Source organism: Pristis pectinata, chromosome 3 (genome assembly GCF_009764475.1).
Source record: "Pristis pectinata isolate sPriPec2 chromosome 3, sPriPec2.1.pri, whole genome shotgun sequence".
In the NCBI taxonomy this organism is placed as follows: domain Eukaryota; kingdom Metazoa; phylum Chordata; class Chondrichthyes; order Rhinopristiformes; family Pristidae; genus Pristis; species Pristis pectinata.
Genome location: NC_067407.1, coordinates 14217210 through 14793925, shown reverse-complemented (window position 1 = coordinate 14793925; position 576716 = coordinate 14217210). Strand labels below are relative to the sequence as shown.

The 576716-nt window shown below is 40.8% G+C and overlaps 7 protein-coding genes across 19 annotated transcripts; 3 read left to right on the top strand and 4 right to left on the bottom strand.

Moving 5' to 3' along the window:
* The first annotated feature begins 1017 nt into the window (after nucleotides 1-1017).
* On the top strand, nucleotides 1018-179998 carry evi5a (ecotropic viral integration site 5a). Of its 4 annotated transcripts, XM_052010843.1 has the most exons (21): nucleotides 1018-1219; nucleotides 5778-5961; nucleotides 30014-30246; nucleotides 46010-46199; nucleotides 54365-54589; nucleotides 63583-63657; nucleotides 66720-66845; nucleotides 67456-67599; nucleotides 72242-72331; nucleotides 72439-72536; nucleotides 72881-72941; nucleotides 76070-76123; nucleotides 78995-79027; nucleotides 79671-79811; nucleotides 85216-85350; nucleotides 87899-88039; nucleotides 101549-101707; nucleotides 104562-104708; nucleotides 110141-110236; nucleotides 135161-135256; nucleotides 177328-179998. In XM_052010843.1, the coding sequence occupies exons 2-21, from the start codon at nucleotides 5935-5937 to the stop codon at nucleotides 177664-177666; spliced, it is 2610 nt and encodes an 869-aa protein (XP_051866803.1). In that variant the 5' UTR covers nucleotides 1018-1219; nucleotides 5778-5934; the 3' UTR covers nucleotides 177667-179998. The 4 variants fall into 4 exon arrangements, with proteins under 4 accessions (XP_051866803.1, XP_051866805.1, XP_051866804.1 ...); XM_052010845.1 differs by lacking the exon at nucleotides 5778-5961; XM_052010844.1 differs by lacking the exon at nucleotides 135161-135256.
* An 11057-nt stretch (nucleotides 179999-191055) lies between these two features.
* On the top strand, nucleotides 191056-217220 carry gfi1aa (growth factor independent 1A transcription repressor a). Of its 4 annotated transcripts, XM_052010848.1 has the most exons (8): nucleotides 191056-191073; nucleotides 200016-200065; nucleotides 202953-203156; nucleotides 204018-204197; nucleotides 205125-205516; nucleotides 208315-208452; nucleotides 210644-210809; nucleotides 213963-217220. In XM_052010848.1, exons 3-8 carry the CDS (start codon nucleotides 203042-203044, stop codon nucleotides 214139-214141), a joined length of 1170 nt encoding a protein of 389 aa, XP_051866808.1. In that variant the 5' UTR covers nucleotides 191056-191073; nucleotides 200016-200065; nucleotides 202953-203041; the 3' UTR covers nucleotides 214142-217220. The 4 variants fall into 4 exon arrangements, with proteins under 4 accessions (XP_051866808.1, XP_051866807.1, XP_051866811.1 ...); XM_052010847.1 differs by lacking the exon at nucleotides 191056-191073 and having other exon boundaries at nucleotides 199830-200065; XM_052010851.1 differs by lacking the exons at nucleotides 191056-191073; nucleotides 200016-200065 and adding an exon at nucleotides 200968-201040.
* Nucleotides 217221-272988: 55768 nt separating this feature from the next.
* rpap2 (RNA polymerase II associated protein 2) lies at nucleotides 272989-359483 on the bottom strand. Of its 2 annotated transcripts, XM_052012864.1 has the most exons (12): nucleotides 359306-359483; nucleotides 350206-350320; nucleotides 342551-342649; nucleotides 340363-340428; nucleotides 338370-338458; nucleotides 334805-334837; nucleotides 329911-330907; nucleotides 327433-327527; nucleotides 325788-325868; nucleotides 315225-315293; nucleotides 280604-280762; nucleotides 272989-273172 (listed from the first exon to the last, which is right to left on the bottom strand). In XM_052012864.1, exons 1-11 carry the CDS (start codon nucleotides 359389-359391, stop codon nucleotides 280624-280626), a joined length of 1869 nt encoding a protein of 622 aa, XP_051868824.1. In that variant the 5' UTR covers nucleotides 359392-359483; the 3' UTR covers nucleotides 272989-273172; nucleotides 280604-280623. The 2 variants fall into 2 exon arrangements, 1 of the variants encoding a protein (XP_051868824.1); XR_007956063.1 differs by lacking the exons at nucleotides 272989-273172; nucleotides 280604-280762; nucleotides 315225-315293 and adding exons at nucleotides 320039-320227; nucleotides 323183-323250 and having other exon boundaries at nucleotides 359306-359399.
* On the top strand, nucleotides 359316-398491 carry glmna (glomulin, FKBP associated protein a). 5 transcript variants are annotated; one of them, XM_052012866.1, is made up of 19 exons: nucleotides 359316-359418; nucleotides 369565-369633; nucleotides 371460-371585; nucleotides 372846-372965; nucleotides 373579-373687; nucleotides 375074-375320; nucleotides 375426-375528; nucleotides 376232-376422; nucleotides 386612-386665; nucleotides 387656-387686; nucleotides 387906-387995; nucleotides 388140-388181; nucleotides 390147-390220; nucleotides 393134-393218; nucleotides 394167-394276; nucleotides 395663-395726; nucleotides 397246-397372; nucleotides 397715-397797; nucleotides 397909-398491. In XM_052012866.1, the coding sequence occupies exons 2-19, from the start codon at nucleotides 369595-369597 to the stop codon at nucleotides 398032-398034; spliced, it is 1821 nt and encodes a 606-aa protein (XP_051868826.1). In that variant the 5' UTR covers nucleotides 359316-359418; nucleotides 369565-369594; the 3' UTR covers nucleotides 398035-398491. The 5 variants fall into 5 exon arrangements, with proteins under 5 accessions (XP_051868826.1, XP_051868829.1, XP_051868827.1 ...); XM_052012869.1 differs by lacking the exon at nucleotides 359316-359418 and adding an exon at nucleotides 359441-359462; XM_052012867.1 differs by lacking the exon at nucleotides 359316-359418 and adding an exon at nucleotides 359443-359559.
* Nucleotides 398492-402429: 3938 nt separating this feature from the next.
* On the bottom strand, nucleotides 402430-409366 carry LOC127568959 (protein SPO16 homolog). The gene is made up of 5 exons (XM_052013233.1): nucleotides 409229-409366; nucleotides 408005-408098; nucleotides 404205-404376; nucleotides 402872-402950; nucleotides 402430-402549 (listed from the first exon to the last, which is right to left on the bottom strand). Exons 1-5 carry the CDS (start codon nucleotides 409364-409366, stop codon nucleotides 402430-402432), a joined length of 603 nt encoding a protein of 200 aa, XP_051869193.1.
* A 2976-nt stretch (nucleotides 409367-412342) lies between these two features.
* btbd8 (BTB domain containing 8) lies at nucleotides 412343-507372 on the bottom strand. Its single transcript, XM_052013232.1, has 21 exons — nucleotides 507099-507372; nucleotides 499642-499833; nucleotides 495292-495492; nucleotides 472576-472871; nucleotides 469716-469833; nucleotides 469359-469448; nucleotides 466215-466295; nucleotides 464153-464249; nucleotides 453330-453418; nucleotides 453131-453233; nucleotides 443592-443774; nucleotides 439442-439579; nucleotides 438671-438800; nucleotides 423576-423637; nucleotides 423273-423354; nucleotides 421585-421663; nucleotides 419994-420133; nucleotides 416375-418268; nucleotides 416237-416247; nucleotides 415937-416113; nucleotides 412343-414290 (listed from the first exon to the last, which is right to left on the bottom strand). Exons 2-21 carry the CDS (start codon nucleotides 499800-499802, stop codon nucleotides 413821-413823), a joined length of 4602 nt encoding a protein of 1533 aa, XP_051869192.1. The 5' UTR covers nucleotides 499803-499833; nucleotides 507099-507372; the 3' UTR covers nucleotides 412343-413820.
* A 10752-nt stretch (nucleotides 507373-518124) lies between these two features.
* On the bottom strand, nucleotides 518125-565821 carry ephx4 (epoxide hydrolase 4). Of its 2 annotated transcripts, XM_052012871.1 has the most exons (8): nucleotides 565443-565821; nucleotides 558919-559004; nucleotides 554353-554510; nucleotides 550490-550618; nucleotides 533853-533956; nucleotides 531172-531320; nucleotides 522264-522503; nucleotides 518125-521439 (listed from the first exon to the last, which is right to left on the bottom strand). In XM_052012871.1, the coding sequence occupies exons 1-7, from the start codon at nucleotides 565683-565685 to the stop codon at nucleotides 522281-522283; spliced, it is 1092 nt and encodes a 363-aa protein (XP_051868831.1). In that variant the 5' UTR covers nucleotides 565686-565821; the 3' UTR covers nucleotides 518125-521439; nucleotides 522264-522280. The 2 variants fall into 2 exon arrangements, with proteins under 2 accessions (XP_051868831.1, XP_051868830.1); XM_052012870.1 differs by having other exon boundaries at nucleotides 518125-522503.
* Nucleotides 565822-576716: the final 10895 nt, after the last annotated feature.

Genomic DNA, 576716 nt, shown 5'->3' with positions numbered 1-576716 from the left:
TATTGAATGCCCTGACTGATGAAGGCAAGCATGCCAAAAAGCCTTCTTCATGAGGTGAACTCATTGAAATGTGCAAAATAATCATCAGTCCTAAGTTAGTGCATCAAGTGTAGAACATACTGCAATCCTTATCGGGCTTCACAGAGTAAAGGCAGCAATGATGTTTCCCTGAGCTAGGGTATCTATTCTTTCACTGGCTGAGTATATTTAAGACAGAGATAAATAGACATATTGTAATTAAGGGAATTGACTTATAAGGGGTTAGTTCAGGAAAATGGCACTGAGGTAAATTATCAGTTACAGTCTTACTGAATAGCAGAACTGGGATAAATGGCCTACTCCTGCTTTTTTTTATATTATATTCTGATGTACTGGCTGCAGCAGTTCAGGTTTGCAGTGTGTTCTGTTCCTTCCTGGATTGCCCCAGATCAGGATTGAATTGATTCAGCCTTTGTTGCAATGCCTTGGATCAGGACTGCATTTTCTTTGGTCTCCTGCTGCATAGTCCCCGATCAGGATTGCAATGTGTTCGGCCCTTTACTGCATTGCCTAGTCTCAGGTCCTCAGTGTATTCTTCTCCTGCTGCACTGCCCGGGCAGAGGACTGCAATATGCTCTGCGTTTGACATCGGTTTTGCCCCTTCAGGATTGCAGAATGTTCTGCACTCGACGCACTAATTTAGGACTGACGACTATTTTGCCCTCTCACTGCACTGCACCGACACAGGATTGCATGACATTCCGCGCTCGCTCACTAACTCAGGACTGACGTCTGTTTTGCCCCTGACTGCACTGCACCTGCTCAGGATTGCAGTGTTTTTACCGCCACTTGCTGCGCCGGCTAAGGAGTTCTGCTTTTGGCTGCACCGCACCGCTCAGGACGGCACCGCTCACCACCTTCCCCCAGCTCCGGGATTACGGCACTCCGGGCAGCCGGCGTCCCCTGGAGCGGGAGGAGGAGGAGGAGGAGGAGGCGTGGCTCCATGACGTCACCGGCCCCGCCCCGCCCCGCCGGCTGCCGAGTTTGGGAACGGGCGGGGGGAGGAAGGTGGGGAGGGGGGGGGTTTGCCCGGGCGGCTGAACGAGTGGAGGTGCGCCCAGTCCGGGCCTCTGGCACACACTTGAACCGCGGGCTGTTCACCCTGTTGGCGCCTTCATGGGAAGTTAATCTTTGAAAGGAGGGCGAGAGAGGCGGCGGGCGTGTGTTTAATCTTTCCAAGGTAAGGGCCGGCCGTTTTAACCATTAACCAGCGGGGGCGGGCAGGCAGGGGCCCGCCGACCGGCCGGCCAGGCAGCCGGCCGGCCTCTGCTCTCCGGTCCCGCCCCGTCCATCCCCGGACTCCAGTGCAGGAACCCGCCTCCTGACGGCCCGGGCTTGCCGGTCAGCCGACTCTCCGAAACTCGGACAGGCAACGGGAGTCGACCGTAGGCCCGAGACTGGCCCCAACTCTTGCGGCCACCTCCGGCCCGGGGCTGTGGCGGACGGCGGCTGGGGAGTACTTTGAGGGGAGGGGTGGCTGGGGCCAGTGTTGTTCTGCGAGGGTTGGATGGTTTGTTTATGTTCCCCTGTTGGGCTGTCTCTGCTATACCCTGCCGTAGTGCAGCCAGGCCTGATTTCCAAGCAGCTCCCGCTGCCCCAGTGCCAGCCTGCTTGCAAGCAAATGTGAAAGCTCATCATCATTAATATTTTATCATTTTCTTGAGCTTTATTTTTCCACGTGCAATCCGGAGGATGATTTAAATGAGTACATGCATTTTAAACAACCGTTTAATAAACTCCCTTCGCCCCTAAATCTTTCAGTAGATTGGTCAGTGGTCGGTAGGGTGAAGTGAATTTCAATCAGCGTTTTGCCTGGTTGACGTTGAATTAAATACCACATCAGTGCAGTAACTGAAGTGAAATTCTGCGGTGTGTGCAGTTTTATACTCGTCTTGGTTTTGTGGTTTGTTTTAGTATTGTAGCTGGTACTGTTGCATATTGCTGACTTTTTTAAAGCAGGTGTAGATTGGTGCATTTAGGATAATTATCTGGTGCAGAAGGGGGTGAGCTGATGTGTTGTCATTTCATCTCTATATACTAAATTTTAGTCCAATTTGGACTTGGTGGTGTTATTCCCTCTTGTCATCTTTATTCCCTTCGCCAATCAGCTGTTTGAATTTTTTGCAATATTAAACCTTTGGAGACAATTCCCAGATTGATTATTGTTAATATTTTTTAAAACTGTACACTTTTCTACTTTTTGTAAAGCAGTTCTTTGGTACTGGTAATTCTTTAACAATGTGCCCAGTTGGATGGTGAGTTTCTGCAAATGCTGTACAGTTCAAGTAACTTTCAGCCTACTCCTATGCTCTCAATTCTTTGGAACCTTGGGTAATATCCCTTACCTGTAAGTACACTGAGGCTAATTTTAGAACCCCATTTCCATACTAATTTGACTAATTTCGGAACCTAACTGTGATTAAAATCACATTGTGATTAGAGGCAAGGTAAAAGGGGTACCCTACTCTTCTGAAATGAAGGAAGAAAGACAACATCTGCCGAAAAATGTTGGATAACTCTCTGGCACTGACTTGACAATGCAGTGAAAAATTTATCCTACTAAAATAGTTGGATTTAATGATAAAGAGAAATCAATTGTTCCAATTTACTCTTTTCCCATTGAGAAATTAAGAGTTCCATGTAGATCACACAATTGTTGTTACAATGACAAACATGTTGATGGAAAATATTAATTTGGAACGACTGGCTTTATGGGAAACTGGAGTGGTTGATTTTGAAAAGCTTTTGAGACTTTGAGTCTGATGCTTGAATATTTGAGCCTGGGTAGCTTACTGAGGTTTGCTTGCTTATTATTCTGTATGTTTTTCTTTTTGAGGTGGGCAGCCAATGAACATTGCAGTTGTTAATGTTTTTATTTGGTATGTAAACTGGAAAAGGTTGTTGTTATTTGTGTTATATAAATCAAATATATTTTATAAAGTATGAAGTGAAAGTGTTACATATTATTAAAGCATGTCATTTTGTTTTTAGTTTTCCTATAGTTACTTTCCACTTCTAATCCTATTCTTAATCTATAAATGTAGATTTTTTTTAGTAAGATTGGTGGAAATACTGTTACCTTTCCCATTTTCTTCCTTGATACAGGCCAGGGATTGGAGAGGGTTGCTCCTTCAGTGTAGGTGATCCCTTTGACAAGTGCTTTCGTTTGGTGACTCACTAAACCAGCTGTGAAGCCCAGAAGTGTTTTTAAATAAGTGCAAGAGTACTGCTGTACTTTGCAGTTTTGATTTGTTTCTTCCCATTAAATTTGGATTCACTTGTAGTGATTGATCTGGTTAATAGCGTAAATGAACTTGTATTCTTGAAGCTGTTGCTCAGTGTTGACAGACATTTTGAGCAGCTGATTAATCACCTGCTGTTTAGTTACATTGATTAGTTTAAACTGATCGGCACGACAGACAATTCCTTGTTTAAGTTGAAGCAGAATGCTAAAATTGCACAGCATCTGCTGAGAGAGAATTATATTTCAAGTCAATGATCTTTCAGCAGTGGGAAAATTAGAGACAAGCAAGTTTTAAGATGCAGAAAGAAGGGGAAGGCGTTGGAGATTGGTATGCAACGGAGATGAATGACCAAATGGATGAATGTCAAAGTGAAAACAAGGTGGTAATGGGCTGTAAGAAAAAGCTATTGGTCTTGAGTAGGTGGTGTAAAATGGTAGCTGCAGAATTGTCAAACTCTACTTCATTGTAGACTCAGCTGGCTCCATCTGGGTACATCTCTCCCCACCATTTCTGAACAGTCCAAGGAATACTACCCTTTTTTTGCACTATTTATTTATTTTTGTAACTTATAGTAATTTTTGTCTTGCACTTAACACGACGCTATTACAGAGCCAGTGATCGGGGTTCGATTCCCGTCACTGTCTGTAAGGAGTTTGTACGTTCTCCCGTGTCTGCATGGGTTTCCTCTGGGTGCTCCGGTTTCCTCCCACATTCTAAAGACGTATGGGTAGGTTAACATGGGGTTTAAAATAGGCGGCACAGACCTGTTGGGCCGGTAGGACCTGTTACCATGCTGTAAATAAAATTTTTTTAAAAATTAAAAAATTTAAACCTGATTTTTGATTTGTATTTCATGAGACTGTCAGGACTAAGTCAAAAGATGAAGTGCTGTTCCTCAAGCTTGAACTGTGTAGGAGGCTGAGGATGCAGATGGGAGTGGGACAGGGAACTGAAGTGACAGATGACTGGAAGTGCTTTCAGACTGAATGGAATATTTGGCAAAGCAGTTGTCCAATCTCTCTTTCATCTTCCTATTATAAAAGGATAACTAGTTGCAAGCAGGGAATATCAATAACTAAATTTAAAGCAGTACTTCTAAATTACTGTCTCAACTGAAAGGAATGTTTTGTGTTGAACTGTGGTAAGGGCGGAGGTAAAATGGGATGTTACATCTTGCGCAGTTGTTTGGGTAGGTGTCAATGGGAGGGTGTGATGAAAAAGTGAACCAGTGCTTCCTTTGGAATATGGAAAAGTGAGAGGAGGAGATGTCTGGTGGTGACATCGCCTTGGAGATGATGGAAATGGAAGAGGATGATCTGTTTAAATTGAAGTTTGGTGAAGTAAAGTGAAGTTGAAAGGTGACGACAAGTGATGCCCTTTTGTGGCTGTGGACAGAGGGAGAGGTTAAGCGGACTGGGTCTCTGTAGATTTTGGAAGAACGAGAGGTGATCTCATTGAAACTTTAAATATCCTTATGGTGTTGATAGTACTGAGGCAGAGTTGATGTCCCCCCAGGTTGGGATGTCGAGAACAAGGGAGCCATAGTCTCAAAATAAGCAGTCAGTCATTCAGGTAAGATAAATAGTGAATTTTTGAAATCTCTATCAAAGAGAGGTATGGAGGTTCAGCTGTCGCCTTGTCTGGTATTAAAGATTTTTTTTGATGCAGAGAGAATTGAGGGATATGGGATTAGTACAGAAAAGTAGCTCAAGTAGAAAGATCAGCTGTGATCTTATTGAAGGGCTGAGCAAGCATGAAGGACTGAGTGGTTTACTCCTTCTGTTTCTTTTGTTCTTAAGCTCTGGTGAGAGAAGTATGGTAAATGGAATTAAGGGCCCTGTTAACTGCAGTCGAGCAGAACCCTTTGTTGAGGAGACCTAGTTGTTACGTTTCACTTAGTGATGAATGTATTCTTGTCAGCACTGATACAGGACACAAACCAAGGGGTCCCAAGGAGAATTTGTTTAATGTGTCTCTTCTGATTAGCTCAAGTCCAATGCAGAGGGTAACCTGCATTTAATGTTCAAAGGATATTCCCATGGGAAATGCAAATATTGCATATGCTGGAAATGTGAAATAAAAGACAGAAAATCTGATATTGAGAAAAGTAAGTTCTGACAAAAGGTTAAAAGCCTGAAGTTGTTTTTCTCTCTGCGGATATGCTGAGCATTTCCAACATTTCCTGCCTTTTTAACAAAAGAAAAATAATGTAGATGCTGGAAATTATCTGAAAGAGAAACAAAAATAACTGGCAAAGCTCATCCCAGATGCATCCGCGGGCAGGGAAGCAGTTAACATTTTACCTCGAGGACCTTTCTTGAGAACTAGTTTAACTGAGCCTAGTTTTCTCTACTGCTCGCAGGGCAGTGAGCTAACTAATCAATGGTCTGAAGAAGATGTATATGTGTTGTTAATTTAATAGTTTTGTTTTATTGTACAATTTTTTCTTGCGACTATCTTGGTCACCACATTGTAACATTTGGTTCTTTTTAGGCATCCAACTGGTGAAATCTACTCAGACAGAATTCTTTCCACTGAATAATCTTTAACCCCACTTAATACCACCTGAAATTTGGGGAATTGATGTATCACAGCCAATCCTTCTCTTGGAATTAAACTACCAAAGGGACTAGAAAACTGTTTGAATGTCATGGGGGAACAGGACCAGGGCCAGATTGTGAGTAATGGCAAATTTAGCATTTTCAGAAAATGCAAATTATTGTGAGGCTTATCACAGTGTTGATTTTTGCTACCTTTATTTGGTGCATTTTGTTCTTGTATGGTATGTCATTTTTAAATCAATGTTTCTTCCATACCTTACTGAGCAGTCATTCCCTAGATTTTCTGGGCTTGCTTCTCCTCAACTATCACCAGATGCTGCAGTGTGTGGGAAGATTTTCTTGGATATCTTCCTCATTTATTTTTCCATCATGTCAGAATTGTTCCTACATTTGTAACCAGTGAGTCTGTGAATTGGCTCATTCTTTGGATTGTCTTATTCATCATGGATTATTATAGTTCCTTCTCTTGAATTTAGTTAAATACTTCAGGATATCTAGATGTAGCCACCATTTTCAGAATTTTTTTTCCCTAATGGGAACTGAACAGTTTAATTCAAAATCCCACCTCTTGTTTAGAGAGTTCTCATTTATGGCTTGAATACGTGTGTGTTTCGGTATCACTTCTCACTTTTTTTTAAAAAAAAGCTGAGTTTTAGTTATTAGTGGTGCTCAGAGAGAACCGGAAAATCCTATTTTCTGCAGTGATAGATTAGCTGAATCTCATATTTGACTGCCAAATGAGTGAAGTTCTCGGTTTTTGGCAAATGTTGGGGGAGGTAGTGTGGTGGTTAGCGTAACACTTCACAGCAACTGGGTTCAAATCTGGCCACTGTCTGTAAGGAGTTTGTACGTTCTCCCTGTGTCTGTGTGGGTTTCCTCTGGGTGCTCGGGTTTCTTCCCACATTCCAAAGACGTACAGGTTAGGAAGTTGTGGGCACGTTATGTTGGCGCCAGAAGTGTGCCGACACTTGCAGACTGTCCCCAGAACACTCTGCGAAAGATGCATTTCACTGTGTGTTTTGATGTACATGTGACTAATAAAGCTATCTTATCCTTCCGATAATCAGCTATGAGACTGCATTGCATACTGTTATTTCGTTTTGAGATGTCCAAATTAATTCACTCAGTTTGTAGATTCTGTTGACTGAATATCCATTTTTCAGAACTGGCTGTTTTGCTGTGGAGTTTCCTGAACTGATAACAACATTGAGTCATAAGGCATGGAAACAGGCCACTAGGCCAATGCAGATCATCCAGCATCCATTTACACTAATCCTGCGCTAATCCGATTTTATTCTTCCTCATACCCCCATCCATCCCACCCCCCCAGATTCTAACACTCAACTGCACACAGTGGCCAATTAACCTATCAGCCCACAAGTCCTTCTAATGTTGGAGGAAACCCATGCTGTCACAGGGAGAGCATGGAAACTCCATACAGCACCACAGGTCAGAATTGAACATGGGTTGCTGGAGCTATAAAGCAGCAGCTGTGCCACAACTGTCCACTCTCCAGAGTTGTGACATTAAAGTGAAATCTGCTGCTGCTTGTATAAATCTCCCACCAGCCAAAATGAAAGAAAGTAAATCTTTAACAATGCTGATGCACTACAGCAGGAAGAATGAGCTCTATGGAATTTTAGTGTGGCTAAGCATCATGATAAGATAAGATATCTTTATTAGTCACATGTACATCAAAACACACAGTGAAATACATCTTTTGCGTAGTGTGTTCTGGGGGCAGCCCGCAAGTGTCGCCACACTTCCGGCGCCAACATAGCACGGCCACAACTTCCTAACTTGTACGTCTTTGGAATGTGGGAGGAAACTGGAGCACCCGGAGGAAACCCATGCAGATATGGGGAGAACGTACAAACTCCTTACAGACAGTGGCCGGAATTGAACCCGGGTCGCTGGCAAGATTCAAGATTTGCTTTATTGTCATTTCTCTGAGTATTTACATACACAAGAAAACAAAATATTGTTTCTCACCAGCTCATATCAGTACAACAAAAAGAACAGTGATAAATATCTAAAATAGTCTATAAAAACATTTCTAAAACAAAACTAAAAACATATCAACACATATTCATATCTGTTAAAGTGCGTTTATGTATTAATAAGTGCTTATTCAGATCGAGATGAAGTTCAGCGTATCAGGTAACTATCAAACTGGTTCTGTATTGATGTGAGTATGTATGTGTGTGTGGAGGGAGAGCTTGTCAGTGGAAGGGGACACAGTCCATTTATGATCCTGACTGCTTGTGGAAAAAAGCTGTTCAGCATCCTACTAGATCTAGAGCAGATGCTCCTATATCTCTTCCCCAACGGCAGGAGGGAAAACAGGTTGTGAGAAGGGTGATGAAAGTCCTTAATGATGGCTGTAGCTCTACAAACGCAGTGTTGCTGATAGATCTCCATCAAAAAGGGGAGAGGGGCACCAATGATCCTGCTAGCTGTGTTCACCATCCTATTGAGCTGCTGTTGTTCGTTGGCCTTGCAGCTACCAAACCAGGAGGTGAGGCAGTAGGTCAGGATGCTTTCAATGGTGCCCCTGTAAAAAGTGATGAGGTATGGAATAGGGAGGCCTGCCTTTCTGAGTCTCCGGAGGGGGTATAGCTGCTGGGCTTTTTTAACGATGGCTGCAGTGTTAATAGTGGAGGTCAGATTATCCACTAAATGAACCCCCAGGAACTTAATGTTGCTGATCCTCTCCACAGCAGCACCATCGATAGTCAGCGGTGTATGATCATGCTTGCCAGCCCTCCTAAAATCAATTACCATCTCCTTTGTTTTGTCCACATTGAGGGCGAGATTGTGGAATCTGCACCACGCTGTTAGCTGCTCCACCTTCATCCTATGCAGACTCACTGTTGTGTCATCAGCGAACTTAATGATGTCGTTGGTGTTGAATCTAGCAATACAGTCGTGTGTGAGCAGGCTAAACAATAAAGGGCTCAGGACACAGCCTTGAGGTGAGCCGCTGAGATGGTTCCTGATGTATGACTGCCAACTCTTAACTGTCTGCTGCCGCTGCGTCAGGAAATTGAGGACCCAATTGCAAATGCCAGTATCCACCTCTAACAGCCTCAGCTTTATGCTAACCGCCACACTACCGTGCCTAACTCTGGTATATTCCCTCCCTCTCGGTTTGATAATTTCTGGGAAGGGCAAAGTAAATATTGTGGCTAATGCAGTGAACGAAATCGTGTAATTCACCATTGACTCGTGATACAATGCTGATATGTTTCAGGAGATCACCACAATAATTGAAATGCAAACATTTACATTCCTTAGATGATGATTTTAGTTATGTTGAGGAACTTGTTTAGTTCCTTTTTGATTGTCCCAGGGAAATTACCAGTTAGACAAACCACCTGACTCTTAATCTAGATTTTTGGTAACATGGAAGTGCAGCATACCACTCTACTTTCCTTTTGTGTCACCACACTTGATGCCATGAATAGTGCGGGTGGCAACCAGATATTGGGGGAAAAAATTGGCTGTTCCCATAATTCTCAGTATCACTTGTTCCATTCATGACAACTTGCGTGACACTATACATTTTAATGGCTTTAGGTCAGATGATTCAAATGATGCATGGGATAAAACAGTGCTGTGTTTCAGCTCATTGGGCACTTTTTTCTCTCTGTACTCTTAACGAGATTTTCCTATGAACATGGATGTAATGTACCTTCATACATGATCAAATGGAAGGACTTTTAACTTGTTCAGGGTGAAAGAGGAGTTAAGGGTGCAACAAGTCTTGATCAGAGAACTTCGCTGCACTCATAATAATGTACTAGTTGCCTGGTTAGAAAGTTAACCTCATTTTCTCTCAGATTTCTTTCCGAAACCACGTTCTCCCTCACTATTAGCAAACTGTAGTTATGGGGTTCCACTCACAGCCCACTATGCCCCGTGCAGAATGGAGGCCCCTGGAGCAATAGACCACACGGGATCACGAAAAGTTAATGCAGATGCTGGGATCGCAAGTGGTTGGGAATAGGAAAACAAATGAGGCAGAGGCTGGATGTACCACAGTTTGCCAAAGTGTAAATCTGATTCTGAGTAACTGATCTTCACATGACATGATAGGGAACACAACCAATTCCTTATCTAATTTAGGATCTGCACCTATCCTACAAACGCTGTACAAGATGACCTATTGTAGAGCCCTTCATCAACACTTTAAGATGGATGGCACATGGGGTTGTTCAGTTATGCTCAACCACCCTTTAGATTTACAATATAGTGTTAGTATTTCATCAGTGTTGCAGTCTGTCACTTCTGTGAAGCACTGCCCCTTGCGTTTAGAGAGGGTGTTGCTGGAGGGTGGTACTGGGGGAATGGGTAAAAGTAGTTGGACAGTGTAATACAAAGTGTTCCATGACATTGTATAAGCATGATCAAAACTTAAATGAAGAAAGACTAATTGGAAAAACATAGAGGTTAGATTTGAGGAAGTACAAGCAATACATTATTGTGTTTGACAAATTTGCAGGTGCTAGGAACATATTCTTGGAAGTTTTTGCAAAATGACCTTTCTTCCACCCACTTCAGAACTGTTCCTCATTAGCGTTCCCTTCTTTTAAATATGCTTTATGGTGAAACTGATTTTATTTAATGAAATTCAATGTACTGATGAAAACTGTTCTGGACATGTAATTAGTTTTACTTTTTTTTTGCATCAAACACTTTTACCCATTGATATAAAAGTCATTTTCAGAGTACTTCACTGTGGTCATTAGGGAGGTTTGAGAGAATGTTAGAGGATGACTTAAGATCTCTATTTTTCTCTTGGGGAAGCAGGCAAGATCTGGATGACCCTTTCCCAGTTATCCAGCTGCCATTGGAATCTTAATAGAACAGGAATAGAACTTGTTACTGAAACATTTATATGCTTGGTGAAATTTAGGAAGAAAACATTAAAGCACATTCCAATCTAAATTGATATAGATGATTGTGTTTTATATAATTTAGTCCAACTGGAAGTTATTGTAGAACAACATTTTCTGGCAGGTTTGCTCTCCCTTTGAGCTAATTAACATTTGCTTAGGGCCTTTGATAGGTGTCAGCAGCCCTCTGCTACCTTGCCGAGGTAGCCATGCTTTACATGTTTATTAATTTGCTGTATTGGCTGGGTACTTGACTGAGGATCACTGCTGAGGTTAATTGTGACCTTTGTTGAAGTGGTTGTGATTGGAAGGAAGAATCGCAGCTAAGAGAATGAGCACAAAAATTATGTTGCCATTCCTGTGTCATACTGGGAGGGATCTGCAATGTTGGAGTTGCATTCTTTTGGTAAAGATGCTAAACAGAGCCCCCATCTGCTCATTAATGTGAATGTGGCAGAAATTTGAAGAAGAGGCAAGCTGTCTCTGCCCAAAACTTTATATCTAAATTCCAAATTGGCTAAAACAGATTTGGTCAGTATCAAAGTGATGTTTGTGGGACATTGCTCTTTGTAAATTGTTGTCTTTCTTATTTGCAACTGTAGCTATACTTGAAACTTACTTGGTCAGCTGTAGAACGTTTTAGGTCATGATAATGAACATCCTTAAACCAAGATACTTTCTCTAATTTTTTTCACCTCTCTCAGTCCATGGTGCTGAGATTGCTTGTAGTACTACTAGCTGCACTGGTGGAATTGAAGCTTCTGATCCAAGTGATTCAGTACTGTACCAGGTATCCTTTACAAACCAGCCCATTGGCAGAAATGTTCCTCTTGCCTTTATGTGGACCAATTTTTAGAATTAAAACATCAGCACAGAATACGTAGAAAAGAGCCAACCTCAGTAAATTGTTGAAACAAAAAATGTGCATCAATTCCTTATTAGAATGGATCTGCAAGCATAAGCATGGAAAATTGTAACAATAGCCAAATTTCAAGGTTGTCTTTGAAGTATCTTAGTTATCTGCAGTGAACCTTTGCCCTTGAGTGTATTTTGTCTGTTGTTGGCATGATTGAATGTATGCTTTCATCAATAGCAATTATGCTCGTGAAATCAGGTGGGGAAATATAGGTATTGAGGAACTTGGGTAAAATTGGTCCGCTGACATTGTGCTATGTGCTACGTTCAGTTTTTACCATTAGTTTAGAATTTAATTTGCACCTTTGTAATCCTGTTCATTACAAAGGCAGCGAGATTCTTGGACGAAAGAAAGTAGCTCATTTACAGGCCATTCCTGGGTTAAGAACGCCCAGCTTATGGACACCTCTATGTATGAATGATTTCACTCAATATTATTGAATTCAAAAGTCTGACGTACGTACGTACGCTTGTTCTTAAACGGCAGAACTAGTTTCCTGTCTCTCTCCACTTTTAGTAATCTCCACTTTTAAATCATGCTTTTGATGCTATTTATTACAATACAGTGGAGGTATGGTTACTGTATTGAGTGATTATTCAATATTTTCTGATTTGTGGACAAAATTGACTTATGGACATGTAAACATTTCATCATCGCCTTTTATAATCATGGCAAGTTTTTGAGAATAAACTTGCCAGTTAATCTTAATATGATGTTTCAGACTTTGTTGTCAAAGTCAGTGATGTGCATTATAGTTATTGTTCTTAGATCTCTAAAAACAAAGGAGAATGTTTTTTTTATTATTATTTCATTTATTGCAATCCATCAATGAATGTACTTCAAGCTGAGTGAAGAAGTCACTGCTTAATATTAAGCATTACTAACTGATGAAATCCAGATCTAATAAACCTGGATGTCTTTTGTCTCTGACATTCTTGATTTATTATCAGGATAAGTTGTGTTTCAGGAGGTGTGGCTGACCTCATTTCTCTTTAAGGAAATCAAACATTTACTGCTGGAACATTCTCCTTAAAAGGACACATTCCATTTGGCTAACCAGAGAATTCAGGCATATCTTGGTGAATGCCAAGATTCAAGGAGTGTAGTTGGAGGAGGCATGTGTCAGGAGAGATACCAGAGGACCTTAAATCTAGGAAAGCTAAGGTTGTCCCCTTGTTCAAGAAGGGCAGTTGAGATAAGCTTGGAAATGACAGGCTGATGAGCCTTACATCAGTGGTAGGGAAATTGCTGGGGAAGATTCTGAGAGACAATATTTTTGTTTGCTTGGAAAGGCAGGGACTGACTCGGAGGAGTCAGCATGTTTTTTTTAACAGGGGACATCTTGTCTCACAAATCTGAGTAAGTTTTTTGAGGAGGTAACCAAGGAGATTGATGAAGGCAGGGTGGTAGATGTTTCCTATATGGACTTCAGTAAGTCTTTCGACAAGGTCCCAAATGGTAGGCTGGTCCAGAAGGTCAAGGCATAAGGGATCCGAGGTGTGTTGGTGAACTGGATCCAGAACAGGTGATAGGAAGCAGAGGGTAGTGGTGGGTGGGTATTTTTCTGACTGGAAATCTGTAACAAGTAGTGTACTGCAGGGATAGGTGCTGGGGCACTTTTTGTTTCTAATGTAGTTGGATGAGAATGCAGGAGGTATAATTAGTATGTTTGCAATTGCATGCAAATTGCTGGAGCCATAGATAGTGAACAAAGTCATCCAAGGATACAGCTGGAAAGTTGGGTGGAGCATTGGCAGATGGAATTTAATCTAGACAAGTGTGAGGTAATACACTTGGGGAAGTTAAATTCTGGTTGGGCATATCGAATATATGGCAGGAACCTCAGAAGCATTGATGTCCAGAGGTACCTTGGGGTGCAAGTACCTTCTGTCAACCTATCTGTTCTTCTGTGGACAATGCAATGGATGTATTTTTCATCAAGTATGCAGTTTGAATTGTCCTATCTGTGAACAACAATTTACCTCCTACATGTGAAACTAGTTAATTCAGCTTGACAAAGCAATGGAAATTGAAAACCAGAAGCTGGAAATCTGGAATAAAAACAGTGCAGGAAATACTCAGCGGTCAGGCAGGACTCTGCGGAGATGGAAACCAGAGTTAATTTTTCAGATCAATAACCCTTCACAACTGGAGGATCTTTGACCTGAGAAGTTAACTTTTTTTCTCTCTCCGCAAAACACTGTGGGATGTGCTGAGTATTTCCAGCACTTCCTGTTTTTATTTCTGACTAAGTAACAAACTGCTGGCATTTTGTTTTTTGGTTGGCATGAGCTGATGGGCGATGCAGGAGGGAGGAGCATTAGATCCCAGCAAGTCAAGATGATATTTCAGAAGTATTTGCTCATTTCCATTCATTTATCCGCAATCTTTAGTATAATAAAATATTTGAAGATATTACTCAACAACTTACTATTTTGGGAGTCTATTCTGTGCATTTAATAGGATTAAGATTTAGTTCCTTTTTTTTTGCTTGAAGCCTGATAATTTTCTTTTCACATCTCGTTCTGTGCTCATAATCCAAAGGAAGTAACCTAATTTTACAAATATTGTTCATGTGAATTGAATATTTAGTAATGTCTTTTTTTCAGTCGCAGCCACAGGTCATGCTGCTGCCTCACAGCTCCAGTGACCTAGGTTTAGTCCTGAACTTGGGTGCTGTCTGTATGGAGATTGCATATTTACCCTGTGACTGTGTGGGTTTCCCCATTGCTCTGGTTTCCTCCCACGTCCCTGGTTAGTAGGATTAATTGGCTACAATAAACTATCCCAGCTGTAGGTCAGTGGTTGGAGATCGGGGTGCACATCAGAGGGAATAAATTACTGGGAAATAAGTGGAGGAATGAGATTGATGGAAATGCTCTGAGAGCTAATGTGGACTTGATGGTCCAAATGGCTGCTTCTTGCAGATTTAGTTAACTAATGATAGTCTTACTGACATAAAGAGGGATGACCTAAGTTCAAGAAACCAGTAGCTTTGATGGAGATGAGAAATAATGAAGGCAAGAACTCACTTGTGGGATTAGTGTGCAGGCCCCCGAACAGTAACCAGAGAGTAGGGTGGAGTATAGAAGAAGAAATGATGGGAGCTTGTCAGACAGGTACGGCGATAATCATAGGGGATCTTCATCTGCGTAAATCAGATGGACAGTGATGGCCTTGGTGAGAAGTTCGAGTGTTTTGGGGATAATTTTTTAGCAGCCAACCAGAGAGCAGGCTGGACTGGAGCAGGTATTGTGCAATGAGATGAAATTAACTAATAACCTCATAGTGAAGGCACCCTTAAAATAATGTTGTGATTGTATTCTTTACTTAATTTGAGGGAGAGAAGAATTAGCCCAAGACTAGTATTCTAAACTTAAAATAGGGCAATCATGAGGGCTAGCTGAAGTGAATTGACAAATTAGGCCAAGGGATTGGTCAATTGAGATGTGACAGATGAGGAATATTTCAGAATATGCAGTATAGACACATTCCAGCAAGAAAGAAAAATTCTCAGAAGAGGACCCACCATCCATGGTCAACTTGGGAAAAAAAAGTTAAAGGTAAAAGGTTTCCAATGTGAAAAGGTGAGTGGCAGGTGAGAAGGTTAGATAGAATATAAAAATGAAAGAATGAATGACTAAAAAATTAATGAAGTAAAATTAGAGTATGAGACAAAGAGCTAGAACTGTAAAAACAGTTTCTATAAGGATTTTTAAAAAAATTAAGAGTGAGCAGTGGTCCAATAGAGAGAGTCAGGAATTAATGATGGAAAATAAGGAAATGACATGATTTGCACAGATATTTTGCTTCAGTCGTCACTATAGATGATAGAAGTAACATCTCAGATCAGAAATTGGAAGGAAGGAACTTAGAATTATAATCACCAGGGAAGTGCTGAGCAAATTGAGCTGCAAACTGACAGATCCCTTGGTCCTGATGGACTTGAGACAATGGTATTGAAAGAAGTGGCTAGAGAGAGAGAGTTGATGTATTCGTGTTAATTTTCCAAACTTTCCTATATTTGGGGGAAGAAAAATATCAAATGTAACTCTTATTCAGAAAGAATGGTAGACAGAACACTACAGGTCATTTACTTAACATGTGTCTTGAGGTTATGTTAGAAGCTTACAACTGGGCACTTAGAGAAATAATGATCTTGTGAAAGGTAATTTGTGTTTGACCAAATTATTGGATTTCAATGAAGAAATGTGTTGTAGATAAATGAGAACAATGGAAGAACTACGGTATTTGGTAAGTTGTTGCTGAATCCAAGGTTATTTCAGAAAATAGAAGCACATGGTGTAATAAGTAACCTCTTGGCACAGACAAAAGATTATTTCCTGTTAGTCAGGTTAAGAGTGGGCATAGGTGGGCCACAGGAATCTGTGCTGTTCCAATTTGTAAAAATGACTTGAATGAAGACACCAGAGGTGTGCTTGCTAAATTAAATGATAACACGTAAATAGGTAGGAAAGAGAGTTGGAAAAATATGACAGTCTATTTGTTCATGGGCTTCAGTAAGGCCAGTGTTTAATCACTCCCCCCACCCTCACCCTCCATTGCCCCTTGAAATAAGTACCTAGCAAGGCCATTTTGGAGTCAACCAGAAGAACCAAAGCTAAGGAGAGAAAATATGATCATGGAACATGGCCAAGAATAGATTCAACTTATACAATGGAAGGACATTTTATTCTGATTTGAGTTGATTTTTAAAAATGCTATTCTATTTTGTGGAATTATAATCTGAATGGTACTGTGTTCATCAACTGGACTATACAGTGTTTCTAAATTTATTTATCTGTGTTTGTATTTGGAATTTGGGCCATTAATAAAAAATCTTGGTTAAGTTTTCAATTTAGACTGGCAGGGTTATTTTTTTCATGTGAATTGAGAGATTTGCAAAGGAATACAAAAGTGACGTATCTGGGAATACTACAAATCAGAAATAGAAAATTATGGAACACAGCATCCATGGAGAGAGAGAGTACTTCTCTCCCTGCTGATGCTTCTGAAAGGCAATTTACGGTAAAGAGAAGAGAATTACCTGGTTTTGTTAGGTACAGATATTATGCTAAAAAAAAATGGTATTTTTAAGATATTTTAATTGAGCATTAGCAAGTGATTTTTCCCCTGCATCAGTTGTAATTAGAAATAATATTTTATTGGACACACAGAATTGCATGAATTTCTGTGCTTTTTTTCAGAATTCCCTTTTGTTAATCAGAGTTAGAAAAATAATAGACTTTATCATGTTGTTGAATGTAATGACCGTATTAAGCATGATGTTGTCCAACAGACATTAATTTAGTTTTGAGATGAATGGCCAACTGACCTTTGCTGCTGTTGAGGTGCTGACCATAAAGCTTTTTTTTTTGAAAAATGCCATGCTTGAAGAAGCTTGTGGTTAAGTTCATGTAAAGAAGGGTCAGAGGGGAAAGGAGGAATTTGCAATAGCCAGCTTTTGATCTGTAAAACACTGTCTAGAAAGGCAATAGAAGCTGATTCAATAATAACTCTCAAAGTCAATTGAATAAATGGTTGAAGTAGGAAAATAGGCTGTGGGAAAAGATCAAGGGAATGGGACTAATTGGATAGCCCTTACAAAGAATTGGCACTAGTACAATGAGTCAAATGGCTACTTTCAGTTGTGATTCTGTATGAGGCCCTCATTGGTCAGCTATGACAGATTGTGACAAACTGTAGAGAAGCTCTGGATAACACATGCTGTTTGCAATTTTATTAAACTTACATTTTTGTTAAAGTTTAATTGCTTGACTTTAACAGGGGGACATGAATATTCAGATTAACATTTTCTTTTTACTGTTATTATGTTTTGGGCCAGTGATACTGCAATGAATCATATCTAAATAGAATACTTCCTGGTGATTTACGGCTGCAGATTTGATGAACTGCTTCATGAGTCATACTTTTTGGAATACAAATGACTGGATGGATTCTGCCTCATTTTAAATGTAGAATGTCTTTTTGAATAATGTCAAATATTCAGATCAGGCAGCACCTGCAGAGATGAACAGAATATTGTGTAGATGGAAGTATTTTTGACTGCATGATGCATGTTTTTTGATGTACACTATATTTTGTTTTAACTAATGGCTATACCAAAGTACATTCAAGGTGAATTATTAAACCATCAACATAGTATTTCATAACCTTTTGTAAAAGCTGATGTCATGCAGTCTTTTGTTTGTAAACTACTGCAGAGAATAACTTAATGATACTTCAAGTAAGTATTACTGTAGGTCATAAAAGACTGCTATATCCTCCAGTCAATTTTAACCGTTTGTTCTTCTAATAGTTATGAAAAGCTTCACCAAAATTACTTACTGGCATACATTGCACCTTAAGTTTATGAAGCATTATGATGAATAAAAGAGATGGAATAAACAATGCAGTTGGAAAGATAAATAATACACAGTTTTTTAAAGTGCAAATTAAAATTACTTGATATTATTCTGGATCATTAAAAACTGTTACCTCAAATATATTTAATATAAAGTAAGACAGTCTGTCCTAATGCCCAAGATATTATTATTATCACTTCAGTTGCTTTTATGTGCCTCCAGCACCCAACCCAATAACCCAGTGTCAAGTTATATGTAGCAGATTTCAGACTGGAGGGAATAATTGGGGGGTAGGGGTTAATACTTATTCTGAAAAGCATGACAAAACTTCCTAGTCATGAATTTTCACAATCTGTATGAGTTCAAATGAAATCCATAAGCATTCAGTTTAAAATCTTTCCATTCTTATTGGCTTAAGGTGCGGTATAGTGGTTTGAGACAAACCAAAGTGTGGTAAATAAGCACAGAAAATGCTGGAAACAACTGGAAGGTCAGGCAGCATCTGTGGAAGAGAAGCAGTGAATGTTTCATGTCCTAGGTCCTTCGTCAGAAAATATGGGAAATAAATGCTTATTTTGTTGTCAACAAGTAAAAGATCAATATATGACCCCATTTAACCATTAGTTATAGAGTCATACAGCATGGAGACAGGTCCTTCAGCCCAAATCTTCCATGCCAAGTGTGTTGCCCAGCGAGCAAGTCCATCTGCCTGCGTCTGGCCCATAGCCCTCTAAATCTCTCTTATCCATGCACTTATCCAGGTGGCTTTAAATGACCCTATTTAACCATGTTAACAGACATGTCAAGAATTTGCATTACTTGCTCCTCTCCAAGTTAACGTTGGCTGTCCAGCTTTACCTTCCATGTTGCTTTGACTCCACATTCCTAATTTCAATGCTGCAATTTGGTGTGTGTAAAATTGAGGGGACAACTGGACACCCAGACAAAATTGGAAGGAAATGGTACCATTAGCAGAAGGCTCACAAACTGGGAGGCATAGATTTAAAGTAGATGAGGAAACTCTTTTTTTCCCCCCAGAGGATGAAAGAGTCTGGAACACTGACTGAAAATGTGGTCAAGGCAGAAACCCTCAGCACATTTATTCAGTACTTGGATGTGTACTCGAAGAGCCATGACCTGCAAGGCTGTATGCCTAGGGTAGGAGTATGGGATTAGTCTGGGCAGCTCTTTTTCAACTGACATAGACATCATGGACCAAGTTTCAAGTTCAAACTTCAAGTTCATTGTCAAAGCTATATGTACCCAGGATATAAATACACGAAAATTGGCTTTTTGCGGCAGCAGCACAGTACATTACAAACATGACAACATGAATTACATAAACTTAAATTAACATAAATTACATATAACTTGTGCATAAGACAATAAGCTTGACTTTCGACTTGATGGAAAGAATTTAGCGTTTTTCAGGTTGGTTCAACCGTCGCTGTCTGTAAGGAGTTTGTACGTTCTCCTGTGCCTGCATGGGTTTCTTCTGGGTGCTCCAGTTTCCTCCCACATTTCAAAGATGTATGCGTAGGTTAACATAGGGGTTTAAAATGAGCGGCATGGACTCGTTGGGCCGGAAGGGCCTGTTACCACACTGTAAATAAAATTTTAAAAATTTAATTTAAAAAAAACCTGATGGCAGTGGGGAAGAAGCTGTTGTTGAACTTTTGATGTGTGAATCTTCAAGCTCCTGTACCTACTGCCTAATGGCAGTAATGAGAAGAGGGCATGGCCCAGATGGTGGGGGGGTCCTTACTGATGGATGACACCTTCCTGAGGTATCACCTCTTGGGGATGTCCTCGATGGTTGGGAGAATGGTACCTGTGATGGAACTGGTTGAGTCCAGCACCCTCTGTAGCCTCTTGTGTTCCAGTGCATTGACCTTCTCATACCAAGCTGCAACCAGTCAGAATTGTCGGATTCGGTTATTTTCAAATCCGCAGGTTCTTTCAGGAGTCCAAGAATGAGTTGAAGACAACTTGGTACTTCACAAAGTTTTATTGGAAAAGTTTAAAACACAGAAACAGTCACAGAGCACATGGCACTAGCCTTACTACTAGGAGATGAGCCGAGACACAGGAACTAAAAATGAGCTAGCGCCGGGGGGGGGTGGGCGGGGGCGGGGGGAGGGGGGTGGAAGAGAGCAAGAGAGAGATTAACAAAAATCGACACCTTTTATACCTGAGATAAGAGGTACTCCTCAGATAACAATAGTCCAATCAGGAAACCTATTAGATACCTGAGGCAAAACCAACCAATGAGAAAACACGTATTCAACTGATGGATGAACAAATAAGCTAAAAAGCGGTTATACCTTGTACAGCCACTTGAGGTGTATTAAACACCATACATATTAAAAAAACTACTTAAAACAGTCAAATCCAACAGAATGCTTTCCACTGTACATTTGTAGAAGTTTGTCAGAGTCTTCAATGAAATGATGAATCTCCTTAAACTTCTAAGAAAGTAGAGACATTGGCGTGCCTTGCTCATGGTTACATCTATGAGCTGAGCCCAGGTTAGATCCTCTGAGATGTTGGCACCCAGGAACTTGAAGCTGCTCACCCTTTCCACTGCAGACACAGACCTTTCAATGACGACTGGTGTGTGTTTGCCTGACTTCCTTTTCCTGGAGTCGACAATCAGTTCCTTGGTTTTGCTGATATTGAACACAAAGTTGTTGTAAAGTAGCCTTTTTCTGTATTGTATATTTTCTATGATTCTGTGTCTATAATTGACTTACAAATTTAACTTTAATTTTCTCTGTGCATTTGCTTCAATACTGATTGAGTATTGCCCTGTTTTCTTATTTTTAGATTTCCACCACTGCAGTGCTTTGCTTAGTGTAGTTCCTTTACTTCAACTGAACATTAATCAAATATGATCCAGTAATGTAGTTATGGGTGCCTTTTTGTTTTGGCTAACTTGACATTAAAGCACTTTGGGGACGCTGCTTGCTTGTTCCTGCTTCACCATTGTTCAGACCAATTTCCTACGTTAGCATTATCTTAATTGATACAATGGCCTGATAAGTGATCAGGTTCTAACTATGTCTGAATTTAAATTTTAAGTGTTTGCAATGCAGGATGGTAAAATGTTTTCAAGCAAAATCCATTCATTTTACTTTACTATTCTTAAAGTATTATTTAAACCATTATGCGGTCAGAACTAGTTTAAAATTAAGATTATTTTGAATGCTATTTAGAGTGTAAAGGCTGATGTCTATTAAACTAGTTATGTCGTTTAATCTAAAGCTTCAATAGAGTGGATATAACATTAAAGACTTAATCAGCAGAAAAGCAGCCAATTAGGTCCTTTGTTTATGCCAGATCTATAAAAAGAGTTTATCTGATTATTCTTATCATCCTGTTGTTTCCCATATCCTTTCAATTCTTCTATTTAGACCATATATCCAGTTCCTTTTTGAAAGTTGCCTTTGTACCTGTGACACCGCCACTTGAGAGAGTGCATTTCAGATCACGTTTGCTGTGTAAATTTATTTAAGAAAATTGTAGATATTGGAAATTTGAAATAAAAATAGAAAGGGTTGTAAATATTCAGCAAGTGAGTCAGCAACTGTGGAACAAGAGACTGATATATTTCATCAGAATAGAACTTGTTATTGCTCAGGTTCTTCTGAGGGTGTTGAAAATCTGTTTTCCCCAGAATATTGTCTCTCCTACCAGTAGAAATAGTTTTCCGGTTACTCACACAGAACCCTTTATTTACTGCATACTGAAGCAGCATTTTAAAGTAGTTATCGACATTTGGATGCCTTCCCTTTATATTTGAGCTGCTTTCATTGTAGATTACTATAACTACTACCTACATTTTAGTGGTATCTTTAATAAACCAAAATGGCCCAAGTCACTTCAGAAAACTACTATGTAATTTGACACACTGCAAGGAGAAATTTTGAAGGTAGTCTTAAAGGGGGGAGGAAGAGTTGGAAAGTATTCTGGGTGGAACTCCAGCACACAGAAGTTTGGCAATTGATGTCCAATGGTAGAACAATTAAGTTTAAGAGACCAGAATCGGAGAAATTATAGGAATGGTAGAGATTGGACAATGTGAGTCTGCGGAGTGATTTGAAAACAATGGTGAGCAGTTTAACACCAAGGATTTGCTTCATGAGGGGGAGGGGTCAGTTGTGGAAATTTAGGCATGGGCAATGGTTGAAAGAGATGGTGCAAATAGTTTAGCAGATATCATGGTGGGTATTCTCACAACATTTAAGAAGCACATAGATGAGCAATTGAATTGTTAAGGCAAAGAAGGCTACGGACCAAGTGCTGGTAAATGAGATCAGTGCAGAAAGGTTCTTGTTGGTTGCATGGGCATAGTTGGTCACTAGACCTGTTTCTGCACTGTATGACTCTAATTCTGGGCAACCTCGAGTTTGTGTAGGATAGAGTGAGGGAGGCCTGTCTGGAGTTGGTTGAATCAAGTCAAGAGGAACAAAAGTGCAAATGGGTTAGCAGCAGGTAATGTTGCATGAAAAGGAGAGATGGAGCTAAATGGGCCATAAAGGACATGGTTGAAGAACTAAATGAGCATTCCACATCTGATTTTATGAAGGAAGATGTAGGTCTTATGAGTTGCTGGATGAGTTAAATATCAATGAAGAGGCACTACGTAAATGCTTGCTGCGCTTATCATGGATAAATCACTCAATCCAGATTGGATGCATGTTTGGTTTCTGTGGGAATTGAGGGTGGAAAGCTCCAGTGACCTGGGTTCAATCCCAACCTCTGGTGTTTTCTCTGGAGTTTGCACGCTCTTCCAGTAGTTGCATGGGTTCCCTCTGGCATCCCCAGTTTCTTCCCACATCCCAAAGAAGTGCAGATTGGTAGTTAATTTCCCATGGTAAATTGTCCCTAGTATATAGGTGAATGATAGAATTAGGGAGAGGAGGGGTGGTTGATGGGAATGAGGAGAGAATAAAATAGGGTTAGTGTATGGTTATTGTAAATAGGTGCTTGAATGAAGGGCCTATTTCTGTGCTGTATGACTTTCTGCATTTATCTGTAAATATGGGGATGGTGCATGAGGATTGGCGATCTGCAAATGTTACATCCTTATTTCAAAAAAAGGTGCAAGGAAAAACCCAACAAATACAATTCAGTCAGTTTGATCTTTGTAGAAAAGATCATCAGGGTGAGAATTGGTAGTTACTTGTGCAAGTGTGGATTGCCTATTGAGAGTCAACATGGATGTGTTAAAGGTAAATCATGGTTAACTAACTTAATAGAATTTTTTTAATGAATTCACAGAGTGGGTTGATGAGGGAATGTTGATTTGGTGTATGTGGACTTTCAAAAGGCATTTGATATTGTGTTGCATATCAGGCTTAGCTATATCGAAGCCCAGAGAATAAATAAAAGGGGATTAAAAAAAAATTGACTAATGAATAAGAATTAGAGCGTAGTTGTAGATAGTTATTATTCAGTCTGGTATGTACAGTGATGCTTCTCAGGGTTGGTAATAGAAACACTGCTTTTCTTACTGTACATTAATGACTTGGACAAGGGTGTACAGACCACAAATTACAAACATAGACATAGAACATTACAGCACAGTACAGGCCCTTCAGCCCACAATGTTGTGCCGACATTTTATCCTGCTCTAAGATCTATCTAACCCTTCCCTCCCACATAGCCCTCCATTTCTCTATCATTCATGTGTCTTTCTTTCTTTTTCAATCTTATTAAATTTCAAATTAAATTTCAAATTGATAGACATAACATTAGTGATTATACACATGGTGCAAAGAGATTGGGATAACAATAATTACACTCACAGGGAGTAAAATATATAATCTGAACCTCCCAATCTCTTACTAAGTGAACATGATACAAAAGAATTTAAAAAGAAATTTAATTATATGAAAAGAGAACCCCAAAATTAAAAAAAATAATAAAAATAAACCAAAAACTTCACAAAAAAGACTGGACTGTTATTTCTTTAGTTAAAAAAAATTATTATGTCGTTAACTCTGTTCCTCTATATTCAAAGGTTATTGAAAGGGATTGGGAAAAGGTCTGCTTACATCATATGGAAATACTGAATAAATGGACTTCAAACTTCCTCAAATTTAAGCGAAGGATCAACAGTACCACTCCTAATTTTTTCTAAGTTTAAACATATTATAGTTTGAGAAAACCATTGAAATGTGGTAGGAAGTATAGGATCCTTCCATTTAAATAGAATGGATCTCTTGGCCATTAATGTAACAAATGCAATCATACGACAAGCTGAAGTGGATAAATGGCCGGACATGTGTCTATCTAAGAGTTGCTGTCAATACAAAACTTGGAAGTGTGGTGCACTGTGTGGAGAAAAGGAAAAACACTTCAAAAACATATAGACATGCTAGTGGACCAGGTAGGGGTGGGATGGGGGAGGATTGTATGTACATCATTGAAAGTGGCAGGGGAGGTTGAAATAGCTGTATAGCAATGCAGACAGGATCCTGACATATGTAAACAGACAGTGTATTAGAACAAGGAAGTCACAATGAACCTTTTATAAGAGATTAGTTTGGCTGCAGCAAGGAGTATTGTGCCCAATTCTGGGGCATCACACTTGAGGATAAGTTCTTAGCAAGGATGCTTGAGAGATTTACTAGCATGAGGGAATGAGAGACTTCAGTTAAGTGGATAGAATGGAATATCTGGTGTTATTCTTAGAATAGGAAAATCATGAAGTATCTAGATAGAGTGGATTTATAAAAAAAAACTTTGCATTTGTGTGTGAAGGAACAGAAGGCATAGAATGAAAATGATTGGCAAAAGAACCAAAAGTGACATGAGGAATTCTATTTTATTCAGTGAGTGTTTAAAGTCTGAGGGAATTGTGGGAGCTATCATGATGTTGAAAAATGAACTGGATCAGTATTAAAAGGAGATGAAATACAGGGGGTGGGGGGGGGGAAGGAAAGTGCGTGAGACTAGCTGAATTGCTCTTTCATAGGACAGACTGAACAGATAGAACATGTGCTGAATGTCCTTTGAGTGTGCTGTGATTCTGAGTTTGAATCTTTCTACCTCTGCATCTCCCTATACCACTGTGCTGCATCAATCAATATCATTTCATGATGAATTGTTTAGAGATGGGCGATAAGGTTTTGAGTCTTCATTTTTATTTGCAGAGAAGTACAGCTTTTGCCAGATTCTTCATTAGATGGGGCAAGAATTGACTGACAGTATGGGTGGCATGTATTTTGTGAGGTGGTGTACTTCTCCTGCTTACATTGGGCCTCTGTGAGCTACTGACACGTAGACATTCTCACTGCTGTCCTGCACACTCCTCTTCCACGCTGAGCAGTCATGAGACAAAGATTCCCAGGAATTGGTGGATATTACAATTTACAAGGAAGCTTCAAGCGTATCTTTAAATGTTTTCTTCTGTCTGCTTGGCAATCTCTTTGCACTACAAAGCTCAGAACAGCGGGTTGGATTTGGGAGTCTCGTGTCGGACATGTGAACAACTTGGCCTGCCCAGCAGAACCAACTTGGGCTTTAGTGCTGGAGAAGTTGGCCTTGCCGAGGATGCTGATATTGGTTCACTTATCCTTCCAGTGGATTTGAAGGATTTTGTGGAGATGGCATCAGTGGTATCCATCCAGTACTTAGAGATGCCTGCTGTAGGTAGACCAAGTCTCAGAAGCACATAGAGGACAAGGATCACCGCTACCAGTAGACCATGGGTTTTGTGCGAGGTTTGAGGTCTTGATCTTCAAACACCCTTTTCCTCAAGGAACCAAAGGCTGAAATGGTTCATTGAAGATGAGTGAATTTCATCATCGATGTCTGCCTTTGCTGAGGTGGCTCCCAAGATGTAGGAAGTGGTTGTTGGTTCCCAGGGTCTCGCTGTAAATCTTTATTGTCAGAGGATCTTTTTCCTAAAGAGATCCAAGTAGCAAGGATGAATCACAATGCTGTGTCATTGCAGCTTGATACCTGTATGTTAGTTGGAAAAATTCAATCCATTTTTACTTTACTATTCCAATATTCAATGAAAATATTACATTTTGAATGGGAGGGGAAAATTGAACAGAGGGGAAAAAGTGCTCATCACGGCTAATTGTACTTTAAGCATTAGAGCTGGTAAACAAATTGTAAACTGACGCTTAATTACTATTCACAAACATGCCTTCATCAAATGGCAATTTAAAAACATAAAATGCTGGAAACATCCAGCAGGTCAGGTAGCAACTGTGGAAAGAGAAGCAGAGTTATCATTTCAAGTTCAAGACCCTGAACCAGAAATGGCGAAGGGCCTTTGATTTGAAAGGTTTGAACTGTTTCTACACAGATGTGACCTGACTTGCTGAGTGTTTCCAGCATTTGCTGTTACTTTTTGTCAGATTTCCATAGCCTGAGGTATTTTTAATTTTTATTCATCAGTTTGCACTTACTTTTTTTCAGGAGATGATTTAGACTACTTTCAGAAAATCAGTGTGTATTTTTGAACAAAATACAATTTTTAACTACGTGGATTTGGAAACAAAATGCCAAGTATGCCCAGACATGCAGAAGTATTTAGACTAGCTATTTCAAGAAACCTGCCATTACTTGTTTGCAAGCTGCGTCATGCTATCCCTGTATGCTTATAATCAGGAATTTTGATTTGAATGTTGTTGGTAGCTGGTTGTTAAAGTGTGTGACGTTTACTGTTACACAGTGTGGAATGCTGCTGTGGGTTATTCTCTCATAGCTTTGAGCAGGTCGTCAGTGCCATTGTATCCTGATTGTGGCCAGTTTCGACATAGCTCAGCAGCTGCAATTCCAGTTTGGCTTGTTGCTGATGTAATACCTGACTCTTGAATTCTTAATGAGGAACACTGCCCTGCCTGAATTCTGCTGCCACATAATGTTTATCTTTTAAGAAAAAAAAATCAAAATCTGCAGGAAACATTACAGATGTTACGGACTCAGTGAAAGTCCCTTTAAGATAGAGTGTGTATGTGTGTGTGGGGCGTGCTTATGTCAATAGAAGATAAAGGACGTAATGACGTTGTTGAAGAAGTCAGAAGAAGGATAGAGAGAAGGGAGAGAGACACCAGCCTGCTAGTGTTCTCTATCAATGGATGAGAAACAATAACTGTGTCTGCCACTGAAATCCATGTATGGAAGTTGGAAGTAATCCGGTGGAGTTCACTTTGTTGCTGACCTGTAGAAGGAAACAGGTATTTGTGTGTGGACGACCACAATTCGGATGCTTTTCGGGGTGAGGAAGTCACTACCGAGTAAACACTGAAGTGTCGTTTGGGTTCCATCGTGGAACATTTGGATTTCGTATTTACTCTCTCTATGTTTTTCTACATCTACGTCTTATCTTCAGACAACGGTGGTTGTTGAAGAAGCCCTTGCTCATGTTTCACCTTATGACTTGCGGAACTGAACTTTAAGAACCATTCTGGAACTTGGAGTTTGGGACTTTGTCACACACACACACGACGAGTTTAGTTTTGGGGTTAACGTTCGAGGTTTAACATTTTTGAATTCTAACATACTAACATTTTTACTTTTATTTTTCATATTATCATAAGTAGTGATTAATAAAATAGTTTTTAACACTGAATCATGCTCAGTGTGTTTCTTTTGTTGCTGGTTCGTGACACAGAACTCTGAAGAGTTGTTAGATTGGTGTTAAGTGTAATAAGTAGAATTACAATGAAATTGTCACAAGGAAGAAGGTTGCTGGACCCAATCAATCTTGCACTGATCAATCTGGCTGCATCTGCAGCTGGATTCTGCATGGATTCCAGTGGCGGGACAGGTGTATTCAGTGGTCATGCACCCTCTTTAGAGAGGGGAAGATTACATGTTTCAAATCATTACACACCCGATGAACTGGAATTCCTAAGTCGAGAGTTCATTCCAAACTCTTCTGCCTCTCTGCCTTTAAAATGCTCCATAAAACTTGCCAACCTATTCACAGACCTCCACACTGAGTGTGATGGCAACTGTGACTTGCCAGTCCAGGACGCTTGGTTCTGTCTGCATCTGTGATCTCTGATCTTCTGATGAGTGGGATTCTGATCCTGCTCTGTATAAATACCAATACAAAAGCTCATACTGGTGGTTGGAGCTTTGTGGCTGCTTGTGAGTGGAAATGGGTGTATTAGAAGAAAATTGAGGGAAGAAGGCTTGGGTACTCAAGATGGAACTCTGATAGAGTAGAGCACAGAAACAGGCCCTTTGACCCAACTTGTTCATGCCAACCAAGTTGCTTACCCAAGTTAGTCCCATTTGCCTGCTTTTTGTCCATATCCCTCTAAACTTTTTCTATCCATGTACCTGTCTAAATATCTTTTAAATATTGTAATTGTACCTGCCTCTACCACTTTCACTGGCAGCTTGTTCCACATACCCACCATTCTCTGTGGAAAAAGTTGCCTCTCAGGTCCCCTTTAAATCTTTCCCCTCTCATCTTAAACCTATATCATTGAGTTTTTGACTCTACTACCCTGGGGAAAAAGACTGATTATTCACCTTATCTATGCCCCTGGTGATCTTGTATCCCTCTATAAGCTCACCCTTCAGCCTTCTATGCTCCAGGGGAAAAAGCCCCAGTCCATTCAGTCTTTCCTTGTAATTTGAGCCTTCCATTCCCGGTAACATCCTTGTAAATTTTTCCTGCACCCTTTCCAGTTTATTGACACCTTTCCTCTTGCTAGGCATCCAGAACCACGCACAGTCCTCCTCAATGTATCATTTCAAAATTTGCTTAGAGTTGGATCTTGGCACAGGAGTGCTCATGCTGGTCTGCAGATGTGGCACAATGAATATTTGTGGTCAGAAGGCCCTGACCTAGTATTTCATCATTATCTCTACTGGGATGGACATTCTGCATCTCTTCTGGGAAAGCTGCCTTGTTAACTTGACCCATGTAGATCGACTCATGTAGAGGAACAGCACCTCGTATTCCACATGGGCAGTTTCCAATCTGGCGGCATGAACATTGAATTCTTAAACTTCTGTTTGAGAAACCACTCCTCCTCTGTTCCTTTTTCCCTCATTTCTCTCTCCTCTTGCCAACTGGCCCCCATCACCCACACACTCCTCCCACAGGTTCCCCTCACTACCTCCCTCTCTTTATTCCATGCTCCACCGACCTCTCTTATCAGATTCCATCATCTTCAGCCCTTTGTCACTTCCACCTATCACCTCCCAGTTTCTGACATCATTCCTACTCTATCTCCTCCCTCAGCTGTCTTATCACCCCCCCCCCCCACCTGGTTCCACCTATCAGCTGTTGCGCCACCCCTTCCCTCCCACCTTTATCCACCGGCTATCTCCCCTCTTTCCAGTCCAGACGAAGGGTCAGGACCCTCCATAGATGCTGCCTGAGCTGGTGAGTTCCTCCAGCACTGTTGCTCCAGATTCCAGCATCTGCAGTCTCTTGTGTCTCCAAGTAGATTTATGTCGGTTGTATGTGTGATCTGATGGATTGGAACGCATGAGAAGAAGCCTGTTTTTTGTTTTGTTTATTGCAGCAAACCTTTGTAATTTAACTGGCCTTGATGTTTTGTATATTGATCCAACACATGGGTGTCATCTTGATGGTACCCAATATTCCATGTAAATCAAGCCATTCTTTAAAATGACCTGAAGAGGCAGCCAAATTTTGACCTTTGATAACTTGCTAAAGAATTCTCAATTCTAATTTGAAGTTCTGAATGCTTACCTTGCTTGACCTGGCCTAATTTCACTTATTATTCTGGGATAGCTGAAGTGGCACTCAACATTCTGACCATCGCCTCCTTGGGATTAAGGGACGTTCATTAAATTCTGGTCTTTTCAGCAGTATCCAAGTCCTGTGAATGACTTAACTCTCCTCAAGCATCATATAAAACCAATACTTTTTCCAGCATGACTGAATTTTCAAATTAAAAACAAAGGATGTTTTAAACAGGTTATTGCTTATTGCATTGCTATATGTTTAAATGTAATTATAAACTTTTCTCCTCAGGTGGCGACAGACAAGGTTGCAGAGAAGTTGAGTTCTACTCTCTCATGGGTGAAGAACACAGTGTCTCACACTGTCAGTCAAATGGCTAGTCAGGTGGCAAGCCCATCCACTTCGTCGCTGCACACTACATCTTCATCAACAACGCTCTCTACACCTGCACTTTCACCAGGATCACCAACTACACTTAGTCCTGATGACTTGGAGCTTCTTGCTAAATTAGAAGAACAAAACAGGTAAGTTTTGTATTGATCCCTGAATGTGTTTTATAAGTAAAATGATTTTATATAAAAACTGAAGAAAATGATGGGATTTCAGCTGATGTTACTTTATGGCTGTCCTCCACAATTTCTATCATGTATTTTTAATCAATGGAGTTCTGCTTGCTGTCCACATGCAGTCATTTTGTTGAAATTGCTTGATGTTTGGATTCAGTAATTAGTCAAATTAATCAAGATATCCATATAGTTATGAACAAATGTGATTTAATTGATTTGAAATGAAGAAGTCTTGGCTCATTCTTATTTTTGGTATGGGAATCTGTCGGCAGGATATGGTAATGTATGAATAGTTTTCCTGCCAGCAAATATCTTGGTTCCCAGTATTTATTGTATTGAAATTTTATGGTTAATTGGGTACTGCTCAAAGGAGATTTTGAAAATGTTTATTTCCCCTATAATTTCCAATAAGCAGAAATTCATAAGTAGATAAATTCTCCTTGTCCAAGTAATGTTATCACAATGAAAGGCTGATTTTTAAATGACATTGATTTTTGAGGTTAGCAGGCATTATCCAGAGTTTATGGTGCTGAAGCAGATATACAACTCAACTGGTTTGTGGTAGTGTTTCTACTCCAAATAAGTTGTCTTCCATATCATTTATCTCATCTCAGCCTTCTAGCATATCTTTTCAATTCCCTTTTCCCTTGTACACTTCAAGTTTCCATTCAAAAGCATTTCAGCTATTTGCCTCAATCACTTCCTGCAGTGGTAAGTTCCACATTCTAACCATTCTTTGATTGAGGATTTTTTCTTTATTTCCCAATTGGGTTTATGAACTAACGGTCTTGCATTTATGTGTCTTACTTTTGGACTTTCCCAAAAGTGGAAGCATTCACTTCACATGTACAAAATTTGACCAACACTTTAGGTTTTTTCCCATTCTTCCCTTTTCTAAAGAGTAAATCTCTCCAGACTGTCTACTTTTTTTTTATCAAGAGCTGTGATTTCCCAACACTGCACAACATTTTTACAAGAAATAGAATCATTTTCCCCTGTACTTTTATGTCACGCAATGCTTTATTGTTGAGCTGGATCATGCTTCACCTGACTTGTGTGTTGCACCTGACCCGTATGTGATCATTGTGATCTCCCCTAGTCCACTGCAATGTAATCATTACTGCTGCACTATCCTGGCCGTGGAATAATGCAGCCCGGTAACAGGCCTTTTGGTCCAACTCATCCATGCCGACCAAGATGCCCATTTAAGCTAGTCCCGTTTACCTGCACTTGGCCCATATCCCTCTAAACCTTTTCTATCCATGTACCTGTCCAAGTGTCTTTTCAACTGTTGTTATTGTACCTGCCTCAACCATTTCCTCTGGCAGCTCATTCCATATATGAACCATCTCTGGGTGAAGAAGTTTCCTCTCAGGTCCCTTTCCCCTCTCACCTTAAGCATATGCATTCCAGTTTTTTCTCTTTCCCTGGGGAAAAAAGATGATGTGCTATCTAGGCTCCTCATGTTATACACCTCTATAAGGTCACCCCTCAGTGTCCTATGCTCCAAGGAATAAAGTCTTAGCCTGCCCAACCTCATCCTAATAACTCAGGCCCTCAAGTCCTGGCAACATTCTCGTAAATCTTCTTTGCACTCTTTCCAGCTTAATGGTGTCTTTCCTATAACAGGCTAACCAAAAATGTACACAATACTCCAGGTGTGGCCTCGCCAAGATTTTGTTCAACTGCAACATAACGTCCAAACCCCTATAATCAATTCCCTGACCAATGAAGGCCAGCATCCCAATGCCGTCTTCACCACGCTGTCTACCTGTGATGTCATTTTCACAGAACTATGTACTTGTTGACCAGCGGGACCGAGGAGTACAACACTCCCCAGGGCCCCACCGTTCACTGTGAAATTCTTACTCTGGTTTGACTTCCCAAGTTGCAACACCTTGCACTTATCTGCAGTGGCCCTACAAGTCCAACTGAGCTTGAGTCCTTGCTCTCACAGGCAACCATGAGGTGGAGTGGTCTGCGAGAGACAGCTACTGTTTGCTTCAGCAGTATATCTGGATGCCCTGTGCTGGACTGCTTTGGCTTCTTTACAGCTTTCAAATGTTTCTAAATGTCTCTGTTAACAGAATTTAAAACTAGTTGAAATAGAAGCAGTTAAAAGTAAATTACTTAAAACATACTTAATTAATATTAACTAATTTATAACAAATTAATAGTTTAAAACAAAACCTAAATCACTTACCAATACAAATTTAACAAAATGTCTCACTTCAAATAAGATTGTCCTTGACTTGGACTGTGCTTCACGGTTTGCTTCTTAAAGTTATACTAATCTCTCCCAGTCAACAAATGAGATTACACAAGGTGTGATAGCTGTGGCTAGTGTAAACCTGAGGAGTCAGATGTGAAGTATCTCCAGCTGTTCAACTAAACATGAGTGGCATCCACCTGAAGATACATTGCTGGGTCCAGAGGTGGAGCAGGAGATTAGGAATGTGATGAGCTCTGCTTTGCTGTCAGTCAGAAGTTCTCTCCAGAAACCCTAGTTGAAACAGTGCAAAAATCAGTGCCAATATTTTCAAATAGTTTTGTTGCCTTGTGTTGTTGACTTGGCTTTGCTCAAGTATATTGCAAGATCCCTGAGAACAGCACTATTGTAGTTATGTCACTGGTCTAGTAAGGTAAAGGCATCAATTGAAGGTGCATTGACATGAATTCAGACCTTCACTGGAGTATATAAGTTCAGTGAGTTGAATAAGACATTCATGCCAGAAATTGAGTCTGTGTACATATACACAAAAGTAATGGATTGATGTTAAAAGCTTAGTTTGTTTATCATTTTCCCCTAGGGATCGAAATCCTGTCCTCCTTCATCTGGGCTTTGTGACATCATATAGTGGAATGTCATTGACTCTTAACTACCCTTTGAAATGGCCACCCTTGCCACTTCAACTGTATCAAAAAGGCATTGACCTGACCATGAGATTTGGACACCACAATGACAAAAATTGCTTGTCATTGGAACCTCCCTGGAGGATTCAGGAAAGGAATAAATTGGAAATGCTTTCTTACACAATCAAGCAATAGCCTGATTTCATTCATGCTCGAAGAATCATACATTTTGGCCAGTGTCCCCAGCATTGTTCCTATATATGTTCTGTTAAAACAACAGAACAAATCCTCTAGTGATACCAGTGAGGTGGTAGTGCGAGTCAGTGATCCTTGATATTAATTCTGGACCCCTTAAAATCAGATTGCACGTGAGCAAGTGTTAATGGCAGCTTTGACCTTCTAATTACAACTCTCTGCCTGTCCACACCTGGTTAGTTGGTCCCCCCCCCTTTCTGTTGAGCACTACTTAAAAGGATCACTGAGATTAGCAGGGGCACAGGAAGTACTCTGTAATGGGGACTTCAGTGTTCTGGTTGATTTGGTAGATTCACCACTGGCTAAGATGCCACATTACAGGATGAATGACTGGGTCTGTAGTTAGGAGAGACCCAGCTCAAGGGGGAAACAGAACTACTTGACCTCATCCTCTACAATTTATCTTACGAGTGCTTGATAGTATTGGTAGGAGTGACCAGTGCACATTCCTGGTGGGGACAAAGGTCTGCCTTCAACTGAGGGCCACCCTCAGTTTTGTAGTGTGGCAAGGCTATTGTGCCAAAAGGGATAGCTTAATAAGAGATACAGCTGGAACTAACACTTCTAGACTTGTCAAAACTGTCATAAATATTTGATTTTGGGGAAAAGTTTCAAAAGCTTAAAAAATGGATTAACAGGTCATTTAGGTTCAACAGTCTTGGAAAGATTTAAGAGATTATTAGTTTAGGAGTGCTCTAATGTGAAAGTTTTTGAATTAGCAAAGTCTTGCCTGAGACTCCTGTGACTGTTCCTTGGCATTCAAATCAAGGGCAGAGAAGATCCCTTGCATCTCCTCTGAATGAGCAAAGATATTCATTGAAAGACCAGGTACAGGACATTTCAGCTCAATTCTCACTTGCACACTGAACAGTGTAAGGAATACAGTGTTTCGGTGAAGCTGACTGCCCAGCAGGAAATTACTGGGGATTTCAGCTTTCACATGTGGTCATATGGGAACCTTGAATTTACATTCGGTTATGAGGCGGCATTGGGCACAATGCTGACAGTTTCACCATTGTTATCTTGTTAATTTTCTGTTTGTGCCACTTAGTTTGCAGGTAGGCTCCAGCAGTGCCAGATACAGAGTGAAGGTCTGTATGTTATTGCAACATTATCAGGGCATGCTCAGCACTTGAAAATGAGGTATGGTTAGGGGGAGGAGACTCAACTGTTTAAAGTCCAGATGGAAGAGCAGAGGTTTATTTGTTTGGACTAACTGGACAATGTGCTAGTTGATTTTTATTTTGAAGTTGTATTGGAGAATTATGAGCCTCACAAGGTAGGGGGTATTTTCAATTACTTTTGTTTTGTGTGGAAACTGACCATTATTCACAATTTGCTAAAATATGTTGGCAGCAGTTAGAAGTTCAGTGAAGTTGGTCATGTTGACTGAAGCATATCTAATATTCTAATCAATGATTTGCAATTTGTTCAATTTACTTATTAACATTCCTTCACTATTTTACTTGCTATTATTTAAGTGTTGTGCCTTCAATTCTGTGTAATTAGTTTCATGAAGTGGATGAATGACAACAGTCCTGGGTGGCTTCACTCTTGGAGAGAACAAGCAGCTAGCAGCTGGGGGTTTGTGTGGAGGTGGGTCAGATTCGAAGAGGAGTGGAGACTGAGGGATGCGGTTAGAAGTGGGGGTTGAAGGTAATGAGACTGAGGCAGGGAGGGACCAAGGTGGGTGTGAATTGTGAGTGTTGACGAGGTAAAAATGTTTTTAGCAACGTCATATGTTTGTGTCCATTTATGTATGTGGCATGTCTGTCTGAGCTTGGAGTGCATGTCTGTGCAGCATAGCCTCCAATTGTCTTGGACCTTCTTGCCATTGAACCAAGATCTTGCTCTGTCAAGACCATGCGATAACTATGTATAGCGACTATTCCTTACTAGAAGGATTCAAGCACAGGCACATTCCACTCCTCACTAATGGAGTGAAAGCTTTGATCCAGAATGTTTGCCTAAGAAGGTGACCTATGCTTAATTATATTGTACAAGTTGATTGCTTAACAGCATAAATTGTTCTTGGAAAAAAGTAGCAAGTACTGAGTTCAGACGATCAATGTGTGCTTTGTGTAGGTGGGATTGTTTGCGTTGTCGATGCTGTAGGATATAATAAATGGCTGATGTCCTCCAAACTCCTACCTTTTCCACTGGTATGAATTATATCCAGCTTCATATTAATATTTATAACTTGCTTATTACCATTGTTATGACCAATTTTAACCTCAGTCTGTTTGAATTGGTCATAAATTTCATCCACCCTGACCCTCAACACTGGTGCTCTCCAGCTCAGTCCCCTGCTCTACTCCCTGTGTACCCACGACTGTGTTGCCAGATACAGCACTAACTTGATCTTTAAGTTTGCTGATGATGCACTGTTATCAGTCAGATCAACAACAATGATGAGACTGGGCACAGGAGAGAGATCGCAAACCTTGTTTCATGGTGTAAGAACAACCACCTTGCACTTAATGTCAGCAAGACAAAAGAGTTGGTTGTTGACCTAAGGAAGGTGGGGGGGGGGGGGGGTGGGGTGGATGTGGGTTAGGGAGTTGAACACAACCCTGGCCTCATCAATGGAGCTGCTGTAGAGATGCTTGGCAGCTTCAAGTTCCTCAGCATCCATATCACCAGCAACCTCACCTGGTCCCTTCATACTGATGCAGTGATCCAGAAAGCACATCAACATACTTACTCTCTTAGCCATATGAGAAGATTCGGCTTGTCCACAAGGATTCTCTCAAACTTCTACGCATGCACCACAAAGTATCTTGACAGATTGCATCTCAGCCTGGTATATTAAGTGCTCTACTCTGGACCAACAGAATCTGCAGAGATGGTAAACATAGGCCAGTGCATCACAGGGTTTGCCCTTCCTTCCATCCACTCACTCGACAGGGTACTTTGCTTCATGAAGGCTAAGAGTATCGTCAAGGATACCTGCTACCTTGGCCATTCCCTTTTCTCTCTTCTTGAAAGCCAGGACATCCAGATGCAAGACCAGTTTCTTGCCCACTTCTATCAGACTTCTAAGCCAATCACCTCTTTCATACCCTTCCTGGTGGTGCTGCTATGCTCTTGTACTTTTAATTTTACCTCTTATTCTGTTATTGTCACTTTAGCATTTTTTTTGCATTACTTCAGATTCGTATGACAATCTTTACACCATTCTGCTGTGTTACATTCTTTGTTGTATTTATTGTAGCATTTATTATTACCATTTATACAGTTTACTCTGCATGCAAGCAAGGAATTTCATTGCATCCTGGCGTATGTGACAATATTCTAATTGGATCTGATCTAAGAAAAGGTGCAGTCCTCAGAACTGCTGGAGTGTTTTGGTGCCATCTTAAAAGATGGCCAGAATAAATGGTGATGAATCCTGTCCTGAAAAGAAGCAGAGCACTGTGATTTTAGCAAAGACAAAATGGTGTTAGAGGAAGTATGAAACACATTGAGCTGATATTGGCATGCTTTTTGTTACAGGGAGAAAAATCTCATAAATCAAGGACATGTATCCTAAAAAGTCAAATGGGACTTGCTCAGTTAGGCAACTTGGTTGTCATGGATGAGTTAGGCCAAAGGGCCAATAGCCGATAGATAAATGAACATTTGTAAGTGATGGAATACCTACCCGTTTTTACAAATCCTGTGTGCTTTCAGATCCTTTTACCTTGTTTCCCTGCTCTGACTCTTGAAGGTATACTAATGCTTGTGTGCATTGGCCTGATGGACTCTGGTTATCATTACCCATTTTGCTACTCTGTGTTACTTTGTCCTTTTCATTTTATTTTCTAAATTGCCCCACCACCAAAACTCTCCCATGTTACTTAGTTCAAAATTTTATCGACAGCCCACATTATTGAGTTTGCATGGACGCTGGTCCAACTCTGATAAAGAGAAGCCCATGCAAACAGAATGGCTCCTGCTTTCCCCAGTATTGGAGCCAATGCCCCATATTTGATTTTTGTGTTTATCCACACCAATCTTTGAGCCATACATTCAGTTCTTTGATTTTTATTTGCCATATGCCAATTTGCATGTGGCCCAGATAATTATCCACCTTTGGGATTCTGTTTTTAATTTGGACTTTCAATGTTCATATTCCTGCAACAGAACTTAACCCCTTTGTCCTTTCATTAGTTCCCATTTCGACCGCGGTAACTGATCTCTCCTCTCACTCCATATTCCTCTCCAGTCCCAAGGAGAGGATCCTGCAATTGGCACAGGGCAGGCAACACGTGCTCTTGTGGCTGCTGAAAGGAGTAGCTGTTCCCCTATTGTTGCTGTATTCCTTTTTATCCCCCACCTTGAATAACCTGTTGTACTACAGAACTACGGTCAATCTACTCATCCAATTGGCAGTCCCCTCTCAGTTTCATACAGGCTGCGAATACCTTACACCCATTGGACAAGTGCGTGAGCTAAGACTCCTGCAAAGTAATCTTCTTGGTCCCCAAATCGGTCTCAAATTTAGTTGCATCTTCCTGGCGCTCATGACGAACCAGTTCCAGAACAACCAACACCTCCACAAGCCAGAACCCTCCACAAACCCAATTTAAACCCCCCCACCTCACATACAATACCTGGGACCCCTATCCCACCCTATTTCGATATGGAATAAAGAATAAGGCACAGATCCCAATAACAGTGAGTGGAGCAGGACCAGGATAACGAAGGCTTGGGCCAGATCAAAGTGGCAGGGTCCAGTGAGACTGAATCTTCAGTAACGAGATCAATGAACACAAGGGATCATTTTCCCACTGCCCGCTAACTAACAACTTAACATAAGGATTGTTACAACTCCTGGAAGAAAATATCCATCTATCTTTCTGCTGCATTGATGCATAACAGTGTCCAAATCATCATCTCTAAACCAAAATTTTTTGGGTGGCTATTGATTCCCAGTGGGTGTTTCCATTATTTCCTAAATGCCACACATGCAATATATCACCTGCCAAGCCTGAATTAAATATTTATTTTGTTTATTTAATTTATCTAAGTTTTGTCTTCATCAGCTTTACTCACCAAAGTCCACACTCTGCAGATGCAATGCAATGCAAAGAACATGCAATGTTTTTGGTTGGAACCACAGTATTTTCCCAGCCATCAGTGCCTCTGTCACCTGACTTAATTTGTTCCAGCTGGTTACCTAATTACCTGAGAGACTAAACTTGTTTACCATCTTGTGCCACTGCAATTTAAAACTACAAGGTTAGCGTTTGATTGTTAAACTAAATTAAACAAGGTTTTAAAATTAAACTAAAACACCAACTTATCAAGATTGATACCAGGGATACTCTGCTAAAGACATGTGACTTAGCATCCACAGCTCTCTAAGGTAGAGAATTTTCAAAGGCTCACAACCCTTTGAGAGAAGAAATTTATGTTCCCAGAATGAGACTCCCACCATCAAGTGATATATCGGAACATCACATACTGTAGGATGTGATCAAGCTGGAGAGGGTGCAGAAAAGATTCACAAGGATGATGCTGAGACTGGAGGGCTCGAGTTATAAGGAGAGACGGGATAGGCTGGGACTGTTTTGCCTGGGAAAGGAGGCTGAGGAGTACAAAATCATGAGGGGCATAGAATAGGTAGGTGGCCACACTCTTTTCCCCAGGGTAGGAGAATCTAAAACTGGAGGGCAGAGGTTTAAGGGGGGTGGAGGAGATTTAAAGGGGACCTGAGAGGCAAGTTTTCCACACACAGGATGGTGGGTATATGGAACAAACTGTCAGAAAGTGGTAAGGGTGGGTGCAGTTACAACATTTAAGAGGTTTGGACAAGTACATGGATTTAGAGGAATCTGGGCCAAATTCAGGCAAATGGGACTAGCTCAGGTCAGCATGGATGAGTTGGGCCAAAGGGCCTGTTTCCATGCTGTATAACTCTGATTCTATCTATGCCTCTATCTACCCTTCTGAGTCCCTTCGAAATCTTCCTGTGTTTTAATGAATCGATTACCATCAGATCAGCCATGTTTTTATTAAATGAGTGAGTGGCTTGAGCAGCAGAGTGGCCCACTCCTGCTTCTAGTTTCTAGTTAACCCTCTTTCATCTGAACTCCAGTGAAAACAGGCCCAATCTACTCTACTCATCACACAGTCCCTTCATTCCAGAGAATTGAGTGAACTTTCTCTACACTGCCTCCAAGGCAAGTATATTCTGTTTGAACTTTAGAGAAAACCATATGCAGTTTGTCAGGTGTGGTCTCACCATAGTCGTTATATTTGAAGCAAGACTTACTGTTATATAACGTCTCTCTTGTAATAAAGGCAAAAATTTTATTTGGTGACATAATTACTCACTGTACATACATACTAGCTCTGTGTGTGTTCTGGTATGAGTATATCCAGATCTCTCTGAGCACCAGTTTCATATCATTTAAATATAATGCTTTTTTTAAAATAGTTTAGTCATTGCAGCTCTGCACAAAAGACTATTTCACGCATTTGTCACTATTTGAATAAAACTGTTCTGATAAATTTTCAAGTTTTGGGTAGTTAAAGTTTGAAACTCCTCTATCATAGTTCTTCTAACTCCACTCTATAACTAAACTGATCACTAACCATAGTTATGCAAGTCCAGATGTTGCCACATAGTTCTGGAACATTATTCAAACCATTAACAAGAAGTATACATGCCATATCAAGTGTTCATGTATTTCATTTTATAATGAGTTGGTGTTTTATGAATTTGAATCAGTTGAACTGCTAATGAAATAGCCCATGGTTTTTTCCTGGATTTTTCAGTTTTAATTTCAACTTCATCTAAATTGTTCCTCAGCACAGTTGATTGCATCTTCGTTTCTGGGCCAGCACGGGAAAAGGAAAAGTCTAATCTCAAAAATATGTTCTCTAGTTACTCATTAGTAGATCTTCTCGTGTGACTTTGCTGACTGTAGAAATTTTGATGTTGCACTGGTGCAGGAGTTGCAGAGGTGTTGCATTTGAAAAGAAGTTGAGAGAGGTACACCTATATACTGAAATAAATATCTCCTGATATTTCATTCCAGAAAAGCCAATAATTAAAGCCATTTCATGATGATGGACACTTTCGAAGTGGATCAGATGGAGGCTAGATGAAACACAAGTATAAAATAAAAACAGGAGACAGTTAAAATACACATCCGGTCAGGTACATTTGAAGAGATAGGATCAATATTTTAGCCTGATGACCTTGCTCAGAATAAGAAAAACTTGATGTGTAACTTGTTTTCAACAAGTACAGAGGCAAGAGGAGGGGAGGAAAAATAAAATAAAACCTGTGTTAGGTGATGGGAAGTGAAGATTAAATGATAAGGATTTTGCTGAAAGGCAGAGGAGGATATCGAGCATGTGCAAATAGGAATAGCAGGATCATTTCCATAGCTGCTGTCCCAAAACAAAGGTGTGTTGCTGATGTGGAATTGTAACACTAATAATGAATACGGATAAAGAGAGAATCATGTTCATACAGCATGGAAACAGGCCCTTTGGCAAACCGAATCCACGTCAACCATCAAGCACCCACTTACACTAATCCTACACTCCTCGCGTATTATTCTCTCCACTCCCTCCATTCAGCTCCATGCTCAGGGCAATTTATAGTGGCCAATTAACCTAATCACCTGCATTTTTGGTTTGGGCAATGAAAGCATGCAAAACAAGCCCATGCAGTCACAGGGAGAACATGCAAACTCCCAGCAGATGACACTGGAGGTCAGGATTGACCCTAGTTGCTGGAACTCTGAGCAAACATCTCTGGTAGTTGAACCACTGTGCTCTCCATGTTGACTAATTAAAAAATAATACTCAGATGAGGTCTGGACCTACACTGTTGCTAAGACTGTTTATTTCCATCTCTAGGACGTCACCTGATTCCACCTCATCTTCAGCTCATCATCTGCTGAAATCCTGAAACATACCATTGTTAGTTGTAGATCCAGTTGGTGTTCACTGTTGCATTTTTCATAAACATCATCTGGAACTCTACCTGTATACTAACTTGCAAGAAATTCCATTTACTTGTCATCTGTGGCTCCTAGTTAAGCATTAAAATTATCTATTAAAATTATCATCCTTGTTTTAAAAACCTCCATGGCCATTTTCCTGTCTCTGATCTTCTTTAGCCATGTAGATCTGCAGTCCTGAATACTGGATGGTCATCTGAATTTAAATGCTGCACCACAACATGGTTCTGGTGGGATGAGAGCAAGGTTGTGGTGATTGAGAACAGAAAATGCTGAAAGCACTCAATAGATCAGATGGCGTCCATGGAAAGGGAAGCAGAGTTAGCTTTTCACTGACCCTGAAGCAGAACTCACAAAGGGGTTTTAACATTGAAATGCGAACTCTATTTCTCTTTCCACAGGTAACAGGTGACTTGCTAAACGTTTCTGTCATTTACTTATTATTTCAGATTTCCAGCATCTGCAGTTTTTTGATTTTTCATGATGGGAAATGAGATGGATCTAATTAAAGGACCTTAACCAAGGTAGATAGAAATCTTTGGTTGTGGAAAATAGAAGGTGGGATAATCAGTGTAACACAAATTGAAACTGAATGAAATGGTGTCCTACAGAAACACAAGAGATTCTGCAGATGCTGGAATGGGAGCAACACACAAAATGGGAGCAACGCACAACAGTTGACATTTTGAGTTGAGACCATTCATCAGGACTGGAAAGGACGAGGACAGGAGCTTATTTAAATGTAGCTCCGGACATTAATTGGCAGCGAACCCCCAGAAATGAATGAGTCATAGATAGACCATCTGAATGTGGGAGAAGGGTGGACATTGAGAACAAAGTTGATCAAATCTTTCAGAATAGTGAGAGTGAAGGGCACAGCAATGCACTAATTTGCAAAATACAAGGAAAAAGTTGAGGGAAGTGTCACGAACCAGCAACAAAAGAAACACTGAGTCATGATTCAGTGTTAAAAACTATTAATCACTACTTATGATAATAAGAAAAATAAAAGTAAAAATGTTAGTATGTTAGAAGTAAAAATGTTAAATCTTGAACATTAACCCCAAAACTAAACTCTGTGTGTGTGTGTGTGTGTGGCAAAGTCCCAAACTCCAAGTCCAGGAATGGTTCTTAAAGTTCAGTTCAGGAAGCCATAAGGTGAAACATGAGCAAAGGTTTCTTCAGCAACCACCGTTGTCTGAAGATAAGGCGTAGATGTGGAGAACATAGAGGGAGTAATTACAAAATCTAAATGTTCCACAATGGAACCCAAACAACACCTCAGTGTTTACTTGGTAGTGACTTCCTCACCCGCAAAAGCATCCGACTCATGGTCGTCCACACAAATACCTGTTTCCTTCTACAGGTCAGCAACAAAGTGAACTCCACCGGATTACTTCCAATTTCCATACATGGATTGCAGTGACAGACAGTTATTGTTTCTCATCCATTGATAGAGAAGCTAGCAGGCTGGTGTCTCTCTCCCTGTTTGCTCCCGCCCTTTTTTTGCTCCCGCCCTTTTTTTGCTCCCGCCCTTTTTTTGCTCCCGCCCTTTTTTTGCTCCCGCCCTTTTTTTGCTCCCGCCCTTTTTTTGCTCCCGCCCTTTTTTTGCTCCCGCCCTTTTTTTGCTCCCGCCCTTTTTTTGCTCCCGCCCTTTTTTTGCTCCCGCCCTTTTTTTGCTCCCGCCCTTTTTTTGCTCCCGCCCTTTTTTTGCTCCCGCCCTTTTTTTGCTCCCGCCCTTTTTTTGCTCCCGCCCTTTTTTTGCTCCCGCCCTTTTTTTGCTCCCGCCCTTTTTTTGCTCCCGCCCTTTTTTTGCTCCCGCCCTTTTTTTGCTCCCGCCCTTTTTTTGCTCCCGCCCTTTTTTTGCTCCCGCCCTTTTTTTGCTCCCGCCCTTTTTTTGCTCCCGCCCTTTTTTTGCTCCCGCCCTTTTTTTGCTCCCGCCCTTTTTTTGCTCCCGCCCTTTTTTTGCTCCCGCCCTTTTTTTGCTCCCGCCCTTTTTTTGCTCCCGCCCTTTTTTTGCTCCCGCCCTTTTTTTGCTCCCGCCCTTTTTTTGCTCCCGCCCTTTTTTTGCTCCCGCCCTTTTTTTGCTCCCGCCCTTTTTTTGCTCCCGCCCTTTTTTTGCTCCCGCCCTTTTTTTGCTCCCGCCCTTTTTTTGCTCCCGCCCTTTTTTGCTCCCGCCCTTTTTTTGCTCCCGCCCTTTTTTTGCTCCCGCCCTTTTTTTGCTCCCGCCCTTTTTTTGCTCCCGCCCTTTTTTGCTCCCGCCCTTTTTTTGCTCCCGCCCTTTTTTTGCTCCCGCCCTTTTTTTGCTCCCGCCCTTTTTTTGCTCCCGCCCTTTTTTTGCTCCCGCCCTTTTTTTGCTCCCGCCCTTTTTTTGCTCCCGCCCTTTTTTTGCTCCCGCCCTTTTTTTGCTCCCGCCCTTTTTTTGCTCCCGCCCTTTTTTTGCTCCCGCCCTTTTTTTGCTCCCGCCCTTTTTGTGCTCCCGCCCTTTTTGTGCTCCCGCCCTTTTTTTGCTCCCGCCCTTTTTTTGCTCCCGCCCTTTTTTTGCTCCCGCCCTTTTTTTGCTCCCGCCCTTTTTTTGCTCCCGCCCTTTTTTTGCTCCCGCCCTTTTTTTGCTCCCGCCCTTTTTTTGCTCCCGCCCTTTTTTTGCTCCCGCCCTTTTTTTGCTCCCGCCCTTTTTTTGCTCCCGCCCTTTTTTGCTCCCGCCCTTTTTTTGCTCCCGCCCTTTTTTTGCTCCCGCCCTTTTTTTGCTCCCGCCCTTTTTTTGCTCCCGCCCTTTTTTTGCTCCCGCCCTTTTTTTGCTCCCGCCCTTTTTTTGCTCCCGCCCTTTTTTTGCTCCCGCCCTTTTTTTGCTCCCGCCCTTTTTTTGCTCCCGCCCTTTTTTTTGCTCCCCCCCTTTTTTTGTCCCGCCCTTTTTTTGCTCCCGCCCTTTTTTTGCTCCCGCCCTTTTTTTGCTCCCGCCCTTTTTTTGCTCCCGCCCTTTTTTTGCTCCCGCCCTTTTTTTGCTCCCGCCCTTTTTTTGCTCCCGCCCTTTTTTTGCTCCCGCCCTTTTTTTGCTCCCGCCCTTTTTTTGCTCCCGCCCTTTTTTTGCTCCCGCCCTTTTTTTGCTCCCGCCCTTTTTTTGCTCCCGCCCTTTGACTGACTTCTTCAGCAACGTCATTACGTCCTTTATCTTCCGTTGACGTAAGCACGCCCCACACACACTACTAACTCTATCATAAAGGGACATTCACCGAGTCCGTAACAGAAGGAACTTTATTAGGCTTGCCAAAAAGCATGTTACACGTATATAATTAAAAGGCTTGCATTCTTAGACTCAAATAGTTCCTACAGCAACATTTTTGGTGTAGATGAAGTGGAGGTTGTATGAAGAAAGTCAGGTTAAAAAAAAGTGTAATGATGGAGTAATCTAATTGATTCTCAAAGGTTTTAGGGGGTGTGGTGTTCTTGGGTTGTCACGATGATGAGGTTGAAGATATAGGCATTAGTAAAAATATCTATGTTTGTCTTATGAGGCACATAACAAACCACTGGAGCACTGTTCAAGTTGGGTTGTTTCATTCAAGTCTTGCTGCCTCATTTCTGCAAGTAAACTGAACTTGCTCAGTGTTAGTGATACATAATGAGGAAAGTTTGCACAATGGAAGAATGTAGATTGCCTTGTTAGATTTATTGTACCATTGACGTTTTGAAATACAATGAAAACTCTTAACACAATATATAAAACAGGCTAGAATATGCAAAGTGGTACTTCTAATTATATGAAATTGTGTGTCACGTGTTTGGAAGTGGGGGGGGGGGGGTCTAAGTAAACCCCATCAATGAAGTTAATTACTTTTTTTTCCTGTAGAAATTGTATCAGAAGATATTTGTGTTATATAATACAAAACACTTGCATCTAATAAGCATTTTAATTTTTAGTGTGATACTGCTCTATTGAAAATGCACAGGGGGCTTAAAACAAGCTGGTTTGCTGTCAATAGCCTGCAAGCAAGATGTTTATAATGAGCCATCATTCTTCAAAATGTGCTTATTCGAATCCATGTAGGGGGCAGCCTTAAATTGTGTGCTGCTGGTGAAATGACCTTTTACCCTATACAACTGACCCATTGTAGGTACAGGCAGGTACTCCAAGTTGATCCCTCAACTCTTCCAAGAAATTCAGGAAGAGTTATTTTTCCTTAATTGTAGGGACAAACAGATGAAAATTATAGTGACTAAAATTTTAACAAAAGTGTTATCTGGTCCATGTGCTAGTTTATTAATAAATAGTTTCTTATTTATCAATGCACCTTTTAAAAATTTCTTTTCTCCCATTTCTCCTGGTGTCTTTAACCACCTGGATATGTACAAGCATTGTCCAAGGAATAACTCTCCTATCTCCAGATGAAGACCGGATACTTAAGAGACAGAGTATGACACGATTTGTAAAATGATACCCAAGTGCAGTCAGGCATCATGTTTACTTTCCTGATATCATGAAAATTTCAAGTGGAAATCGTACCCAAATTCAGTAAATTTAGAAAAGTAACAAAGGGCTGCAAAAATACAATCTTTTTTCGTACTTAAGTATCTTTTTGTTAACTTGAAATAATATTCACAGCTTTCTAGATGATTATTTAGAAGACTACATGTTGCCTTTGTTCGTGCAGGCTACTGGAAACTGATAGTAAGTCTTTGAAATCTGTCAATGGATCTCGACGCAATAGTGGATCTTCCCTGGTATCCAGTTCTTCTGCCTCAAGTAACCTGAGCCACCTAGAAGAAGATTCCTGGATTCTTTGGGGGAGAATTGTTAATGAGTGGGACGATGTACGGAAAAAGAAAGAGAAGCAGATGAGGGTAAGGACCTCCCATTATCATATTCTTATCATTACTCATTTAAAATTGAAGGGTGGAAAGCTGTAATATGACACTTTTGAAAGGTTAAATACATGGTTTTGCTTTAATTTGCTTATTTGTATTGTATATATTTGCTTCTCTGTTGAAATACACTGGGGTTGGATTGCACTTGTTTTGGTTGCCATCCAACTTGTCCCCAATGCTCTATTAGCTTAATAGGAATGAATAGATCCAACTGTGGGTCTCCAGATCCCTTGGGTGGCTGGACTTGATTTGGCATACTGCTGAAGCCTTGCACATGGAATATCCCAACAGCTCATGACAAGAGGGTGGGTGGGTTTGGACCTTCAGAGTCTGAGAAACTTAAAGATTTGATTAATCTCTTTATACAGAGATAATTAAAGCTATTAAAATTGATCTAAAGAATGAGCTTGTATAAGTACTTTTTAAAATGCATTAAATAGTTAAAAGCATTTTCACAAAGGGGAAAAAAGTATTTGTCTTTCTCTGCCTAACTTTTGGGTTGGGAATTCTCATTAAAATAGGAATTTAGTCCTATGCCAGGTCTCCCCAGTGTAAGGTTGGGGAATCCCAGCATGATTGGGTTTCTCTGCTGGACTTCATGTGGAGTGACATACATGCCAGCATTTGTTGCACAGCTCATCCAGATTTATGATGGGGTCGTACAAGTCTGGTACGTGTCATCTACTAATTCCTGGACACTGGAATTGCCAACCACAATCAACTTAATTTTGCCTAATCTCTTGGACTGCATTGGACCAGTAGCAAATTTCATCCAAATTCTATTACGTTACAACTTAAGGTTCTTGTGATAGTTTTTTCAGTGTGTCAATCAGAGCTGAACACCTTACTTGGTGGTTTAGGTGTTAGATATTTGAATGGGATTACAGGAAAGGAAAGGTGCAAGATTTGGAAAAGTTGCAAAAGTGGAAATAATCAAATAGAGCTAATTTTATTTCCCTTTGAAATGTAGGGTGCAGTGATGCTATCCATTTTGTTTCCCTCCATTTGGTATGGTGTAAATTTTCTTATTGCATGTTGTGCCATTTGAAGAGAGTGGAACTTCCTCTGTTAGTAAATCTAGGAGGCAGTATGTACATTTCTACTAATGTAACAGCTGAATCTCAATTCTTTCAGTTAAATACAGTTCACTGCAGTGAACCTCAAAGGTAGACCATTCCTTAAAAGGATGGAAACAAAACAATGTGAAAAGTCCTAAAGAGATGACAAGCAACTTGCCATCTTAACAATGAACTCTGTTTTAAAACATTTACTCTCCTATGCTAGGTTTTAAATCTTGCTACAGTAATACCAAGACTAAATTGAAACTCTGGACAGTTGTCACTTAAATGGAACTCTGGACATGTGTCACAACATGTTTGAAGAGTGTTTCCTGTGATATAACGGAATACAAAGAAGTCATCACTCATCTTGAACTATTAACTGTTTTAGCTTTCTTAAAAAGAACAGCAGAAATAGCTTATCACATCTGAAAATGAGTTTTTTAAACAGTCAAGTAATTGTAGCAGTGTCATCCTCACTTTTATTCGTTAACTTGGCATAGACCGATGAGATGTACTATGACCTCACGATCTACCTTAGACTATGACCTCACGGTCTACCTTGTTGTGACATTGCACCTTATTGCACTGCACTTTCTCTGTAGCTGTGACACTTTACTCTGTACTGTTATTGTTTTTACCTGTACTACATCAATGCATTCTGTACTGACCCAATGTAACTGCATTGTGTAATGAATTGACCTGTACGATCAGTATGCAAGACAAGTTTTTTGTACCTCGGTACAAGTGATAATAATAAAACAATACCAATACCAGATTATTTTGCTGTCTTTTAAACTAATAAATCTGGATCCTGTTTGTGATTGTCTTCAGTAATAGAGTTCAAACACAGAACAATGAATATTACAGCACAGTACAGGCCTTTGGCCCATGATGTTGTGCCGACCTTTTAGCCTAGTCTAAGATCAATCTAACCATTCCCTCTCACATATCTCTCCATTTTTCTGTCATCCATGTGCCTATCTAAGAGTTGCTTAAATGTCCCTAATGTACCAGTATATGCCTCTACCAGCACCCCTGGCAGCACATTCCATGCACCCACCACTCTCTTTGTAAAAACAAAAATAAACTTGCCTCTGATATTCTCCCTGTAGTTTCCTCCAAACACCTTAAAATTATGCCTCCTCATGTTAGCCATTTCTGCTGTGGGAAAAAGTCTCTGGCTGTCCACTTGATCTATGCCTCTTATCTTGTATACCTCTATCAGGTCACCTCTCATCCTCCTTTGCTCCAACGAGAAAAGCCCCAGCTTGCTCAGCCTATCCTCATAAGACATGCTCTCCAATCCAGCTAGCATCCTGGTAAATCTCCTCTGCACCCTTTCTAAAGCTTCTACATCCTTCCTATAGTGAGGTGACCAGAACGGAACACAATACTCCAAGTGTGGTTTAACTAGAGTTCTATAGAGCTGCAACATTACCGTGTACCTCTTGAACTCAGTCCCCCGACTAATGAAGGCCAACACACCATATGCCACTTTTAACAACCCTATCAACTTGTGCAGCAACTTTGAGGGATCTATGGACTTGGACCCTCTGTTCCTCCACACTGCTGAGAATCCTGCCATTAACCCTGTATTTTGCCTTCAAATTCGACTTTCCAAAGTGAATCACTTCACACTTTTCCAGGTTGAACTCCATCTGCCACTTCTCAGCCCAGCTTTGCATTCTATCGATGTCCCATTGTAACCCTCGACATCCTTCCACAACACCACCAACCTTCGTGTCATCTGCAGACTTACTAACCCACTTTTCTACTTCCTCATCCAAGTCATTTATAAAAATCTCAAAAAGCAGGGGTCCCAGAACAGATCCCTGTGGAACATCACTAGTCACCGACCTCCACTCAGAATATGCTCCATCTACAACCACCCTCTGCCTTCTATGAGCAAGCCAATTCTGAATCCACACAGCCATGTTTCCCTGGATCCCATGCCTCCCGACCTTCTGAATGAGCTTATCATGGGGAACCTTATCAAACGCTTTACTAAAGTCTGTATACACCACATCCACTGCTCTACCCTCGTCAATGTGTTTTGTCACATCCTCAAAGAATTCAGTCAGGCTCATGAGATATGACCTGCCCCTCACAAAACCATGCTGACTATCCCTAATCAGACTATGCTTCTCCAAATGCTCATAAATCCTGTCCCTAAGAATCTTCTCCAATAATTTGCCCACCACTGAAGTAAGACTCGCTGGTCTATAATTCACATGGTTATCCCTACTTCCTTTCTTGAACAAACAAATAACATTTGCCACCATCCAATCATCTGGTACTGCTCCTGTAACCAGTGAGGATGCAAAGATCATTACCAAGGGCTCAGAAATCTCTTCCCTCGCTTCCTGTAGTATCCTGGGATATATCCCGTCCAGCCATGGGGTCTTGTCTATCCAAATGTTTTTCAAAAGTTCCGGCATATCCTCATTCTTAACATAGACATGTTCTAGCTTATCAGCCTATTTTACACTGTCCTCACAAACATCAATGTCTCTCCCACAGGTGAATACTGAAGCAAAGTATTCATTAAGGACCTCCCCTACCACCTCTGACTCCAGGCATATGTCTCCTCCTCCATCCCTAATCAGTCCCTCCTTCACTATAGTCATCCTCCTGCTCTTCACATATGAGCAGAACATCTTGGAGTTTTCCTTAATCTTACTCACCAAGGCCTTCTCATGCCCTCTCCTCGCTCTCCTAAGTCCATTCTTGAGCTCCTTCCTGGCTACCTTGTAATTCTCTGGAGCCCTATGTGATCCTTGCTTCCTGAACCTTACACAAGCTTCTTTCTTCCTCTTCACTAGATTTTCCACATCTCTTGTCAACCATGATTTGTTCACCCTACCATCCTTTTCCTGCCTCTGTGGGACAAACCTATCCAGAACCCCCTGCAGGTGATCTCTAAACAACTTCCACATTTCCATTGTGCATTTCCTTGAGTACACCTGTTACCAGTTTACACTCCCAAGTTCCTGCCAAATAGCATCATAATTCCCCCTCCCCCAATTAAATACTTTCCCTATACCTCTCCAAGGTAAAGATTAGGAAGTTGTGGTTACTGTGTCTGAATTGCTCACCCACCAAGAGATCTGACACCTGACCAGGTTCATTGCCTAGTACCAGATCTGGAATGGCCTGTCCATGTATTGTGTCAGGAATCCTTCCTGGACGCACCTAACAAATTCCACCCCATCCAAACCTTTTGCACTAAGGAGGTGCCAATCAATATTAGGGAAGTTGAAATCACCCATGACAACAATCCGGTTATTTTTGCACCTTGCCAAAATCTGCCTCCCGATCTGCTCCTCAGTGTCTCTGTTGCTATTGGGGGGGTCTATAGAATACTCCCAATAAAGTGATTGCATCCTTCCTGTTTCTGACCTCCACCCACACTGACTCAATGGACGATTCCTCCAGGACGTCTTCCCTTTCTGCAGCTGTGATACTATCCCTGATTAGCAATGCCACCCCCCCCCCCCCCCCACCTCTTTTACCTCCCTCCCTGTCCCTTTTGGAACGTCTGGACCCCAGAGCATCCAGCAGCCATTCCTGCCCTTGTGACAGCCGAGTCTCTGTTATGGCCACAACATTGTAGTTCCATGCTCCAAGTTCATCAGCCTTGTTCCTCACGAGTATGAAATGCTCACCAATTCCTTGTATGAATGCAGTTCCAAAAATTCTTAAACAGCTCAACATTATACAGCATATGGCAGCCCTCAATCTATTCACCATGCTAAAAATGTATTCCCTCCACATATGATCACGAGAATCGAAGCACAACCTGCCAAGATTTCTTTGACTGCACCTTCCAAGTCTGTGACCTCTGCCACCTGGAAGTACAGGGCAGCAAACCAATGGAAGTGCTATCGTGTTCAAGTCACACACATAATAACTCGAAATAATAATGAAATTCCTTCATAGCTGCTGGTTCAAATCTCTCCACTTAACAACATTATCAGTTTCAACACGCAGACACTACCAATTTAAGTCAGATTTCCATCACCTTAATGAAATTAAGAAAGGGCAAAATGCATAAGCAAAGGATTAGTTTGTGAGAATTTTTTGTGGTGTGATCAATAATATAGGCCAGTTTAATTATAATTTGTGGCAGCCAGCATCAACACAATGTGTCACATACCTTAACATCTTTTTACATACTGTTCGTTGCATACCAGCCAACTCACAATCTGAAACATAATGAAGTCTTATCAACAACCATCAGTACCTTGCCTTTTGTGAAGCCAAACGGGTGGGGGGCGGGGGGGAAGAACACTGGCCACGATCATGACAATTTTTCCCTTCCTCCTCATCATAACCGTTCCCTCACATTCTGTACATGTTTTTTTACCCATTACTTGAAACCTCTCTCGCTGTCTAAGTATCTTGCTTCTTTAATACACTGTGTCAAATTTCATCTGTTCAGACTGCCAACTCATCTGTCTACTCTAGCACACTGTTGTTGTCTTTCTTGGTGTTGAACACACTTCCAAGTTTTGTGTCATCTGCAGATTTTGAAATCTTACCTTGTGCACCCATATCCAAGTCATACATATCAGCAACAGTGATTCTTGCACTGACTCCTGGGGAACACGGCTGTCCACCATCCTCCAGTCCGAAAATTATCAATTTGCCATGACTCTGTTTTCTCCCCTCAAGCTTATTCTTGATCTATGCTGTTTTGAATAGGGAATAAAATAAAATAGTTTTATTCCAGGGATCACAATTTTGCTAGTCCTAGCTGAGTGTCTGGGACTTCATCAAATATCTTCTGAAAAGATAAGATTCCCTGTATTTATCTTCTCTTTCTCATACCAAAAGATTTCATTTGGGTTGCTCAAATGTAATTTGCCTTTAACACATCTGTGCTGGCTTGCCTTTATTAACTTAAGCTTCTCCAAGCACCTATTTTTCTCCTGATTATTGTTTCTGAAATCTTTCCCACTGCCAAAGTTAAACATGACAGGTTAGGGATGTCCATTCAAACATTTTTGAACAAGTGCTTTGAACAACCTTTGCCATTTTCAGTCCTCTGGCCTTTCCCCTTAGAGTCATGGAGTTGTTCATGTCCTTCAATCTAGGCAACACACGTTTATTAGCGGAGGACTGGATGATTATGACAAGCGCTTTTGTGATCTCCACCCTTGGATCCCATCCAGACCAGGTGAATTGTTAACCTTAAATCTAGCCAGCCTTTCTAGTAACACCTCCATCGGCCTTCTCCTCGCCTCCTATCACCACTGTAGTAAAACTCTGATAATTTGGTACCCGCTGGACTAGCAGATTTTCTGGATATTTTTTTTTCAACAGGCTGTCCTCACCCAACTTGTGGACACTATATAAGAATGAGCTCCCATATTACTGAATTCAAAAGTCTGACGTAGATGCATATGCTCGTTCCTACGAAAGTCTGAACTAGTTTCCTCTCTTCACTTTTAGTAATTTTCCTTTCTTATTAATCTTTGTATGCTTTCAATTCTATTCATTTCAATACTGTGGAGGTATGGATACCATACTGAGTGATTTTTGTGTATGTTCCAACTTATAGACAAAATTGACAAGGATGTGTGTAAAAACAGAACCTGTTTATTACCCATGGATGGCCTGTATATGAACACACCTTTAATTTGCCTTTTGTTGAGATGTTACACAGTAGTATAATAAATTTTCCAGTGGGCTAGATGAGTTTAAAGGGAGTGTGGGAAATGGCACTCCTGTGAGTTTCAAAGGAGTGTGTGAACAGAGCCCCATTGAGTTTAAAGGGAGTGTGGGATACAGGGTTCCAGTGGGCTGACCATTGTGATGCCCAAACAATGGGATAGCAGATTTTTGAAGTTATACTGTGCTTCCCCTTCCTACTCAGATTTTGGCGGCATCCTCTTCCTTGATCCAACAACTCCTCCTCCTCCTGGTCTGAAGAGAATGGTCAAGCAAATTCTCTTAAGTACATTTCATGAAAGACGCTCCTCCTTTTCCTGTTACTCTAAAATTATTTCAGTCATTATTGGGGTAATTAAAGTCCCTTAATGTCATAGTTATATCGTGTTTGCACATTCTTCCTTGTCTTTTGAACAAATGGACCCTGAACAGGTCTGCAGGTTTAGTGAATTATTGCACAGAGGTCTCCAACCAGAATGTGACTGGACCTTGAGCCATAGCCTCTTATCATCAGATTTGAATACACTGACACACAGATCAAGAGGTGTGCAGGAGTTTAGACTACTTGAGGGGCAAATTTAAATGCACATATGATACACATCTGTGCATATTCATAATATACTAAATGGTGGGTGGGGTGGATGTGCAGCAGGTGGGGAAATGCTGATTTGCACATGCATCTGTTGATATGTTACCTATTTGGAGAATTGACTGATATACTAACTAACAATGGGCACTATAATGCACTCTGACTTGTTTCACCGGTGACTTGGCATGCAAATATTCTGTAATTGATATTGATAAAAAATTAATCATAATTCAGAGGGGAACTTAATGACTCAAATTTTGAAAGACAGTACAAGAACAGAGTGAAACTCTTTCTTAGCTTTACATTCCTTGCCCTGTGACTGCATTAAATGTGTTGAAAGGCCCAATACCTTTGGGATAAAATTTAAAAAGGTAAAAGTAAGTGAAACCTGTTTTCTTGTATTAAGTGATTTGCCTAACCAGACAGTGTCAGAAGTATTAGAATATCATAGTTCTGTGTCAATGTAAGCAGGCATCTTAGCTCCAAATTGCCGCCAACCTTGTTAATGTAACCATGACTTCTGCCCAACCTATTTGGAAGTGCATTTTACTAGTTCTCTTCATCAAATTCCTGGCTTTGTCATATCTTTAAAAGATTAAATTCTTTACTAACTTGTTATGTGCAATAAACCTATCCCAGAAACCATAAACATCACTTCAGTGATGTTTTTAGGGGTCGCACAAAGATTCTAATATTAATGGACTTGTTGGTTAGTCATGCATTATATATGGGGTTTCAGTAACACCTGTTAATATAAGGGAACAATAATTTGCAATTGAAATAAACAGTTGTTTTGACACTATTTCTGTACATTTCAGGAGCTTGTTCGAAAAGGGATTCCTCATCATTTCCGGGCTATTGTATGGCAACTCCTATGCAATGCACAAAATATGCCCATCAAAGATCAATATTCAGAGCTTTTGAAGATGACCTCACCATGTGAAAAACTTATAAGAAGAGATATTGCAAGAACGTATCCAGAACATGAATTTTTTAAAGAGAAAGACAGTCTAGGGCAAGAAGTTTTATTTAATGTGATGAAGGTAAATCTATCATTGCATTTCATTACTTTAGATGTGCAGCCTCTTTATTTCAAAAGTTTATAATCTGAACAAGAGTAAGAAGTATCAGCGTGATGTCATTGGAAAACTCCGTAGGTTGAAATTATTTTCACTGTCAAATTTAATAAGGTGCACTTGGATGCAAGTGAAGCTCCCTCTGTGTTGCTCTCAGTGCGATTACCAGCTTAATTACCAGCTGAACCGTTGGTTAGGATCTTTGAGTCCTTGTTGTCAAAGGGGATGGTACCGGAGGATTGGAGGGTGGCAAATGTTGTCCCCTTATTCAAAAAAGGTAGTAAGGATAGTCCAGGGAATTACAGACCGGTGAGCCTTACGTCTGTGGTGGGTAAGCTGTTGGAAAGGATTCTAAGAGATAGGATCTATGAGCATTTGGAGAAACATGGACTGATTAGGGACAGCCAGCATGGCTTTGTGAAGGGAAGATCTTGCCTCACAAGCCTGATAGGGTTCTTTGAGGAGGTGACCAGGAAGATTGATGAGGGTAGTGTAGTGGATGTGGTCTACATGGATTTTAGTGAGGCGTTTGACAAGGTTCCGCATGGTAGGCTTCTTCAGAAGGTCAGAGGCCAAGGGATCCGGGGAAGCTTGGCCGTGTGGATTCAAAATTGGCTTGCCTGTAGAAAGCAGAGGGTTGTGGTGGAGGGAGTGCATTCGGATTGGAGGGCTGGGACTAGTGGTGTCCCGCAGGGATCGGTTCTGGGACCTCTACTTCTTGTGATATTTATTAGCAACTTAGATGAGGGGCTGGAAGGCTGGGTTAGCAAGTTTGCAGATGACACAAAGATTGGTGGTGTTGTGGATAGTGTGGAGGGCTGTAGAAGCTTGCAGAGGGATGTTGACAGAATGCGGAGCTGGGCTGACAAGTGGCAGATGGAGTTCAATCCAGAGAAGTGTGAGGTAGTACACTTCGGAAGGACAAACTCCAAGGCGGAGTACAAGGTAAATGGCAGGATTCTGGGCAGTGTAGAGGAGCAGAGGGATCATATCCACAGATCACTGAAAGTTGCCTCGCTGGTGGATAGGGTAGTTGAGAAAGCTTATGGGATGTTAGCTTTCAGAAGTCGGGGGATTGAGTTTAAGAGCCGCGAAGTGATGATGCAGCTTTACAAAACTCTGGTTAGGCCACATTTAGAGTACTGTGTCCAGTTCTGATCGCCTCGTTATAGGAAGGATGCGGAGGAGTTGGAAGGGGTGCAGAGGAGATTTACCAGGATGCTGCCTGGATTGGAGAGTATGGATTATGAGGAGAGACTAAAGGAGCTGAGGGAAGGAGGATGAGGGGAGACATGATAGAGGTATACAAGATATTGAGAGGAATAGATAGAGTGGACAGCCAGCGCCTCTTTCCCAGGGCGCCAATGCTCAAAACAAGAGGACATGGCTTTAAGGTATTGGGTGGGAAGTTCAAGGGTGATGTCAGAGGGAGGTTTTTCACCCAGAGAGTGGCTGGTGCATGGAATGCGCTGCCTGGGGTGGTGGTGGAGGCTGATACATTGGACAAGTTCAAGAGATTGTTAGATAAGCATATGGTGGAATTTAAGTTCAAACCACACCTAAGACTATCTAACCCCTTCCTCCCTCATATCCCTCTATGAGGGAGGAAGGGGTTAGATAGTCTTAGGTGTGGTTTGAAGGGCGGTACAATATGGTGGGCCGAAGGACCTGTATTGTGCTGTATTGTTCTATTGTTCTATGGTTCTATGGTTAATGCCAAATTGTTGGTGCCTGTGTGTTATTGACTGATGCCCATCAAAAACCACGTTGTAACTCCACATTTAATTTGCCTGACATCCTTATGGCTAAATGAGCTTGGAAGACTTGTAATCCAGCATACATTTTTGGATTTAAACCTTGGCCCTGTATTAAATGATTGACAACACAATACTTGGTCTTTTTAAAAAGGGAAAGTGAGATGGGGAATGAAGTATGATATATTCTTCATAAAAAAATGTGGCAATAACATGATGAGTTCTGATTGTCTTTTAATTGGCATCTTTTTGGTTCATCAGCAAGCCTCAAGAATCTGGCAATATTTAAAGTTTTCTTTTGTGTTTTAGTTATTAGCTTATGTGATTAAAAATCTTCACAAAAATGTTATCTTACTAGGTTTCTTTCAAGGTGATTGGTTAACTCCATATGGTTGATACCAAAGTCAGTGACCAGGTTGACGCATTTTAAAGTTCACCTTCTCTAAAATATTAAAATTTCGAAGAAATTGGTTCTTGGTAGCTTTGGAATAGCCATCTTGAGGTCAATATAGGGACAACCTCTGAACTCCTTCACCTTCCCAAGTTATATACCCTACTTGATTTTTTTTGTCAAATTGATTGCCAGACAAGTTGTAAAAGCAGAAGAGTTCTGAAGTGGGTAGCTGTTTTGCTGTTGCCTATTTTGTGTCCCACAGAAGTTGAATTCTCTCTTTGTGTAGAAATTTTCCCGTTATGAAGTGAACTTCTGTCCAATTCATGATCACGAATTTAGTTGTCTTGTGAAAACTTCTTTAGTTTTTTTCTGAGATTCAGGCATCACTGATAAGGCCAGCATTTATTACCCATACCTGACTGCTGTTGAGAAGGTAACGCTGAAACACCGCCTTGAACCCCTGCAATCCATTTGGTTCAAGTAATCTCAAAGTTGTTTGGGAGGAATTTCCAGAGTTGGGAGCTAGTGGTGGTGATGGAATGCTGATATTTTTCCAAGTCAAGATGATGTGCAACTTGGTGGATTTCCCGTGCACCTGAAGCCCTGGTCCTCCTCCTCCTCGGTAAAGGTCATGAGTCTGAGAGTTCTGTCAGAGCAGCCTAGGTGAGAAACTGCCAAGTATTTTGTAGATGGTGCATGTTGCAGCTACTCTGTGCTGTTGTTCAAAGAGAAAAAAAAAGTTTAGTGTGGTGGATGGGGTGCCAATCAAGCAGGTTGCTTTGTCCTAGATATTGTCAATCTTCTTGCATTGTTGGAGGTGAACTCATTCAGGCAAATGGAGTGTTCTGCATCCTAGTCTTGACTTGTGCTTTACAGAGAGTGAAAAGAACACAAGAAAGTTGGAGCAGATGTAGGCCACTTGGCTCCTCTGCCACAGGTCTCAACTCCTCTTCTGCACCAGTTCCGTATATGCTCAATTTTACAATCTTTTAAAAATGTATTTACCTTTACTTAAAACATCTCCAGTAATCTAGCCTCTACAACCCTCCAGGGTAAAGAATTTCAGCAATTCATCACCCTCTCTGAGAAAAAATTTTGATACACCAGTTTTAAATGACCAGCCCCCACCTTTTACCTTTGTCCCCTTGTTCGAGACTCTCCCATTCATCTCCCCTGTCGTGTTCCCTTAGGATCTTGTGTGTTTCAGTGAAATCGCTCCTCATTCTTCTAAACTCCAAAGAATACAGATGAACCTTCTTTAGAAAGGAGAATCCTTTTATCCCATGAATTATCCTGCTGAATCTTTTTTTGGACCAACTCCAATACTGCTGTATCCTTTCTTTAAATAAGGCGGACCAAAATTATAAACCGTTCTGCAGGTGTAGCCTTACCAACACCCTGTACAATTTAACAATAAGTATTTATTTCTAAACTCCAACCCACTTGCAATAACGGCCAATATGCTACTTGCCTCCTTAACTAGTTGTTGTGCCTGTTAGTTTTTTGTGATTCATGCATTTGAAAACCTAGTTCTGTGTAATTCACTCATTTGCAATCTTTCCTAATTTAGATAATAGTCTGCCTTTTGATTCCACTTTCTGAAGGGCATGACCTCACACTTTCCTACATTTTGCTAATTTTTTGCCCTTCCTATCTTTTTCTTGCAGAATCATATTCTCATTGCAATATGCCCTTGCTCTTATTTTCATGTCATCGTACTGTCCTCTTCTACAGGTTATGAATGTAAATAGTAAATAATTGAGGACTAAGAGCTGATCCCTGGGGCACATTACTAATTACATCCTTCCAGTTTGAAAAGCCCCATTTATTCCAACTCTCTGTCTTCTATGTTATAACTAATCTTCAGTCTATGCTAATGTACTTCCCCCAACACCATGAGCATGCCTTTTGGAAATTCAAATACATTACTTGTACAGAGCCTCCTTCATCAACTCTGCTTGTTACATCCTCAAAGAATTCAAGTAAATTTGTCATGCAAGATTTACCTCTCAGGAAACCATGTTCATTTATATTAAACTTTTCTAAATGATTAGCTATTTCTTCTTTGATTATTGACTCCAGTTTATTGAGAGTTGGAGATCAATATGCAGATTATAATCACCCCTGATAATTCCCTTCATACAAGCCTTTGATATCTCCCCATTTGTGCTTTTTTATTTCGAGAGGCAACACTAAAGACTGCTTCCACCGTTGGCACTTCTCCCTTGCTGCTCATTGTTCCCACTGAAAGCAACTCCACATCACTATCCACTGTATTACTCCTTAGAACTGTCCTGAAACCTTCCTTGATTAACAACACTACCCCACCTCTCTTTTTTGTCCAATTTTTTTGAACATTAAATGAGTTGGAATATTGAGTTCCCTCTCCTACTTACCATACAGTTATGTCTCTGTCACAGCTATTAAGTTGTACTTGTATGTCACTATTAGTGCAGTCAACTCATCTATCTCGTTACATTCAGGTAAAGGGCTTTAAGCTTAGACTTCCTACAGGTTTTACTTGCTCCAGATTCAATTTCAGCTGCACAGTTTTCCTTATTTTCTACCCCATTTCTGCCACAGTTTAGAATTGGAATTGGTTTATTATTGTCACTTGTACCGAAGTGCAGTGAAAAACTTGTCTTGCATACTGTTCATACAGATCAATTCATTCCAGAGTGCATTAAAGTAGCACAAGGTAAAACAATACAGAATGCAGAGTAAAGTGTCACAACTACAGAGAAAGTGCAGTACAGGCACAAGGTCATAACGAGGTAGATAGCGAGGTCAAGAGTCCATCTTATCGTACTAGGGAACCATTCAATAGTCTTATCATTGCGGGATAGAGCTGTCCTTGAACCTGGTGGTACGTGCTTCAGCTTTTGTATCTTCTTCCTGATGGGAGAGGGGAGAAGAGAGAATGTTCCTGGTGGGTGGGGTCTTTGATTATGCTGGCTGCTTCACCAAGGCAGTGAGAGGTATAGACAGAGTCCATGGAGGGGAGGCTGGTTTCTGTGATGTTTCTTGCAGTCCCAGGCAGAGCAGTTGCCATGCCAAGCCGCGATGCATCCAGATAGGATGCTTTTCTATGGTGCATTGATAGAAGTTGATGAATGTCAAGGGGGACATGCCAGACAACTTTGGCCTCCTGTGGAAGTAGAGGTGCTGGTGAGCTTTCTTGGCTGTGGCGTCTACGTGGTTGGACCAGGACAGTCTATTGGTGATGTTCGCTACTAGGAACTTGAAGCTCCCAACCCTCTCAACCTCAGCACCATTGATGTAGACAGGTGCATGTGTGCCACCTCCCTTCCTGAAGTTGATGACCAGCTCTCTTACTTTGCTGACATTGAGGGAAAGGTTGTTGTAAGAACACCATGTCACTAAGCTCTATATCTCCTTCCTGTACTCTGACATCATTATTTGAGATACGGCCCACTACAGTGGTATCATCTGCAAACTTGTAGATGGTGTTAGAGCAGAATCTGGCCATGCAGTCATGAGTATATAAGGAGTAGAATGGGGGGCTGAGGACTCAGCCTTGTGGGGCACCAGTGTTGAGAATAATCGTGCCAGAGGTGTTGCTGCCTATCCTTACTGATTGCCGTCTTTTGGTCAGGAAATCATGGACCAGTTGCAGAGGGGGATGTTGAGTCCCAGGTCTCAGTGATGAGTTTGCTTGTAATTATAGTATTGAAGGCGGAGCTGTAGTCAAAAAACAATACTCTAACGTAGGTGTCTTTACTGTCCAGATGCTCCAGAGATGAGTGTAAGGCCAGGGAGATGGTGTCCGCTACAGACTTGTTTCGACAGTAGGCAAATTGCAGTGGGTCAAAGTTTTGTGGGAGGCTGGAGTTGATGCATGCCATGACCAGCCTCTCAAGGCACTTCATGATAGTGGATGTCAGAGCCACTGGGCGGTAGGCATGTTACCTTGTTTTTCTTAGGTTTGATTTTCATTCTCCCCCTCATATCCTCACTATCCACTGCTCTCTCTCTTCTTTTTGATTTATTAAATCAAAGGCTTTAGCAATGCCAGGAAGTGAGCCAGATGTCATGGGTTACCCATCCTCTCACCAGCCATCAAGGTTGCAGTATTTAATTGGCTGCTTCAGTTGGTGGTTAAGGTGACCCCCAGGATGTTGATGCTGGCAGAGTTATTGGTAGTACTGTCACTGAATGTCAGGGATAAATTTTTGAAAGATCAGGAAAATGGAGAACTGGCACAGAATGATGGAGTAGGTTTGAGGGGCCAAGAGCCCTACTCCTATTTCTATTTTCTTGTGTTCCTTTGTGGGTAGTTTGACTCTCTGAGGGAAAATAGTCACTGTCTGCACTTGTACATACAGTGGCATGCAAAAGTTTGGGCACCCCTGCTCAAAATTTCTGTTACTGTGAATAGTTAAGTGAGTAGAAGATGAACTGATCTCCAGAAGTCATAAAGTTAAAGATGAAACATTCTTTTCAACATTTTAAGCAAGATTTGTGTATTATTTTTGTTTTGTACAATTTTAGAGTGAAAAAAGGAAAGGAGCACCATGCAAAAGTTTGGGCACCCCAAGAGATTTGAGCTTTCAGATAACTTTTACCAGGGTCTCAGACCTTGATTAGCTTTTTAGGGCTATGGCTTGTTCATAGTCATCGTTAGGAAAGGCCAGGTGATACAAATTTCAAAGCTTTATAAATACCCTGACTCCTCAAACCTTGTCCCAACAATCAGCATCCAAGGGCTCCTCTAAGCAGCTGCCTAGCACTCTGAAAATTAAAATAAATGATGCCTACAAAGCAGGAGAAGGCTATAAGAAGATAGCAAAGTGTTTTCACGTAGCCGTTTCCTCAGTTCGTAATGTAATTAAGAAATGGCAGTTAACAGGAACGGTGGAGGTCAAGTTGAGGTCTGGAAGACCAAGAAAACTTTCCAAGAGAACTGCTCGTAGGATCGCTAGAAAGTCAAATCAAAACCCCCGTTTGACTGTAAAAGACCTTCAGGAAGATTTAGCAGACTCTGGAGTGGTGGTGCACTGTTCTACTGTGCAGCGACACCTGCACAAATATGACCTTCATGGAAGAGTCATCAGAAGAAAACTTTTCCTGCGTCCTCACCACAAAATTCAGCATCAGAAGTTTGCAAAGGAACATCTAAACAAGCCTGATGCATTTTGGAAACAAGTCCTGTGGACTGATGAAGTTAAAATAGAACTTTTTGGCCGCAATGAACAAAGGTATGTTTGGACAAGAAAGGGTGCAGAATTTCATGGAAAGAACATCTCTCCAACTGTTAAGCACGGGGGTGGATCGATCATGCTTTGGGCTTGTGTTGCAGCCAGTGGCACGGGGAACATTTAACTGGTAGAGGGAAGAATGAATTCAATTAAATACCAGCAAATTCTGGAAGCAAACATCACACCGTCTGTAAAAAAAAAGCTGAAGATGAAAAGAGGATGGCTTCTACAACAGGATAATGATCCTAAACACACCTCAAAATCCACAATGGACTACATCAAGAGGCACAAGCTGAAGGTTTTGCCATGGCCCTCACAGTCCCCTGACCTAAACATCATCAAAAATCTGTGGATAGACCTCAAAAGAGCAGTGCATGCAAGACGGCCCAAGAATCTCACAGAACTAGAAGCCTTTTGCAAGGAAGAATGGGTGAAAATCCTCCAAACAAGAATCGAAAGACTCTTAGCTGGCTACAGATAGAGCTTACAAGGTGTGATAATTGCCAAAGGGGGTGTTACTAAGTACTGACCATGCAGGGTGCCCAAACTTTTGCTTTGGGCCCTTTTCTTTTTTTGTTATATTGAAACTGTAAAAGATAGAAATAAAAAAGTAATCTTGCTTAAAATATTAACAAAGTATTAAAGAATATTAACTTTATGCCTTTTGGAAATCAGGTCATCTTTTACTCGCTTAGCTATTCACAGTAACAAATTTTAACCGGGGCACCCAAACTTTTGCATGCCGCTGTATATACAAACATGTGCAGTATTCCAAGGGCTCTGCCCTGAGGAACTCTAGCAATATTGTCCGGGATATGGCTGATCTGATTGTAATGTTAATTCTGCATTATCCTCTACCTGTGGTAACTTGGAGGAGTTGTGATTTTATATTTGTCATTAATGATGTCATATTTGGATTACTGTGCTCAGTGTTGGTCTCCTCAATTAAGAAACATTGTTAATGAAAAGGTTTAGTGGACTAATACCTGGAATAGGCAGGTGGTCTTACCAAGAGTGGTTGAATAAGTTAGGCTTGTACCTTCTAGAGTAAGAAGCATGAAACTGTACTTGAGTGAAACAACTAAGATCCTTGGGTGAATGGAGAGGATATGTGGGATAAATAGCTATCTCCCCTCTGTCCAGTCCTGATGAAGGGTCTCAACCCAAAACATCGACTGTCCATTTTCCTCCATAGATCCACTGAGTTCCTCCAGCGCTTTGTGTGTTGCTCAAGTCAAGTCGAATTTATTGTCATATGTACAAGTACATGTATGCACAGATGCAATGAAAAACTTACTTGTACCTGATACTTTTATGAGCAATTAGGAATTGAACAGAATAAGGTAATACCTGACTAAAGTACATCTGATAGCAACCTTGTAGAAATGTACAATGTAGGTTTACTTAAGCACTGTTGAATCATTTCTTTAGTCACTGATGCTGTTAATTGGACTTGATTTTTAAGTGGAGGGTAACAAAATATTCTACAATTTCTTGGATCATGTTTGTAGTATGCAGTATAGTGGGTTTTCTAAACAGTTATTTTACAAAATGTATTAATGGTTAACTTTAAATATAATTTTTTTCTTGCAGGCCTATTCACTTGTAGATCGTGAAGTTGGTTATTGCCAAGGGAGTGCTTTTATAGTTGGGCTTCTTCTTATGCAGGTATTTTACTTTTAAATTTAAGAAGCCACCCTGTGGAATTGCTGTGCTTATTTGTCTGAGCTTTTTGGTCCTGGTATGATTGTCAAGACAACAGCATTGCAGCTGTTGTTTCATGTTGTCATTATTCAGTGAGCTCATAGTAAATAATTTAGAATTCACAATAAAGTTTTGGAGTATGTAATCTAGTTCTCCAGAAATGTTTAAAATTTGCAGGTGATCAAGTACTAACTGTATTCTGTGATCATCCACATCTAAAGGAAGTGGACAGAAGCTTTGGAAAACAGGCAATAATGGGACTAAAGAAAACTGGTGCTCCTTTTGTCCACCAGGTGCTCCAAACACAATGAAACGTGGTGGAAGTTTTAATATTTGTTGAATCACATCTGCCTTTTGATCTCATGGATCAACATCACTCCTTTACTCCCTTTATGGACTGGGGTTTCCAATTATATGTTCACTGCCTTTATTCTCAGTTTCATGAGATTTGGAGCTCATAGGATTCTTAGTTATCAAGAAAAAGATCTGTCTCCTGCTTTCTCCGTTCTCATAACCCACCAGTCACTTCCCATGCCCCAGTCCCTTCGGCCCATGATATCTGTGCTGGCCTTGATGCCAATTTAAACTGCACATCTGCCTGCACGTGGTCTTTATCCCTCCATTCCTTGCCTGTTCATTTGTCAGTCTAAATGCTCTTGAAGTTGATATCCTATCTGCTTCCACCAATTCCCCTGGCAGCATGCTCCAGGCACCTAACACTATTTTTTTTAAATACTTGCCTCGTAAATCTCCTTTGAACTTCCCCCTCTCACCTTAAACCTATGTTCTCTAGTATTTGACATTTCCACCCTGGGAAAAGACTCTATCTACCCTATCTATGCCTCTCATAATTTTATAAACTTCTATCAGGTCTTCCCTCAGCCTCCAAAGCTTCACCGAAAACAAGTTTGTCCAACTTCTCCTTGTAGCTAATACTCTCAAATACAGGCAACATCTTGGTGAACCTCTTCTGCACCTTCTCCAAACCCTCCCCATCCTTCCTGTAATGGGGCAACCAGAACTGCACACAATACCCCAAGTGCGGCCTAACCAAAGTTTTACACAGCTGTAATGTAACTCTTGTACTCAAGACTTCAACCTATGAAGAGAAGTATGCCATGCGCTGCCTTCACCAACCTATCTACTTGTGTTGCCACTTTCAGGGAGCTATGGACTTGCACCCCAAGATCCATCTGTACCTTAGTGCTCCTAAGGGTCCTGCCATTTACTGTATACATTCCTCTTGCATTTGACTTCCTGAACTGCCTCACCTCACTCTTGTCCAGATTAAACACCACCTGGCAATTCTCTGGCCATATTTCCAACCAGTCTATATCCTGCTGAGTCCTTTGACAACTTTCCTCACTTTCTGCCAATTTTTGTGTATTCTGCGTACTTGCTAATGAGCCTAACTACATTTTTGCTAATAAATCACAAACAGAGGTCCCAACATTGATCTGTGCAGAACATCGATGGTCGCAGATCTCATTCAGGATAACACCCCTCCACCACTGCCCTCTGTCCTCGATGGCCGAGCCAGTTTTGAATCCAGTCTGCTAAGTCTCCGTGGATCCCATGTGCCTTAATCTTCTGGATCAGCCTACCATGAGGGACCTTGTTGATAGCTTTACTGAAGTCCATGTATTCAACATCCACTGCCGTACCTCATCAATCATTTTCGTCACCTTTTTGAATAAACTCAATCAAGTATGTCAGACCTCCCCTGTGCAAAGCCATGCTGACTATCCCTAACTAGTCTATGCTTCTCCAGATGTGTGTAGATCCTGTCTAAGGATCTTCAGTAATTTCCCTATCACTGATGTATGACTCACCAACCTATAACTTCCTGGTTTGTCCCTATTGCCCTACTTAAACCAAGGAACAATATTGGCTACTCTCCATTTCTCTGGGACCTTACCTGTGGCTAAAGAGGATACAACAAGAGGACCCCTGCAAACTCCTCTCTTGCCTCTCAATAACCTGAGATGGATTCCATCAGGCCCTGGGGACTTAGAAACCTTAATCTTTTTCAAAAGTCCCAACACCACCACCACCACCTTAATATCAGCATGCCCTAGAATGTCAGCATACTCCTCCTTGATCTTGTTATCATAGAACATATAGAACATAGAACAGTACAGCACAGAACAGGCTCTTCAGCCCACAATGTTGTGCCGACATAGCTAATCCCTCCCACCTACAGAATGCCCATATCCCTCTATTTTCCTTTCATTCATGTGCCCATCCAAGCCCCTCTTAAAAGCCCCCAATGAATTTGTCTCCACCACCCTATCAGGCAATGCATTCTAGGCATCCACCATTCTCTGAGAGAAATCATAGAGTAATACAGCATGGAAGCAGGCCCTTTGGCCCAACTGGTCCATGCCGACCACAACATCCTCCCTGCAGGTCCCAGTTGTCCATGTTCACCCCATAACCCTCTGAGACCCTCCCCTCCATGTACCCATTCAAATGCCTCTTAGATGTTGCAATTGTACCCACCTCAACCACTTCCTCTGGTAGCTCATTCCAGGTACTCACTACCCGCTTGGGTCTCTTTTAAATCTCTTTTATCTTGTATCTGTGCCCTCTAGTTGTGGACTCTCCAACCCTGGGGAAAAGACTATGACCGTCCACCTTATCCATACCCCTCATGATTTTATGAAATAATATGAGGTCACCCCTCATTCTCATACACTCCAAGGAATAAAGATCCAGTGTTGCCAAACTCTCCCTATAATTCAGGCCCTCTAGTCCAGGCAGCATCCTCATAAATCTCTCTGCACCCTCTCCATCTTGACAATGTCTTTCCTATAACAGGGTGACCAAAACTGTACACAATATTCCAAATTCCAATAGCTTTGCTAATTACTTGCTATATCTCTAGGCTGACTTTGTATGTCATGTACTGAGAACACTAGATCCCTTGTACCTCAACATTATGTTGTTTCGCTGATAGTTACCAATGAACTTTAATGATAATGAATCCTTCTAGTCTTAATGCATGTTTATTTTTCCCTGTGAAGATGCCAGAGGAGGAAGCATTTTGTGTTTTTGTGAAGCTAATGCAAGACTATAGACTCCGAGAGCTATTCAAACCTAGTATGGCTGAGCTAGGCCTCTGTATGTACCAATTTGAATGGATGATACAGGTGAGAGGAAAAATGGATATATTTAGGAACTGCATTTTTAGAAAATGTTGCTACAAACTAATTAACTGTGAATTATTTTAGTCTATGGATTACTGGTAGATGTTTGGGATCTTAATTCATTTGTTTGAATCTATCAAAATTAAAGACTAGATTCCCCATTTGTTTCCCATTTGCCATGCCTTGCAAATCATCAATTATTACAATACCTGTATAAATTAATAGAAAAAGAATATAATACTTTAATCTGTATTGGCTGTGTGACTAGATGGCCTCTTTGCAAAAAGACAAGGGTTTGCAAAAGAATATTTCTTTCAATTGGGAAAATGCTCAGGAATGACGAAAGGACTTGATTATTACCAACAACAAATTTGCACTAGTGTCCCAAGTAGTTTCATTAAAGATGCAACTACTTTTGAGGAGTTACATTTACTTGATACTTTGTGGAATGTTTCTCAGTAGCAGCAAAATAGAAATAAACCCATACTGCAAATCCACCATAAAAAGTTAAAACAAAGCCAGTCTGCTATTAGATGTTTGTATGTGTAATTCAAGTTATATAATACACTGTGCCATTTCAGATTCTGTTAATTGGCTTGTTTTCTCTACACAGGAACAGCTACCGGAACTTTATGTGCACTTCCAATCCCAGAGTTTTCACACATCCATGTACTCTTCCTCCTGGTTCCTAACTATCTTTCTGACTACATTTCCATTACCAGTCGCCACAAGATTATTTGACATTTTCATGTCAGAGGTATGTCAAAGCCGACCTGCACTTCTGGAAAGAATCAGACAACAGCAGAACCAAAGAACTTACGATAAATGCTTTATTAGATTTCGCTAGCGGGAGTGGGAAAATAAAGAGACAGAGTAAACCATGTAACTCTATATCGAAACCCACTCAAAGAAGGCTCGGCTACAGCGTATTTTTATACCCTTTTTCGTGGGAAAGCTAGGTGAGAAACTACTCTTACACAGGCAATTGTTTACATAAAGTTTCGAACATAACAAGATATAGGTAAAAAAGAAACTACTACTTCCCACTTGCACCTGCTATTAAAACTAGACATAACTAAATCACACCATAATGAGATCATTCTTTACTTTGAAAATCCTTTCACAGTGAGAACCATACTAAAAAGCATACTATTAACCCTTACACTGCTGGTCGTTAACCCTTGCATTCCCAGCTATCTTTCACATTCCCTCCTCTTTATCATTCTATGATAAACAATCCTATAAAGCAAGTGACCGAGTACAATACTGTACTGTATGAACCAGGTTACGGCTCCATCAATCAGACAGTCCTTTAAATCCTCACGAGCTGAAGTTAGAAGATGATTTCTCTGTAGACAATCATGATCAGGCTCCGAGATCTCTGAAGGTGGCTCATATGGAGACGCAGACCAGACCTCGTCAGGAATTTCCGTCTTAATCCTGTGACCGATGGTGTTTCAATATGCCGAAAACTTCCTGAGCCGTCGTCCAATATGTCAACACACCTTGAGGGAACTCCTGCTTAGTAGTCAAATTAGGATCAGCAAGATTCACCAAGTGTTAAAACACCGAGTTCCTTAGCCGTATGTCCCTTATTAACAGTAAGTGTAACATGTGGATGGATTAATCCCGTTTGCTTCCATATCATCTCTGGCACTTCCGCAATCAGGGCTGTTCCCTGCCGTCCCTCAACTTTCCCTGTCAAGCGTACATTAACCGTGTGTCCTTCATTCGCCTCGTAGAAATGCTCTTTCTCCCAATCATGACCAGTGGGATCATAGCACAGGGTGACATAAGGGTTAGGCAGGCCAGAAAAGAGTGGCTCTGGGGGAAGGTCTACTGACCACCATTGGGGAGGGCTGACTGCCATAAGGACTTGTGGCTGTACACAGGGTGAACTCACATAGAGCCCCCTATCGGTGCACAATATTTCCACTCCAAGTCCCTTGAGCAAGTCCCTTCCAGCCAAATTGAAACCCAGATTTGCTGCGATAGTGAAAGGTAGCATATGGGTAGCATAATCATAAGTTACTTGTAAAGGTGCTGTAGTTGGATAGTCTTTGAGATTACCTTCCAGTCCAGACATTCGAACAATACGAGTAGTTACAGGGAATCCATATTCTTCCACGAGTTCCTGATCCAGGGTGGACAAGGTTTCCCCTGTATCAATCAAAAATGGAAGAGAGACTCCCTGCACATTCATCATCACAATGGGCTCTTCACTCCTTCCTTTTGCTATGAGTGGCAGAGCCCTTCCTTCGACCTCGAGTCATTGTCTGAAAGGATTGTTAGTGGTGAAGGGTGCCCTCCTTCTCTCATACCTGCCGTCCATATTCTCCTGGTAATTAAAGGGACGTTCATGTCGCCAATGTACTTCTCTACCACAATTAAAGCAGACATCCCTGCGTGGTAGTGGTGGTCTATAAAAGACATTAGGGCAACCCTGAGGTCTCTGACCCCGCCCCCATGGCCTTCTCCTTCCTTGCTGATAGGACCTTTGGAGGAGAATCTGTGCTGGTCCTTCCAGAGGGCCACCAATACTGGGGTATGAACAATCATCCCAATTATCTGCCATTGGTGCACGTAGGGGGAATCTCATACTTCACACGGGGTTTAGCCGAGGACCCAGTTTCCTCTTTATTGTTGGACCAAAAAGCCAGCACTGCCCTGCGGGATTGTTCCCTTGTATTATCACACCAGTCCAGGTTAGTCTTTACTAATGATGCTGTTTTCTCTGGGAGACACTGCATTAAAATCATATTAAATGTGCAGATGGCTGTCCATTATTGTATGCCTGATCTCCAGCATATGTCTGATATGCTGTAGTAAAGCGTTCGCAAAATTCCTGGGCTGTCTCTTTAGGAGTAGGTTTACATTCCAGAACCTTACTCATGTCAATTGGTCGATTTAAGCTCTCCGAGAGAGCTGTTAACATGATAGTAACTTGTTGATTCAGATTACCATTTTTCTGATCTAAATCTTCATATGTATCAATAGGATTTCACCCCTCCTGCAGGAAGCAGCATTGCTGCTTTCCACTTAATATTCTCTTCAGGATTCAGTATAGCATGACAGAGGGAAAAGAGAACTCGTGGTTGTGCCCCATACATGGTCTGGGTAGATTGTATATAATTTACGAATCCAATGGGATCTTTGTTTCTATCTGGGGCATGATAAGCAATTAATAACATCTCTTGAGGTTTCCACGGTGTATAAAGCTCCACAGTGTCTTCCTGGCCCTGAGCACCCGCTCTGGGATTGGGGAGTACTCGAACAGGGTGCATTGTTACCTCAGGGACTTTCTTTCTCGTTGGTCTGGGGGCTACTTCCGCACTGTCAGCTATTGTTTGTATTGCTTGCTCATCCCTGACAGGAGCCTGAGCTTAAGGTAATGGCTTCGGCTGTGCTGGCAGTGCTGGAGTTTGGTAATCTAGGGGTCCCTGAGGGACATACGGGGGGGTGGTCTCGCCCACAAGGAATATTCCAATTCCTCATCCTCATCAGTCTGCAAGAATAGGGTCGCCATGCCTGACAGTGGGTCCCCGTGGTCATTATCAATTTCACTACTTTTGGCCAGTTTTTTAATCAATTGATGCTATACTTTGTTATCTTTATGCTCCTTTTCTTGCTTGTCATACCATTCACGCTCAGCCTTTAAAACCTCCCAGTTTTTTGGTGCACCCTCGTACATAACTCAATCCCTCTTCGACATGCATTATACCTCCTCAGTACATAATGTTCATTAACTATTCAAAGTTAACTTATTAGAACTCAATTTCCAAAAAATCTTACATAATTTGAGAGACAAAAATGACCCAAAAACAACACTTATACATTAAAGTATCACTTTAAAAAACATAAATTTCTACCACAAACTGAAAAGCGCTCTTGAAATTAAAGAGCAGACTTAACATGAAATTGTAAGATAGCATGAAATAAGATAAGACGGAAATTAGAGCCTTAAACAAAAAATTAAATTAAATATCTCCCTTGAGGTCCTTTAAACAGATGACTTAATGCGCACCTTGTACCATCGATCAGTCACTCTTCATTACCTAATTTCTTATTTAAAGCTGCAGCCAATTGTCGAAACTGTTTTTGATGTTCTGGGTGCAGATAACACATCTGCTGCACTGGAGTAGCTCCTCCACTTTTATCAAGAGAATGTCCCATTCTAATTTATGTTTGATGTCCGAATCACAATTTACCCTGGCCTCACTGCCTTGGATCGAATTACAATTTATCCCAGACTATGTTTCCCAAGCAAATAATATTTCAAAATGAACTCTGTAGTACTACTTTATTCTTCCAAACGAACTCATTTACTCTATACGAACTCCAATACCAAATGAACTTTAATTTTGAACGAACTTATACCATACGACCTTATTTATACCAAACAAACTTTAAGTACTTAGATCTCTGCCCCTGTATCACTGTGCCCCAGTGTTACACAAAACAAACTCTTTTTCTTTCACCATACAACTATCTCTTTAAAAAAAACATACTCCTACCTGTGAATCTCTTTATCCTCTGCTGGTTCTTTGGGATTTCGACAGGGGAACCAAATCAACCTCGAATGAGGGACCACAATGTTCCCAGAGGTCAATGTAGGAGTCAGACACAAGGGCTCTGAAGGCGCCTTTTTCTCCAGTTGACCTTCCGAACGCTGTCGGCCACTTACTCAGTCCGGAGGTGTCCAGGTCCCTGTGAAATCCTGCCGACTACGCCAAATGTCAAAGCCAACCCGCGCTTCTGGAAAGAATCAGACAACAGCAGAATCAAAGAACTTACGATAAATGCTTTATTAGATTTCGCTAGTGGGAGTGGGAAAATAAATAGAGAAAACCATGTAACACTAACTCTATACCGAAACCCACTCAAAGAGAGCTCGGCTACAGCGTATTTTTATACCCTTTTTCGTGGGAAAGCTAGTTGAGAAACTACTCTTACACAGGCAATTGTTTACATAAAGTTTCAAACATAACAAGATATAGGTAAAAAAAAACTTCTTCCCACTTGCACCTGCTAGTAAAACTAGACATAACTAAATCACACCATAATGAGATCATTCTTTACCTTGAAAATCCTTTCACAGTGAGAACCATACTAAAAAGCATACTATTAACCCTTACACTGCCAGTCGTTAACCCTTGCGTTCCCAGCTATCTTTCACAGGTAAGTGATTGCATATTGAATAAAATCTAAGTAAGGGAATGTAAATTTTATTAGCTTCATTTTATTACAGTAATCAGAAAATGCAAAACTCGTTTGCTACCAGTTGCTATAGAAGTATGCTGAAAGATTTTTTTTATTATTGGCGCTGGAAAGAAGAGAAGGAAAATGTCTCCTGTCATCATTCTTGTTAAGATTTCACCTTTAATTTTGTATTTTTTCAGGGCCTAGAAATTGTTTTTCGTGTTGGCTTAGCTATACTACAGTCTAATCAGGCAGAATTGATGCAACTTGACATGGAGGGAATGTTACAGGTATTGACGAAGTAAACTTCATTATTTCTGATATTACAAAAAATTCTATTTTACATATTTCTTATAGCTCCATAGCATTAATTGAACCTTCGTAATTTTTTCACCAGCATTTTCAAAAGGTCATTCCACATCAGTTTGACAGTGGTCCTGACAAGTTGATACAAACAGCATATCAAATTAAATACAATGCAAAGAAAATGAAGAAGTAAGTAATGGGTGCAGTTCCATTTAATTTAACAATACAGATCAATCCTATCATTACAAATCGGACAATCATTCAAAACTATCGTTATCCATCACTGCATCTCTTGCCTTGAGTGCATAAAGAGAACTAATGTACAAAACTAGGTAAGTAGTAAAGCTTACCACTTTCTTCCTTCAAGGCGTAGTTTGTTATGTGTATTACCATTGAATAGGACGTTCTTTGAAAAAGGCTTTAGAGTACTACAATATTTAAGGAATTCCATGTTTATCAGAATAATATGGCTTTTTAACTTGCTTAAGATGCTGTGCAATACATATATCACACACGACTGTACTTATTGTCAGGTTGGAAAAGGAATACACTACCATAAAAAATAAAGAGATGGAAGAGCAAGTAGAAATTAAGGTAAGTCACAAAGTAATCATTCAGTGGCTGTAATGCAGATAGAACTCTATGCAAGAATTAAAAAATTACACTTTTTATTGGACCAAAAAACCACCTTTGAGGCATGCACAACGAATTATTGTCTTTGTAACTTTAATGTTCATCCTGATGTGCATTATCATAGATCATAGAACAGTGCAGCACAATACAGGCCCTTTGGCCCACAATGTTGTGCCGACCTTTAAACCTCTCCTAAGACCATCTAATCCCTTCCCCCACATATCTCTCTATTTTAAATTTCTCCATATACTTATCTAACAATCTCTTGAACTTGACCAATGTACCTGCCTCCACCACCACCCCAGGCAGCGCATTCCATGCCCCACCACTCTTTGGGTAAAAAAACCTTGCCCTGATATCTGACTTGAACTTCCCACCCATTACCTTAAAGCCATGCCCTCTTGTATTGAGCAGTGGTGCCCTGGGAAAGAGGTGCTGGCTGTCTACTCTATTTATTCCTCTTAATATCTTGTATACCTCTATCATGTCTCGTCTCATCTTCCTTCTCTCCAAAGAGTAAAGCCCTAGCTCCCTTAGTCTCTCCTCATAATGCATACTCTCCAATCGAGGCAGCATCCTGGTAAATCTCCTCTGCACCCTGTATTCTGCCTTCAAATTTGATCTTCCAAAGTGTATCACTTCACATTTATCAGAGTTGAACTCCATCTGCCACTTCTCAGCCCAGCTCTGCATCCTATCAATGTCCTGTTGTAATCTACAGAAACCTTCTACACTACGTTACCCCGAATTTCTTTCCACTTCACCTGAAAATTCAGTGAGGATGTAAGACTGGATTCCTTCAGGGGTTATGGCTGGTTACTTAATAATGGGAAATGAGAAAATGGCAGATGAAAATACTTCGTATCTGTCTTCAGGGCAGAATGCACTAAATGAAAATATGGAGGCAAAAGGGAGGCAGGAGCTTAAAACAATAACCATCACTAGGGGCAAGTCACAAAATTAAACAATTGCTCTGGACCTGAAAGTTGAAGTTAAGTTTATTGTCATTTGCACAAGTACATGTATTTAGAGGTACAACGAAAAACTTACCGTGGCAGCATCACAGGCACGTAGCATTATAAAGACAACAATCACAAGAAAAACAAGAATTATACAAAATTTATAGAAGAAAGAGCGCAATTAGAACAAAAAACCAACAAAGTCCATTGTAGTGTAAAATGGTTGTAGTGTTGCTGTAGTGATGAGGGTTGTGCAGGTTGGTTCAAGAACCAAAAGGTTGAAGGGAAGTAGCTGTTCTTGAACCTGGTGGTGTGGGACTTCAGGCTTCTGTACCTCCTGCCCGACGGTAGCTGGGAGAAGATGGCATGGCCTGGATGGTGGGGATGGCCTGCATCCTGTGGACTTGGAGAGATAGTGAATTGTTTGTGATGTTCTAAAGTTTCCAAGATTTTGGGAACGTCTCAGCAGACTGGAGAACTGCAAATGTGACATCCCTGTTTAGAAATTTAGGCAGGTTGGAGAGCAGCAAATGTGACCCTGCTATTGAAGAGCAAGAGTGAAAATGGGGAATCACTGCCTTGTTAGACTAACATCAGGAACAAGAAAAATTCTGAAATCGATAAAGAAAGATATCTTGACAAAAAAAATTGTACTGAGCAGAGTTACTGTGGATTTAGGAAAGGGAAGTTGTATTTTCCAAATCTAGCGGAGTCCTTTGAGGATGTAGCTAGTATTGTAAGTAAAGATGAAGCAGTGCATGTGGTGTGTTTGGCTTTTGATCAGGTCCCACACAGGTGATTGGTCCAAAAGATTTAGGGTATGTGGAACTGGGGCAATGTGTTGGCCCCCAATGTGGGTGCTCTTGTACTTGTTAGCATGTAGTTAGCATGTAGGAAAGTTAGCATGTAGGCAGAGCCAAGTAATTTGGAAGATGATGGAATGTTGCCATTATTAGAGTCATAGTCATGCAGCACGGTAGCAGACCCTTCGATCCAATTTGTCCATGCTGACCAAGGGTGTCTTCCTGAGAGTCCCTTTTGCCTGTCTTTGGCCCATATCCCTCTAAATATTTCCTATCCATGTACCTGTCCCAATGTCTTAAGTATTGTAATTGTACGCTCCACTGCCTCTTCATCTGGCAACTTGTTCCATATACCCACCTGCCTTTATGTGGAAAATGTTGACCAACGGATCTCTTTTAAACCTTCCCCTTTTCACCTTAAATCTGTATCCTCTAGTTTAAGATTGCCCTTCCCTGGGAAAAAGAGTGTAACCATTCACCCTGCCATTCACTGTGCAAATCCTGTCTTGGTTTAACTTCCCAAAATACATCACTTTGCACTTGTCTGAGTTAAATTCCATCTGCCATTCTTTTGTCCACTTTCCCAGTTGATCTAGATTCCTTTGTAATCTCAGATAACCACCTTCACTGTCCACTTCAACACCAATTTTGGTGTCAACTTCAGACTTGCTGATCATGCCATCTGCATTCTCATCCAAATCATTAATATGTATGATAAACAATGGGGAACCCAGCATTTGATCCCCATGGTGCACAACTGGTCACAGTTCTCCAATCTGGAAAACAATTCTTTTCTACCACTCTCTGCCTACTACCATCAAGCCAATTTTGTATCTAATTGGCTAGCTCAACTTGGTTCCTCTGTGATCTAACCTTTTGGACCAGCCTACCATGCAGGACCTTGTCAAAGGCCTTGGTAAAGTCCATGTAGTTGTCTACCAACCTGCCCTTTCAATCCTCGTGGTCACCTCTTCAAAGGACTCTATCAAACTTGTGAAACACTATTTTCCATGCACAAAGCCATGCTGACTATCCCTAATCAGTCCTTGCATTTCTAAATGTAGATAGATTCTGCTTCTCAGTCCTTCCTGTAACATTCCCACCACTGATATTAGGCTTCATCTTGGTAAATCCTTCCCTTGTTGATGTTGCTGAAATTCCTACTTAATTGCCTGAGAAATAGCTGTCACATTTTCAGGCAGAAAAAAAAGCACTACAAGTAAAAAAAAGACTTGTATCCTTTGTGTGAACACTTTTATCTGGAGCTCTTCAGCATGATGGATTTTTATTAAAAAGAAAAAAATTATGTATTTCTTCCTGCTTGTAGAGGTTACGCACAGAAAATCGACTGCTGAAACAACGCATTGAAACATTGGAGAAGGTGAGTGCTATTAAATAGAATTATAAGTATATTAATTTAAAAACTAAATTACCTTATTAATTCAAATAAATGTTACTCTATTCATGAAGGTGTTTCACTTGCTTCCCTGATCAAAGATGGTCATCCAATAAAATAGTCTGGCTTCTTTACTAACAGTGCTTGGCTCAATGACACGTTAACACCCTAGCAGAGAGGAGCAAGTAACAAAGAGGATTTAATAAATGTATGATGGGACATTCATATTCTTTTCAAATGTGTGAAGGAAAATAGGATGTGCTATACAGATAACACTTTTTCATTGTCTAGGAAAAGGGATGATATTTTGGTACTGGTAAATGCAGATTCCATATTTGACATCTGAATGATTGACAAGTCTGATGGGAGCCTCTATTTCTAATTGCTTGTTTATTTTGGGGGAGAGGGAGCAGGGGCAATGTTGGTTACTCAGAAATGAAAGGTTTGGATTGAAGGTTTGGCTCCTATTAAATCTGACATGGTTTCCAGATGGTTGGCTTTATATTGGAAGCAAAACTGTATTGGAGAAACTGGGGAATTGTGCTAATTTTTCTGCAAATCTCTGTTGCTTTCATCCTGCTGAATTCTTTACAGAGTGAATTGTGGGGTTAAGCCCAGCTTCTAACACAATATTGTGACACTACTTTCCAGAGTTATCACTCCAAGATTTTTTTTCTTGAGACATTTTTTAACCCATCTTTGAATGCTTCCGTGCCATTCATCATGTCATACATGAAAAGGCAAAGAGATAAACATTTTAATGGATTTTGTTAGTGCCATATCTTGAAAGTTTTCAACACCACTTTTCTCTTGTTATGTAGCCTACCAATATCAGAAACTCATTCAACCTATATTAAAATTACACATGGAAACACTCTGCCACTCTGTTTTGACTAATACCAGTTATTCATATTAAATTGACCTAGTATCTTCATATTTTGCATAAAACTAGTAATTTGTAATCAACTTTCAAAAAACAAAATGGAGAGAGTTTTGTCCAATACCAACTTGAAGCAAATAATTTGAATCATCAGACTTCGTTTAGAGTGGTCTGAGCGGATTTTCCAAATCCCTGTTTGTTTGAGCATTTCAAATTTTCAACACTAGTCAAATATGCTATTGGTGTGGAATTAATACCTAAACATTTTAACTATTACATCTTTAACAAGGGTTCATTTGTTCACCCTTGATGCAAAATTATGTACTAAGTTTGTATAATGTACATAATCTTGTAAAATATTAAGCTGCCCTGTCAGAATTGAATACCAAAAAATGGAGAATTTTATTTACAAATATGACGCTTGGCATGCTCATTTTTAAACTTGCTTCATTTTTGTAAACCTTCATGTTCTATCAAACATAAGTAGAAAATGAATAAATGTGCTTCACTTTAATAATTTCCAGATGGAATAACTTTTTTGTAATTTGGTGTATCATCATCCTTAAAGAGCTAGGCAAATAAATGAGGAAAAAAATTTAAAACATAGTCTCATTTGGTAAATGGTAAATTATTTATTATTGTCACATGTACTGAGGTACAGTGAAAAGCTTTGCTTTGCGTGCCATGTATACAGGTCATTTCATCACTCAGTGCACTGATGAAATGATCTCTATGGATGGCATGCAAAGCAAAGTTTTTCACGGTACCTCAGTACATGTGACAATAATAAATAATTTACCATTTTATTTCTATTAGGTGACTGCATGAGGGTCATTTTATTCAATCAAAATGCAGTTTGAGGTGTGATTTATTAATTGTTCTTTATGGTGAAATGTTAGCTACAGATTAAATAATTGTAATGATTAGACTCTTACTATTGTGTGCTTCTTGGTTGTTATTGGAACGTAATTATGCATGTTGAACTACATTCCATCTGAGCAGATGCAAGTCTGCACAGCAAATTTTAAATTTTGCATCTAAATATACCCTTCAATTTCATTCTGCATTTATCTTTAGTTTTTCTAACTTTACCAAAATATTACATAAAACATGTATTTTTATCTTGCTTTAGTGTTCTATTCTGTAAGTTGTGCTGTTAAACTGTGGCCATTGATTTTTAGTATTAAGTTGATTTATGTGATTTAGTATATTATAAGGTCTATTTAGAACCTGGAACTTGAATGCATTGAAACACAGTAGTGTTGAAGTTTATTTAGTTTGCATCTTTGGTGGAATTTAAGTGAAGTTAATTACAACAAGTGAAAATAAACATTTCTCTAAATAGCAGCATGATGGGTATGACCTGCTGAATGCTTCTTTGCTTTGGTTAGTTTTATAAGCTGCATTGGAAAATGGAGCACTAATGTGAGTACTAATGTGCAGTAGTTTCAGAGTTAATTGGAACAATTTAAACTCTGTGTAAGAGACAGTTTAAAAAAAATTGTTTATATGGCCAAACTTTGATAATGTTCTGTAACACTTGTATTATAATTTTCTGAAATATAAATTTTCTAATAGCCTCTAACAATAGCATGGCTTCTTATTAAATATATATCTAGTGGCACAAACTGCAGTGTGGCCCTGTGTATGACATAATAGACAATAACTAGCTTTTTGCTTTGCAAATTTCAGTTCTTTAGTTTTAGTCAAACACCTCTGTGCTTTGCTAAATCGTGATGTGATGCAAGTTCTTACTCACTGTTCACCTCCTCTCAGCACATGTAATATAACATCTGAACTATTTTAGTGGCAGAAAAGGCTATTTTGAGGAATAATTTGAAAAAGTGACAACACCTTCCAGAATTTTCATGCAGTTTCTCTTCTGCCAGGTTTTACAGCTTATTTTATCAAGGTTTCTTTTATGTTCATTGTTTTCCAGTCTTTCTCTTATATCTGTCTGGATTTTTCCTTTGTAGGAAAGTGCTTCTTTGGCAGATAGATTGATTCAGGTACAGTTTATCATCCTATCCATGTTTTATAAAATGGATAAATACTGCATCCCTTGAGAGAAACTGTCATCTTATACTTTTGCTTACAGTTTCTTCCTGTTTTTCACAAATTTGATGTGATGATGTGTGTTTCTGGAAAATGGTTACTTTTTAAAAAGTCTTAATTAAGTTGCACTGTTTTCTTTACAGTATTTTTTTCAGATAATTAATAGTGAAGGGAAAAGAAGTGTAATTGTAATGGAATCAATACCCTGTTGAAATTAAAATTTTACATAGAATCAGTAAATATGTTTTAATGAATGACCATTCCAGATGCACGTTCTTAAGTTTTTAAAAATATATGTATATCTAAATGAAGGAGTGTTTATAATTTTAATGCATGTTCAACTCCTCACTAACTCTAAGTTTTCTAATTCAATCAAGGCCATTAATTCTTACCACATGTATATTTAACAGAATTGCATGTAGAAAATTTGGTAAGTGCTTTACATTGCTAAACAGTATCACTGGGCAAAAATCTTCAAATAATAAAATCTAATGTTTGTCCTCTGGGATGTATTACTAATCTACCAATGTAAATTCAAAAAAACTTTTCACTACTCCCCCACACCAATCCTTATTCCCTGCACAATTGTGTCCTAAGGGACAAGTGACAAGGGCACAAGAGGCAGAGGAAAACTACCTCATTAAACGGGAGCTGGCCACCATTAAACAGCAGAGTGATGAGGCTAGTGCTAAGCTGGAGAAAGCTCAGAATGCCTTCAGGGAGCTCCAAGAGCAACGGGTAAGGAGGCTGGCAGCATCATCTATTTCCTGTTCTTCATTGCTTTATTTGCATCTTATTGTTCATGCCATCTTGTCTCATTTTCAACTCGTTATTTTTGTGTTTGTTCAGTAAATGAACAGAATGCTTTGCGCTTTATTTTTTCCTTTTCTTCCTAGGGTATTTGTTCTGCAGGTTCTGTACTCTCAATAGACTAGGTTTTCTCTCATTTTGTAGTTTAGCACAAAATCCATAATCTTGAATTTGTATCCCAGCAGTCAGTTGTAGATCTGGAGCATCAGACGTGATTGCTTGCATTCAGAAATTACTGAGAATTCTTGCAATTATCAAAATTGTTTAACATTTTAAGGTAGGGGTACAGAGAGCATGAGGTAGAAATTATTATCAGTTGAGTTTTGTAACAGCATAACGGAATAAGGTATTGAATTGATAATACTGTTTATGATCTAGTTATCTTGCAACCTTAACTTTGGCAAATTTTACTGCAAGAAAATAATATATTTGAAAGCAGGATGTTAATAAATGATCAAAATAAATCTGACCAGAATAATATGTCAGGAATAGTTGAATGATAGAGGATCATTTTGCAAAATTTCAGCACATGACAGCAGTTGCTGGCTTGGTTCTTGGGGAAGAGTTGTTCCTGATAGCCTTTTCTATAAATTTCATGGGCAGAAGTAAACAACTGATGCACTCGTTTAATCACAGGGTCCCCTAGTGCACAGACATACCACTAACTTAATTTGTTACTTTGAATGAATATTGATATTGGTGGCTGTTAATATGGTTACGGTCGGCCTTTAAATTTTTGTTTAGCACCACAGCTGATGTTTAGGGTATATTCAATGTAATTGTAAGACCGTAAGGCATATTTGAATTTTACTACTTGATTTGTTAATGGACCCAGTTATATTTCAAACTCCTTCAATGATTCTCTAAATATGTGCTTATACATTGCTGGCTACTTCCCTTGTATCTTTAGTGAGCTCACTGAATGTTTAATTTCAACGCTATAGAACTTTGATACAGGGCCCACCCACTCAATTCTTTGCCACTTTGTACAATTATATTCCCTTATTATTTAGGTGTAGGTTTCACTTGTGTTTTGGGTATAAACTTGAAACTGTGTTGCAGTTATTTTCTTTGAGGTATAGACCCACACAGTAGCTTGCAATATGTTTAACATCAATTACAGATTTCCATGCAAACATTTTTTTCACAAAAACTACTTTATTTTTATTTTCATTTATTTTAACTCTGAATGCTAGGTATTGATTATTTAACCTGACCAGAAAGTTCAAAGTCTTAGGATCATTGACACTGAGAAAAGGATGGCAGAGGAGACGCCATCAAGTGGCAGATGAGTTCAAAGAATCCTTCAGCATGGAAGCAGGCCCTTAAGCCCACTGAGCCTGTTTTGACCATCAAATGCCCACCATCAAGTTCATCTTTCTTAATTAGCAAATGGTATCTACAACTGCAAGCCATGATGGGAGCTGTACCAATTAGAAATTACATTAAAACATTTTTGGCATAGAATGCAGTCCCAAGCTATTTCACAAAGAAATAATCAGACAAAAATTGACAAGTAGCTAACTGTGAGAATAGGAGAAGCAAAGTCAAAGTCAAGTTTATTGTCATATGCACAAGTACATGTATGCACAGGTGCAATGAAAAACTTACTTGTAGCAGCATCATAGGCACGTAGCATCAGATGAGTAGCATTCACAAGAAAAACAAACATAAGTTCTACACTATTTTTACAAAAAAAAACAGAACAACAAAAAAACAAAGACTTTAACTTGTGCAATTTGCTTGTGCAAGGACGTCCCTAAAGTCAACTAGGTACTGTTAAGTAGTCACTTCATAAGGAGGAAATGCAGTAGTAACACAGCAAGTTCCTTGAAAAAGCATTTCGGTAAGGCTGGATAATCTGTGTTTTTGTGATGTCAGATGAGGGATAAATGTTGCCAGCCAGGTGGGTAAAATGACCATGCTGCTCTTCAAAGTGCCTCCTGGGATTGTTTACTTCCATCTGAGAAAACAAATTGCTGTAATTCAATATTGCATCCAAAAATATTGCTAAAGTCTACAATACTCTGCAAGTTGTCTCAACTCATCATGTCAAATTTTAAATGGCTGCCCCATAAAGATTTCTTTAAAAAATCTATTTGGATTGTTATACTATAGAGATGGAGGAGGGTTGCCAACCTTCCAGGATTGCTCTGAAGTATCTAAGAATTTAAAATTAATGTCTAGATTGCAAGAGTTTGGTTTAATAGAGCATTTCAAAGAAGATGGAGTGCAGAGATGAGGGTTTTATGAAGGGAATTTTGGAGCTTCAGATCCAGATGATTAGAAGTAAGGCAGCAATAGTGATTGAACTGATTGGAGGTACACAAAAGAGGCCATAGTTATCAGATGCTCAATTCTCTGGATTTGGAAATGGAAGTAGTTATGGAGACGTGGAAGGAGCAAGGCCATGAAGAGATTTGAAAAGGGTTGAGATTTTAAAATCTGAGGCCCTAATGGAACAGAAGCTGATATGAGTTAGCAGAGGTATTATGATGGACTCACTATAGATTAATCTACACGGAGCATGGTTTTGAGGAAGTTAGACCTGGGAGGCTGATCAGCAGGGTACTGCGATCATTGAGAATGGATGTACAAGTAAACAATCTTTCGAAAGCAGAGGATATGAAATCAGAACTTTGTTGAGGGTTAAGTAAGATACCACTTTTTTTTACATCTTGGGCAATGTGATGGTGCAGCAGTTGGTGCTCACAACTCCTGAGATCAAGCTTTGATCATGACCATGGATACTGTATGTGTACAATTTGCACATTCTTCCTGTGAGTCTATAGGTTTCTGCCAGTTCCTCTGGTTTCTTCTCACACATCAAAGATGTGCTAATAGGTTAAATACATATTACACCACCTTATTGGTAAGTGGCAAAGGGGAGTCGATGGCCATGTGAAAGAACAAGTTGGAGAGGTACAGGGAAATATTGTGGGGGGTTGGTAGTTATGGCATGGACCTGATAAGCTAAATGGCCTCACTTTATATTGCAAATCTAGTTCAGCCTGAGTCCATGTTCAGGAAGGGCAATTTCATAAACTAGTGCCATGAAATATTGAGACTCTGGCAAGTGGAAGTGAACACTCGTGCATTAGTTCTTTGTTAAATTCTGTATGGCTCAAGGTAGTGTAACTTGAGCTGTGCATCATTTCTGTGGGTACAAGTTTGAAAGAGAAATCTATGGTCTGAAAACAGCTTTTTAATCAAGGTATATGATATACTAGATGGACCTTTTTCCCAAAAATAAAATCGCTTATTGCATTTCCCGTGATTTTTGTGACAGCATTTTCTATAACAGCATCATGATTGTTTGTTGGTGCAATTTCAGGAGTACCATTTAATTGCTTGTTTCTGTGTTGTAAATTTTGTGTATTCCCATGTATTGTTGACTGTTTTCATTTCATTGTAGATGGTGGAATGTTAATAATAAAAGGTTGTAATTTAACCTCGGAACTCCGATGACATCTATGCTGTTTTTCATAACTACTGAAGCTGGGACCTATTGTTTAATTGTAGACATAGTATTTCTGCACATTTATAATTATTACTTGAAAAATAATGTGGCCAATAAATATAACAAAATGAGTCTTGAGGTGATTTATTTTCAATTATGTGTTTACAGAAAATCCTGTTTTGTATGCTAAAAGGTTTAAATACATTTTGTTTGACATATATAACATTGAAATATTTCATAATTGTGTATTTTCCACATTTTGTTAAAATTGTATAAGGAAAATATGAATGAAGGCAGATGTAGAACAGGGTGTTTGCTTTAAAAATCATTTGTGCTCTGACATATATTGAGTTGACTTTTCTGAAACAAAAAAAATGACAAGATCAAATACCTAATGTGTCGTTGCCATTTTTAGGAAGGAATGAAAACTCATTGCTTTTGGCAAGCACATGAGCTGTTTGGGGAAATCAGACAAGAACATAAGTAATTGTTGCAGCAGTTGGCCATGTGGCCAATTGAGCCTGCATCACTATTCAATAGGATTGTGGCTGAGCTTCTAAATCAGCTCCACTTCCCCCACCCTATCTCGTGCACATAATCTTTAGGAAATGCGCACTTAAATGTTAAATGCTGCAAGAAATTTATAAGTGTGGTATCTCAAAAGCAATATTTTATTGATAATATTTAGTAAATAAAATTAATGTTTTGTGATGGGAATTGATGTAACCTGTTTAAAAGAGCTTAAAGCTTGCAACAAGTAATGCCTTTTGTTCCAATTTAAGTACTTTTGGCTGCTGGTGGGCCTAAGTTTTTAAGATATTGCGAGATTTTTACCCAATTGGAATGGGGTCTTTGATCCTACGAAACTTCTTTCAATGTTTTGTGATGACTACATATAATAGGGGAAAATGTTCCAGTTATAGCTACCTTCTAGGGTATAAATTGGAAAGTTGCTTAGAGCTTGGGAACGTTGCTGGCACTTGTTGGTGGAGGGAGAATTTGTAAATAAATATGTGCATACACAATGTTCGTCGAGATTGCAATGCCTTTGTTTACTGAACCACAAGTACTGTTAAGACTCATGCTTGAAAAATGACTGTTTACCCAAATCTGAATTGTGCCACACAAATTCCAATTAAGTCAAGCTATAAAATCTTAGGTTTTGTGTCTGATTAGGTGCCATTTGACCAATGTCTGAGTGAAGAACATTCTTTAAATGTCCACCTTTTGTATGTTTTTGTTTCAAATTCTTGTTGATGCTTCAGTTGGATTTATGTTTATATTGTATATCTGGTGCACATTCCAGTGTGCTGTGCCTGAATAATGGGTATGAAGCTAAAGCTGTATTGGGAATACAAGGGCTGTAAGTTTTGCATTTGTTGCATAAGTAAATTTGACATAGAATAATGCTCATATGCAGATTTGGTAAATCTGCCTAATTCTGTGTGAGAATAAGCATCTCTAAAGTACAATATTGCAAATGTCCTACTAAAATATTCAGAAAAAGATGCTTGTGGTTTATTGGAATGCATAAAATGTACATTAATAAAATATATATTTTGTGCATTGAGATCCAGATCCTTAATTTGAAAAATCCAGTTAATTGCACAGATTTTCTTTAAATCATTTGATATATAGAATGTTTACTAAGTTATTGTTAATTAATTGATATACTTTAATTGCCATCACTGTAAACTAAAACTGGATCTTAAAGCTTTGATCAAAGTTTTTACAAGAATAAATTAGATTAACTCTTCTTCCCAAGCATTTCATAATGTAAACTCCTTTGATTGGCTAAAGAGCCCCTCTATTTAATGATTTTCAGAAATCGATACTGAAGTACCTTTTTATAAATGCTGTGTTCTTTTCCAGCATAAATGTAACCCACGCTACAGTGAGGATTTTGTTCTTCAACTGGAGACTGAGCTTGTGCAGGCAAGGTTAAGAGAAGCAGAATCACAATGTGCACTTAAAGAGATGCAAGACAAAATCTTGGACATAGAGAAGGTAATTGAATTAATTTTACTTAATTTGACTTTGCGTTTATAGTTTAGTGGAAATATGTTTATCAGTATACCAAAAATCTACTGTAGTAACTAAAACTTTTATTCCCATTTTATCAAATTCTTTAGTGTTAAAAATCAGTGTTTTCCATTTGAACATGAAAATGTTGTAACTTAGCTTTTTCAGTCAAACCTGGTAGTGCAAACCAACATTTAATCTTATTACTTACAAGAAGTTATTTCTTGTAGAGGAAAGTGGAGGACAGAACTATTGGCCAAAAGCTGAACACAAAGAAAACACAGATTGACAGGCGTCATCTAAATAGGGCAAATGCAGTCCGAAGATCAGAAGGGAGTAATTTACTTTCTAGCTGTAAAATTGTAATCTAGATTTATGTTATGAAATATAATTATAAGAATCTATTGGGTTAGGGAGAAAGGGATTGAAGGAAATATTGTTCAATACAACATGAACTTCAGATTCCATGGCTATTAGATGCCTGGCAATATTAAGAAGTAATTTTTCATAATATATTGGCCTGTAAAAGGATTTTGTACTGAACTAAAATACCCCTGAGTGAATTGCATACTTTTTTGATCTTCTTTTGTCTCTGAACATTAAAATCAAAAAATGAATAGCACAATTACTTGTTGCATCTGTTCAGCATGATTTTCAGTTCAGAGCTTTAATAGTGTTTTAATTCTACTGAATTGATAATTTCATTTAACACATTGATTTATTTTTCTTCCTTTTAACAAATAACATTTTCCTGGAGGTTTCCTTCCTTTCCATCCCACTTTAAAATGACCGTGCCAGATTTCCTCATCTTTACCTTTTAGGAAAATCATCAGTGCTCTTTTACAGAGCTTGTTTAATATTTTGTTACAGAGAATAGAAAAGATCTGTTAATCCCTTCAGTTTTATCAATTTAACCAAGGCAAAGACTGCAGTAAGGTATTGGTTTATTATTGCATTGGTTTATTATTGTCACTTGTACCGAGGTACAGTGAAAAGCTTGTCTTACAAACCGATCGTACAGGTCAATTCATTACACAGTGCAGTTACATTGAGTTAGTACAGAGTGCATTGATGTAGTACAGGTAAAAACAACAACAACTACAGAGAAAGTGCAGTGCAATAAGGTGCAAGGTCACAACAAGGTAGATCGTGAGGTCATAGTCCATCTCCTTGTATAAGGGAACTGTTCAATAGTCTTATCACAGTGGGGTAGAAGCTGTCCTTAAGTCTGGTGGTATGTGCCTTCAGGCTCCTGTATCTTCTACCCGATGGAAGAGAGGAGAAGAGAGAATGTCCTGGGTGGGTGGGGTCTTTGATTATGCTGGCTGCTTCACCAAGACAATGAGAGGTAAAGACAGAGCCCAAAGAGGGGAGGCTGGTTTCCATAATGCGCTGGGCTGTGTCCACAACTCCCTGCAGTTTCTTGCAGTCCTGGGCAGAGCAGTTGCCGTACCAAGCCATGATACATCCAGATAGGTGATACATCCAGATGGAAACTTAACAAAAGTGATCAGGTCTGATTAAAAGTTTAAAATGTGATGTATTTTGTAAAATATGATCAGGATATGTCCAAGCAGAACAAGTAAATAATCTTCCTTCCAACTTATACTCAATGACCTGCAAATAAAACACATTTTTGGACATTGGTATTTCTGAACTGCGCTGATCATTTGTCTTGCTTTAATGTATTGGTGCAGTATTAAGAAAATCTTGCCATTTATATGACACACGTACTGAATTTTGATGTATGGTACATTTGAAAAACAAAATATTGTTGAATAACAAACTATTGTTCAACAAACTTCACTTATCCTTCAGTGAGCCAGTGTTTCTTGCATGGTTTGACTGAGCATGCACACCCATTTATGGGAAGAATAATGCATTGCAGTGCCAACGTGTAGCACCATTCAGCAAAAGAATGGGTTTGAAAGCATTTTGCTGTGTTCCTCATCTTGGCTATGAATTGTAGTGATAAGGTGAGTAGTAAATAGTAACTGAGTAAAAGAAAATTGGTTTGTTTGTCTTGCAAATTAGCTTTTTGTGCCTGAGTTTTGTCTTTAGCTATTCTAGTGCAGGCACAACACAGTATCTCTGTAGGTCAGGCAGCATCTGTGCAAATAGAGTTAAAATTTCAGGCCAAATAGCTTTTTTCAGTTAGTATCTGTTTGGCTCCTGTGTTATGTTTTAATCCTGACTCAGAAGAATACCATAATCATCAGATTATCTCCATCTTCTTTGAATGGGAATGTAAATTAGTGCCAATTTTGCACTGTGTGCTTATAATATGAACACTAATATAAAGAAGCAATCAGATTATCAGATCAGTTATATAATTTTGTTAATCATGTTAACTTCTATTTTGTCAATCCATCTTTCTGCACCTACTTGCCTGACTCAATACATAGACATGTATTGTTTGTCTCCTGGTGATGTTTTTGGAAGAAGTTCTGCATCTATGTACTGTTGCATCAATGGAATTTCAAATTCTGACATAAAACTGAGATTTGTATCTTTGAACCATTTCCAAAAACAGAGAAACAGCTCCTTGCCTGATGAGAATAATGTGGCCAGGCTGCAAGAAGAGCTCATAGGGGCAAAACTAAGAGAAGCAGAGGCATTAATGAGTATTAAAGAACTTGGGCAGCAAGTTAAAGATTTGGACGATCATTGGCAGGTAAGAGAAACCTTATTCCAGTTGGTACTTGCAAATGTATCAATGTTTTTTGTAGCATGATTTCCAATATTCATTATATAAAATGATTATCAGGACTGCAGAAAACAATAAGGGGTTTTATACAAAATATTTACTAAGAATTACAATGATTTATTTTTCATATCACTTATTGCAGTAGAAGTTTATTGCACACTAAGTTGATACTGCAGTGGAATTTGCTGTAGAGACACTGATATTAAATACAGTGGCAGCTTCTTGCAGTCAGACCTTTATATTTACATAATCTGTATTCCTTTTGCATTGTACTAGTTGATTTCACTGCTACTTTGAGGGAATAACAATTTTGTTCTCTAGATGACAAAAGCTATAGAATGTAAATAAAACAAAAAAGAGGAAAAATGGAACAAAAGAGGCTTGCTATAGTAAGCAAAGTTTATAATTCACCAGAAAACCAATCTGAATAGCAAAAGAGCAAGGGAGGACTGAAAAAGACAATAGGAATACATGATAAATAAATTAAATGGAAACGTAAAAGTGAAGCCTTATTCTTCTATAAGCACACAAATTGCCAACGTCAGGAATGGGTAAACTATTAGACAAATTAGTTGAGGAAGAATTAATTGCTTGGAAAAGTAAAATGAAAATAAAAATTAGTTATATGGAGAGACCAGAGACTCTGGAGTTGTTCTTCTTAGAGAATATATACAAATAACTTGGATGAGAATGTAGGGAGTATGATTAGTAAGTTTGCAGATGACAGAAAAAGTGGTAAAGTCGTAGATAATGAAGGTTGTTTCAAGATTCAGCGGGCATAGATCAGCTGGAATGTTGGGCAGAGTGGTGACAGATGGAACTTAATCCGATGCACTTTGGGACATCAAATTCTATTAGTACTTATAAAGTAAATGGCAGGGACCTTGGGAGCATTGATGTACAGAGAGACCATAGCTCCCTGAAAGTGGTGTCAAAGATGGATATGGTTGTGAAAAGTGCATTTGGCATGCTTGCCTTCATATGCCGAGGCATTGATTATAAGAGTTGAGATGCCATGTTGCAGCTGTACAAAACACTGGTTAGATGACATTTGGAGTATTGTGTTCAGTTCTGGTTGGCACACTACAGGAAGGATGTGGTAGTAATAGAGAGTCCAGAAGAGATTCACAGGGATGTTGCCTGGAATAGAGAGCTGTAGTTATGAGGAGAGATTGGATAGTCTAGGTTTATTCTCACTGGAATGTAGGAGACTGAGGGGTGACTTTATAAATGTTTACAAAATATGAAGTGGTTAGAATCTTTTTCCCAGGCCAGGCGAGCCTAGAATTAGAGGGCATGGATTGAAGGTGAGAGGGGAGAAATCTCAGGGGTAAGCTTTTCACACAAGGTGCTGAATATTTGGAATGAATTGCCAGTTCTGGAGGAGGATTGTGTGACAATATTTAAAAGACATTGGACGGGCACTTGGAATGGAAAGGAGTAGAGGGATACTAGCCTAGTGTGGGCAAATGGGATTAGCTTAGATAGGCATTGCGGTCGGTATGGACAAGAAGATGTCACAATTTGGACAAGATGGCCAAATGATGGGCCGAAGGGCCTGTATTGTGCTGTATTGTTCTATGGTTCTAAGATGGGCTCTTGGGGCCCCTTTCTGTGCTGTACCTTTCAATGATTGTATGATTCTAATCGATGGGCAGATCTTCAGAATCATGTAACGTTTCGATGGAATAACTAAAAGGCAGACGATTGGCCAATGAACCAGAAGTGACATGAAAACAATATTTACAACAATAAATTGTTTGAAGTGGAAATGTTTGCTGAACATGGAGTAGAATTGTTGAGATGATTCTTCCAAAGGTGGCACAGATTGTGATAAATGAAACGGTACCCTCCTACGCTGAATCATTTTGTAATTCTCCAATCCTCCATCCAGAGATAAAATCCAACCAAACTTTGAATATTGCTTCCAGATCAATGGCAAGGCTTCTTGCACTTCCTTCATAATCCTGGATAGTATAGAATAGTAAACTCAGTGTCATCCTCTATCTTTAGATTCCTCTTTCTCTTTGGGTTTATGCTATTTTTAATTTGTTTTTTTTCTTCTTCCTTTTGCTTTTCTTCCAATTCTCTCCATTTTTGAAACTATCATTGATCGCCTAGTATTTCTCTGTTCATCTTCTGTAACCCCACATGTTATGTTTCAATGTATTTTCTTCTCTTTGAAAGACAGTTAACATAGAATATTACATCACAGTACAGGTCCTTTGGCCCACGATGTTGTGCTGACATTTTATCCTTCTCTAAGATCTATCTAACCCTTCCCACCCACATAGCCCTCCATTTTTCTATCATTCATGTGGCTATCTGAGAGTGTCTTAAATGGCCCTAATGTATCTGCCTCCACCACCTTCGCCAGCAGATCCACACACCCACCACTCTCTGTGTGTAAAAAAAAACTTGCCTCTGACATCCCCCCACCCCCACCCCCACCCCCCAATACCTTCCTCCAATCACCTTAAAATTATGTCCCCTCGTGTGAGCCATTTTCGCTCTGGGAAAAAGTCTCTGACTGTCCACTCGATCTATGCCTCATATCATCTTGTACACCTCCTATCAAGTCACCTCTCATCTTCCTTTGCTCCAAAGAGAAAAGCCCTAGCTCGCTAATTGACTGTTGAATTGACTGACTTAATATTTATTTCCAGATGGAATATTTCAGAAACACCAGTGATTTTTATTTTGAAACTTGGTTCACAACTTGTGTATTAAGAATAACTGTTTGACTTCAGGTGAGAAAGTACAGGAGAAAGGAAACAAAAAATCTGATCATTTCATTTTACAATGAATTTGAAGACTCTCTTGAAGAGCAATTCTAGAGATGTTACTAACAATCATTTGAAGTGATAGGTTAAGGATGAGTTAAACGATTCTTTTTAGCAAATATATGTACCACTTCAAACATCATTTGTACTTTTATATTTATCAATTATTGCTTATTACTATTTGCAATATAAAATATATATCTATATATATATCTATATCTATCACCATATAAAGTAGAAAAATGTGTCAAGGCACCTCAGAGAAACATAATCTGACACAAATTGATGTTGTGGTTATGATATTAGCAGCACGCATCATCTAATGCTGGACCAACAATGTCTTAAGCAATAGAGGTGTTGAATAGGTGCTAAAGTTTAAGCAGAGAATTCATTAAATTCTAAACTGTGATCATATGAACAACAATAGTTGGGTAAGGAAAAGACCAAATGCATTAGACATCAGACTCAAAGGACTTCTGATGGCTGGAAGACTTCGGAAGACTACGGAGACTGGAAGGAGATTAAATATGAAGGTAAAGGTTGAGAACGGGGATGAAAAAATCAGTGAAAGATAATGACCATAACTTGAGTCACCACTGACTTGCAGTCTTTGCAATGAAGAACACTGGTATAAATAGAGTAGATAGAGAGAAACCATTCATGTTGGTGTCAAGATTAATTACTAGGGGACATAGAATGAAGATTGGCAAAAGAACCATACATGAAGTGAGGAAAAACTATTTTCTGCTTCAAGTGTTTAGTGTCCAGGATGCACTGCCAGGAGTAGTAAAGAAGGCAGATTCAGTTGCAGTGCTCGTAAAGGGGTTGGATAAATACCTGAAAAGAGAGAATTTGCAGGGCAATGGGATGAGGGTGGGAGATGAGATGAATTACTCTTGCAAAGAACTGGTACGAACTCAGTAGACGTAATGACTTCCTTCCTTGCTGTAACCATTGAGATTCTGTGAATTCCCTCTGGTCATGGGAGATTAATTACATACCCTGGAAGCTGCAACCATGAAGATCGTTCCCATTAATGTGCATATATTTTACACATGGACAGTCAATGATCCTGGTGATTAAACATCAATTCACCTGTAAATCGTATCATTATGTACGTATATAAGTTTCCAAAGCTTTAAGCTTAGAGAATTCAGATCAGTAGATAAAACAAACACAAATGGAGTTAAGTGATTTGTACCATTTCATAGATCACATTTGGCTCATTAGCTGTATTTGGAATACCCATCATAAAGTCGAATCAATTATTGAAAAATGTGCTAAGCTCAGTATCAGCCAGTGTTGTTCAGTTAACACATCTTTTCTCTCTCTGCTGCCTATTAAAGCAAGACATAAAGTATATTTTTCTTTATATAGTATTAATGAAGCACAAGGTGACCGAAAACTTTCAATGAACATTGACGCATGTGATATGTTCCTAGTTTGTATTTTGTTATCATTAAACTTTCATTTCAGTTTTTACATATAGAAAATTTTGATCATGTTTTTCTTGCTGAATTTGGGTAAACATTACATGTTAGTATGGATATTCATGCTTCATACACAGACTTCATACTATACTTGTAAAATGAGTATTAAGAATCTGTGATTAAATTGAGTTGTCAAAGTAACAGTATCCTGTTGTAATTAAAATATTTGTTTCACAGTTCAGAGACAGTTAATCATGTGTTTTACTTGAAATTCTCAGAGGATGTTCAATAGTTATGCAGTGTATTCCCTGTTCCACACTGAAAATAACTGCACCCCCTTGTGGAATCATACCAAGTGCTCTAAGATTTTATTCTTTGTGCTTCAGTTATGTTAAAATTAACTGTTTTCTGTTCCGTTTTACTTTGAAGACTCTAAACACTACTTGTTGTATAGATAGAATCTTAGCGTAACATTTGTACAGAATTTGAACATTTTTCAGGAAACAAATACTGTAATTTAGATATTCAGAGTGAGGCCTGTGAGTTCTATGTGGAAATATAAATCTTTGATGAAAGTGATCTGGAATTTAATTTGCTGCTTATAGTGTTTGAAAATTGAGAATGAAATGCAGTAAGTAACCAGTTAGGCAAAACAAATGGTTAGGAGGACAAAAGGTATGTGGGCCTTCATTACAAGGGGTTTAGAATACAAAAGTAAGGAATTCTTGCTACAATTGTGCAGGGCTTTGATGAGAATTCATTTGGAGGACTTTGTGAGGTTTTGATCTGTGCAGCTAAAAGAGGATGTACTAGTCTCAGGGTCAGTGGAGCTTAAGTTTACAGGACTGTTTCCTGGAATGAGTTTGTTGTACCAAGTGGAGTGGTGTGAGTAAGTCTGGTCTACAATCATTAGAGTTTGGAAGAACAATAAGTGAAATATGACAAGTGTTCTGCATCTTGATGTCATAGATGGTGGAGGGGCCTATTTTGTATTCTGTCATCAAAATGTTCCCATCTTCTCCCTTCTCAAGTCTCTTGCAGATTTAATTTCTCTCATTTAGTACTAACATCATCCTCTTGCATTTCTTATCTTGAAGGTGGTTTGTTCAAAGGCAGAATGGGTAGATATTTCTTGATACCGAGTGATTTCAAAGTAAACAAAATGTAAAATGAGACCTGAACAGGAAGGACCACTAGTGGCACCACTGCATAATTGCACCATGTGGAGATATCATGTGCTGGATATCTACAATATGAATCCCAGTTACTGTACAACGACGAACTACAATGAGATATCATGAGATGGCAGATACTTCGGCTTGGTGGATAAACGGGCTTTTACTTATCGGGACTTCAAGGCAATCTAAACAAAGCACATGGGACAAGAAGTATAACAGAAGGATTGGTAGGTTGTGAGAGATCCATGTCTAAGCCAGAAAGGAGAGAGTGAAGAAGGTTTTCTGAATTTGATCAACTGGCAAAAATCAGGAGTGTGTAGAATTCTTTGGGGAATAAGAACTAACAGATTTCAATTGCACAGCTGTCACTATATTTCCCCACCCAGAGTCCATGGCTGTCTGGGAAGCTAGTACCAGTTTTAAGACATAATGGAGAAACTCTGAATAACTGAACGGAGATATCTGGTGAATGATAATCTTGAACTTTGTCCCTTTGAGTACTATCATAGGATTTCACCAATAAGTAGAAGAAAAGAAATTGTGGAATACTGTTCTGAATATTTTATTCAGAAAACTCCTCAATCAAGTTAACTTTCATTTATTTGTATAGTAAGATCTAGGTGTTGCAGGCAAGGTCAGCACATTTGCTCCTCATCCTTCATTGACCTCGAAAGTGGAGATGAGCCACCTTCTTGAACCACTACAACCTTTCTGGTGAAGGTACTTCCAAAGCCCACAGAGCTACTGGGCAAGAGTTCCAGGTTTTAAACCCAGAAGTCATGAAGGAATTGTGTTTGAATTGGAGGAGATAAGATGCATTGCCTTTTAATTCAATTTCTTTTGCACAAAAACCCAGTGTACTATAACACCCATTTTCATATTAAGCTTCAAGGCACATGGATAACTGTTCTCATCATTGAACAACAGGAGTTGGTCCCTAAGAAAGGATGAAAAATACTGGACTATTGTGACACATTGTGAGATTAAATATAAAGTACTGTACCTGTCAGTCAGGAGGATATCACCAGAAAAGCTGAAAATTTAGGTTTGCCATACAAGCAACAGGTTCATTAATACGTTCAGAAACAGGGCTTGCCACCCCAACTGAGCCTGGTATTCATTCAACTCTAGTTACATGTTACATGGTTGATTTTTAATTCGTTCTGGGAAACTAAAGCTGTCAATAACTTTGCTTTTTTAAAACTGTCAACAACATTGCCCATGACCTGCACACAACAGCTTTGGAGTTGGTGAATGCATTGTTTGCCATCTTCCAAAATTCCACAGTTTCTAAAACTGAATGGAAGGTAGCATGTGTAAGGCCATTATTTAAGAAAGTAAATGGGGAACTGTAAGGTGCAGTTTAATTGCTGAGATTGGGAATGGGGATCTGTGGTTTGTACCATGAGAGATTAAGCAGACTGTTTGCACAAGTTTAGAAGAATGCAAGGTAATCTTATTGAAACATGGTGTTTGATGGAATGATATTTCCTATGGCTGGGTTGTCAAGGAGTCTCAATATATGGGATCAGCCATCCAGGGCTGAGATGAGAAGAAATTACATAATCCAGAGGATAGTGAATCTTTGGACTTCTCTACCCAAGAGGGCAATGGAGGCTCAATTGATGAGTGTAGTCAAGAATGAGGTCAACAAATCTTTAGTTATGAGGGAATGGGGTTAGTGCGGGTAAGTGGCACAGATATAAAAGATTGGCCATTATCTTATTGAATGACAGAGGAGCCAAATGACCGTCTCTACTGCTTACCTTCTTTTGTTCTTATAATGTTGTGCACATCTTCAGAAAAAAAGTTCTATCAGTCATGAAATGAGTGTAAAAGTATGTGGTATCCTTTGCTCTTTAGAGAGAGATTCATTTCATGATGTTCTGCCTGGGCACCAACGTTAGATTTCTGAAATTCCCACTGGTACTAAGGTGGTTATAGTTTCACTCAGCTACTTTGTCTAAAAACAAAAGTTGAAGAGTTCATAAATTCACATTCTTAACTGTAATAATTGTTTGATTCAGTAGATGGCAGTGAGAATGCTGTTTGGTCAGCTAAAGATTTAATACTACCAACATTGTCATAAATAAGGTATTACCAAGTAGCCAGAACTCAAACAATTTTTCCATGTGGCATAAAAGGCACCTAAAATTTGATTTGGTCAATAGGGTATATGATGGATATTTGTACCAATGGGAGGAAAGTAAGATGCAGGTTGGAGGAGCAACACATCATATTCTGGAGATACAAGAGATTCTGCAGGTGCTGGAATCTGGAGCAAAAGGTGCTGGAGGAACTCAGCAGGTCAGGCAGCATCTCTGGAGGGCAAAAAAAGCAGTCGATGTTTCACGCCGAGGCCCTTCATCAGGACTGGAAAGGAAGAGGGCAAAAGCTGGAATAAGAAGGGGGGAGGGGAAGGAGCACGCACAGGCAGGTGATAGGTGAGATCAGGTGAGAGGGGGAAGGTAGTGGGAGGGGGTGAATCTGTAATAAGCTGAGGGGTGATAAGTAGAAGAGGCCAAAAGCTGAAGAAGAAGGAATCTAGTACGAGAGGGCAGTGGACCATGGAATAAAGGATGGAAGAGGAGAGGAGATGGGTAGTTCATCAAGGCGGGGGAAGGGAGCCATAGGAATAAGGGAAAACTAAAGGTATAGCCATGGGCACTCGCATGGGCCCCAGCTACGCCTGCCTCTTTGTCGGCTAGTTGATGTTCCAAGCCTACACCGGTAATGCCCCCCAACTCTTTCTCTGCTACGTTGACGACTGCATCGGGGCTGCTTTCTGCACCCGTGCTGAGCTCGTCAGTTTCATCAACTTTGCCTCCAACTTACACCCTGCCCTCAGATTCACCTGGCCCATCTCTGACACCTCTCTCCCCTTTCTGGATCTCTCTGTCTCCATCTTGGAGACAGATTAACCACAGACATCTTCTACAAATCCACTGACTCCCACAGTTACCTTGACTACACCTCTTCCCACCCTGTCACTTGTAAGGACGCCATCCCCTTCTCCCAGTTCCTCCGCCTCTGTCACATCTATCCAGTTTACAACCTGTCCATGGATACCTAGTGTCTGAACCTTCTGAACTAAGTATGCTGCCTGACCTGCTGAGTTCTTCCAACACTTTGTGTGTCTTGCTCCAGATTCCAGCATCTGCAGAATCTCTTGTGTCTCTGATATTTAGTTTTAATTGGTATATCAGATTGCTCAAGTGGACTATTTCTCTGGTTTACCAGAGTATATTGTGCCCAAATCTTCTTTGGTCTCATTTAGTGTGGACAGTAATACATGAGCCCCACATCATTTACCTCCTTATTCCCTCTTTCCCACCCTCCCCCCCCCCCCACCAATTCCTTCCCCTTCCTCGCAGTTGTGTTTTAAACCCAAGTCTAAGGCTGCCTCTACATTGATACAGAACGTCTGCGCAATAGGCGTCTGGCTTTGCAAAACAAAATGTGATAGGATATTCAACCATCCTTGGTTGAATGTGCAATCACTATTTGTTTTCTAAGCTCACTTGGGAAGAATGGCTCCTTGGTAAAATTTCAACACCCCGCGTTTGGGACAGATTGATAAATTGGGGTTTTTCAGACTTGTTCTTGCTGAGATTTATGAATCAGTGTTAACCTTTTTAATTAATACAGTAAGTATGCTAATTTGCCTTTTGCTGCAGTGAGATATTGTTTTCCTTACATCTGTTAGCATCTTGATTTTTCAGAGACAGTTGAGATTTATCCAGGTGAACTGGTGGAAACGTGCACTGTTGATAATGATGAAGAATAGCCTAAAGTCCTACCTTACTAATTTTGCCCTCTTTATTTTAGGCTCTGTCTTCCTGCTGGGGAAGAGCTTAACACAGGTCCTCCCCAGGTTACGGCAGGGTTCTGTTCCTGTGAACTGTTGGTAACACGAACAGGTTGCAAGTCAGAAATGCAGCTGCGAACAGAGTTTCCACTCGGCAGAAGATGCCTGCAGCCCTGCAGCAGCCGACAAATCCATCCCGCCCGTCTCCCAAATGCTCATTTGTATGTACAGGCTGTACATACATCAGGCATTTGTAAGTTGGGGAGGACCTGAAAATATCTTGTCTAAATGCCCATTTTTCACGTACAGCCTTGCACTGGCACATCAGTCAGTGATAGCAGGTGTCTCAGTCAAGCTCACATATATTTGAAATCCAGATCAATTTGTTACATTGTTCCAGAAGCGGGTTACTGGCTAGAATTAAGGATTGAGAATTCTCTGTTTCATAGCCATCCCTAACCCAGAGGCATGGAGGATCCTCATTACATCTCATTTCTGTAACTCCTGAGGCTGAGGGGGATCCTGATAGATGCAATGTTATGAGGGACATAGATAGGATAGGTCGTAGGAAACTTTTCCCTCAAATCAGAGGTGTCTAAAACTAGAAGGCATAGGTTTAGGGTAGGGGTAAGGATTTTAGAGGGAACCTGAGGAAGAGCTTCTTCACCGAGAGAGTGATCGGAATCTGGAACGCATTGCCTTGGTGGGTGGTTGGAGCAAAGCATTCCCACAACATTTAATAAGTAACTGGACAAGTATTTGCTGGCACAGAGAAGGCTGCACACCAAGTGCTGTTAAATGGGATCAGTAGAGATGGTGCTGGATGGTCAGCATGTGAATGGTACAGTGGTGCAGCTAGTAGAGTCATTCCCTTGCAACACCAGAGACCCGGGTTCAGTCTTGAGCTGTCTGCATGGAGTTTGCACACTCTCCCTATGACGGGGTGAGTTTCATCCAGTTCCTACGTTACCGCCTATGTCCCAGAGATATGCGAGTAGGTAAGTTAATAGGCTATAGTAAAGTGCCCGTAGTGCTTAGATGAGTAAATGGAATCTGGAAGAAGCTAATGAGGATGTGGGAAGAATATGGGATTAACTAAGGATTAGTGGAAATGGGATGCTTTGATGATCAGTATTGACTTGGGAGGGTGGGGGGGGGGGGGGGTGGAGGAACCAAAGGACCTTTTTCTGTTGTATGACTCTGTTACTGAACTGAGTATGGCTTACTGCCCCAGAGTGGTGACTTATCCAAGAACATTCTGGTCAGCTAACTAAATGTGACACCCAGTAGTTCTCGATTATGCTTTCAGGTGAGGCATTAGATTATTAGAATATTTTACTGCTTAATTTGATGATTTTCTAAAAGATTCCATTGCATTCCCAAATTTACTTTCTTTTGAGGTTACATGTCTGATTAATTGCCAATTCAGGAGAACCTCAATTTCATCCACAAATATTGTAAAACTGGTAAAAACTTAAATGCTTAGGTCCTATGACTACTTTGTAAGTTCAGTAACGAGTTAAATTGCCAACCTAGAAAGCAAATATTTTCTTCCTTTTGCAAAACTTACATGGAGTTAGTGGTGAATAGAAAAGGTGATCTTGAGGTAGTAATTTAATTTCAGATCACAAAAAAATGGAATTACAGCACAGAATGAAGCTATTTGGCCAGTTTAATGACTTTAAAGTCCCACACCCCTGTCCTCTCCCCATAGCCTTGCAGATGTTTTTCCTTTCAAATATTTATCCAGTTCCCTTTGAACTTCATGATCAATCCACCCCCATTGTTGCCACTCCCCAATACCTCTCCACTCCAAGAAGTTCATTGCAGATCCTAACCATTCACTGCATATAAAAATTTTGCCCACATGTCGCTTTCAGTCCCTCTGTCAGTTGCCTTTACACTATGTTCTCAACTTCTTGACCCTTCCCCCAGTGGGAACAGTTTCTACCTACTTGCCTTGAACAAGGTTGACAATGTAGCTTTCCAGCTACGTGAGGCTTCTTGTATGTGGGGCCATAACAAACCCCACTGCATAAAAGGAGATCCCAGGAGCAGCGTGGGCCTAATGGCCAAACTGTTTTCAAACATGTAACCATGGACATTCTATAAAATATTATGTGCATGAGAGAGGTAAAAGAAAATATAATACAGGATCTGCCAGTTACCTTTGATTTTAAGGAATAATTCAAGGTAGAAAATAGTGGTAGAGAACTGGAATGGTTTATGGGAGGATGAAATCTTTGGCACCAATGTTGGACCAGTTAAATTTGGGGCTAGTCAAATCTCTGGAATTAGAGGAGTACAAATCCCTTGGAGGCTTATTCAGCCAGAGGAAAATTCAGAGATGGGTCAAGCAAGCTTTGGAAACTGGGGTGGGGATTTTAAATTGGTGACAAAATCAGTGAGCTAATGCAAAATAAATGGTGATTGGTACAGTGAAAATTCAGGCAGCAGAGTTGTGGATGTGCCCATGTTAACAGAGAGCAAAAAGAAGGAGTTCAGCCATTTAATTAGTTGTATCTGAAAGTACCAAAAATGGTTCAACAATAATTTAGCTGTAGCAGAAGTACAGTTGGGCGTACACCAGAAGTACAGATGTTACAGGCGTGTGGGAGAGCTTGATGTGATGACTAGGAAATAGACTGCAAGATGGGGTGGGAGGCTTAGTCTACTCAGTACTTACAGGAAATTTCTGCACATTCAGATGAGCTATCTGACAGTTTAGAAGTATTGTACAAATGACATAGAAGAGGGTGATATTGGCATGCATGTGACATCTGCCACTATTTTTGGCTGATATTGCATTTGTCAGCATGTAGTTAAGAAGTAGGAGTGGGCCAAGGCTTAGTACTGCAAGATATTGGGTAAGCTTTTACAGATGATTCTCTGCCTGTGACTGGCTGAGTAAGAATGAAACTCAGCAAGAGTTGTCCTACCCAGATGAAAGACAATGATGTGGTCAATTATATCAAAGGTAGCAGGCAAACTGAGTAGGGGTGAAAGGGAGTAGATTACTTTTATTATAACGGTGAAAAATCTGATTGGAGAGATTCAAGGGACACGTTCAGAGAAATGTGGGCAAGAGGGTTGCAACATCTATGGATGAGAAAGCTACCTCAGGACATTGAAGATAAGGGGGGTAGCTGCAGGAAGAAAGGGAAAAGGTTGCTTGATTTTTGAGAAGGAGTGCTGAGGGCAGATTTGAAGGAGACAAAAATGGTAAGAAAAGAAAGAACTATTAATATCAGTTGACTATGGGCAACAGGATATTTAATGGTCCATTCGTGTCAGGTGCAGAAGGTGGGTGTCAGGAGCGAGATGAGAAAGATGCAAGTTTGTGGCTAGAAGCCATAAAAGTCTGGCTAGGTTGGATGGAATAGCAGTGTTGGCAGCTTATTGGATTTTCTCAGTTTTAATGACAAAATTCTTCAAGCTCCTTGCTGTTGGAATGGGGTTTGAGGGGATGACTGAAGGCTTTATTTGATGGATTGCAGTGGGGGAAGACGTATTTTTCACTGTTATAATAAAAGTAATCTACCCCACCTTCACTCTTCTCAGTTGCCTGCTGCCTTTCTAATTGACCCACATCGCTGTCTTCCAGTTGGGTGGGACAGCTCTTGCATAGTTCCATTCTTACTCAGCCAGTCACAGGTGAAGATGAAGTGATTGAACAGATTGGTCACTGCACAAATTTTATCTCAATGGAAAGCCAGGGATTAAAAACATCTGAGATTTTAAATGTGTATTGTAAATAAATTTAGTGGGAAAAATGTAACAAAGTAATCATCAAAAGAGAAAGATGGACTTTATATGCCTAGCAGCAGAAACAAGTCAAGGGAATAGATTTCAAGGTTTATTTGATATTACTTTGAGTAGAAAAGTACAAATGACGTATTCTGTGACTGCAATGAAGAAACAAAGTATGGCATCGGAGCCAGTCAGTTGCATGGTATCTCTTAAGGAGGACTGTAAAAACCTCTGACTTTTGGTATGAGAAGATGTGACCTTAGAGGCATACAAGATTGTAAATCTGAAGCTACTGAAATTGAAGTTGACAGAAGTGAACAAGACGGTACGTTCAAATTCTTAAAGAGTGCAATGGAATTAAAACACAGCAATCATTTAATAAACCACTGATGGAGTTGTTAGGATCTTTTGAAGCTAAGATTGAAGAGAACTACCTGATCAGTTGAAAATGTGTCTTTGTGTGTATTGGTAAATGTCCCCTTAACAAAATCATGGAAATTTATTCCAATTTGCAAATTTTTTTCCAGCGTCACCTGGCTAGAACTACTGGCAGGTGGAAAGATTCACCTCGGAAGAACGCTGTAAGTGAATTGCAGGACGAACTGATGTCTGTACGCCTTAGAGGAGCTGAAACACAGGCTGAGTTGAAAGAGGTTAAGCAACGAATGTTGGAACTTGAAACACAGGTATAAACAGCGTCTCTTGACTTTTTCCATGGAGTAGAGTTTGCTTTATAGATTTAACTGTAACATGATTTACAATAACAATTTTTATTTCCAGTTTTTATTAATTTTTAATTAATTGGGAGATACTGGGAGGTCATTTTGTTGGTTGGCGACCCAGTTGCTGACCCCTGATGCTTTCCATTTTGTTTTCGTGACTCTTCCCTGTGATGGGGGAGGCTAGGTCTGTTTTCCCTGGAGCAGAGGAAGTTAAGGGGGACATTATTGAGGTAGAAAAATTATGATGGGTGTGCATAGGCTAGACTAGTATAGACTGAAGGAATCTTTTCCCCTTATTAGAGGTGAACAAAACTAGAGGACATAGATTCAGGGTAAGGGGTGAGTAAGAGACTCAGAGGTGATCTGAGGGGAACCTTTTTCCATTCAGAGAGTGGGGGAGTACGAGGTTGCACTGCCAAAGAGAGTGGTGGTAGCAGAGTCACTGACAGAACCTGTGTGTCTAGACGAGCACATACATTGTCTAGGTATAGAAGGCTGGATGATGGGGAGTAATAACATTGGATGTCTACTGGCCAGTGTGGATGTTGTGGGCCGAATGGTCTGTTTCCATGCTGGATGACTCTATCATGCCATTCTGTTTTGGCATTCCAGACCATAGTTCATCGTTACAACAACTCATTTTGTCAATGAACTGTTTTTTGCATCATGAGATGCAAGAGAATATTACCTGAACGTTTGAACTGAATGTTCAATTACAAGAAGAATTGATCAATTACATTACTTTTTAGATGTTTAGCACAGTGTCTCTATCTTGTGCAGTCCCTCTCATGACCTGTGTAGATGTCATTGTTGATTACTGGATGGAAATAAAATTGAACATTTCAGATCAGTGACATTTCATCTGAACAGGGAAAAGTTAGAGATGATCAGCTTTTAAGATCCAAGGGGAGGGAATCAGAAAACAAAAAGGAAAGTCTGTGGTAGGGTGGAAATCAGGAAAGATTGTGTGATGAAGGAGAGTACAAGGTGAAAGTGGTGATTGGATAAGGAAGGGAACAAAAGGTCAGTCTGGAGGAGGTGTTAATGAGTAAAACAATTATTTGAAATTACTGGAAGAAAACACTCAGTACTGAAGTCTGAAGTGGAAATGCTGATTGCATTAATTTTCGGAGACTGAGTTTAGAAGTCTGTAAGGTGCCGTTTTGGGAAGGCTGCAACACTGGAGCCAGACGTTGCCTATGAACATCGCAAAACGAACATAAAGTTCAAGGATCTGTTTACCTTTGCTGGAATGGAGAGACAAAATGGCTTTTTATGAAAAATATAACACCGAAAGAGGTATTTGTGCAATTGCTGAAGAACCATTGATAGAACTCGTATCTAGTTAAATTGCACTTCATTTGCACGCAGACTGTGCTCCACTAATGGTGGAGCTCTGCATCCTCATTATTGAAAACCATTCTGGTGCTCACGTAGCTAACCCGGAAGATGCTGTCAGAGATAAAACTTGAGCTTAGCCACATTTGGAATATTGTGTGCAGTTCTGGTCACTACACTATGGAAAGGATATTGAGGCTTTAAAAGAGGTTCACCAGGATGTTGCCTGAATTGGAGTGTATTAGCTATAAGGGGAAGTTGGGCAAACTTAACTTCTTTTCGCTGGAGCATTGGCGGCTGAAGGGCGACCTGATAGAAATATATAAAATTACAAGAGGCATAGATATGGTAGATGGTCAGAATCTTTTTCCCCAGGTTGGAAATGTCAAATACTAGAGGGCATTGGTTTAATGTGAAGAGGAAGAAGGTTTGAAGGAGATGTGCGAGTGTGCGAGGCAAGTTTGTTTACACAGAAGGTGATAGGTGCCTGGAACATGTTGCCGGGGGAGTGTGGTAGAAGGAGGTATGATTGCAATGTTTAAAAGACATTTGGACAGACACATGAACAGGCAGGGAATAGAGGGATACAGACATGTGCAGACAGATGGGATTAGTTTAGTTTGGCATCATGGTGGGGGGTAGACATGGTGGACCAGAGGGCCTGTTCCTGTTTAGTACTGTTCTAGATAGATGCCCAATTTCCATGAAGTGCACGGTTAGTTTTGCTGATTGAAGCCTACATTTAAGTTATCACTATGGCAGAAAAAAGAATTAATTACTGCTGATTTATCCACCGAAGATGGATAAAAATCTTGATACCATAGCAAAGTATTGCACTGTTAGAAAGTTGGAAAAAAAAATGATGATTAGACCTTAGTTACTCCTGACTGAACAAAACTTTTAATGCTGTGGTAAGCAATCTTTATTGACAAACAACTTCTCATGGAAAAAATGTCATGTAGGTTTTTTTTACCACAAAAAAAGTATTTTGTTGCGTTTATACCAAGTGCATGTCCCAACCAAATTTTTGTTTTTCTTTTAATAGATTCAAATGGAATTTATATTTTTTGTGTTTTTTTAAAATTCCTGTTTAACAGTCAGTAAGCTTTGTCCATTCTGGTTGTTCAGCCCACTGTAGCTTGTCCTGTTCTTGGATACAACAGGTCTGCTGTAGAGGGCACAGAATTCAAATAGGCATTAAAAAAGGCGATATCTTTGCTTTAGAGCCTGCTGAGCTTTATGGCTACTGGCCAAAGTATCGTTAACTGTAGTTGCCTATAAGTATTTCTTTCTTTTGAAAGAGTATGTGAAAAGGAGTGTAATTAAATGATATATTTGTGGAAAAAAAGCACATGATATTCCAGTGATATTTACCTTTTTCCAGTATTTTTTTAAACATGTGAAGTGGGAATTTAGAAAAGAAATTTGGAAATTACAGTTTCTAATTTTTGTATCTGTTTCTAATCTTTGGAAATATCAGAACCAAATCAGCAGTAACCAGCTGTGTCGAGCAGAGAAAGAATGCATCAGCCTGCGTGAAAAGGTGCAATATCTCACAGCCCAGAATAAGGGACTACTCACTCAGTTAAATGAATCTAAACGAAAAATGGCTGAAATGGACTGCAAGGTACAGTATATGAAGTACATTCTCTACAGAGTGAATCAAATAATCATAGCTATGCCAGCAAACCTTTTCTGTGGGTATGACCTTATCTGCCGTTCTGCAAACATGTGAGGAAGAAACTGAAGGAATTAACATTTTGAGGTGATTGATGTAGAGAAATTATGTTTATTTGAGAAGGTCATGCTCATAATGGTAACAGCTTTCTGCAAAAATTGTTACGAAGAATACAATAATCTGAGTTCACTTCCCACCTTGGTAAGTTGTAGTGGAGTTCAATAAATTGAGGAATTGTAAACAAACCATCAATAAAAAATACCCATTAAAGCAAACTGGTTTCCTCACATTCTTCAAGAACTGAACACAGCACCCCAACTCAGTCTGGTTTGCCCATAACCTAGCCTAATAATACATGTTAGACTGGATGATCAGTTGACTCCCAAGCTGGATCATGCAGTCACACTTTCCTTTTTTGGCTTTGTGGCTTCCAGCAAACTGCTGGGTTGCTGTGGTCATGTTATGAAGCGAAGGAGTCCATGAGCAGCAATCAGGCTACAGGTGATGGAACTGTTTAATTATCCTTTCACCTTCTAGCTCTGACCAAGTCATAGATTTGTACAGTGCAGAAAATGGCTCTTCAGCCCACCACATTCATGCTGATCATTTTGTCCATCTACACTAATCCCAATTACCTGCATTAAGTGTCAGTCTAAATGCTTCTTAAACATAGCAATTGTATCTGGTTACACCACCACTTCTGGCAGTGTGTTCCAGCTATCAAACAATCTCAGTTTAAAAACAAAACCTACCCATCAAATCTCAAGTTTCAATTCAAAATATTAATCTACTTTTAATTTTTCAGATGATGTTTATTTCCAATGGTTTCACTTTATTTTTCTGCAAATCACTCTGCCAAGAAGTTAGAGCTCTCTTTATAGTCTTTACCATGGAACATCAAATGAGCATTACCACAGTATTAATTTAATGTATAACTTGTCACCTCAGAAACCATTTGTTACTTTTCATTTCTACAAAATGATAATTGCAGGGTTTGGTAGAGATTTAAGCCACCTCCCTGCTTGCTATCCATGCAAGTCTAGTGGGCTGTACAGTATCTCCCCAGTTGACTGCTGTAAGGACTGAAAGTGTATCAGTGCTGCTGAGAACTGATGTTGTACGTAGTGAAGGAAGCATCAATTGTAGTTTGTGCAACAAGTGCAGGGAGTTGATAATCAGCTTGTTTCGACATCTGTCTCTTGCAACACATGATTTTGCACTAGCTTAAACTTACTGTAGTCTGATTGTATACAATTTTTTATACTTTTAACGTTCACATTGTTAGCATCAATGAATTTCCTGACTAACCTTTTTTTCTTCATCCAATATAAACATGCATGGCTTTCATTACCCTAGTTGCACTTGAGAATATAGTGGGAGGTGCATTTTTGAACTACTGTTGTTGATGCTGTGAAATTTTTGATGTTGTGCTGTTAGGGAATTAGAAGATTTTGACCCATTAAAAAAAGGGATAGGTGGTACATTTTCAAGGCAGGATAATGTATGATTTGAAGGGAAACCTCCAAATAGTGATATCCACGTCTGCATGCTGCCCTTCTGCTTGGCAGTGAAGTTTACAAGAATGGGAGGTGCTGTCAAGGAAGCAGTGAATTTTATGGACATTAAGTCACTTTAACCATAGTGTGCAGGTGAGTATTTAAGCTGGTGGATGGGTGCTGATGAACCAGTCTCTGTCCTTGATGGTGTTGAAGCAGTACTTGTACAGCTCGTAGAGTTTTCTGTTGCACTCTAACCGTGGGATGTTGATGCCAAATTACTTCTGCAAGAAAAGGCTTGTGTCATCTTGATTATTCACATTCAGGTTAGTTTACAAAAGTTTAAATTTGCACACCTTGGTTATTAACAACTGTACATGCAGTTTAGGTTTTGTTTTTTTATTAAGAATATTATAGTAGCTATAAATAATAATGTGTTAATTAAAATTACTTTCAGAAATCAATACCAATTCCAAAAGTCAGAACAGATTACAATACAAATTGCAAGATGAAAAGCTTCTCATTTCGAGTTAAATGTGTATTGCACTTCACTCACTTGTGCACATGAACCTTTATGTCTTGCTCAATCCTCTGGAGAGTATCTTCAGTTCAGCTTACTGGCTGAGTTGTACTCGGTTCTATGGGACTGGATGGGCCCGGACCTGCTGGAAGTGTACAACGCTATGCTTCTGGCTGGCAGCATGTCAGAATCCATGAGGAAGGGCACCATTACCCTCATCGACAAGCAGAAGGGGGAGAGGGAGGACATCAGAAATTGGAGACCTATCTCACTGTTGAATGTGGATTATAAGATCCTGTCCAAGGCCATCGCCAACAGGGTCAAGTCTGCTCTGGGACAGGTGATCCACCCGGACCAAACCTGTGCTTTACCTGGCAGGAAGATCTTTGACAGCCTTGCGCTGCTCAGGGATACCATCGCCTATGTGCAGGACAGAGGGGTGGACATCTGCCTGGTCAGCTTGGACCAGGAGAAGGCCTTCGACAGGATATCACACACGTACATGTTGGATGTGCTCTCCAAAATGGGCTTTGGGGAGGGAATCAGGAATTGGGTCCAACTGCTCTACACAGACATCTGTAGTGCAGTCCAAATCAATGGGTGGGAAACAGACAGCCTCCTCATTAAGTCTGGAGTCAGGCAGGGCTGTCCACTCTCCTCTGTCTTGTTTGTGTATTGTGTAGAACCCTTTACCAAATCCATCAGGAAAGACAAGGACATAAGAGGGGTGACAATGCCAGGCAGTGGGGGCACCCAGGTGAAAACCTCCCTGTACATGGACGATGTCGCTGTCTTTGCTGGACCCAAGGTCAGTTCGCAGATTAGTCAGCATCTGCAACCAGTTTGAGTTGGCATTGGGGGCCAGAGTTAACTGTGCAAAGAGCGAGGCCATGCTGTTCGACAACTGGCCCAACTGATCCAACGACCCCTTCACCGTCAGGTCTGACTACCTGAAGGTGCTGGGGATCTGGTTCGGAGGGGCCGAGGCGTGCAACAAGAATTGGTGGTAGCGGATTGGGAAGGTGAAGCAGAAACTGGGACTGTGGGAACAGAGCTCCCTATCAATAACTGGGAAGAACTTGGTCATCAGGTGTGAGGTGCTCTCAGGGCTGCTGTACTTGGGGCAAGTGTGGCCTGTCCTCGCTCCTCCGGCTTGGAAATCACCCATGCCGTCTTCCAGTTCATCTGGGCATCCAAGATGGAGCGGGTCCGACTGGTCGCCATGCACAAGTCACTGGACAATGGGGGCAAAAGTGGCCCCAACTTTGCCCTCATCCTGATGACCGCCTTCGTCTGTGGCTGCATCAGGCTATGCGTGGAACCAAAGTACATGGGCACCAAGTGTCACTGTGCCGAGGTTCTACCTGTCCCCGGTGTTGCGAAGGATGGGCCTGGCCCCATTGCCGCGCAATGTCCCAGTCAGCTGGACATTGCCGCACTACCTGTCCTTCGTGGAAAAGTTCTTTCAGACCAACACCTTTGACCACAAGTCCATCAGGCGGTGGTCAGCACATAACATCCTGTAGACACTGCAGGAGAAGGACTTGATGGATACTGTGGGGTGGTTCCCTGAGCAGACTGTCCAGACCATCTGGCAGAATGCCTCATTGCCAGAACTCACCAACAAGCACCAAGACCTCGCTTGGCTGGCTGTGAGAAGGACCCTCCCAATCAGATCCTTCCTGCATGATCGGAATATCACTCCCAGCAAGTGCTGTCCCCAGAAGGACTGCGCTGGGGACAAGACAGTCACCCACCTCTTTGTGGGCTGTGGGTTTGTGAGGAGGGTGTGGTGTAAGATGCAAGAACCTTGTCACAGTTCATCCCCAGCAGCTGTGTAACAGAGGATTCTCTGATCTGTGGGCTGTTCCCGGGGACACACACAGAGATGGACATCAACTGCTGCTGGAAGGTCATCAACTCGGTGAAAGACGCCCTTTGGTCTGCCCGAAACTTGTTGGTCTCCCAGCACTGCGAGATGTCCGTAGGGGAAAGCTGCCGACTGGCACATTCCAGGCTGCAGGAGTACGTGCTGAGGGACGCACTGACGCTGGGTGCAGCCAACGCAAGGGCTCAGTGGGGAAGGACGACAGTTTAGGGTTCTTCTACCACTGGAGATGGAGGGGCGGGGTCAGGCGAGGAAGCCCCTCATGTAATGTGAATATGGGATTGGGGTATCACCCCAGGGAGCCACACAAATGGCACCAATGCTGTGGTTTTTTATAAAAAAAAGGTAACACTAATGATTGATCCATACACAAATGTAAAGGTTGCACTGTTTTATTGTTGTATATAGTTTGTTTTTTATGATGAATAAAGTTTATTTTGGAATTTAAAAAAAACTGTACTTCAACATCATTATGTTCCGGTGAATCCAGCTGTAGTCAAAACCAGTATCTGCACCCAAAACATGGTATCCCCTTCAAGGAGATTAGCCTCTGCAGCTGCAAATTTATCTGTATGGAAAAGCTTTAAATGTGAATTTTGCTGTAACTAAAAAGCTTTTTAGTGGTTATAAAACCACAATCTCAGAAATTACAGTCGTTTAGATGTTCATAAGATTGTAATAACTGCAAACCTGCCTGATTTCCTGAGGTCTAAATACATTACTTGCAACCCATAGACATTTATGTAGACTAGTGAAAACTCTTGAACTGGTCTCTGAAGGTTAAAATATCATGTATGCAATAATAGAAGTGTTGTTTCCATGTGGTTTACGAGAAAAGAAATGCTGCTCTCAGGATAATTACATCAAATGTAAGATGACATTCACCTAGCAGAAAGTTTTAGAAATTGGTTACTTTTCAGTGACAATTTTAAAATGTTTTGTGAGTCAACTTTTTATTTATTTTGAGAGTAAATTATTTAATCATTTTGGGTATATTCATTAACTTGGATGAAATAATTCTTTATTTCAAAATTTCATTTCTATAGTGCATCTAACATGGTTAAATGCCCCATACCTTTGACAGCATCAATTGAAGTTGAAATCAGAAACTCTGCAATTTAGTGAAGCTTTGATGGAATAACCCTCAGATTTTAATTATTTTCTTTATTATGTTTCAAAATCATTTCAAGGAATGTTAGTGGAAAATTTTTGAAAACCTTGTATATGAAGAAATATGACTCTTCAATTTCCTTTACTGTTCTTCTGTCTGATTTAATTTTTAATTGGGAAGCCATCTCATGAACCTTATCTCTGTTTTTTTTCAGTAAATAAGTTTAAACAGTGAATTGGTATTTCAGGCTAAATAGCCTGACAAAGTATTAAAGTTTTAATAATTTTATCTAACAGAATAGTGCTAATCATGTTTTTATGGGTATGTTACTTAACTTTTAATTAATTCATTTTAATTTTATTTTAGAATAAAGAAGATGTGATGGCAGTAAGACTTCGGGAAGCAGACAGCATTGCAGCTGTGGCTGAACTCCAACAGAAAATTGCTGAACTAGAAATGCAGGTAGTTAAAATGAAAGTTCATGTTAATGGAATTCTTCTCAGTTGTCTCTCTGCGTCTTACCTGTTCAGAAGTCTTCAGTTATAGTTTCATGGATTCTGGAAATTTCCACTTAGTTTAACAGTGACAGTATTAACAAATCATTTGACCATGTTGAAATTCACTGAAATTCAACATTGAAATATGTGTCCATTACTGCTGTGAACTAAATCAACGGACTTAGTAAAGTCAACGGATTATATCAGAGTTTCCTGTGGGTCTTGTTTGCACACTGTGATATCAGGTGGTTTTACTGAACCAGTAGAGGCAATGTGCTTTTGATTTCCTGTTTCAATTGTTGCTTTACATTTACGGGGATTGCATTTGCTTAAGTACAGAGAACGACTATAAAATTAATGCAACATGGAAAAATGGTGAATTTGGACCGGAGGCCATTGTACCAGAACAGTAACACTCCAGAAGTTTAGGTAACGGGGAACAGATTGATATTATAGCAGCATGATTCAATGAGAATTCATTTTTGATTTTTTTTTTAATCAGGTAAAAGTCAGGTGAGCATATATATGTTGCTTATTCTTTTTTTTCCCTATGTAGATCTACATGACAAGATTGGTTTTAGAAAATCTTTCCAAATATCTTGACAGGTATATTAGTATACTGTTTAAATTCAGACTTTTTGTAGGGAGGACCGGAGTCAAATTTGATAAATGAATATTTTTTAGCTGTTATTGTTCATAATCACCATTGATGATCAATTAAAAGTTTGAATGAGCTGGTGTGCTGTAAACATCTCAGCTAGTCCAACATCCACTCAACCCGGTAGTATCCTATTTTCATCTCAAATGCTATATGTTATTTCACTGAGCAAAACCTATATTGTTTGGCTTTTTTCCTCAGAAATATTTCTGTGTCTTTCCTCCTCCAATTAGTCTGAAGCGATACAAAAGCTGTTTGTTAATGTCTTACTCAAGGAATCTCATTGTAGACACAATTTTGAGAATCATCATAAATTTACTATAGATGGAAGCAACTCCCAGATGTTAATGCAAGTTGGGAAGTGGGTAGAGAGAAAATGAGCATTGGTTATTTTGTTTTGAATTAGTTTAAGATGGGTCTTTTACTGAAAACAGTTTCTTTTTTATACTTAAGTCTTGTTTCTTGTAAAATGATCGATTTGGTTTACCAGCTGGAAATTTCTTGCCATCATCAGTAATGGAGTAACGATAATACGTATAATGCTCCTCACCATGAAGAGGTCACTTGGAAATGTAAAGTTGTAAAGAAGGGATCTATTTGGCCCATTGTTCTGATTAGCTCTTTAAGACACCTACAGTTTGCCTCATTCCCTTGCTCTCTCCTTTGTGCCCAAGTACTCTTGTTTAATGTATTTATTCCCTTTAGAAGGTTATAACTGGATCCAATGCATTTCAAGTTTGATGCATAAAAATTATTTTGCTTTGTGTTGCCTTTGGATCTTTAATCAATCAACATACATCTGTACCTTCTGGTTATCTGTTTTGGTTGGTAAGTTAATTAGTTACCCGTAGTATGTGGATGAATGGTAGAATTTGGGGGTTGATGAGTGTAAATGGGTGGTCAGCACAGGCTGGATGGGCCGAAGGACCTGTTTCTCTGCTGTATAGCTCTGACTCTACTCCCGTGTGATTATTCAGTTCATTGTCCTGGTTGCCATGTTTCTGCAAAAGAGAACACAGATGATCAGTGACAGAGGTTGGGGTTATTTCCCTCAAAAGAAAGAAGACTGGGAAAGACTTAATTAAGGTTTGTAAAATTATTAGATGATTGGACAGTGTGAAAAGGAAGGACTTATTTCCCCAGGATGCATTTGATTATGTTGATTGGTAGAAAGGGTGGGGGTGGGGGGTGGGGGGGAAAATCACCCAAAAGCGATGGGGCCTAGAACTCAGTGCTTTGAAGGGCAACGAAGGCAGGAACCCTCATAACGTTTTAAAAGCACCAGGATGATCATAATTTAAAGGTTACAGATGAAGAACTGGAAACCAGTCTCTGTTGGAAGAGTATTGTTTTAAGAATTGTTAAGAGAAAGCCATCTGTGGTTTTTTGAAGTCACTGAATAAAAAATATTCAAAGATTGTTTCGTTATAGAACTCTTAGTTATAAACCAATGCATGTATTACTTCAGAAATATCTACATGCTATGCACTTTATTCCAACGCCCAAAATATCTGGTTCTACCATGAAATTAGTCAAAGAAAAATGCAAGAAAATACAGTTTGTGTAAAATCAAAGTAATCTTTCAAAACATGTTTTGAATGGTGGAATCATTGCCTGCAGTTAATTGGTCTTAGAACATACAAAATGTTCTGCATAGATTGGAAAGGATTGTTCTGATTTGTGTGCGAGATATGCAAGTTCTGTGTAGGTGGGGGTGTGAAACATGCTACAGACATTGAAATAAAGGTGGTAATGCAACACCATAAAAGTAAGGTAACACCTTAAGGCCAAATACTATACATGCTGGAAGCTTGAACTAAAAATACAAAATGCTGGAAATGCTCAGGTGGAGCAGCATCTGTGGTGAGAGAAACATGCTCAGTGTTTTAGGTTGCTGACCTTTCATCATAACTCTTCACCATAAATATGTTCATTTTGTTGTGACAGAGATAAGTGCAGCATGAGTAAAGCTTAAATATGAAAAGATAGAAGGAAATGCGCAGGAAACCATGTTAGTGCACACCCAGATTTTTTTTCCACATAATGCTATTGGGGAGCGTGACCAAATTCAAAACTAGTGATATTGGCCCACATTAACTATTTTTAATCTGATGAGGCACTTGTCTGCATTTGTTCCTATCTGAGAGTTAAAAACATTGAGCATTAATGCACAGTTTGCACCTTAAGTCTGTGCACCCACATGAGTTCTTGAATGACTTAAACTACAGAAATGATAGATTTAAATCAGTGTTGCTTTTCTTACTGTTCAGGTCATTGGTAAGTCATTCTTGAGAATGACGTAGTCATTTTCATATTCTGAAACCACAAAACCTTCATTCTTGTCACAAACTCTTTAAAAATCCATGAATTTATTTTTGTTAGGTGTTATTAATAAAATCATTATTTTACAACTGAATCTTTATAAGTTAAAAGTCCAGATCTATTTTGCAGTGAGAAGCTGTAATCATTTCATGCTTTTATTTTTTCAGAGACAAATCAGAAATTAAATCTTACCAGATGTTCTTTGCATCTCTCAGAAGACTTACCGCACAGAGTCAGTAGCCACTTGGTCAGGATCAATGTCTGCAGCCCTGGGAAGGTTATTATTGCAAACCCAAATCGGTGTTAAATTATCTTCCACTATTTAAGACTCAGCACTCAACAGAGAAGGAGATTGTTTGCTGCTGTCCTTACCACAGCACACAGGATACAAAGCCTGCTGAGGAGCTGGAGCTACACACAAGTGATTACCCTTCACAAGGTTAAAAACCATTTGATGCTACCACACTGCCAACCTATTTCCTTTTTGTCAATAGCTAGCAAATTGATAGACCAGACCCTTTTCCTATATCTTGATCATATTATTGGAGCAAGTTTGCTAAGGATACAATCTGGCTACAAGCCAGGCAAACACTACTGCAAACAGGTCCTATCCCTCATTACAACTTTCGAAGATTGATTCCAGATTGGACTGAAAAGTAGTCACCCATGTCAATCTGTCAGCCCACCTATGATGCTGTCTATAGAGGAGTCTTTTGCAAACATGCGGCTACATGTGGAGCCAGTGCTGAGGAGCACATTTCAATTCACAAATTAGAGATGAGTGTATGTTCCAAGTATGATAGATTGGTAGCTTACAGCATTATCATTGACCTAGTGATAGGTAATTGCTTGCATGTAGTGTCAGCTTCTCAACAGCATTCCTGTCCTATGCACAGTGCTAAAGTGAACAGCAAGCTCTCTCCTTCTCTGGTCTGGTCAACAGTTGAGTATTGTGTTTCAGAATGATTAGGAATCACCGACATGCACGTGGTTCAATCCCAACTTGGCATTGCAATGATAACTTAAGGCTACTGAAATTGATCCCAACTGACTTGCTACCAGCCCTGCATGGTAGATGCTTAAAGAACATCTTGCAAGATTCAATTTCTGGTTTCTCTCTTGAATTGAGGAGGAAGGAGCCATTGTAGCTGTTGATTGAGAGACAGTATTTGATTGCTTCAATTAGGACATGGTGGAAATATCAAGCTGTTGTGAGTCAAACTTTCAGGTTGGAATAGTGTGAAACCAGATGGAAGTGTTGAATGAAATTGTCTGTATTGATGTGGATAAGGTAGACAATAAATAAGAAAAGGAAATGGAGAGAAAAGAACTTGGTGAAACCCCTAACTTAATGGAAAAAAAATGACAAAGGATGAACCATCAGCAATAGCACAAATATGAGGAAGATGGGTTATTTTAGTAACGACTTGTATATTGAATGAACACAAGCCCATTAGCTAGCTTTGTGAATAAAATTACTAGTTAGAATTGAAGACTATTTGAAATCTTTCAGTTGTTCCAGTATTTCCATGATTACTAGATGGCGTAGCTATCCTATTATTTCCAAATTTTGAACAATTTTCTAAACAATATTAACTATTTATATAGTACCTTTCATACTGTAAGATGTCCCGAGAGTGTGTTAAAGGAGGAAAGAGGTAAACTGCTCAGTGTCAAGACTGAATGCCAAGGTTACAAACAAGGTTGTTTTAGCCAGAGAGGGGGATAGAGCCAGTAACTGGGGACTGAAGTTTATGGACTGTCTTTGTTTCTGCCAATAATTTTTGGAGGGAATTTCCTCCCACGCACCCAGTACTGGATGTCTGACAAGCAACACAACACTTAACAAATGATGTAGTAGTGTAGAGCTTTGGAAACTTCTGGTTCAGACTTCCGAATTGAGCTCTTGAATTATTAAAACCTTTTAAAGGTGACCTTGACACTTAAGTTCAGGTTCTTAACAAAATGCAAGTTCAAGACAACTAATAATCAAAAATGTACCTCAGAAAATCTATCACAATCCATGAAAACTCAAAAGTCAAGAGAAATTCTCTGTATATATAGGAAAAGTCTAACGTGTAGGGCAATTTGGGCAATTCTTTTTGTGACATTTGTCCTGTCATCCGGCTCTGAAGCACAAATAACAGCCACAGTGCTTTTATAAGGCCTCAAGCCATACTATTCAAGTTTGTTGAATATTTTGGTAATGAGAAATACTGTTGCAGGATTTTTTGGGTAAGTCGGGAAATTAGTTTTTTTTTGCTATAAGATTGCACCTGACATTTTTTGAATAAAGGACTGCTCCCCTATGCAGTGATTTATTATTTATATATGCATGTATGGGATGTCAGGGGAACAAATATATTATTTATTTCAATTGGGTAAAAGGAACATTTAGTCTGCAAGAAACAATAGAAAAACACTCAATCCACTTTCAGGAAAGATCTCATGATTTTTTTAAAAATCCTTTCAATGGAGATATGCATCACTCCACTGCTTTGACCACTTTTGTATCATACCACAAGTGTGTAACGTAAGACTCAGCTAAGCAATACCATGAGACATGTGATGATATTAATGTCACTGAATCAGCCGTCATTCAGAGTTCATTATCCCCAGTGAAGGGCTTCAGTGTGAGCATGCTAGATGGATAGAGAGCACTGTTGCAAAATTGGCTTTAACACCAGATTCAGTGACAATTGACATGTGAATCCTACCAGCTGGGCATTGATAGCAGGAAGGCTGTGTAGAAAGGAAGAACTTAAAGATACAACTTTTCTCTGATTCTGTTACTTCAAATGTGAAATATTTGGGGGAATTTTCTTTTACCTTAAATTCAAAACTCATTTTAATGCAAAGTTATCAAGCAGTAGGAAGTTCTCAAAGAACATATTTCTAATAGCAATAAGCTCTTGTCAAACAATATTTATCATAAGTTTATTAAACAACATTAAGAATCAGATTTATTATCTCTGACTTAGATGACATGAAATTTGTTGTTTTGCGGTAGCTGTACAGTACAGACATAAAATTACTATGGATTACAAAAATAATTAATGCAAAACAAAAGGAATAACAAGGTAGTTTTCATGGACTTCAGAGGGGAAGAAGCTGTTCCTGAATCGTTGAGTTTTGGTCTTCAGGCTCCTGTACCTACTCCCTGATGGTAGTAACGAGAAGAGGGCATGTCCCGTATGGTGAGGGTCCTTAGTGATGGATGCCGCCTTCTTAAGGCACCACCTCTTGAAGATGTCTTCTGGCGGGGAGGGTTTGTGCCCATGACTGAGCTGGCTGAGTCTACAACCCTCTGCAGCCTTTTGCGATCCTGTGCATTGGAGCCTCCATACCAGGTGGTGATGCAACCAGTCAGAATGCTCTCCACCATTTATTTATAGAAACTTGCAAGGGTCTTTGGTGACATACTGAATCTCCTGAAACTCCTAATGAAGTAGAGCTGCTGGCATGTCTTCTTCGTGTTTGCATAAATGTGTTGGGCCCAAGACAGATCTTCCGTGATGTTGACACCCATGAACTTGAAGGTGCTCACCCTTCCCACCGCTAACCCCTCAATGTGTGTTCTTGCTGACGCTGAGTGCGAAGTAAACAACGGTTAGACTCTCCTTTTTCTGTGTTAAGCCTTATCTCACTATATCTGTTGATTATTCATCAGCTTGAAACTGTGGAAAAACCCGACCTCGTTGGGCAAATTAGAAATCAGAAGAGAAATGTAAGCTTTGATATAAAAAAAGGGCGTTGATGTTTTTTGTTAGGGAAAAGCTAACGTTAAGTTCAAGGAAAGACTGTTGAAATTTTTTTTTGAAATTACAAATCACCTCAGCTACAGAAGTACAAGTTTCATTTTACTGGTAGCAGAAGAAAATGTGCCAGATGTGAGAGACTGATGATAATTATCTTGGAGGAGGAAAGGGTCAATAAGAGGGCAGACAAAGCCAGGCTTTCTCACTCAACTCTGCATCAGTCATTATGAAAATTCAAATCTGAACCTTAACATGTCAGCCACAGAATGTCTGAATGTATTGCATGTCTGATGCAATTAAGAGTTCTTTAAGTTGCATAGGTTTGCTTTTGCAAACACATCTACCATCTATTTTCCTAAGTTCAGAAATCAGATTTTAAGACAATTAATTTAATCCAGTGTATTACTACATACCATTTTATTACTGTAATTGTAGTGGCTAATTAGCTGTGGTTAAAGCTCCAAATTATCCAGAATGTGTCAGATTTGAGTTTAAAACACTTCAGATGCTAGGTTGAAAACTAGTTTTATGTCTCAGTAAATTGCAATAAAATAACTTTAAATCCATCAAAAATATTGAACGGACCGACACAATTTATATTAAAATCTGTCTTGTGTTCTTTGTTCACTTATCATGTATCATTGTTTTATTGTGCATAGAAAACTCTTGAGAATTAATTTGATTGGATTATATGGCAGGATTATCAAGTGTGATCAAATGATCTTCCTGACTCAGGCAGAGAATAAGTGAACAGTATATCCAAGAATAGAGGTCGAAAAGATCCATAATCTTAGTTTTTGAGAGTCCTGTGGAAAGGGCATAATCTCAGTGAGACTCTAGGTGAGCCACAGTTTTTGAGATGTCTTTGTAAAAGCACAGCCTCCCACAAACCATTAATGTAAAGCAGAGGGTGTCTTCATCCAGACCTCTGGGGCAGAATCGATGGGCTGGGGCCCAAGTGAGCCAGGGGCCTGTACCACCAAAGGAAGAAAACTTCAATTTTTTAATGTCAAGTGGCTACTGGATCATCCAAGATCAACAGTGTTTCTTGAGGTCTTTGTCCTTCTCCATCTTCTTTTCCCTAACCCTACCTTCCATTGCATGACCCATTCTTGAAGGTTTCTCATTCTGATCTTTAAGGGTGTTGCTTCATGGTGCGATTTCAGGACCATACACTAGATCTTCATGGGCACAGTCTACATTAAAATGGATATGAAGAGTTTTGATTGAAACAGAAAGTTAGTATTTTCTGCCAATTATTATTTGTCCTATTCATGATTTTTACAATGAATTAAATATTATGGTTTAGATTATATGTGGCATCGCGATTATATGTGGCATGTGACATCTGATTGGAAAGCCTATGTTTCATGACCTTACAACACACAGCATTCCTATAGAATGTGACAAATTGGAGCAGTCCCCAGATGACTCGAGGTCTGTGCTAGAGCCAGTCAAATCTTTTTGGATGCAACAGCATGCCAGAAGCTTAACATCATCCAAGACAAAGCAGCCTGCTTGGTCGACAACCTATCCAACACCATAATCATTCAGTCCATCCACAACAGACCCTGGCTAACTGATCCAAGCCCAAAGAGACTTGACTAAATGTTGGATTTGTGTTGTGTTGGATGTGAAAATCATTATAAATTTTCAGGATCAGGTCAGATTGGAGCCACTCTTTATAAATAAATGCACTAATTTCCAGGATCCATAGAATTTTTTCTTTCATTAAGGCAGAAATATGCAAAGATGTTGCATCAATGTGTTACATTTACGGTCTCGGTGTTCACCCCGGTTAAAAGCAGTAACAAAGTTGCTGGTGTCCCAGTGAGATGCTGTATGCCATTGTCACTGTGAAGCCAGTTTACCTGTACATATCAGGTTCAGCAGTGGTCAAACATGATAAACATTAAAAATCCTCAGAACTTGGTGACATTTGGATTGACTGTGATTGACGTAGGTTTTAATTTTGTGCCCGAGCAGACTTCTGCAATATCACTGGTTGCAGTAAGTATCATCTATCAAGTTCTCTGCTGTTACTTGCCAAGGATCCTTCAACTGCACTTCCAAAATTTCTGCTGCAAAAAGGATAAGGACAGCATTGCAGGTTCCCCTCCTAGTCATGCATCCTGGCAAAAATATATCACCAATCTTTCATTGCCATTGGTATAATCCCCAAATTCTCTGTGCAGCAGCACTTTAGAAGTACTTCCAGTGGAGGAACTGCTTCAGTTGATGAGGACAGCATGCTTCAATGTTCTTGAGCAATGTTTGTGTATGTGTAACTCCATCCTTCATACAATTCAGTCCTGTGTTCCATTCGCCTATTTAATTGCTTGCTTTACCTGCATGTTGTTGATTTTGTGCCGACATTCCAAATACTTGGAACACCAGCATTCTGCAGCTGCTTTCCTTTTTAAAAAGGTTCCCTGTTCTATTTTTCTAATCAAGGTTGATGACTTTATATTTCGCTGCATTATGATCCATCTGCCATACTTTTGCTCTCTCTCTCAACTTCTGTATTCACTTTGCAGACTTTATGTCCACCAAAGAACTTGGGTAAAGACATAACTTTGTATCGTCAGTGAATTAGGACTAGGAGGAGGCCCTTTCAGCCTGATCAGATGAGATCTGATTTTAACCTCATTCCTGCAATCCCATCCACTGAGGTAACCTTTCCCTCCTTTGCTTATCAAGTATCTTTCATATCCTCATTATAATATTCTTCTTCCTTAAAGGGCAGTGAAAGCATTATCCAAATATTTCTGACCCTCTGAAAGGAAAAAAAAATCAATTAAAAACATCAATCTCCTTGTTGATTCTCCCAGCAAGAAGAAACGTCTACTTCATATCCACCATGTCAAGGCTCCTCATGATTTTTGTATGTTTCAGTGCATCCCTTTCACTCTTCTGAACTTCAGATCTAAACTTAACCTATCCAGCCTTTCCCAATACGACAATTCACCCATTCCAGCCATTAGTCTAGTAAATCTTCTCTGAAATGCTTCCAAAGCATTAACATCCCCTTCACCAATGCCCTTTGTAACCAAGGCATAACCTCCCTATCTTTGTTTCACTACCCTAGCAATAAACAAAAATATTGTGTTGGCTTTCCTAATGAATTTTAGTACCTGCGTGCTAGCCTTTTGTGAATCATACACTTGGACACTCAAATCCCTCTACACCTGAGCTCAAAGAATCATGGAGACCTACAGCATGGAAATAGGCCCTTCAGCCTACTGAGTCCATGCCAACCATCAGCCACCCATTTACATTAATCCTACATTAATCCTTTTTTTTTATTCTCCCTGCATTCTCGTAAGCTGCCCCTAGATTCTACTGCTCGCCTACACATGTGGGGAAGTTGCCTACTAACCTGTAGATCTTTGGGACGTGCGAGGAAACTGGAGCATCCAGTGGCAGCCCACACAGTCAAAAGGAGAACAAGCAAACTCCAAGGCTAGGATCAAACCCTGGTCCCAGGCACTGTTAGCTGGTGGTTCTACTAGCTGTGCCAGTGGGCTCCCCAACTTTCTGGAGCTCTGCAATCTCTCACCATTTTGATTGCAAGTTTTTAAATTTTTTTTCCTGCCCAACTGGACAATTTCACATTTTCCCACATACTCCATTTGCTACATCTTTCCCCACTCAATTTATCAATCTCCCTTTGTCACCTCCTTTCATCCCCTTCACAACTTATTTTCCTGTCTAAACTTGACATCAGCGAATGTTGCAACCGTACCTTCGGTGCCTTCGTCCAAATCATTCATATAGACCATAAAAAGTTGAGGCCCCGGCACTGATTCCTGTAAACATCACTCATAACAAACTTGTAAGACAAAAAAGAACCCATTCTCACCAAAAGAAAACACTGTCTTTTCAAGTTGATTGTAGAAGTTCCTGCCCTCTTGTGGATAGCAAGTTATAGGAATAACTTAATTTTGAAGTGAGGAAGTGATTCAGTTGATGCTCCATTATTTCCAGTGTTGGATTTGACTGTTTTAAGTAATTTTTTTAACATATATAGTGTTTAATACACCTCAAGTGGCTGTACAAGGAATGGCCACTTCCTAGTTTATTGGTTTGCCCATCCGGTGAATACATGTTTTCACTTTGGTTGGTTTTGCCATAGGCATCTAATAGGTTTCCTGACTGGACTTGTGTTAGCTAAGGAGTACCTCTTATTTCAGGTATACAAGGTGTAGTTTTTTTGTTAATCACTCTCTTGCCTCTATCTCTTATCTTGCCTCTATCTCTCTCTTGCTCTCAGCCCCCCCCCCCCCCCCCACCCCAGGTCATCTTTAGTTCCTTTTATCTCGGCTCATCTCCTAATGCTAAAGCTAGTGCCATGTGCTCTGTCACTGTTTCTCTGTTTTAAATTTTTACAATAAAACTTTGTGAAGTACCAAGTTGTTTTCAACTCATTCTTGGACTCCTGAAAGAACCTGCGGATTTGAAAATAGCCAGATCCGACACCAGCGACCTTAATAGAGCCGTTCTTATGGAAAATGGCCATTTGCCAAACCATTAAGAGTAGTGGAGAGGGTGGTGAAATGAGGTTGTATCATCTGGTTTGACTGTTGATGTAGCTTCAGTCTGTTTATCTTGTGTAGACCCTCAACAAAGAAATATTCTACAATAGTTTATGCAAATAATGAAAGACCATAATCTTTAAGTGTGTTTCAGGCAAGAACAAGCAATTAATTGATTCTCTACTATTAACCTTGAAAGTTGCAGGGAGATGGGGTATATTGTGTGATGCTCTGACACAGTTTCAAAGGTGGTGACACAGTGTTCCTAGATGTTTCAATGTTAAATAGAATATGCTGGAAACATTCAGCAGTTCAGGCAGTATCTATGCAGAGAGAAACTGGATGATGTTTCAGGTCATAGACCCTTGGTCAGTTCTTATTTCAGATTTCCAGCACCTGTGTTTTTAATTTTTATTCAGTGTTTTAGTGTTGGCTTTGTTAAATTGAGTACAATCTGATGGTGGGCAAAACTAATTGAAAAATATTGAACTGAAACTGCTACAAATTGGTGCCAGGTCTGGCTTTTCATTTATGGGAGACCAGCACGTTATGATTTATGTGAGCATTCTTTGAAGTGCACAGACTAAAATTACCCAACATTTCTTAAAACCAATCTTCACCTTCCCATTGATTGGCCACTTATCCAAGTTGAGTCAATTCCTGATTATCCTGCAGCAGTTTATAGCAGTTTATCCTAGTTGCAGACCAGCCAGCTGTCTGATTGCTCCTGCTAGTCACTCTCCTGGCAACATGCTATTCTAATAGGAGCCCCGGGTGGGCCAGCATATTTCCAATGGGGGTCCTGGGCTGCGCCAATTCCATCCCAATGGGATTCATATTTCCTTTAGAATAAAGGAGACCATTTGGTTCATCAAGTCTATGCTAGGTTTCAGATCATTCCCATTCCCCTGTAACCTATTCTCTCTCATGCTCATTCACCCACCTGCACTAGGGGTAATATATAGTGGCCAATTAACCTACCAACCAGCACATCTCTGGGGTATGGAAGGAAACAGAAGCTCCCGGGGGAGCCCCACACCAACACAGGATGGAAGTGCAAACTCCACAGACAGCACGGTGGGTCAGGATCAAATCCAGGTCACTGGAGCCTACTGCACCACTGTGCTAACCTTCCATGAGTCACCATTCTTCTGGATGGACTGCATTTAGTTCCACTGACTTTTTAGCTGATGAGGCACTGTCAGTGTAGAAACCTCCTTGCATTGTAATGCATAAACAATGAACAACAAAGTAAGTACTGTGCAACAGATTAGATCCCTTTTGCTATGTTTTTCATTATCTGTGTTTTAGCATTGGCCATGGAGGTACTCAATGGATAATCAAGATTTGAGTATGCAAAGCTAGTTTTCTCAGTGTATAAAACAACGTTTTTATCTTGATGTAAAAAATTGATAGGAAAAGGGCAGGTTCTTCAATCTAGTTCAGTCTGAGTAATATTCAAGTGAAGTTTCTTATTTGTTATGACTCATACTTACCTCCACTCACATCTCTATACCAGTTCCTTTTAACAGACCTTGACAAATTTGTTAGATTCTATGTACCAAAGTATTCAAGACTCACGTCCTTTAGGAGTACATTTAAGTGATCAAATTTTAATCAGTTCTCTCTGTATTGAACCCAGTGACCACAAACATTTTTGAAAGTGCTAATTTTCATCTCACTGAATCTTAACCTATGTACTTCGAAATACTGTTGTCTTATTAATGAAATGTTAGTCTGTGTTAATGCTAGTCTCTGTTAATGTCAGTCTTTTTGTTACAGCTTCAGATAAGTTCCAAAGGTAATTGCAAAAGCAGTGTATTTCATTCTCACATAATTTCTGGATGTAGTAATCATGTACTGAAGTGTTTCTAGAGTAGGAGCCAATTTCCTGAGACGTCCAAGAGAGAAGATGTGATTATCTGGCTTAAGAATAGACTTAAGAATATGTATTAAAGTTTTCAGCTTGATGACAATATGTTACTAGATCATCTGTTCAGCAGATATAAACAGCAGCAGAAGCATTAGAAGCACTTTTGGTCGGTGAGCACGATGAAACTGTACATTTAAATAATGATAATTTTAGAAATCTGGCTGTAGTGTCTAGGATAACAAACCAAAGCGTCATGGGCTTTACAAAAAATAGCTTGTGACACTTAAGATGGAGATTAAATGCATGTTTAGCCTAGCCTTTCAATTTTTCATACTAAAAGCGTGAATTGTTTTCTTGCTCTTCTGGCAAAACTGGGTATCTATAGCACTGGACAGATAATGACTGGATTGATGAGTTTTTTATATTTTGTTACACAGAAAATAACATCTATCATTACAAAAATTTGCCTTTTGTAATAGAAATTGTTTGGAGAATTCTTAAGGCAGAAGTCCATTTGGTCACCATGTATATCTAAATATCTTGCTTGACATTACCTAATGGATATTGAAATGAGTGGATTTGAGTGTAGTTCCTTTTTTGATTTCTGTTTTCAGGCATCAGGTCAGAGCTGAATACAACATTAGGAAGTTTTGCATTGTGTTGCTGGTTCTCATCCAAACACAAATGGTCCAGAAGTCACTGAAATGTTCTCACTTCCCAGTACTGCTGATTCATCACAAGAGAAACATAACATGGAGGCAGTGTGGTTCCTATATATTATAACTGGAGTGCAGCTGCAAGCACAAGCTGTGATTGATGCAAACCTTATTCTTAGAATTATGAACCAAGTGAACCAGATTGATTTTGGTACTAAGAAGCTGCTTGATGATGAGTAATTTATATCCTTTTGCTAGGAATTAAGTATCATGCCAAAAGTTGGTTCAAAATTTTTGGATTTTAGATTGTAAAGCATTGTGTTCATTTACAAGGTGTCACATTATAGAGAAAATTATACTTTCTCCTTCTATCAATATTCTTTAACTGCATTAGGGAAAACACAATACTGCATATGCCCTCTTACAATGTTTTACTAAAAAATATAGTTTATAATTTCAGCTTTATAGGGGAAGCATGCACTTAAACATCAGGTATTGTATGTATGGAAAAAAATGCAAAGTTTTACAAAATGCAGGATCTTACTGGTGTTGCCAAAGGGAGAGTAATTTTAGATGATGTTCACCCAGCCCTTACAAATTGAAACAAAAATATGTACCAAGCATTGATCTGTGAGGGGCACTTCATGCAAGTGGTGAACAGCCTGTTTAATGGTGACTGATGTTCGTAGATGGAGATAATTTATTCGTAGGTGAGGAACTTGCTATTGGTTTATTATTGTCACTTGTACCGAGGTACAGTGAAAAACTTGTCATGGGCTCTGGGGTAGCAGTTCAGTTAGATCGATGAGCATATGTTAATAGGTTGTCATCAATGCTGGACTGCATCTCTAACTCATGTCTGATTAAGGGCACACATCTAGAACTACTTAACCTGTTAATTTTCCCTCTCAAGATGCTGATTAATCTACTCTATAGTATGTATTAATCTACTCTATGTGTACAATATGTGTCTTTGTCTTTTTTTAACTGCCTGGAAGTTAAACTAGATATTATACCTTATCGGTTTAGCAGCATCCTTTCATTTTGTTTACTTTTTTTTCATGCCAGTGTGCACTGTTTACCTATATTGCTACCAAGTCTTGTCCTATTACATATCTCAGATATTAACAGCTTCAGCTATCTGTGTCACTTAGACCATTCTCCATCAATATTATTCTAGCTCCACCTCACCTTCCCCCTTGAATATGCTCTCAGCTTTTTTGTCATTAGCACAAAAATCACCTGATATAGTTTGATTTCAAATTTTGTTTGAATTCTGTCTGAAGCGCCTTGGAAAGTCCTGATACAGGGTTTTGACCTGAAACGTCGGTAATTCCTTTTCCCCCCACAGATGCTGCTCAACTCGCTGAGTTCCAGCTGATTTTTTTGTTGCTCTAGATTCCAGCATCTGCAGCCTTTTGTCTCTCCTTAGAATGTTTACGATATATAATGAAATTGTCATAGAGTCGTAGAGAAATACAGCACAGAAACAGACTCCTCGGTGCACCAAATCCATGCTGATCCTCAAGCGCCCATTTTTACACTAATTTTACCCAAATTCATTTCATTCTCCCCACATTCCCATTGACTCCCCTGAGATTATACCAGTCACATATACATTAAGGGCAATTTAGACTGGTCAATTAAACTACCAACCCACATGGTTTTGGGATGTGGGAGGAAACTGCACTGCTCTGAAAAAACCGTCATGTTGTAGAACTACTTTTATCATTCTCCTTTGTATATCCTGTCTTATCTCATCTTTAAAATATAAATTACTTTTGAAATATTGAGGTGAAACAGTTACCTAATCTGCCTTACAGCACTCAGCAATCCAGCTTCTCTTTAGACAGTAACTAAAGTGTGATGTTTTAGCTATTTAATTAATTAGATTTTGCTCCATTGTTCTGCTCCTTATATCATAATTATTATGGTGCTCTGTATTTCAAATGAGTTCAGTTGTTGTGCTCTCATTTCTACATAAAACGTCCATTGTACCACTTCAACCAGAAGTGTGAAAGTGATGTTAGGATTTTACTGAAAATTGTTCTTGCAATATTTTCATCTTTCCTTTTTAATCCCACTTTCCTGTGCCTTAACATTGCTAAAAAGGGATACCATGTGCTTTCTGATGTTTATGAGTTTGTCCGAAAAAAGTAATTTTTAGCATTCAGTCTTGTGGTTTCCTATACCAATTTGAAATTTTCATGAAGTTTTCATTTTGTTTCAAAATGGTTTCTAATTTTGTTGCATAATTTTCAAATATGCATGTCCTTTATAGCTTCCTGTAAACTTCGTCCTTTTGAATCAGTGACATTCCTGTGTAACTATATTTGGATATGTGACCCGATACCAGCCTCTTTTTGATTTTATATTTAACTGGCTCCTCCTTCACTACTACCTACAATGAATAGTACTTTTGCCTCTGAGTCCACGTTTTGAGTTCTCATTCAACACCAGAATTGAACATGTGATAGAAGCTGGCACTTCAGTGGAGTTCTGAGGGAAATCCTTATTGCAGGAGGTGTTGCCTTTCACAGGAGATGTTCAATCAAGACTCCATCTGCCTGTTTGAACAGAAGTTTAAAAAAATATGGTGGTAGAACAGGACTATATGACCAAACCCTTTCTTGCTGTTTGTTGGACTTGTTGTGCATACATTAGTTGCAGCACTTCCTATTAGAATTTATACTTCAAAAGCAACTCACTTAAAAAAAACTATATTGACATAAAATCATTGAATTGTTGCAGCACAAGAGGCCATAGAGCCTATGCAAGCTGCAGATAGGGTAATCCTGTGACCACCTCCCCCCCACCATTCCCCCCTCACAATTTAGTATTTCTCAAGTCTATTGTGCCTACCCAATTCCCTTCAGAGTCCTGGTTTGAGTCTGTTTCCAGAACCCACACAGCAATTGAATTCCAGATTCTAACTACACTGAGTAGAGACTCTTTTTCTCATATCCCTGCTGTACCTTTTGTACAAAACTTTAAATCTGCCTCACCCCCTCCACAACCGGTCCTTGAACCATCTGCTAATGGAAACAGCTTCCCTCTATTTCCCCTGCCACAACCAGTTATAATTTTATACAATAAAATTGTATACATTTTGTACAATTTATTCAATTTTTATAAATTGTATAATTTATACAAATTTTGGATCTTCTCTCAATCTTTTTTTGCTTCATTTAACTGTAGTTTGGTTCTTTGTCTCTTCATACTAATATTTTAACTATTTTTCTTTGTATTTTCTTTCCTCTAATTTTTCACCCTAATTCACCTCCTTTTCCAGTACTTATTTAAAAGTTAGCTTTCCTGAAATGCATTTTATAATTCACTCCAGTTCTCTCTCATCTTGCAGAACCTGATTTAACAATTGCATTTTCTCCAGTGTATGTCGATGTTTCAGGTTGAGACCGTGCATCCTGAGTTCTTTCAATGTTCTGTTTCTTTTGTTCTAGATTCCAGCATCTGCAGTCTCTTTCAGCTGCATTTTCTCCACTAGTTTGCGTTGTGTGAATTTTACTTGTTAATAGAATTGCACGGCTCTTTTGTTTTAATACCTTGTCAGATGTTCTGTGGTCATTGCACCTTTAACTATGTGCAGTAGTATTAAGCAATAAAATGAAAATAGTCATTCAGAATAGTTTACATCAGTATCCTAACATTGTTTTGGTTGCAAGTGAATTTAAAGCAGAGTGGTTCAGTCCAGTTGCACTCAGCACCTTTGAGGTTGAAGTCTTTCATTTAGAAATTATGGAGCCTAACACTTTTGCTTGACTTTGTATTGCACTGCACGTATCTTTGCAAACACGACATGAGAAGGAAACCACATCCTTTGTTCAGATTTTCTGACCATTTTCTAGGTCTGGCTAGGCTATTTACTAAAATGGATGAAGCATTTAGTGTAATATCATTTCCCTTGGATGAAGTTTAGCAGTACTTATTGACAGTTAACCATAATGTCACAATCTGTGAATGTGAACTTAGAGCTACAATAAGTCTTTTCAGTAGTTCCTCATGTTCTGGGATGCAAGTAGTGCCCTTCTAAGTTAAATCTTAACAGATCTCCTAGGACAATCTCTCTTACTAACCTTGTCCCCTATGGAAATGTGAGGGCTACCTTTAAATTCCTAGAATGGGTAAATTGGGACTTAAAATGGAAGTAGTTTGCACTGTCCCCTCAGAGGCAGGTCTATACTTTAAATAATTTAATGAGTGTGCTAGGTTCTATCACTTTTAAGTATAGACACTGTGATCTTGCACTGCTTCCTCTGATCTCTTAATCTGACCAATTTTCCTTGAAATCGTGGAAAATTTACAATGAAGGGAAGCCATTTGATATGTGTTGTCCATGCCAGTTTAAAAAAAAGAGGAACCCTATCCAATCTCACTGTCCTGCAAGAGGCCTGTGGCTGTGTGGGTTATGGCTCTCCAAGTGAACATAGAAGTACTTTTAAAATGTACTTCGATGTTAACTTGAAGAGCCACAATCTGCAATTCCCTTTTAGAAAGCCATTGTTTAAGTCTCTTTCCACAATCAATGTAGCAAGTGAATTCCTGATTCTAACCATATTAAGTAAAGAAGCTTTTTCTCACAATACCCCTTCTAATTTAGAGAGCTTCAGACCTGACCATCCTCTGAGTGAAAATATTTTTCTTCACCTCCCTTTAATCCTTCTACCTATAACTTTAATTCTATGCACCTGGCTTTTGTACACTTCGCTAAGGAAAATGGGTCTTTCCCATTTATTCCACCAAGCTCCTCTTAATTTTCTACCCCTCAGATAAATTTCCCTGAACTTTCTTGGTTCCAAAGAAAACAACTAGCTGATCCAATCTTTCTTTGTTCAATTTTCCAGTTCCCCCTCATATGCAGTTGCACCTTTTCTGTACTGTGGTGACCATCACAGGAGGCAGTCCTCAAGCTGTGGTTAACTCGTGTTGTATAATCATCCTGCTCTTGTATCTTATGTCTTGGCTGATAAAGGAAAGCATTGCACATGGCTTCTAAAATAATACTATTGACTTCCCTCATCTTTAAGGATCTATATTTTGAGGTCTATCTATTTCTCCACACACTCAGTATCCTCCCATTCACTGTGTCTTCCTTTGCCGTGCTGCACTGCCCCAAATGCATTACCTCACACTTCAACTTGAATTCCATTTGCTGCTTTTCTGCCCAGCCTACCAGTTCATTTTTTTAGATTCATTCAAGGGATGTGGGCTTCACAGGCTGAGCCAGCATTTAATTGCCCACCCCTATTTGCCCTTGAGAAGGTGGTGGTGAGCTACCTTCTTGAACTACTGCAGTCCTAGAGGTGTGGCTATTCCCAAAATGCTGTTAGGGAGAGAGTTCCAGGATTTTGACCCAGTGATCATGAAGGAATAGCGATATATTTCCAATTCAGGATGGTTTGACCTTGGAGAGAGCAACTCTCATGCTTTTGCTGCCTTTGTCCTTTTAGCTGGTAAAGGTTGTGGGTTTGGAAGGTATCGTCTAAGGAGTCATGGTGAGTTGCTGCATTGAATCCTTTAGATGGTATAAACAGCTGCTCCTGTTCATCGGTGGTGGAGTAAGTGAATGGTTGTGGATGGGGTGCCTACATCCTGTATGCTGTCGAGCTTCTTGAGTGTGGTTGAAACTGCACTCATCCAGGCAAGTGGAATATTCCATCACACTCCTAACTTGAACCCTGTAGACAGTAAGCAGGCTTTGGGGAGTTAGGAGATACATTACTCTTGGCAGGGTTCTTAGCCCCTGACCTGCTCTTGTAGCCACATTGTGTATATGGCTACTCCAGTTCTGTTTCTGGTCAATGGTAACCCCCAGGATATTAATAATGAGGTATTCAGTGATGGTAATGCCATTGAATGTCAGGGGGTGGATTTTCTTTTGTTGGATATCGTCATTGCCCAGCACTAGTGTGGCGCGAATGTTACTTGTCCCCTATCAGTCCAGGCTTGGATATTGTCCAGGTCTTGCTGCATTTGGTTGTGGACTGCTTCATTATCTGAGGAGTCAGGAATGGTGCTGAGCATTATGTAGTGAACATCCCTGCTTCTGACCTTACGATTGATGTATGGTCATTGATGAAGCAGCTAAAGATGGTTGGGCCTATTCACCTGTAACCTAAAGCTTTCCTCTTCATTATCAACTATATGACCATTTTTTTTGTATCATCTATAAGCTTCATTATCATGTCCTCCTACATCTGGGTCCAAATAATTAACGTTATAATACAAAAAGCAATGGATCAAGTATTATCCACATGGAACTGCCCTGGAAGCTTCTTCACAGTCATAAAACATCCATGCCATGGTCCCGCATTGCTTTTGGGTCGGGAGTTCAGATTCAGTCCAAGAAACTTGTACAGAATTAGTCTGAGAAAATTGTAAATATACAGAGGTCTCTAAATTAGCAAGACTGCCCTTTCTCATTGTGGAAATATATACCCTGTACCATTATTGGTCCAGTAAATTTGACTTCCCCTTGTCTGAAAACTTTTCTTCCCTCTGCTTATCATTGGCTGCAGGTAGAGCTAATGCGCTGCAACTTGGCTCTGTGTCAAATTGTAACTCGTCACCCTCTTAGATGTGTCTTGAACCATTTCCTAACTTAACAGCATTGTGTTGATGCAAGTTGTTTGTGGCAGTATAAATGCTATGCTACCTAACTGGAGTGTTTTAAGACACGAGTCGTGTTCTGCAGTATTAGTGTGGGTTTTACAATATACTATTGTAACCTTGCAATTGTTTTAAATGCAGAATGTCAATAAATCTTTGATGCCCATTGTTATGGGTGTGGCATATGACACATTTCCTACAGTAAACAGTCTATTTACTTAAATGTTTGAAGAGCACAAGAAATGAGAACTATGTCAACTTCTGATAAGAGGATTATTTTACCAGGAAAACTCTGCGTGAAGATAGTTACCTAAAAAATTGTTGTGTAAAATTGATCAAATTAATTTGCAGCAGTTCGTTCACTGAGCTTGATTGACAAGGGAATTATCCAGTCATCCCTATCCTGGCTTACTGTGGATTTGTTGCTATATAGAGAGACTTTATAAAGACATTTTCTGCTCCAGTATTTCCAAGTTTCTTTATATTGGTCATTATTCCTGGATGAGTGTATTCTTTCCAAAGTTCTCCACCAGTGAAACTATTGATGCATCTCCCCATCAAGAATATAGTCTCCTACCTGTACAGGTCAGGATGGTAACTCCATGCAGTGAAATTCAGTTAAGGATGATGTGCTTTGCTCTCCCTGATTTTAAAGTTTTACCATCTGCTGTGCTTTCATTTGCTTAGGACCTGAGCTTTGGGATTCATTCCCTATATTTCTCCATCTTTGTTTTTTTTCCCTCTTCTTAAAACATTACTTAAAACTCAATTCTTTGACCAAGCTGCATAGTTATGTGATAATGGGCTGGATTGTTCTTGACCTGGCCAACGCTTCACTTGCTCACCAACACAAGCAGGCCAAAAGCCTGTGATCTGAATGGACAAATAGAGCTCCAGGCCTTCGTGCTGCTGCTGTTCTGCAAAGTCTGTAAGCATTAAGTAGACTTCAGAAGGTGGAACCAGAAGCCCTGTTTCCCCTCCATGCTTATGGGCTTTTGATAGCTTCTAATGTGAAATGACTTTTCAACTCATAAGAAATACTTAAAAACAGTTGAAATAGATATAATCGTTGTTGAAATTGTTAAACATATTTAACTGATATAATTAATTCTAGACAATATTAACTAAAGGGAAAAGAAATACCTTTCATTTATCTTATCCATCCCAACTCGGTGACCATGTTTGAATATTTGATGTTGCAAGTGTATCTGGTCCCTCAGTTTAGGATGTTTGAGCTTTGTCCTAGCGTTTGGCGAGTCCAGCAGTGATGTGGAAGATCAGTTGTACTGCCATGTAATCTCCAGTACTGGTTGTATGGGCATGTAATCTCCAGTATGTACTTGACTTCTGTACCAACCCAATCGATGCTGAAGTGGAGGATTGCCTGGGCCAATTTTTCCTTGTTTGACAGTGTGTGGTTTTGTTTGATGATACAACCTCTGGAGTATCTTGGGACCTTTTACACTGCAAAATATTTTAGATTCAAGTTGTAGGTCATGTGAAATGGCACATTTGGCTGGAATTCCACTTTGGATTTCCCTGGGTGTGAATTACCAACCCTGCATTGCCTGTTGAAAAGAACAGTTGCAAAGGGGGCAAATAATGGAGATTTTGGAGTCGCATCTCTGTACATCCACTGGCAGGCTGCAGAACAACATGTAAATGTAATCCTTCATGACATGCATTGTTTCTTTGGGCATAATTTGCTTAATAAAAGTTGTACTATTCATTCAGAAGTGATTGAAATTTCCAGGAGTTGCTTGATCTCCAAATTACCAATAACTCCCCAGTCCACTATCACCACAAGTATACGAGGTACGTGCTGTACATGCACACAGTACACATTGCATACATGTACACAGTTGTTCCACATGCAGTGTACTACTGCAACACCCTCCCCAACTGCAGGAATGTTAAAATATGTAAACCTATCAAGTGCTGTCTTTCAGTAAGTGTGTAAAACATTGGATTCAGTACCTAACACTGATGTTTGTAAAAAGACAAATGATTCATGTAAGAACAAAATGAACACTCCAATGCAGTTTGATGAAGAAAAGGCAAAATACAATTGAGGGAAGTGTAAAACACAAAAAAAGAGGGAAGCTATTATTCTAGTTTCTTAACATCTCTCTACAGTTTAACAGGCATCAGTGAGCCATATGTTCCCAGCTAGGAAGTAACTGCTCTGGTTATCAGTTGGTTGAGGGAAAACCTCAATGAAACACTGATTCTAAGAAGTCTTGTGCTGCCACCAGCCTAATCATATCTGATATAGTGTCACAGGGTGAGCAATTATATCAATCCTATTTGGCAATAGTGAACTAAAGGATTCATTTTAAATAAAGTTTAATAATTTGCTTCAGATCCACTCCAGAACCTCTTCAGTGCAAGGATTATAGCTCAAGTCTTTGCAATACTGAGTGAGTGCTGCACTGATAGAGGTGCTGTACTTCAGATGAATTTGTGCAAGATGCCATTGCATTTCTTCAACAAGGAGGGGGATTGGTTTATTGTTACTGTCATATGCACCGAGATACAGTGAAAAGCTTTTGTTTTGCATGCCATCCAGATTATGCCATAGATAATTACATCGAGGTGGTAAAGGAAAACAGAATGCAGAATATAAGTGTTGCTGTTAGAGGAAGTGCAGTGCAGGTAGGCAAATATAGTGCAAGGGCCACAGCAAGGTAGATTGGGGGTTCACAAGTTCATCTTTCAGTGTAGGAGAGGTCCATTCAAGTCTTATAACAGTGAGATAGAAGCTGTCTTTGAGTCTGGTGGTACATGCTCTCAAGCTTGGCATCTACTGCCCATCAGGAGAGGGGAGAAGAGAGAATGATTGTTGTGGGAGGGAGTTATTTCCAGCAGCCTGCTCAATATTTATCATTCATACAAGTTCAGTAAAAATGGATTATTTGGTTATTTTCACTTTAATGTTTGTGAGGGGTTATTATACACAATTTGACTGCTGCATTCTTAATTTTCAATAGTAACTACATTTTAAAAGATTTAATTGACTGTAAGGTGTTTGGGACACTTATTTCTTACATTTTATTTTTATTTTATCTCTTTTTATTCGATCAAAATTTCTATATTTTCACTATTGGAAGCCTTTTTAGTTCCTAATTTGATATGTTTTTGGCCTGATCAGTATGAGGATTTTTACCATCCTAGGAAATGTAAGCAGCCTCTACCTATAACCACATTCATTCACATAAAGGTTCTACATGTTTCCAAGTCCATTCTGGGTTTCCTGTGAAGATCATATTGGCAACTTGGTCTCTAGCCCTCCTTTAATGGCTGTAATGCTGACCACTAGAAACCTGTAATTAAGGATATGGAAACATCAACCTGCAAAATTTAGCAGTGTGTTTCCTGTAATCAATGCAACCAAGAAATCTACTGAATTTATCTTGCAAAAATGGCAAAATAAAGTCTGGGTAACAAGGATGCTGGTTAAGAGAAGTAACAAGAAAAGAATGGAGAATAAAAACTCTTAAGAGAAAGTAAAATAACTGGTAGACAATGATTTAAAAGAATGTAAAAATATTAGTCAGGTACATAGTGACAAAAAAGTAAACTCAAGAAGGCTGCAAGACGAGCAACTTTAATTTTAATTTTGAATATTATTTTTCCGAAATTCCTTTGACATTTTGTTAATAACAAAGGTTCACAAATTGTTTTCCCATCTGATGTTTCTGATTTGCATGAACATTGAGAAAGACAAAGGAAAAAGAATAGAGGGACAGGAAATGTGATGTACAAGAAAGGGTTGGCCTGCTACTTTCATTGGTGAAGCATAATCATTTGTATAACATGAACCAACTCATTATCATTTCCAAAGAAAAATAACATTTGTCATGTTATGTATTTAAAAATAATCTTTACATGTGGTTAAATACTGCTGGTATTTGAGCAGTTCATTATTTCTTTACCATTTGCAAAATTGTGGGGACTTACTTTTAACACATTCACTATTTTAAAAGGTTGGGCAGAACAGTGCATGTTAGTTTTTTTTAAACGGGAACAATTCACTTTTAAGTAGAATTCCTGCATCTTCTGTGTGGTACATAACTCGACTGTTTGGGGCATCTGATTCATGTGTGCTGGCAACACTAGTTAATTGTGAATAGCTTTTAAGCAATGTTATAAATCACACCATCTGTATGCTTCTTGAAGGGAAATGACCAAAATCTTGCTCTTTTCAGCAGTGGACTGTTTCAGTTTGAACAGCTTTTCCAGTTATAGTAGGGTGAAACAATTTTCACTTGGCTTCATCTTAATTTGTGTGAGTTGTCAATAAGTGCATTAAATTGTGTTTCTTTTTCAATATTAGCCAGAATTTAATGGAGTATATATAAGTTGAAGTGAAAAGTGATGCCATTTGTTTTTAATTTTATTTTTTGAGTTAAGAGGTTTGGGCAAATGCTGCAGTTAAGTGCTTTTGTTCTCTGTACCAGAGAGAAGAAGGTAAAGTTAAAGGCCAACTTAATAACTCAGACTCCACCCAATATATTCGAGAACTGAAGGATCAGATAGAAGAGCTGCAGCATGAGGTAAGTGATAAAATCTAGATTTGCGTACTTTGTTAATCTTTTCCATTATCTATCACACTTTTGTACAAATCTTGCCTACTGAAAAATGCAGCTGGCTCTGATGTAAATCTACTGGTGCCGCATTCTGCTGTGAAGTTATTCACATACATCTGCATGAGATAACAATGTTCCTTATCTTGTTTCCCTTTCCTCCTCATTTTTTTCCTTCACTCCCTATTTTGGCATATTCAGTTTAGTTTGTGACCAGAAGCTGCAAAGTTAACTTATTCATGTTTTATAGCTTTACATTAATCGCTTCTTTAATTTTCATAGTTATATTTGCATTAAGAGTTTACTGTTCATTTCCATCTCAAATCACGTGCCCATAATTAGTTGATCTAAATTGTATTTAGGCTAGTACAAGTTCTTAAAATTAAGCAACTTTGTTTAGTATGTGGTTGTGAGATTCACTGAAATTATAGATAATACTAAATTAAATTGGATTTGGTGTACTAACATTAAAACAATTTACATGATTTTTATCCTTGGGACTGAAAAGAATCTCGGCAGTCCTACAATGCATAGGATTAGATATTGAACTAAAGTAGAAATGATTTCATTGGTAAGGAAGGTGTGGCTTTTAAAATAAATCCAAGTGCATTTAATTATTCTCCCTTCAAACTTCTCCCCAAGGACTTCACACTTATTTCTGTGACATTAGTGAATCTCCATTGCCCTACACAAGATGCCTTTCACAGATGTTGTCCTTGAGTAATGACTGATTATTCATTCCTTGGAATCAGTGTGGTATCACAACTGAGCCTGATCCTCTCCCCAGGCAATGTTAATACATACACTTCCAGATGCTGCAGCAATGTGATCACGGAGCAGCCATAGTTAATTCTTCCCTTGCAAATGATTCTGTGGGTCAACTATAGAATCAAGGCTGCTGCTGCCTGGATTGGAGTAGTTAATGAAGACCATATTTGAGACTTCTCCAGTCAGTCTGGTTTAATTTATCACTGGATTAGTTCAGTGAAAAAAAAGACAACTTGTATTTTAAAATTAAACAAGCCATTTATCAGATTTAGGTTTTCCTAAGCAACACTAGACCCTGACTAAGAGAATTGGTGGGCAGCCATCTCCAGATTTCTACTGATATATCTATGCAACTGACCACTGAGAGTTATGGGATTGGCCGGGGCACTTAGCGTTCTATTTAATTCCCCACTTTGTGGGAATTGCCAGCAGTGGTATTGGTATTTAGCCTCTGATGCCTGTGCTATCTTTTAGAAACTATCCATTAGTCCCATCTCCCCTGTTCTTCCATATTTAATACACAGAAGGCTACCATTTAGACCCTAAGATATAGGAGCAGAATTAGGCCATTTGGTCCATCAAGACTGCTCTGCCATTCCATCATGGCTGGTTTTTTTCAATACTGCATTCTCCCTTTACCCCTTTACCAATTAGAGACCTATCAATCTCTGCCTTAAATATATCCATTTGGCCCAATGTGGTAAATATCTGTCAAATATCAAACTATTTTGGGTTACTCCCACATCCCAACAGACAGCCCATAACATTATAGATTTCAACTCTTGAAGTGCTCACACTGTTATGTTTTAAATGTGATGGTTTCTGTCTCTGCCACACTTTCAAACTGACTTCCAGATCCCCATGCCTCTTCTTGACTTGTTTTCCATCCTCTTCTCCCTTCTAATGCACCACTAATTAAACTAATATACCTCCAACTTAGTGACCTCTCTGCCAAGGAAAAACAGGTCTCTGTTCATCTTTCATATTTTCGTATACTAGTTAAATCTCCTTTGTTCTAAAGAAAACAAACCCAGCCTAGATAATCTCCCCTCATTATTATAATTATTCAGTCTTGGCAATATGCTTATAAATCTCCTCTGCACCCTCTATTGCTAACGTATCCCTTCTATAGTGTGATGACTAGAACTTTGACAAGTACTCGAGCTGTAAACTAACTAGTGATTTATATATTTCTATCATGACCTCTTCTTTTGTATTCTATGCCTCTGATGACTAAAGAAATGTGTCCCTGATGCCTTCTTAACCACCTTATCTTCGTAAACATATTAACAAAAAACTGCTGGAAGTAGTCAGCAGATGTGTCAGTATTCACGGGGAGAGAAACAGAGACATTTCCAGTCAAGGACCCCTCTTCAGCCAGGGATACAACTTGACCTGCTTGGTGCTTGTTTCTGTTTTGGATTTCCAGCAGCTGAAGATTTTGCTCCACCTGTCCTGCTGTGTTCAGATATCTTTGAACATGACTTCCACAATCCCTCTTACTATTCTACCTGTTTGTTTTGCTTCCTTAAGTTCATGCTTTCCTGCTTCTCCATTTAAATTCCATATGCCACTTTTGTGTTTACCCAACCATCCATTGACATCCTCCCGCAGCTTAGAACTTCCTGTCTCACCATCAACGGCACTGCCAATTTAGGTACCATCGGCAGACATCTTGATCATTGCCCCTTGGTATTGGTACTGGTTTATTATTGTCACTTGTACCGAGGTACAGTGAAAAACTAGTCTTACATACTGTTCATACAGATCAATTCATTGCACAATGCATTGAGGTAGTACAGAGTGCATTGAGGTAGTACAGGGTAAAAACACTAACAGAATACAGAGTAAACTGTCACAGCTACAAGGAAGTACATTGCAGGTAGACAATAAGGTGAAAGGTCAAACAAGGTAGATTGTGAGGTCAAGAGTCCATCTCATCATACAAGAGAACCATTCAATAGCCTTATCACCGTGGGACAGAAGCTGTCCTTGAGCCTGATGGTACGTGCCCTCAGGCTTCTGTATCTTCTACCTGATGGGAGAGGAGAGAAGAGAGAATGACCAGGGTGGGTGGGGTCTTTGATTATGCTGTCTGCTTCACCAAGGCAGCGAGGAGTAGAGACAGAGTCCATGGAGGAGCGGCTGGTTTCCATGATGCGCTGGGCTGTGTTCACAATTCTCTGCAGGTTCTTGCGGTCCTGGGCAGAGCAGTTGCCGTACCAAGCCGTGATGCATCCAGATAGGATGCTTTCTATGGTGCATCGCTAAAAATTGGTGAGTGTCAAAGGTGATGTGCCCAATTTCTTTAGCCTCCTGAGGAAGTAGAGGCACTGGTGAGCTTTCTTGGCCGTGACGTCTACGTGGTTGGACCAGGATGGGCTATTGGTGATGTTCACTCCTAGGAACTTGAAGCTCTCAATCCTCTTGACCTGAGCACCATTGATGTAGACAGGTGCATATACACTTCCCCCTTTCCTGAAGTCGATGACCAGCTCTTTTGTTTTTCTGACATTGAGGGAAAGGTTGTTGTCATGACACTATGTCACTAAGCTCTCTGTCTTCTTCCTGTACTCCGACTCATCATTATTTGAGATACGGCCTACAACGGTGGTATCACCTGCAAACTTGTAGATGGAGTTAAAGCAGAATCTGGCCACGCAGTAATGAGTGTATAGGGAGTAGAGTAGGGGGCTGAGGACACAGCCTTGTTGGGCACCAGTGTTGAGAATAATCGTGCTGGAGGTGTTGCTGCCTATCTTCGCTGATTGCGGTCTGTTGGTCAGAAAGTTAAGGATCCAGTTGCAGAGGGAGGTGTTGAGTCCCAGGTTTTGGAGTTTGGTGATGAGTTTGCTTGTAATTATAGTATTGAAGGCGGAGCTATAGTCAATAAATTCTAAGTCTGCCTTCATCTAAGTCTGCATCAATATGCACCATGCAAAATGTAGAACCTGGTACTAAGCCCTATGAAACCCTATTGCACACAACCCTGCACCCCATTGAATGTTATTTTTTCATACCTCCAAATTTTTAAGCCAATTTCGAGATAAGAAAGATAAGATATCTTTATTAGTCACACGTACATCGAAACACACAGTGAAATACATCTTTTGCGTCAAGTGTTCTGGGGGCAGCCTGCAAGTGTCGCCACTCTTCCGGCGCCAACATAGCATGCCCACAACTTCCTAATTCGTACGTCTTTGGAATGTGGGAGGAAACTGGAGCACCCGGAGGAGATCCACGCAGACACAGGGGGAACGTACAAACTCCTTACAGACAGCGGTCGGAAATGAATCCAGGTCGCTAGCACTGTAATAGTGTTACGCTAACCGCTACACTACCGTGCCAATTTGACACTTATCCTTGGATCCCACGGGCTGTTGCTATCCTGATCAATCTGCTACCTCAGACTTTGCAAAATGCTGAGGTTGCACTGCCCTTCAAAGATATTTTAAAAACCGTACTATTTCAAAATTGTCTTTTTCCACATACCATCGTGACTTTTTTAAACATATCAGGTTAATAACTTATGCTGTAGTGATTACAGGTTTGACTCTGATATTATAACCAAGTGAGTAACAGAGCAGAGCCTTTATAATTTCTCTCCCAATGCTATTTCAGGGACCAAAGGCCAAGTACACAGCTTGCCATCAGCCCCAGGTGTACTGTAAGAGTTGAACCATGATGGAAAAAGTATTATTGTTCCCCTTTTATAGTACATCTGCATTTTTCTAGTGTTTTGAAATTATATTTTGTATCTTGTCAAAATTTCAGAACATACAAATGTATGAATTGGGAGCAAGAGTAGGCCACTTAAGTCTACAGATAAGATCACGGCTTATTTACTTCTAACTTTTGTGCATAATTCTGCATAAATGAAACTTCAAAGATCTTGCTGAATCAATGTACTACCTTCATTCACCCTCCCTGTTAACACACAAGAAATTCAATCCAATTTGTCATCATCTCTTAAATCCATGTTGACTGTCCTTGACCAGACTGTGCCTCTCCCAATGCTGATTTATACTGTCTTTTGTCATTCTTTCCATTAGTTTGTCCATCACTGATGTTGGGCTGGATAGTTCATTTGGTTCCTTTCTCCCTTTGTGAACAAAGGTGCCATATTTTCTGTCTTTCTGATAACAAGTCTGTAGCTCAAGAGAACCGAAAAATTATTAGTACTTGAACTGTTTGTTTGTTTCCTCCCTCCTCCCCCATCCATCCCTCTTCCCCCCCCCCAATCCGTTCCCCCCATCTGTCCCTCCCCCCGTCCGTCCCTCTCCTCCCCCGCCCCCCCCCCCCCCCCCCCCCCCCCGGTCCATCCCTCTACCCCACCGTCCGTCCATCCCTCTCCTCCCCCCTCATCCGTCCCTCTCCTCCCCATCCCCGTCCGTCCATCTCCTCCCCCCCATCTCCATCCGTCCCGCTCCTCCCCCGTCCCATCCATCCCTCTCCTCCCCCCCAAATCCCACCCATCCTGCTATAGATTGTATCCATATTTAGTCATTTATTCACTTTTGAAGAAGATAGACCTGTTAAATTTTCCTTTCTTACTGTCTAACATTTTCGCTACTTCACATCCTCCTTCAATGTCTTTATCTTCTGTCTTCCTCTTCCATGAAGGCCGGTATAAATTATTCAATTGGAGCTAGACACATCTTCTGCCTCTATACTTAAACAACCATTTCTGTTTTCAGCAGCATCTAATCTTTCCATTGTTATCCTCTTTCCCTTCACTACTTACCAAAGATTTTGGGGTATTTCTTGATCTTCCATACCAGTATTTTTTCCCATACCAATATTTTTTCATGCATGCTCTTTGCCATCCTATTTTTTAAATTCATGACACCTTTTATACTCCAGACTTTCTGTAGGTATTGATTTGTCATGTCTGTCAAGTTTCTCTCGTTTTTTACTGCCTTATCCTACCCTGTAAGTTCCTCAACAACGTTATGGGTCCGGACATGGGAGGGCCCCTTTTCTTTTATTAGGAACATATTTGGTCAGAACTGTTGCTAACTTCTCCTTGAATGCTTTCTACTCTTTTGATGCTGGTTTACATTCAGGTCATTTTTTTTTACTTAGTTTTGCTGCAGCATATTCTAGTAAAATTGGGCTTGTGCCAGTTGCAATATTTTCCCCTAACTCTAAAGAAATTGAATTATGATGCTGTCTCCAAATTGTTCTCCTGTTGCCACCCTTCATGTTTGCCAAGGTTCATTCCCTAAAACTAAGACCATTACTTACGTCTTATGTTTGCAATGTACTGCTTTCTAAATAACATTTCTCTAGAATGCATTCCAAGAATTCTGCATCAACTTCCTTTACTCTGTTACTGTCTCAGTGTAGTGTTTGTTGAAATTGTTCCCTACTACATAGCATTTTGTTCCTCGGAAACTTGTCTACATATTTTCACTATTATCTTCGTCCCGATTCAGGGCCTGTGGGGAATTCCTAGAAATGTGAATATTTGTTCCTTATTTCAACCCATATGGCCTCCTTTATTGTGATTGCTGTCATGTCATCCATCCCCACAGCTGTAACTGTTTATTTAACCAGTATTGCTATTGCCCCCTGTTCCCTTTAAACCCCACCTGTCTATCTCATCTGAAATCTGGAAAACCTATAATAATGAGCTGCCATTCCTGTCGAAAGTTACATTGTGTTTCAATAACGTAATAATTGCATGCTTATCTGTGCCATCAGTTCTTCGCCTTTATTTCGTAAACAGCCTGATTGATGTATAAAGAATTTAGCACTGCTAAAATGAATTTTTGTGTTGCTTAATTATACATTTTTCTTGCTTTTTCCTCGGCTGTCAGACTGCTATTCCATTGCTGAGCTAACACTTCCTGTGGCATTAACCCAATTCCCCTCAAGGTTGTATGGATCCCACCTCCTCTTTTAGGTCTCAATTACCCAAAAATCTAAAGCCTTCCCTCTTGATCCATCTCTTCAGCCACATATTCATTTGTGGTATCCTATTTCTGAACTCATTGGTGCTGGTAATTATCTGGCGATTGCTACTGATGAACTGTTTTTTTCCCCATAGCCTTGTAACTTGCTCCCTTTGAAATATTTGTCTATTTTCTTTTGTGAAAATTATCTCATCGCACCTCTGGCTCCTTGCCAACTACCTTAAAGGCAGGCGTATTTTAGAAGCAGTTTCTTCTTGCATTGTGTTGGAAGCCTTTCATAGATATGAATGCCTCTTAATTCTCCCTCCACTTTTTCTAATCTTTTCACCCACTTCAAGGTCTTGGTGCACTTTGTAAAGTGTGATGCTCAGAAATAGACACACTAAAATAACTGGGGCCTAACCACATTTCAGTTTAGCCTAGCCTTGAGCTTTTGTACTCTCTCTATTAGAAGAGGAACATCATGCTTGCTGTTAACATCCCATGGAATCCATGTTCTTAGGTCAACTATGTTATCAAATTCCAGTTTATCAAATTAACAATTAAATGGTGCCAATCAGAAACGTTCTTTCTAGCTGAAAGATTAACTGTTTGAGATGAGTAGAATGGATACCAATATATTTCCTGTACTTTTTCTCTCCTCCCCTTCTCTCTGCTGAACTCCCTTAATTGCTCCAAAAATATGTGTCATCATCTGAGAATTTATCCAAGTGACCAATATTACAAATGATCTTGGATAAGTAAATTGACACGATATTTAATTGTGGTGGGCATCACAGCTCAGCCCTATTTTCCTCACTCAGTACTACAGGTGTACACTTTGGGCAGGATCTTTAGATGAAAATCACTGGCATGATCTCTTGTTGTTTATTTTTCATTCCTTGTCACAGTATTGGAGGGGAAGTATATTAAGATGGATTGAAAACTGGTTATCACAGTCAAGGTAGAGTAAGATTAAATGCCTTTTGCAGACTAGGTATATTTAATCCGTGGGATGTCCCAAGGATCATCCCTTAATCATATTAATGACATGGAGAAGGGGGTAGAGTGAAAGCTATCCAGGTTTGCTGATGGCACAAAAATGGATAGGAGGGCATGCTGTGATGAGGAAACTTGGACTCAGCAACAGGATATGGATAAGTTGAATGAATGGGCAAAGAACTTGGCAAATGAAATTTAACGTAGGAAAGTGTGAGGTTGTAGGAGCAATCAAAGGGTCGAATTTTATCTAAATGGAGCAAGTGAGCATAGTATTGGAGGGATCTAGATTTTCTTGTGTATGAATCACAAAAAAATTAGAATGCAGGTACTCCAAGTAATTAAGAAAGCAAAAGAAGTATTGTTTAAATTTTTCAAGGTTTTGGTGAGGTAGTATCTGAAGTACATGCTGCAGTGTTGGCCCCTTATTTAAGAAAGATTGTACTAGCATTAGTGGCAATTTAGAAGAGATTCACTAGGCTAATTCCTGGGATGAGAGCTTTGCCCTCTCAGTAATGGCTGAAAAAGTTAGGTCTGTATTCATTGGAGTTTAGAAGACTGAGGGGTGATCTCATTGAAACATACAAGTTCCTAAGGGGGCTTCACAGGTTAGATATTGAGATGTTTCCACTGAGTCTGGAATGAGGGAACCTAATTACAAGATTAGAAGGCAGTTATTTAAAATTGAAATGCATCACCATTTCTTCTCTGAGAAGGTGGTGAATCTCTGGAATTCTCTGCTTCGGAGAGCTGTGCAGGCTACATTACTGGAGGTATTTAAAGAGCGGGTAGATAAATTTTTGAAAGTTGGGGAATTGAGGGATATGTGAATCTGGTTTTGAAGAGTAATTAATGCCTGTTGGGAGTAATTAATGTAATTAATCAGCTGTGATCATATTGAGGGGCTATGGCCCAGTCCGGTTCCTATTGTTTTCCTTTGTTTTCTCTGGGGGCAATTGTAGCACCTTTATATCTGCTATACAAATTAGTTAAGACTGGAACCTCATTGTCTGTATGATTTAGCAGTGCACTAACTCCTTGAGGTCTCTCTGAAGCCCCTATTTTGTTGGTGATTTGTTGCTACCATTTTAATTTTCCATTTGTCATTGAGACATTCTGTTCTCTACATCATGGACTCTCTTTACCTCTGAACTACTGTGGCAGTTTTACTTATCCATGGTAATGACAATGTTTTTGTCTTCATTCTGAGATAGCTGTGTCCCAATGATGTTGGGTGCCTCTAAAGGAATAATTGAGAAGAGCACAAAATGTCAGGAATCACAGTCATAAAATGTCCTACAGTGTCACTGTTTGATAGTGCAATGTGTTGAAGCTCTGCCACGTCGCATTTGTCAGTGGCTTGTTGCACAATTCTAGCTGTTTAATGTTACAAAAAGAACATTAATTCACATCCTGTTCTTTATTGTGATTGGAAAGTTTTTAAGTATTCAATATAGAGGTGCTACCTCAGGATTATCAGTCTGATTTCATGCTTATAACGTGTCTGATTGTTTTAGAAATAAACCCTGGAACTTGAATATATTTGTATCTTATGTATTTTAGGTAAGTTTTCTGTAACCTCATTTTAACTGACATTTGCTTTTTATAACACTGCCAGTTTCTTTGCTGCTTTCCCAAAACCAGCATTACTCCTCGCAGTATGATGGTTCTGCAGACTTTTAATGCTCTTCAGTAGTTCACCCAGGTGATTACTTTGCACATGTGAACTGTGATAAGCTGTTCACGTATGATAAACATTGTTCCTGATCTTTGTCTTCCATGCATACTTTTTCAACAAAATGCGGGAAGAAACATTAAACATGGCTGATTCTTCCTCTTCCCCACTGTAGGGGTTGGGATCTCAATCCCTGCGAATAACTATTTACTAGGTTATAAACTTTTTTATTATTGACTTCCATTTCTTAAAATTGTGCCACATCTTTCATGGGTAAGGTGCTGTTGAGATTATTTTAACAACCATTTTCTGTTCTTATATGGCATAAAATCTTGCATCTCCAAACATTAATATCTTGTACAAACAGTAGAGGTATACAGCAGTTTAGGAGGATTCGTCATTAGAGGAATCCACCATGAGCATTAGCCATTGCTCAGCTGATAACCTTCTCATCTAGGAGTTGGGATATTGTAGGTTCATATCCACAAGAAATTTTGAGTACAAAAATTTAGGCTGACGCTGTAATGCAGAAGTAAGAGAGTGCTGCACGGATGGACTTGATGTTAAGCTGGGTCCCTATCTCTGATCTCGAGTGGTTGTAATGTACCCCATAGCACTATTTTGAAAGAGACCGATGGAGTAATGCCAGGTGTCCTGACTGATGTTTATCCTACGATCAACATCACTAAACAGATGATTCTAAAGTTGTGCTAAAACTTTGCGCTTGCATATTGAATGTCACGTGTCCTATATTACAAGGATGACTTCCCTTATAAAATACTTCATTGGCTGTAAAAAATGCTTTTTGGTGCTGAGGTTGTTAGAAAAACTATACGATTGTAACTATTCTTCAATGCAAATCAATTTACATTTTGTAAAAGTTCCTGTTCAGTTGTGTGCAAGCAGCTCATGTTTTTTTTTACTGCTTGGGATCCGGGCACCACTGGGAAGGAACTGTAACACCTTATTCTGCATTCTGTTATTGTTTTTCCCTTGTACTGCCTCAATGCACTGATGTGAGAAATGATCTGTGTAGATGGCATGCAAAACAAAGATTTTCACTTTACCTCGGTACATGTGAAAATAATAAACCAATTTACACTGCTCTTTCCTAATTTCCCTTGAAAAGGGAGTAGAAACTGACTACTTGAACTTCTGCTAGTCCTTATAATGAAAGTATTCTCATCGTGTCTTTGGAGGAGCAGCCCTGGCATTTAGACCCAGCAGGGATTGGCGATAAATTTACAAATCAGAATGGTGTGTGACTTGGAGGAGGGCATGGTGGTGGTGTTCCCCTACAACTGTTGCCCTTGTCCTTGGCAGTAGAGGTCACAGGTTTGGGAGGAGCTTTCAGAGTAGCCTGTGTGAGTAACTTTTTAGATGGTGCATGCTGCAGCCACTGTTTGCCGGTGATGAAGTAAATAAACGTTTAGAGAGATTGACGGGCTGTCAATCAGGCAGGCAGCTTTTTCCTGCATGGTTTCGAGCTTCTTGAGAGTTGTTGGCACTGCACTCATCCAACCAAGTGGAGAGTATTCCATTACACTCGTGTACCTTAGAAGGTGGAATGGCTTTGGGGTGACAGGAACTGAATCAATCACCACAAGATGCCCAGTCTCTGACCCGCTCTTAAATGTATGCGGCTGGACCAGTTGGGTTTCTGGTTACTTTTCACCAATAAATTGGCTGATAACATAAAACATATCAATACAAGTTATTAAGCATCTTGATCTCGAATATCTAGCATAGGTGAATGCTTACTGGATTTACCCTTATCTTATTCTTGCAAAATAGATAATTTAGTGTACAGATTACCACAATTGAATGTGTTGTGGAACATTTATAAAACCCCTTTTGAATGTTGACGTTAAATGTTAGCTTAATATAACAATGAAGCCTAATTGGATTTTCTTGTTAATGGGCAACAATTGATGCTCGTCAAAACTTAAAGTACTTAACGTCAGGATAGCTAACGTAGAATGACCCATATGTGGCCCTTTTGCTATCAGCAAGACAATCTGTGATTTTACTTCTCCAAATGTTTGTGGAAAACTAAAAGAAGCAAAGTTGCACATTCATCTTCCTGAAGATAGGGATGTGTTTTATGTGAAATGTTGACCACAACCGCCTAACAGCCAATTCCTCATGAGGGAAATGAAAAGAGACTTAAATTAACAGCTACCTCATTTATTTTTAATAGATTGGTCAGAGAATCAAAACTTACTTTATTAGATCAGACTGATGTTCAGTTTTAAACAAAAAGGATGGTCCATTACCGTTTGATGTATAAATCAAATTTTACTCTCATGCAAGATCTAAAGTTTTTATGTACCATGTGCTCCTTTACAGACTTGTTCTTTTGAACCATATCTCCTCACATTACCTCTGTCTATACTACAGTGGTATTAAGTAGGCCAGAGTAGCATCCAGTGTAAAAGCCCCAAAGACATTGTTACCTTCGACAATAGTTCTTCTCCAATATTAGGTTTTACCTTTATTTCTAGTGCTTTGTAACCTATCTGACAACCATAAGAATGAAAGTGTTAACATTTCAAGTTGGTGACCCTTCAGCGGTTCTGATAGAGGGCCATTGACCTGAATAGTGTTTCTATTGCCACAGATACTGTCTGATCTGCTAAGTAACCCCAGCATTTTCTGTTTTCATAATCACACTAAAGTACTTTTTATCAGTAGCAGGAATGTGAATACTATGCAAGCACCATCGTTATTAATTGCCATAATTTGTATTTCTTTATAAATTCTAATGAATTTCATTTTAGGGCTATAATTCAGATTCATATGTTACTATATCAGATATAGAAAACTATGTTCCACTTAATAGCCAAATTAACCACTAAATTATTTGATTCTTGTGTACCTGACTTTTTCAAATGTATCTGCAGAAATTGAACATGTAACTTGTTTCTGTATTAGAGGCAGTGTAAAATGCATGTTTTAAATAAATAAAATCAGCACTCCATTTTAGGAAAGCTTCTGATGTTGAAAAAATTCTGCTTTATATTAAGAAATATTACCATGTTTCCTGTTGGGTGTTGTAAGACTTGCCTGTACTACCTAGATTATGGAAGTGTAAAGATGTACAAAAGATGGCCAGTGAAGTCACTGGCCATGGGCCAGTCAATATAGTTTATGAAGCAAGTTCAGTGGCACACCACAAGCAAACACCAGAGATAGGCATTGCTTTAGGAAAAACTAACAGTAAGCCCATACCTTTACTCCTTTAAAACCCAGTGATCAAGATAATTGTTACTTAATGCTTTTAATACATGTTCAGTGATAGGTCAGTTAATTTCTCTGTGTAGCTATCCTTTTTGTGAAAGTATGTATCTTAAGATTATAAGTAAATTGGTACTAATAATTTCAATCTCCTCGGGCTGACTGTTCATACTAAATATTGAATATCTTCACTCTTTAGCATTCTGTACCAGGAATTTACCCATTAGAGTTTAAGCTTTTATTGAAGAGGCTTGCAGTGTAGAATAGATCACATCAAAGCATTTGTGGTGGTCATAAAAGCTTACCATTATGGGTTTCTTTAAAGCAACAGGTTTTGTATCTGAGAAAATGGATAGGTGAAAATGTTAGACACCACGTATTGTCTGTCACCTCTCCCCCACCACCTTGACTCAGTGCAGAATAAATAGTTCATGACTTTAGACAATTATTTTATATGATGCTGCTTCTTGTATGTCTCCTACATTATTCTGGAATCACTTTCTTAGTTCAGTCCTAGTACTGTGTGTAGCAATGCTTCTTTGGCACCACTATAAATAGGATCGTGATAAACTCCATGCTTGCACTTATTTTCAAGTTAAGTCTATCAGCCTCCACTATTGCTGATGAGCCCTTGTCGGGACTCAGTAGAAAATAAAAACATTGTCTTCATACTGGCAGAAGCATCCTTGTAACTGCTCCATCCCACCGTTGCCAACAACTAAATTGGGTAAATTGCTTGCATCAATGTGCAAAGGATTAAATATTATTTTGGTTCTGACGGTGATACCAAAAGTAAACTAAAATTACTACTACCATGAATATCTACTCACTGTGAATGCATGTCCTAGCTATAATGTACAAAACAGGAAACAAGCTTCTTGAACTCAAAGGGATGGTGATTTTAACATGTCTGAGAACTGAACAATACTTGAGACAGAGCTAATTTGATAAATGAAGAGCAGTTCCTAACTGGCAGAAATCCCCATATAAAGCAGGTGCAAGAAATATGAAATAAAACATAAAATGCTGGAAATACTCAGCAGTTGGGCAGCATCTGTGCAGAAAGGAAAAGGGTTAGCTTATCAGATTGATGATCTTTCACCAGAAGCCTTATACCTACTTGCTTTTTTGGAGAGAGTTTTACCACCAATTTCTTTTAGGTAATTATGTACAGCATGATCTGCCTGGATGGCATGCAAACAAAAGCTTTTCACTGTATTTCAGTACTTGACAATAATAAACCAATACCTGCCTCCCACAGTTTGTTTCTGGATGTATTGACTGCTTTTCTGGCGTGTGGCTCCATGTCCAAGCTGCGCTTATTTTCTCGAGTCTTGGTAGTCAGTGTTGGACTCATCAGTCGCAAGTTGCAGTTATAACCAAATCCAGACTTGCTTTCTCTTGTCCACAATCCAGGCATGTCAGTTGTGATTTGTTTCCTCTCTCAAACCTCCTCCAGTTCTAGTGACATCTTATTCCAAGATCAATTAAACCACAGACTGAACCTGGAGACTTCCCCCATTTCCATGGCTCCTCTATTAAATAAATTTGGTGGGGAAAAGGGAGGTATTGTTCTGAATTTGACTTTGTTTTTAAAGATCTGGAGATAAAATCTTGTGTCAGTAAAAGTGATCATGGTAACCATGAAGGATATTTCTGAAAGATCCAAATGGTTTGCTAATCAGGTCTGATCCAAAAGTGTTCCCTGTACAAAACCAATGTGCATAACTCTCTTTCTTATCTTGGAGATGGAAAAATGACAGAAGCAAGGAAACAAGACCTAGACACCCCATCTCTCTCTACCTGAGAGCCTGTGGTACAAGGGAGGCACTTTTCAGCTATCAACACATTTGCCCAAAACTCCTACCAGTATGAGGGATCACCAGCAATAACGCTGACTAGTCATATCATCATTACCCAAATGTAATTTGCGAAAAGCTGTCCACTTTGTGCTTGCTATCACTTGCTTTCTACTGATTCCCTGCATTCCTCCCTACCTCAATTACAGAAAATGGGTTTCTGAATTTTTGCTGTTAGCTCACAAATTGATCTTGAAATTTGAATTGCTGCCATAGTTCGTGCAGTCTCAGCTCACTGGAGCAGGAACCAGAACTTGTTGAAGTTCAAAGTTTCCCCACAGAGATCACAAAAAAAATGAACTAGTAAATCAGCTGAGGGCATTTTAAGTACAATCAACATTGAGAATAGTGAAGAAGTTAGTGTGAAGCTTGATGAAAATTCTAAAATGCCATTAATATTTTGGGTTTTTAAGAAAAGATTTTTCTTTCAATCAAAATTTCTTTTGAACACAGTTTAAATTACATCAAATATGGTTATTTTGTCACTGCAGTTATTCACGTGCAATATTTTTGAACTTTTAAAAATTTGTTTATTTTCTAAAAGACCAATTTGAAATGACATGAGTAATGGAGGTAGGCTTAATAAAGTCTCATTACTGAGGAACATACCAGAGATCATGATTGCTTCAAGTCTTTGATCTGTGCTTCCACTGTGTGCAGCTAGTCAGAGATTGAGCACCTCTGCTTGTGCCTATTATCTGTGCCATTCCCTCATCCAAAACTTTTACCAGGCCTTTTGCCCTTAGAATTGTGTTATTATTTTACCTTGGTCCTTCTCAATTTTTTTTTGAATACTTTATCATGAGGAAGTTGGGTAGTTTTTTTGCATGTGGTTCTGAGAATCTCTTTATAGAGAAATAGATTTCGATAATGTGATTAAAAACCCGATAAGTTGAAGGCAGGCCTGTGGTCAAACGGCATTATTGTGTCCCTAAGCTTTCCTGTGACTTGTTTATGGGTTTCTTGTTAACCAGTAGTAAACAATGAAGAATTAACTGAACAATCTTCCGAACCGGAAAACATGTCAGGTTTGATGGTTCCCCACTCCCGAGGGTTAAGTTGTGTTTGCATTTACTGTGCAGGCAGACTGACTTCACAGATTGGGCATCCAGGAGGTTAAGCATGACGCATGAGTGCGGCATGTCTGTTGTAATAGTTCTTCACCCATTTTTTCTTTTTGCTGCATCTAGGAAACTAATGGTCTGGAAAGTGCTGCTCACTAGTTAAAAGTTCAGTACAGAACTGTCGGATAATTGCAGTATGTGGGTCAACTCATTCCTGCCTTCTGCATGTTGCAGTTAACTGAATGTCGGATGCCAGTGTGTCTGATCTTCAGTCCCACCACTGGACTCATTACTGGCATCCATTCCTAAAGCTTCTGGCAAGGGTTTGTAATGCTGCCCAGTTGTTTAAATGTGGTCGTCAACCTGGATTGAAAAATAAAGTTTAATTTATACAGGTCCTCCCCAGGCTATGAATGCCCAACTTATGGATACCTTTTACATATGAGAATTTGGGAGACCAGCAGGATTGATGGGGATGGGTTTGCTGGCTGCTGCAGGAATCTTCTGCCAGCTTTGAGAGGGTGATTTCTGCGTGTCTCTCCCCACCCCCCAAAACCATCTCCCCGCAAGTTGCAGTAATCAGGGGCTGGGTCACGCCGAGCAGGGCTGGGAGCACTGAGCAGACTCGCTTGCTGACCGAATCAGTGAGGCCAGCGGTGGCCAATCTTCCTGCGCCTGCTCACTCTCCCATCACTTCTGTTTCTGTTCATTTCCAATATACAAGCGGTTCAGGTAAAAACACAGTTCTCAGGAACAGAACCCTGTTGTAATCTGGGGACTGCCTGTACCAGTATTTTTAATATTCTGCCACTTAAAGGTGTTTTTAAATAATTTTTCACCCATTCTTTTTAATTATTTAATCTGTTTGAACTGTTTTAAATGACATTAAAAAAAAAGTTAAAAGCGCTCTTGACAGCATCAAGCCATCAAAGGGTCTTCTGTGCAATCAGGGTGGGGCCTTGGGATCCAGACCTGTGGCTCAGTCACTTTTCTGAGGCTGTTTAGCATAATGCACAACTGGAGCACTGACTGCTTCATCTCTCATTTTGTCCATGATTGAGAGGAGATAGAAGAAACTAATTACCTGGATTGGATCTGCACTGCTTTTATGTAAACTGGACATGCCAATTTTCTACTTTGTCAGGTAGATGTCAATTTTGTACCTGTACTGGATAGCTTAGCCAGCAACGTTGCTAATTCTAGAGCCCAAATCATCATCTCTCTCGCTGGGATGGCATCAGATCCTATAGGACTGGACACACAAGACTGCAAAAATCAGTGCAGTTGTGGGATTATAGATTCAGCAAGCATGAGGGGTGGGGAAATTCAAGCACGATCCAGCCCAGTGCTTCCCAGGCATAAGAATTTTTAAACAACTTTATCGGAATTGACGGCATGTGAGTATCAGTAATGATTGAGGCGACTGAGGCTCAATGTGGCTTGCAGCTGCCTTGTATTTGCAGGTTATAACTAGTTCCTAATTAACCCTGTTCTAAGTGACACTGCACACATGTCGAGCATTGGCCAGCAATTAGTTTCACCACAACTCATGGCCTGTGTGGACTTGAGGGCATAGCACTGTTTTGGAACTGAAAGGAATACTGTCAATAGGAAAAACTGAAAGACAGAAATAAATACTGCTTCTGTGTTAAAAGGGCTCTTATAATACTTCCCAAGCAATCTTTTGGAAGAAAGCATATCTTTTGATTAGTAGTCCTTCACTCACAGTTACCATTCAACTTTTGTTTTATCTGTGTCAGTTTACCTGTCTAATGCTCTTCTATCAAGTTTGTTTGTTCTTCCTCTGAGTTTTCCTCATTTCCCCTTAGCTTCTAAACCTGTCATTCAGTCCTGCCTCCCTGAACCTTACTCTTCTGTGCCCAAGTGCTGATTTAGCACACCATCTCTTATTCATTAAATCATGTCAGGGCCTCACTGTGAGACTCCTTCAGCTTTCTGTTTCTCCCACACCTTTAAAGTTGGTTGATCAGTCCAGTCTTCCTTGCAGCAGTTGGTGACTGAACCAACAGAAGGAATAAACCTACAAAATCTCCTCCTAAGTGTACATGTTGAGGTTCATCTGTCCATGATGGTATTGGCAAGAGTGATCATTGTAAGGGCAGACTCCCATCTTCATATGAGGGCACTGCCCCTCTTGTTATGCTGCATTACCATTGGATTAAGCAGGATAGAGTTAGGACAGCTCTAGCATCTCAAAACTGTGCAACCATAAGGTATTGTGAGCCATCAGCAGCACAGCAGAATAGTCTTCCACCATATATGTAACAACATGCACATTCCTCACTCTGTCAGAGGATTAACCTAAATTCATTAAGTTGCATAGAAGATCATGCTGGGGGCAGCACTAGCTGTACCTAAAAATGAGATATTAAACATGCAAAGCTGTAATATAGGACTATTTCTTATATTAGGACTGTGGTATCTTATCGCCTAGGTAATTGAAAAAATAAGTTTTTGAGGAAGATTACAAGCAAGAGTGAGAGATGTATTAGTGAAATTATGGGGCTTGCGACCAATAATGGAGAAAATAAATGCAAAAGAAACAGTTCAGGAGCAGAATGTTCTGAGTGTAGATACCACAGTGCCAATAAAGAATCCTATTACTGAATTCATATAAGCATATAAATCAAGTCCACAGTTGTACAATCACCACTGAATTCCAGTGAGTTTAGGCCCAACTTGCTCAATTTTTCTTCATACATCAACCTTTTCATTCCAGGTAAGTCTTCTCTACATTGCCTCCAGTGCACACACATCCTTCCGTAAACGTGGAAACCAATGCTAATCAGTACTCCAGGTGCAGTCACCAGCATCAAGGTGCATCAAAACTTCCCTACTTTTATATTCCACACACCTTGCAATAAAGGCCAACATTCCATTTGACTTCCCAATTATTTGCTGTACCTGCATGCTAAATGTTTGTGCTTAGTGTACTTCAACCTTTGTACTATAACATCTTCGAGTCTCACATTCTTCCTTCTGAAGTGGGTAACCTCATATTTTCCCACATTACACTCCACCTGCCAAATTCTTACGCACTCAGATAACCTTTGTATCATCGGCAAATTAGGCAGCAGTACATATGGTCCCTTCATCCAACTCATTAATCGTAGACAATAAATAGTTGAAACCCCAGCAATGAACGGTGTGCCATCCCACCAGTTACTGATTGCCAATCCAAAAGTGACCCATTAATCCCAACTCTGTTTCCATTTGATTGGCTCTTCCATTATCCATGTCAATAAATTATCCCCAACCCCATGCACTCTTAGCTTGTGCATTAACCTTTAGAACGTAGAACATAGAACAGTACAGCACTGGACAGGCCATCCAGCCCACAATGTTGTGCTGATCTTAAGGTCAGTTTATACTAAATATCCTCCTCCTGTGTATCAGCCATATCCCTCCATTCCCTTCATATTCATTTGTCTCTCTAAAAGCCTCAAAGTCCACCAAACTGCCTGCTTCCACTATTACCCCTGGTAACCTATTCCAGGCACCTACCACTCTCTGTGTAAAAGAACTTGCCCCTCACGTCACCTTTAAACTTCCTCCCTCTAACCATGTCTTCTGGTGTTTGACATTTCTACACTGGGGAAAAGATTCTGACTGTCTACCATATCTATGCCTCTCATAATTTTAAAAAGCTCTATCTCAGGTCTCCCCTCAGCCTCCAACAACCCCAGTGTGTCCAACCTTTCCTTGTAGCTCATATCCTCTAATGAAGGCAGCAAATGAGTAAACCTCTTCTGTACCCTCTCCACAGTCTCCACATCCTTCCTATAATGGGACGACCAGAACTGTATGCAATACTCCAAGTGTGGTCTGACTAAAGTTTTATATAGCTGCAGCGTGACTTCCTTACTCTTGTACTCAACACCCCTACCAATGAAGGCAAGCATGCCATACACCTTCTTTACCACCACATCCACTTGCATAGCCACTTTCAGTGAACTATGGAGCTGGACCCCAAGATCCCTCTGTAGCTCAATGCTATTAAGGGACCTAGCATTAACTGTATACTTTCTCCTTTCATTTGACCTCCCCAAGTGCAACACCTCACACTTGGCCTGATTAAACTCCATCTGCCACTTCTCTGCCCATATGTGTAACTGATCTAAATCCCACTGTATTCTTTGATAGTCCTTTACACTGTCCATAACGCCACCAATCTTGGTGTCATCCGCAAACTTGCTAATCCACCCATCTGCATTTTCATCTGAATCATTGATATACATCATATACAAAGGTCCCAGTGCCGATCCTTGCGGAACACCACTGGTCACAGGCCTGCGGCTAGAATAACAGCCTTCCACCCATTCTCTGTCTTCTATGGGCAAGCCAGTTCTGAATTCAAACTTGCAATTCACCCTGGATCCTATGTATCTTTATCTTCTGAATCAACCAACTTGAGGGACCTTATCAAATGCCTTACTAAAGTCCATGTAGATAAAGTCCACTGCCTTTGCCTCATCAAGCTCCTTTGTCACCTCCTCAAAAAAGTCAATCAAGTTTGTAAGGCGTGACCTGCCCTGCACAAAGCTCTGCTGACTGTCCCTAAGCAGGCCATGCCTTTCCAAATACACACAAATCCTATCCCTCAGTATCCTCTCCAGTAGCTTCCCTACCACTGATGTGAAGCTCGCTGGCCTATAATTACCTGGATTAACCCTACTTCCTTTGTTGAACAAAGGCACAACTCTCCAGTCCTCTGGGGCCTTGCCTGTTGCTAGTGAGGACACAAAGATCTTTGACAAAGCCCCAGCAATCTCCTCACTTGCTTCTTTCAATATCTTGGGATATATGCCATCAGGCTCTAGGGACTTATCCACCTGGATGCTTTTCAGAAGACCCAGCACTACCTCCTTAATCTCAAAATGTCCCAGCACAATAGCATGCCCCACTCTGCTTTCACTATCCTCCAAATCCTTCTCAGTAAATACTGACACAAGGTACTCATTTAGTACCTTAGCCACTTGCTCTGACTTACCTCCTTTATCCTTGAGTGGACCTGCCTTCTCCTTAGTTATCCTTTTTTTTCTTAATATAAGTAGAAAAAGCCTTGGAATTCTCCTTGATCTTGCTAGCCAAGGACATTTCATGGTCCCTTTTGGCCCTCCTAATCGCCTCCCTGAGCACTTTCCTGCTATCTTTATATTCTACAAGGGCCCAGTCTGATTTTAGCTTCCTAAACCTTGTGTATGCTTCCTTTTTCTTCCTGACTAAATTTAGGACCTCTCAGGTCATCCAAGGTTCCCTTACCTTACCATCCTTGTCCTTACTCCTTACCAGAACGTGCTGTTCCTGAACTCTGATCAGCTGGCCTTTAAACAACTCCCGCACGTCAGACATGGACTTGTCCGACAGCAGCTGCTCTCAATCAATGCTCCTTAGCTCCTGTCATAATTTGCCCTCCCCCAATTTAGTACCTTACGGCAAGATCCAATGTTATCCTTACTCATAGCTATCCTAAACAATAATGTATCAACATAAAACTTTAATGACACCTCGTTGAATTCATTGTGGAAATCCCAAATACAGAACATCTGTTGGTTCCCCTTTCTTCACCCTGTGTATTTACAGCTTCAAAGCACTCTAGCATTTGTCAATAAACTATTTCCCTTTCATATAACTATATTGACTCTGCTTGATTGCCTTATGATTTTCTAAATATCTTGCTGTTATTCTAAGCAGGGATATTTCCCCAAAAATGTTCAAAGCTGAGATTCAGTCAGGTTTGTTAGTGCAGGTTATGGGAACTTTATAGAGGCAGTGCGATGCTTGACCAATCATGGATGTGTCTCCCACCATTTTTATAGTCAAGGTACATTGAGTCCAGCCGTCACTACCTGCTTCATGTTGGTGGGGTGGTGGACCAATTATTAAAACAGAAAAAAGATGATTGTACTGGGACACACTGTGGAGACCTCAGTTTTGCAAATGAGCCAACGCAGAACTGATGGGCAGTGAATCTTAAGTGGGGTTGAATGGATGCTTGCTGACCTTGCAAGACCTTCAACCCAGATAAGTGTGAAGTGGTTCATTTTGGTAGGTCAAATATGATGGCAGAATATAGTATTAATGGTAAGATTCTTGGCAGTGTGAAGGATCAGAGGGATCTTGGGGTCTGAGTCCACAGGACGCTCAAAGCAGCTGCACAGGTTGACTCAGTGGTTAAGAAGGCATACGGTGTATTGTCCTTCATCAATCATGGAATTGAATTTAGGAGCCGAGAGGTAATATTGCAGCTATATAGGACCCTGGTCAGACCCACTTGGAGTACTGTGCTCAGTTCTGGTCACCTCACTACAGGAAGGATGTGGAAGCCATCAAAAGGGTGCAGAAGAGATATACAAGGATGTTGCCTGGATTGGGGAGCATGCCTTATAAAAACAGGTTGAGTGAACTCGACCTTTTCTCCTTGGAGCGACGGAGGATGAGGTGACCTGATAGAGGTGTATAAGGTAATAAAAGGCATTGATCATGTGGATAGTCAGAAGCTTTTTCCCAGGGCTGAAATGGTTGCCACAAGAGGACACAGGTTTAAGGTGCTGGGGAGTAGGTACAGATGAGATGTCAGGGGTAAGTTTTTTTACTCAGAGAGTGGTGAGTGCATGGAATGGGCTGCTGGCAACGATGGTGGAGGCAGATACGATAGGGTCATTTAAGAGACTTTTGGATAGGTACGTGGAGCTTAGAAAAATAGAGGGCTATGGGAAAGCCTAGTAATTTCTACGGTAGGGACATGTTCAGCACAGCTTTGTGGGCCGAGGGGCCTGTATTGTGCTGTAGGTTTTCTATGTTTCTAATATAAAAGACTAGCAGGGCTCAATATCTGCCTCAATGTGTTGGTGTTTTAGTTTTGCTTTTTTACCCCTTGAAGAAAAGTTATCTCGTGTATACAATAATTATATTCTGATTTGCCCGGCGTAGTCCATCAAATGACCAAAAATTAGCAGTAGTATAATACCACAAAATGAATGCTCTTAGCATCACCAGCTAAACATTGTAAAATGACATCTGCTTTATTATGAACTTGATGGCTCAACTGATCCATTGATGAAGCCACAGGACTGTGCATACCTAGGCCTTAACCATTCTAGTGCATTTTTTTAAACATTGAGCATCATTCTAGCTGGACTTTAGCAAATTTGATTTCTTGGCACAGTGCAGCAAGTACACAAAATAAATTGTCTCACTGTATGGTTATGGCTATTAATTTAGCAGCAGTACCTGCTCTATATTTTAACTGAATTGACCCCCTCAACTGCCTATCCTTCAGAGAGAAAAAAAAACATTGTTTTGGTCTGAAAGAATGTAACAGTAAATCTTCATTTTGTGTGTTTCATACTACGCTATCTTATGAGTGCAGTTGGTGAGTGGGGTGATGATCAGATTTGCACTCGGTGCAGCAGAGGTTTATAAGCTGATTGGTGACCAGAAACTCTATCAGATTGTTGGTACGTGTCAAAAATCCCGAGTCACCTCGCTGGTTTAGTCTGATTTAAGTGGTTGTGGTCACCCTAAGGAACCTGTGATGCGATAAGATAGCATTCACAGGGGTCATGTGGTTTGCAAGCTTTAGTATAGGAGCCCTCACTACCTCTTCCTAATATGCACATACAAAACAAGCACAGAATAAGTTTCCATTACTTGCATGCCAGTGCTACAATGGACGTGGTTCTAAGGCCTAGTCAGAAAGCTCAACGTTGCTGACACAATTTACAGATTTAGCGTGCATTGCAGCATTGTGCACATAACCTGAGAGTTGCCTGACATTCATATCTTTACCCACTGAGTAAAGTGTAGAAATGGAACCAACCAAAAGCGTGATGTTTATGTAGGCCCAAAGTCACAACTGATGATTTTATCATGTTGTTTAAACTTTAAATTTGCATGTGTGACTTTCTGTAGCATTCACAATTTTTTAGATCAAACTCACTTATTCAGACAATTTCTCCAGTAGTTGCACATCAAAGGCCCAGTATTAATGCTTTTTCACTTTATGTATGGTGGTTATTTAAACATTTCATCTTTTAGAGGAAATATTTCCTGTTTTTTTAAAATGCTAGTTTTCAAAATATCCAGCTGTATCTTATAAGATTTACTTTGGATTGAAAGTAGCTGATACATTGCCTTGATGCAGTAGTAATTTCATGTTGCTGTTATTGAGGCAAAAAACTGCAGATGTTGGCAATCTGGAAAAAAAAGCCAAAAACACTCAGCAGGTCAGACAGCACCTGTGGAAGGAGAAACCAAGTCAACAATCAAGATCAGAACCAATGAGGTTTTATGTTGTACTAGTTTAGAAAGAGGAACTTTGCTTTAAAGTCATAATTTGTGTTGACCATAGACATTTAAGTAACAACGTAGTAATTGATTTTTATAAGCACCAGATACTACACTAAGTTGTTCCTTTGTCTTTTGTTTAGTGTATTAATAACAGCGACTTACAATTACATAATATTTTCAGAGTAGGAAATATTCCAAATAAATGCAAGGAAACCAGACAGCTATCAGGAGAAGACAGATTTATAGAAACAATTTACCACCTGGTTAAGGAGAAGACATCTGAGAATTATTTCTTCATGGTGAATAAATTTAAGTAGGGAGTTCCAAGTGTAAGACTTACACAGAGGAAGGCTGTGCTGCCAGATGTAGAATAAAGATATAGAGGGATATCAGGCTCAGATAAAGCACTTAAGACGGAAACAAGGCTGGATGAGACTAAAAAGATAAAGTGGATGAATTTATTGAAAAAGATCTGCAGTATACCAGGAGATCATGCTCCATTGTAGGGATGGGCAGTAAATGCTGTTCTTGCATCTGAAAAATGAATAAATCAGCTTATGTCGTGGTGAGACAAACAGCACATTTTCATAGGCTAGAGTATGATCAATTGATAAGGAGAGTATGGGAGTAGTCAGCTCTAGCAGTGTCAGAAGCATAGATAAAGGTTTCAAAGTCAGCATGACTTGAGATATGCAGCAAGGGATGGAAGTGTTACAGAGATGGAACTCTGAATTTGGTAGGATATGAGTCTTAATGCTCATCTGAAGCTCAAACAGGATGCCAAGATTACAGGTAGTCAGTGGCAGGAAATAGTGGCAAAAGAGCAGATTTTGTGGCAAGGCAGAGGCTTATATTTTATGATGTCAAGCTGGGGGAAGTTGAGATTTCTCCAGTGCTTGAGATCAGACAAGCAATCTGATGGAACAGATGCAACTGAGGGAGTTGGAAATGTGGTGGAGACATAAAGTTGTGGGTCATCATGTATGTGAAAATTGGTACTGCACTGCTGATGGATAGAATGGGGGTAAGGAAGAGAGGGAAGGTTCCAGGGATGGAACTTTGGGAAAGCCAGAGGTGATGCTGATGGGAAGAGAGGGATGCCATTGTTGCAGATGCAGTGGCAGTGTTTGGAAAGGTCAGAACAGAACCATTAAAGACATTCCAGGCCAAACCAATGTTTTGGGCTAAACTGCTTGCTTTTGTACTCTTTGCCTTTCTTCACAAAACTAAGGATTCAGAGATTTATCCATGTACACTCCAGGTCTGTATGTTCTTGCACCCCTTTAAGATTGTACACACTTGTTCACATGGCCTTTACTTCAGCTTCACTGCATCAATTTTAATCTGCCAAGTGCCTTCCCATATTGGTGTATGTCTCCTTTTCTGAATTCTATTCCTTTTCGCTTTTTACTACATTTCTCATTTAGATATCATCTACAAACTTTACAATCATATCGGTCTTTTTTTTAAAGTTTAGAATTGAATTTGGGCCTTCTCATTATTTCATTTGTTTGTAATGTAGTTCTGGAAAATCTCACACAAGGGAAAATGTGGTTTCAGTAACAGCTTGAATAAAAGTACATCCACTAATTGTGCCTGATAACTAATGCCAAAGCTAAATGTCTTTCATAGTTTATAGATATTCTAATACCAGACGGTACATCAGAATATTATGTCTTTCCATTACTTTAATTGAGCTTTGTGCTGTATAATCTCTTGTATACATTGTGCCGTCCTGTGTGTTTTTGTGCTTTCCAAATAGTATGGTATGGCACAGTGCATATATGTTACTGAACTTGTAGTCTAAAGGATTAGACTAATAAATAGAGACATAATTTCACATTGCTCCATGTTACCTGAAGAATTTATAATCAGTTAAATAAAGCTGGAATAAAAAGCAGCTATTCATTAATGATGATCATAAATGCAGTTCCCATTTGGTTCACTAATCTTCTTCAGGGAAGGAAATGTGGTGTCCTTACTCAGCTTTTATAAGATGCTAGACAGTCAACAATGTGGTTGACAGTTCCTTCTGAAATGGCCGAGCATATCAAACAATATAAAAGCTGCTGTGCACCTTGAACCTCTGCAATCCACTACTAGCGTAACAAGTTAAATGGATTTCTTTATGGTAATGCTACTCCCTGTAGTTTTCATTCAGTGTTTGGTAGAACCATTTTTTTGAATAGCCCAATAAGAAAAGTTGTAACAATTTACTACTAAAATTTGCATATTAAACTGCAAATCAGGGTCATACACAGGTTACTGTCAAAGAAAGGGCATGTGGTTAAGTTTCTGAAATTCTTCAGCTTGAGCTTCAATCTCTCATCCTTTCATGTGATGCCAGACTTAGCAGAGGTAGCCAGTGGATTCAAATCATGGTTTTCTATTTTACAGTAATCGAGAAGTCATGACCTACCGGAGTTAGCTTTATTCTGGTTTCCTGTTCTGATTCACTGGAAACCTTCTGGTTTCAGGTTCGTTGCTAGCACTAATCTTTGGCACGTTTACACTTCAGCAGATTTTTTTTTCAAGTTTGCAACTTAAAGAACATTGATATTCTCAGAGTGCAGTTGGTAATTGGTTAAATCGAGGGCCAATATCTAGAGCCAAAATCCAGGCTTGTTAATTAGAAATGGAAAGTGCTCCTTAAAACGTTGTGCTCACTGCGGTCATTCACACAGAAGCTGTAAAAATCCAGCAACAGTCCATTTTTGAATTTTTATTAAATAGAATTTCCTGTCGGTTGATGCTGTCATAATCCCAATCTACCACCCTTTTTAATATTTCTTCCTGTTTGTAATGATGTTTTTCACCACCATAATGCTAAGTCATGGAAGCTAAGAATTCAGATAGGCATGCTCCCTTGTGGTTAAAAATAATAAGAATTGTAAAAAGAGCTTGGAAATCTTGATCTCAGCTTGGACATTATGTGCCATCCTTTTAAATATGTGGTTAATGCTATTTTTGTAATGCTTGTTTAATTTTCTATACAGCAATGAATGTAAATGTTCCAACTAAAGAATGCAAGGATCCAAACAGCAGCTATTTCAATCATTTCGTGTATTATGTCATAAAGTTTAAGATACTGGATCAGCATCCTGATATCTGAACAATTGATCCAGTGTTCAATTTCCACTACAGAGCTGGGAAATGTTAACACGTGCTGCTTTATTTATTTTTATTCATTTACCAGCATGCCGGTGTCACTGGTAGTGCCAGCATTCATTACCCATCCTTATTACACTTTCAAACTACCTACTTGTGAAAGTATTCTCAATATGTTCTTGCAAAGGTAGTCCCAGTATTAAGTCCCATTGAAAATGAAGAAAAGGCAATATATTTCTAACTCTGGATGATTTTGTTCCTGTACACCTGCTGCTCTTATCATTTGTGGTGGTAGAGGTCACAGGTTTGGCTGATGCTGTTGGAGTTATTTAAATACATAAAGGATGAGAAGCAAGTATCAATAATGCTAACAATGAAACTACCAGATTGTTGTAAAAATCCATTTGATTTACTGTTATTCTTCAGGGAAATGAAATTTGAAGTCTTTACCCAGTTTGCCCAATATTTGTCTTGATCTACCAGTGAGAGCTGTGAATTCTTAATTGACCTCTGAAATAACCAAACAAGTCACTCACTTCAGGGGTTAGTTGGGGATAGACAATGAACACCAGCGACATCCTCATCCCATCATCAATTTTGTTTTTAAAAATCAGCAGGTATCATAATACAAATTACATCACAAAGTGGATTTAATGGATTAAAAAAAATCCCAAGTGACTTCAGCATCCATCTTTCATTTATGTGGTTTTCTTGAGCTGAAGCCTTAGCAAGGAAGTCCTTTTGTGGAGTCTGAAATATCCCTATCCCTCTGTTTATCACATCTTTGCACATTTCCCTTTCTAAAACATATATTTACCCGTGTTGGCTATTTTGTATTTCTGGTGCACCCATAATGTTGAGTGGCTTGCCATGGGAACTGCATCTAATTTTGGTCAGTGGGTACAAAGTTTTTTTCCAGTTCTGTCCAGTCTGCTTTTCATTGTAGATTTCAGTACATCTAGATTTATAATCTGTGCTTTAGCATTAAGTGCAGGTTCAAAATCTGAATATGCTGCAAAGAGACCTTCCTAGTCTCTGTGTTTTCTTACTAGGCATGGTTTAGCAGTTTATGTTACTCAATTGGTATCATGGATGGTAGAGTCAAAGGCCATTTCATAATATTAGAGAAGCTTTATTTTTAAACAAAGGAAAACTAAGATTAAGACTTGGAAGTTAAATATATGAAACACTTAGTTTGTCCTATCACAGTTTACTGCCCACTTCCTGTTTTGCAGATCTCTCAGTGCACACATGTGGGCAAGATCATTCCCACCTATAGTCATTAAAGTTATCGACTCTCATTGATTTTCTCCTGGAGCACATTGTGCTTCAAGTGTCTAATGACTGACTGCATCATCAAAATATACTGGCCAAATCTTGCTCATTGCAACAGCTCAGTGCAATCTTTTAGAACCATAGAACAATACAGCACAATACAGGCCCTTCAGCCCACCATGTGGTCCCGACCTTTAAACCACACCCAAGACTATCTAACCCCTTCCTCCCACATATCCCCCTATTTTAAATTCCTCCATATGCTTATCTAACAATCTCTTGAACTCGACCAACGTACCTGCCTCCACCACCACCCCAGGCAGCGCATTCCATGCACCAACCACTCTCTGGGTGAAAAACCTCCCTCTGATGTACTTCCCACCCATTACTTTAAAGCCATGCCCTCTTGTATTGAGCATTTGTGCCCTGGGAAAGAGGCGCTGGCTGTCTACTCTATCTACTCCTCTTAATATTTTGTATACTTCTATCATGTCTCTTCTCATCCTCTTCTCCAAAGAGTAAAGCCCTAGCTCCCTTAGTTTCTCCTCATAACGCATACTCTCCAAACCAGGCAGAATCCTGGTAAATCTCCTCTGCACCCTTTCCAATGCTTCCACATCCTTCCTATAATGAGGCGACCAGAACTGGACACAGTACTCGAAGTGTGGTCTAACCAGAGTTTTGTAGAGCTGCATCATTACCTCGCGGCTCTTAAACTCAATCCCACAACTTATGAAAGCTAACATCCCATAAGCTTTCTTAACTACCCTATCCACCTGTGAGGCAACTGATCTGTGGATATGAACCCCCAGATCCCTCTGCTCCTCCACACTACCCAGAATCCTGCCATTAACCTTGTACTCTGCCTTGAAGTTTGTCCTTCCAAAGTGTACCACCTCACACTTCTCCAGATTGAACTCGATCTGCCACTTCTCAGCCCAGCTCTGCATCCTATCAATATCCCTCTGCAATCTTCGACAGTCCTCCACACTATCCACAACACCACCGACCTTTTTGTCATCTGCAAACTTGCTAACCCACCCTTCTACCCCCTCATCCAAGTCATTAATAAATATCACGAAAAGTAGAGGTCCCAGAACCGATCCTTGTGGGACACCACTAGTCACAGCCCTCCAATCCGAATGCACTCCCTCCACCACAACCCTCTGCTTTCTACAGGCAAGCCAATTCTGAATCCACATGGCCAAGCCTCCCTGGATCCCATGTCCTCTGACCTTCTGAAGAAGCCTACCATGTGGAACCTTGTCAAACATCTTACTAAAATCCATGTAGACCTCTACTGCACTACCCTCATCAATCTTCCTGGTCACCACCTCAGAGAACCCTATCAGGCTTGTGAGACATGATATTCCCTTCACAAAGCCATGCTGGCTTTCCCTAATCAGTCCATGTTTCTCTAAATGCTCATAGATCCTATCTCTAAGAACCCTTTCCAACAGTTTGCCCACCACAGACGTAAGGCTCACTGGTCTGTAATTCCCTGGACTATCCTTACTACCTTTTTTGAATAAGGGGACAACATTTGCCGCCCTCCAATCCTCCGGTACCATTCCCGTGGACAACGAGGACTCAAAGATCCTAGCCAACGGTTCAGCAATCTCCTCCGTTGCCTCGCGGAGCAGCCTGGGGAATATTCCATCAGGCCCCGGGGACTTATCTGTCCTGATATTTTCTAACAGCTCCAACACATCCTCTCTCTTGATATCTACATGCTCTAGAACATTATCCTTACCAACACTGTCCTCAGCATCATCAAGGCCCCTCTCTTTGGTGAATACTGAAGAGAAGTATTCATTGAGAACCTCACCCACTTCCACACCTTCCAGGCGCATCTTCCCACCTTTGTCTCTAATCGGTCCTACCTTTACTCTCGTCATCCTTCTGCTCTTCACGTACATGAAAAAAGCCTTGGGATTCTCCTTAACCCTACTCACCAAGGCCTTTTCATGTCCCCTTTTTGCTCTTCTCAGCCCCTTCTTAAGTTCCTTCCTTGCTACCCTCTATTCCTTATGAGCCCTATCTGATCCTTGTTACCTACACCTTATGTATGCTGCCTTCTTCCTCCTAACTAGTTGTTCCACCTCTCTTGTCACCCATGGTTCCTTCACCCTGCCATTATTTCTCTGCCTCACCAGGACAAATTTATCCCTAACATCCTGCAAGAGATCCCTGAACATCGACCACATCTCCATAGTACATTTCCCTTCAAAGATGTCATCTCAATTTACACTCTCAAGTTCTAGCCTTATAGCCTCATAATTTGCCCTTCCCCAATTAAATATCTTCCTGTCCTCTTTGCTCCTATCCTTGTCCATGACAATGCTAAAGGTTAGGGAGGGGTGGTCACTGTCCCCCAAATGCTCACCCACCGAGAGATCTGTCACCTGACCCAGTTCATTACCTAATACTAGATCTAATATGGCATTCCCTCTAGTCAGCCTGTCAACATACTGTGACAGGAATCCGTCCTGGACACACTTAACAAACTCTGCCCCGTCTAAACCTTTGGTACGAAGCAGATGCCAATCAATATTTGGGAAGTTGAAGTCTCCCATGATAACAACCCTGTTATTCTTGCACCTTTCCAAAATCTGCCTCCCAATCTGCTCCTCAGTATCCTTGCTGCTACCAGGGGGCCTAAAGAATATTCCCAGTAGAGTAACTGCTCCTTTCTTGTTCCTAACTTTCACCCATACTGACTCTAGAGAGGATCCTTCTACATTATACACCCTTTCTGCAGCTGTAATAGTGTCCCTGACCAGTTACGCCACTCCTCCTCCTCTTCTCTCCCCCTCCCTATCCCTTTTAAAACACTGAAATCCAGGAATATTCGATATCCATTCCTGCACTGGTGACAACCAAGTCTCTGCAAGAGCCACAATATCATAGTCCCATGTACTTATCTAAGATCTCAGTTCATCACCCTTATTCCTGATACTTCTTGCATTTAAGTAAATGCACTTTAGCCCATCTACCTTTCTACTTTTATACCCTGTACTCTGCTTCTCCTTCCTCAAAGCCTCTCTACATGTTAGATCTGACTTTTCCACATGCACTTCTTCCTCTGACCTACCCCTCTGCTTCCCATGGCAAAGATCAGGGTAATATACTCGTAACAAATGAACAGAATAAAATACAAAACTCATTTGAACAGAGCTATTACATGCTCCCAAGATGGTTGGAGAAGAGGCTTTATGTATTTCAGCAGCATCAGTTTGGGTGCTCATATCTTACCAGATTTAAATTTTCCCATTAATTCTTTGTAATTTCTCCCACGTAAAACAATGACATTTTATAAATTCTGATGGATAAGGTTTCATAAAATCATACTATTTTAATCAGTTGTCTTTATTCTAATCTAATTCATATGTGACTGCATCCCTAGTAATTTCCCTGTATCGTCCTGCTGCTTCATTGTTCCAGCAATCCTGACCTTGGGTGTTGCTTGTGTGGAGTTTGCCATGTCATCCCTGTAACACGTGGGTTTCCTCTAGGTGCTCTGGTTTCCTCCCACATCCTAAAGACATGCTGCCAGATAGGTTAATTGGCCATTGTAAATTGCCTCTCATTGGGTGGTAGGAAAATCAGTGGGGGGAGATTGTGATTGATGGGCATGTGAGAGAGATTAGAATCATAAATTATGGGGAAATAAGTGGGGTAATGGGATTGGCGGGATTGCTTTGAGAGCTAGCATAGATTCGGTGGGCCAAATGGAAATATGAGATTCCTTTTACTCAAATTATGTATGTAGAGTCATACAGCTCAGAAACAGGCCCTTAGGCCCAACTGGTCCATGCCAACCAAGGTTCCCGTCTAAACTAATCCCATTTGCCCGTGTTTGGCCCATATCCCTCTAAACCTTTCCTATCCAAGTATCTTTTAAATGTTGTCAATGTATCTGCCTCAGCCACTTCCTCTGGCAGCTCATTCAGGTGAAAAGGTTGCTCCTCAGGTTCCTATTAAATCTCTCCCCTCTCACTTGCAACCTATGCCCTCTAGTTCTTGATTCCCCAACCCTGGGAAACTGTGCACATTCACCCTGTTGATGCCCTTCAATTTTATGCACCTCTATAAGATCAACACTCCTCTATGCTCCAATGAGAAAAGTCTCAACCTGCTCAACCTCTGAGTATGTAATCCAATAACTATTGAAAAGTTGGATTGAAGTGTAAAGTGGGGATGTGTTAAGGACAGTGCCTTCACAAAAGGATCAAAAATCCACTGCATTTTCCATCTGAAAGGAGCAGTTTTTGTTTTAAGAAGTTCTGTGAAAATGTGTTGAAGACAACATACAGGGTTATCGCAAACTAAAATAGGTATATTCAAAAGAATATATTTCAAAAAGTAATACAAGATATTCACAGTATGTGGGAGTGTGAGGCCACAGAGACCATGACAGACAGTAATAGCTTACATGTAAACAAGATTGTGGTCGACAAACATGAGGTATTTTAGTTGCAAGAAGCTGTGTGTGTGAAAAAGTTACCAGAGGGAATTCAAGCTAAAAGAAAGTAAAATGGAAAAGAGTGGACCTAAAACATAGGAACAGTAAACTAAAAATAAAATCTGTTTGAGATTGAAAGAACAAAAATGATGGCATCAGAATGCTATGTGCCTGTGATGCTGCTGCAAGTAAGTTTTTCATTGCACCTGTGCATACATGTATTTGTGCATATGACAATAAACTCAACTTTGACTTTGACCAAGCTAAGGCCATTCTGCCTCTCAGGTTTGATCTGTCATTCAGGGTGGTCCGGGCTGATCTACATCCTAATGCCAGAATGCTGCCTTTGCCTTTAATGCCTTAATCTTTTCAGCAAATATAAATCTATCAGTCACAGGCCTGATAGTAATGATTAATTTTGCAAAAATGCCTTTTGTTTGAGGGTATTCTGACTTCAGCATTTTGACTTATTCCTGAAAGGCTTGAGTCTAGCCTTTAGTCATTACTCTGTAAGGAAGGATTTGGAGGGCATAGTGATGATACAGAAGAGGGTTACTAGATTGATTCCAGGGATGAAGATTTCATCTCCACAGTTAGACCACTGAAACTGGAGTTGTTTTCCATAGAGAAGCAAAGCTTGATAAAGGTGGTGGCGTGTTCATTTAGGATAAATAGAGCTTTTCCACTTCAAAGATAGTCCAAGGACCAGGGGGCATAGAATCAAAATGATTGGCAAAAGAAATGGGGATGTATGGAAAAACCTTTAAATGCAGCGAGTGGTTATGATCTGGATCACTGCCTGTAAAGTTGGTGGAAATTGTATTGTTTTGCTGTATTATGTTACAATAGCCACTTTAAAAAACACTTACTTCCCTTTTAAGAGCACCATGTGTGTGGGTTGTGAGCAAATGCATAGATTGCAACACTTTTTTAAAAAAACTGACTCCATTTGAGCAGCAGTGTTTGTTTAATCACTAATATGGGAGTTAATATCATCAGGATTTACAGTGGAGATAATTAGGGCTTTTGAGGGAAAATAATTTTGAGAGCTACTGAAGAAGAATGGGGAAATGGGACATAATGAAATGAGTTGCCAGGGACTCAGTGAATCAAATGGTGGATTCCTGTATCATAATTTATATGATTCTATTTCTATGATAGCCTAAACTTGGAAATTACTGCTTAATCTGCTAAATTCCAGGTTAGCAGAGTTTTTTAACTCTTCTGGTAATTTAACTCTTGAAATGAAGACGTATTCCTGGCAAATGTATATAGCAGACATTCCAGGCCAATGTAGCCTTCCTGAGGTGTATTACCCAGGATTGAATGGAATGACCGCAAGCTGACCAGCGTTACTTACTCTCTTAGAGAGGTATTTTTAATATTTGCATATTTTGCACTTTGCATATTGTCCACATTGCATGTGGCCTTGGTGTAGTTAATGATTAACTTCACCTGGTCCACAAAAAGCAGGACCAATCCATTCAGGTTAATTACTGCCCAATCAGTCAATTCTCTGTCATCAGCAGTAATGGGAGATGTTCTCGGCAGATCAAGCAATACTAAAAGAACCTGCTCGCTCATGCCCAGTTGGGTCTTGCCAGGATGATTCAGCTCTAAACCTCATTACTCTCTGGACTGAATCGCTGAATTTCAGAAGTGAGGTGACGGCCTTTGACATCAAGGGTGACTTCAAGGTGCCAATGTCAATTGCCAACTAGGGTAAAGCACATTGATGGCTACAGTCACCGCACAAAGCAAGATCATGGGGTCATAGAGTTGTACAGCACAGAAACAGGCCCTTCAGCTAACCATGTCCACATCAACCTTTTTGCCCAACTACACTAATCCAATTTGCCTACATTAGATCCATATCCTTCTATGACTTGGTTATTCAAGTACCTGTCTCAATGGGTCTTAGATATTGTAATTGTATCCGACTCCACCACCACCTCTGGCAGCACATTCCAGATATTAATCACTTCGTATATATTTAAAAAAAAAGAACTTTCCCCTCAAAGATCCTTTAAAACTCCTTCCTCTCACCTTAAACCTCTGTCCTCTTGCTTTTGGTACCCCTACCATGGGGACAAAAAGGATTCTGACTATCTACCCTATCTGCGCCTCTTATAATTTTGTATCCCTCTATCAGGTTACCCCTCTGCCTCCTTCACTCCAGGGAAACAAGCCCAGCCTATCCAATCTCTCCCCATAACTCGTGTCTTCCAATCCAGGCAATACCCTGGTGAATCTCCTCTGCACTCTGTCCAGCACAACCATAGCCTTCCAATATTGTAGTGAATAAAACTACACACAATAGTCCAAGTGCAATCTAACCAGTGTTTTGTAAATCACAACATAACATCCCAATTCCTATGTTCTGTGCCCCACCCTATGAAGACAAGCATGTCAAATGCCTTCTTCACTATTCACCACCCTTTCTACCTGTATTGTGACCTTCAGGGAACTATGGATGTGAACTCCAAGGTCCCTCTGTTTATCAACATTCCTTAGTGCCCTACCATTTACTGTATATGTCCTACTCTGATTTTACCAAAATGCATCATCTCATACTTGTCAGGATTAAATTCCATCTGCCAACACCCTGTGTGATCTATATCCTGCTGTAGCCTTCATGAATTTTCTTAGTTGCCACAAAACAAAACTCAGTTAAATTAGTGAGGCAGGATAACCCCCCCCCCACCCCCCCACAAAGCCATGCTGACTATCCCTGATCAACCCTGCCTTTCCAAATGTAACTATATCCTATCCCTGAGGACTTTTTCCAATAATTTCCCTACCACTGACACAAGGCTGATTGGCCTGTAGTTACCTGGCTTATGCCTGCTGTCCATTTTAGTTAAAAGATCATTAGTGGTCCTCCGATCTTCCAGAATCTTGCCTGTGGCTAACAGAGATGCATAAATCTCCATCAGGGCCCCAGCTATCTTCTCCCTTGCTTCCCATAGCAACCTGAGAGAGATCTCATCTGTCCCTGGGGATTTATCGACCCTTACACATCCCATAACTTCTAACATCTCCTCCGTGACACCAACCTGACCAGATTATCATGTACCCTTCCCTGAACTCGCCGCCCTCCATTTTCTTTTCTTCTTGGCGAACACAGATAAAAAGTATTCATTTAGGACCCCACCCACATTGCCTGATTCCACACATAGATCACCCCTTTGGTCCCTAAGAAGACCATTTTTTCACTGGCTACCCTCCTCCTGAAATACTTAGAGAATGTCTTATGATTCTCCTTAATCTTATTTGCCAAGGATATTTCATGGCCCCATTTTGCCCACCTAATTTCTTTAAGTTCTCTCCCACACACTCATTTCCACTTGCCTATACCTGCCATATGCTTTCTTTTTATTCTCCTGATCAAACTTCGTTATCCTTTGGCATGCAAGGTTCCCTCATCTTGCCATCTTTGCCATTCCCCCCTTACCGGAATATGCTAACCTGAACTCTTATTAACACACTTAGAGATGGTGGTGGTTATTGAAAATCAATCATCCCAGTCCTAGGACATCATTGCAGAAGTTCCTGAAGGCAATATCCCAGACCCAACCATCTTTAGCTGCTTCGTCAATGGCCTTCCTTCCATCTGGTAGTTAGAAGTGGTTGGGGGGGGGGGGGGGGGGGGGGAAGTTCTGTGATAAGAGGGATACAGAACCTGATTTGCAACATTGACCAAGCATTCTGGATGGGATCAGGATAAGAGAACAAACAGATTGGGTGAAAGAAAACTGTCAGAAGTTGAGATTCACATTGACTAAATCTGCATTAAAGGTATGGCGAAGTTGCAAAGGAAAGTTGAGAAGTTGTCTTCTAAGATGAAATTAATTTTCCTGTGTAATCATCAGTATTTGAGGATGTCTCAAGTAGAGAAAGGTTAGATTGCTCATTACATTGCTGGGAAGTTGATCTGGTATGGAGGAGAACAGACTCCTAAGAGACAGTTAAGTTCTTACCATTGAGAAGTTGATCATGGGGGATCACCCAAGATGAGAAGTGTTCTAGTGTTCTTGTTGATAAGGTAAATAGGCATTGAGGAGAGCCTTTAAACAGCAGAACAGAGAGGAGTATGCTGCAAACAAAAGAAGGCCACAAAGAAAGGGAACTTGCAATAGATCTATTTTTCAAAAGCAATGCTGTGAAGACTTGGTGTAACCTATTAACCAGGCATTTAGATTTGCATATGCAATTAAAATCCGATGATAACTAAAATATACAGCTCACAAAGGATGGAATAAACAGGAAAGGTTGTGAGGCAGCTCTATCTCTGCAACAGCAGGGAGGGAAAGGAAATCAACTGTGGTGTAGCGTAGCCTTTCTATTGACATTGACTGTATGTATGTGGTGTTTAAAGAAGCAAAGATAACCCCTAGTTTTCTAAATTCAAAGATGAGGACAGATTATTCTATGAAGTGATAAAGTAGTTGTGATCAAAACAGAAGATAATACTTTTGGTTAGGGGAGAGGGAAGGGGGAACTTTAACCAACTTAATATAAATTGAAAAGCTCCAAGTGATTCAAAATCTCAGTTAATGATCGTAGCATAGTTTTACTCAGTGCATTAAGAACAACAGAATCTATAGTTCTTCTAGATGATAGCAACCATAATACAATTAACTTTGACGAATTACTATAAATTAATGCAGCATCAGTAAACATTAGGGCTGTGAAAAGGCCAAATGTGCAATGAGAAACAATATGTTAATCCTTAGAAAAGCTTCAGTCTTGTGTAAAAAGAATGTGTATATTCTAAGAAAAAAAACTGCAGATTAAAGAAACACTATCCTCAGAGAGACAATGCAAAGAGAAAGAAGTACTCCAGAGATGGACAGCTGAGAGAAACCACTGGTATAAATAAACAGCAAAAACAGATGAACAGAGGGGAACTAGGAACCAGCTTAGTTGTTGAAACCAAACAGTGCACAAGGCATTTTCAATGGTCTAAAGAAAAGAATAATTAAAGAAGAATTAAGGCCTATTAAGACTGCATATGTGGTTGAGACTGAAGAATCAACAAAAAAAGAAAGTTAATAAATTGAATGATTGCTTCCTGAAAGCACTTGCCAGCTCTCCTGAACTTAATGATTTTGTCTTACTTTGGATATTCTGAGCAATTTCAAGGGGTTCAGCAATAAAGGATAAATCCTGAGGGATACATTACAGACCCAAATTTTAAATGAACCAAATAGAAATATATACAACAATCTATTTTCACTGGATTGGAAGTCAGTGTGGTACCCATTTTCAAGGAAGACAGTTAAGCGAACCTTGTAAACAATATTCACATTGGGCTCAGCAAAAAGAACAAACTGCTGGAGGAACTCAGTGGATCAAGCAGCATCTGTGGAGGCAAAGGAATAGTTGATCCGAAACATCGACTATCCTTTTGCCTCCACAAATGCTGAGTTCCTCCAGCAGTTTGTTTATCTTGCTCCAGATTCCAGCATCTGCAGTCTTTTGTGTCTCCTGTTCACATTGGGCTGGATTGGAACTGCTTCCCCCACAACCACTGTTCTGCATGTCTGCAGTGTCCACAACTGTGCCCTGCAGTGCAGTGCAGAAGTACAGATGTGCTTTAGCAACTTTCCCTTCCACTCTGCCGAAGGACTGATCACCAAGTCCAGGGCTGAAGTTCAGTTGTGCTGCACTGAGGGACCAGATACACTTTGTATCTCATCCCCTTAGCTTCATGCCAGCTGTGGTCTACGTATCTCGCATGGTCCCATCCATGAATGGAAAAGGTAAGACGTTTGTTTTTTCTTTATCTTAATATTATTTTGTGGAAGTTAAATGTTTTCTTTAAATTGAAAGTAATATTTTAATTTTTATTACTTTATATCACATTTTTCAACCATTTTTGTATGTCACTGGTTATCAAAGATGTTTAGAGACAGGTCTATTGACTGTACAAACTGTTAGCCATCGGGTGTTCCGTGGGCAGGCCTTGGGTTCTGCTGCCTGAGGGCCGACTTGCCCCGTGTGAGTTGCTCCACTTTGTGGGGTGGCCTTTAGCAGCAGGGTCTCAAGTTTGGTTGGACCCACAAGACCATGAAGGGTTAGCACAGCTGAGGGAGTTGAACACAAGGCACATGTCAGGTCGAGCACGGTCTGACTCATTATTCTTGAATCAGTGTAACAGTTGGTCCCTTAAGAGCAATTATAGCTGGTAGGGAGAAATGATGAGTGGAGTCCTTGGGAATCATGGTTGATCTGTGCAAACTTTGTGTTCAAAAATATTTGATGAAACTCGTGGTCCATCTCCTTGTAGAAATGCAATCTTAACAACTCTTACTCTAAACAGGATCACAGAAGTTAGGGTCTTGGCAAAACAACACAAGATCTTTATCGGGTTGAGGATATTCGGCTGTAGAGAGGGAGTCCTGAAGTCTGGCTAGGAATTGCGGTATTTTCCAAAGTCTAGATCTGCTGTGGATGAAGTTACATACTCAGAAATAATGAGTCTTTTAGATATTGATCAATGATTGTTTGTGAACTGTGATCACACGAGCGTACTCCCAAACACGTTCTAGTTCTTGCTATTCTCCACCCTTCTCAATAATATTGAAATGCTGCCAAGTAACCACTTCCCTTGACCAGAGCCCTAGAAAATTGGGTCTTCTTCTGCAAGGAATCTACACTATCATACTACAATTTTGGATGCACTGAGAGAAAAGAAATAAGACTACATCGGTGAAGTAATATTGAACAAATTCAGCTTCATGTCTCTGGCATTAAGATAGAAGCTAGCAGGATCTTTGTGTTCAGAGATATCAACTGGACCCATTGGGAAACCATTTTTAAGTATATTATCTCTTAACACTGAGCAAGCATAAATGGTTTATTTTCCTTAGCCAGGAATGATTCAGGAGGACAGAATTACAACTTGAATTAGACTGATGTATGTCAGTCTATACCAAGTGTCAGTGTGCTGCTGGTATCTAAAACAATGAAGCAATATTTAAACATTTAACTTTTAAACTATTCCTTACAATAATTGTGGTCTATTGTAGACGTGTGGAGATGTTGGCAGCAGGAAATATTGTAAATTTGAAAAATCTTTTGGCGAATAACATCCCATTATCTGAAAAGAAATGACAGTGCTTTGGGATGTCACGTTGGTTCCATGGATTTATTTTGATTTGTAATTTGCACTGGATGATGTTTCTGTGGCTGCTTGCCAATGCTTCCTGCTGCTGTGATCTCTGATAAAAGTGCATCACTGCAGCCTTTAGGTTCATTTGTGAAGGATGAATGATATGACCACGACGTCACTGGGATGAGTCTCGGAGGACCATTGTTGTCCATTGAACCTCAGTCAGAAAAGAAACAGTATAATGAAAAGTTAGAACATTTTTTTGTATGTAGAGATTTACTTTTACTTTTGCTTATACTGCTACTTGGGGGTGCGGAAAGAGGCTTCTGTGATGACTCTGACTTTACCCTGACTTTAGCTAAACCATATACATCAGCAAGGTCCAGGGTTTGATTTTTATTCTGTGCTAAGGTAATTGTCCTCCATGCCTCTGGTTAGAGGAAGAGAAAAGTGGTGGAGGGGTCCCCTTTCTGGTTTTCCATTCAATGATACTGCAAGGGAGCTTCTCACTCCTTATCACTATCTAGCCATTCTCCCTGCGTAAAGCAAGGATGTTGCGATGAGTCCAGTGGCTGAGTAACCTGACAGTGCTTTCATGTGAATAAAAGCCAAGTGGACAAGATGCAAAAGTGCAGTCCCCTCACCTTGCCCCAGTAATGCCCACTGAGTCATTTCCCACTGAAAATTCACACCTTTTACAAAGAATCTTGAAGAAAGCAATTGTAGATCAACAGATCCTATTCACCAGGATTTGCTCTTGTCTAGAGCTTCAAATTCAGCTGTAGTGAATCTTTAGTGCGGTGGTGTGAATAGTATTACCTCTGCTAAATTGCTGTCTTTTTGCTCCCTCCTTCCACCACATGCATAACGGACTGGGGCAGTCTCCTTCAGGTAAGTAATTGTATATGTCCCCAGTCCATTCTAACTGGTGCAATTCATACCACTTGCATTTGTATGTGTGAAACTTCCACTGACAACAATGTAAATCATTCTCATACATACCCATGCTTTGTATGAAGGTTAGATCACTTTTACATGCCTAACCAGTGAGTGACATTTTGTGTGAACTTGTTCTGTAATTCCTTCCCATGTAGTTCGATACTTTTAAAATATGTTTATGCACATTCAAAATGGTTGTGTTGTATAAATTATCCCTCTTTGGGATAAAGTTTTTTTAACAACTGGATACTTGACTAATTTACTAATGTTGTAACAAGTAATACTTCTGTGTAGACTGAAAAGCTAAGAATCCTCAATACGCTAACATCTTTTGCATGTATTTTTTCTTTTTGGATTTTCTGGAGAGAGTTATGAGTTTCCTTGCTTTTTTGTGTGCTCTTGAGATAGATTAGTAGATATATAACAGACATTTTTTAAAATTCCAATCAGTTATTCCTTGGAAACTGAGATTTTTCAGCCCCTTCTTAAAAATTAACTTTTTTGATCTAGCAGGATTAAGATAATCCATGTTTTCTAATTTTGTTAAAGTTGAGATCACATTTACATATCTAAGGTTGACTGAGTTTCTGTGTGAATTTATTGCCAAATCTCTTCCTAAGTAGTTTGATATTTTATTTCCCTCTAATTATTTTATGATTGTCTTGCACTGGACAAAATAATTCCACTGCAAGTCCAGCTTGTAATAGCCTTTGTACCAGTTTAGCTGAGAAAAAGAGAAAACTGTATCTGGACTGGTGGTAGGAATGGAGATGGAATCTGCAAGGAAAGGAAAAAGCAGATTTGCGATCATATGGAAAATGGCTGGATAATTGGTGTTTTATCCTTCGTCTAAAGAGATCTGATGAAGCTATGTGAAATCTGCGTACCTACACTACACATTTTATGGGATGCATTTGGGTCCAATGAGTTTGTTTATCCAGGCTATTAATGTATACAGTGATAGAAAGACCAATGTAATTCTGCTCATGGTCTGCCACCAAATCAAGGGATGGGGAACTGTTCTGTTTAAATGTGTTTGGTTAGCTGAACTCAAGGTACAGTTCATTTACATTTACCTGAAACAATCAAAGCATTTGATCAAAATCTGGATTGATTGGTGAGTATCCAGGACTGTAGAATATGATATTTAAAAAAATGGAAGTTGGTTATCTAGGAAAACTTGACTGAGGAAAATGACTGTGGCCAGAAACATAAATTTCTGCAGCATAAATTTCAGATCTGTTTCAGGTGTTTAGTTATATAAAACAAATGGTATATGTTCAAAACTGTGATAAGGGAACAATAATAATCTGCTTTTTCAACAGGTCATGTGCCTAAAAGGGCAGAGGGACTTCTCAGACCGACACACTTTTGATCGGATCCACATTGTGAACCACATCGCTGATGATGATTCATTCCACTCCTCTGATGAAGATCTGATTCCAACTGCTCTGAGGGTTCGTGGTCTTCGGGGTGTTCCTCACCATTTTCACCACCTCGGCAGAAATGTACAAATGGAAGCTAATGATAAGGACAGTGAGGACAGTACAGACAGTGATAATGAGGATGCAACACTGCATCCTTGTCACTACAGCCAGATTAGTCACCAGAATGTCTGCACAAAGGGCCAGGACCAGACAGAATCTTTCTCCACCACCGTGTGACCATCACTGTGAACATGAAGCTTTCTGGTTCATGTCAAAGACCAGATGGCTCCAGTTCATTCAGACTTGAATGCAGCTTTCAGTCTTGCCTGCTGATTAAATTAAAGGGACTGATATGAGAAATTACATGGGGGTCTGCCATTGAAATGGTGGAGATAATGTACTGGATTTCATACTGTATATTTTTTTGGGGGGGAGGTTTGCAAGGAGGGTGTCATTTTACCTGTTCTTTTCTCTGCCTTAACCTCTGCCAAACCTTTCCAAAATAATTGTTGCCACATGCTAAAACAAGAGAGGGTTTGTAAAATGGACAGGAGATGAGATATTGACAGTATTATATACAGTATCTTCTTTTGTCTTTTTAAACTTGAAATACACACTTCCTAATTTATTTAGAAAAGGGGGTTTTATTTTCCCTTTGCCTGATACTTCAGTCAATGGAATTGTGAGCTCTTGGGATAATTGTTGATTATGGAAAAGATGCATCATCTTGTGCAATATTAATTGTATTTTATGCTAAAGAGAACACATTTTACTTGTTTATGATATAAATGTACCATGACGGTCTTAAGAGGATTAATTAAAGAGCTTGTGCCTTTAAGGCACAGTTTGGTCAGGACTCTGTTGGTCAACAATCTTATTTGGGCATCAGAGTTCAAAAATGTGCAATTGGAACATGTTAAGGATGCAGCTCCACAGTATGGTATATCATGGGCTTGCTTAGGGTCCCAGCACAAAAATACGTTTCTTCAAGAAAATACTTTTTTAAGTACAAAAAAAATCAAATGCTAAGATTGCTGTTTATATCTTCACATGATTTTAACCATTTGAGTTTTCATTTGAAGTGTCTGATAACAAATAGTGATGTACCCGTGGTATGTGTTCCAGCAATATCTAATTTTACGTGTTACATTGTTATGACAGAGAAATGTAGTTAAACTTTAATATAAATATGTTTTATTGTTAACTGGGAATGCATAAGGTTGCATTTCTGTCATTGTATAAATCAACCACTTCAAAATTGGGGATTTCAACATAGGCATGAACTGATTACTGTCGTTTATATCATCCAATGAAATGCAGAAACACTATCAGGAAACTCTGTTATGCAGAAGTAGGGAGACCGCCTCAGAAAATATCCTTGTTAAATACATGTTAGCTCTGCTTGGCAGTTGTTAACACTAGCTTTTTCACTTCACTAATGAGAATGCTTGTATAAACACTATCAGTGCTTCTCTTTTAACTTTAAATTATAACATAATCACAATAAATAAACTTTTCATGATTTTAAAGGGGTTATACTGTATCTTATTACTTTACATGGTTTTCCATTACTGATGTAACAGGGAATCTTAAAACTGAAAAGGGAATGCGGATTTTAGACATTGTCCCATGTTTTAAAATTGTATAATTCCTTATGACCACAAATAAATTGTTGGTGTCTTTCACCATGAAAATTCTTATGTCGCTAGAGATTAATTTCAAAATTACTTCAGATAATTTGTTTTAATGACTTAATTTATCTTTGCAAGTTTTTAAGATTTCTAATCCTTGTTACTAATTTATAATCAAATAACTAAACCTGTAGATTGGTGGAGAAAGCACTGCTTACAGTGTGTTCTATTTTCTCACACTCGGAAATGTATATTCAATGGATTAGTGTAGGACAATTCTATTTCAAGGAAGTATCTGGCGGTATCTTGTTGAAGCAAGACAAAATTTCACCTGCACTTCCAGCAAAACATTGTAAATTCAATTGAAGTGTATATAAACTGATCAATTATATTATAGATCATTTTTTCTTTCTACAGTACATTCCAATCTGCTATTTTAAGGCAAAAGTTATTTCCCTCTAGTTTTCACCTCTAAGATTGAACATCTTCCAAATGTAGTTTCTCTGTTAAGTTGCTTATAAACTTCACCTTCCTGCTGATATTTTTTTCCCTTTGAAATATAAATTGGAAGTAGATTCATTCAATTATTCATTTATTCAAAATACTGAGCCATTGGTATTTAACATCAGGTATATTGGTACTCTGTTGCGTTCCCTTCTCCCAATTGCCTATTATTCTGTGACTCCCTCACTAGATGAACTACCCTTGTCCCTGAAGTGAACGAAAAAAATAACCAGAGCCACAGAGGCCAATGGAGTGCACTTTTTGTCCAATCATGTTCCAGAGTTGAAAGTGGCATTTCTCTTTTTCAAAGAACTTTTAAATGTTTCCTTCTGCACCCAAGGCCTTTTGCAGCCATAAGCTTGACAGAGGATGCTTTATTTTCTGATGTTTAGTTCTTACTTTGTGTTATTTACAAGATATTGGGCCTTATCCAATTCAACAAACAGGACATCATCACTTGGGGGTGGGGGGGTAGAGTTAGGGAGAAAGAAAGGTGTACAGAAGCCACAGAGAAAGACTTATAGGGAGGTAATGATCTTAAACAACATCTTCTAAAAATACACAAAAGGCTACAAACGGAAACAATACCATCTATGGTAAATCAAGTTTGGTCACCAAGTCATTGGAAGTGACTGAGGCTGAAGTGGAACTATCCTCCAATCACTGCATTCTTCTGACTAAACTATCCCATTTTAATAGGAGAACTCAAAATAGCTTTATTTTTAAGTTCCAATTCCTGGATTCTTTAAATAAACCATCTTCTGAGTAAATTGGCTTTCATGTGATCCCAGGCACTCACCCTGCCCTATTATCAAGTCATTGGTTAACCCAAGTTTTGCAATAGAGTCTCTGGAGGGTTTGGAGGAAATGTGAATCAGTTTCACAAGTTAGACTTGATGTTTACTAGATTTGATAGGTTTATATCAATAATAAAATGCTTGTGCATGGTCATGAATTAGCCATCCTGATCATATACGTGTGCATAGAATTATTTCAACTAAAGACTGGAATTGCCTTTCAGATTATTTAAGATGTGCATGGCAATTCTGTGTCTGATAATGGGACAGTGTAAATCTTAGCATAAGCATGAGAGTTGCATCGTTTAGTGCTGCAACAGAAAAAAAATTGTAATCTTCCATTGTGTTAATAAATTCCTCGACTGGAACCAAGCAACAAAATTCCTCTACAAATTGGATTAAGAGCTGGAAGTCCTGATTAAATTTTTTGCAGATGCAATGATGGTAAATCGACACATTTGAAGTTATTAGACCATAGATCAGCAACTTTGGGAATTCTGAGCATGGGTAGTTTAATGCAGAAATCCTAATGTTACAGTCAGTGGTACAGTGCTGCTCTGCAGGTTCCACTGTGTTGCAGCCTTCTCCATTACAACTGAGGGAAATAAGTGGATTAATGAGAATTTCAGGTATTTACAAGTTGGTCTTGCTATTAAATGCCACAAAAAATGTTTTGCTTCATAGCATGGTGAGAGTTTTTAATGATGCACTAACCCATAATTTCTGCTTAACAAGCTCTATGACCTGAAAAATTAATTGTATGTGGATTTTAATTTCCTTGGATAAATATTTCAAAATATAATCCATTTTTTCAGAAGAAAATTGTTTCTTTAATCTCAGCTGCTCCCTTTATATTGGTACAAATTTTATTTTTTCTGTTTATATATAAAAAAATAAATGTTAGCAGATTATCATCTTTTTAAATCCTGGTTTTGCATCTGTGAGAATTCTTCAATGTGATTGGCTGTGAAGGTCAGCTCTTACAATATCATTGTTTGATGTCACTGACTTTTAACCTGATGCCGTGAGAGTTCATGGAGTACAGCCACGGTAAAAGACTCCCATGACCACTCCCAGCTGATTCATAGAAATTTATAGACTCATAGAGAAACAGGCCCTCATCCATGCCAACCAAGGTGCCCATCTAAGCAAGTCCGAATCATGTCTAAACTAGTCCCATTTACAATGCAGAAAGGCTCCATTTAATCTATTGCATCCACGTCAGCCAAAAAAGTCTCATAGGCTAACTCCATAGCCCGGTCTGTTGCTGTGCTTGTTTTCAACAGCTCAGCCAGGTACTTGCTAAATGCAGACCTCCCAGCACTGGGTGAAATTGTTTCTCCTCAGCTCTCTTTCTAATCCATTAAGGTACCTTAATCTACATCCCCTTCTTTGCTAATAGAATTGGGTCTTTCCTCATTATCCCATCTGGGTGTCTATTTTTATATACATCATCCACAGTGGGGGGGGGAGGGAAAATAAAAAAAAATTCAAGCCAATCTCTCAGTCCCACCAACATCCTCAAATCTACTCTGCAACCTCCAGTGCAATCATCTCCTCCTCGTAATATGGTATCCAAAACTCTCCAACGAACTCTAGTTATGATCTAGCTAATGCCTTGTGTAGTTCCAGCATGACCTTCCTGCTCTTGTATTCTGTGGCCCTGTTATTAAAGTAAAGTTTTCCGTGTGTTCAACAGTCTTGATGCCCGTCTTGATGCCTTCAGGAACCTTAGGACATCCACTCTGGGATATTTCTATTCCTTATCAGTACCTTGCCATTTATTATGTATTCATTGCCTTGACTGAGTGCCAGTGTTTGGTGAGTATCTCCTGCTGGTGGAACAGAAACAGAATGGTGCTGGAAGTATTTGGGGTCTTGGCTGTTCTGAAACAAATGTACAAAAAATTTTATCCAACTTTGGTACATTGTTCTGTAGGCGTCAGCTTCTCTCTAAAGCATTAGTTTGATAATTTCCCCTCCAGCTCACACCATCAGTTGAAGGAAGTTGTTACAAACTGAGTGTGTTGACATGTGCATCAGGGATATGTTCAGTGGAAGTGAGAGAGAGTACACCTTCATTTCTAGTTTGTAAAAATTTCTAATTAGTTTCAAATAATCTAAAAACATGCTGCAGAATGATTTTTTTCAGAAAATTTCTCATTAATAGAACATAGAACAGTACAGCACAGTACAGGCCCTTCGGCCCATGATGTTGTGCTGACCTTTTAACCTACTCTAAGATCAATCTAACCCTTCCCTCACATACCCCTCTATTTTTCTATCATCCATGTGCCTATCTAAGAGTCTCTTAAATGTCCCTATTGTATCTGCCTCCACCAGCACACCAGGCAGCGCGTTTCATGCACCCACCACTCTCTGTGTAATAAAAATTTAACTCTGATATCCCCCCAGTACTTTCCCCCAATCACCTTAAAATTATTCCCCCTTTTTCCGCCCTGGGAAAAAGTCTCTGGCTGTCCACTCTATCTATTGTATGCCTTATATCATCTTAGACACTTCTATCAAGTCACCTCTCATCCTCCTCTCCAAAGAGAAAAGCCCTAGCTCACTCAACTTATCCTCATAAGACATGCTCTCCAATCCAGGTAGCATCCTGGTAAATCTCCTCTGTGCCCTCTCTAAAGCTTCCACATCCTTCCTATAATGAGGCGACCAGAACTGAACACAATACTCCAAGTGTGTTCTGACCAGAGTTGTATAGAGCTGCAACATTACCTCGTGTCTCTTGAACTCAATCCCCTGGCTAATGAAGACCAGCACCCCATACACTGCCTAAACCACCCTATCAATTTGCCCGGCAACTTTGAGGGATCTATGGACTTGAACCCCAAGATCCCTCTGTTCCTCCACACTGCTAAGAATCCTGCCATTAACCTTGTACTCTGCCTTCAAGTTTGTTCTTCCAAAGTGTATCACTTCACACTTTTCCAGATTGAAATCCATCTGCCACTTCTCCGGCCAACTCTGCATCCTGTCTATATCCACTTGTAACCTACGGTAACCTTCTACACTATCCACAACACCTCCAACCTTCTTGTCATCTGCAAACTTACTAACCCGTCCCTCCACTTCCTCATCCAAGTCATTTATAAAAATCACAAAGAGCAGGAGTCTCATAACAGATCCTTGTGGAACACCGCTAGTCACCCTCTGCCTTCTGTGGACAAGCCAATTCTGAATCCATGCAGCCAAGTCTCAATGGATCTCATGCCTCATGACTTTCTGGATGAGCCCACCATGGGGAACCTTGTCAAATGCCTTACTAAAGTCCATATACACCACATCCACCACTCTACCTTCATCAATTTGTTTTGTCACCTTGAAAAACTCAATTAGGCTTGTGAGGCACAACCTGCCCCTGACAAAGCCATGCTGACTATAAGACTTTGCTTCTCCAAATGCTTGTAAATCCTGTCCCTAAGAATCCTTTCCAATAGCTTGTCCACCACTGATGCAAGACTCACTGGTCTATAATTCCCAGAATTATCGCTATTACCTTTCTTGAACAACAGAGCAATATTTGCCATCCTCCAATCCTCCAGCACCAATCCCATGGCCAGGGAGGACGCAAATATCATTGTCAATGCCCCAGCAATTTCCTCCTTCACTTCCCGTGGTAACCTGGGGTATATCCCATCCAGCCCCGTGGACTTACCTATCCTAATTTTTTCAGAAGCTTCAACACTACCTCTTTCTTAACTTCAACATGCTCCAGCACAATAGCCTGTTCTACGCTGACCTCACATTCATCAATGTCCCTCTCCCTAATGAACACTGAAGCAAAATATTCATTAAGGATCTCTCCTACATCCTCTGCCTCCAGGCACATTTTCCCCCTTTATCTCTGATACTCTAATCATCCTCCTGTTCTTCACGTGTATGGAGAATGCCTTGGGGTTTTCCTTAATTCCTCTCCGCAAGGCCTTCTCATGTCCCCTTCTAGCTCTCCTAAGTCCCTTCTTAAACTCCTTCCTGGCTACCTTATAATTCTCAAGAGCCCTGCCTGAATTTTGTTTCCTAAAGCTTAAGTATGCTTCCTTCTTCCTCTTGACTAAATGTTTCTCTTGTCAACCATGGTTCCTTTACACTACCATCCTCTCCCTGTCTCAGTGGTACAAACCTATCCAGAACCCCATGCAAGTGTTCCCTAAACAGCCTCCATATTTCTGCTGTGCATTTCTCTGAGAGCATCTGTTCCCAATTTATGCTCCCAATGTATGGTAACTGATTTTAAACCAAGAAATAATTCGTATCTGATAAAACCATACTGACAATAAAAGCAAGGGTTTTTATTAATAACTAATTTGCAACAGGTGTATGGACACTTAAATGGGTCTCTAATAGTTAATATCTTGTTTTCATCGATGTCTTCTAATGCTGTAACATTTCCTCACAAGGTAACCCTAATTTAAATTCTGAAAGTTCTTCAAGTTCATGTCACAATTATAGTTTATGCTTCTAAGTTATATAACATTCCAGGTGTATGGGCAAGGGAAAAGAAGTCCAGAAATTCTGGAGCCCCTCTCAGCAAATGATGCAACTGAACATTATCAGATGCTTCTGAGATTCAAAATCCAAGCTGACAGTCACCCATTTACCAATGCTGTCAGCAACCAGGAACCCTTCCTTGATGCCAAGCTTCACAGTCCCTTTCTTATTCCCAATGCAGCTAAACCTTGGGATCATTATAGCAGAGAAGGTGACTATTTCATGAATTGATTGGTCAAATGGCCACCTTGTAGATTAATCTCTTCAGACCTTTTTCCCCTGTTCTTTTCTCTAGGCCCTCGTGCCAGTTGACTGTGTTTTCACCGCCACTACTGTTGGTGGGGGATTCTGGACCATTACCACTTACTGTGATTCTAAAAAGAAACTTTTTTCTTACATTCCCCCACCCCTGTGTCTTTTGCCCATCACTTTGAACCTGCCTCTCCCGGTCCTCAAACCGAAAAGCACACCACCAGTTTAATACATATTATCTACTACTTTGTTACACTCATCGAGGAATACAGCACAGAAACAGGCTCACCAGGTCTGCGCCAACCATCAAGGGTCTATTTTTACACTAATCCTACCCTAAACTTTTTTATTCTCGCCACATTCCCATCAATTCCCCCCCCCCCCTTCCACTCTCCACAGGACAATTTACCATGGCCAGTTAACCTCCCACCCCGCATATTTTTGGGATGTTGGATGAAACCGGAGCACTTGGAGGAAACCTCATGCCATCACAGGGACAATATGCAAACTACACACAGACTGTACCCAAGATCAGGGTTGGACCTGGGTCACTGGAGTACTGAGGCAGCAGCTCTACTTAGATGCACCAGTGTGGTGACATTGCTTGCTTGCAAAAGGGGAAGAAACTGCAAATGACAAAATCCTGGATTATAATAATCAGCAGTTCAACTCGCATCTGTGAAGAGAAAAGTATTTACATTTCAGGCTGATGACCTTTCACCAGAGCTGAAAAATTTTGGAGCTCAAATGAAAGTTCAAAAGTTCATCGATCTCTCTCTTCTGAGAAACCATTGAACACTTTTTACCACAACAGAATGGTCAATTCTATTAAGACTCTGTTAGTAAAATAAAGCCCTTTGTATTCAGTCATGCCTTATTGACTGTAGAACCTAAACATTGGTCCATCTGCCCATTTCTGAATGGGGAACTGTACTAGACACAACATGGTTCGTATATGATTAAAAATTAATTATGAATCCAAACAAAATTAATTGGCTTTTGTTCCCTTGGGGATATTGTGAAAACATGAAAGGCACCTGTACTTTCTTTACTTTTAATATTGCTTCTACTTTCTATGTAAATATCAAACTACTTTGAATTACTGCATGGAAGATCCCAACAAGATTGAAAGCGGATGTTGAGGACAAAACTTTGGTTAAGACAAAGAGGGTGCTGACAGGCAACTGCTCTTCAGGGTGTTGATCAAGATTACGCTGAACAACTTAGTAATCGGTGTAATGATGGGTTGGACTATAATGTTTTATTCTAGAGATTGTTTCGGCCATTTCAACAACTTTGAACTTTAGCAATTTTTAATAATTGTGGCCATTTCAAGCAAATTCAAGCCTGTTCTCACTCTGTTGGAACTGCAACCATCTTAACAACTGGGGGAGTCAATAACTCAGTGAGGTTTCCAGTTTTATTTTAAAATGGAATGTTTGTTGATTTATTTACTTCCATCATGGATAGCAGGCAAGCAATGTTAAAACTGAATGTACCAATTTCAAGCCTTGAGTCTATGTCGATCATTCATTGAAATATTGGCTCAGAAACTCTTCAGAAAGTAATGCAGTTTGATGCACCAGACATTGCTTGTGTGTGAAATATACAGAAAAGGGAATTCCCTCAGTCTTCCCCGTGAGTTTCAAGAAATTGCTGCAAATTATGTTCACCGCAGAAAGTTAGGTGTTGCACTTAATGACCAAAAGAGCTGATTTCATTCAAGCTGGAAACCCCAGAAAGGGAACATTGGAAGTATGGAATTCATCTCCTGTAAGCTGTAAAATTGCTTGCAGATTTTACATTTTTAATCCTTTCCTTACTGTCGTTTTTTCTCATGTTGCCTCAATCCAATCTTTTTTACCTGCACTTGTCTCTTCCTGTAATTGGCTCCAGTTCATTCTAATTTTTATTCCTTAATCCACAGAGTTAGTTTGTTGAAGAGCTAGTTTGTGGATCTCCAGCCCTAGATGCCATGTTGACTTTGCCATTTCGAGAAATTAGTAGCCACCAAAGTTAATTTGTGCTGAAGTTAGGTAAACACTGCAATTCATCGGCTGCATCTCTGCACACTGTAGTTCTGAAAGATACTCATGCATTTAACCACTTCCATGTGCAGGTCATGTGCTCTGGTTCCATTGGTGAAATAGTTTGTTATGAAGCACATCATCTGGAATCCTAAGAACCAGCAAACAAATTCACATCACCTCCCAATTTTATTTTCCAGTAAGAACATGCTCAATTTATCACTGGTTGTAGTCTAATCCCTGCATTTCTTAAATTATTCTTGTTACCTGGTTTGGTGTCCTCTAAGCAAATACAATGAGCCTTTCCGTACTGGTATACAGAACTGAACCAGTTCTGAAACAAGTCATTCGATTCAAATCCTTTTCTTTCCTCCAGTCTTTGTCCATTTTTGCCTCTCACATCAAACTACCATGGCCAGTGTCCATTTTGAGTTCTAGTTTCTCAAGCTTTGCATTGCCTGTTTTGGTCTGTTGATGAAACCAGGATCTTCACTAACTACCTTCCTTCTTTCTTTTTTCCTTCTTCCCAGGTTCCTTTTGCTGCCATCTCTATTTTATAATTTGTATTTCTTCTGCCCTACCTTTTCGGACTGTATTGGTGCCCTGCAGTGCAGACTGTGGCCCTTCGCTTGTATTTCTTAGTAACATCAAACCAGTAACATAAAGAAAAAGTTACACAGGATTGAAGTTCTGTATTTCAGCTAAATCTCCAGCTTGCCAATGAGGACTACAATGAACTTAATGAAAGCAAAATCGAATTTAACGTTTACACTAAATGTTTAATGTTTAATTTATCCCAACTATTCTGACAAGTTGACATTTGTCTTACGATTTAATTTTATGGTATGGAAGTGACCCTCAGTGCTGTTCGTATAGGATTTGTCTGTTCTCTCTGTGACCACGTGAATTTCCCCAGGTACTCTGGTTACCTCCCACATCCCAAAGACATGTGGGTTGGGCGGTTAATCAGTCATTATAAAATCCCTCCAGTGTAGGTAGGAATTAAGAGATTCAAAGTGGAGTTGATGGACATATGTGTGAGAGAAGAGGTTATGGGGAAATAAATAGCAAAATGAAATTAGTGAGAATGCTCTGAGAACCAGCATAGAATCAGTGGGCTGAATGGCCACCAATGGCGCACTCTAATTTTTTTAATTCAGTAATAGAGTATTGCCTTGGCTACAGGGCCAACATTTATTGCCCATCCTTCATTGTTCTTAAGGGGACGGTAACGGTAAGCCACCTTCTTGAACCACTGGTGCCTCACTAATGAAGCTGCCTCCAAGTTGCTAATTGGTGGAGAGTTCCAGGGTTGAGACATAACACAGTAAATACACAGAACCAAAAACACTGCAGATGTTGTAAATCTGAGATAGAAAATACTGGAAAAGCTCAATGGATCAGGCAGTATCTGTGGAAAGAGAAACAACTCTTCCCACTGGTATTAACAGTAAATACTGCATCTCGAATGTTAATTACATAAAATAACCTACTTGATGGAAAATACTACAAGGTCAGGCTTATGTCCCCATTCCTGATTGTCCTGATTCATTGGTGGTGAGCCGTTCCCTTGAACTGCTGCCCTCCCACTGAGGAAGATGCTCCCAAAATGCTATTGGGTGTGGAATTTCAGGATTGAGACCCAGCAACAGTGGAAGAATGGTAATACCAGGTCAGGATTGTATGTGAATTGAAAGGAAAGTTAGAGGTGGTGGGGTTCCAAACTACCTCCACCCCTTTTTCTCGTTCCACCCCTGTGTCTTTTGCCCATCCCTTTGAACCTGCTTCTCCCGGTCCTCAAACCTAAAAACACACCACCAGTTTAGTACATATTATCTACTACTTTGTTACAGTCATCGACGAATACAGCACAGAAACAGGCCCACCAGGTCTGCGCCAACCATCAAGCGTCTATTTTTACACTAATCCTACCCCAAACTTTTTTTATTCTCCCCACGTTCCCATCAACTCCCCCCAGATTCTATCACTCTCCTAAGGACAATTTACCATGGCCAATTAACCTCCCACCCCACATATTTTTGGGGCGTTGGTTGAACTCAGGTGAGTAACTGCAGTCCAGGTGTCAGTCATACTGCTTGGAACGTGGAGGGAGTGAAGGTTTGGGATGCCGATCAATTGATCTGCTTTGTCTTGGATGGTGTGTCAAAGTTTCTGAAGTGTTGCTGGAGCTGTACTCATTCAGGCAAATGGTGAGGACTTCCTGAAGTTCCATACTTGTTCCTCGTAGATGATGGAAACAGCTTCCTGAAGTATTTTACAAACGACATCCAACAATTCGTCAACTCTGAAAACAGCCTGGAATCGATTCCACAATGCAACTTAACGTGTGACGTTTCTGTCTGAACATACCCTCTCCAACTTTAGTCCAGATAAGTCCATTCTACTCAAACAGCAGGTGTAATCCAACAAATTTATATTTGAAAATCAAGAAACTGTAGGTGCTGGAAATCTAATTTAAAAACAGAAAATGCTGGAAACACTCAGCAGGTCAGGCAGCATCTGTGGGAGGAGAAATAGTTACCAATTCAGCAGAACCCTTTGTCAGTATGGAAATTTATATTCAATCCACTTCTAACTAGAACAACTTCTTTAAAATACCCCATTTTTTCCCATTTCAGCACTGTGAAGAGACAGGCAACACTGCACCATTCTTAGTCTGTTTCCTCCATTGACATTATCCAATTCATCACCTTCCTCCATATTCTTGGAAACATCTTTATTATTAAGTCCAATTCAATTTTGAAAATTACTACTGAATCCATATTGTTCTTGACAGCAGCCAAATTCCAAGTTATCACAGAAAGCCTTGGGATCATTGGTTAGGATATCAGTATTTTTATGCTCTAGTTTCCTCCCACATCCCAAAGATAAACTGGTCGGTAGGATAATCGGGGCTGCTGTAAATTTCCCCCAGTGTAGGTGAGTGGTAAGAAAGTCAAAGTGGAGTTAAAGTGCATGTGTGACGGAGAACAGACCACAGGAAACTAAGTGTGGGAATGGAATTAGTGGGGTTAGTCTGAGAACCAGCATTGACTCGATAGGCCGAATAACCACCTACTGTGTCACTGGAAAAATTGTTCTTAATTAGAAAACACAGCTGTCCCAAACTATTTCTTTATTCCTTAATGGCATTGCTGCAAGGCCAACATTTTTAATGCCTCTCCTGCAAAGATATCACAGTCAGCCTTGGGATTAATGGCCAGGATATCTGTGTTTCTGTTGAAGGAAAAATATTGGCCTGTATATAAGTGTTCTTCATTGAATATGACCATGGGATCATCTAACTCCAGCGTAAAGAATAAATGAGGAGTTGATTTAATGTTTTGTCTGAAAGGTGCCTTCCTTGACAATGGAGCATTCCATCATTACTGCTACAAGTTGCATTAATATAACAAGATACCTGTCAGCTCTTTGCAAAAGCATTATCAAAACAAAATTTGACATTGAGCTCATGAGATGCCAAGCTGGGTAAAGGGGGGTCAATTTTAAGTTCTTGTACAGGCAGTTAGGAGGAAATTTCAGAGAATTAAGCCTAGCAGTTAAAGACATGGCTACCAATGGTGGAATGACAAAAATTGAAAGTCTGAAGAGGATAGAACTCATAAAATACAGAAGAACTTTCACACATATTATTATGAGCTTTGATACAAGTTGGATAACATAGAACTAATGCTGAGTGGGTTTTTTTGGTTATTGTTTGTTGGCCATTCTTTGTGCAGTCTGAGCTTTCAGCTTCTAAGTTTCCTATGTGGCTGAAGAGTTGCTTCATCAGAAATGGTGAAAAATTGCCACTGAATGAAGCAACCAGTCAACTGTTGCAAACTGCCTGAGTCCTCCTGTGTCATATAGTTACAGTCAGGTCCAAACATGAGTCACTCTGCTGCAGAACTCTGCAAAAAGGTATGGGGGGAAATGTTTTGGATTTTGGTTACTTTTTGTCAAGAAAAGCTTACTTTTTGTATAAAATAAGTGTGAAAGGGCCTACAGAGATGTAATCAGCAGATGAAACTGTGAAGCTTGAAAATTTAGTAAAGCTCTTTCACTGCTTTACTGTCTTTCTGTGGGCTGTGAATACTTCAACTTCTGACTTTAATCAAGCCAGAGGGTTACCATTGCACAAAGGTTTTTATTTGCAGGAAGTGATAGAACACTTCACAAAAGTTATGTTGCATTTTTCATGGTTTGTAATTTTGGATGCATTTATTTTTATCAGAGAGCCACACAGTAATAGTGACAACATAATTGTGGTATTGTTGATACCAGCTGCTCCCTTCTACCTTGTACGTTTTCTCACTTAATCATGTGATTTTTTTTAATGTGCTCATGCAAGGGATATGGGTTTCACAGGCTGAACCAACATTTAATTGCCCTTGAGAAGGTGGTGGTGAGCTGCCTTCTTGAAGCGCTATAGTCCTTGAGGTGTGGGTATTGCCCACCATGCTGTTAGGGAGAGAATTCCAGGATTTTGACCCAGCAACAGTGAATGAACGGCGATATATTTCCTAGTCAGGATGGTGTGTGGCTTGGAGGGCAACTTCCAGGTGGTGGTTTCTGTGGTTTTGCTGTCCTTGTCCTTCTAACTGGTAGAGTTGTGGGTTTGGAAGGAGTCTTGGTGAGTTGCTGCGGTGCATCCTGTAGATGGTACAAACTGCTGCTACAGTGCACCAATGGTGAAGTGAGTGAATGGTTGCACATGGGGTGCCTATCAAGCGGGCTGCTATGTCCTGTATGGTGTCAACTTTCTTGAGTGTTGTTGAAGCTGCTCTCATCCAGGCAAGTGGAGAGTGTTCCATCACATTCTTGACTTGATCCTTGTAGATGGTGGACAGGCTGTGGGGAGTTAGCAGGTGAGTTACTTGCCACTGGATCCCTAGCTTCTGACCTGCTCTTCTAGCTATGTTGTGTATATTGCTACTCCAGTTCAGTTTCTGGTCAATGTAACCCCCAGGATATTGATAGTGGGGGTTCAGTGATGGTAATACCATTGAATGTCAGGGAGTGATATTTGGATTTTCTCTCGTTGGATATCGTCATTGCTTGGCACTTATGTGGAGCAAATGTTACTTGCCACCTCTCAGCCCAGGGAATATATTGTCCAGGTCTTGTTGCAGTTGGATATGGATGGCTTCATTATTTGAGGAGTTGTGAAAGCTGCTGAATATTGTGTAATCATCAGTGAATATCCCTACTTCTGACCTTACGTTGGTGAAACAGTTGAACCTGGTTGGGCCTAGGACCCCACCCTGAGGAACTCCTGCAGAGATGTCCTGTGGCTGAGATGATTGACCTCCAACCACCACAACCATCTTCCTTTGTGCTGGGTATGATTCCAATGAGAGGAGGGTTTTGCCCCTGATTCATAATGACTACAGTTTAGCCAGGGCTCCTTGATGCCTTGATGTCAAGGACAATTACTCTCATTTCACCTCTGGAGTTCAGCTCTTTTGTCCATATTTCGACCAAGGCTGTATTGAAGTCGGGAGTTAAGTGACTCTGGTGGAACCTAAACTGAACTTCTATGAGCAGGTTGTTGCTAAGCAAAAGCTGCTTGATAATAGTGTTGATTATCCCTTCCATTGCTTTACTGATGATCAAGAGTAGACCAATAGGGCGGTATTGGATGGCCAAGTTGGATTGTTACCCAGATGTGATTGTCACCTGGATAGTCCTCAAATGTGCAGCCTTATTCATGATTACCAGTTTAAACTTGAATAACAATTTTGTGATATTAACTTTAACTTCTAGGTACTTTCAGCTTCAGGATGTAATTATTTCATCCTCAAATGTTTACTTGCTTAACCTGATAATGGTAGGTCGTTTCCTTCATTTGTCAAAACAATGGACCTAAAGTTTCCTCTGCACAATCAAGGGTATTGGAACAAGCAGAAAAGTGCAGCTTAGGTCAAGATCACATCAGCCATAGTCTTACTGAAGGACAGAGCTACCTCACAAGGCTGATTAGGCAACTCCTGCTCCCAGTATATTTGCTCTTATGTGTAACTAACCAACCTGCTGCATGCAGTCTTGAGCTTTGAAACACATGATTCAATAACACCCACCTTCCCTTCACTTGTGTTTGAGATAAGTCACAGAGTGAATCATATTATAACCATGAGAAAAATTCATAAGTGGGTCTCAGTAACCCAGCACTCACGCATAGCATCATCGCCCAAGTGGAAACTTAAATATGATCTTGCCATATGTGGAAAGGTCACTATAATTTAGTCCTACACAGAAAGAGAAAATTTTTAAAATCTTTTTTTAAAATTTTGTTCTTTATTATCCACTGTTAATGAGGTTTCAGAGGACATTTCAAAAGTCATAAAACAATCAATCAGAGTCAATATGGTTTCATAAAAGGGTGTTTGACAAATTTGCAAGAGTTCTTTACTGTGCAACAATCAGGATGGATAAAAGGGCACCAGTAGATGTAGTGCATCTGGATTTCCAGAAGACATTCAGTAAGGTGCCACATAACACATTATTGCACAAGAGCACATATGATTGTGGGGGGAGGGGGAATATATTGGTATGGAGAGGGGAACTGAAAGAAAACAGGGAGTCAAGGTAAAGTGGTCATTTATGGATTGGCATCACGAACCTAATGGGATCAGTGCTGAGGCCTCATCGACTTCCAATCTATATTAATGACTTGGAAAAAGGGACCAAGAGTACTGTAGCTATATTTGCTGATGATACAAAGATAGATGGGGTAACAAGTTTGTGAAGAGGACATGAAGAGCCTGTGAAGGAACACAGATCGGTTAAGTGAGTGAACCAGAATTTGGTATGTGGAGTACCATGTGGGAAAATGTGAGATTAATCACTTTGGATGGAAGAATGAAAAAGTGAATTATTATTTAAACAGAATGTTGCGGTACCAATGAATCTGAGGATTCTACATGAAACACAAAAAGTTAGAATGCAGGTACAGCAAATAATTAGGAAGGTAATAAACTAATACTTACCAAAGTCCCTTCAGCCTTTCTCCTGCATTGAAGTGATTGGGAAGCATTCCCTTCACTACAGATATTTGGAGGGATTCTCCTCCTTAAGTGGTGGGCAATTACTGGGGCATCATGGTCCCAAGTCGTAAAGAGATAAAAAGCTTTTGGACTTTTTGGGAAATCAAGGGATATAGGGAGCAGGCAGAAAAATCTAGTATTAGCCATGATTTTATTGAACAGATGAGCAGACTTGAGAGTCTGTGTGTCCTACTCCTGCTATTATTCTTGGGTTGGAATGTGTAGCCTGCCCCACTTACCTGTCAATAGTGGCCACAATTCACACTGTCTGGTAAAGCTTTGTTGGCACCGCCAAGCTCACAACCATTCAACAGTGCATCCTTCTGATGAGTCCCCAATGTCCAGGGGAGGGCATATGCTTGGCCTTTGGTGCTAGCCTAAAGCCACATCCCTCTTCCACCAAAAGATTTCAAGTTCTGGCACCTGAATTCTCTTTTACTCTTTCCACAACATTAATTGTGAATTTTACCTGACAGATTTTAAACCATTTCACAAAATAAATGCACAAAACAGTAAGAGTTATTGCTGTACAAAATTGCTGTACAGCTTTACAAAACTCTGGTTAGGCCACACTTAGAGTAATGTGTCCAGTTCTGGTCGCCTCATTATAGGAAGGATGTGGAGGTATTGGAAAGGGTGAAGAGGAGATTGACCAGGATGCTGCCTGGATTAGAGAGTATGGATTATGAGGAGAGACTAAAGGAGCTAGGGTTGCTCTCATTGGAGAGAAGGAGGATGAGGGGAGACATGATAGAGGTATACAAGATATTGAGAGGAATAGATAGAGTGGACAGCCAGCGCCTCTTTCCCAGGGTGCCAATGCTCAAAACAAGAGATTCAATGTTGAGAAATATGCAGTTGTACACTTTGGAAGTAGAAATAAGCGGGTAGATTATTATCTAGAAGGAGAGAAGATTGATAGTGCGGTAGTACAAAGGGACTTGGGGGTACTCGTACAAGATACCTTAAAAGTTAACCACCAGGTTGGATCGGTGGTTAAGAAAGCGAATGCTATGTTGGCATTCATCTCGAGAGGTATAGTGTATAAAAGTAAGGAAGTGTTGATGAGGCTCTACGGGGCGCTAGTGAGGCCTCATTTGGAATACTGTGCGCAGTTTTGGGCCCCGCATCTTAGGAAGGATGTGCTGACGTTGGAGAGGGTTCAGAGGAGATTTACGAGAATGATTCCAGGAATGAAAGGGCTTAAGTATGATGAGCGTTTGTCGGCTCTTGGACTGTACTCGCTGGAGTACAGAAGGATGAGAGGGGACCTCGTAGCGACATTTAAAATGTTGACAGGTAAGGATAGAGTAGATGTGGCTAGGCTGTTTCCCTTGGTGGGCGTGTCCAGGACCAGAGGGCACAATCTTAGAATTAGAGGGTACAGTTTCAAGACAGAGATGAGGAGAAGTTTCTTTACCCAGAGGGTGGTGAAATTGTGGAACTCCTTGCCACGCACAGCAGTGGAGGCCAGATCAGTGGGGGTATTCAAGGAGGAGATAGACAGATATCTAAATAGTCAGGGTATCAAGGGATATGGGGATAAGGCTGGCAAATGGGATTAGAATAGTTTTTTTTTCTCTCTCTTTTTTTCCCACCCCATTTCTTTTTCCCTTTTCCTTGGAGCAGACTCGATGGGCCGAATGGCCTGCTTCTGCTCCCTTATCTTGTGATCTTGTGATCTTGTGACATGGCTTTAAGGTATTGGGTGGGAAGTTCAAGGGTGAAGTCAGAGAGAGGTTTTTCACCCAGAGAGTGGTTGGTGCATGGAATGCGCTGCCTGGGGTGGTGGTGGAGGCTGATACATTGGAGAAGTTCAAGAGATTGTTCACAAGATCACAAGATCACAAGACAAGGGAGCAGAAGCAGGCCATTCGGCCCATCGAGTCTGCTCCAAAGAAAGGGAAATAGAAATGAGAAATGGGGAATGGGGAAAGAAGAAGAAAATAAGCATCTTAGATAAGCATCTGGAGGAATTTAAGATAGAGGGATATGTGGGAGGAAGGGGTTAGATAGTCTTAGGTGTGGTTTGAAGGTCGGCACAACATGGTGGGCCAAAAGGCCTGTATTGTGCCGTACTGTTCTATGGTTCTATGGTAATGTAATGCTGACCTTTATGGCAAAAGGAATGGAGTACTCTTTGATTGTGGAGAACTCTGTATTGTTATTGTTTTTACCTGTACTACATCAATGCACTCTGTACTTACTCAATGCAACTGCATTGTGTAATGAATTGATCTGTACGATCGGTATGCAAGACAAGTTTTTCACTGTGCCTCGGTACAAGTGACAGTAATAAGCCAATACCAATACCAAGTATAACATTTTGATGCATTTCACAGGGATCTGGTAAGAACGCACATGTAATACACTTTTGATGTCCATTTTTATGGCAGGATTTACTTATACTCGAGGCAATGCAGAAAAGCTTCACTGGTTTGATTCCAGGGTTGATTAGGTTTGAAAATGAAGAGAGCTGGAGCAGTTTGCACCTGCACTCATTGAGCTTAGGAGATGAGAAGTGATCCTCCCCTCCTGATGTTTGCTGGAGTGCAGTTCCAGTTAGCTCAGTTTGGTCCTTATTAAGCACTACACTTCTGCAGAGGTCACTTGATGTTGATCGAGTGTAGCCACCCTGACTGAATTTATTTCTTACCTTGCCAGATGTCAGGGGAACTGAGTTCCAGTAGAATCAAGGGAATCACTGGACAATCAAAGAGTTGTTGACATAAAAGGCTTTAAGGGGAATTGACAAGCTGGGTATTGAGAAGATGTTTCTCCGAGTGAGGCTATCAAGAACTGAGGGTATCATTTTAGAATAAAGGGTCTTCCATTTTAGATGGAGTTGAGGGGGAGTTTCTTCTCTCATTTGGAACTCGCTATTTTAGAGCACAATGCAGGAAAAGTTATTGAATATTTTCTAGGAGGAATTTGACAGACATTTAAACTACAAGAGAGTTGTGGGGCATAGGGAGTGTTCAGAAAGGGAGTGCACGGAGTGATTAACAGTGAGCTTTTCGTCCTATTACTGAAGCCATTGAGTTACTGGATCTTGACATCTTCATCAGGTTCAATGGCTGTGATTCTTTGCCATTCTCTCCTCATTGCCAGAATAAGAAAAGCATCATCAGTGCCTTTTTATCCTCAGGCGGAGTCCATTGCAGAGTTCCCGGATTGACATACACAAGAAGCTCCAAAAAGTTGCATGTAATTTATCAAAGGACTGCCCATGTGCACAGTGACATAATGCTTCAGAACTGAAAGCATTGGTGGTGATATAAAAGAGGAGAATAAACAGGGGTATAAGTCCCGTTTTCACGAAAGTGTTACCTGATCACTAAGGGCGGCAGTTACCCACACCGACATAAAGGGCTTTAAGAGGAATTGACAAGTCTCTTGGTCACTTGTCCCCAGCCATCTCCCTGCAGGCTGAATTACGGGAGCGGCACCTACTATTTTAAAATTACAATATTCAAAGCCTCCCACGGTCTCGTCCATTTCTATCTCTGAAGATCTTCTTCGATCCATCAAGACCTCTGTCCTTCAATTCCAAACCTTGCATTTCCTTCATAGATGTCTCCACATCCCTCTCCTCCGGATAGGGTTAGGCTTAGGTCTCGTAACGGTTTGCCTGGTCTCCATTTTAATTTGATAGTGCTCCCGAAAGATTCATTTGAATCATTTACCACTTTAAAAGACGATATATAAATACAAGTTATTTTTGCTGTAATTGGTTCAACAGAAAAAATGATTTGCATGAAGTAGAATAGAGTTTCCCTGCCGTATGTCTCTAGAACTCTATTTGTATTCGGTTCCGAATTTCTACAGAATCGGTAAAAATCGCTATTATGTTTGTTTTTTTTTCGTCAACTTTTACCACTGAACTAAATGCCTATATTTATAAATTGACGAATAGCATGCTAGGGTTAGCTGGGTATGCAAATTCACAAGTTTACACTGGTCGCTTACATGCTGTCTGTGTTTCTCGTATGCGTGCAATTTACTTGCTGGACATTTTGTTAACCACGAAATGAGGGTTTATACTGCTGTGTGTAGATCTTAAACGGCCAATGCTTCTTTTGAAAACACTTCTTCACAAAACTGCTGGAAGGAAATGTAGTCAAGTGCTTTGCAAATTAAGCAAACGTGTGTAAAAAGAAAAAAATCCGTTTAATAAGTATCATTCGTTCTTATATTTTCCCCGTTAACTAAATTCTACGACTGAATGTTGCGTGCGATGGGTGTTTTATTTCTGAGAAAAAATCGGGTTTGATCGGAAAAGCTCTGGGGGAAAGGGGTTCCAAGAGCGGCGAGGGTTTGCTGTCTGTTTTGACCTTAAATTACAAAACACGCAGCGGCTGTCAAATTGATATTCCGCCCGCAGTAACGCCTTCGCTTGGTTTGTGATGAAGTCCAAGCAGCTTCAGCCTAAAACTGGGGAGAGCACTTGCTGCAGAAGCGATGGTAGAGATTCCCCCAAGCGCCAGGTTGTGTTACCAACCATGCGCTCAACACAAATCAGAGCGCGCTCACAACTAAATCAGAATCTCCGGGGACCTGCACTCCCGAATTCCGCCTAGAAGTTCTTCGTTTTTATATTTCGGACAAATGTTAACCAACAAAACCCATGGAAAATAGTTGCCTAACGTGCGAGTTGTGCTCAGAACGGGAGAATCCCAGATCATTCCCGTCTGCCGACCTGCCTTCCCACAAAAATCCTTCAGTGACGGGGTTGATGTCCGACTGTCCAGTAATAAACATGTTAACCCGGGTGGCACGGTGCAATCTCTGGAGCTCGGTAAAAGTTACGTTAAGCCTTGAATCTTGCGGGGAAAATGCTGAAACCCGCGTGGTACTTAGTTTAAACCGAGTCTGTCGGGGTGAAGTTTTAGTTTTAAACTTTCGTTTTTATTAGGGCAGCGAATTTTGACACTATTGAGACGCACAGACGTTACTAAAAAGTCGTGCACGCCGCAGCAGTGAAGAAGAGGTGTGTTTCACCCCAGAGCCCACAGCTTGAAGGTCATCTCATTAACCCTTTCAGGTTAATGCGCCGCTGTGTCAGAGTTGCACTGATCATTTCATGGGCTTGCCGTCTGCAAGCACATTCGGTTAAAAAAAAAGCTAAAATTGCAACTGTGCGGAAGAAAGTAACCATCCCTGAAGAAAGATACAGCAAATAGGTCCTGTAGACCGCGCCCCCTGTTTCATCGGGAGCCCTCCTGATTATACCGGACCTGCCCTGTACACACAAGTCTGTGATAACCGCCTTCTCCCCACCGCCCCCCCCCCTCAGTCCCCACCGCGTCTTTCCCCGTAGCTGAGCTAGAAATGGAAATTATCCTGATGGTTGGAAATAATTTTCTGCTTTCAAATAAATGAGTGTCATAAATCTCTTGACGATTTTGGCGCCTAAGTTCTCGGTATCAAAAAATAGCTCGGGTTGCAAGAAGCTGTTTCTTTTTAAACAAAAACAGAATAGCCCGAGAAGGGTACAGAATGTGCACACAACTTTAAACCAGGATAATCAAATGGCAGGATGTGTCTGGGGCGGAGCTCCCACTGTGTGAGATCCTGAGTAATAGGTAACTGTAGCATTTTCTATCTGGAGTGCAGTTCCGTGCATTTCAGTGCGGTACTCACCAGCAGGAAGTGGTTGCTGCGAAAAAAAAACTGTTTGGAGTTATACAAAACTGCTTAGTTCCCAGTCTGTTTGTCTTTAACGTCTGATAGACCAGTCGGATTGTAGCAATGAGGCAGAGAGGGAGAGAATCTGTCTCCACTGTCATCACTTACGCCGTACTTTGCACTTCACAGTCGCAGGTTCCCGCTGACTCCTCTCAATGACCCGCATGCAGTGAAAGCTGGTAAGGAAAACCTTTCCTTTTTTTGTGACTGTGTGATTTTTAAACGCGTTGAAAACGTGCAGCAGCCGCTAGAAATCGAGTCTGCGACGAAGCTGAAGTGGGATTTGAGAGAAGGCGATTCTCTGATCGGCCCGTTTTACACCCTGGATCCAGGAGGTGGGATTCGAAGGGGTGCTTGGTTTGGGTTCATGTCGTGTTTTTCCTCCCCGGGGTAGTTTTCAGTACCCCGACTGCGAGGGTTCTCTGAATCTACGCCCGTAAACTCCAACATCATTAGAATTAAATCTGTGTCCCCCCTTGGGCGCCGGCTATGGGTGTTTGGGACAGAATTCGCCCCTTGATTCCGATCCTGCAGGTGGGAATCTGTGTGTCAGACCCAACAAGCGGAGACGGTTCCTTCAAGTAAGCAGATGCGTTGGCTAATTTCTACTTCCTGCCATGTTAAATCCTGTTATGATTTCTCTTCCATAATCTCACGCCAGAAACACCAATAATTTTAATTCAATGACAAGCCAGTAGACTTTTTATTCAACTCAAAATCCATCAGTAGATTAAAGTAAATTCACAATTTTGTGACTATTTTGTGAATGTCTGTACAACCCCCAATCTTGCACAATCGAGCTACTTTTCACACGGTTGTTGAGTGTCTGTTTGTTTCTGGGAATTGGGTTCCGCTCCGGTATTGATTCACTCCGGCCCAGGTGAGTTCGAACATTCGTGCTCCCACGTTCATCCTTGCCCCGCCCCGACCTTGGACAGTCGAGGGGTGGCTGCCTGTTTTATCAGCACTCTACAGATTGACTCGACACAAATCACGTTGGCCAACTGAAAGGTTAAGAAATAGTTAAACTGTGCCGTGCAAAATCATGGGCGGGTCCATCTAAAAGCTGCAACGCGGATGCGTCGATGCAGTTAGAACTCGGAGTGTGCTTGCCGCGAGTGTTAACACACGGTGGAGTGGGGCTGACTGGAAAGGTGACGGGCTCTCACTCCCTGTGCTGCTATCTCTGGCTCTCGTTCTGTGACGGGAGAAGGTTTCTATCCTACACCAAGGGCGACCTCCACATGCGGGCCCTCTGAATTCAGTCAAAGCCGCAGTGGCAAAGATGCTGAAATGAAGCAGCGCGGTGACACCCCCCTCCTTGTTTGTCGAACGCAGTAACTGTTTACAGCACATGTGACGGGCAACATAGTTTGCTAAATGTACTTTGATTTTTTTTCGGTTTCACACTGGGAAATTTCATTGCCACTGAAGGCGGAATGTGCTGCATTTCAAAGGCAGGTAGAGAGAAATCTCAATCTCCCACCGTCTGACTGCAGAAGCTTACCCATTTGATCTAAGTTTTACCTGCAGTAAACGTTGCAGGCTGACAAAACAGGCTGCCTGTTTGAACGCAGACGTTCAATGCCCTCTCCGTAATGGATGACAACTGACCTAAGCGAAGGACCAACAAGCTAAACGTTGGCTCAAACACACAACCCGAGAATCACGGCACAAAATATAACCTAGCGTCAAAGATTTAAAAAAATAGTTTATGACTGGGTGCTTGGGGGGCCGGAGGAAGGAGTTGACTGAGAACATTTGCAGCTTTCGTTTATGCAAGATTATTGCTTCCCTACGTTAGACGAAGACTATAATAAATGTTAAACATTTATTTTGAAACAAAACTGACCGCATCAAAAGCTAGTGAGGTGGATTAGATACAACTGGAATTGGTTTATTATTGTCACTTGTACCGAGGTACAGTGAAAAACTTGTCTTGCGTACAATTCATACAGATCAATTCATTACACAGTGCATTGAGGTAGCACAAGGTAAAACAATAACAGAATGCAGAATGAAGTGTTACAGTTACAGAGAAAGTACAGTGCAGGTAGACACTACGGTGCAAGGCCATAACGGGGTAGATTGTGAGTTCAAGAGTCCACCTTATCGCACTAGGGAACCGTTCAATAGACTTATAACAGCGGGGTAAAAGCTGTCCTTGAGCCTGGTGGGATGTGCTTTCAGGCTTTTGTATCTTCTATTCCAAAAGTCAGACATCGAATTTCGAGGTGACTTAAACGGGTAAACAATTGGATTCTGGATTTGAACGGCGTATTTAAGCTTGGAGTGGGCTTCAATGAATGTCCGCTTCAGTGGCCCACCCTGCCTTTGCATCCCTGAATGACCTCTTTTGGCTGTCCAGTGGCCAGGGTGAATCTTTCTGTTCTGTTCACACACCACATGCACTGGTTAGCCAGAGACCAGTTTACCTGAAGCACCAATATCCTTTTCAACAATTGGGACCCTTATTTTAGGCTGGTGGTGGAGAAAGAATAATGTATTAGCTCCGACTGAAATTCGAATCAAGATTAGGTAACTGGAAATGGGAAGTTAACATCATTTATTCTTCGACCATCCAGTGACCACAATGATGGTGTACTGTTGGAATATTTCGCGATGTTTAACACCCTTCCGCTTGTGCATGCTGAAGATAAGCATTTCTCTCAATTCTTAAGAGCTTTTTGCTACAACTTGATAAGTGATGACGTTCAATAGGATGTTTCGCAACGTTACTGTGTAAATGTGCACACTTCTCTGCAGAATCTCGCTCTAGCTCAATTTCAGGTACAGAACGGATCAACGTGTCCACGGAGTATTGTGTAACAGAGTAGAATAATAGTGTCACTTATCCCGATTGCTGTCAGTTTGATTTCCCAGTGGGAGAAAGAGAGAACTAAGATTAATTTGAGTGCCTTGTCCAATCAGGTTGCAAGGATTTGTATGGGGAGCTTTGTGTTACCACCTGGCAGGACAACACCTGGTAAACGGGGAGCCCGTCTGCGCACGCGCGGAGTGGAGTCAGACAAGCCTATATCTAACCAATGATGTGCAATCCCACAGAGCTCAAATCGAGGACTCCTCTCTCTCAAAAAAAGATTCAATTGCTGCTGAAACTGATTTTCTCCAAGCCCAGCGAGTAAGGCTGCGAGATGCCACGCTCATTCCTCGTGAAGAGTAAGAAAGCGCACAGCTACCATCAACACAGACCCATCGAGGATGACTACAGCAGCAGGCTGGAGCACATCCTGGCACACATCTCCTCAGGTAACTGAGTGCAATCACACCAGACTGAAACAGAAAGAGTCAACAGCAACACTTTCTGTTGGAAACATTTCTGTTACTTGTCATAACGTTATAATTGTCGAATAGTTCTACTTTGCACATTACAATTCGAAAATGGAATACGATTTTTTTAAGTATTACCTTATTGATTTTATTTTCTAATTAATTGCGGGTAAAATATGATGCTCTCAACTTTTACTCACCCTGTAAATAAACCTTGAATGCATACGCCGCCTCAGATGTTATCTTTGAAGGTATGACATTGTTTTTGTCACTGTGATCTTAAGTATATTTTATAAATTCTGGGGTTTGTTTGATCGTTTTAGATGCTTGGTAGACGGCTTGGTCTATTGTTGGGTTTCAATTTGTTGTTAAATTTAGTCCTCCATTTCACGGAATGTGTTAATTAGTTAGGGGGACAGGTATTCTTAGTTTCAGTCGTTCTAAGATGAGGAAGGGTCTTCAGCTTTGTTCCTCTACCCGCCGGTGTGGACTGACCCATTGAGTGTTACCAGCTTTTCCTGTTTTCATTTCAGTTATCCTAAAGCTGGGCTATGAGACACTTCCGACAAGGAATCCACATATTTTCAAATATTTTATTTTCGATAATATCGTTATTCATTTGTGCAAATAATTTGTAATAGTAAAGGTACGCCGTGAAACTAATTTATTACTGAATCTATTGGGTGTATATGCCGGTATTTCACGCCTATCTTCCGCTGGTAATAGAGACAGCGTTAGAGATGGATTACAAGCTGACAACAAGCTGTTTTCACTACAGCTGCACCTCCAGTTTGATAAGTCCCCCTGACCATTACCTATCTACCCCAAACGTGATTGCAGACAGCAAGATGCCGGAAGACGTCCTCTCTGCAGACTCCAAAGGCGGGGTTTCGCCTAAATCCCAAACGGTGGAGGCGGCCGACGTGCCGGAGTCTCCCGTCAGCTGCGAGGATGGCGTCTGTGGCAGAACTTCCGAGTATGAGAATTTCTGGAGACCTCCTTCTCCGTCGGCATCGCCAGGTAACGTGCTCGCAAGTGCCGTCGGTCGGCGGAACGCGATCGGTACTTTGAACTGACTAATCAGTAATGATAATTAGTAATATTGATAATATTGATAAATAGTAATGATTAGACTAATCACTAATCAGGGCGTCAGTTAGAAATTTGGAAAGGGCAGATGAAGGGGAACAGAAGCTGTTTCATTGGCAAATCACCCCAGCACTGCTGTAAACGAGAGGATGGCTTCTGGTGTTTGCACTAGTTTTAGGGAGAATCTTGTACTGCAAGTAACGTTGGTCATAACAAAAGGTAATGCTGTCTGTGTTCTGATGTTCGTAGTTTACTGAACAATTTAGTAACTCTAAGCAGGCACAATAACAACATCCAAAAGACACTTGGACAGGTACATGGATAGGAAAGGTTTATAGAGACATGGGCAAAACGCGGGCAAATGGGATTAGATTAGATGGTCATCTTGGTCAGCATGGACGAGTTGGGCCGAAGGGCCTGTTTCCGTGCTGTATAACTCAATGACTCTAAATATAGTTAGAATGTTAACAAACCGTTCAAATTTGTATGCATGCAATTGTGTTTCATTACATGTACGCGTTTACTATGGCAATGTCAAGTCAAGTCGAGTTTATTGTCATGTGCACAAGTCCACCTCTATTATACCTTTTATTTGGCACTATTTACTTATTTTTGTAATTTGTAGATTTTTATGTCTTGCACTGTACTGCTGCCGTAAAACAACAAATTTCACGTCATATGATGGTGATTCTGAAGTACCGTGAGGTACAGGTACAACGATAAAGTTGCTTGCAACAACATCACAGGCATATTGGTACAGCCAACACACAGAATATAAATTATACATAAATTATACCATACAGTGAGGAAAATCATTGGGAATAATTTCAATGTCTTTTCATCCTTGTTTTTGTTTAGACTCTGAGAAATCTCTCTCCCCTTCTGTGGACGAGAATCATCCATTCGCTATGCCTTTGAAGCAGTACAGCTGGAATAATTACTCAGGTTCCGAGTTGAAGTACCTGGTGCAGAATTATCGCCCCCCAGCTCTGGAGCGGAGCTCCGCTGTGGGGCTGTACGGCGAACGAAACTCCATGGCTGGCCTCTACCCTAGCTCCGCCCCCGGCCTTTACAACGAGCGTGGTCCGGCTCACGGGCTTTACGGCGAGCTCGGCACCGCGCCCGCCCTGTACAATGAGCGCAGCCGCAGCTTCCACGAGAAAAGGAACGAAGTGAAAACGGAATCCGGGCTCCTTTGCACCCGACTGCTCCTTAACAACGGCTCCTACAAGTGCATCAAATGCAGCAAGGTATAACGCATCTCCAGGTCACACACTCTAGGACACCAGGCGCATCATAAACCTGACGTGCAACTCATTCTAGGAGCTGTTGTAAGGGTCTTCATTTCCTCTATGTTATCTACAGTCTCCATACATATCCCACCCAATCCAGTGGATCTGTAATGTTGCCGTGGGGCAGGGCATGTACAGTGCTGGGATCTGGAGACGGGCGCATGACCTCCCTCCCGCCCTCTTTTCCACTCAATTACATTACAGCCGAGCCCCAGCTCTTGTTCCTTGCCCCCCACCCCCACCCCCGATGCTGCCTTTCATTCTCCCTACTCCACAAGGAAGCATCTTGGCCTCCCCATATTATTGATGAGCTCATGGGCAGCAGCTTGGGGAGCCGATTATCATGTTCTCAGACGCGCACCTGCACAGATACCTCTTGTGGTGGTGTTCTTGCCCGACGCCTCAGTCTCACCGACGTGGCGATGTGTTGAAGCAGAGGAGGCGGTTACCTCCTGGGGAGAGGGCAGCTAATGGTCTCGTGTTCCAGCTGTTTATACCCGGCGGGTTACCCAGGCTGACTTGGAAGAATGTAGCGAGCGGATAAAATCCACCAGGGAGAGCGAGCCAGTAGTCATGGACGGTCGTAACTCAACTTTAACGCACATTACTTCGAGCTACCCTCCCTTAAAGACAACCTTATAAATCCTGGAATTTAAAGTGGCAGCTGAAACAAGTAACAGCGTCCAGACAAGGAGCCAGTCTTAACATAAAGCGGTTCACATTTTCCTGCAGTAACGATCATAATCAAAATTCTGATTTTTAGACCGAGTGGGAACACAAATTTCTCTTGACAACTTAAATATTGGTATTGGTATATTATTGTTACTTGTACCGAGGTACAGTGAAAAGCTTGTCTTACAAACCGATCGTACAGGTCAATTCACTACACAGTGCAGTTACATTGAGTTAGTACAGAGTGCATTGATGTAGTACAGGTAAAAACAATAACAGTACAGAGTAAAGTCAATTTCATCCAAATCAAATGTTTTTCGTTTGTGTCCCAGTGTTGTTATTAGTATCCTTTGTAGGCACAAAAATTTCATTTTGGTCCGAACTATAAGATTATTCCTTCATAAATCTTACAGTGGTCGCATGGCCCGGAAATAGGACCCTCTCTGGTTCACAATTGCTTGGGGCAAACGGCCCGGGCCGAAGTATTTTCTTGTATGCCCTTGTTAGTTGGCTCGTTTATCTTTCAGCGTCAACATTATCATTGCAGTTGTGAAGGCCTGTGACCACTTGTAACAGTCACGACACTGGATATCATAAAGAAGAAAGAAAAATGTAAACCAAGACCCTAAGTGCTATGTGTTCAACCAGTACTTGTATTTTAGAGATCATATGAATTGGAATTACATTCGATCAAAAATCAGAGAAGTTGCAAACGGTGGGAATCTGAAATAAGAGGGGATGTTGGAAATAGTCAGCGGGTCAGGCTCCAACTGTAGAGAGAGAAAACAGTTCTCAGTTTCAGCTTGATTTTGTTTTTCTTTCTCTATTCTCTTCATCTTAAATGCACATCTTCAGCTGCGAAATATCATAGGCCTTCACCACCCCCTCTCGGCCGGCACCACCATCACTTGAGCCACACCCTCTTGGTCTCCGCCCTATCGCAGATATTTCCTTTGTTCACTACACCCCTTCCACTTTCTCTGCAATTTGAAACATACTTGATGTTTTAATTTCCTTCAGATCTTTCTTCGGGTTATTGGTTTGAAACGTTGACGTTGCTTCTCCCCACAGATACTATCAGACCTGCTGAGTGTTTCCAGCATAATCTATTTGTAACTGTGGCTTCTTTTCATATTTCCTGTTGTATTACATCGCAAGAATTTGCACGCGTAGGTAATCATGAATTCAGATCCACTGTTTTACTATGCAAAGTTAAATGTTGTGGTTTCTCTGTCTAATTCCTGTGAGCCAACAATACAGAGATCAATTATTCTAGTGGAGACCATGCAAAGGTCTGTACTATTCCGTAAGGCGAATTTCACTTTTTACCGTATGGATTCTGATTTTGTGAAATAGTTTACCATTGAGAAACTTTCAGCGGGTCGCTTAGCACCCACGAAAAGAGGAAGATTGACCTAAGGGTTCAAATCAGGCTCTGATTCATTCTGAAGAAGAGAAGATTCGGAGGTGTGGTGGAAATGAATCATTCTTCCAGTCTCACTGAGATATTCATCACCCAAAGTGCCGGTGACCCCTCACCCCTCGCAGCAGCACAAAATGTCAGTGCAACATGGCTGCAGCTTAAAATAAAACAAAAGCAGTTAATCTTAAATTCTTTGACCATCTCTGACTCCCTCGGGTTTATATAACTAAAACACTGCACAAACTCCCAAAACGTCACTGCGTAAATGCAATAAAATCCGCTTATGAGTAGACATAAAATAAACATGGCAAAAGTTTGCAAGGGCATCCTGCCACACGCCTCAATTCACGAATGCACAACGAGCATTTTGATTTAATGTGTTTCATAAGTTATACTTTGCCCCACTCCTAGTAAGTGATCAGACATATTTTCTGGTGTGTATTCGCTTGGTGTTATATTGTTGGATTTTGGAGCATTGAATGTATTTTCAGAGGAACGTCGGCGTTCATGTGGCAACACTGAAACTGCTGGGCTCTGTGTTTCAGTTACTAGTGTAGTTGGGGCCTGCTCGTCACCTTTCACAGCCCTGGGTCAGGTCGGGACTTCTGGTAGCACCGTGGTTTCCTTCTGTTGTTGCTAACCCTCCTGCTTCCTCCCTCAGGTCTTCTCCACTCCTCATGGTCTGGAAGTCCACGTCCGCCGGTCTCACAGCGGCACCCGCCCTTTCGCCTGTGACATTTGCGGAAAAACCTTTGGCCACGCGGTCAGTCTGGAACAACACAAAGCGGTTCACTCGCAGGTAGGAGGCTGCCTGTAACGTACAACCATCAGCTTTCGCTGAGCACTGGGGCCTCAAGTAACCAAATACCACGCAGTTCCACAAAAGCACTGCTTAACATATTAACAGTAACCCATCCAATGGCCTTTTACTAAATCACAGAGAGGGATATTATTATAACAATAAACGAAAATTTTAAAAAATATGCAGATGCTAGAAATCTGAAATAAAATCGTGAAATGTTGGAAATACTCAGTAGGTCAGACAGTATCTGCGGGGAAAGAAGCAGAGTTAACGCTTCAAGATGATAACCTTTCATCAGAGATGACCAATTCCCCATTCCCCCCCCCAACAAATACTGTCTGATCTGCTGAGTGTCTATTTGTATTACCATGTCACTTTGTTACGCTCTGTTAACCATTATTATAGTTTAAAAAAAGACAGTGGAAGATTCAATAGTGACCATCAAAGGGAATCTAAGAATATTGTTGAAAGGAAGATATTTGATACTGGTATGGGTTTATTATTGTCACTTGTACCGAGGTACAGTGGAAACACTTGTCTTGCATACAGATCGTACAGGTCAATTCATTACACAGTGCAGTTACATTGGGTCAGTACAGAGTGCTTGAGGTACTACACAATAACAGTACAGAGTAAAGTGTCACAGCTACAGAGAAAGTGCAGTGAAATAAGGTGCAAGGTCACAACAAGGTAGATCGTGAGGTCATAGTCCATCTCATTATAAGGGAACCATACAATAGTCTTATCACCGTGGGATAGAAGCTGTCCTTGAGTCTGGTGGTACGTGCCCTCAGGCTCCTGTATCTTCTACGGGGTTATGTTGGAAGACTGAAAGTGTGAGTGAAAGAGGTGAAGGAGTTGCATGGATTTCTGGACACAAAGGGCATCAAGGAGCTTGGGGGGGGGATTGCTATTGAATGGCAAAGAAGACTTGAAGGGCTGAATGGTCTACCCCTGTTATTTTTCTATATTTATAAATATAGTAGCCTTTTCAAAGAGCTGCTATAGACAGGATGGACCAAAACAAACTCTCTTCCATATAAATAAAGTTATTAAAGATAGTTACATTGAGCATTGTTGGATTGGTAATTCATTATATATAAACTGCTGGAGGAATTCAGGGGTTCGAGCAGCGTCTGTGGAGGGAAAGGAATTGACAGCATATTGGGTCGAGACCCTGCATCAGGGACGGAGAATAGGGAGGGAAGATAGCCCGTGTAAAGAGGAGAGGGGGGAGGGATGAGACAGGGGCCGGAAGGTGATTGGTGGATCAAGGAGGGGTGAGGAATGATAGATAGATGGAGCCAAGAAGGGGAGGGGAGCGGTGGAGTTGGGAGACAGAGGCTGGAGGGTGATGAGCAGGAACACAAAGGCTATAAGTGCTGGAATCTGATAAGTAAGGAAGGTGATAATGGGAAACGTTTAAGGGAGAGATGGAGGAGGGGATCTGGTGGGTGAAGTGTGTGAGGAGTAGATGGATGGTATCGGGGGAGGGGCAAAATGGGAGATGGGAGGCTGGGGAGGGGGAGTGTATGGGAAAGGCAACAGAAATGGGAAAGGCACAAGAAGTCTGGGTGAGCACATGGCCGAAGAGCTGGAGAGCAGAGAAAATGGGAGAGGTGGATCCAAAGGAGAGGGAGGGGAACACAGAGAGTAAGGTTTACCTGAGATTGGAGAATTCACTGTTCATGGAACTGGGTTGTAGAATATCCAGGTGGAATGTGAGGTTGCTGTTCTTGAGGGTAATTTCTAATGTGGCTTTCAACAGAAATTACGTTTATGATCACTTTGAAGCAGGTTTTTCGATTTTTTGTTCATTTATAATTATTAAGACATTTTTGCTTAATTAGAAAAAAAAAACTGGAGATGCTGGAAATCTGAGAGAAAACGCTGGAAACACTCAGCAGGTCAGGCAGCGTCCGTGAGGATAGAAACAGAGTTAATGTTTCAGGGACCCTCTCGGACCTGGACTGTTAGCTGTTACTCTTCCTACAGATGCTATCTACCCTGTTGGGTGTTACCAGCGTTTTCTGTTTTTATTAGATTTTTGCCATGTCTTTACGAAAAGTCTGGTATCGTATATTTTGCCAAATAATTGACACATTCGAGGACTGAGCCCTATAAATCGAGAGTCAAACTGTAATTTCGTTATTTTACTTGATTTGCAATTTCATTCTTTTTGCTTTAGGAAAGGAGTTTTGATTGCAAGATCTGCGGGAAAACATTTAAAAGATCTTCCACATTGTCCACGCACCTGTTGATCCATTCAGACACCAGGCCTTATCCGTGTCAATATTGTGGGAAGAGATTTCACCAGAAGTCAGACATGAAAAAGCATACCTTCATCCACACAGGTCAGTAAGTGCTTGGCAGAGGTTAGATACCACGTTTGCAGTGTGGCTTTGAACAAACATCACCTATCCTTTGCACAAAAATGAAACCAAGTTATCTCGTCAATCCACGAAGGGCGGGACCAAGTGAAGAGATAAAGCATTTATACTGCGAACTAAACATTCAGTGTCTGTAATGAGTTGGTGCATTTTTTCCAGAATGCAAAATGTGGATATAATATTTTAAAAATAATATTCAAGTTCAAAATAATACTTTGAATTAATTAATACGAAATATTTATTTGCTCAGCAGTGACTAAAATGAAACCTTGCACATCGGGGAGGAATACTTTCATGTTGTAAAAGGCTCAGTGGGCAGTAAGATGCAATAAAGAACAAATTCTCACTCCTATTTAACACGGACCAGACCATTCAACTTTATGATCCTGCACGGGCAGTAAATTAGATAATGGTCGATTAATAGCAATCTCGGTTTTGAAACTTTCAGTTAATCCCTCACCTTTCCCCTACCGTTGCGTGAAACTCTGTTTCCTGACTTCTTTTTTCATTATGATTCACAAAAGCCCAGTTTCCCGGTTGGGTTTTGTGTGCATTTCGTTCTTCATAGTTTGCATTGCAACTCAATGCCTGTGCAATATTGAATCTCTTTCTGAACAATATCCGACGAAAGAAACGGCTTTTGGCAATGATTTCATTAACGGCATCTGTTTAATAATTGAATCGTGGCAATCCAATCAGTGTGGCTTAATATGATCCGTCCGCTGTTTATTCAGAGCGGCTTGTGTAAGATGATTTACCCGGTATGACTAGCCTGGTCTTGATTTAGAGGCCAGCGTAAATGACAGGTGAATCACACTAGACGGTGGAGGTAGTCAGCTCGGTTCTCAGATCATCTGCTATATATAGATTGAAGTGACAATAGAAGGCACAGAGACCGAGGAGCCGATCTGATTTCACGTTAACCAACAGCGTTGTTGAACATGAGGTGAAATCTGTCAGGGCCCCGTGGTCGGTGCAAGGGGTCTGTGAATAATTGGTAGATTATGGTGTTTAACAGTTCACCTGGTTATATGCAGACCCACGCACAATGTTAACAGCAGAGAAGTCTGTAAAAATCAGAGGAGATTGGCAAATGTCCAAACCCCGTCCAACCTTTCTAAATTTCGGGCGTTCGTTGTGAATTTTCTTTTTTTTTTGTTTCTTATTTCAGGTTTTGTTACTTGTAGGTTTATATCAGAAAACCCAGGCGGTGTTGGTGCACTCTGATGCATCTTGGATATCGGACCGGTTTATTCCTAGTCTGAAAAAGGCCATCTCTTTATTCAGGGTGAAACTGCACAGACAATGATAGGCGGGTTCATATTTCAAAATCAACATTATCAACTTTTCACCTGACATTTAACAGGGAAGGGGTGGGGGGGGGGGGTGACAATGCAGCTAAAATCATAGCTAACTGGGTTTTCTTTTTAAACTCTGCATACACGTATCATTTGTAAGAGAATTCAAAAACGTTGCAGGCATTTTGACTGTTGAGTTGAGGCAGAGACACTTGTAAAAGGACAATCGCTTTGCTCTAACTCTTTACTGTGCTGTAGGTGAGAAATATCACAGTGCTCATCTCGACTAAAAATAAACAATTAGCACAACATTCAGAGGCTTATCGAGGCTAATGGTTAAAATGACACATCACGCCTCGATTTTACAAGCTCCGTCTCTGCATTTCCTGATTTAGCTGCAGTTTAACTCTGATAGAAACCATATCTAAAAATCTAGAACTGACCAACTACCGAAGCAGGGACCAGCAATCACTAGTTGGTGACCTATTATTACATTGTTATTTAGATAAAGCTACAGCCATTTACTGATTAGCCGGGGGAACGTTTATGTTTTTTCTCGGTAGTGTAGTCAAAGTCAAAGTTGAGTTTATTGTCACATGCACAAGTACATGTATGCACAGGTGCAATGAAAAACTACAGCAGCATCACAGGCACATGACATTATATAAGCAGCGTTCACAAAAAAACATACATTAAACATAAATTATGCACAATTTTTACAAGAAAACACAATTAGAACAAAAAAAAATCAAAGTCCATTTTAGTGCAAAGTGGTCATAGTTTTGCTAAACTGTGATGATTAGGGTTTTGCCGGTTGGTTTAAGAACCGAATGGTTGAAGGGAAGTCGCTTTTCTTGAACCTGGTTCTGTACCTCCTGCTCCTGTCCTCATTGGCGTGGTGGTAATTACTGGGATAACTGTCCCCGTTTGACGCCTGCATGTTTAGTTGCAAGGAAGGCGTTCCTCCTGGCTGAGGAGTGCAGGACCAGGGGTCGCGGTCTCAACATTAGAAGGCAGCCCTTTAGGGACTGAGATGAGAAATGACTTCACTCTGAGCGTGGGGAATCTTTAGAATTCTCTACCCCGAAGGACTGTGGAGACTCAGTCATTGCGTCCAATCAGACCAGGGAACGATAGATTTCTAAATATGAGAGGAATCAAAGGATAGGTCAGGGAAATGGGACTGAGGTAAAAGATTAGTCATGATCTTTATGAATGGTGAACAGGCTCGGGAGGGGGTGGGAAGGAGAGCGAATGGTCCATCCCTGCTCCCATTTTTTTATGGCCGGTAAATGCTTTAAAGAACCCGATTTAATTATTATCAAACCAGTGTTTCGCATTCTTTCTCTTTTAGTCTGTATTCTGATGGCTTTCCTAGTATGTGGTGTTGTAATGTTCAACCTGTTTTATGCAGTAAATGGACAGATTTCCAGGTACCAGCCCACGGCTTCTATAAGGCATTAACGCTCAAACAAGGCCGGTTACAATGGGCCTCAACGTGCAACGAAATCTTTGCCTGGGCAGCCGTTTTCGATTCCACTGCACATGGTTTGTTTTCCTTGAAGGAAAATATATGGTTGTTTCCATGCTTAATACACGTGGTTACATTCCAAGTGATGGGGTTAGATTTAAAGCTCGGCACAACATTGTGGGTCGAAGGTCCTGCATTGTGCTCTACTGTTCTATGTTCAAATACCATTTGTTTTCCAGTGAGACTTACGAAATATGTGCGTTATATTTATAAGATGAAAGTAAGTTTACCCTCCGTGTAGTTTGGATCAGATTCCTAAATGCTGATTTGCTTCCTGTTATGATCCAGGCGAAAAGCCCCACAAGTGCCAGGTATGTGGCAAAGCCTTCAGCCAGAGCTCTAACCTCATCACCCACAGTCGCAAGCACACCGGTTTCAAGCCGTTCGGCTGCGACCTGTGTGGGAAGGGATTCCAGAGGAAAGTGGATCTCCGGAGACATCGCGAGACACAGCACGACGTGAAATAGGCAGCGGAGGCGGTAAATCCGGAGACCGGCACGGCAAAAGGGGCCCCCTTATGAATTCTGTATGTACCGCCCGTGAAACTCTACCTGGGTTTATGATCATAGCAGTTGTGTGACCCACGGTGTCTACGGTCTAGCTTGGTCTTAAACTGCAGAATGATTCTAACATCAGGTGCCTGTTCGATTTGTGCAGTGTTCAGGTGCAAACTTTTTAAATAATTGTAAATAAGTGCATCACTGTTACAATATTAATGGGATGCATATGTTCAACCATTTGAAAGATGCTTAATTTATGTAAAACAAAGGGTATAGTCTGATTTAGATTCCCGATTGCTCAACGTTCCCAACACGTATTGCCACACTGTGAGTTTTGAACAGAAGTACTTTATGTGTAAAAAAAGGGCGATCTGCCTCAGTGGCGCGACCCTCGGTAAAGTTTCCTAAATCCATTTACGACTTTCACCTAAGAAAAAGCCCTTCGAAAGTCTTACAGAAACAAAATGTTAATGGATTTTTTAAAAAAGCAATTGCATTGTAAAAGTACTTGTGATCTATTTCACATCGCATTACCATTGAAATGTTTCAACTGTTGAAGTGATGAAAATTCGATGGTTTTGTTTCTGTGGAGACACGGTATTTAATCGCACGTCGCAGGAACAGGAGAGATGGTCAGGTGCTGGGTAATGATGGCGAATAAACCCTGTAATTTCCACCACGCAACCTGAGCGGTACGCCTACCAGAGTTTTACTCCCTAGTCAGGTTATACCATCGGGCCCAGTCTCTTTGCCACACACCGCCATCAGGAAGACCTTCAGGTGCAGACGATATCCCTAATGATGTTCTAAAACTTCCCTCGCAAATTCAAGGCCCGGGAAGAGGAGGATGTGCCAGGGACCCTACAAGACATGATAACTGTGACCACCTGCAGGAAAAGAGACAAATCCAATTGCAGTAACTACGGAGGGGATCTCTCTGCATTCTGCCACGGGGAAAGTCATTGTGGGATTTTCCACTGCCTGGAGAGCAGTGAAGTGTGGATTTCATCCAATATAGAGACACAATGAACCTGAGCTTCATCAGATATAAACTCCAAGAAAAATGCACTGAGCAGTGTCGACACTAAATTGGTACAAAAGACACCATCAATCAAGAGAGACAGTGGAGCACTCTTCTCACATCTGCTGCACACGACCGCCACAACAGATCTGATCTCAAGGCGGGCCAATGGCAAGCAAGAGTGTGTCATCAGTCCAACATTTCTCTCAACCCTCCTGTCTGAAACGGTACACCTCAACTCCCACAAGCTTCCCATTGGAATAGAATTAATCCACAGAGTGGGAAAATGTCCAACTTTTGGTACCTACACTCCACGGCCAAAGTCACCTCAACTTCAGTTTTCAAGGTGCGTACAATGATTGTGTATGCACATCTTTGGAGAACAAGCTCCGGGCTATGATGGACATTACACATAATTCCCACAAACCAAAGGTCTAGTACCAAACTTCCCCTGCTGTACACCAAGGTGTATGATGACACCCTGACAGGCACTGATGATGAAATTCACTTTTGCCTCCAAGTAGCCTTTGGCCGTCTGAAAGGAGTGTTGATCAAGCCCTGAAATCCAGTACAAAAGCTCTTGGTTTATGATCACGACCCTCCAGTGCATTTCTGAGAGATGGACTGCCTCTGGCGCTGGAGAGATATCACCAACGCTGTCTTCACTAAATTCTCCAAATTCACTGGCAAAAAAATGAATTCAGAGTCCCTTCGGGGTCCAACATCCCCAGCATTGAGGTGCCAATTACGCTCAGATGGTTCTGATGGGCGGGCTGTGCTGTTGGCATACCCGACACCACCGTGCTGAAACACACTCTATTCCAAGTACCCGCACCGCAAGAGATTACCAGGTGGACAAAGAGAACAATTCAAGGATATTCTCAAAGTCTCCTTGAAAAAAAATTGCAACATCCTCAGGAATGCCTGGCCCATGACTGCTCAGATGGTGAAGGATTGCGTGGAGAATGTCATGTTCTTTCATAGAAACACCCAGAAGCCCAATGTAAGTAATAGAAAGGGAAGATCACCTCTCTAACTACCTATCCGCCAGCTCTGCCAGGCTCCTCCTGCCCCACTTGTGGCAGAGCCTGTGGGTCCTACTTTCGCCTCATTACCCACATCAGAATCCACGGACCGGGAATGGACCGGGTTCTGTCTGTGAAGAAGAAGACCCTCGGCCAATTATTGTATTACAAGAAACCCTTACACTAAGGGTCTAGAAGATAAATGGCAGTTGTACAGAGGAGATGGGTTTTGGTAAATAGTTGAATATAATATTTATTGTAACTCATTCTGAGCATTTCTCCCCCCAAGTGAGGTGATAAAGTCATTTGGAAACGCAAGGGACTGCAGATGCTGGAAATCTGGAGCAACACACAAAAAGCTGGAGGACTCAGCGAGTCAGGCAGCATCTATGGAGGGAAATAGTCGACGTTTCGGGTCGAGACTCTTCTTCGGGACTCCTCCATAGATGCTGCCTGACCCGCTGAGTTCCTCCAGCCTTTTGCGTGCTGAAAAAAATCATTAAACGTTTGAGAGAACAATTGGAACCAACGTCATTTCAATAAACTCCGTCCTGCAAGAATGTATTGTATCATCAAGTGTCTTACAGTATTTGAGCGTTAGGAACTGTTCCAGCAGTCCAAGCTGTTAATTCGGAATCAGAAGCGTAGTCCACAGTAGACTCCTCAAACTACTTTAAATCTGAAAAAGTAAGTTGAAATGTCGTCTTAAAATATGAGACTCACTAAATAACATAAACCCTGCTCTTATTTCGCACCCGTATGTGGCAGGGAGTAGATATTAGAACTTAGTTGTTGTCTGGAAAGCATTAGAATTGGTGTAAAGGTGTAAAGCTTATGAATAGAGGCTACTAAATTGCTAGTAAACTTTACTTAAGTGTATGAATTTTCAGTTAACGTGTGTGATACTATAATATATTACAGTTTATTTATTCATGACGCCAAGGTCTCTAATAAAACGAAAACTTTAGTCAAACAATCTTCCATTTGTAACCGTTGTTTGTCAGTGACAACACACCACATCAAAAACTAACTTTCCGAGTAAAAAAGGACCAGGAGTTCCGAGACTAGCAACTTGTGGAATATTCAGAAGCTCATGCCTTTTTTTCAGTCGATTAGAGACATCGCTTTTCAACTGAAGCGAAAGTGCGAAATTAAACTATTACAAGAAATTAATGAGATCGCCTTTACTTCAATGCAACCTTTAAGCCGATATAAACACATTTCAGGTCTCCTGTTAGCCGCTCAATATCGGGGTGGGACCTAGCACTAATACTGATCATATTGCGAAATTTGAAGATTGTAAATATATTTCTTAACGCGGTTACTAGAGCCCTATTAAAAATGCATTATGCAGATTACATGTCACATTATTCATGAGATAGAAGTCGTACGTTTTGTGTGCGGCAGAAACAGTAGACTGGAAGCTGAGCACACCTTTGTCTAGCTTTTTAAATTTTTAATAACACCTCCAGCTCGCCATTTGGTGAGTCACAACTCAAAGCACAAAAGTGGAAATTCAGAACTCTCCTATGGAAAGGCAAACCTTTCAAGCGCTTTGGAGAGACCTTTAGTATGTTTTCACACACTCCAGTGATGATTACATTACATATCAAGTGTGCACGGATATCAAGATTCAGACACTTGTAGTGAATTCCGTGTGATCGATTTCTTAACTTGACAGGGCGTAGTGCAAATGTACGGACGAAACGGGTTCCAGTCTCCGAACCATTTCATTGATTATACGGTAGCTGAATTTTAAACCTTAATGCAACTTTGCGTTCCAATATAGCTATTTTTCAATTAAACAGCTCCCGAAGAGTATTCTTTTCAAATCAAATCAGGCCAAATCAACTCTGTGCTTAGAGTAGCGAGGTTGTAATAACTAAATAACCCCACCCAATGTGTGATTTTCCTGGGCTTTGGTGCCTCCTATGTGAACTGTTCCCAAACTGTACACGCATTGCATCTGGTACAAATCAAATAATCGGTGATTCGACATAACAAATATTTGTCGAAGGAATTACAGAAGGACACTTAAAGCGGGGCAGCTCATCCCTACTTTCTATGGAGTATTGACGTTCATTTCATTTGCAAGAAAACACAAGGGCTTACCATAATGTACTTTGGTTTTCCCAGAAACTGGGCCGGCGGTGTGTGAGTGTGTGTGCGTGTTGGGGGGCGGGGGGGGGGGGGCGGTGTGGTGTTACACTGACAAAATTTCACTGTTGTTTTGTTGAAAAATAACTGAACAATATGAAGATGCGCATGTTGTATGTTGAAATGGGTAGGCGGTAGAAGGGGATTATGCAACCAAACAGCTAAACAGTTTAATTTAGTGTAGACTGTTGGATAATGCAATACATTTTTCCTGGTTTTGAAAGAGTTGTAGGATTACAGCATCTGTTTGGATATTTAATTTGGGTTCCTGTTTTTTTTTCTTCTTTAAATTGCGTGGCGAATGACCAAATGGTGCCAACACAAGGGTCTGGTCAGGAAGGTAGGGCATTGGGTGCGTTTCTGGGAAGGTCACAGGAGTGGTTGGGTCCCACTTACCTCTTATCACAATATGGTATCAAAATATTTTCAACTTGAGCTTTGCAGCAGTCTTAGTGCTACTGACCATGGAACATCAAACATAGAACAGTGCAGCACAGGAACAGGCCCTTCGGCCCATGATGTTCTGCTGAACACGATGCCAAATTAAACTAAATCTCTTCTGTCTGCACACCATCCTTATCCTTTCATTCCCTGCATATTCATATGTCTGTCTAAAAGCCTCATAAATGCCACCATTGAATCTGCTTCCACCACCATCCCTGGCAGCCCGTCCCAGGCACCCACCACTCTCTGTGTAACACATCTCCTTTGAACTCCCCCCCCCCCCTCACCTTACATGCATGTCCTCTAGTCTTGACATTTCTACCCTGGGAGAAAGATTCCATCTGTCTACCCTATCAATGCCTCTCATAATTTTATAAACTTCTGTTAGGCCTCCCCTCAGTCCCCAACACTCCAGGGAAAACAGCCCAGGTTTGTCCAACCTCTCCTTTGAGCTCACGCCCTCTAATCCAGGCAACCACGAACCATGAAGGAAATCTGTCTGATAAGGAGGAAAGACTGAACTTGAATCTGTTTCACTGAAACTCAACAGAAATAATAACACAAAACATGCCTTTATAAAGCACACTAAATGAAAAAAAAATACAGATTAAGACGCTTCACAAACTTGCCATTGAAATGAGCTGTGGTACAAGTAGAATCAGACAGTGTCTAGAGGTCTTTGTAATAAAGTTGAATTGTGATGAGAAGCTCATCTTGGGGTCAAGTATGATATCAAGGTTGTAATCAATCTGATTCAGTTTTAGACAAACACTGGGGAGAAGGTGGAGCTGAGAAGGGAGTTTATGACAGGGGTTGATGACAATAAATTTTGTCTCTGCCACATGTCATCTCTTTCTATATAATAGAGAAGGGTTAATAAAAATGACAAACCAAATCTCTGTTTCACAGCAAACCTTTGCTCAGTTTTGGTTATGTTCTAGGCAGAAAACAAAGTAAATAGCTGCACTCATCCAAAACTTTATACAAACCTTTAGCTGATAAATGATAATACATTCAAAGCATCTCTGGGCTCAAGGTGAATGCACTGTTCTACCACATTACCAGGGTAGCCCATTGAAGAATTATATAAATCAACATTTTCAGACTGGGGGACATTAAGTGCAGTCAGTATACACCTATTAATGAGTATACTTCCATTTAGGTAACATTTCAAAGCGCTATTATTTCAGTTTTCAAGGTATTATATTTCAAGAAAATTATTGTTAATGATTAAGGCTCCCTTGATGGGCTGAGATACTGGTTTCAAATTGAGCCTTTGGTTGGCACCCAGCTGTAGGTTCACTTCTTTCATGTCTCTTCAAGCTGGTTTCTGAACAACCAGAGCAAAAACATTACCCTCCTGAGTGACTGTAACTGTGGTCCATTATTTTATCAACAATTTCCATAGCATTGATCATTCATAATTCAGTTTCATGCTACAGCTCACCTTGTGATCCTTCTCCGACCTGTCCAAATACAGAACCTACTGATACAAGATACACTGACTGCATCTTCCCAAACGGTTTCACCTTCCACATCTGCACCTGATGTGCCCTTTGGCTCCATTCATTGCCTGCCCCCATTCATCACTCTCAGCATCTAAAAGCTTGGATTCAACTTTCACAAACATCCCTGCTCCTCCACTCCCACTGACTCCAAGTCAATTGCTGACTGCTTGTTTTCTATGTTCTAACTGAACAGAAACTTGCTGCAGATTAACAGTATGAACTGGTGGTATACAACTTCATGATTCTGATTGTACTATGAACTAACCTTTTAAAATTACACAGACACAAGAGATTCTGCAGGTGCTGGATGTATCTGGAGCAATACACAAAAAGTGCTGGAGGAACTCAGCAGGTCAGGCCGCATCCATGGAGGGAAATAAACAGTTGACGTTTCGGGCCGAGACCCTTCACCATGATTGGAAAGGAAGAGGGCAGAAGCCAGAGTAAGAAGGTGGGGAGGGGGATGACCAGTTCTACAATAACGCTTGTTTATGCTCATTCCAAAGCTGGAACCCACGGCCATATCATCTACATCATCAGGATTTTGACTGTGTTCTGCAAACTTTGAGTGGCCCAGGTCCTCTCAAACACAGTGCAACACACCCATCATCCCTGTCCACACTTATTGGTCACAACATATTGGTTTCAAGAATGTTGTAAATGTTTTCAAATCATTTTACAACATTGCCTCTCCTCAATAGGCTTTAGTCTCTGAACCTGTTATTCCAGATTGGAGCTCGATGTCCTTACATTAGAAGCCAACTTCTCAGGCGATAGTGAGATGAGTTTGGCAGTCTCAGTCAATTCCCTTTTGGATAAATCCCTAATTCACCACGAGGGTTGCAGCACTGAAACAGGCTCTCAGGTTCAACTCGTCCAGGCTAAACAAGTTTTTTTTTCAGAATCAGTTTTATTATCACTGACATACTCTATGTGGTGAAATTGTTTAGCGGAAGCAGTACAGTACAAGAGATAAAGACATAAAAATGACTATAAGTTACAATAATAAATAAATAGTGCAAATGAGGAAAAGAGAGAAAAGATTTGCTTACTAAGCTAGTCCCATTTGCACGTGTTTGGCCCATATCCCTCAAAACCTTCCTTATCCACTTACCTGTCCAAATGTCTTCTAAATGTTGTAATTGTACCCGCCTCTACCGCGTCCTCTGGCAGCTCATTCCACATACCCACCACCCACTGTGTGAAACAGTTGCCCCTCAAGTCCCCTTTAAATCTTTCCCCTCCCTCCTTAAAACTGTGCCCTCTAGTTTTAGACTTCCCTACCCTGGGAAAAAGACTGTGACCTTTCACCTTTCTATGTACCTTTCGATTTTATAAACCTCTGTGAGGTCATTCCTCAGCCTTCTACACTCCAGGGTGAGAAGTCCTATCCACTTTCCCCTTGTAACTCAAGCCCTCCAGTCCCGTTAACTTTCTTTTGATTCTTTTCTGTACCGTTTCGAGCTTAATGACATTCTTCCTATAACTAGGCGACCAGAACTGCGCACAATATTCCAAGTGCAGTCTCAACAGCATCTTCTACATCTGTAACACGATGGCCCGGCTCTTGTACTCAATGTCGAGACCGATGAAGGCAAGCATGCCAAATGCCTTCTTCACCACACTACCTATGTGACCACTTTCAGGGAACTGTGTACTTGTATCTCTAGGTCTCTCTGATCTACAACACTCTCCAGGGCCCTGCTATTTACTGTGCAGGTTCTGTGTAACCTCCCAAAATACAACACTTTGTACTTGTCCAAGTTAAATTCCATCTGCTGTTTTTTGGCCCATTTGCTCAGTTGATCTAGATCCTGTTCTAATCTGAGTTACCTTAGAGTCATAGTGTCACAGAGTAATACAGCACAGAAACAGGCCCTTTGGTTCAATCTGTCCATGCTGACCATGGTGCCCAAGCTAATCCCATTTGCCCGCATTTGGCCCATATCCCTCTGAACCCCTCTTGTCCATGTACTTATCCAAATGCCTTTTAAATATTATTGTACCTGCCTCAACCACTTCCTCTGTCAACTCATTCCATAGATGCACCACCCTCTACATGAAGGAGTTGCCCTTCAAGTTCCTTTTAAATCTTTCACCATTCACCTTAAACCTATGCCCTCTAGTTTTTAGTTCCCCTTCTGTGGGAAAAAGATTACGTGTGTTCATCCTATCTATGCCCCTCATGATTTTGTACACTTCTATAACGTCGCCTCTCAATCTCTTAAATCCTAAGGAATAAAATCCTAGCCTGCCCACCCATCTCTCCCTTGGACTCAGGACCTTGAGTTCTGTCAACATCCTCATAAATCTTCTCTGCGCTCTTTCCAGTTCAATGATGTCTTTCCCATAACAGGGTGACCAAAACTGTACACAATACTCCAAGTCTCACCAACTTCTTGTACATCTGCAACATAATGTCCCAACTCCTATCTCAGTGCCCTGACTGATGAAGGGCAGTGTGCCAGACGCCTTCTTCACTATCCTGTCTACATGTGACGCCACTTTCAGCGAACTCTGTACTTGTACTCCTAGGTCCCTCTATTCCACAACACTCCCCAGGGCCCGACCATTCACTGTGTAAATCCTACCCTGGTTTGACTTCCCAAAATGCAATACTTTGCACTTATCCGAATTGAAAGCCATTTGCCAATCTTCAGCCCACCTACCTAGCTGATCAAGATCCCCCAATAACCTTCTTCACTGTCCACTGTACTATCAATTTTGGTGTCATCTGCAAACTTACTAACCATGTCACCTACTTTATTATCCAAATTGTTAGTATAGATGACAAGCAACGATGGTCCCAACACCAATCCCTGTGGCACACCACTGGTCACAAGCTTCCAATCTGCAAAACAAACCTTCACTACCACCCTCTGACTCCTACCATGAAGCCAATTTTGTATTCAATTGGCCAGCTCACACTGGATCCCATATAATCTAATGTTCTGGACCAGGTTACCACATGGGATCTTACCAAAGGTTTTGCTAAAGTCCATGTAGACAATGTTTACCACCCTGCCCTTGTCAATCCTCTTGACCACCTCTTCAGAAAACTCAGTCAAACTCAAGAGACACAATATCCCATGCACAAAGCCAGTCTGATTATCCCTAATCAGTCCTTGGCTTTCCAAATGCAGGTAGATCTGGCAACTTCAATCAAAGAGGCCACAGGTCGACCGGTGTAGGAAGTGGAAAAGTTTAAATGGATTTGTTTTTATTTGATAACAAACAAACATACAAATATACAAATTAGGAGCAGGAGTAGGTCATTTCGACCCTCTGGCATGATCTGTTATTTAATAAGTCTTAGTTGATCATGGAGAAAATAACATTCCTTTGAAGCACTTTGGTATATCAAAGGAATTAAATTGTAAATTGCAAATTGGTTTATTATTCTGACATGTACTGAGGTACAGTGAAAAATTTCATTTTTTATGCCATCCATGTAGATCTTCTCATCACATCAGTGCATTGAGGTAGTACAAGCGAAAACAATAACAGAATGCAGAATATAGTGTTACACTCACAGAGAAAGTGCAGTGCAGGCAGACAATAAGATGCAAGGCCAAAATGAGGTAGATTGTGAGGTCAAGAGTCTAATCATACAAGGGGACTGTTCAATAGCCTTATAACAGCGGGATATTATACAGTTGTTCGTGTAGCAAGTGTACTCTTCTAGTACTGGGTCTGAGTACATTGTCAGAGCTGGACTTGGGGAGGCTGACTCTGCAGGTGACTGTGTTACTTCTAGCCCTGGAGTCTTGCAGCTGAACTGAATACCGGATACTAGAAGAATTCCATATCTTTCACCCTGAGCAGAATAAAAATGGAAAATGAATGAACAGCAGAACCGAGCTTTGGCTCTCAGCCTGTGGCTGGACAGCAGTGAGCAATCCACGCTGACTCTGGGTTAAAGTGGCCAGTGTTTCTCCACCAGAACATTACCTGGAAACCTCTGGTAGAAATGCAAGTGTGCGGATATCAGGAAAGGTGAACATGATAAATCCTAACTGTAAATCCTGTATACAACCGAGTAGCCTTGTTCTCACACCTAATGTACGAACATAATTGGATTTACATGAACTCCTGGAAAGTTACCTCAATATTCAGAATAACAACTGTTTCCAGAGAAGAAGAGCATTGGGGAATATTAAAAGAGGGAAAAGAATGTAAGCCATATTATTTTGGGAATGTCAAGTTTTAATGAAAGGGAAGTTTTGAATAGTTCCTCAAATGTCAGTACCAAAGTATATCTGCATTCAGCATGGACCGGTGCAGGGATTTTACAATTGTTTTATCTCATTTATAGCATACATTTTGAAACGAGGTTACTACATTCTAATTGGGAAACATTCACAGCAATGTGCTCTGTTACACCACAAGGTTCACAATTACCCAAACTGTAACTTTAAAAGAGAAATAGACCTAAAAGAAAATGATTTTGTGTGAAATATGCTCAAGACTCAGCCCTCTGCAGCATTTGGCTTTCAGTGAACTCTGCAAGCAATCTCAACTGTGGTTAAGAGCATCAAGCACAGGTTATCTTAAACTCAGAACTAATGTACTCGCTCTATAAAGGGCTTTTTTGCCCTTGGCAACATTGATGGAAATCTGGGCCAAAACAGTCTACAGAATAAGCAGACTGTCAAAAATGTTGTACTCAAGGGCCTCTGGCCCTGTGCAGGATTAGAGTAAGAATCCATGTTATTTCCATTATTAATTGTTTAGTCATATGGACATTACCCAGAGCCATATTGACAGTCAACCACTGCTTATTTTTTGGAGACACGAGACTGCAGATGCTGGAATCTGGAGCAACAAACAATCTGCTGGAAGAACTCAGCGGGTCGAACAGAATCTGTGGGAGGAAAGGAATTGTCGACGTTTCGGGTCAAAATCCTGATGTCCGAAACATCAACAGTTCCTTTCTTCCCACAGATGCTGCTCGACCCGCTGAGTTCTTCCAGCAGATTGCTTGTTATTGCTTATTTTTTGTTGTATTCAATAACAAAGAGATCATTTAAACTAGGTGAAAAGATTATACTTTTGTTCAAGTTCAAAATATTATAATTGATATTCTCAAAATTGTATTTATTATTTTGGCTAAGCTTAGGTATGAAATCAGGGCAACTGGTTGCAATGTCCAGCATCTTGGAACAGAATCAACTCCTCCCAGATGTCCACACCACAACCAGTGGACCCAGGTCCCTAGTTAGAGTTTGGTTGTTCCCATGATCAGCCTACTGAATCATGTAGTCATCAGCATTTACACAAATAAATGTCAATCTGGCACTCTTCACGGAAACTTGCCGCAAAGAAGGAGGCCAGCAAGCCCATCTGAGAAAGAGCGATTTAGACTAGTCCTGTATTCCAACTCTCAGCCCACGGCCCTGTGATCCCTACACAAAGGCTCATCCAGGTTGTTTTCAGTTGTAAATCAAGAAAGCTGCAGATCCTGGAAATCCAAAATAAGAACTGAGTAGGTCCAACAGCATCTGTAGAAAGAGAAACAGTTAACATTTCAAGTTGAAGACCCTTCATCAGAACTAAGAAGGAGGGAAAGCAAATTGGTCCAGGTAACAGCGTAAGTCATTGGGTGGAGCAGAGGGAATGTCTGTAACAGGATGAAAGGATGTAGCCATTGAATGGACAACTAAGCTCCTTTGTCCCTGTAATGTGTTGCTAATGTTGTGAAGATTGGGTGATATTGTACAATCTGGTGTTCTCTATTTCTATTTGCTGCATTTGGCTTATATCCTGCTAAACTTTTCCTACCCTGGTACCTGTCCAAACATCTTTTGCATGTTGTAATTGTACCCACTGCTACCACCTCCTCTGGCAGCTTATTCCATATACCCACCACCCTCTGTGTGAAAAACTTGCCTCTCAGATCCCTGTTAAATCTTTCCTCTCTCACCTTAAACCTCAAGCTTATGTTGGGCTTCATTGTAACAGTGCAGTACGCCACAGACAGATCGGAGTGGGAGTGGAGTGGGGAACTAATGTGGAAGTTCAGGGTCACTCCTGCGGACTGAGCACAGGTGTTTTTAATTACACTGAGTATTTCTGCCTCCATGACATTTTCAAACACTTGTTCATGTATTGACAAATATTTTTTTCTGTAGATCCCTCCAATTATTTTATTTATTACATTTACTCTGTTCCCCTGTACCCCTGTTACATTCCTTTCTGCTCAGGAAGTAGCTGTTTCCTGTTGACTCATTCTGTAGTTTTTCACAGCTCAATTAAATCTCCCCTCAACTTCCTCAGTTCCTCAGTGCCAAAGAAAAAAACAATACCTGGCCTAGCTAAATCACACCACTAAAATTCTCAGACAATGTGCTTGTGTATCTCTTCTGAACCCTCTCCACTGCTGGCCCATTCTGTCTTGCAAAATGTTTCATCTGGAGCAACACTGTATGGATTTTCTGACATCACATTTACAGAGCATGAGGTTTATTATGAACAAGATTTTTTTAAGAAAACATATTGTTTATCAGAAACAGTTATAAATTCTGTTTTGAGGTGAGGGTAAAATCTTGCAGGGCATATCCATGGAAAAGACCATGTTTTGTCTAAGTTTTCTTTCATCCGGTCCTTCTTTTCCATGCAGCTTGCTGGGAATCTGATGCCAACTCGGCAGAATCTAAAATATTGTGGTTACCAGCAAACCTTGAACTATCTCGGAGAAATGTGCCTAAAGTTCTTTCCAAAATCCTGTAATCTATAATTTAATATAATAATCCTGCACTCTATGTTCTATAATCCCATAATCTGCAAATTTGCGGCTCACTTCTGGCTGAATATATCCTTTGTGCTGTTTAGGTGGGATTCTAATTTAGTCATAGATCAGTGCTAATCCTGCAGATGGTAGCTTCACACCATTGGCTCCTCAATGCGAACTTCTCAAGCACCAAGGATGGAATAGAGCCACTGAGTGGAGTTCTGCATGGATACCTTTGTTAATAACTGTGATGGCCACATCTACACATGACTTTCATGCAAAAGGAAATGAAGTATGAATGAAGATAAGGGACAGGTTAGCCACATAAGCTCGCTCTGCAGTGAGATTCTTGATGACCTTATTATGATCACAAGTCTGTATTTCCCCTTATCCCTGGAGGCCTTTCATTATTACCTATCTACCTACCTCAAAAACATTCAAAGACCCTGCTTCCACCATCCTTTAAGGAAGAGAGTTCCAAGGAATCGTAACACTCTGAGAGAAAAAAATTCTCTCTCTCTCTCTCGGCAAAACTGCTCAAGATCATTTTGTTTCAATCAAGTCTCCTCGTTCACTTCTAAACTCCAATGGATATAAACCTGGTTTAACTCTTTAACTCTTTCCTTTTTAAAATATCTATAGAAATTCTGAATATCTGTTGTTTCACATTTCTAGCTAGATTTGTCTTGTATACTAACTTTAACTTATTAATCTTTTCGTTATTCTTTGCTTTTTTATATTCTGTCGAATCTTCTGTTTAGTCATAGATTCATAAAGATGGAAACAGGCCTTTCAGCCCAACTCGTCCATGCTGACTGACCAAGATGCCTGCCTACATTAATCCCATTTCGCTCTCAACCTTTCCTAGCCACATACCTGTCAAAATGCCTTTTAAATATTGTAGTTGTACCTGCCTCTACCACTTCCTCTGGCAGCTCATTCCACATACCCACCACATTCTGTGTGGAAAACCTACCCCTCAGATCCTCTTTAAATCTCTCCTTACACAAATGCATGCCTTTTTTTAAAACTTAGATATCATCTTTAATATTTTTACTAACTCAGATAGTGGGTTCTCCCCTTGAAAATTTTTTCTCACTGGAACGTACGTATTCTGTATATTCTGAAAGATCCACTTAGATAGCTGTCACTGACTGACAAATCCCTTCACCTAATTTGCCTTATGTCTTTAGCTAGTCCTACTTTCATGCCCTATTTAAATTGAGCATACTCACCTTGGGTCCATTCTTCTCTCTCTCAAATTGAATGTCTGATCCAATCAACTTATGCCACCTCCTCCTTCACTATGAGGTCAGAGCAAGAACAAACTGCTGGAGGAACTCAGCGGGTCGAGCATCATATACGGGAAAGGAATTTTGATGTTTCGGGTCGAAACCTGGCATCAGGACAGATGATTATTTTTACTTGTTGTATCAGTTCATCTCTTGTGTCTCCAATTCACTATCAGGACATTGATTAATCGTATTTTGTTGCAGTACCAGGTTTATTGTAAACCACTCTTTGGTTGATCTAAAACGAAACTATCCTGAAAACACTCAACAAGCTCCTCATCTATGCTACCATCTGATTTTTCTAGTCTTTATGTAGATTTAAATCACCTCTGACCATACAAGTCTACAAGTTTGCAGATGATACCACCATACTAGGCCATATCTCAAATAATGATGAGACGGAGTACAGGAAGGAGATAGAGAGCTTAGTGACATGGTGTTATGACAACAACCTTTCCCTCAATGTCAGCAAAACAAAAGAGCTGGTCATTGACTTCAAGAAAGGGGGCAGTGTACATGCATCTGTCTACATCAACAGTGCTGAGGTTGAGAGGGTTGAGAGCTTCAAGTTTCTAGGAGTGAACATCACCAATAGCCTGTCCTGGTCCAACCATGTAGACGCCACGGCCAAGGAAGCTCACCAGCACCTTTACTTCCTCAGGAGGCTAAAGAAATTTGGCATGTCCTCTTTGACACTCGCCAATTTTTATCGATGCACCATAGAAAGCATCCTATCTGGATGTATCATGGCTTGGTATGCTGCTCTGCCCAGGACCGCAAGAAACTGCAGAGAGTTGTGGACACAGCCCAGCACGTCACAGGAAACAAGCCTCCTCTCCATGGACTCTGTCTATACCTCTCGCTGCCTTGGTGAAGCAGCCAGCACAATCAAAGACCTCACTCACCCAGATCGTTCTCCCTTCTCCCCTCTCCCATTAGACAGAAGGTACAGGAGCCTGGGGGCACATACCACCAGGCTCAAGGACAGCTTCTGTCCCACTGTGATAAGACTATTGAACGGTTCCCTTATATGATGAGATGGACTCTTGACCTTTACCTTGTTGTGACCTTGCACCTTATTGTCTACCAATGCACTCCCCTGTAGCTGTGACACTTTACTCTGTACTCTATTGTTGTTTTTATCTGTACTACCTCAATGGACTCTGTACTAACTCAATGTATCTGCACTGTGTAATGAATTGATCTGTACGAACAGTATGCAAGACAAGTTTTTCACTGTACCTCAATACAAGTGACAATAATAAACCAATACCAATGTTTCTGGCTTTATATTCCAATCTATTGTCTAGTTACTGTTAGAATGTTTGTACTTCTCACCTCTTTTGTTTCTCACCTCCGCCCAAACCACTTCTACATCCTGCTTTCTTGAATTTTGATCATCCTTCCCTATTGCACTAAGACTACCATTAGTTAACAGAATTACTCCTCCACTTCGCTCTAGCCCTTGTCATTCCTAATGTCATGTACCTTTTAATATTTGGTTCCAGTCTACATCACCCTGCAGCCTCCCGGATCATAATTATTTCTATTTGCAGCCTCAGTTCATCTGTTTTGGTTTGAAAGCACTTTGCATTTGGATACACAGTCTTCAGTTAGTCCTTTTATTAAGGCTAGAGGCTACAATCACAATAAAAGGGCAAAAATGAAGGCTTTGCATCTGAACACACAGAATCTTTGTCAGAATCCTTGCTCTGAGGTCCCAGTTTGGCTCACCTCACTTATCGATTCAGCCTTCAGAGGAACACTGAGCCAGATGAACTCTGCTCTTTGACTGTGTCACTGACTTGCCTGTAAGGGGTGGGAATCGACAGAAATTGTGGTGTTCCACTACAGCAGAAATTCCACCAGTTTCAGTATCAGTAACAAGGAAGACGCCAGAGTCTAGTATTAAGGACCTGGTAACATAGCAACACATCACTGAGCAGATTCAATGTGGCTTTAGGAAAGGGAAACTAAATTTAACAAATCCACGCAAGTTACTTGCAGGTGTAACCAGAACATTGGAGAAAGGGGAATCAGTTGTTGTATTTGTGCAGCTGTCTGAGGAAAATCAGCATGGCCTTTGGTCATCTGATGAAAAGAGTGAAGAGCAGGACCTCAAACCCAGCACAAACCTCATGGATTATAGGGAAGCAGTGATCGCTGTCCTTTGACCTGAAACGTTGATAATTCCTTTCCCTCCACAGATGCTGCTTGACCTGCTGAGTTCCTCCAGCAGATTGTTTGTTCCTCCAGACTCCGGCACCTGCAGTTTCTTGTATCTCCATCTCTAACCTTCTGTACACTTCTGAGATATGGACTCCCTACAGCAAGCTCATGAAAGCATTGGAGATGTTCATAGAGGAATAAATGTGTCAACATCAGTGTCCTTTCTCAGACCAACACCCCCAGCACTGAGGCCCTAATTACATTCAGTCACCCCAATAGCCAGGCCATATTGTTCACATGTCTGATACCAAATTCCCAAAACAGACACTCTACTCCAAGCTAGGTTACGGCAAGGAGTTGCCTGACAGAGGGAACAATAGAAAGAAGTTCTCAACATCTACTTGAAAAAGTGTAACATTCTCAGCAACCCTTAGGAATTCTTGGACCATGGTCACTCAAAATGAAGCGTGTGGGACAACATTGACAACCTTAAGTCCTATTGGAGCACACACAAAAGCCCAGTGTAAATGGTGGAAGGAGACACCTCCTCTCAAACCACTCACCAGCCAGTTCCATCAAACACCTGCCCCATTTGCAGGTCCCACATTGCCCTCATTAGCCATCTTAGAGCCAACAGAACTGGGGTGGAAGCAGGGTCATCCTCGATGCTGAAGAAGAAACAGAAGAAGAAGGAAAGAAGGAAGGAAGGTAAGCGACTAGAGGTTGCAATGGGATATATTTGGATTAGGTGACTGGGCAGGAACTCTGCAAGCAGTGGTGTCTGAGTGGAGATGACATTAGGGATGTGCTTTCTCCTCCTCCACCAATAATTATTTATCATGTTATGGACACTTATGTATCTGTATGATATGCTTAACTGTCCCTTCCAGAAGTATTTTAATTTGAATTCCAAATTGCAAGTGGAATATAATATAGGAAAGCGTGAAATTATTCACATTGGCAGGAATTTTGGAGAAATGGAGCTTTTCTTAAATGTTGGGAAACTGGGAAACATTGGGTTTCAGAGGACATCCTTGTACACGGATCACCAGTGGTTAACATACAGGTTTGGCTGGCAATCATGTGATCAAATAGTATAAAAGGTTTCATTGCAAAAGAAGATTACTGTAAAAGAGTGAGGAAGTCTTGGTGCAATTATAAACGATTTTACTGAGATAATACTTGGAGTGCTGAGCTTTGGTCTCTTTCCCTGTACCTGCCTTATAGAAAGTGCAGAAAGATTCACCAGATTGATTCCTGGGATAAGAGAGTTGTCTTGTGAGGATATGTGGAGTAGAATAGTTCCATATTCTCAGGAATTTATAACAGCAAAAGTAGGTTTCATTGAAATGCATACAATTCTTCAAGGCTTGATAGGATAGATGGCCAAAGGCTGTCTTGGCCTGGCTGGAGGGTTGAGAACTAGAGGGCATCATCACGGGATGACTGGTCTGGATTCAGGACTTTTTCCTCTCAGAAGACTGTGAATCTGTTTGACTTTGCTGTTCATAACTTGACTTCTCAATCTTCTGATATAACACCAGTGGCTTCACTTCAAAAGTAATCCACGGATTGTAAAGTGTTTGGGGCTTATATTTTAGTTTGTTATTCTTGGAGGGTGTTTATTTCCATTCTGGGGCCCTGCTAGTTGTGATGATAAATGAGATTTATTGCAATTCCAAGCTTATAGTCTTCTATGATAATTCAGCACCTTACAATATAATTCTTCCACAAATGCTATTGTAGAGTAAGTCCTGATGAAGGGTCTCGGCCCGAAATGTCGACTGTTTATTTCCCTCCATGGATGCTGCCTGACCTGCTGAGTTCCTCCAGCACTTTTTGTGTATTGCTGTAGAATAAGTTCCTAGTTTTACCATTAAGCAAGCAAACTGTGAGACAGTGGATTACAGCAGCAACATCTTGAAATACAACAGGGTGCACACAATTTACTTAAACTTATGGCAACATTCAATTTTCTAGACTGAATCAATTCATGTCAGAATTTCAGCTATCAATATAACAGGTTAGTCTATAAGCCACAATATAGAAAACTTGAAATTTAGTTGACTCAAACATGAGAAATGTTTCACTGATGGCTTAATAATAAATAGCTAAAAGTGACTCCAGGCAAGGCACTTGTGCAATTGATGTCACAAACCACAAGAACAGAGTTTTAAATTAGTTAGAGACCTGAGAATAAAAATCTAGACTGATACTGTGGAGCAGTAGTAAGGGGAGTGTTGTAAAGTCGAAGGCTCCACCTCTCAGAAGGGACATTAAAACACGGTGCCAAATGGTCCCAGGACTCTTCTGCAAAGATGAATGGTGTCCTGGTCAATATTAATCCCTCTTTCAACATCACTGTTAAAAGAGCAGAATATATGCTGTTTCTGGGAGCTTGCTGTGCACAAATTGGCAGCTGCATTTCCTACACTGTAACAATATACTTAAAAATAAATCACTGCTTGTAGATTGATTTTCAGAGTCTTTCTTTCTTAAGTAAGAAAGGTATTTGATAAGGTTCCTCCTAGAAGGCTCGTTCAGAAAGTCAGGAGGCATGGGATCCAGGGAAACTTGGCTGCATGGATTCAGAATTGGTTCTCCCATAGAAGACAGAGGGTGGTGGTAGATGGAGCGTATTCTGCCTGGAGGTCAGTGACCAGTGGTGTTCCACAGGGATCTGTTCTGGGACCCCTGCTCTTTGTGATTTTTATAAATGACTTGGATGAGGATGTGGAAGGGTGGGTTAGCAAGTTTGCTGATGACACAAAGGTTGGTGGTGTTGTGGATAGTGTGGAAGGTTGCTGTAGGTTACAACAGGACATTGATAGGATGCAGAGCTGGGCTGAGAAGTGGCAGATGGAGTTCAACCTGGAAAAGTGTGAAGTGATACACATTGGAAGATTGAATTTGAAGGCAGAATACAAGGTTAATGGCAGGAGTCTTAACAGTGTGGAGGAACAGAGGGATCTTGGGGTCCACATCCATAGATCCCTCAAGGTTGCTGCGAGGGTCGATAGGGTTTTAAGAAGGTGTATGGTGTATTTGCCTTCATTAGTCAGGGTATTGAGGTCAAGAGCCGTGAAGTGATGTTGCAGCTCTGTAGAACTCTGGTTAGACCACACATGGAGTATTGTGTTCAGTTCTGGTCACCTCATTACAGGAATGATGTGGAAGCTTTAGAGAGGGTGCAGAGGAGAATTACCACGATGCTGCCTGGATTGGAGAACATGTCTTATGAGGATAGGTTGAGTAAGCTAGGGCTTTTCTCTTTGGAGAGAAGGAGGATGAGATGTGACTTGATAGAGGTGTACAAGATGATAAGAGGCATAGATTGAGTGGACAGTCAGAGACTGTTTCCCAGGGCAAAAATGGCTAACACGAGGGGGCATAATTTTAAGGTGATTGGAGGAAGGTATAAGGGGGATGTCAGGGTTAAATATTTTACACAGAGAGTAATGGGTGCATGGAACGCACTGCCGGCAGAGGTTGTGGGGGCAGATACATTAGGGACGTTTAAGAGACTCTTGGATAGCCACATGAATGATAGAAAAATAGGGGGCTATGTGGGAGGGAAGGGTTAGATAGATATTAGAGCAGGACAAAATGTCGGCACAACATCGTGGGCCGAAGGGCCTGTACTGTGCTGTAATGTTCTATGTCCTATGTAAGTATTGGAATTTCTGATATGCATTTTAGAAAAAAAAATCACAGAATATTAACTGTTGACAGTTACTATTGGGTAGTGCTTGTGTGAAATTTGGCAGGGGATTTATTACATTTAGCCTGCTGAGCATTAAATTAGGTCATTGGGAGACGGTTATTGTTGACTTCTGAATGATAAATGGTATAGTGAAATGGCTAAGAACTCATATCTAAATATCTGATCCTCAGTCTATCTCTGTTTTAGGGGTCATGTGTTAATACAGTACAGAAGAAGTTTATTTAGTCAATTTTGCTTGTGCTGGCTCTTGTTGAATCTGGTCCAGATACTACAACTTGCTGTATGCAAAGAAGTTTCCCAATGAAGTATGTAGTTCTTCCTCATAACTCAAAGTCTTCTGGTCACTGACCCTCTTGTTGGTTGAAAGATTAACTCTTTAATTACCTGGTGAAATGTCTTGATTTTAAACACCACTGCCATAACTGATCTTAACCCTCCCTGCTCTGCGGAGAACAGCTCTGGCTTCTAATGAATTCATTCCACATAAATGACATCCCTCATCCTTAGTACCAGTGTCCTTTACAGCTTTTTCATAGTTTTAACATCCATCTTAATCTGGCAATTGAAATGTAAGGAAAATGTTATGACTGTGCTATGGAAGATAATTGATTAAGTTTGGTGAGACACTATACTGTTATTTTGTAAGGCTTACCATTAAACAACAACGTCAACAAGAAGTTTGTTGAGTATGCTTCAATAGCATAAGAAGCAGCATTTTTATGTAGATCATATGTAAAATTAACAAGTGAAAGATTCCTTTCCTCTATCAATTAATTGAGGAAAATTTGTTCTGTCCAGACAGTTGACATTTAATTCCAGTGCATACTTTTACCATAAAGTTATTAACTTTGAAGCATTAAAATGGAACAAGGGTGATGTTAGAGTCTATATTCATTGAAGTTTCAGAGGAGCCTAGTAACTTAATGTTAATATTACAGGTTTCGATTTATCTGGGATATTCTTGGACACAGTGGTTCTGATCTCTCACAAGAACAGTTCGTATGTCTTATATTGGAAAGTGTTCCCATTCTACCAAGCATCTAGTATAACCCAGGTGGGTAATAGCATTCTGTACTGGCCATTCCTCATAACCACTTCTTAATGTTTTTGGAAGGACTGCGACTTCTGTTGTAAATCCTTTGTGCACTGGCTAAGACAGGGAGATATGATTCTTAAGCAAAAAATGCCTTTTTTGTTACTTTTTTGCTCCTTAATTTTTCTTCTAAAATCTCCCTCATTTCTTTTCCTCATACAGGTAAAAGCAGGCTGGAGAACCCTGGCCAATTAGTCATGGAGTGATAATATCACACAGCATGGAAACAGACCCGTCGGCCCAACTCGTCCAGGCCGACTGAGGTGCCTATCTAAGCTTGTCCCATTTGCCCACATTTGGCTCTAAACCATTCCTATCCATGTACTTATCCAAATGTCTTTTAAATGTTGTTATTGTACCTGCCTCAACTACTTTCTCTGGCAGCTCGTTCCATATACCCACCACCCTCTACATGAAGAACTTGCCCCTCAGGTCCCTTTTAAATCTTTCTCCTTTCACCTTTGTTCTCTGATGCAGAAATAAAGTGAGTATAAGGGTTAATGTCCAATGCTTAGAGGTAGTCATATACCAAAAACAATCTCAAGGGTAACATTTCATTCATTTAAATTAATTCACCAAGAAAGGCCTTACAATAGAAATGCCAAATATAGAATCCAAGGGTTCCTTGGTGATGAGAGAGGATTTCTTCCACTCCTTTTCTTGACATAATGAGTTGCATGTGGAGATAAGCTAGATGAATTTACAGAGCCCACATGTGGCAAATATAAGAGAGGTACAGTGCTGTGTATGTGAGTTTAGGAAACCCCAAATCTGCTGAAACGGATCAGGAATACCTGATAAAGGTGCTGATCTGAGGGTAATACGAGGAGGAGATGAGGAGCCATTTCTTATCTCTGAAAGCCATGAATCTTTGGAATTTTCTACTCCAGAGCAGTGGAGGTGCAGTGATTCAAGGCAGAGATTGACAGAGATTTAAACTACAAGGGAGTGAGCAGAAAAGTGGTGTCAAGGTGAAGACTAGACCAGTGATGAATGACTGAATGCTTGAGAAGGGTCAAGGGGCTGATTGTCTACTCCTACTCCTGTTTCTTATCTTCTTATAATAAAATTAAAAAAAGAAGTGAACTCTGGAGAGTTTTCCTGTTCTGCTAAATGTCTGGTATAACTTAGATGGTTGAACCTATCTGGACGCATCATGGCTTGGTACGGCAACTGATCTGCCCAGGACCGCAAGAAACTGCAGAGAGTTGTGGACATAGCCCAGCGCATCATGGAAACCAGTCTTCCCTCCGTGGACTCTGTCCTTACCTCTCGCTGCCTTGGCGAAGCAGCCAGCATAATCAAAGACCCCACCCACCCAGGTCATTCTCTCTTCTCTCTTCTTCCATCAGGTAGAAGATACAGGAGCCTGAGGGCACGTACCACCAGGCTTAAGGACAGCTTCCACCCCACTGTGATAAGACTATTGAATGGTTCCCTTATACAATGAGGTGGACTCTGACCTCACGATCTACCTTGTTGTGACCTTGCACCTTATTGCATTGCACTTTCTCTGTAGCTGTGACACTTTACTCTGTACTAATATTGTTTTTACCTGTACTACCTCAATGCACTCTGTACTAATTCAATGTATCTGCACTGTGTAATGAATTGACCTGTACGATCAGTATGCAAGACAAATTTTTCACTGTACCTCAGTACAAGTGACAATAATAAACCAATACCAATACCAATACAATTCTATATTGGAGATTGTGCATGTTCCTGAATCTTCATGATCACTTTGGTAATGTTTCTGAAGGAGCAGTAATTTCATTCTTGTTGCAAATCTTTCATGCACTGGCCAAGTCAGCCAATTAAATATGTTTGAAGTGAAGGAAATGCAGGGGTCGTGGCAGCCAATTGTCCATACTGCCAACTGTCCTGTGGCTGTGGTCAGTGAGTGTCCTGCAAGAAACAACACCTGTGATGTAAAACAAAGTGTGCAGCATATGTTATTACTGATTGAGTTGCTATGTGTGTTCTTCCATTTTAAACACACACTTTTAAACACAGCAGGACAGTATTTTTGCATAGCTATGTCTCAGACCAGTAACTGTAGAAATACTGCTGATCAGGCATTTTTTTGTGTAACTGCCTGGCTGAAATGACCACTGTCCTGTCCAGGATAGAGTTGTGCAGCTACAGATATGGAATTGGTACAGAGTTCCTCAACCTTCAGAATTGAGAGCACAGGCATAAGAGCCTCCAGAATGCTGCACATGACCTCTTGAATGTATTTTTAAATATGACAGGACACTGTATTGCAGTGTACGAGTATTGTGAGATCACATCCTGTAGGGGTTAGGCACTGCTGCTCTCCATCAAAGTGTCTCTGGATTCCTGTTGTGGCATTAGTGTAACTGTTTAAGTTGCAGCATAGATCCAGCAAGAGCTGTATGACTAAGATCAATAATGATCACGTAGGTTGCTTGCACAATTCACTCTGCAGCAAGTGTGCCTGCACTACAAAACATTCCTCTCTCCAAATTTAAGTGAGGTTACTAATCTCTTGTGGTTTTAGCCTTTTTTCACATTAGCTTACATAAATCTGTAACATATATGTGTGTTTAAAAATCAGGCCATTCAAAAACACTGAAATGTTTAACTTATCTATGCTATCCACATAAACATTACATGAAAGCCAGAATAAGATCCCTTTGCCAGTTGTTGGCTTGGCTGTGAGTCACCTAGTGTTTCACTCGATAGCCATCTGTTGTATATCTCCATGCCCCCTCCCTAATGTTAAGGTATATACTGGATAATTAGCCCTAATCACGTCACTGGATTTCTTATAAATATTAGATAATAACCACTCCTGCCCAATAGACAAGACCAGGCAAATTTGATTCTTTTTAAGCTTATATCATTGCAATATGTGTTAATTCCACTCTTAGAAAAGGATAATTTAAAGGAAGGTACATTCCACTTTGGTAACACTACACAAGATTTATACTGGCATGGAAATCCATCCAATGGAGGGCAATGACAAAATGTCACCCCACTATAAATATATCATTACATTTTATTATTAAAGCACCATACCTGAGCTTTCTCTTTTGCATAATCTTTAATTTAACATTTAAGTTCCATTCCTTTCTTACCAAGATGTTAAACACAGGGACACAGTTGGTGTGTGTGTGTGCTTGGATTTATGTCACTACTCATTTATAATTAATTTTAATTTTATAAAGTGAATAATAATGTGTGTCCCATTTTAACAACCCGCTCCGTGTAATATTATATGAGAGAAAAGTTCAGCTTTGAAAGACCTTACCTGACAGCAGACAGCAATCAAATTATTATGTATTCTATTTCCAGAGCTACAATCACTAGGTTATAAGAACATCTTAATCTCACTGGCTGTCTGCCCATTGCTCCTTATGAGTGGCTTGAACTTATCAGGCATGCAGCTTCACAGGTAACTTTGAAGGAATACTAGAAAATACACTCTGCTTATGTTCCAAGGTTTGTCGATCACCTTTCTGTGGAACATCCTGCTGGCCTCTTATCTTCTTTGCACAGGGGGCAAATTTAAGTTATCAGTTTAATCAACTGTCAAAGGCCATTGCTTTATAGCTACCAGGAGGTAGCTGCCATAGGACTGCATGCAAACTTTTGTTTTGGGTTCAGCATCACAAACGTTTCTTGTAAGTGGATCTTGCATCTGGTATGATATAAATTTAATGCCTGGGTCTAATTAAACATGAGGGGACATAATTTTAAAGTGATGGGAGGAAGGTATAAGGGGGATGTCAGGGGCAAGTTTTTTACACAGAGAGTGGTGGGTGCGTGGAATGCACTGCCTGCAGAGGTTGTGGGGGCAGATACATTAGGGATATTTAAGAGACTTTTAGATAAACACATGAATGATAGAAAAATAGGGGGCTATGTGGGAGGGAAGGGTTAGATAGATCTTAGAGCAGGATAAAATGTCGGCACAACATTGAGGGCCGAAGGGCCTGTACTGTGCTGTAGTGTTCTATGTTCTAAACAATAACTTGGTGATGCACACTTTTTGTTCCACTAATACTATTTGAAATTCTTGTACTCCAAATCGAGCGGCTTGAACTTCTGGGTACTTCAATGTGTAATGAGCAGAGGTTAATTAATAATCCCATAAGGGAAGAGTGATCATAATACAATAGGATTTTATATTAAGATTGAAATAATAGACCAATGGTATTGGCTAATATTTATGTTCCAAATACAGATGACCCAGGATTTTTTGAACGATGTTTGCCATTCCTACCAGATTTGAACTTTTACTCTTTGGTTTTGGGAGGAGATTTTAATCTCTGGTTAGATCCCAAATTAGATAGGTAATCCACTAAACTAGCTGCTCCTAATAAATCAGCTTTATTTCTTCAATCGTTTTTAATGAAAACTGGGGTCATTGACGCCTGGCGTTTTTTGCATCCAGAGGATAAGGAATATTCCTTTTTCTCTCATGTTCACCATACATATTCCAGGATTGACTACTTTTTTTATTGATAATCAAATGATTTCATCAGTTTGATCCTGTGATTATAAAGAGACTGCTCTTTCAGATCATGCTCCTGTGTTTTTATCTTTAAATTTCTCTGGGTTCCCTCAGATAAATAGATTTTGGTGTTTTATCCTAACCTTATTATCTGATAAAAATTTTTTCAAATTTATGGAGAAACAGATTACTCTTTTTTTTAAAGAGAATTCGTCGGAAGAGATTTCTAGTCTTATCGTTTGGGATACTTTCAAAGCCTTTATTAGAGGTCAAATTATTTCTTATATGGCAAGCATCAGGAAAAAAGCTAACAGAGAAAGAGCTGATCTAGTTGATCAACTGAAACTATTTGATCAAAAATATGCTTTGGATCCAGATCCGGCTATATATAAAAGACGAGTTGAAATTAAAACTAAATATGCTCTTCTTTTAACATATCCAATTGAAAGTCAACTTTTAAAAGATAAAAGTCAATTTTATATTCACAGAGATAAAACAGGTAGATTACTGGCTAACCCATTAAAAATCTCCAGAGCTAGACAGCAAATTAAAGAAATTTCAAAAGCCAATAGCGAGAGGACAACTGATCCTTTAGAAATAAATGATACTTTTAGAGAATTCTATTCTAATCTTTACAGTTCTTATTTTCCTAAAGATAATACAGTAATGGATAATTTCTTTGACCAATTAAATGTTCCTATACTTTCCACTGAAAATAGAAAACAGTTGGATCAATCTATTACATACAAGGAAATTGCCGAGGTTGTGCGACCTTTACATTCTGGAAAGACTCAGGGTCCTGACGGATTTCCTGGAGAATTCTATAAGGCCTTTTCCTCTTTGCTTATACCTCACTTATGTGCTGTCTTTTCAGATTCTTTTAAATCGGGTAGATTACCACAATCTTTTTATGAAGCTTCTATTTCACTTATTCTTAAGAAAAATAAGAACCCAACAGAATGTGCTTCGTACAGACCAATTTCGCTACTTAATGTGGATGTTAAAATTTTATCTAAAGTTCTAGCTCGTAGATTGGAAAATATTTTACCTTCAATTATATCCGATGATCAGACTGGTTTTATTAAAAATCGATATTCTCATTTTAATATTTGTCATTTATTGAATATTATCTATTCCCCTGCTAAGGAAATAACGGAATGTGTGATATCTCTAGATGCTGAGAAGTCCTTTGATCGGATTGAATTACTTATTTAAAACCTTAGAGAAATTTAATTTTAGGCCTGATTTTATCCAATGGATTAAATTACTTTATTTATCCCCTTCTGCTCGAGTTCTCACTAATTTTCAAAATTCTAAATCTTTTAAACTTCAACGTGGAACCAGACAGGAATGTCCTTTGAGCCTTTTGCTCTTTGATTTGGCCATAGAACCTTCAGCTATTTCTCTCCGAGAATCTAAAGATATCGTTGGTATTTCCATAAGAGGTATTAACCATAAAGTTTCTTTATATGCTGATGATTTATTACTTTTTATATCTAATGTTGAAGCCTCCTTACTGCCTGTGCTTTCTTTACTTGCTCGCTTTAGTCATTTTTCAGGCTACAAATTGAACTTATACAAGAGTGAACTTTTTCCTCCGAATAACTTGGTACCAGTTGATATTAACATTCCCTTTAAAATTATAAGAAATCATTTTACCTATCTGGGAGTGTCAGTTACTAAAAATTATAAGCATTTACTTAAAGAAAATTTTTTCACCTTACTGCACTATGTGAAAAGGGTTTTATCAAGTTGGTCTCCCCTTTCTATATCATTGATTGGCTGAATTAATGTTATTAAAATGAATATTTTTCCTAAATTTATATATCTATTTCAGGCTTTACCTGTTTTTATTCCTAAATCTTTCTTTGACTCTCTTGAGTCAATTATTTCTTCCTATATATGGAATAATAAACATCCTAGACTAAATAAAGTTCACCTTTAGAAGGTTAAAAAGAACAGAGGTTTAGCCTTACCTAATTTCAGATTTTATTACTGGGCAGTCGATATACGAAATCTTATATTTTGGTTACATTGCATTAATCAAGAAGCTCATCCAGTATCGGTCTCTTTGGAAATTAATTCTATTAATAAATTTTCTATTATCTCTTTGCTTCGTTCTTCACTTCCAATATCATTAAATAAACTAACAGATAATTTAGTAGTTAAACATGTTTTGAGGATTTGGTTACAATTTAGAAAATATTTTGGTTTATTGAGTTTTTCTTTGTCCAGTCCCATTTTCTTTAATTATTTTTTTAAACCTTCTATGACTGATGTAGTTTTTAAAGAGTGGGACAAATTAGGTATTACTTGTTTTCAAGATCTGTTTGTTGGAGGAAACCTTTCTTCATTTGAACAATTGTCTACCAAGTATAATTTACCAAAAACTCATTTTTTTAGATATTTACAAATTAGAGATTTTCTTCGATCTCAATTACAATCTCTTCCTTTGAGTCCTGATAAGAATTTATTAGATGTAATTTTTAATTTGGAACCTTTTCAGGATAGCTCAATATCTAATATTTATGACAGATTACTAGGAATGAGTAAGGTGCCACTAGATAAAATTAAAAATGCCTGGGAACAAGATTTGCAGATGTCAATTTCTGAGGAAACTTGGAATGAAATCTTCAAGTTGGTTAATACTTTGTCATTATGTACTCGTCATTCTCTCCTTCAATTTAAAGTGGTCCATAGAGTTCACTTGTCTAAAGATAAACTATCCCGTTTTTATTCTGACATATCTCCTTACTGTGACAAATACAATAACGGAGTGGCTTAAGAAAGCATTTCTGCAGCAATTTTTGTTACAAGGCTTCCAAATATTTGGAAGCTCAGATTCCAAAGGATCCACTGTGGTTACGTGAACAAGAAAGGTGAAGTATTTGTTCCATATTTCTGATTTGTACTTATAGTATATAATTTCATTTTATTTCAATTTTGGTATTAGTTTTACAAAATATTGAAAGGAATAGATAGAGTGGACAGCCAGCGCCTCTTTCCCAGGGCAACAATGCTCAATACAAGAGGGCATGGCTTTAATGGGTGGGAAGTTCAAGGGAGATATCAGAGGAAGGTTTTTTACCCAGAGAGTGGTTGGGACATGGAATGTGCTGCCTGGGGCAGTGGTGGAGGCAGGAACATTGGTCAAATTCAAGAGATTACTAGATAAGCATATGGAGGAATTTAAAATAGAGGGATATGTGGGAGGAAGGGGTTAGATAGTCTTAGGCGAGGTTTAAAGGTCGGCACAACATTGTGGGCTGAAGGGCCTGTATTGTGCTGCACTGTTCTATGTTAATTCACATGTTTTGGACATGTCAGAATCTTAAAAAATATTGGACAGAGGTCTTTCACACTTTTTCTGTACCTTTCAAGATAAATTTTAAACTTAATCCTTTGACTGAACTATTTGGGATCGTTGGAGAAAAAGATATAACTTTGAAGGCTTCTGATTTACATATTCTGGCTTTTATTTCTCTTATAGCCAGGAGAGCTGTGTTGCTTAAGTGAAAGGAAGTTACTTCGCCTACTCATGCTCAATGGCTACGGGATGTTATGTCATACTTGAATCTAGAGAAGATTCGCTGTTCAGTTTTTGAACCCAACCTAGACTTTCAAACCCTGTGGGGACCTTTTTTGAATTACTTTCAAAATCTCTGATTTGGGGTCTAAAATGCAGATATTGGCTGACATGGTTATGTTTTTAAAAGTTTTTCCTTGTTGTTTTTTCCAACTAACAGCTTCGGGTTTTGGTAGTGGGAGTAGATTTTTTTATAATAAAAGATTTCAATTTTTTCTTCCTTTATTAACTACTGCATGTGATTATTAATATAGAGTATTGTAATCTAAGTACAATTTAATACAACGTATTCAGTAGTATTTTTATTCTCTTTCTTGATGCATGTACTCTGTATTTTTTTCATGGATTCAATAAAAATATTGTAAAGAAAGAAAAGATTGAAAGTGATGTAATTCAATTCTAAACCAAGGTCTTAAGACTAAATAAAGCAAAAAAGAGGTATGAAGCATGAGTTGGCTATGATAGATTTGGAATCTACATTAAAATATATGGCAGTAGATAGGCAATGCATGACATTTAAAGAACTAGTGCATAGTTTATAACAAGTGTTTATCATTTTGGAACACAAAAATCTAATTGGAAAGGTAATTTGACTGTGGTTAAGGAAAAGGCTTATATGGTTATAAAAATTAGCAGTTAGTCTGAGGATTGGGAAAGTTTCAGAGGACCAAGACTTTGATAAGGGAAGGGGAAGGAGGATGTAAGAGTAATCTAGTAAGAGATGTAAAACCTAACCGCAAATGCTTGTACAGATATGTAAAAAGGAAAAGCTTGGCAAAAGTTAATCTGCATCTCCTACAGATCGAGAAAGGAGAAATTATGTTGGGGAATAAGAAAATGGTAGAGAAATTAAACAGATATTTTGTGTCTGCATTCACAAAAGACACAAAAGAAAAACTTTCCAGGAATAGTGGACAACAAGAAATCTAGAAGAATGAGCTGGAAGAATTCAGCATTTATATCAAATTAGTATCGGAAAAACTAATGGGACTGAATGTCAATAAATCCCCCGGACCTGCTGCCTGGAAGGTTTTGAAAGAGTTTTCTATGGAGGTAATACACTTGGATTCCATAGATCCTAAAAAGGTTTCCAAAGGTTGGGAGGTAACACCTGTAACCCCACTATTTGAGAAAGGTGGGAGAGAGAAAACAGGGAACTATGGAAGAGCTAGCATCATCTGCGTATTTAAATACGAGGTAGCAGTGTACTTAGAAAATAATAATAGGATTGAGCGGAGTCAACATGGATTTATGAAGGGGAAATCATGCTTGACAAATCAGCTAAATTTTTTTTGTTTGCAACTAGTAGAAGAGATAAGGATGTGCTCTGTTAGGACTTTCAGAAAGGCTTCGATTATGTTTCACATAAGAGTATATTAAACAAAATTGGAGTGTGCAGTGTCAGGGTGATATACTGGTAAATGGACTGAAAACAAACAGTAGGAATAAATGGTCATTCTCCATTTGGGAGGCTCTAACTAGTGGAGTGCTGCAGGAGTTCTTGCTGGGACTCCAACTGTTCACAATCTATGTCAATGATTTGAACGAGGGGACCATATGTATTATATACAAGTTTGCTAATGATACAAAGCTGGGTGGCAGTGTAAGTTATGAGGAGGATGTAGAAAGATTTCAGGGGACTATGGCCAGGCTACGTGAATGGGTGACAATACAGTAGGTAGAAGATAATGTACAAAAATAAGAATCAGAATCAGATCAAAATTATTTATTTCACTGACTTATATGACGAAGTTTGTTGTCTTGTGGCAGCAGTACAATGCAAAGACATAAAATTACTACAAATTACAAAGATAAATAAATAGTGCAAATAAAAGGAATAACAAAGTAGCGTTCATAGACCATTGAGAAATCTGATAGCGGAGGGGAAGAAGCTGTTTCTGAATCATTGAGGGTTGGTCTTCAGGCTCCTGTATCTCCTCCCCGATGGTAGTCATCCACTTTGGCAGAAAAATTGCAAGAGAAATTTTTAAATGGAGATTGAAAAGGATTGTTTGTCAGAAGGACCTGGGAGCCCTTGCATATGAATATTAGAAAGTTAGCATGCAGGCGCAGCAAGCATTTAGGAAGATAAATGGTATGTTAGCCATCAGCACGCTGGGTTGTTATTTAGCCATAATATTTAATGATTGTCTCTCTAAGGGTAACTTAAGCATCAGATTCGTTTAATTATCTATTACTTTAAAGGGATCATCTTGCAACATTAACATTTCACTACACCAAAACCCCAGAGGGACAGAACGTACACGCAATATTCCAGATGGTAAATTTGCAATTTTTACCATGAAGTTAAGGGAGATAATAAACGAGCCTTGGAAATATATTGCAATGTAAAGAGGGAAAGGATGGGTTACCGTCTCAGAAAGTGGAGGTCAGACGATTGCTCACATGAATCACTATGGTCAGTTTTCTTTTCCAAAATTCCTTCAGTGAGAGGATTAATGATCATCAGAGATCTGCTTCAGATATAAATGTCTTTTCTTAATACTGGAGGAAAGAGGACGAGATTGATTAAAGCCCTACCCCAGAAACTTGAATAGAAATTCAAAGTTAGCAGTCGAATCCAGTCCAGCACTGTCATTACGACAGTGACATCAAGAGTACTTGATTGGCTGCAAAGCGTTTCGGAAAATTTTACAAGATTAGATTAGATTAGTTTATTGTCATATACACCAGGGTGCAATGAAATTGTTGCTCGCATTAAACTCTCAGAGTAAACAATATACATGGTAATAATAAATCGAACAATAAATACAACAAGTGCAAAACAGCAGAATGGTGCAAAGATTGTAGTGCAATCTGAAGCAGTGCAAAAAGAAATGCTTAAGTGACAATAGTGGAATGACCGAGAGTGGTAGAGTTAAGAGTGTGAGAACGTGGCAGCACCACGGGGAAGGGGGTGTGAAAGAGGTGATTGGTTCAGGAGTTTAGAAAGAAGATAAAAAATATAAAAGGATATCCTTTCATCTTCTTTCCAAACGGTTAACTAGTTTCCAGGCAACAGATAAAACTGAAAATTGATCTAGTTTGCTTAAGAATTCTGAAAGATAAGTCATGTTTTCTGTGAATAAAGATTAGGCAAACAGATTCTGAAAGGCTATGGTGGAAAGAACAAGCACTAAACTGTTTGCATCATGGCTGGTTGGGCTTCTGTGTGGTTCTGGTGAAGGAACTTAGGGTTCTGAGTTTGTATGTTCTCCCCGTGTCTGCGTGGGTTTCCTCTGGGTGCTCTGGTTTCCTCCCACATTCCAAAGACGTACGGGTTAGGAAGTTGTAGGCAATGCTACGTTGGTGCTGGAAGTGTGGTGACACTTGCAGGCTGCCCCCAGAACACAATGCAAAAGATTCATTTCACTGTGTGTTTCAATGTACATGTGACTAATAAAGATATCTTATCATCTTAGTTCCAACCTGGATACTCTTTCTCGGGCCAGGAGATATTACACTTACTCAAGGAGGATTTAGGAACACCCATGAATTTTTTTTCTTTATCTTCCTGATAATCTCTTGTAGAGATGATTCTCGGAGTAGAGTGTCTATTTCAGGAGTCGGATGAAAACAATGCGGCTTGTTCATTGGCACTGGCCAAGTTTACCTACAGCCTCATTGCTGGGGATGTGGGTCTGGGAGGCGACACTGACATTGGTTTGCTTCTCCTGCTGCTGGATTGAAGGATTTTGAAGAGACAGCATGTGAGGTGCCTGTTGTGGTTAGTCAATGGAAGGATGCAGGAGGGCAGCAATCATTGCTGCCCGGCAGGAACAAGCTTTGTGCCAGCTTTGGGACATTTCAAGCACACTTTTCTCAGACAGCTGCACTGCAGATGACAGTGAGTTTCATCATTAATATCTGCCTTCATTGAGAGGAGATATCAGGAGTGGTCCTTGTTTTCCAGGGTCTCATTATTCTCATGGGGGGATATTCTGCAGGGAGTGGGTGCAGGTTGGTACCTTTGGTTGGTTTCAAAACCTTTGTTTTGGAAGATAGAACATTACAGCACAGTACAGGCCCTTCGGCCCACGATGTTGTGCCGACATTTTATCCTGCTCTAATATCTATCTAACCCTTCCCTCCCACATAGCCCTCCATTTCTCTATCATTCATGTGGCTATCTAAGAGTCTCTTAAATGTCCCTAATGTATCTGCCCCCACAACCTCTGCCAGCAGTGCATTCCATGCACCCACCACTCCCTGTGTAAAAAACTTACCTCTGACATCCCCCCTATACTTTCCTCCAATCACCTTAAAATTATGCCCCCTGATGTAAAGCATTTTCACCCTGGGAAAAGGTCTCTGATTGTCTACTCGATCTATGCCTCTTATCACCTTGTACACCTCTATCAAGTCACCTCTCATCCTCCCCTCCAAAGAGAAAAGCCCTAACTCATTCAACCTATCCTCACAAGGCATGCTCTCCAATCCAGGCATCATCCTAGTAAATCTCATCTGCATCCTCTCTAAAGCTTCCACATCCTTCCTATAATGAGGCGACCAGAACTGAACATGTGCATGTTTAGTGTAAGGTCCATTCTCTTGTATTAAGAGACTCATTAATAAGATGAGAGGTCATGGAATTATGGGTAGGATAACAGAATGGGTGGAGCATTGGCTGGTTGACAGGAAACAAAGAGTGGAAATAAAAGGATCTCGTTCTGGCTGGTTACCGGTTACTAGTGGTGTGCCGCAGGGGTCGGTGTTGGGACCGCTCCTTTTTACCTTGTACATTAACGATTTGGATGATGGAATAAATGGTTTCGTGGCTAAGTTTGTGGATGACACCAAGATAGGGGGAGGAGTAGGGAGTATTGAAGAAATAGGAAGGTTGCAGAGGGACCTAGACAGTTTAGGAGAATGGGCAAGGAAATGGCAGATGAGATTCAATGTTGAGAAATGTGCAGTTGTACACTTTGGAAGCAGAAATAAGCGGGCAAATTATTATCTAGAAGGAGAGAAGATTCAAAGTACGGAAGTACAAAGGGACTTGGGGGTACTCGTGCAGGATACCTTAAAGGTTAACCGCCAGGTTGGATCGGTGGTAAAGAAAGCGAATGCTATGTTGGCATTCATTTAGAGAGGTATAGTGTATAAAAGTAAGGAAGTGTTGATGAGGCTCTACGGGGCACTAGTGAGGCCTCATTTGGAATATTGTGTGCCGTTTTGGGCCCCACATCTTAGGAGGGATGTGTTGACATTGGAGAGGGTTCAGAGGAGATTTACGAGGATGATTCCAGGAATGAAAGGGCTTAAGTATGAGGAGCGTTTGTTGGCTCTTGGACTGTACTCGCTGGAGTACAGAAGAATGAGAGGGGACCTCATAGCGACATTTAAAATATTGATAGGAAAGGACAGAGTAAATGTGGCTAGGCTGTTTTCCTTGGTGGGTGAGTCCAGGACCAGAGGGCACAATCTTAGAATTAGAGGGTACAGTTTCAAAACAGAGATGAGGAAAAATTTCTTTAGCCAGAGGGTGGTGAATTTGTGGAACTCCTTGCCACGTACAGCAGTGGAGGCCAGATCAGTGGGGGCGTTCAAGGAGGAGATAGATAGATATCTAAATAGTCAGGATATCAAGGGATATGGGGATAAGGCCGGTAATTGGGATTAGAATAGTTTTTTTTTCTTCTTCCCCCATTCCCCATTTCTCATTTCTATATCCCTTTCCTTGGAGCAGACTCGATAGGCCGAATGGCCTGCTTCTGCTCCCTTGTCTTGTGATCTTGTGATCTTGTGATTCTTCATTAAATGTCAACAATGACTTCGAAGCATTTCCTCCAAATACGGAAATATGCAACATTTGTCTGTAAACTACAGCTTGAAGACTAAAGTTGAAATCACCTAAGCTTCTGGAGTGCAGGTGATGCAGGGTGAACAGTTCCCCATTTGTTCTGTAGATTAGCTTCATGTGAGTAGAAAGCTCATTGCCGGAGGAGTGCAATATTACAGTGAGAAAGATTGAGAGAAGTGTTCAGAAGATGATGCTTGTCACCAGTTTGCACGGAGAATCCACAACTGAGTTGTGGATCAATTGATCAGAATTATGGTTTGCACACCACCACGTAGCAGACATAGGATGGAGAAGAATTTCTGAGGGCAGCCAAGACTGAGGTGTATTGCGGATCATGTCCATTGTAGCTCAATTTGCTGATGATACAAAGATAAGTGGGTTAGCAAGATGGGAGATGGACACAAAGACCTGCAAAGGGTTGGAGATAGGTTTAAATGAAAGAGCAAGAAGTTGACAGATGGAGCAGAATGTGGAAATATGTGAGATTCTCTGCTTAGGAAGGAAGAATTAAAAAGTGAATTAATACTTAAAGTGAAACTGCACAATGTCATGGTACAAAGAGATCTAGAGATCCTATTGCATGGAACACAAAAAGTTAGCGTGTAAGTAGAACAAGTAATTAGGAATGCTAATAGAATGATGGCCTTTGTCACAGGACTATGGAATATAAACATTGGGAAGTTTCGGAACGATGCAATAAAGGTTCACTAGGGACTGTGAAGAAAGATCAAGCAAGTTCAGACTATTTTCATGGGAGTGTAGAAGAATGAGAGGTGATCTTATTATAAGATTCTCAGGCTGCATGTTGAGGGGATGCTTCCCCTAGTGAGGGTATGTGCCTGTGATGCTGCTGCAAACAAGTATTTCATTGTACCGGGACTTTACCGTACTTGTGCACATGACAATAAACTCGGTGACTTGACTTGATTGTCGGCACAACATTGTGGGCCGAAGGGCCTGTACTGTGCTGCAGTGTTCTATGAACTAGGAGGCATGGTTTCAGAATAATACATAACCCATTTCAGGTTGAAACGTAGAGGGATTTCTTCTTTCTGAGAGTTGGAATTCCCTACCACAGAGAGCTGCGGAGGTAGAATCATTGTGAAGTTGTGGTCAAGACTTGATCTACCATGATCTAAGTGAATGGCAGAGCAGGCTCAATTGGCCCACTCCTGCTCCTGTTTCTTTTGTTCTTCTGTGTTTTCCCTCTAGATGGACACAATCCACACAGTGATTCAGGAGCAACCTTCAGCCACTGGGAGTAGGTAGTTGAGCATCCTTTCAATAACTTGCCTTGTGACAGACAGCAGGGAGAACCCTCTGAAGATGCTGCAATTGGATTTGTCTCCTTTCATGAAACTGGTCACAATTACAGCATCTCTGTAGATCCTGAGCATATTCTCCTCTTCCCAGATATGTGAAAGGAGGCTGTGAATTTGTGTCTGAAATTCCTCTTTGTCATCCACTATCATGAAGTACTTCAAGAGGCTGGTCATGGCACACATTAACTCCAGCCTCCCAGACAACCTCAACCCACTAGAATTTGCCTACCACTGAAACAGGTCTATGGCGGATGCCATCTCCCTGGCCCTGCGCTCATCTCTGGAGCATCTGGACAGTAAAGACACCTACATTAGACTATTGTTTATTGACTACAGCTCTGCCTTCAATATTGTAATTACAAGCAAACTCATCACCAAACTCCGAGACCTGGGATTCAACACCTCCCTTTGCAACTGGATCCTTGACTTCCTGAGCAACAGACCACAATCAGTAAGGATAGGCAGCAACACTTCTGGCTTAATTATTCTCAACACTGGTGCCCCACAAGGCTGCATCCTCAGCCGTCTACTCTACTCCCTATACACTCATGACTCCATGGCCAGATTCTGCTCTAACTCCATCCACAAGTTTGTAGATGACACCACTGTAGTAGACCGTATCTCAAATAACAATGAGTCTACAAGGAAGGAGATAGAGAGCTTAGTGACATGGTGTCACGAAAATAACCTTTCCCTCAATATCTGCACAACAAATGAGCTGGTCATTGACTTCAGGGAGGGGAGCTTGCACATGCTCCTGTCTACATCAATGGTGCTGAGGTCGAGAGGGTTAAGAGCTTAAGTTCCTAGAAGTGAACATCACCAATAGCCTATCCTGGTCCAACCACTTAGACACCATGGCCAAGAAAGCTCACCAGCACCTTTAAGCACTACTTCCTCAGGAGGCTAAAGAAATTTGGCATGTCCCCTTTGATATTCACCAATTTTTATTGATGAACCATAGAAAGCATCCTATCTGGATGCATCACGGCTTGGTATGGAAATTGCTCTGCTCGGGACCGCAAGAAACTGCAGAGGTGTGGACACAGCTCAGCACATCATGGAAACCAGCCTCCCCTCCATGGACTCTGTCCATACTTCCTGCTGTCTTGGTAAAGTAGCCAGCATAATCAAAGACCCACCCAACCCCGGATATTCTCTCTTCTCCCCTCTCCCATCGGGCAGAAGATACAAAAGCCTGAAGGCACGTACCACCAGGCTCAAGGACAGCTTTTATCCCACTGTTATAAGTCTATTGAATGGTTCCCTAGTATGATAAGATGGACTCTTGATCTCTCAATCTACCTTGTAATGACCTTGCACCTTATTGTCTACCTGCACTGCACTTTCTCTGTAGCTGTGACACTTTCTCTGTAACGGTAACACTAGTTAATGCAGAATATTCTGCATTCTGTTATTGCTTTTCCCTTGTACTACTTCGATGTACTGATGTTGTGACATGATCTGTATGGATGGCAGGCAAAATAAAGTTTTTCACTGTACCTTGGTACATATGACAAAAATAAACTAATTACCAATTATCAATTTTTACATGAAAGAACAGAATTAAAACAAAAAAAAAGTCCATTTTAGTGCAAAGTGATCAAAGTGGTCATAGTGTTGCTATACTGAGGTAGTGATTAGGGTTGTGCAGGTTGGTTCAAGAAGTGAACGGTTAAAGGGAAGAAGCTGTTCTTGAACCTGGTGGTGGATAGAGTCATGGTTGTAACGAACTGCTGCTTCCAGTCAATGTTAACTGCGTCTTTATCCTCAATAAACTCTTTTCTATTCTAGGCACTCAGGGTCGGGATCTTGGGTGTCTGGCCCATAGTCTTGACACCTAAACAATCTACTGGGAAGAGGTGGTATAAGCAAGGCCCTGGAGCTCCTGCAATCTTTGCACTCACTGTCTTGGGTCATGTGTCTTCTGTCGGACCTTAGGCTTCAGGCACCTGTTGAGCTGTTTTCTTCCTGTTGTGATGCAACTTCCAATCCAAAAATGCCTAGTGTTAATTTTTAATTAACTCCTGGATCTCCTGGTCATTCTTATCAAACCAGTGATGGCAGAGAAGCCAAGAGTGTCTCTACAGTACTAACTATGACGGATTTCAGTGCAATCCAAGCATTGCCTGTGACATCTGTCAGCCGGCAATAGGCAGGTTGTCTGTGAGCCTCTGCCTGGGAAGAGATTTTATTTGTGGGGCCCTTGAGATCTTTCACATTGATTTTCCATTGCTGCTGTTGTTCCGAAGTCTGTGTGATGGAGATAACAGAGCAGATCAGAGAGGGGAAGGTCCAACAGTCATCAGCACCTGTCATGGCACAGTGGATGGTGGAACATGCTAAAGGGGCAATATAGCTGACTCCTTTCTTTGTGCAAAGCAGCTTCACAATACATGTGCACTGTAACAAATAGAAATCAATATACGATGTGTTCTTTATACCGCTATTGACTATTGAACTTGACTATCAGAGGAGTTCTCCAACATCATAAAAGAAAATAGGAAGCGCCCCCCAGTCAGTAACGACAAAGGCCGACTTCTTCACCTGATGTATTGCTTCATGGCTTCCAGTATCTGTATGAGCCACGACACTGAGCTAGATCTGGTGAGATTGCTGCAATGTCATCAGCTTTAAAGTTTGCAACCTGAAGTCTAGAAGTCAAATGAGAGAACATGCTTCTCTTTTAGGCAATGAAGAAACTTTATACTACCAGACAAGAAAATGTTTATTTATCTCAATAGTTAATAATTGTTTTACTAACACAACTTGAAAAATGCTGAGTTTATAATCGAGGTATCTGGGCAATAAAACACCAAATCCTAGGAGGATTTGTTAAAATTCAAATTGGGGTGGAGTAACATTATTCCAATTTCTGCCAACATCCTAACCATAGCATTTCTACTGAAAAGAGACAAGAGACGACATTAGACTTCAGATCTAAATCAGGAAATGGTGAAAATTCATAGCAGGTCCATCCACAACTGAGAACAGAGTGGACAGCTTAGGTTTTCGGGAAAGGACCTTCTATTGGATCCGGAAGAACATCAAATTTGTCAAACTATAACAATAAAATCAATTATTTTTAATGGTGGAAAGAAGTGAAAAGTACTGGCTGATGACCATATGCCATCTTGGCCAGGCTGTGAAATGGTGTTAGAGAGACAAAGAGGCAATAAAATAGCAAGAAAGTGAAAAACAAACCAAGTGTAGATGAGTAAATGAAGACTGTGTTGCTACATTTTAGTTTGCTTATGTTGGAATACAGCATATCTATTCAGAGACAAAGTCTGTCAGATGTGGTTATATGATGATGAAAGGAGAATGTTCTAAAAGATACTGCCACCCAGTCTCTACTTGTTTAAAAAAAATTGTTTTGAAATCACTTCTGAACACTACATGATTTCCTGTACACAGGTATATCTTGTGATAATGTCTCAACAGTACTAAGGAAATACTGGTCAAAGTGCACAAGTTCAGACCTTAGATTTGGTTTGTGGCACACCCTCCCTCTATAGCACCACAGTGATGAAGCTCATAAAAACTGAATTGTTACCCAAACAACAGCTCAATCACACGCTCTCTTCAGGATATGATATACTCCACCCAAAAAGGAAGCTGTTGTCAAACGAGTATTTCTGTTTTTAAGAGTTCAATATCAGAAGTTAATTCATTGCTCATTAATTCAGGTCACAATTAATTGATGCTGGTGAATGCTGATTGTCCAAGTCTTTGGGACTATTGGCAAAGTTACCTTTGCATACCTGGTGGCAATGGTTACAAACTCTGGCTTCAGATAATTGACAAGACAAAATTTAAGTAACCTTGGCTCTCTAGTTTTTTTCTGGGAACACCAAAGGACTTCGCAAAACTATGTTTTTTCACACTTTTGTTTGCCTTTCCTGCGAATAAGCTTCAACTTTTTGAAGTTTATCCTGTAAAGTAGATATGGCCTAACCAATGGATTAATAAATGCTTTGTGGAAAGCTTACCTTCAAATGATGATAAATGGACAAACCTTCTCGAGAATTTACAGTTTTCAGAAATTACTTTTTTAAAATTGTCCTTGGCAGATTGTTCTCTGTTTAGATTTGCTTCAATCATTGGATCAAAGGCATCTGGTTTGAACAGCAGCATTGCAGTCTTTTGAGTAGGGTGAAATCTCAACTAATCTTCCTCAAAAATGCTACTGACTTGGTGGAAGTTAAGATATGGACAAAAGGATTTTGGATGAACTCAAATCTGGACAAGTTACTGTTTATATTTTCAACAATGACTTTATTACTGGTTAGAAACCAATCAAGCCAAAGAGACATCTTCCAAGAATTTGCTTACTTTGATAACATCCAAATAGGTCACTAAAAACTTGCCTGCCTGACATCCCACATAACCTTGTCCAGATATCTGCACAAAGCTCCGTTGACCTGTGGGACGTTCGCCTACAATTGCTCCTGGTTGGGCTACACCTTGATTTGTACATTTTTTTCCTTACTTTCAAGTCCATTTATGTTGTTGCTCCTGCCTTTGTACATAACTCCCTCCAACCCAACAGAGCTCTGAAGTTCTTCATCTCCTCCAATTTGGGGTGCTTGCACATCCCTAAGTTTAATGGTTCCAATATTGGAGGCAGTGACTTCAGATGCCAAGACTCTGTGTTGTGGAATTCTTTCCTTGAATCTCTATCATCACCTCCTTTTTCATTCATGCCACTCCTTTCAATCCATCCCTTTGATCAAGCTTTTAATCATTTGCCTTGTATCTCTTTCCATGAGTCTTGTCTTCTGGTGGTCCTCTGAAACACTTTGAGGTATTTTACAACATTAAATATGCTGTATAATCCACTGTACTGAAATATGTAAGGTCATAACATCATAAGAGGGCATGACAAGAAAGATGTTGAAAGGTTTCTACTGGTTGGACAATCTTGATCAAGTGTACACAGTTACAAGATTAGGAGGCAGTCATGTAAAACTTGGTTGCATATGAACTTCTCACAGAGAGTGAATCTCTAGAGTTCTCTATCCTGGAGGGTTGTGAAGGCTGGATAATTCTGGGTATTTAAAGAGGAAGTAGATAAATGCTTGATGGTTCAAGGAACTGATGGCTATGGGGAACTGGGGAACGTCTGGGGAAAGTCAGCTATAATCATATTGAATGTGGGGCAAACTTGAGAGGCCAAGTGGCCTACTCCTGCTCTTATCTTTTTATTTCTCACTCTTTAGTTGGAGTGGCAAATAGCACACCACAGTTCCACCCACCACTACTGCTGGCTCAATATCCCTTGTTGCCTCAACAACACTGCTTGTCATATGCGTATCTGTACTGATTCAAAATGGTGTCAGGTGCTCATTTGTATCTTGTAGAAGACTGGGTTGTCCTCACCGTTTTTAAACCTTTCGGATGTTTTCCATCAGTCAAGCACAATATTTTTATATACATAGAATGAATTGTTTTTTAACAGTGCAAACACAAAAGCTGAGCTGCCACCTTCTTTGTCATAAATTTCTACAATTTCACAATAACAGTGTTGAAGGAGAGTAAAGCCTTGGCCCTCTAACATTTATTCAGTCTTTATTAACAATCTTAAATTATTTATTCCCAGAGTTAATTGAATTGAAAAGTTGTCCTTCACCTTATCATGAATCTCTGTATTTATTCAGCTTGTGAATTTGGGTAATGCCACCAAATGTTTCCAAGGTCATTAGTTTGGAAATATTGCTCACGGTAAAATAAAGCTTTTTTCATGTTTAGTAGGTCATGTTCATTTCTCTGTAAATATTCTACTGTAATAGTTTGATATTACTTTCCCATGTTGATTTTCACCATCCAACATAAAGTGAAACATTTGTTCCAACATTTTGAACCAACCTATCCTTTTTTGTACTATTTATTTATCTTGTAATTTATAGTAATTTTATGTCTTTGCACTGTACAGCTGCAGCAAAACAACAAATTTCATGACATATAAGTCAGTGATAATAAATCTGATTCTGAACTGTGCCAACCTTCAATACATCAAATGATTTTGTATTTATGCTTTATGCTGTATTTACTTTCTTACATTGTTTTAACAGTATTGATTGGTTTAAATCAAAGATATAAAGGTGTTCAAAAACCTAATGTTTCAGCCCATCATCAACAAGAAATGTAGCATTTGGTTACATTAAAAGTCCAATATTCATCTTTCCTTTTTTCAATAATGAAGGCTTGACAATTTCCAAAACTATTACAAAACTGTGGGAACACTGGAATTATTAGAATATACAGATCTTGATAACTAGTATTGGTAATGGCAAGGAAAAGCTAGTGTTTAATCACGATGCAGTTCTAACTAATCCTTTAAAGCTAATCCAGTAACTAATGAACCATCTAGCTATTTATGAATGCCATTGTGTGACAAGCAACATCTGAAGAATAGATTGGTTCCTCAGCAGTGAGAAAAAGGAAATGCAGTCATTAAACCCTGTGGCTGCTGGTAAAAATAGCATGATATATACAGATTAAATATGAAGATACAGCCAATGTGACATTGGAAAGAAAGAGTTGAAGACTATGTTTACAGATAGACAGGCGGGTACTTGCAATCATTTGCAGAGGTTGAAAAACGAAGCACAAAACTGCTAAAAACAAGAAGGAGAGTGTCATAAAAAATGATCTCAAGAGATGAGAAAAAGTTGCTTAACTCAGAAGGTGGTGAATCTTTGTAATTCTCTACCCTAGGAGGCCGTGGAGGCTCAGCTGCTGAGAGCACACTAGGCAGATAGCGTCTTAGATATGGAAGAAATCAAGTGATATGCTGAATGACAGAGCAGGCATGATGGGCCAAATGGCCTCTTCCTGATTCTATTTCTTACGCTGATGTAAATTTCCTATGTACCCTCTCCAGCACTATCATTCCTTTCCTACCATGTAGTGCTACACTTGGAATCTATTCCAGGGATCTGACCCAGTGACCTTAAAGGCTACAGGTTCCAACTGAACCTGATGTCAAGTGCATCTGAACTAACTGCAGCCTGTGGCCCTAAAATGCCCAAATTCAGGTGCACGTTCAAGCCTGAGTGACCTGGAGCTCATGGTGAAGAGCTTGTTGGGGGCCTGGTAATTTCCATGGATACTGTGCGTCAAAACAAGAAGAGATCCCAGATAAGTCGAGGGGGTTGAGAGCTTCAAGTTCCTGGGAGTGACAGCCCGTCCTGGTCAAATCACATAGATGCCACGGCCAAGAAAGCTCACCAGCGCCTCTACTTCCTCAGGAGGCTAAAGAAATTCAGTTTGTCCCCTTTGACTCTCACCAATGTTTATCAACGCACCATAGAAAGCATCCTATCTGGATGCATCACGGCTTGGTACGGCAACTGCCCTGCCCAGGACTTCAAGAAACTGCAGAGAATTGTGGGCACAGCCCAGTGCATCACGGACACCAGCCTCCCCTTCTTGGACTCTGTCTTTACTTCTCGCTCTCTTGGTGAAGCAGCCAGCATAATCAAAGACCCCACACACCCGGGTCATTCTCTCTTCTCTCCTCTTCCATCAGGTAGAAGATACAAGAGCCTGAGGGCACGTACCACCAGACTTAAGGACAGCTTCTACCCCACTGTGATAAGATCTATTGAATGGTTCCCTTATACGATGAGATGGACTATGACCTCACGATCTACCTTGTTGTGACCTTGCACCTTATTGCACTGCACTTTCTCTGTAGCTGTGACACTTTACTCTGTACTATTATTGTTTTTACCTGTACTACCTCAATGCACTCTGTACTAACCCAATGTAACTGCACTGTGTAATGAATTGACCTGTATGAATGACAAGTTTTTCACTTGTCAATGACAATGACAATGACAATGGCAATGGAAAGACAAGCTTTTCACTGTACCTCGGTACAAGTGACAATAATAAACCAATTCCAATACCAATAGAATTGCCCACAGTACTCTAAATGTGGCCTATCTGGTGCTTTTTTTGAAGATCGTACATAATGTTTCTGTTCTTATATACGATGATTCTGTTAATGATTTATTGCGTCTTCTAACTTACCTTAGTTGCTTTAGAAATCTGAGGTTCTGACAAAACTCTTCTGTCCTTTTCACTTCTTAGCTCTCTACAGACACAATGCATATGGTACATTTCAAACTGAATTCTAATTTTAATCTCTCTACTCTCTGAAACCTTCTGCAGATTACAGCATTCTTCATAACTAACAACCACATAACCATTTTTTTGTAACTTCCCCATACTTTTTAATGATGCTACCATGTCTAACTCAATCACATCGCACAAATCAAGGGTCGAGCACCGGAAACACCCTTCCAGTCACTTAAACATTTTCAGACTATTTCAACGCACACAAAATGCTGGAGGAACTCAGCAGGTCAGGCAGCATCTATGGAAGGAAATAAACAGTCACTGGTTCAGGTTGAGGCCCTTCATCAGGATTGGAAAGGAAAAGGTCAGAAGCCAGAATAAGAAGGTCGGGGAAGGGAGAGGAGCACACGCAGGCAGGGTATAGGTGAGTCCGGGTGAGGGGGGGAAGGTAGGTGGGCAGGGGAGGGGGGATGAAAGAGAGTGATATGAGAAGCTGCAAGATGATAGGTAGAAGAGACAAAGGGCCGAAGAAGAAGGAATCTGATAGGAGAGGACAGTGGTCCATGGAATAATCCATTTATCGCCTCTCAGCTTCTCACATCACTCCGTTTCATCCCCCCTCCCCCACCCACCTACCTTCCCCCTCTCACCTGGACTCACCTATCACCTGCCTGTGTGTGGTCCTCCCCCTCCCTTTTTATTCTGGCTTCTGCCCTCTTCCTTCCCAGTCCTGATGAAGGGTCTCGGCCTGAAACATCGACTGTTTATTTCCCTCCATGGATGCTGCCTGACCTGCTGAGTTCCTCCAGCATGTTGTGTGTGTTGCTCTGGATTCCAGCATCTACAGAACCTCTTGTGTCTGCAGACTGTTTCAGTTTGCTTCCTTCCTGTGGGCCAAATTTGCATAAAACTGTCCAATTTCTCTTTGATATAATGGGCTTCTTCTTTATGGACGAGCCTGTCAAATGGAACCTTTTCTCAGTCCTAGACCTCTTGTGAACCATTAGGCATGACGGTGGTCTAACCTGGCTTTGCAGGCTGAGCCAGCATTTAATTGCCCATCCCCAGCTGTCCTTGAGAAGATAAGATTTCTTTATTAGTCCCATGTACATTGAAACACACAGTGAAATACATCTTTTGCGTAGAGTGCTCTGGAGGCAGCCCGCAAGTGTCACCACGCTTCTGGCGCCAACATAGCGTGCCCACAACTTCCCAACCTGTACGTCTTTTGGAATGTGGGAGGAAACTGGAGCACCCGGAGGAAACCCACGCAGACATGGGGAGAACGTAAAAACTCCTTACAGACAGCAGCCAGAATTGAACCTGAGTCGCTGGCGCTATAATAGCATTACGCTAACCACTACACTACTGTGTCTACAGTGGTGGTGAGCTGCCTTCTTGAACCACTGCAGTCCTTGAAGTGTGGGAATACCCACAATGCTGGTAGGGAGCGAGTTCCAGGATTTTGACCCAGCGACAGTGAAGGAACGGCGATATCTTTCCAAGTAAGGACAGTGTGTGACTTGGAGGGCAACTTCCAGGCGGTGGTGTCCCCCGTGCTTTTGCTGTCCTCGTCCTTCTAACTGGTAGCAGTCGTGGGTTTGGAAGGTGCTGTCTAAGGAGTCATGGTGAGTTGCTGCAGTGCATCCTGTAGATGGTACAAACTGCTGCTACTGTGCATTGGTGGTGGAGTGAGGGCCTCTCAGGGGATAGCGTGTGTCGTGGACGGTGAGAATGCGATTCTCCTCTGAAGTGTTGCATGGTGCATTTAGCGGGTGTTTTCCCTGCTGTGTTGTGTGTGCGTTTCGCAGGTGTTTTGTTTAGCGTTGTTTTGATGTAGTTATGTAGATGCTTAGTTTATTTTCTTCTCTTTCTGTTTTAGTTGTAGTGTTTTGGCACTGGTTGTCCTTTTGTAGTGCTTTATTACCGTTTGTATTAAAAAAAGTGGTGGAGTGAGAGAATGGTTGTGGATGGGGTGCCAATCAAGCGGGCTGCTATGTCCTGCATGGTGTCGAGCTTCTTGAGTGTTGTTGAAGCTGCTCTCATCCAGGCAAGTGGAGAGTGTTCCATCACACTCCTGGCTTGATCCTTGTAGATGGTGGACAGGCTGTGGGGTTAGGAGGGAGTTACTCACTGCAGGATTCCTAGCCTCTGACCTGCTCTTGTAGCCGTGTTGTGTACATGGCTACTGCAGTTCAGTTTCTGATCAATGGTAACCCCCAGGATATTGATAGTGAGGGTTCGGTAATGGTAATGCCATTGAATGTCAGGGGGTGGATTTTCTTTTGTTGGATATTGTCATTGCCCGGAACTTGTGTGGCGTGAATGTTACTTGTCCCCTATCAGCCCAGGCCTGGATATTGTCCAGGTCTTGCTGCATTTGGTTGTGGACTGCTTCATTATCTGAGGAGTCTCAAATGGTGCTGAACATTGTGCAATCATCAGCGAATATCCCTACTTCTAACCTTACGACTGAAGGAAGGTCTTTGATGAAGCAGCTGAAGGGGGTTGGGCCTAGGACACCACCCAGGACAACCTTGTCAAAAACCTTACTAAGATCCATTTCCTTCTCTCCACATGCCAACTGCTCTTAATGAAGCTGTGCCTATGATGGTTCATACTGTCCCTTAGAATTTTCCTCATGCTTTTCTCATCTTCTAGGTTCGGCTGACTAACCCATAATTACTCAGTCAATCTCTTTCTCCCTTTGTGAACAATTCCATCTCCCACTGCTCCGTCCATCCAAACAACTGATCCTTGTACCATTGTATCTTTAGACAACCTACTTCCTTATCTACGACTCCACCATTTTTCATGTCATCTGCAAACTTACGAATCAGAACACCCATATTCACATCCAAGTCATTTGTACATATTTCAAACAACAAAGGTCCCAGCACCAAACCCTGCAGAGCATCACTTGTTACAGACTTCCGGTCTGAAAAGCACCCGTCCATCCTTACTCTCTCTCCTATCACCAAGTCAATTTTGCCAACAACCCTCAGATCCCCTGTGGCTTAATCTTCTGGACCAGCCTCCCATGCAGGGTGTTGTCAATGGCCTTACTCAAGTCCGTGTGAACCACGTTTACTGGTCTGCCATCATCAATTTTCTTTGTTACCTCCTCAAAAAACTCAATCAGATTTGTGAGGCATGATTTTCCCTTCACAAAACCATGCTAAGTTGTTTTAATCTGTCCACGCATTTTGAACATAAATCTTGTCCCTCAGAATTTTTTCCAACTACTTCCCTACCACTGATGTAAGGCTCACCGGCCTGTAGTTTTCAGGTTTGTCCCTACAGCCCTTTTTCAACAAGGGGAGAACATTAGCTATCCTTTAATCTTCTGGTATCACAAATGTGGCTAATGAAGTTGCAATCTCCTCCCTTGCTTCCCTTAGCATCCTGGGATAGATCCCATCAGGCCCTGGGGATTTATCCACCTAATGTGCACCAGTATTTCTAACACTTCCTCCTTTCTGATGCAGATGTGCTCCAGAACATCATCGTACTTCTCCCTTAACTCTCCCGCTTCCACATCCTTCTTCCTGGTGAATACTGATGAGAAATATACATTGAGGGACTCGGTATCCCCTGGCTCCACACATAGATTACCACTTTGGTACTTGAGGTGACCTACTCCTTCCTTAGCTACCCTCTTCTAATATTAGAGGATTCTCCTTAATCCTACTTGCCAAAGTCATTTTGTGGCCCTTTTTTCCCTCCTGATTCTTTATTAAGTCCTCTCCTATAGCCCCTATAAAGCTCAAAGAACTTGTTTGCTAACAATTTCTTATACCTGGCATATGCTTCCTTCTTTTCCCTGCTCAAACCTTCAATATCCTTCGTTAACCAAGGTTCCTTAAACTTACCATCTTTGCTTCTTACCCTTACAGTGACATGCAAACTCTGAATTCTTACTATTTTGCTTTAAAACACCTCTGACTTATCGGATACTGTTTATCCCTCTAGCAGCTGCTGCCAGTCTACTACCACCAGGTCCTGGGATAGATCCCATCAGGCCCTGGGGATTTATCCACTCTAATATGTGCCATATTTGTAACACTTCCTCCCTCCTGATACAGACATGCATTAGAATGTCTTACACTATTGAAATCTGCCTTCCCCCAGTTTAGGGCCTTATCTCGAGGACCAACCTTATCTTTTTCCATGACTAGAAGCTTATCCAACTATGGTCACTGTTCCTAAAGAGTTCCTCTACAGACACTTCTGTCACTTCAGCCTCATTCCCATTCTAAAACAAGGTCAAGTGCAGCCCCCTCCCTAGTAGGACTCTTGACATATTGTGTCAAGAAACCCTCTTGGAATCATTTTATGAAATCCACCCCATCTAAGTGTTTTGCAATCCCAGTCAATATTGGAAAAGTTAAAATCCCCCACTACTACAACCCTATCGCTTTATATCCTTCTGTGATCTGCCTACATATCTGTCCTAATTTCTGCTATTTGGAGACCTATATCATAACCCTACCAAAGTAATATTGATAATTGATATTGTCTTAATATCTCTTCTCTCAGTCAATATTTAAACCTGTCCTTAAATAAAACATCTGTATTATTCTCCTCTTTTAAGAGGGCAACAAAATGTCTATTAAGAACAAAAACCAAGAATTTTAGCCTTCACACCTGGGTTAGCATTTTGTTCTTTAATAAACCCTTCCCTTTCCTTAGCTATTCAGTTGTTTATTATGTAATTTATAAAGTATCTTGGAACTTTCCTCCATTTCACTCACATTTTTTCATTGCTACTTTAATTCCTTTTCTTCTTCAGCCCCATGTGGTTGATGGGAGTTGGAATGGAAATGCTTCTTATGGACACAATGAAGTTGGTAAGCAATGGGTTAAAAAATTGGTGCTAGGCTGGGTGGAAACAGGAAAAAGGTTGGATTGGGAGGAAGTAACAACAGCAGCTTAAAAAAGGCTTGATATTGGAGACAAATGTCTTCTTGAGAACTGCTGTGGAGATGAAGATGGCTGGATGGGAAAGTAGGGTTTAAGAAAGTGGTCATCGAAAGGACTAATGCCAGAAAGAGTGACTTGGATGGGGGACAGCTATCAACCTCTTGACAACATGAATGACAAAATGTCTCATTCACTCCCACACGTTTTTGACATGATTGCAAGTATTGATTGCAAGCACGATAGGACAAGAATATTTCCTGTAAAGTTTTTGCGTAAGTTCCCCAGCAGCTGGACTAAGCCTGGTTACATTGTGGGATTATTTTTAAAATAGTGTTGCCATCTAAAAGCTGTTCAGGTCAGGTTTATGGATAAATTATCAAAAAAAAACATCTTTTGGATCAAAGTGGAATCCAAAATACATAGTGCCAAGTACAATTTAGTTTGACTTGATGTGCTATGTCAGCAATGGATAAATCAAGCTTACACTGGTACAATATATGGAAAGACTGTTTCATTTTAAGAGGAGTAAGAATACTAACTCCTTGTAAAGTATTTCCTCTCAAGTTCTAAATAAAAAAAAATCAGGAGGACTTGGTAGAAAAGTTTAATTGATCAACTATTTCCAGACCTCTAGAACTGAAGTCTCCACTAGCTCAGCCATAATATTTCTAAAAGCAAGTTATATAAATTGTTTAAATGTCCTTAATTATTTAGCTTGCTACAAAGAAAGTCTTTTGAATTGGTGTGAGACAATTTAATTCTACATGGTATTTGGGAGCAATTTTACAATGAAAATCATGGAGTTACATAGCAAAGGAGCCGTCTCTTTGATCCATGGTGCCTGTGGACCTTTTTGATAGAGGTGTCCAATTAGTGCTGCTCTCCCGGTCTTTTCCTGTGAATTCATATAACCCCTCTTATCTCTCACCCCCAACAATGAATTATTTGTTTATTTGCAATCCACTTAATGCCCTAAGAATGCAATGCTAAAGAGTGATGTTAATGATAAAAATGAAGGAGGATTTGTTCTGTGGTACACCATCCAACCTGCTCCGTCATTCAATCATGGCTGATTTTTTTTTCTTAATTCCATTCTCCCGTCTTCTCCCTGAAACCCTTAATCCACTTACCAATGAAGAACCTATCAATCTCTGCCTTAAGTACACCCAATGACTCAAGTACTCCACAGCCCTCCATGGCAATGAATTTCACAGATTCACTACCCTCTGACTGAAGAAATTTCTCCTCATCTCAGTTCTAAAGGGATGTCTTTTTATTCTGAGGTTATGCCCTCGGATCCTAGACTCTCCTGCTAATGGAGACATCGTCTCCACGTCCACTCTATCCAGGCCCTTCCGTAAGCCACTCCATCTTGTGCAAGGGCTGCAGAGTAGAGGCCTTCAGTACAATGCCTCCCACAGTTTGCTGCAGCAGCTAAGTGTGGACAGTTGATTAGATCAGTTCTGAACATCAGCAGTGAATCAGATCCAATACCAATCAACACTTAAAGAAAAAACAGAAAGTGCCAGAGACAACCAGGCATCGAGATGAGAGAGAGAGAGAGAGAGGATGAGAGAGAGAGAGAGAGGATGAGAGATGTTATGGACTCAGTGAAAGTCCCTTTAAGATAGAGAGTGTGTGTGTATGTGTGTGTGGGGCGTGCTTACGTCAATAGAAGATAAAGGACGTAATGACGTTGTTGAAGAAGTAAGAAGAAGAAGGAGAGAGAGAGAGAAGGGAGAGAGACACCAGCCTGCTTGTTTTCTCTATCGATGGATGAGAAACAATAACTGTGTTTGCCACTGAAATCCATGTATGGAAGTTGGAAGTAATCCGGTGGAGTTCACTTTGTTGCTGACCTGTAGAAGGAAACAGGTATTTGTATGTGGACGACCACGGTTCGGATGCTTTTCGGGGTGAGGAAGTCACTACCGAGTAAACACTGGAGTGTCGTTTGGGTTCCATCGTGGAACATTTGGATTTCGTATGTACTCTCTCTATGTTTTTCTACATCTACATCTTATCTTCAGACAACGGTGGTTGTTGAAGAAGCCCTTGCTCATGTTTCACCTTATGGCTTGCGGAACTGAACTTTAAGAACCATTCAGGAACTGGGAGTTTTGGACTTTGTCACACACACACACACGAAGAGTTTAGTTTTGGGGTTAACGTTCGAGGTTTAACATTCTTGAATTCTAACATACTAACATTTTTACTTTTATTTTACGTATTATCATAAGTAGTGATTAATAAAATAGTTTTTAACACTAAATCATGCTCAGTGTGTTTCTTTTGTTGCTGGTTCGTGACAAAATTGGGGGCTCGTCCGGGATCGTTCCCAAGGTTAACGAGTGTCGTCTGGGATCGTTTCCCAGATTGACAAGATTTGTTCGGGGTTCAATCCAAAGATTTTTGAGGGAGGTCTGATAAATTCTTTTTAATTGGCTTGTGTGTGTGGAAACCAGCAGCAATGGATATTAAGGCATTTTTGGAGTCACCAACCCAAAAGGGATTGGAGGTGGCGAAAAAGGATGATTTGATAAAGATTGCTACAAGGCTAACCCTTACAGAAGTAAAGCAGTCTATGAGAAAGGCAGATATTCAGAGATTGATAGCTGGCCATTATGTGGAAAAGAAGGTGTTTGAGAAGGAAGTGTTAAAACAGTTTCCTGGCAGTGAAATAGCAATTTCTGAGGCACAGGTGCAGCTGGCAAAGATAGAGGCTGAACGAGAGCAAACCCAGTTAAAGATAGAAGCTGAACGAGAACAAACCCAGTTAAAGATAGAAGCTGAACGAGAACAAAAGAAATTAGAGGCCGAACAAAAGATAACTCAGATGAAGTTAGAGGCTGAACGGGAACGAGAGATAACTCGGATGAAGTTAGAGGCTGAACGGGAACGGGAACTAATTCGGTTAAAGTTTGAGGCAGAGGAGAAGGAAAAACAGAGGCAGCATGAGTTACAAATGAAGCGTAGGAGTTCGGAATCTGATTCTGATGATGGTTTTTCAGCCAGCAGGGAGGTTCGATTAGTCCCTCCGTTTGAAGAAGATCAGGTTGATCAGTATTTCCAACATTTTGAAAAGGTTGCTGTGAGTTCAAACTGGCCAAGGAAAGGATGGGCTCTTATGGTACAGAGTGTGATTAAAGGTAAAGCTCAAAAAGCTTATTCTGCTTTGTCTGTTGAGGATGCAGCTGATTATACCAAGGTAAAACAAGCTATTTTGAAGGCCTATGAATTGGTCCCTGAGGCTTATAGACAAAAATTCAGAGACTTGAGGAAATCTGCAGATCAGACTTATATGGAATTTGCCAATGGAAAGAGAATATGTTTTGAACGATGGTGCCTGGCTAAAAATGTAGATGGGGATTACGATAAATTGACAGAATTGATACTGGTGGAAGACTTTAAAAGATGTGTTCCAGCTGAATTAACAACATATTTAAATGAAAAGGCAGTGGAAACTTTACAAGAAACTGCTAGGTTGGCAGATGATTATGCTTTAACCCATAAATCCAAATGGGGACAACCTAAAACCTTTCAAAAGAGTTACAAAGACAATCCAGGTAAACCGGAGATTAAATTGGGAGGTAATCAAAAAGGAAAGGATGAAAAGAAGCCAGGGCTGGAGAAACCTGTTGAACGTACTTGTTATTACTGTAGGAAACCTGGCCACGTGATATCTAATTGTGCCCTTTTGAAGAAAAAGAAGGAAGCTGGGCCCAATGCTTGCTTTCAGGCAATTAAAAATCAAAAAGGTTCAGGAGATGCTGTTAAAGATCAGTCCTTGCAAGAGGGAAAAGCGGAAAAGTTGGAGAAGGTGAGAAAAGAATTCCGTTCGTATGTATCAGAGGGTTTTGTTTCACTGAATGATGAGTCACCCCAGGTGCCAGTGAAAATTCTTAGAGATACTGGGGCTAGTCAATCTCTCTTGCTGGACAGTGTTTTAAATTTTGGTGAAGAAAGTGACACTGGTGAAGTAAATCTAGTACGAGGCGTTACAGGTGAGACCATGTCTGTCCCTTTTCACAGGGTGATTTTAAAGTCAAAGTTCGTAGAAGGACCAGTCGAGATAGGGATAAGACCTAGTTTGCCAGTGGAAGGAGTTTCTTTGTTATTGGGAAATGACCTTGCAAATGGAGAAAGTGATCCTGTGGTACGGTTAACAACCAAACCAAGGATTGATGAGTCTGAGGATGATCCAGATGTTTACCCATCATGTGCGGTGACTCGAGCTAGAGCTAGAGAATTAGCCAAGACAGACAGTCCGGTGCAGTCTGATGTGGTTCCTTGTGACAGTCCTAAACAGGAAGAAAATTTTGATGCCTTATCTGAGACTTTTCTGTCTTCACTGGAGGATCAACATCCTTATAGTGAGCCTGAATTTAAAGATTTGTCTTTGTCGAGGAAGGATTTTATGGTGGAACAGACAAAGGACCCTGAGTTGACAGAATTGAAAGAAAAAGCTCTCTCATGTGAGGAGATTGAAAAGGTGCCAACTGGATACTATGTCAAAAATGGAGTGTTAATGAGGAAATGGAGACCTCCTCATGTTCCTGTTACTGAGGAATGGGAAGTTATTCATCAGGTTGTTGTTCCAAAAGTTTATAGGGATGAGATTTTAAACCTGGCCCATAGTATGCCTTTGGGTGGTCATTTTGGTGTGAATAAAACTGTAGGGAAGATCTTGAAACAATTCTATTGGCCTGGTTTGAGAAAAGATGTGGTGATGTTTTGTCGAACCTGCCACACATGTCAGATGGTAGGTAAACCAAATCAAAAACCCCCTGTGGCTCCTTTGAAACCAATTCCTGCTTTTGGTGAGCCCTTTTCGAAGGTGATTGTGGACTGTGTTGGCCCCTTACCAAAGTCTAAGACTGGAAATCAGTATTTGTTAACCATCATGTGTGCCACTTCTAGATTTCCAGAGGCAATACCCCTTAGAAATATTAAGGCCAAGACGGTGTCAAAGGCTCTTGTAAAATTTTTTACCTTGTTTGGTTTGCCAAAAGAAATCCAATCTGATCAAGGTAGTAATTTTATGTCAAAAATTTTTCAACAAATAGTCTATGAGCTGGGAGCAAAGCAGATTGTATCATCTGCATATCACCCAGAATCTCAAGGAGCTCTGGAGAGATTTCATTCTACTCTCAAAAATATGCTGAAGACTTATTGCTTTGAAAACACCAAGGATTGGGACGAAGGTATCCATTTACTTTTGTTTGCCGTTAGAGAATCGATCCAGGAGTCAATCGGATTTAGTCCTTTTGAGCTTGTGTTTGGACATAGGGTGAGAGGACCTTTGGAGTTGTTAAGAGAGCAATGGGTTAATGAGGAAGTTCACTTGAGTCTGTTGGACTATGTCCAAAAATTTAAAACTCGGTTGGAGAGAGTCTGCCAGCTAGCGAGAGAGAATCTGAAAACAAGCCAGATAAGAATGAAGACATATTTTGATAGACGTGCTCGGCCTAGGACATTCGCAGTGGGGCAAAAGGTGTTGGTATTTTTCCCTAGCCAAAATAATCCCTTGCAAGCTCGTTTTTCTGGACCCTATGTTATTGAATCTCGAGTGACTGATCTAACATATATAATCAAAACACCAGATAGACGCAAGAAAACACAACTCTGTCACGTAAACATGCTAAAACCTTATTATGAGAGGGATTCAGTTGTGGCCTTGGTGGATGGTGTAAAGGTTGTTTCTAGAATGCCTGATGTTGATGTTGAGGAAGGCCAATTTAGACCAAATATTGTTCCATCGAAACTGAAAAACCAAAAAAATCATGGAGAACCTTGAAACGAAGTTGGACCATTTACAAGTTTCACAAAAACAACAGATGAGAGAATTAATTTTAAAATTTAAAAATCTGTTCCCAGATGTTCCAAACAGAACATCGATAATTACCCATGATGTTGATGTTGGGGATGCAAAACCAATCAAACAACACCCATATCGAATGAATGTGGAAAAAAGTAAACTTGTTGATCAGGAAATAAAATACATGTTGGAAAATGATATTATTAGACATTCTACTTCAAATTGGAGTTCGCCCTGTGTTATTGTACCTAAACCTGATGGAACTGTTAGATTTTGCACAGATTACAGGAAAGTGAATGCTGTAACAAAGTCAGATGCTTACCCTATTCCTAGAGTGGATGATTGCATAGACAGAGTGGGAAAGGCAAAATTTCTTACAAAGATTGACCTATTAAAAGGGTACTGGTGTGTTCCATTAACAGATAGAGGAAGGGAGATTTCAGCCTTTGTAACCCCTTCTGGATTGTATGAATACAATGTTTTGCCATTTGGAATGAAAAATGCTCCGGCAACATTTCAAAGAATGATTAATTCAGTGATTCATGGGTTAAACCATACAGATGCCTACATTGACGACTTAGTGACTGGGAATGATACATGGGAGGATCACATCTCTGCGTTAGAAAGGTTGTTTGAAAGACTTTCCAAGGCTAACCTTACAGTTAACTTGGCTAAAAGTGAATTTGGCCATGCCACTGTGACGTATCTTGGTTATGTTGTAGGTCAAGGCAAGCAAGCTCCTGTTCAGGCAAAAGTTCAAGCAATATCTGAGTTCCCTATTCCCACAGGTACGAGGACTGTTAGAAGATTTTTGGGAATGGTTGGATATTACCGAAAATTTTGTAAAAATTTTGCTGATATTGCTCTTCCCCTAACTAATCTTCTGAAGAAGGGAGTAAAGTTTGTTTGGACAGATTCTTGTCAAGAAGCATTTAAGAAGCTGAAAGCCATTTTATGCTACCATCCTGTGCTCAGAACACCTGACTTTGAAAAGCCATTTTCATTAGCAGTAGATGCCAGTGATGAAGCTGCAGGAGCTGTGTTGTTGCAGAAGGGTGACCTTGATGATATTGACCATCCTGTAGCTTACTTTTCAAAGAAATTTAATGAGCATCAAAAGAATTATTCCACCATAGAGAAAGAATTACTGTCGCTTGTTTTAGCCTTGCAACATTTCAGTGTATATGTTTGCACCGCTCAGAAACCATTGACTGTGTATACAGATCATAACCCATTGGTGTTTCTGAGCCGAGTCAAAAACAAGAACAGAAGGCTGTTAAACTGGAGTTTAATTTTGCAAGAGTTTGATCTCATGATAACTCACATTAAAGGCAAAGATAATGTGATTGCTGATTGTCTTTCCCGATGTTAAATGGGAAACATGTATCTGTACTAATCTGATAGTCTGTAGTTGTGTAGCATGATAATTATTAACATTACTAACTCTATGCGCGGTTAAAATTTTCTTGGGAAAATTTTTTTTTTAGGTGGGAGGTGTTATGGACTCAGTGAAAGTCCCTTTAAGATAGAGAGTGTGTGTGTATGTGTGTGTGGGGCGTGCTTACGTCAATAGAAGATAAAGGACGTAATGACGTTGTTGAAGAAGTAAGAAGAAGAAGGAGAGAGAGAGAGAAGGGAGAGAGACACCAGCCTGCTTGTTTTCTCTATCGATGGATGAGAAACAATAACTGTGTTTGCCACTGAAATCCATGTATGGAAGTTGGAAGTAATCCGGTGGAGTTCACTTTGTTGCTGACCTGTAGAAGGAAACAGGTATTTGTATGTGGACGACCACGGTTCGGATGCTTTTCGGGGTGAGGAAGTCACTACCGAGTAAACACTGGAGTGTCGTTTGGGTTCCATCGTGGAACATTTGGATTTCGTATGTACTCTCTCTATGTTTTTCTACATCTACATCTTATCTTCAGACAACGGTGGTTGTTGAAGAAGCCCTTGCTCATGTTTCACCTTATGGCTTGCGGAACTGAACTTTAAGAACCATTCAGGAACTGGGAGTTTTGGACTTTGTCACACACACACACACGAAGAGTTTAGTTTTGGGGTTAACGTTCGAGGTTTAACATTCTTGAATTCTAACATACTAACATTTTTACTTTTATTTTACGTATTATCATAAGTAGTGATTAATAAAATAGTTTTTAACACTAAATCATGCTCAGTGTGTTTCTTTTGTTGCTGGTTCGTGACAGAGAGAGAGGATGAGAGAGAGAGAGAGAGAGAGAGAGAGAGAGAGAGAGAGAGAAAACACACTAAAGGACATTGCAGTTGCTTTTCCTGTTCACATGCCCTCTAGATCTTCAGAAGAGGGCAGAACACAAAAACAACAGTCAAATCCACACAGACTCCATAAGAAGTCTGTAGGCAGTCTTTTCATTCACAGTCAAGAACAAAATCTGAACTGATATATAAAGAATAAGGGAGTCATGGTAGGACAAAGAAGCTGTAGGGTTCCTACACAATACCAGTGTTCCTGCATAATGCACACTTAAATATTAGTCTTTAGGATAAAATTCCAGTGTGCCACTGATGTATAAATATTTACATTGATATAAATACTCTTTGTAAGGACTTGAATGCAGTCTCTGAAATGCCTGCACTTTGAGGAAGCCTGCAATGCAAGCAGATGCTCAGGGCTGCTCTGCCATCTCCTGTGGCTCAATGTCTCCATTCCTTGAGTACGAGTATGTGAAGAAAATCCCATTTAGATGTTTATTTAACTTCTACTGACTGTGTGCAGTTCTGATCGCCACAGTACAGGAAGGATGTGATGGCACTGGAAAGGGCGCAGAGGAGATTCACCAGCATGTTGCCTGGATTGGAAGACTTTAGTAATGGGAAGAGAATGGATAAGCTTGCTCATAGTATACAAGACTATGAGAAGCATAGATAAGGTAAATATTCAAAATCTTTCTCCCTGTGGTAGGGGTTTAAACAAAAATAAGAGGGCATATTAGGATGAGAGGAAAAAGCTTTAAAGGGGATTTAAGAGGATTTTTTTAAAACACAGAATGGTTTATATCCGGAATGTTCTGCCAGAGGGGATGGTGGAATCAGATATAGTTACTACTTTTAAGAGTCATTTAGACAGACATTTATATGGGCAAGGCATAAAAGGATACAGTCCTAATGTGGGCAAATGGGGTTAGTGTAGCTGGGTAAAAAATGTTAGCATGAAAGTGGTAGGACAAAGGGTCTGTTTCTGTGCTGTACGACTGTCTGACTTCTTAGAAATCAGCTAGTTATACAATTCACTGAAGCTGTATTTAAGTATGAGCTAAAGCATGGTTTACCTTACAAAGAAAGTCAACAAATTTATTTTCAAGGCTGCTTACAATTTATTTTTGTGGCTGCTAATATAGCTAAGTAACTTACATAATAGCAGTTGTGTTGTAAGTAACTGTCATCAGTTTTTCTCACTTTTGAGGTATATATTTAAAAGTTTATCATCCAGAATTGAGAAACCACACTAAAACTGGAAACAGAAAAAAAAAGTATAGAACCTTAACATTTCTGAGCAGCCATTTGTATCTCTTACCTATTACCCATCAGTTTGTTGGTGTTATTTTTCTCACCAAGATTTTCATTAAAACACATCACACAAATAGCAGACAAGGAATACTGTATATTTATTTAGGTATTGCAATCCAACAATATTTAAATTATTTTTGTTGAATAAGGTAGCTTAAATAAAACCAGTCAACTTCTGGACTTTGAAAATACATTGCATCATTTATCTTTAGGGAGAGATAAATCTGGTTGATTGTATCATTTGGACGACATCTTGCGCTCCACTGAAACAAATGAAAAAAAATCAAATGTGACCAATCTTCTTGGTGACTAGAGTAAAATCAAGAAGATCAACTAAATTTTATTTAGCTGAATATGCAAGCAAATTTATTACGCTGGTGGCCAAATTCACTCCAAAATCTGTCAAAAGCTAATGTATTGTCACATAAACACACTAAAATTGACAACATTTAGCAGTCTTAAGAAAAATGGTTTTAGCATAGGAGATCCTGAAAATAGGTCTATACTACAATGGTAAATAGGAATAACAGAGAATTTGAAATATTGGGGGTCAGCTTCAAGAAGGTTAAACTACACTGAATTGACTACTTTTAAGACTTGCCCAACAATGCTTTACTGGATCATACAAAAGTGATCAAAGATAATAAAAGATGCACTGAATTATTGCCTGAAGAGAGATTTATTTAAGATTTTAAATTGAAATTTTGAAATATTGTGGGTGGTAATTTTATTTTACAGGCAGGGAGGAAGCAAAAAATGAAAATGCTAAGAAAAATAGATCAGTTGCAATAAAATTCATATGGTACACGGCATTTTTTTAACATTATACTCCACATGTGAAAAGAGAAAATCTAGCTTAGCAATGAGAAGAGTCAACATGCCTAATTGTTTTTCACCTTTCACACCATATTTCTTGCTTCCTAGCTCTTCCCATATCTTAGCGTCAAAACAATGAGTCAAACAAGTCAAAAACTGGCCATGATTTAAGCTCAAGTTAATTTGAGGTTGTAATGGCACTACTATGAATTTTCCCTCCAACTTTTCCAAAGGTGGAGGAAGTGCATAATAAAGTGTGAGTATTATTTATGAGCAAAAGTTTGAATGGAATGAAGTTTGGCATGAGAAAGATTTCTAAAGCAGTGAAAGGTAATTTATCCCTCACCCAGATCCTGCAAATGCAAGATCCTACCTCAGACATATAGAGGGACAAAAGGTCAACACAGAGGCACAGGGACCTGGGTTTGATCCTGACTGCATGCGTATGTAGGCATCAAATCTGCATCTTCTCCCTGAGACCATGTGGGCTTCTCCTAGTTTCTTCTAACATCCCAAAGATGAGCTGGTAGCTTATTTGTTTACTGTAAATTACCCCTTTGTGTAAGTGAGTAGCAAAAGAATCAAAGCAGAATTGATAGACATGTGTCATAGAGTTGTACAGCATGGAAACAGGCCCTTCAGCCCAACTGGTCCATGCCGACCAAGATCCCCCATCCAAGCTGGTCCCATTTGCCAGCATTTAGCCCATAACCTTCTAAACCTTTCCAATCCATGTACCTGTCCAACTGTCTTTTAAAAGTTGTTATTGTACCTGCCTCAACCATTTCCTCCGGCAGCTGATTCCACATAGATGCCATCCTTTGTGTAAAAAAGTTGCCCCTCAAGTTTCTCTTAAATCTTTCCTCTCTCAGCTTAAACCTATGCCCTCTAGTTCTTGATAGCCCAGCTCTGGGAAGAAGACTGAGTGCATTCACCCTATCTATGTCCCTCATTATTTTATACACCTCTATAAGATCACTTCTCAGTCTCCTACACTCTAGGGGAATAGAGTCCTAGCTTGTCCAACCTCTCCCTATAACTCAGTCCCTTAAGTCCTGGCAGCATCCTTGTAAATCTTTTCTGCACTCCTTCCAGTTTAATAACATCTTTTCTACAGCAGAGCGAACAAAACTGAACACAATACTCCAAGTGCGGTCTCACCAATGTCCTGTACAACCGCACCATGACCTCCCAACTTTTATACTCAGTGCCCTGACTTATGAAGGCCAGCGTGCCAAAAGCCTTCTTCACCACCCTGTGACTCCACTTTCAGTGAACCATGTACATGTACTCCAAGGTCCCTTTGTTCTACAACATTCCCCAGGGCCCTACCATTCATTGTGAAAGTCCTACCTGGATTTGACTTTCCAAAATGCAACACCTCACTTATCTGAACTCCATTTGCCACTCCTCGGCCCACTTACTCAGCTGATCAAGAACCCCCCGTAATTTTTGATAACCTTCTTCATTGTCCATTATACCACCTATTTTAGTGTCATCTGCAAACTTACCAACCATGCCTTGTACATTCTTATCAAATCGTTGATATAGATGACAAACAACAATGGGCCCAGCACTGACCAGAGGCACACCACTAGTCACGGGCCTCCAGTCCGAGAAACAACCTTCCACCAACACCCTCTGCTTTCTACCATCAAGCCAACTGCATATCCAATTAGCCAGCTCTCCCTGGATTCCATGCCATCTAAACTTCCATAGCAGCCTACCATGTGGAACCCAAACAAAGGCCTTACTGAAGTCCATATAAACCACGTCTACCACCTGCCTCATCAACTTTCTTGGTCACCTCATCAAAAAACTCAATCAACTTTGTAAGACATGATCTCCCATGCACAAAGCCATGCTGACTACCCCTTATTAACCCCTGTCATTCCAGATATACATATGTCTTATTCCTCAGAATCCTCCCTAATGTAACTTATCTACCACAGATGTTAGACTTACTGGACTATTATTCCCAGGTTTTTTTGCCGCCCTTCTTAAATAAAGGCACAACATTTGCAACCCTCAAGTCTACTGGCATCTCACCCATGGCTAACGATGATGCAAATATCTCAGCCAAGGCTCCCGCAATTTCTTCTCTAGCCTCCCAAAGTGTAAGAATCATAGAGCACTATAGCACAGAAACAGGCTCTTTAACCCATCTAGTCCATGCTGACCTGATCTTCTGCCTAGTCCCATCTACCTGCACCCAGACCATATCCTTCCAAACCCCTCCCCATCCATGCACCTATCCAAACTTCTCTTAAATGTTATAATTGAACCTGCATCTACCACTTCCGCTGGCAGCTCATTCCACACTTGCACCACCTTCTGACTGAAGAAATTTCCCCTCAGATTTCCCTTATATATTTCCACTTTCACCCTAAACCTACGTCCTCTAGTTCTCATCTCATTCAACCTTAGGGGAAAAAGCCTGCATGCATTCACCTCTCATAATTCTGTATACCTCTATAAGATCTCACCTCATTCTTCTGCGCTCCAGTGAATGAAATCTGAACCTATTCAACCTTTCCCTATAACTCTGGTCCTCAAGTCCTGGCAACATCCTTGTAAATTTTCTCTGCACTCTTTCAAGTTTATTGATATCTTTCCTGTAGGTAGGTGACCAGAACTGCACACAATACTCTAAATTTGGCGTCCCCATCGTCTTGTACAACTTCCACATAACATCCCAACTCCTGTATTCAATGCCCTGATTTATGAAGGCCAAAATGCCAAAAGCTCTTTTTACGACCCTATCTACCTGTGACACCATTTTCAAGGAACTATGGACCTGTATTCCCAGGTCCCTCTGTTCTACCGCACACCTCAGAGCCCTACCATTCACTTTGTAAGTCCTACCCTGGTTTATCCTCCCAAAGTGCAACACCCAAAGTACAACATTTATCAACAAGTGTACGTTCTTGGATATACTTGGTCAGGCCCTGGGGATTTGTCTACTTTCATACCTTTTAAGACATCCAGCACGTCCTCTACTATAATGCGGACTATCCCCAACACCTCTGCATTTACTTTTCCTAGTTCTGCAGTCTTCATGTCTTTCTCCACGGTAAAAACAGAGGAGAAATATTCATCAAGGACCCTGCCCATCTCCTGTGGCTCCACACAAAGGTGTCCCCTTTGGTTTTTGAGGGGCTCTAATCTCTCTCTAGTTAGTTTTTTTCCCCCCTTTAATATACATAAAATCTCTTTGGATTTTTCTGAATGTTCTCTCCCAAAGCCATCTCATGTCCCCTTTTTGCCCTCCTGATTTCCTTCTTGAGTACACTACTGCATCCCTTATATGCCTCCAGCGATTCACTTGATCCCAGCTGCCCATATCTGACCCTATTTCGTGGTCAGGGACTCAATATCCCTCGTCATCCAGGGTTCCCTACTCCTACCAGCTTTGCCCTTCACCCTAACAGGAATGTGCAGACCTTGAGCTCTCACTATCTCACCTTTATAAGCCTCCCACTTGCCAGTGGTCCCTTTGCCCTCAAACAATCTTCTCCAACCAACCTTTGCAAGCTCCTGTCTCATACCGTCAAAATTCGCCCTGCCCGAATTTAGAACTTGAACCTGTGGACCAGTTCTGTCCCTTTCTATAACTATTTTAAGAATAATAGAACTATGGTCACTGGTCCCAAAGTACCCCCCACTGTCACCTCAGTCACATGCTCTACCCTATTACCCAACAGTTGGTCGAGCTTTGCCCTCTCCCTAGTAGGGCCTTCTAGATATTGCCCAAGGAAACTTTCCTGAACGCACTTTTAACAAATTCCACCCCATCTAAGCCCTTAACAGTATGGCAGTCCCAGTCTATGTTAGGAAAGTTAAAATCCCCTACTATTCTTACAACTCTGCACAATCTCCCTGCATATTTGCTCTTCTAATTCCTGTTGACTATTTGGGGGCCTATAGTACAATCCCAACAATGTGATCATCCCCTTATTGCTCAGCTCCACCCAGAAAGCCTCACTGGATGATCCTTCAGTAATTTCATCTCTGACTACTGCTGTGACACTCCCCTTAATCAAAAAAATGCGACTCCAACTCTATCCCACTTAAAGCACCTGTAATCCAGAACATTCAGCTGCCAGTCCTGTCCCTCCCTTAGCCATGTTTCCATAATGGCTATAATATCCCCGTCCCACGTAGCTATCCAAGCCCCAAGTTCATCCACCTTACCAGTCAGACCTCTTGCATTGAAATAAATGCAATTTAATCCAATAGGCTTTCCTCGCTCCTGGCCATTCTCCTGCCTGTCATACCTATTCAACTTGATGTCACTGATTTCTGCATCACTTTCCAGCCTCTCATTTGCCTGATGCTTGGGATCCCACCCCCTCTGCCAGTCTAGTTTCAACCCACCCTAGTAGCACTAGCAAATCTGCCTGCCAGGATATTGGTCCCCCTCCAGTTCAGGTGTAATCCATCCGGTAGACAGGTGTAAACAGGTGCGAGACAGATTAAGTTGCAGGGCTATAAGGAGTGGGAGAATGGGACCGATGAGATTACTCTGCTGGGCACTGGTATGAACCTGATGGGCTGAATGGCCTCCATAGTAACTGACGCTATTAGTATGCAGCAAATAAATTATCAAGATTGTTGTCAAAACTTCCCCTCAGATTAAACATGGTGATGTGAGTGAACTACAGCATTTGTGGGGAAGCGCCTCAAAAGTGTAAAGATAGTTCTGAGAAACTATTGCTTATATTATCTGAAATTAAACTGTTACCACTCCTTGTGATAAAAACAAAAACCTTAAGAAAAGACTTTTACCCATAAATGTAGAAGGGAATTTTTATTCTAATTGAGACACAGCCTCGCGATTCGGGGGAGTAGACTTAAGACAGAGATGAAGAGAAACTGCTTTTCCCAGAGAGTAGTGAATCTGTGGGATCCTCTGCCTGGGGAAGCAGTAGAGGCTACCTCATTAAATATATTTAAGACACTGTTAGATAGATTTTTGCATAGTAGGGGAATTAAGGGTTATGGGGAAAAGGCAGGTAGGTGGATCTGAATCCATGGCCAGATCAGCCATGATCTTATTGAATGGCAGAGCAGGCTCGACAGGCCTGATGGCCTACTCCTGCTCCTATTTCTTATGTTCTAAGCCAGAGACTAATGGCTTTAGTTTGGATTTGTGATTGAAATTCTACTTCAGAAGAACAATCTATTTTAGGCAGAAACCATGATGGAGAACAATCAGATGCAAATGAGATGGCTAATAAAGTTAACCAACAATAAGCCTTGCATTTTCTTGGCTCAGTGAAGATCCACACACGTCAAGGAAAGATGGTAGATAAAATTGCTCCTTTACACATCTCCTTGTCTCCTATTCCAATACCCATATAATCTTCATATGAAGTGTTGCTAAAGCTACATTATGTATACAAGTCATAGAGTCATATAGTATAGGAACAGGCCCTTCGGTCCACTGAGCCCATGCTAACTATCGAGCACCCATTTACAATCTCATTATAGCCTCACCACATTCCAATCAACTCCTCTCAGGTTGTACTATTCACCCTCACACAAGGAGCAATTTATAGCGGCCAATTAATCTAACAACCTGTAGTTCATTGGGATGTGGAAGGAAACCAAGGCACCCAGAAAAAACTTGGCAGATATAAGGTAATACGAAATTTGCCTTGCTGAGTAAGCTGTGTAGATCAAACTGCACAGGGAAGGAGTCAAATGTGTATTTATCCTGGTGTACTAATGACAACAGGGAAAATGTACAACCTCCTCACAGCCAGCACCAGAGGCCAGGATTGAATGCACTTCGCTGGAGTTGAGGAAGGAGCTCTACTAGTTGCATCACAGTGCCACCCTACTCTTGGTGATTATCTTGGAGATGAAGGAGGAAATAGGAAAGCTTTGCTGCAACCATACAAAGCTTTTATGAGATATGTGGAATACTAGATACGTTTTTGTAATTCTTGTTTAAAGAAGGAAATACCTGCAATAAAGATTTTGTTGATGAGAGGTTTCCCTTTGCAATTCGATCCTTGCCTTCCTGACCAACAGACTAATCAGTAAGGGTAGGCAGCACATTCCGCCACGATCATCCTCAACACTGGTGCCCCACCAGGCTGTGTCCTTAGCTCTCTACTTTACTCCCTATACACTCATGACTGTGTGGCCAATTTCTGCTCTAATTCCATCTATGAGTTTGCAGATGACACCATTCTAGTGGGCTGAATCTTTAAAGTTGAATACATTGGGTTGTGAACTTAAGGGGACTTGTCCTTAATAGAGATCAGGCAGAAAACTGAGTTGAGGCCAAAGTTTAAACCAACTCTGATCTTATTGAAGGGCAGAGCAAGATCAAGGGCCTTTTTATTTTACATTTTAATATCCTTGTATAAATGGATTTCAAAACCAATGCAGGTATTGGGAGTTCTTTAGAACTTGGCAGGTATTATAAGGTAGTATGAAATTTGCCTTGCTAAGGATTCAGTGTAGATTAAACTGCACAGGAAAGGAGTCAAGTGTGTATTTATCCTGGTGCCACTGACATCAGAAACAATCTGGAGGAACTATACATGTTGATCACCCACAGAAGCAATTTCTAATTTGTTCAGCTCTATGCCAGTATCAAATGAGGAAGAATAAAATGAAGAAAGTAACAAGTAAATGCTCATGGATAAGCAGAAATGCAGGGAAACAGATGTTAATAGCCACAACAGAAATCTTCCCCTCTGGTTTTCAAAGTTTAAAATTAAGAACTGTTTCAGAAACTATTCATCATTGCAAAAATGTGTTATTTAATGACTAAAGTGACCTTAGAAGTGATTTTTCATTTGCATAATATGCAATTTCAAACCATCTTGTTTTGTTTTTGTTTTCAGATATTGGTTCCTGACCTTATCATCCTCAATCATTATCATGGCATTTGAAAAATGTTCTTCAAGTTCTCCAGCTCTTCAATCTGGATATGAAATTCTTTCAGAATAGTAGATACAAACAGTTCTGAGGTGAGCCTCTGCAGGGACTCCTGAAGTTGTGAAATCTTCACAGCCAGCCTGCAACAAAACAGAATTTCAGAAAGCAAGAATTTAAAAAAACAACTGATATGAATTTAAGATTCATGCAGCCTCTTAAAAAAAATTCTGCATAAAGTTTTTAAAATCAACTTTTATACATCTGCCAGAAGAGACAAAATACAACAAGGTGAAAATTCTCACCCGTTGAATAATAATAAGTAATAGCCAATGACAAGAAAAGTAAAATAGTTGAATTTGGAGCAGCAGGTTAAGCAATCTCAACTTACAGAGTATTTCACACATCATATTTTAATATAGATCTCCCCTGGGGTTGCTTGAGAAAAGTGATAGTAAAACGTACAGCATTTTCTAAGAAATCTCAAAATCCACCTTTGAACTTGTACAACAAGGTGCTTGTTGTATATTCAGAATGTGTTACAATATTTTACTGCCATGAATTGGATTTGAAGTGTGGCCACTATTTTTGTAAGACAGTGAATCATATTGTAACTGTGATGCCTTAGAATACAACACTGTATTCATGAAACACAACAGTGAAACATCCCTAGGTGCTTCACAGGAATGTTCTTAAAATTAATTTCAACACAGCCATTCAAGAAGACAGGAGACTAAAAACTTGGTTGAAGAAAGAGGGTTCAATAAGCAGAGTTAAAGATGCAAAGGGGTCCACATGGTGCCATTTGTTCAGTTTTGAATTTAAACTATTTTTTTGCTCTATACGTTAGAGGTGAGAGAAGAATTTCAGAACTTTGTGATGTAATCAGTGTCCTACTAATCACTGATGCATACAAGTTCAAAACATACAACTTTCAGCAAGCTTCAGCTTGAAGAATCAAACTGCAAGAAATCTTGAGCTGCAAACATTCAGGCTTGCAAGATGTTAAGTTAAACACTATTTACCAGAACTATTATCTGAAATAGCCTGCAACATATGGGTAACGTAAGCTACCTGCAAGTTTCTGTAAACAAGCTGCTGAGGGTTGTTTAAATAGGCATAAACACACACCTCTTTAAATAAAAAAAATGAACAGGAAGGGCATCTAGGAAAGGTAATGTGGATTCAACACTGCATTTCTGCTACAATCTGAAGTTTCACCCCACACTAAACATTAAACAAAATACATGTAGTAGGCAAGTAGAAGGAGTTACTACTATATTTTGCAGATTAAGATTAATTTACTTTTTTTTAAAAAGAGAAACTCTGAACAGGATTTTTCAGTAATGATTGTGCCAAAGGCTATGCACACCCAGTTGCCAGATTTGCTCCTCCCAAATTAATCAAAACTTAGATAGCAATTTTGATAGAAGTTTTCTATTTACACAATATTCTAGGACTATAGGTTTTCAGTTGTTTCAGAGGGTTGTGGTGGAGGGAGTTCATTCGGATTGGAGGGCTGTGACTAGTGGTGTCCCACAGGGATCGGTTCTGGGGCCTCTACTTTTTGTGATATTTATTAATGACTTAGATGAGGGGGTGGAAGGGTGGGTTAGCAAGTTTGCTGATGACACAAAGATCAGTGGTGTTGTGGATAGTGTGGAGGGCTGTCGACGCTTACAGAGGGATGTTGATAGGATGCAGAGCTGGGCTGAGAAGTGGCAGATGGAGTTCCATCTGGAGAAGTGTGAGGTGGTACACTTTGGAAGTACAAACTCCAAGGCAGAGGACAAAGTAAATCGCAGGATTCTGGGCAGTGTGGAGGAGCAGAGGGATCTGGGGGTTCATATCCACAGATCACTGAAAGTTGCCTCACAGGTGGATAGGGTAATTAAGAAAGCTTATGGGATGTTAGCTTTCAAAAGTCGTGGAATCGAGTTTAAGAGCCACGAAGTAATGATGCAGCTTTACAGAACTCTGGTTAGACCACACTTAGAGTACTGTGTCCAGTTTTGGTTGCCTCATTATAGGAAGGATGTGGAGGCATTGGAAAGGGTGCAGAGGAGATTTACCAGGATGCTGCCTGGATTAGAGAGTATGGATTATGAGGAGAGACTAAAAGAGCTAGGGCTTTACTCATTGGAGAGGAGGAGGATGAGGGGAGAATTGATAGAGGTGTACAAAATATTAAGAGGAATAGATAGAGTGGACAGCCAGCACCTCTTTCCCAGGGCACCAATGCTCAATACAAGAGGGCATGGTGTTAAGGTAATGGGTGGGAAGTTCAAGGGAGATGTCAGAGGGAGGTTTTTCACCCAGAGAGTGGTTGGTGCATGGAATGCGTTGCCTGGGGTGGTGGTGGAGGCTGATACGTTGGTCAAGTTCAAGGGATTGTTAGATAAGCATATGGAGGAATTTAAGATAAAGTGATATGTGGGAGGAAGGGGTTAGATAGTGTTTGGTGAGGTTTGAAGGTCGGCACAACATGGTGGGCCAAAGGGCCTGTATTGTGCTGTATTGCTCTATGGTTTCTTCAAATTAATAATTACATGATATTAACAGCACAGAAATCAGTTCACATTCATTAACAATTAGTGTAAATAAACAGAACGACTCATTGTTTATGAGAAAGGAATAAAATTTGTAGTCTTGAAAACAGACTTTTAGTTGCCACAGAAGGTTTTTCGATCAGTAGCTCAATGTACTGATTTTAAATGCTTCATCTCTCAGAAGGGTATAATGGCATAGTTAAGAAGTTATTGAATTAGTATCCGCAGCTGACTACTAACTGGAAACACAAGTTCAAAGCCTAACATAGCAATTAGGAAACTTAAAAATTCAAGCAGCAAAACAAATTTGGAATGAAAATCAGTAACTGTGGCCACAAGATTATCAGATTGCTGTAAAATCAAGTAAATCTGAATCCTTTACAGTCATTTCCCAAATTCTCTTTGCAAAAGTCCAGCAAGCCAGCATTCAATTCAAAAGCAATTAGGGATGGTCAGTAAATGACACCTTAACCAGCAATGGCTATATCCCATAATAAACAAAATAAACAGGCATGTAATAAAACCAGCATGAAAGAGGTAAATACAAAAGGAACAAAAGTACATGGATGAGTTGCAACTCCTCAATCACAGACTAAAACATCTGAAGATTAAGTTTACACAGATTATATGGTATTCAAAGGAGGATACAAAATACGTCAATAGCAAACACAAGAGAATCTCAATGTAATACAAAGTTAGCAAAGAGGAATTGTTTTGAATTATATTTCAATTATTTTTTATTTCTCCAAAATTTGTGTTTAAGATTGAATGTGCAAGAATCAAATTCATTGGTCAGAATTTGGGATGGATTCTATGCCCACAATAATTAGATGCAAAATTATATTGCATTGTACTGCATCAATTGCTCTTAGCTGTACATGTTTTATACAGACTGATTGCTCTTATATGATGCATAGGTGACACAGTGTGGTCGACGGAGTTCTACATTTACAGTGAAACCATCACAAATCAGCAGGCTCTCAGGTTGAGACAGAATGGGCTGGACATTGCTGGCTGGGCTGGTGGTCCTGAGTGGAATTACCAAGAGTTCAGTCTTTCAAACTGAAGTTCTGGGCTTATGCACACACTGAGTTTGGGATTTGCTGATACATTTGGGGGACCAAATCTACCAATATGCTCCACCACTGAACCCTTCCCCTCCCGCACAGTCCAAAGGAGGACCCTGTGGATGATGATCTCTCCAATCCTGTGCAGAGTTGTGCAGGACCCGAAACTCCATTGATTTTAATGGGGATTCGAGGCATGCAGGTAGGAGCAAAAGGCTAGTTTTCCTTTTAATTACTTTGCTTTAGTTTAATATTTTGATTATTTCCTGGTTCTTTATTTTCAATTACTTTTTTTTAAAGTTTTTACTTAAATTTACTTCAATTTTGATAGATTTTAAATGCTTCTGGATGACAGGGACATGGTAAAAGCTGTTAAATTCAATACACAATTTTGACAGAAGACAAAACTCCACCCCCAGCTGTGTCATCTGTCAGAATTTTATCAGGGGCCTTTCAGAGACAAGGACTCTGTACAACACCGTCCAAAGCCTTGATGGTGTTTGGACCTTGCTCTCTGACTTGAGGGTACAGAATTCCAAGGAAGTTGCTCCTCCATGTCCAGTCCAGGTAAGAGCAGGCAGGCAGGGTTCATAGAATGGTGATCCCCACCTCGTCAAATATCAAAACAGCAGGAATCTTTTAAACAAAACATTTTACAAGCATATGCAAGATTTCTTTTTGCTTTCATTTTGAAGAGAGAAGCTGGTGGAAGCCAGTCACTGGCTTTTTAAAATATAAAACTGGCACTTAAAAAGCTTTCTAAAAAGTAGGAATCACCCAATGAAAATAAAGTATAGGTATATATCGATTTGAATTTTATCTCCACTCAGCTGCAAGGGTTCAGTAAGAACTTAAAGAAAATATAGATAGTTAAAGATAACTGCTGTGCAAAGCTAGCAGCAAAGACCAAGTGCAGTCTTCCAATTATAGGTGTTAGAAGGACAATAGACACAATTGGATGTTCATTTTAATGTCATTCATCCATTTTAATTTTTAAATTTAATTTTTGGATGAAGCCAATAATTTGGAAAGCAAATCAAAATTTGTAGCAGGTTTTTCTCCTGTGGAACAGGCTGGCGTGTTACATCATTACTGATGGGAGGGTCTAATTGCAAACAGGTATGGCCATTATAAATGTAGGTTTAGGAATGTCCCATCGGAAAATTTGTTTAAGCAAATGTTCACAGATGCAAAATAACTGGAATAAGAATTGTGCCACATCAATGAAAATATAATGAAAGAGAGATAAATAAGTATGCTGTTTTGGCAGCAATAGAATCCTGCACTGAAACCAACACTTAGCAGTGTGCGACAATTTATTGTAATGACATGACTATAACAATTTGCATGAGCGCTGACGAAAAGGATTCAATCTCTCTGCAAGTACTGGAATACTTTCCAGCCAGTTCAAAACGAAACTAAATGCACTATTTAAACATAACTAAGGGTGATGCACTTAGCTTGCTCTCTCAAGACCCAGTCTGCAATATAAAATAAAGTGAACTATTATATTTACAGCATCATATTTCCCACAAGGATAGGATTGTACATCAGACTAACACTGCTGATCAAATTTTGAAGTACTTGATTATGGGGATACCCAAAGTTTTATTTTATCTGAGGAAAAATCAAAAAGTAGCAGTACAGATTACTCTAATACAAAAAAACTAGGCCTTGGATACAAACTCACACTTGATACAGTCATTGTATCCGTTGTTCAATGCTCGAATCTAACAGACTTTCAAACCCTGTGGGGACCTTTTTTGAATTATTTTCAAAACCTTTGATTTGGTGACTAAAGTACAGGTATTGGCTGATATCGTTATGTCTCAAGGGTCTTTCCTTGTTTTTTCTAACCAAACAGCTCCGTTTTTTTGGTAGTGGGTGTAGATTTTTTTATATAATAAAATTATTCCAATTTTTTCTTTATTAACTATCACATGTGATTATTAATTTAGAGTATTGTGATCTCAAGTATGATTTAACACAATGTATTCAGTAGTATTTTTATCCTCTTTTTGATGCATGTACTCTGTATTTTTTCTGTGAAATTAGTAAAAATATTGTAAAGAGATACAGTCATTGTGTCTCAGCTGAGGGTGGTGGTCTCAATGAAAATACAAGCTAAGCTGACACTCATGGGTCAAGAATACCAATACAAGTAAACAAACAATGACAGCACTCCAGATTTAGTATTGAGTATGCCTTGCATTATTAGATGTAATATTAAGATCAGGTTTCTGTTGTGATGGTTAAAGACTGAAGGAATCAGAAAAGAAACAGAGGAAATTTCTGACAGACCAAGTTTTGTTAATGGTGTCCTGAAAACATTCCTCCTTCAAATAACATTATTAGTAAACATATTATCTGTACATTCACCTTATTACAGGGAAGGACTGCAATGTGCCAAAGATCTGTCTTGTTTGATGACATCGCATGAAAATGCAAGTCAAGTGGCATGGATACTTCCGAGAGAAGTCATTGATTCTAGAGTAATGCAAGTCATTTTTCTTTCTTTCAGCAGAATTCACAGCCAAAACCAAAAGAAACAGCCATGGGCTTATCTGTGCAGTTGGAAAGTACTAGCAAGATTCACATAACCACAGTTTCTTCAAATTTGCCTCTTGAGAGCAATTGCACATGAATAATTGTTCTAACCTTGCAAATGTGCTCTGCAATAAGACTCAAAGTCTGCATAAAAGGATCAGTATATAATACTAAATAAAAGGCTACATGGACATATGCTATCTTAAGAACTTCAAGTAATCTCACCATCGAAAAGATGGATATACTATTAGCCATCATTGGGGACCAGTCTTGTGAACAGTGGAGAGCTGGACAAATATATTTTTGTTTACTGTAATCTTTGTCACTGGAAATAATTTAGCATGGTTTTAACTTTACATAGTATGTGGTATAGTAGCCTTAGAAGAGGTATCAGGAAATATCCCTTGTTAAAAGAACTGAAGCTACTCAGAGGGGCTTAACAATGGGAGCTCTGTAAATTGTGGACTGGGGCGGGAAATGTTGCGTTATAATCCCCCAGACAACACGAATGTGAAGCAGGTTCATTCAACCAGCTGGTTTTCCTGTCATTTTTTTTTTGTGTTATAAATTGCCACAAGTGGAATAAAAGAATTGGCAGGAAATGTTGTTCCCCTCATACAAACCTTGCATGGCAGAAGCACAAACAATTCAAACCAATTCCTTCCATTAAAAAGCAGCCTAAATGTCAAAGATCTTTCATCACTTAAAATCATCACATGCTCACTACCTTGCTATATCCAGAAGAAAGATAAATTAAAATCCAGCAATGCAGCTTTCCTGATTGTACTCTCCAGGGTTATGAGTTTCCATTAGAAGTGATTAATATTTGATGGAAGGTCCTGAAAAGGCAATGCCTATCGGGCAATCGATTTGAACAGTTTAAAGTGTTTGTTCAAGCCCAGTAAGTGTATTAAAAACACTGACTACAAGTATAAATCTTAAATTTTATATAGAGAACACTGCCAATTTTTGATTCATAATAAATCTGATGGTGTACTGCTCCAGACCTACTGTCAAATCTAATTGCCTGAAAACACCTTTTATCATATACAAAGGATCTAAAAGTACTTTGCCACTGTAACATTGGCTTCAACTTTCTACTAAAAACCTGCCAGTTCCACAAGGAACTGCTGGCTTTAATCTCAACAACAATGAAGAAGTCAAAATTCCAGACTATGAGCAAACACAGGCAAGACCTGAACTTTTGAAGATGCTGTGACGTTGGTCTCCTCCTGGAATTTTACAGTGGAGAGCCACCTTCTGCAGTTTCCCAGCAGAGATGCTAGGAAGTCTGCCTGCCAAACCAGGTTAGAGACTCTTCATCAGAAATGTTAGCCCTGTTTCTCTTTCCACAAATGCTGCCTGAACTGCTGAGTGTTTCCAGCATTTTTTGTAGAGCTGAAGCAGTTTCAGCTAGTTCATTCCCTTTAATTAAGGGGTGTGGATTTGAGGGAGACGGATAAGTTACAGGTACTTTACAATTTTTACACCTGATTGAGTTAATTGATTTTGTGCTTCTTAGTATTTAAGTTCTTTAAAAAATAATAATTTAAAACATTTTTGATGTCTGACATTCAAAGAAATTCACAAACTCTGACAGACTAGATGTACAGACTCATTGCTGACAAAGCTGTTCTGTGGGATATATGATTGGAAGACTCAACATTCCAGAGAGTCTTGCTGATCTGGCTGGAGCTCTCTTCCTTGAGAAAAACTTTGCTGGGGGAGCCACTTAGGGTATCCAAGTTTGCCGATGACATGCATGATGAGGATATTTAGACTCTACTGCAGGGTGTAGATAGGTTGAGTGAGTGGGTGGACACTTGACAAATGGAGTTTAATGTGGGAAAGTGTGAGCTCACGCACTTTGGTAAAATTAATCTAAAAGCAGACTATTACCTAAATAGAGAAAGATTTCATACAAAGGAAACAAAAGAATCTAGATGTTCTGTACATGAACCACAAAAAGTTAGTAGACGGGAAATGGTTAGGAAGTCAAATGGCACATTGGCTTTTACTGCAAGGTTAGAGTTTAGAAACAGGGAAGTACTAATACAACTCTGCAGGGCACTGTGCACAGTTATGGTCCTGTCTTTGGAGGCAATCCAAAAGAGATTTGCTAGGATAATTCCTGGAGTGTGAGGGTTATCCCATCACCAGAGGCTTAAGAAATTAGATTTACATTCTTTGGAGTTTAGAAGAATGAGGGGTTGTCTTATTGAAACATATAATAAGCACAGGGGCATGACAGGATAGATGTTGAAATATTTCCACTGGTTGGTACAACAAGGTATAATATAGATACAAGATTAGGGGTGGCCACTTAAAACTGAGATGTGTAGGAACATCTTCTTACAGAGAGTGGTGAATCTCTGGAATACCTTGGAGGATTGTGGGGTAGTGGGTAAAGTTTTGGAAAAAAAGAATCAGGGGCATAAGGGGAACTGGCACAGAAGAGGAGATGAGGTGTGGGGCAAATCAGCCATGATCATAATGAATAACAGTGCAGTCTTTAGAGGATGAGGCCAACTCCAGCTACTATTAAGTTTTTATGTTCTAAAGTAAGAGCAGGGCTGGTTTAAAGGTAGGCAAGTGGTGAACATGGATGACAAGCTTATTTAAGAAAGTTCTTAGGAAGTAATTAGTAAAAACAGAAGAAGAGATAGAAACAGGAGTAGGCCATTTGGCTCCTCGAGCCTGTTCTGCCATTCAATATTATAGCTGAACTTCCAGCTCAGCACCACTTTCTGCAAAAACACCACATTCCTCGATTCCCTTAATATATAGAAATCTGCTAATTAGTCTTGAATATAGTTAGCCACTAAGCCTCCACAGCTCTCTTGCGCAGGGGGAATTCCAAGATCAACTAAACTTTGGGTGAAGAAATCACCTCTCATCTCAGTCCTGAATGGCCAACCCCTTATTCTTAGACTGCAACCCCTGGTTTGAAGTATCCAAAAAGGAGAAGTACCATCCCTGCAGCTACCCTGTCAAGCCCCTTTAAGAACTTTGTATGTTGTAAAGAAATCTCCTTCTCAAAGGCAATTAAGGGATGCGCAATAAATGCTGGCCTTACCACTAACATCCACACCCCAAAGAAAGAATTTAAAAAACTGTTCTATTAAATTAACTGAATATAAATTCCCCAGCTCATGCCTCAGATTATGAATCCTGGCCACTTCAGTACTTTAACCACTAAACTCGAGTACACAACGTTGAACTAGATTAGTTAGACATAACCTCCCCTTCAGTGATCACCATGTAACTTTAATAAAGTTCAGTTTTTGTATCAAAAGCAAAATTATATTTCATAATTTTGTACAAGAGCACCACACAGAAGTTCTGAAGAATATCCACACTACAATCTTTACCAAAGTGCAGCATTTGTGTTTTACATAATAAAATACAATAGAATTGGGGAAAGTAAACGCTGTAAACACGTAGCCAATTTGTAGTTTGCGTGCATTGCTTTTTCCAAGTGCTTGCTCTATACTTTTATAGGAAAATGTCAGAAGTGTAACTATGTTGACACTTTGCATTCAAAGGACACCATAAATTTAGGCATCAATTGTTCAGTTGAAGTTAAATCTAAAATGGTTTGTGTTGCTTAAGTATAATACAGGGAATGCATACGCAAACCAAATCACACTGTTACCACTAGCAATACACCTACCACAGAGAAACAGGGAATTAAAGAATACAAAGCTATAAGACAAATTCCAAATACAAATCCTTTAAAGAATTTGCATTGGTTTTAAGCCATCTGGAAGTTTATCAGCAAAAGTACTGCAAGTAATCTCAAGAAAATTCATTGCAAATGTACTTGTTTTTATTTTGGTAACATCAATAAACATATTTTTAAACACTGAAGTTAAATGTTTTCAAAAATGTAACCCAGCACATTTCACACAACACAGATCAAAATATTCCGCTGCATGTTATTTTCAGAAGTGAAACAGGAACCTAGATCGAAGACTTGCCATGTACAAGAAAATGATTTACCATTTTCTATTAATTCAAATAAATGGTCTACTGTTTCAAATATGACCTTAATAGGCAACACAGTAGATATTGCTGGAGGTAGCACAAAGTACATGCTTAGATTGCAGGAAGCGAGCATGAAAATAGGAGAACTCTGATCTGTGTGGTCAAAACCACAATAGGCATTTCAATTATCCACAAAGCCAATGAAGGTAAAAATTCATTTTGTGATTTCAGCAATGTTACATTTTGGGCATCTTGATTTTCTGTCTGGCCAATCCGAAGGTGGTCAAGTGTTGCTGTGGTGCACAAGCACAAGTTCCTTCACACTTTCAGTTACCTCACCCAAATAATGATGCGTTAAATTGACGTTGGCAGTTGTCCTAACTTCATCAACACATGCTCAAATTCCACCTTTAAAACTCTTGTTCCCAACAAATCAATTGCCTTAAGAAAAACAGAAAATGGTGGAAGTACTCACCATGTCAGGCAGCATCTGTGAGAGAGAGGGAAGTAGAGATAAAGATTGATGACCTAGTTGATGACCTTTCATTGGGGTTAGGAATAATTAGAGATCAAACAGTTGTGGAGAAGGGCAAGGGGCAGAGAGAACAAATGGAAATTCTGTGATAAACTAAGTGTGACCGAATGATATGAGTGGTAATGGTGCTGAGTGAAAGAGAGCGATGAAAGTTTGTTAGTTGCAGCTGATCTGGAGATGTAAACAGAAGCAGACGAATGAGAACAGAGGAAAGGAAAAAAAATAACAATGTTGGGACTGTGAGATACAGGATACTGCAGCTGGAAGTCTTAAATAAAAAAGGAAATGCTGGACATATTAAGCAAGTCAAGTAGTATCTGTGGAAAACAGTTAACTTTACAGGTGATGACCTTCCATCAGGCCTGGTGAGGTCTGATACAAACTGGAAAGACTGGTTATCTGAAATTGTTGAATTTAACATCGAGTCCTGGGGCTGTAACATGCCTAGTGTGAAGATGAAATGCTGTTCCTTTAGTTCATGTTGAGCTTTGATAGAACAATGTAACAGGCCAAAGAAAGGGCAGAGTGGGAGTGGGATGGAGAATTAAAACGGCAGATAGCTAGAAACTTAAGGATTAGAGAGAAGAAAAACTTCTTGCCTAAAGGGTGATTAAAAAAGCTTTAAACCCACTGCATGAAAAAGGGGGTGGGAGGGGAGAGGGGAGAGGGGAGAAACAGAAACTCTTATCACATTTAAAAAGTACAGGTACTCGAACAGCCACGACCTGCAGGGTGCTGGACCTTGTGCTGGAAGGTGGGTTATTCATTTTGTGACTGCACTGACACGATGGGCTGAATGGCCACTTCCTGGATCACAAATTTTCCACAATTCCTTCATAATAAGATTGGAAAGATGGATTGCATGATTTTCAGTGCCTGACTACTGATGCCAATGGTTAAACAAAACTTTGCATCATAGACTCTGGTCAGTTCAGCTTCCACAAACCAGCCATCTCCACCCCCAGCTCAGCATCCTCTGCCAACAAAATCTCTATCCAATACTCTTATGCTGACTTTCCAATCAAGCTTTTTTTAAATGCATTACAGCTCTAGTATCTACTGCATGAAATCGAAAGTTCAATCTCCTTGAAGTGTTTATTACTTGTATATACATCATCTTTATTCCTCTTCACTACATCCTCTGAGAAGCATACTTTCCTAACTGAATTCTAACTATCTTAATCCCTGTTAAACTTTACATAATACTGCACCACAACTGAAATACTTGTTACATCTGAAAATCTTTTTCACTACTTCGTGATATTTTCTCAATTACTATTCAGTCCACTAAATTTTAATTCCTATAAAATACAAATTTGGTACATACAAGGCAGCTGTTTGGCTCATTATGTCCATGTTGGATGCTAATTCTGAATGCTTGCTATTCTTCTTCCCAAACTGTTAACATCCTGCATATTTCCTAAATTGGTAAATTGTAAATTGGTTTATTATTGTCACATGTACCAAGCTACAGTGAAAAACCTGCATACCATTCATACAGATCAATTCATTACAACAGTGCATTGAGGTAGTACAAAGAAAAGCAATAACAGAATGCAGAATAAAGTGTTACAGTTACAGAGAAAGTGCAGTGCAGGTAAACAATAAGGTGCAAGATCATAACGAGGGAGACTGTGAGGTCAAGAGTTCATTTCATCATACTAGGTAACTGTTCAATAGCCCTAGGGGGATAGAAGCTATCCATGAGCCTGGTGGTATGTGCTTTCAGGCTTTTGTATCTTCTGCTCGATGGGAGGGAGAAGAGAGAATATCCGGGGTGGGTGGGGTCTTTGATTATGCTGGCTGCTTTCCTGAGGCAGCGATAAGTGTGGACAGAGACCATGGAGGGGAGGCTGGTTTCCACGATGTGCTGAGCTATGTCCACAGCTCTCTGCAGTTTCCTGCGGTCATGGGCAGAGCAGTTGCCATACCAAGCCTTGATGCATCCATATAGGATGCTTTCTAATGGTGCATCGATAAAAATTATTGAGGGTCCACAGGGACATGCCAAATTTCTTTAGCCTCCTGAGGAAGTAGAGGAGCTGACTGGTGATCTTTCTTGGCCGTGGTGTCAATGTGGTTGGACGGGATAGGCTGTTGGTGATATTCACTCCTAGGAACTTGAACTCTCAACCCTCTCGACTTCAGCACCATTGATATAAACAGGAGCATGTGCACTGCCCCCTTCCTGAATGACCAGCTCTTCTGTTTTGTTGACATTGAGGGAAAAGTTGTTGTCATGACACCACGTCACTAAGCTCTCCATCTCCTTCCTGTACTCTGACTCACCGTTATGAGATACGGCCCACTACAGTGCTATCACCTGCAAACTTGTGGATGGAGTTCAAGCAGAATCTAGCCATGCAGTCACGAGTGTATAGGGAGTAGAGTAGGGGGCTGGGGATGCAGCCTTGTGGGGCACAAGTGTTAAGAATAATTATGGCGAAGGTGTTGTTGCCTATCCTCACTGATTGTGGTCTGTTGGTCAGGAAGTCAAGGATCCAGTTGCAAAAGGAGGGTTGAGTCCCAGGTCTAGGAGTTTGGAGATGATCTGAAGTCTTGTACTTCCATAATTGCTTAACTTTTTCTTACACTAATTTCAAATGATTATGAAGCCAACAATCCCAACAAAATATTATATGCTTATGTTCATCTTCACAAAGACTTTATGTCTGCTTCCTTGTGAAGCAAGATTTCCTCCATCCTATATAATGCAACATGAACCAGTGAAGTTTTAAAACAATGCAAAGTGTGCATTCTACATATGATATCACCTGTGTTACAAAAATGTAGGGTTTAAGACTGGAAGTTATGCACCTTTAGCATTATACATGGTCTTTCATCTCTTGAAGCGACGTGATGGTGCAATTCTATGCTCCACATCACGGCTGCTGCTCCTCAAAATGTGTGGCCTTCAGCCACTGCTTCTAGTTACCTTCCTTCATTTTTTTTATATATACAAGATTAATACTCATTCTTTAAAATGATTAAATATATATGCACAAAATCTATGCAAAAGTAGAAATTACTGCCAATCATTGCATTTCTGGTTGCACACTGTACAATTATTTCATTAAAAACAAAATCACACCACAGTCTATTAATATATTTCAAGAGTGTGGCCAAGCATTTTAAGCTTTCCCCATAGGTCCTTTTTGTAGGATGCGCTTCAGTTAACAGCGTTTCAGAGCACATAGAGGCAGAGCTATACAGCACAGTAACAGGCCCTTCAGCCCAACTTGTTCATGCCAACCAAGATGTATATCCAAGCTAGTCCAAGTTGCTCGTATTTGGTCCATATCCCTCTAAACCATTTCTATCCAGGTACCTGTTTAAATGTCTTTTAAACATTGTAATTGTATCTGTCTCCACAGCTTCCTCTGGTAGCTCATTCCATATGCCCACCACTCTCTGTGTGAAAAAGTTTCCTCTCAGGTCTCTTGTACATCTTTCCCTTCTCACCTTAAATCTATATCCTCTAGTTTTAGACTCCTCTACCTTGGGAAAAAGACTGCGACCATCCACCTTATCTATGCCTCTCATGATTTTATAATATCTCTACAAGGTCACCTTTCAGTCTCCTATGCTCCAGGAAGAAAAGTCCCAGCCTGTCTAGACCTCCAGTCCCGGTAACATTCTTGAGAATCTTTTCTGCACCCTTTCCAGTTTAGTGACATCCTACTTAGAGCAGGGTGAACAGAACTGCACACAATACTCTAAGTGTGGTCTCACCAACGACTTGTACAACTATAATATGACGTTCCAACTCTTGTAGTCATTGCCCTGATCGATGAAGGCAAGTGTGCCACACACCTTCTCCCTGTCTACCTGTGTCGCTACTTTCAGAGAACTATGTATCTGTACCCCTCTGTCTCTCTGCTCTACAACACTCTCCAGGGCACTATCATTTACTGTACAAGTCCTGCCCTGGTTTAACTGACTAAAATGTAACACCTCGCACTTGTCCAAGTTAAATTCTATCTGTCATTTCTTAGCGCACTTCCCCAGTTCATTCTGTTGTAATTTGAGATAACCTTCTTCACTATCCACTAGACTATGAACTTTGGTATCATCTGCAAACTTACTAACCACGTTGACAATATTGTCATCCAAATCGTTAATATAGATGACAGACAATGGACCCAGCACTGATCCCTGCCACACACCACTGGTCACAGGCCTCCAGTCTGAAATAACCCTCCACTATCACCCTCTGTCTCCTTCCACCATGTCACCTGGGAGATATAGAAGCTGAATGCAAGGGTGCTAACCTTTTAGAACATAGAGGACCTTGGAGTGCAAAGTTCAGCTATGGATAGGTTTATCAGCTGGAAGACCACAGGTTTTAGATGAACCACATAGCTTTTCCAGCTCCAAATCATACCAGTCTTAAGAGCCACGTACAAGAACACTCAATTTTCTAATCAATGACTAATTCTCACTTCCAAATAATGAATGGTTACTGTCAGCGACATTCAAAGCAGTTGTTCTCATTTGATACTTCAACTGCATCACTAATGCAGCGGAATATTTCATTGGTGTGTTGGAATACTTAGGACCTCATTCAAACTCCTGAAGGAAGCAGGAAAAGACACAAGGCTTCTCACCATAGGCAGCAATGTCAGAGATAGATTACCACATAGCAAACTAGATGGGTCAGCACACTCCAGGATATACGTCCAATGTGCGTCCTTGCTCAGTACAAGATTCATAGACGTCAGGAATGTGCTCTTCTCTAACTAGCTGACTGTCAACCAAAAGGAGAATAAGAAAATTAGTGGGATTTTATTGATGATGAATGTGAGGTCATTGAGCTTAGAAAACACCAAGGAACTAAAGGCAGATTACGCATATTGAAGAACCAGGAGACCCCTCTTTGACTTCTTTGGGGAGAGACCAAGATCAAGATTAGGAGTATTGGCCCAGCGATTTAGAATAACGAATTGGCGGTTAGTGGAGGCACAATGGTGCAGCTAGTGGAGTTGCTGGCTCATAGCTCCAGTGACCCGGGTTCAATCCTGACCTCTGGTCCTGTCTGTACATGGAATTGGAAAGTTCTACCGCTCACCACATGGGCTTTCTCTCAGTGTTCTCGTTACCCCAATGTCCTCCCAAAGACATGCAGGTTGATAGGTTAACTGGCCACTGTAAATTGGCCCTAGTACGTAGATGAGTGATAGAACCTGGGTGGGGGATGGGGGAAGGAGGTGACGGGAATGTAGGAGGAGTAAAAGAGGTTACAGTAGGATTAGTGTAAATGCTTGTTTGATGGCTGGTGCAGACCCAATGGGCTGAAGGGACTATTTCTATGCCATATGACTCTCTGATGTAGATTGGGATGAGGATAATAATACAGGAATCTTGAAGAAAGTGGAAGGGGCTATTAGAAGCAATAACGGTATGAGTAGGGCAGTGCAAGGATCCAAGAGAGATGGAACAAAATTGAATGATGGGTGTGGGGGGAGGGGAGAATTAAAGATAATGATGTGCGGGAAGGGAGGGTGAAATAGTAGGAGGAGCCCAAAAAAGGGAGTCAAAGAGGCAGACTGAAAGAAAAACAACACACAAATTTTTGAGCAATGATGCAGGTGGAGGAGGAAGAGGGGAGAGTGAGGTCATGAGAAATTGCAAGAAAGGTCAAACTAGGAAAAAAAAGATGGTGAGAAAGCAAAATTGAAAGAAAAGAGAGAGAGAGAAAAAAAGGATAAAAATGAAAGATCCAAGGCGGTAAACTGTGATATGCTGTTTAGTAACACTGGCTACAACACTTGCTGCCAGAAGTGAGTGGTGCATGTTCACTGTTATCCTCTCTAGGATAAGTACGGGTCTGCCAGTGTCAACTTGTTTATATGCGTTACTTGTTCCAATCCTAAACAGCAAGGCTCTGTGCCATGGCTGCTAAGGATAACGAATGAATAAGAAACTCCTTTTAAAAAAAAGTGAAACTTGAATTTTGAAGATTGTGAAAAATTAAAATAACTGATAAAGAATTTAAACACTTAATTGACCCAAGATCCTGAGTCAGATACAACGTGGTGCTTGTTCAGTGGATTGATACACCTGCGTTAATTGCTTGGCAATTGCAGCAAATTTGCACTTCACTAACATGAGAAACTCGTCAAAACCTTAGCAAAGAGCAACCAGCAACTTTGAGACTTGCACATTTGTGCCAGAATCCTGAACGATGGTATTTACACAGAAATGCTACCAGTTTAGTTTGGAACTATCATCTTCCAGCAAGTTTCAGCCCACTATTGGTTGTACATTAAAAGCAGTATACAACTGAAAATAAGTTCTTGTAAACTTCCGCTACAGAAAAAGCATACTACTGCACTGCAGTTCCTTGCACCTGCAGGTCATAAATCACTATCTTTATTAATGTTTCACCTGACACCACGAATAAATTCAGTAGTGTATGCCATACAAAACCTTAAAAGCAGTATTCACATGATTTTCTTGTACAGAAATTGCGAATCTACAAGTGTTGGTCTACTGTAGTTTGCAACTATTATATTAAAATGCATTTAGTTAAAAATGGTTATCAAAATATCAAGTTTATATCAGAATTAAGGATGCCAGTATTGATTAAAACTTATTTTGATCACTGACGAAATCAATGTGATTCATTTTCTAGAGTACTTTCCCAAACGATACTGCTCGTGTCAACTGAACAACTGCTCCCACTACAGGTGGTTAAACAGCAATTTAGGTACAAGGTAACTAATTGTGATGGTGTAATAATCAGATTAGCTCACAGTGGAACAGTTTCGTAAAGAAACTATATAATATATGTAAATAAAAAGCAGATATGTGGAGAATGGCAAATGGTCAAGTGAAGAACAGATGAATTAATTTTTCATGTTCAAGTTCTTAAATGAATCTTTTTGCTTGGTAAGTCCAAAGGGAAAAAAAAGTGCTTATGTTTAAAATTTGAATCAAATGCAAGTTGCCTTCAATAAAATTAGTATGGGGAACCAACCTCTGAAATCTATGTGGCTTCTATAGTTCAACATTTATGATTATAAAGCTACTAAAATAAGAAAATTCTATGCTATTGAATTAAAATTATAAACAACATCTAAGATAAAATATCTGAAAACTGCACATCAAAAAGTTACATTCAAGGCCAGGTTTATTCATAATTCTTTCTTTACTACATTTAACCCTTGAATTGTTTGAGATCCATTCAATCCTATAGCTATTAGTCAAGTAAACAGTTCTCTGAACTGTTTCCAACCCATTAACACTCTTTCTTGAATAAAACCAATGCCATACACAATTCTCTACATGTGGTGTTATCATTGCCTAAGTAACTGAAGTACATTCTCCCTACTCTTGAATTCAGTTCCCATAGCAATATATGATAACGTTGGCTTTCTTAATTACTTGCTGTAGTTGCATGCTAGCTTTTTGAAAAGCTTCCACTAAGACACCAAATTGAGTTCTTCAATCTCTCATTTATTTCCTCTCCAAAATGAACATTTTCATTATTATACCTCATTTAGCAATCTTTGCCCACTCGCTTGACCAAAAGCAGAAAATAATGGATACAACAGATCAGTTAGATCCCAGGACAAACAAATGGAGTTAACATTTCAGGTTGAAGGTCCTTCACCAGAACTGGGAAGAGAGAAAACAAGTTGGTTTTAAATTGTACAGAAGATGGGGGATGGATGGATAAGACAAGAGAGAATACTTTCGAAAGAATGAGACTAGGGTTACCCCCATGGATAAGATGTAAATAGAGCCATAAATTGAGGAAGTGGGAGAATGAACAAAGGAATATAAAAGCAGTGAAATGAGGGCATTTAGAAAGTGAGAACACAAAGGAACAAAGTTGCAAAATGCAGGGCTGTACAACATACCCAGCAGGTAAGCAGATCTCATGGAGAGAGAAAAACTGAGCCAATATTGTAGAAGGATGACATAGCAGAAGTGGGTAGTTCCAGCACAAGCAGAGGAAGTGAGTTAACTGAAGAAGTTGTAGAATTCCATGTTAAGTCTGGAAGGATGGACGATGAGGTGCTGTTCTTCAACTTACATTTGGGAATCATTATAACAGTGCAGGAGACAACAGATGGCGAGGTCAGAGTGGGAGGGGATGAAGAATTAAAGTGACAGGCAACAGGAAGCTCAGAGCTGCTGCTACTGATTGAACGAAGGTGCTCCACAAAGCAGTCACCAAATTTGATTTAGGCTTCTTCATTTAGAGGAGGCCACAACCGAGTAGTGAATGCAGTACAGTACATTGGATGAGCAGGTGGATTGCTGCTTCACTTGGAAGAATTCTTTGGGACCCTGGAAGGTGGAAGGGAAGAGATGAAAGTACAGGTGTTTTATCTCCTGCTGTTGCATGGGATGGTAGTGGTTAATGGAGATTGAAAAGCGGACCAGGGAGGTGCAAAGGAAACGGTCCCTTCAAAATGCTGAAAGGAAAGGAGAGAGGAAGATGTGTCTGGTGATGGAATCTTGTTGAAGATGGCAGAAATTATGAAGGATAATCCATTAAATGTGAAGGTAGGTAGGGTGGAAAGTGGTAAGCAAGGGTATTTCTTGTTCTGTCTGGAAGAGGGGGATGAGAGCACATATGTGTTAAATAGATGAGATGCTGCCAATGGCTCTGTCAGCTATGGTACAACATAGCTTAATGCTACTTCCAGAGAGCTTTTATGTTCTTTTCTGCTAGCTTAAAGAGCAGTATGATGGTAGTCAAGTCTGTCCATAAAGTTATTTATAACCCCAGATCAAATCAAAATCACATTGGAATTTCCATGAATTGCATCTATTGGTCTTTGAAGGGGATCCTAAAATTAAACTTTATATTTAGGCACAAGGGTATTACCTTTCATAAACCTAAAAACATTTTTAAATTCACTGAAGGACAGACAACTGCCCATCATTAAACAGTTGTATACATATGATTTTAAAAGTTATTTTTAGTTATTTAAAATCTTGTTCCTCACTGGTAATTGACTAGGTAAGGTTTATACTTTATAACAAGTCTTTCTTTTACTATATTAATAAAGCTGCACAAGATTGTGACTGCTAAATATGTTAACTTCAAGATTTTGCTAAGAATTATGTTCTAAAAATTCAAAGATATGCGAATAAGTTCATTTATCACTGAGTGTTACTTGTTAGAAACTATTTTGCAGTGAAAACTAAAGCAATAGTATTTCCACTTGCAAAACCGGCCCAGTTTTGAGCATGTTTGCACCTGGATGGCCAATGGAGCTTGAAGTGGAAATTCTTGGCCCTTAACTATCAATTAATTATAACCATCAGTTATAATTTACTTAAAATGCAAATGGCTTAGACATTTAATATTCTGAAATTACATAAAAATAAACATTTATAAAAACTGGAATACATTGGAGACACAAGAGAGACTGCAGATGCTGAAAGCTGGAGCAAAAAAAAACTGCTGGAGGAACTCTGCGGGTTCCTCAGGTCTTGTTGAAGGCTCATCCCTTTGCCTGCACAGATACCGCCTGACCCGCTGAGTTCCTCCAGCAGTTTGTTTTTTTGCAACTGGAATACATTACCCACCTTGCCACAAAATCAATCCTTGCCAACTTTTATATTGATAAACAAACTCTTCATCTGTAAACTCTTCAAACTGTACAAATAAGTTACTTTTATTATGGTCAAATTAAGTTACAAAATCTGATTATAGCCAAACCCTGAGAAACTCTCTGCAGCTGGCTTAACTTCAAATTAATAAACTTTTATGTCTGATTGTCAGCTGCCAACCACCAAAGATAAGGAAGTGCAAATAATTTGTAATCATTGGATTGAATGTATTAATCACAAAGGCATAAAAAAACTGACATAAGAAAAATAACAAAGAGCAAGCAATTCATTATTTCTATTATTAATAGATTTTATTTTTAATTGTCATTATTTTTCTACTTTGCACAAACAATTCCAAAGCCACTCTTAACAAATGTTTTAGACACTTTATATTGCAAAGAGATTGCATCTCCAGAAATTGAAATATTAGGAAGAAAATAGCACGTGTTCAACTTTATACCAATGTATTATAAAACTAGAAAGAATGACAAGCAAAAATAACATTAGTTTGATAGTAAGGTTTTGTAAAAGGCTTTGGAAGGCCAGTACATGTACAAACTATCTTCTGACCAGAACCTCTCCTATGTAACCAGGGGAAACAAAGCTGCACTTCTTCCCACGCCAGGTGATAAAAGGTAGAAGTTTCCTGTAAATCATGCAGACGATTTGTAAACTGCAATAGTTTATTAAGTTAGACTTCAAATAAAAACAGCCACACTGCAATTTTTAGGAACTGAGAAGACCTTAATTTCAATTAAGTGCAGTATATGTCCAACTTTCCTGCAAGATCTTAATTAAAATTTAAAGAGATTTATAAACTTCGCATTTCCCAATTTTATTCGGAAAAAATCATTAAGATTTAAGCACTATTTACTTTTTAAAAAAGTAACCTACTACTTTTTACTATGCATCTATTATTTGGATCTATGGTGAGTTGGTAGATTGGATACAAAATTGGAAAGGATCTGTGCTAGGACCTCTGCAGTTTATGATATGTCATTGCTCTGATTAGTAAATTTGCAGATGACACAGGAATTGGTGGAGTTGTGGACTGTGAGATAAGTTGTCAAAGGATACAGCAGGATCAGTTGGAAATCTGGGCAGAGAAATGGCAAATGGTGTTTAATCTGGACAAGTACGAGGTGTTGCACTTTGGGAGGTCAAATATAAGAGGAAAGTATTCAGTATATGGCAGGATCCTTAGAAGCATTGATGTATAGCGGGATCTTGGGGTGCACATCCATAGCTCCCTGAAAGTAGCAACACAAGTGGATAGGATGGTAAAGAAGGCATAGAGCATGCTCGCATTCATGGGTTGGGGCACTGTGTATAAAAGTTGGGCATTGCAGCTGCTTAAAACTTTAGTTGGGTCACATATGGAGTATTATGTGTGGTTCTGGTTGCCACACTACAGGAAAAACGTGAAGACTTTGGAGAGGGTGCAGAAGAGGTTCACCAGGATAATGCCTGGATTTGAGAGTATTAGCTATAACGAGAGGTTGGACAAACTTGGATTGTTTTCTCTGTAATGTCAGAGGCTGAGGGGCGACCTCATAGAAGTATATAAAATTATGAGAGGCATAGATAGGGTAACTGGTCAGAGTCTTTTCCTAGGGTGGAAATGTCAAATATGAGAGGGCATAGGTCAAAGGTGAGAGAGGAAAAGTGTAAAGGAGATTTGTCAGGCAAGTTTTTTTTATTAACACAAACAGTGGTAGGTGCCTGGAACATGCTGCCAGGCGAGGTGGTAGGAGCAAATACAATAGCAACATTTAGGAGGCATTTAGACAGACACGTGAACAGGCAGGGAATAGAGGGATATGAACCATATGCAGGCAGATGGAATTGGTTAAGTTGGCATCAAGGTTGGTGCAGACATGGTGGTCCAAAGAACATGTTCCTGCTGTACTGTTCTATGTACTAAATTATCATGATACTGTATTTTGAGAAATCAAGTAACTTTTGGACAAGATTTTCAAAAAATGACCATTGACAGCTTATTCAACATTGACTCTGCCAGAGTGGGAAGAAATAGAGTTTTGTTTCTACCCCTTCCAAATTTCATAATAAGAGATCTGCCAACCACCAATGATAAGGATGGGCAAATAATTTGTAATCATTGGATTGAAGGCATAAAGACATGGGAAAATTAACAAGTTCTAAAATTAAATACTTCCATAATAGATTTCATTTTTAATTTTCCTTATATTTCCATTTCTTTAGGTGTTGTGCTTGAAGTGGACTGGCTTTTCAGCCATTTGCACAGAAGTTCATCCTGGATTTTTGTGGACCTGCTAGAGAGCCTGGGATGAATTGACTAACTCCCTGCATCTTCGCTGAACTTTGTGTGCGGTCCAGTGATGGAGTGTGATCTTGCTGGGATTCCCTGGCATTATACTTAGGAATCAAGTTCTCTGATGGGTCAGACTTAGTGTAGGAGTGGAGACCCCATTAATTTAATGAACTTCATTGTTGACATAGTTTAAATTACTTACATCAACTTTAATTGTTTACATGTCTTTGAATGTCAGATATTTAAAAACCTTTCAATCCCTTGGTGCCTTCACAAGACCATGCTGGATTTCTCCAGTATCCAGAGGCCCAGCCAGATTCTGCCTATGTACATATAGCACATTAGTATGGATATAGAAGAGTGAAGATAGCAAGCTGAATCTAGCACAATTCAGCCCATTAGTCAATATTGAGTCTAACTCTATTAAGAGTAAATTCATATGAAAATTATTTCATTTTCCAGTAGCAAAGGTAGATAACATGGTTAAAAAGCCAAATGGGATATTGGCCTTCATTTGTCAGAGCACTGAATACAAGAGCAGGGAGGTTATGCTCTAGCTTTATAAAACATTGGTCAAGTAGAGCCTACAGTTCTGGTCAGCACTCTGTAGGAAGGATGTGACAATGCTGGAGAGGGTGCAGAGGAGATACACCAGTATGTGGCCTACGATGGAGCAGTTCAGTTATCAGGAGACACTGGAGAAGCTAGATCGGTCTTCCCTAGAGTTTTATGAGCTTTCCTAGAGCTTTGTGAGCTCATCTTTATTAAAGAGATTACCTCAAAAAGAAAAAAAATCATAACTTAAATCCAAGGCCAAACTAAAAAAATGAATAAAATGTTCACGTTTGTAGATGAGTTGTCAAACACCATCAAATGAGCAAACAACTAAATTTTCTTTCTCTTTTCATTTGTACAATGACATCTGTCATTTTTGTGGGCAGTCAATGCGAAATCATTTTCAGAATTGTACACTGACAGGTGAGAATCTACAGCAGTAAGTGAGAGCTCTATCAATTTTCAGCGATGAAAAAATGCTCACCTGTACAAACTACAAAGATAATATTCATAAAATTTATTATAGTTTTAATACTTTCTCAAGCAATAATCAAATTGACAATATTTAGCTACATAAACATATGTAGTTTCTCTCAGCAGCTGGATGAAGTTATGCTACTGAAGCCATCAAACTGAATAGGTAAGATAACTGGGCAATAAGTCTGACTAGAGCAGTATAGCAAATACTGTACAGAACTAGACTGTAATTGAAAGCTGTTTGATAACATGGATATATCTTGATTGCTGAAAATGTGCCCAATTTTAAAAAGAAAAATCACAACTAATCAATTTTATTACTCTTTATGCTTTTTATTGTCATTTACTTTTGCTTTGGTCTATGGAAAACCTGCAGCCTGCCATAATTATAGTTAATGCTCCCTCTACTCTTACATTTTAATGTCTCTGTAATATGCACATCGTACATCTGCCGTACTAATTCCCGCCACCCCAAAATATGTAGCAGCTGTTAATATTCACTCCACAAATCAACCACATCCACAGCTTGCTAGAAAGACTAAAAAAAAAATCACAACCTTGTTTTTTTTTGCCAAACAGACTTCTGTTCTGTACCATGTAGTGCCAAAATATACTTGATGACTTTGGTCTGTTGACATACACAAAATTAGATTCTTCCTCAATCTGAACTTCATTTCCTAAATGTAAGCCTGTTCAACTACCACATCAAGAACGCATTAAGTAGTTTAACCTGATTCACTAATTTTATGCATGCACAAATCTTTGCATCGTTTCCCCTATATCTACATCCAAGTCATTAATGAAAAATGTAAACATCAACGGAAAATAATTCAAAATTCATGACTGTTTTTCAAGGCAGATCTACAACCATTAATAGTTACTCTGCCTACAGGAATGTAGCTAATTGTTATCCACCAAAGCAAATTATTACAATTCTATCTTTGAGAATAATCAATTAACAAGTACCTTTTTAAACACTTGCAACAATCTAAATAGTGGCTTACCCCACCCACCAAAGTAACAAGTTCCTCAAAACATTTTCTTTTCCTGAATGCCATTTTGAGTGTCTCAGATAATTCTTCCTCTCTTTATGAACAACTTTTGATCCCTTCCATCTTCTTGTCCATAATTAAAGCAAACTTAATGGGCCTGCAATTCATTGGTCAACCTTACCGAAGGAGCAAAACCACACAAGTGATCAAGTCCAAGGAAACAATTCCTAAATCTAGCAAAAGGTTTTCCAAATCACATCCCTCCCGTGGGTGATCAGAGTTGGGATGCCATGTGGACTAGCCATTGTTCTGTTTTGGGATCGTTGATACCAAGAATCATATCCTCAGCAATTTTAATCTTAATCTTTACAGTTTTCATGTTGACAGTGCAACATATTGCTCACAACTGTGCAGCAACCAACAGATTACAAACTGATGCAAATTTATCCCTTCAGTTCCACCACCACCCACCCCCGGAGGGTACACTCAAAATTTGTCCTCTGAATCCTGCAATGGGCCAAAACAATCTTTAGCAGCTCTCCAATTCCTGACATAGAACACAAAAATAGTGATTGCAGATTTAACTATCTTCTCTGCTAACCTTTCAGCTATTCTAACATTAACTTTCATTGCTTTTACAAATGCACAATACTTACCTTAGCTCTCTTGGGAGTTATCCTCCTTTAGGAATAGAAGTTTTTCTTATTTCTCTAATATATTTTCACAGGACAGGTTAGCCTCTGCAGGCAGTGGAAAGGTCAGGAGATGGAGGAAGTTGAACTTGGTATCACAGATACATTACATAAATGCTGACCTCATGGAAAAAGTTGTCAATGGAAACTCAAGGTATAGTTGTGCAGGGTGAAAAACACTAGAAATACATCAAATTACTGTGCTGTCAGGGGAGTTCAAATTATATTTCTCCATCAGTTACCTTGGGAAAAGACTATGAGAAATTTTGCTGGATTTTAGAAAAGCAAGAGGAGATATGATTGGAACATGTGGAAGCCTGATGGGTTTTGCCAGGGTGGATGCAGAGTGCATGTTTCCTCTCATGGGAGAATCTAGAAGCAGGGATACCTACTGAAAAGAGAAGGGCTGCCCATTTGACAGAGGCGAGGTAAAAATATTTCCCCCCTTGGTGGGTCATAAGCCCTTGGAACTCTTCTTCAAAGTGGAAACAGGGTCTTTGAATACTTTTAAAGCACAAATAGAAAGATACATCACAAAAAAAGGGGGTAAAAGGTAAAAAAGGTAAACAGAATCAGGTTTATTATCACTGACATATGTCATGAAATTTGTTGTTTTGTGGCAGGGGTGCATAGTTGAGGTTACAATCAAATCAACCAAGATCTTATACCATAGTGAACAGGCTTAAAAGGGCCAAGCAGCATACTGCTAATGCTTATGAATAAAGTTTAGAATGCAATTGTGTAAATGCACAAACTGTAGTAAGGTTGGGGAGCCATGAGCACAAATAGTTAGCCACATGGGAAAATGTACTGACTATGACTGAAAGAATGCTCAACCTAAAGAGTAAGACTAGGTACTTAATGTTTCTGGAAAGATAAGGAAGTAAAAAAAAGTGGGGTGGTAGCAATGATTAAGAGAGATATTGTAATTCAGGACAGAGAGGAAGTCAAGGCCAGAATTCACATGGTTATTTAGAGTTAAGTAACGCAAAGGACCATATCACAACACTATAGCTCATGAAATGTGATAGGTGTAAATCTGCAGCAACCTTACAGGGAGCATGCATGAAATGTACTGTGTTGATTCTGGGACATCAGGTACCAGAATATGGATTGGGATAATTTTAGGAAGTAAAGAAGGGGAGGACTTTTTGATTTGCATTCAGAAGTACTTCCTCCATCAGTATGGTTTTCAGCCCAACAAGGAAGCAAGCATTGCAGGATCTGATTTTGGGGAATCAGATGGGTGAAGTATCAGTGAGGCAATTCCTAGGGTACAGTGATCATAAGGTTTAGACTAGAAATGCAGAAGTGCAAGAAGCAATCCCAATTGGTGGAGAGATAATTTCAATGTGATGAAGGGGGATCTGGCCAGAAGCCTACCTGAGCATTTTTAGATCAATGATGAGGTCTCACTGACTGTAAAATCAGCACCATTGTGATACACATTTATGTTTCCATGCTTCTGTTGCAGAGCCATCAAGTGGTCAGAGTGCTGGAGTGCAGGAACATTGGACTAACATTGGCGATATAAAAGACTGCAGATAATGGAACACTGAGCAAAAAAACTGCTTAAGAACTCAGCGAGTCAAGTAGCATCTGTGGAGGCAAAGGGATGAATGACGTTTCAGGTTGAGACACTGCATCAGAACTGAAGTCTATAGGGAAGATAGCCAGTAGGGAAGTAGGCACGGTAGTGTAGTGGTTAGCGTAATGCTATTACAGTGCCAGCGACCCAGGTTCAATTCCCGCTGCTGCCTGTAAGGAGTTTGCACGTTCTCCGTGGGATTCCTCCGGGTGCTCCTGTTTCCATAGATGTATGGATTAGGAAGTTGTGGGCATGCTATGTTGGCGCCGGAAGCGTGGCGACACTTGCGGGCTGCCCCCAGAACATTCTAAGCAAAAGATGCATTTCACTGTGTGTTTCAATGTACATGTGACTAACAAAGAAATCTTATATAGAAATGGGGGGGGGGGGGTGACAAGACAGAGGCTAATAGGTGATAGGTGGAAGCAGATGAGGGTGGGGGGTTGGAATGATGGGCAGATGAAGTCAGGTTGGGGAGTGGGGGTGTGCTGAGACAGAAGGCTGGTAGGTAATAGATGGAATCAGATGAAGTGGTGGGGGGATTGGGAGGGAAGGGGAAGATAGGGGAAGAGAGAAAGGTACGGAAAAGGTGAAGGGAGAGAGACCCTGGGTGGACTGGTGAGAGTGGGAAAGACACACAGGGAGAGTGGGTTACTTGAAATTGGGAAGTTCAATGTTCATACCATTGGGCTGTAAGTTGCCCAAAAGGAATATGCTGTGCTATTCTTCTAGTTTGCATTTGGCCCCACTGTGGCAATGGAGAAGGATGAGGACAAACAGGTTGGTGTGCCCCTACATCTTCTCCCTCACCATCATCCAGTGACATAAACAGCCTTTCCAGGCGAGGCAGAAATTCACAGGCACCTCCTTGAACCTGGCCTATTGCATTCAGTGCTTGCAAGGTAGCCTCCTCTACATTGGCAAGACCAAGTATAAACTAGGCGACCATTTCACAGAACACCTGCGTTCTATCTGCAATGGCCATTTTGAACTTCCAGTTGCACATCATTTCAACTTCCCTTCCCATTTCCACACCGACCTGTATGTCCACGGCCTTCCCCACTGCCACACTGAGGCCAAATGCAAACCAGAATAACAGCACCTTACATTCCACTTGGCTAGCTTACAGCCCAAAGGTATGAACATTGAACTTTCCATTTTTGGGTGTCCCACTCGAACTCCCCATGTACGTTTCCCATTTCTAACAGTCCCAAGGTCTCTCCCCCTTTGTTCACCTTTTCAATCCCTCCTCCCTCGTTACCTGGGCTCATAACACCACCCCTCCCCCCCACCCAGTTTCATCTGCCCATCACCCACATACCCAGCAACCTAGGTTTCTTCTCCCTTGGTTCACCTTACATACCCCTTCCCCCACCAAGTCCCATCTACCCACCATCCCTCTCTTATCTAGTTCCACCTATCACCTACCTGCCTCTTTCTCAACACTCCGTCTCCACCACCTGGCTCCATCTGCTGATCATCACCACCCTCGTCTGGTTCCATCTATCACCTACCAGCCTCTGTCTCGCCCCTCTCTCTCTCACTTCTTTATACTGGCTATCTTTCCTCTACTCTCTCAGTCTTAATGCAGGTTCTCAACCTGAAACATCAACCATCCCTTTGCCTCCACAGATGTTGCTTGACCCACTGAGTTCTTCCAACATTTTTTTGCATCAAGCTAATATTTCCCCTTTTAACTTTGGAAAAACAATATAATCACTAAGTGATTATAATGAGAGCCAACTAATCTAATATCCATAGGTGTGAATAGCTGTGCAATATCAACCTTGAGTCCTCTGTCAGAGGGTTACTTAATAAATACAGTTTACAGCAAAAAAATCTTGCAAGAATTTATCTTGAATTTACATATTAAACAGTGCATTTCATGATATCATCTTTCTTCACTTATATTTAACACAAATACCAGGTTTTAGAAGATTCACTATTTATTATTCAGATAGCCCTCTAAACTGTGAGTAATGGCCTTTTGGTAACAACCTAGTAACAACATTTAAGAGGCATCTGGACAGGTACTTGAATGAGAAGGACATAAAGGTACATGGAATTAATGCAGGGACATGGAATTAGTATAGATAGTCATGGTGATTGGCATAGACGTAGTGAGCTGAAGAGCCTGAGTCTATTCTGTACGACTCTATGACTCTCCAAATAAATGTAGTGAATGATGTTTATGTTATTGTCCTGATTTGGTGCATATGGATTATACTTGCCACAAATAGTTAGTGATTGTTTACACCCATCTAACTATCCTCTGAGTGGCATGAGAAGTCCTAATTATTGCCCAAAAATATGTTGATTTAGGCTTAGAGAATTAGATAAAATTCTGTTCACCAGTCACTTATACTACATATTCACAGTCTAGCAAAGTTTTAACATCTGGAAAGTTCTATTATCTAGGTAATGGCTTTAGTGAAAAAAAAATCTTTTGATGACCTCAGAACACTCCAAAGGGCTTTATAGCCAAAAAGAATGCAGTCACTGTTGCAGCATAGGACGTTAGGCTGTTGATCCAAAAAGAATGCAGTCACTGTTGCAGCATAGGACATTAGGCTGTTGATTTATGCACAGCAAGGTTCCACTAATTACAATGGAGTTTTAATTGAGCAATAAATTTTGGCCAGAAGGAAACGCCTCAGAATAGTGGCATGGGACCTTTTCTATGTTTACCAAGTAGGGCATCTGAGGCTGCTGTTTAGCATCTCTGCTGAAAGGTGGCAATCCTGATGAAGGAGCAATCCATCACTACTGCACTGGATTATCAGCTTAGATTTCGAATCTTCTGGCCCAGAGTCGAGAGTGCTCAGAGTTGAAAGTGCTATCAGCTGAATCCCACTGATGTTTATTATATTAGGTCAGCTTACCTTGTGCTTAATCACATTTCCTTATAAATTGCTCCAATGAATAATGTCAAAGACATACAAAACCTGGGGTCTCCACCATGGTCGACGAGAGGAAAATTTGTTTTAATCAACCAAATATTTGGGATAAAAGTTACAAATTAAGATCTTAAATGGTGCTTTTATAAGTTCAATTCAATGAATTTCTGAATTACAATTAATACTTAAAATTGGTGCTCCAAATCAATCTCTGCTGACAATTTGGAATTATACAATGCCTTAAATTAGCAAGTCTCCCAATGTACTTTGCAGGAACATTTTTAGACAAAATTTGACAAAAAGCAGACATTATGTAACAAAACATAAACGAGAATCTTAGAAGAGGTGGGGGGTGGGGGAGATTGCAAGACAGACATTTCAGGAGGTGATGCAAGTGAATAGGGACTTACACACCGATATCCCAGGCCACCAATGCTGAGACATTGGCTTTAGCTCTTCACTCAAATTTGGATTCAAATATTTTCTCCACATAAAATGTTAACTTTAAGCTTTTAACACTTTAATAATTTAGATTCTTGCCAAAAGATTTGTGCACATGAACCTTATCACAACCAAGTTTTTGCACGCCTTTAAAGTTATACTACTTAGCTCATGTTATACACCTGTTAATCTAATAAAGATCAATTCATTGTTGCTCTACTTTGAAGCTTCCACCTGCTCCAGTTCGAAGTTTTTTTACTCAGTCATTAAATTATGAAGATAATTCTTTGAAGATTCTGGTCACCATTTAGATGCAGAAAATCAAACAATAGTACAACACTTAGAAGGCCACTCAAGTCAGTATTAGCTCTTACAAAAGGCAATCCAGCTGATTCCACTTCCCCACTCCTCTTTACTTCTGTTCAAGCAGCTATTCGCCATCCCTGCTGCAAAGCCACTCCATCACAAATATGAAACATTTCTGTTGAAATTATCTGTAAAATCTTTGAGAAATGGCCTTTCTGTTTCAGATTCACTCCGAGGAGTGTATTCAAATTAGATATGTAGGACTACATATAGAATAAGCTATCTTAGTAATTTTGGCAGTTGGCAAAATTTATGGTAGTTGCCATTGCAGGAAAAGCTGGACAAATACAAGAGATAATCTGCTACACAACAAGAAAAAGATTGCTTTTTAAGAATAATTGCCTGGGTATGGGCATTTCACTTTTTTTTAAAAGCTTCAGACTAGAATCCTATTTTTAGGTGTTTTCCTTCTACTTACTTAAAGTACATAGCCTTCATCTTGCATCTTACACAGCAAATAATGTTAAACAAAGAACAAGCTGCAACTGAGACCATCCTGGAATCTATTCTGAAGCTGTGCATGTCAGTTGAACATTGCCTCTTGTGTATATCTTTGAATAGCAGAGTTAACTGAAATGACTGATGGCTTTTGTCCTGTGATCCACATCATTTGAAGTATGTTCCAATGGTACGTCCCAAAGCTAACACTCTACTCCCAGTACAGCACAACCACGCTCAAGCTTTTAGGTGAAAATCTTGGAGGATTAAATCTAAGCTCTGTTGGCAAAATTGACCACAATTCAGTGCAATCAGCCAGTTCAGACAAAAAATTAGCCAAGACATTTTTCCACTGAAAGCTTTCCATTAGCTTTCATCCAGGGTATATAATACATATACAGCAGGAATCCTAGCAATGTTAAGCAATGGAAAAAAAATCACGCATGCATTTTAAACTAGCACGATATTGGAAGATATATTTATCTGCATCATATTGCATATCGCTCACTCAGTTTAAACATGAATGCAAATTCAGAAGGGATTTTGAAATCCACACTTATGACAAAGATAATGTGACATGCAGATGATAAATGTCATTTACAAAGGGTTTAATCAGAACAATGCAAGTTCAAAAATAAACTTTGTAAGCACATAAAAATCAGTAAAAATCATATAGCCTCATTAGCCTCTTGAATTTTTTTGGATCTGTAAATGTTATTTTATAACTGGTCATGGCTGAAATCACAGCAGTGAACAAAACAAATACTAGCATGACTTAATTTCTGTTTGCTGATGCTTTACAAAATCTATTCAAGTGTGCAAAAACATTAAATGTCTAAATTTATAGAAATTAAATTGCTGCTGTTGTGTTGCATTCAATAGCTACCACTGAATGCAATGAAATTTGTGCCAAAAAGTTTAAAAAATTCATAAGATCTGTTTCACAAATTAGCCGTTCACCCATACAAGTTAGTAATAAAAATGACAAAAGATTTGTTCCTACAGTCGATTAAAAATTTATACCAAAGCATTCCAGTAAAGTTACTTTCTATGTTCTGATTTAATGACTCATTTGAGCACTAGCTGGTTTTATAACACAGACGCAAGGCTTACTGAGGCCTTCACTAACACTTGCTTGAATTCACTTCCCTGGGACAGGAAAGCTGAAATAATGTGTCAGACTGAAGCAATATCAAGGATAGGAAATGCAATGCTGAGGATGCTGTGAAGATAGCCTGCAGCATATTTTGACCTGCAAACGTCTACTAAGAACATCTCCACCCAAGAAGTTCTACTGACCTGGCAGGCCCAAAGAGAAGCATGGTGAGGCCTGGAGTAAGATTTCTACAATTCTGCAATTCAAGTTGAAAATATTCCAACTGTTTGAAGGCTTCAACCCTGACAAAACTTATTATTCTGACAGTGCATTAAACCACCAGTGACTTCTTTAAAAGGCAGGATTCGTGTTAACTGCTATATGAAGTACTTAGTCCATACACAGAATTCTGGCTGTAATTAGATAGTTAATAGTTTTGTTCCATAACTAAAGTTTTAACAGTGATCCAAGACTGCAATTATTCACACCAATATAAAACATATTTGCAAAATACCACGAGAATGCAGAATGCTGTCCATGCTCTCTCAACATTAAAATATGGATGAGAGCAGAACTACACATACATTTCAAGTGCTCAGAGAGCTCTATTGAACTGTGTGTATGATTTGTGGGTTACAAGTTAATTACTTTATGGCCTGAAAATAATGCAAATTTTGCTATCATAACAAGTAATTGTTAGTTGTTCTCACATATAAATTGTATTCTCTATAACCCAATGGTATCTAATTGTTCCTCATAGCTTATATTCTTACATTTGGGGCTTCATGAATCTCTGTGCAGCACCTCAAATTCTCAACTATTTTTGTTATTCCAAAACAAAATGCCACACTTTGTATTTAAACTGGTGAAACAGTACAACATTATTAAACTGCACAAACTGGACTGATTTTGCTGGAGTGGAGTTTCTCCCAGTACCCATGATTACTTAGACTTTATACTGCAACTTCAGCATTAAATTGCTAAAATTAAAAGACAATGTTTTTAGGCCACGGACTGACTTAAGCTTGTATCTGGATTAATGAGTGATTAATATGCAAATTCAGCAAATAACACACAAAGAGAAAGATGGTATTTATTTGAAAAACCAGCAGAACATGGATAAAATGACTAGCAAGTTTTGGACATACACAACTCACACTGCATTTCTTAAACCCTGAATTTGCTGGGCAACTTGCACATTAATAATGATGTGCATAATTGCAGAAACAGTGGTATGTTAACAATACCACTTCTTGAATTAGGACGATTTGGTCATAGCCATGAGATCACAATTTCCTATTATGGATTGTAAAAATAAAAAATAACTGGAACATTAACTCATGTGCAGAAGACAGTATACGTATGTAACTGTGCCACTGGTTAACAAATTCTTGAAATTTATGTGACCATTTTTAAAAAGAAACAGTATTGTTATAGAATAAATAGAGAATATCAGAATCTGATTAAACAGTTAAGAATTGAATTATCACAATATCTTCTGCAAATTTTTGACAATAGAATGGTTTAAAGACACAGCAATGCAATGTATATTTATAGAATTAACAAAATAAAGGACTTGGGGGTGGATAAACAAAAAATAATCCTCGAGGCCTTCATCAGAAATATGCAAAACAATGATTCCATTGGCCAAATACATTGATTCATGATTAAGCAAAATATTAAAAAGGCAATTTTTCCCCCAATCTCCTTTATATCATATTTTAAGACATACTTAATGCTTAAATGCTGCACAGAATGAATCTTAGTGTTAAAACTTAGTTTGTTCAATTCTAATTCAAAAAAAACCAAATATCTGTTTTAGAAACTTATTCCAGTTTAACTCAGCTTTTCTCCAACTGGATTTGGATGTATGTAGATATAATTTATACTAGTTATTATATATTTAATAATCAATAAAACTGTAACAGAATTTAGAAATATAAATATTTTATACATTATATTCTCTGCACCTACAACGCAAGGACCTAGAACTGCATGAAAGAGGAAAAGGGATTACAGCTTTCCCTGATATCCTCAATTCAGAACAAATCAGCGGTGTTTACTAAAATAAGCAGGTACTGTAAATGTCAGTTGAGGACATGGATGAGCATAGATAAAAAGGCCTTGAATCAAACAACCTGATGATACTTGATGAAAACAACATACAAATTTATCATAAAACTAGTCTTGAAAACTGGGACCACTGGCTGGAACTAATAGGAGCAAATCCAATGCAACAAGGGTGGATAAAGTCTAGAATTTCACATTATGAAAAATATGAATGTTACAACATTTTCTGCAGTAAGAAATTTGGGTATTATTTTACATGATGAAGGCAAAACCCACTGAAGTCTATGTTCTTAACTGATTATGAAAATAGATATTGATAAACGTAGAGGTCTTCATGCTTTTAAACCTCATTCTGGGACTACTAATCATTTACCCAATCTTAACACTTTTCAAGGACATCTTACCTTAACCTCTGAACAAAAATAACGCTGTTAACACTTACACTGAAAGCAGCACAACTGCAATCAAGGTCCACTCTGGAGTTCTGTGAATAATATTTTTGTTGGTCAGTCTGGAAAACAATTACAGAAAATAATCAGTTAAAAGAGGTGAAGTTGAAATGGTCACCCTTATTTTAAATTTCCTTTGCTCAATGAATAATAATAAAAAAAATTCTCCTTAATTGTTAAAGAACTTACACCACACATTCCCCAGCCAAGAACATGCACAAGGGCATGGTTTTGGTCAGGTGACACAGCTTCCAGCCTATACTCTTGAGCTCCTGGTTTCGAGCAAAATCAACTCCCCTCCTCATTCCTCTACCAACCTGTTTGTCCTCGGCCTCTTCCACTACCACGGTGAAGCCAAAAGCAAACTGAAGGAACAGCACCTCATATTCCACCTGGGTAGCCTACAACCAAATGGCATGAACAGTGAGATCTCCAATTTCAGATAACCCACATCTCCTCATAGAGTCATAGAGCTATATAGCATGGAAACCAGGCCTTTTGGTCCAACATCCATGCCGACCAAGCTGTCTAGCTGAGCTAGCCCCATCTGCCTGCGTTGGCCCATATCCTTCTAAACCTTTCCAATCCATGTACCTGTCCAAATGTCTTTTAAGTGTCGCAACCGTATCTGCCTCTACAACCTCTCCTAGCAGCTTGTTCCATATATGGACCACCCACTAAGTGAAAAAGTTGTCCCTCAGGTCCCTTTTAAATCTTTTCTGAGACTGTGGCTATTTGCCTTATCCATGCCCCTCATGATTTTATAAACCTCTATAAGGTCACCCCTCAGCCTCCTACATTCCAGAGAAAGAAGTCCTAGCCTATCCAGCCTCTCCTTATACTCAAACCCTCCAGTCCCAGTAACATCCTCAAACCTTTTTTGCATCCTTTCCAGTTTAATGACATCCTCCCTATAGCAGGTCGACCAGAAACGTATCTAGCACTCCAAATGTGGCCGTACCAACATCTTGTACAGCTGTAACATGATGTCCCAACTCCTGTACTCTATATCCTGACCAATGAAGGCAAGTGTGCCAAGAGCCACCTTCTCCACCCTGTCTACCTGTGTCATCACTTCAAGAAACCACGTGCCTGCACCCCTAAGTCTCTTTGTTCTACAACACTCCCCAGGGGCCCTACCATTTACTGTGGACGTCCTGCCCTGGTTTGTCTTACCAAAATGCAATACTTCGTATTTATTTGAATTAAACTCCATCTGCCATTCCTCAGCCCACTGGCCCAGTTAATCAAGATCCTGTTGTAATCTTAGGCAACTTTCATTGTCCACTATACTACCAATTTTAGTGTCATTTAGTACTAACCATACCCTTTATGTTCTCATCAAAATCATTAATATAAATGACAGACAACAGAATCGATCCCCGTGGTCTCAGTCCTCCAGTCTGAAAAGTGACCCTCGACCACCATGCTCTGCCTCAAGCCAATTTTGTATCCAATTAGCTAGCTTGCCCTGGATCCTCTGTGACCTAACCTTCCAGACCAGCCTACCTTTCTCTCTCTTCCTGATCCACCCAGGTCCTCTCACACACCCCTTCTTTCCAAACATCAAAAGTGAAATACTGACAGAAAGCATTATTATATTTCCCTATCATTAGTTTTAAAGCAGTAGTAAAATAGTTTTAAAAAAATCCCAAAGAGTGGAACAGAACTAGAACAAACATCATATTTATCTCAATAGCTGAAATATATTGGTATTTTATTCTTCAGAATCTAACTACTACTGTAGTAATAATCAGCAATTCCCTTTAGCTCCAGTAGCATATTTAGTATTTGAATTCAATTAAAGGATAAACTTTTGAGGAAGTCCTTTGTACACAAGCTGCATTCCTGTCATAATTCTTCAGGTGAAAAATACAATACAGCAGTTCTCCAGGTTACGGAAGACCTGACTTACGAAAATCAGACTTTACGCAAATTCTCCCAGACTCTGCTACAGTACTCGACTATCTTCACCAGGAAACAATGCAGAGATCACCTACAGAAAAAGCCAATGCCTTCTCCAAACTCTCCTTCAGGTAATATCAAACATTACAAACTCTGAGCCACCTCTTGCTAGCACAAACTTTCTTTTATTAAACTGCCTATAATTTCCTTGCTGATGAGTAGATCAGCTCCCCCATCACTCCACCCAGGCTGCATTTAGACAAACATTTGTCACAGTTCACTTGCTGGTACCAACTGCTATCACATACGTTAACTTTCCCCAAGCTGCTCTTTACAAATCAGTCCCCAAGGGCTGTCAAGGCTAAAGATTTCTTATTATTATTTTTGGGGAAATTGTTTGTTTCTAACTTATGGAAAATGCATTTAATGGAGAGTTCTCAGGAAAAGAACCCTTATGTAACCCAGGGAATCCCCTGTGTTATTGAATTGGAAATGTGAAAGGACTAATATAGTAAAAAAAACTCTAGGTAATATAGCAAATGATAATTCATATTTTTAAAATCAAGATCATGATGGAACACCATCTCCAAGAATTTCAAGACATTGACACCAGGAGGGTTCTTACCCGACCAAAGCTGGACATTTTCTATCATAGAAGCAGCAAAGAGAATCAAAGACTATCAAATCTTCCAGATCTGTGTTGAAATGGAACTTGATGTGTCACTATTTCCATATTGGGAAATAGCTGAAGCAGGCGTGAAACCAATAACTGTAGACTACTTTCTTTGTAAACCCAATGCTGACATTCACATTGCAAATTCAAAATGATTTACGGATCAATCCACTCAAACTCGGCTTTCAGATCAACTTATCGCTAAATAAACAATAATGCTTTGTGGGCAGTAATATAAATCTTTAGCATTTTAAATTGGTAGAGAAAATATAGAATATTTGGGATTCAACAAAAGGCAAATATCTGCCTGAGCTTTAAAAGGTCATATGAATATTGAAAGTGAAAATGATCTAAGTGTCACCGTTATAGCCTTCCAACTAAACATTCAAATTACAACATTTAGAGTTTTGGGTCTCTTTAATGACACTGTCTCTGCGCAAATGCAGAGTCAGTCCTCTAAGCAATACTGATGCTGGAAGTCAACATCAAATGATCAACCACTTCAGAGTAATGATTGAAAATAAAACTGATCAATTTGAATTTTTAATTAATTTTTTTTGGGGGAAAATGGGCATCCCTGGTAAGCCCAGCATTTATTGCCCATTCACAGTATAATATGGCAGTGTACAAGTGAGAAACCATCAACCAGATTCCAATATACATCAAGACCCAGCAAGGAATTAACAAATAATATTTCTCTACTTTTGAGATTTTTTGGATTAATCTTTAAATGAAAACTCTAAAACAAAAGTGAGTAGGTTATCCCAGACTTTTGCTGAGACTGTACCTGCAAACATCGAACCAAATGAATGACAGAATCATCTTGACAGCCTATTCAATTGCAACATCCTAGCTAATCTGCCATGAGATACAATGAAAGAGACAGCTTAAATTCACATGGGGTAACTGTGAAAAATACCAGTGAAAGCATCTTTATTCCTATGCTCTACAAGGATCCATTATTGATTGCAGCATGGGGAAGCAACATTCTTCTATATAAACCAAAGAATACAGTTATCTGCGTCAATTAACTGAACCTCTTTTCATATCGATTTGCAGCAACTTCACACCCAGTATATTGCTATCAAGAAACAGTTTACAAACCAAGCAGTGTGAGGAGTTGAATGATTTGCTCAAGTACACCCATATAGATCTGTTACTGCATTAATATCACCAGGCTGTTCAATGACTATGCAGTGAAGCTTCTCCAAACAAAAACCTTTTGCTCAGTCACTAGTCCCAGAGCAACCACCTGTCATAGTGCAATCATCTTATTGTGGCTGTATTAAAAGGAGGGCTAAAAGCATACAACCTACAGGTGTGGCACATTTACGTATGCAGTAGCAGACAAAGGTCAGTCACTTTTAAAGCAAACTGTACCTCAGGGCCAGATTCTCAGAAGAACAAAGCTTTCAGTGCAGGGACAAGGACATAATCATAAGCAACAGTGGTCCATTAATTCTAGACTTCAATATTGGTTAACTGCAACAGTATTAAAATTGTCACCTGAAGAAAAGGAAAACATTTCTGCAGGGAAAGTGAAGGCCATCAATAGGTACAATCTGTGCTTAATGGTAGTATGTGCTTAATGTGACGACAGTGGCATGAGTGATTTGCAATATGTAGAAGGCCATCACAACATTTCATTACCCATCACTATAACTGTCTAGACAAGACCATACAACATGAGGGAAAACTTCAAATCATCTAAACTTACTTTCAAAAGTTAATTTTTAAAACTAGTGATGTAAAGCACATTTCGATTTCTCCTGTATTTAAAAAAAGAGTGGAGGAAACTAAGCATATGACAGGATATGACAGGGCAGGCACAGTAGTGTAGTGGTTAGCGTAACGCTACTACAGCGCCAGCGACCCAGGTTCAATTCCGGCTGCTATCTGTAAGGAGTTTGTATGTTCTCCCCGTGTCTGCATGGGCTTCCTTTGGGTGCTCTGGTTTCCTCCCATGTTCCAAAGACACACTGGTTAGGAAGTTGTGGGCATCCTATGTTGGTGTCGGAAGTGTGGCGACACTTGCGGGCTGCCCCAGAACACTCTACACAAAAGCTGCATTTCATTATGTGTTTCAATGTACATGTGACTAATAAAGAAATCTTATCTTAACTACAGCAATTTTTTCCCCAGTTAGCACAGGGTATCTTCTCCAGAAAAATGCAATGATTGTAGAAAAGCTTCATACAAATTACGTACATGAAATTAGCCTTTGTCGTTTACATCAGTCCCCTCAGCATATCTGATTGACAATCAACTCCATTCTGGCTGGGAATAGTGTTCTTGCTATTGAAAACTTATCCCTGCCACTCCAACATCTGAAATTCTGAGGAGACATGACAGACTGCAGATGCTGGAATCTGGAGCAATAAACAATCTGCTGGAGGAATTCAACGGGTCGAGCAGCATCTGTGAAAGGAAAGGAATTGTTGACGTTCTGGTCGAAACCTTGTGTGAATCCAGCAGATTGTTTGTTGCTCTGAAATTCTGACCCCTGTATTTCTTTTGCAAAGTAAAATACAAATGAATGATGATAGTTGCAAGTAATTTTATTCACTTTAGCATTCCATTCTTTTAGCATGAAATGTAAGAATTGCACTTGCAATTGTCATAATTGTTGTGGATAATAAGTTTTGAAAAACAGTTATGCCCACAGTTTATTGCTAAGGTGTTTGTGCAGTGAAATGTCTCCAGACAAAACCCTTTGCTCTGCCATCAGTCTCAGAGTTAGCATCTGTAGCACTACATTCCAACCAGGTGCAGAAGGCTAATGTTGAAGGAAGCAGTAAGGAAGTGACAGGTGGATCTAGTTGTACTGATGAACAAAGAAGAACATGAGGTAAACTCTCCTGGTTCTTTAGCTGTTGAAGGTGGTACCACTGAAATCCCAAGTATCAGCTAAGAAAGTTAAAATTTTACCTCAGGCCATTAACTGTTAATATAATGATAATTTAACATTAATTTAAAAATTTGCTTGTCATAGCCTGGAATGGGTCAAAGTTCACAGGCTTCAAGCAGTGTGGAGCTAGGAAATACACTGTTTTGGGAAATGGTGGTAGAAGTTTATTCCTAATTTACAACACTGAAGTTAAAATTAAATTGCCTTTGAAGTTTTTGGAACATTCTCAGTTTATGAAGGCCAACTTTTTTTTTATAAAATAAAGTTAGATAACAATAGTATGTTAAGCAAAAGAATAATAATGTCACTGAAAGTACTAAGCTGGAACCACATGTTTTAAGTAAATACAAAATACAGTATTGTATTCTCACATGCAGATTTAGATCTTCTGCGATGTAGAAAAGTTGCAATGTACCAAACAGTTAAAATATTCCCCTGACATAAGGCTTTGTACTAGCATTTCATGGCTCATTTCTTTTGTTTTACTCCAAATGTTCATTTTCACTGAATTCTGAGTCCTGTACTCTGCTTATTTATCATTTTTTTCCCTTTTAAGAGAAAAGTCATTGGTGGTGTGGTGGACCATCAATAGCCAGAACACCTTTGGAGCTTCCCTCCTTTCCCCAAGTCCACCGAGCCAAATCTCTTCACGTTTACCCTGTCAGCCCTAAACATGCGGCTTTCCGGTTTTTCCTCTCATATCCAATGATTCTTCAATCTCAAATTATCACAAGATCCTCTGGTTGCTCCTTCAATGTATTCTCAATAATATGCCCAATCACATCAAACGTTAATGCTTCATTCTCCTCCTGGACTGTACCTCCACCCTTCAAGTCTGCCATCATCATCCTTCACTTAAAAAAAACCCTTCTCCCCTCTATTCTTGTAAATACCACTGTATTGCCAACTTCCCTTCCCTCTCCAAACACCTTAAAAATGCTGTCACCTCCCAAATCTATCCCCATCTCCCCGGAATTCCTCATCGATACCCTTAAATCAGGTTTCCACATTTGCTACAGCAGTGAGACATTTATCAAAGACATCTAAAACACATTGTACATGACCACGATAAACTATCCTCAACCTGTCTGTAGCCTATGACACTATCCTTTTCCAAGTCTCTTCTTTATCATTCAGTTAAGCGATTCCACACTCGATTGGTTCCCTGTCTATCCAGTCTTAGCCTGAGAATCACCTGCAATGGCTTTTCTTTCCATTCCTGCAGGGTTGCCTCTAGTCTTTCCAAAGCATCCATTCTTGCCCCCTATTTTAAATGCTACCTTTCAATAACAACGACTGAAACATGCCAAGTTTAGCCTAGTGGGGTCAAGGAAGGAATGGTCAAAGATGTTCTGGGTGCAATGCTCCACCATAACATGAACTATCTTCCACAAAAGAAAATAAACAAGTTCCAAGTGCACTAACAACACAATCTTACCATCACCTCTCTGGATCTTTTGACTGTTTCAAAGTCAGACTGCTTGTCCAACATCCCCTGCAGAAGCTTCCTCAACTAAACACTCAGATGACCAAAGCCACCACCTTAGCTTACAACCATAAACCAATCTTTAGCCATGATTCAATCCCTCATCCTTGGCCAGAGATAGACCATTCACAACCATATTATATGTGATTCCAAAGTGATCTTTCAATTACCCACTGTTAACATGTATTCTTTCCTTCCTCGGACTCAACTTTCAGCTGCCTCAACGACTATCGCTTGATAGCACTCAGATCTATTGTGATGAAGTGCTTTGAGAGGTTGGTTATGGCTAGAATTAACTCCTGCCTGAGCAAGGACCTGGACCTGCTGCAATTTGTCCACCTCCACAACAGGTTTACAGTGGACACAATCTTACTGGCTCTCCACTCTGATTTGGAGCAGATAGACAACAGCAAAACATACGTCAGGGGTGCTGTTTATTGATTACAGCTTGGCATTCAACACCATCATCCCCTCAGTATTAATCAGCAAGCTTCAAAACCTGGGCCTCTGTACCTCCCTCTGCAACTGGATCCTCAACTTTCTTATCGAGAGACCACAGTCAGTGCGGATCGGTAATAACATCTTCTCCTCGCTGACAGTCAACACAGGCGTACCAAGGATGTGTGCTTAGCCCACTGCTCTACTCTCTCTACATTCATAACTGTGTGGCTAAGCACAGCTCAAACGCCATCCATAAATTCACCAATGACACCACTGTTGTTGGCAGAATCTCAGATGGCGATGAGAAGGCATACAGGAATGAGATAGTTGGGATAAATTCTGGGAGAGCAAATTTTATTCTGTACCTCAAATTATTGAGTAATGATTTGTGAATTCTGCAAGGGCAAATTTCCGTTACTGGAACAGCCATAACGTGGGGGTTGCCTGTATTCCCTCCTCCACTCAAGACCCTTGATCTTTGCTAACTTTAGAGAAAAATTCAATATCTCAGTTTTTCTTAACAACTGCTAACAGGCACCTGGAGATTTGCTGAGAAAATTGGTTGCTGTGCAAGGGTCTCCGGGGCATCTTCAGTCCACTTCTCAGCTGCACAGACAAAAAACTGTTAACTGAAAGGAGTTGAACTGTGTCTTCTCTCTAAGGCAGTGAAGCAGAAAATTGCTTTGCTGAATCTTTTTTTCTTGTTTACCAAGTGCATTAAGACAAGAAAATTATCATTTTCCATCCAAAGGATAAACAGCATTGTTTGGGGGGCAGAAAGTTTTTACAACAAATCTCACTTTTAAAATATTACTTGGCTAAACACTTAGTTCCAATGAATTATGCTGTTCGAAAAAAGATCATGTTTGTAGACCTTTTTAGAAGGTCATTTTAAAATACATTTATATTAAAATTGAGCTAGTGTAGAATTTCTTAAGGAACATGGCAAATTACCATGGAAAGTGAAAAGATGGTTAACTATTTTCTCTTGCATATAAATGCATGAAGGCATTAAAGGTAATCATTAGTGCTAAGTAACATGAGTTGTAAGGTGACTGTAGACCTACATAATTAAATAAAGACTATTGCACAACAGATCAAAATGGCTTCCTGAAATTAAATCCAGGTAATTCATTACACTTGTTTGAACTATAAAGTAGATCATCTATTTCCATTACACAAGAGAAAATAGACTGGTACGAGTATATTTTTACTATTTTCCACCCATGTAATTCTGAAGCAGCTGACAGCAGAGGCTTTGCACCCAAAGTTGATGGTATTGTGGTACAGCAGAGTGCCACTGTCCCACAGCTCCAGTTACCCAGGTTTAAGCCTGACTTGGGTGCAGTGCGTCTGGAGTTTGCACATTGGCCTCCTTCTACGTCATGAGAAAATATGAAAACATGACAAGGCTGGATCTGTCTTTATCAAAGTTGTGAAGCATTTTAACAGTTTTCTATGCCCCTGACATGACATTTAAATGTTATTAAAGTTGGTCTAATTAAAAACAATTTTCAAAATAGAATTGCAAACCCATTCAGATACTTGAAAATAATTATAAATATTAAAATCGTTAAGTCACCATTCCCACTGCCTCCTAATCTGCACGCCTGGAATACCCATTGGAATTAATGGGAGTCTCAGGTTCAACGTCTGGCCTGACGTGGCACAGCACTTTAGGGATTCTCCTGCACTACACTCAAGGACTCAGTCCCACAATGTGGCATTCAATGTCAGAGGGTAGTGACAGGTGCTCAGCTACCTATCGCTTAGTGAATCTCAGGTATATAAACGCTCATTTGCTAGTTGAGGACCTTGTTTCGGGGGTGGAGTGGAGGAACGGGGTAGGTCAACTGATGGGAATGTGGGCAGAATTAAAAAATGAGGTTAGTGTAAATGGGTGCTTCATGATAGGTGTCTGTGCTATATTACTCTATTACAATATCCCACAAAGGCATCATATAATTAGACCATGTCTCTCTACTCCTGTATTTAAACCCTCTGGCTATAAAGGCTAACTTACCACTGGTCTTCTTAATTGTCTGCTGAACCTGCATGCTACCTTTCAGTGACTGGTATACAGAGACACTCAGGGTCCTCTGAACACCAATTCCTTTCAACTTCTCACCACTTACAAACTACTCCTCTTCTATTTTTCCCCTACCACGTCGTATTCCATCTCCTTGCCCTCGCCTATTGATTTAACCCTTCTCTACCACCCCAAGGCCTCTCTGCATCCTCCTCATAATCCACATTTCCATCTACATTGCATCATCAGCAACCTTTGATCCGTTTATTCAAATGATTGATTTAGATTGTACAGCTGGGGCCCCAGCATCCAACTAGTCATAGCCTCCCAACTCAAAAATGATCAGCTTATTTCAGTTCTGTTTTCTGTCATTGACCAATTTTAAATCCATGATGGCACATTACCTTCAATATCCTGCATTCTATTAGTAACCTCTCTTATTGAAGGCCTCGTGAAAGTCAAAATACATCACATCAACTACTTCACCCTTATCTATCCTGCTAGTTACAACCTCAAAAAAATCCAAGAGATCTGTCTGACATGTTTGCTCTTAAAATTCGTGATGACTCTGCCCAATCCTATTTTTATTTTCCAGGGTGCCTCATTACCACTTCCTTTATAACAGATCCCAGTATTTCCTCTGGAGGATGGAAATGGCACTGAAAATTGGAGCTTTTGAAATTTTAATCCTGATACACTAAATCAGGGCAGAGATGAGCATTGGAAGTAAAACTCTCAGCTCAGGATTAGATGGAGTTACAACCGTTTAGTTCTACCAGAGATAAATACCTTGGAGTTAGGCCATTTGCCAAGGTGGTCAATTTGGTCTCAGTTTCAATGAGCAAAAACCCATGAACCTTCTGCATTTGTTTTTGTGGGAAAGAATGGAGGTGGCAAAGGAAACGAAGTGTAGTGCAAAAAAAGCACTGACAGGTTGTTTTTCCTGTCTACGATGAGACTGGAAAGGTTTTGGCAGAAAAAAAGTTAGGCACACGTTTTCTCAACATAATCCAGGTAGATCCAATAATGGCTGTCCACCCACCCAGGCTGTTAAACACATATGCACATTATTTATCTATATTCACATGTACTATTTGAGAGTTGAATCACTTACCTGAAGGTTTTTACAAGGCTATTTAGTTCAGAAAATATATCAGACATCGAAAGTTGAAAAGGTACCAATAACTTGGGTAAGCTAGGAATGAAAAATATAATCTTTTACAATTGCTTTCAAATTTTCTATGAAGATTCACTTTACAAGCTAATCTTACTACAACACATGAACTTTATATCTATTTCTGGAAAGATTCCAAAGTTCACTAATATTAATTTACAACTGTTCCCATGCAATATACCACAATTAGCAAATGAAAATTAATGTTCTCTCCCGGGCAGTGTTATTTTAAAAAGTATCCAATTTCAAGGTGGACAAAGTTGATACATTTGAAAGGCTTTGATTTTGGCATTTTTGGCATATTAAATTTACTTCTGAAAATACCCATGATACTATTTATGAATGGCAATAAATTTTTTATTTTGAGTAATACAAGAGAAAATGGGTTTAATCCAAAAGTTCAAGCATTTTTAATCACTATCAATTCTCCATTTGCGGAAAGACCCGATTTTAAAATGAAAATGAGTTTTGTTTAAAATTAATTTTTAGGACTTCAGCATCACCAAAAAAGGCCAGTGTGTTATTACCCATCCTAAATTGCCCTTGAGTAGGTGGCGATTAGTTGTGTTCTTAAGTCACTGCAATCCTTCTAGTGAAGGTACTCCCACAATATTTGGGTAGGGAGTTCCAGGATTTGGACCCAGGAATGATGAACAGCTGTATTTCCAAGTCAGGATGATGTGAAACTTGGGGAGCATGCTGACGATACACCTGCTGTCCTTGTCTTTCTTGATGGTAGAGGACCCGTGTTTGTGAGGTTCTGTCAGTGGTCTGGGTGGTCAACTGTAGCGCATTTCATAAACGGTACACACTGCAGCCACTGTGTAGCTACGGTGGAGATGTAAACTACTCTTGGTGTAGTTAGATGGCAAAAGTATCAACGGGGGAGTTGACGAGCATATGAGAGAGAACACTGATTGCTCTGCGGGAGCCAGCATGGATTCAAAGGGCCTCCTTCTTTGTTGTAGTACGAAAGAACTAGCCTTTAATAATTACATGGGGGTACAATAGTCAGTTTAAATCAGAAACGAAACATTACATTCAAAAGGAGGCAGAGGACAGACAGGTGGGTTTGGGAATGGGGAGGGAAATTAAAATGGCTAGCAACCAAGAGCTCCTTACACCCCCTCCCTCACTACCATCCAGGGCACTAATTTGCCCTTCCAGGTGAGGCAGAGATTCACATGCATCTCCTCCAACCTTGTTTATTGCATTTGATGCTCTGAATATGGCCTCCTCTACACTGGCGAGACCAACCACAGGCTAGGCGACTGAATTGCTGAGCACCTGCACTCCTTCCACCATAGCCTTCCAGAGCTCCTAGTTGCTGGCCTTTGATGGCAAATGGGGATAGCCAATCAATCTTGGCTTTGCAGGTGCCATCCACATACCATAAATACAGAAAACATAGTATATAAAAAAAATTTTGCTCTCTTCCCCCACCAACCCCAAAGATTACAGGATTTGAACATTAATCTTGAAGAAATATATAGATCCTATGCAATATTTAAATATATCATTAAAATGTAAAAATATTCCAGAATCTAGATGGATGTTAATAAATATCCACTAATATAATACTTACACTTTTTTAAGCGCATCTAGAACAATGCGTTTGCGGATCTGATGCTGTGCTTCAGAATCTACCAATGGAAGAACTGGATTCTTCTCTCTACTTTCCTAAATTCCAAATAAAAATGCAACCTAGTGTCATTTAAGCTATGAATTGTTCAATCTGGGAATTGAGAAACATTGTGGGTTAATAAACTCCCTTTCATGTATGGCATCAGAAATCAAATACAGCCTGGAAACAATGAAATGATTAAAAATAATCTATAAACTGATAGTATAGGAAGTAGAATGAAATATTTTATGGACAGGAGAAGGATGCAATTCAAAAACAGGCTTGGAATTTCAGCTTAAAAATATGGTGAAATGAATTAAGATTCAACGTGTGTGATACTAGATTAAAAATAAAAAGAGAAAGTCTTGTTCATGTAATGCACTTAACATCTCTTTCATGCGAAAATTTTGTATTTAAATCAATTTTTAAGTATTTAAATGGTAGCTTTATAAAATACAACATTATGAGCTAACAACCGTCATTAGCTGTTTGCCAATGGGAGCACTTCACCTTCTCCAATGAGATATCTATCCAATAGCAATTCACTGTGCCAAGCAGGAATAGCATCAGAATTATAGAGTTGTACAGCATGGAAACAGACCCTTCGGCCCACCGCACCTATGCAGGCCATCATGCCTTTCTATATCAATCCCACTTGTCTGCATAAATTCCATATCCCTCTATGTCTTGCTCATTCAAGTACCTGTTCAAATGCCTCTTAAATGTTATTACTGTTCTTGCCTCTACCACTTCCTCTCAATAGCTCATTCCGGATACTGACTACTCTTTGTGTGAAATATTTACCCCTTAGATTCCCTTTAAACCCTAGTCACCTGGGGATAGGAAGGATATCATTATGCTGAAAAGGGTGCAGAAAAGATTCACAAGGACGTTACCAGGATTGGAGGGCTTCAGCTACAAGGAAAGACTGGTTATGCTGGGACCTTTTCTCCTCTGGAACGCAGAAGGCTGAGGGGAGACCTTGTAGAGGTTTATAAAATCATGAGGTCCATAGATAAGATGAATGTCACAGTCTTTTTCCCAAGGCAAGGGAGTCTAAAAGTAAAGGGCATGGGTTTAAGGTGATAGGAGATAGATTTAAAAGGGATCTAAGGGGCAGCTTTTTCCACACAGATGGTGGTGGGTAAATGGAATGAGCTGCCAGAGGAAGTAGTACAGGCAGGTACGATTACAACATTTAAAAGACATTTAAACAGGTACATGGATAGGAAATGTTTAGAGGTAAGTGGGCCAAATGCCAAGAAATAGGACTAGCTCAAGTAGATAACTTGGTTGGCATAGTGGAGTTGTGCTGAAGGTCCTGTTTCCATGCTGTATAACTCTATATTCTGAACCTCCTCCCTCTCACTTCTAGTTTTAGACATTTCTACCATGGGAAACAGACTCTAGCTATCTACCCTATCTATGCCTCTCATAATTTTATATACCTCTATCATGTTACCACTCAGCCTCCTTTGCTCCAGGGAAAACTTACCCAGCCTATCCAATCTCTTCTTATAACTCAAGCCCTCCAATCTAGGCAGCACCCTTGTGAATCTTTTCTGTACCCTCTCTAGCTTAATCTCTTCCTTCCTGTAATGTGGCAGGCAGAACTGAACACAATACTCCAAGTGTGGCCTAAACAACGTTTTGTACGAAGGTAACATGATGCTCCAACTCTTGTACTGAAAGCCTTGACCAATTCAGTTGATGATTATCCTTTTGCAACCTTAGTGAACCTTCTTCACTGTCCACTTATGGTGTCATCTGCAAACTTACTTTTCAAGAATGCTATATGCCTTCTTCACCTGCCTGTCTACCTGTATGCCACTTTCAGGGAACTATGTACTTGTACCCCTAGATCTCTCAGTTCAACTATACTCCCTGCCATTCACCATGCATGTCCTGTCCTGGTTTAACTTCCCAAAATGTATATCTTCACACTGGTCTAAATTAAATTCCATTTGCCATTTCTTTGCCACTTTCCCAGTTGATGAATATCCTTTTGCAACCTTAGACAACCTTCTTCACTGTCCACTTATGGCGTCATCTTCAAACTTAATTTTCAAGACATCTACATTCTCATCCAAATCAGTTATATGACATACAACAGAAGATCCAGCACTGATCCTTGCAGCACACCACTGGTCACAGGCCTCTAATCTGAAAAACAACCCTCCACTACTCCCATCTGCCTCCTACCACTATGCTAATTTTATAAGCAGTTACCAGATTTATTGCCTAGACACCCAATTACAGTACTGTAGAAAGGAACCTGCTGGGAGAGTCAAAAATTAAAATATAAAATCCTCAACAAACCATCATATACTAGAATTTGGCAAACCTTTGAGTGCAGGTCTCTCAAAAAGTGATTTACTGGTACTGAGAATAATCTGATTTCCCTCAATAAAGTATTGGTGCCAAGAAAGTATAACTTACAGAAGTTGCGGATTGATAATTTTCCTCACAGTTATTTTCAGTGTTGTCAGGCAAAACATACCGCCCTTTATAAAACTCTTTGACCTTCAGATGAAGTAATTCAGATTCCTGCTTTAGTTGTTCAAAATTTGGTAATGGTCTAACATTGGCCTCTGACCTATCCACGTGGACACTTTTGCTAACATTTTCATTAGGATCAATAATTTCAATGACTTCCAGGCTATCCAAGTCATCTTCATCAAGTTGTTCTTCTTCAGTAGCATGAGATGATTGACGTGGCAAACTGCACTGTGTTCTTTTGCATTTTAAATTTGAACCATAAAGAAATCTTGATGTTTCTTCTGTATTCCATTCACTTAATGTTTGTCTTAGTAATTTTAGCACATTTCTTTCAACACCTGAAGTAGATCTACCTGAACCAGATCTACCTGAACCATCAAGGTTACATTGTTTTGATGTTGCTATTAGTTTTTTCAGTGATGCAGCACCCTTCTTACTTAGACCTTGTGTTGTAACATTACTTGTTACAAGTTTCTCATCATCTTTTAATCCAGTTGAGGAAGTTGTTTGAGGTACATCTTGGTCTGCTGCCTGAGGTGTTTCTTCCTTTAGTGCAAAAGTCAACGGGTTACTTCCAGCATTCTGGGACAATCTAGAACTGGATGTCTCTGCATTATTAACATGATATTCCTTCAATTGTTGTGCAACATTTTCTACCTCATGATCTATCTCTGTAGATTTTGGCACTGGTACTGTTTTTCCAGATTTTGTACTCATAACCTGCTGCTTTTTTTTGAATTGTTTGTGCCCTGCAGATTTTAAATTATACTTTTCTCCCATAAGGATGGTTGAAACAAATTCTTGATCAGAGCCACTGCTATCACTTTCACTTGAAGAGGAGCTAGATACATGTCGATCGTCCATAAAGGGAGGATTATCAACATCCAAAACCTGGATATTTGAAGTTTGAAATCTCACTTCTTCGCCAGCACTCCCTCTGCAAGGCAAGGATACATAATAAAAATTAATTGATTTCAAACCTACTCTCTCAAAAACAACTTTCTAGGCATAATTTAGTCACCAGACATCACAAAATTATAAGTTTAATTTTAATTTCTGTAATTTGGGAGCAAGAATATCCCAGAATGATACCTTACACCTATTTCCAATTTCATTGTCCAGGTTTGTTTTCATTTATTGATTTATGGGATGTGGATGCTACAGGCAAGGACAGTATTTACTGTTCATTCCTAATTGCCTCTGAACTAAGGAGGCATAAGTTTCAAAACCTATTTTTTCTTAGAGCTCTCTCTGAATAGCTACTGATATTTTAGTTCATTGTCTGAGATAATAGCATCCCTTAACAAAGAAATGGAGGGAACACCCCAATTAGACAGATAGTTGTAGGTCTGCCCACCTGCAGAATAGAGCTTGGAAACAGAGTAATATTTGTTTACAGCTGCCAGAGTTGAGTCTTTAGACCACTGTCAAAGAGAGCAGGCAGATGGTTTCCAACAACAACTTGTGTTTGCATTATGCCATTAATGCAGTGAAACTCCCCATAATACCGCAGAGGCACATTAACTAAAACAATTTGACCCTCCGCCACATAAGGAAATCTTAGAGCAGATGCCAAATCTCAGTTGAAGTTATAAAAGAGCACAATGACTGTTAAAAGGGGACGTGTAAGTGAAAGAATGAAGAGTTTAAATCAAAAGAAGGATGGGATAAAAAGTGCAGGAAAGGAAAACAACGTAAGCACAGAATAATGTCGAGCTGACAATATTAGCAACAAAGGAAATGGCAAGGCACACAATGTGCAGAGCAAGGAGGAATATATTTGATTCGTGTAACTTCTTCATTCAAAAAGTGAGGCAGAAAGCAGGAAACTAAAAGCCTGTTAGCTTGACATCTTTTGTAGAGAAATTGTTAGACGCTATTATTAAAGAAGGCCACTCAGATAAATTCAAGGTAAGCAGGTAAAGTCAACTTGGCTTTGTGAAAGGGAAACCATGTGTGACATTTGTGGAGTTCGTTGAAGTAACATCTGATCTGGATAAAGAGGAACCAGTGGATGACATAGATTTCCAGAAAGCATTTGATAAGGTGCCATAGCAAAGGTTATTGCAGAAAATAAAAGCTCATGGTGCAGGATATAACATACTGGCATGGTTAGCTTACTGGAGTGTCACAGAGTCATACAGCACAGAAACAGGCCCTTCAGCCCACCATTTCCTTGACACTTGCTGCACCTATTTACACTACTCCCATTTACTACCTGCATTAGTCAATAATCTTCTATTCCTTGGTGATTCAAGTACTTGTCTAAATACTTGTTAAGTGACAGTATCTATTTCCAACACCTCTTCAGGCAGCATGTTCCAGACCCCAACCGTGCTCTGTGGGGAAAAAAAAATCCCCACAGATTCCCTCCTACCTCTCACCTTAAACCTGTGCCCTCTTTCCTTAGATACCCCCAATCATGTGAAAAAGATTTTTACTATCTACCCTATCTACTTCCCTCATAAACTTCTATCAAGTCACCCATAGCCTCCTCTGCTCCAGGGAAAACCCAGCCCATCCAGACTCTCCACTGAAAAATGGCAGATGCTGGAAATCTGAAACTAAAATAGAAAATGCTAGAAGCACTCAGCGGGTCATGGAAAACAGTTGACATTTCAGATCAAGAACCTTCATCAGAACTAGAAAAGTGACAAGTATGTTTATGTTACAGAGGGGAGAGGGTGAAGAGAAAAGAGGAAATGTCTGTGACAGAGAGGAGATTAAAGTTGTGAAAGTGCCAAAAACTGGCAGTTAAAAACCAGAGGTGAGGAAAAAGTACAACTTGAAACAGGAAGGTACAGTCACATTTGTGGACAAAGGAGAGATAAAAAGGGGTGGAGGTATAGAAGATTGGCTGGCGAACAGGAAACACGAGGCCTAGATGGGTCTTTCTCTGGTTGGAAAGATGTAACAAGTGGTGTGCCTCAAAAACTAGTGCTTAGGTCTCAACATTTTACTATTATATAATAGGAAGGCACTGAAGGAATGGTTGCTAAATTTATAGATGGAATATACTTTGGGAAAATATCTATTTTGGAAGGAAAAATAAAAAAGCATATTATCTGATCGGTAAGAGATTACAAACCTCTAAGATGCAGAGGGATCAAACTGTCTTAGTGCATGGTTTGCAAAAGGCTAGTATGCAAGTAATTAGGAAAGCTAACACACTGTTTATTTATTGCAAGTCGAACTAAATACAGTTACAAAAGTAGGGAGGTTATGCATCTGTATTGAAGTGCATTGGCTAGACCATGTCTTGAGTATTGTGTAAAATATTGGTCTTGTTACTTAAAGAAGATCATAGTCTGCTCGTGGTGGTTAAAGTACTGGAAGAAGTTCAGAGGTCCTTGAATGGGCATGTTGTCTTTTGAGGAAAGGTTGGACAGGCTAGACTTGTATCTATTAGAGTTCAGAAGAGTGAGGGGGGAGTGGCCTTGATTGAAACCAACATGATTCCGAGGGATCTTGACAGTGTGGATCTGGGGAGATTTTCCTTTTATGCAAGAACCAAAAACTAGGGTTTTTACAGTATCAGTTTCCAGGTATGTTCCTTTCATGATATTCCATTCCAATGATTTCATTGAGTCAATGAAACTTAATGTTAATAAGAGAGTAAATGAGGCAGCTAATTTTTAGTATCTGGTTTATTTCTAGCAACCGAAGATGAATTTTCACACCCCATTTTAAAGTAAGAGTTTTCTTAATTTAAAGGAATTAATATCATTATGCAGCTGAAAAGAATTACTAGCCTTTTTATATTCTCCTTTATTACTTCAAGGGCCAGGGCAAATAGACTTTGGAGGAAAGGAGCTAATAAAGGAAACCTAGAATTAGATGAATCAAGAAAAACCGAGACCTTGGAGAAAAAGTTCCTTTTGTTGCCATGTCAGATGGGTTTTAAAATATCAGCTCCATTCCTTTCCTAACATTCAATTCGATTGATATCATTGAATCAATGAAGTTGAATGCTGGTAAATACACAAGGCAGCTAATGCTTTAGCACCTAATTTAGTTCTAGCAACCAAGACTAATTTCTATACCTCAACTGCATGAAGTAAGAGGAAGAAAGTGAAAATAGACTACTGCTTTTCCCCACAAGACTGCAGTATTTGCACCTAAAGATTTTATTTGGCAGTAGAGTCCTTAGGGGCATCCACAGATGATGAAAGGCACTATGCAAATTTTAACTTAAAGAAACACCCCACAGGCCATACTATTTATTGGGAAAAGATTTAAGTATTAAACAATTTATCAATATAACTAGTCCTACCTATAACCAATGTTGAAAACTACTACCTTGCTCCATTTACAAAATGGAAAATGGACAATAACCTTTAACTGCATTTACAGACAAATGCGCCACCCCATGGCCAATGTTTTTAAGCAGCAGTTTTCTAAACAAAAATCTCAAATTTCCCTCATTGCTCTAAAATCATGCCAATAAATATGTTCATTTTCTCTCTCATTTTCATTTACACATTATATTAAGGTGATAAGATAAACCACAAGTCTCATAATTAGAAATATCTACAAAAAGACAGGCAATACAAAGAACAGAACATTGATAAAAAACAGAACAAACAGAACATTGATAAATAAGAACACTTAATATTAGGATAAATAAGTTGAATCACCAATGCTGTCATCACATGCTTCAATCGCAACTCTAAAAATGATTAACTAATATTAGTTGATAAATGATCTAGCTCAATCATTTTTACACATCCAAGTTGTGGTAAATGATATTCAATTATCCTGAAACTATTAATTCTTAATATTAAATTCAAAACAGAAACATTCTGTGTACTTTACAAAAAATTAAAATGCATACCTTTGCTCTTTTAATAATTGACATGCTGGAGCTCTACAATACAAAAGAAAATTATTTTTTTTAAAAACACTTTGATAAAAATATTTCCTGCTCAGACTTTTCCAATTTCTCACTTCAGCCACACTCCAGACTTTAGAAGCAGTTGTGGGGATTGTCCAAACCTATGATTTTTTTTAGTTTGGATCAGATTTCAATCTGCATCCCAATGGAAAAGACCAAAGAAAAAACTCACAGCATCACCCAATCACCCATTTTCTTCCTTTTATTGAATACCTACAACATTTTACATTCACAACAACTTTTTAAAAGATAATTTATACCTTAACTTTAACTCAGTTATTTTTCCTTGTTAGAACACTGAACAGTACAGCACAGGAACAGGCCTTTCAGCCCACAATGTTGGTGCCATGATGCCAAAATAAACTAATCACATCTGCCTGCACGTGATCCACATCCCTCCATTCCCTGCAAGTTTATGTGGCTGTCTAAATGCCCCTAAAACGTCACTATCATATCTGCTTCCAGCCCCCCAGTGCCAGTGGGTTCTAGCACCTACTATTCTGTGTAAAAAAAGAAACTTGCCTCACATATCTCTTTTAAACTTTTCCTCTCTCACCATCAAGCTATGCCCTCTAATATTTGACATTTCAATCCTGGGAAAAAGACTACCTATCATATCTATGCCTCTCATGATTTTATTTACTTCCATCAGCTCACCCCTCAGCCTCCAACACCAGAGAAAACAATCCAAGTTTGGATCCAAACAATCCAAATCAAGGGTGCTATTTATTGCATCTGGTGCTCCCGGTGCGGCCTCTTCTACGTCGGTGAGACCAGATGCAGATTGGGTGACCATTTCGTCAAGTGCCTTCACTCTGTCCGCCGCAAAATCAAGGATCTCCCGGTGGCCAGCCACTTCAATTCCACATCCCACTTCTATCCACAGCCTCCTCTACTGGCACATTGAGGCCAGATGCAGGTTGGAGGAACAACACCTCATATTCCGCCTTGGTAGTCTCCAACCTAACAGCCTCAGCATCGATTTCTCTAACTTCCAGTAACCCGTCCCCTCCCCCCCCATCCTTTGTTTTCCCTTATTCCCGTGGCCCACTCACCCCTTCTTTTTCCCCCTCCCCCACCCTCATGACTTGCCCATCTATTCCCCACCTCCTTCCCTTTTTTCCATGGTCTACTGCCCTCTCCTACCGGATTCCTTCTTCTTCAGCCCTTTGCCTCTTCTACCTATCACCTCTCAGCTTCTTACATCACTCCCTTTTATTCCCCCCTCCCCCACCCACCTACCTTCCTCCTCACCTAGACTCACCTATTACCTGCCAGCCTGTGCTCCCCTCCCTCCCCCTACCTTCTTATTCAGGCTTCTGCCCTCTCCCTTTCCAGTCCTGACGAAGGGTCTCGACCCCAAACATCGACTGTTTATTTCCCTCCGTGAATGCTGCCTGACCCGCTGAGTTCCTTCAGCATTTTGTGTGTGTTGCTCCAGATTCCAGCATCTGCAGAATCTCTTGTGTCTGCAACAATCCAAGTTTGTCCAACCTCTCCTTATATCTATTATGCTCTAATCTAGGCAAAATCCTGGTGAACCTTTTCTGCACCCTCTCCAAAGCCTCCACTTTTTTCCTGTAATGTGGCAAACAGCACTGCACACAATACACCATATGTGGCTGAACCAAAGTTTTATACAGCTGCAACAACTTCCATACTCAATTCTCCAAACAATGATGGCAAACATGCTGTATGCCTTCTTTACCACCCTATCTACTGGTGTTCTCATTTTCAGGGAGCTATGGACTTGCACCCCAAGATCCTCTTGAACATCAAAGCTCCTAAGCATCCTGCCATTTACTGTATACTTTCCTCTTACATTTGACCTCCCAAAGTGCAAACCTCACACTACTCCAGATTAAACTCCATCTGCCATTTCTCCACCCATATCTCCAACTGACCTATATCCCACTGTATCCTTTAACAACCTTCCTCACCAGCCACAACTCTGCCAATGTTTCTGTTGTCTACAAACTTACTAATCATCCCAGCTACACAGAGGTCCTAGCACTGATCCCCGTGGAACATCACTGGTCACAGACCTCCATTTGGAAAAACACCCCTCAACCACTACCCTCTGTCTTCTGTGACCAAACCAATTTTGAATCCAATTTACCCAGCTACATGGAACCCATGTGTCTTAACCTTCTGGATCAACCTACAAAGAGGGACCTTGTCAAATGCCTTAATAAAGTCTATGTAGACAACATCCACTCCCCTATCACCATCAATCATGTTTGTCATCTCCTCAAAAAACTCAAATCAAGTTTGTATGACATGAACTGCCCCGCATAAAGACATGCTGACTATCCTTAATAACCCCATGCTTTTCCAAATGTGAGAAGATCCTATCCCTAAGAATCCTCTCAAATAGCTTCCCTACCACTGATGTAAGGCTCACAGACCTATAATTTGCTGGATTATCCCTAATGCCCTTCTAGGAACAATACTGGCTACTCTCCAGTGCTCTAGGACCTTGCCCGTGGCTAGACAGGATACAAAGATCTCTGTTAAGGCCTCAGCAATCTCCTATCTTGCCTCTCTCAATAATCTGGGATGGATCCCATCAGACCCTGAGAACTTATCGACCTTAATGTTCTTCAAGAGATCCAACACTTCCTCTTCGATATCAACACACATAAAATGCTGGAGGAACTCAGCAGGTCAGGCAGCATTTATGGAGAGAAATAAAGCTGACCTGCTGAGTTCCTCCAGCATTTTATGTGTGTTGCTCCAGATTCCAGCATCTGCAGAATCTCCTGTGTCTCCTCGATATCAACATGCCCTAGAATATTAGCACACCCCACACCGATCTCAATATCCTCCATATCCTTCTCCTTGGTGAACACTGCTGCAAACTACTCATTTAGTACCTTGCCCACTTCTTCTGGCTCCAGGCTAAATTCCCTCCCTTGTCCTTGAGTAGTCCTATCCCCTCCCTAGCTACTGCCTTGTTTTTAATGTATATATAAGATGCCTTGGGATTTTCCTTAATCCTACTCGCCAGGGACATTTCACGGCCCCTTTTGGCCCTCCTGATTCCCTGCAAGCTCTTTATATTCCTCTCTTACAGAACATAGAACAGTGCAGCACAATACAGGCCCTTCGGCCTACAATGTTGTGCCGACCCTTAAACCTCGCCTAAGACTATCTAACCCCTTCCTCCCACATATCCCTCTATTTTAAAGTCCTCCATATGCTTATCTAGTAATCTCTTGAATTTGACCAATGTACCTGCCTCCACCACCGCCCCAGGCAGCGTATTCCATGCCCCAACCACTCTCTGGGTAAAAAAACCTTCCTCTGATATCTCCCTTGAACTTCCCACCCATTACTTTAAAGCCATGCCCTCTTGTATTGAGCATTGTTGCCCTGGGAAAGAGGTGCTGGCTGTCTACTCTATCTATTCCTTTCAATATTTTGTACAACTAATACTAAAATTGAAATAAAATGAAATTATATACTATAAATACAAATCAGAAATATGGAACAAATACTTCACCTTTCTTGTTCACGTAACCACAGTGGATCCTTTGGAATCTGAGCTTCTAAATATTTGGAAGCCTTGTAACAAAAATTGCTGCAGAAATGCTGTAAATATAGTAAAATGTCTCATTACAAGTTTTAGTGGGTTTATACATTTACAGAGGACACATTATCTGCAAATTAAACATCTGGGCTCCTAAATTCTACATCCTTTAATTTTCTCCCTTCCTATTATCTCACAAAAACCAATATTTGCAACGTAATACAATTCAATTGGCACTACATCTCAGTTTGTACCTTGCTCAAGAATGAACAGGTTCTTGGACTATGATGGCCACAGAGCCAACACATTTAATCAATGGGACGCATATTCTAGCCAAAATCTTTGTTTGTATTCAGGTGGCCAACTCATTTGCTTTTCAGATTGTTTAGAAAGACGTCAATCAGCCACATGTCTGTTTACCAGCAGTTGAAAGCCAGTAAACGAGACTGCTGGAATCTGGAACAAAAAAACAGAATGCTTGAAGAACTCAGTAGGTCCAGCAAAATCAGCGGAGGTAAAATGTGTATGCCAATGTTTCGGTTTGAGACCCTGCATCGGGGCACCTTTTGGTGCACGAGTTTGACCGTAATTAAAAGATCAATCAACTAGATGAAAATGGATACAGATGTTACACAGTCTTTTTATCCGGGACTCTCATCTTTGCGTAAACAGATTAACAGGCTGTGTTAACTGCATACAGCAGTTCAAAAAGGGACAGCCAAATTTCAGCTATTCAGAATGTACTGCGAAATAGGGAATTCTAACTTTTACAGTGAGATTTGGGGACAGAATCTGTCAGCTCACTTCGCTGTTGAAAAACATAGCAGCATGGCTATTCCTGCTGGGACCTGACACAGAATCCGATCATTGGGATTTGTTGGGCAAAGACTTAGGCACAAAAGGCAATGTATGTTATATCTTTAAAAAATTATTTTGCTTTAGCTTAATGCTTTTAAAAAGTTTAAAGTGTTTTCAATTAAATTTTAAAAAAATCATTTTAACTTTAATAGTTTTTGATATTTAAAAACAAGTTGGAAGTTTCAAAGTTCTGTCTCCAGCTGTGAGGAGTATTTTGGAGCCAGCGCCCCCCAAGCATTATCCAGACCCCACCAGTAGGCTCCAGCACAAGGAGCAGCAGCAAAAGCCTTCCACATCTGGGACAGGTAAGTGGGGCATAGAGGGACACCAGGCAATGGTTGGGGAGACTGGGTCAGCATGACTTGACCTAATGTCCTATGGACTACTTGTAAAACAACACCAGAAAGAAATTAAAAATCATGACATTCAGTTAAGAAACTATTGCATGATTTCATGAAATTAAAATGCTCACAATATCCACTTAATTGACTGGGCCAATTCCATAACAGAAAAATTATGTTTCACTGACTAGTGAGCTCACACTGCAGATCTCTATGCAAAATTTTGCATTAGAAACTGGCTCTCAGCTAATTGGTGAGGCCCTGGATAGCGTAAAGCATTCCGAGGCATAATTGACAGGCCCTGCCTCTGAAATACCTTGAAAGCCTGTTAAGCTATTGGCTGTCAAAGAGAATCATAAAAATGTAATATTTATACATTTCAAAAATCTAATAAAAATGAAAACACTATGAACAACTTTTAGAACTATCAATGCTAAGCTGAAATTCCATAATGTGATATGACCTCACTTTTGCTGAATAATATGTCCAGTAATAATAGATGATTTACTTAACAACTAGAGCACTCCTGGACAACTATTAACCTTTCGCTTTTGAAGCTACACCCAAGCTACTAATATTTACTATTTCAACCACTATCTAGTTGAAAAGTATTGATATATGGTGCTAGAAGGCAGTGGTGAATCCAGAGTTAGGTGCAAACCTAATTATCATCATACAGAACCCACAGGATATAAAAAAGATCTTCTTTCAACACTGAATACTTCACGAACAAATAAACCAACTAAAGACAATGAGAAAATTCTTGCCTTTCTTTCTGTAATATCATAAACTCGATTCGTTTTGGTAGATATTTTGTATTGCTGCTTTGGTACCTAGAATAATAAAAAGAAATATTAAAACAAAGTCATGTCAAAGCCAGCAAGAGACTACCAAGCAAGATAGCTGATTAACAAAAATAAGATTCATAATTATAGAGACCAAGATCATCACAGGATCAATGTAGAAAATTACTGACTTGAGCCAGGGGAAAATACCAATTTCCCTTAAAACGCTGAAGGGGAAAAGTGACTATTGCTCTTCTTCTTAACTGCTGAAAAAAAACCTGTTATAATTGGACATGTCAAAAAAAGACAGAATCGTTTCAAATGTCCTTAATAAAACAGTCTACTCACACTAACTAAATATGCTCCAAGCATGCAAAATGACTACCTAGCCAAACGGACACGCAAGAGACTGCAGATGCTGGAATATGGAACAAAACAAAAACTGCTGGAGGAACTCAGCGGGTCAGGCGGCATCTGTGAAGGGAAATGGACAGTTGACGTTTCGGGTCAAGACCCTTCATCTGGACTGTAAGAGTAGAGGGAAGACAGCCAGTATAAAAAGGTGAAGGGATGGGGTGGGGCAAGAGCTGGCAAGTGATGGGTGGAACCAGGTGAGGAGGGGTGATTGCAGATGGAGGAGTGAAGAGTGGAAATAGTGACAGAAGCTGGGCGGTGATAGGTGGAGGAGGCAAAGGGCTGTAGATGGTGGAATCTGATAGGAAAGGAAGGTGAAGCATGGAAGGGAGGTGAGGTGGGCAGATGGGAACAGTGGGGGGAGGGAACCCAATGAGGAGTGTGTGGAGCGATGGGCAGATGGAGCAGGTGGAGGAGGGGAAAGAAACAGGATGGGGGGGTGCATTTGGGCGTGTATCGGAAGAACTGTGTGGACCAGGAGGAGAGAGAAAGGGAAAGAGGGTGTAGCAGCTTACCTGAAATTGGAGAATTCAACATTCATGCTGTTGTGTTGTAGACTGCCCAGGTGGAATATGAGGTGTTGTTCCTCTAGTTTGTGTTTGGCCTCACCCTGGCAGTGGAGGAGGCAGAGGACAGACAGGTCGGTGTGGGAATAGGGATGGGAATTAAAAGGGCTGGCAACTGGGAGCTCCAGATGGTCATGGTGGACAGAGCTCAGGTGCTTGGCAAAGCAGTTGCCTAATCTGCGCTTGGTCTCACTGTCGTAGAGGAGGCCACATCAAGAGCACCGAATGCAGTAAACAAGGTCGGAGGAGATACTAGTTAAAAGCCTTCTGGAAATCTAAATATATGACATGAACAGATTTCCTTCCATCGACTCTGCTTCTTATATCCACAGAAACATTCAGCAGACTTATCAAACATTATTTACGTTTCATAAAACCACGTCAACTTGATTTAATTATATTAAGCTTCTCTAAATGACTAGGTATTTCTTCCTCGATTATAAACTCCAGCATCTTGCTAATAAGAGATGTTAAACTAACAGGCCAATAAGTTACCTACTTCCTGCCTTCTTGAAGAAGGGAGTTAAATTTGGAGTTTTCCAACCCACTGGTTCCCTCTTGGAACTCACTAAGTTTCAAAAATACTGCCATCAATGGCTCCACTACCTCTGCAGCTGCTTCCTTTAAAACCCTCAGGTGTAGCCCATCGAGTCCAACCAATTTATCGGTCTTTAGCCCCATTAGTTTTTCCAAAGCTTGTTCCTTGTGATAGAGATTGTTAAAGTTCTTCCATGCTGTTTGAAACTAGACATCAGATAATTGCTACAATCTAGAATATACCACCGATAAGATCCAATAACGAAGGGAATTGGGATTAACATTCAAAACCAAGCTACAAGGTCAAGCTAACTGAGTTAACCTTTTCATATGGGCAAATTACCTCCTGAGCTGTGAATTCCAATACTCACAAGAACAAGATATAGGAGTGGGTCACTGGCCCTTCAAACCCACCCTGTCACTAAAATAAAGGCAGATTGATCTCATCTTCACCTCCCTGCAATATTAGTTTATTTCTCAATTCCCCCAGTTTTCAAAGATATATCAACTTCTGTCTTGAATATATATACTCAACCAGTGAACACCCACAGTCCTCAGGGACTGAATATTCCTAAAATCCCCCACTAAAGCTTAACTAACTGAAATATAAACAACTTCCTGAATCAATTCAAAAGGAAATTAAACAGACTTACAATTCCAAGTGTATTTTGACAAACAGGGTAACCACACTGTTTAATGATGGAACGTTCTTCCACAACATCCTGATAATGGGCAGCAGTAATAAACTTTATCTAAATTAGAACAGAAATCAGAATAAATTACAAAGGCACAAATAAGTCTGTAAATATATATAAATAAAAACTAACATCAGCCATGCAACAAAAATCACAACGTTACTAAATGTCAGTTGGTAGCTACCCCTTTGGAAACTTAAACCCTAAACTATAAGGGTAACATTGAAAGATGGTATTTGTTAAGTGATTATCATGACATCCGGACCTTCACAATCAATGAAGTACCTTTAAAATGGTCACTTTAAGTGGCAGCCAACATGCACACAGCAGGCAACTACAAATGGCAATGTTTTTTTGGACCAAATCGCGCTGGACTCAATATGGGACCCCAACTGCCCACAACTGGGAGGTTGATTAAACTGATATGTCACGTTACAGTCATAGAGCACTACAGCACAGAAACAGCCCCTTCAGCCCATCTAGTGCATGCCAACCTGATCTTTTGCCTAGTCCCATCTACCTGCACCCAGACCATATCCCTCCAAACCCCTCCCACCCATGTACCTATCCAAACCTCTCATAAATATTTAAAAAACCGAGCCCGCATCTACCACTTCCATTGGCAGCTTGTTCCATACTCACACTGCCCTCTGAGTGAAGAGGTTCCCCCTCAGATTCCCCTTATATATTTCACCTTTCACCCTGAACCTATGTCCTCTAGTTCTGGTCTCACCGAACCTGAGGGGAAAAAGCCTGCATGCATTCACCCTATCTATACCCCTCATAATTTTGTATACCTCTATAAGATCTCCCCTCATTCTCCTGCGCTCCAGGGAATAAAGTCCTAACCTATTCAACCTCTCCGGTCCTCAAGTCCCGGCAATATCCTTGTAAATTTTCTCTGCACTCTTTCAAGCTTATTGCTATCTTTCCTGTAGGTAGGTGACCAGAACTGCACACAATACTCTAAGTTCGGCATCACCAACGTCTTGTACAACTTCAACATAACATCTCAATTCCTGTACTCAATGCCCTGATTTATGAAGGCCAAAGTGCCAAATGCTCTCTTTACCACCCTATCTACCTGTGAGATCACTTTCAAGGAACTATGGACCTGTATTCCCAGGTCCCTCCACACACCTCAGAGCCCTACCATTCACTGTGTAAGTCTTACCCTGGTTTGTCTTCCCAAAGTGCAACACCTCACACTTGTCTGCATTAAATTCCATCAGCCACTTTTCAGCTAATTTTCCTAGCTGGTCATGATCACGCTGCAAACTTTGATAGTCTTCCTCACTGTCCACTATGCCCCCAGTCTTGGTGTCATCTGCAAATTTGCTGATCCAGTTTACCACACTATCATCTAAATCATTGATATAGATGATAAACAACAATGGACCCAGCACCGATCCCTGCGGCACACCACTAGTCACAGGCCTCCAGTCAGAGAGACAACCATCTACTACCACTCTCTGGCTTCTCCAGCTAAGCCAACGTGGAATCACATTGGCCACTTCATCCTGAATGCCAAACAGCTTAACCTTCTGGACCAGCCTCCCATGCGGGAATTTGTCAAAGGCCTTGCCAAAGTCCATACAGACATTGTCCACCGCCTTTCCCTCATCGATGTTCTTGGTAACCTCCTCGAAGATTGGTTAGACACGATCTACCACATACAAAGCCATGTTCACTATCCCTAATCAGGCCCTGTATATCCAAATACTTATATATCCTGTCCCTTAGAATACCTTCCAATAATTTACCCATGACTGATGTCAGGCTCACTGGCCTATAATTTCCCAGCTTATTCTTAGAGCCTTTCTTGAACAACGGAACAACATTCGCTGCCCTCCAGTCCTCCGGCACCTCACCCGTGGCTGAGGATGTTTTAAATATCTCTGCCAGGGCCCCTGCAGTTTCTGCACTAGCCTCCCACAAGGTCTGAGGAGACACCTTGTCTGGCTGTGGGGAATGACCTTCATTTGTCTCAAGACAGCCAGCACCTCTGCTTCAGTAATCTGGATACAGTCCATGACCTCACCACTTTAAAAACTTTATTTATACAGCACGGTGATGGGCCCTTCTGGCTCACTGAGCTCGCGCCACCCATTTAAACCCAGGCTACCCTACCTGTACGTCTTTGGAATGTGGGAGGAAACTGGAGCACTCGGAGGAAACCCACGCAGACACGGGGAGAAGGTACAAACTCCTTACAGACAGCGACAGAAATTGAACCCCAATCGCTAGTGCTGTAATAGCGTCACGCTAACTGCTATGCTCACCTCAGTTCTATAGTTTCTGTGTCTGCCTCCAGAGTAAATACAGATGCAAAAAAATTCATTTAAGGTTGAAAATTTAAGACTGAATAAGATTGAATCCATTATGCAAAGCATTCACCCCGAGAACTGCCTGACAATCTTTGATAGCTGACAAAGCTGGAAGGCTGACCTTAGCCTATGGTCAAAGCCTGAGAGGCACATTTTTAATTAAAAGTTTCTAAACATTTTCAACATTTACTTCCCGTAAATGAATTTATACAATAGATGACTAATTAAAATCCTAAGAAACAATTAAATATATTAAAACAAATAGTAAAGTTAACTTTTTCTCTTCTTCAGGCTAGGATTTCCTATTCAAATTAATAGGATCTCCAATTCTATAATATGGATTCCGCAGCATACAGGGCTTTGCTGTAAATTTCCCTGTGAAGGCCAACAACAAATGTGCCAGGATTTGTCATACAGATTTTCTGTTAATCAGAGAGGTAAGGGGGAAGTGACTGAATGCTGATAGTTTTGAACATGATAGAAACATAGCAAATAGGAGTATAATTAAATTATTTGACCCCTTTGAGCCTGCTCCACCATTCAAAAGATCATGGCTGATCATCCAAATTCAGCACCCTGTTCCAACTTTCTCTCCACACTCTTTTCTCCTTCTGGCCTTGGCAGATCCAGTACAGCTGCTGCCTCATAGCTTCAGTGACTCAGGTTCAATCCTTGACCTCCAGTGGTGTCTGCTCTCCCTGTGACTGTGCGTGTTTCCTCTGTTTTACTCCCACGTTCCAAAGATGTGCAGATACATAGGTTAATTGGCCACAGAAAATTGCTCCTAGTGTGCAGGTGAATGGATTTGGTGAGACTATAAGGAGAATAAAGTGAGATGATAGCAATTAGATACTTAATGGCCAGCACAAACTCAGTAGGCCAAAGGGCCCGCTTCTATACTGAACGATCTATGACTTTATGACTCAAAGTAAATGAATACAATCTAATAGCCATTATAGAAACATGGTTAGAAAGTAACTGTGAGAATTAAATATTCCAGTCATGGAAACCAATGTTTAAAAGGCGTTTGGACAGGTATTTAGACAGGAAAGATGTAAGGGATATGGGCCTAATGTGAGCAAATGGGATTAGTGTGGATAAGCATTGTGGATGACATGGATGAGTAGGGCCAAAAAGATCCATTTCTGTGCTGTATGTTTCTGTGATTCTATGATTCTAAGTAAAACTACAATCCTGGAATCTAAAATACACAGAAATGCTGGAAGAACTTGAGCAGCGTCTGTGGAAAAAGAAATGAGTCGACATTTCAGGTCAATGACTCTTTCTTAGAACCGGGTTAGACTGGAGGGTTTACTGTAAACCATTCAGCACGTCTTCCTTACTGTCACTGTTGCTACACAAAGCTGGTATTTCCAGCTCTATCATCCACAGGTACTACTTAATGGACAGCTGAATAAGTCACTTCCATATAATGACAAATCTAATATTTTTACAGTCCCTCCTTTTATTGTCGTTATGTCAATATTTCAACATTTCAATTATAGGACGATGGGGTCCTTGACAAAACCCATACTTGATGACCATCCCTATCTACCCTCGAGAAGATAACAACTTTTAGCCACCTCTTTAAACCACTGCAGTCCTTCTGGTGAAAGTATGCTCACAGGATTACTACATGTGATTATAAACTGTTAACATAAAATTCTCACTGGGGAAATTTTGAATTTATCTGATGTACATAACTTGCTCATTCATCAATCTGCCTTAGGTGCCGAAGGTCACTCCACGTATTTATTTTTTGTGGAAAAGTTTTCTCCTCTCAGCATTATCACTCAAATTCTGCACTAATCTCAACATTTTAAGTTTACCAATTACACCATCCACCTAAAAGAGAAAGTGTTAGACTTAAAATCAGAATCAGGTTTATTATCACTGACATTTGTCGTGAAATTTGTTGCTTTCTGGCAGCAGTACAATTATAAAGTTATAAAAATAAATAAATAGTGCAAAAGGGGAATAACAAGGTAGTGTTCATGGATTATTCAGAAATCTCATGGCAGAGGGAAAGAAGCTGTTCCTGAATCATCAAGTATGGGTCTTCATGCTCCTGTACCTCCTCCCCAATGGTAGTAACATAAAGAGGGCATACCCCGAGTGGTGGGGGTCCTTAAGGATGGATGCCACCTTAAGGCACTACCTCTTGAAGATGTCCTCGATGGTGGGGAGGGTTGTGCCCGTGATGGAGCTGGCTGAGTCTACAACCCTCTGCAGCTTCTTTCGATCCTGCGCATTGGAGCCTCCATACCAGGTGGTGACACAACCAGTCAGAATGCTCTCCACCGTACATCTGTAGAAATTTGCAAGAGTCTTTGGTGACATACCAAATCTCCTCAAACTCCTAATGAAGGAGAAGCTGACGTGCCTTTGCGTTTGCATCAATGTGTTGGGCCCATGATAGATCCTCTGAGATATTGACACCCAGGAACTTGAAGCTGCTCACCCTTTCCACCACTGACCCCTCAATGAGGACTGGTGTGTGTTCTCCTGACTTCCCCTTCCTGAAGTCCACAATCAATTCCTTGGTCTTGCCGACATTGAGTGCGAGGTTGTTGTTATGACACCACTTAACCAGCCGATCTATCTCACTCCTGTACACCCACAGTCTTCAGTCTCTGCCTGTATGTTGGGAGAAGTAGTACAGCCAGGTGATCGGACTTGCCGAAGTGCAGGCGCGGGATGGCACAGTAAGCATTCTTGATGAAAGAGTAACAGTGATCATGTGTGTTGGCTCCTCTGGTTCCACAGGTAATATGTTGGTGGTAGTTTGTCAGAGACTTTAAGCTAGCCTGGTTGAAGTCCCCAGTGATGATTGGGAAGGCATCAGGGTGCACTGTCTCGTGACTGTTGATCACGGTGCTCAGCTCCTCAGTGCCAGCTTGACATTTGCCAGGGGTGGCACGTACACTGCTACCAGGATAACAGCAAAGAACTCCCTTGGCAGATAAAATGGACAGCACTTGACCGCCAGATGTTCCAAGTCAGGGCAGCAAGACTGTGACAGGACTGTGCACCGTGATGAGTTAATCATGAAGCGAACGCCGCTGCCTCTGCCTTTACCTGATGTTGTCGTCCAGTCCATGCGGTGGATGGGGAAGCCCTCAGGCTGGAGCACTGTTTCTATGGAGTGCTGGGGGTGAGCCATGTCTCTATGAAGACGAGTACACAACAGTCCCTGATGTCCCTCTGGTACTGCAGTCTTGCTCTGAGGTCTTCAATTTTATTTTCCAGAGACTACATTAGCTAGGAGGGTGGTAGCAAGGTGGGGCCTTAAGACCCTGCGTTTCAATTTTACCTGCAGCCCTTCCCTGCAGCCATGTTTTCCGAAACAGTGAATATGTTCCCTCAGCTTCCAGCTGCTGCTCTCACTCCCTGGGTGGTCTGGAGTCCCGAGTCCGTCAGGGCAGCACGGTAACATAGCGGTTAGTGTGATGTTATTACAGCGCCAGCGGTCGGGGTTCAATTCCCATCACTGTCCGTAAGGAGTTTGTACGTTCTTCCCATGTCTGCGTGGGTTTCCTCCGGGTGCTTTGGTTTCCTCCCACATTCCAAAGATGTACGGGTAGGTTAACATGGGTTTAAATGGGCAGTGCGGACTCGTTGGGCCGGAAGGGCCTGTTACGTGCTGTATAAGTAAAGTTTTAAATAAAGTTTTTTTTTAAAGTTTTTTTTTAAAAAGTTCTTAAGATCTTAAGAAAGAAACTTCTTCTGGAGCAGTCATGTTGGATGAAAAGAAACTCTGAAGAGGAAAACCAAGTGTCATCTAGATTCAGTTACTAACGTTAATATTGCAAATGCAAAGAATTGGGGTCTTCAAACCTTATTTCTTGTTAGCCATGGGTGATTATAGTACCAGGCATCTTGAGTTTAATAAAAATCAGTTTCAAGAACTTCAAGTCTTCCCCCACCCATTTTCTTGACTTCATGGGGCACATACAAAGCTTCAATCAATATGTTCAATTACTTGCATAAATCAAGCTTCTAACATCAAAACATACCATCAACAAATAATTCTTAAATTCAAGTGATAAACTTAACAAGACGTAAATTGTCCAGCGTTTGAAACTCAGACTGAAGGACTCATAATCTGCATACTGACTAAATTTTGGATATGTGTGAGTTGTATCACAAATAGAGCTAAAATTTTATCGTCAAGCTGTTTTTCAGAATGAAGAGAAATATATGGTGGTTTCCATCAGTGTCTGGAATTAGCACTCAAAATCTATACCTGTCTTTGATTCACAAGAAGTCATTTGACATGAAACTCAAAAATAATAAATAGTAAGGAATATAAAAAGGACAGAAAAACAGTAGGAAATTCAGAGGTATGAAATTATTCATTTTCATTGGAAGAATGGGGCAAAATAAGAGCAATTAAATAGTGCAATTTTAATGTGAGTACTGGAGCATTGTTACCAGGGGTGCACATACACAGATCTTTGGAGGTGGAAGGACAAGTTAAGATCATCGTTTAAAAAAAAGGATCTTAGGCTTTATAACTCAAAAAGAGTACAAGTGCACTTAGTTCTGCTAGCCATTTATAAATCATTAGTTAAGCCTCAAATGAAATAATTTATCCTAGCTTGGGCATTACACTCAGTCAATTTGAGAGAGGGCGCAGAGGTGATTTTCTAGAATGGTATCAGGAATTTTAGTCATGTGGCGGGGGGAACTAGAGAAGCTGGGATACAACAGGAATCGTTAGACGAGGTCTAATTATGGGGTAGATTTTCTGAAAGTTTTGACAGAGTAAACAAGATGAAATTTTCAGTGTAGAGGTAAGGTCACCAATAGAAAACACAGATTTAATGTTAACTGGCAAAACCACCATTTGTGAGATGAGTTTTTTTAAAAAAGTTGCAACATGCTATGATTTGAAATGCATCGAAGGGATAGGAACAGCTAATTTGATGATAACTTACAAAATGCAATTGTGTAAATATCTTGAGTAAAAATTTAAATGATTAAGGAAAAAGGGTAATAAACAGGACTAACTGGATGTCTCTTTCAATAATAATTAATATTAACACAATGGATCCAACAACCTCTCACTTGTGTTTGTTCAATTGCCATTTGTGTGGCATTATTAGAATACAGGCAGCAACAGTGACTACACTTGCTGTGACATGCTTTGAGACATACTGAGGAAACTATAACTATACATTCTAAATAATACTCAGTAAATGAAGGGCAACAAAATGAATTTTTCTCATCACTTTAGTTTTATACCTAATTTATACCCCAAATTTTAAAAAATGGCTCACTTACACAATCCAACAGAAATTCTTCAGTAACATTTATTTCAAGTAGACGTTCAACAATGTGAAGAGCTTTAGCCTCACATTCACTCTTCTTCCTCAGAGCTGCCTGCAATGCAGCTTTTCTGTAAGTGATACAAGCAGACAAAAGGGGAATCATATTAGGATGGGATGAATCTTACTCTGTTTGACTAACAATTATTTATTTAACTAACAATTTACTCTGAGAACACCACACCATTCTCCATCAGTGTTTTTAAGTCTTTATTCTTCACCGGGGTAGGTCCAATTTGTAACCTTCATGAAAATGATCTGTAACTGGCAGGGTAGAGGATAAGCATACAGAGACGCATCAAGATTCCCAGGATAACCATGCACTGACACAATCACTCCAAATGATGGTCCAATTGATTACATTATCATTGCTTTCAGATAACAACCACTGCACTAGCCAGGAATATTAAGGAGGATAGCAAAAGCTTTTTTAGGTATGTGAAGGGAAAGAAGTTAGTTAGGAACAACGTTGGGCCCTTGAAGACCGAATCGGGTGAAATTATTACGGGAAACAGGGAGATAGCAGTCGAATTTAATAAGTACTTTGGATCTGTCTTCACGGGGGAAGACGTAAGAAATCTCCCAGAGGTAAGGATGGACAAAAGGCAGAGGGTGACAGAGGAACTGAAGTGGATTGACATTAGGAAAGAAATGGTGATGGGTAGACTAATGGGGCTGAAGACTGACAAATCCCCAGGTCCAGATGGTCTGCATCCCAGGGTACTAAAGGAGGTGGCTCTAGAAATTGTGGATGCATTGGTGATCATCTTCCGATGTTCCTTAGATTTGGGGTCAGTTCCTGAGGATTGGAGAATGGCTAATGTTATCCCACTTTTTAAGAAAGGAGGGAGGGAGAAAACGGGGAACTATTGTCCAGTTAGCCTAACATCTGTGGTGGGAAAGATGCTAGAGTCCATTATTAAGGATGAAATAACGGCATATTTGGATAGCAATGATAGGATTGGGTCGAGTCAACATGGATTTACTAAGGGCAAATCATGCTTGACTAATCTACTGGAGTTTTTTGAGGGTGTAACCAGGAAAATAGACAAGGGAGATTCAGTGGATGTTGTATACCTCGACTTTCAGAAGGCATTTGATAAAGTGCCGCACAGGAGATTAGTGGGTAAAATTAGGGCTCATGGAATTGGGGAGCGGGTATTAACATGGATAGAAAACTGGTTGGCGGATAGGAAACAAAGGGTAGGGGTGAATGGATGTTTCTCAGAATGGCAGGCCGTGACTAGTGGGGTGCCACAGGGCTTGGTGCTGGGACCACAGCTGTTTACGATCTATGTTGATGATTTAGATGAAGGCATTGTGAATAACATTAGCAAGTTTGCTGATGATACAAAGTTGGGTGGCAGTGCGACATGTGAAGAGGAAGTTAGGAGAATTCAAGGTGATTTGGATAGGTTGGGTAAGTGGGCTGATACCTGACAGATGAAGCTTAATGTGGATAAGTGTGAGGTTCTCCACTTTGGGAGCAGGAACAGGAAGGCGGATTATTATCTGAATGGTGTGGGGTTAGGTAAGGGGGAAATACAAAGGGATCTAGGAGTCCTTGTTCATCAGTCACTGAAAGTGAATGAGCAAGTGCAGCAGGCAGTGATGAAGGCTAATGGAATGTTGGCCTGTATTACAAGAGGAATTGAGTACAAAAGCAAAGAGATTCTTTTGCATTTGTACAGGGCCCTGGTGAGACCACTCCTGGAGTATTGTGTACAGTTTTGGTCTCCAGGGTTAAGGAAGGATATCCTGGCTATAGAGGGCGTGCAGCGTAGGTTTACGAGGTTAATTCCGGGGATGTCGGGACTGTCTTATGCTGAGAGGTTGGAGAGACTGGGATTGTACACGCTGGAATTGAGAAGATTGAGAGGGGATCTGATTGAAACATACAGGATTATTAAGGGATTGGACAAGATAGAGACAGGAAATATGTTCCAGATGTTGGGGAAGTCCAGGACCAGGGGGCATGATTTAAGAATAAGGGCTAGGCCATTTAGGACAGAGGGGAGGAAAAACTTCTTCTCCCAGAGGGTTGTGAATTTGTGGAATGCACTGTCTCAGAGGGAAGCGGAGGCTAATTCTCTGGGCACTTTCAAGAAGGAGCTAGATAGGTTTCTTATAGATAGGGGAATCAAGGGATATGGGGACAAGGCAGGAACAGGACATTGATTGTTGAGGATCAGCCATGATCTCAAAATGGCAGTGCAGACTCGAAGGGCCGAATAGTCTACTTCTGCTCCTATTGTCTATTGTCAGACATGGGGCTTTGGTAGCTAAAGGTGCCGTTCATTGTGCAGCACAAGAGGCTAGAGACACAGGAATGGGAAGTTCAAATTGGGCAAGGAGGTGGACAGAATCTGAGCCACAGAGGCAGAGTAACAGCAACTTGAAGGGAAGGTGAGGGAGATACATGGAGAAAAAGACAGAGTGGGAGGTAAAAGGGAGGCAGAGGACATGAGGGAAGCAGAGGGTGGGAAGGGAATCAAGGAGCGATTTCTGGGGCTCTTTTGGAAATTACGGCATGGTATACGAAAGATCAACTACCTTCCTACTGCTGCTCCAGTTTCTAAATCATTAAGAACTGTATGATTGAGTGAGGCCATATGGGTGGAACTCAGAAATAAGAATGGGGTGATCACTTTGATGGGATTGAATTATAGGCCCCCCAATAGTCAGTGGGAAATAGAGGAACAATTATGTAGGGAGATCGCAGATAGTTGTAAGAATAATAGGACTGTCATAGTGGGGTTCCAGCTTCCCTTACATTGACTGGGACTGCCATAGTGCTAAGGGCATGGATAGGATGGAATTTAGATGTTAAATGTGTCCAGAAAGGTTTTCTCAAACAGTATGTAAATGATCGTCCCATAGAAGGGACAACACTAACCTCCTGTTGAGAAATGAGTCTGAGCAAGAGACAGAGGTGTCAGTGGGGGAGCACTTTGACAGAAGTCACCATAACCCACTTTCAGTTCTCTTCCCCTGCAATCTCACCCCCAGACCTCCTCCTCCTCCCTCCCCCGCAATCCAACCCCGTCCTCCTCCTCCCTCCCCCGCAATCCCACCCCCAGTCCTCCTCCTCCTCCCTCCCCAACAATCCCACCCCGTCCTCCTCCTCCTCCCTCCCCCACAATACCACCCCGTCCTCCTCCTCCTCCCACCCCCGCAATCCCACCCCGTCCTCCAACTCCCTCCCTCCCCCGCAATCCCACCCCTAGTCCTCCTCCTCCTCCTCCCTCCCCCGCAATCCCACCCCCAGTCCTCCCCCTCCTCCTCCTCCCTCCCCCGCAATCCCACCCCGTCCTCCTCCTCCTCATCCTCCCTCTCCCGCAATCCAACCACCAGTCCTCCTCATCCCTCTCCCGCAATCCCACCCCGTCCTTCTCCTCCTCGCTCCCTGCAATCCCACCCCCAGTCCTCCTCCTCCTCCCTCCCCTGCAATCCCACCCCCAGTCCTCCCCCTTCTCCTCCTCCCTCTCCCGCAATCCCACCCCGTCCTCCTCCTCTTCATCCTCCCTCCCTCGCAATCCCAACCCCAGTCCTCACCCTCCTCCTCCTCCATCCCCCGCAATCGCACCCCGTCCTCCTCCTCCTCATCCCCCTTCTCCCGCAATCCCACCCCCCGTCCTCCTCCTCCTCATCCCTCTCCCGCAACCCCACCCCTTCCTCCTCCTCCTCCCTCCCCAGCAAACGCACCCCAGTCCTCCCCCTCCTCCTCCTCCCTCCGCCGCAATCCCACCCAGAGTCTTCCTCCTCATCGCTCTCCCGCAATCCCACCCACAGGCAAGCTCCTCCTCCCTCCCCCCGCAATCCCACACCCAGTCCTCCCCTTCCTCCCTCCGCCGCAATCCCACCCACAGTCCTCCTCCTCCCCCGCAATCCCACCCCCAGTCCTCCTCCTCCTCCCTCCCCCGCAATCCCACCCCCAGTCCTCCTCCTCATCCCTCTCACGCAATCCCACCCCCAGGCCTCCTCCTCATCCCTCTCACGCAATCCCACCCCAAGTCCTCCTCCTCCTCCCCCGCAATCCCACCCCAGTCCTCCTCCTCCTCCCTCCCCCGCAATCCCACCCCGAGTCCTCCTCCTCCTCCCTCCCCCGCAATCCCACCCGCCTCCTCCTCCCCCTCCCCCTCCCCCGCAATCCCACCCCCAGTCCTCCCACTCCTCCCTCCCCCGCAATCCCACCCCCAGTCCTCCCCCTCCTCCCCCCCGCCCCCGCAATCCCACCCCCAGTCCCCCTCCTCCTCCCTCCCCCGCAATCCCACCCCCAGTCCCCATCCTCCTCCCTCCCCCTCAATCCCACCCCCAGTCCCCCTCCTCCTCCCTCCCCCTCAATCCCACTCACAGTCCCCCTCCTCCCCCTCCCCCGCAATCCCACCCCCAGTCCTCCCACTCCTCCCTCCCCCGCAATCCCCCCCGGAGTCCTCCTCCTCCTCCTCCTCCTCCCTCCGCCGCAATCCCACCCGCCTCCTCCTCCCCCTCCTCCGCAATACCACCCCCAGTCCTCCCCCTCCTCCCCCCCGCAATCCCACCCCCAGTCCTCCCCCTCCTCCCCCCCGCCCCCGCAATCCCACCACCAGTCCCCCTCCTCCCCCCGCAATCCCACCCCCAGTCCCCCTCCTCCTCCCTCCCCCGCAATACCACCCCCAGTCCCCCTCCTCCTCCCTCCCCCTCAATCCCACCCCGTCCTCCTCCTCCTCCCTCCCCCGCAATCCCACTCACAGTCCCCCTCCTCCTCCCTCCCCCGCAATCCCACCCCAGTCCTCCCCCTCCTCCTCCCTCCCCCGCAATCCCACCCACAGACCTCCTCCTCCTCCCTCCCCCGCAATCCCACCCCCAGTCCTCCCCCTCCTCCTCCCTCCCCCGCAATCCCACCCCCAGTCCCCCTCCTCCTCCCTCCCCCGCAATCCCACCCCAGTCCCCCTCCTCCTCCCTCCCCCGCAATCCCACCCCCAGTCCCCCTCCTCCTCCCTCCCCCGCAATCCCACCCCCAGTCCCCCTCCTCCTCCCTCCCCCGCAATCCCACCCCCAGTCCCCCTCCTCCTCCCTCCCCCGCAATCCCACCCCCAGTCCTCCCCCTCCTCCTCCCTCCCCCGCAATCCCACCCCCAGTCCCCCTCCTCCTCCCTCCCCCGCAATCCCACCCCCAGTCCCCCTCCTCCTCCCTCTCCCGCAATCCCACCCACAGTCCTCCCCTCCTCCTCCTCCCTCCCCCGCAATCCCACCCCCAGTCCTCCTCTTCCTCCCCCGCAATCCTACCCCCAGTCCTCCTCCTCCTCCCTCCCCCGCAATCCCACCCGCCTCCTCCTCCCCCTCCCCCGCAATCCCACCCCCAGTCCTCCCACTCCTCCCTCCCCCGCAATCCCACCCGGAGTCCTCTTCCTCCTCCTCCCCCTCCCCCGCAATCCCACCCAGTCGTCCTCCTCCCCCTCCCCCGCAATCCCACCCCCAGTCCCCCTCCTCCTCCCTCCCCCGCAATCCCACCCCCAGTCCCCCTCCTCCTCCCTCCCCCGCAATCCCACCCCCAGTCCCCCTCCTCCTCCCTCCCCCGCAATCCCACCCCCAGTCCCCCTCCTCCTCCCTCCCCCGCAATCCCACCCCCAGTCCCCCTCCTCCTCCCTCCCCCGCAATCCCACCCCCAGTCCCCCCCTCCTCCCTCCCCCGCAATCCCACCCCCAGTCCTCCTCCTCCTCCCGCAATCCCACCCAGTCCTCCTCCTCCCCCTCCCCCGCAATCCCACCCAGTCGTCGTCCTCCCCCTCCCCCGCAATCCCACCCCCAGTCCTCCTCCTCCTCCCTCTCCCGCAATCCCACCCACAGTCCTCCTCCTCCCCCTCCCCCGCAATCCCACCCCCAGTCCTCCTCCTCCTCCCTCCCCCGCAATCCCACCCCCAGTCCTCCTCCTCCTCCCTCTCCCGCAATCCCACCCCCAGTCCTCCTCCTCATCCCTCCCCCGCAATCCCACCCCAGTCTTCCTCCTCCCCCGCAATCCCACCCCCTGTCGTCCTCCTCCTCCCTCTCCCGCAATCCCACCCCCAGTCCTCCTCCTCCTCCCTCTCCCGCAATCCCACCCCCAGTCCTCCTCCTCATCCCTCCCCCGCAATCCCACCCCAGTCTTCCTCCTCCCCCGCAATCCCACCCCCTGTCGTCCTCCTCCTCCCTCTCCCGCAATCCCACCCCCAGTCCTCCCCCTCCTCCTCCTCCCCCGCAATCCCACCCACAGTCCTCCCCTCCTCCTCCTCCCTCCCCCGCAATCCCACCCCCAGTCCTCCTTCTCCTCCCCCGCAATCCTACCCCCAGTCCTCCTCCTCCTCCCTCCCCCGCAATCCCACCCGCCTCCTCCTCCCCCTCCCCCGCAATCCCACCCCCAGTCCTCCCACTCCTCCCTCCCCCGCAATCCCACCCGGAGTCCTCCTCCTCCTCCTCCTCCCTCCCCCGCAATCCCACCCGCCTCCTCCTCCCCCTCCTCCGCAATCCCACCCCCAGTCCTCCCCCTCCTCCCCCCCACCCCCGCAATCCCACCCCCAGTCCTCCCCCTCCTCCTCCCTCCCCCGCAATCCCACCCCCAGTCCTCCCCCTCCTCCTCCCTCCCCCGCAATCCCACCCCCAGTCCCCCTCCTCCTCCCTCCCCCGCAATCCCACCCCCAGTCCCCCTCCTCCCTCCCCCGCAATCCCACCCCCAGTCCCCCTCCTCCTCCCTCCCCCTCCCTCCCCCGCAATCCCACCCCCAGTCCCCCTCCTCCTCCCTCCCCTGCAATCCCACCCCCAGTCCCCCTCCTCCTCCCTCCTCCGCAATCCCACCCCCAGTCCCCCTCCTCCTCCCTCCCCCGCAATCCCACCCCCAGTCCCCCCCTCCTCCCTCCCCCGCAATCCCACCCCCAGTCCCCCCCTCCTCCCTCCCCCGCAATCCCACCCCCAGTCCCCCTCCTCCTCCCTCCCCCGCAATCCCACCCCCAGTCCCCCTCCTCCTCCCTCCCCCGCAATCCCACCCCCAGTCCCCCTCCTCTTCCCTCCCCTGCAATCCCACCCCGTCCTCCTCCTCCCTCCGCCCCAATCCCACCCCCAGTCCTCCTCCTCCTCATGCCTCCCGCAATCCCACCCCCAGTCCTCCTCCTCATCCCTCTCCTGCAATCCCACCCCCAGTCCTCCTCCTTCTCCCTCCCCCGCAATCCCACCCCCAGTCCTCCCTCTCCTCCCTCCCCCGCAATCCCACCCCCAGTCCTCCTCCTCCTCCCTCTCCCGCAATCCCACCCCAGTCCTCCTCCTCCTCCCTCTCCCGCAATCCCACCCCTAGTCCTCCTCCTCCTCCCTCTCCCGTAATCCCACCCCCAGTCCTCCCCCACCTCCTTCTCCCTCCGCCGCAATCCCACCCCCAGTCCTCCTCCTCCTCCCCCGCAATCCCACCCACAGTCCTCCTCCTCCCCCTCCCCCGCAATCCCACCCAGTCCTCCTCCTCCTCCCCCGCAATCCCACCCACAGTCCTCCTCCTCCCCCTCCCCCGCAATCCCACCCAGTCCTCCTCCTCCCTCTCCTGCAATCCCACCCCCTGTCCTCCTCCTCCCTCCCTCTCCCGCAATCCCACCCCCAGTCCTCCCCCTCCTCCTCCCTCTCCCGCAATCCCACCCCGTCCTCCTCCTCCCTCCCTCTCCCGCAATCCCACCCCCAGTCCTCCCCCTCCTCCTCCCTCCCCTGCAATCCCACCCCGTCCTCCTCCTCCCTCTGCCGCAATCCCACCCCCAGTCCTCCTCCTCCTCATGCCTCCCGCAATCCCACCCCCAGTCCTCCTCCTCATCCCTCTCCTGCAATCCCACCCCAGTCCTCCTCCTCCTCCCTCCCCCGCAATCCCACCCCCAGTCCTCCCTCTCCTCCCTCCCCCGCAATCCCACCCCCAGTCCTCCTCCTCCTCCCTCTCCCGCAATCCCACCCCCAGTCCTCCCCCTCCTCCTTCTCCCTCCGCCGCAATCCCACCCCCAGTCCTCCTCCTCCTCCCGCAATCCCACCCAGTCCTCCTCCTCCCCCTCCCCCGCAATCCCACCCAGTCGTCCTCCTCCCCCTCCCCCGCAATCCCACCCCCAGTCCTCCTCCTCCTCCCTCTCCCGCAATCCCACCCCCAGTCCTCCTCCTCCTCCCTCTCCCGCAATCCCACCCCCAGTCCTCCTCCTCATCCCTCCCCCGCAATCCCACCCCAGTCTTCCTCCTCCCCCGCAATCCCACCCTCTGTCCTCCTCTTCCTCCCTCCCCCGCAATCCCACCCACAGTCCTCCCCTCCTCCTCCTCCCTCCCCCGCAATCCCACCCCCAGTCCTCCTCCTCCTCCCCCGCAATCCCACCCACAGTCCTCCTCCTCCCCCTCCCCCGCAATCCCACCCAGTCCTCCTCCTCCCCCTCCCCCGCAATCCCACCCCCAGTCCTCCTCCTCCCTCTCCCGCAATCCCACCCCCTGTCCTCCTCCTCCCTCCCTCTCCCGCAATCCCACCCCCAGTCCTCCCCCTCCTCCTCCTCCTCCCCCGCAATCCCACCCCCAGTCCTCCTCCTCCTCCCTCTCCCGCAATCCCACCCCCAGTCCTCCCCCTCCTCCTCCCTCCCCCGCAATCCCACCCCCAGTCCTCCCCCTCCTCCTTCTCCCTCCGCCGCAATCCCACCCCCAGTCCTCCTCCTCCTCCCCCGCAATCCCACCCACAGTCCTCCTCCTCCTCCCTCTCCCGCAATCCCACCCAGTCCTCCTCCTCCCCCTCCCCCGCAATCCCACCCCCAGTCCTCCTCCTCCTCCCCCGCAATCCCACCCACAGTCCTCCTCCTCCCCCTCCCCCGCAATCCCACCCAGTCCTCCTCCTCCCCCTCCCCCGCAATCCCACCCCCTGTCCTCCCCCTCCTCCCTCCCCCGCAATCCCACCCCCAGTCCTCCTCCTCCACCAGCCCCCAGCTGGACCATGTTTGGTGAAGTGACAGGAGCCCCTCGGCGACGCTCCCGCGCACTGACCGGGGGTGGGAGGGGACGGAGCGGGAGCGGGACCTGGGGAGTTGGGGTCGGAGCGGGAGCGCGTACTCGCCTTTCCCGCGCCTCCTCCCCGCTCTGCGCGACGCTTCCGCCCCGCGACCGTCTTCGGGCCGCAGTCGGCCGCCCCCCTTCCTCCATGCTGGCCTCGCCGACCTTTCACCTACGGTAAACGTCGGACTCAAATCGCGCAACCAGTAGAGCTGGAGAGGGTTCGTCTCCTGACGCTGCACACTATCTGTTCGCATGAATGGGTTGTCATTTAGCCTGGCGGCATTTCTTCTGATTAAGTGGTTACTTAGATTTTCAGTAAGATGCTGCGTGATTGATTGAAATTATTCAAAACAAATTGCATTATTTCGAAAAGGAGCCGAGCGTTTTCTCAGGTTTTGGTTGATGTTTACCCATCAAACTGTTGAAATTTCAGATCATTTGTTCAGTCATCGCGTTGCTCTTTATGGGAGTTGTGTGAAGAAAAAGCTCTTACGATTCTTATATTTCCAATAATGGCTATGCTTTAAAAGGTATTTTTTTTGCAAGACTTTGGCCTCATAAATCAAGGCATTGAGTACAGGAGTTGGGATGTTTTACAAGACGTTGGTGAGGCTGAATTTGGAGTACTGTGTGCAGTTCTGGTCACCTACCTATAGGAAAGATCTCAATAAGCTTGAAGGAGTGCTGAGAAAATTTACATGGATGTTGCTGGGACCTGTTGTTGAGGACCTGAGTTGTAGGGCAAGGTTGAATAGGTTAGGACTTTATTTCCTGGAGCGCAGGAGAATGAGGGAAGATCTTATGGAGGTATACAAAATTATGTGGGGGTATAGATATGGTGAATGCATGCAGGCTTTTTCCCCTAAAGTTGGGTGAGACTAAGAACTAGGTGACATGGATATAGGGTGAAAGGTGAAATATATAAGGGGAATCTGGGCGGGGGGGGGGGGGGTGGAATTTCTTCACTCAGAAGTTGGTGCGAGCTGCCAATGGAAGTGGTGGGTGCGGGTTCAATTGTAACATTTAAGAGAGGTTTGGATGGGTACATGGATGGGAGGGGTTTGGAGGGATATGGTCCGGGTGCAGGTAGATGGAACTGGGAAGAAGATCAGGTCAGTATGGACTAGACAGGCCTGTTTCTGTGCTGTAGTACTCTATGACTGTATTAGTGCAAACCTTTTATTTAAGTGGTGGAAAGTGAAAGAACTCTGAAATGAAGATATAAAGGAGGGGACAGGTCACCTTTAGATCTTTCACATGCCTTGAATGGAAAAAAAACATACAGCTGCTGGAAATCGGAAATGAAAGCAGAAAATTCTGGAGATGTTCAGTAGGGGCAGGCAGCACTTGTAGAGAGAGAATCAAAGTTAACATTTTGGGTCAACAACCCCTTATCAGAACTGGAAAACTGAGAAAACAAGCCTCTTTTTAAGTTGCAAGAAGAGTGAGGGGTGGAGAGAACAGAGAGCATGTCTGTAATAAGGTAGAGACTTAAGTTGTCCAGGTGACATAATTGCATTTGGTATGATCTCGGAGAAGGAAAATTAATGAAGGCAGCTGAGAAAAGTGAATATGCTGGAAATTTAAGACAGAAATCTGAAATAAAAGGGAATGCTGGAAGCACTCAACAGAGTAGGTAGCATTCAGAGACAGAGAATAACTGAGTTCATGTAACAGGTGGTGCTGCTCCTTACACACACACAAAAATTTCTTGACCTTTTCTGCCAATTTCCACTCTTTTGCTTTCACCTTTCCCTCCTCTTTCTTGACAGTGTCTGTGGAGGAACCTTTTGCGAACAGTGATCAGTAAGTTTCAAGGTAGTCATGGTAAAGGATAAGAATGGATTTAGAATTAAGATCTTAAATTGGTGGAGGGGTGACTTCAGTCGTGTAAGACGGGACCTGGTGAAAGTAGATTGGGAGCAGCTGCTAAGGGAAAAGCAACAACCAATACTTGGGAAGTGTTTAAAAGTGAAATAGTAAGAGTTCAAAATCAGCATTTCCCTGGAAGGGTAAAAAGCAAAGATGGTAAGATTAGAGGACCTTGATTAACAAAGGAAGTTGAGGATTTGATCAGGAAAAAGAAGGAAGTGTATGTCAGGTATAGTGAATTGTTATCAAGTGAGTCCTTTGAGGTTTATAGTGGATATAGGAGAGAGCTTCAGAAAACAGGAGGGCAAAAAGGGAACATGAAATGGGTCCCGGCCAACAGAATAAAAGAGAATTCCAAAACCTTTTATAAATATATTAGAAGCAAGAGGGTAGCTAGGGAGAGAGTAGGCTCCCCCAGGGACCAGAAGGGAAGTCTTTTTGTAGAGCCAGGGTATATGTGTGGTATCCTGAATGAATATTTTACATCAGTATTCACTAGGGAGAAGGATGGGGAGGATGGAGATTTAGGGGAGGCATGTGCTAATAAACTGGAACAATTATGTATCAGGAAGGAGGAAGTGTTGGAGATAGTGACGCATTTTAAGGTGGACAGATCCCCAGGGCCTGGAGAAATTTATCCTGGGGTTTTATGGGAAGCAAGGGAGAAGATTGTGGGTACTCTGACAAATTTTTGTATCAACTTTAGCCACGGGCGAGTTACTGGAAGACTGGAAGGTAGCTAATGTTGTTCCCATATTTAAGAAGGGCTGTAGGGGTAAGCCAGGAACCTACAGGCCAGTGAGCCTTGCATCAGTAGTAAGGAAACTATTTGAAAAAATTCTTAGGGATAGGATTTGTGATCACTTGGAAAGGCAGGGACTGATTAGGAAGAGTCAGCATGGTTTTGGAGATGGGAAGTCCTGCCTCACAAATCTGACTGGGTTTTTTGAGGAGATTACTAAGAAAATTGATGAAGACAAAGTGGTAAATGTGGTATATGTGGACTTTAGCAAGGCTTTTGACAAGGTTTTGCACGATTGGCTGGTCCAAAAAATTAGGGCACATGGGATTCAAGGTGGAAGTTGACAGTTTTTACTTTTAGTTCTGCTGGATTATCCTCCAGAGTTTAGTCACTGACTGCCCAGCTGTGATAGGACAGGATTGGCCTGATAATAGAGAAAACAGGTCAGAGAGCACAGGAGTAATGGATGAAAGGGACGTGATGAGAGCCAGGATACAGTCAGCAGAGGACTGGATGAACTCAAGTTTGTGGAGAGTAGAAGAGAGATCAGCCAGCATTGAGCTGAGTATTGTGTTTAGAGTTAGCAATAACATGGAGGATGATTTCAGGAATAGATGAGCTGAGGCAGGTGATGATATGGAGGTGGAAATAGGCAATTATAATGATAGAATAAAAAAAGAAAATGCTGGAAATACTCAGCAAGTCAGGCAGCATCAGTGGAGATAGAAACAGTTAATGTTTCAGGTCAATGCGCTTTATCAGAAAGTTTCAAAATGCAGATTTTTGCTTTTTGAATTTTAGTGATCACAAAGAATGTGGCTTGAAGCTCATCTTGGGGTTATGTCTGAGACCAAGGTTGTGAACCATCTGATGCAGTTTCAGGCAGATGCTGGGGAGAAGGATGGAGTCAGTGGTTAGGCAAGTGAGCTTGTGACTAGGACTGAAGCCAATGGCTTTGATCTTCCCATTACTTAGCTGGAATAAATCAATTCTTGTATGTTGGGCAGGCAGTCTGACAAATTTTGAGTTATGAAGGAATCAAGAAGCACTGGTTAGAAAGAGTTGCGTTGTCAGGAACATATGGAAACTGTTGAACTTTCAATTAATATTGCCAAGGAATAGTATGTAAATGAGAAGTAGGTGGGGACAAGGATAGAGAACTCTTGAGGTAACACTAGATATGGGATGATACAATGCCAATAAGGAGGTAACTAAGAGTAGTCCCAACCAGATGGCAGTAGAGGAGTGTTGGAGAAGGGTGAAGTCAATCACGTCTCATGCTGCAAACTTGTTTCCGACAGTCCCAATTCATTGGCAGTCCAAATATTGTAAAAAGGAACTTAGTTGTGGAAACAGAAAGAAAAATTGTTTTCTATCCTTTCTATATAATATACATATATAAATATATGTATGCATTTATATAGCTAGCTGTCCACACAGGAAGGCACTGCAGTCATAAATAACTACACTGGATACCTTCTTCTTTTAAGCAGTCCCTAAGGATAGAGGATGACTTGCTTCCATTCTGGTTTTAAAATGTGAAAAGTCAGTTCATCTGAACACAGATCAAAGTGGTTAACAGGGTATTGAGGCAAAGGATGGTCAAGGGAGTGCATAAAAAAGGCCACATATGAAGTTTGACCTGTAGGCCACGGCGGAGAACAGGATGTAGGAGAATAAATATACTGGCTTATAGACGATTTACAAAGCGTTGAGGAGCAATTGACCAGCTGGACAATATCTCAACCTCTCAGGAAGCAATAAATGTGAATGACCAGTATCAAGGTCAGTTGTTCACGCAAATGGGGTTTGTGTTTTCTGTATAAAAGCCACAATGACTTGTAACTCAGTGGAAAAGCCTGCAGGCTGATTCTCCCCATTCATGTGAATAAACCGTTTGCAATTTGCGACTGGACTGCTAAGCGTCAACTCTGTTATTTAACACTGTCTGCATAGTTCCATGGTGTGTGGGTTGAGGCCAATGTGGGAAATGCAGACCTTTCCACAGATGGGGTAGGAGTTGCCTGAAGGAATGGGTGAGTTTGTGATGTGTTGTGCTCTTTCTGCCATTTACGCTGGCTTCAGTGTGCTCCCGTGCATGGACTTGAGGTTCTCAATAACATTCCGAATACTCTATCTCAACTGTGAGTTGTCATGGGTCAGAGATTCCTAGGAGTCAGTGGAAATGTTGGATAATTTTCAAGGAGGTTTCAAGAACATTATTGAGTCATTTCCTCTGTTTGCCTTGCCCTGACAGAACTTGAAATACAGTGTCTGTTTTGGGAGGTTGGTGTTGGGCATGCAAAGTAACTGCATTGAGTAGAGCCTCAATGTCAGCCTGTCAGAGGACACTGACGTTGGTTTGCTTATTCTTCCACTGGATATCCAATTAATGGATTAGATGAGATAAAATCTCGTGCAATTATCTTCTCTGAAGGATATCACTAGTATGGCAGACAGAGAAGGTACCGTGAAACAATAAAGGATCAAATCACCGACTCCAATGCATTGGGGTAAGTAAAAGTAGGCTGAAATGTTATTTAATAATTGGTAACAGTTGGATATGACTATTTGGCACAATCTTGTTTATTGTTTCAGGAAAGAATTCAGTTACTGAAGAAAAGTATACAAGATTGTGTCAAAACGTGTAACAAATATTCTTTAATAATATGAGTTCATGTCAATAATGCTTTGGTTTTAGATAAGAGCAAAAACAAATCTTTGCATTGAAAGAACTGTTACAATATCTCATGTAAAACCTATGTCCACGTTAGCAATAATCTTATTAGAAACAAAAAGATTATGAATGAGGTCAAATTGCAAATAACATTAATTATTAATTAGTATTTTATACACCTATGAATAAATGAGAAGTACCTAAATTTAACATTTTGGAAAATCACATGATATTAGGAACAAAGGTTATCACACTACCAAGCTTAATTCTTATCACTTAATAATGATCTCTCGCAGCTGTTAGGTACTTCCAAAGGTCCTGGATAGTAAACAGCTTTCTAGCCTACAGCCAGTTTCCTAATCCAGCACAGGATCATGTATGGCAGATCTGTTAGGTTATAGCAAAGTTACCAGGAGTTTACTATTCTGACATATGCCAGGACAAACCTTTTTATTTAATAAACACATTTTCCATTGATTTAGCTTCTGTTAGTAAGAAGCATTAGTCTCTGTGGGTGGAGTTGATAAGAAAGATATGAACATTTCCAGAATGTATTCTGTAACACATACTAGTTTTTGTACAACTACTATTTATTTGCCTCTAATGTGTTGAGGTTTATTCTTTTCAATTTTGATGTTAGAAACAAAACAAAAATACAAGAAGATAGATGTTAAAAGGCTCTTATTAAACATTGTGTAGGATTGTGCAGAAATTGAATGTTTATTTGTATTTGATATATCCTGTTAACAGATTATCTGGTGCTTATCACATTGCCATTACTGGCAGTTTGCAATGTTCAAACTTGCTGTCAAGATCCCACATGACAACAGTGATGACACTACACAAATACTTCATTGGCTGTAAAGCATTTGGAATGCCACAAGATTGTTAAAGGTAGTACATAAAAATATTTTTTCCGTAGAAATGGTGAAAGAACACAGGCAGTCAAGTGGAAAGAGAAACCAGTTAACATTTCAGGTCAGTGACCCTTCCTTAACGTTTGGGGCCAGTAATCCTTCCTCAGAATTGAGGAAGGGCCCCTTAGGTGAAATATTAACTAGTTTCTTTTCACAGATACTACTTGGCTAGTTGAGTTTTTTTTCCAAAAATAAGCTTGATTCAGAAAAAAATATATATGAAAAAGGAAAAACACAGTGCAAAACTTTTTACATTCTTAATGTTATTTGGTCAATCCACTTTTTTTAACAACCATTGCCACGCATGTGATACACCCTTTCTGATTGAGTTCTTCTAGTGTTTCTGTTCTTGTTACTTATCCATTGCAATGGAAAAGACAATTTATGCAGCTTTGTAAATGCAGCATCAGCTGATTTCTTCCAGTGTTTCTGTTCTTGTTACTTATCCATTGCAATTTATGCAGCTTTGTAAATGCAGCATCATCTCGTAATTTACCTTTAGTGAGATTTTAGGGCGAGAAAGCGGCCGCTGTGTCACGTGACCACGGCCCCCGCCTCCTCCCGGCGCGGCCTTGCGTGGAAGTGCGCGCGCCGGCTCGGAGTGCGCAGGCGCGCGGCGTGGCCGTGATGGGCAGGTAGGGGATCGGCGGCGTGGCGGGAGGGTCAGAGCGGTCCGGCTGAAGCCAACCGTCGGCGGCTCGGGTGCGTCACCACCTTCACTCGGAGGGGGGCGATGGCGGCGGGGGAGGGCGCCGGCCGGCCGACCGACCGACCGACCGACCGACCGTTTCCCCAGTGGATGCTCAGTTACTGCTCAACGATGGGTTTGGGTCCCCTGTCTTCTGATTTCACTTGTGGGTTAAAATACTAACTTCTTGCGCTGAAATATAAAATACATTTCCACTGATAGCAGTATTTATCTGCAGTTTGCAGATCTTGCTTCCTGACAAACTCCATTGCTATTCCCACACCGTTCAATGCTCAGGAAATAAATGGGACAAATGTTTTCTACACAACTTAGGACATTTAATGAAATGAAGAAACGCAGATGCTGGAAATCAGAAATAAACCCAGAAAATGCTGGGAACACTCAGCAGGTTAGGGTTAGGCAGCATCTGTAGAAAGAGATTTAATGTTTTATGTCTGAGACCCTTCATTGTAAAATATTTTAAATTGGTAAATTAGTTTATTATTGTCACATGTACAGTGAAAAACCTTGTTTTGCATGCCATCCATACAGATAATTTATTACATCGGTGCATTGAGGTAGTACAAGGGAAAGCAATAACAGAATGCAGAGTAAAGGGTTACAGTTACAGAGAAAATGCAGTGCAGGCAGACAATAAAGTGCAAGGCCCATAATGAGGTAGATTATGAGGGCAAGAGTCCATTTTATTGTATTAGTAGTCTTGTAGCAGTGGAATAGAAACTGTCCTTGAGCCTGGTGGTACATGCTTTTAGGTTTTCATATCTTCTGCCTGATGGGAGAGGAGAGAAGAGAGAATGTTCAGGGTGGGCTGCGCAGGGTGGCTGCTTTACTGAGGCAGCGAGAAGTGTAGACAGAGTCCATGGAGGGTAGGTTCAGTTTCTGTTATGTGCTGAGGTGCGTCCACAACTCTGCAGTTTCTGGCAGGCTCTAAGAATAAGCCGAGAAGTTTATAGCCCAATGAGCCTTGTATCAGTCGAGGGTAAATTATTAGAAAGTACTCTAAGGGACAGGATATGTAAGTATTTGGATGGACAGGGCCTGATTAGGGATAGTGAACATGGCTTTGTGCGTGGTAGGTCACGTCTAACCAATCTTATAGAGTTTTTCGAGGAGGTTACCAAGAAGGTTGATGAGGGAAAGGCGGTGCACGTTGTCTACGTGGACTTTAGCAAGGCCTTTGACAGACCCGCATGGGAGGCTGCTCCAGAAGGTTAAGTCGCTTGGCATTCAGGATGAAGTGGCCAATTGGATTCAACATTGGCTTAGCAGGAGAAGCCAGAGAATAGTAGTAGATGGTTGTCTCTGACTGGAGGTCTGTGACTAGTGGTGTGCTACAGGGATCGATGCTAGGTCCACTGTTGTTTATCATCTATATCAATGATTTAGATGATAATGTCGTAAACTGGATCAGCAAATTTGAAAATGACACCAAGATTGGGAGCATAGTGGACAGCGAGGAAGGCTATCAAAGCTTGCAGCATGATCCTGACCAGCTAGAAAAATGGGCTGAAAAATGGCTGATGGAATTTAATGCAGACAAGTGTGAAGTGATGCACTTTGAGAGGACAAACCAGGATAGGACTTGGACAGTGAATGGTAGGGCTCTGAGGTGTGCGGTAGAACAGAGGGACCTGGGGATACAGGTCCATGGTTCCTTGAAAGTGGCGTCACAGTTAGATAGGATCGTAAAAAAGAGCATTTGGCACTTTGGCCTTTGTAAATCAGGGCACTGAATACAGGAGTTGGGATGTTATGTTGAAATTATACAAGATGTTGATGAGGCCGAATTTGGAGTATTGTGTGCCTTTCTGGTCACTTACTTAAAGCTTGAAAGAGTGCGGAGAAAATTTACAAGGATGTTGCCAGGGCTTGATGACCTGAGTTACAGGGAAAGGTTGAATAGGTTAGGACTTTATTCCCTAGAGCACAGGAGAATGAGGGGATATCTTATAGAGGTATGCAAAATTATGATGGGTATAGATAGGGTGAATGTATTAATTCAATTATCACATTTAAGAGAAGTTTGGATGGGTACATGGATGGGAGGGATTTGGAGGGATATGGTCCGGGTGCAGGTAGATGAGACTAGGCAGAAGATCAGGTCGACGAGGACTAGATGAGCCAAAGGCCCTGTTTCAATGCTGTGGTGTTCTATGTTCTGATACCATTTCTTCCACCTCAGCCAGTATCAGTACATTATGGAAAGTTAATTTGTCAATTGAGCCACTGCAGGAATTATTCTTAAAGTTTTCAGGCATGCACACTCTTGAAATGTCAGAATTACATTTGTTTCTTGAGCATCGAGTGATGTGGGATGACTTTGCCATTATTCATGGTAAGATTTTGGACGAGGCAGATTATTGACAGAGATTGAAATCAGTGCAGCTGCATTTTATATTTCAGTGCAAAAATTTATAGTTTTAACCCATAATTGAAACAGGGACACTGGTAACCTTGGAGCATTATGCTTTCTGTTCAAAAGCAGGTTATTTCTGTTATGTCTTGTTGGCCTTCATGTGTCAGAATGAGTGGTAAATATCTTTCAAGCTAGACTGTCCTGTTCAGAACATTATGATACAGATGTGATTTCACACCCAATCATTCCAATAGTTTTTTTTGTGGTAAATCTAACATTTTAGGAACTAATTGCTCATTTATTTGCATGCTGGTGCTTTTAAGAATCACTCCCCCCAATGGCTTGATTGATAGTTTCCCACATGGACTGAGCCACAAGGTGTATAATATACTGGATTTTAAATATCTTATGTTGTTGCACTTCAACTGTTGCAGTGATGTGGGGCTCCCTGACTTTCCAAGATTTTGAGCTGGGCTTTTGGATTCCCAATTGATGTTTACATCAATTTCTCATTTCAACTCATAGACGAGGATGACTGCATCACCTTAGCCAATATCAGTCAGTTTGCAAGGAGTGAAATTTTGAAACTAAGCCATACCTGATTTGTAGACAGTACCATAATACGTGAGATATAATTAACCACAGTGTTGTCAGGGAGGTAGTTTAACCCGGATAACAAGTTTTGTTTTCGTTTTGCTTAAACTGCTCTTTCTCCTTACTACCCATAAAATGAATGAAAGTAATGGGAGCTATTGGGACAGAGAGTGATGCAAACTAGTATCAGTCAATTCATGATGTAAATGTCTGAGGTATATTAACTAGAATGGTCTCAGATTCAATTCCAAGATCAGTTAACACCAAAAAAACCCAACTCAGTAGAAGGTGTGAATCAAATATGGGATCTTCTTGTCATTATTACATGTTTAAGATGTTCCTCATCCTGCAACTGGGCAAACTTTAACCAGGGCTGAAAAGTACTTTGAAAAGTTCTGAAAGGGAGGTGAAAGGCACCATATAAACACTTGGTGTTTTTCTTTTATATTCCAGTTTTAAGTGTGGGTAGAAAGCAGCATCAAAATGGCTTTGGAAGAATTGCGAGGGGTAATCAAGAGATGTGTAAGTACTGGTGCATTTAATTATCCTTTCATTATGTAGTATTTCCACACATGAAGAGGTATATAGTAAAACTCCAATAATCCATTATCCAGAAATGGTTCAGCACTGATTCATCAGGTGGTGTTTCCTGTGCTCCCCCGAAACTCATAAAGGTCCTGTTTTCTGCTCTCAAACGCTATAAAATTTATGATAATACCATGTAACATCTAACAGAACAAATTAAGAATGTTTTTTGGTATTAAGAGGAATAACATCCAATAGTTTGAAAAAAATCCATCAGTCTGGCACCACCAAAGTCCTGAGCATGCTAGATTTTCAAAGTTCTTCTCCACCTTGGAAATTTTGAATTACAATATCTTCCCTTTGGTAATACTTCCAAATTTGAAATATGGTTCTCTGTTTGGGCTCCAGACTCGGTAAGAACCTTTTTTTTTTACAGTAATTAATGCATTCATTCCACTAACCAGAGACTTAACCAAATAGAGAGGTGTCTATTAAAGGTGACAGTTGATTTACTACATATTTGGTTGAGAAATAGTATTTCAGCTTGCTGTAATTTTTTTCATTTTGAAAGATAAATTATATTTAATATTTGAAAATAATTCTCAGAATACTTTCTTTTTTATTAATGTAATGTAATATAATTTATATTAATGCCTCCAGGACAGAAATGAGGAGGAAATCTTATTAGTTTGAGATTATTGTACAATGTAAGACTTCAGACCTGCTTTCTGGGGAAAATTGCAGTCTAATAACCCTGGTTTAAAAAGTACTGGCTAGACCACAGCAGAAGTACTCTGTGCATTTCTGGATACCACACCTTATGATGGATATATTGGAAGGAGTGTAATGTGAATTTACCAGAATAATACTGGACTCGGAAGATTAAATTAAGAAGCAAGATTACACAAACCTGTTGCCTTGCACTACATTTCCATATTTCCTTACGACATAGGAGGAGGCCACTACGTCAGCTCCCAGAACAATCCCATTCTCTTGTTTCCCTGTAACCCATTCTCGCACCATCCCAACAATATCTCCCAGATTCTACCACTCATCTACACACCAAAGCAATTTACAGTGGCCGATGAATTTACCACCTGCATCTCATTGCCACTGGAGGAAATCGGATTACCTGGGGTAAACCACGTGGTCATACAGAGAATGTGCAAAATGCACATAGACTGATGTCAGGATTGAATCTAGGTCCCTGGAGCTGTGAGGTAGCAGGTCTACTAACTGCACCACTGTGCCACCTACTTACTGGAATTTTGAAGGTTAAGGAGTCATTTAATCCAATTTGCAAGCTATTTAAGGGTACTGATAGGGCAAATAGAGATTTTCACTAATTGTATCACCTAGGACTGGTATGGAGAGCATATTCTAAAAATTAAAGCAAAGCCTTTCAGGAGTCAAAGTTAGCAAAAAAAAAACTATTTTATGTACAAAGGGGTAGGAACTTTGAACACACCAAGCAAACTTAAATCAATGCTTGGTCAGTTAAATCTGTAATTGATAGTAAGTTTTTCATTGCACCTGTGCATACATGAACTTGTGCATATGCCAATAAATTTGACTTTGTTAACCAAGTGTATTAAGGGATAAGAGTATGTATGTGGAGTTAGGTCACAGTTTAGCAAGTGAATAGTTGAATGGACACCAGAGGCTAAATACCCAACTCCAGCCCTGGTGTTTCTTAATTTTTAGCTGCACTGCAATAGATAATTGTAATACCACATGCAGATGTTTCAGTTGAAATGGCATTGCTTAAAATTGTTTGAAATTATTTCGCACTTGATGTGAGAGAGTTGTCTTATTTCTTTTAGCGAGGTTTACCTGAAACAGAGTTTAAAGATGAAGATCACAGCATATTTCAATTGGCAGCCTGCCAGTGCCTGGAAGAAGGGCATGCAGCTGAACTTTTGAAGATTCTGCAGGATGAACAAAATAAGGTACCATTGTACTTCCAACAATTTGTATATTAATTATCACATTTTCTGTCAAAAATAAGATGCTATTAATGTGGACATGTATCTTCAAAACATTTACTGTGGAAGTTAATATTTCTAAATCAACTATTTTGCATGTAGCAAAAGTAACTTCAATCCAAAAGATATGTTGCTTGACTTTTAAAATTTGTGACAGCAGTTTTTTCAATTAGATTAGATAAGGGAGATAAAAAGCACAGTGTGCATTTTATTTCCCCTTATAGACAACCTGGTTCAACAATTGGGTAATAGCTAATACAGTATATTTCTGTGATCTTTGGTGAAGAAATAGTAAATTTCACACAATTTAAAGAATCTAATATCATAGTTAGAGTTGCTAACATTGATCCCTGATGTGAAGAACAAGTTTTGACTTTGTCATTTTGAATGACTGCCCAAAGGTGACAGTCACTTAAGCAGTTAGTTAAAAAAACTCATGCACTTCCTATTGTACCATAGTCACATCTTTGCTTGCATATACTGTTTATCGATATGATTGATAGATAAATGGATAAAATCATGGAACTCAAAGCCTAAAAATATAGAAACCCAAAGATAATCATAGTGGAATTTGATTGCAAATTAAAATGTTGAACATAAAATTTCCAGAAGAGTGAAGGTCAGAGAGAAGTCCATTCATGCCTCTAGTTTGACAAGAAATCTTTTCACAGACAGGAAAAGGAAAATATATTTAATGGCAGGTGTAATTACACCTTATTATGCTCAAAAGTAATTTGTAACCAATGATCTATGGTTGAAATCTTGTTACTGTTTTCACTTAGGCAATATATACTATCAAAACAACAAATAAATTGATTGCATAATTTGATTTATATTTTGTGAAACTAGCTGACATAGTCTTAGTTTCCTTTCTACAAAATAATATCTCTGACAATGTAACACTGCTTCACAATTGCAGTAATTGTGCAGTCTAGATTATATGCTGAAGATATCAGATTGTACTCGTACCCACAATTTGGAATTGAGAATGAAGCCAAGAACTCCCAACTTAAACACTTTTAAAGTAGTATTGTCAGGTAGGGATGGAAAAATTAAATATCATTATGTCAAGCCAAAGCAACTGTTGTTTGATAGGACAATCTGTGGCTTTTTTATGCTAACATGTAGAATGAAATCAATGAAACATCTATATATTTTGAACCCATTTAATTTACCATTGTAGTTTATGTTTCATTTCTTCTCCTTGCATTTAATATCTTACAGGACTTTTTTATCTGCATGGGCTGGAATCTTGTTGGTCCTGTTGTCAATTGTACATTGAAAGATGAGCAACAGATTGAGGACAGGGAAATCTACTTGAAAATACTGGACCATGTGGTAGAGGTAAGAAAGCATATACTGAGGAGTATCTATAAATTGGAGTGTAAGTTTTTTTTGCATCTATTGCACATTTTAAGAAGAAAGAATCTTGGCATGATCAGCACTGAGGCTATAACATTATCTGGTCAATTTTGCTTTGGGAACTTGCTGGCATACCTTGGCAGTTGTGTTTCTGTCATTCACAGTATCTACACTTCAAAAAGTACTTTGGCTGTGAAGAATTTTTGGATGACTTCTGATTTTTGAGTGGCCATGTACAAATTGAAGTCTTTTCTTTAATAAACTTTATCTTTTCCATAGATTTATGAATGAACTGGTAGATCTTTTGTAAATTTCTCTCATTAGAGATAATGTGGGTGAGGTTTGGGCTATATAGTCCACCAAATTTAGTGCCCAGTTCACTCTTGGTAGGCAGCTTCATAAAGTGAAAAGTTCATTAAGTTGCCACATGATGGCATGATAAAGGATGTTCTCTCAAGGAGTTTATGATGAGCCTAGTAAATATAAGAATTTTTTTTTAAACTGTGAGAATGTAATTTTATCTCATTCTTGGTCAAATTAGCTTCTTACAAAATGATGTAAATTTGCTTCCCAAAGATATGCTCCTTTCTTGCAGATAAGTAACCCAAAGGAACTTCTGTTGGGTTTACTTGAAAAGATTGAGGACTCTTTTGGAAAGAATATATCTAAAACCATCTTGCTTCTCCTGCAGCCGCTTCAGACAGGTAATGTGAAGTTGCAAATTAATATTTACTTTATTGAAGGCTGATACTTAGTTTACTCAATGTACTTCAAGACTGTTACTTGTATATATTACTTGTGCTGCTTTGAAACTAGAACTTATCTTTAGTTTCAGGAGCTTTAGAAATCTGTCATGTTTCTAATAGATGTTATAATTCGAAATGAAACAAATGGTATAATCAAGAAACTATAATATTAGGAATAGCAAGTCAACTGAATTTATTTCATAAAAGGACAAATTGCTTTTATTAGAAACGTTCCTTTTGTTGATCTGGATTTTGCAAACAGCAGCAAAATGACCGCCCTCCCACCAATATAAAAGGAAGTTGCCCAGAAACATCCAGCAATCCCTTTGACGTGACTATTCTCTCTTCTGGAATTGGTTGCTGCCAGGCATCATTACTTCAAAGAGATGCCTGGAATCTGGCAAATGTAATGCTGTCACTGGTTAGGGATGCTATCAATGGCATTGAATTCTAATGAACTAGCATGTAAAAGCAAAATTTTTAACTAAGGGCCAAATTGTTTAATAGTACAGTAAAATCTGATATTCTACAGTCTAATTATTCGGAAAACTCAGTGGTTCAGCATCTGGGTCACATGGTGATGTTTCCCATGTTCCCTTTATACATGCTTGGCTCTGTTTCCTGTGCCTTCTTGAAACTCACCAGGCCTTGTTTCTTGCCCTCCCTTGAAACTCACTGAGCTCCTGTTTCCTGCATTCCTTTGAAATCCACCAGAGCCCTACTTCCCGCGTGCCCTTGAAACTCACTCTGCTCTTTTTCCTGTGTGCCCTTCAAGTTTGTCAGGTTCACTGGAAAGTTTATAATACTACTGTGCAACATCAAAAAAAGTGAATTAAAATGTGTTGGGTTATTAATAGGATAATAACATCCAATAGTCCAGAAAATCTGCCAGCCCTGCTCCACCAGTCATGATTATGCGAGATTAACAGAATGGTTTGGTATGTATAAAGGCACACTGATACTTTGTAACACTTGCAACTTTTTTCAGGGTATTTTGCAGTGAGGATTTTATCAGATCTGTGTTTTCAGGGGAATATGCAGTTGGATCCAAAACAGGCTGTAGTTTCTGAGTTTATACATGTGCTTAACTCTCTAAGTTCCTGACTGTTTCACAGTGTTACCTTGATGAATGCTGACAGTTTCATTGCAGCTGCAAAATTTGGGCCAATAAATTACAAGTCGAATATTTTTCAGTTATTTCAGTGCTCCTCAATAATGAGATTTTGAGTAGGTCTTTTGTTTTCCTTGTGTAAAATTGCATCTTTAACGAGAAGGTTTTCCAGTTATAAGGGAGTTTTAACTTCAAATATTTCTTGACTCTAACAATAAAATTTCTTTTCCCAGTGCTATTAAAAATGAAACACAAAAAGGCATATTCTGTGGGATTGGCTCTTGCAACCATTCAAAGCCAACTCTCCAAGTTACCTGTACCTATTAATGATGAGCAACACAAACAGGATGCATATGAGCTTTGCAAGTGTTATATGGCTGTTAGCTCTTTTGTGAAACCATTTTTGGATGAAGTGACTCAAACAACAAATTCCAAGAGAAATCCTTCCTATAATGAGCTAAAGGAGGAACTACTAAAATTGTAGGTACTTAATTTTCAATTGAATGATCTATGTGCTTCAACTATGTTTTGGTCAGGTAAAATAATCTGTGCATAGCCTAACTGGTCTTTTTGCAATTGATGTAGCTTTATGAAATGTTTGGAATACCCACTACTGACTGCACAGTTACAGCCTTTAACTGAAGAGATTGAAGACAATTCATTGAGAGTTTTTGCTGCTGAAATTGTAGTAAGTTTAATTTGTCCACTCTGCTTCATCTACACGGTAGTTCACTCAGACTGTTCCTTGTGTTTGCAATGGAATTAACTTAATTAAGCTTCCTAAGTGTTTAATTCACATCAGCTTTTCTTTAAATTTGTTCTTAATATTTTATATTGATCATTATTTTTAGTTAAATATTACATAAATGAAAAATGTCTTGATTCCACTAATCATAATTGTGAAAGTAAATGCTAATATGGAGTTCTTTCCATTTTACATTTGGTTGGTTTTATGTGCACCTTGTGTGGCTTATAGCCAAATTTATGTGTGCAAATCTTAAGTTGGTTCTTATATCCCAGATGGCAAATTTGCAATGCTGAGAGGTTTGGAGGTGATGGATGATGTAGGGAAAACTTAACTGTTTTAAGCAAAGGTGAAAAAAAAACTTACAACTTCTAATTTTCAAGATTCAACTAATAACTCATCTTGATGATACCAGACAAGGAAAGCATAGGCAATCTATGCAGAGCAAGGTACAACAATTTATGAAGATCTGTGAAAATGAATATATAATGTAGCATAATTCATTTTTGACTGCATAATTCTGTAGTGGAATCGGTTCCTGAATTAAATCATTCAGATCAAATGTTTTAATATAGCAACTCGTATGTATTTATACATTTATGGAGAATTTTATTTACACTGAAATGAGTGCCATCATCTCTTATAGGTTTTCCTGGTGGCAATTGGTGAATCTCTTCCTGCATTGATGGTTCATCAGTTGTTAAAGTCCAGAAAAAAACTGCAGGAGATTGACCCTCTGCAAGAAGATATCAAATACCCTACAAATTCACTGGCAAGCCTGGCATATCTTTTATTTGTTCAGCAGATTGGTATTGATCAATTTCCAGCTGTGTACAGGTGTGTGAAGATGAAGGTCCATTATTTAGGATGATGTTCTTGAGAATTAATGGGACCTGTTGTAACTTCAGAATCTTAGTGCCTGTTATTGACAACAATTTTTGAAGATCTGTCAGAATTAATATAATTGTTGCCTGAAAGTGGTGTTGCAGGTAGACAGGGTGGTGAAGAAGGCTTTTGGCACACTGACCTTCACCAGTCAGGTCATTGAGTATAGAAATTGGAATGTTATGTTGCAGTTGTACAAGACATTGGTGAGGCTGCATTTGGAATATTGTGTTCAGTTTTGGTCACCCTGCTGTAGGAAAGATGCCATTAAGCTGGAAAGAGTACAGAGGAGATCTACAAGGATGTTGCTGGGACTTAAGGGACTGAGTTATGGAAAGAGGTTGAGCAGGTTGGGACTTTTTTCATTGGAGCATAGGAGAATAAGGGGGTGACCATATAGAGGTGTATGAAATTATGGGGGGCATAGACTGGGTGAATGCGCACAGTCTGTTTCCCAGGTTGGAGAATCAAGAACTAAAGGGCATAGGTTTAAGGTAAGAGGGGAAAGATTTAATAGGAACCTAAGGGGCAACTTTTTCCACCCAGTGTATGGAATGGGCTGCCAGAGGAAGTGGTTGAGGCAGGTACATTAACAACATTTAAAAGGTACTTGGACAGGTATATGGAAAGGAAAGATTTAGAGAGATATGGGCCAAATGCAGGCAAATGGGACTAGCTTAGATGGGAATCTTGATCAGCATAGACCAGTTGGGCTGAAGGGCCTGTCTCCATACTGTATGCCTCTACCAATTTATGACTCTATGTTGCATTCTTAGGCTCCTCTCTGGAAGTAAGCCCCAGCCCCACAGTATCATCAGCTTGAAAATTCCCATTTGTAGGAACTTCCTTATTCATTTGGTCAACATGTGATTCTTCTATTGCATTAATAGTGTTTCACAATGCAAGGTTTTCTAATGTGTGATTTCAAGCCAGTCAGTTCTTCTTTGTTCATTTTTACTAAGTACCAAAATAAAATTCTGCACTTGCTTGGATGCATAAAAAATACAAGCAGTTGCAAGCCAAAAAAAACCTCCAGTGCACTTCCAGAATCGTAGCTGATCCTGTGCTGTAAGTCTACTTTCCTGCCCTATCCTCAAACCTCAATTCCTTGTTTTTAAAAATCTGTCAGTTTTAATCTTAAGTATATACTCAGCAAATAAGCACTCATCTGTCTGTGGTAGGGAACTATGAGAAGGAAAATTTCTCCTAGTCACAGTCTTAAGTGGTCAGTTCATCTGATGCCACATGAGCCACAGTTCTGGTCTGCATCCAGAACAAACAGCTTCTCTACTAGGTTCTCTCAGGATCGTTTATGTCTCAGTGAAATATAAGAACATGGGCATTGGGAGCAGTAGGCCATGCAGCTCTCAAGCCTGCTCCTGTACTTAATAAGATTGTGGCTGATCTGATTGTAATCTTACCTCTACATTCCCATCAACTCATAGAACATTTTCACCCCTTTGCTTATCAAGTATCTATGCCATTAAAATATTCAAAGACTCTGCTTCCTGTGCCCTTTGAGGAAGAGAGTTACAAAGACAAGACAATTCCCTTAGAAAACAAACTTAGCATAATTTCTGTCTTAAATCACAAGCCCTTATTTTAAAACAGTAACTCCTTGTTTCAGATTCTTCTGCAAGAGGAAGCATGCTCCCTACATTCACCCATATATTTTTTTCATGACATTGAAGGAGACCGTTCAGCCCATCAAATCTATGTCAGCTCTTGGGGCAATCCCATGAATACCATGCCCCCACTTCCCTGCAGTCTATTTTCTCAAACACTTTCATTAACAAACATGATTCTTCTACCATTAATGCAGACTATGCCAATTAACCTAACAGCCAGTACATCGGGCCTCTTGGTCACATGCAAGAGTAAAGTGTACAATAAATGGCAGGACCCTTAGGAGCATTGATATACAGAAGGATCTTGGGTTGCAAGTCCACAGTTCCCAGAAAGTGGCAACACAAGTGGATAGGATGTTAAAGAAGGTGTATGGCATGCTTGCCTTCATCGGTTGGAGCATTGACTATAAAAGTTGGAAAGTCATTTTGCATCTGTCTAAAACTTTGGTTGGGTCACATTTAGAAAAACGTGTGCAGTTTTGGTTTCCATATTACAGAAAGAATGTGGAAGCATTAGAGAAGGTACAGAAGAGGTTCATCAGAATGTTACCTGGATTGTAGTGTATTAGATATAAGGAGAGGTTAGACAGACTTGGATTGTTTTCGCTGGAGTGTCGGAGCCTGCAGGGTGACCTGAAAGAAGTATATAAAATTATGAGAAGCGTAGATAGTTGGTCTTTATCCCAGGGTGGAAAAGTCAAGTACTAGAGGGCATAGGTTTAAGATGAGAGGGCTCAAGCTTAAAGGAGATTTTAAAAGAGTGGAGCAAGTATTTTTACACAGAGAGTGGTAGGTGCCTGGAATGCACTGCCAGGGGAGGTGGTGGAAGCAGATGTGATAGCAACGTTTAAGAGGCGTTTAGACAGGCACATGAACAGGCAGGAAATATAGGGATATGGACCATGTGCATGCAGATGGGATTAGTTCAGATTGGCATTATGGTCGGCACAGACATGGTGGGCTGAAGGGCCTGTTCCTGTGCTGTGTTATTCTGTGTTCTATGTAAGACCCTTCAGGATCTTTTTAATCTTTCAATCAAGTACCCTCTCACTCTTTTAAATACCAGCAGATGCAAATCTGCCCTGCCTAAATGTTCTTCATGAGGCAATGGCCTATTCAAGGTAGTTGTCTTAGAAATCTTTTCTGAACTGGTTCCAACACATTAACATCCTTCTTTAAATAAGGAGACTATGCTGCACAAACCACTCCAGTTGTGGTCTCACCAATGCCTATATAACTGGAGCATAACTTCCCCACTTTTGTATTTAATTTCCCTAGCAATAAGCAGTTACATCCTGTTGGCTTTCCTAATAACTTGCTGTACCTGTGTATTAGCCTTTTGCGACTCGTGCACTAGGACATCCAGAGCTCTTTACACCTCAGAACTCTTGTCATTTATATAATGCTTTTTTTATTTTTCCTGCCAAAATGGACAATTTCATATTTTCTCAATTTATCTACCATTTGTTAGATCCTTGTCCACACTTGACCAATCTGTATTCCTCTGTAATCTTATTCTTCTTCATAACTTACTTTCCTACCCAATTTTGTCATGAACAAATTTAGTAGCCATATCTCTAGAGCCTTCAACCAAGTCATTTATATAAATTGTAAAAAGGTTAAGGCCCCAGCTCCAATCTCAGTGGCAAACTACTTGTTACATTTTTCCAAGCAGTGAAAGACCCATTTATGCCTGCTCTTTTTCCTCTTAACTAGCCAGTCTACTATCCACGCCAACAGGTTATCTCCTACACTATCAGCTTTTATTTTCCACAATAACCTTGCATATTGTATCTCATAATGGATTCTCATTCTACAAAACCCCAATTAGCCCCATTCTATTCAGTCTGACCTCAAAGGACAACTGCTTAGAAACTGTTTGGTGCCTGTAAAGGCATATTAATTCTTATTGCACTTCTAATTGGCTATTGCACATTAATGCATGGAGGGCTAACATGTTTTGTTTATGGTCTGCCATTGGGAGAGACAGTAGCCCATTAGGCTCAAGATGTGCTCCACAATCAGCCTTGTATGATGCGGATGCAAAGGAATGAAGAAAATCTAATGAGTCTGGTTCTTGGATAGAGGGTACACACAAGACAAAAGATCGTAGAAATAATGTGCGTGATTTTAACTTCTGCCTTTGTTACATTAATGGCCAAACGATCCATTTTGCTTAAATGGAAGGATCCAATACCCCCTACTACTTTTCAATGGTTCTCTCAAACTATATCATGTTTAAACTTGGAAAAAATTAGGAGTGGTACCGTTGATCCTTCGCTTAAATTTGAAGATATTTGGAGTCCATTTATTCAATATTTTCACATGATATAGATCCCCTTTCAATAACTTTCCAACTTAAAGGAACTGAGTTGATGACATAATATTGCTCTGTTTCTACTGAGAAATTTTAGTCCAGTCTTTTTTTTGTTTTTTTCTAATTTTCTGTTTAGTTTAGTTTGGTTTGATATATTTATAATTTTTCTTATTGATTTGGGGATTTTTTTCTCTTTTTTTATTTATATAATAAATCTTTTTCTTTATTTTGTCACAAACCAGCAACAAAAGAAACACACTGAGCATGATTCAGTGTTAAAAACTATTTTATTAATCACTACTTATGATAATACGTAAAATAAAAGTAAAAATGTTAGTATGTTAGAATTCAAGAATGTTAAACCTCGAACGTTAACCCCAAAACTAAACTCTTCGTGTGTGTGTGTGACAAAGTCCAAAACTCCCAGTTCCGGAATGGTTCTTAAAGTTCAGTTCCGCAAGCCATAAGGTGAAACATGAGCAAGGGCTTCTTCAACAACCACCGTTGTCTGAAGATAAGATGTAGATGTAGAAAAACATAGAGAGAGAGTACATACGAAATCCAAATGTTCCACGATGGAACCCAAACGACACTTCAGTGTTTACTCGGTAGTGACTTCCTCACCCCGAAAAGCATCCGAACCGTGGTCGTCCACATACAAATACCTGTTTCCTTCTACAGGTCAGCAACAAAGTGAACTCCACCGGATTACTTCCAACTTCCATACATGGATTTCAGTAGTAAACACAGTTATTGTTTCTCATCCATCGATAGAGAAAAACAAGCAGGCTGGTGTCTCTCTCCCTTCTCTCTCTCTCTCTTCCTTCTTCTTCTTCAACAACGTCATTACGTCCTTTATCTTCTATTGACGTAAGCACGCCCCACACACACATACACACACACTCTCTATCTTAAAGGGACTTTCACTGAGTCCATAACACCTCCCACCTAAAAAAAAAAATTTTCCCAAGAAAATTTTAACCGCGCATACAGTTAGTAATGTTAATAATTATCATTCTACACAACTACAGACTATCAGATTAGTACAGATACATGTTTCCCATTTAACATCGGGAAAGACAATCAGCAATCACATTATCTTTGCCTTTAATGTGAGTTATCATGAGATCAAACTCTTGCAAAATTAAACTCCAGTTTAACAGCCTTCTGTTCTTGTTTTTGACTCGGCTCAGAAACACCAATGGGTTATGATCTGATCTTCATACAATCCAGAAGGGGTTACAAAGGCTGAAATCTCCCTTCCTCTATCTGTTAATGGAACACACCAGTACCCTTTTAATAGGTCAATCTTTGTAAGAAATTTTGCCTTTCCCACTCTGTCTATGCAATCATCCACTCTAGGAATAGGGTAAGCATCTGACTTTGTTACAGCATTCACTTTCCTGTAATCTGTGCAAAATCTAACAGTTCCATCAGGTTTAGGTACAATAACACAGGGCGAACTCCAATTTGAAGTAGAATGTCTAATAATATCATTTTCCAACATGTATTTTATTTCCTGATCAACAAGTTTACTTTTTTCCACATTCATTCGATATGGGTGTTGTTTGATTGGTTTTGCATCCCCAACATCAACATCATGGGTAATTATCGATGTTCTGTTTGGAACATCTGGGAACAGATTTTTAAATTTTAAAATTAATTCTCTCATCTGTTGTTTTTGTGAAACTTGTAAATGGTCCAACTTCGTTTCAAGGTTCTCGATGATATTTTGGTTTTTCAGTTTCGATGGAACAATATTTGATCTAAATTGGCCTTCCTCAACATCAACATCAGGCATTCTAGAAACAACCTTTTCACCATCCACCAAGGCCACAACTGAATCCCTCTCATAATAAGGTTTTAGCATGTTTACATGACAGAGTTGTGTTTTCTTGCGTCTATCTGGTGTTTTGATTATATATGTTAGATCAGTCACTCGAGATTCAATAACATAGGGTCCAGAAAAACGAGCTTGCAAGGGATTATTTTGGCTAGGGAAAAATACCAACACCTTTTGCCCCACTGCGAATGTCCTAGGCCGAGCACGTCTATCAAAATATGTCTTCATTCTTATCTGGCTTGTTTTCAAATTCTCTCTCGCTAGCTGGCAGACTCTCTCCAACCGAGTTTTAAATTTTTGGACATAGTCCAACAGACTCAAGTGAACTTCCTCATTAACCCATTGCTCTCTTAACAACTCCAAAGGTCCTCTCACCCTATGTCCAAATACAAGCTCAAACGGACTAAATCCTATTGACTCCTGGATCGATTCTCTAACGGCAAACAAAAGTAAATGGATACCTTCGTCCCAATCCTTGGTGTTTTCAAAGCAATAAGTCTTCAGCATATTTTTGAGAGTAGAATGAAATCTCTCCAGAGCTCCTTGAGATTCTGGGTGATATGCAGATGATACAATCTGCTTTGCTCCCAGCTCATAGACTATTTGTTGAAAAATTTTTGACATAAAATTACTACCTTGATCAGATTGGATTTCTTTTGGCAAACCAAACAAGGTAAAAAATTTTACAAGAGCCTTTGACACCGTCTTGGCCTTAATATTTCTAAGGGGTATTGCCTCTGGAAATCTAGAAGTGGCACACATGATGGTTAACAAATACTGATTTCCAGTCTTAGACTTTGGTAAGGGGCCAACACAGTCCACAATCACCTTCGAAAAGGGCTCATCAAAAGCAGGAATTGGTTTCAAAGGAGCCACAGGGGGTTTTTGATTTGGTTTACCTACCATCTGACATGTGTGGCAGGTTCGACAAAACATCACCACATCTTTTCTCAAACCAGGCCAATAGAATTGTTTCAAGATCTTCCCTACAGTTTTATTCACACCAAAATGACCACCCAAAGGCATACTGTGGGCCAGGTTTAAAATCTCATCCCTATAAACTTTTGGTACAACAACCTGATGAATAACTTCCCATTCCTCAGTAACAGGAACATGAGGAGGTCTCCATTTCCTCATTAACACTCCATTTTTGACATAGTATCCAATTGGCACTTTTTCAATCTCCTCACATGAGAGTGCTTTTTCTTTCAATTCTGTCAATTCAGGGTCCTTTGTCTGTTCCACCATAAAATCCTTCCTCGACAAAGACAAATCTTTAAATTCAGGCTCACTGTAAGGATGTTGATCCTCCAGTGAAGACAGAAAAGTCTCAGATAAGGCATCAAAATTTTCTTCCTGTTTAGGACTGTCACAAGGAACCACATCAGACTGCACCGGACTGTCTGTCTTGGCTAATTCTCTAGCTCTAGCTCGAGTCACCGCACATGATGGGTAAACATCTGAATCATCCTCAGACTCATCAATCCTTGGTTTGGTTGTTAACCGTACCACAGGATCACTTTCTCCATTTGCAAGGTCATTTCCCAATAACAAAGAAACTCCTTCCACTGGCAAACTAGGTCTTATCCCTATCTCGACTGGTCCTTCTACGAACTTTGACTTTAAAATCACCCTGTGAAAAGGGACAGACATGGTCTCACCTGTAACGCCTCGTACTAGATTTACTTCACCAGTGTCACTTTCTTCACCAAAATTTAAAACACTGTCCAGCAAGAGAGATTGACTAGCCCCAGTATCTCTAAGAATTTTCACTGGCACCTGGGGTGACTCATCATTCAGTGAAACAAAACCCTCTGATACATACGAACGGAATTCTTTTCTCACCTCCTCCAACTTTTCCACTTTTCCCTCTTGCAAGGACTGATCTTTAACAGCATCTCCTAAACCTTTTTGATTTTTAATTGCCTGAAAGCAAGCATTGGGCCCAGCTTCCTTCTTTTTCTTCAAAAGGGCACAATTAGATATCACGTGGCCAGGTTTCCTACAGTAATAACAAGTACGCTCAACAGGTTTCTCCAGCCCTGGCTTCTTTTCATCCTTTCCTTTTTGATTACCTCCCAATTTAATCTCCGGTTTACCTGGATTGTCTTTGTAACTCTTTTGAAAGGTTTTAGGTTGTCCCCATTTGGATTTATGGGTTAAAGCATAATCATCTGCCAACCTAGCAGTTTCTTGTAAAGTTTCCACTGCCTTTTCATTTAAATATGTTGTTAATTCAGCTGGAACACATCTTTTAAAGTCTTCCACTAGTATCAATTCTGTCAATTTATCGTAATCCCCATCTACATTTTTAGCCAGGCACCATCGTTCAAAACATATTCTCTTTCCATTGGCAAATTCCATATAAGTCTGATCTGCAGATTTCCTCAAGTCTCTGAATTTTTGTCTATAAGCCTCAGGGACCAATTCATAGGCCTTCAAAATAGCTTGTTTTACCTTGGTATAATCAGCTGCATCCTCAACAGACAAAGCAGAATAAGCTTTTTGAGCTTTATCTTTAATCACACTCTGTACCATAAGAGCCCATCCTTTCCTTGGCCAGTTTGAACTCACAGCAACCTTTTCAAAATGTTGGAAATACTGATCAACCTGATCTTCTTCAAAAGGAGGGACTAATCGAACCTCCCTGCTGGCTGAAAAACCATCATCAGAATCAGATTCCGAACTCCTACGCTTCATTTGTAACTCATGCTGCCTCTGTTTTTCCTCGTTATCCAGCTCCATCTGCTTCATTGCTAGATCAGCCTCTATCTTCATCTGAGTTAGCTTTTGTTCAGCCTCTAATTTCTTTTCCTCTTGTTCAGCCTCTATCTTTAACTGGGTTTGCTCGCGTTCAGCTTCTATCTTTAACTGGGTTTGCTCTCGTTCAGCCTCTATCTTTGCCAGCTGCACCTGTGCCTCAGAAATTGCTATTTCACTGCCAGGAAACTGTTTTAACACTTCCTTCTCAAACACCTTCTTTTCCACATAATGGCCAGCTATCAATCTTTGAATATCTGCCTTTCACATAGACTGCTTTACTTCTGTAAGGTTTAGCCTTGTAGCAATCTTTATCAGATCATCCTTTTTCGCCACCTCCAATCCCTTTTGGGTTGGTGACTCCAAAAATGCCTTAATATCCATTGCTGCTGGTTTCCACACACACAAGCCAATTAAAAAGAATTTATCAGACCTCCCTCAAAATCTTTGGATTGAATCCCGAACAAATCTCGTCAATCTGGGGTACAATCCCAGACGACACTCGTTAACCTTGGGAACTATCCCGGACGAGCCCCCAATTTTGTCACAAACCAGCAACAAAAGAAACACACTGAGCATGATTCAGTGTTAAAAACTATTTTATTAATCACTACTTATGATAATACGTAAAATAAAAGTAAAAATGTTAGTATGTTAGAATTCAAGAATGTTAAACCTCGAACGTTAACCCCAAAACTAAACTCTTCGTGTGTGTGTGTGACAAAGTCCAAAACTCCCAGTTCCGGAATGGTTCTTAAAGTTCAGTTCCGCAAGCCATAAGGTGAAACATGAGCAAGGGCTTCTTCAACAACCACCGTTGTCTGAAGATAAGATGTAGATGTAGAAAAACATAGAGAGAGAGTACATACGAAATCCAAATGTTCCACGATGGAACCCAAACGACACTTCAGTGTTTACTCGGTAGTGACTTCCTCACCCCGAAAAGCATCCGAACCGTGGTCGTCCACATACAAATACCTGTTTCCTTCTACAGGTCAGCAACAAAGTGAACTCCACCGGATTACTTCCAACTTCCATACATGGATTTCAGTAGTAAACACAGTTATTGTTTCTCATCCATCGATAGAGAAAAACAAGCAGGCTGGTGTCTCTCTCCCTTCTCTCTCTCTCTCTTCCTTCTTCTTCTTCAACAACGTCATTACGTCCTTTATCTTCTATTGACGTAAGCACGCCCCACACACACATACACACACACTCTCTATCTTAAAGGGACTTTCACTGAGTCCATAACACTTTTATATTATATTCATTTACTAAGAGATCGTTGTATCTACAGATTTTTTAATATTTTATTGTTCTTTATGATTATCTATGCCATGATTCTTCTCCTGATCTCTTTGTATTACATGTACAAACATTGATGTTATATATTAATCTGTATTAATTTGAAAACTAATAAAAAGATTGAAAAAGAAAAAGATTTTAACTTCAAATTTATAACTAAAGTAGTATGGAACAGAGGTGATTTATAAAATGTTGATTTTTAGGTGAATTATTTATATAAGAGATTTTAATGTACCTTTTTATATTTCTTGTTTGTAACATAATACAAATGAAATCTCTGCCTTGCAGCCCTGCATACCTACTACAATTCAATTTGGAATATATATCTGCATTAATAAGCAGGTAGGTTGACTAAATACATTCATTCATCTTGAGTAGTATTGCACTAATCATAGTATTTGAACATGTTTTTTGGGTGGGTTTTAACGTAATATATCAGAAGAGATATACATCCTCCCTTTATTTTCTCCTTGCAATCATTGGGTGAGGAATTAGTCTTTGGTGGTCAGTGCTAAACTTATTTGCTGCATATTTGGTTCCACTGAAGTTATTGGAGCTGAACTTGCAGAGGTGAGTACAACTGTCACAGTGCTGGCAGTCAAAGATGAAATTGTTCCCGATTAACCCTGTGGGATTGGATCAGACTTTCAGAAATTCTCATATGCCTAAACAATAGGATCTTGATGCATAGGCTGGAGGGGAGAAAAATCACAGGTTAACTACATTCTATTTGGTCCTCGTGTTCCATCCATGTATTTTGAACAGAAGTTATTGGATAGTGATGAATGTTTTGTTTATTGTTTGTTCATGTATCATGATGACGGCAAGGCCCATCCCCAGTTGTCCTTGAATTGAGGTGCTTGCTGGATCACTACAGGGGGCATTTAAGGATCTTCAGTCATGTGCAGGCCACTTTGGCTAAAGATAGTAATTTTCCTCCCCAGAAGGACGTTGGTGAACCAGATGGGTTTCTTACAACAGTTTGGCAGTTTTGTGGTTGTCATTACTTAGTGGACGTTAGTACCCCTTACAGTACGTTGCTCACTACAGCGCAGGGATTAAAATCATGCCCATTCTTTTATGTTTAGAGGAAGCTGGAAAATATATTTTCCAATATTGGTGTGCTCTGTAGTCAAAGTACTTATTTGTAAGGAGAGAGTAAGATTTTTCAGTTAATGTTAAAGTTTAGTTGCTTTGTCAACAGCTTTTGTTTTGATTTTTAGAAATTGTGATTTTTTTTTTATAAATTAAGTGAAATTTATAGTTTATAATGATAAAACTTCTTTTATTTCCCTTTCTGTATAAAATAACTGTTTATTCTAATAATGACAGGACAGAAGAATCCATTTTATCAAAAGGATTAGTAAGTATTTTTTACACCTCAGCCGAACTTACAATGCCTATTTGAAATGTATTTTGAACCTGCAGTACTTTTACTGCTAACTTCTACACTGCTCTATCAAGCATAGTTAAGTGACAATCAAATATATAAGCATCTTCTTATGTGACATAATGTAGTTTTCGAAGACCGACTAAATCTATACTTCAGTGCAAGTCTCTTAACCAGTTTTCCTTTTTTCAGGAATTGTACGAATGTTGTTTATTAAAAATTGAAGATAATCATCTTTCCCACAAGTATTTGGAAATCAAAAACATTCTTGGTGTTCCACAGGTAATTCACAATACATGCATAAAGTTGAATGTATATGTTGTATGCTTTAATTTACAGCAATGTTAAAAAAAAAATTAACCTGGATTATTATAGTACTTCTGGCTAACTTTTTAATTTTTTTCCCCCTTAAATTTCTGCCTGTAGGATTTAGTGAAGGTGATGACACTCTGTCCTTTTGAACATGTGGTATGTATTAATGCCACTATATAAAATTTCTTCTATCTAAAGAATATGGAATGCTTTATTAACTCTTTTAGTTGTGAGAGCAATAATGTTTTGATAATGGGAAAATTCAGTTATCCTAAAACAGACAAATAAAGGGCAAAGAATGAAAAGAATTCCTGAAATACATTCAAGAAAATTACCTTATTTGGTGTATTGTGGCATGTTTGAGTTGGTAAATATTTTCTGAACATTTGATTACGACATCGGGTTTAAAATAGTTACAGAAAAAAAGGAATGATTAAAAGTGAAAATATTTAACAAGAGGTCCAATTTTAAGCGAGATAGAAAGAGATCTATTCAGTTGGACTAGAATAAAAAAGGCTAATTGGTAATTGAACAAAGAAATGATGGTACATATTTCCAGTAGGGGAAGAGGAAGGGAATCCAAAGCTAGAGTTTCTAGTTGCATAGATTAACATAAAATGGGAAAAAGAAGTTTATGACAAATACAGGTTGAATACAGTCAGTGCATAGAGGATTTGAGAAAGGAAATAAAGACAGATAAAAGGAGTAGTGAATATATTCAAGGCCAACGGAAAAAGGATCCCCAAAGTCTTTTATATACATATACTAAAAGGGCAATCATAATTAGGATGAGAGAAATTAGGGTCCAAAGAAATCATCTTTTGGAAGTAGAAAATGTAGCTGAGTTACCAAATAAGCAATTCCCTTTCACTAGAAAAGAAAATAATGTTGATGAAACATTAAAATTAACAGTGGTATTGGACAGGATAAAAATTGATACAGTGCTACCCAGCTTTGAAGTAGTGCTTTAAGTCAAAAAGTCATTTCGGGCAGATGGAAGTAACGGTGGAAATTATGGAGAATCTGACCCAAATCTTCCAGTCTTCCCCAACTGTTGGGTGGTGCCAAGGATTGGAGAATTGCAAATGTTAAACACCCAATTACAAAATGCTATAAAGATAACTGTGGCAATTACAGGCTAGCCAGCCTAACATTGATGAAGGGGAACTGTTAGCAACATTAATTGGCACTTGGAAAATTGTGGACTAAAGGATAAATCAATACTTCATTTTATTTGGTTGGCTTTTTAAATTCTTTGATGAAATGATAGGCTGCTTTATTAAAACATTGCTTTAGTAACAGAATACAAAAGCAAGGAACTTAGGCCAAGCTTTTATAAAACTAAGAGGAGGTGCAGTAGAGACTTACTAGGGATGAGGGACTTCAGTCATGTGGATGTGTTGGGTTATTCTCCTTTGAGCAGAGAAAGTTCATGGCCTTAAAAAAAAAAAAATAATTTCAAACAATTTTGATGGATTAAATAAGAAGGGGCTGTTTCTGGTAGTGGAAAGGTTGGTAAGCAGAAGACATGGATTTAAGGTAAAAGAACCTTGAGGAATTTATGTTTTAACACAGTTGTGTTCAATGGTTCACTGCCTGAAAGTGGGTGGATGCAGATTCAATACTGATCTAATATCCAAAATCTGGCACCCTCATCAATGACACCATGCCAGATTTTGGATTTTCCTACATTTTGGACCATGTAAAAATAAAGTTTGTATTAGCTTATTTTTTATTGTTCCTGCTATCTGCTTCCAAAGTAAGGATGGAGACTCTGAGCCAGGTTGGATTGACCTGGAGCACATTAACCTAACCAGCGCACTTCTGAAAACAAAACAGTGAAACCAGAGAAGTAGCAGCTTGGCAAATTTTCCAGAACTATTTAGTTTTCGGACTGTTCCCATTTTTGGACAACAGGATTTTGGATATTAGACCAATAGTAATTTTCAAAAGGGAATAAGGTAGACACTTGAAGGGATAAAATGTAGTCGGCCATGGGGAAAGAATTGGGAATTGAGATTAATTGGGTAGCTCTTGAAAAGAGTTGACACAGATAAAATAGGTCAAATGGCTGCCTTTTTATGCTGCTTCATGATTCTAATTGCCTTTTCAATGTTTTAGCGGAAATGGAGCCTGAAGATATTCCAGCAGAACATTGATAAATTTGACTCGGAAGGAAAATACAAATTGTTTAGGTGAGTGCTGTCTAGAAAGGATTGATTTTACATGAAAGATTCTGCCTTTAATGTCTGCAGTGTTTCTCAAGGTATTAAAATACATGAAATGTAGTTCATGTACACAAGGTTAGGCTCTACAGAAAACTACTTACTAGGCCTATGAATTAAAAAAAAATATAAATTCAAGTTAAGAAAACCTTTTATCAAATACATGTAATATTAGTTATAGAGTTACACAGCATGGAAATGGGCCCTTCAGCCCAATTCGTCTATGCTAACCAAGGTGCCTACCTGAGCTAGTCCCATTTGCCTGCATTTGGCCCATATCCTGCTAAACCTTTCCTATCCACGTACCTGCCTAAATGTTTTTTAAATGTTGTAATTGTACTCGCCTCTACCACTCCCTCTGGCAGCTCGTTCTATGTACCCACCACCCTCTGTGTGGAAAAACTTGCCCCTCTGGTCCCCTTTAAATCTTTCATCTTTCACCTCTCACCTTAAATCTATGACCTCTAGTTTTAGACTCCCCAGCTATGGGAGAAAGACTGTGACCATTCACCATATCTATGCCCCTCATGACTTTATTTCCCTTTATAAGGTTACCCCTTAGCCTTCTATACTACAGGGGGAAAAAAACCACAGCCTTTCCAGTTTCTCCTTATAACTTGAGCCCTCCAGTCCCAGTAACATCCTTGTGAATCTTTTCTGCGACCTTTCAAGCTTAATGACATCCTTCCTATAACTAGGTGACCAGAAATGCGCACTCCAAGTGCAGTCTCACCACCATCTTGTACAGCTGTAACATGACGTCCCAACCAAAGAAGGCAAGCATGCCCAATGCCTTTTTCACCACCTTGTCTAGCTGTGTTGCCACTTTCAGGGAACTATGTACTTGTACCCCTGGTCTCTGTTTTACAACACCCTCCAGGGCCCTGCCATTTGCTGTGCAAGTCCTACCCTGGTTTGATTTCCCAAAATACAACACCGTACTTGTCAGAGTTAAATTCCATCTGCCATTCCTTGGCCCACTTTCCTATCCTGTCATAATCTTAGGTAACCTTCTTCGCTGTTCACTGTACCACTGATTCTGGTGTTATCTGCAAACTTACTCGACATGCCACTGCCTTCTCATCCAAATCATTAATATAGAAGATCAACAACCACATTGTTAATATAGATGACAAACATTGTTTAAGATGCTATCGATATTTATTGCTAAGAGAGATCAATGCTTTTGAGCTTTAGTAGATAAATAAAACTGCTTAATCTTTTGACATTTTAGTATTATGTAAAGTATGCTGGCCAGGATTAGACACAATCCTCCAGTTGTGTAAAAGTTCAATAACTTTCATGCTCTTTTACTCGAAACCTCCACTTACTTATTTTGCTGCTAACTTTTTGTTGAAGCTCGTCTACTTAGAATGAAATTATACGATGTTTTGTTGGTGAACTCTGAAATTGTGTTCTACATCTTAAGAAACTGGGGCTTCTAATTTTGCATGTGCACAATCTTGGTCTTTCTGACTTGTTTAACTAAATATAAATATTGTTATGATTTCATTTTTGATTTGTGTAATCCAATTGATAAATATGCACTAGAAAGTTTCAGAAGGTTCTAGATTCTTGGTTGCCCTGCATATACATTTGACATAATGGTGATCCCTCAAGAGATCTGTCGACAGGGAAACTCTGATAATCCACTATCTGACTATTTGGAAATGGTGATAAGTTGGCATCTGGCTCACCAGGTGATGTTTGGTGTTCTGCCTTCCAACTCATTGGGTCCCGGTCCCTGCATTCCTTTCTAACTTGACCAGGGTCCTGGAATCCACACTTCCTTCCAACTCATTGGTACCCATTTCCTGTATTCCCTTCCAACTCACCTGGGCCACGGCTCCTGTGCTCCCTCCCAACTTATTGGGGCCCCCTCTCTTGTGCTCCCTTACAGCTCATTGTTCACTGGAAAATTTACTATAATACAGTGTAACATCTGAGAAAAAATGAAATAAAAGTGTGTTGGGGTATTAATAAGAATAATATCCAATAGTCCATAGTCTGCCAATCCAGCATAGTCAAAGTCCCCAAGCATGCTGGATTATCAGAGTTTTACAGCATTGATTATTATGTTGGGAGCAGTCCTTCTCAGTTGTTCTTAATTCATAGCAGTGTTTTAATGCGTACTGTATATCTTGTGAAATTGCATTGGAACAATTCATTTTTAAATATGGCCTGAACATTGTGTTAGTAAATTGAATTCAGACAAGAAAGTAAAGAGCTTTTTCCATTACAAATTGATTACCTTAAAGCATTGCTTAAAGAGAGGAAAATGAAAATTATGAGTTACTTTGCTCACTAGTCATCATGACTTAAGGCTAGAACTTGCACTTTACTGCATAGGAGTTTTAGCAATGGGGTTGATGGGAAGATGGTCATAATTCCTAAGTTAAATGCTAATCTGACACTGCATTAACCAATCAGTTGTAAGTAGTCTCTGTGTTATCTCCACAGTGATGTAAGCCTACGTCTAAGCTATTGGATCCCACTGAATGTTTTGCGAATGCACTGTATATCTTTCATGGATCTTGCTCCCAATTCTGTCTTAATATGTAACTGAATCTTGGCTCTTGTGGTTCAGTCTTCACATATTCAATAGACTTACTAAACTGCAGGCTAAAGGAGTCATACCAATTCTATAGAAGGCTCATTGCAGTGCTAAGGAAGACCTTGAATTCTGAGATTATTCTAATGTATTGCATTATTATGTGAACCAGATTACAGTGTGAGTGTTTTAATAGAATTGTAACTGCATTTTTGTAGGTATTCTAGAATGTGTGCAAGGTAATGGAAGAAATAAACATGGGGAATTAGATTCATAGCACTGGAACTATCAAACAGTTCTTATATTTATACAGCTTTTATTTTTTTATTTAGGTGCTTATGGAAGACAACCCATCATGCGGGAGTACAAGGTTATATAATACAAAATATTAAAAATCAGATTGATCTAGCATTGAAGGTAAGTATGTTCTTGGGTATATAATTTTTCTGTGTAAATATAAGTTTATACTAGCATTTGTTAAGTTATTAAAATATGCTACCTCATTTTTATAGGCATCATTAGCAAAAGCCAGGGCTGTCATTTTGGTCAGATATTGTATATCATTTGCCATTCCCAATTAATGAGATACAAGCAAAGGAATTATTTGGATATGTAGTGCAGGCATTAGGCAGTACATGCAGGTAAAGGAAATACTCTATTTATGTGTATCTAAAACATATTTCTTTTGCCATATTGTTTGTTTCATAAAATCTCACATTGTTTTTTTTATGGAATATGGGTGATATTGGGAAGGCCAGAGATTACTGCTCATCCCCAATTGCCCTCAAGGGGGTGGTGATGAGCTGCCATTTTGAACTACTGCTGCCCTTCTGGTGTAGGTATTCCCTCTGTTTTGTTGCATAGGTTATTCAAGTGATTATGAAGGAAAAGTATTTAAGTCAGAATGGTCTGTGAGTTGAAGGGTAACTTGCAGGTAGTGGTGTTTAGTCAATATATATTTATTTTTATGGAAACATTATTCTTTCTTGTATCTTCTCGGACCATGCATTTATATTTGGCTTAGAGTAAATGTTTGTTTTGATGCAAAATAGTTTCTCGTTCAGTGAAAGTACCCACATAAATGCAACAGAATCACATCATTTGGGGATTTGCAATTGATTCTAGGACCTCCTGAAGCAGCCTACCTTGTACCGCTTTAGCTTAATGGCAACTGCTGTTTAAGCAATCACTTAAGCTTTTAAATTCAAGATGAGGTGCTCTAGATGGCATCCATACTTTTTCAACCAATAGTTATGCCAGTGCTTACAGCAGATTTCTAATTTTTTTTTGTCAGCTCTGCTCTTTCCCCATATTTTCCTTCTAAGAGTTCTACTTTTTAGTAAATAAAACCTTTTTTGTTTCTAGACCAGTAATGGAAATGGGTGGTTCTCAGGCCCACAATTGATCCCACTTCTTCATTTAGTCCTTTCACTTCCTGAAGGAGCTGAAACAGACTTGCTTCAAAACTCAGACCGGTAAGTTTTACTACATTTGATTTAGAAGAATGAACTTTTAGCCAAGCAGCAGTTAGTGCAGTGTTATCAGGACACATGGATATTTGTGGCTGTGCGATGTATTCAGCTTCTGAAATTTGGTTCTATCATCTTCACTGAAACCAAGTCCAGGTCATGGCTGCCATTGATTTGTAGTTTCAGCAGATACATTCCAGGGCCAGTCTAGGTGTTTGAGTTCACCTAGGTGTTTGAGCTAGGTGTTTGAGCTCATACTAGGTGTTTGAGTTCAGAGGACTGCTGGTATAATACTTGATTGACAATGGCAAGGGACATAATTTGGAAGCAGTTAGTTGACAATAGTGCAGTGAGAAAGGGGTTGAATAAGATGACCATTGTTCTGTTAGAATGCAAAAAAAATCCTTTTAGAGGAACGGAGTTGACGACATAATATTGCTCTGTTTCTATTAAGAAATTTTAGTCCAGTTTTTTTTCTGTTTTTAAAATTTTTTTTTCTTTTGCTTAGTTTGGTTTGATATATTTATAATTTTTCTTATTGTCTTGGGGTTTTTTTCTTTCTTTTATATTTTATAATGAATCTTTTTCTTTATATTATATTCATTCACTAACAGATCGTTGGATCTACAAATTTTTTTAATACTTTATTGTTCTTTATGATTATCCATGTCATGATTGTTCTCCTGATCTTTGTATTACATGTATAAACATTAATATCAATCTGTATTAATTTGAAAACTAATAAAAAGATTGAAAAAAAATTATTTTCTTCTCTCCATTTTTTTATTGTTATATTTGTTTTCTGGTGCACAGCCTTACAGGCTTTAGTCTCAGCAGATAGTTTAAGTGACAATCATATCATTAGTCATTTCAGGGAAGCCATCAGAGCAAAGCTAAATGCTGACCTAATTTGCACATTTCCAGGACCGGTCACTAAATGAACAGAAAGAAGAATTGTAACAGTTTTTCTTAGTCTGTAATCCAAGGCTACTGAGATTCATAGTTGTCTCCTTTTCATTGTCCACTCTGACCAGTCAACTAGTCAGATACCAGGAAACAGAACAGAAAGTGTTCTGATTTTTATGGTAGAACTATTGACCTGTAACTTCTTGACCCAGTGGAAGAGCCAATCTCTTTTAGTTCTTAAATCACATTTCAATAGCACTTTTCAGTCTCAGGTTATCCCAAAGTTTTGGGAAGCAATGAAGTTTTTAAACTGTAATTACTTTTGTCACTATAGGAGAAGTGACAGCCTATTTGTACACAGCAGACACATATGGGCTGATGAGCAAAAAAATATGAATTTTTGATGATACTGGGGAGGATATCTTTGATTGCCCATTAAAGTTGTTAAAAGTGGAACTGACAAACTTGTTTCTCTCTTGGTATTAGGATCATGGAATCACTGAATCTTCTCAGATACCTTGTGATCAGGGATAATGAATGGGAGAATCGAGTAAGTATTTGGTAAATGAAAAAGGTCGTGTGTTGATGTAATTTTTTGATGTACTTGATTTTGTTTTGATGTTGAGTGCCCCAGTCTGAGACCTAATATATTGTTCCCAATGTGCATGGAGAGGTTTAGGGAACTGCAGTACTTAACGGTGTGGAGAGTTATCATTTTCTTCCTCTGTTTACTGGCCAGCAGGAAAACCAGGGATGGGTGATTTCTGGAAATCAGGGCTGGAGCAGAGCTCAACTATTGGGAGAAAAGATCAGGGCTACTTAAGAGGGAAGAGGTTGGTCATTAATTGCAAAAGCACGGAGAGACTTCAGTTAGCAGAAAGGAGGCATAATGTTTGATTCGAGATGAGTGGAACATGTCCGCTTTTCCTAACACACAATTGTTCTGAAAAGGTGCTTGCTTTCTGGATCCTTTGTATTGATGCTAAATTTTCATTAAACTTTAATCAGGCCCCCAAATGCATGTCTGTTTCAAATATGATCACACGCACACGCAGCATCCTCAAGATTTTTAACCTGACTCTTTCATGCTTGTTGAGAAGAGTCAGTAATGCTAATGAAACAGTCATTAGGTAATTGGCTATAAAGGAACAAGCTAGACTGCAGCAAAACAATACATGGTGCAGTATCTGATACAATTACATCATTAAGTTTCAACATCTGATTTCTCTGAGGTGACCCAAGCTAAATGTTGGTGGAAAGGGGAGGTTAGGTCAGCATTCTGTTTTCTTTTTACTACCTCAGTGTAATTATGTATGGCATGATCTGTCTGGATGGCACACAAAAGTGTTTCACTATCTCAGAACAAGTGACAATAATAAACAAATACCAATCAATAGTTTGGAGCTGAACTAAATTTTCTAGCTATCCTCTTTCAGATAACCTTCCAAAATCCAGAGAGGAAGGATAGACACTACTGCCAGCCCTACCCCATCCCAACTAAGTCATGGCTGAAGCTGATTAAATGAAAGCCTTCACTAGAAATAGTGCTACTTCTACCCAGTTTGTGAACAATGGAAAGAACAAACACAGGACAGAGTTTGGCTATTCAGCCTCTTCATCCTGCTGTGCTATGTAATCATGCCAAATGGGTTAATCTAACTCCTTTTATCTGTCTTGGCTCCATATCTAAAGATCCTTTCTTACAAAAATTCTACATATGATTCTGCATAACTGCCACTTTACGTGATCAAACAATAGGCAAATAAGGTGCTGCTTCAGCATTTCAGTGCCTCTGTGGGTGAATGCCTAGAGGGTGCAATAAATGTTTGCCACATCTTTAATTTCAAATCTGGGATTTGGGTCACATCATCAGTAACATGGGCAAGTGGGTGGAAGTAATGCCTTGCTGAAACCACAGCAGTGCAGCTGCTAACCAGCATTTCTAGGGTCTAGGATTAAAATTAAAATAAAGGAACTTTTTAACAAGGATTGAATTTATAACTTCTCTCTTTAACTTCTTGAATTCTTTATTCTGCCTAACAAGTTAGTTGATTTTAAATCTTTTACAGACTGGATTATGGACTGATCTTTTCTGGATTGAAAACTTTCTGAAGCCACTGCGAACTGGTTTGAATATGTCTAAGGCTCATTATGAAGCAGAGATCAGAAACAAAAGAGAAAACCAGAAAATTAAAGGTTTGTTTTATTTTGGCACTGACGTTAACTGTGCTGCTGTAACAAATGTGCCTCATGTCTGCCATTTATTAGCATTAATTAAAATCATTATTCATCGCAACTGTATTTTTGATGCTCCGTCCAAAAGCCATGGTGTAACATATTGACAAGTTTAACTAATTCATTGTTCCTACAAAAAAAACTCTGCTATTGCATAATTGGAAAGCAATTCCATCTTTGCAAATTACAGTTTGAAAGGAATAATGGAAACTGTAGAATAATTTGGTACATCCACCTTTTCTCGTGAACATCTCTGTCAGGAAGTGAAAGACAACTTAAACTATTTTACTTTAATAATTTCAGATACTCCTGATCATGAAACACAGTGTTCCTTGACAGTTGGTGGTAAAAAGTTACCAAAAATGACTAATGCTATGCAGTTGGAGGTAAGCATTTTAATAATCAAATTTTTTTCATGTATCACTTTGTATGTTTTATATGTTCATTAAAATCATAATGTTACATTATTTCACCCCTGTTAACTCTTGTCATTTCAGGTTCTACAGTCAGCTATCTACACCTTTGACGTAATGGAAAGTGTACAGGCACGAATAGAAGAGCTGATGGAGCTAAAAATGAAATCCAGAGCTCAGAGTAAAAATGTAGCCAATGGAGCTTTTTAGATTTACAAGAGAAAAGTGTCAAAACTATGTAAATATATTTTGATCTTTTATTCCAAACTACTGTACTTACTGGAGGGATTTACTTTGTATACTACTATTTAACTTTTTCAAACCAGTCTGTATAATAATTTAAAATATTTTTACTATGAAGCAGATCTACTGAACCTGCTCACCCAGAAGAAATGTTGTATCATCTCAATATAGATCTACCTAAGACTTAAAAAGAAAGTCCCTCTAGCTTCAGTATATTACTGCATAGATTTCTAATGATTGTACCATACATTTGCAGTTAGTTAAGAATCAATGGTGACATATTACAGTTTGAAAGAAAAATGCCAGACTGAACTTGTGCTTTTTGATGCACTGTGGCTTTAGCAGCTAGGGGAGAAAAATATTTTTCTTTCTTTGTTGAAAATTTATTTCAAAACAAAAAATTAAAATGTAATTATCACAACTCTTGGTTATTACTTCTTCCCTCATCCAATTTTAATTTGCTTTTTAATAAACACCTACAAGTCTTTTGTAATTCATATTCCACACAGTTTAGGATCATTGTACTGATTACCTGGGTCTTCATATTACTGTGAAAGCTGATGGTTCTGTGGCTTGCCAAGTATGGAGTAGGGATCTGTGAGCTTTTACCACTCATGTTCCATATTGCTAAATTCCTATTTATTGCTATGCTGCTTTAAGTTTCCGAGTAGAAGCCAAACAATTCAAATTGAGGAAGAGAAAATTATTTTACAACTTCTGAAACAAACACTCTTAAATTTGGAAATAAATCAAGTATTTCTTTACATTTTACCAAGTATCGCCTACCAGATTGGTGTTACGTTACTAACAGCTAACAATAATTACAAGAAAATGTAAGAAACAGAAGAGTAGGCTATTTTGACCCCTCAGGCTTGTTCCACCAAAAAGGATCATGGCTGATGGATCTGTGCCACATTTCTGCACTAGCTCCATTATTCCCTTAATAGCTAAAAATATACTTATCCCTTGGAAGGACACAGCATTTCAACATCCATAAGCATTTTGTGTGGAAAAATCTAAAGGTTCACCACGTCCTTAGTGAAGAAATTATCTGTGTCCTTTTAATGGTCAGACTGTTATTTTGAGACTGTGACCAGTCTACCTGCACCTCACCTGTGGGTAACCATGATGCAAATATCTCAGCCAGGGCTCCTGCAATTTCTTCCCTAGCCTCCCAGTGTTCTTGGATAAACCTGGTCAAGCCCTGGAGAATTGTCTACCTACATACCTTTTAAGATATCCAGCACCTCCTCTACTATAATGCAGACAATCCCCAAGACCTCTGCATTTATCTTTCCTAATTCTGACATCTTCATCTCCACAGTAAAAACAGAGAAGAAATATTCATTATGGACCTTGCCCATCTTCTGCGGCTGCACACAAAGGTATCCCCTTTGGTCTTTGTGGGGTCCTGTTCTCTCTCTAGTTTCCCCCCCCCCCCCCCCCCCCTTAATATACTTACAAAATCTCTTTGGACCTTCCTGAATCTTCTCTGCCAAAGTTACCTCATGACCCCTTTTTGCCCTCCTGATTTCCTTCTTGAATACACTTCATCCCTTACACTCCTCCAGGGATTCACTTGATCCCAGCTGCCTGTACCTGACCCATGCCACCTTTTTCCTGGCCAGAGCCTTAATATCTCTCATCATCTAGGGTTCCCTATTCCTGCCAGCCTCGCCCTTCACTTTGAACAGGAACATGCAGACCTTGAGCTCTCACTATCTCACCTTTATAAGCTCCCACTTGCCTGTGGTTCCTTTGCCTGCAAACAACCTACTCCAACTAACCTTTGCAGGCTCCTGTCCCACACTGTCAAAATTCGCCTTGCCTCAATTTAGCATTTGAACCTCTGGACCAGTTCTGTCCCTTTCCATATTGAACTAATAGAACTGTGGTCACTGGTCCCCAAGTGCTCCCCAACTGTCACAGTCACTTGCGCTGCCCTATTACACAAGAGTAGGTCACACTTTGCCCTCTCCCTAGAAGTGCCTCTATGTATTGCCCAAGGAAACTTTCCCACTTAAATTCCACCCCATCTAAGCCCTTATCAGTATGGCAGTCTCAGTCTATGTTAGGAAAGTTAAAATCCCCTACTATGACATCCCTATTATTCTTACAACTCTGCACGATCTCCCTGCATATTTGTTCTTCTAATTCCTGTTGACTATTTGGGGGCCTATAGTACAATCCCAACAATGTGATCATCCCCTTCTTATTTCTCAGCTCCACCCAGAAAGCCTCACTGGATGATCCTTCAGTAATTTCATTTCTGACTACTGCTGTGACACTTCCCTTAATCAAAAATGCAACTCCCCCTCATCTCTTCCAGCTAAAGTACTCCAGAACATTAAGCTGCCAGTCCTGTCCCTCCCTTAGCCATGTTTCCATAATGTCTATAACATCCCCGTCCCACGTAGCCATCCAAGCCCCAAGTTCATCCACCTTACCAGTCAGACCTCTTGCATTGAAATAAATGTAACTTAATCCAATAGGCTTTCCTCGCTCCTGCCTGTCATACCTATTCAACTTGCTGTCACTGACTTGTGCATCACTTTCCAGCCTCTCGTTTGCCTCCCTGATGCTTGGGATCCCACTCCCCCTAGTAGCACTAGCAAATCTGCCCGTCATGATATCGGCCCCTTTCCGGTTCAGGGGTAACCTGATCCTCTTGCACAGGTTACCTCTGCCCAGAAGGGATCCCAATGGTCCACAAAACTGAATCCCTGCCCCCCTACACCAATTTTTCAGCCACACATTCATTTGCCATATCCTCCTATTCTAACCCTCCCAAGCACGTGGCACTGGAAGTAATCCAGAGTTCTGCATTTTTCCTGCGGGGTTTTCTTTGTCATCTTCTGTGAATACCAACACTAAATATTTGTTTCTCTGCTTTTTCCTTATTATCCAATATAATTTCTCCTGTCTCTGTTCACATTTTCTTTACCCAATTGTTTCCTTTTTACATATCTATACAAAATTTTCTATCCAAGTGCATCACGGCTTGGTATGGCAACTGCCCTACCTGTGACTGCAAGGAGCTGCAGAGAGTTGTGGACACAACTCAGAACATCACAGAAACCAGCCTCCCCTCTGTGGACTCTGTCTATACTTCTCGCTGCCTCGGTAAAGTAGCCAACGTAATCAAAGACCCTACCCACCCCGGACATTCTCCCTTCTTCCCTCTCCCATGGGGCAGAAGTTACAAAAGCCTGAAAGCATATACCACCAGGCTCAAGGACAGCTTCTTTTGTCCGGTTCCCTAGTACAATAAGATGGACTCTTGACCTCACAATCTACCTCGTTGTGGCCTTGCACCTTATTGTCTGCCTGCACTGCCCTTTCTCTAATGCTTTATTCTGCATTCTGTTACTGTTTCCCTTGTACTAACTCAATGCACTGTGTAATGAAATGATCTGTATGGATGGCATACATAACAAACTTTTTCCACTGTACCTCAGTCCATGTGACAATAATAAACCAATTCCAATTCTACAGTTTGTTTCTCATGAGACTACTCTTACATTCTTCTTTCCCTCTACTTATCAATGCTTGATATTTACTTTGCTGCATTCTGAAATTCTTCCCAGTCTTCAGGATTACCATTCCTCTTTCCTTTTGCTCTAATACTGTCATTAATCTCTTGATAGTCACAGCAGAACCAATTTACGGGCTTTATGTGATTATTTTAGCATAATACTTAGTGTCAGTCATTCACTTTCATTTAAGAATGCATTTTATTTGTGCCTTGTTGGTGATAGAAATGGCTTGCACTTTCGAGCTTTCCAAAGCTACTTTGTCTAACAAAGGAATAAACAACACCAGCTTGCTTCTGGAACTTGATACAGAGAATATATAGTAAGAAATTGGGCATTCTTCCCAACTAGCAGTGACCAGTGTCTCTACTTCACACAAGACTAGGAAAACACACTTGTTGTCACCCAGCCTATCACTTTTATGGTATTATCACATGTATTTTCAACTATTACTTATTGTTACTTTGCATGCATCTTTATTCAGGTCAATGACAAATCTATCCACATATTTTACATTAGGTAGTTCTGAATCTAGTAAATGGCATACTGTTCAATATCCTATGTTCTGAAAACCTTGTAAATGAGAAAATCATTCTAACTCCCAAGTTTTTAGAAGGCTAATGTATTTCAACTGACAGGAGAATATTAAGAATGAACGAAATAAGCACTATGAATCTATAACAAATTCTGCAACGAACAGATTTTATTTGCAACCATCTTAACTAATTATGTTGGTCATAAACATACTTATTAAATAAATGCAACTTGTTTTACTGGAGAAAGTTCTATCTATTTTATAAAGCCCAAAGCGCTGTACATCAATAACACTTTATGCCACATTTAGCTGCCGCTTGCGAAGCATCTCCCAGACAGGACTACGTTCAATAATCTGAGCTCGGTTCATGGCAATGCGATCACGAATGCTGTCTGCATGTGGTTTACATGTAACCTTCATAAAGGAATAAATATTTGAATCATTGACCATGTTTGAAACATTGTACAAGCAGCATTACTGCAGATCCATGATACACAACAACCAGTTTGTAGAATGGGTCCTCCCTATAAAAAAGTTGTACTTCACTGCCAAAGATGCTCTCATCAGTAAATTCACTGAAGCATTTATACAAAGTAAACTTCCATTCTTAACATTACAAAGTCAGGAACTTGATAAATTTCCTTAAAGCACCTGCCTCAAATTGAATCATGTATTGTAACATTAATATACAAGACTCAAAGTTCTATTAAATCTTTCATGTTAGAAGTATACCTACCTTGGCTATCGTGAGCATGCTCCTGACCACATCACCAGCATTATGTGAAGGTATGATTTTCAGATTACTACCTAGAAATCTGCAAATAAAAACTTATGAAATGCCATGGATTTGTAATGGCCAAGTGAAAAAAAGGTTAAGTTGGATTACTTGCAGAAATAGATTAGCTTTTGTAATAATTTCTTGAAGCTAAATTATTTTAGTGAATGACTTTCCTCTTGAATAGCACCATAACCTATCAGTTTCAGCTTGCCTTGGTCAGTGGTACTGGCTTGCCCACATCTGCACTGACAATTCAGTCTCCTAATCTGGATTTGGTGCACTACTGGCAGTGCCTATACCTTTTAGTTGAGGTGGTAAACAGAATCTTGTCCACTTGCCAAACAAACATCTCATACAATTTGAAGATGAACAGCATTAGCCTCTTCAACCTTGGTCCCATAATACCACACTGCCAAAAAACTTTAATTCATTTACTGTTTACTGGACATTTTAGTTGGTGAATGATCATCTTATTTGGTGGAACAACTGCATGAACTTCAAAAGTAATTGCTACACCATTCCACTGCCCCCCAGCCCAGCCCCCCGCCCTGGCAAACCACCACTATAATTTTCTGTTTCTTCCAGCTGGTGCTGATCACCTGGGCTAAAGGCAAATATCTTCCGTCCAATGGCATGGGGTATTACAGTGCGCCTCTGTTCCAACCACACGCCAAATTCAGAATGTGAGAATGAGAGGTGTGCTGAGTTTATCAAATTTCAGACCAAGTGCTTGTCAGTTACACAGCAAAAAAAGATAAAGCCACCTCCCAAAGGTTTTACATTGCAAACATTCTCTTGCCTGAGTTGAGTGTAATATATGGAGACTTGATTTTTTTTTCTTCTATCATGCTCTTCCAAAAAGTTAATATCTTAGGAATCTCAAATAAAACTGATTTACACCTCGAAGGTCAACAGTTTTCACTCTTGGTGAGTTAAAACTTGCCTAATTTTTGCAATTTATTGCACTGCTGTTAAGCGGGCTGCCCCCAGCACATTCTCAGTAACACAAGAAGATGCATTTCACTGTGTGTTTCAATGTACATATGACTAATAAATATCTATATCTATCTGTAAGGTTGTTTGAAAATCCAATAGATTACTGTTATCTACAAGATTTCTGCATTTAAATTATGAAAATATGAATCGATATTAATACCAGTAACTGCACAGAACAAGCATTTTTTTGCTGGTGCATTGTACTCAGCCTTAAAAGAATTTCACTAGATTTTGAATAACCTTTAGATATGTAGATAGCAAATTTCTTAAGTAACTCATTTTCATATTAAAGTACCTTAGCTGAATTTTAAATAGTATGTCCCATTCTTTCTGACCATACAGGCCTGCAACCAAAAGCAGGAAACTGTTTCGGTGAATGCGGACAAACTGCTCAATGCGCTTCATCAGCTTTACTTCTGCAGAACTATCGCAGAAATCTTGAGTCTCTATTATAATAAATGCGATACCTGTGAAAATGAGAAACAATTGCCCAATATCACAACATTTCAATGTTTAAAAGAACCATAGAACCATACAGCACAAAACAGGCCCTTCGGCCCACCATGTTGTGCCGTCCATCAAACCACCCTCACACTACCTAACCCCTTCCTCCCGCATATCCCTCCATCCCACACTCCTCCATATGCCTATCCAACAAGCTCTTGAACCTGTTCAATGTATCTGCCTCCACCACCACCCCAGGCAGTGCATTCCATGCACCAACCACTATCTGGGTGAAAAACCTCCCCTTGACATCTCCCCTGAACCTCCCACCCATAACCTTAAAGCCATGACCTCTCATCTTGAGCATTGGTGCCCTGGGAAGGAGGCGCTGACTGTCTACTCTATCTAGTCCTCTCAGTATTTTATATACCTCTATCATGTCTCCTCTCATCCTCCTCCTTTCCAGTGAATAAAGCCCTAGCACCTTAAGCCTCTCCTCATATTCAATACTCTCCAATCCAGGCAGCATCCTGGCAAATCTCCTCTGCACCCTCTCCAACGCCTCCACATCCTTCCTATAATGAGGTGACCAGAACTGAACACAGTACTCTAAATGTGGCCTAACTACAGTTTTGTAAAGCTGCATCATCACCTCGCGGCTCTTAAACTCAATCCCGTGATTTATGAAAGCCAACATCCCATTGGCCTTCTTAACTGCTCTTTCCACCTGTGAGGCAACTTTCAATGAACTGTGAATATGAACCCACAGATCCCTCTGCTCCTCCACACTGCCAAGTACCTTGCCATTTACCCTGTACTCTGCCCAGGAGTTTGTCCTTTCAAAGTGTACCACCTCACACTTCTCCGGATTGAACTCCATCTGCCACTTGTCAGCCCAGCTCTGCATCCTATCAATATCCCTCTGTAAGCTCCGACAGCCCTCCACACTATCCACAACACCGCCTATCTTAGTGTCGTCTGCAAACTTACTAACCCAGCCCTCCACCCCCTCATCTAAGTCATCTATAAATATCACAAAAAGTAGAGGTCCCAGAACTGATCCCTGCGGGACACCACTAGTCACTGCCTTCCAATCCGAGGGCACTCCTTCCACCACAACCCTCTGCTTTCTACATGCAAGCTAATTCCTAATCCACACAGCCAAGCTTCCTTGGATCCCTTGGCCTCTGACCTTCTGAAGAAGCCTACCGTGAGGAACCTTATCAAACGCCTTACTAAAATCCATGTAAACCACATCCACCGCACTGCCCTCATCAATCTTCCTGGTCACCTCCTCAAAGAACTCTATCAGGCTTGTGAGGCAAGATCTTCCCTTCACAAAGCCATTCCAAAGAATGGAAAAATAAGTAAATCATGGAATGTTTTTAAGCATCTAGTAAAACATTGTGAAGAATAATTCACAGTTTAAAGATTATTTGCCTATTTTTCTTCGTACACAAGCTATATCATCTGAGTAATGTAAATCCAGGATGTTTATAGCATTTGGAATTGAGGACAGGAGTGATGGCTTTAGTGAAAGGCAGGCTGATACAGTGGCAGAAGCAAACTATCATGGAGGTGAAAGTAAGCAGTCTTTGTGCTGGAAAGGCAATGGGGTCAAAAACAAAGGTGGTGTATTAGTTGGCAGTGTTAGTAGAATCCTTTTGAGAGGGCATGGAAATTATTTCGGGGGCCAAATCCTTCCCAGTATTTAATTGGACAAAGTTGCAACTCACCCTTCCTACTCTCTCGACTGTGCACTTTCTTAGAATAATATATTGAGGCTGAGATTTAGGTTAATAATATTCTTAATGCCAGAACATGAGGCCAGAAAAAGGATCCATAACTCCAGCTGTCTGCCCATTTTATTCATTTCTTACTGGCAGCCAAAGGCAGAATAATTAAAAAACAAAGCTGTAAAGATTATGCAATTATGCTGTTAATGTGTGGCTACATTAATTCTTATTGATGCCAAAAAATTACCCTCAATTACCAAGCTGATCCTTGACTTACTGAAGTGACAACCAGCAAACTGATGTTTAAATTGTTTTTGCAAATCATGAATGACACTCCACATTTCTGTGAAGTTTGTGGTCAAAGAAATTGGCAGAGCTTCTCTGAGGTAATGTTTTGTTTCTCAGAATGAGGTTTTTTTTTGAAAGCCCTTAGTTACATTATTTGAAGGAACAACAGAGGATGAGGGGGGAAAAAAAGCAAGAATTCCAGAGCAGAAAAGCACATTTCCTAGAAACTCTCACCCTCCACTACTCTGGTGATTTTATCAACCACAATGCAATTATTTGGATTTGACTGAAATTCAGTAGAGACATGCTGTCAGGTTTTTGCAACCTGTTAGAAAATAAACTCCAGAGGCTTAGTGTGCTGATCACTGTGAAGGTCACTGCAGCCCTGAATCTTTTTCCTTGGACTCTTTCCAAGTTGGCAGATGGACCATCGACAACACTTTCAGTTGCATTGCACAGAAGGTGAAGCATGTATTGTTTCCAAAAGAAAACAAAATGTGTTATTCATTCAGTGCAAGGGACAAAAGGAGAGAATGGAATCCTAAAATCATTACAGCAACACAGGAAGCCATTCAGCCCACCAAGCCTGTGCTGGTTCTTCAAAGAGCAATCCCACTTCCCTGGTCTTTTCCCATTGGTCTGGAAGATTGTTTCCCTCCCAATTTTTTGCCAATTTCCTCCTCAATACCTCAATTGAATCATCTTTCAGGCAGTGGATTCTAGATTTACTCCCTGCATTAAATAGTTTTTCTTCACGTTGTGGAGCTTTTGCAAATTATTTTATTGCAGTTTCCACTGTTTCAGTCGCAGGTAACCTGCTCCTCCTGTCCCATCCGTCCCTATCTCTCTGCTCTTGATCTACCCAGTTCCTTCTACTCACACCCACCACCACCTGCCCCTGCCCCCCACACCAAGTTTTTCCCCTCCTCCATACACTCCTCCCACTAGGTCCCCTCCCTCCACTGTTACCACCTGTCCATCCCACCTCCCTTATTTGGTTCCCTGCTTCCCCTTCCTCTCCTATCAGATTCCACCATCTGCAGCCTCCACCTGTCACCACCCAGCCTATCGCTACTTCCACTCTTTCCTCCTCCATCTGTCCATCACCTCTCCTCATCTGCATCCACCCATCACTTGCCAGCTCTTGCTCCACCCCTTCCCCTGACCTCTTTATACTGGCCATCTCCCCTCTACTCTCAGTCCAGAAGGGTCTAGACCTCCACAGATGCTGCCTGACCCACTGAGTTCTTCCAGTAGTTATTTTGCACCTTTTCAGACTTGCTTGCATCATTTAGTCCATATCCTTGTTCTTCCTGCCAAAATATATTGCCAATTTTGAATATTAGATACAGCCAATGATTAACTTTTGAACAGGGCATTTATCTATATATTAACTAAAATTTACAATTACTAGAACAGACTTCTGAATGAATGAACTATATTATAATGTTTGCATGAGGTGTTGCAAAAAGTTCCACATTATTGAAAAGTGGATGAATGTAGCAAAATCAGAGCGATGGGGAAAAGATAGTTGTAAAGCTATCTTTCATGTAACAAATTGAATGTGATTAGTGCATTTTCTACTGTAGCTGCAGAATAGAACTATTATATACAAGTGTAATTATACCAGAAAGTGGGAAAATGATTGATCCAGTTACCACGGAGTCAGAGAATCTAATTCGCTGGTGCTGACTTGACAAAGACAAAATAGCTTCATGATGCTGGAAAAATGTGAAAAGCAAAATACATTTAATAAAAACCAAAACAATCCATCTGTTCACTGAATGAATTACTAAATATGAACAAATATTAAAAAAAGTTCATGTTGTTTCCTGTTACCGAGCACTAACTTCCTTCATGCATTTATCATTAATATAGTTTTCTGTATGTTTTTAATGATCAAGTCCAGCTAAAATACTGGAGACACAAGAGAGTATGGATGCTGGAATCTGCAGCAAAAAAAAAAACAAACTGCTGGAGGAACCCTGATGCAGGGTCTTGACCTGAAATGTCACCCAACCCTTTGCCTCCACAGATGCTATGCCTGACCTGCTGAGTTCTTCCAGCAGTTTGTTTTAAGTTCCAGCTGAAATATTGTTGCAAGATGCATTTGAAAACTGTGTAGCACAGAAAGCAACGAGATGGGTCTGCTCCTTATTGAAAAAGGACCAATTTCAGTTCACCCCCACAATTAGCATGCAGCTTGGTTATTTTAGTGCATCAATTTCTTTGTAAATTAATCCAAACCAGAAACCTGGTTAAATTTTCCTTCACGAGTTAGTGACAGGCGGTGGAGATTCCACATTTTGATAGTTCTACGTGAATGAGATCGCTATACTTATTGTGCACCAATGCAAATACCAAGGCCATTGGATTTGGGATCCCCAAGTCCATTTAAGAATATCATCACACTGCTTAGATAAGCGTATTGCTGAAAATAACTAATGTAATAGCCTGTAAGTAGTTGATAATCTCCTTTAAATTTAGGAAGGGAATGGCAAGGGATAAGCTGAATGTTTGGGATGCAGTGTGCCCGCTATTATCGAGTCATACAGCTCGGAAACAAGCCCTTCGGCCCAACTGGTCCATGCTGACCAAGTTAGTCTCATTTGGTCGAGTCAATCACTGGCCAGCAGAAACCCCCAGTAACATGGGCACGTTGCAGTGCAAGGGCGGCCGCTGCCCATCGTTGCCCTGATGCCATTCTACACCGGCCCAGCCCCAGCAGGGGGCCACTAGCTCTTAGCGCCCTGCGGGCAGACGGGCCGCCGCCCGCCGCCGCCTCACCTGAAGGGCGGCGCTGACGATCGCGGCCCCGCCCGTGGCCATCCTCCTGACGTCACAGACTCACGCCCCGCCCACTTTCCGGAAAGGCCCCGCCTCCCGGACCGGCGACGTCACGTGACAGGCAGCAGCGGACGAGCACGTGACGAGAAAGCTGCAGTTGCAGAGGATTTGGGAGGATTCGCGCTGGATCCAGCATCAACATTTAATGATTTGTTAGGTGGAAGTTAGACGTGTGATTGTCTCCAAAATACACTTGTTGCAATCGAGAACGTTGGTAGCAAACTTGCACAGACTACACTCTATTTCCCAGCTTAAACCTATTGAAGAAATACATGCAAAAAGTTCAACTTCGAGGAGACCGGGAAAAGGAGCGTTTCAGGGAGAAATACAGCAACATATAAACACAGCAAAATAAAAACCTTGCTTTAAAACATATTGCAATGCGGTGGAGGGAACAGAGAAATTGCAAATATAGACAACAGTAACTGGAGCATGGACTACTAAACAAAGCCAGAGAATATTTCTTCTCAGCATTGCAGCTAATGGGGCAAAAACCCAAGAAGGGTCAATAGAAAAAAGGAAACAGAAGAGCAATGGAAGTGAGGTCATGGTGGCAGAAGCTGGGAGAAAGACATGATTTATTATCACCGACTCGTATATTGTGAAATTTGTTGTTTTGTGGTTGCAGTGCAAAGACAAAATTACTAGTTTCTTGTTAAAAATATAAAAAATGTAGGTTTGGTTAGTGCAAATCATTATTGCAAAACTGTCCAATGTAACCAGAATATTTATTTTATCAGCACTATATTTCACTGGCTGTTGTTTTACCGTCAGTACAACAACCCATGCCTGAGGATTAGGGGTATGAGTGGCCTGCTACAGGAAGATGGAATCCCAGGAGCAGAGTTAAATTGCAGAAAGTTTGTAGAAAATTAGCAGAACTAGACCATTGCACAAAATAGCTCAATTGATGAAATTATAATTCTGGAGAACAAACCCCCCAAAACGTGGAGCATAGAGAGTGGTATTAAACCAACACAACACCAAAGGCGCAAACATTGATAGGACAACAGAAGGGTCAGATTAGCATAGGGCACCTAATAAATAGCAACTATGTGTTACGAACCAGCAACAAAAGAAACACACAGAGTCATGATTCAGTGTTAAAAACTATTTTATTAATCAGTACTTATGATAATAAGAAAAATAAAAGTAAAAATGTTAGTATGTTAGAAGTAAAAATGTTAAACCTTGAACATTAACCCCAAAAACTAAACTCTTCGTGTGTGTGTGGCTCAGTCCCAAACTCCAAGTCCAGGAATGGTTTTTAAAGTTCAGTTCAGCAAGCCATAAGGTGAAACATGAGCAAAGGTTTCTTCAGCAACCACCGTTGTCTGAAGATAAGGCGTAGATGTAGAGAAACATAGAGAGAGTAATTACAAAATCCAAATGTTCCACGATGGAACCCAAACAACACTTCAGTGTTTACTCGGTAGTGACTTCCTCACCCCGAAAAGCATCCGAATAGTGGTTGTCCACACAAATACCTGTTTCCTTCTACAGGTCAGCAACAAAGTGAACTCCACCAGATTGCTTCCAGTTTCCACATGTGGATTTCAGTGGCAGACACAGTTATTGTTTCTCATCCATCGATAGAGAAAACTAGCAGGCTAGTGTCTCTCTCCCCTTTCTCTCTCTTCGACTCGACTGACTTCTTCAACAACGTCATTACGTCCTTTACCTTCTATTGACGTAAGCACGCCACACACACACACACACACACACACACACACACAACCTAAAAGGGACTTTCACCGAGTCTGTAACATATGCCTTATCAGCTCAATGCTGTACTAAATACAGGACTCTGGTACAGACTTACAAAAGGTTAATAAAACAATAATGTGCAATAGATTATGTAGAAAAGGAATCTTCTCTCAGTTATTCTAAAGTTGGGTAAATACTCACCTGTTAGGTAGAGGATGCAAATTAATGTCCATACAGGATGAGATCAGTCATTTCAACAGGGGTAGGGGAGGAGAAAAATCATTGAAAAAAAAACTTGTTTCTTCAGGAAGTTATAACTTGGTGACTTTTTCTTTCAAACAACGAGCAAAGTGTGTGCAAATCCACTGCAGTGTTTCTTCAATTTAAAAAAAACATGGGTAATGTGTTTCATATTGTTGAATCTTGCTTTCCCCAATGAAATGAAATTTAGCTCGGATACAAATATAAATTTATCTATAATTTTAGATGGTATTTATTTCATATGTTACCTTATTCCTCAACTTAATCCATTCATTTCCAATTTCAATTTTGTGAATGTTTCAGTTTTGTGGAACAGTTATCGTGAAAATTAAAAATATCTACACAAAAGTTATCTCCTTTGATGAAAATCATCCTTTTCATTAGTAGATTCAGTTGTGAAAGTCGATGAAACTAAGGTGTATTAAAAATTATGGTACTTCCTATTTTTAAAGACCTATACTAGTACAATATCAATTAATTTACACCATAGGATTTGAAAAAATGTTGATCATGAATTCTAAAATGAAATACCATATGCATTCATTGCAATTTAAATCAACGTCATGTAACACTGCAGCCACAATCTGAGGCATACCTGCTCTCCAAGTACATATTTATAAATTGCTTCATCCCTCAATCTCCCTCTTCTTTCAGGGACACAGACTCATGCTGATGGACGATATTCCATCATGGAGTGGTGAATTGCTCTCTCGAGGAGTCGGCGCGAACTCAATGAACCGAATAGTCCCATTTTGTTCCATAACTAATTCTATGAAACACTGTGGCCCATTTCTTAACAGATTAAATATTGTACAAAGCTTTTAAACAGGTACCAATGGCTACATCTCACCTTGGGAATTAAATGGCGTGCAACTTTAATATTGTTTAAAAAATGTAAAAATACAAAAATAGGTAGTCAAATTATAAAGCCAGCATATTTTATTGCTTAAGCAATTTTGAAACGACAAGCACCATCCCCACCCTCCATAAATAAATTGTGTATTTCAGTTTTTAAGTGTTGAACATGTCATTTTAAAAACATCAAAACTGTTTAAAGATAGGAAGTTGAGTATTTTCCTTGTAAAAAAACGTGGAATTTAGTTGAAACAAAGTTCAAGACAAGTTTTAAGGTTAATAGATTTTGCTTTATTGTCTTCCTCCACTTTCACATTTGAATCTAAACAGCAACCCACCCTTTGGTGTTGTGAAGTTGGATAACTAGAATAAGTTTGCTTTACATTGTAATACAATTGGGAAAGTGTTACTTTTTTTCCAAAATTGGGTACAACTTGCATAGAGGAAATGGAAAGCTTCATTTTAAAAAAAATGCTGCATATTTGAACAACCACCATTTTACGTCAAGCAATTCTATTAGTCACTCTATCTTGCATTGGTCTGAACATTGACTGGGCTGATTTCAAAGAACATGTCCAATTTTCCTTTCCATACAGTGCATTTTGACTATTTCAGTTGTTCCTGTTCAAAAGGGAGGCAGGAAATTTTGAAATGAAGTTCTGATGAAAGATCATTGACCAGAAACATTAACTGTTTCTCTGTGCATAACTACTGCCTGACCTGCTGAGTGTTTCCAGTACATTTTAATATTTCAGATTTCCAGCTTCTGCAGTATTTTGCATTGAGTTCCAAACCTAATTAGCATACATTCTGCACAGCCCCGGTAAGGATGATTTTAAATAGACATCTAAACTTAAACTAAAGCTCAGCTCCACCTAAAAGACTAATTCCCTTAAATTCTATTCAGTTTCTTTAGAATGAGTTCTCCATTAAAGTTGGGGCAATGGTCAAAATGATAATCATGGCCAGTTCAATTTACAACATCTAAAATAAATAGGTATATTTAAAAGGAAAATCTCTTAGTTTTTCACAAGTCAGAATTATTTAGAGATTAACTAACTATTCTGGCAGATGCTTCGTGAATCCCAGTCCATAATATGTCAATCCAGGTCACCATCTCAATATTCAACATGTACTGGGGAAATCCCACATTACATCAAAGTTCACACTTAAAGATTTAGTTTGCTGTTTATTTTATCCAAAAGAGGTTAAGGAAATTGGTTCAGATCTTGGGTCCATGGACAGCAATATTCATTTAAAAAAAACAATCAAGGTTCAAAAAAAATCAGTATAAATACCATGGCTGCTTTGGATTCCAGAACTAGACCTTGTACAATACAGAGTCATTAAGAAATACAACGTAATCATGACCTAGTTTGAGGTTCTTTTAAAGAAAGTTCTAGTAAGCTGATTAATACTTTCAAAAACTAAAAATGAATTTAGTTTAGTAACATTTAACATTATGAAAATGTGAATGTTTAGCCTCTAGTTTTAGACATACAAACCAATAATTTACAAGATTTTTCTATTCTGAAAACTTGAGTCCCACTTTAAGATATTTATAACTAGTGATTATCCTATTACACAAAATTGTTTACAAGACGATTCCCCAAATCGTAATTTTATACTTAACTTTACATTGCAAGTTTATTGTTTTACTGCTGTGTCCAGCATGACCCAGGTGATAATACCTGGTTAAGTTGGAAAAAAAAAGAGGACCTAGAAGAATCCAGTTCATACTTACACCTCTCTGTACACAGTTCAGTGATTATGCTAGTGATGAGTTTCCAGTTCTACAATTGTCCATTCTCCCTGAGGGGACACTGATTCTTCTGGGGAGAAACTAGCCACTGTAATGCTAGCTGCAGAGTCCTCTGAAGGAGATAGCAATTCAGTCCATTTGCACAGTGCCTCTTTTTCAACTGCAATTTTACCTGGCAGTTTAGAAGCATCTCGAGAAAGAAAAAGTGTTTGGTTGATGAGATACTGAGCTAAGTTGATATCTTCAGGCAGACAGTTGACAACACCATAATTTGGGTCCTGATCTCCAATCAGTTGTTTAAGTAGTATCCAGTCTCTTTCTGCAAAGTGTTCACTTTCTTTCTGTTGCAAATGGTTCACTTCTAGTTCTGAGCTCCGTTCCATATCTTCTATTATTTCCATCTCGTATATGGGAGAAAGGGTGTTTGAAGGGCGACGATCATGTGCGTAGTTTTGGGATCGGTCAGGATCAGCTAAGTCTCCTGAAACAATTCATAATACTAAACATTGTAAAAATTCTGATGCAAGCAGATATTTAAATTGGGGCTGTTGTAATCTACCTTGGAGTATCTGTTTAAAAGAATGACTACGATGATGATAACAATAACTGAACTGTAAGATGGTCTTAAGGGTGATGACAAGATAGAAACTAATATAGGATAATAATGAAATTAACACATGCAAGTACAAAAATGAGAATGATTAAAGTATTCATGTTATTCAATTAATCCTGAAACATTTCACCACTGAAATTATACTGTCAGAAAACATTTTAAAAATGTGCAGTGCCACCTTCTCAAATTACTTGTCATTTTAAGGAGGTATTCCCTTGTTCAAGATTGATGCGTTAATCCCTTTGCTGAAACAGGAGGAAAAAAATGTGTCAGCTGTGTCACTATTTTGAAGCCATTGATTCCAGGAAAAGCAAAAGTAATAGACAGCGTGATGTTTATTGTCAGTCCTGTGATCATGCCTCATCACTCAGCTAGCTAATCAAATTGTAATTTGCTGCACTGAAGTTCAATTAAGCTTCAGTTGTCATCATTTTAATTTCAGATACTGCAGAGATGCATGTTCATGTTGTGTATGATTTGGTTCTGAATTGGTGCTCTGTATACAGTTGCACTTCCCAATATACAAATTAAAAAAATAAAAAAAAAATCAGGAAAATCTGATGTAGTTTATTAGGTTAGTCAGCAGTTAAAAGATCAATCATTCACCAAGCAAAATATCCAGTAAGAACCTCAAATATCATTGCTGAGTAAATCAGAGTAATCAATTAGACAATTTAAATACATTTGGCTTAATTTAACTTAGGAATACAAGCATAAATAATTTGAATTACATTCTGGACAAAACAAGTACAGTATCCACAATACATTATGTTCTTGTCAGTTCCCTCAAATTCAATTAATTCTGATTTACAGAACAGTTTACATGTATTACTATTAATATTTCAGTGCAAATGTAGTTTAGATTCTCTCAATGGAAAAGTAACATTTCTCATGTCTTGAGATCACATCACTTTAGTTCAAAAGGTTTAAAAAAAAAAACTGGTTTACAAATTAGTCTTTGCAATGAGTCTAAATCTAATTACTTTGGCATTCTACCCACTTGAAGGGCTATGTGTTGGTTTAACCTTGCATGCCTGCATTCATGGATTCAACGTGCATAGATCTCCATGAAGTTCCACTTAACAGCATCTGGCTTAAACACATTCAGTTATAAATACACATGTCTATCACATACATGGCTTGGCTAAATGATCTTTAATGTTATTTACAGAAAATGGCCAGAAGGTTCTAGAGTGCAGATTCTTTTCTTTCAACAAGCCATTGTTATTAGATATGTAAATAACTAAAGTCCTACATCCATGCTAACAATTAATGGGGAAAAATGTACAATGTTCACATTTAACAATTCTAGACACAGGTTCCACATTTTGTACCTTGCAAACTCAACCCCCACCCCTCCCTATTGCATCTGCCATTTTAAAATTCCTACAGTTCTGCAAACTAAATCAATCTGGTCTTAGCTTCATTCCCTTATATAGGTGCAAGTTGGCAGAGAAGCCCAAGTACCATCTTCAGACCAAGTGGTATCAAAAGTTAATTATGGTATACATTACCTGTTGGCAAGGTATTACTAGCTTGTTCACTGGATGTTGAATGGGACCCTTGCACATGCCCTTTTCCCACGTTTGTTACATGATCAATTGTATCAATGTCGTCCGTGGCAAAGCTCTCACTGTGTTCAGTGGACAAATGCTCGTTTTTGGCAGAGCTGCAAATGACAGGGTCCTTTCCTGAGGTCTACCATCACTGCTACCACCACCGTCACCACTGCCATCCCCAGTGGCTGGCTGGGTATCATCTTTGACAGGCGACACATTGTCCTCATGCTGCCTTTCTGGTGCACTTACACCCACCAAGTTCTTTTCTGCAAGCGTATTTCTTCCCTCAGTGAGCAAGTCAGCAACAAGGTGGTGAGCAACAGGTGCTGTATCCACTTCTTTCTCTTGCTCAGATTCTGTTGAAACAGCTTGCGAAGCTGCATCATAAGCTACCGTAGTGGCCCCATCTGCGGATGGTGACGGACTGGGAATTTTTCGACTGGCCTTTTAGACTGCTTTGGAAAGTCATAGTTCAAAAAATCATCCTCAATTTCCAGTGAGTATCGGGAATAGTAGGTCCTCCCATGATGTTGATAGCCACCCTCGTGCGAACCGCCGTCAAATACATCAGAGGGAGTAAGAGAATCCAAGGAACAGGCAGGAGTTTCAGCCTCTCCCTCATCAGAACCAAGCTCCTCGCACTCATCCACAGAGAGCAGGACAGATCGCTTGAAATTTGCAGCCGAGGGGAAGTTTGTAACCTCTGTCTCATTTTCAGTAACATCTTCAAAAGCCAGATTGTCAATTCCCTGGAAGTGGTAAATGCTCTGCTCAGGAGGGGGAGGAGCAGAAACAGGGAGAGGGAACATTTCCTCTGCATTCTCAATTTCAGATTTTTCTTCAGTAACTTCACTCAAAGACAAGAGATCTGAGGCAGCATCTAATTTATCAACAATGGGCACAATGTGGTCCTCACTGCTTTTTTCAGTTGCTTTATTTCCTTGATGAGAGACTTTGAAACCATGGTCACTTACTGACTCTCTTGCACCAGTCTGACTATGGGTCTCCACTCCTTTCATTTTTACTTCTACTTTTAATCCACTGTCATATTCCTTAAGTTCTTCAGGTGTACTAGTGTCACTGCTACTTCTTCCGAGAAAGTCATGACAAACCACAGTACTGCACTTGGAAATGCCTCTCTCATTTGATCCATCGTCATCTTGGGAACCTCCAGCGTCATAGTCCTCAGAGTTGGGTTTTATATCATCAGATGACGTTGTTGCACTTCCAGTGTCTGTGTCTGGGCTTTGTTTTGGGAAAGAAGTGTCTGAAGGTGGATAGACCTCTGTACCCATGTTCCAAGATTTCACTAACAGTGTTTCCATATCCTCTTGATTTTCCGTAATTCTTGGTGTTTTCATTTCTTTCGGCAAGTCCGACAGAACTTGTATCCCACCGTGGTTTAAGTTAGGTTCTGACTCTTCACTGGTTTGGTCAGCAGGTGTTGCAACAATGCAATGGGTCCATAGCTTGAGAACTTCCTCTTTGGAGATGCCTTCCTCTGAGCTCTCACATACTTGAAGGAATTTCAGTTTGGTTTCAGAATCACTTGGGGATTTCTTATTTGTAACTGATGAAGACTGACATTGGCCGATGCTTTGATCTGACTTTACACAGGATTGCCCATCATCTTCAGAGAGTTTCAGTGTTGTTTCACTTTCATTAACAGCCACCTTATTCACAATTTCCTCTAATGTACTTGCCTTTACAGTAAGTTCAAGTTGATTACTTGACCTCAAGTTTTGTTGAACACTTTCCAAATTTTCCTCTCCTTCCCCCAATTTACAATCCTTTGATGGTGATACCTCTGTATTTGGGCTAGGTTCCAACAGATTATTTGCTCCCGCTTGATCAGATTCAGCATTAACAGATTCACTTTTTGAATGTGCCACACTTTTCACATTATGGCGTAGAGAATTTGAAGCAGTCTTATCATGACAACTAGAGGTAGACCTTTTCAATCCTGAACCAGTTTTGTTTGTGGCAGTAAGCACCTTAGTTGATGGTTTTCTAACATTGGGTAATGATGCACTTCTCTCTTTCAGTGCAACCTTATTATTTGAATTAATAGGTGTCCTGGGGCTTGAGGTGCCAGGTTGTGCCATTCTCTTTACATTTGTCTTCAGTGCTGTGGGAGTAGCTGTTTTCACAGCTTTAGCATTATTAGATTTTGTAAACATTTCATTGGAAGCAGTTACTTTTTCATTGTTTGGAACTTTGTTAGCCAGCTTTAAAGCATCAGTCGTTTCTGAAGCAGGGCTCATTTTTCCTGGACCCATTTTTGGATCTAAGATTACAATAGAAAGGTTAAAATTGCAAACATATTTCATACAGAATTAATTTTAAAAAAAGATTACTAAACCCATATATGGGAACAAATAAGACTAAAAATGTTTCAGAAAAGTGTATTGAAATAAAACATGAGAACCTTTTGGATTTATAATAACTGTAATACATAAACTTTCACCCTTTGACGTCTATTTTTTTTATTGCGAACAGGTTTCAGTTTCCTCTTAAATGCATCCATGTTAGTTATCACAAGATCACAAGACAAGGGAGCAGAAGCAGGCCATTTGGCCCATTGAGTCTGCTCCAAGGAAAAGGGAAAAAAGGAGAAATGAGAAATGGGGGGGGGGGGGGGGGGGGGGGGGGGGGGTGAGGAAGAAGAAAAAAAAAACTATTCTAATCCCAATTTCTGCCTTATCCCCATATCCCTTGATACCCCAACTATTTAGATATCTATCTATCTCTTCCTTGAATGCCCCCAATGATCTGGCCTCCACTGCTGTACCTGGCAAGGAAATCCACAATTTAACTACCCTCTGGCTAAAGAAATTTCTCCTCATCTCTGTTTTGAAACTGTACCCTCTAATTCTAAGATTGTGCCCTCAATGTTCCATGTGGTAACGAGTTCCACATTCTAACCCTTCTCTGGGTAAAGCTTCTCCCAAGTTATTACCACCATTAGCATTGACACCACAACCATCACCACAATTTATATAATGTCTTTAATGTATTGAAACAAACCAAGGTACTTAACCTCTGGCCTCTTACCCTCACCACCTCACTAGATCTATTCATTGTTGTCAACATGATATTGACCTTATCAATTTTTCCACTGCACCTATTCATTTAACCACAATACCCCTTTAATTCCAATATTGTCATCAAACCCATTGATGAAGTTCGTGCTGTTGCTTGCCCAACTGACCTAGAACCTCATACAAGCTCCCTGACATCACCGTATTCCTCCTGATGGACCACGACCCCACCACGGAACATCAGACCATCGTCTCCTCGACAGTCACGGAACTCATTTCCTCTGAAGATCTTCCCTCCAGACTCCAGCCTCGGTCTCCTCCACCACATTGAGCCCATTTCTGCTTCCTACCCAAGATCCACAAGCAGGACAGTCCTGGTGGACCCATTACAAGCCTGCTCATGCCTCACTGGACTTATTTCTTCCTACATTAACTCCATCCTTTTTCCTTTTGTCTAGTTGTTTCTCACAAATCCAGGAAAACTCTATACCCTCTGACACTTTGACAATTTTCAGTATATTTTTTTCCTCTAGAGGCTCATTTCCCCATGAACATCTACACCCTCTACACCTCCATCCCACACCAGGATGGTTTGAGGAACCTTCCCTGAACTGAGGCCCAGGCTGTCTTCCTCCACCATTACCCTTCCTCAACTGCTGAATCTTCTACTACTGAACTTGTGTAACTCCACCATTTCTGTCAAATCAAAGGTGTAGATACGGCAATAAAAACAGAAAGTGCTGCAAATCAGATGGTAAAGCGTCCCTCTCCACACACCCAGAACACATTGGAGGCCACCTTCCACCCCACCACTGCCATAGTCAGAGCATTCACTAATTTCCACCATCTTCAACCAGATGCCACAATCAGACATCAACATCAAACTCCCCAGCATTCTATTCCCTCCGTTATTACTTTGCTTATTTTATAGCATACATCGTATATAAAAATTGTGTGGATATTAGTGGTACCTTTAGCCTTGACTGCTGCCCCTGATGCTCCCTTTGCTCTTTGCTGGGCAGACGGGTCGCTGCTACTATTCCAGGCTCTCTTCGCTTGAGCCTGTGGCATCGCTTCATCTCTGTTTTGTGCCTTCTGTTTGTTGGGCACACTGGCAAAGACACACACAACAAAAATCAATTTGTATTTCACTTTTAATATGTGAAACACAGAATTCAAATACAGCACGAGTTTGGTTTTCTATGGCCCTTACTCTGGGATCACTTCCTTAAACCATTCTGACTATTAATCCCTATATAGAACACAGAACAGTACAGGCGCTTCAGTCCACAATGTTGTGCTGACCTAAATAAATCTACCCCACAATCAATCTAACCCTTCCCTCCTCCACAGCCCATAACCCTCCATTTCTCTCACATCCATGTGCCTATCCAAGAGTCTATTAGATGTTCCTATTTTTGTTCCAAAATAAACTTTATTCATCATAAAAAACAAACTATATACAACAATAAAACAGTGCACACCGTTACGTTTGTGTACGGATCATTACTGTTACCTTGCTATATTAAAAACACAGCACCGATGCCACTTTGCGGCTCCCTGGGGTGTTACCCCAATCCCATATTTACAATATTTAAGGGGCTTCCTCGCCTGACTCCGCCCCTTTTTCTCCAGTGGCAGAAGGACCACTTCTGTCGTCCTTCCTCACCGAGTCCTCGCGCTGGCTGCACCCAGCGTCAGTGCGTCCCTCAGCACGTACTCCTACAGCCTGGAATGTGCCAGTCGGCAGCTTTCCCCTACGGACATCTCGCGGAGCTGGGAGACCAACAAGTTTCGGGCAGACCAAAGGGCAAATTTCACCGAGTTGATGACCTTTTGCTCCTATTGTATCAGCCTCTACCACCACCCCTGGCAGTGCATTGCAGGCACCCACCACTCTGTAAAACAAAAACCTACCTCTGACATCTCCCCTAAACTTTCCTCCACTCATCTTAGATAGATCTTTAATACTTAAAGACCGTACATTAGTGACGGTATTGTGCACCAGATAGCTTACACAAAATTCCTGATTTCCAAGTTTAAGCATGTTCTAGTCAATCTTTTGTGAAAATCTGTGTGAATGTTACTTAAATTTATTTAAAGTTATTTAAATTCTCTTCAAAGGAAATGTATTAATCCAGTAGAGGGCACCAAACCTACATTAAATCAGATTCCTGTGTATATACACCTCATTGTGTCCAATAAAATCTATTTACATCAATGAGGTGCACTAAACAATTTAAATCTTTAGTCTTTACATGCAAGGTTTGTTGCTCCGTTATTATTTGAGAGATGCAGGCTTCTACCATACCACTGTGTTCAAGGAAGATACACGCATTGATATGACAGCCCATTCTGAGGCCGCAAGTGTATGAATTCTTAAAACTGTAATAACTTACATAAAGACAACATTTCTCACAGCAGCAACTCTTAGTATATTCATATCCCTTATGACAGTGCTGATGCTGATGGTGGGGGGGGGGGGGGTGCGCAGAATGTGGTGCTTATGAGAGGGAGCACGAGTTAAGAAATTTTATAAAGTAATCTACAGCTGTTACTCACCTACTGGAAGTGGGTCTGGTGGTTTTCACTGAAGCAGAAGGTGTTTTTGTTGCTTTGATGACAGTTGCCGGCCTGTTAACTGTAGTTATGGAAGGAAATAAAAGAAAACTGGTTACATTTTAATGCAATCATTCGCCATCACTTCTGCAGCCAGAAGAATAGCCCACTGAACCGGAGAACAATGGTGTTCAGGTTTCTGAAGGCAGGTGGGAAGCAAGCCTGTGCACGCACTCGAGGGGAAAAGGTTAAAAAGATCTCACTGGCTAATCTAGCTGGGCCACGATTTGTATCCTTGGAGGCTGCATATGATTTAAAGTGCAACAAATCAATTGCTTTGATCTATATAGTCCTTGAAAATGGATTTCAAATGCCCTTGGAGTTTCTTACTAGAGAACTGGAGTTAAATTCAAGTTCTCATTTAAGCCTTAATTTGCGTCTAAGCCGTCTGGAATATTGGATTCAATACAACGTTCGGTGAAACACCCTCCTCCTCCCACATTTCAATCCAGTTTCCTCCCACATTTCAAAGGCATACAGGTTAGGAGCTGTGGACATGCTATGTTGGTGCCGGAAAAGTGGCGACACTTGCGGGCTGCCCCAGCACATTCTTAGCAACGCAAAAAGACGTATTCACTGTGTGTTTTGATGTACATGTGACTAATAAATATCTTATGTATGGGGAATGGAGGGGGTGCAAAATGAAAGAGAACAAAGAAAAACACAAAGTAGGGAACAAACAGATTCTTGCTTTTTTTTTAAAAAAAATGAGATGATGGGGGAGTATCTGGCAGGGCCAAATTTTATTGGCCATCCCTGATAGCAAGTCAGGCTGGAGGAGCAGGGTTCTCTTGTACCTGCTCCCCTCATCTTTCTTGGTTTGTTTTGGGAGGTGCAACGTTGTCTGCAAGTCAACATTGTGGCAGCTACAATGCAGCTCATGACTGAAGACAATCTCTCCGCCTCACTAAAGCACACCAGCAGACTCATGGGAGGAGGAAAGACGTCAAAAGTGCTAACATTTAATTGCAGAAACAACAAACCTGCAGAATAACCTTCTGGCCTGCTGGGCTCTTTGCAGACTCCATGCAACATTTTCAGTGGATTGCTGACAGTTGTTATTTTCTTCCCACAATTGTTCATTCCATTTGTTGCATTGCCCTCCTCCAATTCACTGACCTGCCCAACTGACTCCACAGTGGGGCTCTTGCTTGAACGTTCCAGCTTGTCAGAATGCACCTATTCCCGTTTTTCTCTGCCTGCTGTTGAGTGGTTTTCTTGGGTGTTTTTCCTGACTTTGGTTGGATACCAGATGAAGAACTAGGAGCTACTTTAGGCCGTGCTCCTGTATTGATTTTCCATCGTGACTACTGGTCTCTTTGTTTGCCATTATAGAAACTGCCTGACCAGAGAAAACTGGCAGGAGGTCCTTTTGCTTTACTAACAACACTTTCACTTTTTGTCCTGGCCTCCAGTCTGGTTTTTGCAGGGGTAGTTGCCTTTGTCGAAGTGCTTTTCTCATTGCCTTTCCCAATTTTTGGCATTTTTTCACTTGGCTTTTTAACATTCTTTTCCTTTGTTTCCTCTTTCCTCGAAACACTGGCATAAGTTCGCCCGTTTGATTCTGCACCGATGCTCCCAATCCTTCAGATTTCATTTTGAAGCGCTGGACACACGACTTTTGGACACACTTGCACTTGACTGCAGCTTCCCTTTTCTGCAGGCTTGCCCTTGCGTGTCAGGAATGGTAGAACTAAACCGAGGATTTTCTTTCTGCTGTCAGCAGATGTAAAGTTAATGCACATACTTACTCAATATGTAATAAAAGTTTAGTTTTAGAGTCACATGTACACTATTACATTAATCCAGGCTTCTTTTGCCATTTTAAAATTTACAGATGATGTCTTAAATTAGGTATAGTTCTGGAATTGCATCCTCAAATGTATACACATGGAAAATATTAAAATACATCATAAAGTTGACATAATCCTTACCTGGAAACTGGTCAAGGTTGGTCTTTTGGCAAGTTTTCTATCATCACCTTTGTCCAGAGCAGCTGAAAGTATGATACACATAAAAACTTAAAAAGCAGAAGCCTCTCGAGCCTGCTCTGGCATTTAATTAAGTTCACACTCAACCTTGCACTTCATGTTTACTTTCCCGGCTGGTCTCCACGTCCCTTGATTCCTTGTGTGTCCAAAAATCTATCGATTTAGCTCCTGACTGAGCATCAACAGCCCTCCAGGGCAGAACATTCTAAAGATTTACAGTCCTTCAAGTAAAAAAAATTCCCCTCATCTCAGTCCATTAGTTAGTTACACTCTCAAAATGCCAGCAAAATCCATTCTTTTGTCATAAAACTTGGCTTGACTAACATAATATTGGAAAGGATTCAATGGGCTGAATGCATTAGATCAAAAGGATTATATATTTAAAATGACAACAATTTTTTTTAAAAAAAAGGAGACAGAACAAAAGCGAGTTTTATATAGTTCAAATCTAATACTTTCTGGAATTTAGAGAGAAGTCCAGTATGTTATCCTCTTGTGGACAATAGGTTGGCACTGGTAACAGAACATCCAGACTTTCAGGCCTCTACAGTAGATATAACTACTTCGACAGATGGTGAAAAAAGCAGTAAAAAGGTTAAACAACTGCACAAAAGGCTCCCTTTCAATTGCTTGATTCTGCTTTGGAAATGCACAGGAAATCTTTCAACATTTACACTTGATGATGGCTGCACCAGGGGAGGAAGAAATGAAGGAGCTTCGGTTTCCATTCACTCAGCTGGAGTTCTCTGAAGACAGAGGGAGCAACACAATTCATCCACCACATAACTTCGGGAGTGTCTTGGTCTGGATTGCCAATTTACTGATAACAAAAACCTGACAATCAATCCACTGAATATGGCAACAGTATTAAAACTCTGTGTAAATGTAACAACTTGAGTAATCTGAGACAGGGCTTATGGCAAGCGTAAAGGGCATTGATTGTGGACCCATGGCCTGTAGACCCACTGGGTTTTCCTATCTTGCTGGGTCTATTGTGGACTATGTGACAAGCCTATTATTAGCTCTGATTACTTAACAATATCACCATGCATAATGTGACAACCAGTGGTGGAAGGTGAATTAGATGTTCTGTGGGGGATTTTTTAACCCAGCAATTTCCATGATGCTTCTTAACCCTTGCAGAATTAAACCATGAAAGATCTCCAGGTTTTTGGGAAAAAAAACAAAAAAACTGCACATGTTCAAATTCTGAAATAAAAACAGATGTTGAAAACACCAAGTAGGTCAGGCAGCACCTGAAGAGAAAGATTTGGCATTTCAGGTTGCCCAGGTTTTTAGCTGATGAGGTTCAAGGCAAACTATGTTTTCAATTTTTGAAAATAGCAACTTGGTTTTTTCTGGAAAAGATTTTAGCTCTTTAATTAACAATGCTGTAGATTTGACGTCAAGGACTCCCTATGACCCATCCAACATATGTGGCTCTACTGACAAATGAGGTTCTTTAATGAAGCAAATGCAGTAATCTTCAACAAGACCAGCTCAACACAACAGTTATACAGATAAGACTAAGTAATGCTACAGAATCATTACAACATGGAAGGAGGGCATTCAAGTCCATAGTGGCACTGTGTAAAAGTAATCAAGGTTGTCCCACTCTTTCTCTCTCCCTATAGCCCAGCAAATTTCCTTTCAGATACCTACTGAACTCCACTCTGAATGCGATAGTTGAATTTACCTTCACTACTGTTGCTACCAGACCCTAAGCATCAACTGTGTACTTTTTATTTAAGGCGGGGAACCAATGAAAGTTTCAGTTCTTATTGTTCAACACTGAGAAAAGGGTGCCTATTGACATCAAAATCATCTGGTCAACATTGCAACCAGGATGCTAAAGGTCAGTCTATAGTGAAAATGGATAAAGATATCACCAGTCCAAATTAATGCAGGGCAAGAAGTTTATCTGAATCAATATCAGGAAAATGCCCCATTTATGGAGAACATCACATAAGAATGAGAGAAATAAGAATAGTAGGCTATATGGCCCATCAAACCTGCCATTTATCTGATCTTCCATCTCCATGTTATTTTCCAACACTGTCACCAAGCCCCTTGGATTCCCTCAATGTCCAGAGGTCTATGAATGGACCCAACTCAGCTTCCACTAGCAAAGAATTCTGAAGGTTCACCACCCTCTGCATGAAGAAATCTATCCCTTATTCACAAACTGTACACATGGCCCTAGGTTCCTCAGCCAAGGAAACATTCCCCTTGTATTTTAGCCTGCCAAGCCCTTAACAGATCCTGTACATTATGATGAAATCTCCTCTCATCCTTCTAAACCCCAACGAATCCAGTCCTCTCAATCTCTCGTCATATGGTAAACCCATCTCTGGAACCAGTCTCGTAACCTTTGCTGCACAGCATGACAAGTACATCATTTCTTAAGGAGACCAAAACTGTACACAATGCTCCAGGTGTGGTCTCACTAAGGCTCTACACAATTGCAATAACACCTCTTTACTCCTGTAATCAAACCCTCTCATTATAAAGGCCATTATAATATTTGCCCACTGCACCTGCATTTTGGCTTTCAGTAACTTGTGTACAAACACACCTAGGTCCCTTTGTACATCAACACTACCTAATCCCTCAATTGAACAAATACTCTTTTGTGTTTTGTGCACTAAAGTATATGACCTCACATTTTTCCATATTACAGTCCATCTGCCATGTTCTCATCCATTCAGTTTGTTCATGTTCTCTTGAAGCCTCTTCACAAAGATCTGTAAAGATCTTCTGTAGCCATAATTCCACCTAGTTTAGTATCATCAAACTGGGAAATATGAAACTTTATTCCCATAGATGTAGATTGTGTGTAGTAGGGGCCCCAACACTGATCTCTGCAGTACCCCACTTGTTACAGTCTGCCAACCCATGGACAATCTGTTTATCCCACTGTCCCACTGCCATCTGGCAAGCGGTACCAGAGCATCCAGGCCAGAACTACTAGACTGTACAACAGCTTCTCCCCCCCCAGGCTGTCAGGCTCCTGAATACCCCGGAGGCAGTTTCAGACAAATGCCACATCAAAAGTCCTGGTTTGCACAACGGTGTAAAAGAAGTTTGGCTGCTGCTGAACATGTTTATACATTTAGTGCAACACTCTGGGTTCTGTATTTTCTTCGTCCAACTCTGTTTTTCACTAACACTGCACTAATTTTGTATTCTGTATATACCGTTTTTTTGCACTATTTGTACTTGAACAATTTTTTTGTCTACATTTATTGTATGTCCTCTGTTCTATGTATGTCCTCTGTTGTGAGAGTCTGGGGGAAATTACATTTCGTTCCTTCATGTGTTTTTATAGCACATGGGTGAATGACAATGAAGTATAACTTGAACTTTATTCCAACTGCTTGCTTTCTGGCCAATAATCAATTCTCAATCCACGTCAGTGCGTTATCGTCCAACTGGCCCTAACCTGGTGAACCAACCTCCAGTGCGGAACACTATTAAAAGTCTTCTAGTAACCCAAATAGACAATATCCACTAGTTTCCCTTTATCTATCCTACTGATTGCTTCTTCAAAGAGCTACAACAGATCAGCCAAAGGTGAAAACCTTCCGAAATGCACATTGATTCTGTTCAATCCTATTATTCATTGCAAGGTGTTCTGTTGTTATAGCCTTCATTATAGCTTCCAGTATTTTCACTACCACTGACATTATGCTGACAAGTACTTTCCCGTTTTCTTCTCTACCTTTTTTTTAAAAAAAATATTGGGGTCAAATTTGCAATCCAGCAAGAGTAGGAATAAACCACCCATGGAACGTGTTGCAGAATCTACAGAACATTGGAAGATGATAACTGAAGCATCCACCATTTCTAAAGCCACCTCTTTCAAAAGTCTGGGAGACAGATCATCAGATCTTTGGTATTTATCAGCCTTCAAGATGATCTATTTTTCCAGTACTATCTTTTGACTAGCATTTAGTTTCTTCAGCTCCTTGCTCTCTCTAGGTGTTTGATTCCTTAACATATCCAAGCAGGGTTTGTGTGTATTTTTCCTAGAAGAAAAACACAAAGTAATTGTTTAATTCCTCTGCCACTTCTTTATTCCCCTTTATAAATGAGATAGTTGGTTAATCTGTTTGTGCCCCTTCTATAGTTTCCTTTCTTTCATTTTCAGAGGATTTCAGTATTCCTGGAGCGCACAGAGAGTCACTTATTATAAATGTGCTGTCGTCCTGCTCTTAATGTATTGAGAAAGGCTCTACATGACTGGAAAGTAAATTGTTCTGCAGGACGGGCCCTGCATGTCTTTGATGGTCGTACACTCAAGACTAACATATGGCAAACAGTAATTCATTTCAGAGACAGTCTGACTCAATGGTATTTAGATCATGCATTCCTCAAAGAAACAACAAGCTGTAAGGAATTACTAAGAAAATTAGTGCTTTCAACTGCTTTCCCCTCTTTTGTTTGAGTAATAGATTTCATACGCTGCATGAATCCTTTTAGTAGTGAAACCTTAGTTGCCTGAACAGCATCTTGCATCAGACAGCAGGTGATGGACCTGGATTCACAACACTGATCAGACACGGCATGCAAGTTCTCTGCCTCTTCAGTGTAGCTTGAAGCATGGAGTCACAAGAAAGGCTGCAATGTAAAATTACATTCTGAAACTCAAATGGAAGGGAAAACCTGTTAAAAATGAAGTCCAACAGTGAAGCTGCTGCCACTGGAGACAGCCATTCCACAGAGGTTGAATTCAACTGCACTTTATCCGAACTTTATTTCAAAATACCATTTCTATCATCTTTCCGTTAAACGATCCAACATCCTGATTTCAACTATATTTCTATTCAACAGTGCCAGCCTGGCTCAGTTGGTGGGAACTGTTTACCTGTGAATCAGAAGGTTATGAATTCCCACTTCAATGGCATGCATAATAATCTAGGCTGATGCAAGATACTGTTCAAGCAGATGATGCCCACAGCTGTGCTCCCAGCTGAAGTCAGCTGGGCCAAGCAAGTTGGAAGATGGTTACTGTGGGCCCCAAGAGTAAAGGTTGTCACCTACTCCCCGCTGACACGAGAAGCCAGCTCCAGCACTGTCCTGTTGGAGTAGACATTAAACCAAGAGTTATGGAGTCGTACAGTACAGAAAATGGCCCTTCAGCCCTTCATGTCCATACTGAACTTCTGCCCTTATACACCACTTGCCTGTATTAGGACCAGATCCTTCTATGCCTTGCTTATTCAAGTGTCTGTTCAAATGTCTCCTAAATGTGCTAATCGTATCTGATTCCACCATCTCCTCTAGCAGCATGTTTCAGGTATCAAACACTTTTCCCCTCCGATCCCCTTTAAAACTCCTTCCTCTCACCTTAAGCCTAGGCCCTCTTGTTTTTGATACCCCAACCCTGGGAAAAAAAACTTGAGAGGGGCACAGAAAGGGTAGACCCTCAGTCTCATGTACTTCTATCAGGTCACCCTTCCTTTGCTCCAGGGAAAATAAACCCAGACTATCCAACATCTCCCATTAACAGAAGTGCTGCGATCCAGGTAACATCCTGGTGAATCTCCTCTGCATTCTCTCCAGGGCTTCAAATGTTTTCTGAAATGGATGTCAAAGCTCCTGTGCAGGTGAAGAGCATAGAACATAGAAGAGCACAGCACAGGAATAGGCCCTCTGGCCCACGACATCTGTGCCAACCATGATGCCAATTTAAACTGCACATCTACCTGCATATTGATTTTATCTGGCAGGGTACTTGCAGACATATTTAACCTCTCCCTGCTTCGATCTGAGGTTCCCACCTGCTTTAAGGGGGCCACTATCATCCAGGTGCCCAAGAAAAACAAGGTAACGTGCTTTAGACTACCGCCTGGCATTTCTGACATATACCATCATGAAGTGCTTGAAGAGGCTGGTCATGGCACACATTAACTCCAGCCTCCCAGACAACCTCGACCCACTGCAATTCACCTACCATTGAAACAGGTCTACGGAGGATGCTATCTCCCTGGCCCTACACTTATCTCTGGAGCATCTGGACAGTAAAGACACCTACGTTAGACTACTGTTTATTGACGACAGCTCTGCCTTCAATACTATAATTACAAGCAAACTCATCACCAAACTCTGAGACTCAACACCTCCCTCTGCAATTGGATCCTTGACTTTCTGACCACCTCCAGCACGATTATTCTCAACACTGGTGCCCAAAAAGGCTGTGTCCTCAGCCCTCTACTCTACTCCCCATATACTCATGACTGTGTGGCCAGATTCTGCTCCAACTCCATCTACAAGTTTGCAGATCATACCACCGTATAGGCCATATCTCAAATAACGATGAGTCAGAGTACAGGAAGGAGATAGAGAGTTTAATGACATGGTGTCATGACAACAACCTTTCCCTCAATGTCAGCAAAACAAAAGAGCTGGTCATTGACTTCAGGAAAGGGGGTGGTGTACATGCACCTGTCTACATCAATGGTGCTGAGGTCGAAAGGGTTGAGAGCTTCAAGTTCAATACCATAGAACAATACAGGACCTTCGGCCCACCATGCTGTACTGACCTTGAAACCACTCCTAAGACTATCTAACCCCCTCCTCCCACATATCCCTCTATCTTAAATTCCTCCATACGCTTATCTAACAATCTTTTGAATTTGACCAACATATCAGTCTCCACCACCACCCCAGGCAGCACATTCCATGCACCAACCACTCTCTGGGTGAAAAACCTCCCCCTGACATCTCTCTTGAACTCCCCCCAACCCCCTTCCCCCCATTACCTTAAAGCCATGCCCTCTTGTATTGACCATTGGTGTCCTGGGAAAGAGGCACTGGCTGTCCACTCTATCTATTCCTCTTAATATTTTGTATATAATGTCTCCCCTCATCCTCCTTCTCTCCAATGAGTAAAGCCCTAGCTCCTTTAGTCTCTCCTCATAATCCATACTCTCTAATCCAGGCAGCATCCTGGTAAATCTCCTCTGCACCCTTTCCAACACCTCCACATCCTTCCTATAATGAGGCAACCAGAACTGGACACAGTACTCTAAGTGTGACCTAACCAGAGTTTTGTAAAGCTGCATCATTACTTCGCGGCTCTTAAACTCGATCCCACGACTTATGAAAGCTAACATCCCATAAGCTTTCTTAACTACCCTATCTACCTGTGAGGCGACTTTCAGTGATCTGTGGATATGAATCTCCAGATCCCTCTGCTCCTCCACACTGCCCAGAATCCTGCCATTTACCTTGTACTCCGCCTTGGAGTTTGTCCTTCCAAAGTGTACCACCTCACACTTCTCTGGATTGAACTCCATCTGCCACTTGTCAGCCCAGCTCTGCATCCTATCAATATCCCTCGGTAAGCTTCGACAGCCCTCCACACTATCCACAACACCACCGATCTTTGTGTTGTCTGCAAACTTGCTAACCCACCCTTCCACGCCCTCACCTAAGTCATTAATATCACAAAAAGTAGAGGTCCCAGATCCAATCCTTGTGGGACACCACTAGTCACAGCCCTCCAATCCAAATGCACTCCCTCCACCACAACCCTCTGCTTTCTACAGGCAAGCCAATTCTGAATCCACACAGCCAAGTCTCCCTGGATCCCTTGGCCTCTGACCTTCTGAGGAAACCTACCATACAGAACCTTGTCAAACGCCTCACTAAAATCCATGTAGACCACATCCACTGCACTACCCTCATCAATCTTCCTGGTCACCTCCTCAAAGAACCCTATCAGGCTTGAGAGGCAAGATCTTCCCTTCACAAAGCCATGCGGGCTGTCCCTAATCAGTCCATGATTCTCTAAATGATCATAGATCCTATCTCTTAGAATTCTTTCTAGCAGCTTACCCACCACAGACGCAAGGCTCACTGGTGTGTAATTGCCTGGACTATCCCTACTACCTTTTTTTGAATAAGGGGACAACATTCGCCACCCTCTAATCCTCTGGGTACCATCCCCATGGACAACAAGTAGTAAAAGATCCTAGACAACAGTTCAGCAATCTCCTCCCTCACCTCACGAAGCAACCTGGAGAATATTCCGTCAGGCCCCAGGGACTTATCTGTCCTAATATCTAGCAGCTCCAACACCTCCTCTCTTGATATCTACATACTCTAGAACACTACCCTTACCAACACTGTCCTCAGCGTCAAGACCCCTCTCCTTGGTGAATACTGAAGAGAAGTATTCATTAAGAACCTCACCCACTTCCACAGCTTCCAGGCACAGCTTCCCACCTGTCTCTAATTGGTCCTACCTTTACTCTAGCCATCCTTCTGCTCTTCACGTACAAGTAAAAAGCCTTGGGATCCTCCTTAGCCCTACTCGCCAAAGCCTTTTTCATGTCCCTTCTTGCTCTCCTCAGCCCCTTCTTAAGTTCCTTCCTTGCTACTCTATATTCCACACGAGCCCTGTCCGATCCTTGCTGCTGACACCTTATGTATGCTGCCACCTTCTTCTTAACTAGTTTTTCCACCTCTCGTCACCCATGGTTCCTTCACCCTGCCATTCCTGCTCTGCCTCACTGGGACAAATTTATCCCCAACATCCTGCAAGAGATCCCTGAACATCGACCACATCTCTATAGTACATTTCCCTTTAAAAATGTCATCCAATTTACCACTCTCAAGTTCTCACCTTATAGCCTCATAACTCTCCTTTCCCCAATTAAATATCTTCCCATCCTCTTTGCTCCTATCTCTGTCCAGGACAATTCTAGAGGTTATGGAGCAGTGGTCACTGTCCCCCCAAAAGCTCACCTACCAATAGATCTGTCACCTGACCTGGTTCATTACCTAAAACTAGATCTAATATGGCATTTCCTCTAGTCGGCCTGTCAACATACTGCGACAAGAATTCGTCCTGGACACACTTAAACTCTGCCCCGTCTAAATCTTTGGCACTAAGCAGGTGCCAATCAATATTTGGGAAGTTGAAGGCTCCCACTATAATAACCATTATTTTTGCATCTTTCCAAAATCTGCCTCCCAATCTGCTCCTGGGGGGGCCTATAGAATACTCCCAGTAGAGTAACTGCTCCTTTCTTGTTCCTAACTTCCACCCATATTGACTCTGGAGAGGATCCTTCTACATTATCCACCCTTTCTGCAGCTGTAATAGTGTCCCTGACCAGTATCGCCACCCCTCCTCCTCTTCTTCCCCCCTCCCCATCCCTTTTAAAACACTGAAAACCAGGAATATTCAATATCCATTCCTGCCCTGATGTCAGCCATGTCTCTGTAATAGCCACAATATCGTAGTCCCATGTACTTTCCAAGCTCTCAGTTCATCTCCCTTATTCCTGATGCTTCTTGCATTTATGTAAATGCACTTCAGCCCATCCGCCTTACTACTTTTATAACCTGTACTCTGCTTCTGCTTCCTCAAAGCCTCTCTACCTGTTAGATCTGACTTTTCCCCATCCCCTTCTTCCTCTGACCTACTCCGGTTCCTAGAAGTGAACATCACCAATAGCCTGTCCTGGTCCAACCACGTAGATGCCACGGCCAAGAAAGCTCACCAGTGCCTCTAAAGAAATTTGGCATGTCCCCTTTGACACACCAACTTTTATTGATGCACCATAGAAAGCATCCTATTCAGATGCCTCACGACTTGGTATGGCAACTGCTCTGCCCGGGATCGCCAGAAACTGCAGAGAGTTGTGGATACAGCTCAGCACATCATGGAAACCACCCTACCCTCCATGGACTCTCTACACTTCACCACCTCAGTAAAGCAGCCAGCATAATCAAAGACCCCACCCACCTGGGATATTCTCTCTTCTCCCATCAGTCATAAAGGTACAAAAGCCTGAACACCAGGCTCAAGGACAGCTCCTACCCCTCTGTTATAAGACTATTGAACAGTTCCCTAGCATGATAAGATGAACTCTTGACCTCACAATCTACCTTGTTATGACATTGTCTACCCGCACTGCACTTTCTCTGTAGCTGTTACACTTTATTCTGCATTCTGTTATTGTTTTACCCTGTACTACCTCAATGCACTGTGTAATGAATTGATCTGTACGGTCGGTATGCAGGACAAGTTTTTCCACTGTACCTCGGTACAAGTGACAATAATAAACCAATACCCCTCCATTCCCTGCCTGCTCATGTGCCTGTCTGAATGCCTCAAACACCACTTTCATATCTGTTTCTACCACTTCCACTGGCAGCACATTGCAGCCACCTACCATTCTGTGTAAAAAACTTAACCAGCACATCTCCTTTAAACTTTCCCCCTCTCACCTTTGACCTTTAATATTTGACATTTCCACCCTGGGAAAAAGACTATCTACTGTATTTATGCCTCTCATAATTTTATATACTTCTTTCAGGTTGCCTCTCAGCCTCCAGAGCTCCAGAGAAAACTATCCAAGTTTGTCCAACCTCTCCTTTTAGCTAATACTCTCCAGACCAGGCAACATCCTGGTGAACCTCTTCTGCACTCTCTCCAAAGCCTCCACATCCTTCCTGAAATAGGGCGATCAGAAATGCACATAATACTCCAAATGTGGCCCAATGCAACTTCCCAACTTTCATATTTGGTGCCCCAATTGATAAAGGCAAGTGTGCTATACATCATCTTTGCCACCCCATCTACTTGTGTTGCCACTCTCTACATCAATGCTAAGGGTCCTACTTTTTACCATATGCTCTCCTTTTACATTTGACCTCCCAAAGTGCAGCAGCTCACACTTGTCCAGATTAAACCCCATCTGCTATTTCTCTGCCCATATTTCCAACTGGTTTACATCCTGCTGTATCTTTTCCATCCTTCCTCACTATCCACAACCCTGTCAACTTTTATGTCATTTGTAAACTTACTAATCAGCCCACCTACCTTTTCATCCAAATTATTAATATATAATCACAAGCAACGGAGGCCCCAGCACTGAACCCTGTGGAACATCACTGGTCATAGAACTCCAGTCAGAATAACATCAAGCCAACTTTGAATCCAATCTACTAAGTCACCTGGATCTCATGTGCCTTCATCATCTGGACCAACTGACCATGAGGGACCTTGTTGAGAACACTGGCTGTTCTCCAGGATGTCACCTGTGCCTAAAGAATTCTCCATTCCTCTGGGACACTGCCTGTGGGAGTCACCCCAGTGTCCTGGCCAATAAAGATCCCTCATCGATAACGGCTGATTGACTTTTATGCTTCCTACGATATCAATGGCCATAAAGTGACTTAGGATGTCTTGAAACTGAAAGGTAGATAAGACACAAATTTAAGCCTCTTTCCAACCATTCCTGCTTACTGGCTGCTCTTTGTATATGTAATTCCTTCCTTAAAAACCTTGTGGTGGTTTGATACATGTTAATATTGTTTCTGTTTACCCATTTCAATTTGTAATTTTATTTTAATTTTCTACGATTTTTGTTTTGACACAAGATCAGCTTAATTGCCCCAGACAGCTTAAGTATAAATACTCCAGTTTCAACCCATCCAAGCCCTATACACAGTTTCATATGACCTCCAAGGATCTGAACTCAGCTGGTTTGGCATTGAATCCTTGCACCCAATTGCCATCTCTTACTGTTAAGGTATTCCAATTAATGAGTCAGAGACCTCCCCGGGTTTTCTAAATTCCTGTTAATAAGCTGCTACCCAGTCAACATTCAAAACATAGTAAATACAAATCAATCTGTCATAAAAAGCATTTATTGGAACTGAAATCCTTTGCCACCAATTAGCTGGGAGAAAACCCCAGCATTCTGTAAAATCTTGATGGTTGTTATCTTACGTTACATTATCTACAAATTCTGTACGGAGGTCGACTGCGGGTTACTTGTGTACACCAGCAACCGAAGTGATAACAACAAACACCTTTGGATATCCCACTCAATACTTTCTTCAGTGCAACTTCATCAACTTGTTATTAATTCACCAACCTGAGTATTCACACCATCCATCACCAGCAAGGTGCCCCACATTGAGTCAATGTGCTATTCTGACAGCATCTCCCAAATCACTGCTATCTATAAAGGGATAAGGGCAGCAGGCACATGCTCCAAGGACAACAATCACTGTTATTCTTGTCTTTCATAAATTTCCCTCAGCACTTACTTGGGACTGTGGTTCCCCTCTCCACTACTACCACCTGCCCTCACCACATCCCATGCTCCACCTTCTCCTCCTATCAGATTCCATCTCCTTCAGCCCTTTGTCACTTCCACCCATCACCTCCCAGCTTCTGGCACTATTCCCAATCTCTCCTCTGCCACCTACCTATCACCCTTCCTTACCTGGATCTACCTATCGCCTGCTAGATCATGCTCCACTTTTATACTGTCTACCTCCCCTCTACCTTTCAGTCCAGATGAAGGATCTCGACCTGAAATGTTAACTGCCCATTTCCTTCCATCAATGCTGTCTGACCTACTGAGTTCCTCCAGCTTTTTGTGTTGCTCCAGATTTCAACATCTGCAGTCTCATGTCTGCCCACAAATCCTTACTTGGAGCACCAAATTTTATTTCATGCTGATATTTTGAATTCTTTTGAAGACTTAATTACTCTGCAATACAGTTCTGGGAGGAATAAGTTATTATGTTTAAAAACTAGAAGTGATGGGTGAAAATTGGGTGGCAATAAAAAGCAACTGTGATACTAGGCAGGTTGTTCTGTATATGTGACTCCCCCTCTTTTTCCCCCCCCACTAGTTCCACCAAGACTTTAAACTTTGGAGTCAGTGAGCAATGGAGGGTGAGAGGGGCGTATATTATGTTTTATCAACTAGTTTATATGCCAATTCACACAGCCATTCCAAAAGATTATGCCACTATATCATTAACCGCTAATAATCCTTGTCCAATGGAATTTGTCTGGAGCACTTAACACCCAGAACCCAGTTGACCAAAGATACTATCTACTGCTGGTTTTTGGTAAGCACACATATTACAAGGGCATCTTGTCATCCTGATCTGAAAACTTCTTTAAATGAAGCTTTATCAAGTTAAAGTGAAAAGGCTCAATATTTCTTATTATAAAGAAATTTGTGAAAAGGATTTAATGTAATAAAGGAACTAATCTAAATCAAATAAATTCATTGTTATTTGGTGTTGTGAAGCATGTCCAAGGAGACAGAAAATAAACAGGCTGGGCCATGCTCAAATCCTAAGAATTGAAATGGTTAATATTTTAAACATTGCAAGGAAATACAAACACACAAGAGGTTCTAGAATTTTCCAAAAAAATTAAATAAGTTAAATGACTGGACTGAAGAAGATTTAATCCAAGATCACGAGGTGAAATATCTGTCACACCTCCAAAATAACTTGAATATTCAACAAATTAAGTGGAGGGAAACACTGCATACATGTACTTGTGCATATGACAATAAACTCACTTTAAACATTTAAGATAACTATCTTACTGGCACTTTAATGGATAAAAGCATTAATTGAAAATTAATTTGAGAGGCATAGATAGGGTGGACAGTCAGAATCTTTTTCCCTGGTTAGAAACATCAAATACTAGAGGACATGCTTTTAAGGCAAAAGGGGGAAGATGTTCGGTACATTTTAAACAGCGTGGTGGGTGCCTGGAAAAGGGCTGCCGGGATAGTGGTGGAAGAAAATACGACAGTGACATTCAAGAGGCTTTTGGACAGTGAATATGCAGGGAGTGGAGGGACATGGATCAGGTACAGGCAGAAGAGATTTAGTTTAATTTGGCATCGTGTTCAGCACAGACATCAAGGGCCAAAGGGCCTATTCCTGTGCTGCACTGTTCTTTGTTCTAATTACTTCATTGTTGTAGTTGGTCTCGAACAGGGACGCATGCAAGAATTTATACTTGTCAGCTTCTGGAGGGACATGCACGCAGCTATGGGTGGAGAGTGTGCCTGTGATCTCAGGTTCCACAGTTGTTTTAAGATCACTGGGGTGGAGAGCTCATGTCCTCCCACTTGTGCAAGGCCCAGAAATGAAGAGCCAGGGAACTTCTGGAAACTTAATTTTGCACTTATTGTAGCTAACCCGCAAGGAAGGGTTAAGTAGCTCTAACTGAAGGGAGTCCCCTGGAGGTGGTCTCACACAAACTATCTAAATGCTATCTGTGCAAATGCAAGGCCGAATTTGACCACTTAGGTTACATCGACAGGAAACCATAATTAATTTACATCATTTCCAACCCTATAGCATAATACATTATGCTAATGTTGACCTTTTATACAAACACTTCAATGTAAAATAAATTTTATGTTCCATTTAATACTGATGTTATCTGATGGCCTTTTTTTTATATATAAATAGCATAAATAGTGCAGCTCAGGCTAGGCTGCCTCAAAGCCTCACACCCACAACAGTTTAATTCACAAGTGCATAGCATACTTTAAAACAAAGGACAACATTCACCATCTCAAGTAATTAAAGCTTCATCCTACAAACGCTGGCATCCATTGAACAGGACATATTGCCTAATAATTGTTAAATAATCATCCAGATCCATAGAGAGACTTCAATTTGCTTTGTAATAAGAAATGAAGAACCCAAATATAACCACAGCTTAGGGGACAAAGATCAAGTACACTACCACGGGAGACACACATACACACACACACACAGACAGACACGAACACTACAGCAGGTTTATGGTTCTCCAGCCTCACTAGTGATAAAAATAAACCAAATTGTTTCATAAAATTAAACTGAATACGAAGAGAAACTATAGAAAGAGAAAGCAAAGACTGAACATCGAGAATGCCAACCACACTTTGCCACAGTGCAACCCCACATCATTGTTTGAATTTAATGGCCAAGAAAATGATTATTTGTTTGATCAGTATGTTAAACCACATCCTAGCCAGTTGCCCTATTAATGCCACAGACACTACACTTCTGCAGCAAACCTGCTGGATTGAAGGTTATCTATTTTTATGAACCAGTGTACCTATAACACAATTACACATGTTCCTACAAACAAAGATGACAAAACAGATTATTCACAAAAGCAATCTTGTAGGTGACAAAACTCCAATAGGAGCAATTCACACCCCCAGCCTCCACCCCATCATCTGGGCATCACGAACCTGCTTCTATTTGCTCCTTGTCATGAGGTTTCATCAGCTTCCAGCCTTCTGTGTGTCGGACAGCGTAGAAAGACTGAACCAGAAACGTCCAGAGCTTGTCAAAGAGGGCCTGGATCTCAATTGCAAAACCCTGTGCAAGGGGACGAATCAGAGGCGGGTGAACCGCGTTACTATGGTAACCATATTCCTTACTCCACTCAGATTCTGCTTACTCCCTCGGCTAATCAATGATGTCACTTGGTCTGCCTGGACAATCGTCTGGTGTATGGATTTTAAAAATTAAAAAAAGTCTCAGTCTGATGCTCACAGAACAGGGAAACAGTCTTGAACAGAGACAACTGCAACAGGGCAGAAATCACAATCTGTGCTCCCTTTGCTTGCCACTGTGGTTAACTAACCATCAACGCCCAGCTATTTCCTGCTGGCAGAAGGTCAAATTCTCTGAAGACACGTGAAGTGATTGATTCGAGTTGCACATTCATCACTAGTGGAAAAAACAGCTGCACACAAGCCACTACATTAGCTAATTAGCCTTCCCACTCTATAGAAGAGAGGAGGGAGGTTTGCATTTTTATGAAGAAAGGAAGTATTAGAATTACATTAGTTAAAATGTCAAGTACAGCAAGAACTGCTATTTCAAGACTGAACATAATACAGGAATCAAAAATTGAAGAGAAAGGTATTACTTGTTAATGAATAACTTTTAGGCTGTGCCATAGAGATAATTATTCAAAACACTGCCTTTCGTAGATCAGATGATTACATACTTACCACCTCTTCATAAGCTATTTGGCTCTTCAGCAGGTCCACAGCCGTAAAGAGCAAGCAAGCTTCTGATACTGTGATATTTTGTTCAATAGCTCCAAAAATTCTTTGAACCAAGTATGGAGTTCTGCTCATTCTTTGTGTCTGGAAAATTGAGATATTTTAGCATTTGTGGAAAAAGGGCCTTGTTTAACTACCTGTACACAAACATATCATTTACTCTGCAAAAGTATGTTAAGTAACAAATGAGATAAATTCTGCACACCACATATGCAGACTATTTAGCACAAAGAACTGAACTACAAGGACAGGCGTGCTTCTCAATCGCTCTACTTACAGTTTGCTTCCCCCGTCCCCCAAAGAGAACTTGAGACCAAGATAACCTGTTCTGTAAACTGCATTTGTATTTGGCATGTTTCTGATAACATAGATTATGCAGAGAAACTACAGAGCCCTTAAAACAGATCAGCTGCTGTACATTCACACCTGGTACAAATATCATCCGCATAATGGGTAAAACTAGGTACAGAACTTCTGCAATATTATATTTACATTCATGAGCTGAAAGAATTCACCTCCAGATTAGAAATCTATTTCCCCAGTGTCATGCAGTCCTTGTTGTGTAATTAATCAAAAGCAGCTTTGTTGTGTAATTAATCAAAAGCAGCTCCAGTACAATTAATATTTAAACATGTAAGTTTATGAACCATGATACCGAGACAGTAAATATGATGCATTTTTTTTTAACCACCATTTTATCAAGACCAGCTTCTTTGAATGAAATTAAGTTTGACTTCTCGCACGAGTCAGAAATTATTTTACATTCTTTTCCTACGTGCCTGGATTATCCACCCCCAATAGGCAGCGAGAGAACCTGCTCCCAAACCTTATTCTCAATCCTCTGAATGCACCGCCATGTACAGAAACAGCCTGAAATGTTTTACACATCTTTTGGTGGAGTGTTTGCTTTCTGCTTGTTACTTTCACTCAGTGCAATGGCAGAAGATTGACATCTCCTTGTATGAAGAACCTTGGGAATGAATGCATATCTGTTTATACTGTGCAGTAGAATTCAAGGCTGCAAATACCTCGCCACTGAGCATTTTGATATAATTTGTAAGAATCAGTTTTGCTTACCATAGCTTTCCTCTTTCAATCTTTTTTTGTTAAAAAAAATGTAAAAGGTGGCTTCTCTTCCTCCTCCTTACCCACCCCCACAACCAAATGTGTGCACTTTTAAGTTTTGAGGTTGCTTGTTATTTTCATACATTTCTGCCAATTTTAAATATGTGATAAAGCGTAGTTGCTCTGGTAAGTTGAGCAGTTTGTCAGCGGGAGACCTGTATCCATCTGTTCGCTGCCAAAACATGTACATGCAAACATTCACACAAAACCACAGTGAGAGATGAAAACCTTACAGGCTGCCAGTAAGGTTTTTCATCTTGTACAAATCAACTATTTGAAATTGGTTTCCGAGCTCTATGTTAAATGATGCATGCATTTTTTTTTCTAATAAATTGCTGTCGTTTGCATATGTGCCCAACCCAGCATCAATTGTGAAACATGATCAAGGGCAGCAAGTGCAAAGATATATATAACCAAAGCCTTCCTGGACAGCATGTAGGAAAAGAAATCTCATAGTACTAACTGACTGCGTGTATCCTCAGAATCACAAGGTTTATCCCATCTCAAAACTGCCTGTATGCAGTGGACCAGAGATAAAGCCAAGCTTTGTTGCAATCGCTTGCCTGCAGTAGAGCTGCTGCCTCACAGCTCCAGTGACCTGGGTTCAATCCTGACCTCCAGTGCTGTCTGTGCAGAGTTTGCATACCTTCACTGGCAGTGCATGGGTTTACTCCAGGTGTCCCAATTCCTCCCACATCCCAAAGACATGCAGGTTAGTAGACTAACTGGCTGCTGTAAATTTCCCTAGTCTGTAGAGTAGTAGAGTTTGGAGTGAATGTGGAGAGATTAAAAATGGAATTAGTGCAAATAGGTGCTTGACAATCAGCATGGACTGATGCGCCAAAGAGCCCCTCTGCTGTATGACCAAATGTCATGGTGATTTGTAATCCCACCACTCCAGGATATGGAGCAGATTCAATATGATTCTCCTCTTCCGATAAACAATGCAGGTTTCCCTTCCTAGTAGGTTATAGCTTGCTCTCCCTCAAATGTTAAAACAGATAAATAAGTATAAACCATTCATTAGTGGCAGAAATTCTCACAGAAAAACACACAGAAATTCAGCTTAAAGACTTAAACTTGTGACTATGTCAAATTTTTAAATCACCTCCCCCATACAGCTGGCTCCCATTGCACACATCTTAAAAGCATAAATGGCTCTCACATATACTGACATCATAAATTAAAATTATGCATCTTGCAATTCTTGTAATCAGCAATGAGTGTTTGTATTCCTCTGATCTTTACTGAATTAGACTCTTCCCTCACAATTTACCTCGTTATGACCTTGCACCTTATTGTCTACCTGCACTGCACTTTCTCTGTAGCTGTGACACTTTACTCTGTATTCTGTATTGTTTTACCTTGTATTACCTCAATGCACTGTGTAATGAATCGATCTGTATGAACGGTATGCAAGTTTTTCCACCGTACCTCAGTACAAGTGACAATAATAAACAAATTCAATTCAATCCTGAATGGGTCCAGACCCAATCTCAATAACACAACAGCATCACTTTTCATTCTGCAAGTTCTGAATAGATGGTTTTTCAAAGGCTTGTTATGCAATTTATTCTGAGGTCAAGGGCAACAAAGCTCCATGTTTTATGGAAAATTTCCATCAAATTTCCTTCATTTCCATATTTGGCTGAAGGACAAGCAATATCTCCAGAAGAATCCACAACTTTTGACAATTCTGTTGTAGGGTCAAAGATAATTTTCCCTCTAGGGAAAACTTCAGCATCCAGTAAACAATTACTATCTCAAAATAACAGATTGGGAATGTAAACCTACTGTAATGATTACATAAATTCAGAATGAAATATCAAAGCAAAAGACACCATTTCCCTCTGCTTTATTTCAAGCGTTTTCTTTCTTTCTCTTGCTTGAAGGATTCCAGCCAAGTGATCTGTTCACAGGCTTCCAACACTTCTTCATACATCTGGTTCAAAGCTGCACGAGCAGAGTGGGCAAGAACATAGAACGCTACAGCACAGTACTGGCCCTTCGGCCCACAATGTTGTGCTGACATTTTATCCTGCTCTAAGATCTATCTAACCCTTCCCTCCCACATAGGCCCCCCAATTTTTTTTTAATCATTCACGTGTCTATCTAAGAGTCTCTTAAATGTCCTTAATGTATCTTCCCCCACAACCTCTGCCGGTAGTGCATTCCATGCACCCACCACTGTGTAAAAAAAAACTTACCCCTGACACCCACCTTATACCTTCCCCCAATCACCTTAAAATTATGTCCCCTTGTGCTAGCCATTGTCACCTGGGAAAAAGCTCTCTCAAATTTTCCTCATCACCTCCAGTGAACTACATAACAACATGTAGAACCCAGTGGAGTAAAGTGCTGAGATTGGGAATACCAATTTTTAGGGAATTTCAAGCTGCTGTTTAGATGAATAATTGTGGTCACAATTTTCTTTAGAGACAAGGAGAGCAATTTTTGGCATTAACCTTGGCTCATCTTGCCTTGGTTCAGCAGGAGTTAGGTTTAAACTTCATTTCAGAGACTGGAGGCCGTAATCTAGGTTGAGACTGCAGTCCAGTACAGTGGGAATGCCATATCTTTTGAAGTATTAAACCGAGGATCTGCTGGCCTTCTCCAGTGAGTGCCAGCACCCCTTAGCACAATTAGAAAGGCAGGTGATCATGTTAAATGCTGATAATTATCCCTCAACTAACAGAAATAAAGCAGATGATCTCATTAATTATTTTCTCACTGTTTGTGGGGCTTTGTGTACTTTTCCCTGCATTTCAATGAAAGTACTACATCAGGTTTGGTACAGCCTGAAGTCATGAATCATAAAAGCAAGGGTTTTTTTTGCCTAATCTCACCTTGACTTTAACCATCACACCACTGGATGTGTAAAAGACAAACTCTGTTTTCAGAATATTTTGACAACCTAATGGAATCCAAAGGAATTTTTTTTTGCACATGATTGGGAGAAAATGGATCCTACCTTCAGCAGGAGGAGGAGGCTTTCATTTTTGATCACCTCAAGGAAATTTGGCACAATTAACTTGATGCATTCATCTTGTAACTCTTTTGTCAAGGCAACTGCTTGCTCCGACCACTTCACTTCAGGAAGGCTCCACAACAGACGGTCACTTTCCAGCAACACCGAAACCACACTCTCCACATTCTGCAGTGTTCAAGAGAAGGCACCAGTCACATGGGTGAACTCCTAATCAAAGTGGGCCAAAAGTCTTAAAGAAAAACTGTGGACTTCAATACAATTTCTGTCTTTAAAAGGACCTTTGGCCTTCAAATTTAGGATTTTGAAAATATCAAGAGGCATCAGCAAAAACAGATCAAACAACATCTAAACTTTCTTTGGAATTAGATATATTTTTCTATATAAAAAAAACAGGACAAGGGAGGGATTATTAAGGATAATATTACAGCTCGACAAAGGAATAATAAAACTAGAGATCGAAAGACTTTGAAAAGCAAGAGGGAGGAAGGAGAAATCTCATCTCTTACGATATTGGAGGTTATTCAGCCCATCAGTCCCATTCCCTCATTTATTTCCCTGTAATCTATTCTCTCAGATGCCCATGAACTCCCATCAATTTTCCTACCAGGTGCAGTATACAGCAGCTACTAATCAGCAGGTGTTTGGGATGAGAGAGGAAGCTCGTGCACACAGGGAAGCCCATATGATCACAGGGAAAACATGCAAACTCCACACAGGTCACTGGAGCTGTGAGGCGACTGCACCACTGTGCCATTCAAATCTGTAATTTTAAATTTCTTTGAAACTTGACCAAGATCAGTAGAATTGCAGCTATCCCAATATAGACCAGGGTGGGGGAATAGTGCGAAGAGTCAGGAAGGCAAGAGTTCCCAAATTTATTCATTTGGATTTCCCCATCACCGTGTCTCTTTCCCCTCCTCCACCTGCCCATCACCCACACACACTCCTCCCACTGATTCCCCTCCCCCACTATGCCCTCCCACCTCCCTCCCCCATTCCATGCTCCTTCTTCCTCCCCAATCAGATTTCATCATCTTCAGCTCTTTGTCACTTCTGCCCATCACCTCCTGGCTTCTGGTGCTATTTCTGATCTCTTCCCCCCCACTCCCCACCCCCCCCCCAATCTGCCCATCACCCCACCCCTCACCCGCCAGCTCTTGCTTCACCCCTTTCCTCCACTTTTTTCTTTTACACTGGCGACCGCCCCACTATCTTTCAGTCTAGATACACTGTCTCAACCCCAAACGTTGACTGACCATTTCCATCCATAGATGCTGCCTGACCTGTTGAGTTCCTCCAGCATCTCGTGTGTTGCCAGTAAACTTAAGCCCACTGAGGAAGCTAGATGTGTGCTAAAAAATGATGCATGGAAGGGAAATGTGCTTCTGGAGATCACACAGGGATAGTGATCACACATTATCAGGTTTGAATTAGCTACGAAAAAAAAATCACCCAAATGGAAGACAGAGAAACGGATGAAAAAGCAGCAAATAGATAATAGGAAGCCTTTGGGATGGAGATTCTCCAGATACAAACCACAGATTAATCTGATGAGGAACAAAGGGGTATCCAAAGGATAGAGCTCCACAGATATCATAAATTCCTGTTTTTATTGTGTTATCAGGTTTAGCAATGGTACAAAACCCAGCAGAATATAGAGAGGACAAAGGACCAAAGAGAAGGACCGAGTAAAGTTTAGTGGGTAATAGACAAGGGAATGCAAAAATTGCAATCAATGTGCGAAAAGGAAGAATGGTTCTATTTAGGAATACAAAAACACCAATCTTGTGTGAGGGGGGCCTGACTGAGGCAGTGAATCAATACTTTGCATTTGTTTCCACTAAAGATGGTGAAGTTAATGTGGCTGTAGAAGAGGGAGTGTGTACTTGTTTGGGGAAGTTGAGCAGAGGTACTGGATAAACAAGACAGAAATGAGGAGCTAAACCAATTAGCATCAATGGGTTAAGAAGATGCTAGTTCTAGATGGGATGCTGGAAGAAGCTAGAGTGAAGATTGCAGAAGTTCCGAGCATAATCATTTAATCCTTCTTGGCTACGAATTATATCTGCACCTATAAAGACTGCACCCCTGTCTAAAAGGATAATAGGGATAAGGCTGATTACACAAAGCAAATCATTCTCATATTAACAAAATACTGAAACCATACTCAAAGGCAAATTTGATTTCCACATGGCGAAGCCTGCTTAATGAAGAACTTCCAACATAGATTTATTATGGATTAATAACTTTTGATCAATTGAGTTCGATGAAGTAACGAGAGGGACATTTGACATTTGGAAAGCAGAGCACGTGGGAAATAAGGTAACCTGGCAATGTAGTTTGCTAAGGGACAGGAGAGAGAAAGTGGTGGTGAATAGATGCTTTTTTTTAACCTGACTGAAGGACAGTATGCAATCATCATCCAGGGATACTCATAAAACTATTGCTTTTCTGGATGCATAGAAAGTGACTTGAATTTGGACATACTGAGTACAGTGTTAACATTGGCAATGATACAGAACTTGGCAACACAGTAAAGACTGAGCAGGGGAGTAGCAGACTTGAGGAGGACATGAACAGATGATGGAGATTGGTGAGATAGGCAGATACATAGAGGTAACTTAATCTGGATGTTTCCTCTGGATGGAAAGTATAATATGAGGGTGACAAGTTCAGGATAAGAAGTTGGCAATTTGGGAATGAAATAAGAGGGAAACATTTTCACTCAGAAGGTTATGGATCTTTGGAGTTCCCTATGCCCATGGCTGGTCAATTGTTGAGTACAGAGATCAACAGAAGTTTAGACAAAGGCGATCAAGGGGTATAATGGAAGGGCAGGACAGTGTGCAAGGTGGAGAATCAGCCGTGATCTTACTGAATGCAGCAGAATCCCACCAATCAACATACCCTACATGTTTTTCCACATTTTTTACTCAGTGGTGCAAACTGAGAAAAACAATAAAGACAGAATAACCAAAACGGTACAAGTTCAAAGGTGTAAGAGCTGAAAGTGTACATTTTCACTGCATCTTTGAAAGTTGCAGAAAAAGTTAATGGTTAGGAATCAAAAGGAAATACGAGGCTTTTTACATCATAAAACAAAAATAATGTCACGTTTAGCCTTTAGAAGCCATTGGTTACATTGAAGCTGGTGTATTGTGTATACTTCTGAGCACTGCATTTTAGGAATGGTGTTCAGGTACTGGAGAAGGTACAGAGCAAGGTGACACAAAGAATTGGATGCCAGTTATGTGGAGGGATTGCACAAATTGCAATTATTCTCCTTAGAGCACAGCAGGTTAAGCAGAGACCCAACATATTCAGAGTTATGTGGTGTTTATTACTGTGAGAAGGAAGAAACTGTTCCTGAAACATCAACTCTGTTTATCTCTGACAGATGATGTTAGACAGGCTGGGTGCTTTTTTTTTTGCCTCTCATGAGTAGATCAGTAATGTTGGATTCGACTGCTTTAAGTCATTTTTTTTAAAAACATGTATAGTGTCTAATACACCTCAAGTGGCTGCACAAGGAATGGCCGCTTCTTAGCTTATTGATTCGTCCATCAGGTGAATATGTGTTTTCTCATTAGTTGGTTTCGCAACAGGCATCCAACAGGTTTTCTGATTGGACTATGATTAGCTAAGGAGTACTTCTTCTCTCGGGTATAAAAGGTGTCTTTTTTGTTAATCTCTCGCTTGCTCTCTCTTGCTCTCTTCCCCCCGGCCCTAGCTCATTTTTAGTTCCTTTATCTTGGCCCATCTCCTCGTAGTAAAGCTAGTGCCATGTGCTCTGCGACTGTTTCTGTTTTAAACTTTTCCAAAAAAACTTTGTGAAGCACCAGGTTGTTTTCAACTCATTCCTGGACTCCTGAAAGAACCTGTGGATTCAAAAACAACCGGATCCGACAGTAACCAGGAATCAGGCATAAAACAACTGGCAAAACCACCAGAGGGAAATGAGAAGTGTTCGGCTCTAGAATGTACTCAAGGATGGTGGAAGAAGATATCATAGCAACTTTCTAAAGGAAATTAGATGTGCTTGGAGAGGATCAGTCTGCAGGGTTATGTAAAAAAGGCTAGGGAAGGGGAGCTAAACTGAACAACTCTTTCAAAGCAAGATAGCACAGATCTCCTGGGCTGAATGGCCCTCTCATTATGATATTCACAATAGCATCTAATTCTCTCCCCAATCCCCTGCAGCTTTTCTATGAAAGGGAAACGCTGAGCTGCACATTCAATTACATACTATTCTTCACATGAAAGACCACCCTTCATTCCCTTCCTTCACTGTACATCCTGTCCCCAAACCAAACTGCCAGAGATCAAACAGTTACTGGTTGCTGAGTGCATGGACAGTCAGAATACTGTGCAAGCTGTAAGCAGATCAGGTAATAAATCTTCACTACTTCTCTGTCAGTTATGCCATGCAATTATAAATGGATTTTCTAACACTGGAGATTTAAGGAACAAACCTAATTCACTGACATTTGCTTTTTTTAAGGAAATAAAATGGATTTAAACACTTACTGCATAATCAGATCAGTTGATCTTTACTTCCATTGTTATATTGTATTATATCCCACTTTACAGTTGACCAAGTAAAACCTGAAAATAAGTTTTTCCTGGCAGTCTTTGACACAGTCATACAGCATGGAAACAGACCCTTCAACCCAACAGGTCCATGCCCACCAAGACGCTCATCCAAGCTTGTCCCATTTGCCCATGTTTGGCCCATAACCTTCTAAACCTTTCCTATCCATGTATCTGTCCAACTGTCTTTTAAAAGTTGTCATCATACCTGCCTCAACCACTTCCTCTGGCAGCTCATTCCACATATGTACCGTCCTCTAAAATAAAAGTTGCCCCTCAAGTTCCTATTAAACCTTTCTCCCTCTCACCTTAAACCTATGCCCTCTAGTTCTCAATTCCCCAGTCCTGGGAAAAAGACTGTGCATTCACTGTTAATGGTGCTCATGATTTTATACAACTCAAAGGAAAAAAAGTCCTTGCCTGTCCAACCTTTCCATATAACTCAGTCCCTCAAATCCTGGCAACATCCTTGTAAATCTTTTCTGCACTCTTTCCAGTTTAATAACATCTTTCCTACTGCAGGATAACCAAAACGGAACACAATGCTCCAAGTGCAGCCTCACCAGCATCCTGTACAACTGCACCATGACCTCCTAACTTCTATACTCAGTGCCCTGACTGATGAAGGCCAGCATGCCTAAAGCCTTCTTCACCACCCTGTCTACCTCTGACTCCACTTTCAGGGAACCATATACCTGAACTCCAGGGTCTCTCTGTTCTACAACACTTCCCAGGGCCCTACCATTCACTGTGAAAGTCTACCTTGACTTGACTTTCCAAAATGCAACACTTCACACTTATCCATATTAATCTCCATTTGCCATTCCTCAACCCACTTACTCAGTTGATTAAGACCCCCTGTAATTTTTTGATAACCTTCTATAGGTGGTTACTTGCATCTATCTTTAGAAGAGTTCTTGTGGATTTTCACTCATATTATAATTATCAAATATGCCCAACAGAAACTGGTCAATATTGTTCCTCCTTAAACAAATTTTGTACAATGCAACAATTCCTTTACACAAAATCCTTTCTTCCTCAATTACATTTCCATGCAAATAAAAGTTTGAGCCCACTGACCTTCTTCTAAATAAAAACAGAAAATATCAGTAAACAATGCAGCATGTCTGGAGAGTGAAACAGACCTAATGGTTCAGGTTATCAACACTTCATTACTTTCCAGTGAAACCCTACTCAATGCAATGTCCATGACACACCCTCACCTACAACTTTAAATATTATAGGAAAATCAAATGGATAAAATGAAGAAATCACAAACTTACTGATAAACCTAGGTAATCTCCCAACAACTGGTCTCTGTGCCTAGTTCCATAGGAGTCAGAGAGCACCTTATTGGGATTGGGACTGGAATACTATCCGATGAGCTCTACAATATTCACCTCTCACTGTAATTTCTGGGAACCAGTGTAATCCTTTTAACTTTTGAAAAAACGTAGTGTCCAGGAGGCACAGAGGATCCTCTTCAACGTATGCTTGGAACTCAACTCAGTTCCTTTATTCCTTTTTTCTGGAATCTCTCGTCACCACTCTCTGAGCAGAAGTACTTTTGTGGTCCAAAATCAGGGTGACCATCGCTCAGTGATCACTGGCTAAGTTAGACAAATCTTCCACTGTTGTGTCAAGCTACCCCTTTGGTGATAAAATTAATTTAATAATAGATTGAAAATGATCTATGACAGGGGTACCTAATAAAATACTTAGTTTTGTCACAGGTTCCACAATTACTAGCCTGATTTAATGGGTTTCCACTCACAAGATCCAGAAAGTGTGTGGGGGGTGGTAGGGGATAAATTCTCATCAGATGATGAATGCTCACAATAGCAGTAAAGATTGTCCCCTGTGGAGAACATTCATAGCCATTAAAGATTCCCAAGGGATTGGGCTCTTTAGCACATTTCTGTTTTAACACTTGTTTGAACAGCAAGGCAAATGAAAGTCAGGATCTTGAAAGGCATACACACGTCAGATAGATGCCCAAAGGATCAAAGTGAACAAACTGACTGTACACAGGTCCACACTCAGGAGAAGTCAAAAAACAAAAACTGTCATTGCTGGAAATTTAAAAGAGAAAATGCAGGAAGCACTCAGCAGGTCAAATAACTGGACTGAGGAGTTAATGTTTCATAATATTAAAGGTCATTGACTTGAATCACTAACTCTGGTTCTCTTACCACAGATGCTACCCGACCTGCTGAGCATTTCTTATCCCTGGTGGAAGTTTTCCCTTATAAACAGTATAATTGTCTTTCTTTCCTTCCATCCTCCTCAAAGTCATGAATATATAGCATTCTGGTTCATTAATTTTGGCAGTTCAAAAGTTCAGCCACACCAATCAGCATACGGACTGAATGGAAAGTTGCTTTCAGAAATTCCATTAAAACAGGGAACAGTCTGGATGAACTTTACACAGAACAGCTCTGGTTTTTTTTTTGGGCAATCTTTAAATATTTTCCATCCTTGATTGCCAATAAAAGGTACCAAAAGAACAAGCACAACAAAATAATCACAGCATCCTGACAGTTCATTGGGCAAAGGCAGCTTGGCTTCATACGAAGATGTCCAACTTTGGATTAGTCATGCTCTACTTGGGTAGATGCAGGCTTACTGTAAGATGAGGCAGGAAGTAAAGCAATTTGAAATGGATACCATGTCTAGTGTCTTTCTTCTTTGGTGGGGCAGAGGGGAGAGGGGCTGAGGACGTGGGAGAAAGGAGAGACAAATTCAAATGAATCAGCTAGGGATTGCTTGTCCAGAGTTGAAGATATAGAGATTGGATAAGGACAGATATGGGTTTGGCTCTCATGTCACAGCCACATCCCATTGCCAAGGCTCCCAGTTAGAAGCCAATCCAAAGAGCTGATGACATTTGTCGAAAATGGAACATGAAATAACACCTGTACATAAGGAATGGAATAAGAAATCATTTTGGATGATGCTGTTCTCTCCACCTATTCATTTCCCCCCCCATAGATACTGCTTGACCTGCTAAATTCTTCCAGTGCTTTGTGTTGCTACGGATTCCAGTATCTGCAGTATCCTGTGTCTCTATGCATCTTAAGGTCCAATATGGCTCAAAATAAACACATTCCCACTCCCTGGGATTCCACTCCTCATGGTATCACTTTTGAAACAACTCTCAATGTTCCAGTAATTTTCTAATGTTGCTACAGTTAAAAGAATGGTCCAGTCCCATTGACTTTACTAAAATCAATGGAGGATTGACCCAAACCGAAGCAGAGGTCAGTCAGCAGTATCAGTCACATAAACAATGGAAACCGCACAGGACAGGCTTTGAATTTACAACTATCAGCCAATAAACTGGAAGTGAGCCAGATCTGTAGAAATCAGTCCACTTAAGAGAGAAACCTACAAATAGGAAAAGATTACTAGATTTCTGCTGTTCTCTTACATTGAACATAAAAGCACAGTACAGGCCCTTCGGCCCACAATATTGTGCCTACATTTTATGCTGCTCCAAGATCTATCTAACCCTTCCCTCCTACATAGACCCCATTTCTCTATCATTCATGTGGCTATCTAAGAGTCTCTTGAATGTCCCTAATGTATCTGCCCCCACAACCTCTGCTGGTAGTGCGTTCCACACACCCACCACTCTGTGTTTAAAAAAAACTTACCCCTTATATCTTCCTCCAATCTCCTTAAAATTATGTCCCTTCGTGTTAGCCATTATCACCCTAGGAAAAAGTCTGACTATCCACTCGATCTACGCCTCTTAACGTCTTGTACACCTCTATCAAGTCACCTCTCATCCTCCTCTCCAAAGAGAAAAGCCCTAGCTCACTCAACCTATCCTCACAAGACATGCTCTCCAATCCAGGCAGCACCCTGGTAAGTCTCCTCTGCACCCTCTCTAAAGCTTCCACATCCTTCCAGAATTGGTTGCCTCATTATAGGAAGGATGTGGAAGCTCAACCCCAAGATCCCTCTGTTCCTTCACACTGTTAAGACTCCTGCCATTAACCTTGTATTCTGCCTTCAAATTCAATCTCCCCAAGTGTATCACTTCACACTTATCCGGGGTGAACTCCATCTGCCACTTCTCAGCCCAGGTCTGCGCTCTATCAATATCCTGTTGTAACCTACGGCAATCTTCTACACTATCCACAACACCACCAACCTTCGTGTCATCAGCAAACTTACTAACCCGCCCTTCCACATCCAAGTCGTTTATAAAAATCAAAGTGCAGAGGTCCTAGTAAAGGTCCCTGTGGGTCACCAACTGGTTTACCAGCCGTGGTGAAAAGTTATCAACCTGAAATGTTACCTCTTTCTCTCTCTAATACTAAGCACTTCCAACATTTTTTAATTTCAGATTTCCAGCATCTTAAATATTTGGCTTTTACTGCAGCAAGTGCCTATTTATGAACTGTCCCTATGTACAACAACAAACAGAACTCCCAATGGAAACTCCAATAAAAAAAAATCTAGTTTTCAGCAAAAAGAGTAGTAGATGTACAATGTAAATGTTAAAATAGAGGACACAGATTCAGAGGGGAAAAGAGATTTAGAGGGGGACCTTTTTCACCTAGAAGTGGTATCTGGAATACTTTGCCCAAGAATGGCAGAGGCAGAGTCACTGAAAGAATTTAAGATGTGTCTAGACTTGAATCACCTTGGCATGGGCCAACTGCTGGAACACAGGATTTATACAGATGGGTGCGCAGTGGTCAGCATGAATATAGTGGGCTGAATTGCCTGTTTCAATGCTCTGTGACTCTATAACTATGAAAATCAATCCCAGTCATCTTTAGTTATGCGAGCTTCAGGTTACCAGGTAAATTTCCCTCTTTCAAGCACCTCCATTCTGGATGGGAATGTTGATGTCACTAGAAATAGCTTTTAAAATTACACTGCCACGCAGAAAAAAACTGTTGATTTACGTGACTTACTAATGAATGGACCACTGAGACGTAACAAGCTTTCTGTAGTTCTGCTGGAAGACAAGAAAATTCCCTTCCAGACCAACATTTCACAAAATATTTGGTAATCCATCTGCAAAAAAAAAATAATAATTTTGGAACAGATTCATTTTTTAAAAAGGTTCCAGCAGGCACCTGCAGCTTCACATCACAATATAAATCATCTTACCTCATGCAAGAGTTGTAAAGAGCATCAATTCCGACAGAGTGAGATATTTGCAGACATTCCACAATTGACTGCTGCATGCCAATAACAGGCTGTAAATTAAAATAAAAGCAAATGAGAAACAGGACAAACTGAGACAGTGTTTCACGTACATTTTAAATCTCTCTCAGTAATTAGTGCATTTATGTTTCAGCGAATTCTAAACAAAGAGACCACAATTCAATTCATAGGCACTTATATGTGGCTCCATTATTTCTGCTGTAAATGAAGCTAACATCATATTCAATTTCTTTTGGCAAAAATATCATCCCAAGGCTCAAACCCATGCTGTTCTATCCTCAGCAATACAAACAGACACATTCCATGAAAACACTTCAATCTTCAGCTGTTGCTAAAAATTCTCAACCGTGACAATTGGGAAGCAGAAACTGTTTAAAAACTGTAAAAATTAAATCTCAAAGATAGGGTGTAAAAAGAACTGGCATTCTTCAAAAATATAGAACATTAAACAGTACAGCACAGGAACAGGCCCTTCAGCCTCTCATATTGGTGCTGACCACGATGCCAATGTACACTAATCTCATCAGCCTCCACATGGTTGGTATTCCTCCATTCCCTGTCAGTTCATGTGTCTGTCTAAATGCCTCTTAAACATTGCTATTGTCTCTACTTCTATTCCCTCCCTTGGCAGCCTATTCCAGCCACCTACCAAACTGTGTAGAAAAAAAAACAAAACTTGCCCCGCAAATCTCCTTTAAAATTTTCTCCTCTCACCTTAAAACTATGTCCCCTAGTATTTGACATTTCCAACCTGGAAAAAAAAATTTCAAAGCATACCCTTAAAGCTAACCATGGATAAATAAAAGTATTAAACCACAGGCTTTCACAGCCCTTCGAGAAAATAGGTGAAGCTACAATGTGCCATTTTTAGATCATAAAGGCATCAGACCAAAGCAGAAAGCACTTAAATTAACTGTCTGCTCATCATCATTCAAGACAATCTCAGTGGAACATTTCAGAGACTGGGACAATCAGAAATAAAACAACAGCTATAAAAGCAGCAATTTGTTTGTGGAGAAAAGCTTTTCTCCCCCCCAAATATCATAACAATTTTTATGCTTTTTTTTAAATGGTAAGACTCTTGGCAGTGTGGAGGATCAGAGGGATCTTGGGGTCCGAGTCCATAGGACACTCAAAGCAGCTGCACAGGTTGACTCTGTGGTGAAGGCGGCATAGAGTGTATTGTCCTTCATCAATTGTGGAATTGAATTTAGGAGTCAAGAGGTAATGTTGCAGCTATATAGGAGCCTGGTCAGACCCCACTTGGAGTACTGTGGTCGCTTCACTACAGGATGGATGTGGAAGCCATAGAAAGGGTACAGAGGAGATTTACTAGGATGCTGCCTGGATTGGGGAGCATACCTTATGAAAACAGGTTGAGTGAACTCGGCCTTTTCTCCTTGGAGCAATGGAGGATGAGAGGTGACCTAATAGAGGTGTATAAGATGATAAGAGGCATTGATCATGTGGATAGTCAGAGGCTTTTTCCCAGCGCTGAAATGGTTGCCACAAGAGGACACAGGTTTAAGGTGCTGGGGAGTAGGTACAGAGGAGATGTCAGGGGCAAGTTTTTTTTTTACTCAGAGTGGTGAGTGCATGGAATGGGCTGCTGGTAACGGTGGTGGAGGCGGATACGATAGGGTCATTTAAGAGACTTTTAGATAGGTACATGGAGCTTAGAAAAATAGAGGGCTATGGGTAAGCCTAGTAATTTCTAAGGTAGCGACATGTTTGGCACAACTTTATGGGCCGAAGGGCCTGAATTGTGCTGTAGGTTTTCTATGTTTCCATGTTTCTAAAAGATTTACTCAGAAAGAATTCAGATACTTCTTGAAATACATTCAAAAATGTTAATGGTTCCATTTTGCCTGTGGAAAGATTCCTCAATGGAGATCAATTGGAAAAATTATATTTAAAGCACTTTCAGCATTCTTACCCAATTCTTTTGAAATCTTGAGATGGAAATCATCAGGTCCTAGTGAATTGTCATTATTTTCTTCATCACTTTTTATTTTACTTGGGCCAATTCTGGTTAGTCCAGTAGTGCTTCCCCGGGACGTCAGAAATACTAGCCTCTTCTTCTACTATAAATTCTGAGGCATAACGTGGATGTGTTCAATGACTATTTTCTTATTGTCTTTTACAATAACACCCTTATCTATTTTTATGGGGTAATTATAGCTTCTAGCCACCTATATATTCCCCTTATTTAAAATCATAAAATGTGCCAATTTTGATCATTCTTCCAGTTTATTTTTAAATCTCTTCCTTTGCCTTCTCAATTGCTCCTCTTTGTAACCCTGCCTCTGCACCTGTCCCATGTCTAGCACCTGAGCTTAATTTTTTGGATGGATTTTCTTGGTCTTATGCTGCCATCCATATATTTTTATTATGGTAACAAGAACTCTAAACAGACTTGTATGCTATCCTGATGGTAGTCTACATCCCACCCCAGACGGACATGAAGTCTGCACTCAATGAGCTATACTCGGTGGTCAACAACCTACAGGCAGGATACCCTGAGGCCATCTTCATTATTGCAGGTGACTTCAATAAGGCCAACCTCAAGAGTGTGTTACCAAAGTACTGTCAGCATGTATCCTGTCCCACCAGGGGCCCTAACACCCTTGACCATTGCTATACAACCAAAGATGCTTCTGAGCCACCCCTTGCCCTCACTTTGGTAAATCAGACCACCAGGCTGTGCACCTTCTCCCTGCATACAAACAGAAACTTAAACAGAAGGATCCAGTACACAGAGTCGTACAGTGCCGGTCTGAGGAAATAGATGAGCTCTTATGTGACTGCTTTGAGTCAGTGGACTGGTCCATGTTCAAAGACTCAGCTGCCAGCCTTGATGAGTATGTCACCACCATCACGGACTTTATCAGCAAGTGTGTTGAGGACTGTGTACCAAAGAGGACAATACGGATGTTCCCAAACCGGAAACCACGGATGAACCGGAGATCCACTCCTTACTGAAGTCGAGGACTGCTGCATTCCAATCAGGTGACCCTGACCTTTACAAGAAATCGAGATACGACCTCTGAAAAGCTATCAGGAATGCCAAGAGACAATACCAGTTCAAAATAGAGTCCCAGACCAGCCGTCAGTTGTGGCAGGGCTTACATCCTATAACGGGCTACAAAACGAAGTCAGGCAGCATAGTCAACAACTGCACATCCCTTCCTGATGAGCTTAACACATTCTATGCGCGTTTTGAACAGAAGGGGAGTGGATTGTTACCACCCATCCTGACAGCCTCCAATGCAACTGAACCCACTGTCACCGTGGAGGATATAAAATCAGTCTTCCGGAGAGTGAACCAGAGGAAAGCATCTAGCCCGGATGGTGTCCCTGGCCATATCCTCAGATATTGTGCTGATCAACTGGTAATGGTATTTGCAGACATATTTAACCTCTCCCTGTTTCAACCTGAGGTTCTCACCTGTTTTAAGACCACTATCATCCAGTTACCCAAGAAAAACAAGGTAACCTGCCTTAATAACTACCGAATGGTGGCTCTGACATCCACCATCATGAAGTGTTTCAAAAGGCTGGTCATGGCACGCATTAATTCCAGCCTCCCAGACAACCTCGACCCACTGCAATTCGCCTACCGCTGAAACAGGTCTACAGTGGACCCATCTCCCTGGCCCTACACTTACCTCTGAAGCATCTGGACAGTAAAGACATCTATGTTAGACTATTGTTTATTGACTACAGCTCTGCCTTCAATACTGTAATTACAAGCAAACTCATCACCAAACTCCGAAACCTGGAACTCAACACATCCCTCTGCAACTGGATCCCTGACTTTCTGACCAACAGACCGTAATTAGTGAGGATAGGCAGCACCTCCAGCACGATTATTCTCAACACTCCACAAGGCTGTGTCCTCAGCCCTCTACTCTACTCCCCATATACTCATGGCTGCGTGGCCAGATTCTGCTCTAACTCCATCTACAAGTTTGCAGATGATACCACTGTAGTAGGCCGTATCTCAAATAACAACGAGTCAGAGTACAGGAAGGAGATAGCGAGCTTAGTGACATGGTGCCGTGACAACAACTTTTCCTTGTTATGACCTTGCACCTTATTGTCTACCGGCGGTGCACTTCCCTGTAGCCGTGACACTACTCTGTATTCTGTTATTGTTTTTACCCTGTACTACCTCAATGCACTGTGCAATGAATTGATCTGTACAAACGGTATGCAAGACAAGTTTTTCACTGGACCACAGTACAAGTGACAATAATAAACCAATACCAATATTACACCAAATCCTTTTCTGAACAGTTCCTACTACTCTACTGTAGTTCCATGAACACTAGCTCATTATTTCTTTTATTGCTTTTGTAATTAATAGTAATTTTATGTCTTTGCGCTGTACTGCTGCCACAAAAACAACAAATTTCATGTCATACAAGTCAGTGATAACAAACCTGATTCTGATTTGGAGGTGTGCTCAGTTTACCATGGTTAATTTGTCTCATCACTCAGAGGAAAGCCTTCTTCATACTCTAGAACCTTAGCAGTTGTTTCACAGATTCAGGTTGTGACAGTCACAAGATAGATGTTCACACATTGTTAGGTTGTTAGATCTGGCTGATTCCTTGTTGGTTGTAGTACATTTTGTTGCATAAAATTATCCAGAGCATTCTACAGAAATTTACTCCTGCCCAGACAAACTAATCTGCTTGTCCCAATATGCCTGAATGGCAAAAATCTCTTAGTGAAACCATCCTGCTTTTGCTGAGTTTATCTAACTTCTGCTTTGGTATATCCTGTCACATCACATGCGAGTGGAGGGCCCATGCATAATTCCGAAACATTCAAAGCCTCTTTTATTCCTTAATTCTGCCTAAGAATTATCCGCTGTCTATTTACATAATATATAGAACACAGAATAATACAGACCAGGCACGGGCCCTTCGACCCATGATGTCTGTGCCGACCATGATGCCAGTTTAAACTAATTCTACCTGCATGTATTGGTATATTATTGTCACTTGTACCGAGGTACAGTGAAAAGCTTGTCTTGCAAACCGATAGTACAGGTCAATTCATTACACAGTGCAGTTACACTGAGTTACTACAAAGTGCATTGATGTAGTACAGGTAAAAACAGTAACAGTACAGAGTAAAGTGTCACAGCTACAGAGAAAGTGCAGTGCAATAAGGTGCAAGGTCACAACAAGGTAGATCGTGAGGTCATAGTCCATCTCATCGTATAAGGGAACCGTTCAATAGTCTTATCACTGTGGGGGAGAAGCTGTCCTTAAGTCTGGTGGTACGTGCCCTCAGGCTCCTGTATCTTCTACCCGATGGAAGAGGGGAGAAGAGAGAATGTCCCGGGTGGGTGGGGTCTTTGATTATGCTGGCTGCTTCACTGAGAGGTAAAGACAGAATCCAAGGAGGGGAGGCTGGTGTCCGTGATGCGCTGGGCTGTGTCCACAACTCTCTGCAGATTCTTGCGGTCCTGGGCAGAGCAGTTGCTGTACCAAGCCATGATACATCCAGATAGGATGCTTTCTATGGTGCATCAGTAAAAGTTGGTGATATCCCTCCATTCCCTGCCTGTTCATGTGCCTATCCAAAATGCCTCTTAAATATTGCAATGTCCTCCCTCTTCAGCGATGAGATTTCAGGCTGAATCACCATGGCAACACCACTCCTCTCCACTACTATCATTTCACCCCACCTTTCTAAGAGGCCCCACAACTTGGTATACTGTTCCAAATTCCAACTGTCTTGCTTTTATCTCACCACTGGTTACCATGCCACATCCTCCAAGTTTAATCCAGGCCTGTAATTTTTTAAAATTATTTTTGCATCTGCTCATTATATTGCAGTGATTTCTGCAGACAATCAAATTCCTTTGTTCTTTCATAGCATAGAGTTTCACATCATTACAAAAAGGATTCCAATTTATCATTCAAAATGCATGACATCACAATTCCTCTGTAATGAACTCTATTTACCAGTGCCTTGGCAATGGATTTAACTGTGTCCCTTGGTATCCCCATGATTCTGTCTGCAAAATTTACCGTGCCTAACCGTGTACTCTGCTGACTTGGATGTACAAGTCTGTGCCTAGATCCAAGTCACAAGTAAATACACTGAAGTGTTAAGGCTCCATAAAAGATCACTAGGGAACATTACTTCTCACAACCTGCCAAATTGGAGTAAAAACATCTGATCAGTGTATGATGTGCTTGGTTAGGAATTTCCAAAGGAGCTTATGATATCAGTCTTCACCAAGTAGTGGGCAGAGTGACAATTTAGACAGAAGCTTCTACATCTCCAAAATCCAATCCTTCACCAATAGTATTAACTTTTGGCAAGAAAATTCAGTGGTCAGAAAAGTGCATTCAGTATTCCCCCAACCCTAGCACCACTGATTAAACAAAAAATAATTTCAAAGCTTCAAATTACAAAGAAATTGACTTGGATCCAATTGTCAACTGGATCAATTCGTAGTCTGTGGTTTGGGTAATATTCCATCAGTCAGTGCCTACAGTTAACGTATCATCTATTGAGCTGTGCATCAAGCACGGCCTTTTCACAGAAGAACAACGTGTGCTAACCAAACCGAGGTGCCAAGTCTGCAGTTAAATGTGCTACGACTTAACCAAATATTGGAGCAACTTAGAGAAGTGGCCGGTCCATTTTTCTTTGTGTTGCTAAATACACTCTGCTGGCACTGCAAGTGATATGGATCTGCAGATCTCAATTGGACAGTCAGAGACTTTTTTCCCCCCCCAGTGCAACAATAGCTAACATGAGGGGACATAATTTTAAGGTGAATGGAGGAAGGTATAAGGGGCACGTCAGGGGCAAGTTTTTTTTCTACACAGAGAGTGGTGGGTGCATGGAACACACTGCCAGCAGAGGTTGTGGGGGCAGATACATTAGGGACATTTAAGAGACTCTTAGATAGACACATGAATGATGGAAAAATAGGGGGCTATGTGGGAGGGAAGGGTTAGATAGATCTTAGAGCAGGATAAAATGTCGGCACAACATTGTGGGCTGAAGAGCCTGTACTGTGCTGTGGTGTTATATGTTCTATACACCCTTGAGGAAGAGCAAAAATATTTGTGGTTAAATAATGGCAAGGGGCAATAGCATTTAACTAGTGACAGCATGGGTGCTAGATGAATGAACCCACTGGTGAGAATCCAAGTTGTGAAGTCAGTAAAAAAAAAGGGAAAAATTGAGAAAATCTTTGGAGTAACACACACACACACACACAAAATGCTGGAGGAACTCAGCAGGTCAGGCAACATCTATGGAGGAAAATAAATAGTTTTGGGTCAAGACCCTTCATCAGGACTGCTTTAAAGTAGTTCTTCAAAGCAGTCCTGATCTTTAGAGTACCTTTGGAGTATTCTTTTCAAAGATTTTGGAGTACCTCAAAATCTTTGGAATAGTTCACTGGGATACAATGATTTCTAAATTTAAGGAATGGAACCAGTGCATAACACCAAATGTGTCCTTAAGATGGATCAGATAGAATATAGACCCTTTCTTGATCTTCAAATGCACTCTGGTCAACTACTATGGTGTATCCATGAAATTCTGCATTTGCAGTCCAGACAATTTTTTGTATTACTACCTGCAGGCAATACTGGCAAGGCCAGAATTAATTGTCCACCCCTCAAGGTGAAGATGGCAAACTGCCTTCTTGAACTGCTGAACTTTGCATAAAAGTACTCCCACTGTGCTTCGTGGTAGGTAATCCGAGGATCTGACCCAGTGCTGGAAGCATCTTCAGCAGTTCAGGATGGTATGTTAGAGGAGAATCTGCAAATGGCTGTGTTCCCACACTTGCTCTCATTGTGGAAGGTGGTTGCAGGTTTGGAAGGTTCCATTGAAGAGAGCTAGACAATTTACTATCTATTGTGGATGAAGCACACTAAAGTCATAGCATGATGGTGGTGGAGGGAGGGCATTTTCACAGTGGTAGATGGAGCACCAAGCAGGTGAGTTGTTTTGTTTCAGATATTACCAAGCAGCACTCATCCAGGTAAAAGGGTAGTATGCCATCACATTCCAAAATGGCTTGGAGATGGTTCAAAGGCTTTGGAGGGTTACCCACTGTAAAACCTTCCAGCTTCTTCTTGCATCCATATTATTTATATAGCTTATCCAACTAATTTTCTGGTTATTGGTGATGCCATGAATGCCAAGGGGAAAGTGGCTGGACTTTCTTGTGGGAGATGGTCATTGTCCGGCATGAATGTTACTTACCACTTACCAGCCTGAATGTTTTCCAGTCTTACTTGGACCATTTTATGAGGAGTTCTGAATGAAAGTTAGCACTGCAACCATCAGTAAATATCCTCTCTTCTGAACTTACAATGCAAGGAAGGTCACTGATAAAGCAGCTGATGGTTGGGTTCACAACACTGTTCTGAAGAACTCCTACACTTATGTCCCAGAACCCAGGTAAATGATCCAGGCCAAGGAAACATTTTGACAGAAGCATCATTGGGATGTGTGGAGAGGGTCAGCAGCTTTAAATTCCTGGGTATTAACATATCAGATGACCTGTCCTGGGCTCAGCACATAGATGCAATCACAAGGAAGGCACACCAGCATCTTTACTTTCTCAGGAGGTTTGGCATGTCACTGAACACTCCAACAAACTTCTACAGATGTACTGTTGAAAGTACCTTGACTGGTTGCATCGTGGCCTGGTATGGTAATTCCAATGTACAGGAATGTCAGAAGCTGCAGAGTCGTGGACTCAGCCCAATACATAACAGGCACATGCCTCCCCACAATTGGTAGTATCTACATGAGGCACTGCCTCAAGAAGCCAACATCTATCAAAGATCCCCACTATCTGGGCCATGCCATCTTTTCACAGCTACTATTGGGCAGGAGATACAGAAACCTGAATTCCCACACCACCAGGTTCAAGAACAGCTACTTCCCTTCAACAATTCAGTCCTTGAACCAACCTACACAACCCTAATCACTACCTCAGTATAGCAACACCACGACCACTTTGCACTACAATGACTTTGGTTTTTTTGGTTTTTCCTCGTTTTAGTTGTGTTTTTTCTTGTACAATTTATGTTTAATTTATGCTTTTCTTGTGAATGTTGCGTCAAATGATACGTGCCTGTGATGCTACTGCAAGTAAATTTTTCATTGCACCTGTGCATACAGGTACTTGTGCAGATGACAATAAATGCAAAACTAACTGGGTCCCCGCTGGTGGATAGGGAAATGGTAAACAGGCAGTGCTGTGCTTGCCTTAACTGCATGAGAAAATGCTGTGAGAAGGGAATTGATTGGTGGAGATGGAAGAGTGGATGACAGAATTGCAGAGTGAACACTATGGCACGCTGAACAGGGAGGGGAAGAGAAAATGTGCCTGGTGATGGAACTAAAGGAGAATGACCTTGTGAATGTGATAAGTGGAAACTGAAGACGAGGGGAACTTTAACCATGTTCTGAGTAGGAGGAGATACCAGAGCAAAAAATGCGGGAGGGAAACACATACGAGACCCAAGTCAACAATGGTAGAGGGGAAGCCACGGTTAAGCAAAAAGGAAAACATCTTAAAAAGGTACTGATCTGGAGAATCCCGTCATCACAGCAGATACGATAGAGCCAGAAAAACTGGGAGAATGGAATGGAGTCCTTGCAGGAAGAAGGTGGTGTCAAGATAGCTGTGGGAGGTGGTGCACTTTTGATGAATGTTGGTCACTAATCTGAGATGGAAAATGAGGTCAAGAAAGGAGTTAGATATCAGCATCTGCCATTTTTTTTTGATCCTGTGTCATAGTCTATTGTTTCAACAGTTCAACTTCAATGATGTGCTTTGTGCATTTTTAATCTGCACATTAATTGCCCAATCCCAGAATACAACAATGAGTATTGTTAGTTTAATGGTTAAGCTCAATGGACTAGCAGCCTGGGTTTTGGACCATAGATATGAGTAGCTGCAGAATTTAAATTCAAGTAAGTAAATCAATCTGGAATTTAAAATAAAATCCAACCATATTGTAAAGACCCATCTGGTTCACAATTGTCCTTCACAGCAGGATATCCACCTTTCTTTAACCCATCTGGCCTATATGTGACTCCTGACCCATCAATATGATTGACTCCTAACTACCGCCTCAGGATGGACAATAAATAGACTCAGAGTGATAGAGGGATGTGGCAATGGAAACAGGCCTGTCTGCCAACCTAGTCTACACAGAACATCAAGCAGTCACTTCTTCACTCCATTTTATTCTCCCCACATTCCCACCAGCTCCCCCTACTCCCCAAATTCCACCACTCAGCTACACACTAGGGACAATTTACAGTAGCAGCTTAACATACCAACTCTCATATCTTTGTGATACGGGAGGAAACCACAGCACCCGGAGGAAACCCATGCCATCACAGGTAGAACACGCAAACTCTGCACAGACAGCACTGGAGGTCAGGAGTGAACCTGACTCACTAGAGCTGCTGCCTCACAGCTCCATCACTGTGTCACACCAATGCTGCCATTGGCAGTCACATTCATTTCTCATGAACGAATGAACAAAAATCTAACCGGTCCACAAATCAGTTAATCAAAACTCTACAAAATAAAAAAAAACTATCCTCAAGGCAAGATCTTCTCAAAGCCAACTTAGGGCATGAATACGGAAGATCTGAAAGCAATGGAATTTAGAAAATTTAGAAGTAAGTATTTATGTGAATGTTCAGTCTTCTGCACAATGTCCACTATACACAGAACAAAATGTTACCTTGTGAAAAAATTTGCAATAATCCTTCTTCAGAACATGCAAAACGACTTCCTTCAGCCCTTCCAAGTTGTACATATCTGCTAGCAAAAGGATGGAACTGAAGAAAAGGAAAAGTGTTGGGTTAATGCCAAGATTTACTCAATTTGTCATTTTGCTTTCAGGTCTGCATTTGGGAGCCTTCATCATTGCAGAAACTCTTCCTTCAGTTAGCAACTTGTAGAATCACAAGTATACACAGCACATATATCCAATAGTGTACATCAGATATTTGCTTCTGAACATATTAATAACCATGTTTGAAAGAGAAAAACAGTTAAGTCTCCCCGTGACTGTATAATCAATTGCTTGCACAATGATCAAGTTCACAGGAATTCTGAATGAATATTGCCAGATGTACCATTAGTAAAGTTGCAAAGGCTCAAGTAATCAAAAAAAAAACAACAGTCTCCTTGCCTTCAATACAGTCTTCAGTAACACTGGACACTGGGAATTGAACCAATCTTGAGCAGGATATGTAGAATACCAGCGAAACAGCTGGATTTTCTTCCCCACTGAGACGGAAAGGCAGGCTGAGAATAAAATGGGCATTTGATCCAACTTCATCACAGGAAGGACATGAAGGATTTGGTGAAGGTGCAGAAGAAATTTACCAGGATGCTGCCTGGATTAGACGGCATGTGCTATAAGGAGAGGATGGACAAACTTGGGTTTTCTCTGGGCCGGCAGAGGTTGCAGGGAGACCTGATAGAAGTTTATAAGATAATGCCAAGCATAGATAGACAGCCAGCATCTTTTCCCCAGGGTCGAAGTGTCTAATACTAGAGGGCAGGCATTTAAGGTGATAGGGGGAAAGCAAGATGTGCAGGGCAAGTTTTTTTTTTTGCACACAGAGTGGTGGGTGCCTGGAATGTGCTGCCAGGGGTGGTGGTGGAGGTTAATAAGATAGGGGCATTTAAGAGGCTTTTAGATAGGTATATGAATGTGCAGAGAGTAGCAGCACATGGACGTTGTGTAGGCAGAGGGGATTAACTTAGTTAGGCGTTTAATTGTGGGCCGAAGGGCCTGTTCCTGTGTTGTTCTTTATTCTGTCATCCACTTTGCGCCACTGCAAATTAATGAAAACTCCCAAGCATACATTTCAGATTTCCAGCACCAACACAAATGAATGAGAAATGAAAAACTTCTTTAACTTTACAAGTTGAACTTGTGCAGCACTGTTTCTTTCCTGTGGCATCGCCAACTTGTAGATTATTCATCTTGATTCTGAAATTATTGATTTCTTATACTAAACTGTTCAAGATAGCTGAAAATGATTCCAAGCAACTTTTGAAAAGTTACATTTCCCAAAGTAGACCAAAGGTAAATTCTTTAAAACATGAACACATTTCACCCCCCCCCCCCCCCCAAACTATCATTTTCATACCATTGTAGGAATTAATCAATTGTTAGTTTATAAACCAGACATTGCCAATTCCTGGCTGCCGGTAGAACTCTCTTCTATTAATTTGTTAAATGAGCCTCAAGACAAGAAGGTCTAAACCTGCAAGTCTGTGACAGATCTGTTGAACATGCAAGAGTGGGAGTATGCCATTTGATTTGTTCAGTGTCACTCCATGATGATTCTACTGTGGGCTCTTCTTCCTTTGTGATTCTTGCTCCTTGTCTTTTATGGTTAGCTAAGTTCCTTACTCCAAGCCCCAAAAGCTAACCCAAACTGCTAAGAATATTATCCCAACCATTACTACTAGTTCTTAAACCCTAACTACCAACATCTCACTAAAATATTCCTTATAGTTCATAATTCTCATAAATGCAAACCATGATTGCCCTTTCAATTACATATACCACTTGCTTGGAAAATGTAATCCCAATTGCCTGATAACTCAAATCCCAAACTCAACTATTCCAAAATAAAATGTTTTAAAAAGGAGATAAACTTTTATTGGTGAGATTAATGAATAAAATGTCACAGTACAGTCTCCCAAGTAAACTACAAAGATGTACTAAAATTGACTTTCCTTCCAAGGTCATATGTAAATCAATTAGATAATAAAACACTTACCATGGGAAAGTTCCTTTTGGCAAGTCTAAATTGGCCCCATATATAAAGTTCATCATGGTGTCCATCTCCACATGGCTCACACTGTAAGCAATTATATCTTTATAAATCACTGAAAAGCTACTGGAATAGCGAAGACAATTTACAAACAAAAATCAGCCCAGGAATAAAATGCACATTTGGTCCAAAATCATTTACTTTGTACCAATGCTGATCAACAAAGTTCACCTTCCTACAAGTTTCAGATTTCTAGCATCTACTTACAAGAATGATAATTGGAAAGATTCCAATATTTCTTCAAGTTTACAAGACAAAGATTTTTTTGTTATAGAAATCAAATTTGTCATCCATCACTTTTCCAACAAAAACTACTGGGCAGGCGACTTGCTCCTCAGACCATCAGTATATCCCTAATCCCTTAATTAACACTGAGGAGTGTGCGTGCATCTCTTCTTCATGCAAGATGCTTGCTCCCTTTGACACTATCAAAGTACCCCACTTTATTATTCAGTGACTTTTTTTTAAAAAAGTGTATTTATTGATGGAACGTGGATGCCAGTGGCACGATTGGATACCATTGTTCCTGACACAAGATGGCAAAATGCAAACATTAGTGGATCTGAGCAAGATGGATAGAATTCATTCCTTGAAGATATTAATGAACCAGATGGTTTCTTACAACAACCTGGGAGTTTCATGATTAGTGTTACTAAGACTGGCTTTATGTCCAGATTTATTTAATTGAATTTAAATTTCCCAGCTGCCACGATTGGATTTGAACTCATCTCTGAATCAACAGTCCAGAACTCTGGCTGCTGGTGGAGTAACTTAACCAGTACAGCACCATAACCCCATGTACATTTTCATACAACCATGTGAATGCATTGCATATCCAGAAAATACCCAAACTTCCTTCCAAAATAACTCAACATTGAATAAATAATATACTTATCTCTTTCTATCAATTAATAAATTCGCAATGTGCTATGCTATTAACTGTTAACCTTTGGAATTTAGAAGTTGAGAAATGATTTGCTTAAAGCTTCCAAGCTATTAAGAAGGGAAATGATGGGGTGAACTGAGAAAAAACTGGCTCACTAGAAAGCATGGTCTAAAAATTAGAACCAAGTCAGTTGGCATGCAGTTGGGAAAAAAAAACTTCATTACCAAGTGGGAAACAAAAGTTTTACTTTCTACAAATGGCAATTGATGCAAAATCAATCATTAGTTCTATGGCAGATATTGAGAGACTTTTGTGGGCACATTAAGTTATGTCACTGATCAGGAGCTGAATTAAACAGTTCCAAAATCTGTACATTTGTTATGCAGTTTTCTATACATGATTAAAGCTTTAGCCTCACAGTTTGTCATCTTCTGCCCAAAGCCAACACTTTGAAGCTGAAATTTAGATTGCATGGACAAATGACTTAAGTATATTTCTTTAAAATAAATTTAAACTGCTTCAGTGATGTATTTTTTGCTCAAAGCACAATGCAATTACAGCACTAATGATACCCTAATGAATATATTTACATAAAAAGCATCTCAAGATTCTATTTCCATGGCTGCTTTATCTCTGATGGCTGTTAAGCCATTTACCAGTTGTGACGCTTGATGCCAAAATGCGCTTCAGTTCACAAAATAATAATCATATACTTCTCATTTCATGCTTCTGGGATGTTTTTCATTTCATCCTCAAATATTACAGAAAAGAATGAAATGTGGCAGAAGGCAATGAAGTCATTTACACGCACCAAGCATTCAGCACAACCCGATAATGAAAGTGCATTATATTTTCACACAGTCATACAGCTGTACAGCACAGGAACAGGCCCTTCAGCCCACCATGTCTATGATGACGCCCCCCACCCCACCCCCCCCACCCATCTACACCAATCCAATTTAACCGCAGTAGACCCATATCCTTCCATGCCTTGCATATTTAGGTTTGTCTAAATGCTTCTTAAATGCAGCAACTGTATCTGACTCCACCACCTCCTCTGGCAGCAAGTTTCAGATATTAACATCTCTGTAAAAAAAAAATTCTCCTTGAATTCCCTTCAAAACTTCTTCCTCTCAGCTTAAACCTATGCCCTCTTTTTGATTCACCTACCACAGGAAAATCATTCTACCTACCTCTATCAGGCCTCCAGGGAAAACAAGCCCAGCCTATCCAATCTCTCCCCATAAATGAAGTCCTCCAATCCAGGCAACATCCTGGCAAATCTTCTCTGCACTCTTTCCAGCACAAGCACATGTAGTGTGGTGACTAGAACTGCACATAATACTCCAAAGTGCAGTTCAATCAGTGTTTTGTAAAGTTGCAACATAACATCCCATATTTTACATTCTATGACCCAATCTAAAGAGGAAAGCATGCCATATGCCTTCTTTAGCACCCTATCTACCCTGTGCTGCCACTTTCAGGGAACTATGAACTTAAACCCCAAGGTCCCTCTGTTCATCAGAATTCTTTAGCACCCTCAACAAGGCAGTAAAAATAAAATAGAAGACAAATAGAGAGGATAAAGAGAGTCCCAGAAAGCAAGGGAATGAGGCAACCAAGAATGAAGCAAGGCCAACAGAAGCAGTCAAACTCCAAAGTAGATGTTCAATCCAGAAATTTCCAGTGCGGCGAGGAAGAGAACACCCCTCATGTCTGCAGCCAGATCGGATGGAGTACTGCAGGGAGGACAAGCTGCTGTATGAGCTCCAACGAGCTCAATAGAAGGATTATTTGTTCAGAAAGTCATTCCTTAAGAAAATGTGCTTAAGAAAACTGGAGTTAATAATACGTTACAGAGTTTAATTTTTAAGTAGGTTAATCTTGTCATTGGAAATGCCAAGAATATATTGATCTTCAATATGACAATATTGGACGGCACATTTTCATCTATTTACCTTGATTAATCTTTGTACTGTAAAATACATTACTTTAGTTTATTATGCATTAAGAAAAACAAACTATCCATTGAATTATCACAAACAATAAAACTGAGTGAAACATTACTCTACCACACTAAACTGCAATAGCCAAACCTATAGCACACGAGGCTGCCCAAGTGCTCATTAAACATTTCAAATGTGGACTACGTAAAGATATTGTACGTTTAAATTTTAAAACATCTTATGGTTATCATTTCCTACCCTGCAAGAGTGATGGACTTCTGAGAGCTTTCAGCCCAATTGCCACTTAGCATAGCTGCAAAGTAACTGGAACGAGCACAGAGGATGGTCCTAGAAGACAGAGCCACAAAGTTCTCCTGAAAATCCAAACTTGATAGCATCATTAAATTTGCTTGTGCTAAATTATTTTTAGGAAAGCAAATATTTCACTTAAAAAGAATGCAGTGATCACACAAGGTAATATAGTCCATTTATACAAGTAAAAAAATACAATTCAACAACTAATTCCTCATTAATTCGTTAAAGGAAAAGAACTGAATGACGAGCCTAATAGTTACAATGCTACAGCCCTGCATAGAGTCATAGATAACTGTATACCTGTGCACTTGAAAAACTTTATTCTCAACATGAAGAGTTATATCAGAGCAACATCCTTCCTTGTATAGGGACAACAGGTCAGCACCCAGCACAGAAGCTGGCTCTGGAGTGGGATCATCTATTCAAAATAAAAAAAAACCATGAACTTTACAGAAGAAGTCAAAATCTGCACTGAAGAGATAAAAGCACAATTGTCAAAAGCTGCTTAGGGTCACCCTGCAGTTAACCATATCTACTGACTGCTCAGACAAAAGCTGTCTTTCAGGAGGACTTTGGAATGTTGAGACTAAAACAGTGTTGAGATCTTGAGGACTTTTAGGGGAGGGATTCCAAAAATTGGAATCTGTGTGGTTGGAAGCTTTCCCCATACAGAAGTGGTGATGTGCCACCAATGACATGGAAAGCCATTATCACAACTTACTCAGAGGAACCACTGAACATCGTCACAGAAAATTTCCAACACAACGCAAGGCCATTTGGGCCATTGCATCCATGCTGGGCAAGAAAAAGAAAAGCCCCCCAGCTTAATCCCCCTTCCAGCACTCGGTCTGTAGCCCTCAGGTCACAACTTTTCACGTATACATTGAAGCACTTTTGAAATGCAGTAAGGTGGCACAGTAGCGTAGCGGTTAGTGCAACACTATTACAGCGCCAGCGATCAGAGTTCGATTCCCGTCGCTGTCTGTAAGGAGTTTGTGCGTTCTCCAGTGTCTGTGTGGGTTTCCTCTGGGTGCTCCGGTTTCCTCCCACATTCTAAAGACATACGGGTAGGTTAATTTGGGGGTTTAAAATGGGCGGCGCGGACTCGTTGGGCTGGAAGGGCCTGTTACCACGCTGTAAATAAAATCTTAAAAAGTGATAAGCATTGAACGCCAATTACCTAACACCATACGGATATTTTTTTTCCTTCTTTCCCCTCTAACCATTCTACCAATTGCTTTAAATCTATGTCTCTTGGTTTTGACCCCTCTGTTCACGAAACAAGTCCTTCATATGCACTCCAGATGCCTCACATAAACATCTAAAGTATGGTTCCTCCCCACACCCTCAAGCCTCCTGTTCCAAAGTAAACAACTCCAGTTTGACAACAGATTAGCTCTGGGTTAATGTGTATCCATATTAGCAGCCAGGAGAATAATGAAATCAGTGCCTAGGAACACATTACAATGAACAGACAACAGGGATTTTTGTCAGCCTGATGTGAACTGGAGTTGACATTGGACAGTCAGTTACACCAAGTTGATTCTACCGATGGTAAAATCATGCTACGTACAGCTTCTGTACATCAGTGTTTATGTAGAACTTACCGAATAAATCCTACAAGGACAGCATTGGACGAAAGGGGAAGGGAGAACTACAAAGTGGTAGGCGAGTATAAATGAGGCGTCTGCAGATTTTTACAATCTTCCACTGACTGTTTGTGAACCGAACTGAAAATTTACCTCTCAATTTATAACCTAGAAATGCAAAGCTTTTAAGAGGTCCACAGAATTTTAACATTTTATGACTGAAATAGTGAGATGGCAGGCAGGGAGTAGCCATGATGAAAGAGACAAGTGGAAGAGAACCTGAATGAACATAGAACAGTACAGCACAGGAACAGGCCCTTCGGCCCACAATGTTCTGCTGAACCAATTACATTAGTAATAAAATGCCCAACTAAATTAATCCCTTCTGCCTACACAATGTCCATGTCCTACCATTTCCCCTCACATTCATGTGCCTATCTAAGAGCTGCTTGAATACCCCTTTCATATTTGCCTCCCACCACCAACCCCAGGCAGTGCATTCCAAGCACCTGCCAGTCTATGTAAAAAGCTTGCCCCACACATCTTTGGACTTGCCCCCATCACTTTAAATGCATGCCCTCTGGTGTTAGACATTTCAACCATGGGGAAAAGATACTGGCTGTCTATTCTATCTGTGCCTCTCAATCTTATAAACCTCTATCAGATTTCCCCTCAGCCTCCACAGATCCAGAGAGAACAACCCAAGTTTATCCAACCTATCCTCATGGCACATGCCCTCTAATCCAGGCAGCATCTTTGTAAACCTCTTCTGCACCCTCTCCAAAACCTCGACATCCTTCTTATAATGGGGTGACCAGAACTGAATGCAATACTCCAGATGCAGCCTAAATAAAGTTTTATAAAGCTGCAGCATAACTTCCTGACTCTTGAACTCAGTGCCTTGACTAAGGCAAGCATGCCATATGCCTTCTTTACCACCCTATCAACCTGTGTAGCCACTTTCAGGGAGCTATGAACTTGGACCCCAAGATCCCTCTGCTCATCAACACTGTTAAGGGTCTTGCCATTAACAGCGTACGGTCTCTTTACATTTGATGCAACACTTCACATTTGGCCAGGTTGAATTCCACCTGCCATTTCTCCACCCATATGATACTGATCTGTATCCCACTTCATCCTTTGCCAGTCTTCTACGCTATCCACAACACCACCAATCTTCATATCATCTGCAAACTTACTAACCCACCCATGTACATTTTCATCCAGGTCATTTATATACATCACAAACAGCAGAGGTCCCAGGATGGATCCCTGAGGAACACCACTAGTCACAGATCTCCAGCTGGAATAAATCCCCTCAAGCACTGCCTTCTATCTTCTATGGGCCAGTTCTGAACGCAAACGGCCAATTCACTGTGGATCCCATGCATCTTAATCTTCTGGATGAGTCTCCTACGAGGAACCTTGTCAAAAGGCCTTACTAAACATGTGCAAGTATTTCTGCTGTCCACGATACTCATCTCCCACTTATTATTCCATTCAATGGCTGGCACTCTGTTGAGCACCAATGACCAAAACCAAATCTCTTCAAGTTCTTAGCAGCCACTTACCTACAGATACAATCTGATCCTTTTCTTGCGTTTCCTCAGGAATATCAAACACTCCTTCAGGCATATCGTCTTCTAAAAGACTGGAGGTCAACATCTCAATTTCATTGGAGGTGTCATCATCAGTAGCAGCTGGGACTTTTCCATCCTCGGCATCTTTCCCATTGCACATTATACTTTTATCAAAGTCACTCAAGGACAGATTGTGGCCGTCTGTCAGTCTCATCCCATCCTGGTCATTGTTCAGAAGCAGCTCCTCTTCTAACTGGTTCACTTTCCTATCTGCTGTATAAATCTGCCTATGACAGAACAAAAGGAAAGTTGTTTTTAGGAAAAATCAAACATAACTGTGTGCTGAAAGGACATGCAACTAATATCCTTCTTGCAACCATGAAGAATGCACAAGAGTCTCTATGATACCAATCCTACCCTGACAATTAACATCTCCTGTAGTTATTTTGTTAGATATAAATCCCTGCTCAGTTTTGAATGCATTTATTTTATGGAGGAATTCTGAACTTATTGAAATAAAAAGAGCTGATAAAGCACACACAAGATAACAGCCTTAATAATCCTTTCAACCTGATCTATTAAAATTCTGTGCACGTCTGCAATTATTGTGGCCATGATTTTAGTCACATTTGTATGACATAGTTTTTATATTGACCCCATCCTTTATAATAAAAGGAAAAGTTTGGGAAGCTCAAATAAAAAAGGCCTCAGATCAGAAACAGCAATTGACCAACTGTGATATCCAGAGGCTGAATAACCTATGGGATATTTTCAGTGACACAGTGAATTGCATGCAATTTATTGTTATCCATTAACCTTATCTACTTCTTAACCACTTCACTGCATCAATTTAAAACAAGAGTCATGTAACAGATTGCAATAATAAAGATAAAGAAATGGTACTTAGAGTTTGTTGATATCTACTCCCATCTATTCTTTAAAATAATACATAGGTTAGGTACTAGTCGTTGCTCACTGGCACTAAATAGGGGATAGAGATAGTGACTGGATCTCTCCCAATCATTGTAAATATTGAAGCCAGTAGAACTGAAAAATGCTGGGATGGAACAGTATGGAGACAGAAACCTTATTACTTAGTGTTGGCAACCAACAGACAACTTTTACTACCATAAATGTTTTTTTTAAATGAAACACTGCACTGGTGACATTGCAGTGAGCACACTGTTCGAACTGTAAAGCCCAACAATTTAATGGACCCAAATCTGCGAAATCAATACAGTAATTAACAGTTTAACTGTAGGAGCTAGCATCAATCAGGTGAGAATGAAGTCACTGTCACTACGGATGATTTTAAAAATCAGAAGTTTTGTGAACAAAAGCATGAGATCTTACAGCAGTTAAATAAAATTATTTATTTTAAGAATGGATGAGATCTTCTTAACCACAGCATCTCTTTGCACAGTCTACCTCCTGCTCACATTTCTGCAACCTAGTAATTTGTATTTTGAGCTTTATACAGAAAGGCTGGTAAACTGCAAGTAACATGCGTTTCTGAAAAGGACTTACATTTACAATTGGCTCTTCAATATTCATGCAACGTTCCAACCCTGCTCCCCCACATCAGCTTACAAGGCTGCAATTTAAATGCTAATTTCACAGACTGTACGCTTTTCAGTAGCTCACCTTGGTTTCTGTTTAGCTAGCTAACCACTAATTTATGTCCTATCGTCAAGCTCCCTACAGATTTTTAAACCTGCTGAATACCAGTAACCAATCTTCAATTTTGGAATAAATTGTTTCCAATTTACTTAGCATTATTATTCCCCCCCCCCCCCCACTGATAATGTACATCTCCTTACAGGGTTCCATAAACACCAACCAACCCCCATGGACCTCCCACAGGAGATATGAAGGACCGGTGTGCAATCAAAATGGTAATCAAAGTTTGCTTTCATGCAAAAAATCTGTAATTTAATTCATCAAAGAACATAATACACTGCAAGTACTTGTCTAATGATAAAACAAAATAATTCTTCTTGCAATGAGCTGCTGAGGTATCATTAATTACCTCCTCCTATCTGATACACTCAATCACATCATCAGTTTGTTTCAGTCTTTAAATGAGTTCTTATAGTCAAGTTGGGGAAGGGACGTGCAACGTTGAGAAGAGAGAAATGGAAGTGACAGCACCAGTTTAGCTTGGTGACAATGCTTCTGGTGTAACATCAGATGATGTTTACAACTTAGAGTAAAATAGAGCTTCAGGCACCACCCCAGACATCATTCTTGTTGGGGAGATTTACTGGAATGAATAGAGGTGGAGATGTTAGTTCAATCATGTAAGGTTTAGATAGAGTAGACAGAAAGATACAAGGCACAAAAAAAGGCATAGGAAGAGCACAAATGTGGTAATGAAATTCAAAATCAGTCAGGGTTATATTGAATATGGCTTAAAGAGCTACTCATGCTCCTATTTTTCTACGTTTCTATTGGTGGAAGATCAAAGAAATAGAATTCATTGAATGAAGATAGTTGTCAAAACAAGAGATTATTATATTGACCGGTCTCCAGTTTTGGCTTCATCCCATAACAACTTTATGAATGTGGGTATAATATCTGTAGAAAAAAAAGATAGCAAGTAGGGAAAAATGCTTCTGTTAAAGGTGCAGCAAGTACAATGGGAGAGGAGTGGAGGCAGATTCAGTCATGGTGGTCAGAAGGAACTGCATGAATACTTGATGGTTAAAAAGAAACATTCAGGGTTATGGAAGAGCTAAGAAGAGACCGCAGATGCTGGAATCTGGAGCAACAAACAATCCGCTGGAGGAACTCAGTAGGTCGAGCAGCATCTGTGGAAGGAAAGGAATTGTCAACATTTCGGGTCGAGACCCTACATCAGGACCATTGATGTTTCAGGTTGAAACCTTGCGTCAGGACATGCAGGGTTTTGACCCAAAATGTCAACAATTCCTTTCCTCCCCCGGATGCTGCTCAATCTGCTGAGTTCCTCCAGCAGATTGTTTGTTGCTCCTGGGAGTGAGACTAATTGGATTACTCCTGCATTGGGGCAGACTCAATTAGCCAAATGGCCTTCTTACACGTTGTCACTTTTCTGTAAGTTTTGTGGTCAACAGAAATTGAGGATGACACTTCAGTGGAGGGATACACCATCAGAGAAAGGTCCTTTCAAATAAGATGCTGCATCACATTCTCATGCATGTGTTTTAATAAGACAAAAGCATAAAGTGTTGGGGGACAGTCTCAAAGAGAACAATGAAATACAAATCCAAAAAAGATTCTATGGGAATCAGGATTCTAGGAAAAGAGCTGTTAAAAGGGTGAGGTAAGACCAATCAGAAAATAGGAAATTTGGTAAATCGGTTTATTATTGTCACATGTACCAAGGTAAAGTGAAAAACTGTTTTGCATGCCATCCATACAGATCATTTCACCACATCAGTACAAGGGAAAACAATAACAGAATGTAGAATAAAGTGTTACAGTTACAGAGAAAATGCAGTGCAGGCAGACAATAAGGTGCAAGGCCATAACGAGGTAGATTGTGAGGGCAAGAGTCTACCTTATTGTACAAGAGGTCTGTTTAACAGCAGAGGTGTGGCTGAGGTACCAAGTATATTACATCAGTTTTCACCGAGAAGCCAATATTGCCGATGTTGGAAATATGAAACACAAAGATCAACTGGTGGAAATACTCAGCAGGCCAGGCGACATGGGACAGAGTTGCCGCCTGACCTGATGAGAATTGCCATCATTTTCTGCTCTTATTTCAGACTTATTTGATATTCAGTTTGGACTAAAATTGATAGGGGATATAAGGAAGGCCTGCTGCACTTTAGTGAATCACCCGATCCAGATGGGGCATACCTTACACTGCTGAGAGAAGGGAAGAAAGTACAGAAGCTCTGGCCATAACATTCCAAATGTCTTTAGATTCAGGAGTATTGCCTGAGTACAAGTAGTAGTACAGATCTTATTTCACATTCAACCGCAAACCAGTCAATAGTCTCTGTAATAGGGAACCTCTAGAAATTATAAACAGGGACAGGAATTAATAATAATTTGAACAAGTGTGAAATATTAGAGAAAGCTAGAATGGATCTGCTGAAGGGAAATCATGTCTAACTAACTTGACAGTTTTTTTGATGGAGTAATGGAAAGGGTTGATGAAGGAAATGTGGTTGTTGTTGTATGTATAGTCATCCATTTTATTTTCAGACATGCCCTTGGGATTGAGGACGACTTGATTCAAGATTCAAGAACTGGGAGCTACTCTCAACTATTGCCGGTTGTTAAATATAGAATTTTGCACTTAGCAAGCTCTCGGTCCTTTACACAAAGCACTACTGGTTGCTGCTCATTTCATCTTGTCCAAGAACAGTGCTTATTCTGCACTTCAAAATAACTTTTTGGTTTGTGGAGCACTATGGAATGTCCCAAGGTTACAATTCCAAAGTTGCCCTTTACGTTTAAACATTCTGTCATGGAAATCTCATTTACTTGAAAACTATTTACCCCACACCACCCCCCCCCCCAATCACACACCGGGACAGCAGTTCCAGCAACACAAGTGGCCTCAAAATTGGCAGTCATCAGGTGTTGCTAGAAACAGGAAATCTCGTCCTCCATTGATTCCACATGACACGCAGTATTATATGCTATATAAAATTGAGAGAAAAATGCAACCTCCTGGGCCAAGGTCTGACAATGCACTCAGATTAGAAAAAAAGCACGCCTACTAAGAAATACAGCCAACACCGCGTAAGAGAAAGGGGTAGTCCTGCTAAGAACTTGCTAAAAATTCCTCAAGGTCTGGAAAGGGATCAGTAATCTTTGTTGAGATTAATCCTGAACAGCTGCATAACACAGGACTCTGCTCCACATATCAACTGTATATGTTATTAATAAAGTATTTTTTGGAAAATGAAGTCCTTCGAGGTTGAGGAACTCCCACCACAGTTCTGTGGATTCTGAGGAGGACAATACAGGATTCAGACTCTGCCACAGTAAGGGCAGGAGGTAAAAAGGGAGGTAGTGCACTGCTTCCACCATTTTCTCTGAACTTCCGGAGAGACAGTACTCAGCACACCTCCATTTTGAAGGTCATGGGGCAGTAATTCATGCAGGTCAGAGAGATATTCCAAGGAGGCTTTGAGTATCCTCAAATCATTTCTTCTTCCTGCTCATCTCTTGGTCCGTTTCAGGAGCCTGGTGTTGGACATGTGAATGACGTTGCCAACCCATCAGAACCAAATGAGTGAAATTAGAACCACGATACTGGAGATCTTGGCCTGGGAAAGAATACCAACATTGGTTCGCTTATTCCAAACAGTGGGTTTGGAGGATTTTGCAGAGACTGTACCAGTTCTACCTCTCCAGTGCTTTGAAGTGCCTGCTGTAGGTAGCCCCCATCTCAGCAGTGTAGGGCAGGGATCACTGATGTCCAGTAGACCATAAACTGTCTTGGGTTTGAGAACTTGATCTTCAAACATTCTTCCTCAGATGACAAAGGCTTTGTTGGCACTCTAAGCATTGATATCAGCTATTGCTAAGGGATTACTCCTGAAACATGGTAAATGGTCTAGGATTTTAGTGTTTAATCAAGGACTTTTATAGCCAGGGACAGGAGGAGAGAGGATATTTGGTAAGACACATTCTCTTCTCAATGAATGAGTTAATGACGACTTGAAGCTCAGCCTCTGAAGTCTTATACAAGCATTGTCTACCTATTGCAGCTCAAGGACTACAGAGCACCCACAAGGCTTGTTTTGGATGTGACGTAGTTTGAAGCAGTCATCTATTTGTCCTATAAATTAGCTCCATATCACTGGGGCACTTGTTGGAAGCAAGGTGAACTATTTTGATGAGACAAATTTTAAGAAGTGTTTCGTGCGGGGTGGGGGGGGGAGGCGGGGGACGGGTGGGTGGGCGGTGTAGAAAAGAGTGTTGGGGAACTAACAGAATCTTGCTTGGCCCTAATCTGGACTGAGATTTGAATCTTTCATGAACCCATTAGTTAGACTCAACTTGTATATAGTCACCTTCCAGGGAGAGAATGGAGACAAATTTCTGAGGGTAGTCAAATAGTCCTTCTTGACTGACAAAGTCAAAAGCTTCTGTATGGTCCAAAAAAGCTGTGCATAGTGGTTGATACTACTCTTCAAATTTCACTTGTCATTGTCAGATTAAAGGTCATGTCACATTGACAGATTCGAAGAGCAGCAGGTCAGAGAGGACCCTGGCATGAACATTCCCCATAGCAGACAGCAGTGAGACCCCACTAGTTACCAGTCAGATATTGTCTCCTTTCTTGAAGATTATCATTACTACGGCATTTTTGAAATCTCCTGTAATATCTTCCTCTTTCCAGATGTGAGTGAAGTTGTGAATTTGTGATTAAAGTTCCTCTCCACCAAGTTTTAGCAACGATACCACCCGCTCTCGAGGTCTGTTATTTTTCCAGTTGATATTGAGTTTTAAAAAAAAACCCACTGCAGTTGCTGGAAATCTAAAATACAAACTGATGATGCTGTAAATACTCAGGTCAGGCTGCATCTGTGGGAACAGAAACAGACTCTCATCGGGACTAGGTTGTAAGGGACAGTGCTGTAAGGTGGGTGGATGGTGAGAACAGAAGAGCAGACCAGAGAGTCACAATGGGAATGGTCCCTGAGAAAAAAGTGGAAAGATGTGATTCGCGGTGGAACCACTTTGAAGGTGGCAGAGTCTTTACATCTTCTTCTGGGTGATGGCAAGACTTACCCAGATAGTTTGTTGTGAGCTGGAGCCAAGGAGACCCACAACAAGACTGGAGTCTTGCATCTGGCACTGACTGCTTCTCTATTCTTGATAAATTCTCCTCCTTATTGGCTCCTAGCAGGATGGGCTCTTCGGTGCTTGAGTCATAGATGACCTTGTGATCTTCAAAAATCTACATGGTTGCAATGAGTTACTAAACTTCCTGTTCTCTTTCCACCCAGTCTTTTTAAGTCATGGATGTTCTAGTGACCTCAACTTTCAGGCAACTGTGAAGCTTTTTCTTTCCTTCCTAGGGCAGGGTGGAATTTTCAACTGAAGAACAACTTGCATTTGTACTTAATTAGCACCTAAATTTGATTGTTTGCATCAAACAAGTTCTTGGCTTTTGTTTTAGGGAATAACAGAATTTCTTCACAGGTGCTAACTGCAGTGGACTTCAGGGCAGGGCAGTGCAGAGACTGGCACTCTGCAGCTCCTGACTGCCCGCGGGGCATTGTCTGGGGTGGCTGTTTTTGAGAGAGTCTGGCCAATAAAAGTCGTAAAAAGCAAAATGCATCTTACTTCTGTCACTGGAGTTAGTTTTATTGCCAATTTATTCCCTTCAGCTTCAAGTATCTTTTGTTGAGACGGGAAATTTTGTTCAAGATTCACAAAACTGAGCACATGAGAATGAAACAATGGAAGCGGAGACTGGTGAGGTTTCATGGATGACAGCTGGATTTATTAGTGGTTGGTTTGCCCCTTCTCATGCTGTTGAAGTGTTGTAATTGAACCAAACCAAATGCAAGTGGATCAGCACTTTTCTGTAAGACCTGACTCAATAAAAGGGAATAAACATTCAGAAATGTCTTGTGAATGCAAGTATTCACCATTATATAAAATGCAAATTAAATAAAACGCTCATCGCCACAGATTGTACATTAAGCCTGCACACAGGTCATTGCATTTGCCTACAATTTTCTCAGAAGAGATTCAATTAAGAAGTTGAAATGATTTTTGACATACAGCCAATTTAAAAGAATGATTCCATCATTCATCTTTGTAGTTAGTTTTCACTAGCTCATAAAACTTAGAATGCAATCAAATCAAGTAGAATCTATCAACTAAGAGTTACCCAAAAAGCTAATGTCACACTTCAAAACACACAATACGATCAAGGAGATATTGTGAAGGAATATGCACCCTGGTCAGAACTCTATAAAGGCTGGAATAACTAAGCAACATCAGTGGAGAGAGAAGCACAGTGGTGTGCTGTTGGTATTTGGCACGCTGACCCATGTCACAGAAGACAAATGTCAGCTCTCAAGACTCCTCCTCATCTCCATCTGGATCATGAGCCTACCTCTGAACTTCAAGCCATTGTTTCCCAGGAGGTCACTTCATTCCCTTGGGAGATCTCTCCTCCTCAACCTCCAGCCCCACAGTGCCCATTTCTAACTCCTCCCAAAGGTGTACAAGTAGGACTACCCTGGTAGACCCATTGTTTCAGCCTGTTCTTGTTCCACAAAGCAGGAGTCTTACTCCCTACTTACATCCTTTAACTGTTTCCTGATCCAAAATGGCTCACCTTCACCATGGATGTCCAATCACTCTCAACTTCCTCCCCACACCAGGATGGTCTGAGGGCCCTTTATTTGAACAGAGGCTCAACGAGTCCCTCTACACCACTTCACTTGGCTGAACCCATTCTAGCACTGAATAGCTTCTCCCTCAACTCTGCTCTCTTTCCCCAGTCAAAAGGTGTAGCTGTGGGGACCATGGGACCAAGCAATACCTGTCTGTTCACTAGGTCTCTTTATTGAGAACAATCCTTCTTTCAGTTCTATGCAGACAACTCTTTGTTATTTTGATGACTATTGGTGCTGGTTTCTGCCCTGGTACAGACTTTGAAAATGTCATTTTCTTTGCTGCCATTTTCCATCTGGTTTTCACTGTCGCATGATCTATTTCTGACCTCAACTTCCATCACAGGACAGATTTACTACCAGTATCCATTATCAGGCCATTGACCTCCACTACACCTGTCACTGGCCCTGCTTCTTACAAGGACTCCATTCTTCCAGCAGTTCCTCTGTCAACCCACATCAATGCCTTTGAGAGGTCTTCCTTTTTCCTTAACTGTGGCTTTCCTTCTACCACGGTTGACGGGGTTCTCAGTCACATTAACCTCTAAGCCCCACACTTTTGCTCTCATCCACTCTCCTCCCAGCCAGAATATGGATAGGGTTTCCCTTATCCTCACCTTCCATCCCTCCAGCCCCCACATTCAAAGGATCATCCTCTATAATTTCCATCACCAACAAGATTATCTCCCTCCCCACCTCTCGCCCTCAGCATTCTGAAAGGACTGTTCTCTCTGCAGCTCCCTGGTCCACTCTTTCGTCTCTACTAAACACTCCCCTCAATTCAAGAACTCATGGTTTTGAAGATTATGTACATTAGCATGGATAGAGGACTAACACACAGGAAGCAGCAAGCAGTAATTTTCACGGTGATGCCATAAAGTCACAGTCATACAACACAGATAAAAGGCCTTTGGTCCACTATGTCCAATCCAACCAACAAGTACCCAACTACATTAATCCCATTTATTATTACTTGGTCCCAAGCTTCCAGTCACCTGTCACATTAATTCTCTGCCCCAATCCCACTCTGACCTCTCTTGACTTCATCCCCCTATATTGAGCATCAATGCAAACCTCAAGAAACAGCACCTCATCTCCCTGCAACATAGCACTTAAGATTGAACCAAATTTCAGATAACCTTTCTTCCCTTCCCTCTCCACAGATGTGGCTGTACCTGTTCCCCTTTTCTGTATCCAACTACTGATGCTGAAATTCTGACCAAACAAAAAAAATCAGGAAGTGCTGGGAACATTCAGTAGGTCACAGGACATGGGTGTGAATGTTGCAGGTCAAGAACCCTTCATCAGGAATGTGAGGAAGCAAGTGTGTTAAGTTGGTGGGGTGGAGAGAACAGAGGGACTCTCTGTGAAGCACAGTATCCAAAATTGTCAAGGCAACAAGACAATTTTGGTTGCTACACTATCACAGGCATTTTCTGTTCTCTCCACCCCATCTTCCCTCTGCAACTCAATGCACTTGCTCTCACTTTCCCAGCAGGTGTAGGGCCTGTGACCTGAAAAATTTACTTTCTTTCTGTCCCTGCTGAGACTCCTTGGCCTACTGAGCACTTCTAGCATTTTCTGATTTTGTTTCAGAATTCCAGCATCTGCAGCTTGAGCACTTCTAGCATTTTCTGATTTTGTTTCAGAATTCCAGCATCTGCAGCTTGAGCACTTCTAGCATTTTCTGATTTTGTTTCAGAATTCCAGCATCTGCAGCTTTTGGCTTCAACCGCATGAAGGCTAATAGATTTCTTTGAATGGTTCGCCCTTTTAACACAAACATTCTGATGCAGTTAGGAAGGTGACTATCACCCCCATCTGCATCCCACCTCAGCCACAAGGGAGAAAGACAGACTAACTGACTTAGGGATTCTGCAGTACTTTTCAGGACATCTAAATTCAATTTACAGCCATTTGTTTTTGAAGTGCAGACACTTCTAGAATTCATGGAAGCCACACAGCAAGCTGTCACAAATAGCAGTTTGCAATCTATTTATAGTAATGTTGAAGAAAAAAGATCATTGGGGATAACGTCCCTGCTCCCCTTTGAAACCCAAGAGTGCAGGTGAGAGCTTGGTTTAATGTCTCATCCTCAGTTTAGGGTGTGAATTCAGAGAGCTCCATCAACTTGCTTCCAAGTGCAGGAACAGAGGATGGTGCAACCCACCATCAGCAGTGTCAGGCTCTGCAGGGAGCTCCACCTGACAGCTGGCCATTACAGTCTCCGCTCCAGGACAGAGTGAGCTCCACCCTCCCAATGGGGACTCCAAGGATTACAGTATCTGAAATTCAGTACCTGCTGTGCCTTGAGGCAAAACCAAGCAAGTCTATTGTCTAATACTAAAACAAAAATCTCTGTATTTACCCTGGCTTTACATGTCCAAGGTAATCTGTTAAACATAATTAAGACTTGAATTTTTCAACTTTTATTTTTGGTTCACTTTGGGGGCACTGGCTTTGTTTATTGTATTAATGTCCAGCTAAGTCTGGTTGGTTCAGTTATTTAAAAGAAAGTCAATTGATGAATCAAATTCTGGACTCTAAGTAATGAAAACTACAGATTAGTTTGGGCTTTATTCATTTCTTTGACAAAATATTTGTTTTCTTTCCAGTAATCACAAGCCTCTTTGCCTTTGGTTCCACTTCTACCTGAGCTTTTAGTTTTTTCAACCACCCTCATGCTATTGACAGTGTATCCCACAAACAACTCAGATTGGTCAGTAACCTGCATGTACATCTGAAAAACCATGTACAACATTCTTACAGTTTCAGTCAATTTACTTTAAATTCTGCATGACTAATATTCATTGCTGGCACAGAGCATTACCTCTGGGGAAAAAGGTTTTCTTGTGATGAACAAAGAAAAAAAAATCAAGACACAAGTGTAATAAATACAAATGTTACTCAGATAAATCAATGGTTCTTGCTCTGAATTATTGACTTCTTAAACAAATTTGATGCATGTTTCCTGGTACTGTATTCAGTGTGATAATTTTAAGGTAACTCACTAAGAACTACATCTGAAATGATCAACAACAGGTCTTATCAGAGGGTGATTTCTGTGATGTCTGCAGTCTTCACACATTGGTCTTAACTCAATAAGTTACTGTATAATTTAGCAAGTACACTTATCTTTCTTTGCTATGGTTAATAAGCTTAACTCAAGTCTGGCATGAAAGATGGTGCAATTTCCTTCACTACTTAATCCAGATTGGTAATATTTTTGGATTCTGCGAGTCCAGGACAGCAGAATTTTTTTTTTTAAAAATGCAGTGCTCAATGACAAGCAGATATCTGCCATTGAGTTAGATTCAGGGCAGAGAGTATACAGAGGCTCACAGCAAACAGTCCAGCATCAAACCAAGGTCAATTAACTCAGGAAAATTGTTTCTATTTAATGACGGGAAGAAACTGAATTTGCAAAACAGAGCACAGCAACTTTTTCCCCAATAAAAACAGAACAACTCTGAATTTGCAGTAAGTAGTGGATATATACACAAATTACCTGTATAAACCAATCTGTCACTTACAGCACACACAATGTTTGATTGATTGGGGTATTACGCAATTTCCTCTCCTCCAATTTAAGGATAGCATTGTCACAATATGCATCCAGTTTTAAATGACACCAGCATATAATTTTAGGTGTGGAAGCTGAGTGTGCCGAGGTATTGGTAGGAGAGAAGGCTAAGTATTCTTTAGACTTGGATCTGTACAAGAATGGTTATGGCAACATGAAGTTTATCAGTACTTTTATCACATAGTACATTCCCCCTGTAGCTTAGCATGACAACATTGAAAGTTTGAACTGCAATTTTTAATTTGCAAAACATTTACATTTGCTGAGCTATTCTACTCAGAGGGTGAAAACCCAGGTTGTGTCCCCACAATGGTTCCGGATGTCAACACCAAATGTAATCAATTTCTTCCTTATTTAATCTTCCCAAAAAGTGAAAGGGGAAACCAGAAGCATTCTATAGAGAGTCAAGTATGATACTTGTTCCACATGTCTTTACAAGCAAAAACATCCTTCATCTCTAGTTAATTTTTCCCCACAAAATCTGCCCACATGATGGCTCCTCGAGAAGCCCTAAAGGTGGGCTGAGCAAGTTACTGTATGCTTACATGATGTAGGTACCCATTTTGAACAATAGTTTTAGGATCTATTCAGTTAGCTCCTGCTGTTGCAGTTTCTGTTCTACAGAGAACTATTCAGTATCAATCTTATGGTAACACAGATTATTTTAGTCCTATAATAAAAAAAATACTGGAAGTATTCAGCAGGTGAGGCAGCATCTGGGCAGAGAGACTGAGTTAATGTTTCAGGTCAATGACCTTTTATCATTTATTTGAGTCCAGCCTTGAGTAACAATCAAGTCTTCAGTGACAACACCTGTGTGCATGTGCAGCAAGAGAGGTGTTATGGAAACTGACTCAATAAGAAATTTGTTCATTATACTTCAAGATACCCACATCATTGAAGCAAAACATCAAAAATATTTTCAACAAAATTCACTGCAAGGGCAATGAGCACATGAAAATACCACAACCTGCAAGTTCTTCTTCACATCTTCTAGTGCCCTCAATTCAAAATGCATAATCAGTCATTCATCGTAATTGGATCCAAGATTCTATCTAACAAGACTTGGGAAAGTATCTTCACCATACAGACAGCAGCAATTGACAATGATTATCCAACTCAAAACACACGTACTTTCTCACTGTGGCCAAGAAAGCTCACTAGTGCCTCTACTTCCTCAGGAGGCCAAAGAAATTTGGCATGTCCCCTTTGACCCTCACCAATTTTTTAAAAAAGAAAATCGATCCACCATAGAAAGCATCTTATCTGGATGCATCACAGCTTGGTATGGCAACTGCTCTGCCCCTGACTGCAAGAAACTGCAGAGAGTTGTGAACACAGTTCATTCAGTTCATCACAGAAACCAGCCCCTGCTCCATGGACTCTGTTTACACTTCTCACTGCCTCGGTGAAGCAGCCAGCATAATCAAAGACCCCACTCACGACATTCTCTCTTCTCCCCACTCCCATCGGGCAGAAGATGCAAAAGCCCAAAAGCATGCATCATCTGGCCCAAGGACAGCTTCTATCCCGCTGTGATAGGACCATTGAACAGTTCCCTAATAGGGTAACACTGCACTCTCTCTGTAATTGTAACACTTTATTCTGTTATTGTTTTACCTTGTACTACCTCAATGCACTGTTGTAATGAATTAATTTGTATGAATTGTTGGGGGGGTGGGATCCGTACTGGGGAAGAGTGTTTGGCTCTCAAATAGAGGAAGCTACGACTAAGTACCATAGGCAGGTGATAGAGAAGGGACATGTTCAGACAGGCTTGAGATGTGTCTATTTTAACACAAGGAGTATTGTGAACAAGGCGGATGAGCTTGGATCGATACTTGAAGCTATGACGTGGTGGCCATTACGGAGACTTGGATGGCTCCGGGGCTGGAATGGTTGATTCAAGTGCCAGGTTTTAGATGTTTCAGGAAGGACAGGGAGGGAGGCAAGAGAGGTGGGGGAGTGGCACTGTTGATCAGAGATAGTGTCACAGCTGCAGAAAAGGTGGACGTTGTGGAGGGATTGTCTACAGAGTCTCTGCGGGTGGAGGTTAGGAACAGGACGGGGTCGATAACTGTGCTGGGTGTTTTTTTATAGGCTGCCCAATAGTTACAGGGTTATTGAGGAGCAGATAGGGAAGCAGATCCTAGAAAGGTGTGAGAATAACAGAGTTGTTGTGATGGGGGATTTTAATTTCCCAAACATCAATTGGCATCTCCAGACAGTGAGGGGTTTAGATGGGGTGGAGTTTGTTAGGTGTGTTCAGGAAGGGTTCTTGACACAGTATGTAGATAGACCTACAAGAGGAGAGGCTGTGCTCAATTTGATATTGGGAAATGAACCTGGTCAGGTGTCAGATCTCTCAGTGGGTGAACATTTTGGTGAGAGTGATCATAATTCTCTCCTTTACATTAGCACTGGAGAGGGATAGGAACAGACAGGCTAGAAAGGTGTTTACTTGGAGTAAAGGGAATTATGAGGCTCTCAGGCAGGAAACTGGAAGATTAAATTGGGAACAGATGTTCTCTGGGAAAAGTACAGAAGATATGTGGCAAATATTCAGGGGGTATTTGTGTGGAGCTCTGCATAGACATGTTCCGATGAGACAGGGGAGTCATGATAGGATACAGGAACCGTGGTGTACGAAGGCTATAATAAATCTAGTCAAAAGGAAAAGAAAAGCATACAAAAGGTACAGAGAGCTAGGTAATGTTAGAGATCCGGAGGAGTACAAGCCTAAAAGGAAGGAATCTTTCTTGATTAGGAGAACCAGAAGGGGACATGAGAAGGCCTTGGTGGGCAGGATTAAGGAAAACCCCAAGGCATTCTACAAGTATGTGAAGAGTAAGAGGATGGGATGCGAAAGGTTAGGGCCTATCAAGTACAGCAGTGGGAAAGTTCGTATGGATCTGGAAGAAACAGCGAAGGAACTTAATGAATACTTTACGTCAGTATTCACCATGGAAAGAGATCTGGGGGATTGTAGTGGGGACTTGCAGTGGCCTGAAAAGCTTGAGCATGTAGATATTAGAAAAGAGGTGGTGCTGAAACTTTTGGAAAGCATCAAGTTAGATAAGTCGCCGGAACTGGATGAGATGTACCCCAGGTTGCTGTGGGAGGAGATTGCGGAGCCTCTGACGATGATCTTTGCGTCGTCAATGGAGACGGGAGAGGTTCCGGAAGATTGGAGGGTTGCAGATGTTGTTCCCTTATTCAAGAAGGGGAGTAGGGATAGCCCAGGGAATTATAGACCGGTGAGTCTTACCTCAGTGGTTGGTAAGCTGATGGAGGAGATCCTGAGAGGCAGGATTTATGAACATTTGGAGAGGTATAATATGATTAGGAATAGTCAGCATGGCTATGTTAAGGGCGGGTCCTGTCTTACGAGCCTGATTGAATTTTTTGAGGATGTGACTAAGTACATGGATGAAGGGAGAGCAGTAGATGTGTATATGGATTTCAGCAAGGCGTTTGATAAGGTACCCCATGCGAGGCTTATGGAGAAGGTGAGGAGACGTGGGATCCAAGGGGACATTGCAGTGTGGATCCAGAACTGGCTGGCCCACAGAAGGCAAGGAGTAGTTGTTGAAGGGTCGTATTCTGAGTGGAGGTCAGTGACCAGTGGTGTACCTCAGGGATCTGTACTGGGACCCTTACTATTTGTGATTTTTATAAACGACCTGGATGAGGAAGTGGAGGGGTGGGTTAGTAAGTTTGCAGATGACATGAAGGTTGGGGGTGTTGTGGATAGTTTGGAGGGCTGTCAGAGGTTACAGAGGGATAGAGATAGGATGCAAAGTTGGGCTGAGAAATGGCAGATGCAGTTCCACCCAGATAAGTGTGAAAGTGGTTCATTTTGGTAGGCCAAATATGTTGGCAGAATATAGTATTAATGGTAGGACTCTTGGCAGTGTGGAGGATCAGAGGGATCTTGGGGTCAGAGTCCATAGGGCGCTCAAAGCGGCTACGCAGGTAGACTGTGGTTAAGGCGGCATATGGCGTATTGTCCTTCATCAATCGGGGAATTGAATTTAGGAGCAGAGAGGTATTGTTGCAGCTATATAGGTCCCTGGTCAGGCCCCACTTGGAGTATTGTGCTCAGTTCTGGTCGCCTCACTACAGGAAAGATGTAGAAGCCATAGAGAGGGTGCAGAGGAGATTTACTAGGATGCTGCCTGGAATGCAGAGCATGCCTTATGAAAGCAGGTTGAGGGAACTCAGCCTTTTCTCCTTGGAGAGACGGAGGATGGGGGGGGGGGGGGGGTACCTGATTGAGGTGTATAAGATGATGAGAGGTATTATCGGGTAGATAGTTAGAGGCTTTTCCCCAGGGCTGAATTGGTGGCCACAAGAAGACATAGGCTTAAGGTGCTGGGGAGTAGATATAGAGGAGATGTCAGGGGTAAGTTTTTTTTTTACTCAGAGTGGTGAGTGCGTGGAATGGGCTTCCAGAAATGGTGGTGGAGGCTGATACGATAGGGTCTTTCAAGAGACTGTTAGATCGGTATATGGAGCTGAGTAAAATAGAGGGCTATGGGTAAGCCTAGTAATTTCTAGGGTAGGGACATGTTTGGCACAGCTTTGTGGGCCGAAGGGCCTGAATTGTGCTGTAGTTTTTCCCTATGTTCTAACGGTATGCAAGACAAGTTTTTCCACTGTACCTCGGTACATGCAACAATCATAAACCAATTTACCAATGTGACAATAATAAACCAACTTAATTTACCAATTTTACTTTTCCAGTTCTGGTAAAGGGTCATTGACCTAAAATATTACAACTGTTTTTCTCTCCACAGATACTGTCGGACCTGTTGAGAATCCTGACATTCTCCATTTTTAATGCATATTTCTAGCATCCACAGGTTTTCCTGCTTTTCAATATTGTAACATTGTCAAGGAAACAATAGCTCAACATTTGCATACCAAAATGAAGACTATGTCCCTAGATAGAACCATAGAAAACTACAGCACAGAAAACAGGCCATTTGGCCCTTCTAGTCTGTGCCGAAACATTATTCTGCTAGTCCCATTTACCTGCCCCCAGCCCATACCCCTCCAGACCTCTCTCGTCCATGTATCTATCCAATTTACTCTTAAAAGAGCGAGCCTGCATTTACCACATCAGATTGCAGCCCATTCCACACTCCCGCCACTCTGAGTGAAGAAGTTTCCTCTAATGTCCCCCCAAACCTTTCCCCTTTCACCCTAAAGCCATGTCCATAAAGATATAAAGATGAATGAATGTTGAGCTGTCTGTTCACATGGTATCTATTAAAACTACAAGGCAGTACTTTACCTCCCCACAGATTGTAAAGCTATTGAACTATAGAACAATGAAGGTGATTATCAAAAATTACAGGGGTATATTGATCAACTAGGTAAGTGGGCTGAAGATTGGCAAATGGCTTTCAACTTGGATAAGTGTGAAGTGTTGCATTTTGAAAGTCAAACCAGAGTAGGACTTATACAATGAGTGGTTGGGCCCTGGGGAGTGTTATGGAACAGAGGGACCTAGGAATACAAGTACAGAGTTCACTGAAAGTAGCATCACAGGTAGACAGAATGGGTGAAGGCAGCATTTCCCACACTGGCCTTCATCAGTCAGGGCACTGAGTATCAGACATTATGTTGCAGATGTGCAAGGCATTGGTGAGACTGCACTTGGAATACTGTGTACAGTTTTGGTCAACCAGTTATAGGAAAGACATTATTAATCTGGAGAGTGTGGAGAAGATTTGAGGATGCTGCCAGGACTCGAGGGCCTGAGTCATAGGCAGAAGTTGGGCAGGCTAGGACTTTAATCCTTAGAACATAGGAGATGAGGGGAGACCTGAAAGAAGTGCGTAAAATCATGAGGGGTATAGATAGGGTGAAGGTACATAGCCTTTTTACTCTGGGAAGGGGAACTAAAAACTAGAGGGCATAGGTTTAAGGTGAGAGGTGAAAGATTTAAGAGAGACCCAAGGGGCAACTTCTTCACACAGAGGGTGTTGTGTATATGGAATGAGCTGCCAGAGAAAGTGGTTGAGGCAGGTACAATAACAAAGTTTAAAAAGGCATTTGAACAAGTACATGGATAGGAGGGGTTCAGAGGGATATGGGCCAAGTTCAGGCAAATGGGAACTAGCTTTGTGGGCACCAAGGTCAGCATGTATTACTCTATGATTCAATCTCTATAACTGACCATCATCACTGACTCTATCTTCAGATTAACCAACCACTACTCACCACATTCACACCCATTATACAAAAATACTACTCAATCACCAACTATGATACCGCATGCAATTTGAAGGGAACACTAAAAAAAAACAGATTCAGCAGAATTAATCTGATTGCCTCAGTCAGGCCCAATTCAGAGCTGTCTCACTTTCATTTTTTTTTTGCACACCACTTCCCACAGGTGCAATTGAAGGATTATATAGAACCTCCAGAAGAAGAAAATAGTCTATTTATTAAGTGTTTTGAGAGCATTTTATTACTAAGATGCATTTATAAATACACAGCATTGTTTGCTTTCTTAGCTTATGCAAAGAGGAGCTGATGCTAGTGTCTTCTGCTTCTCAACCAATTTCTGAATTTAACAAAGTATGAAAATAGAAGCAAGAATGTGATGCAAGTACAAATTTTTTTTAAAAAATTATATCCAACAAGAAACTTTGTTATTCAGAAATTGGGTTTGGTGGATTTCTGAAGTCAGCGCATTCCACATATTGGTAATGCACAGTCGACACCAATCCCCAGAGTGATTACTGAGGAATTGATTAATGAAGGAAACAGTCTGCACTGTGGGAATACTACTTGGATTTTGCCCAACATGCATTAACGAGACAGTTCTACAACACTATTCAGCACTTCTTCTCCCCCATTCCAAACAAACCAGTATCCTAAATCTGTTAAAAAGACGAAATAGAGAAAATGCTGGAAATCTGAAGTAAAAACAGAAAATGCTGCAGATACTCAACAGGCCAGTCAGCATCTAGGGAAAGAGAAACAGTCATCTCACCAAGTAATGGAAAGCATCAACTCTTCTCTCTCTCCAGATGCTGACCAATGAGTATTTTAACCCTTTCAGTCTTATTATATTTTAAACCCATGTTGGTTACAATGACAATTTGAAGTATCAACTGGTTTTTCAAATTGTGGGAAAGTTGTTTGCTGCAATCCATCCCCTCATCTCATTGCAAAAAGGTGGCTCCCTTGAGACACCTAATTTAATCCATTTCTCCAGTACAATATCCTAGTCAGGCATGTTCCAGACATGGAGGAGCCTTGTGCTCAAACACCTGGGTGGAACAATTGTTTTTATTAAAATCCACAGCACAGTTGAGGCAGGGGACCATCTCAGCCAACATGAAACTAACTGAAAAATGTTACTAAACATTAGCAGGCACACAGGCTGTACTTAAATAAAAACATCTAGATCAGTTTAGTTTTGAACAACTTCTCCAGAAAAGTGAACCCATGTGTAAGGGAAAATAAATGACTGTTCTTACAGAAATGAATGTTCTATTCAGCAAGTTATGGTGAGCTGGCCTACTGCTGGCTTCCAACTCTGGCGAGTTGCTTTATCCTGTGATTTTTTTAAAAAAATGGCTGGATGTAAAAAGTGGATGTTCTGTGCCAGAGGGTGGTTAACCTACGGAATTCTCTTTCCAGAGCTGTGGAGGCTTAGCCTGAGTACATTCAGGATAGATCAATAGATTTTTAGGAAAGGTCTAAGGAAGGATCACTGACCTGGAACATTGACTCGTTTCTCATTCCACAGATGCTGCTTGACTGGCTGAGTTCTTCCAGCATCTGTTTTTGTGGCAATAGATTTTTAGATAAAGGGAATCAAGGGATATGGGATTAGTGCAGAAAGGTGGTGCTGAGATATATTTAAAAAAATCAGGTAAAAGAATGGTGATGTAGGCACAAGAGACTCAATGGTTTAACTCCTGCTATTTTTTAATGTTCTTAGGTCACAATCCCTTGGAGTAACCACCTGATGACCCACTCAATGTGTATAACTGAGAGGAATCAGTTCAGAATCAGCTGGACAGAATCCAGAAGTGCCGGGACGGGTGAAGTAGACACTTTAAATGCAAACACCTGGATCATCTTAGAACAAATGCTGGTCGTAGTCAGTCCTTTAGCAGATGTTGAGCTATCCCAAGATACAAAATGGTTGCTTGTGTGGCAATTCCAGATTTAGATGAGATATTGAGACAATTGACCACAGACACTGAAAATCCGGAGCAACACACAAAGTGCTAGAAGAACTCAGCAGGTCAGACAGCATCCATGGAGGGAAATGGACAGTCGATGTCTCAGGTTGAGACCTTTCATCAGGATTTCTAAACTTAATTGTAACAAATGTAATGCAACCAACATGTGGAACACGAAACAAGCAAATATGATCAAATGTGAGCAGAATTAGGCCATCAAGCCCTTCAAGCCTGCTCAGATTCCAGCCCACGTTTTCCCTCCAACCTTGGGAGCCTGGGCATAGAAACACGCATTGCGTGCTGCATTGCAAGAAAACTTCAAGTGGCCGCAGCGAGCCAGGGTAAGTACACGTTATGCTTGCAATCACACTGCAGAATACTTCTACAGAATACAGAACCAGTGTATTACAGCATATGCTCACTAGTCAAATATTTGAGTGTTAGTCTCCCCAAGTTAACCTTGTAAATGGTAATGATGAAGAAAATAAATATGAAGCCAGGATGGGAAGAACATTTTGCATCTACTGTTAAAGGTGGCAAAATGCATTGCCTCACCTGAAAAATATCCTTAATCTCCACAGAGCAAGTAACTTGAATCATTATCACAAAATGAATCACAATATTTTCATTTGAAAAAAAGAAAAAGGAAGTGCAGGTGATACTCAAGAGGTCAGGCAGCATCTGTGGAGAGAGAAACAGAGCTAATGTTCCAGGTCAAAGACCCTTCATCAGAACTAAGTTAGAAAACAACTGTTTTAGGTTGCAGGGAAGTGGGGGGGGGGGGGGGGGGGGGGGTGGAAAGAATGTCTGTGATAAGGTGGAGAAAATGAACGGCAAAAGGTGTCATTTAATATCTGATTTTTCACCATTTAATTATCGTTTTCCTAAGAACATCCTTTTATGAGAATTAAGGAAAAATATCCTAATGACATCAAAATCATACCTAAAGAATCAACTAACAATAATGTATGCATTCAATAAGGCAGCTGACAACAAAACAGTTATTCTACTTGATGCAATATCGTTTGTGTGTACGCATTCTGAAGGAGAACTTGCAGAGAAAATTGCAGCAAGAACCCCAATTTTACATACAAATAATAGAAAATATCAGTGACTAATAAAGCAAGTTAAAATTTCCCAAAATCTTACAAGCAGGCAGGAGACTCACAAGGACCCTAGTTTTGATAGCAAGCAGAAAAAACACAGCAAGTACAGATTTAGTGTTTTTCAATAAAATAAAGTCTTAGTACTAAGAATGTATAAAACAATTGTGTGCCTTGCAGCTACTGAACATCTGGATGCTATTGCATGTGACTCAAGGCCAGCAGGTTTGACCAGCCTGGACTATCTAATACAGAACGTGCACTTCGAACAGCTGTTCGGGCTTATCAGTGAACAGCAGATTAAAAAGAAAAGGAACATTAAGGGAGAGCAGAAACTACTTAAACTGCTTCTTCTACTGTCTGCTTGGGATTTCCACAAGAAACCGCAGTCTACTAAAAAAAAGATGAAAAGTAGTGGTAGATATCTATAGATAAAACAATCTGATAATTAGTGTGTTCACTCTTAATTGAATAACTAAAGCACTAATCATTCATTACTGTCGATATTTTGCTCAAGTGGGATTTGTTTCGGAAAAGAAGTGATAATGCCTCAAATATTACAATTTTCTGTCTTGTAATCTGATACGATTCCATTTTTACCAATGGCCATTCTTCATACACAAAACTAGGCATTATATCTATCCTGGGCCCAACACATTGGTGCAATCACGAAGAAGGCACACCAGCAGCTCTACTTCATTAAGAGTTTGAGGAGATTTGGTTATGTCACCAAAGATGCTTACAAATTTCTATAGACGTACAGTGGAGAGCATTCTGACTGGTTGCATCACCGCCTGGTATGGAGCCTCCAATGCACAGGATCACAAGAGGCTGCAGAGGGTTGTAGACTCAGCCAACTCCATCATGGGCACAACCATCCCCACCATCGAGGACACCTTCAAGAGGCAATGCTTCAAGGTGGCGGCATCATTAAGGACCCTCATCATCCAGGTGATGCCCTCTTCTCGTTACTACCATCAAGGAGGCGGCACAGGAGCCCGAAAACCCACTCAACGTTTTAGGAATGGCTTCTTCCCCTCCGCCATCAGATTTATGAAAGGTCCATGAACACTACTTGCTATTTTTTTTTTGCACTATTTATCTCTGTAATTTATAGATTCTTACATCTTTGCACTGTACTGCTGCAAAACAACAAATTTCACATCATATGTCACTGATAATAAATCTGATTCTGATGAATAGAACAGCAGTAACATTCAAAAGTAATTTGCACTGTGGTATGTCCTAAGGTTGCCAAAAAAAGTCCCATACAGATTGGATCCTATATAGTCTGATGCCTTGAAATCCTATACATATCCTACAGAGTCTGATGCTTTGAGTACATTTGGGAAATCCCATGAAGTACCACTGATAATTAGCTTAAATCTACCACTAAAACAAATTTCCCCCACACACCAACATAGGTAACGGTTGGAAATACTTACTGCAAGAAGTATTTAAACTGTGAAGGCTTGAAATTCTCCACTCGGATGATTGGTGGACAGTCCTCCGCTTCTTTCAACTGTTTTCCAGAAACTCTCAAAAAAAACTCCGGTACCCTTGCAAGCAGCACTGCTTTATGGGCCTTGAAGATAGCTGCACCCACATGGAACGTGATGTCTGCTTGATTTCCTTCTACCAGAAGCCTTTTGGGAACAAAAAAAAGTGTATTGGATACTAATATTCCATCAAGTTTTCTGTTAACAGCCTTTACCAATGCACTCTCTTGCTCCTGTTCTTCGTAATTAAAGAACAGCGTTGTGTACTTGTTGAAATGTTCCTTCTACAATCAAGTACAGTGCCGAACAGCATAACGCATGAAAGATTAACACGACAATTACCCAAAGGATCTGGTAATACAAGGTCCCTGTACCTGTGAAAGTTTATACTAATGCATTACAAAATGTTTAAGAGAGCTAATAATTAACAATCACCTGTCTTATCAGCTTTATCTTTGTCTTAAATTTATCTAAGTGCAAGATTAGTGTTTATTAATTTAACACCCTAATCATGCCTCCACCCACCCACTGCCATTTTGTACACATGAAAACATCAATGCACTTTCCAGATATCTAAGTTGATATTTAAGACTCACTTTCAAAGGGAGGTGTTTTATTATATACACGCACATCTCTGGAGAAATGTGTTCTATCACCATCTTAAATTAGCCTGTTTTCATCAAAACCTTCAGTGAGGAGATAGTGAAATTGTGAGAAATTCTTCACAAATTGTTCTTATCAATTATACCTTTATCACCTTACTCCTCCTCCATAAAAATATCTACCTTCTGGATTCAGTGTCAGTCTCGGAACTGACTGTCCTCAACACCAAGGAAACCTGCCTTGGTAACTCCTACTCATCCAATTTAAATTCTTACCCACAGCCAGCAAAAGCCAAGGTTAGGTAAAACACAAGTGTGCTTCCAATAAGATGCAATGCACAAAGGCAGAATTTCAGTTAGAATTCATTAATTTCTGAATATTGGGAAAAAAAAAATTAGATCCCTCAGTGGGTCACTTCTGATATTTCATTCATCATCTCCTTGTCAAACTAGCCTGGGATTTTCCAATGAGTATCCAAGGACAAAAAGTCACTCAAAAGAACTCCATGAACAATTCAAAGATTAATATTTCATCCACTGTAAATTCTTTATAAATCAACACGGAAGTTCACTGCACTCCACCAGCAGGATAGGAAATTACTTCTGCAGATGGTGCAGTGGTCAGAATGTAATGAGCCAGGCTTCCTTTGCTAGCAACGAAGTTCCAAGGACCCTTGCTCCTAATAGTTGCCATGGAAGATTGGCTTCCTTTCCCCTTTATGTTTTACATCCTATCTTCATTATTTATTAATAAATTGCACTGGGTACAAGAACTAATACACTAATGTGTTCAAGTAATTTGAATCCAAAAACAATTTCTATTTGGAGCTTTCCTTAAATTAATGACCTCATGTTAATGTTTTCTTCCCTCCAAGGACTCAGCTCCATGGTATAGTTTGGTCCACAGGACGTTACAGAGGCAGGATGCTGGGTCACAGGGGAGTGGGTTACAGCAGAGCTTACTAGCTTACATACACTTCCGATAGGGTCACTGGATAGATATCAGAAGCTGAATTTCTAAGCAATTTTCCTCTTTCTACATCCAAAAACCCAAAAATTAATGTATTGCTGAAGTAATTAATTTGAGACTGGTAAATGCAAGGATTAAAATTTGGCAAAATGTTTTGTACTTCTTTATTTCAAAAACAACAGCTTTGACACAAGTCCAAATCATCTCCTAACCCTGGATTAACAGTAGCTCACTGGTGGGTGTTTGTCACCATTCCACTCAAGTTCCCAAAAATTACTTCACCATAACAGCTGTGCCAATTCCATCCATGCTCCCAGTTTTACACATTCACTTTAATCTTTTCCATCTCTTTTTCACTGTTGTCCTCTGTTTTGTAAAAATCACCCATGTTCTGCCAAAGGAAAGATGCTTCGGGCTGGAGGGTTGACCATTGTTGGATCAGTGCCTTATCAAATAACTCTCTGCTACCACGCGTTTAGGAGCTCTGATTTCAGACAGTTATTTCCTACCCCTCTAACATTTCTTCCAAGATACTAAAATGCCCAGACTTTAACTGGAGGTCCTGTTTTTGCTTTCTTCCTACATTCCTCTCAATATGACCTGCATCATTTTTCAGACAAGCAACAACCACAATCAACCTCATACCCAGCTACATTTCCCACAAAATTCAACTGGATATTGTAGGTTGCGACTGGGTGTAGAATACAATTTTGGTGGAGTCATTTGAAGAAGTAACAGATGATTGATGAAGGGAACACGGTTGATGAACCTCCAAAAAGGCAATAAAGTGCCATCAAGATTGAATAAAAGTGGTTTTAGCAGCATGGATAGAAAACTGGCTAAATAAACAGAAAACAGTAGCAGTGAAAGATTATTTTTTGACTGAAGGTACAGTGGAGTTCCTCAGGGGTCTTTACTGGGTCCCCTGCTTTTATTAATATTTTTAAGATGGCTTGGACTTGGGAGTAAATGACAACTATCAAATTTGAAGATGACACCAACCTTGGAGGTAGAGAGAAGTGTGGAGAAGTGTAATAGTCTTAGACAGGATGGAATGGGCAGAGGTAACAGGTGAAATTTAAGCCAAAGAAATGTGAAGTGTTACTTTTTTGATAGGAAGATCGAGAAGAGGCAAACTAAACTGGAGGGTACAATTCCAAAAAGGGGAACAAGAACACAGAGACAGAGCAAGGAAACAGGGCCTTTGGCCCACAAAGTCAGCGTCAAACCACTAACCACGCATTTACACCGACCACAAATTTTTTTTTATTCTTCCCTACATTCTCATTAATTCCCCCCAGATTCTACCACTCACCTAGAGACTAGGGGAAATTTACAGTGGCCAATTAACCTACCAACCAGCATGCCTTTGGGATGTGGGAGGAAACCAGAGCTCCCAGAGAAATCCATGCAGTCATAGGGAGAATAGTCAATAAACAATAGTCTAACGTATTTATCTTTACTGTCCAGATGCTCCAGAGCTGAGTATAGGGTCAGGGAGATGGCATCCGCTGTAGACCTGTTTCGCCGATAGGCAAATTACAATGGGTCCAGGTTGTCTGGGAGGCTGGAGTTGATGCATGCCATGACTAACCTCTCAAAGCATTCATGATGGTGGATGTCAGAGCCACTGGTCAGTAGTCATTGAGGCATGTTACCTTGCTTTCCTTTGGTACCAGGATGATAGTGGTCTTCTTAAAACAGAAGGGAACCTGAGATTGAAGCCAGGAGAGGTTGAGTATGTCCGCAAATACTTCTGCCAGCTGATCAGCACAAGATCTGAGCACGCGGCCCGGGACACCATCTGGGCCAGGTGCTTTCCTCGTGTTCACTCTCCGGAAGACTGATCTTACGTCCTCCACTGTGATCACAGGTTCAGCTGCATTGGTGGCTGTCAGGGTGGATGGTGACACTTCCCTTTTGTTCAAAACGTGCATAGAATGCGTTCAGGTCCACTCTTCCATCCCTACCTACTACTCCCCATCATATGGCACTTTCCCATTCAACCACAGGGGGTGCAAAACCTCTCCTGTCACCTCTTCCCTTATCACCGCCTAGGGACCAATCTTCTTAGCTGCAGTTGGAGTTCACAATGTGGTCTTTTCTACATTGAAGAAATCAAATGTAAATTGGGTGATTGCTTTGCAGAGCATCCATATTCAGTCTGCCAGAGTGACCCCGAGTTTCCAGTTGTCTACCATTTTACTCCTGTGCTTTTACATCAAGGACCAACACAAGTTCAATGAACAAGACCTGCATGTCACAGCCTTCATAATGAATTCTCCAACTTTAGATAACTTGGTCTTTCTTTCTATTTATAATGAAGACTGGCCATTTCTGCGTGCTTTACCTCTCTTCCTCTATTCATCCATTGTATGTTTTGACCTGATGAGCACATCCCAGTAGGCCAGACTGCATTACCCAAGCTTAACATTAGCAACACAAAGGAGCTATTGCCTATTTAATAGGCAATAGACATACCTTTGTTCCACCCACTGCCCTCCCCCACCTTCTCTGCAACCTGCATTTCTCCCCTTCTCATTTGTGATGAAGGATCTTTGACCTGAAACGTTAACCATTTCTCTTACCACAGATGCTGGCTGATCTGCTGAGTTTTTCCCCAGCATTCTTTCTTTTTACTTGAGAATGTTTTTGATAACAAAATGTTTAATCATATTAAATACTCACTCTACTACACCTAGTTTATAAAAAGGCATTGCGTACCTGAGAAGGTCCTTATTTAACTGTGAAGCCAGGGATTCTTTCAATATTTGTCTTTCATGTCTAACTCTGTCTTGGAAGCCTTTGCTGTTTTCCAGATTTGGAACTCGGAGCACAATTCCTCCATTCCACGTGGCCATTTCTTGATTGATGTGTATTCTCATTTATCTCATGGTAACCATCTATATATAAAAACTAAAATGAAAATAACCAATTAAGATGACTGAACCATTGCTCAACACAAAAGATCTAGATGAGTTACTGGAGACCCTGTAAACACCTTTGCAGAAACACCCAGTGTGTAACTGACTACATGTTGACCTCCCAGACACACAGGTTTACATTCAAGGCTGAGAACAAGTGATGTCTGGAATCCAGGGGGATTCAAGGATAGGGAACTAGATTTGATGCAGAAGTTTGATTTGATTGCTAGATAAGCATATGGAGGAATTTAAAATAAGGGGATATGTGGGAGGAAGGGGTTAGATAGTCTTAGGCAAGGTTTAAAGATCGGCACAACATTGTGGGCCAAAGGGCGTGTATTGCGCTGTACTGTTCTATGAAGTTCAGCCATGGCCTGTTCACATGGTGGAGCACACTCAAGAATCTGCAAGGTCTATCCTTCTCCTAGAGTTAAAGTTCTAACTCTGTGTGTCCAGTATTATTCTTTCATAGTACAATACATAAATTGCTAGCAAACTGCTGTAAATGAGCTATTTAAAATATATATGAAAATTTTTAGTACAGATTCTAAATAAACAACCGATATTAGACAGTAACTTAGAAGGCTGTATTTAAAGGACAGATCCTGTTATTTATAACACACACCATATAGCAATGCTATTTGACTTAATGCTTTCTAAACATTGTACTATTCCACAATATCCTTTTAAAATCAACCATGAAGCTACTGAAAATCAGAGTAGTTTACATCTGTCAATGCATTTAAAATAAAGTAACTGTGACATTTTCTTCATATTTAAACATTTTCAATAGATGTCTAGTAATGGAGGGTATATATGTCAATAAACATCCTAATTAAAGAAATGAAGTGTACCACTGACAACCTCAGGACATCCCAAAGCACCTTCCTGCTAATTAACATATTTTTGGAGTGTTAATCACCATTGTAATGGAGGAAACATAGCAAGAAATTTGCACAAACCAAGATCTCATGAGCAACAACGAGAAATAACCAGATTAACAATGTTGATGTGTCTTGGCCAAGAGATCACTAGAACTTCTCTGTTCATCTTCAAAAATAATGTCATGTGATCCTTTATATTCATCAGAAGTAATAGACAGAGCTTTGATTTAATGGGAAATTTGACAGCGTAGCCTTCCTTCAGTATGAAGGTGAGAGCACCACCACTAAACCACAGCTGATATCTTTTCAGAGTGCAGCATAGCCTTCCACATTTACTCAGTTTTACATTACTGAAGGAAGAACAATGTTTGTGGCAGTTTAAAACTATTACAGCATTATTAAACAGCACATTTGCAATCACAGTGATTGCACAATAATGGACAATTAAAAAAGCAAGTAATAGAAAATTCAATATTCTTGAAATGCATAAAGGATGGTTGTTGTGAAGTGAAATTATGGGGGTTTAATGAGAAAATTAACCTGAGGAATGAAATTTGATTGAGCTTTATCATCCACAGCCCAGGTGGAATGATTGGTTTTAATCTGCACAGACTATTCCCATTCATTATGTGTCAATTGCAATTTTGTTGGTAGAATTCTCATTGAAGTTTGAAGGTAGTAGGTACAGGTCTCAATCCAGAGACAAGTACAACGATTTCAGTGGGCATTCCAGTGCAGTATACAAGGCGTGCTGCACTGTCAGAACGAAACATTAAAACAAGGCCTTAGATTGATGACATTTCCTCTGCACCCTCTCCAATGCAATTACATCTTCCCTGCAATGTGGTGACCAGTGCACAATATTCAAGCTGTAGTCTAACTAGTGTTCTATGCAGTTTGAGTATAACCTTCCTGTTTTTCTATCCTATGCATCAAATAATAGAACAGTACAGCACAGAACAGGCCCTTCAGCCCACAATGTTGTGCCGAATAGCTATTCCCTCCTACCTACAGAATGCCCATGTCCCTCTAATTCATGTGCCCAACCAAGACCCTCTTAAAAGCCCCCAATGAATTTGCCCCCACCACCCTATTAGGCAACACATTCCAGGCATCCATCACTCTCTCAGTGCAAAATGTACCCCTCATGTCTGTTCTGAAACCTACCCCCTCTCTTTCGCATGCCCTTTGGCATTGGATCACTCAATAATGGGAAAAAGATATTGCTTGACCACCCTATCTATGCCCCTCATAATTTTATATACTTCCAACAGATCACCCCTCAGCCTCCACTGCTCCAGAGAAAAGAGCCCAAGTTTGTCCAGACTCTCCCGATAGCACATGCGATCTAATCCAGGCAGCATCCAAGTAAACCTCCTCTGCACTCTCTCTAAAGCCTTGACATCCTTCCTAATAGTGAGGTGACCAGGAATGCACACAATACTCTAAATGCAGCCTAACCAGAGTTCTATGGTTAGAAGAGATGCATCATAACTTCTTGACTCCTATACTCAATACCCCAATTAATAAATGCAAGCATTCCATAAGCCTTCTTAACCACCCTGTCTACCTGTGTAGCCACTTTCAATGAGTCATGGACTTGCACCCCAAGGTCTCTCTGCTCTTCAACACCATTAAGGGTCTTGCCTTTAAGAGTGTACTGCCTCTTGACATTAGTCCTACCAAGGTGCAACACCTCACATTTATCCGGGTTAAACTCCATCTGCCATTTCACTGCCCACATCTGCAGCTGATCTATATCCGTCACCAGTCTTCTACACTATTCACAACTCCACCAATCTTGGTATCGTCTGCAAACTTACTAACCCATCTATCAACATACCCATCCAGGTCATTTATGTACATCACAAACAGCAGAGGTCCCAGCACAGATCCCTGCGGAACACCACTACTCACAGGCCTCCAGCCCGAATAAATCCCTTCAACCACCACCTTGTCTCTTCTACGGGCAAGCCAGTTCTGGATCCACACAGCCAATTCTCCACTGACCCCATGCATCCGAACTTTCTTGATTAACTGATTATGTGGGACCTTGTCAAACGTCTTACTGAAGTCCACATAGATGACATCCATAGCTCTACCTTCATCAGTCTCTGTCGTCACCTTGTCAAAAAACTCAACCAGGTTAGTAGGACACGACTTGCCCCGCACAAAGCCATGCTGGCTTTTGCTAATCAAGCCATTGGATTCCAGATGCCTGTATATACCATCTCGAAGAATTTTCTCTAGCAATTTCCCTGCAACTGACATGAGACTCACCGGTCTATAGTTCCCCAAATGTTCCTTTGTTCCTTTCTTAAATAGAGGAACAACATTAGCCACTCGCCAGTCCTCCAGGACCTCACCCGTGGTCAAAGAGGACACAAAGATACTGGTCAAGGCCCCAGCAATTTCCTTTCTCACCTTCCTCAGTAACCTGGGGTATATCCCATCGGGCCCCAGGGTCTTATTGATCTTAATACTGTTTAGGAGACCTAACATGACCTCCTCCTCCTTGACCTCTAAATGCCCTAACATGTTTCCACCCTCAGTTCCAATTTCTGCGTCCTGCATATCCCTTTCCTGGGTAAATACTGAAGAGAAATACTCATTCAGAACCTCACCCACATCCTCTACATCCAAACATAGATTCCCTTCTTTATCTTTAAGTGGTCCTAACCTCTCCCCCATTATCCTCTTATTCCTTATGCCTTTGGATTCTCCCTAATCCTACTTGCTAAGGACTTTTCATGGCCCCTTCCTGGCTTTCCTAATTCCTTTCTTGAGTTCACTTCTAGCTTCTCTATAGTTCTCACGTGCTCTGTCTGATCCTAACTTCTGAAGCACTACATACTTGTCCTTTTTCTTCCTAAGTTCATTACTTCTCTGGATATCCAAGGTTCCCTTATTTTCCCATTCATATCCTTCCTTCTAATCAGGACATACCTATCCTGTACAAATACACAATCTGATCCTTAAACACTTTCCACATGCTCGACATGGACTTGCCAGCAAGAAGGTTTTCCCAGTTTACCCCACCTTTGTTCCTACCTTATGTCTTCATAATTAGCACCATTCCAATTTAAAAGCCTCCCGCTAGCCCCATACCTATCCTTATCTATAGCTATCCTGAAAGTTAATGAGCTGTGGTCACTGTTTCCCAATTGCTCACCCACTGATAGGCAAGTCACCTGGCCAGGCACGTTACCCAACACCAGGTCCAGAATAGCCTCTCCCCTTGTTGGACTGTCAACATATTGACTTAGGAACCCCTCCAGGATACACCTAACAAATTCTACCCCATCTAACCCCTTGCACTAAAAAGGTCCCAAGTTATATCAGGGAAGTTTAAGTCTCCCATGACCACAACCTTGTATTTTTTTTTAAAAACACATTTCCCTTGTCTATTAGCATATCCATTCCTCAATGTCCTGATAGCTATTGGAAGGTCTATAGTATACTTCCAAGGGAGTGATTGCACCCTTCCTATTCCTGAGTTCTATCCATATAGACTGTATCCGAGCCCTCCATTATGTCTCTCCAGAGTGCAGCAGATATATTATTTCTAATTAGTATTAAAACTCCTCCCCCTCTTTTACCCCCTTCTCTCTTCTTCCTAAAACTTCGAAACCCTGGTACATCAATCACCCACTCCTGTCCCTCCCTCAATCAAGTCTCTGTAATGGCCACAACATCATAGTTCCATGTACTGATCCATAATGATGGAAAGCACCCTTTAACCACTTCAGTGACCCGCCCAGTGCTTTTAAGGATCTGTCAACATAACCCCCTGTCCCTCCACACCTCTCCGTATTCTCCCATTTATTGTACATTTCCTTATTTGTTAAACCCACCATCCCTCAAATGCTTTACCTCACACTTACACAGCACAGAAACAGGCCCTTTGGCCCACGAAGTCTGTGCCAATCACAACACCAATTTAAACTGTACATCTGTCTGCACGTGGTCTATGTCTCTCAATTTCCTGCCTGTTCATGTGTCCATCTAAATGCAGCACAGGAACAGGCCCTTCAGCCCACCATGTCTGGGCCGACCATGTCTGTGCCAGTCTAACTAATCCTATCCGCTTGCACTTGGTCTGTATCTCTCTTTTCCCTGCTTGTTCAGGTGCCTAAGTGCCCTTAAATGTCACCATCATATCTGCTTCCACCACTTCCCCTGACAGTGCGTCCCAGGCACCTACCACTCTGTATAAAAAAAACTTACAACATAAATCTCCTTTAAACTTTCCTTCTCTACCCTCTAGCATTTGACATTTCCATCCTGGGAAAAAGACCCTATCCATGCCTCTCATCATTTTATAAACTATCAGGTCAGCACTCAGCCTCTGACATCTCCAGAGAAAACAATCCAAGTTTGTCCAAACACTGTTTATAGCTAAAACTCTCTAATCCAGGCAGATCCCAGTGAACCTCCTCTGCACTCTCCCTAAAGCCTCCTCATCTTTCCTATAATGGGGCAACCAGAACGGCACACAGTACTCCAAATATGCCCTAACCAAAGTTCTATACAGCTGCAACATGACTTCCCAACTTTTATACTTAACACCCCAACCAATGAAGGCAAGCATTCTTTACCACCCCATCTACTTGTGTTGCCACTTTTAGGGAACTATGGACTTGAACCCCAAGATCCCTCTGTCAATGCTCCCAAAGGTCCTGCCATTTACTGTGTACTTTCCTCTTACGTTTGACCTCCCAAGGTGCAGCACCTCACACTCGTCCAGATTAAACTTCATCTGCCATTTCTCCACCCACATTTCCAACTGGTTTATATCCTGCTGAATCCTTTGACAACCTTCCTCACTATCCACAACCCCACCAATTCTCATGTCAGCTACAAGCTTACTAATCAACCAAACTACATTTTCATCCAAGTCATTTACATATATCACAAACAACAGAGGTCCCAGCATTGATCCTTGTAGAACATCACTGGTCACAGACCTCCAATCAGAATAACACCCCTCCACTACTACCCTCTGTCTTCTATGGCCAATAGAATTTTGAATCCAATCTACCAAGTCTCCATAGATCCCATGTGCCTTAATCTTCTGGATCAGCCTACCATGAGGGACCTTGTCAAATGCTGTGGCGACTCACCGTCTAGTCAGGCGAACCGGCTCGGCAGTCGGGTCGCGCGGCGTCGGAGCGACGAGGCCCAAGATGGCGGCGGGCCTCGTCTTTCCGAGCGACGGGGAGAACCCAGGCGCGGGAAAGTCCTGATGACGTAGGACTTACGTCATTGCCGGTTGTTTTGGGCGGGAACATTCTCCCTTAAAGGGCCCACGCAAGGCGGGAAAATAAACCAGTTCTGTTTGGCAATCCTCCGAGTAGAGTCTTGTTTTATTCCGCGGTAGCAACCGCTACAATGCCTTATTAAAGTCCATGTAGACAACATCCGCAGCCCTACCTGCAATCATTTTCATTAGCTCCTCAAAAATATTCAATCAAGTTTGCCAGACATGACCTCCCCTGCCCAAAGCCATACTGACTACCCCTAATAAGTCTATGCTTTTCCAGATGCAAGTACATTCTATCCCCAAGAATTTTCTCCAATAATTCCCCTGTTGCATGCAATTCTGGTTGCAGCATTACACAGAGGATATGGAGGCTTCAGCAAGTGTGCAGAAGAGGGTCACAAGGCTGCAAGGCTCACTGGCAGGCAATTCCTTTGTCGCCTCTGCCATTCCTAAACAGAGGAACAATATTGGCCATTCTCCAGTACTCTGGAACCTCTTTTGTACCTAAAGGGGATACAAAGATCTCTGCCAAGGCCGCAGCAATCTCCTCTTGTCTCTCTCAATAACTTGGGACAGATCTCATCAGGCCCATGGGACTTATCCACCTTAATGCTGTTCAAGAGTACCAACACCTCCTCCTTCTTGATAACAACATGCTCTCTATACAAGTTTCCAGTTTATCATTTATTTCAGCCCCACTGACTACACCATACCATCTGTATCATGCTGCAAGCTCTCCTCTCAGCCAACATTTGTATCAGACATATTACAAAGGAAACAGACTATTTCATACCTCCTACATTAAAGTCTGTCATTACTGAATATGACTAAAGGGAAGGAATAAAGAGTCCTTGGACCCCCCCACTGGCAACAATCTACCAGTCACCGAAACACACCAATGCTGTACTGTACTTCCTGACAATTTGCCACTGTCCTTTGGCTCTCTGGGCTTTTACCTTTTTGACCAGCCTATCATATGGAACCGCGGCAGAAACCTTGCTAAAAATCCACGTGGACGGCATCAAACCTACTCCCCTCCGTGTCACCCCCTCAATTCCAATTGACAAGGAGCGAGTGACCAGAAACACAACAGGTGCTCGTTAACGTTACCTCAGGTAGAACTGCCTCGGAGCACAGGAGAGTTCACATTATCTTCCAGTGCGGCGCCCCCGCTCACTTGCGCTCAGATCCGAGGCTCACGCCAGCCACACTCGCACAGAGGCCAGTGTGCCCGGGGAGCCGATCGGCGGGACCGGCTCTCGGCCGGTGGGTTCCTCCCGTTGAACAGGTGGGTTTGCAGCGCTCCTGCAGCCGCTGTGGCGGGGCTACGGGCTAGAACACTATGTATCCCTTCTCTGCTACTGTTGCTGCTCACTTTGCAACAACCGCCCTGAGCCCCACCCCCGGCGGCGACGTGAGAGCGGGGCCCGAAACCCCGCCCCGCCTGCGTAACGGCACGGGGAGCCCCCGCCCCGCCCCGGCGCCGTGACGTCACAATCCGCACCTCCCAACCGGGCTGCGTGACGTCACAATCGGCCCGGCTCTGTGATGGTACCAAAGTAGAACCCTCCCGCGGCGTGACGTCATTGGTTTGCTTTGCTGGCCACGCCCCTTTAACCTACCAATCGGCCGCTTGGGTGGGGTGGGGTGGGGGTGTGGGTGGGGGTGGGGTGGGGGTGTGGTTTGCAGTTGACCAGGTTCAGTGGGCAGTTGCAATGGAAATGTTAATGGGTTAAGGCTGGAGAGCATGGCATGGCTGACGTTGGTTAGGGATGCATGCAGGGAAGGCTCCTTCAAAGGTTACATTGCAACACCCTGGGTGGCCTCAACCTTCCTGTGCTAGAGGAAGGATTTGGCTTTAATTAAGATCTCACGTTATGTTACAGGAATACCTCACCTCTGCCTCTTTGTTTTACTGATGCAGATTTAAGTTCCATATTTTTTAGTATCGTAATGTAATTTGCACTATTTATACCCAGTATTGTGTTGATTTCTGTATATATCTGGAGTAATTCTCATTCTGGTGATTTGTTTCTATTCCTTCTTCCCCTGAATACATGTTTCATATTATTGTAGCTGGGGCCAGCTGCTGCTCTCCTTTGCTGATATCACTGAACTGAGCTTCCTTTTGAGATCCTGGAGATTTACAATTCCGAAAGTTGTTTGACTTGGCCATTTGATAGCTTATTGTTAATGCCAGCTGAAAGAAATGCAATAACAGCAGAAACCTAACATTGTACAATTCACATTCCAACATTGCCCAATAAAAACAATAGACTGTCCTGCATTTTTTTTAAATAGCTGTTTCAACTGCATTGTATGAAATGGGGTTCAGCATAGTACCATAGCTGCTTCGCATTGTCTGTAGTGGGTCTATTGTATATTACTGACTCTAATGCACATATTCAAAGAATTGAAATATTTAAATGAGGAAATCAAAAACATTTATAAAGTTGGTACAATGCATCAATTTCCACCAATGTGTATCAAGTCATACTGCACGGAGGCAGGACCTTCCGCCCAACTCGTCCACGCCGACCAGGATGCCTATCTAAGCCAGTCCCATTTGTCTGTGTTTGGCCCATATCCCTCTAAACCTTTCCTGTACCTGTACCTGGCCAAATGTCTTTTAAATATTGTTACTGCACCTGCCGCAACCACTTCCCCGAGCAGTTCATTCCATATACGCGCCACCTCTGGGTGGAAAAAGTTGCCCCTCAGGTTCCTAGTAAATCTTCCTCCTCTCATTTAAACTTATGTCCCCAAGGTCTTGGTTCCCCAACCCTGAGAAAAAGACTGAAAGACTGTGTGCTATGCCCCTCATGATTTTATACACTTATATATGATCACCTCTCTGTCTCCTATGCTCCAAGGAATAAGGTCCTCGCCTGCCCAATCTCTCCCTATAACCCAGTCCCTCAAGTCCTGACAACATCCTTGTAAATCTTTTCTGCACACTTTCCAGCTTAATGGCAGCTTTCCTATAGTATTGTGACCAAAACGAAACACAATACTCCAAGCGCAGCCTCACCAATGTCCAGTGCAACTACAACAGAACATCCCAACTTCCATACTCAGTGCCCAGATTGATGAAGGCCAGCGTGCCAAAAGCCTTCTTCGCCACCCTGTCTACCTGTGATGCACTTTCAGGGAATTATGTACTTTGTACTCCAATGCTCTGTTCTGCAGCATTCCACAGAGATGTACCATTCACTGTGAAAGTCTTACCCTGGTTTTACTTCCCAAAATGTATCACCCTTACAGTTATCTGAATCAAACTCCATTTGCCATTCCTCAGCGCAGTTACCGAGCTGATCAAGATCCCACTGTAATTCTCAATAACCTTCTTCACTGTCTACAATAGCACCTATTTTAGTGTCATCTGCAAACTGTCTATACCTCTTGCTGCCTTGATGAAGCAGCCAGCATAATCAAAGACCCCACCCACCCGGGTCATTCTCTCTTCTTTCCTCTCCCATCAGGCAGAAGATACAGGAGCCTGAGGGCACATACCACCAGGCTCAAGGACAGCTTCTATCCCACTGTGATAAGACTATTGAATGGTTCCCTTATACAATGAGATGGACTCTTGACCTCACAATCTACCTTGTTGTGACCTTGCACCTTATTGTCTACCTGCACTGCACTTCCTCTTTAGCTGTGACACTTTACTCTGTACTGTTATTGTTTTTTACCCTGTACTACCTCAATGCACTCTGTACTAACTCAACGTATCTGCACTGTATAATGAATTGATCTGTACGATCGGTATGCAAGACAAGTTTTTCACTGTACCTCGGTACAAGTGACAATAATAAACCAATACCAGTACCAGTACCAAACTTACTAATCATGGCTTTTACATTGTCATCCAAATCATTGATACAGATGACAAACACTAACGTGTCCAGCACCAACGCCTGAAGCACACCACTAGTCATGGGCCTCCAGTCTGAAAAACAACCTTCTACCATCAGCCTTTGCTTCCTACCATCAAGTCAATTCTTAGCCAGCTCTCCCTGGATCCCATGTGATCTAACCTTCCAGTGCAGCCTACCATGCAGAATCTTATCAAAGGCCTTACTGGAGTCCACTTAGACTATGTCTACCCCCATGCTCTCATTGACTTTCTTGGTCACTACAAAAAAGTCAATCAAGTTCGTGAGACACGATCTCCCATGCACAAAGCAGTGCTGACGTCCTGAATCAATCCTTCTATTTCCAAATGTGTGCATATCTTATCCCTCAGAATCCCCTCCAATAACTTACCTACCACAGGTGCTAGGCTTACAGGTCTATAGTTCCAAGGTTTTTCTTTGCAGCCTGTCTTATAAATCACCAAGAATGCAAAAGCTAGTCATATCACAGAGTAATAATGTGCTGGTTCAGTGTGTAATTCCCTTCACAGTTCTCAGTTTTGCTCATGCATCTGAAGGGGCTGCCCAATGCTTGTCTACTGAGGGAAAAATCAGGTGGTTACACCTCTGGCATCAGCCTTTGTGTACCACTTAGCAGCTGGTTTCAGAAAGCCTTTGGCAAAATGGTAGAAATAGTCAACCCCCACCTCCCCAACCTCTGGCTGAGGGATGTTGTTTTGAGCCACAAAGTATCTAGAGAAAATCAAGGAAACAAGATTATTATAAAACAGGATTTATAAAACCTGCTTCCAACTAACATTGTCAAAATTCTGAAAATACTGTTTATCAGTAAAAAGCTTGTCCAGACAGCTGTAAACTTGATTTGCAACACCCAATGTGAATTCCCCAAAGGGAAAATAACCATTCACAGATACACTGATTTGCAAATCTAAAATCCTGACCAGCCATATGGAACTGATTAATTTCACATTTGTGTACTGCAGGATTTCATTCTCATGCATGAATATTTCAGGATTAAAATATGAATATATAACAACGCTGCTATTGTTCTGATTGCTTCAAAAATCCCTTGGGTTAGATGAAAGTGTTATTGTTGAGGACGGTTACTTACATCCTCATGATACCCCCTCACAGATTCTGTTTGCTCAAATTTCTGTATGCAAATAATGACCTATTATAATTGGCTGCTGTGGAGCCACTGGCAGGCTGACATTTTAGGAGAACAGATGTGTGCGGCTAAATCAGCACTAGCTGGGTCCCATTAGTTTCCGGAGAAGAATGGAACTTGTTATGCTCCTCACTTGGTACTGCCAATTAGGAGTCACAGTTCATTCTGCAAGCTGATACAGGTTGAATGTTTTCTATGAACATGACTATTTATATTCAATGAGCATGTGTATGAAAAAAAAGATGCTGTGTTGCATCATTTCCAGTGATAATATTTTGGGTATTTAAGTGCACTCCAGCAAAGCGATAATGACTTATTGCAGAATTCTCTGTGTTTACAGAGTTCACCTGAGCTGGTGCCTGCATTTTTAGATTGGAAGGGAGGAAAATCTATTCTCCCCAAAGCAGGAAACACTTTTCCCTCTGGAAGGTAGAACTTTCCTCATCGTATTAGTGCCCTTAGAGATATGTCACAAAAACAAAAGGGTATTTTTTTTTTGTGGAGAATTTGGCCTAAATAACAGAATAAAGAGACCATTTCCTCTTTAGGTTTAAAGCCAGATGTGGAAATAAACACAGCAGAAGTCCTGAGCATTACATTTGAACCATCAGGTTATAGTGCATATCAAAGCTGCCTTGGAGAACAGTGTGTCTTTTGTTCATTTCTTGCAGGCAAAGTACATTTGTTTGCCTGAAAGACCATCGGAGCTAACGCAAATAGTTAGCAGTTACTTGATTATTGATGCCAATAAACAGTCATCAGCAGTATCATCAGTCTGCAATCTAACCCCAATTGAATATTTTAAATAAAAGTGCTTTCTCTTATCACTGATTATCAAACAGCCAGGACAGAAGCAGCTTAATTTATCGGAAATTGTTTAATGCGAATATGACCCAATTTGTTACAAACTTTAGTATTAATCAGAAAAACCTTCCTTTATGTTCATGTGTTGCTAACACGTGTACTCCTGCAGAGCTTCTCATTTAACCTACATTAGTTTGCTCAAAATAGATAAAATTGAGGCCTCGAGGTGCTGATGGTGTCTCAAGTGCACAAGGCCAAGGGCACTCTGTAAAATCTCTTCTGTGTAAGAGCCTACTAATGCACAAGGCTTTCCAAAATTTGCCTTTTAATTTAAACCCTAAAGCCAGAAGTCTTCTAGGGCACATGCACTATTTATTAAATCAGGAACAGAAGGATAAACTATTCATGGAACCAGTGCATTGTGTGGTCAGCTTTCTCTTTCGTGAAAATCTTTCGCTTACCCTGTTCCCTGCTTTAGCATCTATGTAAGTAGGAAGGAAAGATTCATTTTTCTAAACACGGTCTCGGAGAGAACAGACTTTAACCAATAAACTTGTGCTGAGTGGAGAAGGCCAGACTGAAAATATAAAAGTTTAGGTCTCAGGTTTTCATCAGGCATTTCACACTCTCCCAAAGTAAAATTTCTCCCAAGTTTTAGAGTTGCAAGTTTATGCTCAATGTAATGATGGAGTATTTGAAAGAAAGTGTTTCCAATGTTAAGAAGATTGGTGAGACAGAAAATAGAGGCAGGAGGAGGCCATTCACCCCTTCAAGCCTGCTCTGGCATTCAATACAATCATGATTCTGTCTCAATGCCATGTTACCTCTCTTTCCCCGTAACCCTTGATGCCTTATCTAGAAATCTGTCTATCTCCATAAATATATTCAACAGCATGGCCTCTCCAGGCCTCTGTGAAAGCAAATTCACTCAGGTTCACCACCCTCTGAGTGTGGAAATTTCTCCTTATTTGAGTCCTAAATTTATTGCCCTGTAACCTGAGAATGTGACCCTACGTTCTAAACACCCATCCAGGGGACAACATACTTCCTACATTCAGTTGAGTTGAGTCCTGTCAGGATGAATCTGCACTTGGAAGGGCAGATATGATCGGGGATAGTCAACATTACATTATTAAGAGGCGATCCTACCTGATGATTTAGTGTGTTGGTGAGTGAGGGTAGTGCAGCTGATGAACTTCAGTCAGGCCTTTGACAAAGAACCTGGATCCCAATGGCTCTTATCTTTTGGCCTAATTTTCCTTGTGGGACTTTATCAAACACCTGCCTGAAGTAATTTCATAAGTTGGATCTGAAATTAGCTTGGTGATGGAAGGCAGAGAGTGATGAACATAGAACATAGAACAGTACAGCACAGAACAGGCCCTTCGGCCCACAATGTTGTGCCGACATAGCTAATCCCTTCTTCCTACAGAATGCCCATATCCCTCCATTTTCCTCTCATTCACGGCCCATCCAAGCCCCTCTTAAAAGCCCCCAATGAATTTGCCTCCACCACCCTATCAGGCATCCACCACTCTCTGAGTGGAAAACGTACCCCTGACGTCAGTTCTGATCCTACCCCCTCTCACCTTAAATGCATGCCCTGATTATAGGGGTTCTTTTCGCAACTGGAAGCCTGTGACCAGTGAGGAACTACATGGATTATTGTTGGGATACTTGCTGTCTGTTATATACATTAACGATCTGGATGTGAATGTAAGAGGTATGATTAATATGTTGACAGATGTCACACCAATTGTTAATTTGAGGAGACTAGCCTTTGGCTACAGATTGACATTAATGAGTTAGTAAGATGGACAGAGAAACGGCAGATGGGATTCAATTGGGATAAATAAGAGGTGATGTATTTTGGGAGGAATAATAAGGCTAGGATACACGCAATAATCAGTGGGATCCCTGGTAATACTGAGGAATAAAGGACCTTGGTGCATATGTTCAAAGATCCCTGAAGGCAGCAACATAGGTAGATGAGGTGGTTTGGAAGGCATATGGTATACTTACCTTCATTAGCTGGGGTGTGGAATATAAGAGTACAGAGGTAATGGTACAACTATACAAAACATTAGTTGGGCCACAGCTGGAGTACTGTGTATAGGTACTGTCACCACACTATAGGAAAGATACAATTGCACTTGGATGTTGCCTGGGATGGAGTATTTCAGCTATGAGGAGAGACTGGATAGGCTGGATTTGCTTTCCTTGGAGCAGAGAAGACCACAACCTTACCGAATGATGGAGCAGGCTTGAGGGGCCGAATGGCCTGCCCCTGTTCCTATTTCTTATGTTCATATGAAGGGAATTTTATCACATTGCAAAATTAATGCTTTGGAATGAACAACCTGAAAGCGTGGGTGAAACAGGCTTAGCAGAAGAGAAACTAGAAACTGAAACTTTCAAAAGGGAATCTGATGTCCTCTGGGAATCAGAGTTAGCTTTGGGGAAGCAGCAAAATATTTCAAAGTGTCAGCACAGGCACGATGGGCCTCCTTCATTGGCCTACTTTTATAAGAGAATCTATCATTCAAGAAAAATTTCAACAGACAACTTCATGGTCTATTAACCTGCAGGTGCAGTGGAGTGGAAAACCCAGCGAAATGTCTCAAACAAACAAAGCAAGATTTAAATAAATATCTCTTGTGCATCTGGAAGTCAAAGAATTGTCAGCCTAGTTCCAAATTTGTATCTTATTACATACTAGCAATGCAAAATTTTCTGAAAAAAAAATCACTTTTTATTCTGTGGAAGGTCATTGACCTGAAACAGTAACCGTTTTTCTCTGCCCACTGATTCTGTCTGACCTGCCAAGTATCTGTGTCATTTTTAGAAGCGAAAAGTAGACGAGGAACAAATAAATGAGGATTATAAAATGATCCTTTGCAAATGAACTGGTCATACATTTTATTGCTGTTTGTCAGACATTGTTGACTAAGCATAGTTCCTTTGTTGTATTTCAGATTTTTTCTCACCCTGTTAAGTTCCATACAGAAGCCGCTTTTACTGTTTTTCAAAAATCTATATTCTAATGTAGACATTAATACATCTCCCTAAATGCAGTGAAACATTAGCTCATTCACAACTGGGAAATAAAACTTGCTTGGCTTTTCATCAATTTTTAATTGACCTACGTGGTCACAGGTGCGAACTTTAATGACAAAACACACTACAGCGTGTCAGAATGCCCCAATCAATGACTAAAACAGAGAAAGCACAAGGGGAGGATGATGCACAGGAGACCAGAGGCAGAGAAGGGGCGAACTCAAGAGAGAGTGAAGTCTCTAAGGATGAGGAAGATTCCAGAGGCAGGAAGGGGAGAGGCCACAAAGGGATTTAAACTCAAAAGGAAGATTTTAAATTGGCTCCAGTGTGACTGTAAACTCCCCATGTTTCTTTTAAAAATGTGGATTCCAGTTCATGGAATAATCCTGGAACTTCCATACAGACATGACGTAAAAAAAAATGTTCAAAATCTCTGCCAAGAAATGATAGTAAACTCTTAATTGGAAAAAATTGAAGGCCACATATTATGTAGATCTCTATAGAATATAAAACACAGAAACCAAGCATTCAATCCAACTGTTTTTATGCTGGGGACACGAGACTGCAGGTGCTGGAAAATGGAGCAATACACAAGACGCTGGAAGAACTCAGCGGGTCAGGCAGCATCTGTGGAGGGAAATGGACAGTCGACGTTTCGGGTCGAGACCCTTCATCTGGACTTGAGGATAGAGGGGGAGATAGCCAGAGTAAAATGGTGAGGGGAAGGGGTGGAGCAAAAGCTGGCAGTTGATAGGTGGCTCCAGGTGAGTGGTGGGGGGGAGGTTGATAAGTAGATATGGGGGGGTTGAAGTGAGAGTAGTGCCAGAAGCTGCGAGGTGATGGGTGGCTCCAGGTGAGTGGTGGGGGGGAGGTTGATAAGCAGATATGGGGGGGGGGGTTGAAGTGAGAGTAGTGCCAGAAGCTGGGAGGTGATGGGTGGCTCCAGGTGAGTGGTGGGGGGGAGGTTGATAAGTAGATATGGGGGGGTTGAAGTGAGAGTAGCGCCAGAAGCTGCGAGGTGATGGGTGGCTCCAGGTGAGTGGTGGGGGGGAGGTTGATAAGTAGATATGGGGGGGGTGATGGTGGCTCCAGGTGAGTGGTGGGGGGGAGGTTGATAAGTAGATATGGGGGGGGTTGAAGTGAGAGTAGCGCCAGAAGCTGCGAGGTGATGGGTGGAAGTGACAAAGGGCTGAAGGAGATGGAATCTGATAGGAGAGGAAGGTGGAATAAAGGGAGGGAGATGGGGTGGGCCACTGGGAGTAATGGGGGAGGGGAACCAGTGGGAGGAGTGTGTGGGCCATGGGCAGCTGGAGCGGGTGGAGGAGGGAAAGCGACAGGGTGATGGGGGCTGGGTAGTCAGGAGGAGAGAGAGAAACACCAGCATGGTTTCATGTTGGTGTTAGAGCACCTATCAGCCTCCTTTACCTACCCCTTTACCTATTTCTTTCTCCCTCGTGTATTTATTGAACGTATCCATTATATTTTCCTCAACTGCTCTTTCTCAAATTCAGTGTCATATTCTTATTAATCTTCTATTCAATTAATGAAAAGAAATGTTCTCACTCTTCCTCACCTCTGTAACCACCTCCTGATATGAAAGAGAAGCATTATAAATGTGTTTTTTAATTTAAGCAGGCTATAACATAGAACACTACAGCACAGTACAGGCCCTTCGGCCCACAATATTGTGCCGACATTTTATCCTGCTCTAAGATCTATCTAATTCTTTCCTCCCACATAGTCCCCCCCCCCCATTTCTCCATCATTCATGTGTCTATCTAAGAGTCTCTTAAATGTCCCTAACGTATCTGCCCCCACAACCTCTGCCGGCAGTGCGTTCCACGCACCCACCACTCTCTGTGTAAAAAAACTTACCCCTGACATCGCCCTTATACCTTCCTCCAATCCCCTTAAAATTATGTTCCCTCGTGTTAGCCATTGTCGCCCTGGGAAAAAATCTCTGACTGTCCACTCGATCCACTCAAACAATGCAAGATCATTGAAACTGTAGTATATTGTTATTGAGATATCAATGTTTGTGTTTTATATAATTGGTAGACCAGACTGGGAATAAATCTCAGTAGCTGTAGCAACAACAGGATGAAATTGTGGTGTGCAATACCAGGGTGGGCACATTGGCGCAGTTTGTAGACCTGCTGCCTCACGGCTCCAGTGACCAGCCAGTCCAATCCTGATCTCCAGTGCTCTCCGTGTGGACTTCGCATATTCTCTCTGTGACTGTGTGTGTTTCCTCCCACTTTTCAAGGGTTGGTAGGTTAATTGGCCACTGGATCTTGCCTCTGGTGTGTACATGACTGGTAGAACCTGAGGGAAGTTGATGGGAATATGGGAAGAATAAAATGGGATTAGTGCAGGGTTAATGCAACTGGGTGCTTTATGGTCAGGGCCTGTTTTCATGCTGTTTGACTCTATGACATATTAACACATTGCATTGCCAACCATCTTAACCAAGGGAATTCAACTATGAAACATTAACACCATTTTTGAAATAGCAAAGGAAGTTCATACAAATGCCTTCACTGTTAATACTGTACAGTAATTCCGCCCATATCTATCGTCAGAGGGGACAATAGCAGGGTTGAATTTGATTTCATTCCAAAAAAAGAAGAGATTGATAGGGATGTAGATATTTCTGTTTTACTCTTTAAAATAGAGCATATTTTATTCTTTAAACCAGTGGAGGCCATGGAAAACAGATGTGATACAGCAGTGATTAAGAATGGTTGATCTTGTGAAGATCTCTAATAAATTCTGACATAAAATATGAAGAAATAATTTACACCTATTGAATATCAGATATGTGAAAGTGAAAATAGGTAATGAGTAACTTTTTAAAAAAGAGGTTGGTTAATCTCCATTCAAGAGTGCAAATCATTTAAAATCATTTATTACTAAATGTTGGTGGAATTTAAGAATCTACCTTACCATAAATTTGAGATTTCAATATTGGTATCAGAAAGTTCTCAAAAGAATTAAAACAAAGTTGTGAAAAACAGATTACACAATGGAAGCAATGCTTGCTGTATAGTAACAGGAATTGACAGGAAAAGATCATATGGTTTATTTATCAGGACATATGCTGTGAGAAAAGGCCAGCATTGACTATAAGTGCATTGTGTTTCACAACCAAAGCCTCACAAAAAGGAAAGTAATCTAGCAATTGTGTGGCTGTGACAATAAAAGAAATGATAAAAATTATACTCTCAGATTCCATAACATTCATTACTTTATTAAAATGACAATATTTTACATTACAATGAAAATAAATACAAATTACATTGAGTTCACTGTGATAAAATTATACTGCATCAATAAATTGGCTAAATTAATTCACATTTTCTTAGAAGGCTGCATATACAAAATATGAGCCTTATGCGTTTTTGAAGAAGTATAGGAAATGTCACCAAATGTCACCTTCTCATTTCTGTTTGATTTAAATGACCAATAATGGGGAATTATGGCCTTCTTGAAAAATAAATTAGTTTCTTTGGTAATAGTAAGATACTTGTATATATTCCATAAAATATAAGGTAAATTGGAGCTTATTATACATAAAATATGCTCTACATCCAACTAAGGGACTGGGGTAAAACCAGAATAGCAACACAGTGCATTCTAAATGAACACAGCATTGATACAAAAATACATTAGTTCCCATCTATCCTTGTGCCATTAGGCTGAGTGCATTAGGTTCTTTTAGTATTCCTGACTCATTCAAATAAGCCTACCTTCTGCATCATTTAATTTCCTTATGGAAGCAGAAAAACCCAAACACCTTAAAATCTGGGGAGACGGTAACAGCCCAATAATTAGCAAGGAATCAAGCATTGGAATATGTCAATTGTTTTAAACTTACAAATTCTTTATGAATTAGGGTTTTGACAATTTGCTTGACATCAGTGTATGAGATGTCAGGGAAGAGGAACCATCACATATTACACAGAGAGGCTGATCAGAAACGTACACCAGATCAGGCCACTCTCTCGTTAATGAGTCACAGATGTAGTGTGGAAACAGGCTCTTGAATCCCCAAGTCCATGCTGACCATCAATCACCCATTTACGCACAATCGCCTACGTTCATCCCATTTTTAAAATTCTCCCCACGTTCTTGTCAACTCCCCTCAGATTCTACCACTGACCTGCACACTAGGACCAATTAACTGACCAATCCACATGCTCTTGGGAACGTGCCACACAGAGGAAACCCACACAGTCACAGAGAGAACACATAAATTCCACAAAGATGACACCCAAGGTTGGGATTGAACCTGTGCTGTGAGGTAGTGGCTCTACTAGCTGAGCCACTGAAAGAATTGGTAACTTTACCTAGGCAATACCTGAACACTGTCAATTAATAACCAGCCTCACTAATTATTGTTTTTCCCGTTCTAATTTATTCTATTGTTTAATTGGTTAATTCAGCAGCTTTGATTAACTTCACCATTTACTTTTAAGTTGTCTTTTAACTGAAATTAATACCTTTTTATTTCCCCATTTAAATAGATGTAAGCAGCATTATATTGTTGATTGTTCAAAAGCAACACACTGTGGATGGTGGTAAGTTAAAAATAAAAACAGAAAAATCTGGAAATACCTAACAACTCAACAGAAAAGCAGAGCTAACGTTTCGGGTCAATGCCATTTCATTGAAGTTCAAATAAAGTCATCCCAAACCCACAGAAGTCATCACATGATCTATCCTGATATTTCTTGGAGTGGCCTGGAGATGGGCCAGAGGCATACTTTAAGGACGACCAGAAATTAAGGGGAATGAGATCTGTTGTGATACATCAGGTTAAAAATTAGCATCCCTGTGTATTTTTTTGACTATAAGCAAGGACATATACATTTTGCATGCACATCTGATGTACATTCACAGATATAGGGACATAGAAGAATGTTTTAAATGTTTTTTGGTTAGTTTTTGGGAATGTTATCTTTAGCTCAATGTCAAAATAATTTTCCTAAGAAGTGTTTGAATAGCACAGTGCTTTTTTTGGTTGATCTTCTTCAACGATCAACATAAATTTCCTTAATGTACACTTGTGCTACACTGCTGTCAGATTTAAATAACAGAAATTCAGAGTATCATTGTTCTGTGGTAGTGCACTCAAAGATTTTAATCCCTTAATTGGATGGCTACAGAGTCTCACAACAAGGTGGGAAACATGGACAATTTAGCAGGGAAGGAGGCCATTTGGCCCATTGTGAAACTCCATATACTTTCTCTATCCTCTCATTTTTAAACCATAAAAATAAATGGGTGGAACAAATTGGAGTATAGAAGTTAACTAATCATAGTGTGAGTTCTTTCCCCATATTCATTAACATATTCTTTCTTTAAGTGTGTTTATCTAGTTTCTGCTCTGTTTGGATAACTTTATTTAATTTTATGGATTTAGGATTTACTTGGACCATTTAACATGCTAGTGTTTTGATACTGTGAGCACACTCTCAAAGACCCACTTTAGAACTACAGGAGCATCAGTAAGATGCCTGCTGAGGTGCTATAGTCCAGAATGTCAGCTGACAATTATTCTCTCTCACAATAAAAACACTAAGGGGACCTTAAGCAAATCCATCACCGTAGGTAACTGTCATCAGCACGATTTGCATGAGGTGAACATTGGACTCCAGCTCTACTGGGCTGATACAAGTATGATGCAAATTAGTGCTCTAAGAGTGTCAAGAAAGTATATACTGTGGGATCATCCATGGAAGGTACAGTCAGTTTATATCACAAATAAAACAAACTGTGCAATCACTCTCACCTTTAGAAACAAGAATGCACAAATTGTCAAATTTTCAATGGACCATATTGCCAAAGAATTTGTATCCAAAATGTTAGTACATTCTAAATGCAAAGTAATTACTGGGAAACTTCACTAGTGCTGTGTGTCCAAAAGAGAGCCCGCCACTGAAGGAATAGGTGAAGACTAATCTTGGGCTCGCATTTCCACCACGCATGGCTTGCTGGGATGGTCAGTGAATTTATTCTTACATTTTAATTTCATTTCCTTTTTCTGATCTTTGAACCATCTCAAAAAACCTACAGCGTTTAGAAAAGTTTGCAAAGTACATAACTATTTCATGTATTACCCTTCCCTAATTAGAAGGTGGCGGCGAGCTGCCTTCTTGAACTGACACAGCATACACTGGAGCCCTGGTGCTTCATGAGGTCAGTCCTTTCTCAACGACCAACTAGATAGTTTTGGTGATGGGACTCCGAAAATGCTGTTGAATAGGGGAGTTCCTGGATTTAGACTTAGCAACGATGAAGGAATGGCAACATATTTCCAATTCAGAATTGGTTGTGACTTGAAGGGGAACCTGCAGGTGATGGTGTTACCATGCACGTGCTGTCCTTGTCCTTCTGGGTGCAGAGATCAGGGTTTGGGAGGCGCTGTGGAAGAAGCCTTGGCAAGGTGCTGCTGTGACTCATGTAGATGGGGCACACTGGAGCCCTGGTGCTTCATGAGGTCAGTCCCTTCTCAATGACCAACTAGATAGCTTGCAGAGATCTGCAGAAATTGGTTCCCAATTAGAAAATAATCCATAACTTTTGTACTTAGAATATACCAGCTAGGCAATCTGTTCATAATTTTCTATGGATGAATATATACATTTTATATGGTAACTTGGTTGTGATTACAGCAATATGCTCAGTACATGATCCTTGTCAATAAAAACATCAATCTATACAACTTATAAATATAAAATATAAACATCCCCATTTATTTTTTCAGAAATGGCACTCTTAATTTATTTTCTCAGGAAGAATCTAGTGAAAGGCACCACATAGTAAAGAACATGTTCCTCTCATTTACATGGTGACATCACTGTTTCTTATTTACAAGTTTTAAGGCTGGTGTTTTCACGTGCAAAGATTCAGGAATATGTATGCTAAGATGCTGTCTTAAAAGATGTTGGATCTCTTTCAGTTAAAGCTCTTTCCCTTTATCTCCTGTCTTCCAGCTCTGTCCCGCCTGTCAGCAACGCTTTGAAAACAGTTGAAGGTTCATATGTCTTGACAATGACCCCCTTAGGCAGATAACTTGAACCTGTCTGAACCTCTTGGCCAGTCCAAATACACAGAAATGAGGTCACTAGGAATCTTAATAGTATATAATGTAGAGACATTTTAGGAACACCCCAGCTTTAAATGGTTACTGCTCAGCATTACATGTAAATAGTGCATCAACAAAAGTACAAACCTCACAAGCAGACTTTCATTCAGCACCATAGAGTTTAGACAGCACGTGTAAAGAGAACTGGCTACAGTTAAACGACACAGAAAAACATTTACTTTTGACACTGGAACTGTCGCAAGATCTTCGCGCCTTACTTCAGTGACAGTAAGTTTTACTGGTCGACTTCCTTCAGAAATGCCCAGATCAAATGGTTGACCAGCTGTGGTCGGTCCTGCTGAAGCCAATGACTGGCCTCAGGCACAACGTTCAGTCTGAAACAATTCCTCACGTAGGACTTCGAGAGCTCAGCCATTCTGAATTCCAGAAATTCTTCTTTTTCTCCCCACAACAACAGAGTGGGTGACACCACCTCATTCTGGTTCAAGGGCAGGCTACTGTAAAACAAAGGTCGCATTGTTTGAAAAAAGTTAAATGGACAATACATGGGAATTCGTGCTTCTATTTTTTAACCTATCTAAAAGTAAACAATGGCTTAGGTGCTTTTGTGATCTATTATGTTATCTTCCCAATTCTTTCCCACTGTCTTGTGTAACTTATGCATAATTTACATGTAATTTATGTTGTGTGTGTTGTATGAATCTACGTGCCTGTAATGGTAAATCGGTTTATTATTGTCACATGTACCAAGGTACAGTGAAAAACTTTGTTTTGCATGCCATCCATACAGATCATTTCATTACAACAGTGCATTGGGGTAGTACAAGGGAAAACAATAACAGAACGCAGAATAAAGTGTTATGTTACAGCGAAAGTGCAGGTAGACAATAAGGTGCAAGGCCATAACAAGGTAGATTGTGAGGTCAAGAGTCCGTCTAATCGTACTAGGGGACCATTCAATAGTCTGTTAACAGTGAGATAGAAGCTGTCCTTAAGCCTGGTGGTACATGCTGCTGCAAGCAACTTTTTTCATTGGACCCGTACCTCACCATACTTATTCAGATGACAATAAACTCAACTTGACTTGACTCTTCTGCAAGGGTGCCTTTGGATTCAAATGGCCAGGAAGGGGTGAAGGTGTCATCAGCATCAGGGATCTGGTTTCAGCTATGGACATGCAAGATGTTAGTGTATGGCCACACTCTCAGGAGGCTGTGAATCTACACTTCTGCTATGGCGACTAGAGAACTGGTCTCAGTCATGTAAAAATGGGAGCAAGTGCATGGAAGCTATTCCTCTGAGGTTCAGGTGCACTTGATACAGCAGGTCTTAATATTTTACATGACAAGAGATACCGACAAAAGGCACCTGAGAGATCAGTACATAAAACTGTGCCTATTTTATGTGTCTGAAATGAGTTATAACATTTAAATAAGGAGTTATCTGGTTGTAATATGCCATTGAGAAAGAGAAGCACAACATTTTCCTGATGTAACCGAGGTGACCCCACATATGTTTGGAATTTGAGAACTTTACAACAAATTGACAACATGTTCAAGGGGTGGAGGTAATCTGAGGCATCAGGTCAATAATTATTTTAAAAAAGGTATAATATGAGATTATGGGAATTTCTGCCTGTTTGCCCCACAAAGGACATGTATGCATGCCCCTCCAAAAAACAGTACACTCAAACTCCAGCAGTCAACCTTAAATTGTTTGGGGGCAACAAACAGTCTGCTGGAGGAACTCAGGGGGTCGAGCAGCATCTGTGGGTGAAAGAAATTATAGATGTTTTGGGTCGTCAGGATGATGCAGGGTCCTTATCAGGAACCAGGGACTGATGCAGGGTTTTAACCCTAAGATGTCGACGACTCCTTCTTCCCCACAGGTGCTGCTCAATCTGCTGAGTTCCTCTTGTATCCTGCAGTTTCTTGTGTCTCTTAAATTGTTTGGGATTTGGAACAATTTACAACAACTTAACATTGAAAGGACATTATATTGATTAAAGTGAATTCCATTCCCATCACCAGATATAATGTCAATATAATTTCAATATAATGTCCTGCAAAATATAATGAGGTGAAAATTGTTCCCCTTAATTAAAGAACAGCTGAATAAGACCAACTCTGAATGTTCATTTGTCAGGATCAGGTTTTCAACCACATATCTGTATATACTAAAAACTAGTAAAGAGCCCAGGGGCCAGGTCACCTTCTCAGATTAACCAGACAAAATGCTGCATAACACAGAGAGTGAAAGAATGAAAGAAAGATTTGCATTTATGTAGATCATAAATAAAAAGAAGAACTGCCCTCCCCTGACGTTTCTCCTGCCCTTCCCTGATGTCTCTCCCATTCTCCACCCTCTACTGAAATTTTGGTCCATGTGAAACTGCTAACCTTACCAATTCCAAGTTCTGCTCACCTATTACCCCTTCTGATTTATATCCACAAACCCTCCAATTTAAAATCCTAATAGTTATGTTTAAATAATTTGGTAATGTTGCCTCTTCTAATTTATCCAGCCTTCTCCAGTATCAACTCCATGTCCCCAGTACACCATCACCATGCCTGACTCTCCAACTCCAATCTCTCCAGATGTCAGACCTGTGCCCTGAAATTCCACTGCTTTTCTGCATTCATTCCCCCACTTAAGACCAATCTTCAAAAAAAATGCTCGAAATGTTCATTTATATAACTCGTTCAACATTGTAAAATCAACCCAAGGAGTTTACAGAAGTGTTATTCTACAAAAAAATGGCCAAGGTACATCAGGCTATTTGACCTAAAGCTGGTTCAGAAATGTGGGGCAAGGAGGATTCTAACCAAGGAAAGAATGGTAGATCGGCAGGGTTATCTAAGGAGGCAATTTCAGATCATGGGATCTTGGCAGCTGAGCATCAGTGATAGACTGATTAAACTCAGGAATGATCAAGGGTTAGGTATTCCAGAAGGTTATACGCCTGGGAGATATTTCAGAGATGGGAAGCAGCAAGGCAACAGAAGAATTTACAAACAACAATGTCACTTTTTAAGTCAAGTTGGAAAGGATAGCAATGGGAATTGATTCATAGAGTGCATTCAGCATAGCTTCCTAGAGCAATACATTATGGACCATCTTGAAACTGGCAATGAGTAATGAGGCAGGTTTAATAAATGACCTCTGAGTAGGAAGCAGTGTACTTGGTTTGAAAGAGAGAAACTTGTGTCAGAAGCAACTATGTTTACCTTAAATAGAGGCAATTAGAATGGAATGAGGGCAGAGTTGGCTCAAGTGAACCTGGCCCAAAGATTATCAGGAAAGACAGGCATGCAGTGGCAGATATTTAAGGAGGTAATTCATGATACTCAACAAAAAATGTATCCCAGTAAGGAGGAAAGGACCTAAGGGAGGGCTGAACCAACTATCACCAACCAAAGAAATTAAAGAAGGTATTAAGTTGGAAGAGAAAACATAAGGCGGCAGAAAAATGATGGTAAGACCCAAACACTGGGATGGATTCAAAATCCAGCAAAGGAAGATGAAAAAGATATTAGAGAGAAAATTAGTCATGAGGGTAAACGAGTGAGGAATATAAAAGCATACAGTAAGTTTCCTTAAGTATATTTAAAGGAAAGAGAAGTGAACATTGGTCCCCTAGAGAATGAGGTTGGGGAAGTAGTTGGGGATGAGGTTGGGGAAGTAGTTGGGGATGAGGTTGGGGAAGTAGTTGGGGATGAGGTTGGGGAAGTAGTTAGGGAAACAAGAAAATGGCAGAGGAGTTAAACAGATATTTTGCATCATTTTTAATGGTGGAAGATACTACAGGGGTGGATTTAGTACTGAACAATGGTAGGGAGGAATTAAATACCATCACCATCACCAGCAAAATAGTACTAGGCAAACTAATGGGCTATAATCCCTTGGCCTGGATGGCTTGCATCCCAGCATCCTAAAAGGAGCGGCTACCAAGGTAGCGGATCCATTAGTTATAATCTTCCAAAAATCCTTAGGTCCTAGAGAAGTGCCAGAGGATTGGAAAAGAGTCAGTGTGACAGCCCTGTTCAAAGAAAGGAGGGAAGCAAAAAGTGGGTAACTATAGACTGACTAGCCTAACATCTGGTGTTGGAAAAATGTTGGGACCAATTACTAAAGAAGTAATAGCAGCGCATTATGAAAATCATAATCTAGTCACGCAGAGTCAGTATGGCTACATGAAGGGGAAATTGTGTCTGACAAATTTATTCATGTTTTTTGAAGAAGTCTTCACCAGAGTGAATGGGGAGAGGGGGAGAACTAGTAGCTGTACTTGTATGTGCAGAAGGTATTCCACAAGATGCCTCATAAGAGATTAAATTATAAGATGAGCACCCATGGTGCTGCTGGTAAAATCTTGGAATGGATAGAGGACTGGTCAACCCATTTATCTTAAACAGTGTAATGGCTGCATTCGAATAGGAATTTCTACAGTGTTCGTTTGCAGTACAACCTGTGTGATTTCACAGTGAGTCTAAATATTTCCTGAGCTCCAACTGATCACAATGCTTCCTAGGTAACTTTGGGTGCCTCATAATTTTTTCACATGACATATGCTGCTCCTGTAAAGCAGTTTCTGGCATGTTGCTGTACTGAACTTCATTTACAATCATCAGAAATAATATTTTCTTACCCTTGAAATGGAAGAGAATTGAAACTCACAAATTTCATAGGCAAATAGAACATAGAACACTACAGCACAGTACAGGCCCTTCGGCCCACAATGTTGTGCTGACATTTTATCCTGCTCTAAGATCTATCTAACCCTTCCCTCCCACATAGCCCTCCATTTCTCTATCATTCATGTGTCTGTCTAAGAGTCTCTTAAATGTCCCTAATGTATCTGCCCCCACAACCTCTGCAGGCAGTGCGTTCCACGCACCCACCACTCTCTGTGTAAAAAAAACTTACCCCTGACATCCCTCTTATACCTTCCTCCAATCACCTTAAAATTATGTCCCCTTGTGTTAGCCATTGTCACACTGGGTAAAAATCTCTGACTGTCCACTCGATCTATGCCTATGCCTAATAGGCTATGTCAAATTAGATTTATATAGCACTGTCAATGCAGTGAAGCATCAAAGGATTTTTACTGGAGTGTTATAAGATAAGGTTTCACACTAAGCTGCATAGGGAGATATCAGGGCATGTGACTACATTTGGTCAATGTGGGATGTTTCAATGATTGAAGAGAGTGAAGAGGTAGAGAGGTTCAGGGAGGCAGCTAGGGGCACAGCAGGCAGTGGTGGAAAGGTTACACTTGGGAATGCTCAAGAGGTCAGATTTAGGGAGACAAAGGTATCTAAAGGGGTTGTAGGATTAGAGGAGAAAGGGAGGGGTCCAGACCATAGAGGGCTTTGAAATCAAGGATGAGAACTTCAAAGTCAAAGCCTTGTTAAATTGGGAGTCAATGTAGGTGAACCAGTAAGGGAGTGCTGGGTGAATGATGTGATATAGGAAACAGGCAACAGAGTGCAGAAGAGGTTCACCAGGGCGTTGACTGGTTTGGAGGACTTTGGTTATGGGGAGAGATTGGACAGGTTAGGCTTGTTTTCCCTGGAGTGAAGGAGGCTGAGCAGTGACAAATAGAAGTATGTAAGATTATGAGAGGCATAGACAGGGTAATCAGTCAAGGTCTTTGTCCTATGGTAGTGATATCAAAACAGGCATAGTTTTAAGGTGAAAGCTGGGAGTTTTAAAGAAGATCTGAGGAGGACATTTTTTTATGCAGAGAATGGTTGATATCTGTAATGTGCTGCCAGAGGCGGTGGTGAAATCAGATACAGTAACTACATCTAAGAGACAAAGACTTAAATAATCAAGGCATAGAAGAATATAGACCTAACGTGCGCAAATGGGATTAGTATAGATGGGCAAAAAGGTTGGTGTGGGAGTGGTGGACCGAAGAGCCCATTTCTCTGCTGTTCAACTCTATGACTCAATCGTTCATGGTGACCTTGTTTACAGAGGGTAGAATGAGGGTGGGGACGCAGATGTGTGTTGAAGTACTCAGCTCTAGAGGGATCAAAAGGGGCCCAAGGGTTTCAGCAGCAGAGATGACAAAAAGGCATTATCAGGGAGTGTAACAGAGGTGGGAATGGTTGGTCTTCTCAATGGCACAAACACGTGATCCAAAATCTTGGGTCAAATATAACAGCATGAAACTTGTGAATAGTCTAGTTCAGTATCATCAGAGAGATGGAAAGAGCCGGCGGCATGAAACGGTGTTTGTGGAACACAGACTGATGATTTACAGATAATGCAGGATCAAGGAGCTGGAGTGAGGTGTTGCCTTGTGTTGTCAGCTAAACTGCAGCTTTAGAAGAGGAATAGGAGGGTGATAAGAATAGATTTTGGGGATCATCAGAAATAAGGGTGTGGGGGCAGACAGCATGGATATTGCATGGTATGTTCTACTCAGGTCTGGAGGGATAGGAATAAAAGCAGATGAATGTATTCCTACTGGGCAGACAGGTGTTGGGGGAGGAGAGTATAGTGAACACTATCAAAAACCTTCAAACAGTAATTTTTTTTCATTTTCCTTTCTTATTTTGTTCCTCCCTCTCTCTTAATCTAATCTTTAAAACCTTCCCTTTTACCCCTCTTTGAGTTTCTGTATTAGATTTGATTACGTACATCCCCATTAATGCAACCTCTTTCTTCATCCCTCTGATGTTTGTTTCTCAATCCATTAATCTCTTGGTTAAGGAGGGCTGCCTTGCTGATTGCTTTGGCTGAGAGGCAGAGGGATCTGTGTGTTCTATTGCAATACGAGCAAATGACCAGTGTGCAGGCACAGTAAATAATTGGGAAAGTTAACAGGATGTTATTATTTACTGCCAGGTGAATTGAGTACAAAAGCAGGGAGGTTAATGCTTCATTATAGAGGATGCTGGTGAGACTACATATGGAGTACTACATATAATATTGATCTCCTTATTTAAGTAAGGATATTAATGCATTGGGAGCAGTTCAGAGAAGGTTTAGCAGAGTAATTCCTGGAATGGACATGTTGTTTTGTGACAAAAAAGTCTTGTACACATGTAACTTTAGAAGATTGAAAGGGGATTCAACTGAAACATATAGGACCTTGAGAGATCTTGACAAGATTGATGTGGAGAGGCTGTTCCTCTTGTGAGAGAATCTAGAACTAGGGATCCCTGTTTGAAAATAAGGATCATCCACTTAAGACAGAGATGAGGTGAAATTTTCTTCTCTCAGAGGGTGCTGAGTCTTTGGAACTCTCTTCCTCAAAGAGCAGGAGAGAGAGTCATTGAATATTTTTGATGCAAAGGTAGATAAATTCTTGATGGGCATGAGGTTACCATGTGTAGACAAGAATGAAAAATTGGGGCTTCAGTCAAATGAGCCATAATGTTCTGAGGGGACAGAGCAGGTGCGGGAGGCCAAGTGCTCCTAATTCATATGTTTGTGTGTATGTAGGTCAGGTGAGGTAAGGAGAACAGATCTCCTCTGAAGTACATTAGTCAACCAGATGAATTTTTATAACAGTCCACTAATTTCACAACAGCTTTTACTCTAGGTTTACTTAATTGTTAGAAATTAAATTTCCCAGCTACTTCAGATGAACTCACATCTCTGGTGCAGTGATCCAGGTTTCTCAATTACTCATCCAGTAACCATGCTTCCATGCAGACTATAGGTAACAACAAGTCATCCTAATATGAGTGATGTTTTGGAGTATGAGCCAGCATACAGTATTTTCATGTGGCTTCAATGCCCATTTACAGAGCAGCAGCATCGACATATCCCTGCTTTTTCCACGGTGGAAGTATGTAGAGGCTTCTGTGAACATTCTCAAAGAGCAACAGAACCATGAGCCAAGCTCAGAACTGCAGTGACCCAGACTTAGAGTTCTGTCTACAGAGAGAAAGGCCACTGAAGGGGCTGGCAGATCTATGCTAAGGGAGGTGGCAGAGGCTTCCATGTATTTGAATTGAAAATATCCCTCGTCTTAAATGGGTGACTCCTATTCTGGATTCTCCCACAACAGGAAACATTCTCTCCATATCCACCTCAAGACCCTTCAAGATCCTATATATTTCAATCAAATCCCCTTTCAAATTCCAAAGACTCATGATGGCAGGAATGGGTGCTGTCCCAAAGTCTCATAAAGGTAACTCTGAGATCTGCACCTTCATCGTGCCCTGACTCTATCAAAAAGAGGCACAGTAGTGTAGTGGTTAGTGTAACGCTATCTTAGCGCCAGCGACCTGGGTTCAATTCCGGCCATGTCTGTAAGGAGTTTGTACGTTCTCCCTGTGTCTGCGTGGGTTTCCTCCGGGTGCTCTGGTTTCCTCCCACATTCTAAAGACGTACGGGTTAGGAAGTTGTGGGCACGCTATGTTGGCTCCGGAAGCGTGGCGACACTTGTGGGCTGCCCCCAGAACACACTATGGATTTCAGTGAGTGTTCCGATGTACATGTGACTAATAAAGATATCTTATCTTATCTAATTTTTTTGTACATCTTTTCATCCTTTGGGAAAAGTTTTATAAAGTACTGTTAAAGTAGCAAAATCTCCCAAAGTGTTACATGATAATAATCATCAGACAAAAGTTTGACGCAATTCAAAGTTCTGATACAGACAATTTTGTCCCAAAGATGAGAAACTATAACCTGTTAGTACTAAAAAATGATCAATGTAAAAGAGACCAAAATAGGTCAGACTCCCTAGTGTTGCTCTGAAGCAGACAAACCTTGCAAATTGCAAATTGCAAATTGTGCCAAGCTGGGACCACACTTATAACTTTGTTGCTGCATTTCAATTTGTCCACCAGAACCCAAGAAAGTTGAGGAGCTGGTCTCTCAACCCTTCCCGTCTGCCCCGCCCTTTAATATGATCATTTTAATATGATCATTTGCCCCAGGCCTCATCTCTTCTGTACCAGTTCTCCACAGCCCTCAATTCCTCAATCATTCAAAAATTTATCTACTTCCTCTTTAAATACCCCCAATGAACCGGTCCTTATCACCCTCTGGGGTAGAGAATTGAAGAAGAACATGAACAGGTACATGAAGCCAAACATGGATGACACAAATCATTCAAGGACTCTTTGAGCCATGACCTGTCTGCACTTAATTTCTGCACAGGTTCTGCTTTTTCTAATCCTGTTTACCACACTGTACCTGAATATATTCCTGAAGTGGCTGAGTGGTCCAGAGAAGGCTCCAGGCTGGGAAAAGATGTACAAATAGGCTTCGATCTCATCCGCAGTCATCCTGCACTCTTTTGTCCTAATGCCAGTGCTCTGACTTGTGAATAAGTACTTCAATACCTATAACATAAAATAGAGTTAAACTTATTGTTATATTTGTGTCCATTAAGTATGCTGAAAGTACTGTCTACTCCCTAGTGTGAGATTCAGATTTCAGATTAGTTTATTGTCATGTACACAAGGATGCAATAAAATACCTAGCCCACATGAAGCTCACAAAGTAAACAGTAGACATGGTGATAATAAATACAATAATAAATGCAACCACAGGTGCAAAACAGCTGAATGGTGCAAAGATTGTAGTGCAAACTTAACTAGTGCAAAAAGAAATGCTAAAATGACAATAATGGAATAACCAAGAGAGGTAGAATTAAGAGTGTGGGAACATGAGAACATGCAATGCCTAACAGTGGCGCAATGGCACAGCTAGTACAGCTGCTACCTCACAGTGCCAGAGACCCGGGTCCAGTCCTGACCTCCAGTACTGTCCGTGTGGAGTTTGCATGTTCTCCCTGTGATGGTGTGCATTTCCTCCCACATGTCAAAGCCATCTGGCGGGGGTGCTGGGAGCCAGTGGGGCATTTAGTTGATGGGAATGTGGGAAGAATAAAAAAATGTGAGGTTAACGTAGATGGATGTTTGATGGTCAGCATGGACACGGCTGGGCTGTTTCTGTTCTGCATCTCTCTATGGCTCTATAATCTCAATCTGTAGTAGGATTATGGTTTTTGTCTAACATAATAAATTGAGCATTTCTGTCAAAAAAGTATCAGCCTGAAATGTTGACTCTGTTTCTTTCCCCCAGTTGCCTCCAGGTCTGCTAACTTGCTGGTTTAATTTCAGATAAGATAAGATATCTTTATTAGTCACATGTACATCGAAACACACAGTGAAATGCATCTTTTACGTAGAGTGTTCTGGGGGCAGCCCGCAAGTGTCGCCACGCTTCCGGCACCAACAAGGCATGCCCACAACTTCCTAACCCGTACGTCTTTGGAATGTGGGAGGAAACTGTAGCACCTGGAGGAAACCCACGCAGTCATGGGGAGAAGGTACAAACTCCTTACATACAGTGGCCAGAATTGAACGCGGGTCGCTGGTGCTGTACTAGCGTTACGCTAACCACTACACTACTGTGCCTGCCCGACAGTGCTTTACTTTCATCTTTCCAGTTCCTACACATTTCTGTTACTTATCCTCCCAGTCTCTACGACAGTGATGCCCAAAACTTTGGGCTTGAAGGGCCACAACTGGGTGAGAGCAGAAGACCATGAACCAAGGTTGTTGCTGGTCCTTCCTGTGTTTGACATATTAACACCGGGGGGGGGGGGGGGGCTGTCAACAACGCACAGTGATGCCAAATGGTGTGTGGCACTAGTTTGTCATCACTTGCTTAAAATTAAACTGCACACATGAGGCCTATGTACAGGGTTTAAACACTAGTAGCTGGTTTTAACCAGGGGGCTGAGTCCTGCCTCAGAGTTGGTTAAAACTCTCCACTCTATCCGGGCCACTGCCAGGAAGTCTAGGAGCCCAGCCTTGTCCAGGCATCTGCCCTCTCTAACGCACTTCCCTACCCACCTCCCTTTCATTGCCAATGACTTCAACCACCCACCATACCACATTACCTGTCCCATGCCCCACATCCTCTACAAGACATTCTCAATCCACCCAGACCCTCCCATCTTCTGCTCGTCCATGATTCCAGTATCTGCCCTGGGCTCCCCATCAAATGCCTGAACCCTGAGCCTCGCTCCATTCCCCCACCCCCACCCCCACCCCCAGTCATTCAGTCCATCTCCTGCCCTTCACCTGTGCAATTCCTCTCTTCAGTTGCTTCCTTGTGCTTGCCACCATGGTGGGAGAGAACAGGGGAACACACACAATGCAGCATGCAGGTCGCAGTTTGAATGTCCCAGTTCTAAGGGATGGACTGGCATCTCACCATGACCCAGTTATAGTAGGCACAAAAGCAAGGTCAAACTCATGCCCTGTAAATGTGCGTGCCTGTGTGTGTGTGTGTGTGTGTGTGTGTGTGTGTGTGTGTGTGTGTGTGTGTGTGTGTGTGTATTTGTACATGTGTGTGTGTTTGTGCATACTTGTGTGAAGACACAGATCAGCACTTGAGGATACCGAATGTCAAAGTGCTCTACTGCCTTGTGTGGCAATAGTTCAATGAAGTACATGTAATATGTTCACAAACCATTATCCAACAGACTCAAAATAATGGTAAATGAGTGTTCCACTGTCAGTTCTCATGGTTGTATTGCAAATACAAGCAGGTAAGTAATTTACTCAATGAGTTCAAGAGCAAATCTAGATTAGCTAGGAGTGACTGAATCCCAAGTTTAAATGTGAGAGACAAACTCACTAGTATAATCTATTAGCAGCAAAAAAAATGTTATAATTGCCCAAATAAAGCCTTTTCTATGCCATCATCCAGAGTATAAAACTCAATACCATTTTCTGTTGGCCTCTGTGATCTCTTGGTCTTAGAAATTAAAATTTATGAAATAATAATTTTTTTTTACACATGTTATAAATCTTAATGACCCTTCCAACAAATTCTCCTGTGTCTGAATCACTGCTCACCTTGAAATCACTTATTGTAAGAGCAAATTCAGGAAGCCATGGCACTTGGCAAAAGAAAAAGTAACTTGATTTCATCAGCTGGGAGGGATGTCGCACCAGGTAATCTGAAAAAAAATATCAATAGTATGCATTCAACTTTAGGGAGCTTCTTTAGAACGTTTTAACAATTGATATTTTAAGGCAACATATAGCGACAGTGGATATTGAAACAGATGAACCGCAGGCAGTGGTTGAGAATATCTCTCTAGAGCACTGTTTATGCTGCTTTTTCTTTGATTCTATTAATACAACATCTACCAAGAAAGAAAGTGTTGGTAATTTCAATACAAGCCTGGACTTTGCTTTGTGGTAATGCAATGACTCTTGCTGCTGACCTCAAAGAAAATTGCCCCCAAGGTTCCAGCAATCTCTGGCATCTTATCTGTCAGGTATTTAGTGAAATGTATGACAGCAGGTTCAGAATTTTCACATTAAACTGAGCCAGTGCAGAAATCCAAAAGTTGCTGTCAATTTCCTGCTGTAATTACAGTGAACAATAACAGCTTCACCATTATAAGGGCATGATCCAACCAATAATTCAGTTATTATCTTTATTTTTATAAAAATCATACAAGTTTTTTTAATTTTTAAAAAAAATTATAAAAGGTATAACTTTGAAGGCTTCTGATTTACATATTCTGGCTTTTATTTCTCTTATAGCCAGGAGAGCTGTGTTACTTAAATGGAAGTAAGTTACTCCGCCTACTCATGCTCAATGGTTACAGGATGTTATGTCATACTTGAATCTAGAGAAGATTCGCTGTTCAGTTTCTGAATCTAACTTAGACTTTCAAACCCTGTGGGGACCTTTTTTGAATTATTTTCAAAATCTCTGATTTGGGGACTAAAACGCAGATATTGGCTGACACGGTTACGTTTTTAAATGTTTTTCCTTGTTTTTTTTTCCATCTAACAGCTTTGGGTTTTGGTAGTGGGAGTAGATTTTTTTTATAATAAAATATTTCAATTTTTTTCCTTTATTAACTAACTTCTATATATGATTATTAATTTAGAGTATTGTAATCTAAGTATGATTTAATACAACGTATTCAGTAGTATTTTTATTCTCTTTCTTGATGCATGTACTCTATTTTCTTTTCATGGATTCAATAAAAATATTGTAAAAGAAGAAAGAAAAATCCAGTGTTTAATCATGCATTGTGTGCTCATTTGTGTGAGAAAGCTTCAATAAAAGCAAATTACTGACCATTTTTGAAAGCTTCTGAATATCATATGACCTACTGCAGAGGGAGTTTGTAAATATTCTTAACTCTTACCATAGAATCCCACTGGTATATTGCACAGAATATGTGAGATTGGAACCACATTTAAGCCAGACTAGATATGGGTCCTAACAATCTTTCTCAACAAACATCATGCATCAATTTGACCTCACACAGCTTGTCACGATGAGATTTGAAATCAAACAGCAACTCCCATTTAATGGCACCTTTAATGTACAAAATCCTACCAAGATGTTTTGCAAGAGCACCTTCAGACAATTGTGGTCTAACCAGAGTTTTGTAATGATGCAGCTCTACAAAACTCTGGTTAGACAACACTTAGAGTACTGTGTCCAGTTCTGGTTGCCTCATTATAGGAAGGATGTGGAAGCACTGGAAAGGGTGCAGAGGAGATTTACCGGGATGCTGCCTGGTTTAGAGAGTATGCATTATGAGGAGAGACTAAGGAAGCTAGGGCTTTACTCTTTGGAGAGAAGGAGGATGAGAGGACACATGATAGAGGTGTACAAAATATTAAGAGGAATAGATAGAGTGGACAGCCAGCACCTCTTTCCCAGGGCACCGATGCTCAATACAAGAGGGCATGGCTTTAAAGTAATGGGTGGGAAGTTCAAGGGAGATGTCATAGGGAGGTTTTTCACCCAGAGAGTGGTTGGACTATGGAATGCACTGCCTGGGGTGATGGTGGAGGCAGGTACATTGGACAAATTCAAGAGATTACTAGATAAGCATATGGAGGAATTTAAAATAGAGGGATATGTGGGAGGAAGGGGTCAGATAGTCTTAGGTGAGGTTTAAAGGTCGGCACAACATTGTGGGCCGAAGAGCCTGTATTGCGCTGTACTGTTCTATGGTTCTATGATTTCTATGACAAAAACTGACACCAAGTCACAGCGGATGTCAGGTAAATGGGTATGCCAATAATTGAATTTGAAAATGGGACTAGCTTAGATGGGCATCTTGGTCAGCATGGACCAGCTGGGCCTAAGGGCCTGTTTCAACGTCGCATGACTGTATGACTGTATGATAGACACATGATGGGGTAAGGGTGGGGTTGAGGGACTGCCTGGATTTCTCTACCAGAAGCCAATAGAGATTTAATGATCTGAATGATCTCCTTCTTCCCCCTTACTGTTCCCTGACTCTGATTCTATGATGAAAAGCTTGGTCAAAGAGGAGGACTTCCATACATCTCACACTGCTTGCCTAGTATAAATACAATTCAGCGACGACTTCAATAAATTACCAAGAATTCAGAGCGTGATTGCTTTCAAAGAATGAACAAAAGAAAATTAGGCAATGCAGAAAAGATGTGTTGAAAGTTATACTGGCCCCAGATATTTTCAGGACATAGCATCTCGCAGACTGTCCTGAGAACTAATTTTTTTTTAAACCTCACCCTTAAAATATTTTGCACTACCCATTGGTTCAAGTATGAATTGATAAAGATATAGCTAAGGTCACAAATGTTTGATAACTCTCTATCTCTCCTCTTATATAGTCCCTTTGGGTTGAGAATGACTTGCTTCCTCTCCTGTTCTATATGTTCTGAGGTGACTGAAGAGTCCAATACATTATTATGTGGGGCATTCTGCATTATGTGGGGCAGATGGTGCTTGATGGGGCAAGTAGGTGGGTTGCTTGCAATATTGTTCGCTTCTTCTGCTGTTTGTGGATGGCCTCCACATGATCCAGTCATAAAGAATCAAGGTGCTCACAGTCTTCTCCTCCATTTTGAGCAGTTGTGGGCCAAGAATTCAGTGGGGATGTTCTAATATTGGAGGAGGTTTTCAGAACATCCTTCAAGCATTTTCTGTGCCCCCCCGGAAACTTCTTGGCTGTAATGGAGCTCTGGGCATTTTGAGAATCTGATGAAAGGCATGTGTGGCGACTTACCGTTTAGTCGGGCGAACCGGCTCAGCAGTCGGGTCGCACGGCATCGGAGCAACGAGGCCCAAGATGGCAGCGGGCCTCGTCTTTCCCGAGCGACGGGGAGAACCCGCGCGCGGGGAAGTCTTGATGACGTAGTACTTACGTCATTGCCGGTTGCTTTGGGCGGGAACAGTCTCCCTTAAAGGGCTCGCGCAAGGCGGGAAAATAAACCACTTCTGTTCGACAATCCTCCGACTAGCGTCTTGTTTTATTTCGTGGTAGCAACCGCTACATTGGTGACCCCGACGGTCCAAACGGATTTTGGACCCGCGCAATGGCCGACAGCACAGCAGCCAATGCAGTGGCCCTCAAGCTGCCCACCTTTTGGTCACTTCGGCCCAGCGTCTGGTTTGACCAGGCCGAAGCACAATTCCACCTTCAGCAGATCACCTCTGACTCCACGAAGTACTACCATGTGGTTAGCTCTCTGGACCAAGAGACAGCTGCCCAGGTTGGAGACTTCATCCAGTCGTCTCTGGAGGAAGATAAGTACCCGGCTTTCAAAGACCTTTTGATTTGGACCTTCGGCCTCTCCCGTCGTGAGTGCGCTGCCCGCCTGCTTCATCTGGACGGCCTGGGGGACAGATCCCCATCCGCCCTAATGAATGAGATGCTGGCATTGGCCGAGGGACACAAGCCATGCCTGATGTTTGAACAGGCCTTCCTCGAACAGCTCCCCGATGACATCCACCTGTTGTTAGCTGACGCCGACTTCAGCAACCCCCGTGAGGTGGCTGCCTGGGCAGATGTCCTGTGGAGGGCCAAGCGCGAGAGCGGCTCGTCCGTCAGTCAAATCACCAGGCCGCGAGCCCAACGCCCGCCTCGCCCGGCCCCAGCAACCGAGCAACCACACCCCAGGAACGCAGACGACACCCACGGGTGACCAGCTGTGCTTCTACCATCAGAGGTGGGGTTCGGAGGCCCGTCGATGCCGCCCACCCTGCAAGTTTCAGGGAAACGCCAGGGCCAGCTGCCGCTGATGGCTACGGCGGCTGGCCGCTGACAGAGCCTCCTATTCGTTCAGGACAAGAAATCTGGACGGCGTTTCCTCGTTGATACTGGAGCGGAGGTCAGTATTTTGCCCCCGACCGGCCGCGACACTTGTAACAGGCCACCCGGTCCTCTACTCAATGCCGCCAACGATACAACGATACGGTCTTTCGGCACCCGTACACTTCAATTACAATTTGGCGGCAGCCGTTTTACCTGGACCTTTACCCTTGCCACAGTCGCCCGACCACTCCTAGGAGCCGATTTCCTTCGGGCCCACAACCTGTTAGTCGACCTGCGAGGGAAGCGGTTAGTCCACTCTAGCACCTTCCAGACCTATCCCCGGGAGAAATCAGCACACCAGCCCCGCGCCTGGACTCCATTTCCCTTCCTGGCGACGATTTCGCCAAGCTCCTAGCCGAATTCCCATCAATTTTGGCACCTTCGTTTAAGAATTCTAGGCCCAAACACGGGGTACGACACCACATCATTACTACAGGGCCACCCCTTCATGCCCGAGCACGTCGATTACCTCCAGACAAGCTCCGCCTGGCAAAGGAAGAGTTCCGTCACATGGAGGAGCTGGGGATTGTTCGCAGGTCAGACAGCCCCTGGGCCTCCCCCCTGCACATGGTCCCCAAAGCCACCGGAGGGTGGAGGCCCTGCGGTGACTACCGCAGGCTGAATGACGCTACCACCCCGGACCGCTATCCCATCCCTCACATCCAGGACTTCGCAGCGAACTTACACGGGGCCTGCATCTTTTCCAAAGTGGACCTCGTTCGGGGATACCACCAAATCCCGGTCCATCCGGATGACGTCCCCAAGACTGCGATTATCATCCCATTCGGCCTGTTCGAATTCCTTCGGATGCCGTTTGGCCTTAAGAACACCGCGCAGACCTTCCAGTGGTTGATAGACGCGGTAGGCCGAGACCTGGACTTCGTGTTCATTTACTTAGACGACATACTGATCGCCAGCCGTAACCGCCAGGAACACCTTTCCCACCTCCGCCAGCTGTATTCCCGCCTCCGCGATTTCGGCCTCACGATCAACCCGTCCAAGTGCCAATTCGGACTTGACTCTATCGATTTCCTCGGCCACAAAATCACCAGCGACGGGGCAACACCCCTACCCGCCAAGGTGGACGCTATCCGCCATTTTGCCCGCCCCGACACAGTCAAAGGCCTACAGGAATTCCTTGGGATGGTCAACTTTTACCATCAGTTCATCCCTGCAGCAGCCCGTATCATGCGCCCTCTGTTCTCGCTGCTGGCTGGTAAGGGCAAGGACATCACCTGGACTGACGAGGCTGCGGCTGCTTTCGTTAAGGCCAAAGACGCCCTGGCAGACGCCACGATGCTTGTACACCCTAGGACTGACGTCCCGACTGCCCTCACAGTGGACGCGTCCAACACCGCGGTGGGTGGGGTACTGGAACAGCTACCCGAAGGCCGCTGGCAACCCTTGGCATTTTTCAGCAAGCACCTTAGACCGCCCGAACTGAAGTACAGCGCTTTTGATCAGGAACTTCTAGCACTGTATCTGGCGGTCCAGCATTTCCGATACTTTCTAGAAGGCAGGCCTTTCACCGCTTTCACCGATCATAAGCCTCTGTCCTTTGCCTTCTCCAAAGTCTCCGATCCCTGGTCAGCTCGTCAGCAGAGACATTTATCCTACATTTCCGAATTCACAACTGACATCCAACATGTCTCTGGAAAGGATAATGTCGTTGCTGATGCACTTTCCAGACCAACCATCCACAACCTATCCTTGGGTGTCGACTACACGGCCCTGGCTGACGCACAGCAAGCCGATGACGAACTGCCCAGCTACAGAACCGCAGTCTCGGGTCTGCAGCTCCGAGATTTCTTGGTTGGTCCAGGTCAGCGGACCCTACTTTGCGACGTTGCGACTGGTCAGCCCCGCCCTATAGTCCCTGCAGCCTGGCGGAGACGCGTTTTTGACTCGGTACATGGGTTGGCGCACCCATCCATCAGATCTACTGTCCGACTGGTCGCCAGCAAGTTTGTCTGGCATGGCCTGCGCAAACAGGTCAGTGAGTGGGCCAGGACTTGTCCACACTGCCAGACGTCAAAAATCCAGCGACACACCAAGGTCCCACCACAGCAGTTCGAGCCCACCCATAGGAGGTTCGACCACATACACGTCGACCTCGTGGGCCCTCTGCCGGTTTCAAGAGGAGCCCGGTACCTCCTTACCATCGTGGACCGGTTCACAAGGTGGCCTGAGGCAACCCCCCTGACTGACATCACAACTGATTCCTGCGCCCGGGCGCTGCTCACAACTTGGGTCTCACGTTTTGGCGTTCCGGCCCACATCACTTCAGACAGAGGCACCCAATTCACTTCCAGTCTCTGGGCTGCATTAGCGAACCTGCTAGGGACACAGCTGCACACCACCACGGCCTACCATCCTCAATCAAACGGGTTGGTGGAACGTTTTCACCGCCATCTGAAATCAGCCTTGATGGCCCGCCTGAAGGGTCCTAACTGGGTTGACGAGCTGCCTTGGGTCCTGCTCGGCATACGCACTGCCCCCAAAGAAGACCTCCGCACTTCGTCAGCTGAGCTTGTGTACGGGGTGCCCCTAGTTGTCCCCGGGGATTTCATACCTGCCCTTCGGGACCAAGGGGAACAACCCCCAGCAGTCCTACAAAGACTGCGCGAGAAGCTTGGCAACTTGGCCCCAATTCCCACCTCATGGCATGGTCAAGCCCCATCCTGCCAGCCCAAGGAACTACGGGACTGTAAGTTTGTTTTCGTTCGCAGGGGCACACCTCGGGCGCCATTGCAACGACCATATGAGGGACCGTTCCAAGTCATGCGGAATAATGGATCCATCTTTATTTTGGACATTGGAGGCAGGGAACAGGTTTTCACGGCGGACCGCCTCAAACCGGCCCATTTGGATCTGCAACAACCTGTCGAGGTTGGAACGCCGCGACGCAGAGGCCGGCCCCCTAAGCGGCAGCTGGCACAGCCCACGGACCTTGGGGACTGTCTCGCCGGTTCTGGGGGGGGGTTGTGTGGCGACTCACCGTCTAGTCGGGCGAACCGGCTCGGCAGTCGGGTCGCGCGGCGTCGGAGCGACGAGGCCCAAGATGGCGGCGGGCCTCGTCTTTCCCAAGCAACGGGGAGAACCCGCGCGCGGGAAAGTCTTGATGACGTAGGACTTACGTCACTGCCGGTTGCTTTGGGCGGGAACAGTCTCCCTTAAAGGACCCGCGCAAAGCGGGAAAATAAACCACTTCTGTTTGACAATCCTCCGACTAGCGGCTTGTTTTATTTCGCAGTAGCAACCGCTACACATGCCTACAATGTGGCCCATCCTCCGGAGATGATCGAACGTGATTAGAACCTGCATGCTGGGACATTGACCTGGGAGAGGATGCCAACATTGGTTCACCTGTGCGCCAATGGATTTGGAAGATGTTTGGGAGACCACGTTGGTAGTATTTCATCAATCTTTTCAGGTACCATATTGTTGAAACATACAGGGGCCCATGGTTTACCACTACTCAGTAGATCATAAGTTGCCTCTGAATTTGAAGTCAAGTTGAGGGAAAGTTGTTGCAAGGAACCTCCCCAGCTATCACCATCCAGTGGCTGGGAGCTTCTCCCAGAGTTCCAAAGCAGTGTCCATCCATCAAGAAGTCCAATAGATGACATCTTCACCATGTGACAAATCCAAGCAAAAGGTACAGAGCAGCAGCAGCCACTGAACATCAACTGTATCAAACTCACAACAGCCAACTCCATGAACTAAGGAAATTTTGGAGAATCCCTTTCAAATTTGGCCATCATCAGAAATTTGTTACCATTTGACATCTGCTAACCTGATCTTAACTGACAGGTCTACCAAACATTTGCAAGGCTGTGTCACTACAGTAAACTTCTGCCCAATCTTCCTCACTACAATACTGTACCTCGCCATCAATAAGCCTCTGGCTGAAGGGGAGCTAAAGTACACTGATGCCTTATTGTATGACAGGACCAAAGGTTTATCTCGATGACAAATTAAATTAAGTATAAGGAATGAAAGAAAAAATAAAGAAAGTGAAAAAAGAGAGGATGAACAGTGAGTGGGAAAAAGAGACAAGAAGGAAAAAAAGAAAAAAGAGCAATTTAAAATGCAATAAACCTCTGGAAGTAATTTACTATGTAAATGCACAAGTGGATCTTCACACTTTCAATCATTCCCTTTCTAGGCTTCAAAGATCAAAAGGATTATGGTCATAGAGTCACAAGCTCAGAAACTGGCCCTGTGTCCTGCCAACCACCAAGCGCCCAGTTACACTAATCCCATTTTATTCCCATCTGTTTTCTGTTCCAGATTTCAGCATCTGCAGTCTCTTTTGTCTTTTAAATGATAGTTTTAATTGATGAAGCCTTGTAACTCCAAATATAATCAACAATACCTTCTTTTCTGCCTCAGTGTAAATATTTTTCACTTTTTCCCCATGTGGGTGACACGTAAGCAACAGACTTCTATGGTATGGCTAGTTGCTGCCCCAGCCTAAGCAAGTTTTTAGTGTTTAGTTGGTGCCATAATGCACCAAGAAGGAGTCTGTGAGCTTTTTCTTGCACTGATCGTATGCTTTTTATTGTCTTTTTCCTACTGCCATAACTCATCCTTTTTTTCAATTAACTGGCAAAGTGGCAGGGTCCAGTAGAATTCTGGTATAGTACTGATCAGCCCTAGAAATGACTGGAGCTCTGTAAAGTTTTCAGATTTGATGTTTCATCAACATTTTCTTTAATAGGCTGCAGCACATTTTCATAAACTCTCAGACCTAAATAAATCATTTCCATTTGCACAAAAGCACATTTGCTCTTTTTAATCTTCACTATATGTTGATACTGTCTTCTAAATACTTCCTCAAGTACCTGAAGGTTTTCTTCCTCCAGGGCCATTGCAATTAGAATGTCACCTTCATTGTATAGAAAATGCTGAATCTCTTGCAGCACCATATCCCCTATTGTTTGGAATACTTTTGGAGATGATTTTGCCCCACTTAGCAGTTTGGTATGTGAGAACAACCTCTTGTGGGCATTACTTGTCAAGTAGTGCTGACTTTCTTCAAGAACATTAAGCTGGACATGGATATGGGACAGATCCTGTTTAGCGTAGAATGTTGCTCCTGTGAACCTTGAGATGTGGGCAGGGAGTTTGCTCACCATCTTTTCCCCAGGGTAGAAATGTCAAACTCCAGAGGACATGCTTTTAAGATTAGAGGGGGGAAGTTTAAAGGTGACATGAGGGGCAAGTTTTTTGATGCAAAGAGTGGTAGGTACCTGGAATGGATTACCAGGGGTAGTAGTGGAAGCAGGCAGTTTGATGGAGTTTAAGAGGCTTCTAGATAGACACATGAATATGAAGGGAATAGTGGGATATAGATGATACACAGGAGGAGGATGTTTAGTATAAATTGGCATCAAGATCAGTACAACAGCAAGGGCTAAATGGCCTGTCCAGTGCTGTGCTGTTCTATGTTCTATCTTGTGTTCCCTTAAGGGTCACTTTATAACCTCTGCAAAGCCAGACAGTTAAATCATCCTTGGGTACTGCCACTGTGAGTGTCACCCAGTCTCTGTACCATTCTCACCAATACTCTGTGCTGTTTAAATTTACTTAGCTCTTCTTCTACCTCAGTTTTCAGTGCATGAGGTGCTGGCCTGGGCCTATAGTAGATCAGTTTGGCATTCAGTTTTATTTGTATACCAGGCTTGTGCCCTTGATTCATGTAAAGCATTTCTTCATATTCTTCTAGAGTTTGCTTAAACACAGTCATGATGTATCCATGTCGAAAAATTTCAAGTGGGCTGAGGACCCACAAAGAACACAGAAGGTAGGAATAAGAAGGTGCCATGCAGCCAATCTGTCCAACATGGCATCTGAGTTTGTGCTTAAGACTAGATCAGACCGTCCCTTCTCCTTCTTGCCTCCTTCTTTTGCACCACACATCAGAGCCTCTACACTAAACACTGCTCAAGGCTACATTTAGGACATAATCAAGTACCAATATCATACGACCAGCTCTTCAACTTTCTTCATGATTTAAAACTTCACTTTCACATGTGAATGTGTATTAGTAATAAACTAATTATTCTTGTCGACTGACCTTCAGTGAAATTGTTAATGGACAGTGGATACCAAAGGTTTAAGGAAAGATCCCTGGAGGACTCTACTGATTAAAAGTACTCCAGATAGAAAAATCACCAATGTCAATAATAATTTCTCTTTGTCATTGAACTAGGCAACAATCATACTTAATAAGTTCTGACTTGGAAGTATTAATAATGAATTCACAGTTCATTTCTTCTTAACTAATCTAATGACAAGAAACTATTTCGGATATTAATCTCCTCTGTGCATTGATTAATGAATTGGTGTTTAATTTTTATCTGCATTGTTTTAACACAATGGTTAATTTACTTAAAATAAACAGGCTCTTTAAAACAGTGCTGGCAGGAAATCACTGTGAGCTGTGTGAGAGGAAATCAAACCCCAACATCTCTCGCTTTGCATCTTTGCAGCTCTTGCATTACAGGGTAGGAAATATACAGCTCCTAACTGAGAATTTTCATTAAAAGAAGCATTTAATATGATATGCAGATTAGTTCTATATTAGTTCTCTATTACCAAAGGGAGTTGGTAATCAGAAAGCTCAGATTTAAAATAATTGGCGAAAGAACTGCAGGAGAAATGAGGAAAATTTTCTGAATGTAAAAAGGTTGAGTTTTGAAGCACAATAGTTAAAGAGGTGAAGGAATTAAATTCCACTTCTTTCATCAAAAGAAGCATTTAATTGGGTGTACCAATTAGTTCCCATCACACCGCATAAAGTGGAGCAAAGTAAATATGCTTCTCAGTAAGGGCTTGCTTCATTTGAGAGAATTTTTCCTTGCAATGAATGGCTCACAATGGCTCTTAGATCGATTTATTCATCTGGTTAACTTCAGAAGTAAGTAAGTGGATGAAACACTGTTTGACCTCAACAAAAATATCTTTCAGCTTCCTTTGGGTATATGTATATATTAGAAGCACATTGCCATGTTATAATCATATTTGACCTTGAATATTAAAAATAGATGTGAAATAATCTGTTTTTGGCACCACGACTAATGTTCAATGAACAGGAAGGTCAACCTGTATTTAGCAGAAGCAGAGCAAGGTTTTATTCTATTTCTGCAAAAAGGTGACGAGCCACATCTTGCCTGATGTAGGAACCTGAAGCTGTAATGTCCACTGAGTTCCTTTACAGGAAAGCCATGGAGGATATACTAATGCAACTAGTCCTTATTACCAACTGAAATAATAGCTTTAAAAGTGGCAAGCCTGCTTTAGCTGTTGGATTAATGATGCCCTACGGAACATAGAACACACAGAACACTACAGCACAGTACAGGCCCTCTGGCCCACAATGTTGTGCCGACATTTTATCCTGCTCTAAGATCTATCTAACCCTTCCCTCCCACATAGTCCCCCATTTTTCTATCATTCATGTGTCTATCTAAGAGTCTCTTAAATGTCCCTAATGTATCTGCCCCCACAACCTCTGCAGGCAGTGCATTCCATGCACCCACCACTCTCTGTGTAAAAAACTTACCCCTGATATCCCCCTTATACCTTTCTCCAATCACCTTAAAATTATGTCCCCTCATGTTAGCCATTGTTGCCCTGGGAAAAAGTCTCTGACTGTCCACTCGATCGATGCCTCTTATCATCTTGGAATAGTGAAGGGGAGGGGTAAATGATCAATCTTCTTAAGGAAAACGACCTATATCTTTGATTAGAGGGAAAAAAAAGCCTTGGACTTCGTGCTGTTCTGTCCTACCTGCTAAGCCCACCTAAATGGCACTCCAGCACAAGGGAATGAAATTCGTCAAACCTGTCCATGTTTACAACCTTTGCTTACCACCAGGTCACCCTCCAGCTCAGAGGTAACTTAGCTCAGCATCTTCTGGCTCCACCCCTGCTGGCAGTCAGATATTGATTGGGTGCCAGGTGTATAGCTGCAAGCTCTCAGTAACTACAAGGATTTTCCCTACATTTTAAACTCCACTTTAGGTGCAAATCTCGTGCTATTATTTCTAAATGTGCCCTTTGCTACTTTGAATCTATTCTTCTATGTCCTACTGAAGGGTTATCTTTGAGGCAGTGGTCCGGATTTACTTACCATTATTAAGTGTAATTTCAGAGAACAGTATAGCCACAGGAACAGGCCCTTCGGCCCACGATGTCTGTGCCAACCATGATGCCAAATTAAACTGATCCCATCAACCTGCACATGATCCATGTCCCTCCATTCCCCGCAGGTTCATGTGCCTGTCTAAATACCTCTTAAAAGTCACCTTCGTATCTGCTTCCTGCACCACCCCTGCCAGTGTGTTGCAAGCAGCTACCAGTCTCTCTTTAAAACACTTGCCCAGCACATCTCCTTTAAACTTTCCCCTTCTCACCTTAAAGCTATCTCCTCTAGTATTTGACATTTCCACCCTGGGAAAGAGACTCTGACTATCTACTTTATTTATGTCTTTCATAATTTTATAAACTTCTATCAGGAACAAACTTGTATCAGGATGTTGAGTTGTATTCACATCACTTAATGCTGTACCTTTTGCATTAGATATTAATTTAGTTACTCAAGTCTAGTTGTGATATGCCAAACAGGATACCCTAATGAACCAGAAGAATTTAAGGAAACATCCTTAAAAATAGAAACTAATTAACACCAATCAAATTATAAAGGCACCACAAGGAAGATGAGAAAGAGGGATGATTCACTTTGAGAAAGTCTGATTCCCACTGTTGAAATGATAATAAATTAGAACTAAGGCATCTCCTTTATATATCAAAAAATAATGTCCAGGATGGTAGAACTTTGGGACCAAAAATGGGACATAATTAGAGCTAATCAGCCAAATGGAAAATAACCAAGCTTAAAAACCTCTGAAGGATCGTTCCCCATCCCAAGGAAGAGACCTCTAGAGAAAGATGTTTAGGCTTCTTATCTGATTAAACTACTGATTAGACTGATTAATGTCTCTGGGCCTATATTTGAAGGAGTTCAAAAGGATGAGGGGGGATCTCATTGAAACCTACCAGATACTGAAAGGCCTGGATAGAGTGGACGTGGAGAGGATGTTTCCAGCAGTGGGAGAGTCTAGGACCAGAGGGCACAGCCTCAGAATAGAAGGATGACCCTTTGGAACAGAGATAAGGAGGAATTTCTTTAGCAAGAGGGTGATGAATCTGTGGAATTCATTGCCATAGAGGACTCTGGAGGCCAAGTAATTGGGTGTATTTAGGCAGAGGTTCTTGATTGGTAAAGGGGTTAAGGGTTATGGGGAGAAGGTGAGAAAATGGGGTTGAAAAATAAATCAGCCATGATTGAATGACAGATTAGACTCAATGAGCCAAATGGCCTAATTCAGCGGGTCATGGCACACATCAACTCCAGCCTCCCCGACAACTTTGACCCACTGCAAACTGCCTATCAGTGAAACAGGTCCCCAGTGGTCACCATTTTCCTGGCCCTACACTCACCTCTGGAGCATCTGGACAGTAAAGACACCTACATTAGACAATTGTTTATTGACTACAGCACCGCCTTCAATACCCGAAACGTTGACCGCCTGCTTTTCTCCACAGATGCTGCCTGGCCTGCTGAGTTCCTCCACATTATCATGTTTTTATCTGGATTCCAGCATCTGCAGTCCTTTGTTTCTCTACCGAACTCCAAGACCTGGGATTCAACACCTCCCTTTGCAACTGGATCCTTGACTTCCTGACAAACGGCAAACGTAACTCTGCCACGATTATCCTCAACACTGGTGCCCCACATGGCTCCATCCTCAGCCCCCGATTCTACTCCCTATACAGTCACAACTATGTGGCCAGATTCTGCTCCAACTCCATCTGAAAGTTTGCAGATGACACCACCTTAGTGGGCTGAATCTCAAATAACGTTGAGTCAGAGTACAGGAAGGAGATAGAGAGCCTAGTGGCATGGTGTTGTGACAACAATCTTTACCTCAATGTCAACAAAACAAAAGAGCTGGTCATTGACTTCAAGAAGGGGGGGCAGTGCCCATGCTCCTGTTTACATCAATGGTGCTGAGGTCGAGAGGGTTGAGAGCTTCAAGTTCCTTGGAGTGAACATCACCAATAGCCTGTTCTGGTCCAACCACGTGGACGCCATAGCCAAGAAAGTTCACCATCACATTGACATCCTGAGGAGACTAAAGAAATTTGGTATGTCCCCTTTTACCCTCACCAATTTTTATCAATGAACCATAGAAAGCATCCTATCCAGATGCATCATGGCTTGGAATGGCAACTGCTTTGCCTGTGACTGTAAGAAACTGCAGAGAGTTGTGGACACAGCTCAGCACATCATGGAAACCAGCCACCCCTCCATGGACTCTGTCTATACTTCTTGCTGCCTTGGTAAATCAGCCAACATAATCAAAGACCACTCACCCTGGACATTCTCTCTTCTCCCCTCCCCCCTCACCCCCATTGGACAGAAGATACAAAAGCCTGAGAGCACATACTACCAGGCTCAAGGACAGCTTCTATCCGGCTGTTATAAGACTATTGAACTGTCCCCTAGATCGACTCTTGACCTCACAATCTACCTCGTTATGGCCTTGTACCTTATTGTCTGCCTGCACTGCATTTTCTCTGTAACTGTAACATTTTACTCTGCATTCTGTTATTGTTTTCCCTTCTACTAACTCAATGCACTGTTGTAATGAAATGATCTGTATGGATGGCATGCAAAGAAATTTGCCCTATCCCCTTTGACCCTCACCAATGGATGTCACATGTTCCAAGGTATAGTTTTTCACTGCCATCAATCCCATTTGTAAACTTTAAACCAGATTAGGATAATTTGGATAGACTGGGGTAAGAGGAGGAATGTTTCATTTCTGATTAAACATGTGATAATTGTGGGTTTCCAGACAAGAACTGGTATTTGTAACCAAAACTGGGGCAAAGTTGGCACGATGCTGAACGCTGATCTTGCAGGACTGAGGTAGGAGACGATAAGTTTAGGTGGCGCCTGTGAGCTGCAGGCATTGAACAAACACTCTACTGTAGTTTGTGGTCTGGGAGGGTAGATACACAGCAGGTAACAGGTTGAGTCAGGAAGGTGTGTGTGTGGACAATGGGAGGTAGGTGGAAGATGATCCAGGGTGAGTGAGGTGGGAGGGGTTTGGGGAACTACTGGGCTCTGGAGTACAACGTCACTGGTAGTGAGGATGCGCTAATTCTGAAGGTCTAGGGATACCTTGAATCACAAAAGACACTCTTTTATACTTCTCTGAACAACCTCAAATTTTTAAACACCGTTTGTCAATATATATAAATGTTTGATTTTTTATTTTCTCATCACGAGATGGACTCTGACCTCACGATCTACTTTGTTGTGACCTTGCACCTTATTGCACTGCACTTTCTCTGTAGCTGTGACACTTTACTCTGTAATGTTATTGTTTTTACCTGTACTACCTCAATGCACTCTGTATTAACCCAATGTAACTGCACTGTGTAATGAATTGACCTGTAAGATCGGTATGCAAGACAAGGTTTTCACTGTACCTCGGTACAAGTGACAATAATAAACCAATACCAATATCAATTTTTTCCCTCACTTCAATCCTGAAACTACTGATTCTTGTTAGGATTTTCTTCCATAAATAGTAGCTAATGACATGGATTTTCATTCTTACATAGGATCTGGGGATTGCTGGCAAGGCCAGTATTCCTTGTCCATATTTGATTGCCCATGAGAAGGTGGTAGTAAGCTGCTTTCCTGAACCATTGTAGGCAAAGTGTGGTTGGCTAGGGAGTTCCAGGATTTAGATCCAGCGGCGATGAAGGATCAGTGATATATTTCCAATTCAGGATGGTTTGTAACTTGGAGAGGAACTCGCAGGTCATGCCGATCCCATCCGCCTGCAGCCATTGGACTTCGATTGTGAACCTTGAAGGTATCAATAAACTGTAGTTGCAAGGGACATCTTACTGATTCTGATGAGAAATAGAAGCAGGAGTAGACCATTTGACTCTTACGCCTGCTCCACCATTCAACAGAATCATGGCTGATGTTTTAGCTCACTAACGCTTTCCTGTACTGCTCCCAAATCCTGATACCCTTGATATCTAAAAATCTCTCAACCTCATGCTCCCTTTCACCTGGTACCACTGGTACCATCCCAGGTGAATGGATGCTGCAATGAATTGTTCCTCCCACCACATTCCCTGGAGGAAAGTTAAACCCTATGGACTCTAATGCTTGGCTATCACTGAATAAATCTATTAACCCTCCAAGAGGTCCAGTATATCAATCATTTATCATTAGGTAAGAAGCATCAAGTGGTTCAAAATGGAACTCACCACAAAAAACTGCAGGATGTGGGCAGTTCAGAATAACAATCTTGTCTAGCATCTCTGGATAATAGATCGCAAAACACCAGGCAATCAGTCCACCCCAGTCATGGCCAATCAGAACACACTTCTTGTAGCCTGCACAAAAGGTGAAAACCAACTGGTCAGTGCATGGATGAGAGAAAATAAGGGTAGGAAATGTTGATCAAAATAGTGCTTAATTTTGGCTTTAAAATATTCCATCCTTTCTACAGATGTTCTCAAACTCAAGTTACATTTGGCTGCAGGCTTTGTTTTTACTAATCCAGTTCATCTCTGCAACTTGTTCTTGTGGAAGTGTCTCCACGTCCTGATCCTGAGAGCCAAGTAAAACCAGATCGTTAATTGCCACAACCAGCTGGTTCCCACGGCCAATACATTGACTGACTTCTTATGGGCTTGGGAATTTGAACCTTATTTTTCTGGGATTCCATGGGATTAACTTCACATTAGAAATATATATCCTCAGCTCATTAACTTCTAGGAGGGAGAAGCAACAAGAATCCATCAAAACTTTGTTCACGTTTCACTGCTCAGACTTTGGGGTCAGTGGTGAATGAGCACCAACAGCCATTCATTACCTTAAACCTTATGTGCAGTGTATTCTGTGGGGCTTTGAACAGGGGCTTATCTTTAAAGAGCTATTTCAACCTGACATTTTCTGTGGGAGTTATGGGACAATGTGAACAGTACAAGCAACTGTGAATCTCTTGAACCAATCAGATTACAGAATCTTTACTGCTATATACTGAGCCTAAGACAGGAAGTGCTTCATTATCGGCTTTAAAATATTATTGGATTAAATGTATTGCCAAGTAATACAGAAAACAAAATAATGCGAAAGAAAGACAGAATTGAGAAAAATAAGGGAATGATAATAAAAAGAAAGTAGATGCCTGGAAAACTAAAATAAAAACAGAAAATGCTGGAGGTACTCAGTAGGTCAGGCTGCATCTGAGGAAAGAAAAGCAGAGATAAAGTTTCAGGTCGAAGACCCTTTGTCAGAATTTAGGAGAGAAAAGCAGCTTGTTAAACTGCAGCAAGGGTGGGGCAGGGGGATGATTCTGATCAGGTAAAACTGAGGTGACCATGGTGATAAGCTGTAAGCATAGTTATCTGCTCAATGAGTGAATGGGAGCAGTTAGAACATGAGAACATAAACAAAAGAAAGTAGGAGTTGTAAAATGCAGAGCAGGATGACATGCCCGGCAGGTCAGGCTGGGTGTGTCCTTCACTTCTAAAGAAAGAAAGAAAGAAAGAAAGGAAAGACAAACAATATCACAGATGGATGACTGATACAGACAGAGGAATCAAGTTACCTGAAGTGGTACAATTTAATATAGAGACCAGAAGGCTGCAATGTGCCCAGACGGAGGATGAAGTGCTGTTCCTCAACCCTGCATTGCACCTTATTGCAACAGTGCAGGTTTAGGTCAGAGTAGGAGTGGGATGGAACGGCAGGCAACGGGAAGTTCAGGGTCTATGTTTGGTTTCTCCAATGTAGACAAGACCACGTTTGGCATGTGTCCCAGTGAATCACTGATTTAATGCAGCTTCAGGAGTGCAGGACAGCTTGGATAAGAATTTCCCAACCTACACATTTAGCTGCACAATTGCAATCAATGGATACCTTGATTACTTTTACACAATCCATGGCTTAAATTAATGATTAAGATGTGTTGGAATGTGCTTTGATGGTAAAGATATCAAAGTAAATACTTTTTCAAAAGCAGCAGCAATCTTCCCCAATGTCAGTAAATTTGATTATGAAATTCAAAATATTCAAACTGAAGTAAATTGCAGTTTTATAATGTTATCTTTGAATGTTTGAGCCGCATGTTGTAGCTTCAAAGATTTTAAGTAATTCTCTGAAATTCAATATTATTAACAACAGCTTAATGTTGAGTAGAAAATTCATAACTTAGGCGCCAATGGTAATTTTGCCAATATGGCAGGTGCACTATATTTTCAGCAGGAATTTAATACAGTGGTGATAGATTAAAGCAGAGGAATTTATTGCAACAATTAAACCAATTATTACTTCACTGAAGGAGTAAGAAATGGACACCAGAGGCACAGAAAATACTTAGAACCTTACATTTTTTGAAATAGCCACCCATGAAGAATATTGAGCTAGACAATTTTTCCTTCTTATATTCAGTTTAAAAATTAAAATATATTATTGGATTAAAATAAACAATAAACTGGACATTTACCCGATCAGGAGATAGATTGGGATAAAAAAGGTTTGCCAATCAATTTAGTCTCATTTTTTTCAATGTGCCAACCCTACCATTTGACCATTGTAATCGGGAGGGATTGAAAAGATAGATGAAAAAATTTAATCACATATCACTACAGTTGAATAATAAAAAGGAAGGGCATAACTCAAAATGTCAGCATTGCTGGCATTTATCTATGTTTAATTTTTAAATACTTTTAAATGTCATGTTTTAAACACTATATTTCAGTGTCTTAAGTTTTCTCGTAAGCAGCAATTTTCTACCAACCTGGTACTTGAAGTTCACAACCACCTGCAAACTGTAAGCTTCTTGGTGAGCAGCAAGTAAACTTGACAGAGCCATTCAGTGCATGAGGAAAGGTGGGAGGATATCTCAAGCTGGGATGGTCTTGGCTTTTGAGATGGGGGATTTGATGAAATATGCACATTTTTTTCTTTATTTATGATATCCATTATTTGTCTGTATTAAATAACCTTTGTGTCTTCACAAAGACAAGAAGATTCTTTGGACTTGCTCCTTTTTTTAGACTTCTTGGCAACCCCCAGACTGAGTTATCCGAGTGGTGGTCACAAGTTGACCTGGTGGCTTTTCTCTTTTGGTCCTCTGTAACTTTGAAGGTCAGTGTTTATGTTGAATACTTTGGCACACCATTCCTTAACCCAGTAACCCTGTCTATAAAGGATATTTTTTGTCTTCCTTGGTCTATATCAGGCGTCTTCCCCATCTGATAGTGATGGAAGCAGTATTCTTATGATGTAATTGAAGGAAGGTGGTTTCTTCATTACTGCCACTGAATTCAGATTGCACGAAACCACACAATCAAGCTTAGTTAAATTAATGAACTTTGAAAATGTAGTCCCTTCGTAGGGAATACAGAACAATATAATTCTAACTGCTGGGAAGAAACTTTCTGCCCAAAGTATGATTAGAAATTTGCTCGTTATTTGAATATAATTGTGAAAGTTTATCGACTTAGAGCAGAAAATGAAACCTTGCCTGTTACCATTTAATTCCAACTCAGAAACAATTTGAAGATTCACTAATTCACAGATCAGCCCCCCCAGTTCCTCAATTTTCAATACACTAAAAAGAAAGTCATGACTGCAGAACAATGCCAAAGGTAGCGTAGTAGTTCGCATAACGCTTTTACAACGCTAGTGACCTGGGTTCAATTCCCGCCGCTATCTGTAAGGAGTTTGTATGTTCTCCCTGTGTGTCTGCGTGGGTTTCCTCCGGGTGCTCCAGTTTCCTCCCACATTCCAAAGACATACAGGTTAGGAACTGTGGGTATGCTATGTTGGCACTGGAAGAGTGGCGACACTTGTGGGCTGCCCCCAGCACATTCTCAGTAGTGCAAAAAGACGCATTTCACTGTGTGTTTCAATGTACGTGTGACTAATAAATAAATATCTTATCTTATAAAGTAGTAACTGTTGGCCCTGTATCTGCATTTTGCTGCGAGATAAACAGAGCAGAAAAGAATTTAGAAAAAAAGAAATGAAGGGAGAAAATGCTAAACCTTCTGGTGATTCAGCCATCAGATAAAATACCCCAGGGAAAGCAGATCAGGCAGCCTGTTGAACAACTTACCCAGGGAATCCACAATCTCCTTTATGTCGGTGATCAAACAATCCAGCTGGTAATTTTCACGACCGATGGGTGCATCAGATTCCCCATATCCCCGTAAATCAACTGCGATGACTCGGAATTCGCATTTAAATTCTTGAAGCTGATAGCGCCAGGAGTACCTGCATTGGGGAATAAGATTGTTACAGGCGTACTTGAGAGATTTTAGTACTTTTTCAGATCAGGTGACTTTTAACCCTCCTTAAATTTTAAACGTATGAGAATTTTCCTTTCCTGTACTAACCCTTTTCTTGTTAACCCAGGGGAAATGGTTGCTTTTTTTTAGACAAGTTATCTGTGTTTGGGAGGCCCACTTGTGCAGTCTGTTGTTCAGAAGTAGTTGAATTCTAACCCTCCACCCCCAGGTCCAGCAGGTCTGCTCCTCTTTGTGATGCTTCCAGTATTTGTGTTGCTATTTCCTTCATATGTGGCAACTGCACATTCTGAAACCTGCAGGGGTAGACTCATGAGTGACCCTTTGGAATGATACAAACTTCAGGATGATTCTGGTTCTTAACAATCATTTAAATTAAAATTTGTATAAAATATTACCCACATCTTATAGACGTGAAACCATTCAAAAGTAAATTAGTTTTAGTTTCAAATATACTGAATTATAACACTCTTTAAAATCATTAATAATTAATAAAAATTTGAGCTTTCTAGAGTGAGAAGTACACTGCAGGCTCTTCATATAACACCCCAGCAAGAGTTATGGTCCTCCTTTGTTGCATATCAATTGAAATATAGGGTATAGCTGTTTAACTTCAGCCTCACTCTTCTTAGCAATTGTGGTGCACTGCAGCAGGTGAACTGAGTAGTCTATGTGCAGCATGCCACTGACTGATCCCAATGCTATCGAAATGTCATTAGTGTCTGAGGCCTAACACTTGCTACCTTTTCCCTTTGTGCATTATGAAGTGCGTGAAGAAAAATGCACAGCCTGGGATCAAGGTTGGGTCTGAGGGAGACTGGCCGGGTTGGGGACGGCATTCCGAAGCTCAACCAGGGTGTATGGTGGGGGGGGTGTGTGGTACGGGGAGGTCAGATCAGCCACTAAAAGATCAGAAGATGGAGGTGTTGGAGTGTTGAGGTCCTTGGGTATCAGTGGTTTCAAGACATTGGAAGCTTGAGCCCATCTGTGGTTCAGGGCCATCAGATGATTATGGTGAGATTGTGGGACTGGAGTGAACAGAGCTAGTGACTCAAAGAGAAGTCATTTTAACTGGAGAAGCCACATCAACATTGGGTTGGTCAAAATAAAAGAGGATAAAAAGGCATGATGGGCACAAGAGATTGAAATTATGGTTTATAGGATTAAATCAGACTGAAAATCAAAGAAAAACTGCTGATGCTGAAAAAGTGAAATAAAAACAGAAAGTGCTGGAAAGACTCAGCAGGTCAGGAATCATCTGTGAAAAGTGAAACAGAGTTAACATTTAAAGTTGAAGAAAATTCTGCAAAGGGCCTCTGACCTGAAATGTTAACTTGGTTCCTCTTTCCACAGACGCTGCCTGACCTGCTGAGTGTTTCCAGCTTCTTCTGATGTTATAAACTCAACTGACTGGTTGGGTCAAATGGTTTATTTCAGTGTTTCAATTCACATATAAACTATGCATAATTTTCCATGTTCAATAGTTTACTTTGAATTAGAAAGTTTAATTACATTGTAGGAAATACAAGCATTTTTGTTGGTTAATTCTCCTTCAAAAATTGCAAATGATTGTTGCAAATGGTATTGTGGAAAGTTAACTCTATTCTAGAGAATCAGCAATAAAATGAATTGAACTGAAATTCTAATACTGGCAAGCTTAGGAACCAGAAATTATGTTTTTTTGTTTAATTGTTCCATTTATTTCTATGGAGAACCTTTAAGCTCAAACTAAAAAAGAATTTTAGCTAAGGCATTGATACAGTGGTTGAGAATACTGAAAACTTAGATACTGTGATATTACTGTGACTAAATTTCAATTTACTATTGAGTTTAACACACACTTAATACAAATTACCCTCTTCTTGTTTACTGTGACTGTAGTACATCTGAATGCTACAGGATATCATATATAGGTCATTTGACTTTAAATATAGAACGTCCTTATATTACAGTATTTTATGTAGGACAACCCATTGTAAATATATTGAAAAGGTCCTATTATATAGCCAGATATGAAGGTCATCTTCATGTTAAATATAGATTGTCTCACTATCAGAGTCTTCTGTTCAAGGCAGTGGTACATTAGGGGATAGGCAGAGTAATAAGGACAGCTACCTCATGAGACTAATTCATCTGTGAATACTGGAAAGAATAGAGAAATTTTATTTAGACACATAATGAGCAAGAGATTTTCCAAAATGCGTGCTCCAGGAGCGTAACTTCAACAACTGATGGTTAACTATGCATGCACAGGACGGCAGTCAGGTAATTAAACTGCCTGGAAGATGTCTCAATAGGCAGGGTGAGAGATGTCCAAAGTTTTGTCTATGGCTTTCTAACTAAAGTGTTTGACCGATAAAGAACACTGAGATGTATATAGCAACCTTTGTGTTTTCAGAAGAATCGTTAGCATCAAACTTGAGGACAAGTGACCACCCGTCCCTCAGATAGGCAGCCAGGCCATATCCATTTAATACTGGAGAGGCTGATTCTGATTAGGTGTAAATCCTTCTCCTCTAGTCCACTGGACTATGTCTTTAGACTACGTACAGGGCTAAGAGATCTGGGCAACAATCTGCCAGTTGGGGCTTTGTTATTCCACTGCCAGGACGGTGCAGATGTTTACAATAGTGAACTAGGGGTTGGTGATAACATCAATCAGGCTTTCCTAAGAACTTAGATTCTTTCCGGCAGCTAAACCTTTTTGTTTGCCTCAATTAGATTTGACCATTGAGCCAAAGTTATACTTTTTGCCCAATGACAATTAATAGACAGTGCAATGGAACATTTGGCAATGGAGGAGATCTTGCAACCCATAAAGTAGGTGTTGCTGGGCAACACCAATGTCTATTTTTCCAAACAAATTGGATTGGCCCATTTTACTGCAATGCCAATGGATCATTTTCTGAGGGAATAAAAGAAGCCCCACTCTGTTACTCATGATCATCAATGGTTTTGAAGAATTATACTCCTTTTGCATTAGGGTTAGGACTAGGGTTTGCATTAGGGCTCATCATAGTAGAGAATTTCTACATACACCCATAGTTCAATTTGTCTGTATCCACCTCCAGTGCTTTGGGTCACCACTTGCTCTTCATATGGCAAGCTTCCTTACAGACTAAAGGTGATGACTTCAGCAAAGAATGGCTCATTCTTCAATATCATTGATGAAAATGAGAAACAGTAAAACTGACCTAAGTTCACTGTCCTATGTGAATGGGATATTGGTATTGCAGTAAAATGATAATTTCCTAATTATTAATACCTAATATGAGTGAGTCGAATACCAATCCTCAAGTTCAACAATATGCAGCAAAAAGTTAGATTCTCAATGAGATCAGAATACTGTATCAAAATCCTTGGATGGTGAATAGAAAATACCATTGGGTTAAAGACCACTGCAGGTAAAGTATTTTCATTTTAAATAATGTATAGCCAAAATATTATGATTTGTACAAACATCAAGGATTGAGGCTCCAATTTTAACTTTCAGCAGGTTTTGGACTGGTGGATAGTGGAGAGAATGCAAATGTATCTGCTCCCTGAAAGAACAAGCCTACTGGATTTTAATTCAAAGATCTAACTGTGTAAGTGAGCTTCCCACCAGATTCATTAGTCTGGCAGAAAATCCATTCAGAGCACAACCAGAAGTCTACTAAAGCGCCAGCATACCTCTACTCTCCTGCACAATGTTGCAGGTTGGCAATTGGCAAAGGCAATTGTACAGGAATGAACTGCTCAAGATCCCGGTGGATGAGGATGGAGAGAAGGAAGAAGTTTTCTTTCCTGACAACGCTAGGAGGATTCTAAAGCACCAATTTCTCTGGGCAAGCGGAGGGACATGACTGAGGTTGTTGATTCTCGGACTGCCAGCAACAGCACCTGGATCTACTGCAGGAAGTCCTTCAATGAGGTCTCAAGAGTAGCAAGGGAGACTGTGGCTCTTCAAATCTCAGTCTCTCTCTCAAATTGTGTATATCACACAATACCACATTCTGCCCAGGTCAACCATCAAAGTAACTATAGCTAAAGCAAATATTGAATAATTATTTAAGAATATGTTATTATATTTATATGTGGAACATAAAATACTTTGGACCACAGCTATCACATTACATTAGTGAGCCAGAGGCACAACCTAGAATGCAACAGCTGCTATGACATGACAAGGAAAACAAAGATGGCACATTTCGTAATGAACTTCCACATTGGGACTGCTTCTGGGTTCAGATTAAAAATCACATCAGCTTAAGTGCATTGTAGAAATAATTTAACCCCATAATTAAGGTTGCTACATGCACCAGCAGAATAGAATGTAGATAGCAGTAATTCCACAAATGGTAAAAACTGAATCAGAAAAGAAGAAAAATCATTACCAGAACTCAGCGAATCCATGCAACAGCAGCATTAGTGGTTTCCCCCTTTCTCCTGCAGCAACATAGTGGAACCTTAATCCTGACTCCTGGAAATTCAGAGAGAGGTTGGAAATCAATTAGAATAAGTCAACTATTTTAAAAGTGAGAAAGAGAGATTTTTCTTACTGTCTTGTATGGATATGTGCTGCTTCATCCACTTCACTAGAGTCTATAGTTACCGAAATACACCACCTGTACCTCCAGGACAGAATGAAACTAGGAAGCAAAGAAAAAGAATCTTTATTCTTCTTAACCTCTATGGGATTAAAATGAGGCAAAACTTTCAGTCAGTTACTGATTAACTTCAAAGGTTAACAAGGCTTGTTTGGGGACATGTTTTGGGTATGTATTTATTTGCTCTCAAGACCTAGGCCACACTGGTAGGGCATAATTTATTGATCATTCTGTGGGCCTGGAATCATTAGAGCAGGCTAAGGTTGATGGTTGTCTTCCCTAAAAGACACAAATGCAGTATTAGATTTTATGTTACAGTCCAATAGATCTCACAGTTGCACATTCCCACAGAGATTGACGGATTCTTAGATATTATCAAATCAAGGTATATGCGGATAGTGCAGGAAAGTGGCAGAGGTAAAAGATCAGCCATGATCTGATTGAATAGAGTAGGCATGAGGGGCTGAAGGACCTACTCCCCCTGCTTTTATTTCTACATTGTGTCTTCTCCTATTGCTCCCCCATATTACATTTATAAAGCCACTATACTCACATGCTTTCATTAGATGCTACAGTTCTAATCTACAATGAGAAAACACTGGCATCTAGTTGAGAATGAATTAAAATGGACTTCTTTCATGGCCCTGTAATTCTTCATCTAGTCTCTAGGGGAGCACCTAGTCTAGTCTGGCAACCACAATGATGGTCCAGTCTATCACCTAATCTGGCAGGCAACAATGACAGTCCAACTTTAGCCCTTTTGTTTTTTGGTACGGCATAGATTTTTATAGAAATAAAAAATGGCACATTATGTTTATATTGGCCCATCTCTGTAAATAACTGTCAAATTAAGTCTCATTCCCCTGGAGTTTCTCTATATCATTACACCCACTAATTACTTTTAACATTATTTATCTACATTGTTTTTAATGCTATTAAGGATTTTCCTTTCATCCTCTTTTCTAACATAACTTTGTTGCTCCATATACATACCACCAGGCTCAAGGACAGCTTCTATCCCATTGTGATAAGACTATTGAACAGTTCCCTTATACAACAAGATGGACTCTTGACCTCACAATCTACTTTGTTTGACCTTGCACCTTATTGTCTTCCTGCAATGCACTTCCCTGTAGCTGTGACACTTTACTCTGTATTCTGTTATTGTTTTAACCCTGTACTACCTCAATGACTCTATGCAAGATGCATTTCACTGTGTGTTTTGATGTACATGTGACTAATAAAGATATCATATCTTATTATCTTAATGACTTGACCTGTACGATCGGTATGCAAGGCAAGTTTTTCACTGTACCTCGGTACAAGTGACAATAATAAACCAATACGAATACATAAAATTCTCCTAATGTTTCCCTAATCATTCTGTGATGATTTTAAACTTATATTGACCAATTAGGAATTTACCAACCAAAGGAATCACTATTTTTGCACTGGCCTATCAAAACTACTCATAATTTTGAACATCTCTGCCAGGAATCCTCTTAACCTTTTCTGCTCCAATAGTAAGAGCTTCAGTTTATAGCCAACCTCCTGAATAAAGTTTCCTGTATCTCTGGTATTATCCTAATTATTATCTTCTGTGTCTTGCCCGTGGCTTTAACATCTTTGCAGGGTGTCTAAAATTGAACAGAATATCCCACATGGTCCAAACTAAAGTATTATTGCCATCTGGAGACACGAGAGACTGCAGATGCTGGAATCTGGAGCAACAAACAATCTGCTGGAGGAACTCAGCAGGTCAAGCAGCATCTGTGAGAGGAAAGGAATTGTCAATGTTTCAGCTCAAGACTATGCATCAGGATATTGATAAACCATCAGTTAATTTTCTGTCCTTAAATAACCATGTTGTTAAATTCTCTTTTATGGTATGTACTTTCAATTTATCCAACAAACTTACTCAATGGCAGCTTCATAGATACACACCATCCATTGCATTTCCTTTACTTTATTGACTCAACCATCTGCATTACACTTGTCAGATACAATTTGCCCTTAACAAATCTCTGTTGGCTGTTGTTAATAAACCCTTTTAATTTATCCTGTGCTAAATCTTATTCAGTATCATGGCTTCCGGAAGTTAAACCACTTAGCTTACCGTTTATTCCTTTCTCTTTTGAGGAACAGGTGACATTACATGTTATTACATTGCACAACCCTCTCATTCTGCACTGCTCTGCTTTCATGGAACCCTCATCTCCATTTTTTAAAAAAATAATTGTTCTGACTATCAACTGCTCTTATTTTAAATTTGCCATATTAGACCTGTTGAACAGAATAGGATCTATGCATCCTTGATATTACTCATGCACTCCCATGTGTAGAATATTTTTTCCTTTAAGTTAACCTGCTATATAAGTATTTCACAAATATATTGTAGACCAGGATAAGTATGGCTTTTTCCCTCCATCCAACAAAACTTGCAACATTAAATTTTACAGCTGATTTGCATTGAAACTTGTTTATAAGTGGGACCTACACATTTTGGGCACATCACCAAATTAATATTAATCACCTTTAAAAAGCTCTCACATTACACAATCTCATTTGATTTAAGAGTTCAGAATAGATTATATAATTCTACTTGCTACAAAACTAAACTCATTTATTAGAAATAAAGGTTTAAAATAGATTACAGTGATAGCAGTGAATAAATTAGCAAAACAAGTGATCTAATTCAAAAAAGCCAAGAAGCACTCATATTGTTAAGCACAGATTTAACAACTATTATGACTATTATGCACCATGGTAACTGGTAAAGAACAGGTGATCCCAATGGCTCCAGATTGCAGTATGCTCCTCCACTTCCTTCGTCTTTTACACCCACATTCTCTCTCTACACACACATCCTTTCTTAGTGTAGTGTGGAGAAGACAAGCTATAATAAGATTACAGGGCATGGATGGTATACTTTACATAATATTATTTTATCAAGAACAGCAAATTTCAAAAATTATGTAGGTCTCAGGAGCATGCTATTTGTTCTGTCTAACTCAGTTTCTTCACGATTCCCATTACTATGCATTACAGATATCCTCTTCCATCATCCACCTGCTTCTCATTATTTGTTCTGCTTCCCTTTTCACATTATTTCTGTTTCTAACTTCTTTCTGCCTGCCACGAGTTTCAAAATTCCTTCCCCCTACCATCCTTTACAACTTCTTATCTCTGCGATTTCTCTCCAGCTAATCTCTGGTCACTTTGTGTCTTTTGTATTCTCCCCTCATTCAGACTATAAAATGCCCCTTTCTTATTGTCTCAGCTCCAAGCCTCAGATGTGCCTCTTTATAAGATTCACCCCTGAGAATTTCATATCTGCTCTAACTCCCACTGAATCATTACGCTCCTCTTGTCATTAGTGCTGTCAGTCTTATCCAAACATCCCTCTAAAGTGGTCTGAACTTCTCTACTAAATGACAGTCACTCACGTTCAAGTATGACTACTACAGGTGCTGGGATCAGTATCCATATGGACGGTTCAGGAAATATGCCAGGGCAAGTTGTGGATGACACCAAGATTGGGGGCATAGTGGACAGCAAGGAAGGCTATCAAAGCTTGCAGTGTGATCTTGACCAGCTAGGAAAATGGGCTGAACAATATCGGATGGAATTTAATGCAGACAAGTGTGAGGTGTTGCACTTTGGGAGGGCAAACCAGAGTAAGACTTGCACAGTGAATGGTAGGGCTCCGAGGTGTGCGGTAGAACAGAGGGGCCTGGGAATACAGATCCATAATTCCTTGAAAGTGACATCACAGATAGATAGGGTCGTAAAGAGAGCTTTTGGCACTTTGGCCTTCATAAATCAGGGCATTGAGTACAGGAGTTGGGATGTTATGTTGAAGTTGTATAAGACATTGGTGAGGCCAAATTTGGAATATTATGTGCAGTTCTGGTCACCTACCTGCAGGAAAGATATTAATAAGTTTGAAAGAGTGCAGAGAAAATTTACAAGGATGTTGCCAGGACTTGAGGACCTGAGTTATAGGGAAAGGTTGAATAGGTTAGGACTTTATTCCCTTGAGTGCAGGAGAATGACGGGAGATCTTATAGAGGTATACAAAATTATGAGGGGTATAGATAGGGTGAATGCATGCAGGCTTTTTCCCCTAAGCTTGGGTGAGACTAGAACTAGAGGACATGGGTTTAGGGTGAAAGGTGAAATATATAAGGGGAATCTGAGGGGAAACTTCTTCACCCAGAGGGTGGTGCAAATGTGGAACAAGCTGCCAGAAGAAGTGGTGGATGTGGGTTCAAATGTAACATATAAGTTTGGAAAGGTACATGGATGGGAGGGGTTTGGAGGGATATGGTCCGGGTACAGGTAGATGGGACTAGGCAGATCAGGTTGGCATGGACTAGATGGGCTGAAGGGCCTATTTCTGTGCTGTACAACTCTATAAGTGTGTCTATGTTCCCTCCTAAGGTGATACAATGAGGTTCTGTTGCACGTTCAGCTTACTTTGTAGTGGAGTGCCAAGGTCACCTCTCACAGGATGCAACCTCTCAAGTCATTTAGTCACTGGCGCCAATATCGAGAGGATCACTTCAATTCCACACCATTTTTTTATTGGGAGAACTGAAGGGAGAAGTGAACAGGCAGTCTAGGTTACCTGCAAAAGCTCTGAAGAAGCAAGGGCATCTGAAACAGGGTCTTAGCACAGGAGAAACATAAGGCAAAGATTAAAATACCCGACGTAGACTGATTTATATCCATTGTATGTCAAAAGAAAATGGTAGCTACTTCTTAAGAAGTACCCATGCAGCAAAATATACAAGAAATATCTTATAACTAAGTGACAATGAGCTAACACAGACGCATCAGATTCCAGTCTGTTTTCCAATATTCCTATTGCGTGCATGTATGACATCGAAATGACGATCAACGTTCTGATGTCTATGAGCAACACAAACAATGCTGTAGCTTAATCAGACTTGAGTTCAATTTTCAAACAAAAGGTGCTCCAACGTCCATTTTAACCATAACATAAAAGGATATTCAAAGACAACGCCTTTAGTGTTAAATTATTATAATTTTTCTCATTGTATTTTCCTAATTCAGCAAGTAAATAATAAGAAATGAGACTGGAGCTAGCGGCACTCTTCGTTATCAATGAATTTGTGCTGTTAGCTGTGTTGCCACTGTATGCCCCAATCAATCTGAAACAAACGTAAAACACTACAATATTTCAAAGCTGTTTTTTTACTGTCGAAGTGTGGGTTATCATTGCATCGCGATTGAACCTTTTACATCATTAAGACCATAAATGATTCAACTTCAAGCATTGTATGCAACAAATTACTTTTGACAAACCATAAAACGCATTCTACCAAATGAGATATACGTTTAACAGAGCTGTTCTACCTGTCTGTCAGAAGATCCTGTTAAACACATGCCTGGCACGAAATTTCACACACAGTGATGGGATTTTTACATGAGCCGCTCTCTTAATTATAAACGGGGGCATTTATAAATATTTGTATTAAAGATCTTCAACATCTTGGCTGGGTCCACTAAACATTGTTTTAATTAATAGGGGAGAGAACTAAATGGGGTTCAGAATGTTGTACTGTTAGAAGTCCCAAGGACTATTGCTATAATCTTGTCCTACGCGAGATCTTCTGGCTTTGAAGCACTTTTGAAATTATTATTCCAGTAGCGTATGAACCAAAACACAGCCAGGGGTGACCTGCAACTGGAGAACGTGTCTGGCAGGTAAAATCCCCCGACCTTTTTTTAAAAAAAGGTGCAGTTTTAAGTCGGAGACAACTGCTGTGTACTGCAACAACCAACATCACATTGAACATTTTATAGGTCGAGGGTTGGGGCGGGGAAGGGGTTGGAATTACATATTCACATTCTTTTTATCTTGCAGCCATAATTTAATGAATTAGTTCATTATATTAAAGACAGCCCGCCTGCTTGGCCGTACGTGCGCCCGATTCCAAGTTCAACTGGGAGCTGTCCGTCATTTCAGCAAGGCTTCGTCGAGCCCGGGTAAACATTGAACAGGCACCTTTCCGCAGCCAGCAGAAATATTAATGTGTCGCAAAGACTGCAATGCACATGGTGCAGATCGAGGCCCGCAGTAACCCCTCTACTACCGCCACTATAGTCAAAAAAAATCATTGTGGTGTCTAAGCTGAACAATTACAGTTCAATTGTTCAGCCCCTACTTCGAAGTCGACATGACTGAATCACACGCAGGCCGGCGTGTTCCAAAGGTAATGAATGCGGGCGTGGAGTAATTTGGGAAGAGCAGACCCTGGTTGCAACGATCACCCAGCTCTTACCTTGATTCGCAGGTAACAGTGAGTTCCCAAGGACGTGTCGTTCAGGCAAGCGGGGAGGATTTCCCGTTTAGTCCACTGGAAGGATTCTGCCGGCTTCCTGACGATGTGCCACAGAAGTTTCAGCAAGACCAGACAGGCACAGAGCCCGCAGAAACTGTAAGCAAGAGCCCAGAACAGGAGGTTCTTGATCTTCCCAACGACTCGGGATATAAACATGAGGAAATCGCAGAGAGCTTTCACCATAGTCCGGGTGGGAACGGGAGCTTCCCCCTGGCACCGGCGCCTCTCTCGCTCTCTCTCTCTCTCAGCTGCTCAAAGGGCTCGCATTCAGCCCGGAACCTTCGGCTGTAGACAGCGCCTGCCGAGGAACATCCCTTAAACTGAACTCATGGAAACCACCAGAGATGGAAACGTCAAGGATCACGCCTACGTAAAACGCACTGCTTTTTAAACAGACGTTTTCATTGGCTGCAGGCAGGGCTGGAGCTCCCAAAACACGTCAAACATCTGCACTGGAGCACAAACGTCAACTGAAACATCTTGGCTGCGTGAAACAGGTAAATGGACACACGCCAATTCAATCTACAAAGCTCATCGTTACCGTAGGAACTGTTCCAGAGTAAGTGGAGGGAAATGCTGCACTGTTGAAAAATGATCCAATCAAACAGTGTATTTGGGAGAACGTTGTTCTCTCATGGAATCTTCTTAGGTAGTCCCTCGGGATCCACAATGACTTTGTGGGATGTGGGTGTTGCTGGTGAGGCCAGTATCTGTTGCCCATCTCGCACTGCCCTTCAGAAGGTGAGTCACTTCCTTGATTTGCTGTGATCCTTCTACTGAAAGTGCTTTCACGGTGCAGTTGCAGGGAGTTCCAGGATTTGGTTACAGCCACACAACAGAAGTGCAGTTTATTTCCAGTTAGGGGGGTGTGCATCTTGAAGTTGAATCCGCAGGCCAGTCCTTGCCCTTTTACCTGGTGGAGATCACAGGCCTGAGGGATGTAGTCCTTTGTGAATTGGTTCAATGCTTCTTGAAGATGAGACACTCTCCCAGCAGTGCGCCACTGGGAGATGGGATGGTAAACAAGTGGGCTCCATTGTTGGAGCTGCCTTGTGCCTTGTTGGTGATGACAAGGCCTTGAATCCACAACAACTGTGGCTAATCCAGTTAGGTTTCTACTCACTGGATGTTGATGTCAGATAACCCAGTAATGATAATGGCATTGAATAGGAAGGGAAGGTGATTAATTTGAATTGGATAGCTCCTTTGTACCTGGGCAATTTTTGACTGTTGTGGAGATGTTAAATAATATGGTTGGGCTAGAAATATGGGTAGTTCTGATAATCAAGTCTTCAGTACTGTTGTCAAACTAATCCAAGATCCCATCATCTTTGCTGCATCCAGGGCAGCCCAGCCTTCTCTTGATACCATGTAGAATGAATTGAATTGGCTTTTGTAATGAAGCCAAAATGGATCGTCCACTTGACATTTCTGCCTTAGATGGTCGCAAATGCTTTAGCCTTGTCATTTGGGCTGAGCTCCACCATCAGTGAAGATAGAAAAATTCATAGAGGCAGAGTTATACAGCACGGAAAGAGGGCCTTCTGTCCAGTTTGTCTATGCTGACCAACGTGACATAGTCCTATTTGCCTGCATTGGCCCATATCCCTCTAAACCTTTCCTATCCATGTACCTGTCCAAATGTCTTTTAAATGTTGTAATTGTACCCATCTCTATCACTTCTTCTGGCAGTTCATTCCATTTACCCACCACCCTTCATGAAACACTTGGCCCTCAGGTCTCTAATGGAGCTTGGAAAAGAATGTCTTTTCCCCCTCACCTTAAATATGCTCTCTTTTTAGACTCCCCTAGCCTGGGAAAAGACTGTGATCATTCACCCTATCTATGCTCCTCATGATTTTATCAACCTCCATAAGGTCATCCATTGACCTCCTTTAGACATTCTTTTCACAGCTTGATCAGAAAAGAGATTAGCAGGTGGAGAGAGGAAATGATTCAAGACTATGCTCAAAACCTCCTTGAAGAAATGCAATATCACCCCTAACACCTGGGCATCTGTCCCATGGCCTTCAAAGTGGAGGAGCCTACAGGTCAGTATTGAGAATCTCACATCCAGGCATTGATTGCACATGGAAGAGCCATGTCAGAAGGAGCATACCACCTCACAGTCTATCCACTGACCCACCCCGTGATGCCCCTATTTCCCAATCTGTGCAAAAGTCTCTGGTTCCCACATGGGCCCCATTATCTACCTCAGAACTCAAGAGCAGAGTGAAAACAAGTCACCCTCAACCTTGAGGAACTGGCTAAGATTCCTCTATTACCTCACTAGTAGCCGGCCTTTAGTAGTAACCTAATAAGTTTGGTAACCTCACTAAATTGGCTTGTTTTTCTGCATTATGTCCAGTGCAGTTTCTGACACAAAGTTTCTTATTCCTCATTGAACCAGCACTGGTCTCCTGGCTTGACAATAATGATTGTGATGCAATTTGATTTTGCTGCACTTTATGGATGCCCAGCTTAGTGATCTGTTCAAAATCCATCTTATGCAGCTCAGTGGAGGATGGGCTCAATGTGAAGACAATTTCTCTTCACACAGAGACTCCTATCAATATTGCAAACAACAGATGCAGTGGGTAAAATTGAGAATGTGGCTAAAAAGGTTTACTACCCAGCCCACATTAATTTTCCCACTATCTCTCACCTGTCGTAACTTGGCCAGGTCAGGCAAAGTCTTTGTTTTCATTCTTCAAGCTTCTTTTCAGTAGTGCATCAATGTGGAGAAGGATTGATTCGTCCACTGAAGGAATACATGAAAATCAGCAGATTTCCTTGCTTTTATTTGGTACTTCTGATGTAATTCAAGTTTATTTTATTTGTAGGATGTGCACAGCAGTGGCAAGGTCTGCATTTTTATTGTCCATCCTTAATTACCCTGGAACTGAGGAGACAGTTAACCACATTGGTGGGTCTGAAGTCAGGGATGGTAAATTTATTTTGCTGATTTCTTCTTTGTTACAATAAGCCAGCAGTTCCATGATCAGTGCTACAGCAACTGCCTTGATTATCACATTTATTTAATTGAATTTAAATTCCCCAGATGCCATGTGGGATTTTAACTCATGTGTCTGAATCAATAGTTCAGAACTCTGGTTGCTAGTCTATACAACTGTAGCCTATTTCACTTATCCAAAGTAGACAGGTTCAGAATAAATGAAACTGTCCTAATGCATGTGTAGCAAATCTTCAGCAAAGGCAAACAAGTCCATTTAAGAAAAAGCAGCACTAGACTAATTTCTGTTCAGAGTGATTGAAGATTAAAGGATAGGGAAAGGATACTGAGAGGGGTTTGGACAATCTTTCATTAATTTAATTCCCAGAAATATTTCCCCATTAAATAGAAAGATTACCAACCTGGAACTAAACAGTTTATCTCTCTAGATACCGCTCAACTTGTTGACCACGTCCATCATTTTCTATTTAACTATAAATAGATGAGGTCAAAGGCTGCCAAGACTACACTGCCTATCAGGTTCAACATAAACCCGCAAGGATTGTCATACAGCTTTCAACGATCCTGTCCCCGCTCATGTGACACCATGTCATAGGATATCACATTTACCCACTAATTGGAAAACAACCTTATTGCTTAGCAGTCAAAAAGTATTCAGTCTCTCCCCATCCTTCTAAAAGTGATCAATTACATTTTTAAATGTTCATATAATTTTCCTCCAGGAAAGATTAATCTTTAATTCCAGGGAGACTCCAGAATAATCCTGATGTTTTTTGTACAATTCCGGTCCATGGAAAGAGGCAGCTTGTTTGACAATTCCTTTTTTTTTTGCATTTTGTACCTGCCTAATTATTGTTACATTAAAAATACCTGCACCCCAACTTGTGCAACTAGCATTATACGCAGGCAGTTGAAGTACCAATGAAATAATCACCAAACTTTTCAATGCTTATAAAGACTTGAAGCTGCACAGTAAGATAAAAGTGACAATGATGGGAGGCAGCCATAATTTTTTTTCTATATTTATATATTTTTCAGGATCCAGTCATCATAGGCAATGGCAGCATTTATCACCAATCGCTAACTGCTCTTGAGAAATTGGTAGTCAGCTGTCTTCTTGAACTGCTGCACTTTCTGGTCAAGGCAATCCCAATGTACTGGAAAGAGAATTACAGAGTTTAGCCCCAACAATGATGACGTATCATCTAATGGTGTGTGGTCTTTTCCTACATTACACTGATGACTGATTAGCACTGCTGTCTGCTTTCACTGTACTTTGAGTATTTGGTAAACGACCCTTCAAAACTTTCATTTCTCTCACCACCTCAACTCTTTCTGGAAGTTAATTTTTGTCCAGCTTTTCAGTTGAATTATCCCTTATAAGCATAGTGATACATTTCTACTTAAGTCCTATGCTTTTCAATTTGACTATTCATCAAAAAATGACTTGGAGAATAATGATGCTTCTCTCTATGGGGCACAGCAGATTGTGGAGCACAAGTCTTGGGTACTGTTGCTGGAATGTTTTCAGGGACCATGGCCTTTGCTGCATCCAATGCCTTTAGACCTTTCTTGGCATCATGTGGATGAATCAAATTGGCTGAAGGTTGGCATCTGTCATGATGGGGATCACTGGAGGATACAGAGATGGATCATTCACATACCACTGCTGGCTGAAGATTCTTGCAAATGCTTCAGCCTTCCCTCGTGCCCTGATGTGTAGGTCTCCCTATGGCTGAGAATGGAGATATCTGTGGAGCCTGCTCCTCCAGTGAGTTGCTTAATTGTGGCAGGACTTAGATCTGATACACTGGATTGCTTAGCTCTATCTATTGCATGCTGTTTATGTTGTTTAGCATGCAAGTAGTTCTGTCTTGTACCTTCACCAGGTTGATCCATCATTCTGAGATATGCCTGGTGCTGCTCCTAGCATCCCTCCTGCACTCTACGTTGAACCAGGGTTGATCCTCTAGTTTGATGATGATGGTAGAGAGGAAGATATGCTGGGCCATAAGGTTGCAGATTGTGGTCAAGTACAGTTCTGCTTTTCCTCATAGATATCCCAACCTCGAGCTGCTAGATCTGTTCTCAGTCTGCCCCATTTAGCATGGTGGTAGTGCGACACAACATGAACTGTGAAGTAGGGATTTCAGCTCCACAAGGACTGTGTGGTGATCACAACTACAAATACTGTCGTAAATAGATGCATCTACGACAGGAGAATTGGTAGATTTTTCCGTCACTGATCTCTCACCATCTGCCACAGGCACAATCTAGCAGCAATATCCTTTAGCACTCAACTAACAGTGGTGCTACCAAAGCTACTCTTGACAATGTACATTGCATTCACCCACCCAGAGTACATTCTACACTTTTGCCACTCTCAGTGTATCCTCTAATGGTGTTTACATGGAGTAGTATCGATTTATATCGATTTATCAGCTGAGGGGGTTTGGTAGGTCATAATCAGCAGATAGTTTCCTTGCCCAAGTTTAACTTGATGCCATGGGATTTCATGGGATCCAGAGTCAACTCCTAGGGCATTCCCTCCTGACTGTATACCACTGTGCCACTGCCCCTGGTGGGTCAGTACTGCCAGTGGGACAGGACATATCCAGGGATGGATAGGGTGGTGTCTGGGATGTTCACTGTAAGGTAATATTCTGGGAATGTGACTATGTCAGGCTGTTGCTCAGTTTTGGCACGAGCCCCCAGGTGTTGGAGAGGAAGGCTAGCTCAGCTTGTGAAGCTCACATCCCTTGAATGAAATGAATAATAGGCAACATCTGAAATGGCAAAGGGTCTTTAATCCAAAACGTGAACTCAGTTTCTTTTCCCACAGATGCTGCCCAACCTGCTGAGTGTTTTCAGCACTGTTTTTATCCATGAGAATGATGTGGCCTGCCAATGGAGCCAACCGAGTGCGATTCAGTCCTCAATGCCGAGGGTGTTGCCCTGGGGAAGGACACTGACATTGGTTCGCTTGTCCTTCCACCAGATTTGGAGAGTTTTGTAGAAATAGTGCCTGCTATAGGTAGCACATGTCCCAGAAGGATATAGTAGGGGCAGGGACCACTTTACAACCACAGGTCTTGTCCTGAGGTTGTCAAACACCATTGAAGATGAGGGTGAATTTCATCATTGATCTCTGCCTTTACTGATAGGTGGCTCTCAAGATATGGGAAGTAGCTTGCATTTTCTAGGGTCTTGCTGTGTACTTTTATTGTGGAAGAGGGCTAAAGCAGGGTCAGATGGGTAGAGGACCTTTGTTTTGCAGATGTTGAGTGCAAGGCCTTCCCTTAAATGCTTTAGGTGACCGAAGTGAAGTCGACAGAACTTGGACTCCATGTGCCCAAGCATAGGTGTTGCCTGCATTCTGCAGTTCAACTACTGAGCTTGGGGTATACAGGTTCTGGAGTGGAACCAGTTTTCAATTAGTCATATACGTTAGCTCCATTCCAGTGGGAAACTTGGTGAAGGCGAGAAGCAGCATTGAAGTGAGAAAGATTGGAAAAGTGTTAGGTCAGTGACACAGCCTTCCTCAACACTGGTATGCACTGATTTTGTCCCTCTTGTAGATCCATTGGTTAGGATCATGGCTTGCATGATGAATTTCTGTGGTCAGGCCAATTTGAGGAGGGTATTCCACAGTACCTTCTGGCTAATAGAGTCAGAGTCTTCAGTGAGCTTGAACAGGCCCACGTAGAGTGGTTGGTACTGCTCTCTGCATTTCTTATCTCTTGGAGTTGTTGCTAAGTGAACAGAATTCACACTGCAATTGAGGGAGCAACTTTTTGTCCCTGGGAGGAGACTGCGAAGGGCAGTCTGGTGATGATTTTCTCTGTGCTGGCCAGCAGGAAGACCCCTCTGCAGTTACCACTGTTGGAATTTTCTTCTTTTTTTGAAGATGGTCACGACAACAGAATCTACAAGATCCCAGATGTGAACAATGTGGTTGTGGATTTTTGACTGAGGTTTATCACTGCTGAATTTTAGAACTTCAGCAGGGATACTGTGTGTTCCTGAGGCCTTGTTTTTCCAGTTGATATATGACTTCTTCCTATATCCTGTTAGTCAGGAGTACAGGAAGGCTAGAGCAGATAGGTTGCAGTGGGACAGAATGACAAAATGAAGTAAGATCACATCAAGAGCAGAGGCATAATTGAGGTCATCATCTATCATTTCTTCCAGGAGACACTGAATGCTTTTTTGTCCTTGATGGGTTCAGTGCCTTTTTAAAGCCTAAATATAGACGGTGAATAATGTCTTTATTATTCCTTGTATTAAACGCGTCACTGCTTTGCATTCCATTTCATCTTCCATTCCCATCAATCCATCAGATGTTTTTCAATTCAAACTCCACAAAAAGTGAGAAATCACGACTTCAAATTTCTCCTTCCTGTTCTGCAATATTAACTTTGACCACCTTGCATCAACCAGCTTCAGACAAATGCTAACATAGTACAAAATAAATATTCCAGTTCTAACAGTTTTCAAAGCTATGTTAAATATCAGCCAAAGGCCAGGGTTCAGAGTAAAACTGCATTTACACTAACTACATGGTTAAACTAAATTGCACGCTGCTCGATCATTGCTGAGGTTTTTTTCCTTCTCAGTCACCAAATGCCATGTGCTACTTCTAATGCTTTGACGTGCAAGGAGATGGCACAAAAGTGAACAGAGCAGTTCCATTGCTAGTACTCAACTTCCTAACTGGTCTGAATTGTTTCCTGCTCTGCAACTCATTCACATTAACATGCCCATTTTGAACTAAAGTGTCACGTGACTCCAACTCTTATTAGCTGTGCAATCCACCAGTGGTAGTACTAATCAATTTCAAGATTCTTATCTTGCATTTAAATCCCTCCTTGATCTCAGTCTCCAGTGAGATCTCCCAATCTCCAATGAGTTCCTTTAGTCATAAACCATTACACGTACCCTTGCACTGTTAACCGCTGGCGCTACTTGTTGGAACTTAGTTACTTCAGCATAAGCTCCACCCTTTTTTTTTTATTTTGTTCCTGTGATCATGCAGGAACATGTTGAAAGGTATAAAGAACAAGTGCCCTGGAACATAAATCTGAAGGTTCCTGGCCGGTGCAATACTTAATTGATGTACTGCCTATGGAAGAATATCTAGGTAAAGTTAGATGGTGTGGGATTGGCATTGGGGTGAGGGGTTCAGATTGTAGAAAGGAGCTAAGAACAGATGTACTGGTACCAAAGTGTGTACTTAGTTGAGGGAGAGAGTTTCTACAGATGATAGCTATGGAAGCTACACAACAATATATGCAGTGGCCAATGAAGTGTTTGGGTTTTGTAAACTTTATCAATTGGTCGACAGAGCTGGGTTCAAGAAAATATTTTATTGACATTTTGTTAATCAAAGGGTCATTGGTGTTGGGGAGGGTACTAGTCACACCAAAAAAAAAGGGTGACCATAATGCCTCCAGCCAACAAGCTGAATATCTAGAACACTCAATGCACCACACTACTGGGCTGAGAATTGCAGTCTTAAATTTAAAATTATATAACTTATCGAAAGCTGACTTAAATGCAGCAGCAAGGAACATACAATCCAGTAATAATCAGACATATTGAATGCAGAACTTCCAAGTTATCACTACAGCTTATTGCACAATAATTGTAACAAAGAATTCAATAGTGAAAAAAATGCTGGAAATACTCAGCAGGTCAGGCAGCATCTTTGGAGAGAGAAAAAGAATTTACATTTCAGGTCGATGACCTTTCGTCACTACGAGTTCAATGCATCAACCTGAAATCTTAACTGTTTCTTTCTCTACAGATTTGACCTGAACCAAGTATTTGCAGTATTTTCTGTTTTTCAGATTTCCAGCATCTAGAGTTATTTGTTTAATGTACTTAATAAGTGAGCAATGATTTACATTGCAAAAGAAAATTAGAATCTAATTGGATGAAAGTAAAATTGATACCAGTACACCATTACCTTTGCATTGGACTTATTAAAGAAACCTTTTGAGAAAATTGAGACCAAACAAATATGATCAGTTTATCTTTAAAGTTAACAGCAATGCTTTCAATGCTTTGTTCTACAGTGAAATAGAAAATCACATGCTACATTTGTGAAATGAACATATTTAGTAAGCTTTATTTCTCATACACCTTGATCAAGTTCTGAGAAAATTTTAGATTCCAAAACATCCAGCAGTTTCAAGTACACTGTGCTCTTTCATTAGATTGAATTACTAAATGAAAATGGTTAACTTGAAAAACACAGATGAACTAATATGAATTGAAGCACAGAAACTGACAAAACCACAAGAATCAGTCATTGCAAAGATGAAAATTTTTAAAAACTGACATTTTTCTTGGTGCTGCTAAGTTTGACCCATCTTCTAAAATTATCCACATTTATATACAAAACTATATAGCCCATTATATTCACTGAAATGACAGACTAACTGCACCCACTTAACTACAGCAAATTAGAAGTGATGCTGCTCAAGGATAATCAGACTTGGGGAAAGGGACATGGAGAATGAAAAAATATACTCTCCTTTTGGGAGAAAAACATACTGAAATGTTGCACCTTGAAGATGAGATTTCAACTACATTACAACACAGACCAACGTAATTAGCTCTATAGTTGCCAACTGTTCTGTGCAAATGCTAGCAACTGCAAATAAGTTGTCAGTAAAACTAGAGAAAATACCAACTTGTGGAAGGCAGAAAACCTAATTATAGAAATAGTATGAACATCACTCAAAGAAATTTTAAACAAAATCTAAATGTCAGATAGTGAGTGTGATAGGAAAAATCCATGAACCCACATATTTTATTAATTCTTATTAATTTTAATGCTATCAAAATGTTCTGGTAAAGAAAATTAGACCATTACATCTTTTTCCATCAATATTTGAACAGCCTGATTTTTCTTTAAGATGATTTGAAATATTATTCCTTTCCTTTATAATTCTCTTCCAACAGCAGTGAATGAAAGCATGTTACTGTGGTAAACCAGCTTAACTATAGCCAGTCTCAAAGGTTTTATCAGAGCATTAAGCTACAGGGTTATTGTACAAAAAGATTACATTTTTCTGTGAGTGCTCTTTTTTCAAATCTTATCCACCAGTTATCTTTAACTGCACAGCATATCACTTTATTTTGTTTTTAAATTCTGATTTACTAACAGTACCTGCACAATGTATTTAATGTATTTGGAAAACACTGGCAAGATAGTAAGTTCTATATAAATGCAGGTTCATCCTCCTCTGTATGCAAGGAACATTTCAACAAGTAGCTGGAGATCAAGCTACTATAAGGGTTTGTTAATTACCAATCTGGTGTCCATAATATACTTGAATATTGAAAACTCTAAATCAGTCAGTTCCAATCGTTTCACCCATGAATAAAGATCAAATCATTGCCAAGATTTCTAATACAGATTTTCTTCAAATGTTGCCATTATATCACTCTGTAAATTCATGTCAATAGTTGTTGCCATCTGTAGAGAGGTGGAAATACAACCTTGAATAACATTCATCTTCAACAAGTCAAAATTTCTAAATTCCCCAAGGTGAAAAACACTTCCAAGTAGAAAGTTGTTCTCTTTAAAGCAGAGAAACTACTTGAATAATTTCAAACTCCTGCAACAGATACAAAATTCAGCCTGAACTTCCGAGCAATAATTTACATTTGTGGTTTAAAACTTCTGAAAAAAGAAACATTTTGGAAGCTGTTTACAAAGACATTTTATTGTTGTTATATTATTTCAATGGTATTAAGCGACAGATTGACTAGGTTTTAATGATGTGTCTTCCTTCTGTAAAAATAAGGTTACTCCATGTTTTAAATAGCAAAACCAGGGTTATACAAGATAAAATGGAGGATGATTTTAAAAAGGCATGTATTATATCCATTATTTCAATAGGGTTAATTGGTTTCATTCCCGAAAGTTTATCTAAATCTTATAGATATTCAGAGTTATGGGGAGTTGAATATGACCCATTATTATGGTTTAAGTTCGAGACCCAATGCAATGTGACATAAATGTTATACGTGAAAGGAAATTCATAGCTGACAGAAAAAACTGTGGTGGGTATGGATGCCAATACGTGGCAAAATGTGATCATTCTTCAAGGAAACCAAGATGATCAGAGCAGAATATTTAATTTGTCCCAAGTGATCTCTTGCAATTTTTGTGCAAGAGAGACATAAAATAAGTTACCAAAAATTGCCACTAAAGCAGAAACTACAGA

Excerpts from the sequence above, each read along its gene's own strand:
- evi5a (XM_052010843.1), top strand. The coding sequence starts at position 5,935 with ATGGGGGAACAGGACCAGGGCCAGATT. Across the intron at positions 66,846-67,455 it reads AATTTGAATGGATGATACAG|GAACAGCTACCGGAACTTTA; the intron begins GTGAGAGGAAAA and ends TTCTCTACACAG. Across the intron at positions 67,600-72,241 it reads TTGACATTTTCATGTCAGAG|GGCCTAGAAATTGTTTTTCG; the intron begins GTATGTCAAAGC and ends GTATTTTTTCAG.
- gfi1aa (XM_052010848.1), top strand. The coding sequence starts at position 203,042 with ATGCCACGCTCATTCCTCGTGAAGAGTAAGAAAGCGCACAGCTACCAT. Across the intron at positions 203,157-204,017 it reads CCTGGCACACATCTCCTCAG|ACAGCAAGATGCCGGAAGAC; the intron begins GTAACTGAGTGC and ends ACGTGATTGCAG. Across the intron at positions 205,517-208,314 it reads AGTGCATCAAATGCAGCAAG|GTCTTCTCCACTCCTCATGG; the intron begins GTATAACGCATC and ends TTCCTCCCTCAG.
- rpap2 (XM_052012864.1), bottom strand. The coding sequence starts at position 359,391 with ATGGAGGAAGGGGGGCGGCCGACTGCGGCCCGAAGACGGTCGCGGGGC. Across the intron at positions 334,838-338,369 it reads TGGTTACGTGAACAAGAAAG|AGCTCCAGCATGTCAATTAT; the intron begins GTGAAGTATTTG and ends TTTGTATTGTAG. Across the intron at positions 280,763-315,224 it reads GCAGTTGTGCTGCTTTCAGT|GCTGGCTGTGAAGATTTCAC; the intron begins GTAAGTGTTAAC and ends GTTTTGTTGCAG.
- glmna (XM_052012866.1), top strand. The coding sequence starts at position 369,595 with ATGGCTTTGGAAGAATTGCGAGGGGTAATCAAGAGATGT. Across the intron at positions 373,688-375,073 it reads CCTGCAGCCGCTTCAGACAG|TGCTATTAAAAATGAAACAC; the intron begins GTAATGTGAAGT and ends TTCTTTTCCCAG. Across the intron at positions 388,182-390,146 it reads TCTGTCCTTTTGAACATGTG|CGGAAATGGAGCCTGAAGAT; the intron begins GTATGTATTAAT and ends TCAATGTTTTAG.
- LOC127568959 (XM_052013233.1), bottom strand. The coding sequence starts at position 409,366 with ATGTTGATGCTGGATCCAGCGCGAATCCTCCCAAATCCTCTGCAACTG. Across the intron at positions 408,099-409,228 it reads TTCCGGAAAGTGGGCGGGGC|CATCATGAAGCTATTTTGTC; the intron begins GTGAGTCTGTGA and ends ACATTTTTCCAG. Across the intron at positions 402,550-402,871 it reads GCATGCTCACGATAGCCAAG|GTTACATGTAAACCACATGC; the intron begins GTAGGTATACTT and ends TCCTTTATGAAG.
- btbd8 (XM_052013232.1), bottom strand. The coding sequence starts at position 499,802 with ATGAGAATACACATCAATCAAGAAATGGCCACGTGGAATGGAGGAATT. Across the intron at positions 472,872-495,291 it reads CAGTTTAAATACTTCTTGCA|GCAGATTTATACAGCAGATA; the intron begins GTAAGTATTTCC and ends GTTCTGTCATAG. Across the intron at positions 423,355-423,575 it reads CAACCTTGACCAGTTTCCAG|AAAGAAAATCCTCGGTTTAG; the intron begins GTAAGGATTATG and ends TGCTGACAGCAG.
- ephx4 (XM_052012870.1), bottom strand. The coding sequence starts at position 565,685 with ATGGTGAAAGCTCTCTGCGATTTCCTCATGTTTATATCCCGAGTCGTT. Across the intron at positions 550,619-554,352 it reads GGAGATTGTGGATTCCCTGG|GCTACAAGAAGTGTGTTCTG; the intron begins GTAAGTTGTTCA and ends CCTTTTGTGCAG. Across the intron at positions 533,957-550,489 it reads ACATCCTGCAGTTTTTTGTG|ATTACCTGGTGCGACATCCC; the intron begins GTGAGTTCCATT and ends ATTTTTTTTCAG.